General features: G+C 41.6%; 1 long non-coding RNA gene across 2 annotated transcripts; it reads right to left on the bottom strand.

Annotated features, from left to right (window-relative positions):
- Positions 1-22,516: 22,516 nt before the first annotated feature.
- Positions 22,517-472,463, bottom strand: LOC141129864 (uncharacterized). 2 transcript variants are annotated; one of them, XR_012241888.1, is made up of 3 exons: positions 472,079-472,463; positions 148,422-148,555; positions 22,517-22,695 (listed from the first exon to the last, which is right to left on the bottom strand). It is a non-coding gene; the product is annotated as an uncharacterized lncRNA (long non-coding RNA). The 2 variants fall into 2 exon arrangements; XR_012241887.1 differs by lacking the exon at positions 22,517-22,695 and adding an exon at positions 87,128-87,730 and having other exon boundaries at positions 472,079-472,462.
- Positions 472,464-489,474: the final 17,011 nt, after the last annotated feature.

The raw sequence follows: 489,474 nt of genomic DNA, 5'->3' as shown, positions 1-489,474 counted from the left end.
GACAATGATCACTATCCAGGGATATATTTCTTCTGGGGTGCACATCTCCATGGGTAACTAAACCATCACTGCGTGAATAACCCCTATGGATGTGAGCTTACCAGAGGTAAGATAAAGCCAAGCCTGTCATCCCCTTTCTCCTCCAGATCGGCTCCACCAACACCAGAATCCCTCAGTCCTCCTCAGTCAAGATCATGTAATATGTGGGTTTATTTAAAATAAACAATTTTACACTATGGAGAGCCTCCCCTTCTATTTTTCTACATGATATTACATGATCTTGACTGAGGAGGACTGAGGGATTCTGATGGTGGAGGAGCCGATCTGGAGGAGAAAGGAGATGACAGGCTTGGCTTTATATTACCTCTGGTAAGCTCACATCCATAGGGGTTATTCACGCGGTGATGTGGTGATGGTTTAGTTACCCATGGAGATGTGCACCCCAGAAGAAATATATCCCTGGATAGTGATCATTGTCCGCCTTATGCAATGAACTGTTCTCATGGAATTTTTGAGTTTATGCAGTTGATACAATCAGTGTCCATATACTTTTGCTGATATCTTATGAACTATTGATTTGGGACTATTGGTTCCTTTTTCACTGCATTGGCTTTTTTTGTTTTTCGATTAACAATTTTATGTCTACTCTCACCCACTTGGAAGTTTAGTGATATTACATTTATCAGCCTCGGATCACCTGAGAATTGAATTAGCGCTGTTAATGCTTTCTTCTTAGCAGAGAGTATATTTTGCTTTATTATTGTGTTGTGTTTTTATTTTATAACAGCAGCTTGTATTTTGTCTTTGTTTAAGTGGATTCATTTCCATTTAGTCTATAGCATTCCTTAAGCGCTTGGACCAGTGCTGCTTAGCAATTCTGGTATTTGCTTCTTCTATTGCTAACACATTCCCTGTGCATACCACTGCTATAGCTGAATATAGGATGGACTGGAGATTTGGCTTTGTATCAAACTCCTCAGTTCTACCGCTACTTTCTAATTTAAGCAGGAAATGTATAAATTCAAATTTTTTGCCTGATTTAAATATTGGCGAGTGTACAAGCAATATTCAGAATATGTAAAGGTTATTAGAAAAATTCAGACTGCATAAATGTTAGGGATGAGTGATCTTGGAAAAATACATTTTTCAGCAAAAATTTATTTTTCTGTGGGCGAAATGTTGGCAAAACAGAATGATCAAAAGAAATTTAATTTGGAAAAAATGATTTACTTTTTTTTATTTAAGGCTGTGTTTTCATGTATGTAGGGCAGGTTAATTTATTTAATTTAGTGTTCTTTGTGTTTTTTCTTTTTTATGTGTTTTTGATTTTTTGTGCACTGTTGCTAATTCTAATTTTACCTTTTCACTGTCTGTTTTTTCTTTCTGTAAAAAAGTAAAATGGTGAGGCTAAGGATAAGCTGTTTTTTAGTACAAGTACAGGTCCAGGTCAGTTAGCAGGACCTTCCAAAACTCTCTGGAGCCATTTAAAGCCCATTACATCCTTAAAAGCCAACAAAACCACCTTGATTTCACCTTCATAATTGACTACAATGCATTGCATCAAATGAAAAAGGTTTGTCAAAATCTTCTGATTTTTTCTGAGATTTTAGGGTCTGTAAAAACTCTTAATCCCTAATCAATATAAAAAATACTTGGAATATTGGAAAATATTCTGTAACAAATGAAATATATTTTGAGCCTTATTTCAAATTGATAATCCACTAAAGACACTGCAGCTATTGGTTTAAACAAATAAGACAATCTTTTTAGTGTTTTTATCTCTTCAAACCGTAGTCAAACATTGAAGACTTCTGCTAGCACTGGTGTAATTTTAAAATCGTATTTGTTAATTCACATTTGCTCATTATACAACAGTGCTGTTCAATATTAAACAGAGAAACAAACTTCAGATTTTAATATGCTCATAGCTGAGCCACTTATATAGAAAGCTATATTGCATTAATTATTCCTACAAACATGTCAAACTGTTGCTATATACTGTATACTTGTTTGTTTGCCACTTTCTACAGTGGACTGATAATAAAGATCATATATTAAAAAGTACACATGGGATCCAGATCTAGATCTCACGGTCATTTGATGACCTATGCATTACTGTATTAGCATCGGTGTATTTCATTTAGCAGGATGTATGCCGCAGACAGATCTACAGATGCTAAGCATTCCATCCTGAAGGCTCCACTTTATCATCAGGTAATTAGTATTTTCATTAACTTGCTTATTGTCAAAGAAAATGAGCCTTGATCATCTAATTTTTCCTCAATGAGTTGAATATTGTAATATATCTATAATTAATGTACTTTATGCCACAAATGTGTAATGGAGTAGAAATGGGAAGCTGCTCCCAGCAGTCACTGTCAGTAAATGTTTGATGAATAAACAGAGTCTTTCTAATGGGAATGGTGGCAACTTTTATAAGCAGACACAATAAAGACTTTATTAACATAGCTAAGAAGCATTCTGGGAAATGGAATGGAGCACAACATATTAACTGCTTGGAGTATGTGTGTGTGTGTGTATGAATGTGAAAGTGGTAAACTTTACTGTCCTTCTGACTATTTGATATTATTTGAATGCACATATTATTTCCATATACACATTTTAACTTCTAATTTTTGCCAATATTATTGTCTCTGGACCTTTCAGAAACTATTCGCATTTGCATGAATTCCTGACATGTCAAATGTACACTAACAATATAATAAAAAAAAGTCCTTGAGCATTTCCTCAATCTCATTTCTCTCATTCACCAGACTGCAACATTGCAACTTTGCAGTGAAAAACTAAGAACAAGATTGCCGAAGGCTGCTGACCTTTGCAAAACACATCCAAGAACTGCATGTCTCAGGATTTATATGACTGTATAGCATCTTTAAATCGACATCTTTTGTTTAGGAAGTAGTTACTGACCCTACATGATAACAATGTCTTTCTGGAATGCCAGGGAAAGTAATCTGAATCTCTGGAAAGCTGGCCATAGATGGATTGAAATTCAGCTGGTTCAGCAGGGACTGACTGAATTTTGATCCATGTGTGGATGTCCCCCTACAACAGAAATTGAATGTCGGACACAGTGGAAAACTGGCACAGTGGCTGCAGTCACTGATCAGTGCTTTCTAACAACAGACAGTCCTACTGTCAGAATACAGTGTCCCCACAGTGGGATTCCTCCATCCACTTAAAGTGGAGTTCCACCCCCTTTTACAACTTTGTCCTAAAGTATGACAACCCCTCCATCACTCTATTATCTTTAATTTTTTTCCCTTACCTTTTATGAAGTACCTTGTGTACTTCCATCCCAGCCTTGCTAAGGCCCAGTCCGTCATGTTCTTTTCTCCCCCACTGCCTTCTGGGACCCTTGTGTGTCCCAGAAGATGACGAGGCCATTCAGGAAGCACTGCGCGACTCGCACATTCGCAGTAGCAAACCGACAGTGCAGCCTGAAGGCTGCACTGCCGGTTTCCCTTAGTTGGAATGGCAGAGCCTGCACCCAATCCGATAGACGGATCGGCCTCATGGGGCCGACATCGTGGGCTCCATGGACAGGTAAGTGTCCTTGTTAAAGGTCAGCAGCTACAGTGCAAAAAATTTTGCAGCTGGAACTCCGCTTTAATTTGTATAGATGTAGTTTTTTTTTCATTCAGGCTTACTTAGCCTGCAAACATTAAATATGAAAAAAAAAATGTATCTGATGCTAAGTCCATTTTAAGTATGCATTCAAACCTGAGCAGAGTGTATTATAGGTGATTATAAACATTTTTTGGTGTGTTTTTACAGGCTTTTTACAAGCTTAGTAAAAGCATTTATGCAAATGTATAAAGATTCAGGTGTTTTTTTTTCCTGGGATGGGCAAGTGCAGAAGAGCAGTTTTAGAGAAAGAGAGACATTCTTCAGGTGCAAAATATGTATATTGTGCATTTACAGGCACTCCCATTGAAGTTTATGGGTCCAAAAGTGCCTAAATGTGCTCTAAAAAATCTCATGTACTTTTTTTTAGCGTAGAGTGTACAGCACAGGTGAAACTGTAAAAGGGGTAATTAGAAAGAATAGGATTCTGCATCTTGTGAAGTGTAAGGCAGGCCACACATGGGTCGAATTTTGAAAAGAGTTTTCTTTCGAAAATCTTATCTAAGAATTTTCGTTCGAATTTCGCACCATTAGTGGGCTGCAGCAAAGCCAATTTTCGTGCGGCCATTGAATTTGAGTAATCTGGCATTTTGGAAATTTTTTGAAAAACAAACGATTTCCTAATCAATTATGTTAGAATTGTGCGAGAAATATAATCGAAAAAGAGAAGCGCATGTGCAAGAAAAGAAAATTCCCGGAAAGAAAAGAAGATTCCCAGCCACGAAAATTCTTTTCTGTAGCAAATTGAAGGCTTGGTTGGTCGAAAACAATGGTGGCACTATCGGATCACAAAACGCACAAAATTTCTGATTTTCAAAAGGAAATTCTTTCGAAATTCGACCATTTATGGCCAGCCTAAGGAAACAAGCTGAAAAACATTCAAGTGTGAAAGGAAAATAAATAGAATGTCACCATGTTTTTTGAATAATCAGGAGTCATTTTTTTTTTAAACAAGAAGCTTTACCAAAAAAATAAATATTTTACTTATGAGCAGGTTAAAAAATAAATGTTAAACTTTAAAATAAAAAGTGCTGCGCAAATAAGAATCCATAAACAACTAATAAAAAATTGTAGTGTGGTAACAGTATGAAAGAGCAGGAACCACCGGTGACAATAAGTATCTGGATGGTGACTTTATCCCTCCACCACTCTTAGATGGCCCCTCACCTCAGATATTCGACCTGAAACAGGTCACACCGCTTTAAGGATTGAATGGATCAGTCTTTATAATACTCCTTCACTTCCTTCAGCTCACAATGCTCAGTAGGCAGATGATGAATATAGAATAAGATAAAAAGTAGCAGCCACTTCACCTTCCTCACCTTCCTGGAGGAAGGTGAAGTGGCTGCTACTTTTTATCTTATTCTATATTCATCATCTGCCTACTGAGCATTGTGAGCTGAAGGAAGTGAAGGAGTATTATAAAGACTGATCCATTCAATCCTTAAAGCGGTGTGACCTGTTTCAGGTCGAATATCTGAGGTGAGGGGCCATCTAAGAGTGGTGGAGGGATAAAGTCACCATCCAGATACTTATTGTCACCGGTGGTTCCTGCTCTTTCATACTGTTACCACACTACAATTTTTTATTAGTTGTTTATGGATTCTTATTTGCGCAGCACTTTTTATTTATATACATGTTTTTGAGGTATTTTTTGAGTTGACCTTAGTGCCTGCCTGCATTTATATTGTCATATCAGTCAGCGCTGAATTTATTACATTATTTCCAAACTTTAAAATAAGCAATACAGTAACAAACAGAGGAGAAATCCATTAAAAAAGACAGTGAATGTTACAATCTCACAGAAAGGGTCCTTAAGACATAACAAACCAGGGACTGTGTCAACCAGCTGGCATCTATACCAAATTTCAAAATTTGTTTTGAATAGGCTGATATTTAAACTTTACCCATTTTTTTATATACTATATGTTTTAGTCATTTTTTTTTATCTTATTAAAAAAAACATACTGATCAAAAATCCCCCCAATGTTCCCAAGCAGATTTCACAAGAAAACTCAAACTAAAAACACTAATGGTTGTTTTTGGTTTTGTTTGAATCTATAGTTGAAAACTGACATGGTATGACTCTTTTTTCTTTACTTGTATAAAATCTTCGTGTTAGAAATTAACATTTGGAACAGTCAAGCAGAAGCTGCTCTCTTGTGGATTTTCATGTTTTAAATGGTACTCCATTCTGTATTAACTCTAAATCTGAATGAACTAGGCCAGGGGTAATACTCTCATGGCTAGGCCCAGACTCTAAGGGTCCCTGGCTTGATACCCTATGGAAGCAGTAGTGAGATGGTGTGCAGACTGGTTCTTGGGTTAACTGACCTTAACAACTGATAGTGCCGCTTGGTATTGTGCCAATATCACTCAGAGTCAGATATACAGAACCACTAGCATGTGTGTTCTCCTCTGAATTATGCAAGCATTGACAGTGCATTTTTAGGGGGGCAGCTTTCTCCTTCTGACACCATTATAGGGGGAATCCTTCTTCCCACTGAAAACCAATGTACCCTCCCACTAACCACCAATGTAATCAAGACTTTTTCCTGCCCTTTTCCACCAATATAAGAGGGCACTTTTCTACTGACTACCGATGTAAATGAGGCATTTATTCTGGTCACAATTTAAATGAAGATTCTACGCTGATCATGCTCACTGGTCATCAGTGTAAAAATAGGAGAAAAAGGAGAGTGTTGGACACCAAAGAAATTAAAAGGTATAAATGGCAAAAAATATGGACCAATAACCATCAGCGGTATAAGGATTAATTATTTGTGGTGCAAAATTCTACTTGCTGCAAAGAGTTCACTGGAAAAGGAGGGAAGGTGTGCCAAGTGGTGGAGGTGTCCAATCGAAATTTTAACATGGGGATCTGTGATTTGTAGATATACCACTGCTGCTTCTCAGTCCACACTAAGCGCTGCTCTACTTGTAAACTGTGCTGCACTACTACTGCACTCTGTTAGCAGTGTTTTACATTACATGTGTCAGGTCACTGCAATCTGTTAGCTGTGCTTTACATTACATGCGTCTGGTCACTGCAATCTGTTAGCTGTGCTGCTCTGCTTGTAAACTGTGCTGTACAATACATACTCCTGACTACTGCACACAGTTAGCTGTGCTTTACATTACATATGTCATTACATACGTCTGGTCACTGCAATCTGTTAGCTGTGCTCGTCTGCATGTAAACTGTGCTGTACAATATATACTCCTGCACTCTTGTTAGCTGTGCTTTACATTACATACCTCTGATTACTGCACTGTGCTAGCTGTGCTGTATTATATACAGTCCAAACTGCTGCATTAGTAAGCTGTAATATTCATAACATACTAAAAGGAGCAAAAAGGGTGAATACAGACAAACTACCTGTTATCAAAATGTGGAAGAGTTCACGTAGATATGAAAGTTTTGCAACCCAACACACAGATTTGTATGACGTGTTATACTGTTATATGGATTGGCTTGATTTTCAGAAAGAACGCTTAATGAAAACACTTAAATGCATAGTTGCAGCCCCCATTTGCAGTTTTTCTTTAAATATACTGCAGATATGTTATATATGTAACATAAAGGAATGCATGTTAATATTCTGCATATAAACCTATAATGTGTCAAGCACCATGATTGTTCATTAAGGCAGTGTTTCTCAACTCCAGTCCTCAAGGCGCCCCAACAGGTCATGTTTTCACTGATCAAATCACCTGTGCAAAATAACGGAAAGCCTGAAAACATGACCTGTTGGGGCGCCTTGAGGACTGGAGTTGAGGAACACTGCCTTAATGTATGAAAAATGGTTGCGGTAAACAAAACAGCAGCTCTAAAGTAAAAACTGAAAAAAAGAACAAAAAGAAAAAAAAAAAAAAGAGCAGAAGGGCGAATACAGACAAGCTAACTGTGAATCAAAATGTGTAATTCGAGAGTTCATGTAGTTCTAATGGAAAGACAAACTGGAAAAATGTATATACTGCTCAAAAGTCATTAAAAGTTTGTTTATCTCTGTAGAAATATTTTTAACTGATTTGGCAGGTACGTGTGACTCATATTGGGCAGATTTAAGAACGTTTTATGTCTCGCAACTGTTTGCAGTTGTTCTCTACTGCAGATATGTAACATAAAGGAATGCATGCAAATATTCTGTACAGAAAAAAAAACTATAATGTGTCAAGCACCAAGACTAAAAAGGAGTAGTATAAGTACATGTATTACAACAAGCATTTGCAAGTTGCAGTTATGGAATTATGTATGCATGCCTGCTATATTCAAAGCTTTCATGTGTGTGTATGCTCTATATCTTCTTTACTTTTAATATTTATTACAGCCAGCCAGTCATTTCTATGCACAGGCCATTCTGTATTGTTCCTTTATGAAAAAACATATGAAAAGTGGCTAATTCATGTAAGTTATTTTAAAAAACATTTGAGAATATCAAATTTTGATGCAAACTATGCCACCACTTAGCTGGAGCACAATTCAGACACTTCAGCATGTGCTGATTATCAAAAACACATTTCTTAGTGAATTAACTATATGTATGCTGTAACTGTGTGAACATAATATATACTGTGAGGGTATGAATGGGTCCCCCCTATGTGGGCACATAGATGTAACAGCATACTGTATTGTTTAATATGTTAGGATCAGCGCACCTGGGCGGTCTCACAGGTTCATTTTTTTGAACCAACCCAATTACAATTACTGTACTATAAAAACACATAGGGTTTGATTTACTAAAAGTGGAGAGTGCAAAATTTATGCAACTGTGCACAGTAGCCAATTGGCTTCTAACTTGTGCTTGTTCAATTAGGCCTTGACAATAAAACATGGAAGCTGACTGGTTTCTATGCAGAGCTGCACCAGATTTTGCACTCTTGACCTTTAGTAAATCAACCCCATTTGCACTTTCAATAAATTAAGGGACAGCAAGCAAATTTGAAACTCTAATCTGTTACTTCTGCCTGTTTCTTCCTGTTCTGGAAAGCAGTTCTCTCTGATCCAGGGAGTGTACATTATTCTGTTTACACTTAGGTAGTCTGTGTCTGGACTGTTTCTTCAAAGCATGATGTCTGCTCTACATAGTGTTGGTGCATAACCATGAAAGCATGCATAATTATTAATATTATTAATATTAATATTATATAGGATCTATGTAGTGCAGTTGTAGTGCAGTTTCTCTAAAGAGAAAGGTTTTCAGGGATCGCCTAAAAGTGGACAGGGTAGAGATAGTTGGACAGATTGGGGTACAGAATTCCAGAGAATGGGAGAGACCTGGGAGAAGTCCTGGAGGCGAGCATAGGAGGCGGTGACAAGGGAGCTAGAGAGCAGGAAGTCTTGGAAGGAACGAAGAGAACAGTGGCGTCCGCTCATGCAGGGCGCACGGGCGCCACCCCCCCAATCCATGTGCCCTAATCTACATGGAAATTATTATTTTTTTTTAAGCACATGATTAGAGCCTGAGGCTCAAATTGGCTTCAAAATAGGGTGGGTTCGGGGGAACAGAGCTCTGCCCCCCCCCCCAAAAAATATAGAGCACCGGCCGCCACTGGAAGAGAATGATTTGGTTAGTATTTTGAGACTAGGTTAGTGATGTAACTGGGGGCAGAGTTGTTGATGGCTTTGTAAGTAGTTGTTAGTATTTTTCATTTTATTTGTTGGGTAAGTGGAAGCCAGTGGAGGGATTGGCAGAGAGGAGTAACAGAGACTGACTGGTTGGTAAGGTGGATGAGTCTGGCAGCACCATTCATGATAAGAATATATCTATATAAGAATAATAACATGAGGAAAGAGTTTCAGTAGTCAAGATAACCAGGGAGTGAATTAGAAGCTTTGTGGTGTCATTGGTTAGGAAGGGGCGTATTTTGGAGATGATATTATTTACAAATAGCCAAATATATGACAGTTAAATGAAGATGTACCTGTTCACGGAATTGTATTTTATCAAAAAAATTTTAGTACTACGTTAAATCAATTAGTTGCATTTTCTTTCCATGCAGAAATAATACATCATGAAGCGTGTGCCAATATCACTAAGGCCCCATTCACACTTGTGTGATTTGTTATGCGACTTTGGACCCCATAGTCAAATGACAAATTGTACCCCATGTTTCCCTATGATAATCGTGCATATCTATGTGACTTCAAGTCGCAGCGACTTCAAAGTAGTATGGTTCAGTAGTAGTTCCTGCACTACTTTGGTCTGACTTTCATGCGACTTATAATTTATTTATTTATTGAAATGCTTAACCTACGTAGTCTTGCCTGAAGACCTCGATGCACAAAAACAAAAAGGACATTGACATTAAAAAAACCTTAAGAGTACCAACAAACCAGCATAGCAAGATACAGAATAAAAGCCAGGGAGTCTGTATCACACCCCAATTAAAAATTAGGTGACTCCAAAAGCTTGTACATCAACAACTTATAGCAGGATTGTGATATTGCGGCAGACAACTGACACTTTTGACACTTTGTGGGAACCAGTGACACTAATATAGTAATCAAAAAACCCTAACTAGAGAAATAGAGGACTTTGAAGGTACCACGTTGTATATAAAAAAAAAAGTTCAATGTGTTATTGTACAAATATTAAAAGACTAAATATATGACATCAAAAAAAGACATCAATGGTGCATGTCCATACTAAAAATACATAGATTTATGTTACATTTCCTCATTCTGATAGATTGCTTGCTGTTACTTAGACATGTTTCACGAGTTTAAGCCTGCTTCATCAGGAAGCGAATTACAGTCAAGCTCTGTGTCATTCATGTACATCATTAATTACATTAGTAATAGCCACCACTATCAGCTGCATCCTCCTGGAAGGAACATATTATTTCCCCCAGAGCTTCTACACTAATAAAGAGGACCTGGCCTGTATAGCAGGTAAAGTTGTCTCCTATTGATGAGTACTTAAATGTCAACTAACTTCTGTCAGGCCCTTCAACATATCCACATTGCATCTCACAGGTGGAGAAAGTGAGGTGATGTCCTGAATGGTAGCAACTGCTCCCCACCTCACTTTCCCCACCTGTGAGATGCAATGTGGATATTTTGAAGGACCTGACAGAAGCTGAGGGTGATGGCTATTACTAATGTAATTAATGATGTACATGGATAACACAGAGCTTGACTGTAATTTTCTTTCTGATGAAGCGGGCTTAGATCCATGAAACGTGTCGAAGTAACAGCAAGCAGCTTATAAGAATGAGGACTTGTAACATAAATCTATGTATTTGCAGTGTGGACATGCACGATTGATGTCTTTTTTATGTCATATATGTCATATATTTAATCTTTAATATTTGTACAATAAAACTTGAACTTTTTTTATATACAGCGTGGTACCTTCAAAGTCCTCTACTTCTCTAGTTAGGGTTTTTTGTATACAATTTCTTAGGATGTGGTACCAGACACCATATATGTCTTAGAATTAGGAAGATCCTCAATAGGATTCCTTCCTCCCATTATTTATTTTTAATACAGTGATCAGTGGTAAAAATATGCACTGTCACTAATGACACTGGCTGGGAAGGCGTTAAACATCTATGGCGATCAAGGGGTTAAATTTGTGACTAGCCAGTGTTTATGTGTACAGTATTAGGTGCTTTCACTAGGGGAAGTAATGGATTTTGTTCCCGGCTTTGGGAAGGAAAAAGAAATCCACTACTCCCCCACTGACAGGACAGGGCTCTGTCTAGTTTACATAGGCAGGGCCCTGTCCTGTCTGGTTCCCAGACGATCAGTGGGTGCCGGTGGTGATCTATTCGCTGGCACCTGCTGATCGACATGCTGTATTTATTCACAGTACAGCTGGGTCGGTGGCGGTGCACGTGCACGCCCCCTACCCAGAAGTGCCAGATCACGTATTAGATACGTAATTTGGCACAGCAGGGCCACCTTGCCGTTGTATATCTAAGTTATACAGTCAGCAAGTGGTTAAAGATTTTATGGGATTTTAGCGACTGGGTTTACATTTTGTTTTTAAGGTATGATGTTTGTTGAGCTTTAGCTTGTCAGATCATTTTTTTAGAACTGTGAATAAATTCACTTATCTATACCAAGAAATCCTGTGCAGCAAAGCTGAGTACTAGCCACACTGCTGTTTGGCATATCATGGGTTTCAGTGTTGTTTACAATATATAATCCACAATTCTACAATATTGGCTGATTTACTAAAGGAGTTAAGAATCTTCCCTCAAAAAGATGCTGCCTGCTTGAATATTCGGCACCCTAAACTTTTCTCATCTTGGAAATTACAATATTTATCTTTTTTTTATAAAAATAAGACAGCATTTTAGTATTATTTAATAAATATAAAATTATCAAATAATATGTGATATTGAAAGGGAGGGGTTTAAGATCTTAAAGATCATCATGATAAATACATTAGAAAATGAATGCATAAATAGAAATGTTCCTGCTAATGCAGTTCCTTTTAGGAAATATTTACTTAAGATCATTTTTTTACCCAGTAAATGCATTTGGGACCGGTAAGATGTCAATAGTGGCACAAAAAAACTCTGAATTAGTCACGCTGGTGCACAAAGCTGTGCATCAATAAGCAGTGCTGTACAAGTCCATTGAATGGAAGCCCATTTGCCTCTTAATCCAAATGAATAATTAATGATAATTATCATGCTGCCGTTATTATATGTGATAACAATATATCCTTAAGGTGAATAAATTCAATCTGCTTTCATCCGGAAAGAGCAGTTCATAACACTGGCAAAAATATTGATATAATTATTTTCAATAATGGTCAGGAAAAGGTTTTATGGTGAAATGGAATTTCAGAAATGTGGGAGAATTAGGATACGGCTCTTTGTGTCTTATAGTAATTGCTTTGTCCTTGCTAAAGGACTCAATACAATTATAAATACATCTTAAACATTTATCTTGGCTTGTGAGGTATAATAACTGCATGCTAGCTCTATTCATTTACTAAGAAGCAAAAAAAAATGGGCAGACATTTTTTAAAGTTGTAAATTCATATAGTTAACAGACATATGGACACTAAAAAAAAAACTAATGAACAAATTACCCTGAAATTCTGAAATCATACTTTTTGTATATTCTCTTTTTATTGGTATAGGTTATTCAGGTTAAACAGCCTTGTTAATTATTACATTTTTACAAAAGTTGGTATCTCCGCCCTACATTTTCAATACATTAATCTATATTAGACAATGACATACCATCCCTCATCACATAACCTGAAAAGAAAATTTCAAAGTTTAGTAGATAATTAAATAAATCCCATAACCACCCCTCCCTCCCCCCTTCTCTCTCTCTCTCCCTCCCCCCCACCCCCCATGCATCCACCCTCATGACTCCTCTTAACACTCCACCATCATCATATATTCTGATGATTTTTTAAACTCTAGCCACCTCTCCCATACACTGTTATAGGTTTCCATGGAGTCTTCACTTCTATGTATTGTTTCTTCTATTGATCTCAACCAATCTATTTTTACTAGCCATTCTTTCATTGAGGGGGGATCAGGAGTTCTCCACACTCTTGGGATCAGGCTTTTGGCTGCATTCAGAAGGTGGGGTACCAAGGTATTCTTGTATTGAGCTACTGTTTTATTCGTATCATGGAACAGACATATCCACGGCTCTTTCCGAACATGCTCTCCTGTTATTTGGTAAATGTTACCTATGATCCTTTCCCAATAAGGCTGGATCTTCACACAGTCCCACCATAGGTGTGCAAAAGTCCCCAGGGCGCCACATCCCCTCCAGTATGTTGGTGAGGTCTCTACACTATACTTCTGTACTATTTGCGGGACAACATACCATCTCGCCATCAGTTTATAACATATTTCTATTGTCCTAATATCCCTAGAGGTAGAGCACACTACCCTAAGAATCTTACACCTATGTTCCTCATCCCGCAGGTCACCTATTTCCTCTTCCCATTTCCCCAAATAGGGTGGGTATTTAGGTTCTGTTTCTTCTACCAATATTTTATATATTTTAGATATACTCTGGCCCAAGCACCCCGGGGAAGAGAGTAGCCTCTCCATAGGCCTTATATTACCTCTTCCCCGTAGTGGCTGGGGGAGTGTTTGTGAAAAGTGCAGTATTTGAGCATATATCTCCATCTATCTAGTGGTCCGTTTCCCCATTTTTGTGTTAATTGAGAGAAAGTGCATAATCTATTTCCCGTCATTACATCTTGTAAAGTTATGTCATCCTTCTTTGCCCATCTAATAAAATACATGTGCTCATCTTTCCCAGGTTTAAAATAATTTGTGTCTAGTAAAGAAATTAAAGGGGAGTTATGTTGCCAGTGATATAATCTACTCAAACCATCCCATATCCTAAAAGTGTTTTTTGTTAGTGGATTTGTGCTATTTGATAATTCGCGATATTGATGTGGGATCCATACCCTTTTCCCTAAGTCTACTTTGCTTTGGGCTTTTTCAATACTCACCCACCTTTTCCCATCTTTATCATGTATCCAACCTGTTATCCATGAGATAATAATTGCCTGATAATATTTTTTAAAATCCGGTGCTGATAATCCCCCTAATTGTTTCCCCTTTACAAGTGTTGCATATGAGATTCTAGGGTGTTTGTGCCTCCATATATATTTTATTACTAGAGTTCTTAATTTTGTGAAGAAATCTTGTGGGACCTATTGGGATCATTTGGAATATGTATGTTAATTTTGGCAGGATGAACATTTTTAAAGCACTGATCCTCCCTAAGCACGAGAGGGGTTTGTGTCTCATAGTTTAGTTGGTCTTTGACCTTATTCAGTATAGGGATATAGTTAGCCGCATAGAGAGTTGACAATGATGCTGTAAATTTAGGTTGAATTGCCTGCTGTTCTTCTTTTGACGTAGTTATGTTTAGAATCTCTGACTTTGATGTATTTATTTTAAAATTTGTCATCTTCCCGTATCTACTCAGTTCCTTTATTACAATTGGTATTGTTGTCCTGGGGTTTGTGATATAAAATAGTATATCATCTGCGTATGCAGCTACCTTATATTTCTTATCACCTACTCTTACTCCTCATGTCTGTATTTTCCCGTATTGCGGCTAGCAGGGGTTCCAATTCCAGTACAAATAGCATTGGTGAAAGGGGGCAGCTCTGTCTTGTACCGTTAAACAGTTCCAGGGAGGGAGAGAGACTTCCATTTATTTTTATTTTAGCTGTTGGGTGACAGTAAAATGCGGATATCCATGGCATCATCCTTTCCTTTATTCACAAATGCCCCAGTGTTCCCATCATGAAGCCCAGTCGACTCTGTTGAAGGCCTTTTCGGCATCTATCGACAGTAGTACGACCGGGTCCCCACTCTCTCTAACCTCATGTATCAGGCACAGGGATTGAAGACTGTTGTCTTTCCCTTCCCTCCCTGTTACAAACCCCACCTGATCACTGTGAACCCATCGAGGCAGAAGTGGTTTTAATCTTCCCGCTATTATTTTTGTAAAGATCTTTATGTCGGTGTTTAGCAATGATATTGATCTATAGCTCTCCAATGCCATTGGGTCCTTGCCCTCTTTTAAAATCAGAGTAATATAGGCCATCAATGCCTCTTCCCGAAGATTTTCCCCTTCTGCTAGAGCATTCAAGTAATCACATAGTTTAGGGGCCAGTAGCTTTTGGAACCTCTTATAGTACCTAATAGAATACCCATAGGGGCCAGGACTCTTCCCCGTTGCCATATCCTTAATTGCTCTTAGGACTTCTTCCTGTGTTATTGGGGCATCTAGCAGCTCCAATTCCTCTTCAGGGACCGCTGGAAGGTCAAGCCCCTGCAGGTACTCTAGGATTCCTTCCTTACTCCCTCTGTTTTCTTCTGTCTGTCTCACGTTATACAGCTGCCTATAATAATAATAAAAAACCCCTGCTATTTCAGGAGATGAATGCACTTCTCCTTTCATATTTTGGATTTTAGCTATAAAAGATGCTTTTTTTCTCCTTTACTGCCCTCGTTAACCATTTCCCAGGTTTATTGCCCCACTGGTGTTTCTCTTTATCCACTATATGAAAGGCCCATTTCTTCTCCTGCTTTATTAGTACTACCAGTTCTTTTTTGTTCTTAAGTTCTACCCTCTCTGAGATGCCCCTGGGTCTCGTCTGTTGTTCTAATTCATGTATCTCTTTATGGAGATTATTGATCTTTTTTCCCCCCTTTTCCTTTTTTTTCCCCTGCCCCGATGCTTACTAGAATACCCCTTATATAGACTTTGTGGGTCTCCCACAGGGTGCCCTTAGAAATTTCTGATGTGTCGTTTATAAGAAAAAATTCCTCCAACTCCTGTTCTATTCGCCTATTCACCTCAGAGTCTTGGATCAAGGAATCATTCAGTTTCCACATCCTACCCATGGGAGGGCCTGATGTCACCTCCAGTCGTACTATTACTGGGGCATGGTCGGAAAGAGATGGTTTTTATTTCCGTTTCTTTAAGTGAGGGAAGCAGTTGATGCTCAGTACAGTACAGTACATAGTCTATTATAGAGAATGACCCATGTACTGATGAATAGAATGTGTAGTCACGGGCCTCTGGATGTCTAATACTCCAAACATCCACAAGCTGATACTCTAATAGTAGCTTCCTTATTCTATTCTGTCTCAGAGCTGACAATCGGGGAAGGCTTCCCGTGGTATCTACCCGTGGGTCTATGCACATATTGAGATCTCCTGCCACTATCAGTTTCCCCTCCTTAAATTCTGACAGTTTTCTCAAGGTTTTCCTCAAAAAAATCTGGGTCTCTATTTGGAGAATAGATATTTGCCAGAGTACACTCCATGTTAAACAGTTTCCCCTTTATGAAAAGAAATCTCCCGTCTGGGTCAGCCAACTGCTCCCTTATTAGAAACAGTGTATTCCTGTAGAAACCTATTGCCACCCCCCGTGAGTAGCTTTATGTTGAGTCCCCATAGAACCATGTTGGGAAGAGCCGTAAAGATAGCCTACTCCCCGAGGAATGTGAGATATGTATATACTGTAGTTCCTTATTTACTATAAACTTTTTCCTTGGGGTACTTAAGCCTCTCACATTACATGTTACTAAATTCAGTGTAGTCATAGTTCATATTGGAAATGGCTACCTCCCTTTCCCCAACAAAAAAACAAAACCACACCACACCCCCCCTGCCCCCCTCCCCCTTCCAGTACCCCTCTCTGTTAGGGGGTGAACAAATTCCATATTTGTTCCGTGTATGGGTCCAACGGCATCTATATTGATGTCGTTTGGTCGCCATACCTTCTAAGGGGAAACAGCTCTCCAGTTGCCGAACCCCCCCACCATCCCCCCACCCCCCTCCACCCAACCATCCATCCATTTTCTCTTCTATTCTTTCTCCCTTTTTTTTTTCCTTTTTTTCCCCCTTTTTCCCTCACTCCTTCCGGAGTGAGGACAATAATCACACTCTACCCCCTCCCCTCCGGCTGCGTATCCATTGCACATTACTAAAAGGTACCACTATTCCATTATTCTCCTCCCAGCCCAGCAAGGCCGGAGGAGGGAGGTCCAGTTTACTGCAAAAGTCTGGGAGATCTTCAGGAAATCTCAGAACTGCACTGTGACCATCCCTTTTCCCTTTGAGACAAGCTGGGAATCCCCATTGGTATGGTACATTTAATGCCCGCATTTGTTCTGTTAATGGTTTAAGGAGTCTTCTTGCCAACGTTTCTCCCGATAAATCTGAGAATACTTGCAGTTCAGTTCCTTCATATGAGATGCCGGCCATCTTCCAGATATTTTCCATAATTTTAGCTTTCTCTTCATAATAGTGGACCCTTACTATTACGTCTCTTGGATTGTTGTCCTCCTTGGGTTGGTATCTTGTGATCCTATGGACTCTGTCCAGCTTCAATGTTTCAACTTCTCTCCCTAGCAAGGGGTTAAACAAATCCTGCATCACTTTACTTAATTCATCATTTTTTTATTTCTCTGCTATTTCTCTTATCCTCAGGTTTTTTCTTCGGCTTCTATTTTCCTGGTCCTCAATTTTACATAGGAGCAACCTATTGGTTTTTTGGAGGGATTCCATTTGCATATTTATTTCCACCAGTTTTTGGTCATTTATCCATTCTCTCCTCTATTTCTTCTACTCGACCGAGAACCTGCCCAATATCTGCTCTCACTGCTGCTATATCCGCTTTCAATGATATTTCAACATTAGATAGTGTTTTGGTCAGCATCTCTTTAATTTGGCTTAGGTTTGCTTGGGCCACATCTGGCCCTAGGTCCTCTTCAATCCCAGGGGACGCCCCTCCTTTCCTCTTCTGGTTCCCATTAGGTGTCTTAGCGCCTCCTTGGGAGCTTTCCCCCGCATTTCTTGACCGTGTGACAGACGTGTCATTAGTTTTACCCACTTTAGTCTCTTCAGCTGTCACTTTGGGTTTACCATCCCCGGCCTGTGTTGCAGTTGTCTGCCTAGGGCTACTGTGCCCATTCTCCACCAGGCTCGTGTCTACAGTCATAAATGGCTGAATACCCCCTGGGCTAACAGCAGGTGGGCCTCCTTTTACTGTTTTGTTTGATTTCCCCGTCATTGTGATTAGCTCTACCTTGACAAAATTCCTGTTAAGATAGGGGTTAGGATTTCTCCGCCGAGGTCCCTTCACTGAATAATTACCGGTAGGTGGTGTTTATCCACATATATTATCCGTGGGCCATTATGCTTTTAAGATCCTTGGTAGAATTTGCAGAATATGTAGCAATAATTATTCATAGAGAATAGCAATACATATTGCCCCCACCAAACTTCGGACCCGGTAAAGAGTAGAAGAAGTAGGTAATCCTTCGGTTCTCAGCTCCAGTTATACGTAACATGTAGCCATATTTCTCGTCCACCTTCTAGTAATATTATCCCCCCCAGAAAAAAGGGAAAGAAGCTGTGTTTGTCATTAAATGATGGCACTCTTCAAAGAAAAAAAAAAAACAAAAAACCACCACATCCTTTTATAGCAGGTAGGTGTCCGCAATCCTCCACCCACACAAAGCTAAATTGAGTGACAAATTGATTAGCAAAAATAATGGTGGTTATTCGCAGCCAGCAATAGCTTTGCTAGGGAAAAAAAAAAGTCGCCAGAGAATCGCAGCACATATCAGTCAATGGTGTTCACAATAGAATGACTGCCGGAGGTACTCCTCAATCATTGCTGGTAATAGTTATTGATGAGAGTTTCCAGCGATTAGAAGCACTTTATCTGTAATAAGCAGAGACTGGAGCAGCAATTTAACAGGTAAGATCAGATCCCTCAGCACCTTTATAAACAGTCATTTAAGAAACCACAGGGATTTTCCAGAAATAGGGGCATTTAGTCTCTTGCTAAAGATTACAAAGCAGCAATTTGTGAAAAACAGGACCAGATAGCCCAGCAATAGTTAGCGATTAGCAAGCGGAGAAGCAGGTAGCAGCGATTTTTTGAAGTTCTAGGCACATAAATCTTTTACTATGTAAGCGAAAGTACTTATCTGCAGCAGGCAATAGTAGGAGCAGCAACTTGCAAAAGAAAATCAGGTCGCTCAGTAGCATTTAATCACAGGTATTTAAACAATCATTTAAGAATCCATGAAGATTTCCAATGGTTAAAGGCACTTAGGCATTTAGCCATAGCAGGTAATGTCAGAAGCAACAGATTTCAGATAGCTCAGCAGCATTTAGCAAGCAGACAATCAGATGTCAGGTGTCAGTTATTTTCCCATGCAGTTTTAAGCAGACAGACTCTCAGTATGTTATTTGTATTTCAGCTTTTACATTACCGCATCCTCTCATCAGCCGATGGGGAGGTGAAGGGGGGGGGCAGCCGCCCAGCATCCATGTCCTTTCTGGGTCTGTACCTGCGTCCCATGCCCTCGGTTTTCCTTCATACAATGAGAGGTATTGTGCTGCCAGTTCCTGCAATGGATTGTCCTCCACAGAGCTCCAGGTGTCCACAGCTCCTCCGTTCCTCTCAGTGCAGCGGGGCAGAAAGCAGGTGGGAAGCCATGGGGAGGGCAGGGGGGGCGCCGTGCCGACAGACAGATCAGGCAGCTATCCCCTGCAAAGAGCCATTCAGACTTCCCAGCGCCTTACTCCTTCATACCTCCGGCACTGCTGACACTTCAGCTGGATGGGTGGTCAGGTGGAGACAGGGCCCTGAAATCATACTTTAAAATAATACATAATTGTTAAAGGTAAACAAGATAAAAAACCTGAATCAATCTGATAACTCGAAATTAGACAAATATAGAATTGTATTCCAGCTAGTGGCCCTTTTAAGATAGGAGCTACACAGCTAGGGCATCTTCATGGCTGTGCACAGCTTTTCTCCCCTGTCCTTTTGATTGACAGGCCGAATGGATTGATTGGATGGCCAGAGTTAGCCCCACCCCCTGCCTGCAGTTCTGTAAGGAAGTTGAGCTGATGGAGAACCTGGAGGATTAAGCAGCCTGCATCTAGATAGGATTAAGAGCATAAAGCAGGCACCAGGAGAGAGGGGAGTGCTGAGCAGGGTAACCAGGAAGACCCTATGTTATACTCCCCATATCCTGCTATGCTCTCTGTAGATTGACATATAGAGGTGGGAGGTGTCGCCCCAGTATACGTTGTAGCACCCACATCCCTAACATGATACGAAAAAAGAAACACTCACCAGGAGTGTAGCTCCTCTAATGGGACTTTTGAAAAGGGTCACTCACAGTATAAGTACAAGAGTAGTGGAAGGTTTTTTTTTTAATTTATAATATTTATTAGAAAGAATATTTAAAAGAGGATCATCATGACCTAACAGTAATGCATAATTAAAAATGGATGCATACAAATGCTAGGAAATTGATAAACATAGGACAATGACCAATTGTAATGATAAAGTTGATTGAACAATAATAAACATATGACCCGATGTTTCGAGGTAAAAAGGGGGTTGACCTCTTCTTCAGGGGTAGCGACAATTGGTCATGATGAAGTTTTACAAAAAGTTACAGAACAAAACTGGAATGAACGGACAACAATGGAGCATCTTCATAAATATAAACAGTAGGTATAAAATTTATATCACATGAACCATCCACAGTAATACAAATACAACATTTGTTAGGTTGGCATATATGTGCAAATACTGACCACTTAAGTTCACCAAAAAATTTTCTTCAAGGCATTCTCAGCATCCAATGAGAAAAGTTCGACCCGTCACAGCTCCACAGGGGCCCAAGACCAGAGAGCAGGAAGAAATACGAAAGGAAGAGGAAGATACTAGCGTGGGGCGCAGAGGCTGAATCCCAGAATGGGCAGAAGACACCAGAGGCTGCAGTAGCTCCACAAAGGCCACCCCCGAAGAGGAACACAACCACCCCTCAAGGATGGGACATGCCAGAGCCCAATGAAGGGGGCTAACTGGTCAAAGGCCCAAGGTCACTGAAATATAAATAATATGACATTTAGTAATTGGTTTCAAAAATAGGAGTCTAATATCGTTTGATCACTTTAAAAGGCTCTATAACAAGTTTTAGCAAACATAGTTGAGTGTAAGCTCCAAAAAACATACCTAAAAGCTTAGCTTGTGGTATGTGGGATCACAGACTCCAGAACCTTAAAGCGAGGGAGGAGAGGACAAACCAATTATGTCAGTCCCAGAACTACTTGTAAAAAAACGTAATAATCCCACAAACTGTATCACCAGGGGGTCATCTGGAGGTATGGAGCACAAAAAGAAAAAGGCAAGCTGTGTAAATATGTGAGCAAAAAGTGCACCTTGTGACTCAAACAGTGTGGCATCCTATCATCCAAAGTAGAAAGATTTACCTTCCAGCCTGTCATTCCTCAGCATCAGTCTGTGGAGTGTCAAAGACAGCTGTAGGTATTAGAGCTCAGGTAGTTAAATACAGCTGGCTGTGGTAAAGGCGAATATATGATTGGTTCGCCTAGATAGTGGGCGGTCGTAGGAGGAGAGGACATGCAGCATCCGGATGGATGCCCCCCGAGTGCAGCGGCACGTGGCGCCACCTCCCAGGCACGCCCCTTGGTGGAAAGGTGTCCAATCGGGACATTCGTGGGCGTGTCTCAGTCACACCGCTCCGTACTAGACGGAGCCGTCGTGACGTAGGCGATGCCATCCCACGCCGGAGTCTCGCATGTCCGTCGGCATGACAACCATGCCAACAGACTGCCAGAGATTGACATAACCCATCAGAGGGAGAGAAGGATGTTATGTCGGGCAGCAGGTTAGAGGAGACCCAGGAATCCAAATTAACTAGTCACTAGGCTTCGGGGTGATGGACTAGATCACCTGAGAGACATACACCTATGTGAGAGTCGAATTTTTGCTAGTACAGGATGCACAGGTATTCAGGTGTATACTTGTGCAAGCAGTACCATTCATGTCAATTGGGATGCATCAGCTGCATGGTCACAGCCACTGCTCCTAATTTGACATCTGTGTGGGTGCAGGTGTGGGTCCCTGAAGGCAGATGGTGTGGGTTTGGGGACCTGCACCCACACCCACACGTATGTCAATGACATCACTCTATATATTGATTTTGGTTGTTGTCCCTAGGATTTTTCTGCCACAAGCAGAGCTCTGTTAAATTTTGGGAATTTTGGAGCATTGTAAGAAGTTCCCGCTATGCATGGATTACAATACCTATGCTTTAGAAGAAAGGCCCATTATAGGTGGCAAAAAGAATGAACCTTGTGTCTTGTGGCTATATTGTACTGCCAGAACTTTGTTGCTGCATTTATTATTTCCAGCATTATAATATTTACCTGTAGAGGTTTTTCTTGTGCTAATACATTTGAAATATCTGCTATAAATATAAGGCAAAATTATAGAAATCGGTAATAAAAGCACAGAGGTAAGATACAATCAATAAGAAAGAAGCAAGATGTCTAATACCTGATGCCCCAAGGATGCTGGTTATGTATCAGATACCAAAGGTCCATAAATGTAAGAGAAAACCTCCGGGTAGACCAATAATAGGTGGCACTGACTCTCTGTTCAGTAGATTGGGAGAATATTTGGATTGTTTTTTTCAACCTTTATCCCAGCAACATCCAAAAGACAGCAAAGAACTTATCAACCTGTTAAAAAAATGTAGAAGTAGGAGATGGTTGTATTTTGGCAAGTGTTGACGTTATCTCACTATATACAAACATCAAGCAATGCTATGCCCTAGAGGCAGTAACAGGGGCCTTACAAAGCACTAATTTAAAAAGAAAGCAAAACTTTTTTTGTTAAAGGCACTAGATCTAGCTATGAGTGACAATTTTTTCTGGCATAATAGAGACCACTATAGGCAAAAGAGATAGTAGTTGCCATAGGGGCCAAATATGCGCCCTCGGTGACTAATATTTTTATGAGCAAGTGGGAAGATGAGGCCATATATGGGAGACCCAGATCCGAATTAAAACTGTACAAGAGGCATATCGATGATATCCTTATTGCATGGAGGGGAACATAGAAAACCTTTTTAGAATTTTTGAAAGAACTGAATAATAATAATAAATATGGGATCTCATTTTCAGAAATGTTTGATAAAAGTGTTGTAAATTTTCTGGATCTAAGTATATATATATATATATATATATATATATATATATATATATATATATATAGGAAAAATGGTAAATTAAACACACAAACCTACTTTAAAGATATTGACAGGAATGGGTATATTTCTAAAGGAAGCTGTCATCATCCACGATGGCTAAGCAGGGTACCAAATAGCCAGATGAAGAGAATTAGGAGAAACTGTGATGATGAAGTGGATTATGACAGTCAGACGGCAATTATTATGAATAGATTTCAAGAAAAAAGGATATAGTCGTAAGGAATTAGATAAAACAAAAGAAACAGTCCTAAAACTGAATAGAGTTAAGATGCTTGAAAAGAAAGAAAAAAGAGTTAATGATTATGAACTAGCCTTTATGACTAGTTTTTCTAGACAATGTAAACAGGTTGAAAAAATAATACAGAGGCATTGGCCAATTCTCTTGAAAGATGAAACACTAAATCCGCGTACACACAAGCGGAATGTCCGACAGAAAAAGCCCGACAGAAGCTTTTCATCGTCTATTCCGATCGTGTGTATGCCTCATCTGACTTTTTTTTTCAAATATTCTGACGGACCTAGAAATGGAACATGTTCTAAATATTTCCGACGGAACCAATTCCTATCGGGAAACCCGCTCGTCTGTATGCTGTTCCGACAGCCTAAAAACAACTTTTCTAGTCCCGTCGTACATGTTGTACTTCACCACGTTCTGGTCGGACTTTGGTGTGACCGTGTGTAGGCAAGACCGCTTGAGCGGAATTCCATTGGAGTTCCGTCGCAGAAACCTTCTGAGTTTATTCCGACGGCAAAACCAGTCGTGTGTACAGGGCATAATCAAAATATTACCAACAAAACCTCAGTTTATATATACACGACCCCCCACTTTGAGAAATAAGCCAAAAATTTAGTCAACCTTCCCAAAAAAGCTTCTACATGTATGGGTCAGGTGGGTTTCTTCACCTGCTGGAGGAGTGTAGCATGTAAAACAGTAAATAATAGAAAAAAAGAAAACTACGCATTTTGAGTCCCAGGTGAAGGGGAAAACATTTGAGATAAACAAGTTTATTTCCTGTGAGTGTACCCATGTCACATACCTCCTGGAATGTCCATGCAAGCTTCAGTATGTGGGGAGGACAATTAGGAAGCTTGGAATAAGACTGCGTGATCATGTGAACAACATCAAAAAATAATATAAAAATCGCAGTCTAACCAGGCATTCTGTGGTCCTCTAGGGGACATATAGGCTTTTGGGCTATTTTCCTTTTCCATCTTACTCCTATTGTGTTTATATAAGATTGGTATTGCATTGACTGGGTATCTCACTTACCTTCACAGTGGATGTTTTTCAGCTGCTAGACATTAAGGCTCTGGCAAATTTAAGTCCTGGTGGAATAATTTCTGTATCATGGCCTACAGGATAGGGGATGACATACATCTGGAGATCCAGACTGCGTTTACCAGATATCAGGGCCCAGAGGGAACTGATAATGAACAGATTAAACAACTCTTTAAACAGCATAAAAAATAACTATTAGCTGTCTAAATTGCAAATGGGACATTTCTTCGCTGGAATCCCATATTAAATTTAGGGTTATCCCATGGGGTTTACGTGAAAAGGTGGAACCTGCAGAACATCTGCACACAACTAGATTCACGGAAAAGTGGAAGGCAATATGTCTGGCGCATGGGCTGTCGGTTATTCAACTGATAGTCGATGAAGAAAAAGCTCAGCTAGATGAGCTTAAAATAGAACAGGAACAGAGTAGCAAAGTACTGGAACCCCTTCAGGGAGAGTCTGATTTTGAGAAATACAATGATATACTCAAAAAGGAAATAGAGAAAACTCAGAAGCATCTATGACAATGAAACATAAATTTAGACAAAATTTGGATGATTTTGAAAAGCGTGAGGTCTTTGATCTCACAGTACCCAGGGAGCGGAGTCAGAGTGGCATAATAGACATAGATCTACCACCCGCTCCAGAAATAGACAGCATTCCTCAGATAGTGAAAACAGTGATAATATCAAAACTTTTAGTTTGTACATGTGGAGGAGGCTGAAGTCGTGGACCTGGGCCCTTTGGGGGATTTTCCCAAAGAGGAGGGAAGATTAGACATAAAAGGTAGAGGAAGAGGAAGGGAAGGCAACACCAGGGGGACATTTCCCAAAACTCAAAAGCAGATAAGAACATGCAGTACAAAGCACTAGAGGGGTGTGAAACCCTGGCTCCACCAGTGCCCCCTACAAAAGATATGAAGGTCAATAATCTATCAAACTTCCCACTTGAGGAAAGACACAAACCTTTTAAGCAAGGGGCTGTCCTTCTCTTCATCAGCGTTTATGGATGAGGTCACAGTATATTAAGGTATCAACCTATTTTTGCGTAAGGCGATTTTTTGCATCTGGCATACTGGCCACAAGGACAGTACTCAAATGGGTGATTTGTCACCTGTGACCCTTGAAGATAAGGAGAAAAGAGCTGCCTTGGAGAACTTGGTAGCTCTCTTGGATAAACAGATTGATTCTGAGGATGAATCTGATAAAATTAGGAGACCCAGTAGCCTTTATATTAAATCCACTAAAATGCCTCCTTTGTACAAGCATCACTGGATGAAGGTCTTTCTTGATCTCATTAAAGATGATCTTAATAAAATTGACCGGTCATGGCGTGGCCTCAATAATTTGTCTAGTGAAGAAAGGAAGGCAATGTATGAGCTAGAGCGGGCAAGGGATTTGATAGTCAAAAGTAGTGATAAGGGGGTAATGTGGTCTTGCTGTCTAGTGACCTATATGAAAGGAAAATTTTCAGGCATCTGAGCGATACCTCCACCTACTTGAAATTGACGTCCAAGCTCTTCCCCGATCTAGTTGAAGATCGTAATCGGCAACTACTTTTGGCCCATGAAGCTTATCTCTTGACCAACAAGGAGTGGGACTACCTGAGGGTGAGGGAATAGAATAACCCCACCTTCTATGTGATCCCAAAACTACACAAATAACGCACCAATTCACCTGGTAGGCCTATCTGCTCAGTGATATGGTGCCCTTTGGAGAGAGTAGGCAGATATGTAGATGGATTTATTAAAACCATAGTGACGTCACTGCCTTCCTATGTCCAGGACAGTCGTGATGTCCTGGCCAAGTTGTAGGATCTGGAGATTCCCCCTGAGGCCCTGCTGGTGGGGATCGATGTGGAGTTGCTTTACACGTCGATACCCCACGAGTGGGGCCTCAGGGCGGTCTCATTTTTCCTGGAGATGACCCATCCTGAGTTTGGTGCTCAAAACGAGTTTATTCTGGAGCTTCTAGAACTCGCTTTGACTAACAATTACTTCCAATTTCTAGATGGATACTATCAACAGACAAGGGGGACAGCTATGGGAGCACCTTGGCCTCCATCATATTGTGGCCTCTGGGAGCTGGAGACGGTCTGCCAGATGCCAATGTATCTCAGAGCAACTCCATTTTTTTCTATCGGCTCTTAACAATAATGAGAGAAACATTAGGTTAACCTACACAGTAGACCCCAGCACAATTTCCTTTCTTGACTTACAAATCTCCATAGCCAGCAATAGAATAACTATCTGTACTTTCAGAAAGCTGACCGCAGCAAACATGCTTCTGCAGGCTTCCAGCCATCATCCCTGTGGGTCAGTTCCTGCAGCTTCGCAGGAACTGCTCCAGGGATGTTGATTTTCAGAGGGAAGCAGGAGAGATGTTTGGTAGATTCAGAGACAGGGGTTACTCTCATAAAGTCCTCAAAAGGTCGTGGAAAAAGGCCTGGACAAAGACAGGAGGGACCTGCTTGTCAAAAAGCAGGAAACTCAAAAGACACCATGTAAAGAACCCCCTCTGAGGATAATTACTACCTATGGGGCACAATGGAAACAAGTGAGAAATGTACTCAAAACAAAAACATTGGGGAATTCTTAAGAAATCTCCTGTTTTAACTGACATTGCAGGTCCTCATCCCCAACTAGTCGCCAGAAGGGCCCATAACCTTAAGGATACATTAGTTCATTTCTGAATACACTAGGGGAAGGACCACAAACTGGCTGACTGATCTACCTCCTCTCAAAGGAATGTATGCATGCGGGCACTGTCAAATGTGTAGATTTGTTGAGAAAACTGCAAGTTTCACCGATGCGAATCGGAGTGTGGTTTTTCAGAATAAAAATTTCATCAACTGTGCAACCTCTAGAGTCATTTACATGCTGGAGTGTCCATGTAAAAAGTACTATATAGGAAAGACCAAGAGACAACTCCGAATTCACATTGGTGAACATCTAAGAAGAATAAAAAATTCAAACAAGGAGGAGAGCAAGAAGAAAAGAGAAGACATATCCCCACTAGCATTACATTTTGCAGATTTCCATGGAGGCAGCATGGATGGTATCAGTATTAAGGGGATTTATACCCTGAATTTTCCATCACGTAAAGGTGATTTTGATACCATCCTGTTGAAAAAAAAAAAATGTGGATATTTAGACTTAAAACACTTGCGCCACTGAGATTAAATACCAAATGCAGTTTTCAGCCCTTTTTTGAAAGCTATTTAGGGCCATAACTTACTATTTATGCAAGGGACATAAATTCCGGTTTGGTGGACAAATTTGTCCTCTCTGATCGTAGATAGGGAATACCTATAGAGCAGTCAGTCTTAGACTGGTATATTATGTCACCTTTTCGCCCCTACATTGTTTCCAACTGTTTCATTACCCTGGGAACCCTGGTACCCTTGCTCTGTTTTTTCCCTCTGTGCCCTGATTCCCTTAGCACTGAACAAAGCTATTTGCTTGCTATGATATGCCTTATGTGAGCCCTTATGTCTAGCAGCAGAATGAATATGTGGTGTGTAACAGGGAGGTTGACATGTAGTGGTCGTTTGTGGGAATTGCAGTCTTCAATTAACTTTTTGCTGTGTGAAAAGGTGTATAAATAGACAACTGCTTCTGATCCCTCCCATCCTTGAAAAAACCCATGTGATTGGGTGAAACATGTCGGCAAAGACACCACGGCAGTGACATGATATACGTCAAGGATGACTCACCACGTCACGTCAGTGCAAGTGCACCACACACTATGAGGATAGTGGGAGCTATCTCCAGCTAAGATATCAGGACGGCATGCATAGATGGCTTCACAATGCTACATCGCTACAGCGGTATCAGCAGAAGTATACTGTGGAACTCCCTGGACTTCTGTGTGGCAATCGAGCACACTGTATCACAGGATCTGTGCAGTGCGAAATCCCCTTATAGACGGCATCTTATGGATATGCCTGGGACACCTGCCAGCTATTAGAGACTCTTGTCCACAATGGTCGGGTGAGCGGACCATTGGTCCTGTGATTGTCTATAGCCTTATATCTATATCTGACCTACAGATGAGCTTTACCCACTGTCCTAGTTAAATAAACTTTACACTGGGTTACCCTTGCTTATACGGCTTGGCCTGAAGCTGAATACCTTAACAAATTACTGAATGCATGTGGTTATATGACACCATCTATAGAGTGCTTATCACAAGTGGAATAAGAGTCAACTAAGTTAACTCATTGGCATCGCTCTTTATAGGGTCTACTTTTCAACTGTTTGGATTCCCAGTATAATACCCCTTTAACCCCAGCTGGGGGCTTGATGGTTAATAGTGGCGGGATATGCAGGTTTAGTGATGGTGCTAGTCATCAGGACTTACATGCCTATCTAACTGCCTATTTACTTGGGTGTATATGGTGTGTGTGCTTGACGTATACTGTACGTGACCCAGCCGCTTTACTATAGACAACGTTGTCTTATTTTAATATTTGTCTAGGTGTTGGTGGTGGGTACCTAGTTTTTGTATTCCTCTTTTCATTAATTGTGCAATAAAAAACTTCCCTTGATAAGCAGCTTGGTACACCCGTGACTTCCTTTCTCAAGGGGGTCTTCTTCCCCATGTTCTATTTTTAACCAGGCATTATAGATTGGTCCACAGGGACCCCACATCACTGAAATTTTGTGGAATAGACAGAATGTTGCCTAATTGGAGAGGAAGCAACCTAAAAAAGGGTATCTCTCAAAAGGAAACTAATTGGATATATTTGTTAAATACTATGAGCCCCAAATGGTTAAATATAGAACTGGACCTCAATTGTTTTTTGTCCAACTGGTGATTGATATAGTTTTTAGCGTCAAATTTTAATTATTATTTTTTACATTTACATATCATTTTGGAAGTTATTATTATTTTTTATTATATTGATTTTTTCATTTTTTTCTTTTTTCATTTGTTTCTTTCTTCTATTTTGTCATCATATATTGGTTTCATTTTTTCTTTATTTTCATTTTCAATTTTTTTTCATTTTTACCCTCTATTTTAATTAAAATTTTATTTAGAATTCTATTATTTTTTTGTTTTCTCATGGGGCTTTTAACAGTAATATTGTATATAATAGGGGCTACAATATTAAAGAATAAAAGGTAGCTCAAATGTAAAACATATTGGGAAAAAATTGAGTATATAGGAAGGTGCATAGTCATACTATGGTAATGAAGCCCAGTACACCTAACAGGATATAACATGTATACCTCATGAGCGTAACAAGTCCGCACAAGACTATATAGTCAACTAAGAGACCAGGAAACTTTGTCTTTGTTAATGCCCTGTGGGAGGGGCAAACCACGTCAGCGTAGATTCCAGTTCCTTAGTGACGTCACGTCCAGCCAGCGGTGGAACGCACGCAAGCTTGCGTGGATCAAGCGAGTTTCGGGAGCGAGCCGACTGCCCAACAATTATATATACAAAGCGTGTATTCTCTAGAACATTGTTGTGTATTTTTAACCTTTTATACAAATAAACATGAATGTACTACACTATAAGGATTCTTTGCACATCAGCGCTTGGAAGAAACTTTTTTTAGGAACTTTCCCTTTTTTATGTTTGACTTCACAAACATTTGCTAGATATAATTTGCTTGAATATAACTCATTGTGTATGCACATTTGTGGCACTTTTGTTGTAAGCAATTTGGAATATTTGCAGTATATTGTTTGCGCTGTGGTTGACATTGGAAAGGATCCAAGGGACCCCCGGTCAAGCGATAAGTCTGTAGAGTCACAGGGACCGAGGTCATAAGAATTACTGCCATTGAACCCTCAAACTTTACTGCAATCTAACCCAACTGAAAGATGGAGGTCTGCCTACCCCTGGCAAGAAAGGCCTGAGTAGAGAATCAAGCAGAAAATCTCCTCTGTTAGCTGTGAACATGCTGGAAGGTTGCCGGCCAAAGTTTCTACTGACTGAACATCCAGAGGGAGCCAAATTGATTCATAAAAATGGAACTGGCTGCAATTTCATAATGGAATTATTTACAGAAGCCCCCCCCTTATGATCCCTAGAAAAGTGGCAGCTGGAATACAGTACTAGTGGACCTACACGAAGAACACAGTTCTCTAAGATCAGTGAGCACTTTTAGCCTAGTCAAAAGATTGCTTTTACTGGTCCTGTATGAAAGCAGTGGTGGATAGCTACTGTCACTCCTGTTTATGCTGTGTACAGTAGAAGACCTAAGCCAACAGAGCCTCCTGCAATGAACCATCTGCAAAGTCAAGGTCCCATAGAGTTTGTGTTCCTGGAGCATGGTAATAGTGGACAAGGCCATCTTGGTGGTTTACCAACTTCTTCACCTGATGTGCACAAGCTTTTCCGACAAAGAACAAAAAGATTCTACTGTAGCCATAGTCCTAGTAGAAAAGTTATTTGCTCACTATAGACTACTTCAGAAGATTCACTCAGTCCAAGGCAGTAGACATGTGCAATTTGTTTCATTCTGAATTAGTTTAACAAATTTGACAAATTTGTTAATTCGGAAATATCCGAATCAACGAAAACCCGCTTAATGAATTTTTCCTAATATTTGTCAAATTTGAATATTCTAAAATGCATAAATTCTTAAATTCTAAAATTAATACATTCACAAATTTGTAAATTCTAAAATTAGTAAACTTGAAAATTCGGAAATCTGAAAATTCAAAAATCTGAAATAATAACTAACTAATAATACCTTAACCATGACTAACTATTAAATTATAGGTATTGGAATTTCCTTTCAAATTTGGCTGTTAGTGAACATAACGATTGCACATTTATCCAAAGTTATGAATTATCCGAAATAACGAATGTTGTATCTAAACGAATGGAATGTAACAAATTAATAATAATAAATAACAATAATAATAACTTTTTATTATTATTATTTGTTATTAATCTGTTCCGTTCCATTTGTTTAGATGCGGCATTCGTTATTTCGAATTATTCGTAACTTCGTATAAATTCGTATTCGTCTCGTTCACTAACAGCCAAATTTAAAAGGAGATACCAATACCTATATTTTAATAGTTAGTTATTAATTAGTTAGTTCTTGCAAATTTTCAGATTTTATTTTTTATTTTCGGATTTTCAAATTGACGAATTTTCGAATTTACAAATTGCTATCATAACAAATGACCTGAAATACTAAAAAAAAAAAAAAAATACAAAAATGCACTAAACTAAAACAAAAACAAGCACATTTTGACAGTGCACATGTCTACAGAGACAGGCAGAGACTTTGAGAATAAACGCATCAAAGGCTTGTTGAAAATGCTGGGGATACAGAAGTAACATTCTACTCCTTACTACTCTCAGGGAGACTCAAAGTCTAAAAAAAATTAAATATACCCTTCTGTACATGCTGGGAAAACTTACACCTGAAAAGAAATTACTTTGCAGTAGACACATATCAACATTGTTCCATGCCCAGAACAGCATAAAGCATGATGTGACAGGGTAATCATCCCAACATGCTTATGTTCGTAACTAGTACTACTACTACCAATAGATCTCTTCAGTATCTCCACCAACCTGAAGACTGCAGTAAAGCATAACAAAGGAAAATAGGATCTAAGAGTTCAAGTTCATGACCTACAACCAGACAACAAAGTGCTGCTGAGAAACTTGGTCTTCTTGTGAAGCACAAATTAGCTGACTAATGAAGCTCTCAGTCATACATAATTTGTGCACAGTAGCATAGATCAGCCACCAAGATAGAGGAGAATGCTAAGCAGGGTTACCAGGAAGGCCATATATTGCACCCCCACTTCCCGCTTTGCCCTTTGTATATTGATAGAGCCCATCAGAGAGAAAGAGGGAGGCACAGTTTAGAAGCAGTGGAGAGGGGACTCAGAAAGTCACAAGGAAACCCACTAAGCCTAAGGGACTAAGCCTTGACTCCATGGAGAGGAGAACCTGAGAGAGAAAAGACAGAGTTGTCAAATCCCACTCGGCCCCAAACAACATAGCATAAGCCCAGTGGACCAACAGAGGAAAACTTTAATGGAGACAGTTACCCAAGACATTGCAGCCTACTTCTATCCACCTTCATCTAGCCAACAAAAGTGCCAATCGGGGAACAGACTGCTGACCAGAGGACACCTGATGGGCATCTTAGTGGGGAGAGGCCTTTTGGAATGTTTGAACATTGCAGGGAGTTCCCTATACTTGTGGGTTACAAATACAGTACCCTTCCTTGGGTGAGTGCTCCAACTTGGAGACCAATGGCCTCACTGCTGGCAGAGTTTGTACTCAATACACCACTGGGTTGTGGTTAGTTAGCACTAGTATACTGTTAATAGGTTATAGAAGTTAGAAGCACTCATCAGACCATGCATCTGGGCATACCTGTATATTGTATATAAAGTACTATTATATTACCAATATATGAAGTACTATTGTATTTATACTCTTTTAGTGCAGCTTACAGTGTTGCTTGAACCCACCTAATGCATTAGACCCAGGGCCCATTATATGTGGCAACCCTCATCAAATTCATTTTATTTTTTGGTTATACTGTACTGCCAGCATTGCGTCACTGCATTCCACTATTGCCTCACTAGTATTTACCTGTAGGGGTTGTTCCTGTGTTAATAAATCCCTGATATCTTCTATTAATGTGTAGGTGTGCTATTGGGTCTGGTTACAGGGTGGGTCCTCACTGGAAACTGCAGGAGCGCCCAATGTTTCCAGCAGTTTATGTGGGGGTAGTGCTACATAATGATTGAAAAGGTACACATCAAGGTATATGTAGTTTATCTCAGGAATAATATTTCATCTGTTGGAACCCAAAGCTTCAATATGCTAATAGATTCTCTGTTTCAAAGTGCAGTGGTAAGTTGTTCTTGGAGGTCGCATACAAATCAGCAACAGTGATGAATTGTGATGGGCTCCATTCCAAAACACATGCAGAGAGTTGTGCTTTCCTGAGTAGCATAATGGTCTGAACAAACTGAAAAAAATGAGTCCTGGCAAATTGACACAAGAAACTCACGTGTCTCTTAAAAGTACCGGTATCTTAGATATAGGCAAAGACATGGACAATATGTATACATAACAAAAAGGGAATTTAAAGGGTAACTCTTCTTTCATTAAAAAAAATATAATGTATAACTGCTACATAAGCTCAATATTTTTTTTTCTTTTCTTACAACAGTAGTGCTGATTATGTTCCTATAATAGGAAGATTACAATAATAATTGCAATTCAACAAGTTGGAAGTAAGTGTCACAAGTAGGAAGTGAAACAGCAGCAACTAGGACTTTACATGGATATAAGTGACCAGGAGAATATTTTTCTCAGCAAAAGGGGTGTTACACTTTAAAAACAATATAGAATAATACCCACATATATTCCGAGCAGCATCATTTTGTATATTAGCTATACATTTAACTCACTAATGCTCCACTAGGGGGATGTTTTTTTTTTTTTTTTTTTTTGTGGTCCTTGTGCCTTTTATGGCAATCTTAGAGAAACAAACCCTTTTTTCAGAGGTATCTATATATTTTCTCATTTCTTTCACCAGTTGTCCAAGTTATAAGAGAGTAACCATTTGAGACTGTAGACATACAGTAAATATTGCCACACTGTTTTCATGAACCTGTTCTTTACATAAATAGGGTTAATATCTTATAGTAACTACACTGGAGTAATAAATACAAGTAGAGATATTTCAGTCATTTCTTCCTAGGGAAATGTATGCTAATAGGCCACGGCAAAGGACTTATAGTGGGGATTAATGTCAATAATAGCACATTACTGGAAACAGTATTTCTTTATTAAGTGTTTAACAAGAAATATGACATTACAGAGGCAAAAAGCTCCAACAAGTTTTTAAAAGATTATAAAACATTTACCAGAGGATACAAATAAATGTCTTTTATCAACAGAATAACATGACATAAAATCCATCTGCAAACCTGAAAAGAAACATAGATTTACATAGGTGTATAAATTACTCTCTCTGTTTATAGAATATTAGAATGTAGGTATTAAAGAGGAGTTCCACCCAAAAGTGTAACTTCCGCTCATCTGTCTCCTCCCCCCCTCTGTTGCCACATTTGGCACCTTTCGGGGGGGGGTTATCTGTTTTTGACAGGTACTCTGTCCCCACTTCCGTGGACATCGTCGTACTCCCTCCTCCTCCCTTCTCCTTCCCCCGCCGCTGGGCCAGTAAGAGAGCGTAGCGCGCTTCGTGCATGCACAGTAGAGACCCGACCATGAAGCTGCAATGCTTACCCTTACCTGCAATGGTGGCAGCAGCACCCGACAGCTGATGGAAACATCAGCTATGGTGCCGACATCGCTGGACTCCAGGACAGGTAGGTGTCCTAATATTAAAAGTCAGCAGCTACAGTATGTGTAGCTGCTGGCTTTTAATTTTTGAAGGGGTGGGCGGAACTCCACTTTAAGCACTTTTGAATACAGAAAATAGGTAACTGTTAAAATCCCTAATTTATGTTTTGTTGCCTTTGTCCCACTGGAGATATTTTCCATCACTGTCTGTCCTGTAGGTACAGCAAGAGCTTTCTCCAAAGTAAACAGAATTTACTTTTTAGAGAGTTATCAAATAAACACATATCCCAGTTGGAGGATTTCCCTTCTCATTTTGCTCTGGTTAACAACTATAAAAGTTTAAGATGTCCTGTCATTTTCTGTCTCAATGGCAATGGTCACAAGGACAAATAAAGGCAAATCCACTCTAGAAGGGACAAAGGCAGCAATAAAAATCTGAAAGAGTCTAAACATTTATCACTGTATCGAAGACGAAAAAAAAGATTGTGTTACATAGAGTTTAACATTTACCCTATTCCACAAACAATTAACCCAACAAGCAACCTCCACACAACAAAAATGTTACTAAACCCACAACAATAAAATCAGTCTATATATGCAGTAAAGCATGCTTGTTATACCCACTATGGAACCTAAGGGGTTAATCCTCTGAATTGTGTAAAAAGGCTGTTTGATCCTGGCTTCTCATACACTGATAGAAATGACAAGACTGCTATATACTGCTTATTTGGAATAAGTAACGATAATTTCCATTTACTCTGATCAATTTCAAGTTATTTATCTATAATATAACCCTTTCATGCCTAAGCCTAATTCTGACATTTGTTGCTTACAAGTCCAAATCCATATTTTTAATATTATCTTAAATAACTTGAAATTAATCAGAGTAAATGGAAATTATCGTTACTTATTCCAAATATAATAAAATCAGACTTTTCCTACATTTTCACAAAAATGATGGGGCTCTTAACCTAATAATTTGTTGCAATCCTGCAAATAAACAAGTTCTGTAGCTTTTAATGAAACTTCTGAACCTGCCAACAGGTAGTTTGGCCCAATCTTTTTAAGCAAACTGCTCCAGTTGTCTCAGGTTTAAAGCTTTTTGGTTTCAGCTTTCAATAAATATTTGATATGATTCAGATCATAGAAAGCCACTTCAGTATTGTTCATAGTGATGGGCCGAACACCCCCCCCAGTTTGGTTCACACTAGAATTCCTGAACAGGGAAAAAGTTTAGACCCCAGCCACAAACCCTATTAAAGTCTATAGGACCCAAACATGAAAAATCAAAAGTCCCCATTTTGAAGGCTTATATGCAAGTTATTGGCCATAAAAAGGGTATGGAGGTCCGGGTACTGCCCTGGGGGACATGTATCAATGCAATAAGATTTTTTAATATTGTTTTTAAAGGAGCAGTGATTTTAATGATGCTTAAAGTGAAACTGCCTGCCTACTGCTGCCCTACCCCAAAGCACCTTGTCCCCATGTTGATGGTGACAAGGGCTTCTTCCCCACAACCCTGGCCAGTGGTTGTGGGGATCTAGGGACAGGGGGCTTATTGGAATCTGGAAGCCCCCTTTAACAAGGGGCCCCCAGATCCCGGCCATCTCTCAGTGTGAATGAGTATGGGGTATGTGGTACCCCTACCTACTCAATAAAAAAAGTGTCATAAAGAAATAAAAAAAAAAACCCCAAAGTTTTTGACAAGTCCGTTATTAAAAAATAAAAAAACAATATCACCCAATGTAGATCCATCGTCAATCACAACAGCCACCACACTGCTGGACCCGAAAAAAGAAAAAATCTCCGCCCGCCACAAAAGCTAACCACTGACTGCCTGCTTCGCAGTCTGACAGTTCCTAATAGGTAAGGGGTGGGGCCACCTAGCGATGTCCCCTGGTGGTACCGCCCCTTGTGACATCACTGACATGCATGCTGAGTCAGTGATGTCACATGGGGCAATGCCACCAGGTGATGACGCCAGGTGGCCTCCCCCTTATCTATTTAAGAACTGTCAGACAGTGGAGCAGGCAGACGGCGGTTAGCCTTTGTCGTGGGTGGAGCTTTTTTCTTCTAGTTTCAGGTCCCGCGGTGTGGCAGCCATTGCAATTGACAATGGATCTACATGAGGGGGCATTGTTTTATTATTTTTTTTAATAAAGGACTAGTCAAAAACTGTGTGTTTGTTTTTTTTTCTTTTTGACACTTTTTTTGGTGAATGAGTAGGAGTACAATGTACCCCATACTCATTCACATAGGAGGGTGCCAGGATCTGGGAGCCTCCATGGTAAAGAGGGCTTCCAGATTCTGATAAGCCCCCTGTCTGCAGACCCCTACCCAGGGTTATGGGGAGGAGGCCCTTGTCCCCATCAACATGAGGGCAAGGTGCTTTGGGGTGGGGCAGCAGATCCCCCCTGCCCCAAAGCACCCCCCATGTTGAGGGCATGTGGCCTGATATGGTTCAGAAGGGGGGCACTCGTTTGTCTCCCCCCTTTCCTGGTCTGCCAGACTGCATGCTCGGATAAGGGTCTGGTATGGATTTTGAGGGGACCCCACCCGTTTTGTTTTTTTTAAATTGCTGTGGGGCTCCCTTTAAAATCAATACCAGATCAAAAGAGCCTTTTCTTACATTTTTCTATTGCTGACTAATTCAACAATGTTTTTTTTCTCATTCAGCTATCAGCGGGAAAAGCCTGCTGACAGCTGTTGACTCCTTAATTGTCAAGGACGCGGTGTCCGGCTACCCAGCCCACTCCTTAACAACCTATTCACTGATAGGGATGGGCCGAACACCCCCCTGTTTGGTTCGCATCCAGAACATGCGAACAGGCAAAAAATTTGTCCGAACACGCGAACACCGTTAAAGTCTATGGGGCCCGATCATGAAAAATCAAAAGTGCTAATTTTAAAGGTTAATATGCTAGTTATTGTCATAAAAAATGTTTGGGGACCTGGGTCCTGCCCCAGGGGACATGTATTAATGCAAAAAAAGTTTTTAAAAAACTGTCGTTTTTTCGGGAGCCGTGATTTTAATAATGCTTGAAGTGAAACAATAAAAGTGAAATATTCTTTTAAATTTCATACCTGGGGGGTGTCTATAGTATGCTTGTAAAGTAGCGCATGTTTCCCATGTTTATAACAGTCCAAGAGCAAAATGACATTTCTAAAGGAAAAAAAACACATTTAAAAGTGCTAGTGCTAGTGCTGGCTATTAATGAATTGTCGGTCCTGACAATACACATAAAAGTCATTGAAAAGTAAAAAAAAAATGCGTGGGTATCCCCCAAAATTCCATTACCAGGCCCTTCAGGTCTGGTATGGATATTAAGGGGAACTCCGCGCCAAAAAAAAAAAAGGCGTGGGGTTCCCCCAAAAATCCACACCAGACCCTTATCCGAGCACGCAACCTGGCAGGCCGCAGGAAAAGAGGGGGGACGAGAGAGAGGCCCCCCTCCTGAAACATACCAGGCCACATGCCCTCAACATGCGGAGGATGTCCCCATGTTGATGGGACAAGGGTCTCATCCCCACAACCCTTGCCCAGTGGTTGTGGGGGTCTGCGGGTGGGGGGGTTTATGGGAATCTGGAAGCCCCCTTTAACAAAGGGGATACCCAGATCCCGACCCCCCATGTGAATTGGTAAGGGGCAGGATTCCCGTTGCATGAGAGGGGGGCGGGGTCACCCATACACATCACTGGGAAACCCGGAGTTTCCCCTTGTCAGAGGGGGACGGGTTCACGTGATGGGTGACCCCACCCTCAGCTACATAAGAGCTGTCAAGCTGGCGCTGAGTCATTGGCTGGGTGCCTCCGGTGGAGGCAGGATCCTGTGTGTGTTCCTCGCTGGAGTCGCTGGAGATCATCCATTGCTGGAGATCAAGAATCGCTGGAGTAGGAGCATGGATTTATTGGATTGCATCGCTGGAATCTCTTTTTTATTTTTTTATTTTTTTATTTTTAATAAAGGACTTGTCCCAAGCCATCTCCTGTGGTTTTTTAACATTTTGACACTTTCTTTTTGTGAAATGGTAGGGGTACGATGTACCCCTTACCAGTTCAGAAAGGGTGGGCCGGGATCTGGGTGCCCCCTTTGTTAACCGGGCAAAGGTTGTGGGGATGAGGCCCTTCTCCCCATGTTGAGGGCATGTGGCCTGGTACGGTTCAGGAGGGGGGGCGCTATCTCGTCCCTCCCTCTTTTCCTGCAGCCTGCCAGGTTGCATGCTCGGATAAGGGTCTTGGGTGAACCCCATGCCATTTTTAAAAAAATTTTGGCGCTGAGTTCCCCTTAAAATCCATTTTTGGGGGGAACCCCACGCCATTTTTTTTAACTTTGGCACAGAGTTCTCCTTAATATCCATATCAGACCTGAAGGCCCTGGTAATGGAAGTTTGAGGGACTACCACACCGCTTTTTTATTTTTTTATATTTTAATGACTTATGTGTATCGTCGGGACCGACAATTCATTAATAGCCGGCACTAGCGCTAGCACTTTTAAATGACTTTTTTTTGCCTTTAGAAATGTCATTTTGCTCTTGGACTGTTATAAACACGGGAAACATGCGCTACTTTACAGGCATACTATAGATACCCCCCAGGTACGAAATTTAAAGGAATATTTCACTTTTATTGTTTCACTTTGAGAATTATTAAAATCACTGCTCCCGAAAAAACGGCCATTTTTTAAACTTTTTTTGCATTGATACATGTCCCCTGGGGCAGGACCCGGGTCCCCAAACACTTTTTATGACAATAACTTGCATATTAACCTTTAAAATTAGCACTTTAGATTTCTCCCATAGACTTTTAAAGGGTGTTCTGCGGCTTTTCGAATTTGCCGCAAACACCCCAAATTGTTCGCTGTTCGGCAAACGGACGAACAGCCAATGTTCAAGTCGAACAGATAGCCCATCCCTATTCACTGATACTGTGTGCTCGGTGAACATGCGAACAGGCACTGTTCGGGGCCGAACTCATGCTTGCCCCGAACCACTCGCCCATCCCTAATTGTTTATAGAAAATACAGTAGGTATTATACCCTTTTCTAATATAGAAAATAGGATATTAGATAAAGCAGGGAAGGGTTAAAATCCCTCATTTATTTTTTTGTTGCCTGTGTCCCACTGGAGAGATATTCCTTCAATTCCTGTCCTAGAGATGCAACAAGAAATTAGAGGAATTTTCTCCAAAGTAAACAGAATTCCCATTCAAGAGAGTTGTAAAATAAACTGGTATCCCAGTTGAAGGATCAATGCAAATCAAGCAATCAACGCAAAAAAGCTATTTATGTAGCTCTCTGCACCTGTAAACTGCTCCAGCTGTCTCAGGTTTGAAGCTTTTCAGTTTCAGCTTTAAAAATATGTTTGATAGGATTCAGATCATAGAAGGCCACTTCAGTATTGTCTATAGAATAGTAGAAAGTAGGTAATAAGCAATTTCTGTAGCTGTCACTGAAATTTCTGCTCCTGCCAAGAGGTAGATTGGCCCACTCTTTTTGGGCAAACTGCTCCAGCTGTCTCAGCTTTTCAATTTCATAGATTTTTAATAGGATTTAGATCATAGAATCATAGAAGGCCACTTCAGCATTGTCCAATATTTTGTTCTTAGCCATTCTATAATGCTTTTAGCTGTGTGTTTTGGTCATTATACAGTTGGAGGACCCATGACCTGCAGCTAAGACAGAGCTTTCTAACACTGGGCAGTATACACCTATATGCCATAACTTATTGACTACCCACCTAATAATGAGTAGGTCCCCTTTTGCCAACAAAACAGCCCCGGTCCATCAAAATCTCTGAAGGCATGCTGTAGTATCTGGCACCAAGACTTCAGTAACAGAACCTTTAAGTCCTATAAGTTGAAAAGTGGGACCATGGATCTGATTTGTTTTTCCAGCAAATCCCACAGATGATTGATTGGATTGAGATCTAGAGAATTTGGAGGCCAAATCAATGCCTTGAATTCATTGTTGTGTTCCTCAAATCATTCTTGAACCATTTTTGCAGTGTGGCAGGGCACATTATCCTGCTGAAAAAGACCACTGCCATCAGGTATTACTGTTCCAATGAAGAGGAGGACTCGGTCTGCAACAATGCTTAGATAGGCAGTACATGTCAAAATAACATCCACACGAATGGCAGGACCCCAAATTACTCAGGGGAACATTGTCCAAAGCATCACAGGGTGTCGGCCGGCTTGCCTTTTTTCCATATTGCATCCTGGTGACATCTCTTCCCCAGGTAAGCAATGCACACACACCAGGCCTACCATGTGATGTAAAAAAAACCTGTGATTTATCAGATCAGGTCATCTTTCATTATTCGGTGGTGCTCATTGTAGGCACTTTTGGCTGTGGATATGGGTCAGCATATGCACCCTGACTGGTCTGTGGCTATATAGCCCCATACACAATAAACTGCGATGTACTGTTTTCTGACACCTATTCTGTTATAACCTGCATTACTTTTTTTTAGCAATGTGAGTGACAGTAGCTATTCTGCTGGATTTGACTACAAATGTGCCAGCCTTCACTCCCCATGTGCATCAATGAACCTTTGCCGCCCATGACCCTGGATGTTGATCTGATGGATGGTGTGATCAGACACTGATGTACCTTGACCTTGACGTTCAGCTTGTATCTCCATGAATGTTTTCCTTGGATCTTTGTCTGATATTCACACTATCCTTCTGATTAATCTAGGGAAACATGCAGAATCTCGTTTCACGCATTTTTTGCTTCACTCTATAACATACAAAAGGCACACAGGTGTACATGAGACATTTGCTTTTAATATCATAACTTTTCAGGAAGAATGAAGCATTTTTCAGTGAGCTGTAAGGGTACCAACAATTGTGTCTATGACTGGTATTTGCATTTGTTAATACAAATCTGAGCATGGAAAATAATCTGATCGCTGATCCATTCCATCCATACTTTCACTTTGATTATATTTCCATATGCAACTCCAAGCAAGGACTGGAGGAAAATGTGAGCATTGTATGTAAACTGAGTGTGTCCATGTGTTTAATTCTCCAGTTCACTGCTTGAAAGTCATTTGATGTCCGTGAGTGCAGATAATTTCACACTCATGGAGTTGATTTCTAGAGCAGAGAAGAAATTTAGAGCAAGCTAGTAGGATTTTACCATTATCCAAATCTATGATATTACCCTCTACTATTTCTAGTCAACATTACTCAGAATTTAATGAAAACTGGAGCAGAAGAAAAGTACAGTGGAACCTTGGTTAACGAGTAACGCGGTTAACAAGCGTTTTGAAAGACGAGCAAATTTTTTTGAAATAATTGACTCGGTTTTCGAGTGTTGTCTCACAAAACGAGCAGAATTCAAGCTAATGGGATGTGCAGTACCGCATTTGGCCAGAGGTGCGGGGGTGCCGGTGACACTCGGAACGGTTCGGAGCTGTTCGGAAATACTTGGAATCACTCGGAAATACTCGGAAACACTCCGAGCCTTTCCAAGTTCAGCCGAGCTGTCCCCGAGTATTTCTGAGGCCCCCACCTCTGGCCACATGCGGTATTGCATGCAATAGAAGTCAATGCGGAACACATTAACTTCGTTTCCATTGACTTCTATGGGGAGACTCGCTTTGATATGCGAGTGATTTGGATTATAAGCATTCTCCTGGAACAGATTAGGCTCGTAATCCAAGGTTCCACTGTAGTATCATGAGGAAGAAACATCTGTTTAAAGTGGTTCTAAAGTCTGAAGTTTTTTACCTTAATGCATTCTCTACATTAAGGTAAAAAACCTTCTGAGTGCAGCTACCCCCCCCCCCAGCCCTTTAGTCCGCTAGCCCCCTAGCCCCCTTTACACTTATATGAGCCAGCAATGTGCACAAGAGCAGTCGCTCTCTAGGCTCTCTGCCTCCTCATAGAGAAGATAAAGTAGAGACTCTTGCTGCTGTCAATCATAGTCATTGAGAAGGGAGCAGGGAGTGGGGGCGAGCCACTCTCTGGACACACAGAGTTAGCTCGGGAGTGAGCCTGCACAAGTGCCTCCATAGCCAGTAAAAATAAATTCAATCCAGATGGCTGCACTCCAACGATAATTTCTTTATTGGTTAAAAACCATACAGCAAGAGATAGAATCAACAGCTAACATGTTTAACACCGTAACTACTGGTGCTTACTCATAGCTGACTCTATAGGCAAAAGACAAAGATTTATATAAACATGCCAATACAAATTAACAGAGTAAACGAGGTGGGCTCAATTGATTAATTGAAAAATCAGTAAATTAATGGATACTCGTTACACAACGTTACGCAACTTGGCTCTGATTAAATCAACATCACATTTGCCGAGACCCATGTCTCACACAATGTTACCACTTTGATGCAATTTTAAACAATAGAGACCAAATCGCTACTAAAGTGTGTACATTTGATGTTTTTTTTTATAGTTGCTGATGACATATCTATAACAAAGAACAACAAAAAAAACGAACACTTGCATTAACATATGTATATATAACAAGCAAGTGGCTTGTTATGGTGTGCACTCAGTGAAGGGGGGAGGGGCCAGAAGTGCTGGAAGAGAACCCAAAAAGAGGAGGATCAGGGCTGCTCTGTGTAAAACCATTGCACAGAGCAGGTAAGTATAACATGTTTGTCATAAAGAAAAATAAAAATTTACAATAACTAAGTATAATATAAAAAAAAAACTTTTGCTCGCCTATATCAGCCCAAACGTATAAAAATACAGTAGTTTAATGTGATATCAGTCAATACCAATGCTGCCAATAATAGAGACACCAGAAAAGCATACCAGTAAACTGAAAATATTAGTTTGGAAAAAAAATTTACATAGATTTGAAAAGTTACTCTTAAAGTGGACTAATGCAAATATGAAGATTTGCTATCCTTTAGGCAACATCTAGAAATGTTAATTGTGGCTAAGCTTTACACTTAAAGATCTATCATTATAATATTTTGTTACAGTTCTGTCCTCCATGGGACAAACTATATGTGGTACTTTGCCCTATATTGCTAAGTGCTTTCTAACTATGGGTGTGAGGTCGCTCCTGCCATGTCTGACCCAACAACAGCTTTGAAGAAGACAGCTGATTCATAAGTGAAGCTTGTCTCAACTATGAAAACGTTCCACAGACAAGCAGCAGCAAGAGGAATGCAGAGCCTGCCCCCCACCTCCATTCTGTATACCTCTTGCTGCTCTTTGTTTGTGGTAGGAGCGTTTACATCCAAGACAAGCTTCACCTATGAATCTGCCATCTCCTTTAAAGCTGTGGTTGGTGCATGGCGCAGGATGGGGGGGCAGGTGGAATCTCCTTACTAGGGTTAGGAATAATTTAGCAACATGGGACAATGTGCAACACAACTGTAAAGAAGTAAAATTATAGATCTTTTTTAAAAACCTGCGGTTTGTATTGACTTCCTTACATGTGACTGTATGTCTGTAGTTTGAGACCTTCTAAGGCATGTCCCACTCCTGCCTTTGAGGAATGCTATTTTCTCAAGATTTTAAGTGAAATATGGTCAACATTATACTGCTCCTTGATCTTATGAGAGCCTGATGAACAGGAAGCTGTACCTATGGACCTGCATTGCAAGGATTAACAGTCTGAATTTAGGTCTCATGCAAAGACTAAAGAGCCACCATTCCTTATTAAAGAGGAGTTCCCATTTTAAAAACAAAATTAAAAGTCAGCAGCTACAAATACTGCAGCTGCTGACTTTTAATAATCGGACACTTACCTGTCCCACGGTCCAGCGATGTGGGGGATAGAAGGTCCGCTCATCTCCCCCTCCGTTCGGTGGCGCCGGCATTGCAAGTGTGGGCGCCGGCTGTGGCTTCAAAGCTGGGCACCCACTGCGCATGCGCGAGTAGTGCCGCACGCTGTGATTGGCCGCTCAGTCATCTGGGACCTGTAATGTGTCCCAGATGATTGACAAGAGGGAGGGGGCAGAGCTGAGCCCTTCCTGCGCCAAGGGGAAGCGATGTCACCAGCCCAGGCACTGAAGGAGGCAGACTACGAGGGACCCCTAGCAACAGCCATTTAGAGGTGAGTAAAAAAAAAAATAAAACATTTTTCAAAAATTTTTTTTAATTTTTTTTTTTTTTTTTTTTCGCTGAAACACCACTTTAAGCATAAAAAAACCAAACTAGGTGTCTTTGGGACTTTTTATAACTTTTGTAATGTAGACTGATGTTAGTGAATCAATTTTTGTGCAACAAAGGTTTTAACACTTCATGTGTGTGTACCAAACATGATTTTATGTGTGAATATTTAATTAAAAAAATATTTTTTATATTATACAGGTGCATCCCAAAAAATTTGAATATCATCAAAAAGTTAATTTCAGCAATTCAATTCAAAAAGTGAAACGTATATATTTTATATAGATGTGTTACACACAGAGTGATATATTTCAAGCATTTTTTTTCTTTTAATTCTGATGATTATGGCTTATGCCGTGTACACACGCCGGACTTTTCGACAGCAAAGGTCCAACGGAACGAATCCACCGGACAATTTGATCGTTTGTGGGCTTCATTGGACCTTTGCTGTCGAAAAATCAGATGGACTTTAGAAATAGAACATGTTTCAAATCTTTCCGACGGAGTCAAGTCCGGTCGAAAAATGTGTTCGTCTGTATGCTAGTTCGACGGATGAACAACGACGCAAGGGCAGCTATTGGCTACTGGCTAGGGATGAGCCGAACATGCCCTGGTTCGGTTCGCATCAGAACCTGCGAACGGACCGAACGTTTGCGCGAACTTTAGAACTCCATTAAAGTCTATGGGACTCGAACGTTCGAAATCAAAAGTGCTAATTTTAAAGGCTAATATGCAAGTTATTGTCCTAAAAAGGGTTTGGGGACCCGGGTCCTGTCCCAGGGGACATCTATCAATGCAAAAAAAGTTTTAAAAACTGACATTTTTTCGGGAGCAGTGATTTTAATGATGCTTAAAGTGAAAAAAAAAGTGAAATATTCCTTTAAATATCGTACTTGAGGGTGTCTATAGTATGCCTGTAAAGTGGTGTGTGTTTCCCGTGCTTAGAACAGTCCCTGCACAAAATGACATTTTTAAAGGAAAAAAAGTCATTTAAAACTGCTTGCAGCTTTAATGTAATGTTGGGTCCTGGCAAAATGGATGAAAATCAGTGAGACAAATGGCATGGGTACCCACCAGTCCATTACCAGGTTCTTTGGGTCTTGTATGGATATTAAGGGGAACCCCGCACCCAAATTAAAAAAAGGAAAGGAGTAGGTCCCCCAGGCCCTATATACTCTGAACAGCAGTATACAGGGCAAACAAGACAGGGACTGTAGGTTTGTTGTTAAGTAAAATCTGTTTGTAATTTTGAACTGGTACATTTTTAAAGTCGTAGTAAAAAACGCAATGGGCGGGGTCCTGATGACCAGTATCGTTGGTCAATTCAGGTAACAGGTTACCGGCTCACCTAATACGGTGGTGTTCCTTGTCAGAACAGGAGGAGAAGTAGTCAAACTAAAAGGGGAGTGGGAATAGGACCCAAGATGTCCTTAGCTTCAGTGAAGGAAAAGGAACAAACTGTGGTTTAACCTGATATAACTTTATTAGAACAATTAGTAGAAAAACATTTTAATCATGGAAAGGAAAGCATAAACAATAGGAGATTGCATAAGGTAAAAACTGACAACGTTGTCAGTTAAAAACGCATGCCCATGAGTTCAGCCATATCCCAGTCACCCACACGTGTCAATCATCTCAAGTCATTAAGTGTGACTTAATATAATGCTTACATGTGTTTAGGCGAGGTGAGTTCCGGGAAACCTTGGTAGCACAAGTCGGTACCTGTATTGTGCTTAACCATGGACCTCCAGACTCCCTATATGCCTATAAAGTTGCTGCATTAAGTCTTTACAATGTTGAAGAAAGCATTGATTATCTCAGACAAATAAATGCAATTCTGGCTAGAAAGTATTCCTGATAATTAGTGAACAGAACAGGTTTGATTTCTGGGTGTAGCACTGTCAATCAGAGATAATATATATAAAAAAAAAATGCAGCACGCTGTGATGCAAGCATGAGACTTGAGTCAAGGAGAAACAATAGATCCACAACAGATAACAACAAAACCTGGGGAATGCCCAGGAAAAAATTCCAAGCCTACTTACCACCAGCTTGCAGACAACCAACTGACCTATCAAACAGTACACTTTAAGAACAGGGGTTCAGTCCGCACGCATTTGCAAACGCATGCGTAAGCCACAGAGCCACGTCACGGCACCCTGTAATCTGTGGTCCTAACACTAAAATTTAGGTGTCCCCACAGTGGAGGCACATGCATTCTAATGGATAAGTAATGGCAGGTGGACTGAAGGGAGCCCATCCCTTCTTAAAGGTACAGGACACACCAAACGCCCAGCAGGTAGCACAATGGCTGCAAAGGTGCTGGTGCGTTGCTGGACCAATACACACACCCACGTGATTGCAAAAATCTTGCCACCACCCTCACTTATAGCTGGCTATCGCAGTAAGAGGCATTGGAAGGCCACAAACAGATAACAACAAAACCTGGGGAATGCCCAGGAAAAAATTCCAAGCCTACTTACCACCAGCTCGTTGTGCCTACACATGCCCTCTGCCGATAGCCAACTTGGGCTTTTCATCACTCTTTAGCCCTCATCCTATCTCCGCAAACTGGAAATCCACAAACAAGCGAAAGCTGGAAGTAAATGGCCAGGCGGCCCCATGCTGGTTTTGAGTGGATAACATCCGGTGCGTGTCACCAGGACTAGGAATACAGAGATTCGCATCCTGCACACCTGTGGACCCCTGCAAAGGACTCTGGATTCACCACCTTGTCGCTGCAATTGAGGACCAAGCTAATACCATCTAAACCAGGGGTCTCAAACTGGCGGCCCTCCAGCTGTTGCAAAACTACAAGTCCCATCATGCCTCTGCTTCTGGGTGTCATGCTTGTAGCTATCAGCCTTGCAATGCCTCATGGGACTTGTAGTTTTGCAACAGCTGGAGGGCCGCCAGTTTGAGACCCCTGATCTAAACAGTGAGTCTCTTTTCAACTGGTATATCCAGCAAGCAATCACAGCCTGAACATTTTTTTTTTTTTTTTTTGGAGGCTCTGTGTTTTGACTCAGCTGACTATATTTTCCTATCCAAACTATATGAGGTGCTATCTTTAATGTTTCATGGAAACATGGTGCTGAATGACTAACAGGCTTGTTGTGGATCTATTGTTTCTCCTTGACTCAAGCCGCATGCTTGCATCACAGCGTGCTGCATTTTTTTTTTTTTTTCATATTATCTCTATGATTGACAGTGCTACACCCAGAAATCAAACCTGTTCTGTTCACTAACTACCAGGAATACTTTCTAGCCAGAATTGCATTTATTTGTCTGAGATAACCAATGCTTTCTTCAACATTGTAAAGACTTAATGCAGCAGCTCTATAGGCATATGGGGAGTCTGGAGGTCCATGGTTAAGCACAATACGGGTACCGACTTGTGCTACCAAGGTTTCTCGGAACTCACCTCACCTAAACACATGTAAGCATTATATTAAGCCGCACTTAATGACTTGAGATGCTTGACACATGTGGATGACTGGGATATGACTGAGCTCATGGGCATGCGTTTTTAAGTGGCAACGTTGTCAGTTTTTACCTTATGCAATCTCCTATTGTTTATGCTTTCCTTTCAATGATTAAAATGTTTTTCTACTAATTGTTCTAATAAAGTTATATCAGGTTAAACCGCAGTTTGTTCCTTTTCCTTCACTGAAGCTAAGGACATCTTGGGTCCTATTCCCACTCCCCTTACATTTTTAAAGTGTAGCTCCAGCCAAAAAAATCAATTTTTAAGCTTTTTGGAAAACATAGGGAAGGGTTATCACCCCTGTAACATTTGTTTTGCTGTCTCTGCACCTCTTCAGAAGATTTCACCTCACTTTCTGTCCCAATGACAAATGTTTTTTGAAAATTTGGGTTTTTTAGTGAAACAAGGATTGGTGATAAAGCATCAGTGAAGAGGAGACATGTTTTTCCCATATTAACTCTTACAGGAGAGAATTTCCCTTCCTAGGGGTAGATTTCATCTCACTTCCTGTTGTCTCCTTCCGTTTTCAAGTAGGAGTCGTTTGTAAGTTGGATGTTTGAAAGTAGGCGCCTGCCTTATATACTCTGCAGAAATTAGGTGTTGGTGTTGCCACAACACTGTAAGCCCTCACAGTTACTCTTGGTGGGCACAGGAATGGGCCCCGCTATGAAATATTAGATCAAGAATTGTAATTACATGTCCCTATTGAACAGGGGCAGAAAATTTGGGCCTTAGGCACTGGTGCCACAACACTGCAACCCCTCACAGGTGCTATAGTTGGAGCTCAGGAATGAGCCCTGCTTCAAAGTATTGCATCAAAAATTGTAATTACACGCCCCTGTTAAACAGGGACTGAAAAATTGGGCCTTGGGCACTGGTGCTGGTGCCACAACACTGCAACCCCTCACAGATACTCTAGTTGGAGCGCAGGAATGAGCCCTGCTGCAAAGTATTGCGTCAAAAATTGTAATTACACGCCCCTGTTAAACAGGAGCAGAAAAATTGGGCCTTGGCCACTGGTTCCGGTGCCCAGAACCAAAAATGTTCTTACAAGCTATCAGCATGAAAATTGAGGAGGAAGAGGATTGTGACTCAGGATAACAGCATAGTCACTCAGCATCAGCATAGACAGTCTTGAAGGGATCTCATATTAAAAAAAAATCAATCGGTTACATCAGCATTAGATGCTTAGTAGCTGGTGATCCAAGACTGATTCATTTTTATGAAGGTCAGCCGATCGACTGATTAAGTGGACAGGCGCACCCTGTGATCGGTTACAAAGCCTCCAGCAGCACTGAATGTGCGTTCCAATAGAACGCTGGATGCAGGACAGGCCAGTAGCTCAATTGCATGCTGTGCAAGCTCTGGCCAGTGATCCATCCTCAAGACCCAGTAACCCAGGAGATTTTCGGTGGGAAAGGTGTCCAAGTCTGATCTTGCCCTAGGTAATCCTGCACCATGTGAATCAGAAGCTGGCGATGGTTGCTGGAACCGATTAGACCTTGGAGCTGCGGACTAAAAAATTGTCTGAACGCATCAGTCAGACGGCCACCTTCTCCACCGCTCCTTCTGTGACTGACCGAAGCCTCAGCAACATGTTGGCCAGGAGGACCAGCAAATTGTAACCTCCCAGGCTCTGGAAACGCGTTGCACAAACATTTCTGCAAGGCCTCCCGAAGATGTTTCATCCTCTGCTCCCTCTGCGACGGCAAGATAAGGTCCGCAACCTTACCCTTGTTATGTGGATCAAGGAGGGTTGCCAGCCAGTAATCATTCCTCCCCTTGATACCAGGAATATGAGGATCCTTCAGCAGGCTTTGCAGGATCAGGGAGGCCATGCAACTCATTGATGACCCTCTGCTGTGTGTGCAGCTGCTGCAGCATGGCCAACATTGAGTTCCACTTGGTGGGCATGTCACAGATTAGGCGGTTCTTGGGCAGGTTAAATTCCTTTTGGAGGTCAGCCAGCCGAGCACTGGCATTATTTGACCTGCGGAAATGCATACAGACTTTCCTGGCCTGCCTCAAGACATCCTGTACACCCGGGTACCTGCCCAAGAACCACTGCACCACCAAGTTAAGGATGTGTGCCAAACAGGGCACATGGGTCAGTTGTCCCTGTCGGAGGGCGGAGAGGAAGTTGGTGCCATTGTCGCAAACTACCATACCTGCCTTAAGCTGGCGTGGCATCAACCACCTCTGAACCTGCCCCTGCAGAGCTGACAGAACCTCTGCCCCAGTGTGGCTCATGTCCCCCAAGCACACCAGCTCAAGCACCGCATGGGTGCTTGCGTAGCCCCTTGAACGCCTACGGAGCACCGCTGGTTCAGAGGACAAATCAGCACAGGAAGAGGCCATGGAGGAAGAAGAAGAGGAGGGGCAGAGGAGAGAGGTGTGGCAGAATCACCACTAGTAGAATTTTGGAGGCGTGGTGGTGGAACAACCTCCAACATTACTGCACCCTGGCCTGCATCCTTCCCAGCTGCCAGAAGAGTCACCCAGTGCGCGGTGAAAGATAGGTAACAATCCTGACCATGCCTGCTGGACCATAAGTCAGCGGTAATATGCACCTTACCGCTGACCGCCCTGTCCAGCGAGACCAAGACATTGCCTTCCACATGCCAGTAGAGAGCCGGAATCGCCTTCCATGAGAAAAAGTGGCGTTTGGGATCCTGCCACTGAGGAACCGCACATTCCACAAACTCATGGAAGGGGGCAGAGTCTACCAACTGAAAAGGCAGCAGTTGAAGTGCTAGCAATTTAGCCAAGCTAGCATTCAACCGCTGGGCATGTGGATGGCTGGGAGTGAACTTCTTTCACTCCCAGCCTGGTACAATCTGAGGTCGGTGTAACGATAGCAGATTGCCCGCAAGTACTTGGCCGTGACACACCTAATTCTACACCTTCATTCCTCTCAGTGCAGGTTTCAGAGAGGACTGAAGGTATAGTGGGGTTGGAGATCCCAGCTAGGGATTGCAAGGAGAGGTGCAAGGAGAGGTCCACTTTGTTCTTTGGTGTGGGTCTTTTAGGTACGCTTGCCAATGAACTGCATGACAGGTCAACATATGTCTGGTCAAGCATGTGGTGCCCAAGTGGGTGATGTTTTGGCCACGTGAGATACGCTTGAGACATATGTTGCAAATAGCAGCGGTGGGATCTGATGCACTCGTCTCAAAGGCCCACACCAAAGAACTTTTGGAATAATGCGCAGAGACAGCAGCGCCCTGCACATGCAGAGCTCTGCGATGTGATGCAGTCGGTGTGCTGCCCTTAAGCTGGCCCCTGGAGGGCATCCTGCATGTTGGAGATGTGCCTCCTCATCCTCCTCTCTCCTATCAGGCACTGACGTGGAGTCAGTGACCTCATCATCCCCTCCCTCCTCATCACTGGAGCAAAGCTGGCAGTATGCTGCAGCTGGAGGAACATGACTGCCAGATTGCTGTTCTTTTTGGGCACCCCTCTCTCTCTTGGCTCACGTTACTGCCTTCCTCTAGCTGGGTACCATCATCGGAGCATTCAAAACGCTGGGCATCCTCCTGGAGCATGTACCCAACACTGTGGTCAAACAGTTTGGGGAACTCCTCAGGAGGACATGGTGGGGCTAGGGAAGGAGTGATTGATGCCATTGAGCCGAGGAAAGAGGCCGCGTTGGCAGCTGCTTTGCCAGACAAAGTACCCTGAGCCTGGGTGAGAGAGGATGAGGATGAGGATGGCTTGGTCATCCACTCTACCAAGTCTTCCGCATGTTGCGGCTCAACACAGCCAGCTGCCGAAAAAAGGACAAGCGTGTCCCACGGCCACGTGCTGATGTGGATGCACCGTCTCCACGGCCAGCACTGTTGCCTCTAGAAACAGAGCCTGCTTGCCCTCTTTTATTGGCTTGTGACTGTCTTCCTCTCCTTGTTGGCCTTCCAGACATACTAATGGCCTGCAGTGAGATGTAGCTGCACAAACCTGGGATGCATATATATATATATATATATATATATATATATATATATATATATATATACTGATACTGCAGCTAGCAGAATCAATTGCCTGCCTCCTGTGGTACTAATAGGATCAAAAGAACACCACCAATTTTCTTCAGGTAGCATTAGGTGCACACTGTGCAGAGGACGCAGTACACTAACTGTAAATACTGCAGCTGCCTGCCTGTGGTACTAATAGGATCAGAAGAACACCACCAATTTTCTTCAGGTAGCTTTAGGTGCTCACTGTGCAGAGGACACAGTACACTAACTGTAAATACTGTAGCTGCCTGCCTGTGGTATTAATAGGAGCAGAACAGCAATTGTCTTCAGGTAGATTTAGGTGCACACTGTGCAGAGGACGCACTACACTAACTTGTAAATACTACAGCTGCCTGCGGTACTAATAGGATCAGAAGAACACCACCAATTTTCTTCAGATAGCTTTAGGTGCACACTGTGCAGAGGACACAGTACACTAACTGTAAATACTGTAGCTGCCCGCCTGTGGTATTAATAGGAGCAGAACAGCAATTGTCTTCAGGTAGCTTTAGGTGCACACTGTGCAGAGGACTCACTACACTAACTTGTAAATACTGCAGCTGCCTGCAGTACTAATAGGATCAGAAGAATACCACCAATTTTCTTTAGGTAGCTTTAGGTGCACACTGTGCAGAGGACGCACTACACTAACTTTTAAATACTACAGCTGCCTGCGGTACTAATAGGATCAGAAGAACACCACCAATTTTCTTCAGGTAGCTTTAGGTGCACACTGTGCAGAGGACGCACTATACTAACTGTAAATACTGTAGCTAATAGGACTAATAGGATCAGAAGAACACAAGAACACCACCAATTTTCTTCAGGTAGCTGTAAATACTGTAAAAACGCCTGCCTGTCAGTAGGAAGAGAATAACAGGAACGGATCTAGCTAAACTGAATACAGTATATATATATATATATATATATATATATATATATATATATATAATACACTGTAAGTGCAGCTAACTGACTCGCCTGCCTACTCTAACTTAAATCAAATGACACTGTCTCTCTCTCTCTCTCTCTCTCTTTCTCTCTCAACGCCAGAACACACTACACAGGGCAGATGTGCAGGCGGCCTTATATAGTTTGGGGCGTGTACGAAACCCCCTGAGCCATAATTGGCCAAAGCCACCCTCTATACAGACGGCTCTGTGATTGGCCAAGCATTCGGGTCATAGTGCATGCTTGGCCAATCATCAGCCAGCAATGCATTGCGATACCGCAGTGAATTATGGGCTGTGATGCGCCACTTGAATTTGTCGTGAATGGCTCATATCATTCGCAATTCGACAAACGGTCGAACATGCGATATTCGAGTCGAACATGGGTTTGACTCGAACTCGAAGCTCATCCCTACTACTGGCTATGAACTTCCTTATTCTAGTCTGGTTGTACATCATCATGTCGAATCAGTGGACTTTGGTGTGATTGTGTGTAGGCAAGTCCGTCGGAACTTCGTCGAAAGTCTGTCAAAAAGTCCTTTGGAGTTCAGTCCGTCGAAAGTCCGCTCATGTGTACACGGCATTACAGCTAGTAAGAACCCAAAATTTAGTATCTCAGAAAATCTGAATATTACATAAGACCAATAAAAGATTTTCAAAAGAGCCAACTTCCCTAAACTATGAACCTTGCTAGAAGGCATAAATTGGGATACAATCTTAGGAACAAAGAACACAGAGGAGATATGGGTTTGCTTTAAGAGCATATTAAATAAGGGCATTAGCCAATGCATCCCATTGGGTAATACATTTAAAAGGGCGAACAAAAGTCCTGGATGGCTTAACTCTATTGTAAAAATGCATATAAAAGCAAAGGAGAAGGCCTTCAAAAAATACAGGGTTGAGGGATCATCATCAGCATTCAGACTTTAAAAAGAATGCAACAAGAAATGTAAGGGTGCAATAAGGACGGCTAAGATAGAATATGAAAGATGCATAGCAGAGGAGAGCAAAAAAAATCCCAAGAAATTCTTTAAGTATGTAAACCGTAAAAAAGGGGAAGACAGACCATATTGGCCCCATAAAGAATGTGGAAGGACATCTGGTTACAAACGATGGCGAAGGTATTGAATTTATTCTTCTCCTCAGTCTTCACGAGGGAATCAGAGGGGCTTCAGTAACCAAAACTGCAGAATTAAAATTAGACTTGGGAAACTTAACATTAATAAATCACCGGTACCAGATGGCTTGCACCCGAGGGTACTTAGGGAACTCAGTCAAGTAATTGCCAGACCATTGTTCCTAATTTTTACAGACTGTCTACTGACTGGAAAGGTACCAGCTGATTGGAGAAAAGCCAATGTAGCACCAATATTTAGAAAAGGCCCAAAATACATCCCTGGGAATTACAGACCAGTTAGCCTAATATCAATAGTATGGTAACTCTTTGAGGGGACAATAAGGGACTATATACAAGATTTTAGTAATGAGAATGGTATCATTAGCAGTAATCAGCATGGATTCATGACAAATCGTTCTTGCCAAACCAATCTATTAACCTTCTATGAGGAGGTGAGTTGCCATTTAGATAAAGGAAGGCCCGTAGATGTGGTGTATCTGGATTTTGCAAAAGCATTTGACACAGTTCCCCATAAATGTTTACTGTACAAAATAAGGTCCATTGGCATGGACTATAGGGTGAGTACATGGATTGAAAACTGGCTACAAGGGCGAGTTCAGAGGGTGGCGATAAATGGGGAGTATTCAAAATGGTCAGCGGTGGGTAGTGGGGTCCCACAGGGTTCTGTGCAATCCTGTTTAATTTGTTCATAAACGACCTGGAGGATGGGTTAAACAGTTCAATCTCTATATTTGTGCACAATACTAAGCTAAGCAGGGCAATAACTTCCCCGCAGGATGTGAAAACCTTGCAAAAAGGTCTGAACAAATTAATGGGGTGGCCAACTACATGTCAAATGAGGTTCAATGTAGAAAAATGTAAAATAATGCATTTGGGTGGCAAAAATATGAATGTACTCTATACACTGGGGGGAGAACCTCTGGGGGAATCTAGGATGGAAAAGGACCTGGGGGTCCTAGTAGATAGGCTCAGTAATGGCATGCAATTCCAGGCTGCTGCTAACAAAGCAAACAGAATATTGGCATGCATTAAAAAGGGGATTGATTCCAAAGATAAAAGGATAATTCTCCCGCTCTACAAGACTCTGGTCATGCCACACCTAGAGTATGCTGTTCAGTTCTGGGCACCAGTCCTCAGGAAGGATGTACTGGAAATGGAGCAAGTACAAAGAAGGGCAACAAAGCTAATAAAGGGTCTGGAGGATATTAATTATGAGGAAAGGTTGCGAGCACTGAACTTATTCTCTCTGGAGAAGAGACGCTTGAGAGGGAATATAATTTCAATTTACAAATACCGTACTGGTGACTAGACATGTGAGACTTGTTTTATACGAATCAAAAATTTGTATGAATTTCCATAAATTCGTACATTCGGGAGGATCTGAAATACGAATTGCTATGCTTCTGAATTTTGGACGAAATACGAAATTTCGTTTATGAATTTCGGATCCAAATTCCGACCGAACATTCGTAATTGTTATGAAAAGTTAACGAACCTAAAAGTTAAAAACCCAGGAAGTCAGCACAGCACAGGGATGGTGGGAGCCCCTCATAATGATAAATTCATCATAACGAACATTCGTAATTGTTACGAAAAGTTAACGAACCTAACGAAAATTTGTATTTCGTACAAAATTTCGGACATGAATTACGAAATATGAATTCATTCTAATACGGAACAGAGCAGAACGAAACAAAACAAATTTATTGACAGCGCACATGTCTACTGGTGACCCCACAGTGGGGATAAAACTTTTTTGTGGGAGTTTAACAAGACTCGTGGCCACTCATAAAAATTAGAAGAAAAGAGGTTTAACCTTAAACTATGTAGAGGGTTCTTTGCTGTAAGAGCAGCAAAGATGTGGAATTCCCTTCCACAGGCGGTGGTCTCAGAGGGGGGCATTGATAGTTTCAAGAAACTATTAGATAAGCACCTGAACGACCACAACATACAGGTATATGCAAGGTAATACTGACATATAATCACGCATTGGTTTGACTTGATGGACTTGTGTCTTTTTTCGACCTCATCTACTATGTAACTATGTAACTATCTTCTCTTGACAATAACTCACAGATTCTCTATGGGGTTTAGGTCAGGCGAGTTTGCTGGCCAAACAAAGTGATACCATGATCATTAAACCAGGCATTGGTACTTTTGTCAGTGTGGGTAGGTGCCAAATCCTGCTGGAAAATGAAATCAGAATCTCCATAGAGCTGGTCAGCAGAGGGATGCAAGAAGTGCTCTAGAATTTCCTGGTAGAGGGCCGTGCTGACTTTGGACTTGGATCAAACACAGTGGACCAACACCAGCAGATGGCATGGCTCCCCAAATCATCACTGACTGTGAAAACTTCACACTGGACCTCATGCAGCTTGGATTCTGTGCCTCTCCACTCTTCCTTCAGACTCTGGGACCTTGATTTACAAACGAAATGCAAAATTTTCTACAACGAGTGATGATTTATTTGACATTTTTTGAATTTGTGCTTTCTCCACCTCTCCTGCTGCTTCTTCATCACTACTTCATGGGTCATCTGATCATTAGTCAATAGGTGGGCAGGTTTGACAGGAAGTAAGTCCTTGCTCTTCTATCAATATTATTGCTTCCACACATAGACACAAGGGTTGACTGGCTAAATTGTCACAAGAGTATTTTCTCTTAGCTTAATACATGTGGTGAAAACTCACTTTGCAAAGAATACTCCATTGCATGCAAGCAAAATAAAGAAAACAGTATTTGCTTGTGCATAATTAGATGATGAAAGTCAGCAGAGTTTCATATTATTGACTAAGCTAAGAGAAATGTCCTAGAGAACAGCCTATTTGCCTTCAATAAATCAACTTCAGAAAATGGAACAAACAGGGACATTGAAAAAAGAGAGAAATGTGGGGTCCAAACCTTTCCCCAGGATGCCTGTCCACGCTAATAAGCCCCAACCCCTAACTAAATACTGGAAGTTCTCCCCCTTTGGTTAAGGAGAGCGGGTCACAGGCTGCCCAGATCTCTGTTCATTCATTCAGTGAGCTGCTGGCCAATAACAGAGGCTTCTTTTGACTCCCCTCTCAGCATTCCAAAGAGGTCTTCTCCTTGCTCTAAATAGGCGCTGAGTGAAGAAGTGTCATCACAAAGTGGGGTATACTTCTATATGTATGATTGCCATTCCTTTATAGAAATCACTTAAATGATTTCCATTCATACAGCCATATTTGAGGACACACAGAATAAGAGTGTGATATACAAAGTTCCTATTCGATGTGTATATATAGGAAGAGGACATTATACTGTGTGTTCATAAAGTGTATAGGAAGCATACTGATGGCCACAAATGAGGCTTAGCGCTTTGTGAGCAATGCTTACTTCAGCATATACAGTAGATGTGTCTGTTGTAAGATATAATTAAGTCTGTGAAATGACACAGTTTAGGGTCTGCAGCTAGGGTTTTTAGAATAGTCACTTTCTGAACAAATCTTCTTTTGCTTCTGACCCATGTATTCTGTACAATACCCACTCCTGATCCCAGTCTGTACGTAACACACTCCGGACCCCTGCACTCTGTACATAACATGCTCCTATTCCCTGCAATCTGTACATTACTTACACTTGACTCCTGCACTCTGCACATAACACATTGCTGACCCCTGCACTCTGCACATAACTAATTCCTGACCCCTATGTTCTGTACATTACCTACTCCTGGCTCCTGAGCTCTGTACATTACATACTTCTGACCCCTGCACTATATTTGTGGAAGACGACAAGGCCCTCTGTATAGTGTATTCCAAGAAACTGTCTATCCAATGAAAGCACTATTATCTTGGTTACTTTCATCCAAATGAGAGGTTCTCTTTAATTGTGTCCTAGAACAAACGATCACTGCCTGGGTAAGTTTTATCCACATAACAGTATCTCACAAAAACTCTGCAGTAATATTGATTTGATTGTGTTTTCTTTGGATGACAGAGCACATTTACAGTAATATGTTGCCAATAGCACTTTCCCTAGAAATTACAAGTTTAATATATAAAATGAAAAATGAAGCACACAATTCTTGTGGAAGAAGCTATGATAATGAAAATAAAACTACAGCTACAGAAAGAATGGTGAAAATATCTCTAAATGCTGGCAAAATATTTTTTAGCCAAAAGAGTAAAGAAAATGTTACCTTTGTTTTTATTGATGATGGCTAGGTAAATGTACGATCAGTTTGTTGTATACAGATTTAATAAACAAAATTGCACAAACATCCCATGTGTCCTTAATGGGCTTTCAAAGTTATACAGATTGTCTGCAAACCAAAATGTTTGTTATATACCAGCTATGATTCATACTGTATCTTTATACTGAAAATTTGGACATATGCATCTACGATCATTACGTTACTCAAATCATAGGTGAAAAGACTGGGACTTACAAATTCACCTGATGTATTAAACATATGTCACAGTATACAGTTTTGTTACATTTGGTGGAACTGGCAAAAAGATTGTTGCTATAATCTTGCATTTATTAGAAAAAAGACCAAGTGGTCCATCAAGTTTTTAAAATGTATATGCTTTTGTGTTATTTTGTTTTATGTTTGTCCCAAGCATATTTGAAGCTACTTACTGTTGACTGACTCGCTACCTCTGCTGGAAGTCAATTCCAAGCATCAACCACCCTTTCATGAAAGTAATACTTTCCATGATTAGTTTTGAACTTTCCTCCTGTTAACCTCCTTCCGAGCTTTACTAACCTGCTTCAACTTGCTTTTGTAAGTCCCATTGACTTGTATTTGGAGAGAAGCAGTTGATGATGTCACCAAAACCCAATAATACTTGGTCCTAATGCTAAATGAGACAGATATACTGAGCCTATTTTACCGCACCCAGGTATGATTTTAAAGAAAAGTCTGGTTATTGGTTTTCATGAGCAATACCTCCCTGATCATTCATTCCATCTTCTATATATGACAGGATGAACAATGCTTTAAGACAGACATGCTCAACCCGTGGCCCCTGGAGCCATCTGATGTGGCCCGCGACCTCAAACCTATGACAACCTGCACAGCCTCTATTAGACCCCTTTCACACGGGAGGCGTTTTTCAGGTGCTACAGCGCTAAAAATAGCGCCTGCATAGCGCCTCAGCTGCAAATGAGTGCTTTCACACTGGGGTACTGTGCTGGCAGGGCATCACAAAAAGTCCTGCCAGCAGCTTCTTCGAAGCGGTGGAGGAGCGGTGAATACACTGCTCCTCCACTGCTCCTGCCCATTGAAAACAATGGGGCAGTGCTGCAGCGGCATTTTGCTGGCGGATTTAACCCCTTTTTGGCCACTAGGGGGGCCAAAACTGCCCCGCTAGCTGCCAAATAGCGTGGCTAAAATGTCATTAAAGCAGCGATAAAAGTAGTGCCGCTTTACCGTTAATGCCCGGGGCGGCTCAGTGTGAAAGGGGCCTTAGGTGTACGCAGCTCTGTTAAATGGTTTCTCGCAGTTGTGTGATGAGCTTGGTGTCATTCTGGCACTTGGTGTCATTCAGAATTTGAGTGCATTATGGGTTTGTTTACTAAAGGCAAAAATACTGGGCACTTTGCAAAATGCAGTTGCACTCTGCAAGTGCAGTTGCTCCAGAGCCTAGTAAATGAGGTAAAGCATCACTTTGCAAATAGTACCCAATCAAGTGCAAGGAAAATAAAGAGACTGCATTTTTGCTTGCACATGATTGGATCATGGAAGTCAACAGAGCTTTTGCTCATTTACTGCAGAGTGCACAGTGTATTTGCTTTTAGTAAATCAACCCCATGTGTCATTTTAGCTTTGCTTAATAGAGAAGTTCATTGCGCTACTAGGGCGTGCGCTTCCCTGGACTGTTGTTGTTTTTTGTTTAGATTGTCCATGGTCCTTGTTTTGGCAATTCAAGGGATGGTTGCAAAGATACTGTATAGTGAAGGCTGAAGGCAACACTGGCTTGGAGCTTTTTTGGCTGGTCATCCCTGAACGCGAGAGTGGGATTAATGGTAATCTGGGTAATAAGTTGAGAGTATAGCCTCATATAGAAATTTTGTATTTAAAGGTTAACAGAGTACCATCATCCAAATTAATATATAGAAGAGAGGGGAAATGAGGGTGGGGGGATAGAACAGTTGCTGAAGCTGTCCAAAAATCTAAACCCAGACTCAATAAATTGTGATGGACTGTCTCGGTACTAATAACAAATAAGATGAATAATAAAAAAAAACTATTTATTACATAAAAATGACATACAGGGTACATTAAAACAACAATTAGGAAAAAACTGTATTTCAAAAAGAAAATACTCAGGGTACTCCCGACAAGTATCTGCTGTTGAAGCAATTCTCGAGATTGATTTGGTTCTCTACTAGTTTCATGGGTGACCGCTTCTTCAGGAGAACTAATCTACAAGATAAATAATGAAATAAGGCATAGATCGAATACAAAATATTCAAAACTGCAAACAATAGGGTTCAGCAGGTTATACAAGGTAACTGGAAAATAATCATCAAATTGCTCACCAGGCTGCAGAGATGGCCTACATGTGAAACCACTAGCCCGAACTAAAGGCTCCCCCCGCGGCGGACAAGGGGGATGTGTGCGGGTATGAGTCTAAATGAAAAAATTATAAATGATAAGACCACAGTAGCACGTATTCGAGTCTGTATATCGATTATTAGAGATGATATCCCTTTCCCACCCACCTAGGTAAAGATTTGCATAGGAGGGGGCGCATGAAGTCCCCATGGCAATGCCCTGGATTTGAAAGTACATTTGGTCATTGAACACAAAATAGTTCCTAGTCATAATAAAATGAAGTATTTGTAAAATGAAATGGTTAAGGGGCCAGGAAGTCCCTACAAATATCTACCTAGGTGGATGGGAAAGGGATATCATCTCTAATGATCGATATACAGACTTCCTTGAATACGTGCTACTGTGGTATAGGTATATTGATGACCTATTTATTGGCTGGACGGGTACTAGAGATAGACTCTAAAGCCGCGTACACACGAGCGGAACAAGCCTTTAATAAAGCACTTGGCCATTCCAGAAGCTGTTTATTATACAGTAGACCTAAACCCACACCCACAAATACAGTTCGATTTATTACCACATATTATGCTCACCACAATCAACTCCGAACAATTCTCTCAAAGCATTGGCACTTACTCGCGGAGCATCAAGTCCTGATCAGACATGTCATATCTGCTCCGGAACTGGTATTCCGCTGAGCACCATCACTAAGGGACTGCCTTACCAGTAGTCATTATTCTTCTACACCCAGACCCAGGCTGGGCCCTAATGGCCCCTTCAAATGTGGGGACTGCCCACATTGTCCCTGGATCTGTGAGGGTAAGAAATTTTTGTTACCCAATGGGGAGAATTTCTCCCTGTGAAGTTTTTCCAATTGTGGTACCAGAGGTGTAATATACCTTATGATATGCCAGGCATTCTACATGGGTAAAACCATCAGAGAACTGAGACAGCGCATTGGGGGATCACCTTTACCATTCTGGTAATGGCAAATTGACCACTGTGGGTAGACACATTGGCTTTTACCATCGTTATGATACCACAGTAATCTGTTTCTTTGTTCTCGAGGTGGTTCAACCTAACTCCAGGGGAGGCGATTGGGATAGGGTGATCCTCCAGAAGGAGACCTTCTGGATCGGGCGTCTGAACGCCACCGCCTTGCCTGGATTGAATGAGATGATATCTTATAAACCTTTTCTGTAATATAGTATTTTCTGTGGGTTATATGTCCCTCCTCCCCTTTTCCTTTCCTTCCTTCCCCTCCCCTCTTTTTCCCCCAGGCCTTCCCAATTCCACCAGTTGGTATTCACATCTAAATGGTTGGGTATCGAATGCAATTGATTATCGATCTAATTGGAATATTGTAAATTGCCTCATATGTCTGCTGTTCTTAGTCTGGTCCATTGGACATCCTAATAAAGATATCTGTATTGTTTATATATTTCATTTCAATTTCTATGATTATTTTTTATTCTGTCTAAATGTCCCGATTTTGTCATTAATATCTTGTTTTGTATAGAATTGCTCCCCTGGCTATAGGGCCTCTGTGTCCCCGCATGACCCGGATGTTGTCTTCCCCCACTGGCGGACATGTGACTTCCCTAGGCAAGGGTATACTTTTCCGAGTCTGCCCCTCCCCTGTTCCGTCCGAGCTCTGGGCTCCGCGCCTACTGGCTTGGACAGTACGCACTTGCGCAGTGGCGTCTATTGATGCACATACGCAGTGTGGGAAGTCTGACCCTGTGACGCCAGATGCCACCCCGTGCTGTGTGTCTCCGGGTCAGGGAGCTCATTTAATGGGCTTTGGCCCATGAATGAGCATGGCGGATCCCTCTCCAGGGGACACATGTTTTGAACCTCTCATTCAGGTAAGTTATTTGGCAACCTTGCATGCATAGTAATTTTTATCCCTTCCTGTTTATCGCTCCTATCCCTATAGCAGCAGCCTTTTGTCAGCGTTTTCTGGTCATCTATTTATCTTTACATTCTCCTTCACTTTTACAACAGGGATTGGTCCCATAGAAAATGATGATCCTGATTGTTGTTTAAAATCTTCAATATGCTATTCAAAATAAAAAATTCGACATTCTGAACTTTTTTATTTTATTGTGATCTGTGATCATTCAAGTTGCCCACGATCTTCAAAAGGTTAAGCACCCCCGCTTTACGAGATTATCCCACCACTAATTTAGAACTGTTCCCTTTCCAATGCTGATCTAAAATCTGGAGTAATGTCCAGGAGCACAGATACCAGGATTCCATTGAACATCAAGTTTCTATCCACAGCTCTCTAGCACTCTTTGAGCTTGTTTAGCTCTGAGCTAGCTTGCTCAACACTGCTATCTGCTTAACTAGCTGTGCCAATGCCTGAATGGTCTTCTTATGTCCCCTGGAGGTTTGATAGAAATCATTATATATGGCTATATTTACCCACAGGTGAGCTTTTTACCCATTGCTCCCTTGTTAATTTATGCTACATATCCATTCATTCTTTTTCCTCACCTCCCTATCCCTACTTTCATCTTCTCTTCCCTTTCCTTCCCCCCCCCCCTCCTCCCCTTCTGTCTTCCCTCCCCCCCTCACCTTCCCCACACCCCCCCTCCTCTTCTTCCCCTTCTTTCCTTTCCTCCCTTCCTCACCTCCGTCCCTCTCCTTTCCCCCTCTTCTCTCCCCCCTTCCCCTTTCTCCATCCCTTCTTAATCCCACCATTTCCAACTCCCCCCAACGCCGCCTCCCCCTTCCTTTCCCTACCCCTTTCACTCTCCTTTATTCATTCCCTTCTTCTACCCCCCTTTCCCCCCCTTTCCTCCCCCCCTCCTCTCACTTTCCCGTTCTTCTCTCTTCTTTGCACTGAGTGGATTGTGACCTTTTTTATAATTTTTGTGCATTACTATCATTTATAATTTTTTTTCGTTTAGACTCATACCTGCACACATCCCCCTTGTCCGTCGCGGGGAGAGCCTTTAGTTCCGGCTAGTGGTTTCACATGTAGGCCATCTCTGCAGCCTGGTGAGTGATTTGAAGATTATTTTCCAATTACGTTGTATAACCTGCTGAACCCTATTGTCTGCAATTTTGAATATTTTGTATTCGATCTATGCCTTATTTCATTATTTATCTTGTAGATTAGTTCTCCTGAAGAAGCGGTCACCAGCGAAACTAGTAGAGAACCAAATCAATCTAGAGAATTGCTTCAACAGCAGATACTTGTCGGGAGTACCCTGAGTAATTGCTTTTTGAAATACAATTTTTTCCTAATTGTTGTTTTAATGTACCCTGTATGTCATTTTATGTAATAAATAGTTTTTTTATATTATTCATCTTGTTTGTTATTAGTATCGAGACAGTCCATCACAATTTATTGAGTCTGGGTTTAGATTTTTGGACAGCTTCAGCAACTGTTCTATCTCCCCACCCTCATTTCCCCTCTCTTCGATCTGGGAAATAAAAAATTAGATTTTAGTGATTGTGATTAATACATTGGGTAAACATCCAACAGGGATTGGTCCCATAGAAAATGATGATCCTGATTGTTGTTTAAAATCTTCAATATGCTATTCAAAATAAAAAATTCGACATTCTGAACTTTTTTATTTTATTGTGATCTGTGATCATTCAAGTTGCCCACGATCTTCAAAAGGTTAAGCACCCCCGCTTTACGAGATTATCCCACCACTAATTTAGAACTAACAAATTAGAATGTTATACCATTAAGTAACAGAGATGTTTTGTTGTTCTATTATCTCTGTATGCCATGGAAAAACTGCTACAGGGTTTAAAAGGCAGTGTCTACAGGTACAACAGAAATCATAGTAAAATATTCATAGATAATACAGTCTGACTGTGCCATGGCCTGCCAATAGCATGCCTACTGTGCTCTTCATAAATATATTGTGACATCATCAAACTGCTCCTTTTAAGCTCACTGATGGCGAAGGATTAAGAGATTTGAAAATATAAAAGGCTTATTAAAATCACATTTACATCATTTATTACACATAGCAGGAAAGTTATGAAATATCCATGACAAGTATATTGGTTTAAAATTAGCAAACTGAATGTAAATTCATTCATCCATCCCTCCATCTATTTATATTTCTCTTCCTCCCACTGCTCCTTAGTTTATCTGCATAAAATCAAGAATGATGCAATCTAATGTATCCTACTGTGTATGCTATACATTACTTTAATGCCAATTAGTTTCTAGATTTGTAAAATGATAGTGTAATCAGGCTTTATTCGATTTTTGTGTGTTAAGTAGAAGCTATGAGAATACTTAAATCAGTTACAGGTTTACTATTAAAGTATACAGGCTGCTAGAGTAGAGTAGTATTGGTGTATTTTAAAAGACTGAAAATCAATTGCTTTCAGAGGGATTTTTTATGCTTTAATAAATGTGGTTTCTTTCATGTTCCAGTTTGGCCCAGATTTACAGCCAGGAGATTCTGATGAATGGACCCCTAATGACTTTTTTTCTTTCCTGATGCTCTATAGGGAAATTGTCCAACATGCAGATATTGTAGTGCAAACGAACTCTGCAGACTGACACAGATTGGATAAGATTTCTGTGCGTGCCTCCAATTCTTCAGTGGTATCATTTAACTGTGCACTACATACAATGTATACACATTCATTTTCAAATCTATTTGAAATGCCTTGTATTGATCCTAATGGTAAAACAAAAAATGGAAATGAAATTATGCACTAGCTACAGCATATACTTACACTTCACCATAATCACACAGGGGAACTCAAACTGCAGAAGCAGAAGCAGTTTTTATTCACATATGGGAATACTATATATTCTTATCTAAAATGAATAAATTAGGCAATATAATACATTTAATAATGCAATATTGATACTCAAGGTAAAGAAGCCATAGCAAATCAAACTTCAAGTTATGTTTCTGGCCTCATGCACACTTTTTCTGCACAGATGTCAATGTAAATCGTAGCCTGAAAGCGCATAAAAAGTAGTACAGAAACTACTTTCTGAAATCGCTGCAGCACCACAGATTGATTGCACCACAGATTAATTGCCGCCAAGTTGACTTGTGATTTGACTTGTCAAATCGCATGTCAAAATGCTCCAGTGTGAACCAGGGCTTTCACTCATCAAGCTTTTTTTCTGCCAAAACACTGCTGCTCCTGGACATGCTGGCAGTGTTTTTTTTTTTTTTTTTTTTTCTTTTTCTGCCTCTAAATGCCTATAAACGCCTATGTGTGCAATGGGCACACGAGCTAACATGCAGGAGCATTTAGAAGCAGAAATGAAAAAAAAAACACCAGATGCCCCTAAGAGCAATGTCAATAATGTCCAGTGGGCATGAGGCCTAAATATTGAAGTCAGAAAAGTGAAAGAATTGAGTGGTTGCTATTGGTTATGACTCTTTGATGAGGCCACACTTTGATGAAGGAGTATTAATATTAGAATGATATTTCAAGGGACTTGACATTTTGCAGAATTTCGTACGATTTTCTACAAATCTCTACTATTATTATTAAAGAAAACCTGTGATTTGAGAAGAATGTAGGCTGCCATTGTTGATTCTCAGTCAGACTGTTGCCAGGCCGTCACTGGCTTCAGCACTAGGGATGAGCCGAACACCCCCCTGTTCGGTTCGCACCAGAACATGCGAACAGGAAAAAAGTTCGTTCGAACATGCGAACACCGTTAAAGTCTATGGGACACGAACATGAATAATCAAAAGTGCTAATTTTAAAGGCTTATATGAAAGTTATTGTCATAAAAAGTGTTTGGGGACCTGGGTCCTGCCCCAGGGGACATGGATCAATGCAAAAAAAAGTTTTAAAAACGGCCGTTTTTTCAGGAGCAGTGATTTTAATAATGCTTAAAGTCAAACAATAAAAGTGTAATATCCCTTTAAATTTCGTACCTGGGGGGTGTCTATAGTATGCCTGTAAAGGGGCGCATGTTTCCTGTGTTTAGAACAGTCTGACAGCAAAATGACATTTTGAAGGAAAAAACTCATTTAAAACTACCCGCGGCTATTGCATTGCCGACAATACACATAGAAGTTCATTGATAAAAACGGCATGGGAATTCCCCAAAGGGGAACCCCGAACCAAAATTAAAAAAAAAAAATGACGTGGGAGTCCTCCTAAATTCCATACCAGGCCCTTCAGGTCTGGTATGGATATTAAGGGGAACCCCGGCCAAAATTAAAAAAAAAAAATGACGTGGGGTTCCCCCTAAATTCCATACCAGACCCTTCAGGTCTGGTATGGATTTTAAGGGGAACCCCGCGCCAAAAAAAAAAAAAAACGGCGTGGGGTCCCCCCAAAAATCCATACCAGACCCTTATCCGAGCACACAACCTGGCAGGCCGCAGGAAAAGAGGGGGGGACGAGAGTGCGGCCCCCCCTCCCTCCTGAACCGTACCAGGCCACATGCCCTCAACATTGGGAGGGTGCTTTGGGGTAGCCCCCCAAAACACCTTGTCCCCATGTTGATGAGGACAAGGGCCTCATCCCCACAACCCTGGCCAGTGGTTGTGGGGGTCTGCGGGCGGGGGGCTTATCGGAATCTGGAAGCCCCCTTTAACAAGGTGACCCCCAGATCCCGGCCCCCCCTGTGAAATGGTAAGGGGGTACATAAGTACCCCTACCATTTCACGAAGAAAGTGTCAAAAATGTTAAAAATGACAAGAGACAGTTTTTGACAATTCCTTTATTTAAATGCTTCTTCTTTCTTCTATCTTCCTTCATCTTCTGGTTCTTCTGGTTCTTCTGGCTCTTCTGGTTCTTCCTCCGGCGTTCTCGTCCAGCATCTCCTCCGCGGCGTCTTCTGTCTTCTTCTCCTCGGGCTGCTCCGCACCCATGGCATGGTGGGGAGGCTCCCGCTCTTCTTTTCTTCTCTTCTTCTCTTCTTCATTTTCTTCTCCGGGCCGCTCCGCAATCCATGCTGGCATGGAGGGAGGCTCCCGCTGTGTGACGGCGCTCCTCGTCTGACAGTTCTTAAATAACGGGGGGGGCGGGGCCACCCGGTGACTCCGCCCCCCTCTGACGCACGGTGACTTGACGGGACTTCCCTGTGGCATTCCCCGTGACGTCACAGGTCACAGGACACCCCCCAGGTACGAAATTTAAAGGGATATTACACTTTTATTGATTGACTTTAAGCATTATTAAAATCACTGCTCCTGAAAAAACGGCCGTTTTTAAAACTTTTTTTTGCATTGATCCATGTCCCCTGGGGCAGGACCCAGGTCCCCAAACACTTTTTATGACAATAACTTGCATATTAGCCTTTAAAATTAGCACTTTTGATTTCTCCCATAGACTTTTAAAGGGTGTTCCGCGAACACCCCAAATTGTTCGCTGTTCGGTGAACTTGCGAACAGCCAATGTTCGAGTCGAACATGAGTTCGACTCGAACTCGAAGCTCATCCCTATTCAGTACCTAACATGCAAGACTTTGAATCAATATGGCAGCCATGGCAAGGTCAGAAACAGCAGTTCAGACTAAAGCAGAAAAGAATAATAATCCACTCACACAGCATACTACCTTGTATGCAAGAACAGGGAACCTCCTGACATGCACTGAATAGTGACTGGGCACAGTGGGTGATTGTGAAATCAATCTAGAGTCTGGTTTTGTGGTTCAAAATGATTAGGTATTCTTTGCAAAGTGTATTTTTTTTTACCACACTTACTATGGTCTTGAAGTTTTCCTTTCCAAGTGAAAATTCACTTTGCAAGGTGCTGCTTGTAAATCAGCCCCTATTCTTTTATATAGTGCTGAGCATATGCAACCCTCTAACAGTATTACTGCTTTCTTCAGATGACTATTGAACTGTATTGTAATTCCATATTGGATCAATAACATAAGTACCTCAGCAGCATTGTTTGTTCAGTGGCCATAATTAGATGCTAATGGAAACATAATTTCAACAAAGGAATAGATTGCAACTTTGACTTGAACTGATATCATTGCTGCTAAACAGGTCCATCATTTTCTGTCAAATAAAGATGCATGTTTCTTTATCAAATGAGCAGCATGGCTTGCTTGTAATTCTGTGCTATCCTATCCAAGGATTTATTCGTCTGGTAATAGTCAACATCAGCAGCTTCAACTGTTACAGTGAGCAAATAACACTTATGTTCATTTTTCTGCGCTAGGTTTATTGAAGCCTTTTCATACCACAACTGTCTGGAATGTTCACCACAAAAAAAAAATTGCTATAGATGCAAAACATTAACAAATATGTATTCAATAAAACTGCAATGGTGACAAATAATAGGCTTATGGATGTACAATCACAATAGGATGGGTTCTGTCTTTAAAGCGGAGTTCCACCCAAATATGGAACTTCCGCTTTAAGTGTTGGTGACACCCTGACATGCCACATTTGGCATGTTATTTTTTTTTGGGGGGGGAGCGGGTAACCTGTTTTTACAAGCACCCAGCTCCCACTTCCTCCCCCGGCACTGCGGAGCCAGAAGGAAGATCACCTCTCCCCCTCCCTCCCTGCAATCTTCTGGGACACGTCACAGGTCCCAGAAGAAGGCCTGGCCATTCACAGCATGCAGCGCGGCTCGCACAGGTGCAGTGTGCCCTGCTGTGAAGTAAGAATGCTGGCGCCGTGGAGAGGAGGGGGAGAGGAGCAGGGCTTTCTGCACCCGCATTGTTGGACAGATGAGTGTCTGATTAAAAAAAGTTAGCAGCTACAATTTTTGTAGCTGCTGACTTTTAAATGGGTGGAACTCCACTTTAATGGCATCCCAGTCTTAGTCCGTAGGGTTCAATATTGAGTTGGCCCACCCTTTGCAGTTATAACAGCTTCAACTCTTCTGGGAAGGCTGCCCACAAGGTTTAGGAGTGTGTCTACTGGAATGTTTGACCATTTTTCCAGAAGCTCATTTGTGAGGTCAGGCACTGATGTTGGACGAGAAGGTCTGGCTCACAGCCTCTGCTCTAATTCATCCCAAAGGTGTTCTATCGGGCTCAGGACTCCAGGTTCCTCCACCCCAAACTCACTCGTCTGTGTCATTATGGACCTTGCTTTTTGCACTGGTCCATATCATTTGGTGGAGGGGGGATTATGGTGTGGGGTTGTTTTTCAGGGGTTGGGCCTCTTAAGGCATCAGCATGTCACCAAGACATGTTGGACAATTTCATGCTCCCAACTTTGTGGGAACAGTTTGGGGATGGCCCCTTCTTGTTTCAACATGACTGTGCGCCAGTCCATAAAGACATGGATGAGCGAGTTTATTGACTAGCCTGCACAGAGTCCTGACCTCAACCCGATAGAACACCTTTGGGATGAATTAGAGTGGAGACTGCGAGCCAGGCCTTCTAATCCACATCAATGCCTGACCTCACAAATGCGCTTCTGGAAGAATGGTCAAACATTCCCATAGACACACTTCTAAACCTTGTGAACAGCCAGAAGTGTTGAAGCTGTTATAGCTGCAAAGGGTGGGCCAACTCAATATTGAACACTACGGAGTAAGTTCATGTATGTGTAAAGGCAGGCGTGCCAATACTTTTGACTATATATATATATATATATATATATATATATATATATATATATCTTTTTGTTCTTTTTTAAGAATTAAAATTGCAGCAGTAAGGCCCTGTCACTGCTTTAAGGCTCGTTCACACAAGCGGCTAGTGTGCGGTGCAATCCGGTTGAGATCAGCACAGTGATGATGCACTGAGCTCAGCAGATAGCACAATTTCCTTTTTTTTAAATTAACTTTATTGAGGTGTCACACAGACATCTCATAAAATGAATTTACTGCTTTATTGCTTCCCACTGCCCCCTCCTTTCCCTGGAGATAGTTGTATGAAAGGAGGAGGGTGCAGGAGGGGTTTTTTCTGGTGTATGAGTATAAATGTTATCGGTTGAGGTGTGTTTGGTTGGGTAGTTGTGTATGTAGGGACTGTTTGGATGCAGTGCTGATTCTAAGTATGTTTCGTTAGGTGTGTTATGTGGTGGCCGTACGGTTATCTTAGATGAGGTGGTCCATTGCACAGTGGTCCATTATTGTTTTGTGTGTGTCTGTGGTCAGCCTTGGTACAGGTCAGAGGCTGAAATGATTGTTTAGATGTGTTGTGCAAGTTGCCCATGGGTACAGATATAAATGGCTATGTAAATAATTTTTTATTTACAGTTTTACTACTGGTTGATATTTGACCTGTTGTGGTCTCTGCTCCTCCCCTTGTGTGGTCCAGTGCCTTGATACCATCCCCTGGTGCCTTTTGGCTGGGGAAAGATGGGATTTTTTGCTTGTTAATTGTTCTTAGGATATTAATGATGCTTGCTTGCTGTTAAGAGTTGTAAGTGGTAAGATATTTCATAGATAAACATTTGAAAGAAATTGATTTTTGTTTTTATATGTGATATATGAATATGTATGATCACTTACTCATTAATCATTATTCTATAGATTTTCACATTCGGTCCCTGAAGAAGCAGCAGTTTAGCTGCGAAACACGTAGGACTTGGAATTTGTAGAATGCACAGTAACATCATTGTGGACTATGTTTAAGGCCTTTTTAACACTGATTATGCATTATTTCATGATGTCTTGTGAAATCGTGGAAGTGTAATAATCCAATTGATTTTTATCATATATTGTGATTTAATAAAAAATGTTGCATTTTTATACTTCTTAATTGTGCTATTCCTGCCTCTGGTACTGAGCCTTTTAACGTCCCTTCATTTTGGAACCTATTTTTTCTTCAATGTGTTTTGAATGATTGGGCTTTCATAACCCAAAGACTATTTTATGTACTTGTGGTATTTAGTGGTATTTATCACACTTTCTTGTTGTATTTTTTTTTTTACTATCAATATCTACATAATAGGGAAATTGTGAAGTGAAGCAGTGTCTTTCATTTAATATGGATTTATTTTCCCATAGGGATTGACTGTATGTATATACCGTATTTGTTGTATTTTCAGAATTTTTAAATTCATATTAAAAAATCAATAAAACTATATTATAAAAAAAACAAAAACAATACTGAATTATTAAAATGTATGGGACACTCTCTGCAGTATTGAAAAGTAGACCACTCAACACTGGTCAAGAGGAAGAGGATCCTTTGGGAAGAGTGACTAGACAAAATGTCCCTCTCGCAGAGCTGACATAGCCATTACATTTATATATCACTCTTTACTGGAGATAGCAAAATCCTGGCACTAGCTGTACATCACTTCCTATTTCTTTCTATTTAAACCCCACTGCTCAGCAGCACAATGTTCCTGTCACAGCTATCTCAGATCACTTCCAATACATATGTACCATTTACTGCTCAACAGAACCACACTGCTTAGTAAAAATGATAATATAAAACCTCTCTGGGCCAAAGATTGATATAATAAACTATAGAATATGGAACACTATATACAGTACATATATAATAATATCCAAATTATAATTGCAAACAGTTGTTGAATATTTCAAAAGCTTTGCAGATGTTAAAAAAATTGAGTGTCTACTGAAAGCCAAGAGCTCAGTCCTGTGGGCACTTGTGCATTTTCTGGTTGTCAAACCTTACAAAGTAGAGGGGGCATAAGTAATGAAAATCCATCCTTTCTACATTTCTACTGTGCAACAAATTGGCATTTTTAGCTGTTTCCACACACTGTAAATATAGAACATGATTTAAAAACACATACAGTACCTCTGTAGGGTTTACCCATTAAAGTCTTGGGGATATGTATCTGCACTCTGTCTGAGGTTGCTAAGTCAAGATTTTACTCTCTACAGCGAACTGTTTGCTACATGCAAGCCAGAAAATCTTTTCTGCATCTATTCACTTTTTTCTAGGTTGAAAGTGGACATACAAGTAATCCCAAAGGATGTGTCAATGTGGAGCACTGGCTGTAGAATGAAGTGTGCACACGTATCATATGGTGAATATTAGGTACTGAATAGAGTTTCCTACAAGCACATGAAGTAGATATCTAATATTTGTCAGTAGGTTAATAACATCACTGAACAACTAATGAGGCTGAACTCCAGTTTTGCACAATTGTAGAGGCTTCTATCCTGTAGTGAAATTACTTACTCTGATTTCACTGCACACTAAGCTTCTCATAGTGTGAATTTGAAACTGCAGAAAGTCAAATGGAGAGGCAGTTTCAAATTCACCCTGTCTCAATTTCTGGCTTGAGGACATTTAGTATCACCTAGTCCTATCCTCCACAACCTTATTGTCCCTGGCCCACCCCTTTCTTTATTGGATTTTAGTTCTTTCAGTTGTGGAGGCTTAGCAACATATGGACATTATCTAACCTAGGGCAGTCTTCAAGCAAATGCGGTCTGCCTAGGAATGCACATGCTTCCATACTGACATCCATTAGGCATTTTGATATTTGCATAACTCCTCCTAAAAGCCAGCCAATTACTTACATCACACCTGAGGGCCCTTGAGAGTAATACTGAGGTGAGTTGCTGTGATGTTTTTAGGAAGCTACAGTATGTACATCACCTTGCTTGCTCCTCCCACCAGCTATCTTCTGCCTTGCACAGAAATGGTGATGCACAGAGACAGAGTTGTTCTAAAATAACGTATGTAATGAAATGACTTAATTTAAAAAAAAAATCTGATAAATATTTATCTTTATCCCACATTACAGGACACAGAACTTGTATTCAAAGGCTGTGGGTTATATGGAGGTAGCTATCTTAAGGTGATTGAACACTGGCAAAAAACTTTGGGTCACCCCTATAGTGTATCAGGATAGCCCTGCCCACTACACGAGACTCCAGCTTTTTGCTAGCATCCTTAGGTGATGCACCTAGTTTCATTTGGAGAAGTATTTTTTTTTAAATCATTCAGTTTTTTTCTCTGACACTATCAAGATCTGACTGATTACTGCCCTGAACTGTCTAGCAGTTTTCAATTTTCTACCCTCAGTATGTACCTTGGGGGCTGTACTCAGGCTGTACCCACTGTGTGGGGCCAGCCTGTGATGTTTGCTTCAGGCACTGGATCCTGCATTAGGCACCATTGTCAGTTTTTCTCCCTAGTCTCAAGTTGATGAATAACTGCCTTACACCTCCTGGATGTCACATTTCTGCCTGTTTATTTTTCTGATGAAAATGCACTCAGCATGTTACCACACTCCTGCTGCCATCTTCTACAGAGACAAAGCCACAGGAACATGGTCAGCAGCTGGTTTATAGCAGCTCCTGTATCCAGATACCAAAATTCTCATCTATTCTGCACTCAATACCATGGGTAGCGCCTGTCACTTAGCAATAGCAGGTTACAGGCACAAGGATGCTCTGTAGACTGTCTACATGAAATTTAGGACACTGCTCAAGGTGATAGCTGCTTGACTTGTTAAGACACCACTTTACTCATCTGACTCTAGCATCCTCTCAGGCATGCACAAAGTAGCTTGTCTCACAAAACCAGATTTCTCTGACACTATGGCCGAATTCTTTGGAAAACTTTCTGCACTTCCAGAACCTTCAGTTTCCAGATGCCAGAAAGGCTACATGTCCTCTATTTCCCCTAACCCTGTTCAGGAATCAAAGGCAGAACCGCCTTTACTTGAACATAAAATGGAAGCCATGTACGAAGTGTGAGGAAGGGCTCAACTGTAGTGAATACTCTTTCACTCAAGGGACACGTTTCTGCTTTATCCATTCTCTTCCAGAAACCTCTTGCCGAACATTCCCTAATTAAGTCTTTTCTTCAGGTAGTTGCTCACATACATCCTTCAATTTGACTTCCTATGTTACCTTGGGATCTCCTCTGTTCCTTCTGAGACCCCCCTTAGAACTGATCAGGGACACTCCCTTGGAAGAACCCATCATGTCTGGTCACCATTATGTCTTTTAGAAGTGTATCTGAATTGGCAGCTTTTTCTTGTAAAAAGTATTTTTTCCTTTTGAACAGGGACAAAGTGGATTGAAGGGAAAACATTTTTTGTACCTAAAGTGATCTCTTCTTTCCACCTCAGTATTAACATTGTCCTTTCTTCCCTCTGTCCTGGTCCAAAATATGACATTGAATTAGCCTTACAATGCCTGGATGTAGTCAGGGCTGTTGGGGTGTAGCAGCCACAGCCTCTATTCACAAGATTGAATTTCACTTCATTAAAGCTGGAGGTTCTCATTGAGGTCATCCTTCTTTCCATTCTACTCTTCAATAATGTTCTTCAGCATTGAACATATTTGGTCAATGATGTCAGCCAGAATCCTCAGCTGGATTGTTGATGTAGGAAATAGGTAATTGAGGATAATACTAAGCAAAAAACACCTTTATTAAAAGCAGCACACTTACACGTCGAAAATCACCAATTCACCAGTGGATAGTAACACAGCAGGTTGGGACATCAGAGTTGATCAGCTGAAGGTACACAGAGGCAATGGATGGCTGCCGGGCATGCAGCAGTAGGGGCTCCTAAGCTCCAGTAGGTATTGTGGAGAGAAAGAACTGGTGGCGTCTCCAGCTGCACTGTGAATATGACAGCTGTCAGAATCCTATGGTGATGTCAGGAGGGTATAAGCATAACGTGTTTCAAGGGACACGGCCCCCTTTCTCAAAAGCATTGCTCACAGAATGCTGAGAATTGAGCAATCAGAGGTCTTTGATTGTTTCGTTTTCAGTGACAGCAGGGGATGGATGCATTGGATCAATGCTGCATCTACCTACTTCGAATTGATGCTGCATCTACCTAGGTGAGTATAAATGTTTTTATTTTTGAAAGCCCATACTTCACATTTAAACATAAAGAAACAGTAACCAAAATCAAAAAAGTTTAAATTGTATACACATTTCAATATACTAGGACTATTTTATATAATATAGTTCACTTGGCAATCATACAAGATAGAAGGCCTGGATCATGTCTCTGTTGAAAGAGAGCAATTCACAGTGATGTGAACATACTGCGGGATGATAGGATAAGAGAACTAGAAAAAAGGATGACTCCTTAGATTTTAAGGTAAGTTGACATGGCTGAGACTTACTTGTGACTTTTCATGCAGCTAGCTCCTTTGATGTCATGCAAGCTTTCTTATTGCAATATTCAAATGTCCAGATAAGCACTGCTGACTTTACGCTGACTTTATAAGCATCTGTACTACTTCTGGACCATTGACTTAAAGTACTATAGCCGGAAGGTAAGTATAACAGTCAGGCAACTATCATTTTCAGTAGGTGGCCAGAAATAGTAGCCCCCATAGGTCTCTTAGTAAAGGTTTATTTTAAAGAGACTTTAAAGAGATAATAGTGACAGAGAATATCACCTAACCCACTTATGCTCAATTTGCCATGCTTTCCCGCTGCTATTTTTCAAGCCAGGAGCCAAACTCTTTATAAACTCTGTGTAAAATGGTGTTGGAGCTTACATAATGTAGATGATGTCACCTCCTCTCTTATGTGACAGTGAATGGGCCTGGAAATGAGATGCTCAGGCTTGAGCACTGTATCATGGGCAAAGGTCACACTTTTCTCCATACTTGAAGAACCAAATTTTTTTGAGTTCTCCATTGGAGCAACAGAATGGTAGGGGAGCATAGTGAAGGCAAGTATAAGTGAGTCAGGGGGTGGACTAGTAAGAGAACCTGTATCTCTACCCTGTTGCTATAAGACTAAACACTTAGAATTATCACTCATTACTCAATACTACCTACTGTGTTGTAATGATACACTTTAAGCTGTGATGCTCTGCTCATAACTGCTGACAGACATGTCGATAGAAAATATAGATATTGAAGTCATACATACATGAGATAAATCAAAATGTAAGACAGGCTAGAAGCTAGAGATGAGAGTGGGAAGAAAGTCAAGGCCAGGAAAACATGAGTTGGTAATACGGAAATTCTACCAAAGCTAACTAGCTTCCTCTTAAGGCTAAGCCTAAACTGTGGGGTTGATTTACTAAAGGCAAACAGACTGTGGGGGTGGATTTACTAAAACTGGAGCACTCAGAATCTGGTGCAGCTGAGCATTCTAGCCAATCAGCTTTTAACTTCAGCTTCAATTAAGCTTTGATAATAAAACCTGGAAGCTGATTGGGTTCTATGCAGAGTTGCACCATAATTTGTATGCTCCTGTGTTAGTAATTCCCCCCCTGTTTGTTTTGCAAGTGCAGTTGCTCCACAGCTTAGTAAATGAGGGCAAGCTCTGCTCAGTTCCTATGTCCAATCATGTGCAAGCAAAAAATGCTGTCATTTTTATTTTCCTTGCATGTGATCGGGTATTCGTTGGAAAGAGAAGCTTCACCTTATTGACTAAGCTCTGAAGCAACTGCAGTTGCAAAGTGCACAGTCTATTTGCTTTTAGTAAATCAACCCGCAAGACTTACAGCTATAAAAAAACTACTCTATAGCCAGGCAAGGAACAATAATAATAATGATAATAATATTATTATTAAAAATAATAACAATAATATGCCATTGCTACTGTGTACACATGTATGCAGTGGTAACTGAAAATTATATGCTTATAAGTCAATATAATACAAAATAAATAGATGATCATCGTATATATATATATATATATATATATATATATATATATATATATATATATACTGTATATACTGTTTATTGCACACCCTTACAGGCCAAGGTAACCACATAGGCAACATTTTTTTTTATAGTGTATAGTTATACACCCTATAGTTTTTGCCACAAATAAAAATAAAATAACATGTAACCATTTAAAATGAGTGTTTTCCGTTACTTTTAGCTTTCATTGTTCCTTTTAGATTTGTGGCAAACTACTTTCAACAGAACAAAAATCACTTTCATTTTTCCATTAAACAACAGCTTTGAATAATTTTTAGGAGACAACAAAATGTGAGCATATTTAATATTTTGTACTGTGCTGCCCTCCCTATTCCACAATCACTCTCATTATTTTCAGACATATCATTGACAAGCATGGGATTCTGATTATGCAAATGATCAATTATTGCTGAGGGTGGGAATGATGAAGAATGACATAATTAAATAATGCAACACAAAGCAGAAAAAAAGAGCGACTTACAATTGCAAAACAAATGCAGCTTCCTTCCTTTTTTACTTTATTCAGCATTAACTATTCTAAGTGGTCATAAAAATGCTTACTAGGGTGTAAACTCACAACAATTACAGAGCTAGAGAATATTGCCCAAACTGAACAATAAATGATGTTACTCAACCTTAATATAAAAGTGCTTATTTTAGGAAAGACAGAGTGAAGAGTTTAAAATGACTGTACATGCAAAAAAATACATCTGAGTTCCGCTGTAAATCCTTTAATCATAAGCATTAAAGGAGATCACATCAGAGAATCACAGGCTACATACTAAAGTATACATTTTTCTAGTCGCTTTATACGCTGCTAGCTATTTTTCTCGGCGAGCTGATGCTGATGTGAGATGACAATTGCACCTGTTGTCACCATCTTATGGTAATTAGCATAGTGCCCTAAGTAGAAGCAAGGCCATCACATCCAAACATAAGCCATTAACATATTGCATCTGTCATCATGAGGCGAAGCTAATGGAGATGCTGGATTTTCAGTGCACAACTGCATACCTTGGCTTCTCTAGCACAACTCTCCATATTGGGGTCATTGGGGATAGCAAAAAAAAAAAAAGAGAGAGAAATGCAAGCTGTAGTCAGTGAGGAGTGAAAAAATACATTTTACTAGAGGTTTACTTTCATGTATTATGCATGCCTTTCAAGGTCACCGCTTGATCACTTACATAAGATTTTAATGAGATATCAAAGTTGGAAGAGTACAATTTAATTAATGTAAAAACAACTATTTGTGTATGGTCAAACATGTAAATAAATCACAGGCAAAAATAAAAACAGATTTTGGAAAGTTATTCTGTATGTTAGTCTTTTCTTTTAAAACTTTGGTGTGGACTTCCATGCTGGTATTTAGTCAGCTGGGCTGATTCACTAATGGAGTCGAAAGAAAAGAAAAAAAAAATGTGAATTTCACTCTATCCATCAAATCATGTGAAAACATGCATTCCTAATCACTTTGAACACCCAACGATGTGCAGATGAAATAAACAAATCGGATTTTTTTTTTTTTCACATGATTGGACAATTAAAGTAAATATTCACACAATTTAGAGAATTAAGTGAAGATCCATTTTAAACACATTGTGCTGCATTGAATAAAGACTTGTACTGACTTGTATGGCAAAATCCAGGTCAATGCATCCAAAATTTAGGATGCAAAATTGTTTCCTAATGAATTGCAAGGCAAGTCCTATTGAAACCAATGGATTTCTTTATTAGAAAAATGAACGACAACACATAGGGCTTGATTTACTAAAACCGGAGAGTGCAAAGTCTGGTGCAGCTGTGCATTGTAGACAAATTCTAACTTCAGATTGTTCAATATACCACATGACCTCTGGACGGTTTTACCGTGACCAGGCCATCTTTTGCTATTCAGCATTGTGCTATTTTCACTGGCAATCGTGTGGCCATGCAACACTGTACAGAAATAACATTTATATTTTTTTTTTCATACAAATAGCACTTTCTTTTGGTTGTATTTGATCACAACTTTATATATATATATATATATATATATATATATATATATATATATATATATATATATATATATATATATATATATGAAAAAAGACTTTCTGCTTTCTGTTATAAAAGATATCCAATAAAATCAAATGTCTTCATAAATTTAGGCCAAATTGTACTCTGCTCTCTGGTAAAAGAAAATCCAAATAAGTGTATATTACTTGATTTGTGTTAAATCTATAGCGTCTACAACAGGGGTCTCAAACTGGCAGCCCTCCAGCTGTTGCGAAACTACAAGTCCCATCATGCTTCTGCCTGTGGAAGTCATGCTTGTAACTGTCAGCCTTGCAATGCCTCATGGGACTTGATGTTTTGCAGCAGCTGGAGGGCCACCCGTTTAGGACCCCTGATCTATAAGCTATGGTATATATATATTTGAAAATTGATCAATCCTGACGTACTGACACCCTATGTTATTTCTTGAGGCCCTTAACCTCCTTAGCATTATTCTGGAGTGTGGCTGGGGGTTAATTTTCATTACCAAAAGCGGTAACCCTGAGCCACACTCGGGATTGCATCACAGTATCCTGGTACAGGTTACCTACCTTGTCCCCAGGATCCTGCGATGAACCCCTGCTGTGTCCTTCGCCAGATCCTCTGCCGAATGTATTACTGTTCTGGGCTCCATTCCCTGCGAGTATCGCGACGCATGGAGGTGGAGACCGGCAGCAAATTAAAAAAAGTACAAAACACATAACACACATAGTACACTGTAATCTGTAGATTACATCACTGTATCAAATCATTTCACATCAGTTTTGTTCCTAGTGCTTTGTCCAGTGCCATGTCTGCACTATTATATTATATATACTGTTCTTTCTGCCTGAAAACTTGAGTAGGTCCATGGCATCCAAGAAGCCTCCCTTTACCTCAGAAAAACGGTTTTAGACCAGCTAGAAAACAGCGATAGTGAATTAGAATCAGTTGAAAAATTGAGAACAGCGAAGATTCTGCGACTGAGCAAATTTCTGTGTCTTTGATTTGATTACGTTATTGAATAAAATGTATTATTATTATAGTATTATTTTTTATAATTATTTATAGTTATTTATTATATTATAATTTATGATTTCATGTTTCAAACTTTATCATACCCGGGATGTCGACTAGACTTTTGTTTGGACAGATTTAAGTGAGTTATTCTTAAGAATTACAGGCCTACAATGTAAAACACCAAATTTCTATGCAAAACAATGTACCGCTTTGACATTCAATAATCAGACATAATCATACCGCCAGGGAGGTTAAAATGCCAGAACAGTACAAATACCCCCCAAATGACCCTTTTTGGAAAGTAGACAGTCGGATGTATTTAGTAAGAGGCATTGCAAGTTTTTTGAAGTTGTCATTTTTTTTTTCCATTTTTTTTTCTGTCTATAAACTTTAAATTATTTAGATAGATAATACAAAGGAACAAATAACAATGTAAGTAATATTGAACAAAATAATACAATAAGGTTGTGAAAAAAATAAATATCTACATGAAGATATAATATAATAATCAGGTAATGTTAAAAGCAAAAGGAAGATTTTTTTTTGTTTTATAAAAATAAAGGAAAGTTAATAAAGTGGGGGATGGAAAAGATATTATTTTTGATGTTTATAAAGAAACCAAGATGTCCATTTAGCATCAAAAGAGTGTCTAGAGTCATGTAAAGTGTGAAAAATGCTTTCCATCTGCATAATTTGGTCATTACTAGTGGAAATGGTACCATATCATATTTCCAATTTAGAGCTATAGCCCAGTGCATGGCTACACATATAGTATGTATCAGGTTTGAGATGTGTTTAGGAACCTCTGAGATATTATCGAAAAGAAGACAGTGTTCATATGTTAAAGCAAGTTTTGTCAGTTTGTCAAAAATAGAAAATAGGTTTTTCCAGGTAGGCAGTTTTTTTTTTTCAATAGCCAGGTGTCGGCAATTGCAACCTGCTAGTCATTTTAAATACGATTTGACTTTTCTTCTTTAGAAATGTCATTTTTTGCTGCAGAATGTTCTATGCATGCTACAATTGCGCCACTTTACAGGCAGACTAAGGGGACCCCCCAGGCACAACATTTTAAGGAATTTTGTGTTTTTTATTATATAAGCATCATTAAAATCACTGCTCCTGAAAAAACTATTTAAAGAAAAAATGTTTTAGCATTGATACATGTCCTCCAGGGAAGTACCCGGACCCCCTTACCCCTTTTATGGCCAATTACTTGCATATAAGCCTTCAAAATGGGCACTTTTCTCCTGCAAATCGAACAGGGGGTGTTCAAGGTATCTCTAGTGATTACTATTGTGTGCTTCGATTGTCCCAGGTACCATGTGATAGCCAAATGCAGCATCACAGTAGTAAGCACAGCTGTTACAATATGATTGGAACCCATTCATAACAGTTGCATTTACACCAATGTAAGCACAACTGGGAGTCACAATCTGCCATGTCCGGTGGATACTCCTCAACTGGTGATGTACATGTACATGATCCAACCTGCCTGTGCTGTCCTGCCACAGTAAATATACTGTGGCCGGGTGGCAAACGGTTAAAGTATAAGTTCACCTTTGTTCACCTATTTTTCGCTCTAAATTTCAGCTCCCTTATTTACCAATATAGCATTAATGTACTTTTTTGCAAAAATATCAAAGCTTTCCATTAAATCTACAGAAATTTACTTCACTTGTCCTCATCCATGTTTACAAATGTATCCATTCAATTTGCCTTACTTCCTGGTCAGACTTTAGTTCATGACACAGGAAGGAGTTGACCAGCTGAACTCATTAGCACACACCCTGCATCATCCACCTTCCTACCTACAAACCCATTCCCAGCTGCACATTTTTTTAAATGAAATGCACTCAATCAGTGACCACCCTTCTCATTAAATACACAATAAACAATCAGATCGCATAGTGTATGGCCATCTTTATACAAGTACATAGGAGGGAGTGGACTGAAACACTAAGCTGTCAAACCCTGTTCACATCTCTACATAGTGGGAAATTGCAGGGGGGGGAGGTGTTTTTTGGAGCATTTTCACTCATCACACATAGGGCAGCCCATTCACCTGAATGGGCTGCCCTACATGCAATAATTGCTCCAAAGAAGCTTCAGGACTTTTTTTAGAGCTGAGCTTGTTTTTTTTTTTAAATGTGATTATTGGTGCAGCACATTTCTGAAATGCAAGGAAACGCACAGATGTGAATGGAGCCTCCTTGTTCTTGTGTTAACACACCAATTTCACTTTCAAGCCCCACTCACATCTAGCATAGTGGGAACGCACATTTTGTGGCTCGTTTTTCCTTTGACACACATAGGGCAGCCCATTGATTTTAATTGGCTGCACTACATGTGGCTTATGGAACATTTTGGCCTTTTGTGGGCTGCGTGATTTTACTATGTGTTTTGCAGCATTTGCCCCTCATTTTTTCACATGGCAAAATGTGTGTTTGCTTCTGTGTTTGGTGTGCTGTTAACAATTAATGGCACTGAAAGCGCAACTAGTAATTTTAGGTGTATAATCCCCTTCCCGCTGAGTGTACGTAGATATGCGGCCTCGGCTTTAGGGGGTTATACCGGGATGATGCCCGCAGCTGCAGGCATCATCCCAGTACTGTTTTTTAGAGCGGGCAGTGAGCTTTCCAGGGATAACAACCGATGCGGCTAAAAGCCGCTCAGTTGTTATCCCGGAGGAGCGGGAGGGGACATCCCCCCTCCCGCCGCCTCCCGCCACTCTTACTGGGCCACCGGTCCCACTGGGACACCCGATCCTCGATCCACCACTTCCGGCGTAACATCATCTTTCACATTATACAAAAAAATTGGGCTAACTTTACTGTTTCGTTTTTTTTAAATTCATGAAAGTGTCTTTTTCTCCAAAAAGTTGCGTTTAAAAGACCGCTGCACAAATGCCGTGTGACATAAAATATTGCAACAATCGCCATTTTATTCTCTAGATTCTCTGCTAAAAAAATATATATAATGTTTGGGGGTCCTAAGTAATTTTCTAGCAAAAAATACAGATTTTAACTTGTAAACGCCAAATGTCAGAAATAGGCTTAGTCATGAAAGGGTTAAAGATGGCAATACACTACACAATCTGATTGTACAAGCATCCATGAGGAGAGTGAAGTAATTACAATCAATGATTGACTGCATTTCATTTAAAAAATGTGTAGCTGGGAATGGGTGGGTAGGTAGGAGGGTGGATGATGCAGGGTGTGTGCTAATGAGGTCAGTTGGTCAACACCTTCCTATGTCATGACCTACAGTCTGTCAATGAAGTAAGGCAAAACCAATAGATATGTTTGGAAACATTGATGAGGACAGTGAAGTATGTGTCTGTACATATAATGTAAAGCTTTGATATTTTTGCAAAAAAAGTATATTAATGCTATATTGGTACATAGGGGAGCTTTTTTTTTTAGAAAAAAAATGGTGAACAAAAGTGAACTTATCCTTGAAGCTGATTGGTTTCTATGCAGAGCTGCCCCAGATTTTGCACGCTCCAGTTTTAGTAAATCAAGTCCATATTGTCAATTTGAATGGGTCCCGGAGAAGATTTCCTTGCAAAAAGTAGAAAATAGGTTGAGAAATGTAAATTTGCAAAAATGTCATTAAAAATCAAGAGGTTTAAATTTAATTAGCCATTTTTGGTGAAATGCATTGGAGTCAATAGGGAATGTGGGATCGAGGTGTTTTTTTTATCTGTTTGAACGTGTGCAATTGGCTTTAAATAGCTAATGAGGGTTTGAAGTAAAAATTTCGACACATCCTAAAAAAACATCAGCAAAGTTTTTAGGATGCATATCTTATGTCCAGCTCCTATTTCTCTGCAGCTGATCCCTGTGCAATGATTGCCAGAAATTACTGGCTGTAGAACTGGCTGTAAAAATGACAGCTGGAAATTGCTTTGTATGACACAGCAGGAGCAACTGTCAAAATGCAGTGCTCTTGTGTAAAATGACACTGTTTTTCTAAACTGTAGTTAGTCTTTATGCATAGGTAGAACAAAGGTATAACCTTTGATCTGTATAAGATACCAGTTAAAACGGCAAAACAAGATTTTTTTTCTTAAATAAAATCTATACTCATTATTAACTCTTAGTTAAACCTAATCAACCCTAATTAACATCTCCCTCCTTCTCCCTGTAGCTGTTATTTTTCTGCTTTTTATTTATTTATATTTTTATCAATAATATTACTTATTTCTTTCAGTCATTTTATTTGATTTTTTTTTGTGTTGCATAGCTAGAAAAGGTGCAAGATTGAAGTTAAAGAATATGTAAACCAAACATTTCATATTCTGTTCTCTTGTATTGCTTCCTTCTGTTAAATCTGTGGTGTTCCTGCCAGACCCTCTGCTTTCCTATCATAAACTGACCACCTTAGGGATGAGTAAGCTGTGTGGTCAGTTCTCTAGCCATGTTGGGAGCTCAGCCTGCTCTCCTTCAATGCTCAGACTTGTCCTGACCCCCCCTCTCCCATACAGAAATTCACTGGGTAGATTAGTGTGCTGCTGTTTCTCCTCCTTCAGCCCTCTGAGCACCTTATGCAGCTGAGAACACAGATTATTCAATCACTTAATAAAAAAAGTGAAAAAAATGTAAAATGGTTTTTAAATCCATACACAATTGTTTTGTCTTTAATTTATATTTTAAACTGGATGTGTTGTTTTACAAGGTGAGGGTTTAAATATACTTTGACATGTTTTTATTTTTTATTTGCCAGAACATCACTTTATTGTTGCTTTAAATTAGACAAATTATATATTCAAAAGGTATACATTTTATTTACAGTAAAAGCAGTTTTACTAACAATGGTGAAAATAGAATTCGTCATTTGTACATTTTTCAGAAAGCCTTGCTTGTCCCCCCAAAAAACAATATGCAGATTACTTTGTTATCTTATCTATGATAAAGATTTTACTAAATAAACAGGACCACTGTGGAAATATAAAAAGTGCTCTAACCCATAAGGGGTACACAGTTAGGAGAGCTTAAGTGCTATTATTATTGGTATTGCAACAACAGGTGGCATTATCCTCTGCATGTCATCTCTACTGGGTTGGAAAAAATTCTGCCACTGGATCATATTCAGCTCCTTCCAGCCCATGTCATCTTTTCTACAAGCTAGATGTATTTTTTATTGCAAGGATCTCAGTGATTTTTACTTTATCAGTAAACTTAATGCATTGGTCATGGCTGACATTTTTCCAAATGAAAACACAAAAATGATTAGCTTGCTTAGGAACACCTAGGAGTTGATTTACTAAAACTGGAGAGTGCAGCTGTGCATGGTTGCCAATCAACTTCTAACTTCAGCCTGTTCAGTTAAGCTTTGACAAAAAAAATGGAAGCTGATTTGTTTCTATGCAAAACTGCACCTGATTTGCACTCTCTAGTTTTAGTAAATCACTTTAGGAAATGCATACTAGCACATTATGATATCACATACTAGCACATTACGTTACACTTACCTTAAAAAAAAAGCCCTCCTGCGCCGAGATCTCAGAGCTGCAGTGGGCTCCGATCTTCACCTGTCTTGCTTCTGGGTTCGCTGGCTCTGTGACTGGCCAGAGCTGCAATGATGTCACTCTGGTGCATGCACACAGGGGCTGCTGATTATGGCACAGGGCTTGATATGGCTGGCCACACCTTCAGAGCACATGCACTAGTGACGTCACTGGCTGCATGTAATGTAAATATATTGTAAAATGTAAATGTTTAAACTACCTATAGGTAAGTCATATTATAGCCTTACCCATAGGTAAAAGAAATGTGTGGAACTTTACTTCCACTTTAACCTGGCATTAATCTTTGGGCCTATTTTTCAACCAAAGCAACCGTTTTAGCTTTTCGTGAACTTCAAAGTGCTAAGGTGCATTTTTTTAAATACATGTACATACTTTTTTCACAGCAAATATTGTAATACACAAAAAGAGTACAGATATAAATACCCACTGTGTGTCAAAAACACCTTTTTGCTAACCGAAACCATTTATAGTTGTAAAATGTCACATGACTTGCTGATTATTATTATTGCATTATTATAAACTATTATTATTATTTTTTTTTTCTTTAGAACTTTATATTAATGAGATGTTACAGTGGCAAAATAATAAATAAAAAATATAAATAAATAAAAAAATAATACAGTGAACAATTTTAGTTATTGAAAACAGACTTATAGTATTGTGGAAATGTATATCATTAATTGGCTAGTAGAGTGAAGCACTACAGCGAGCTACAATTAAAGCTGTACAGTATCACCACTCTTTGCATTATGTTATTGAATAATATTGAATAAGTCTATAAAAGAATAATTTTAAACTTCTGCAAAGAGTTAATTGCACTCCATATTGAGACAAATAAATAAGGAATGGTGCAAATATATACTTATTTGTTTATTGATTGCAGTATTTCACCACATTTGACAGGATACAGATTGTGGTGTTATGAGATAAAATACTTTAAAATGCATGGAAACATCAGCATTCCATTTACAAAAGGTTAACTTCCCCTAAGCTATAAAAGAGAAGCACCATCTGAACACCCGGAAAAGCAGTAAACATTGGTGGCAAGTGACAGAAATTGATCTTTCTTTTTTTGCCTGTCATGTCTCCAAATTTTATTTCTACCATGGCTGGAATAGCAAGAAAGATAAAGTCTACTTGCAGGACTTTGGCCTGAGGGCTCTGGTAGCTGAATCACTGGCTTTTCTTCAATTAGTGGTCCTCTTTCCTGATTGTGGGAGACATGTATATAACAAGGGACTTGGAGGCCTGCAAGATATTGATTAGCCATATTGTGAAGTCAAATCTTAATAAAAGAGCATTGTGATCACACAGACATCATTGGAGACAGCTTGTGCTCCAAGTCATGGGGCATGTAATCCTGAAAAGTTGCAGGAAGATTGCTTGAAATTCCTGGCCTTTGCTGATAAAGATTCTCTTGATAGAAACGGGTACTGGACTTTCTGGACAAAACTGATGCTTCATAATTGACAGGTACATAGTGTCTTTTTCCGCAGCAGATGATGGCATACAGTTATCATCACTTCTGTGCTTGTGTTCTGCAGTCATTTAAACACATATCTCTGTTTCCATTTCTGATATTATGGTTTCTGCAGTCTCTCAAATTGATCAAACTGGGCAAACTGGTGGTTAAGAGAAAATGTTGTTTTAGTACACCTTTAAAGTCCTGTAATCTCAAACTTTTTAACCTTTCTAATAGAACAAGTGTTATTTAATAACATTGCAAAACTGTATTATATAACTGTGCATATAAAATAGTGCTTGCATATCAAATATTCTTAAACTATGGACATATAGATACACACAGTATGTAATTGTTTTAATGCATTCTCAAACACATTTTAGTGTGTTTTTATGATTGTACACCCTACCAGACAAATGTTTCAAAAAAGTAAAATAAATGTTAGATTACCAAAAACATAAAAATAATGTAAACTGCATGTCCATATAAGGAGGCTTTTAAAGCAGCACAAGGGGAACAAATGCACATAAACGTAAATAGACAGAGCATTCTAACCCTTAAAAGTGTAAATATTTTCTTGAGAGAAACTGAACTAGTTGGTCAAGGGCAAATTCTAAAGCAAGATAATGACCCCAAACAAATGTCCAGGCTACAATGCATCTTCCTTAAAGTGTATTTAAACCCAAAAGCAAACATGTAATTTACTGCAGCTTACAAATCCTTAATGGTGGTGGCTGCATTAAGTTTCTTTCTTTAAGCTTTTTTATCTGTAATTTAATCTAATGATCTGGCCAGTAGGTCTGTTATCTTTGAACTTTGTCCTGAAAGATCTTGCCAGCAATAGGGGGCAGTTAGAGCATTGAGACAAACCATTTAACACAAACAGGTGTCCTTACAATGATTAGCTTCTATTCCTTTAATAAAACATTCATTCCAAAAGGAAAAGAAAATATTTCTGTAACTGCTTAAAAAGTGTGAGCTGGAATTTGACTAACCTATCCACAGGTTGACAATGCCAAGGGTGGCTTCATTGTTTCTCCTTGTTCCTGGAAAATTCAAAAAGAAAATGAAAATAATTTTTTTTACACAAAGTTGTCATCTAATAAGATATTTCCCATACACAGCATAGGCGTACCTGAAGTTACACCTATTCTGCTACCCCTCCTGAGTGTGGCAATACCACATGTGCGAGACTTTTTCACAGCCTAGCCACATAGAAAGACCCAAAATCCAAGGAGCACCATAAGGCTTTCTAGGGGTATCAAATTACACATCTAATTTCCTGACTCCCTATCACATTTTGGAGGTCCTGGAGCACCAGGACTGTAGAGACACTCATAAAATTATCACATTTTGGAAAGAAAACACTCAAATGTATTTTCTAAGAGGTATAGTCAGTCTTTTGCCAAAGTCATTTTTTAGCTACAAGTTTTTTCGAAATGTGGAAAGAAAAAGAAAATGTAAGTTGTCAATTAATACACTATACAATATCTAACACACAGCATAGGCATACTTAGAACTACACCCCAAACCACATTCTGCTACTCCTCCCAAGTATGGCATTACCACATGTTCAAGACTTTTTTATAACCTAGCCACATAGAGAGATCCAAGTGCACCTTAAGGCTTTTAAAGGCATACATTATGCATCTAATTTCTTGACAACCTAACACATTTTTGGGGACCCTGGAGCACCAGAACAGTGGAAACCTCCACAAAGTGGCCACATTTAAGAAAGGAAACATCCAAACATATTTCCTAAAAGGCCTAGTGGGTCCCAGAGTATGGGGATACCACATGTTTAAGACCTTTTAAATGCGTGGACTGATTATGCACCCAACATTACATCTTGTGCTTCAGAAAAATCAACCAACACTATATAGAAAAACACTACTATAATGGTCATCTCTCTACCAGTGGTCAGAGAATATAGCTTAGTGTATGTTCACCTACAGCAGTCCTTGTTCCAACAAGCCAATCAGGCTTTACCTACTGGACAGTAGTTCAGTTGTTGCATAGGATGGGTGGGACTGGTGTCTTGCAAGAACGTAGTCAGTGGGACCTGCAGATTGGTCAGTACTGGTGGCAGGCAGAGACATGGTCAGCAAACAAGCAAAGGATTGGCCCAGGCAGCAGGCAGACACATGGTTAATAAACAGGCTAGGTTTGGTTCAGCTGGAAGGCAGAGATGTGATTGGTATGCAGGTAAAGCATCAGTCCAGGCAGCAGGCCAAAACATGTTCGATTAGCAGGCCGGGGTCAGTTCAGGCAGCAGGCAGAGACATGATCAACATACGGTACAGGCAAAAAATCAGTCCAGCCAGCAGACATAAATGTTGTCAATAAACAGGCCAGGGTCAGTTCTGGAGGCAGGCAGAGCCATGGTCAGAATGCAGGCAAATGGTCGGTGCAGACAGAAATGTGGTCAAGAAAACAGGAGGATGGTCGGAACACAGGACATAAGATACAGGCAAAATGCAGGTAGGCAGATATAAGAGAAACACCTTCAGCATACCTTCACTAATATCACAGTGAGGCATAGTAGCGATATAAACAGTCCTTTATACAGAGGCCAGGCTGTGAGGGATAGTAGGAGTGACAATAGTAACATATGTCATGCCTTCTTCCATCTTTGGAGCATAAATGGCATTTTTGTTTTTTTTTGGCGTCTTTCACTAGGAAGGAGAATTTTAGTACAGTGTCTCACATGCAGCCTGTAGACTGCATCAGAATGAAGGTTTTCAGGTGCAGGGCCTTGCTGGCAAATAAATGCTGTTACAACCTCTTCTTGGTAGTTTAGGAAGGAGCCATGTGTTCATGTGGACTTACAGATGACAAAAGAGTAGTAAATGACCAATTGAAATAGGTAGATGGACTTTTTTTTATACCAGTGAATGAATCTTATGGCTGACAGGTAGGGTTTCCTCATTTGTCTGTTGAAATCTATACCTGCCATATTTAGATCATATTCATGTATGCAATGAGCATTTTAGGCCAGACCGCTCCTTACCTGGATTTCCACTGAGGAGTTTTTGTGAATAAAAAAGAAAGAACATAGACTTCACACTTATACTTCCAATCAAGGGCCAAAAGTTCCTCAACTTGTAAACTGGCTGATTCCCCCCTTTTGTGGTGACCAGTCTATGTGGAAAGTCCTAGCTATTTAGTCGCAAGTTACAGTTTGCTGCAGAAAATGATGTTGAAAAAGTATGGTATAGAAATTGTCCACATAAAGGTGGTATCCCTGATGTAATAGGGGTGATATAAGGTCAAACACTATATTTCTGCTGCCACTGACATAAGTTGGACATCCAGGGTGGTCTTTTCCTTCAAAAACATGGAAATCATAGGTGTATCCTGTGGACCTTTCACAAAGTTTATCCTGTTTTGGACAAGTTTGACAGTGGTTGCCATTCAGGGCACTGTCTTTGGTAATATCCTACTGGTGTGGCAATCACCAGAACACTGTTGCTGGCTTGACTGGCTCTGCTGAGACTGATGTGACTAGCAACCTGTCAGATTTCTATGGTATTGAGCCCTTGTAGAAGGCCAACTCAGGGTTCCCCGGGGTACAGAGTGTAAGCCCCAACCTGCATCTTCATCATGGCCCCCCCCAAAGGAGGGGATAGTACACCTAGGTGACAATTTGGAGTCTACCTGTATATGCAGAGTACAGATTGCAGGAGAATAAAGATAACCTGGGAAATGAGCTGAAATCAGGGCAGATGGCAGGCAAGTGAAAATGTTAAACAAAAGTACAAGCACAGAAAATAGCAATACAATGCAAACCAGGAGCACCGAGAAACTATGACATTGCTCAGGCAACCTCGCCTGTACTGAGCATGTAAATATGTAGGGAAGCAGACTGGGAGGTGGACCAGGAAGTGCTAGAAGGGGAAGGTATATTAATCCACAGTAGAGCAGGTGACCACAGAAGCCAGCAGCACACGTGAATGGAACCACAGATCTAGCAGACCCACTGCAGCAAGGAGGTAAAAATTTCACAAACAGAAAATTGCAGGCTAGACCGTAACACAATCAGAGCAGCATCTCTGGCTTCACTGTCTCTGCTGACACTGAAACTGATGTGGCTGTGATCAGGAACACTGTTGCTGATATACACTGTTCTGGCTTTACTAACATTAAATTAAAGAATGTTATTGCTGACATTCACTGGTCTGGCATCACTAGCATTGTGATCAGGATCGCTGGTTCTGGGCCGATGACACCTACACTGATGTAAGGGTCATCAGGAATACTGTTGCTGGCATACACTGTTGTGGCATTACGGACACGGGTATGACACCAACCAGGGACACTGGCTGGCTGCACTGGTCTAGTGACAGTGTGACTACTGTCACTAGCGATCAGGTACACTGTTGCTGGCTACTCTGATGACACTGGGAGAGGTGTAGCTAGTAATCAAGACATTGTGGATGGTTGCACTGATGTTTTGATATTTTACACTGGTGTGACATAAACCAGGGACACTGTAGCTGGCTGCACTGTTTTTTTGTGTGTGTAAAGACTGTAGAAGAACACTGTACACTCACAGATTGCAGACAATTTGCTCTATGTCCTCTCACAGGTGATAGCCAAGGGACGATTGTTTACATCTGTGACCGTTGTGATTGGACGCAGTGATCACATAGTACGGGACCAATTTCATTGGCTCTGTACCCTGATCTGTGATCCACTGTGTCAAAAGGACACCGAGATCATAAAGTGTGCCAAGGAATAGTGGAGCAGCAGCGTACCCGAGCAAACAGAGCAGACTGGTCATTCTGGATGCACGATAGATACTGCATTATTATCTTGGAATTTGAACTATATTTTAATAAAGTGGTAAACAATGAAGTATTTCCTCAAGTCTGTATTTCCCTACTGAGCAATATTTGAGAGTTGTTAAAATCAGTTATGGTCATCCCTGGAAAGCTGTGGCAACCGAATGGAGGAGTCAAATTGGTGGAGTGTGCATTATAACCAAAAGTGCATCTAGACCTTATTTTTTTATTTGTTTATTTTTTTTAAATATATTCTTATTGAGAGATAAAATCATACAGATTATAACATCAACAGTATTTGTGTTTTTGTACAAAGCGATAGTTGTAGTAAAAGTGTCAAGATACAGAGCAATAACAATGTGTCATGTAACCTAGGGGTTGCGTAGGTTGGCCCCTGATGTGTGATGGCAACATGTATGAGATAACAGCGCAAAAGCAGTAGCATTCGGATAAAAAGTTAAGAAGCAAATGGAGGATCCCAGAAAGGGGGTAGGGGTAAGGGGCAGGGAAGAAAGAAAAGGGGAGGGGGGGTGAGCACCAAAGTTCTTGCTATGAAGGCAGACTGGGGGTAGACATCGGAGTTGTGACAGTGGTGCCAAGGGTCGCGTTCTTTTATTTGTAGGAGAAAACAGGGTCGATGGGTGAGAGGTGTTCTTGCTGGATGCTTTGTGTCCTGTTGAAAGTTGGGTTCCATTGGTTGTGAGTCTTTCAGTAGGAGAGAACGGCTTTGCTGGGGGTGTTGGGTAAGGCCCATAGTATGAGAATGAAAGTTGTCCGAATTTCACCAGATCCAACGGAGTAAGTGTTGAGACCATAAAAGCTTGCCATCTGTAGTAGAAGCGTGTTTTGGCCTTCTCGTGTGAGAAGTCTGTATTGGGTCTGTCCTTAAATAGTAGATGCAAGAGGTCTCTTTTGACTTTTGAAATTTTTGGGCGGATTTCTGAAAGAAGGACGTCCGTGATAGATGGTTTGAACCTTTTGTTGTCGTCTCTGCATGCATTTTTCAGAAAACTGACGCATTGCCCATACTGGAAGGTATGTTATTGAGGAAGTGAGAACGTGTCGGCTATAATTTGGAAATTAATAGGGCGACCAGTCTCCAAGTCACATAGTGATAAAAATTTTGTGAGGCCTTTCCGCTGCCAGGTGATTGTAGAGTTGATGTTCCAGACCTGGAGAGAAGCTCGGGTTTCCTTGTATTGGAAGGTTGCTGGATATGAAGGGTGAGAGTTTGAGGCTTTATCTGATTTCTCTCCAAGCAATGGCTGTGTCCTGTAATAGGAGATTATGTTGAGGTAGCGGTGGGACAGATTTCCACTTGCAGTGGAAGAGGGCCACCAAGAAGTATGGGTGTGCCATTGCGGTTTCCATGGGATAATTGGAGTAACAGGATGCTTGGGCTATCCAGTCCAGACCTGTCCTCAATAAACAAGCTAAATTATAGGTTCTAACATTTGGGAGACTGATACCCCCTTTGCGTCTGGGAAGATATAGCTTCGTGAAAGCTATGCGTGGTGGTTTGTTTTGCCAAAGGAATTTGGAGATGGCTTTGTTGAGAAATTTTGTGTCTTTATGGTGTAGAAGCAACAGGATGGTTTGAAGTAGGTAGACTGATATGGAGCGGTCTACGTTATGTGCGAGCAGTGACTTAGTGTCTGTTGCTGCAAGTGTGTCATGGGATGTGCGTGTATGAGGGAGGGAGGCAAAATGTAAGAACAGTAAAACATATCTGATAAACTTCATTTTTTTCCACATGGAGTCACTGTGTAGGCCAGCTCCCATTACAAGACCCAATTACTGCAGCATTAAAAACCCACAGATCGAGAGGCGGTGGATGCTGCCAGCTTGGGTTGTGTATGGGGAGAAAGATCGGTTCTACGCAGGGAGGCCAGGGAAGGAACTTTGGTTCAAGAAATGAAAAACAAGTAATAACACCATAACAGCATGAAAAACAGTAAAAGGCTTGGCCTACCATAAAGTAGAGGACAAGGTAATAAAACGGAGAAAGACTTTTGTGAGATGCATCTTAGCTTGGGTGGCTCTGCAGAGCTGGTTGAGGGGCGATGGTAGCAGAGGCAATATTGGCGTTGTATGAGCCGGCTCAGCGAGGTGTGGAGCGGCGAGGTTGTAGGCTCTATGTTTCAGTTTTGTTAGACTGCAATAGTCACATTGTTTTTAATTATATGCATATATAGTCACCATAGATATATGATTTGTCGTACATATGTATATTAGACAGATAACTACAGGGTGCCACAGATGTGGAGAATCCATCTCCTAAGCCGGTTCATACTTAATATTGCTTTATAGATAAGCTTATTGGGCTAATGTATACGGAGATTACAATTGAAATAATACATTTCCGTTTATGGTAATCCCATTGCGATTTAGAACTTCATTCACTGCTTACAATCTTTTGACATTTCCGGTTTACAGGATGTCAGTATTTGATCCACCCCCTTTTTTGATTACTGGGTTTTGTTGCCATCACGTGACCTAGAAGCTGCCATGTGACGGCGCGCGATTGATGCTGTGATGTGCGCAGGTGCGGGGGCGCGGTGACGACATCGCGCCGCGCACATGCGCACTGCATGTCAATGGAGGATGGCGATATCGTGGTAGCGTGGTGTCGTCATCACCGCGCGCATGCGCACAATGGATGGAACGCTTGGAGACACTAATTCTGCACCGCACTCCGTTCGCTGAGGGCTTCAGCTACAGCGAGTGAGAGGCGGTGATGCTTTTGAACTTAAACATATACACATCTCAGTATTGGGAAGCTTCACCTATGCTCATTAATGAAGGTGGAACGCACGGGAATGAGGCTTGGAACGCACGCGGGTCTGCCATTTTGGCCCGAACCCGGAAGTGCAGATGACGTGATTGTAGGAGCTGGATTCTCATTATAGGGGTCTTGGTGCCTATATAAAGGAGTATGGCTGCAGTGGGCAAGTACCCCAGACGAAGTCCTATGAGACGAAACGCGTCGGGAGGACTCCACTGCCGCCTTTTTATTGTATACAAGCGCTTTAGTACTTCTTAAATGTAAGTGTCTTTCTTTTAATAAAAATCCTTAATTTTACGGTATTACACTATATGGCCCCTTTTTTATTCTATGTGGGGCATGTTCGAGGATATCCTTAATTTTCACGTGGAGGAAGTACCCCGGTGAGGCACCCCCAGGACTTCTTCTCTAGTGTATCCTTGAGATCTCCTCTCCATTGCCAGTGGGCAATCCCCAGCCTGTTTGACTCATCCAGCATATGCTGTTTCGGGTCCCAACCTTTTGGTAAGCCTCCATTCATATGGGTGGTGGTATCTGCACAAGTGTGGTCTTTGCACATAATCCCTGAGCAAGTTTCCAGGACCGTTGACTTTCCCTTGGCACGGATTCTGTGTACCATTGCCATTGGGCAATAAATGCCTATGTTGACCTATGTAGCATATGCTATTTTTAGGTCCAATATCTACGGTACGCCTCCACTACCTTGGGGATTGCTTAATTATTATTTCAGTCATACATTCACGTGGTGATTTCCAGGTTTTCACAAACAAATGGACTTTGATTTATAGAAAATGGACTTTCACTATTTTAGGATTTCTCTATGTTGATATGCACAATTGTCAATTCATGTTATAAAAGTATAGCGTGCACTTACTTATACAATCCCTGCACTCACTGCCTTCTCCACAGAGGCAGCTATCATGGATGAGAGGAGAGCTGCTACAGCCTGGACAATACGCTCAGTGCTGTGGTCCCCATTGTAATGTGGAGAGGTGACATGCTGTGAGGAGGAGGAGGCCAAGCCACTGCTTACTTCCATGTCAGGTGTCGTTTCTGTGGAGGGGTCCGTGTAGGCCAAAGATGGGGCCTCAATTTGCCGCCGTGCCGTTAGTGCAGTTGTGGCTGCGTATGAGCAGGTCCCGTTTTTTTCTACAAATCGGTCCATGGGGTGGCCGGGTACGTTCTGGGGAGGCTGCCAGTGTGTGGAGTGTGTGGAGTGAGTTTTGCCAGTTTTATATGCCATTTTGGAGTCGAACTGCGGGAGCTGCTATGAGGGGCAGCTACTCCATGCGATGCCGGAACCAGGAGCTAGACCTTATTTTGATAAGAAGTCAATATATTGGGTGATATTGTACTGTCCTGCCATTTTTGGGCCTCAAGAAATTAGATCAATACATCAGGATTGATTGATTTTCAGATATATACCATTGTTTTTGGACTCTATAACTTTCCTACAGACTAAATAATTTACACTGATTTGGATCATTTTCACCAAAGAGTGTAGCAGAACACATTTTGGTCTAAATTTATGAAGAAAGATTATTTATTTGCAAAATTTTATAACAGAAACAAAGAAAATGCTTTTTTTCCTACATTTACGTTACATACATTTATCTTTTTTGTTTATTTAGCAAAAATAAACCCTCTGTGGTGATTAAATGCCACCAAAAGAAAGCCCCATTTGTGTGAAAAAAAATGATAAAAATTTCATATGGGTACAGTGTTGCACCACCACGCAATTGTCATTTAAAGTGTGACAGCGCTGAAAGTTGAAAATTGGTCTGGGCAGGAAATGGGTTAAGTGCCCAGTATTGAAATGGTTAAGGAGCACTCCAGACACACAGATACAACTTTTGGAGAATTTATTGGACTTTGTTGGGCACAATAGCATATATATATATAGTTTGTTCATTTATTCTGATTTATTACCAGGCACAGAGTGGCACGATTTTACTTTCTTTATTACATTTTATATATACACTTACCAGCCACTTTATTAGGTATACCTGTTCAATTGCTCGGTAACACAAATGCTAATCAGCCAATCAGCAACTCAATGCATTTAGGCATCTAGATGTGGTGCAAACGAATTGAAGTTCAAACCAAGCATCAGAATGGGGAAGAAAGGGGATTTAAGTGATTTTGAACATGGTATGGTTGTTGGTGCCAGACAGGCTGGTCTGAGTATTTCAAAAAGTACTGATCTACTGGGATTTTATTGTACAACCATCTCTAAGGTTTATAGAGAATGATCTGAAAAAGAGAAAATATCCAGTGAGCGGAAGATGTGTGGACAGAAATGCCTTGTTGTTGTCAGAAGTCAGAGGAGAATGGGCAGGCTGGATTGAGATGATAGAATGGCAACAGTAACTCAAATAACCACTCATTACAACCAAGGTATGCAGAACACCATTTCTGAATGCACAACACATCAAACCTTGAAGTAGATGGGCTACAGCAGCAGAAGACCACACCAGGTGGCACTCCTGTCGGCTAAGAACAGGAAACTGAGGCTACAATTCGCACAGGCTCAACAAAATTGGACAATAGAAGATTGGAAAAACTTTGATGGTCTGATAAGTCTCGATTTCAGCTGCGACATTCAGATGGTAGGGTCAGAATTTGGCGTAAACAACATGAAAGCATGGATCTATCCTGCCTTGGTGGTGTAATGGTGTGGGGAATATTTTCATGGCACACTTTAGGCCCCTTAGTACCAATTGAGCATTGTTTAAATGCCACAACCTACCTGAGTATTGTTGCTGACCATGTCCATCCCTTTATGACTACAGCATACCCATCTTCTCATGCTACTTCAGGCAGGATAATGGACCATGTCGCAAAGCTCAAATCATCTCAAACTGGTTTCTTGACCATGACAATGAGATGACTGTACTTTAATGACCTCCATAGTCACCAGATCTCAATCCAATAGAGAACCTTTGGGATGTGGTGGAATGGGAGATTCACATCATGGATGTGCAGCCGACAAATCTGAAGCAACTGCATGATGCTATCATGTCAATATTGATCATAATCTCTGAGGAATGTTTCCAACACCTTGTTGAATCTATGCCAGGAAGAATTAAGGCAGTTCTGAAGGCAAAAGTGGGTTCAACCCGGTACTAGCAAGCTTTACCTAAAAAAGTGGCTGGCAAGTGTGTGTGTGTATATATATATATATATATATATATATATATATATATATATATATATATATATATATTTCTTTGAGATGAAAGTGTAACTGTGTCCAGACTACGGACATTTAAATATTCTTATTAAACAGTGAATCAGCTTTTAAACAAGCCTTCACTGACCCCCGTAGCTGCAGGCACTGTGAAATGAATCTTCAAGTTTACAGCAGAAGCACTGAACTCCTCATCTTCTCCCTCTAATAACCTCTAATATAATCACAGACCAGGGGCGGATCCAGAGCCTAGTCTCGGGAGGGGCACTGCCATAAAATTTTGCGGGAAATTTGTTGGGGCAATGGCTGGTGTTGGCGCTTCAATCATCACAGCACCATGGTTGATGTGGTGTCAGGATGATTGAAGTGCATTATTTTTTATATTATTACATTGTAATGTAAAATGAAATCGTTCAACTCACCATAATGCAGAATCATTGGGAGCCCTGAGCGTGTCACTTGCTACTGTCGCCTGCCACCAGATGCAGCGTGTCACTTGCCAATGTCGCCTGCCACAAGATGCGGATTGTCACTTGCCAATATCGCCTGCCACAAGATGCGGATTGTCACTTGCCAATGTCGCCTGCCACAACATGCGGATTGTCACTTGCCAGTGGATGTGTCCCAGAGTGAGGGCGGGCAGTGAGAGATAATGTAACTCATTACTTCATGTAACTCATCAGAATATGCATGCAAAAGCATGTTGCATTGCGGCCATCTTGGTACACCCTCACTTGTCAGCAGTAAGACTAGAGTTAGAAGTCGGCAAGCAGACATCTTTATACACCCACCAGAGTCTTGCTTTTCACAGTTTCAGCAGCAATCTCCCCTCACTGGGACATTGTATTCTGACAGTAGGGACTGTCCCCTGTCAGAATACACTGGTGCTGTTTGGCTGCAAGCAGCTAATTGAGCAATGATTTCCAGCAGAAGATGATATAACAATGGGTTCCTGTCTAACAGAGAGGGCTACACACAGATCAAAATTCAGCCCCTGCTGAAACCAATAAATTCTGATCTGTGTTTACCCAACTTTACCTTATCCCTTGCAGTCTCTGCAGTTCTGTCCCCTGCAGCTCCTGTGTATGTTGGGAATGACATTGGTCACACTCCAACCTCCACTTCATACCATACGGGGTTAATCTTCCTTTATATGTGATGATGTCTAGGGAGGAGAACACTGGAGCTGGCTGGAGCATAGAATCAGGTAAGAAAAAAAAGACTATACCCCTTCTCCCCCTCCCCCACACTGCAAGAGTGGACTTCTGTACTTTTTTGGAGTTGAGCTGGGATATCATCACATCCTTTGCTGTGTATTCTTATATTCTTGAATAGGTTAGGAATTAGTGTGACACTTCAGGTGCTACATAGATGTAATCCACATACACATTATATCTTATTAAAAATCATTATTTTTAGAAGATATAATGTGTATGTGGATTACATCTATGTAGCACCTCAAGTGTCACACTAATTCCTAACCTATTCAAGAATTTTATTTTCACTTTCAATAAACCTGCACTGAAAAGTACAGAGCAGGCTCACATTACAGTATGCAGGGCAGTGAAGACTTACAGTAGCAGAGGATCCAGCCTCCCATCCATGCTGTACACATCTTCACTCTGCCCTGGAGGAGGTCTCTGCTGTGTGCTGCTGGGCGGGACCCAATAATCGATGCTGAAGTGTGAGGTTCTTACTGCCCCGCCCACATGATGTACTGCCGCTGGGACTGTACCAGCTCCGATCTGGGAGGGGGGAACTCAAGAAGGGAGCCTGGAAAGGGGTGTATCTGCTGCCAAAGAGCAATGAGCAGGGGTACATCATCTTTGTTTTTGGCAGGAAACCGGGGTATACAAGCGTTACAATTAGATTTTGTTGACAGAATTTCCTGCTCACAACCTGGCGCTCCTCCCATTCCTTGTACCGACCCTGCTTGCAGCCATCCAGTGCCCTGCCCAGCCCGAGCCAGTGACTCACGCCCCGCCTCTGCCTGCCTCTGAAGACTCCGTCTCCGGGAGTTGTAGTTTCCGGGTGCTGCGCACCACTGCTTAGTTCTCTTCACCCATCGCCACCTGGAACTTGAGCGCGGTCCGGACTACAACTCCCGGAATGCAGCGCGGGAGGTACACAGCCAATCGGCGGCTGCCGTGGTCGACCTCCTGCATTAAAAAAAAAAAAAATTGTCAGCAGCCATGAAAGCGGCCGTTTTTAAATATAAGTTAGGCGGCCTGGGGGGAAATTTCCACCCTGCCCCCCGGCCCAGCCCGCCGGCTCACCTGCTCGTATGTTCTCGGGGGGGTGCAATTGCCCCGTTGCCCCCCCCTGGATCCGCCCCTGTCACAGACCAGTATACCTGGGAGGGGAAGCAGAATGCTGTGAGCTTTTAAAAGAAGGACCTGGAGGACTTAAATGCTTCTGCTGGGCACTGCCCCACAGTGTCTTCAGCTATCGAGGTCAATTTTTGAAAACACATTCATGAATATATAATTACTGGAATATCCATTTAAAGTTGAACTTTAGTCAGAAAATTAAGTCCTGTTAAATCACTTCAGGCTGGCCCCTTTTGCAGATTTACAGTAACTATGTAAAAATAAGTGTATATGCTGTTTAAAATCCAATAATACACTGTCTCACCCTGCTCTTCACATGCTCAGTTGCTCTCTATTTTTTGGCATTGTGCTGAATCTGTAGAGGCCAATCTGCTAAACATTTAATGCTGTTCAGGGGCTCTGGGCTTCATCAAAATGGCAGCCTCCAGCAATGAGAAAAATGAGCAATGCTGGAGGCATTTCACAGCACACACTAATTTTGGTAGCATAATTAATAATGTGGAAGGTATGTTTCTTGCTAAAGAACATTATTTTTTATCAAGTTGTTATAGGTAAAGTTCCACTTCAAGCATGGATGTTGAGATAAGGAGATGCCATCCATGCTGTAAGTTGGGGTGCAGATGAACTGTCTAGTTTTTCATAACAACATTCCTATTAATAGTATTATGGACAGAGATGACTGCTGCATAGCCATATTTTTAGACTCTCACAGACTTCTCACAAATTGAGCAAAGTTTTGAACTTTTTGCAATCCTGTATGGTAAGGACTCAAGAAGCAGCATTTAGGATGCCATATATGTATATGAAAGGACAAACAATTTAGAGATTAGTATAGGTGAACACTGGTGTTGTAATAAATACCGTAAGTACATTGTGAACAAAAGACTAAGTTCTTGTTCACATTGGTGCATACACCTGTACCTCCATGCAGAGGTTATATTTATGCACCCAGGGAATAAAAGGTGTTTGGTGCAGCCACGTGCAGTGAGCCTGCCATAATCAATTACAATCTGAGAGCAGTGGCTTTATGGATCTTCTTACAAAGGCCAGTGTTTACATCCATACAGGGACAGAGAAACACCCGTAAACAGCTTATGGTGGATCTGTGTGAGCGCTTCTGCAAGTTCAATGCGGCTACTAACAGATATTGATGATGGTGATGCTGTTTGCCAGTAGCATGGGTAGATGGGGCACAGTAGGTGTTGAGCATATGACACAAGAAACACCAGAAAGTTACTTCTACTATGTACTGCACCCAGATACACTAGTTGTCACTTTTATTCCCATAGCTGAAAATTATTCCTACAAGTATCAACCTAATGAAGCAGAGTTGCAAACCTATCAACTATCAGTACCAATGCCCTTTACAGTGGTCCCTGGCTACCAAAATGGAAGTAGACTTTTCAGCACTAACGAAATGCTGTCTGACATTTCATTAAAGTGCAGCAGATTTGTTTCCACCAAGATGCACCTCCAGTAAAAACATCAACAGAAAATGAATAAACAAAAGAACATTAAAGCTGATCTCTGAACTTTTCCTACCCTCTGTCTAGCCGCTATTTAACTAATCACTAGCATGAAACTTTTTTTCCTAAATACTTCTTTTACTAACCCAAATATGAGCTCAAGTGACATCTTGGGCTGAAGTCTTCTCTCAATTTGTATGGGGGGGACAAGGTCCTTCTTTAGTTGTGCATGACACTGCCTGCATTATGTAGACACTTCCTATAGGCTGTCCATGATGGTCCCCAGACATAGGAGTCTGTGAAGTGATATCAGCAAAAAGGGACTATCGGGGACTGGACATTGCGAGCATATCTGTGTAAACGGTGCTAGCGAAGGAACCAGACAGCGAACTTAAGCAAGTATAATTTGCTTTACATTGCAAAGAAACAACACAGCTGAATGGGTTGGATGGAGGGAGGGTTAAATTTTTCCAAGAGATCTGAAGTCCTTATCTGCATACTTGTTTCTGACCATGACTTTGAGAACTGAAGCAAGAGGGCCAGCCTGCCATTTTTAGAAGGGCAGGTAAGCCATGGCAACCATGCCAGCATGCCATATTGACTTTCTCTCTTCAGTGCCATGAGTCCCCAATCAAATATTCAGAAAAAGACTTTTCCCTAGTTTTTACAATCTAGATGTTTGTTTCAGATTATGTGATTCAGGGAGTGTTTAATCCAGTAGATTAACCACTTGCCGACCACTGCACGCCTATATACGTCGGCACAATGACAGCGGTGGGCAAATGAGCATACCTGTACATCCCCTTTAAGAGGTGGGATAGCAGGCACACGAGCACCGCGTGCAGCATGACCATGCCTGCGGGACCGGTGGACTCGATGTCCGCTGGTCTCCCGGCGATTGTGTCACGGAGCCTCAGAACGGGGAAGTGTAAGTGTAAACAAGGCATTTCCCTGTTCTGGCTTGTGTCATGACAGAGATCACTGCTCCCTGTCATCGGGAGCAGTGATCGTTGTCATGTGACTAGTAGCCCACCCCCCCCACAGTTAGAATCACTCCCTAGGACACACTTAACCCCTTCATCGCCCCCTAGTGGTTAACCCCTTCCCTGCCTGTGTCATGTACACAGTAATCAGTGCATTTTTATAGCACTGAGCGCTGTATAAATGACAATGGTTCCAAAATAGTGTCAAAAGTGTCCGATGTGTCTGCCATAATGTCGCAGTCCCGATAAAAATCGCAGATCACTGCCTTTACTAATAATAAAAAAATTTAAATTAAAAATGCCATAAAACTATCCCCTATTTTGTAGATGCGATAACTTTTGTGCAAACCAATCAATATACGCTCATTGCAATTTTTTTTTGCCAAAAAATATGTAGAATACATATCGGCCTAAACTGAGGAAAAAAAATGTTTTTTTTTAAATATTTTTGGTGGATATTTATTATAGCAAAAAGTAAAAAAAATGCGTTGTCGCTCTTTTTTTGTTTATAGCGCAAAAAATAAAAACCGCAGAGGTGATCAAATACCACCAAAAGGCAGCAAGACTGGTAACAGGAAAAAAAACCCCGGGAATCCATCTCCCCATCCCTGAGGAGCCTACATTGGCTAACCGTAAAGCATCGGATCACATTCAAGACCCTCTGCCTCTCTACTATACATTTTAAATAAAAATAAATATTTTTGAAGGTTCAGTATGCACTTTTAATCACACAAAGTATTCTTTGCCTGGCTTGTGGTGTTCTTAAAAGGTTAGTTCAACTTTACAAAAAAAAAAACTGCCAATGCAGGTAAGGCGTGCCTGTTAATAAAAACAAACTGTGCAGCTCTGGCTTAAGTTGAATAATGCCCTTGCTATGGGTGTAGGCCATTTGCATACCTCCTGAAGCCTGACTGGAATACTCCCAGGATGTTGCTAGGACATTGCTAAGTGAGGCAGAGACGTTACTGCTCACCTTCACAGTGAGCTCTCAAATTCTGAGCTCAGAGCTGCTGCATCAGGGGAGAAAAAGGGCATGTATGAGGGTTTGAAACCTGGGAGCATTCAAGTCAGGCTTCGGGAGGTATATACAGTAAATGGCTTACACCTATAGCAAGGGCATTCTTCAATTTTATCCAGGGCTGCACAGTTTGTTTTTTATCTATAGATGCCCCTTACCAGCATAAGCAGTATTTTGATAAAGGTGAACTAACTCTTTGATTAAAACTATAGTCCTTTGGGAACCCTTTGTCATGTATTAAATGCTTATTCATAAAACAAATGTTACATACAGAAAAAGTCAAATAAAAACAACATTTTAAAAAGGTATAGTCTTGACAAAAAAATTGTTAAAATGAAATTTATCTAAACCCATAGTCACTTTAAAATTTAAAACATTGGCTTTTCAAGCAAATGCCCCGGGTTTGCCCTTCCTCTTAAAAACTTATTATATAACTTCAGTATTTATTTTTTCAGTTTTCACGGAATAGGCCTGTCTCTATACCATCTCTATACCATTTTATATCTTTATTCTTGTTTTCTCCTATTAAAAAATCTAGACAGCTGGAGCAATCCATAATCATATGGCGTATTGCAGTATACTGTATAAACTGACCTCTCTTCAATGTCCTCAGTTAACCTTGTCTGTGAAACTTCAAGACTAACACACAAAGTCACCTTTCTAATCAATTGTTTAGGTGCTAGTGTTTGATATTCAAGCATGAAATTGCTTTTTACACCCATAGCCACTCTAATTTTTACTATCCCCATTAATTTCCTCATCTGTGGATTAGATTGTTAGCATTCCAGTACAAGGATGCCTCTCTCCCAATGTTGTGTTTATGTCTTGTAGCACTTATCCCACATGAATTATTCATTCTTTTCTATTGTATATGTGTCAACACTTTACAAAAAAAAAAAATACTCAAGTATTCTGCATTTGCTCAAGCTATAAAATAAAAAAAAATACATAAATATATCTTTTCAATCATTTGATATGATATGATCACACATATTGAAATGTTTGAGTAAGCAGGTATACAAACTGTGATACTCGAAATAATGAGATCAAAATTATGAATGCTAGAAGGCAGAACATAAGGTACGTTTAATGGCGTGATCTTTGAGAAAGGCCACTTTGCATCAATGTATGGGGAACAATTCATCCTCTTTGCTCTACTGTTAAATATAAGTGTAGTACAAAGGAACTTTGTTGCCATATAAAACATGATGCTACAGACAAAACACTGTTATATATGTCAAGAAAAGCAGAGGTCACCTCTTCCCTTTGCAATTTAGAGTAGAAGTTTTTTTGTTTTTTTTAATGCAAACATTTTAGGTTAAAACAACTCTTTATTTGTAGTGATTAGAAATAGTTTACTTTCTGTAACAGCTAAAGGGAAGCTATAATGGTTTTGGTCATTTTTTTTATTTGTTTATAAGTATTTTAAAGACAAGTATGACCAAAAAAGCTTTTTTTTTTTGGCCATATTTCTCTTCTGGGTCAAAGGAGTGCTGATGCCGCAGTAGAGAGGTGAGTGTTCTTTTTTTTTTTTTTAAGCCCACACTTCTCCTTTAAGCAATTGTTTTATATCTGTTTTTCACTCAGTACAATCATTGCTTTACCGATGAATACATCACATAGGATTCTCAGAGCACTACGTGCTATCTAAAGAGACAACACAACAGTTGCTGATTGCTTTGCATCTCTAACTATACGATAGAAAACTTACTCGCAGCTGTCTGATAAGGGGGAATCACCACTCTTTTAAATCATTAAAGGACAATTACTAAGCAAATTTGTGGCACAATTATATACAAAATTATATAGTCTATGTAAAAAAATTTCTGACCCCTGCATCTGTAAACCTAAGTAGTCAACTGAAACAGATTTGCACAAGTCTGTAACATATTTACCATTGGAGATAAAGCAGATTTTCACTGCGAACAGACACAAAATAAAAAGTGGTCAAGGGCAGTTTTTACCATGTCTTAGTGCTATTATAGAGCAGCAGAGGGAGGAATTTATGAATTAGGCTATTCCTGAGTATTATTGCCTTGCTGTATGACAGAATTGATAAATGTCACTATTTTGTTTTTATTGAGTTTAGCAATGTTCTGGACTGAGCAAATCATCTTTCATAAGTACTTTTTTACCACTATAAACTCAGCAATAGATACATCACTATGATAATAACACATCTTGTGTATCAATTATAGTTTTCTGCTTTATTAAAGAAAAAAAGCAGACTGATAAAATCCTTACTCCTGCCAAAACTTGTTTTCTTCTTTTTGACAGTGTAGGGAAAGGCTAGAGACACTGTAAAGTTTTTTTATTATGGTCTGTGTCAATATTAGGTAAATTTACCTTACTTTTTTCTTGGGACAGACATAATAAGCTTTTTTTCCATTGGCTATTATTACTGTCTGTATTTTCGGTGACATATTTATTTGATTGCTGTCTTAAGTTGCCACAGGTGAGGTGAAATCTCCCAGCAGTGTACAGACAGCAATTAAAAAGTACATACTAATCATAGAGCTTTGCAAAAAGAGAGTTTGAGATGAAGTTAGACTTTAACCCGTTTGCCACCAGGCCCTGCTCTCCACTTTTAACCTTAGGTGGCCAGACCATTTTTTTTCACATGTTTGCTATTTTTTACTTACAGCTTTGAAAGTTTGTAAAATACCTCCCAAGCCATACATTCAGTGGTGTAGTGTGGATTGTCAGTGCCCGGGGCAAGGCAAGTCATTTGTGCCCCCCTAACTCATGCACTCCTTGAGTCCCTTCCACTAGTACAGTAATACCACTAATATAGTAATAGTACATTTTAGGATTATTCATACATATATATGTGGTCTTTGTAGTTTATTTAATAAATATATTTTATGTTTATTATTATTTATTGAATAAGGGAAGAATATATATTATACTGATGGTCCTTACTTAAAAATGGAGGCCCAGGGACTGATATCCCTGCTTTGCTGCTGCATACATGCTATGGCCATAGAATTGCAAAGGGTTCCTCCACTCACAGCCTGAGTCTCTGATTGGCTGCTTGCAGCCTTTTATTATTGGTTGAATCTAAGATATTTCTTTGACTACAGTAGTCAAAGAGATGTAATTTTAGATTCAACCAATAATAAAAGGCTATAGGCTGTGGGCATCAAATCAGAGGCTCTGGCTATAAATGATGAAAATATTTATATACAGAAGAGCAGGCATCCAATAATAACCCTGATGTAAGGTAGGAGGAGGTAAAGAAGAGACATCTGGGGATGAGAGTAGGGGAAGGCTGTTCATACTTTGCACATATTTATTTACCCCCTCACCTGGAGCCAATGGGGGGTTCGGGGGCTCAGGCTGAGGATGGAGAGGACTGGAGCCCTTAATAATCTGTCACAGCAGAGCAGCTAGCCATTAACCCCTATGTAATTTATGTAAGCGTTATTGGCTGGCTGCTCTGCTGTGATGGATTATTGCGGGATCCTCGCTATTCACAGCCTTAGTCTTAGGCCCTTAGCCCCGAAAGCCTTTTAATATTGGTTAAGTCTGAGATAGCTCTTTGACTACGGTTGTCAAAGAGCTATCTCAGATTCAACCAATAATAAAAGGCTGAAGGCTGTAGGCGGCCAATCAGAGACTAAAAGAAAAACAATAATTGTTGTGCTAGGTACTCCAAAGGCAGAAGCAAAACACCTCTGTTGGAGAGTTTAGCGTGTATATAACCATACACAATAGCAAAAAATATATTCAAAAGTTTTATATATATATATATATATATATATATATATATATATATATATATATATATAAGTGGAAAAGGGCAATGAATGGTGAACTCTGAAGGAGAATAAGGAACACTATTAGTCCAGGTTCCAGGTAAGGAGGCAGAGGAAAAATAACAATGATTTGAAATAAAATTGAGGAAGAAATTGTCCAAGCAAAGTCCATGTGTCCTGGGTGGACAGGAAATGGGATGAGGGTCTTTGGGTTTACACTGGAGAGGCAGCATGCTGAAGAGCAGAAGAGACTCCAGGATGAAAACATGAGAGAACAGAAAAGCAGCACCAATCTGAGTGTAGCAATGTAGGAAACAAATGTATTCTTTTTTTTTTGTTTGTTTCACAATCAAATTTATTCTAAAAGTAATGCACTCACTGAGAGGTGGTTAAAAAACAGGCACATCTTATAGAGAACAACAGATGAGTTTCAGGGGTCCAGGGCGGCATCCATGAAGTGCAGTGTCATCTTACCCAGCAGCGCCAGGGTGGTTTCAGGTGTCCCGGGCTGGATGGAGAGGGCGCAGGAGGAAGCCATCATACAGAAAGTCCCTGGTCTCTAGGGGAAGGAGGCTGATACGGGCACGCGTTCGGAGAATGTGTGCTCCTTCGTCAGCCAATCAGAGACTCCAGCTGTAAATAATGAGGGACCTTACTAATCCGTACTAATGGCGTTACTTTGTGGTTATTGGCTGGCTGCTCTGCTGTAAGTGAGGAGACCCCCACACCACCACCAAGGGGACAGGAGGGGTAAATATGGGAGGCAAAAGGATCATCACCCCATTCGCCACACAAGGTGTCCCCCCAGCCCCCTTCCTGTGTCCTCCCAGCCAGGCAGGAAATATGGTGACCAAAGTGAGAAGACAAGATGGTGAGAGTTTAGCGGGGTGTGGAGGACACCGAGGGGGAACTTTGCAGCCGTTTTTTGGCACTTCCCCTACTCTGGGGTCCCCAAAGCCACTCTTACCTGTTAGCCGGGGGTGTGAGCGACAGTCTGGTGAGGATGAGGGGGGGCATCGGGTGGGAAGACCAGGAGATTTAATCGAAAGAAAGCGGCGTGAGCAGAGGAAGAGCTGGGAGAGGAAGGGGTTGCTCATCCCTGGTGATCGGGAACAGGCTAGCCGGGAGAGGGGGACTTCCTGGGACCTAGGCTGCAGGTTTACCTGTGGCTCAGGGGTCCCAAAGGAAAGGGGGACAGAAAAACCTACTGTCCCGGGGAATGCTTCCCTGCTACTGGAGAGAGAGCACAGGTGGCTGTTGCTGGCTGCAACACACAACTGAAAAATCGAGAACAATGTATGCATTTGGCTGGGACATTGGACCCAGCACACTCGGGATGGCGTGGAACTAATTTCTGCACCCCTCTAAATGTTGTTCCCAGGGTGACTGCCCCAATGCTATGCCACTAAATACATTTACTGAAAGCCCAAACCTGTAAAATAAAAAAAGGTGCAGTTTATTTTGTACATGCCACAATAGTTGCAAAAGTTTTCAAACAATATTTTTTATAAAAATACACTAAAACCATTATTAGTGCACACTAGCACAACATAACTTACAAAACTCTTACTAAATCTACAAGATAAAATTGTACTGAGTTAATAACAAATATACTGAATGTCAAATGTTTAAAATGTGTTATTTTGCAAAATGGTGAAAATCAAAGGTATGAAAAACTATAAATAAGCAACTTACTCCATAGTCCAAATTTGGAGGTTGGCTTCACACCTATGCACTGTGGTAATGCCTAACAGTGCCATGTGTATGATGTGTGTTGTGATAAAACGATCGAGACATACATTTTATTCCATTGCAGCATGTTACAATACCCAGAAACTCGTTCCAAATACTCCTGTGCATAGAGTTGAATACTTGAATTCAGGGTACTTAGGGAACTCAGTCAAGTGATTGCCAAACCATTGTTCCTAATTTTTACAGACAGTCTACTGACTGGAATGGTACCAGCTGATTGGAGAAAAACCAATATAGCACCAATATTTAAAAACGGCCCAAAATACATCCCTGGGAATTACAGACCAGTTAGCATAACATCAATAGTATGTAAACTCTTGGAGGGGATTATAAGGGACTATATACAAGATTTTAGTATTGAGAACATTATTCATGGATTCATGAAGAATCGTTTTTGCCAAACCAATCTACTAACCTTCTATGAGGAGGTGAGTTGCCATCTAGATAAAGGAAGGCCTGTAGACGTGGTGTATCTGGATTTTGCAAAAGCATTTGACACAGTTCCCCATAAACGTTTACTGTACAAAATAAGGTCCATTGGCATGGACCATAGGGTGAGTACATGGATTGAAAACTGGCTACAAGGGCGAGTTCAGAGGGTGGTGATAAATGGGGAGTACTCGGAATGGTCAGGGGTGGGTAGTGGGGTTCCCCAGGGTTCTGTGCTGGGGCCAATCCTATTTAATTTGTTCATAAACGACCTGGAGGATGGGATAAACAGTTCAATCTCTGTATTTGCAGACGATACTAAGCTAAGCAGGGCAATAACTTCTCCGCAGGATGTGGAAACCTTGCAAAAAGATCTGAACAAATTAATGGGGTGGGCAACTACATGGCAAATGAGGTTCAAAGTAGAAAAATGTAAAATAATGCATTTGGGTGTCAAAAATATGAATGCAATCTATACACTGGGGGGAGAACCTCTGGGGGAATCTAGGATGGAAAAGGACCTGGGGGTCCTAGTAGATGATAGGCTCAGCAATGGCATGCAATGCCAAGCTGCTGTTAACAAAGCAAAGAGAATATTGTCATGCATTATAAAGGGGATCAACTCCAGAGATAAAATGATAATTCCCCCACTCTACAAGACTCTGGTCCGGCCGCACCTAGAGTATGCTGTTCAGTTCTGGGCACCAGTCCTCAGGAAGGATGTACTGGAGATGGAGCGAGTACAAAGAAGGTCAACAAAGCTAATAAAGGGTCTGTAGGATCTTAGTTATGAGGAAAGGTTGCGAGCACTGAACTTATTCTCTCTGGAGAAGAGACGCTTGAGAGGGGATATGATTTCAATATACAAATACCGTACTGGTGACCCTAACAATAGAAATAAAACTTTTTTGCAGAAGAGGGTTTAACAAGAGTCGTGGCCACTCATTAAAATTAGAAGAAAAGAGGTTTAACCTTAAACTACGTAGAGGGTTCTTTACTGTAAGAGCGGCAAGGATGTGGAATTCCCTTCCACAGGCTGTGGTCTCAGCGGGGAGCGTTGATAGCTTCAAGAAACTATTAGATAAGCACCTGAATGACTGCAACGTACAGGGATATACAATATAATACTGACACATAATCACACATAGGTTGGACTTGATGGACTTGTGTCTTTTTTCAACCTCACCTACTATGTAACTATGTATGTAACTACATGTGATTTACAAAAAAAATCAAGCACTGGAATGCCTTGTAACAATTCATTGCAGTGCATATGCACAGCTCACACCAGTTCTTGCATGTTATGCACACCAATATGTACACCTGCTGGTGTGCATGAGCCCTTGTGTTGGTGCACTGCATTACCACAATGTGTGTAGTGCACATGTATATGTTATGTGTGCGATGTGTATTATTTCTGGACATTCATTTACAATTTTATTTATGTATCTATTTTTGCTTTACTAGTGGAGGCTTTGGGGAAATATCAGGGTTCTGAGCAGACTCCATATTTTTCCCCTTAATCCAGATACACACTACAGGTTTTTTTTTGTGTGCAATCCAGCGGGTTGAACAAAAAAAAACTGACAGCTACAGTCAGAGACACTGTACTAACCGTGTGAGGCTAGTTCAGCGATCTTCCCTTCCGAGCTGTTGTGTTCTGGTGAGGGCACTGTCCCCCTGTCAGAACACTTCGACCAGCGCTCTCTGCCATTGACTGAGAGTGCTGATTGGGAGTCAGCCAGCTGCTGGTTTTCCAGCATGCACATCCGACAGACCGACATCACATGCCTGACGAAGGGGTCCTGCGCGGCCCCGAAACGTTTCACCTTTCTTTGTGATGTAACTTCCTTTCATTAAAACCTTCCTGGACAACTTTTTGCTGATCCATGGTGTGCTGGCGAATATGTACGTTTATTTGATGCTTCCAGGACCCGACTGGTAATCGCTGCAGCACCCACCATTTTATGTGCCATTTTACCAGGAACGTGTGTGATAGGAATATCGAATAGACCAACATACACATGGGATGAATAGCGGCCGTTTTTTTTTTTTTTAACCCGTCATTGTCTCCCGACATTTGGCCTGTGTATATGGGGGTTTAGCAGTGGAGTAAGAGATCGAGGACACAGAATTCTCCCCTGCTGCCCTGAGCTTACTACTGAACATGGAAGAGCTTGGTATGAAGTAATCATATGTCCATTCAAAATTAAAGTAAATAGCAAACATGTAGATCATGTTTACGATCCCTTCAGTTATGATTGAGCACCCAAATACTCAGTACTGACCACTCCTGTTTTCATCAGGAAGGTAAGGGGATCATAAACATGATTGGGGGCACAGACGGGGGGGGGGGGGATCAGTGACAGGCAATGCATACTATGAGGTGGCGGTGGCAGTGGAGAGGGGGGTCACATTTTTAATGAATGGCTGGTTTATCAGCATATAATTACACCTATTCATTAAGCTGAATCTAGAAGATCCTTCTGCTATAGGTCACTGAACAGAAAGGGACCTATATAAGGGTTACTGAGCTGGCCAGCTGCATGCAGTTCTGTTTCGCCTTAATCGTTATGTCGTTGGTAGCGAAAGGGCTAATCTGAGCCTATATCAGCACCAAGTATACTTTTAAACTCATCTTCTATTCCAGAATTTCCAGATTACCAGTCCAGGCCTGTGTTTTCCCCTGAGCCTCTGCTGTGCATCCTCCAGACTTTTAGTACCGCCTCTGGTAGGAACTATTGATTTCTACTTTTTTACAGCAAAGAACTATTATATAAATAGCCACCATCCCAACATATCTTGACATTTACAAATAATTTGTCTCAGATATATTTCTAGGCATGTGCAAAATCATACATATCTAATACAATCTAATAGAGATAACTCTCATTTCTTTTTTTTTTTTTTTTTTTTTTTTATGGATACTTTATACACTTGCAAAATTATGTTTTTGTTATTATTTATTTCTGTTTGACACATTAACTGGCCTAATTCTGCTGCAGAGCTACAGAACAGTATTTGGTACATTGGATTGTCATTCTTCCATCCTTAACAGGAACAAAAGACTTCCCTCCTAAGGCAATCGCGCATTGACTGGAGAATTATCTAGGGCCTGTCATGTGGCTTCGTCAATCCTAATAAATGCTTTCCATGTTATGCCCTCCACTGGGTATTGTCAAGACTTTTCCATTTATTTGATAAGGAAAAGCCTGTGAGCTGTGGGACTTACATACACTCTCCCTTTGGGAATTAAATGCAAAGATAAGAAGTCTAGAATGGGTGACAGTGCTCATGGGCAATACAAAAAGAAAGAATATGTTTGTCTTTGAGAAGAATAAAAATACACAATAAGCTATATTTCTTGTATGTGTGAAGAAGAGTACCCCAATATAGATTTTTCTTGATTAAGACACGTTTTGCTGATTAAGAGAATAAAAAACGAAAAAAAGTAACCAACATCACAACCTGCAAATGACTGTTTTACTATTTTTTTATATTTCGTGTTGAAAAATGAAACATGTTTAAAAGTTATTTTAAGTAACATTAGCTGCTGCTGTATTGGATATTTCAGCTGACATCTGTCACGTTAGTATGAAAAGCTTTTAGTCTCTTCGTTTATAATCCCCTCTCCTTCGCTGACTGCAATGAAATTTGGCTGATAGTTGCCACTAAACTTGGCCAGAGTTGGGCTAGGTCTATAAAGGAGCTCCAACAAACTATTCCTGTCACTCACATTTGTATATTTCATCAAAATTCTTTCTGTAGCATATATGTAATGTAACTCTATATTTAAAATGAATTGTAAGATTGATAGATGGATGTAGTTAAGTAACCCATGGAGGTTCAGCAGCCTACAAACACACCAGCCATTCTGGCAAATGTCAGAATTGCCAGTACAAGTCTGAACTTATATGACAGCTGCTTCTACAGCTTGCTGGTCAATTTGCTGAACTATGGGCTTATTTAATAAGGCAAAATGCATTAATGGCTTGTGTAGAATCCGAATATCTGTGCTCAGCAAAACAGCCAACTGCACACTGAGGCATCACTACTTGTAGGGTTTAATGGACTGTAAGCAGAAGATGGGGGCCCATTCGAATTTGTTGTGCAGCCTGAAGCAGACAGTGCTAGGACATTAGCCCTAACACAGAATAACTAAAATTCATCCATTGAAAATTAAAATATAATTGGTTGCTGGACTTTATTCTGCACTATGTTAAAGTGTTACTAAACCTACTACAGTAAAATTTGTATATGCAGTAAAGCACGCTTGTTATACTCATTGTGAAACCAAAGGGGTTAATCCTCCGCATTGTGTAAAAAGGCTGTTTGATTCTGGCTTCTCGGATCCTCCCCTCCTTCCACTGTCCCCTAATAATTTCTATGGAGTCAGGCTTCACATGCTCAGTTTATTGTGTATTACTAGAGAGTTTTTTTTCTTGAGAGAATGCATGTGATCAGCACAGGGCAAATCAGCACTGTCTTGACAGAGGGTCAGGGGTCTTGCAGTCTCATAGGACAGTCAAAAAACGCCTCCCACAAGCTTTGACCAGTGTTTGGCTAGACACTTATAGAAGTCACAAGACTGCTATATACTGCTGATGAGAAAAGGTATTTAGCAGTTTATATTTACTAAAATTATTGCATTTCCTTGTTCTGCGTACTGTGGGAGACCAGCTATAGTGAATGCAGGGTCTTGGGTTTAGTAACACTTTAACTCTTTGCATTGCTTCATTAAACAAAAATAAAAGAAAGGAGAGCACACAACCACCCTAATGTACTAACGTTTATTGGAAAACATGTAAAAAACAATAAGGTTGCACTCACAGTGACTTGGTGTTCACATTTATGTATACAGATATGCCTCCTCTCATGGCCTGTCCCTTGAAGAAAAGCCCAATGGCATGGGGAACAAGTGAGGATGTAGGATCAGAACGTTTCATTAAACAAATACAATCTCCAAGACAAAGTTACTAAGACACTGGGGGTTATTTACGAAAGGCAAATCCACTTTGTACTACACTACACTTGGAAGTTCAGTCGCTGTATATCTGAAGGGTAGATCTGAAATGAAGGGAAGCTCTGCTGATTTTATCATCTAATCATGTACAAGCAAAAATGCTGTTTTTTAATTTTTTCTTGCATGTCTCCCTCATATCTACAGCGACTGCACTTTCAGTGCACTTGTAATGCAAAGTGGATTTGCCTTTAGTAAATGACCCCCTCTGTCTCTATATGTTGTGGAAAATAATTTGAGGCTCATTGCACTTTCAGCTTTGCTGAACTCCCATTTTACTTTTTTTGTGATTTTTTTTACGGGTTTGCATGAAGATGTGCATAAAACAGGGGTTATAAAGGATCGCCTAAACACTTTTAGTTACAATGGATTTAACCCTTTCACTGCCTGAGCCATTTTTGCATTTTTTTTTTGCACACATGTTAAAATGGAATGAAATGAAAGAATAAGTAAAACCCCATAACAATTTATATTTTCTGAAAGCAGAGACCCTGGAGACAAAAATGTTGACAGTTTGTCAAGCACAAATTTTAAGTATAAAATACAACAAAATACATTTTCAGTGCACACAAGCACAACATATAATCCATTTTTTGGTAGCATATAGCATATAAAAAAAGAGGTTGTGCCAGGTAAATAGATGCTCAACATTTCAGTCCCTAAAATTGAGCATGCCTATCAAGAAGCAAAACTTCAGTACCCCAAACTTTCCGTAAGCAACAATTTATAATCTTTTATAGACATGTGCATGATGAAAAAATTTGTTTAATTTCGTTTCGTTTTGGTTCGTTAATCTAGTTATTTTGTTTAGTTAAATTCGGTTTACTCGTTCAATTCGTTTTCGAAATTCGTTTTCGGAATCCGTATTCAGAATTTGTAATCGGAATTCATATTCACAATTTTAGAATTTTCTTCAAATTTACCGATTTTTTAGTTTCGAAACGATCAAATCGATAAGTTTTCGAATCGGTCCAAACTAAAATGTTGTATTGTTTTAGATTCAAATGCAGAAAAGTGAACAAACAAAAGAAAAATCTTCATCAAATGATTACAATGACTCTTTAAATTACCTTTGGCGTTTATATTGTAATTCGGGTATTCTGATATATCCGAATCTCCAAATAACGAAAAATGTGTCCGAATATTAATTCGGGACGGAACGAATCGCACATGTCTAATCTTTTATGGGTCATTGGTTTAGATGAATAATGCAACTAGAACTATTGCTCTCACTACAGGTTGTACAGCGATATGTAATGTGTGAAGCAATCAACATTTTCATATGTATGCATTCCTGGTTTGTGCATTTATGTAAGTATGTGTGTACGTGGGGGCAGGGGTGCTCAGTAAATGTTTTGGGGGAGGTTTATTTGTAGCATGGAGGTTAAACGTTTTTCACCTAACACATTGCTATCAAATAGGGTGCCCATTCAGGGTGTCTGTGGAAGTGATTTAGCAACTATACAGCCACCAGACGGCTTCCAATGAAAGCTGAAAGTTAGCTTGTTAGATATACAGCACATGTGTATGGGCCCTACTCTTGCCAACATATGATATATAACTGTGGGAGCAAAAGAGTTAAACCCTAGCTAAATTGAACCTAGTTTGCTTTATGTAGAAAAAATGACTGCTATTTTGTAAATATAAAATACTTATTTTTCATAATTTATTGCATCTCTGTGCTGCTACTCTCATGCAGTCTCTTTACAACCATTTCTGATTTGTATGCATGCACTTAACAAAGGTTGCATGCCATTTCTCAGGAAATGTTTCTTGATAGTAACAACAGTGGATGATTCCTGCCTAATGTGTACCATACCTTCCTATTGCATATGGAATAAGCCACTTGAAGCCTCCAATGTGACAAGGTAACAAACACGTTTTTGCAGCTACTTCTTGTCTGCATGCATGCACTCCAACATGGCATTTCTCAAGATAAATTTTTTGATAAGAACAACAGTTTACTGGGCTTGCATAATGTATGTTTAAATGGTCTTGCTATTGGAAGCCCATGTGACAGGGGAACAATGTTGGATCACAAGTGTGAGCCATAGAAACAGTGCTGTTACCCTATAGCAGAGAGTTCTTAAACAACAACTTTCATGGCAAAATCACCAAGTATTATAGCTGCAGATTAAAAAATATTGAGCATGTCTTTTGAAACTACAAAGTAGATTATAATGTCTATGTTTACATCAAATATTTTAAAGTACAGTTTCAAATAAGGTTTTTTTTTATTTTAAACTGGGAGAAATGTCCCGTAACATTAGTCCAAACAACCTTTTTCCCATTTGTTCTATATATCAATGAAAATCTGCACTGGCTTCTCTTACAAATAATTCCGTTAAATAATAAATTTCTCTCAGCAATATTCCACTGCGCAGCATGTAAAACTCACGGCTATCCGAACAGCGCTTTCTCATCTCAAACAACACCTCACAACAGACTCTTCTTTCCTCCAGTGATCACAGTGTGATTTTTACAAGGCCTGAATCACCAGCAGGTATTTAGTGACAAAAAAAGCCATATCACGTGAGTTACATTCTGTATTTCTAGGCAACAGCATAATGGCAATTCTACTGTAACAACTCTAAAATCTCAGCTGCACTCACAAAAGTATTGTGGAACCAATAGCAAATCAGTATAATAGATAACATGAACAAACAATAGATAACTTCTGGTTGTGAAGTGCTGGCAGAATTCTCAGGCTGCAGCCTTGGTAATCAGGAAAATTCATATACCTCTCAACAACTTTAAGCCCCCACAGAGTCCGTGACTAAAGCCTCGTACTCACGGCAGAATGTCGGGAGACATTTGCCAGTTTAAAAAAAAAACGCTTGACATTCTGCCCGTGTGTATGTCGACCTGTCCTCTGTCAAACGTGCATGCTGGAAAACCAGCGGCCGACCGACTCCCAATCAGCGCTCTCAGCCAATGACAGAGAGTGCTGATCGGAGTGTTGTGGTGGTGGGGGGGATCCCCCTGTCAGAACACAACAGCTCAGGGGGGCAGATCACTGAACTCAACTCGCATGGTTAGTACAGCGGCTCCGACCGGAGCTGATGTTTATTTTTCGCTCAATCCACGGGGTTGAACGAAAAAAAACAAATAGTGTGTACCCTGGGTACACACTATTTGTTTTTTTTCGTTCAACCCCGTGGGGGAAAAATGTCTTTGTTTAATAGAAACTGGCCGACATTAGGCCCATGTGTATGGCAGCCGGTCCAACAGACACTGTTCTGCCTGCTTCTGTCGAAGTGGCATGACCAAAAAGGTCTGCCGACCGGCATCTGGTCAGTGCTCTCAGCCAATGGCTGAGAGCGCCAACCGGTGTGTTCTGGCGGAGGGGCAGCAGGGGAAATAGCTGTACTAACATGGGACCGTTAGTACAGCTGCTCCTCCTAAGCTCCTCAGTTTTTTTTCATTCAGCCCGCTGGGTTGAACGGAAAAAAAAAAAAACACAGTGTGTACCAGGCTTTAGGGATGAACCTTTCTGTTCCTAAAGCAGATGTTGCTAACATTGGCTACCTCTATATGAATGAATTATCTCTAATCAGCGCCATAGCTGTACAATGTCACCAGACCAGTGCTGTCAGGCAATAACCCTAATCACCGCTGCACCAGTGTCCCTAATCCCCAGCACCCACTCACAGTGTCCCTAATTAACAGTACCCACTCACAGTGTCCCTAATCCCCAGCACCCACTCACAGTGTACCTAATTAACTGCACCCACTCACAGTGTCCCTAATTAACTGCACCCACTCACAGTGTCCCTAATTACCAACACCTACTCACAGTGTCCCCAACCATTGGCACCCACTACCAGTGTTGCTAATCACTATCACACAAGTTATAGCATCCCTGATCATCACCCCACCAGTTACAGTGTCCCTAATCACAGCAGTACAATGTCACCAGACCAGTGCTGTCAGCCAGTCTCCCTAATCACCGCTGCACCAGTCAGTGTCCCTAATCACCAGCACCCATTCACAGTGTCACTAATCACCGGCACCCACTCACAGTGTCACTAATCACCGGCACCCACTCACAGTGTCACTAATCACACAAGTTACAACATCAATGATCCCCCCGCAATGGTTACAGTGTCCCTGATCACCACCACACCAGTTACAGTGTACCTAATTACCGTCACAGCAGTGCAATGTCAACAAACCAGTGCTGCCAGTAAGTATCCCTAATCACCGCTGCACCGGTCAGTGTCCCTAATCACCAGCACCCACTCACAGTGTCCCTAATCACCGGCACCCACTCACTGTGTCACTAATCACCATCACACAAGTTACAGCGTCATTGATCACCGCCGCAACAGTTACAGTATCCCCGATCACCACCACACCAGTGCAGTGTTGTCTCTGCCTGCTGCCTGTACTAACCCTAACCTGTTTATTGACCATGTTCTTCCTGCTGTCCGCACTAGTCCTTTGCCTGTTTGCTGACCATGTCTCTGTCTGTGGCCTGAACTGACCCAAATGAACATCCCGCTGACTACATTCCTGCAGGAGACCAGGCCAGTGGACATGGCGTTCCTGGGGACAACCATGTACCAGTAGGCTAGGCTTACTTGGATTATAGGAACTGGAACTGTTAAGGGTGATGCTACACTAAGCTATATTCCCTGATCATTCATATAGAGGTGACCATTATATTACATTTTTGACACAATTGGTTGATTTGTGTGATACACAAGATACAATGTCCGATGTATAATCAGCCCAGACAGGGAAAAAGTCTCATCCATGTGGTATCCCCAAACTTGGGAGGTATAGTAGAATGTGTTTTGAGGTGTAATTCTAAGTATGCCCATGTTAGAAATATCTTATAAAATTGACAATAAACATTTTTTTCCTTTTTTTCCTGCATTTTTAAAAAACTTGTGGCAATAAAAAAAAGTCTTCAAAAGACTCACCATGCCTCTTAAAAATACATAGGGTGTTCATGTTGGTCTTTTTGTGGGTGCCCTGCTGCTCCAGGGCCTCCAAAAATGTGATAGGTAGTCAGGAAATTAGATAATTATTAGATAATTTATGTTCATAGAACACCTGAATGTGTTTCCTTGGATTTTAGGCCCCTCTACAAGGCTAGGCTGTAAAAAAAGTCTCACAGGCCCGTGATATGTGTTAGAAATGTCTTTTTAATCGACAAAAATTGTGTAAAAAAGTATTTTTAAAAGATTCACTATGCATTAAATACCTTGGAGTGTTTGCTTTCCAAAATGAGGTCATTTTGTGGGTGTTTGTACTGTCCTGGTGTTTCAGGGCCTCCAAAAATGAAATGGGTAGTAAAGAATTTAGATGCATAATTTATGCGTTATTTATGCTCCTTGGATTTTTGGCCCCTCTATGCATCTAGGTTGTGAAAAAAGACCTACAGTATCCCCATATGCACGATGCATAGAATAATGTGTTTTGGAGTTTAATTCTAAGTATGCCTAAGCTATGTATTAGAAATAACTTAAAATGGCAATATTTTGAAAAAAAAAATTATTTATTTAATTTATTTAAATTTATTAATTTCTTTTGGTATTATCCAACACATTTTAAGATAATATCTGTTCTAGACCTATTTTGTATTCTATTTTTGTAATGCCTTATTTATTTTTGTTTTTTGTTTCTACTATTATATGCAAAAAATACATACTGTATCTCTGTATACTGTTATTTTGGTATGCTAAAGGCAGTCATAGTTTTAATGCTGATTACTAAAATGTTTATATATTAGAATGTTACAATATCTCTAAATAACCTGTTTGTAAAAAAAAAAATATATATATTTTATTCATTTCTTTCCAAAAAATCATGATAAAAAATTACAATTTAAAAAACTCACAATGCCTCTTAGTAGATACCTGTCTACCTGTGTACTGTAACTGTCAGTACATCAGGACCAATTTTCAAAAATATAAGACCATAGTTCGTAGATTCTACAACTTTCACACGGACTAAATAATATACACAGATTTGGGTGAAATATAGCATAATACATTTTGGTCTAAAGTTATGAAGAAAGATTTTTTATTTGCAAAATTTTATTATAGAAACTATGAAAAAGGTGTTTGTTTTTTCAAAATGTTCGGTATTTTTTCATTTATATAAAAAAAGAAAAAAAGAAAAAAGTAGTGATTAAATACTACCAAAAAAAACCTCTATCTGATTCAAAAAGATATAAATTTCATTTGTTATGGTGTTGCATGACTAAGTAATTGTCATTCAAAGTAAGACAGTGTTGAAATCTGAAAATTGACCTAGGCAGGAAAGGGGTAAGAGTATCTGGTATTGGGGTGATTAAATAAAAAATATAATTTGCAGCATCACCTAAAAAAAAAAAAAAAAAAGCTGAATTAGTGGTTTACAGTTCCTCATTCATATAACCAAGTATAAAAAAAAATATTTAGCACATCTCTGGTCTACATGCACCTGTTCATCTCTTTAACCAGTTCCCATCTGGTCTATAGCAAAATGACGTCCTCCCAGATCACACCTCACTCATGGCCGCAGAGTCATGCTGCGAACCAATCTGTCATGGGCTGTGTCTATCGCACACACCTGATGACTGACCAGTGTACCGGCCCACTGCTGGTACTATGTGATCACTGTGACCAATCACAGCAGATTACATGCCATCTGTTTAACCAGTTCCCACCTGGTCTATAACAAAATGACGTCCTCCCAGATCACACCTCACTCTCGGCCGCAGAGCCATGTTGCGAACCAATCTGTCATGGGCTGTGTCCATCGCACACACCTGATGATTGACCAGTGTACCGGCCTACTGCTGGTACTATGTGATCGCTGTGACCAATCACAGCAGATTACATGCCAATTGTAAACAATGAATGGCTTCCTTTCATGACAATTATTGTGTACAATTGTGTTGCTAACTGGGATTGGTCACAGTGATCACATGGTACAGACAGGGCCAATCACAGCCCACATGTACCATGTGATTAGATGTGACCAATCACAGGTAATCACAACAAAATACACTAAATTAATCTGTTTTATTCAGTAAAAATGGTTGTTTATACCCGTGAAATTCATGGGTATAAACAATTTATAATGTGTAGAAAAAAAAACTATTATAGTAACACTGTATTGCTCTTGTCACAGTGTGTATAAAAAAAAAAAATCGGAAAAAAAAGGAAAAAAATGTAAGAAAAAGAAAAATTATTATTATTATTATAGACATTAAGGTATATTTAGCAGACCAAAAGGAAGCAAATGAGAGAAGTTTATTGTTAGAGATTTACCTACACTTTAATTTAAAGACTTGTCAATACACCCCTATTGTTGGTTTTATGTGAATTTTAAAGGATAAGTTCATCCTTAAAAAAAATAATTAATGCACTTCTTTTTGCAGTTAAAAGAAAAGTGTATTTATTATTTTTTTTACTTGGAGCCTGGGAAATATTGCACCCATGATCAGCAGATTGTGGGTGTCATGCAGGACTCCTACAGACTTCTCTGTCTGGTTGTACCTCATATGGGCAGGCAGATATACACTGACAGGCAAAGACAATGAACTACCAGAGCACTCAACAGCGCCATGTTAGTTCATTGCAACTACAAACCTTTGCGGCTGTAAGGACTTGCAGTTTCCCTTTCACAGTGACAGTGGACACCCAGAGAAGATGCCTGCCCACTGTCACTGGGGAGTGGGGGGGGGGAGGCTGCATCTGCTGGAACATGTTACATATTCCACCCTAAATATTTTGCAACATGTTCCAAAAGGTGAACTTATCCTTTAACCTCCCTGGCGGTATTCCCGAGTCTGGCTCGGGGTGGGATTTCAGAACCAAAAGCAGTAACCCCGAGCCAGACTCGGGATTGCAGCGCAGGATCCAGGAAGAGCTTACTTACCTTGTCCCCTGGATCCTGTGATGTCTCCCCGCAGTGTGAGCGGCTCGTCCTCTGCTCGATTCATTATGGAGCCGAGCTCCGTCCCCTGTGAGCGTTGCGATGCACGGGGACGGAGAACGACGCCAAATTCAAAAAGTGAAACACACACAATACATACTGTATACTGTAATCTTACAGATTACATTATTGTATGAAATTGTTTCACCTCCCTTTTGTCCCTAGTGGTTTCTCCAGTGCTCTGCATGCAGTTTTATATTATAAAAAATGTTCTTTCTGCCTGGAAACTGAGATTGTCCATAGCAACCAAAACCGTCCCTTTACATCAAAAGTGGTTTTAGACCAGCTAGAGAACAGCGATAATAAATTAGAATCACTCTCAGAATTGAGCGATAGTGATTTGTGGGGAAATCCGTCATCAAACACTGAAAAGTAATGTGACAATTCTGCAACTGAGCAAATTTTAGTGTTTTTGATTTGATTACATTATTGAATAATTTTTATTGTTATTATATTATTATTTGGTATAATTATTTATAGTTATTTATTATATTATAATTTATGATTTCGTGTTTCAAACTTTATCATACTCGAGATGTCTACTAGACTCTTGTTTGGACAGATTTAAGTGAGTTATTCCTAAGAATTGCAGGCCTGTAGGCCTGCAATATAGAACGCCAAATTTCTATCCAAAATAATGGTACCGCTTTCAGCATCAAAAACATGAAATAATCATACTGCCAGGGAGGTTAAGTAGGTGCAGATGATAATGTTATAATAATTACATTTGAGATAAAATATAATTATTTTCTGTGTTGGTAGCATGCATATAGGAGCTTAGATAAGAGTTGGTCATTCTACCTGATAGTATTCATTCAAAAGAAAATATCAGTTTTTTTTTTTTTTTTTTGTCTGTAGTAACATGCTAAGGACATTGTATTTTTATAGATCAATGTAAATAGATAATGCATTTAACTTGTTTTCCTCTATTAAATATTATATGACTATAAAACACTAAGAAAAACCAACAAACGTTAAAGAAAATTAACCTAATTTAACAATATTGATAGAATTTCCATTTCATAATAATGGTCATAATGCATTTAGGATATAAGATATTCATGAAATATGTATACCCATATCGAAGTAGCCTGACATAGATTAATAGAAAATGACTTGTCACTTTTCCAGTGACCTTTCACCTGAATGCATTCAGTTGAAAGTACTCATTGTATCTCAATTTGTTGACTGTTCCATCGGTGAAATTATTGTGTAGAGTACAATTTACACAGTAAAGATCAGAATAATAGAGTGGCTGGCTTTCAAGGATAAAATAAAACATTGGTTTACTTAATGTATATGTCGAGTAGAGCAAACTTAAAGTGAACTTATCATTACAAAACAGTTATCAGTTTGAGATAGCCCAGCAAGCACCATAGTTTCATGTCTTTTGAAAGCAGCTTCTACACATCTCAGAGAGCCAGAGAATAATTTTGAAGTCCATGTCAACGTTCCTGTAGCAGGTATCCCTTAATTTGCTGATGATACCAAATTCTGCAGGAAAATAAATTCAGGATGTAGCATTATTACAGGAAGACCTTAATAAAAAAAGGGGGCTGGGAAGCTACATGGCAGATGAAATTCAACATTGAGAGATGAAATTCATTCACTTGGGTGCTAAACACGCACATGCAAATTACACATTAGGAGGGACTCCCTTGGGAGAAACATAGATGGAAAAGGATCTAGAGGTGCTTATAGATCACAGACTTAGTAATAACATGCAATGCCAAGCCGCAGCTAACAAAGCTAGTAAATTACTGTCATGAATTACAAAGGTCATACTGTATATTCAAGAGATAAATCAATAATTGTACCCCTTTACAAAACACTGGCTTGGCCTCATCTTGAATATGCATTTCAATTTTAAGCACCAATCTTAATGAAAGATGTTGTTGAATTAGAAAGAGTTCAGTAAAGGGCAACATAAAAGGGGGAAGGAGGACCTTAACCATGAGGATCAATTACGTAGATTACAGTTATTCACTGTGGAGAAGAGGTGCTTAAGAAGGGATATGCTTACAATGTACAACTATGTACAAATATTATTACAATTGCAGTGGGTGACTCCAGTAACTGTAATAAACTGTTTACTCTAAGGTCCCTGAAGAGGACAAGCAGACACAATTTTAGGTTATAAGAAAAGTTTGACCTTGTAAAAAGTGGTACTAGCTGAGAGTTTTGATCAGTTTAAAAAACTTTTAGATATCATCTCCAGGAAGTAGATTATACAGTATTGTAGCACTGTACTTCTGCAATGTTAATAGCAGGCATGTTAGTATTAGACATGTGCGATTTGGTTCGTAACTAAGAGATTTTCATACAAATTTGTTAGTAGTCGTACATTCGGATCAATTCGAACATCCGAATAGCTGAAAGAACCGAAATATGAAAATTACAAAATTACGAATAAGCAAAATAACGAACATGCGAAAATACGAACTTACAAACGAAAAACTTACGAAAATACCAAACTCCGAAACAGTAAAGGAAAGAAAATGACATCTATAACGAATGATTTGCATTTTGTATTTTCAATCCTTTGTCTGTTCGTAATTTCGTATTTTCATTTGTGTGTTCGTAATTTCGTATTTTCATTCGTGTGTTCGTAATTTCGTTTCTTTGTCTGTTTGTAATTTTGTTTGTTCGCGTTCTCGAATCATTCTTTTGAATGGACAGTGTAAGTGAATCTTAATATATATGTTTGTAGTTTCATATGTTTGTATTTTCATTCGTATGTTGGTAATTTCGTGTTCTTGAATCATTCTTTCAAATGGGCAGTGTATTAGTGAGTGATGTATCTTACTTAATATTTTTAGCCAATCAGCTTATCCCTTTTGTGTCTGAGTCACACTGCATTCCTGAATCTTTTTAGATTCAGTTGAGGAGGAGACTGAGTCATGTCTTGTGACTGAGGGAGTGGACTGGAGTAAAAGCAAGCATAGGATTATTATCCTTTATTTTCTACGAAAGTATGAATCAATGAAAAAGGCAATCTCACAAAAGTAATAATTACTAAATTACGAGTAGTGTACCGAATAAACGAAAAATCATTATCTAACAAAATTAAGAATTATGAATCATTTAATATCAACAAAAATATAACTGTTATGAAAATACGAACGAATCAGAATCATGTCTTACGAAATCACAAATCACTAGACTAATGGAATTACGAATTATTTCGTATCAAAGAAAATAAAACTGTTACGAAAATAAGAACGAGTCCGAATATGAAAACTTGCGTCTTACGAAATTACGAATTGTTACGAATCAACGGAAACTTAAAGAAACTAAATGAAATGAAACAAATTGTTTTGTTGTGCACATGTCTAGTTACTATGAACCCTTTAGCACTGGACATGTGATTTAAGAAGGCTTTCTTAGTCCACAGATGTCTCTGTCTTGCAAGACCCATCGGTAGTTACTGAGATAAATCATACACTTCATATTACATAATCAGCACAAAAGAATGGTTCTAATGTTCCAATTTTTTTGTGTTGTAGGTCAGTTTTAATGATTCTGTGGAGGCATGCAAACTAGTAGGTATTTTCAGGGGTTATTCTTTGTTTACAAACTTATGAAATATCAGAAAATCTAATTACAAGCATACACAGGATATTAAACATATTCAGAAAGGCAATCTCTGCAGAAGTGACATTAAAGAATATGCAACAATATGTAAAAAAAATCCAGAAACATAGCAAATGTCAAGTATTTTCTTTAAAAAAAATTCTCACTCTTGTTCAGTAACTTTAACTGTCAAAACATGTTTCTGTACCAAACAAGACTTGTGCAGAATCAAAAGGTTTGTTCCTTAGCAACTCTGTCAGCGACTTTAAATTGCTGCATTTCACAGAAACACCACAATTATTTACATTGCGAATTTGTAAACATCACTATCATTTTCATCTGTTTTCTATTGCAATGGCACATAATTAAAAAGAGGGCATAAAATGCCTTTCGGCATATATTTATCGTTTAAAAGTCACATGTAGTACATACTGCACATTATGGAGAAATTAAAGTTACATTTCAAAGGGATTATTGTTTCCTAAACAAAAAGAAATATCAAAATCAATTTTTAAAAAGAAAAAAATACAGCACTTTGTGTCAAACAATGCCTTATTCTTCAGTGCAGAACCAATTTTTAAGGGTGTGATACAAAATTTTTAACATACTGTAGTGCACTGATGAGTTGGCACTGATAAGGTGGCACTGATGGGCACTGATGAGGAGGCACTGATATGTACAATTGATGGGCACTGATAGGCGGCACTGATGGGCACCAATAGGCGGCACTGATATGCAGCATTGATGGGCACTGATAGGCGGCACTGATAGGCACTTATAAATGGCACTGATGGGCACTGATAGGTGGCACTGATGGGCACTGACAGACGGCTGTGTTGGGCACTGACAGGCAGCTGTGATGGGCACTGGCAGGCGGCACTGATTGGCACTGACAGGTGGCACTGATGGGCAGCACTGATAATGAGTTACTGATCAGGTACTGAGAGGTGTTACTGCTGGGCATTGATTGGCACTCTAATGGGCACTGATTGGCACTGTGGTGGGCATTGGCAGACTTTATTATTGAGGCACTGCTGGGCACTGATTGGCAGCTGATTGGCACATCTGAGGGGGCTGTGCTGATAATCAATGTGCTGATTATCAGCACAGACTCCCCTGACAAGGAGAGCCGCCGATCAGCTCTCCCTGTCAGCACGAAACGAGGAATGCCGTTTACCGCCACTTCCTGGTTCACGCGATGATCAGCTGTGATTGGTCACAGCTGATCATGTGGCAAGAAGCCACTGACAGAGGCTCCGTATCATGATCGGAGATGCAGCATGGGCGCGTGGCGGCATGTTATCCTGCTGGACGTCATACGATGCCCAGTCAAGATAACAGAACCATTTCCCGGCCGTCAATCTGCTATAGGCCGGGTGGGAATTAGTTTAAAGATATATGTAGATGAATCAACAAATGCTTAAAACAAAAGAAAATCACTTCCAATATCAGTATAGCAATATACCAATAAAATTTTTACAACAATAACAGTAGTGACTAGCAAAAATCTTACACGTTAACAGAAAGGAATATATATTTTATGTATGTAACTTGGCTATGCAACTAATTGTTCTATATTAGTTTTCTCAGAGAATAGGTGCAGGAACTCCTCCTTTCTAAGTCACCCCTTGTCTCTGTCTCCTACCAAACTACGAGCACCATTCCTTGGTTCCACCCACTACCCACCTCCCGGTACTGCTCCTTTTAGAAAATACATAAACTAACATTTGTGCTGCTAAGTAATTTGCATGGAATTTCTTAATGATGACAAGAGAAGCAGTAAAATAGATCCCCTCAACCAGCAACAATAGACCCCTCCCTTAACAGTAATTCTGCCCAGTAACAATATATCCCTCATCAGCAACAATAGACCTTCCCAGCAACAATAGACCCCACCACAAAAATATTCCCCCTTCCATCTACAATAGATCCCCCAGCAGCCAGCGCCAATAGACCCTGCAGCACACCTCATCTTTGAGGAGATAGACAATGTAGAATAATTGTATAAATGATTCATCAGAACATTCACAGTGCATGGACCCAACATTCCCCAGGCAATATTCATCCTTTTTACAATGCGCATTTCCATGAGCATTCTTCCAACATTTTCCCCCAAACAAAACTAAATTCCTGATATTTAGCAACATCTGTTTTTGAATTGGAAAAGGTGATCGCTATATCAATATTGATGTTATCTTCCCTACACATTAACAGTATGAACATATTTGAACATAAAGTTTGCTAGTTTGAGATTGTATAATGAAAATGAAATGATTGCCTTTAGAGAGTGATGAACCTCTGTTAAAAGAATGGACTGAGAGGGCTTAAGTATTTGAGCTCGAACAGCACAGGCATGTTGCCGCCCCCCTTCTAACTTGTTTGTTTAAAAAAAAAAAAAAAAAAAAAAACTTTAATAAAAATTGATTTGATTCTTAGGCAGGAAAAAAGGGGTCATGTAACACTGGGGAATTTCTTAGAATGTCACATGACCGCCAGGGAAATAAAGTGGCCCCCCACAGGAATATTCCACTGTTGGCAAAAGTGGCGGTATTGCTCGAGCCCTGAAGACTGAGCTGTTTTGTACTTGAAATTTATGTATTAATAAAAATGATTAATTTAATTTTATGTAAATATTACACCAATAAACGTGCCGCAGCCAATAATATACCAAGCTTCGGCATTGGGTGTCTTTATTTATTAAAAATTAATATTGTTGGTATTCGGGGAGGGAGAGGTGCAGCCTTCATTCCCATGATGTTATGATGTAATTTCCCATATTGGACTAATACCAAATATAGACTTCCAGATACCATAAGGAGCTCTGTGGAGAAACCTCCCCAGATTTCCTTGCTCACACAAAAACCTTTCCGGTGATAGGACCTCCCCCATTTTTCAACTAGAGGTTGGGTGGAAGCTGTGTTCTCTTTCAGGGGACCTGTTATGCCCTGTACACATGGTCGGACTTTGTTCGGACATCCCGACAACAAAATCCTAGGATTTTTTCCGACGGATGTTGGCTCAAACTTGTCTTGCATACACACGGTCACACAAAGTTGTCGGAAAATCTGATCATTCTAAACGTGGTGACGTAAAACACGTACGTCGGGACTATAAACGGGGCAGTGGCCAATAGCTTTCATCCCTTTATTTATTCTGAGCATGCGTGGCACTTTGTCCGTCGGATTTGTGTACACACGATCGGAATTTCCGACAATGGATTTTGTTGTCGGAAAATTTTATATCCTGCTCTCAAACTTTGTGGGTCGGAAAATCCGATGGAAAATGTGTGATGGAGCCTACACACGGTCGGAATTTCCGACAACAAGGTCCTATCACACATTTTGCGTCGGAAAATCCGACCGTGTGTACGGGGCATAAGAAGATGCCAAAGCAATCTGGAAGGTACACATTAGTAAAATTACCAACATTAAAATATTTTACGTGTCTGTGTATATACTGTGAACTGCTTAGGGGTGTAAACTATCTTCTACCTCAGGGATATGCAATTAGCGAACCTCCAGCTGTTGCAGAACTACAAGTTCCATGAGGCATAGCAAGACTCTGACAGCCACAGGCATGACACCCAGAGGCAGAGGCATGATGGGACTTGTAGTTTTGCAACAGCTGGAGGTTCGCTAATTGCATATCCCTGTTCTACCTCCTGACCCTGAATTAGGAATCAAAAAATAAACAGTACATAAAGAAGAAAACAAACAACTGTAACCTTGATAGTGTCAAAATGGTGTAAAAAACAAATTTCAGCAAAGTTGCTCCGCTTGGTCGAAACCTTTTTTACAGCTTAGTATAAATGTAACTTTTAACAGCTGGCCACACTGTTAAATAGGGTTTCATGTGGGAAAAAAAATTACAAGCATACACCCCTGTATTTGCTTGGTTCTTCCATTGACAAAGATTTCAAAGTACAGTATTTGTTAGTTTATATATGAGGTGTATTGATTAGCAGCTACTGAAAAAAACACAACATATGTACACAATTGGCAACTTAAAAGAGTCCAATACTTCATATGACTTCAAACCATCATAGCAGTGCTCATATCAAACTTTAAATTTATGACAAGAAAATCTGAACTATTCACCCGGTACCACTTCATGGGACTCTTTCTTTTGCGTATATGAAGAGTTTTTATACAAGCATGTCATAAAAATAAAGTTTGATATGAGCACTGCTATGGTGGTTTGAAGTCGTATGAAGTACTGGACTCTTTTAAATTGTCAATTGTGCCGTCAACAATCCTTTTTTGACCACCCCACAGATTCAGATATCAGGGACGATACAGCTGTGTTCAAAATAATAGCAGTCCAACATCACTAACCAGATCAATGCCTGTTTTTGGTATAAATTATATTTCTACATAGCAAATAATTTACTAGTAGGTGTAGTAGAGTAATAGAAAACCAACAGACCCAACAGTCATGACATGCATGCTGCTTATTCTCTGTAATAGAGTTATTAATTGGGGCGTTTGCAAAATATTAGGAGTGTGGAGTTCAATCGGTGAGGTCATTCAGTCTGTAAAAAAACAGGTGTCACACAGGTGTCCCTTTTTAAGATTGTAAAGAAAAAGAAAAATTAAGACATTGCTATTTTTTGGGGAAAAACCAAATATTTATTTTTCTTCACTTTCTGTAAAGTAATAACGAATATGAAACATGTTTTGATTTGGTATAGACTGTGCAGTGTTCCCAATGAATTTGTATGTATGGAAATAAAAGCTATTATAAGGATTTTGAGTTTTACTCACCTCCTTTAAACACACTGCTATTATTTTGAACACAACTGTAAGTCTTGTTGGTATTTCTGGTAGGACTTCATATATATGGAAGCTGGCCTTTATCTCAAACTTGCATAAGATTTATAAGCCCCAAAAACAAGATGACAGTTGCCTTCTTCACAGCATACTTTGATCTCTACTCAAAATCTCTATATAGTTTTCAATAGAACAAGATATTTTAGTAGACACAAAGTTATGGGACATTTCTCCAATGGGGACACAGCCAAAAATACATTTTTTGTAAGGCAAGGAAGAGTCAAAACTTCTGACAATGTTTTTATTGATATCTTTGCCTTTCTATGCCAGTGATCACAGTACCCTCCATTTCTTGTACGGCATCGTACGGGCATCATACAAAATTAGTAAGTATTTTCTGAAAGGGATCACTGACAGAAAATAGAACCTAAAAAAAGGTAATTTTTCCTCAATCTGTCCAAAATTAAAAAAGAAAAAAACATGTGTTGGAATCAGACTTTAAATAAGGCTGAAAGTATTGATGTTATGTTTTTTGGTTGCCATTGCTTCTGCCATTACAAAAAGAGTAGGTCAGATAATTACCTATTTCCTTTATCAAGATCTTCAAGGGTCTGATAGAGCATACCCCTCTTTCCCCTTGCCTCTCAGCTATGGCTAAGGACAGACTGTATGAGGAAGAATCACTATTTGTTTATATCTGCCTGATGTTTAAACTACTTTATTGGCAGCAGCAAGGGAGTATCGGCAGATCTAAAGACAAATTTTGATTTTGGATCTGATTTAAAACTGACATTTACTCTTTGATGAGATTATTGGGTGGGAAATCAGTAGTGCTTTCAAAAATATCACTTTCTGCCTCTTCATCTTAATTTTCAGACTGCTATAAGTCAATACTGCCACACTAGTTCATAAATGGAGAAATCTGGCATTTAAGTAACTTTGACGCATAACAATTGGGCACTGATTGGCAGCTGATTGGCACATCTGAGGGGGCTGTGCTGATAATCAATGTGCTGATTATCAGCACAGACTCCCCTGACAGGGAGAGCCGCCGATCAGCTCTCCCTGTCAGCACGAAACGAGGAACGCCGTTTACCGGCACTTCCTGGTTCATGCGATGATCAGCTGTGATTGGTCACAGCTGATCACGTGGCAAGAAGCCGCTGACAGAGGCTCCGTATCATGATCGGAGATGCGGTGTGGGCGTGTGGCGGCATGTTATCCTGCTGGACGTCATATGATGCCCAGTCAGGATAACAGAACCATTTCTCGGCCGTCAATCTGCTATAGGCCGGGTGGGAATTGGTTTAAAGATATATGTAGATGAATCAACAAATGCTTAAAACAAAAGAAAATCACTTCCAATATCATTATAGCAATATACCAAAAACATTTTTACAACAATAACAGTAGTGACTAGCAAAAATCTTACACGTTAACAGAAAGGAATATATATTTTATGTATGTAACTTGGCTATGCAACTAATTGCCTAAGGCCTGTGTTAATGGCATATGTTTGTTAAAAATGGCCACTAATACTGAGCATATAAACGTCTAATTTTGAATCTAATAAATAAAAGAAAATATGGTGCAAACCGATTGACAAAGTATTTTTTGGTGATTCATTTTAACTGTTTGGCTCATGATTACAGCAGAGTTGTTGATTTACTAAAGGCAAATAGACGGTGCACTTTTGCAAGTGCAGTTGCTCTAGGGCTTAGTAAATGAGGTACCTCTTCACATTACTATGAATACCCAACTACATGCTAGGAAAAAAAAATAGCACTTTTGCTTGCGCATGATTGGATGATGAAAGTCAGCAGGAGTAAGCACTGGAGCAACTGCATGTGCAGAGTGCAATTGCACTTGCAAAAGTGCACAGTCTATTTGCCTTTAGTAAATCAACCCAATAATGTTACCAAGTGAAGATATGATAAGTCTTTTTTAACTGCTGCTGTGCTTATTTTTACTTGAACAGTTCCAAGAGTATCCGCTGTTAGCAATGTAATAAAAGTGGGGAGTTGTAACACTGTAAATGTAAAATAACCAAAGTAACATTTTAGTTTCATTGTATTTGTTTTACCCTTTTGATGGCAATCAACTATCTGATTACAATGGCTTATTAATTATATGCTGTGGGTAATTGTACTTCGAGTACTTTATATGTATGCACCTTTTTAGAATATTATATTTTTAAATATTAACCAACTTTAGATAAATGTAGTCAGTAATAATTAAAATAAACCAACAATATATACAAAACTATTCTTCATTAAATTAAACCTATAATGAGGAAATGTGGGAACTACTATTTATGACCTCCTTCCAAAAATGCTAGGTGCCTGGCATTTGGTGACAATAATATTTTCTGAGTCACCAACCAGATGCAAGCATGCAAAAAGCAAAATCGATGTAAAGGCAGAACTCCTCATTTACACACATTTGGTTAACTGACACAGAATATGGAAGCATTTGGATCAATATTATTATTATACATGGCAGCCAGAAAACTAGAATTTTAAAAGAAGAATAGGGATTGGCAGACTACATAATTTTTTTTAGTACATCTTTCTTTTTAATGACAAAACTGCAACAATCAGCATTGTAAATTAACTATGTAATTAAAGGAATCAGTCAGTTAAGATTTTCAGAAGTCAGCAATGGTAGTCTACATTATTTGCCCTGCACAGGTTTCCTTTATTTACTCTATTCCAAAATCAAGAAACTCATTAGATCTTTTCTACAGCTGGAGGAAATGCTTAAGCTCTTTCTGTTGGTTCCTTTAAGACGATCTTCAGGACAGAGGAGTTTTCTGGGCTTCACGATTATGAGATCACTGTGATTGGCTCTCACAGTGATCACATGAAAGGAAGCCTGTCCGATCAGCTCCCGATTGTAAACACTGACCAGGACCTGGGAATGACAACACGGGTAGAGTGCTAGGGGTGTGCAACTAACCATGCTCCCAGCACATAACAGCAATGCCAGTTGAACGTATATATGAGGTGGTATGGCATAAAGCCTAATTCCATGCCACCACACTTCAAAAAGCTTTATGGTTTTTTTTTTTAAGTGATTGAGTCACTTTATTGCTGTTTAATGCTGTTTCAAATCATTTTCCATTGCCAAAGCCCTTTTGTACAGTGAAAGGTTTACATGTTTACAAAGTTTGGTGACTATTTCGCATTTTTATTACCTTGTACATTATATTTCTTATGTTATCCAAGTGGGATATTGAAGATAAAGCTGAATATGCTGTTTTCTTTTCTAATAAAAGTATACCATTTATTTTAATGTATAAAATGTAAAGTCATTGTCATCATCAACTGGCTTTTTAGCCAAGTATAATGCATTCATTATCTAAAACAATAGACAATAGAGCTGTGCTATGGATTTCATTTTATTGTTGGGAGAGTTACAGTAAGTAATTTTAGAAAAGAAAAAAAAAGAACTGGTAATTACCCAAGCAGTCAATTTACTGCACTGTGACCATTATTATGATTATGCTGAGGATTATTTTTCCTTCATATTTTCAATTAGCATTTACTGGAAAGCATGTCTGTACAGATGTATGCCAATGGAATAAAATTAAGACAGCAGTATATCAACTTAAAACAATAACAAAGAATATTTACTGTTCTTTTCAGATTACTATAGGTCTCTTTAATATAAAAGAAGCAAGCAATGTAGCCATGGTATGGTACTGTTAGGACCTGGTTAGAATTATTATTTTTATTAGAATAATAATACTGTCTGAGGCCTCAATTAGGAGATTTTCTATTACTTCCTTTAGGTGACAGTGGATTCACCCAGAGCAGATGTGATGAAAATTATGTAATGGGAAACACAGAAAGTAATAAAAAGCCTCTGTGTTCTACTGTATTTATAAACAAAGCAGGCAGGTATTCCCTTTATTTATACCAGGGACTTATAATAGAGAGAGTCTAGTAAAAATGTTACAACGGAGTTCCACCCAAAAGTGGAACTTCTGCTTTAAGCACTCCTTGCCCCCTTACATGCCACATTTGGCAAGTAATTATTTTTTGTAAGGGGGAGTGTGTAACTTGTTTTGTTGGGTTTTGTCGGGAAGATTGCCTGGCCACTAAGAGAGCGCAGCATGACTTGCGCATGCACAGTGCGCACCCGGTTGTGAAGCCACAAGCTGTCACAGCCAGGTGCCCACACTTGCAATGGCAGCACCACATAGAGGAGGCGGAGAGGAGCGAGTGGAACTCTGCTTTAATGTGGAACACCCCAACAAAAACACATACCAGACCCTTATCCTTAATGGGGGTCTGGTATGAATGCCATGAAAGGCATGGAGACCCCCCAAATTCCAAATTTGGTTACTGTTGTTAACCAGGATACCCCTGGGACCCTTTTGCTGGGACAAGAAGCTGTCATTCATGGTAAGCAACCCTCTAGCAAAGCAACTTGTCCACATGTCTCCTCTGGCAATATACCCCATTATAAGGGCTGGAGGTCTGGCATGGTTAAGGAGAGAGAAAGCTTCATGCTCTTACCCCAGTTCCTGGCCTGGTGGGCCCCGTGCTCAGATAAGAGTCTGTTATAGATTTTGGGGGTCCCCACACATTTTTTCTTGTTTTTTTTTGCATCAGGTTTCCCTCCTAATATCCATTCCAGACCTGAAGGCCCTGGTAAGATTTTTGAGGCGAGGCCCACACATTTATTTACACTAACAACCAGGCTCCCTAACAACCAGGAACTCTAAGCAAGAAACTGTCACATTTAGCAGTGTTAGTTATAGTGCTCCTAAAAGGGTCATTCCCCACTGCAGCCAGAGGTTCAACGTGGTCAAACACCCATTCATGGTTCAGCTCATCCCCACTGGCTGCAAAGTTATCTAGTAAGCTATAAATGAGCATGAGCCTTAAGCTGGGCATAGATGAGTCTGTTTTTTTTGTTCAACCAGTGGGATGACCCAATTCCCCCATCCACACATTTGAGGTGAATGGGGGAATCCTCTTGCTGTGTCTTTGTATTCTGACAGTGGGCAGACTTCCCTGCCATCAGAATACATGGATCAGTGCTGCAGTCTATAGCCTGCAGTGTTGATTGACAGTTTTTTTCCAGCAGGGCTGTTAAATAAAAGTTGATTGTTAGATCAACTTCTGTTCTACAACAGTGCCAATACATGGACCGAAAATTGGCTGATCCCTAGTGAACCTGCTGAATTTCAATCCATGTATAGCCAGCTTTATTCACCATTTGATATAGCTACTTAACACACAGCCAATAGTGTAGTGTTCAGGCAAATGTAATGTACAGCCCTGCTTTCTTAATGCAGTGTTCAAGAGTACTCCAACTGTACATACAATTCCCCACTCCCCATAACCTAAACCAAATATTTAACCCCCAGAGCACCATTAACCCCCAACAAACATCTCCCTCCCATCTTCCCCCACCCAAAGAAAAACTCTTCCCCTGCATTCCAAGTAATAATCATCCCTCAGAAAATATACCCCCTACCTTGCCTCCTTTTCCTGGCAAAAAACAAAACAACAAACACCTCATACAAAACTCCCACCCCCAGCAAAATTCTTCTCTCTTATTTAACCCAAACTAAAGTTACACCCTGTACAAATCTCCTTGCTCGCGCCCCCCCCATTAACCTCCCTGGCGGTATGATTATTTCGGATTTTAGGTGCTGAAAGCGGTACCATTATTTTGCATGGAAATTTGGCGTTTTATATTGTAGGTCTGTAAATCTTAACAATAACAAACTTAAATCTGTCCAAACCAGAGTCTAGTAGATATCCCGGGTATGATAAAGTTTGAAACACAAAAACATAAATTATAATATAATAAATAAAAATAAATAATTAAAAAAAAAAAAAAAAAATAGTAATAAAATAAATTTCCCCACAATTCACTATCGCTCAATTCTGCAAGTGTTCTAATTTACTATCGCTGTTTTCTATCTGGTCTAAAGCCACTTTTGACGTAAAGGGACACTTTTTGGTTGCTATGGACAATCTCCAGTTTCCAGGCAGAAAGAACAGTGTATATCATGTAAAATTGCATGCAGGGTATGGGACAAAGCACTGGGGACAAAAGGGATGTGAAATCATTTCATACAGTACTGTAATCTGTAAGATTACAGTACTGTATGTGTTATGCTTTTGACATTTTTTTGAATTTGCCGCCAGGCTCCGCCCCCGTGCGTCGCGCCGCTCGCAGGGAACGGAGCCTGGCACGGAGAGGCTTCGGAGGAGGACGGAGCCCTCGGACACTGCGGGTGACATCGCAGGATCCCGGGGACAAGGTAAGTAAGGAGGCACCAGGATCCTGCAATGCGATCCCGAGTGTGGCTCGGGGTTACCGCTAATGGTACTGAATTTTAACCCCGAGCCACACTCGGGAAAACCGCCAGGGAGGCTACAAGTCCCACCCCTGAAAAAAAAATCCTTCCAAAACAAATCTTGCTACTCAACAATTGACTCTAAGGTCAAATATGGGAGCATCTCTTGCAACCTTTAGCCACTCTAACTCATCATTATAGCAACTATGGTTAAAGTAAAAAATTATTGATTTATTAAAAATAACACACTTTACAATGGGTGAGCTTCTGGTGACCCACTGGGGCCAATGGGAATCTTTGTCAATGAGGTTTGAAGGTGAGAAACATAAAGGCTAAGTTCATCTTTTTTTTTCTAAACTCCAGCTCCCCTATGTACCAATATAGCATTAACGTACTTCTTTTGCAGAAAAAAAAACGTTCTATTTATCTTACACAGCACTTACCTCTGTGTCAGTGTATAAAAAAACTTCCCCATTACTTTCTGGACAGACCTTAGGATGTGACACAGGACGTAGTTCACTAGCTGACCTCATTAGCACACACCCTGCATCATCTATCCTTCTACTCCAGTATACACATGCATCATTTTTTTTCTATCTTAAAGTGGTTGTAAACCCTCACATATACCCAGTGAAGTGAATAGCCTCAGATGATACACATAGATGAAACAAATCCTCCTACATATGTTTTACATGCATATTATTATTATTATTATACAGGATTTATATAGCGCCAACAGTTTGCGCAGCGCTTTACAACATGGGGCAGACAGTACACTTACAATACAAATCAATACAGGAGGGATCAGAGGGCCCGTTAGAGCTTACAATCTAGAAGGGAGGGTCAAGTGGAAACAAAAAGGTAATAACTGTGGGGATGAGCTGATGGAAAAAATGAAAATACAGTTGTTAGGTGTGGGTAGGATAGGCTTCTCTGAAGAGAAGGGTTTTCAGGGATCTTCTGAAAGCTGATAAAGTAGGAGATAAGCGGACAGATTGGGGTAGGGCATTCCATAGGATTGGAGAGGCTTTGAAAAAGGCCTGGAGGTGAGCATGGAAGGAGGTGACAAGGGAGCTAGAGAGCAGGAGGTCTTGAGAGGAACGAAGAGAGCGAGTAGGTTGGTATTTAGAGACTAAGCTAGTGATGTAGCTGGGGGCGAAATTGTGGATGGCTTTGTACGTAGTTGTTAGAATTTTGAATTTAATTCTTTGGCCGAGCGGAAGCCAGTGGAGGGATTGACAGAGAGGAGTGGCAGACACTGAGCGATTGGTAAGGTGGATGAGTCTGGCAGCAGCATTCATAATGGATTGAAGGGGTGATAGACTATGTAGAGGTAAGCCAATGAGAAGGGAGTTGCAGTAGTCGAGGTGAGAGATGACAGGGAGTGAATTAAGAGCTTTGTTGTGTCATTGGTTAGAAAGGGGCGTATTTTGGAGATGTTGCGGAGGTTGAGGCGGCAGGATTTGGACAATGATTGGATGTGTTGCTTGAAGGAGAGTTCAGAGTCCAGGACTACACCTAGAACCTTGGCATGTGGGGATGGGCTTATAGTTGTGCCATCGATTTTGACAGAGAGATCAGGGGAAGAGGCATATGGGGGAGGAAAAATTATAAGTTTGGTTTTGACTAGATTGCGTTTAAGGAAGTGGTGTGACATCCAGACTGATATATCTGAGAGTAAATTACTGATACGTGAGGAGACAGAGGGCTGAGGAGTAGAGAAATAGATTTGGGTGTCATCAGCGTAGAGGTGGTATTGGAAGCCATGGGAGGCTATCAGTTGACCCAGGGAGGCGGTGTAGATTGAAAATAGTAGAGGTCCAAGAACAGAACCCTAAGGGACCCCAACAGAGAAAGGAAGAGGAGAGGAGGAAGTAGAGTTATAAGAAACGCTAAAGGTGCGGTTGGATAAGTAGGAAGAGAACCAGCGAAGTGTACAGTCACGGAGACCAAAGGCGTGTAGTTTTTTGAGGAGGAGGGGGTGGTCAACCGTATCAAAGGCAGCAGAGAGGTCCAGGAGTAGGAATACAGAATAGTGTCGATTGGTTTTGGCTGTTAGTAGATCGTTTGTTAGTTTTAGGAGAGCAGTTTCTGTGGAGTGTTGAGGACGAAATCCAGACTGAAGGGGATCAAGAAGGCCATTATCAGTGAGGTGGATGCTCAGTCGGTTGTAGACCAGACGTTCGAGGAGTTTGGATAAGAAGGGGAGCAAGTAGATGGGGCGTAGGTTGTCAAGATTGGATGGGTCCAGTGAGGGCTTTTTAAGTATGGGTCTGACAAGTGCATGTTTTAGAGAGTTAGGGAAGATGCCAGAAGAGAGGGAGAGATTTAGGTTAGAGAGTGTAGTATAGGGCCAGAGGGTGAACATAGCATTTGTGAGGGAACAGGATCCAGAGGGCAGGTGGTAAGGTGGACATTAGCAAGTAGTTTAGCAACTTCGTCTGTAGTGGTGGGGTTGAAAGAGGGAAATAATGATTGTGGGCATGAAGTGTAAAGCGTGGAGGGTGTCGGCACAGTAGAGATCTCAGCATGAATAGTATCAATCTTCTGTTTGAAGTGATTGGCGATCTCCTGTGCAGTGAGTGAGTTTGCGGGTGGAGGCGATGGAGGATGAAGTAGAGAGTTGAAGGTGGAGAAGAGTTGATGGGGACAGGATGATAAGTTGCTAATGAGAGTGGTAAAATAGGTCTGCTTGGCAGAGAGGAGGCTGGAATTGTATTTTTGGAGGGCATATTTATATTGGTTGAAATCTCTCTGGGACTTAGTCTTATGCCACAGGCGCTCAAGAGCGCGACTACGTTTTTTCAGACTTCTAGTATCATCTGTTTGCCAAGGTTGAAGGGGTCTGGGCTTGATTCTGTGTGTAGTGAGGGGGGCAAGTGAGTTCAGTGAGGCTAGAAGTGAAGCGTTGTACACAGAAGTGGCTAGGTTGGTGCAGGATAGGGGTGAGATTTTGTCGTATCTGCTGTCTTCCCCTTCCTACATGCATATCTGCTGTCTTCCCTGCAAAAGTGCAGATGATGTTAAAGATCTTTCTTCATCTTTCAGCAGTACATAGGGGTGGGTGGGGAGACTGCACTTACACTGTGTGAGAGCTGATTGGATGAAAGGGACACACTCCCCCTCCACATAGGCAGAGGAACACAGCAACATGCAGAGCTGTATCCTGAATAGACAAGGTCCCTGCCTATCTCCCTCTAAACACCCTCCCTGACACAACTATTTAGCTCATGTTATCTCATGTGTCAGAAGTGACTTATGCTGATAACAGAGGAACAAAGCACCAGAGAGAAACAACACTTAGAGCTTTGGAGAGAAACAAGTAAACACTACAGATATATGTGCTTAGTTCAAATTTCATGAATGGGGTTTACAATCACTTTAATTTCATCTTACATAGATTATTAATTTAGAAGAGTGTTTAGGAGCTGAGCAATCAGATAACAGACCATAACTATAAAAGAAGCTGGGCGCTGCACCCCAACACAAGCATATGGATTCATAACTGCAGCCAGGTGCAAAGCCAGGTGCGTGGGTAGATTCAGGCAGCCTTGGAAGTAGCCACCATGGTAGTGGGACAAATAAATTGCAAGAAAGTACACCAAACAGTGTAAAATCCCAGGAAACTGTTGTATATATGGGGAATATGATTGCTAGACTTAGAACATATGCACACAATCTTGAGGCAAAAAAGTTCCAAATAAACAACAATATCCAAGAAAGATGCCAAGTTTATTGACATTGCCAAACTAAAATTTTACAATGTGCCGAACAAGTGATTGCAGGCAACGATAGAAGGTTAACTGACTGAAAGCAGGTGTAGTGTGCCAATCTCTGGTCAGACAAACAGCAAGGACACAGAGATGGATCCTTCTCCTTTATGTATGTACATGTATAAAGCTATCCATAGACTATGCATGATTGTAAATCTTTGTATGATCTCCTTTAGATTTACCAAAACTATATAATAGGAGGACACACCATCTATACAATCGCTCTGTATCCAATAAGGCAGATCCTTGCACTACATAGTTGATGGTAGAGCTAAAGGAGATTGTATAATCAGATTGTATAGTGTATTATGAGCTTTACAGAACCCAGGACACACCTCTCATGTTTCCAATGCTACAGCTCTATCCACATATCTGATCGCTCATCTCCTGCACACCCTGCCAAATGAACGCTTTATGCAAGATGAAATTAAAGTAGAAAAAAAAATCATGCCTATGTATTTAGTGAGAACAGTGATCACTAATTGCATTTAAAAAATGTGCACCTGCAAGGGTGGGTGGTAGTGATCTTCTGGAGTAGGAGGGTAAATGGCGCAAGGTGTGTGTGCTAATGAGTTCAGCTGATGAACTCCTTTCTGTATCATGTTCTAAGGCAGTGATGGTGAACCTTGGCACCCTGTAGTGTAGTTGAGCATCATGGGAAATATAATTCAAAAACATCTGGGGTGCCAAGGTTTGCCATCACTGTTCTATAGTATGTCCAGGAAGTAATGGACAGAAGTACTGACACTGAGGTAAGGGCTGTGTAGAATAAATAGAAATCCTTTTTATTCTGCAGAAGAAGTATGTTAATGCTATATTGGTACATAGGGGAGCTGGAATTTAGAATTAAAAGGTGAACTTAGCTTTTAATCAGTCAAATACTGAAATAGTATACTCTTTTATCAGGTGCTAATGATAAGAATACATTCTCTTATTAGGGCAGTGAAGTTACACAAGGTTCAGGCCCTTGTGCTTAAAGTGGACCATTGTTCCCAGCTCAGAGAGTGAATCTGGTAAACTGACAAAGCAAGATGCTGCTTACCAGTGAACTCTAATTCAGAGAAAACTGCCCATATTCAACTGAGTGAATTAATTCACAAATCTCTAGTTAGAATTGCTCCCTTCTGCAGTGTGCATGTGCAAGGATCTAATATACATACAGACTAGTAAAGATGTGGGGAGAAGGTTAGCTTGCAGCAGGAAATTATATATATATATATATATATATATATATATATATATATATATCTATAAAGAATACAGAACATGTAGGGGGAAGGGGGCTACTGCTTGTGCAACCATTATATTCTTCATAAAATGTAACTTTATCAGTAATTTTCATTCATTCTGATTTTGACAAGTATTTAAAAGAAAAAAGTGTAGTGTTATCACAATGAATCAGGAGACAGTGTGTAATGTATGTTAGTTCATATTCTCAATAGTTTACCTTTAAAATAAATAAAAAGCCACATCTAAACCATACTGGTGTAGCAATATGCCAAGTTACATGAAATAAAATGAGAGATCTTCTTGCTCAGTTCATCCTTTCAGCATCCTTAAAAGGTTGTAATAGCTTTTATCCAGCCTCATAGAGCATGCCGCCATTTGTTACTCTTATGCATTCTATAGCTCGTTGACAGAAGACGGCCATTTTATTCGAAATGTGCTCAAATAAATAAAAGGAAAAGCATACAAGCAACCAGAATATAAAACCCTTTCTGACACAGTCCAAGCAGCCTTGCATTTTACATTTCTTACTCCTAAGTTAATTTGCCAGCTCTGGCATAAAAGCACTTTAGTAGCATAAAAAAAACTCTAGCAATCTCAATGCATCAAAGTTAGGCAGAGGCGAGATTATCTCCCCGTGAAATTCACATAAGCATTCCACATATGAAATATTATTTATAACAGCTAAGCCTCTCGAGGTTTCAGGAATGACAATGGTGTCAGGATGGCTTCTTTTTAAAATAGCACAAACATATTCTAGAGTTAAGATTGATTCTGTACAGACATAGCAACCAGACCAATAAGATAAGGACTGAACATAATTGAGAAGAGAAATATCTTAGCTTAAATACCTGGTAATCCAATGTCATTACCCATAAACTTGGCCTTTTTCCACCTCTTTTTTTCCCCAAAGACCAGCCAGGCAGACCCGTTAAGAGGCTCACTGGTTGCTGCTGGACAGCTAAATCATCGTCGTTTCACATGAGCAATGTTAAATGGTTTGCTTGACTGATTCCATGAAAATCTAATCAAGTATTCATCAGTGAGATCAAACACTTCTCAAATAATAATTATCCAAACCAATCTGATAAACCTGAACAAGTGTCATTTCTGACACAATTTGTAGCACTTTAAAAATCAGCTTATTCTTTTTGTTGGTCAGCAATGCTGCAGTAAGAATTACATTTGTATTTTAAGTATATCAAGAAAATTCATAATCTTGCAATCATTCCAGACAATCAATCCCAACAGTTTCTGTGTTCTATATACGTTTGATCTAAACTTTAATCAAGAACAACATTTTATATACCAGTAAAAGTTTAAGATTGTTTACTGTTATTTACATTGTTGCCAATTGGTTTTGAAAATTTTTATGTGAAGACTGGATAAATAATATAAAGGAAGTGCAATTTAAAGAATGAATTTTCATCTGAAATGCCAGTAGGGGTATTCCAGTTTCAAATTTCAGTTTTTAAAGTATGCGTACTGCTGTATGGCACACATTTATAGGTTAATTTGCTCTCCTCCAAGGGTCATGCTAAGAAAACAAAGACCAAGAAATTCAAGATTGCTTTGTGGTCTCAGTAAAGGGGGTTTTGTTTTCAATAAGTATTTTCTAATCTGCTATCTCTTTTTAGGGAACACTGAATGTTATGTAATACACACTGTCAAAATGTTGAATTCCAGATAATTGGTACAATGTAAAAATATTTAACTATGGATAATTAATTTCAGTATTATTGTGTTTTTGCTTTAAAATCTGGGCTCCAGGTAGCTATAAAATAATTCCAATGAATGAAGTTAGATTAACCCCTTCCTTCCCCCTCCTGGTGGCCCTTTAACTAGGTTTTATTACCCAGAAGTGGGACTGACCTCCAAATTGTGTGATAAATGTGATTTCTTGTTTCAGTGGTGACATCATCGTGAGTCCATCCCACCGGCTGCTGATCATAAACAAAGACTGAGAGCTGTCTGGGAGGACACAGTCGCTGCGCTGGGAGCATGGCCCAAGCTGGACTGCTATAAATATGCAAAAATATCTATACCTTAACTTAATCTGGTAGATAACTGAGATGTGTATGGTTACCATAAAGTCTGTCTAAAAAAATGAACAAAAATCTAATATATAAGAAAACAAAAGTTCCCCTGTGGTGGGATTTTTCAGGCACTACCATGCAAGTCAATACCGTATAGATAAAATGTACATACTTTATTACATACTCAAAAGACAACACATATACAAGGACAAAAAATTGTTACAAAATTTAAAATATGTACAAAATACATTACAGGCAAGATATATGTATACATATGGATACAAATGGAGGTAGTGGAAAGAAGACCATATATAGAGGTTAATGAGTCTCACTGAACCGAACCAACATGTTTCAGAAAATCCTTCATCAGGGTTCATAGAGTGAGAGTTGACATTTCCAATATATAAATGCAACATATGTATCCATGGCATAAAAACAGTTTCACGAAAGTCTCAACGGCAATGTACACCTGAAAATTAGCTGGAAAGTATTCATTCCTGAGTGGTGTCGCAGACTGGCAAATGTACCAAAGAGGTACTAAGTACCCCTACTGGCGCTGAGGATCGCCGAACCCAAAAGACGGGTGCAGCGTCTGTGTGCAGGCTGGGGTCCAAGCGGCTAGGGACCTGTAAGCAAAAATCAAGGATGTGACCTTCAGTTGATGGGATTGGGGAGAGGGCTGGGAATCTGGACTTGTAACCAACCAACAAGTTTCCACCGCCAGAACTGCAAGCACAGACTCAGCGTCCCAACTCCGAGCTGGAGTGGGACGCTGGGTCTGTGCTGGCAGTTCTGGCGGTGGAAACCTGTTGGTTACAAGTCCAGATTCCCAGCCCTCTCCCCTATCCCATCAACTGAAGGTTGCCATTTGCCAGTCTGCGACACCACTCAGGAATAAATACTTTCCAGCTAATTTTCAGGTGTACATTGCCGTTGAGACTTTCGTGAAACTGTTTTTATGCCATGGATACATATGTTGCATTTATATATTGGAAATGTCAACTCTCACTCTACGAACCCTGATGAAGGATTTTCTGAAACGCATTGGTTCGGTTCGGTGAGACTCATTAACCTCTATATATGGTCTTCTTTCCACTACCTCCATTTGTATCCATATGTATACATATATCTTGCCTCTAATGTATTTTGTACATATTTTTCCTTTTGTAACAATTTTTTGTCCTTGTATATGTGTTGTCTTTTGAGTATGTAATAAAGTATATACAAAGTAATAAAGTAATAAAGTATATACATTTTATCTATACGGTATTGACTTGCATGGTAGTGCCTGAAAACACACAGGGGAACTTTTGTTTTCTTATTGCTTTATGGGATGTGGCACACCTCTTTATATCTACTTTCTGTCAGATTCTCTTTTTTTTTTAAAATCTAATATATTCACGTCACCAGTCCTTAGATGTCATGGCTGCATTCATTTTCGTTTTCTGGCTAAGAACATTTTCAGCAAGTAAAGAAAAACCTGTTTATCTTGCTAGAAATGCAAGATGAACCAAAAGTAGAAAACATTATCTTTCTTCTAGAACCTGCTAATCCCACCATCTCTGATGTAATAGGGATGAACAAAGACATGTTTGAAGTCCAGAAAAAGTCATCATTGCAGTCACTTTAATCTGTTTAAAGTGGTTCTGAAGGTACACGTTTTTTTACCTTCATGCATTCTATGCATGAAGATAAAAAAAATCTGCATGCAGCTTTCCCTCTGCCCCCATCCCACACACCTAAATACTTACCCAAGCCTAATTTCTAACTAGCAATGTGTATGAGAGCAGAGGCTCTCTCAGCTCTCTCTCTCCTCATTGGACAGAAAGGCAGCAGCGGAAGCCATTGTCACCTGCTGCTGTCAATCACAGGCAGTGAGGAGGGAGCGGTGGGTAGGGCTGAGCCACGCTCTGTGTTAATGGACAAGCAGATTGCTATGGGGGAACTTGGCAGGGGGGAGGAGCCAGGAGCACTAGGCAGGGGACACCAGAAGAGGAGGATTGGGGTTGTTCTGTGCAAACCATTACACAGAACAGGTGAGCATGACGTGTGTTATTTAAAAAAAGTTTGCCTTTAGAATCACTTTAAGGCCCCTTTCACGGGGCGTGGACTCTGTCAAGAGGATCTGCCTGCTCAGTGGGGGATCTATCACCACTGAGCAGGCGGATGACAGGCCCGTGCACACTCTGCTGATGCAGAGTGGACACAGACACAGCATGCTATTCTCTATGTGGTGGTCGAATGGAAACTAACTGCCTGTCCGTTTCCATCCGAGTGTCATCTGATCCAATCTGTTAGATGGAAAGGGAATGGATCTGTTTTTGGCAGACCAGATTGGATCGGATGTAGGCGGGTTTAACCCGTCTTATGTCCATTTACATCCCATAGAGAACAATGGATGGTCCAAACGGGTCCGCCTGAAAAAAGATGTTTTTTTCAGGTGGTACCGATTGGTTCACTCCTGTGAAAGGGGCCTTAAATTTAACACTTTAGAAAACCTGATTGCATGCGCCTTTTCTCTTTTTGCAAGTTTTAAACATATCAGAAAGGCCATGATGGCTTTTTCTGGATTTTGCGCAGACACACTAGAATTATTTTTTCTTTATACTGGGTAGCTTGAAAGTGTTCAGTGGATTTCTTTTGTAATGTTTGAGGTCCAGCCTGGATGACAATCATGGCTCCTTCCATAGACATTTTAGAGATAGAAACGTAACCACCCAGGGATAGAAAGTGTGTAATTTGCAGGATTTTGCATTAAATTTGCAATAACATTTTTATTTTTGGGTTTAGATATACTTTAACAGAAACCTGTTCTTTCGCACACAGGAAAACAGGTAAAAAAAAACAATAGGATTTCCTTTAGTGCCAACCCCACCACTGCACAAATTCACCATTCCTTTGCCCCCTTGCCACTAATTTCAGTTTCTGGGAGCTAAAAACAAAAAAAATAGTACTTCTGGGGATGGAGAAGTGTGTGACTCACTCCCTTTGCTCTCATGTGACAGCACTGGTGCTTGGACAGTCATCAATTAATTGTGTAAGTTCCAACTATAATGACTAGGTAAAGGTGACTATCTGATCTGAAGACAAAGCATTAATGAAAACATGTTGTTTTGACCTGCATGGGCAAAGCACACTTCCCTTAAGTTCTATGCATTTTTGTGGTTGATTATTTTCTAATAAATTGTAGCAGGTCTACTAGACAGTACACATTTAATAGCAATATGTATTTTTAAAGATGTTCCTATAGCTGTTTGACTAGTGGGTTAAGGATTTCAATAGCACAGAAACAGTTGGGACCTTGAATACACCCTTACTTAACAGAAAATCATCAGTATGACTGAACAAGAGTATATAATGCAATTTTAGCCCATAAGCACCCTTTTTAAATGGGATCCCTCTACATCAGGGGTCTCAAACTGGTGGCCCTCCAGCTGTTGCAAAACTACAAGTCCCATGAGGCATTGCAAGGCTGACAGCCCAGGAGACATTACAAGCATGACTCCCACAGGCAGGGGAATGATGGGACTTGTAGTTTCCCAACAGCTGGAGGGCCGCTGGTTTGAGACCCTTGCTCTACATCATTATTATTAATAAAACCATAATAATTAAAGAACAGCAGCACCATACAAAAACATTATCATTGAATGGTCAAATCTACTTGATTAATATAAGTCTTGAATCATGCGAAAAGTACATACCTACAGCTTTAATGTTGTTATGGTCAATTTTTATGTTTTGGAAACCACAGTAGTCAAGGGATTAACATAAGAAGAAAATAACCTATTCATATCCTTTCTTTTTTCTTCAGCTTTGAGCATAAATGCCCTTTTTTCTGGAAAAAAACAGACATTAAATATGGTTATCTCAGTTTATTAAATCTGGTAAGCATGTAGCAGTGAAGAGAACACTGATGTTGAATTAAAATTTCTGTTTTATTGATATGTCTTAGCACCTTAATGAGCAAATCCAGGCAATAACTGAAATCAATCAGTTAACAGATAATATAAGAAAACTGCAGTGTTGCCAGAGTCACAAAGTTCATTCAGTCTATTTTAATCTGAGTTCTTAGTGATTCACTCCAGGCAGAACCCAGAGAGCTTCTCCAATGTGGAGCAAGTATGTCTCTTCCCTATAGTCTGTGTTGTGAAATCTCTTTTTTCTCTACTCAATATATGTCCAATAAGATCTTCAATGGTCTGAATGTTATTGGTGGTTGTAATGAAGTAACACAATTGAATTAGCACTGAAGCTGGCCATACATGTATCATAATTTGTCCGGTTCAGCAGGAAATGGCTGAATTTCGATCTGTGTAGCTATCACTGTTTAACAGAATCCATCTTTTGTTAAATGGTCCTGCTGGAAAACCATCATTTGATCAGCACATGCAACCAATCAGCTGCAGTGCTAATCTGTGTATTCTGACAGTAGGGGAGTCGTGCTGTCATAAGACAATGAAACAGGGGGAATGATTTCCCCATCCACCTTGAATGTGTGGATGGGGGAATTGGTTACATTTTTTTCATTCAGCCAGTAGACTGAACAAAAGAAACTGAGCCATGTATGGCCAAAAAACACTTTACTACACCACTTTTATGTGCATAAGAGACAACAAACAACATTACAAATGAGTAAAAAAAAAGAGCTCCCAGATCGAGAGATTTCAAAGAAAATCTGAATAGTCTGTACAGCAAGGCCTAATTTTGCACAGCAACCCAATTCATTTGAATGGGTTGCTGTGCCCTGCGAAATGCAGGAAAGATGTCCCTGCACTACTTTGGAAATCAAAGCCCATATGAGAACCACAAGTACAGCGCGGTTCCCGGCGTGGGTGCAATTTCCAGTGTGGGAGGCGTGCCATTAGGATTATGGCACCCGCTTGCATGCCCCGCAATTTTACTGTGTGGGTGGTTGCAGCTGAGGGAATTTGTGCAGGTTCCGCAGTGGCACCGACTGCACAGGTGTGAATCTAGCCTATAATAAGATTTGACTGTGGAAAAATGAGTGAGCCTTATAACACAAAGCCATGGGCATCTATAAACAAATAAAAATGTGGGTCTTGATTGATGTACAAATGTTTTTATAGTCTTCTTTTCACAATAGCGCCTTCATGTTATTTCCTTTATTTACCATGGTTTAACCACTTCTCGCCCGCCAAATATAGCAATATGACAAAGTGGTTTCATTATCCTGACTGGACATCATATGACATCCAGCAGGATAAGCTGTGGGGCGCGCAGCAATCGGTGGTGTGGTGTGGTGTGTCAGTCTGAAACACAGCATCTTTGATCTTGGTAAAGAGCCTATGACATAAGCTCTTTACTAGGGATGAGCCGAACACCCCCCTGTTCGGTTCGCACCAGAACATGCGAACAGGAAAAAAGTTTGTTCGAACACGCGAACACCGTCAAAGTCTATGGGACACGAACATGAATAATCAAAAGTGCTAATTGGGGCCCCAGACCCTTCAGGTCTGGTATGGATATTAAGGGGAACCCCGGCCAAAAGCGCCCCCCCTCCTGAACCCTACCAGGCCACATGCCTTCAACATTGGGAGGGTGCTTTGCGGTAGCCCCCCAAAACACATTGTCCCCATGTTGATGAGGACATCCCCGCAACCCTTGGCCGGTGGTTGTGGGGGTCTGCGGGTGGGGGGCTTATTGGAATCTGGAAGCCCCCTTTAACAAGGGGACCCCCCGTGTGAAATGGTAAGGGGGTACAAAAGTACCCCTACCATTTCACTAAAAAACTGTCAAAAATGTTAAAAATGACAAGAGACAGTTTTTGACAATTCTTTTATTTAAATGCTTCTTCTTTCTTCTTTCTTCTATCTTCCTTCATCTTCTTCTTCTTCTGGTTCTTCTGGTTCTTCCTCCGGTGTTCTTCTCCAGCATCTCTTCTCCTTGGGCCGCTCCGCATCCATGATGGCATGGAGGGAGGCTCCCGCTCTTCTCTTCATCTTCTTCATCTTCTTCTCTTCTTCATCTTCTTCTCTTCATCTTCTTCTCTTCTTCAACTTCTTCTCTGGGCTGCTCCGCATCCATGCTGGCATGGTGGGAGGCTCCCGCTGTGTGACGCGTCTCCTCTTCTGACGGTTCTTAAATAACGGGGGGTGGGGCCACCCGGTGACCCCGCCCCCCTCTGACGCACGGTGACTTGACGGGACTTCCCTGTGACGTCACGGGGAATGCCACAGGGAAGTTCCGTCATGTCCCGTGCGTCAGAGGGGGCGGGGTCACAGGGTGGCCCCACCCCCTGTTTGCATTATTAAAATCACTGCTCCTGAAAAAACGTCCGTTTTTAAAACTTTTTTTTGCATTGATCCATGTCCCCTGGGGCAGGACCCAGGTCCCCAAACACTTTTTATGACAATAACTTGCATATAAGCCTTTAAAATTAGCACTTTTGATTTCTCCCATAGACTTTTAAAGGGTGTTCCGCGGATTTGCCACGAACACCCCAAATTGTTCGCTGTTCGGCGAACTTGCGAACAGCCGATGTTCGAGTCGAACATGAGTTCAACTCGAACTCGAAGCTCATCCCTACTCTTTACCATGTGATCAGCTGTGTCCAATCACAACTGGTCACATCGTAAACAGGAAGTGCCGTTTATCGGCTTTTCCCCTATTCGTGCTGATAAGGTGTGGGTAGAGGAGAGCCGTTCGGCTACTCTTCTGACAAGGGGGATCTGTGCTGATAGTCAGCACATTGATTATCAGTGCAGACCCACTAAGAATGCCTACTTGAGTCCACCAGGGATGCCCACACGTGCCCACCAGAGATGTCCATCCATGACCACCAGGGATGCCCACCCATGACCTCCAGGGATGCCCACCCATGACCTCCAGGGATGCAAATCAGTGCCCATTAGAGGTGCCAATCAGTGCCCATTGCAGATGCCAATCAGTGCCCATCAGTAATGCCTGCCAGTGCCTCCTCATCAGTGCTGCCTATTAGTGCCCATCAGTGCCACCTATCTGTGCCCATCAGTGCTGCCTTTCGGTGCCCATCAGTCCTGCCTATAAGTGCCCATCAGTGCCACCTATAAGTGCCCTTAGAAGAGGAGGTGTAAATTGCACTGGACTGACTCAATCAGTCACTGTTGTAGGTTATGTATGGTATGGTCAGATGGAAAGAATTGGTTTTCAGAGGTTCAGACCCAGTTGGAGGAAAAGGTGGTGGTGAGCGCTGTTCAGGCCTGGGATGCTTCCTCAGGGTACAGCCTTATGGTCGACGCCATGTGTGTTTAGAAAGAAGTGAAAGTAAAGTTGCAGCATGTATCCAGTAAAGGTAGGTATAAAGGTATTTTATTGAAATTTCAACAATAGAAAGAGGTCAACGCATTTTGGGGGACTAGGCACTCCCCTTTCATCAGGGCTGTTTGGAAAAGTAGGATAAAAAACAAGAATAAAAACAGATATATACTTAAAAATGGAAGGTCACAATCAGAGAAAAGCACTTTCTTAATGCTATACACAGGTAAAGTATAAGGATGATATATTTTTTTTAATTTTAAACAGCTTTTAGCAATTGTATATGTATATATATATATATATATATATATATATATGTTTTTATGTGGTATTTTTCCATATACAATTTTAACAGTACAATTGATAAATACCTTTATAATGTACATGTAAGCATATATCCTCCTTATACATTACTCGTGTATAGCATTAAGAAAGTGCTTCTCTCTGATTGTGACCTTCCATTTTCAAATATATATCTGTTTTTATTCTTGTTTTTTATCCTACTTTTTCAAACAGCCCTGATGAAGGGGGAGTCCCTAGTCCCCCAAAATGCGTTGGCCTCTTTCTATTGCTGAAATTTCAATAAAAAAACCTTTATACCTACCTTTACTGGATACTGGCCGCTCCTTTACTTTCACTTCTTTCTAAACCTATAAGTGCCCATCAGTGCGGCCTTTCAGTGCCCATCAGTGCCGCCTATCAGTGCCCATTAATGCCACCTATGAGTGCCCATCAGTGCCACCTATCAGTGCCCATCAATGCCACCTATGAGTGCCCATCAGTGCCGCCTATCAAGGCCCATCAGTGCTGCATATCCGTGCTGCTTATCAGTGCCCATCAGTGCCGCCTATCAGTGCCCATCAGTGCCTCATCATCAGTGCCCATCAGTGCCACCTCATCAGTGCCCATCAGCGCTGCCTTGTCAGTGCCCGTCAGTGCAGCCTCATCAGTGGACATCAGTGAAGGAGAAAACTTACTTATTTACAAATTGTATAACAGAAAGAAAGAAAAACTTTTTTTTTTTTTAATTTTCGATCTTTTTTTTATTTGTTTAGCAAAAGATAAAAAAAAAACCCAGTGGTGATTAAATACCACCAAAACAAAGCTCTATTTGTGGGAACAAAATGATAAAAAAATGTGTTTGGGCACAGTGTTGCATGACTGTGCAATTAGGAATATGTAAGGTGAGTCCGCGCAATGGATAAGGGTACTATTAAAATATAGAAAGCTGCTGCCTCTACAGATACAATTCCACCTGAGTGGGATGTACTAGAATGTGAATAGAAAACAGGTGTAGATATGGCGCTGCTTTAATGGAGTCAATTTTAATGGTAGGCCACCTTGTTGTGGCTTATGTGATATCCTGGGTTGGATCTGGAGGCTAAATGATTTAAATTATATGTGAACATAAGCCACAGTGTAGAGCTAAAGGTGGTTTGTGGTATCTTATTAGCAATTAGGCTAGTTCAAAACATGATATGTGAATGAATAAACTTAAATTTGATGAAAAATACAAAGTAAGATATATAAGACCCAGTATGTGTTATAGCCTTTAAAGCCCAGTTTGCGTTTAACTTACATTGTGCTACAGCCTCTGATGAATGTTTACCAATATAGTTTTATTAATCCTAAAAAATGTTCCTATGTATAGTTTTAGCCAAAGGTGGTGTGGATTACACGTCTTAGATGATAATCCTAGGTGTAAAATGTTAATTACGCAAATGGAAGGCCGCAATCCTGTATCACATACCTTTGTGTCAATAACTGACAAAGGGCAAAAAGTGATTACTAGTCACAAATATATATATGCTAGTTTGGCATCTATTAATTAACAAAGTGACTTGTGCTTAAATATTAATCATAAGTGAAATTTTTTTTACAAATGGAAAGGAGCAATCCTATGTCTCATACTATTACATTTATAAATAACCAAGTGCAAAAAGTGCTTAATGTTCAAAAATATATGTGCTAGCTTAACATCTATTAGTTAATAAAGTTACTTGTGCTTAGAAAATTGATTAATAAAGTGACTTGTGCTTCAAAAACCCAGTACTTGCTGGAAAAGATCATTTCATTTTATTAAAAGTCTTTTTATATATGGCTCAAAAGGGTTAAGTCCTCATTGGAAGACAATGCTGTTTGAAACAACTTCTTATCCAGGTGCTGGCTTTGTGATGGTGCTTCTTAACCATGCTCTTATTATGCCTGCACTCACCGGATAACCTCACCCCTACAGGGGTATATGCAGTCACAGTATCTGCCACTGTGTAGCAGCCCTGGATGTCCCCGGTCCGTGCTTTAAATGTTGCTTACCGACTTTAAATGTGTTCACCATAAAAAAGAGGGAATGCCCATAGTGTGAAATTATTTAAAAAGTTTTATTATGACTTAAGTAAAGATCGTACTCACATTTTGAAAGATAAATATAAGCATGAAAGGATAAGATCCGTCACAAACGGCTTGTGTTTGTCTGACTGGAGGTGACGCAAGACGTTCATAAGTCCCGCATCCAGGGCTGCTACACAGTGGCAGATACTGTGACTGCATATACCCCTGTAGGGGTGAGGTTATCTGGTGAGTGCAAGCATAATAAGAGCATGGTTAAGAAGCACCATTACAAAGCCAGCACCTGGATAAGAAGTTGTTTAAAACAGCATTGTCTTTTTGCCCTTTGTTATTTACGCAAAGGTATGTGATATAAGATTGTGGCCTTCCATTTGCGTAATTAACATTTTACACCTAGGATTATCATCTAAGAAGTGTAATCCACACCACCTTTGGCTAAAACTATACATAGGAACATTTTTTAGGATTAATAAAACTATATTGGTAAACAGTCATCAGAGGTTGTAGCACACACATACTGGGTTATATACAGTGGGGACGGAAAGTATTCAGACCCCCTTAAATTTTTCACTCTTTGTTATATTGCAGCCATTTGCTAAAATCATTTAAGTTCATTTTTTTCCTCATTAATGTACACACAGCACCCCATATTGACTGAAAAACACAGAATTGTTGACATTTTTGCAGATTAATTAAAAAAGAAAAACTGAAATATCACATGGTCCCAAGTATTCAGACCCTTTGCTGTGACACTCAGGTGCTGTCCATTTCTTCTGATCATCCTTGAGATGGTTCTACAGGTTCTACACCTTCATTTGAGTCGAGCTGTGTTTTATTATACTGATTGGATTGATTAGGAAAGCCACACACCTGTTTATATAAGACCTTACAGCTCACAGTGCATGTCAGAGCAAATGAGAATCATGAGGTCAAAGGAACTGCCTGAAGAGCTCAGAGACAGAATTGTGGCAAGGCACAGATCTGGCCAAGGTTACAAAAAAATGTCTGCTGCACTTAAGATTCCTAAAAGCAGAGTGGCCTCCATAATCCTTAAATGGAAGGCATTTGGGATGACGAAAACCCTTCCTAGAGCTGGTTGTCAGGCCAAACTGAGCTGTCGGGGCAGAAGACCCTTGATGAGAGAGGTAAAGAAGAACCCAAAGATCACTGTGACTGAGGTCCAGAGATGCGGTCGGGAGATGGAAGAAAGTTGTAGAAAGTCAACCATCACTGCAGACCTCCACCAGTCGGGGCCTTATGGCAGAGTGGTCCAACGGAAGCCTCTCCTCAGTGCAAGACACATGAAAGCCCGCATGGAATTTGCTAAAAAACACCTGAAGGACTCCAAGATGGTGAGAAATAAGAATCTCTGGTCTGATGAGACCAAGATAGAACTTTTTGGCCTTAATTCTAAGCGGTATGTGTGGAGAAAACCAGGCACTGCTCATCACCTGTCCAATACAGTCCCAACAGTGAAGCATGGTGGTGGCAGCATCATGCTGTGGGGTGTTTTTCAGCTTCAGGGACAGGACGACTGGTTGCAATCGAGGGAAAGATAAATGCGGCCAAGTACAGGGATATCCTGGATGAAAACCTTCTCCAGAGTGCTCAGGACCTCAGACTGGGCCGAAGGTTTACCTTCCAACAAGACAATGACCCTAAGCACACAGCTAAAATAAAGAAGGAGTGGCTTCACAACCACGCCGTGACTGTTCTTGAATGGCCCAGCCAGAGCCCTGACTTAAACCCAATTGAACATCTCTGGAGGGACCTAAAAACCGCTGTCCACCAATGTTTACCATCCAACCTGACAGAACTGGAGAGGATCTGTAAGGAGGAATGGCAGAGGATCCCCAAATCCAGGTGTGAAAAACTGGTTGCATCTTTCCCAAAAAGACTCATGGCTGTATTAGATCAAAAGGGTGCTTCTACTAAATACTGAGCAAAGGGTCTAAATACTTAGGACCATGGGATATTTCAGTTTTTCTTTTTTAATAAATCTGCAAAAATGTCAACAATTCTGTGTTTTTCTGTCAATATGGGGTGCTGTGTGTACATTAATGAGGAAAAAAATGAACTTAAATGATTTTATCAAATGGCTGCAATATAACAAAGAGTAAAAAATGTAAGGGGGTCTGAATACTTTATGTCCCCACTGTATCTTACTTTGTATTTTTCATTAAATTTAAGTTTATTTATTCACATATCATGTTTTGAACTAGCCTAATTGCTAATAAGACACCACAAACCACCTTTAGCACTACACTGTGACTTATGTTTACATATAATTTAAATCATTTAGCCTCCAGATCCAACCCAGGATATCACATAAGGCACAACAAGGTGGCCTACCATTAAAATTGACTCCATTAGAGCAGCGCCATTCTACACCTTTTTTCTTTTCACATGGCTGCGCAATTGTCATTTAAAATGTGACAGCACTGGAAGCTGAAAATTGGCCTGGGCAGGAAGGGGAGAAAGTCCCCTGTATTGAATTGGTTAAATATTTTGCAACACACACAAGAAAACAGAAGACAGCACAAGCAATGTCTCTGTGTGAACGCATGGAATGCTTGCTCTCTCATGTGCCTGAGATTGAGCACAAAACATTGGTAGGGATGAGCTTCGTATTTGAGTCGAACCCATGTTCGACTCGAACACCGTCTGTCCGGTCGTTCGCCGAATTGCGAACGATATGGGCCGTTCGCGCCAAATTCAAGTGGCGCGTCACGGCACATAATTCACTGCAGTGCATTGTTGGCTGATGATTGGCCAAGCATGCACTATGACCCGCATGCTTGGCCAATCACAGCGCCGTCTGTACAGAGAGCTGTAATTGGCCAAAGCCAGGGTGGCTTTGGCCAATTATGGCTCAGGGGGTTTAGTACACGCCCCACACTATATAAGGCCGCCTGCACGTCGGCCCTGTGTAGTGTGTTCCGGTGTTGAGAGACAGAGACAGAGAGATGGTGTCATTTGATTTAAGTTAGATAGATTAGGCAGGAAAGTCAGTCAGTTAGCTGCACAGTGTATTGTGTATATATATATGCATCCCAGGTGTTGTGTATATATATATATATCTATATATAGATATATATATACATATATATCTATATATAGATATATAGATATATCTATATATCTATATATATATACACTGTATACAGTTTAGCTAGATCCGTTCCTGTTATTATCTTCCTACTGACAGGCAGGCAGATGTTGTTACAGTATTTGAAGAAAATTGCTGGTGTTCTTCTGATCCTATTAGTCCTATTAGCTACAGTATTTACAATCAGTGTAGTGCGTCCTCTGTAGAAGATCGGTGGTGTTTTTCTGATCCTATCACTACCGCAGGCAGCTACATTATTTTTTAGTGTAGTGCGACCTCTGCACAGTGTTCAGCTAAAGCTACAAGTTAGTGTAGTGCGACCTCTGCACAGTGTTCCGCTAAAGCTATAAGTTACTGTAGTGCGACCTCTGCACAGTATTCAGCTAAAGCTACACGTTAGTGTAGTGCTACCTCTGCACAGTGTTCAGCTAAAGATACCTGTAAAAGTTTGGTGTTGTTTTCCTGATCCTATCACTACCGCAGGCAGCTACATTATTTACAGTAGGGATGAGCTTCGTGTTTGAGTCGAACCCATGTTCGACTCGAACATCGTCTGTTCGACCGTTCGTCGAATTGCGAACGATATGGGCCGTTCGCGCCAAATTCGTGTGGCGCGTCACGGCTCATAATTAACTGCGGCATCGCAGTGCATTGCTGGCTGATGATTGTGTAGTGTAGTGCTAGTGTAGTGTAGATTAGTGTAGTGCATGCTCCTCACAGTGTTCAGCTAAAGCTACAGGTTAGTTTAGAGTGACCTCTGCACAGTGTTCAGCTAAAGCTACAAGTTAGTGTAGTGCGTCCTCCTCACAGTGTTCAGCTAAAGCTACAAGTTATTTTAGTGCAACCTCTGCACAGTGTTCAGCTAAAGCTACAAGTTAGTGTTGTGCGTCCTCCTCACAGTGTTCAGCTAAAGCTACAAGTTAGTGTAGTGCGACCTCTGCACAGTGTTCAGCTAAAGCTACAAGTTATTGTAGTACGTCCTCTGAACAGTGTTCAGCTAAAGCTACAAGTTAGTGTAGAGCGACCTCTGCACAGTGTTCAGCTAAAGCTACAAGTTAGTGTAGTGCATGCTCTGAACAGTGTTCAGCTAAAGCTACAAGTTAGTGTAGTGCTTCCTCCTCACAGTGTTCAGCTAAAGCTACAAGTTAGTGTAGTGCGCCCTCCTCACAGTGTTCAGCTAAAGCTACAGGTTAGTTTAGTGTGACCTCTGCACAATGTTCAGCTAAAGCTACAAGTTAGTGTAGTGTGTCCTCCTCACAGTGTTCAGCTAAAACTACAAGTTAGTGTAGTGCGACCTCTGCACAGTGTTCAGCTAAAGCTACAAGTTAGTGTAGTGCGTCCTCTGAACAGTGTTCAGCTAAAGCTACAAGTTAGTGTAGTGCGACCTCTGCACAGTGTTCAGCTAAAGCTACAAGTTAGTGTAGTGCGTGCTCTGAACAGTGTTCAGCTAAAGCTACAAGTTAGTGTAGTGCGACCTTTGCACGGTGTTCAGCTAAAGCTACCTGTAGAAGGTTGGTGGTGTTTTCCTGATCCTATCACTACCGCAGGCAGCTAAAGTATTTACACGTTAGTGTAGTGCGACCTTTGCACAGTGTTCAGCTAAAGCTACCTGTAGAAGGTTGGTGGTGTTTTCCTGATCCTATCACTATCGCAGGCAGCTAAAGTATTTACACGTTAGTGTAGTGCGACCTCTGCACAGTGTTCAGCTAAAGCTACCTGTAGAAGGTTGGTGGTGTTTTCCTGATCCTATCACTACCGCAGGCAGCTAAAGTATTTACACGTTAGTGTAGTGCGACCTCTGCACTGTTCAGCTAAAGCTACCTGTAGAAGGTTGGTGGTGTTTTCCTGATCCTATCACTACCGCAGGCAGCTAAAATATTTACACGTTAGTGTAGTGCGACCTCTGCACTGTTCAGCTAAAGCTACCTGTAGAAGGTTGGTGGTGTTTTCCTGATCCTATCACTACCGCAGGAAGCTAAATTATTTACACGTTAGTGTAGTGCGACCTCCTTACAGTGTTCAGCTAAAGCTATCTGTAGAAGGTTTGTGGTGTTTTCCTGATCCTATCACTATCGCAGGCAGCTAAATTATTTACAGGTTAGTGTAGTGCAACCTCTGCACAGTGTTCAGCTAAAGCTACCTGTAGAAGGTTGGTGGTGTTCTCATACTGTAGGCAGGCAGTTGATTTTCCTAGCTGCAGTATCAGTATATATATATATATATATATATATATATCCCAGCTTAGTGCAGCTACAGGCCATTAGTATGTCTGGAAGGCTAACAAGGAGAGGCAGACTGTCACAAGCCAATAAAAGAGGGCAAGCAGGCTCTGTGTCTAGAGGCAACGGTGCTGGTCGTGGAGACGGTGCATCCTTATCAGCACGTGGCCGTTGGACATGCTTGGCCTTTTTTTCGGCAGATGGCCGCGTTGAGCCGCAATATGCGGAAGACTTGATCGAGTGGATGACCAAGCCGTCCTCATTCTCCTCATCCTCCCTTACCCATGCTCAGGGTAATTTGTCTGGCAAAGCAGCTGCCAACGCAGCCTCTTCCCTCGGCTCAATGGCATCAGTGACTCCTTCCCTAACCCCACCATGTCCTCCTGAGGAGTCCCTCGAACTGTTTGACCACAGTGTTGGGTACATGCTCCAGGAGGATGCCCAGCGTTTAGAAGGCTCTGATGATGATACTGAGCTAGATGAAGGCAGTAAAGTGAGCACGGACAGAGGGGGTGCCCAAGAAGGACAGCAATCTGGCAGTCATGCTCCCCCTGCTGCAGCATACTGCCAGGTTTGCTCCAGTGATGAGGAGGGAGGGGATGATGAGGTCACTGACTCAACGTGGGTGCCTGATAGGAGAGAGGAGGAGGAGGCACATCACCGACAAGGCAGGATGTCCTCCAGGGGCCAAAACAAAGGGGACCTCTCCTTACTCCTCATCAGCTGGGATCTCCAACCCCACTATACCTTCAGTCCTCTCTGAAACCTGCACTGAGAGGAATGAAGGTGTAGAATTAGGTGTGTCACAGCCAAGTACTTGCGGGCAATCTGCTATCGGTACACCAACGTCAGATTGTACCAGGCAAATTTCCCTGCCCCAGCTGCTGCACCGCAAAAAGAAGTTCACTCCCAGCCATCCACATGCCCAGCGGTTGAATGCTAGCTTGGCAAAATTGCGAGCACTTCAACTGCTACCTTTTCAGTTGGTAGACTCTGCCCCCTTCCGTGAGTTTGTGGAATGTGCGGTTCCTCAGTGGCAGGTTCCCAAACGCCACTTTTTCTCACGGAAGGCGATTCCGGCTCTCTACTGGCATGTGGAAGGCAATGTCTTGGCCTCGCTGGACAGGGCGGTCAGCGGTAAGGTGCATATTACCACTGACTCATGGTCCAGCAGGCATGGACAAGGACGTTACCTAAGTTTCATGGCGAATTGGGTGACTCTTTTGGCAGCTGGGAAGGATGCAGGACAAGGGGCAGTAGTGTTGAAGGTTGTTCCGCCACCACGCCTTCAAAATGTCACTACTAGTGATTCTGACACACCTCTCTCCTCCACCTCCTCTTCTTCTTCTTCCTCCATGGTCTCGGAACCAGCGTTGCTCCGTAGGCGTTCAAGGGGCTACGCAAGTATGCAGGCCAAAAGATGCCATGTGGTGCTTGAGCTGGTGTGCTTGGGGGACAGGAGCCACACTGGGGCAGAGGTTCTGTCAGCTCTGCAGGGGCAGGTTCAGAGGTGGTTGACACCACACCAACTTAAGGCAGGAATGGTGGTTTGCGACAATGGCACCAACCTCCTCTCCGCCCTCCAACAGGGACAAATGACCCATGTGCCTTGTTTGGCTCACGTCCTTAACTTGGTGGTGCAGCGGTTCTTGGGCAGGTACCCGGGCTTACAGGATGTCCTGAGGCAGGCCAGGAAAGTCTGTGTGCATTTCCGCCGGTCATATAATGCCAATGCTCAGGTGGCAGACCTCCAAAAGGAATTTAACCTGCCCAAGAACCGCCTAATCTGTGACATGCCCACCAGGTGGAACTCAACGTTGGCCATGCTGCAGCGGCTGCACACGCAGCAGAGGGCCATCAATGAGTACCTGTGTGACTATGGCACCAAGACAGGGTCAGGGGAGCTTGTTTTTTTTCCCCACGCCAGTGGGCCATGATCAGGGATGCATGCATTGTCCTGTCACCATTTGAGGAGGCCACGAGGATGGTGAGCAGTGACAGTGCATGCATCAGTGACACTGTCCCCCTTGTCCACCTGTTCGAGCACACGCTGCATGGAATAATGGATAGGGCACTTGAGGCAGAACAGAGGCAGGAAGAGGAGGACTTCCTTAGCTCTCAAGGCCCCCTTTATCCAGACAGTGTTCCTGCGTGCCCGCCGATCACACAGGAAGAGGAGGAGGAGGATTGTGTCAGTATGGAGGTGGAGCCTGGCACTCAGCATTAGCAGCAGTCTTTAAGGGATCATTTACAGTCCCAAGAAACACATGGACTTGTACGTGCCTGGGAGGAGGTGGCTGTGGATCATGTCGTCCTTAGTGACCCAGAGGACTCCGGACCGAATGCCTCAGCAAACCTACACTGCATGGCCTTCCTGATCCTGCAAAGCCTGCAGAAGGATCCTCGTATTCGTGGTATCAAGGAGAAGGAACAATACTGGCTGGCAACCCTCCTTGATCCACATTACAAGGGTAAGGTTGCAGACCTTATCTTGCCATTGCAGAGGGAGCAGAGGATGAAACATCTTCGGGAGGCCTTGCAGAAAGGTCTGTGCAACGCGTTCCCAGTGACTGGGAGGTTACAAACTCCTGTTTCTGGACAACGTGTTGCTGAGGCTTCGGTCAGTCAAAGAAGGAGCGGTGGAGAAGGTGGCCGTCTGACCCATGTGTTCGGACAATATTTTAGTCCGCAGCCCAAAGGTATGATCAGTTCCAGCAACCATCGCCAGCGTCTGTTTTACAAGGTGCAGGAATACCTAGGGGCAAGATCTGACTTGGACACCTTTCCCACCGAAAATCCTCTGGGTTACTGGGTCTTGAGGATGGATCACTGGCCAGAGCTTGCACAGTATGCAATTGAGCTACTGGCCTGTCCTGCATCCAGCGTTCTTTCGGAACGCACATTTAGTGCTGCTGGAGGCTTTGTAACCGATCACAGGCAGGTGCGTCTGTCCACCGACTCGGTCGATCAACTGACCTTCATAAAAATGAATCAGTCTTGGATCACCACCAGCTACCAAGCACCTGATGCTGATGTAACCGAATAATTTTTTTTGAAATGTCAGATCCCTTCAAAGACTGCCTATGCTGATGCTGAGTGACTATCCTGTTATGCTGAGTAGGGATGAGCCGAACACCCCCCTGTTCGGTTCGCACCAGAACATGCGAACAGGAAAAAAGTTTGTTTGAACACGCGAACACCGTTAAAGTCTATGGGACACGAACATGAATAAACAAAAGTGCTAATTTTAAAGGCTAATATGCAAGTTATTGTCATAAAAAGTGTTTGGGGACCTGGGTCCTGCCCCAGGGGACATGGATCAATGCAAAAAAAAGTTTTAAAAACGGCCGTTTTTTCAGGAGCAGTGATTTTAATAATGCTTAAAGTCAAACAATAAAAGTGTAATATCCCTTTAAATTTCGTACCTGGGGGGTGTCTATAGTATGCCTGTAAAGGGGCGCATGTTTCTTGTGTTTAGAACAGTCTGACAGCAAAATGACATTTTGAAGGAAAAAACTCATTTAAAACTACCCGCGGCTATTGCATTGCCGACAATACACATAGAAGTTCATTGATAAAAACGGCATGGGAATTCCCCAAAGGGGAACCCCGAACCAAAATTAAAAAAAAAAAAATGACGTGGGAGTCCTCCTAAATTCCATACCAGGCCCTTCAGGTCTGGTATGGATATTAAGGGGAACCCCGGCCAAAATTAAAAAAAAAAAATGACGTGGGGTTCCCCCTAAATTCCATACCAGACCCTTCAGGTCTGGTATGGATTTTAAGGGGAACCCCGCGCCAAAAAAAAAAAAAAAAAACGGCGTGGGGTCCCCCCAAAAATCCATGCCAGACCCTTATCCGAGCACGCAACCTGGCAGGCTGCAGGAAAAGAGGGGGGGACGAGAGTGCGGCCCCCCCCTCCCTCCTGAACCGTACCAGGCCACATGCCCTCAACATTGGGAGGGTGCTTTGGGGTAGCCCCCCAAAACACCTTGTCCCCATGTTGATGGGGACAAGGGCCTCATCCCCACAACCCTGGCCGGTGGTTGTGGGGGTCTGCGGGTGGGGGGCTTATCGGAATCTGGAAGCCCCCTTTAACAAGGTGACCCCCAGATCCCCCCCCCCCTGTGTGAAATGGTAAGGGGGTACATAAGTACCCCTACCATTTCACGAAAAAAGTGTCAAAAATGTTAAAAATGACAAGAGACAGTTTTTGACAATTCCTTTATTTAAATGCTTCTGCTTTCTTCTATCTTCCTTCATCTTCTGGTTCTTCTGGTTCTTCTGGTTCTTCCTCCGGCGTTCTCGTCCAGCATCTCCTCCGCGGCGTCTTCTATCTTCTTCTCCTCGGGCCGCTCCGCACCCATGGCATGGGGGGGAGGCTCCCGCTCTTCTCTTCTTCTTTTCTTCTCTTCTTCTCTTCTTCATTTTCTTCTCCGGGCCGCTCCGCAATCCATGCTGGCATGGAGGGAGGCTCCCGCTGTGTGACGGTGCTCCTCGTCTGACAGTTCTTAAATAACGGGGGGCGGGGTCACCGGGTCACTCTGACGCACGGTGACTTGACGGGACTTCCCTGTGACGTCACGGGGAATGCCACAGGGAAGTCCCGTCATGTCCCGTGCGTCAGAGGGGGGCGGGGTCACCGGGTGGCCCCACCCCCCGTTATTTAAGAACTGTCAGACGAGGAGCGCCGTCACACAGCGGGAGCCTCCCTCCATGCCAGCATGGATTGCGGAGCGGCCCGGAGAAGAAAATGAAGAAGAGAAGAAGAGAAGAAAAGAAGAAGAGAAGAGCGGGAGCCTCCCCCCATGCCATGGGTGCGGAGCGGCCCGAGGAGAAGAAGATAGAAGACGCCACGGAGGAGATGCTGGACGAGAACGCCGGAGGAAGAACCAGAAGAGCCAGAAGAACCAGAAGATGAAGGAAGATAGAAGAAAGAAGAAGCATTTAAATAAAGGAATTGTCAAAAACTGTCTCTTGTCATTTTTAACATTTTTGACACTTTTTTCGTGAAATGGTAGGGGTATAAGTACCCCCTTACCATTTCACACAGGGGGGGGCCGGGATCTGGGGGTCACCTTGTTAAAGGGGGCTTCCAGATTCCGATAAGCCCCCCGCCCGCAGACCCCCACAACCACCGGCCAGGGTTGTGGGTATGAGGCCCTTGTCCTCATCAACATGGGGACAAGGTGTTTTGGGGGGCTACCCCAAAGCACCCTCCCAATGTTGAGGGCATGTGGCCTGGTACGGTTCAGGAGGGAGGGGGGGGGCCGCACTCTCGTCTCCCCCTCTTTTCCTGCGGCCTGCCAGGTTGCGTGCTCGGATAAGGGTCTGGTATGGATTTTTGGGGGGACCCCACGCCTTTTTTTTTTTTTTTTTGGCGCGGGGTTCCCCTTAAAATCCATACCAGACCTGAAGGGTCTGGTATGGAATTTAGGGGGAACCCCACGTCATTTTTTTTTAAATTTTGGTCGGGGTTCCCCTTAATATCCATATCAGACCTGAAGGGTCTGGTATGGAATTTAGGGGGAACCCCACGTCATTTTTTTTTAAATTTTGGTCGGGGTTCCCCTTAATATCCATATCAGACCTGAAGGGCCTGGTATGGAATTTAGGGGGACTCCCACGTCATTTTTTTTTTTAATTTTGGTTCGGGGTTCCCCTTTGGGGAATTCCCATGCCGTTTTTATCAATGAACTTCTATGTGTATTGTCGGCAATGCAATAGCCGCGGGTAGTTTTAAATGAGTTTTTTCCTTCAAAATGTCATTTTGCTGTCAGACTGTTCTAAACACAGGAAACATGCGCCCCTTTACAGGCATACTATAGACACCCCCCAGGTACGAAATTTAAAGGGATATTACACTTTTATTGATTGACTTTAAGCATTATTAAAATCACTGTTCCTGAAAAAACGGCCGTTTTTAAAACTTTTTTTTGCATTGATCCATGTCCCCTGGGGCAGGACCCAGGTCCCCAAACACTTTTTATGACAATAACTTGCATATTAGCCTTTAAAATTAGCACTTTTGATTTCTCCCATAGACTTTTAAAGGGTGTTCCGCGGCATTCGAATTTGCCGCGAACACCCCAAATTGTTCGCTGTTCGGCGAACTTGCGAACAGCCAATGTTCGAGTCGAACATGAGTTCGACTCGAACTCGAAGCTCATCCCTAATGCTGAGTAATTATCCTCTTCCTCCTCAATGATCATGCTGATAGCTTGTAAGAACATTTTTGGTTCTGGGCGCCGCCACCAGTGCCTAAGGCCCAATTTTTCAGCCCCTGTTTAACAGGGGCGTGTAATTACAATTTTTGATGCAATTCTTTGCAGCAGGGCTAGTTCCTGCGCTCCATCTAGAGTATCTGTGAGGGGTTGCAGTGTTGTGGCACCAGCACCAGTGACTAAGGCCCAATTTTTCAGCCCCTGTTTAACAGGGGCTTGTAATTACAATTTTTGATGCAATTCTTTGCAGCAGGGCTAGTTCCTGCGCTCCAACTAGAGTATCTGTGAAGGGTTGCAGTGTTGTGCCACCAGCACCAGTGCCTAAGGACCAATTTTTCTGCCCCTGTTTTACAGGGGCGTGTAATTACAATTTTTGATGCAATTCTTTGCAGCAGGGCTAGTTCCTGCGCTCCAACTAGAGTATCTGTGAGGGGTTGCAGTGTTGTGGCACCAGCACCAGTGCCTAAGGCCCAATTTTTCAGCCCCCGTTTAACAGGGACGTGTAATTAAAAATTTTGATGCAATTCTTTGCAGCAGGGCTAGTTCCTGCGCTCCAACTAGAGTATCTGTGAGGGGGTGCAGTGTTGTGGCACCAGCACCAGTGCCTGAGGCCCAATTTTTCTGCTCCTGTTCAACAGGGACATGTAATTAGAATTCTTGATGTAATATTTCACAGCAGGGCCTGTTTCTGCGCCCACCAAGAGTAACTGTGAGGACTTACAGTGTTGTTACAGTGTTGTTGCACCAGCACCACCACCACCACCAAAGGCCCAATTTTTCTGCCCCTGTTCAACAGGGGCATGTAATTACAATTCTTGATCTAATATTTCACAGCAGGGCCCTGTGAGGGCTTACAGTGTTGTGGCCACAACAACACCTAAGGCCCAAATTTCTGCTGAGTATATAGGGCAGGCCCCTACTTTCAAACATCCAACTTACAAACGACTCCTACTTGCAAACGGAAGGAGACAACAGGAAGTGAGATGAAATCTACCCCTAGGAAGGTAAATTCTCTCCTGTAATGCCGCATACACACGGTCGGACTTTTCGTCTACAAAAGTCCGACGGACGCGACGGACTAAAGCTGGCTGACAATCCGATCGTGTGTGGGCTTCCCCGGACTTTCAGCGGACTTTCAGCTGACTTTTCCAGCCGCAAATCTGACGGACTTTAGATTTGAAACATGCTTCAAATCTTTACATCGTAACTACACTGGACCCAGAAATCCACTCGTCTGTGTGCTAGTCCGACGGACAAAAACCCATGCTAGGGCAGCTATTGGCTACTGGCTATCAACTTCCTTATTTTAGTCCGGTGTACGTCATCACGTACGAATCCGTCGGACTTTTGTGTGATCGTATGTAGGCAAGTCCGTTCGTAAGAAAGTCTGCTGCAAGTCTGCCAAAAGTCCGCCAAAAGTCTGACAAAAGTCCGTTGAAAGTTTGTCGGACAGGCTGTCGGATTTTGTAGCCGAAAAGTCCGACCGTGTGTACGCGGCATAAGAGTTAATATGGGAAAAACTTTTCTCCTTTACACTGATGCTTTATCACCAATCCTTGTTTCACTAAAAACCCAAAATTTTCAAAAAACATTTGTCATTGGGACAAAAAGTGAGGTGAAATCTTCTGAAGAGGAGCACAGACAGCAAAACAAATGTCACAGGGGTGATAACCCTTCCCTATGTTTTCCAAAACAGCTAAACACGTTGAAAATGTACCAGTTCAAAATTACAAACAGATTCTACTTAACAACAAACCTACAGTCCCTGTCTTGTTTGCACCGCCTGTATACTGCTGTTTAGAGTATATAGGGCCTGGGGGGCCCACACCTTTCTTTTTTTAATTTGTGTGCGGGGTTCCCCTTAATATCCATACAAGACCCAAAGGGCCTGGTAATGGACTGGGGGGTACCCATGCCGTTTGTCTCACTGATTTTCATCCATATTGCCAGGACTCGACATTACATTAAAGCCGCAAGCAGTTTTAAATGACTTTTATTCCTTTAAAAATGTCATTTTGTGCAGGGACTGTTCTAAGCACCCCCCAGGTACGATACACCCCCCAGGTACGATATTTAAAGGAATATTTCACTTTTTTTTTTTTTTACTTTAAGCATCATTAAAATCACTGCTCCCGAAAAAACGGACGTTTTTAAAACTTTTTTTTTCATTGATACATGTCCCCTTTAGCCTTTAAAATGAGCACTTTTGATTTCGAACGTTTGAGTCCCATAGACGTCAATGGGGTTCTAACGTACATGCAAATTTTTGGTCCGTTCGCAGGTTCTGGTGCGAACCGAACCGGGGGGTGTTCGGCTCATCCCTACACACTGGTGGTCACCAGGTACTGCCCAGTTGTGTTAGGCCAAAGGTCTACAGTCGCATCTATCGCAACTCAATCCATGAACAGTTCTGACAACAGTGTTGAATGCCTTTCCCTCTCTCTTCCTCATCCCAGCACAGAATTGAAACAATTTCCATTTGATTCAGATAAATGTCATCCAAAGATGCTAAATGAACACATGGATAGTTAAAGCTGAAGAAAGGCCTAAGTTTACTGTTCCTAAAATGCTACCTCCCCCCTCCTTCTACCTATTCTACACAACCTGTATTAAAAGATATATATATATACTTACCTATTTTTTATCTGCTCCAGTCTGGTCACATGATTTTGCATCCCCAGCTCAGGGAGTGCTTGATACTGGTTGGGAATTCCAAGAGCAATGACCCATCATCCATAGGCTCCCATTGCCTAGCTGTTTTAGACCCTCCCTCCCCTTCTCTATAACAAACATTCACTGACAGCTGCAGTTGTGGGATCAAATGACAGGACTGGAATAAAAAATTGGTCAGTACACACATTTTCTAAATACAGGTTAGGCAAAGGAGGTAGGAGGAGAGAAGAGGGAACATTTTTAAGAAAAGTTAGACTAATGCCGCAGTCGGATTTTCCAATGGGAAATGTAGGATTTGAGCTTGTTGGCTGAAAGTCCAACCGTGTGTATGTTCCATCGAACATTTGTTGTCGGACTTTCCGCCAACAAATGTTGGCTAGCAGGTTCTCAAATTTTTCGCCAACAAAACTTTTGTTGGACTTTCCAATCCTGTGTACACAAGTCCGTCGCACAAACGTTCATGCATGCTCAGAATCAAGTACGAGCCGGAAGCGATCGGTCTTGTAAAACTAGCGTTTGCAATGGCGATTTCACGTACGTCTTGTACGTCACTACGTTTGTAATTGTTGGCCAACATTTGTGTGACCATGTGTATGCAAGACAAGTTGGAGCCAACAACCTTTGAACAAAATTTCAGGGCTTTGTTGACGGAAAGTCAGATCGTGTGTACGGGGCATTAGACTTTTCTTACGCTTTAAGTGAACATATTTTTACTCTCCTCTCTTTTAATGGCAAAACATTACCTTACACATCATAAGTTTTGTGTACAGTAGATCTTGCTCATTTTGATAACCCCTTCTAGTGGCAAACAGTGGAGAAGGCATATTGACTTATGTCTTTGATTCAGTGGGTTTCAATATTAATTTTGATCAAAGCAATTCCTACTGGAAATCAATTCTTCTGGAGGATGAAGTGTTGCCTCTTTTGGACTGGGAATGGAAGGCACACATGGCACGAAAATTGGAGGCTGGATGAGTGCAATGACAGTTAGTACAATTCTGTTAATTCTGAGGCCGTGTAGGTAGTACTACATGTGGTATTCACATACAGAGCACTGCTATAGTAGTTCACAACTAAAAAAAAATAGGGTAACATTGTCAGCATACAGGGATATTAGAAATGTTGTGATGCTTGAAGATGAAGACAATGAAAATGACACTGTAAACTTTTCAGCAATGAATGAACATCTGAAACGGCAATACACACACACCCTCCACCCTTTTATCCCTCTTCATGTTGTATCTATCAGCTGTGCAGGTGCAGTGAATGAGAACAGATTGGTACGATTTGTTTAGCTGCCCTGGGGAGACTGGTAAACAAAAAAAGGACATGTACTGAAAAAAAAAGATTTTTAGATGGAAGTCACATCACTCAACTGATTTCGGTGGTCAAAGAAAATATCAGAGCTTTGAAGAAATTTCTGAATATTTGATCTACTTCTTAGGAAATAAAATGAGTAGTATGGTATATGTTCATTAGTTAACTACATGTACTATTTTTAATGTGCATCAGTATGACACTTAACAAACAGTCTTGAACTGAGCTCCATTTGCATATGATTTCTGTCACAGCACGAAAAAAGCCCTTTCCTCTTTCATCTGCCTTCTTTCTTTATGCATTTATAAGCAAGCGCTCATCTGTATAGACACTGTAAAAGATTCCTTTAGGAGGCCGTCTTATGACATTTGGAAATCCCTCTTTGACAGAGATCCATGTTTATGCTTGCACAACCAGCTCATATGCATATTTTCCTTGGCATAAAATATTTGCATTCATTATTTTTAAGTCTAATCTGTCATCACAATAAAACGGGACTACATGCCCTTTAAATAGAATATGCTGTGCTGCTACATAAATAATGCTGGCTGAAAATGAGTGGACCTTAGATGTTCCATGTTTTGCTGATATTTTAGCAATGCTACTTAGCCAGATCAAGCAAGTAAAACTACAGGCTTACTTCTGCTGAGATGAAAGGAGCAATAGAATAGGAATTCTGCTTTGAGAAGTCCATGTACCTATCCAGGAGCCTTATTTAAAGTAGAATTCCATGTTTAGCCTGGATTGTAGTGGATAACTGCTGTTGATCTTCTTGCTTCATTGCTGCTGTGTTATCCTTCTGTACTGTGGACAGGGTTAAACTGAATATTCATTAAGACATCTTTAGGACAATCATTTTGCAATGCTCATCTATGAAGTGTCTCCAGTGTAAGAGACAGCCATCTTGGCTGGGTCTGGATTGAGTGATTGGCTGATGCAACCGAGCAAGGAGAAGTGGCCTGCAAACTGCTGGAGAATGTAGTCCCCAGAGCAGCACAGCCCTGGCATTGCGAGGAAGAGGGTCTACATCTCCCAGAGGTCTGAGGGAACTGTTGCACCCAATTGGAAAAACATGTGGAGACATCATGGAGAAAGGACAGAGAAGGTTAAGGGGTTCTGCTACTCTGTGGGGATCATGTGCTGCTGCAACCATTTTCCTGAGCTGAACAGCTGAGAAAAAACACCACAAGGTTTCAGTGAAGGGGGAACAGTGATGTTTTGCCAGAGTTTGCTGGAACTATCTGATGCTGTGCTGCCCAGGAGAAGAGTGATCAGAGACTGCTGCTGCCATCATACTCTGTGTAATTCTACATGTGAGGGGACCTGGATCCTGAGAGTCCGCACTGGGGATCGGTGTTTCACTTGCTGAATGTGGTGAGTGACTGTGTCCATCAGCAGTCCCCATCTACAACTGCTGGGTGCTAACTTGCGCAGGAGAACCTCTTCCCAAACCTACATAGAAATGCCTGAAGTTTGGAAAGTACCTACTGTGGTGAGAGGCCACTGACTTTTCTTGTTTCCTGGTTCTGTAAAATAAATCTGCCCTGATGGGGTTGCCTTAACTTCTCTTTATTTTGATAGAATTCAGTGCCCCTTTGGATTACAAAGACTATACTAGAGAACACTTGTAAGGAAGGAAATGAGGGACTGTCTCAGCAAAATTCAAACCATCCTGACTTAAAGCGGAGGTCCGGCCATATTAAAAAAAAGTCAGCAAGTACAAACACTGTAGCTGCTGACTTTTAATAAGGGCACTTACCTGTCCAGTAAGCCCGAGATGTCGCCCCCCCGAGGCCGATCCGTCCATCGGATCGGGTGCTGGCGCCACCATCCTAACTAAGGGAAACAGGCAGTGGAGCCTTGCGGCTTCACTGCCCGTTTCCTCCTGCTCATGCGTGAGTCCTGCGGTGCTTTGTGAATGACCCTGTGGTTTTCTGGGACATGCATGTCCCAGAAGACAATGGGGCAGCTCACTGAAGAGGAGGAAGTGAAGGAGCCGTGCCGCGGAATAGGAAGAGGCAGATTAGGAAGACTGCCTAGCAACAATTTTTTAAAAATGTTTTAAATATTTTTTTTGTAGAATGTTAATGTAATTTTTAATTCTAGGGTAGACCTCCGCTTTAAACTTGACTTTTACTTAATCAGAGCATGTATCCAGAGACCCAGAAGGGGGTACCCTGGATCTGGTAAAAGACTAACATCATTCAAGTTAATTTGTTGTCTGATTGGAACTGTAGGGCTTTCTTCAAGGGCCTCAATGTAACCAGCCAACGTTTTCTTTTTACCATCCACTGGTCAAAAACAGGGACTGTTTTGTTTTGTTAGGACTATCTTTATATACAGTTGCTAGGTAAATGCAGTTCAGTTTTGTTAATTACTGGTATTCAGAATACTGCAGGTGTTTAACCATATCTCTCAGCATCTCTACGCCACCCACTGTCATAAAGCAGGGAGTGCTGGAGGAGGAAGTGGGTCACTAAGAGCATGTTACATGTTACACCCCAAATATGGGTATAACATGTAACATGCTCCTAAAGGTAAACTTATTGTCAGGGCTGGCTCAGCCCTTCCTTCTCTGAGCTGGCCCCTCAGCTGTCGGCTAATTGCCAGCTGTCATCTATCTCCACAGTTAACCAGCTGTTGTGGATCTGCTCGTCAGTCCTGCCTACATAAAGATCTCCCGCTCACTTCATTCCTGCCTTTGCCTTGGTCACATCACAAGAAATCATATCCTGCATTCCTGTTTAAAGACTGGCTTTGCTGACATCCCTTCTGGCTCCTTATCCTGCTTGCTGTTCCTCTACTTGGATCCCTGACTTCTGACCTGGCTGATTACCCGATTTGGTTACTGAACTCTGGCTTGGCTGACTACCCGATCCGGTTACTGGACTCTGGCTATACTTTGACTACGCTTACTCTATTTACCTTTTTATTTTTATTAATAAACAAGTGTGATTTTACTGTACTTCTGTCTCAGTCTGGGTCATGGTTTCTGACACTTATCCTTACTCCTGCATGTGTGAAGTGTGTCATCTTCAGGTTTGAGAAATCACAAAACAATTAAAAGGTTCCTAAGGGGGTAGCACTACACATGTTTAATGTCACTTTTAATAGTTTGTATGGATCAAGCTGGCCCAAGCTAACTATTTCTATTACAGAATGATGTAAATGTATGGCATAATAAGATATGCTGCCAATTGGGGGTTGGTAATATTTAGATTTGTAACTGCAAAAGTTTTCAACTCTTTGAATATCACCTCAGGGGGCGTGGCTGAGCAGTGGAAGTAGCGGGATGCTTGGCCTCTCCACTGAGAATCCACACACTTATCCCACCAGCGCTTCTCCTACTTGCCCAAGCAGCTCACAAATTGCACTAGGAGCTTCCTGCACAGTGGGGCCAACATTCCAGTACTTCTGTTCCACTCCCCGACATGTCTAAGAGGCACCCACATCTCTGCTGACTCCGCAGGCCAAGATGTCACCCTTCCACAGAATCCAGCAAAATAAAAGTACAAGGAGGCTGCACAGAAATTCTTCTCCTAGGCTTTGGCCAAAGAGTCGCCTACTCCTCTTTTTGCACCAGAAGATTCATCTGGCAGGCAATCTGAAACAGATGACAAAGTTCCCCAGGACGATGCCACTGGATCCTTGAGCGAATGGGACACAGTGAATACCCCAGCAGACAACTTTGCCATGCCTTCACCTCCCTCCACAGGGCTGGAGGACCAGGAGCCTACCCTCTGAGATATCGTCTCGGCATTCAACTCCTGCAATTCCTCTATCACTGCTCTTACTATTGAGATTAAGGATGTGAAAGCTGAAATTACCTTTATCTGACAAGACATGCAGAAGTTGAGGGTGAGAACATCAGCCCTGGAAGGATGTATCAGCACTATGGAGGATGATAAAGTGCCATTATATGCAGCTCACTGCCCAACATGCTGCCCGTCAAGATGACCTGGAAAATAGGCTGCGGCGCAACAATGTGCAAGCCATAGCGATACTGGAACATGCTGAAGGCAAGAATCCAGTGGCCTTTATTGAAAATGGTCTAATCTCTGTTTTTGGAAAGGACACATTTTCTCCCATGTTTTCTGTGGAAAAGGCGCACAGGGTGCCAGCGTGCCCCCTGCCTCCAGGTATCCAACCCCATCCCTTCCTATTCAAACTCCTGAACTGTAAAGAATGAGATGCCATTCTAAGGCCAGAACCATGGTGGGGGCGTGGGCATTCTGGTCATTGATAACTCCAAGATTTCACATTTTCTGGACTTTTTGGCCAAATTACAGAAACAGCGTGGAAAATTCACAAACATTAAAAACACCTTTGGGCACTGGATCTGCAATATGCCATGCTCTATTTGGCTCGTCTACATGTAGTAGCCAAAGGCGAGGTTACTTTTTTGACAGGCCTTCTTTTGCGATGCAGTGGCTGGATAGGGAGGAGCGGTCCCTCTGTGCCGCCTCCTCTCAACTACCACTGGATACCTGATCTACTCCCTGCATACCCTGCATTTGTCTGCATATCCATCACTGCCCTATATCTCCTGGGCTTAGGTGGAATGCCTATGAAGACGTTGTTCTGCTCACCACACTAATGCTGCAAGACAAATCACTGCTGAGAGCTTCCACTGTTTCCCCCATGTTGGTTATTTGTTCTACAGCTTCTATGTTTTGGGCCCTGTTGGTGCTGGTTATGTTCTACATTCTTCCCCTGTAACTGTACAGCCGTGGCTAAACATTTTGACAATGACACAAATATTAATTTTCACTAAGTCTGCTGCTTCAGTGTTTTTAGATCTTTTTTTCAGATGTTACTATGATATATTGAAGTATAATTACAAGCATTTCATAAGTGTCAAAGACTTTTATTGACAATTACATTAAGTTTATGCAAACAGCAAATATTTGCAGTGTTGACCCTTCTAATTTAAGATATAATCAATGCTTGGAGTTTGTCCGAATTTGTGCGTTTTTTTTGTTCACCCGCCTCTTGGGCACTGACCGCAAGTTGTTAATTTGATTAAGGTCTGGGGAGTTTCCTGGCCATGAACCCAAAATGTCGATGTTTTATTCCCCAAGCCACTTAGTTATCATTTTTGCCTTATGGCAAGGTGCTCCATCTTGCTGGAAAAGGCATTGTTCATCATCCAATTTTTCTTGGATGGTTGGGAGAAGTTGCTCTCGAAGGAGGTTTTTGTACCATTTTTTATTCATGGCTGTGTTCTTAGGTAAAATAAAATGCGAGTGAGCTAACTCCCTTGGCTGAGAAGCAACCCCACACGTGAATGGTCTCAGGATACTTTACTGTTGGCATGACACAGGACTGATGGTAGAGCTCACCTTTTCTTCTCCGGACAAGGAGAGAAGTGGTTTCTTTGCTGCCCTTCTTGACACCAGGCCATCCTCCAAAAGTCATTGCCTCACTGTGTGTGCAGATGCACTCACACCTGCCTGATGCCATCCATTCCTGAGCAAACTCTGCACTGGTGGTGCCTGATGCCGCAGCTGAATCAACTGTAGGAGACAGTTCTGGCACTTGCTGGACTTTCTAGGGAGCCCTGAAGTCTTCTTCATAAATGCACTGGAGATGTTTTTATGGGATTAAGTTAATTTTCATGGCAAAGAGGGACTTTGCAATTAATTGCAATTCATCTGATCGCTCTTCATAACATTCTGGAGTATATGCAAATTGCCATTATAAAAACTGAGGCAGCAGACTTTGTGAAAATTATTATTTGTGTCATTCTCAAAACATTTGGCCATGGCTGTACAAGCCTGAATCCATTGCATATTCTGATCGCTATCCAATGAATCACCTGGATCCATCTTCCATTAACTTCTTTATGGACTTGGCCTTTCTCACATATGAGACCTTCTGGAGAGCTTTTTATCCTTTGCTAGCCCATGCCTCTCAGTGGGTGTCGGCTGGGCTTGGTAATATTTGTTTAATTGCGTCTTATTGGATAAACCATGGCTAACTTGCTTTGAGTACTATCTCGGAATATTATGGGCCTTAATAGCAGATTTTAGAACTGCTAAGACCTTGGACTCCGCTATTGTGGGTCTCCAAGAGACTCATCTGACACCTTCTCCACAGCCCTGTTTTTCCTTAAAAAAAATTAATGGAAGTATTTATCACTATTCTCATATTGCGTACATTGCCAACCCCACGGATGATACTAGGGGGGTGGCTAGAGGCACAATCCATGTCTCGCCTTCTGGAACTGCATTTAGCTGAGAATAAGCATTTTTTTCCTGCAACAGAAAAGTTTTGAGAAAGGGGAAACTACAGAGCATACACTGGCAAAGACCCAACAGACTTTCAGCTACATCACATCCATAAAGGATACTCAGAGCTCTATTCAGTATTCTACCTCTGCTATCACCCAGGTGTTTTGTGATTTTTATGTTGATCTATACTTTTATAAAGTACAATCGACTAGGTCAGAAATGAATAGTTTTCTTGATGTTTGTATATTGCCTCAGTTGTCAGCTTCGGATGTTCGAACACTTAACGTCCCTTTGACCGTGGACGAGCTTCTTCTGGCTCTAGCGCAGTCTTCCAGGGAGAAATCAACTGGGGTGGATGGCCTTCCTTCTGAGGTTTACAAGCATTATGCTGAACATTTAATGCCCATTTTACTGGATGTTTATAATGATGCCTTTCAATCCAAGACTACTTAGATCTATGAATGAGGTGGTAGTCATTGTTTTTTTTAAAACCTGGAAAGGATGCTCTATTGCCAGATTCATATAGACCTATTTCACTCCTTATATCTGTTGTCAAACTGCTTGCTAGGATACTGGTGACCAGACTGGGTAACAGAGCTATATTCTCCTTAGATGCAGCCAAGGCCTTCAACAGTGTCGAATGGCCTTATCTTTGGGCAGTTTTAGAATGCTTTGGCTTGGGCAACAATTTTATCGAGTGGGTTTGAATAGTCTATGCAGCACCCTCTGCCAGACTCTGGATCAATGGAGAACTATCTGACCCCTTTGTACTGTACTTGGCAGGGGTGCCCTCTGGCCCTCTATCACCCCTGCTGTTTGCCCTTGCTTTAGAGCCCTTGGCTACCTACATAACTGCATCTTCCAATATTACTGAGTTCCCGAGAGGCCCACAGGTAGATGTAGTATCATTATATGCAGATGACACCTTACTGTATTTGGAAGATACTTAGGGGCCCTTGCAAAATGTTATGTTCCTTATTGATAGTTTTGGTGCCCTGTCTGGCTTCTCCATTATTTGGAAAAAGTCAGTTCTTATGCCATTAGATCCATTACCTGCCCCTTTACCGGATTGTGCACAATCCGTACACATAGTCTCCACTTTTACATACCTGGGCATTGTAGTTTCTCCTGATTCTACTCATTATGTAGCCCTTAATCTGATTGTTTTATTTGGTAAATTTTGCCCTAAATGTTTGGCCTGGTGTAAACTTCTATTGTCGGTGGTCGGGAGATTCAACCTTCTAAAAATGGAGTTGACACAACAGCTGTTGTATACATTTCATAACTCCCCTGTCTAGATTCCTCACAAATGGTTTGTTTGTAAACATTCTTAGTTTCGAGGTTTGATATGGCACAGGAAAGGTGCCAGAATTAGCTTATCTATGCTACAATTTGGCCTGGCTCTCCCTCAGTCTATATCATGCTACATTGCTTCCCAACTGCAGCAGATGGGGCGTTAGTGTTTGGTAGATCCCTCTGATCCCATACGCAATCTTGGGGCTCTGAGTATTCTGCCCTTACTTACCTGGAGGCGGGGTTGTCCCATTTGGCGCCTCATGCTCTGACAATTGTCCTGCTGAAGACCATTTGGACATATGCTAAAACTGCTTTAGGATTTTGAAATTGCAGCCCGATTTGGCGTAATCCCTAAGAAACTATATAAATTGGAGGTATAAATAAAAATAATAATTGTGCCCGCGCTAAAAAAAATATATGAACCGAAAAAAATGTATATAAATATATATAAACTGAGTAAAAAATATATGTGCTGAAATATTAAAATATAATTAGTGCGCTAAAAAAATATACATATATAAATATATAATGTGCAATCCTTATATATAAAGTTCACAAAGTGCATCCACATAAAAGTGCAATCCTATAAAATGCTAAAAGTGCATCATGCATGAATATAAATCAAATTGATAAGTGCAAAGTCCTGTGACAATCAAGTGTCCAAACAAAATCCGATCAGCAGCTCTAAACTTGAGCAAAGAAGTGTTAGAAAACAGTGTCCATTAACAAAGTGTTCATCATGCTTCTCCTGATAAGTGTTCAAAACACAACAAGCTGAATGTGCTCTCCCATGGTCCCCCACTTGTGCTTGCGCTCACCTCTATTCGTGTGACACGGTAATTTAACAGTGTCAAACACGCATTGGGGCCACTCCTGGGCTCACACAGGATGCAATGATGTATATCCAATCCTCACAGGTAAAGCCAAAGTATCATTCATAAAAGAAAAAATGAAACCTCCATAGTGTAATATAGTAAGGGATTTATTTAAAGTAAGAGAAATTCCTCCAGGAGGGTACTCACAGTGTGCGGGTGCTACAGTGCACCAAACTATACAGGTGTATTTCGTATAGCAGCGGCTCGTATGGCGTGCGATGTGGTGTATATTAACCTCCTTCTTTGCTGACAGCTCCGTCCTACCCCTCCCCGATGCGTATTCGGCACAGGGATCACGTGCCTTCCTCTGGGGGATATCTAAATTGGAGGGCTTTCAAGATTGGGAAAGGGCTAGAGTTTGGTATATGGCTCAAGTTTACACTGGTCCAGTATTCAATTCCTTCTTAGACTTGCAGGCGGAGTTTGCCCTTTCTAGAGACCAGTTTTACAGATGTCTACAATTGAGACATGCCCTACACTCACAGTCCTGGTTCTCTAGACATGCACTGACTAATCATACACTGGTACAAGAAGAGTAGGATAAGAGGGGTATGATTTTACAGATCTATTATATTCTCTTTTCTTCCTTCCGTGATGCTTCAGTACTACCATGTAGAAAATGTTGGGAGAGGGATTTGGGATCCATTGATGGAGATACTTGGGAGCTCTGTTCGTTCTCCACCCCCTTAATCTCAGTCTCAGATTCCCAAAAACTTTCTCAATTACATCTCTTGCACAGGGCATATAGAACCCTGGTTCATTTGTATTGATGGGGAGGGGAGGGCCTCCCCTTTGTGTCCTAAATGTGCACAGGATAATGGGGATTTCCTTCATATGATTTGGCTATGCCCCAAGTAGTTCTGTTTTTGGACAGACATTCTTGACACAATATTCAACGTATTTATGTTCCAGATACCAAGAGATCCTATTGTTTATTTGCTGGGTGTATTAGAGGAGGAATACCTTACTCCTCATGCACATACTGCGGTCTTAGGACTGTTGTATATAGCACATAAATGAATTGCCCATTATTGGATTTACCCACGGGTTCCAACCAGAAAACTATGGGTGGAGCAGGTGAATAGTACACTTATATTGGAAAAATTAACATACATATGTTACAGCATACAAATGTCCCCAAAAAATGTTATTATATGTGGCAGCAGCCTTCGTTGAACATGTCGTGCCTTGCACCGCATCAGTTGGTGATGGACAGAATTCTCCAGGATTAGCCCTCCTATACGAGCTATAAGGAATTTGTATAGTAGCTGACTCCATGGGTTGGCAGCACCCTATCCCGTAGTATGTAGACCAGTTCAGGTCTTTTTTTTTATTATTAACGTTATATGGTCACTATATCGTCTCTACGTTATCGTCAGGAATGTTTGCTTTCTACAATTCATCTATTGGGACACTGTTTATTATCTCTTGTATTGTTTATGTCTCCATTTTTATTTTGTATTGATGGTACATGTCTCACTCTGTGTCTGTGTGATTATATCATTGCTTACTTTTTATTCTTTAAACCTGTTGATTTATTATTATAAATAATATATAATAATAAATGATTTTCTTGACAAAACAAAATCACCTCATATATTTTACATGTGATAACCTGATATCTGATTATAGACATATAAGAAGCCAGGGGATGACCAGAGGGTCAGCCAGGCAGTGTTTATATTATGGAGAGCTAAATCTTTCGTTTGCACATTGTACAGCAGTGATTTTAATAATGCTTAAAGTCAAACAATAAAAGTGTAATATCCCTTTAAATTTCGTAGCTGGGGGGTGTCTATAGTATGCCTGTAAAGGGGTGCATGTTTCCTGTGTTTAGAACAGTCTGACAGCAAAATGACATTTTGAAGGAAAAAACCCATTTAAAACTACTCGCGGTTATTGCATTGCCGACAATACACATAGAAGTTCATTGATAAAAATGGCATGGGAATTCCCCACAGGGGAATTTAAAAAAAAATGACGTGGGAGTCCCCCTAAATTCCATACCAGGCCCTTCAGGTCTGGTATGGATATTAAGGGGAACCCCGGCCAAAATTTAAAAAAAAAATGACGTGGGGGTTTCCCCTAAAAAAGTATGGATTTTAAGGGGAACCCCACGCAAAAAAAAAAAAAACGGCGTGAGGTCCCCCCAAAAATCCATACCAGTCCCTTATCTGAGCACGCAACCTGGCAGGCCGCAGGAAAAGAGGGGGGGAGAGTGCGGCCCCCCCCTCCTGAACCGTACCAGGCCACATGCCCTCAACATTGGGAGGGTGCTTTGGGGTAGCCCCCCAAAACACCTTGTCCCCATGTTGATGAGGACAAGGGCCTCATCCCCACAACCCTGGCCGGTGGTTGTGGGGGTCTGCGGGTGGGGGGCTTATCGGAATCTGGAAGCCCCCCTTAACAAGGGGACCCCAGATCCCAGCCCCCCGTGTGAAATGGTAAGGGGGTACTTACCCCTACCATTTCACTAAAAAACTGTCAAAAATGTTAAAAAATGACAAGAGACAGTTTTTGACAATTCCTTTATTTAAATGCTTCTTCTTTCTTCTATCTTCCTTCATCCTTCTTCTGGTTCTTCTGGCTCTTCTGGTTCTTCCTCCGGCGTTCTCGTCCAGCATCTCCTCCGCGGCGTCTTCTATCTTCTTCTCCTCGGGCCACTCCGCACCCATGGCATGGGGGGAGGCTCCCGCTCTTCTCTTCTCTTCTTCTTTTCTTCTCTTCTTCTCTTCTTCATTTTCTTCTCCGGGCCGCTCCGCATCCATGCTGGCATGGAGGGAGGCTCCCGCTGTGTGACGGTGTCTCCTCGTCTGACGGTTCTTAAATAATGGGGGCGGGGCCACCCGGTGACCCCGCCCCCCTCTGACGCACGGTGACTTGACGGGACTTCCCTGTGACGTCACGGGGAATGCCACAGGGAAGTCCCGTCATGTCCCGTGCGCCCCCCATTATTTAAGAACCGTCAGACGAGGAGACGCCGTCACACAGCGGGAGCCTCCCTCCATGCCAGCATGGATGCGGAGCGGCCCGGAGAAGAAAATGAAGAAGAGAAGAAGAGAAGAAGAGAAGAAGGAAGAAGAGAAGAAGATGAAGAAGAAGATGAAGAGAAGAGCGGGAGCCTCCCCCCATGCCATGGGTGCGGAACGGCCCAAAGAGAAGAAGATAGAAGACGCCGCGGAGGAGATGCTGGACGAGAACGCCGGAGGAAGAACCAGAAGAAGATGAAAGAAAATAGAAGAAAGAAGAAGCATTTAAATAAAGGAATTGTCAAAAACTGTCTCTTGTCATTTTTAACATTTTTGACAGTTTTTTAGTGAAATGGTAGCGGTAAGTACCCCCTTACCATTTCACACGGAGGGCCGGGATCTGGGGGTCCCCTTGTTAAAGGGGGCTTCCAGATACCGATAACCCCCCCGCCCGCCGACCCCCACAACCACCAGCCAGGGTTGTGGGGATGAGGCCCTTGTCCTCATCAACATGGGGACAAGGTGTTTTGGGGGGCTACCCCAAAGCACCCTCCCAATGTTGAGGGCATGTGGCCTGGTACGGTTCAGGAGGGGGGCCGCACTCTCGTCCCTCCTCTTTTCCTGCGGCCTGCCAGGTTGCGTGCTCGGATAAGGGTCTGGTATGGATTTTTGGGGATACCCCACGCCGTTTTTTTTTTTTTTTTGGCGCGGGGTTTCCCTTAAAATCCATACCAGACCTGAAGGGTCTGGTATCGAATTTAGGGGGAACCCCATGTCATTTTTTTTTTACATTTTGGCCGGGGTTCCCCTTAATATCCATACCAGACCTGAAGGGCCTGGTATGGAATTTAGGGGGACTCCCACATCATTTTTTTTTTTTTAATTTTGGTTCGGGGTTTCCCTGTGGGGAATTCCCATGCCGTTTTTATCAATTAACTTCTATGTGTATTGTCGGCAATGAAATAGCCGCGAGTAGGTTTAAATGGGTTTTTTCCTTTGAAATGTCATTTTGCTGTCAGACTGTACTAAACACGGGAAACATGCGCCCCTTTACAGGCATACTATAGACACCCCCCAGCTACGAAATGTAAAGGGATATTACACTTTTATTGTTTGACTTTAAGCATTATTAAAATCACTGCTCCTGAAAAAACGGCCGTTTTTAAAACTTTTTTTTGCATTGATCCATGTCCCCTGGGGCAGGACCCAGGTCCCCAAACACTTTTTATGACAATAACTTGCATATAAGCCTTTAAAATTAGCACTTTTGATTTCTCCCATAGACTTTTAAAGGGTGTTCCGCGGCATTCGAATTTGCTGCGAACACCCCAAATTGTTCGCTGTTCGGCGAACTTGCGAACAGCCAATGTTCAAGTCGAACATGAGTTCGACTCGAACTCGAAGCTCATCCCTAATGACCAGTAGGGATGGGTGAACGGTTCAGCCCGAGCATAAGTTCAGGCCAAACTTTAGCTGTTCGAACGTTCAACGAACAGCCGAACAAATGGGTAATTCAACCGTTTGTTTGACCCCCAAACCGACCACAATGCATTGCGGCACTGAACAGTGCAATGCAAGCCCTGATTGGCTGAAGCAGTGAAAGCTTCAGCCAATCAGGGCACAGAGCACTGTCAGAGTCATGACTGGATGCTTCAATCATGGCTCATTCCCGCCCCACAGTATAAAAGTATTCTTTCAATGGTAGCCATTTTCAGTGTGATTTCGTCGTGGAGAGAGATAGAACAGGGCTCTGTTCAGTGCTATCAGTTAGTTAGTGTGCTATACTGAGCTCTTTTGCTTCAATTGTTAGTGTAGAATATTAGTTTAGTGTCAGTCTAGGGATAGTGTGAGTGTAGTGAGGAGGACCATCATTCAGCTTTGCTAAGTGTGCAGTTAGAGTAGGGACAGCTCAAAAAGGTTCACTGTAGTGTAGTGAGACCATGTCATTCATACATACATAGTGTGGAGTAGGGACAGCTCATATAGTTTCAGTGTAGTGTAGTGAGACAGTGTCAGTAACCTTGACATTAGTGTATATCTAGAGTAGGGACAGTTCAGATAGCAGTTCAGTTCAGATAGCGTCATTGTAGTGATGGTTGAACACCGTCTATTTGATTGTGTCACTGCCAGTTTAACGCCATTTACTTCTGCGTGCGTTACTGCCAGTTTAACGCCATTTACTTCTGTGTGTGTTACTGCCAGTTTAATGTCATTTACTTATGTGTGCATTACTGCCAGTTTAACACCATATCGTTTTGTGTGTGTTACTGCCAGTTTGATGCCATATAGTTTTGTGTGTGTTATTGCCAGTTTAACGCCATATAGTTCTGTGTGCATTACTGCCAGTTTAACGCCATTTACTTCTGTATGTGTTCCTGCCAGTTTAATGCCATTTACTTCTGTGTGCGTTACTGCCAGTTTAACGCCATATAGTTTTGTGTGCATTACTGCAAGTTTAATGCCATATAGTTCTGTGTGCGTTACTGCAAGTTTAATACCATATAGTTCTGTGTGCATTACTGCCAGTTTAACGCCATATAGTTCTGTGTGCGTTACTGCCAGTTTAACGCCATATAGTTCTGTGCATCACTGTATGTTTAGCGTATTCTATTGCAGTATAATATAGTGTTTCCATGGAGTGTGTCTATGTAGTGTGAGTACTCAAATTAAAGTGCACCAAACACCTCTTTACATTGATTAAAGTGGATCTACGTACAGATTTCCACTTCTTCTTTACATTTGCTTAAAAGCACCGTCCCCTCCCTCCCAATAATGTCTGGGAGGACAACAAGGAGAGATAGATGTTCCCTTGGCACTGTAAGGGGGTCAGTAACAAATGTGCCCACGGACAAAGGTGGATGTGGTGGTCAGTCCTCAAGCAGGGTATCATTTCCTCTGTTTAGTGAGTTAGCCTGTGCTATCCAGCCACAGCATGCAGAGGAGGTGGTGGTCTGGCTTACTAAACCTTCCTCATCCTCCTCATCCTCTGTCATGCAAGCAGAGACAAGTGCAGTTGCCAGAGTGGATAAACCTGCCTCCTTGTCCACACGTATTCCTGCCATAGCCCCAACATCAGCCATTGAGGAGTCAGCTGAGTTATTTGACCACAGCATCAGCCACTTGCCCCTTGATGATGCCCAGCCATTACTGGATTCAGATGTTGGTTCTGAGGTTGAGGATGACAGGAATATGAGCCTAGAGAGAGGAAAGAACACTGGTAGACAAATTGGCATTCATGTTCCCCAAGCCGCAGTGTATTGCCAAGTTGTCTCCAGTGGTAATGATGAAGATGGAGGAGATGGAAATTATGATGATGATGATGAGGTCACTGATGCGACTTGGGTGCCAGATAGAGCAGAGGAGGAAACTCAAGGTGAGGCAGCACAACCCCAAGGAGACCGACATCAAGAAAGAATAGAGAGCAGCCACCCTATTCCATCATATTCTGCAGCCCCACCCACCTGAAAGAGCACCTGGTGTGAGCTGTTCTGTGGAGTGTGTGCAGGGAGAGATGTCGGTGTGATGTCGGTGTGAGGACTACAAACTCTTGTCAGCCTAATCCAGTTGGAGGATACCTGCCAGCAGTTCTCCCCAGGGTGAGGTATCCATTATCCATCCTGTTTGATGTGGACGCAGGTACACACCATTGTACCACAAAGGTCCCGGTTGGAGAGTCAGTTGGAAGCGACTGTTTGATGCCTGTTTGACCCACCGCCGTACGGCATGTGTGTCCACACTTTAGGGCTATCGTGCTCTCCCCATACACGAGCAGTTCAAACTCTGTTAGCAGTGGGAAGCCCATCAACAGTCCATCCTTCCAATTAGGTCAGTATAATGTGGACTGTGCATGTGCAGGAGATCGGGAAACATTGAAGAGAGACTGTGCAATGGTGGGTACAGCTTGCACTAAGGGGATTCCCTGGAGTATAACGTTACATGGCTAGCAGCTGATCCAGAGCACAGGATCAGACCAAAGGAGACTGCAGGCTCTATTAAATCCAGTTTTCTGGTAAGCCTTTACACTAAAGGGATTGATCACGAGGTGATACGGTGGAGGTTTATCGGTTTAAAGGATCTTACATTGGATATAATATAGAAGCCTGTCACCTGCTATCAACATCTTATCAATGCATGGGACTTGTCATTGCTTCACGTGCATTTCTGATACTGAACATTAATGGGGCACTGCGGATTTTTAGTCATTTACCTTATCCCACCTGAACTTTTTAATTGCCACTCATTCACAGTGTCATCAATTTATTTCATTGCCTTTGTATTTTAATTGTTGTTTTTTATTTGCTCTTATATTCAGGATTTCCCACTGTTGTAAACTGCAGTCCCCAGGAGGACAGGTGGTCTGCAACAGTTTAAACACAAGGGAAAACTATAGCACTTAATGATTAACCATCAGCAAGAACAAATATTCATAGCAAGCGCTGTTAATACTATTCTAATATTAGTTAGTATACATCTAATGATTTTGTGTTTTAGGTTTCACCGCATAACGGCAGCTAAAAGTGCGTTAAATTTCACTTTATACGTTTGAGCGCTAGGATCATAGTGTTTTTTATGTTTTTTCACGTTATTTACATTGTGATATCCCCTTCATATTCTGCAGCTGTTATCTCCCGGCCCACTCCTCAAAACTCAGCTGTCTGGGCCTTTTTCAGCACATCTGCAGCAGATCGCACTGTTGCTATCTGCAAACTGTGTCTCAGGCACATCAAAAGTGGCAAAAACACCAACCATATGCATATCATTGCAATTTTTTTTTTGCCTTCATCAAGAGCACTTCTATAGGGTAACGGTGGGAAGGCGCCCCCGACACCCAAAGAGTAATCTTTCTGCACCTGTTTAACAGGTGCATATCATTGCAATTTTTTACAGCAAGGCCAATTCTTGCTTTCATCAAGATTACCTCTATAAAGTTACGGTGGGAAGGCGCCACCGACACCCAAAGACCAATTTTTACACACTTGTTACGTCTATCAAGAATTAAAGTGACACCAGAATGTATCCAAAAAATCTCAAATCTTGTTCTCAGTGTACTTCATTGTGGCCTCATCATACACACTGGCTCCCCAGCTGTTGCTGAGCAAAAAAAAGGCTTTGACTTTATAAATGCAATTATTGCTGCAGCAGATTCTAGACATGGTACAGATCTGTCACTTTACAGGTAGACTAAGGGGACCCCCCAGGTACTATATTGGAAGGAATTTTTCATTTTTATGCTTTCACTTTAAAAATAAAAAAATCACTGCTCATTTAAAAATGACGTTTTTCACAAACTTTTTTTTTTATTGATACATGTCCCCCAGGGCTGGACCCGGACCCCTATAACCATTGTATGCCCAATTACTTGCATATAAGCCTTCAAAATGGACACTTTTGACGTTCGGGTCCCATTGACTTTAATGAGGTTCGTTATTCGGGTCCAAAATTTCACGGTGTTCAAAAGTTCTAGTGCGAACCGAACAGGGATCCGTTCGGCCCATCCCTAATAACCAGCTGAAATACACTCTTGATTAATAGAAACAATGTCTCATTACTATCATAAAATGTATTTCTTTAGTAATTAATTCTTAGGCCTCATGTATGCAACTGTATAGGGGCTGTACAGTGTGCAGGGCCTGCCTAATGGCATTCCCAGTACCCACTGCTGCTGTATAGAGCCACCCATTGAGATGCATTAGAAGAGGCAGTTATAGGCAGTTGTTCGGGGGTATGTAAAGCATCCGCATGCACAGTGAAGTATGCCCCGAGCCAAGATATTCTGCATTTGGAGCATAAGTCAATGCACATGCGGGTGCTTTACACAACCCCAGGTGCACCATGGCATACAACCATCTTTGCTAATGCATTTCAATGGGTGGTGCTAGCAAGACCCGGGAATGTCATTACAAAGAATCTGCACGCTGGATGACCACTGTAAGACAATAGGGTTTATTTACTAAAATCAAATCCACTGTGCACTAGAAGTGCACTGCAAGTGCACTTGGAAGTGCAGTCATTGTAGATCTGAGGGGGACATGCAAGGAAAATAAAAAAATGCATTTTTGTTTGTACATGATTGGATGATAGAAATCAGCAGAGCTTCCCCTCATTTCAGATCTTCTCCTCTGGTCTACAGTGACTGCACTTCCAAGTGCACTTGTAGTACATAGTGGATTTGCCTTTAGTAAATCAACCCCTTTGTGTATTTAGGCCTTACAATTGCAATGCTTCTGTTGAACCTATGACATAATAATATTAGTAAAGTAAAATATTTTAATGCCATCAACAGCTGCTAAAATTCTGAGGCCCTTTTTGAAGTTAAAATTATTTATCAAATTTCTACTGGAAAAAAGCTGTACATTTACCATGTCAGTTATTGCTGAGGAAAAGAAACTCAGATTATAAAATACAGTTGAAAACTGCCATAGTAACCCTCTTGAATACTACATTTACCTCTACTAGAACTCCTATACATTTGTCCTTATGACCATACTAATCAAGCTGTTGGGACATTTCTGAGAGCTCATATTGCTTTTTAAGTGCAGGTTATAGTCTTATTATTCACACATTGCAGTCCAAAGAAAAGACAACTTCCAAAGCACTGACTGCAGGTAAGTTGATATTTTTAATTGCTACCATTTAAAACGTTGCTTTATGCAACCTTTTTTTTAGCCTTGGATAGAGTGGGGAAGGATTAGATTCTCTGTAAATTTTTAATTGCTATGCTTATTGAGCACCCTTGTTGGGGAGATTCACCCTTCTATTTATACTGGTAGCCATTGTCACTGGGAAAGAAAGTGAATGGAAGTAAAAAATTATGGAGTTGTCCCCAAAACAAGTGGAAAGGGGGAGTCTTTGAATGGTGGCACTTGTGCACCATCACTTTGGAAGATTAGCTCAACTTACCTCCTATTGTGTCTCTGTGAAAGGTAGTGATTGGAATTTCCCCCAGTGGTACACACACCAATAAAACTCCAGAGAAGAAAAAAAGCATCCAAGAGGTGCTGGGGCTTTGATGTTAGTTCATAAAAAGTAGTGAGAGGACAAAAAAATGTTGAAGAGTTCACTGGCTCAGGTTAGGCTGCTCATAAGAGACACAACCACCCTCCAGCGGGAACCCCAGCAGGTTACAAGAAAAAAAAAAAACATTCACAAATGGAAAAAGCACCAGACCAAAGAATAGTAGAGTCCAAATTGAGTTATTAGTTCTTACTAAAAAACAACAAAAATCATATATATATATATATATATATATATATATATATATATATATACACATATACATACACATACACACAAACTGTATGTGTATGTGCACATGTATAGAAATGAAGATAAAGAAATATCAGATGGTAACTGATAATGTGTAATAGGTTTGTTTTTTAAAGTAATCTTGTACTCGGAGTCAACCTGTGATAGTGAAGGGACAAACAAAGACAACAAAGAACATTGACCTGAGGTGTGCCGGGGTCACATGGTCAGTATGCCTAAAAGGGGGCATACCCAAGTATGAGAAGAAAATGAAATGAAATAAAGAAATGAATGGAAAAATAAAGAAAAAAGGGAATGGGTGGGTGGGGTACGAGAGCCTACGACCACAAGGGACGGAGGCAGAGGCGGGCTGGCTTTATGCAGCCTGACTCCGCCTACAAAAACAGGCTGACCTGCGGTCAACCTTATACTTGTACTTGGAGTCAACCTGTGATAGTGAAGGGACAAACAAAGACAACAAAGAACATTGACCTGAGGTGTGCCGGGGTCACGTGGTCAGTATGCCTAAAAGGGGGCAAAAATAATACAGTAGGATGAAAGCTTAACAAAAAGTTTATTATACACTGAATCACATTCAATCAGCCAAATTGACAGAAGCCTGCGACATCTCCAAAACAGGATCTGGAATATACCTAGAAAAACAAGCTGACCTCCACCTGCCTAATTTCTTAATGATATGAGCAGGGACCCCTTGGCGTGAAGCTGCAGAAGCCGCTGGTATCCTAAATGAATGACCAGAGTATGCCTTCGGGTCCAGACCCAGATTAGCCAAAAGGATGCGACAATGTAGAGTGAATTGAGCTACAGAGAGGGGAGCACAAGGAAAGGGCAACAGAGGCCCATCCCTAGGTTTATCAGCTGTAGCCCTGACTAGCTGATCTAACACTGATACCGGGCACCATGCCTTCCCGGTCTCAAAGAACCTAATGTCCGTACCGCCTCCTGTCTGCTGTGTCTTGCACGCATGTAAATGTAAACAAAAATAGCCTGGGTGCCTGACCAACTGATTGGCCAGAAGTATGCGAGACCCTGTACCAGAATGCGCAAGTTCCCCTGGCCTCAGAAAACCGAAAAAGGCCAGATAAATCGTTGCCTTAAGCACCAAGCTCGGTAACCACCCAAAAGGAGATCTAGAGAGAATATCGGACATGTCCCGGAAAATGTGACCAGTTATGGGAAGTCTGCTGAGCCTGACAGGAGGGCTACACTTCTGAATTCCTTTGAGGATGGCCCTGATAGGGTGAGCGGAGAAAATAGAGGTCTTCTAAAAACATGAATTGTTGAATGCCAGCCAGATACGTCCTAATAGAACTATGGGCCAGTTTGAGTTGAGAGTGGCAAAAAGCGGTAAAAGCAAGTAGGTACTGGATATTATAACTGTCAAAGCTAGGAAATCTTGCCTGGAAGGCCTGGAAGACCCTCCAAGCTGTGGCATAGGCCTTCCTGGTATTCAGTGATAAAGAACTGTTGATTAAATTAGCCACTTCAACCCAATGAGAGTCTAATCCATCACCAATTGTTGGAATTGCGGAGAAGGCGTGGCGCAAGTGTCTGCGTCCGGGACCTGCTGAAAAAATAACGGGAAATTAAACCGGGACAAAGCATCGGCAGCTATATTGTCTATACCATTGATGAATCTACAATGGATGTGAAAGTTTAAATGAAGGGATAACCAAATGAGCCTACGCACAAATCTCATGATCAACAAGGATCTGGATCTGCCACTATTGATAATCTCAGAGATTGCTTGATTATCAGTAGAAAAAAACACTGTCTGTCCTGCCCATAAATGCCCCCACACCTGAGCAGCTGCCACTATGGGATACACTTCGAACAAAGCCGAAGTCTCAGTGAACCGAGGAATTGCCAAAACCTCGTCCAACCAAGATCCTGCCATCCAATGTGAACCGAAAATGGCTGCATAGCCCTTGGTGGCTGCTGAGTCTGTGAAAATTTGGGGAGAGGAATTAGACTCAGCCGTGATAAACATAGCGACCCCATTCCAATGCTGCAGGAACTCATCCCACATCAGAAGGTCAGAAAGCGCGGAAGGATCCAGGAAAACCTGAGCATCAGAGTTGGGGGCCGAAGGCAATAATGATGACAATCTAGAAATGAAAGCTCTCCCCTGGGGAATGATCCTCATAGCAAAATTTAACATACCAAGAAGCGACTGTAATTCCACCCTGGTACAGACTCGGGAGACTGTAAACGCATGAATGCAATCTCTGATTCTCACGAGCTTGTCTGTGGTAAGACTGGCCTGCATGGATTGCGTATCAAGCGTGATACCCAGGAACGTAAGTCTGGTAACTGGACCCTCCATCTTATTGACAGCAAGCGGGATGTTAAGTGCAGAGAAAAGTGAAGTAAGTTTCTGAAGGTCGGAAGGGACCTGATCACCACCTTCAATGAGGAGAAAATCGTCTAAATAATGGATCACCTTGTGACAATTCTCCATGTACGTGAGGATCCAGCTAAGAGCCTGAGCAAAAGAGTTGAACAACCAAGGGCTACTTTTAGACCCAAATGTAAGCTTGGTGGCGAAATAGTAAACACCTTTCCATTTGATACCATGCCACTGCCAAAGAGACGGTAGAATAGGCAGAAGCTTAAAAGCATCCGCAACATCCGCTTTGGACAATCAAGCGCCTGAGCCCACCTCAATGATAGACTGAATCGCTTGATCCACTGAAGCATATTTGAGAGAAAGTTCTTCTGAAGGGATCAAAGAGTTGAGGCTAGCAACATGTGAACAATGAGGGGCAGACAAGTCATAGATTAAACGTGGTTTATTAGAAAATTTCCCTCTAATAAGCCCCAGTGGGTTGACCCTCCATACCCGGAAGGGTGGCGAAGTAAATGGCCCGATGACAAACCCCTTTTCAAGTTCTGACTGTAGTAACAAATCTACCACTTCAGTATCTATAGAAGATGACCTAAGGTTCTCACACTCAAAACTATCAGATGGTAGGGAGACAAACCCTGTGTGGAAACCCTCAGTGAAACCCCTAGCCAAAAAAACGCTCCAAGAAGGTGACTGGTGGGCAGCTAAACACTCCTGCAAAAAAGGTACGTTGATACGGCTTAGTCATGATGTTTTATTCTGCTTAAGTGAACAGGCTGACTTAGGGTGAGCCCTGAAACACCCGGTACAGATATGCAGCAGCCGGCATTGACTGTAATTGCATACGCCAAGTTTGTAGTTATTGCAAATCTGGGATTTCCCCAGAAATTGAATAGGACGGCCTAACTTATCCAATGGAGCCAGATGGCCTGAGGAAGGGAGCATCATGCCTGTCCCCCTGGACATACTAGGTAGTGCAGGAACCTCTGAATTGGGGCACCAGTATGCCGTGTGCGTCGATGACTGACAAGTCGCACATACCGGAGACCTGAGCCCGGCGAAATGCCGGCAAAATAACTCGGTATCTATGTTGCTCCAAGCCGTCACCACCTGAAATTGAGCAAAACGGGCCGCAGCTTTAGCGGCAAAAGACCGATGATAATCATAAAAGTTGGACCCCCCATACTTGTGGCCTAACTCGACCACTGTATATAGGTACAGGTCCAACTCCTCCCTCCTAAGTGGAGTGACAGAGCAGATTATATCTCTGTAGAGACTAAAGGCCAAGACAAACTCAGGGATGGACAACTTGCAATTAAGTCTGTGATCCCTGGTCTTCACTACCACCGAAACATCCCCACAAGCGTAGGACCTGAGCAACGTCATGGGCAGCGATTAATAGGGATGCCAGGTTGACATCCTTCCTCTCTAGAATGTCCTTCTTAATATTACCCGGAATAAAATGTGCTGGGGTGACAGGGGGAGCACACAAAAAATTACCTGGACCTACCGGTACCGGCCCGGGTACCGAGGGGGTCCCAGAATCTGCAAAAGCCACCGGGCAGGCAGCTGCTGCAGTAGCTGAATTCGGCTGACTCTCCAAAACCTCCACCCTATTGCGCAACTCTTGGCAGGATGTGGCCAGGGAACTAAGGGTATTGTGAATCTCAGCCAAGGAAGCAGCCACAGTCCATAGGGTAACTTGCTCCGCACTTGTATCTGCTGTATGAGGGAACAGCAACCTAAAAAGCTGGGCTTTCCGGGCCGATGCCGGGTATGAAATCCCCCTGCGCTGGAGTTCTGCTATCAGTCTAGGAACAGTCCAGGTTCTGAGGGAGTGTACGCTGCCGTGCTCTGACCCCCTTGCTGAAGAAGGCGAGATGGAAGCGAAATCCCCAATATCCGCTGCTTGCGACATGATCTGCAAACAACAAATAAAACTTGAGAAAACAAAGAACTAAAACAAGTGACCCCATGACTTACCTGTGAAATAATGGCCGGCGCCGCCCCCCCCCACCCCCAACAACCTAAGACCAGACAGAGCATGCCGGTCATGGCAAATTAAAAGCGTAAACTCAGGCCTGAAAAACGTGTCAGGCTAGTGATGAAGATAGTAGCATGTAACAAGCAAGATGAAAATTGAGGTGTACGTATATGATACGGACGAGGAGACTTGCCACTGAACAAGCCAATTAGAAACGATCAACTCAATCCGCATGAACCTGAACACGTGACAAGTGACTGCAGTGGAGATGCCGAACTAACCATGAAGATGTAACAGAAAAGCCCGTGGGACCATAAACAGAGAAGACTGGAAGCAGCACGTGACTTGTGCAAGCAACTTAAGTTGTCAGAGAAACGCAAGCTGCGTGAAGAATGAAATCAAACATGAGAGAGCGAATTAAAAGGAGAGTATGAGAGAAAGTGAGCATGAGAAACGTGAAAACCCACGCGATTACACCCGTCACGAGAATATGTGAATCGCATGATAATATAACACATAATAGGAAAACATGAGTAGCACAAAGCAGGAATGACCCGAAAACGTCAAAAGCATGATTGTCCGTGAAACATAAGTTGCACGAGAAATGTACCCTGTGTGAAAAACGTACCTTGCATGAGACAAACGTAAATTACATGAATGAAACGTAAATTACATGACTGAAATGTAAATTACATGAATGAAATGTAAATTACATGAATGAAATGTAAATTGCATGAATGAACGCAAATTGCTTAAATGAAACGTAAATTGCTTAAATGAAACGTAAATTGCTTAAATGAAACGTAAATTGCATGAATGAAACGTAAATTGCATAAATGAACGTAAATTGCATGAATGAAACGTAAATTGCATGAAACGTAAATTGCATGAATATAAAGTAATTGCATGAACGAAACGTAAATTGCATGAACGAAACGTAAATTGCATGAATGAAACGTAAAATTGCATGAACGAAATGTAAACTGCTTGAATGAAACGTACATGCATGATAAATGTAACATGAATAAGAAAAAACGTGACCTGCCTAATGGGGCGTACACACGGTCGGACTTTTCGTCTACAAAAGTCCGACAGCCTGTCCGACAGACTTTCGACGGACTTTTGGCGGACTTTTGGCGGACTTGCGGCAGACTTTCTTACAAACGGACTTGCCTACATACGATCACACAAAAGTCCGATGGATTCGTACATGATGACGTACACCGGACTAAAATAAGGAAGTTGATAGCCAGTAGCCAATAGCTGCCCTAGCGTGGGTTTTTGTCCGTCGGACTAGCACACAGACGAGCGGATTTCTGGGTCCGGCGTAGTTACGACGTAAAGATTTGAAGCATGTTTCAAATCTAAAGTCCGTCAGATTTGAGGCTGGAAAAGTCCGCTGAAAGTCTGCTGAAAGTCCGGGGAAGCCCACACACGATCGGATTGTCAGCCAGCTTTAGTCCGTCGGCGTCCGTCGGACTTTTGTAGACAAAAAGTCCGACCGTGTGTACGCGGCATAAAGGAAAGATATGCTGCGTGAGCACCGAAAAAGGAGACTTGTAACAGAACCAGCCAATAAAACAAACCTCAATCTATAGAAACCCATAGACGTGATGAGTAACCAGCAGAAGTGTGAAAAACTAACTAAAACCTACAATACATACCTGAACAGCCTGGGAAACACCAAACAGAATCCTGAGCACCTTGCTGCAATGTGGAAAACCACTATAGAAGGAGAAACAGGAACGTGAGGGTTTTTTTTTTTTTTCTTCTCTAAAAAGTAATTCCTTCTTTTAACCAGAAAAAATAGACCCAACATGCCCAGAATACCAGAAAATAGCAGCTGGCAACAAACATTGTGAAGCCATGGAGCTGAGCCGAGTGTTCCTGTAGAACTATCCCTCAATCCTCCATTGCCCCCCCTCCAGCCTGCTCCTGAGCCCTCAGTACGGCATGCTGACATGGAAATATGGAATGCAGACTGATAACCCCTCACAGAAGCACCTAATACTCCACAACACCCGCTACCCTCCCCACGCATCCTCCACCAGTGACACTAACCCCGAACAGCCTAACTCCGCCTACAAAAACAGGCTGACCAGCGGTCAGCCTTATACTTGTCAGAAGCAACATGGTCATGGCAATTTTACTGATAATAAAACAATGCTGTAGGAAATAATACAATCACATTCTTTTTTGCCTGCCTGGATGTTCAATTGAGCCACTTATTCCAAACATTTTATAAGCGTCTTATTTATCAATGTGAATTCTCTGGCATGAGGTACCTTAGCTTAGTGCCTATACATGTGGTCTCATGGATACATTTTTTGCAGAAATAAGGGTGTAATATGGGTCATTCAGTATCCCTTGTCTGTATATATGACTCACCTAAAACCATTAGGTCATATAAGTGTAGAGCTATATCTGCAATGAAGCAGCTTGACACCTTGAACATTCTTATATTCATAGAATGCACAGACCATAGATAAAGCCTAGTACAAATTATTATAAATTAGATGAACAAGCGTCTAACTTTGGCCTAATGTTTGTACCATGCTGAAAAGGAGAATGCCACTAATGATATAAAAACTCTTGAACGACAAAGAAAAACTTCTCACGCAAGTAGCTATGTTCCAGGGTAGTTCATTGTTTCCCATCATGTATAGTCTAGCTTATTTGATTTTTTAAGGATAAATGCTGTACTAATTAAACAAAAGTCATTTGCTCTGCTAAATAAAGAGAAACATTTTACATGTCCGTTCTGCAATTTTCATCTGAACAGTCGACATCAACATTGGCTCTCGAAAGCAGTATACTAAGAAAAAAGAAAATCGAACAATCGTTTTGAATATGGATATTTTTATTTGATTTTCTAAAGATGTGTACTAGGCTTAAGACTGTTTCATTCTTCTTGGAGACTCATTTATATAAATTAAATCAGCGATGAAATGCATTTGCAGGCACAAACTGCAGAAAGGTGCTTCCTTATCTCCACTGGTGAGTCAATACTGACCTGTGCTGCATGTGTGGTTGTCTTTGCTCATCAGAGTTGAATGGGGGCCATTAAAAGTAACAGAAAAAAAGCATGAGAATTACTGACTACAGGGTAGTCAATTCACAAATGTTTGATTCACTTGATAGAAAAATCATCACTGTACTGTATATATTCAAGAGAATAAAAATATTTTCATATCCGATTTGCTCATCATCACCAAGAGCAAAGCCATAGCTAAGCAAAAACAATGCATTTATACAAGTCACACAATTTGCAGATAATCTGTGGTACAATGGAGATTTCAGTTTCATACAAACATACTTAAAAAAGAGGTGATCTCATTGTACTGAATATATCTTAGTTACAATTGCACATTACAAGTCAGGGAATAAATACAATGCAGGAGTTTTTTAATAAACAATTGTAAACATCATAACGACAGGAAAATAAGTTTTATTTTATCAGTATTAGCCTCCATCAAAATATACACACACATGCACATAGAAATCATAAAATATTGGAATAATATACAGATACATTCCCTGCAGTTCAAATATTGTTTTCTGACCAAGCTTTAGCAGCAGGGGTGGATGAGAAGATTGTGAAAAGATGCAGTTGTACAAGCAATTTTAATGTTTCCAAAGGCTTTGTAGGAGTTATTGAAGTCACTGAGGCTCCTGTAAAGTCAGGTTTGCTGGGCATTAGTAAGTAAATCATTTTGAAGAAGTTTGGCTTTGGAAGCTTACTTTCTTTGCATTAGCCTGTAATGCTTGCAGTACAAAGGGATTCAACAATGCACAGACTGCTAAAATAGATTGGGAAGCTGGTACCCAAAAATAATAGAACAGAAATAGCTCAAGGAAAAGCCTAACGCATAATCACCTAACAAAACCAGTCTATCTAGTTCTTCCATTCTTAGTGCATTTTTGTAAGCCATGCCAGTTCTAACTATGTACCTAGCTTACTGTATTTTTAGCCAAAATAACTCCAGCTGATCACATACAGTACATGCAATACTGGCTATGCCCTAGCATGGATCTCCAAACTATGGCCCTCCAGCTGTTGTGGAACTACATGTTCCATGAGGCTTTGTAAAACTCTGACATTCACAGACATGACTAGGCATGATGGGAATTGTAGTTCCTGAACAACTGGAGGACCATAGTTTGGAGACTCCTGCTCTAAAAGAATTGGTCATTCAAAGGTGATGCAAAATCACACATTATGATAAGCCCCATTACATTTAACATGCACAGTCACTATTCAATGTATTTTGTGGGAGCTTCCCTTTAGGCTATGTTTCCACTAGTGCGTCCCCAAAGTCGCGCGATTTTGCCGCAATTTTTTACAGCGATTTTACCGCGACTTTTTACCGCGATTTGAAGCAATGCCTGTATCTATGGACCTCAAGTCGCATCAAAGTGGGACCAAAGTAGTGCAGGGACTACTTTGAAGTCGCTGCGACTTGAAGTCGCACAGATATGAACGGTACTCATTGGAAATCATGGGAAACAATTTGTCATGCGACTTTTCAGTCCCAAGTCGCATGAAAAGTCGCACTAGTGGAAACAGAGCCTTAATGATGGTAAGGAGAGCTGGGCTACATCTAATAACATCTACTTCATAAAAGGAGCTGAATAGAATGTACAATGAGAATTTTGTGATCGCTATGAAGCTTTATGTCCTCTGACCATCAGAGAACATTCTGTTTACAGATACAGATCTTTACAGCAATCCAGTGAGGGACATGCATGATTCTATTTTCTTCAGTTGAATGAATGACAATTAGCCAACACAAGGCGGGACATTTATCAAGCAAATTAGGGACAGAATATACACAAATTAGGTTGCCAGTAATCCTGCACACCTAACTGGATCAGGTTTGTAAAGGTCTGAGAGAGATTTATCACTGTACATTTTTACTATAAACAAAAGCACAATTAAAGAAGAAGAAGTTTAAAAAAAAAAAGATCGATAATAACCTCCACGTCTGTGGTAAGGCTGAGAAATAAGTGATCACATGACCGCTGATCAATCAGTTCTCAGTGCTTTCAGCTGGTTTGTATCTGGCTTTTGAACTAGTTTTTTTAAGAATCAAAGATTAGCATAGGCATGCACACAGAGAGTGCCAGATGTGTCATGCTATGTGGCGCAAAATCCCCCTGCTGCCCAGCCTTCCTCCCCTCTCACAGCATTGCCAGCTTCCCCTCTCTCCTCTACTGTCGGCTACTGCGGGCACATAGGGGGATGTTTCAGAATAGAGAGCAGGGGAAGGGGCCAGTAAATATGTCATTTACCAGTCTCCTCCTTTTCTGAATGAACACAGTGAGGGATCTGTACCGTCCACAGCCCTACTGACACCATCCACTGCCGTACTGACACCCTCTGCCATACTGACACCAAGAATGTTTTCATAAATAATTTGAAAATGTTTGTTTATATTTATAAGAGTGTGTGTGCCTGTATATGTATATATATATATATATATATATATATATATATATATATATATATATATATATATATATATATATATATGCACAAATGCATGTTTGTTTGAGCTTTGGGGTACACAACCTAAAGCAATAAGCTGTGCACACCTATGAAGATTAGTGATACGTAAGTTGACACTCATGGTCAAATTATAATTAAAAAGTCAGCTCTAACTTAAAATAAAAAATATATTACTAGGAGCTGCTAGCAAATGAGGGAAATATACAATCCTCTTCAGAAATCAAATACCAAAAATTGTAGCTCTAAAAAAAAAAAGACCCAATGTTAAACAATAGTCCATTAATTTCCTGAAGAGTCATAGGAGTGTCATCATGTGCAGAATAGAGAGAATGGCCTCTCACCAGAAATACATGCGGTCTCAGTCAAGAGAACAGCACAAAGCGCTCAAAATGAATCCCTCAGTAATTAGATTCATCCGCAATCCAGTGAGAAAAATCCAAAACTTCGCCAAATGTTGCAAGATCACAGTGATGACATAACCACAAAATAAGGATCATATTGTGTAGTAATTATCAAACCAATTTCTTATGTGTGAGTATTTAGTATAAAAGTGTGAACTAGAAATCCCCCACCTGGTGAAATATACACTCACCAGACTGAGTAAATAATAAAGCACATTACAGCCCACAAGTTCTTGTGCAGTGAATGAAAGGGTGCATAAATCAACACACTTCAGCAGTGAACACAGGAAAACTTCCCCACATGCAATGCACACTCACCAGACAAATATGTGCAGCTGAAAACGCAGCTATCACACTTGCTCAGACAGATGGATGTAATGGATGGACACTAGATCAACATCATTCCAATAGAATGTCTCCCACACACTTCGGGGATAGATGCAGCTCACGCAGCCAAAAAATGTCACCAAAACAACAGATAGTGGTGAACCATAGTGTAGTATGTGTGTTTTTCCAAACGAAGCAGCAAAAAATGAACTATTAAAAAGTACATTAAAAGCCGCTCATAGACTTACAGTCAAACATCGCTACCTTGGACATCAGAGTGGCAGCATGAAGTCACACAAAAAATCTCTGCCCTACGCGTTTCCCAACCAATGTGGATCATCAGGGACCTCTGTGATGTACTTTATTATTTACTCTGTCTGGTGAGCGTGTATTTCACCAAGTGGTGGATTTCTAATTCCCATTTTTATACTAAATACTCACATGGGTGTTTACATAAGAAATTGGTTTGAAAATGACTATACTATATGATATTATTTTTGTAGTTATGTCTTCACCGTGACTCTGTTGTCACAGCCATCACTTTATGCACTATATATGCACTATTCCTTTATTGGATGTATTCACAACAAAGATTGGACTTTGGTTCACTTAGTCATTAATGTATGTAGTTTATATGTAATTTTTATTATTTATTAATGTAATAATTAATTTATTGATTTCATTGACTTATCCAGAACCAGGTGGTATATGATACTGATTTATTTAAGCACTGATATTTAGTACCACACCAGGTGGAGTAAGTGTTGTCCATTATTATTCACTCCATCACCATTTATAGATTCAATTTATCTATTTATCCAGCACAATTTGGTATATGATATAGATCTGATTAAATTACTGGCATTTAGCACTATAATAGGTGAAGCAAGTGCTGTCCATTATTAATTTACTTATGATGGGACTTGAAGTTTCACAACAGCTGGAGGGCCGCCAAGTTGAAACCCCTGGGTTAGATGGTCATTACCTCATCCACAGATCACATATCTTTTTATGATACTGGCATTCAATAAGGGGGGCAGGCGCCAAAACAGAGTAGATGTGTGACAGTCAGGAAGGGTAGAGGGGAAAGTGCCAGGGAGGCCTGTCCTGTGCTGAAACATCCCAATAAGTACACCCTGTTGTGTAACATTGGTGAAACCAGTCAGGGGCCAGAATTGCTGGAGCTGAGTGACTCACCTAGCTGCCAGGGGAATAACTCCTCCAGTGAGGTCAGGAGTAAAGCCAAGGGAAAGGAAGGAAAGATTCTGGTGGTAGGGGACTCAATTCTTAGAAGGACAGAGAGGGCAATCTGTCAAAAAGACCTGAAGCACTGAACTGTATGTTGTCTACTGGGTGCTCAGGTTTGGCACATGACAGATCTGGTGGACAGATTACTGGGAGGGGCTGGGGAAGACCCAGCTGTCATGGTGCACATTGGCACCAATGACAAAGTCAGAGCAAGATGGAGTGTCCGAAAAACAATTTTAGGGACTTAGGAGCTAGGTAGTATTCTCAGAAATACTACCGGTACCTCGAGCCACACCAGATAGGCAGAGGGAGAATACAGTGCACTGGGTAGACTGTGTTGACAGCCATGCAAGGTTGTACCACAGGTATAGAACAGCAGCGTGAACCAGGAACAAGTCAGTAGCCAGGCCAGGGGTTATACACAATAGAATCAGTCCGAGATAGGTACAGGAGCAAGCCAGGTCATACACTGAGGGCGGGATATAACAGAGTAGTCAGCCAGTCTGGGATCAATCACAATGGAGCAGAGGTCAAGATGTGAGCCAGGGGTCAAGCCGGTTCAGGATAAATGGGTACAGCAAGCCGGGTCGGTAGCAGGAAGTCCAAAGGATCAGGATACACAAGGCACAGGAGACACAGGGAGCTGAAGACAAACCAGCAATCTGTATATGTGTCAGTGGCAGGTTTAAATAGGCCAGGGGGTGCCAACATCTGTTACGTTGCGCACACGCGTCTGCGTGCACACGCCGTCACGCATCTGCATGCAGGGATTCGTCTAGCGCATCCATGATGAGTACTGGCAGGATTGCCCATTCTTCAGCCATTTCCCTGACAGTGCCCCCCCAAGGTGCAGCCTTCGGATGCCTAATCGAGCCCATCTTTCGGGGTATCGGGCCCAAAATTTTTGTAACAGTCTAAGAACATGTATATTAGGTTCCTAAGAATTCTCTTCTGCTGTGTACCCTTTCCATTTAATGAGAAACTGAATTGTCCTACCTCTCTGATAGTCCAGGGTGGGTTCTACTTTGAACTCTGTTTCATCTCTCACTGAGACTGGAGGCGGTGGAACTTCTTCTCTCCCTGGAAATGGCAGAAACATGGAACACAGGGTGAATTCTATAAGATTTTGGTAGTACTAGTTCAAATGCCACTGGGTTAACTTCTCTTTTTAATCTCGAATGGGCTGATAAATTTTGGTCCCAACTTCCTGGAGGGGCAAGGATGTCTGAGATTTGTTGAAGAGAGCCATACTTTGTCTTCAACTTTAAAGACAGGGTTTCCTCTCTTCTTTTTATCGTATTGTTTCTTATAGCTCTCTTGGGCCTTTTGCATGGTTACCTGGAGGGTTTGGTAGTTAGCCTGGATATAATTTATCCTGTCTTGAACCACTGGAACTGAGGCTTCCGGAATGACATTAGGCAGAAATGAAGGATGGAACCCATAATTAGCCCAGAAAGGTGACTGGTTAGTGGTTGTATGTACTGAATTGTTGTGTGAAAACCCCACACACGGGAGCAGAGAGCTCCAATCGTCCTGGGAAAAAGAGCAGAAACAACGCAAGTATTGTTCTAGGGTTTGATTAGTTCTTTTGGTTTGACCGTTGCTTTGGGGGTGATAAGCCAAAGATGGGCATACTTCAATTGTGTCAGAAACCATGAAATCGGGCCGAGAAAGAAGTACAGTTAAATCACACTTGTTTAATAATAAAAGTATAAAGAACAAACCTAGTCAAAACATAGCCAAAGTTCAGTAACCGGAATGGATAGTCAGCCAAGCCAGAAGTCAGGGATCAATGTAGTGGAACAGCGAGCAGGATCTGGAGCCAGAAGGGATGTCAGCAAAGCAAGTCTTGAACAGGATCGCAGGAGTTTCTGTGATGTTGACCAAGGTGAAGGCAGAGATCCTCTGCACTGGACGGCTTAAGTAGGCAGGACTGACGAGCAGGAAATCATGAACAGCTGCGTAACTGTGGAGAGATAGGAGCTGGCAATTAGCCGACAGCTGAGCGGCCAGCTCTGAGAAGGAAGGGCTGAGCTCAGCCCTGACAGTACCCCCTCATGAATGACCCCTCCTCTTCAGAGGACCACCAGGCTTGAGGGGAAAATGTCTATGGAAATCACAGAGGAGGACAGGGGCATGTACGTCCAAGGATGAGACCCAAGAGCGTTCCTCCGGACCGTACCCCTTCCAATGCACCCGGCACTGTATGCGCCCACAGAACCTATGGGAGTCAACAATGGACTGTACTTCATATTCCTCATGGTTCTCAACCTGTACAGGGTGAGGACGTGGCACAGAGGTGGTAAAGTGGTTGCAGACCAAAGGTTTTAAGAAGGAGACATAAAATAAATTCGAAATACGCATATTAGAAGGAAGGTCTAATGCGTAAGCCACTGGGTTAATCCTGTGCACAATACGGAAAGTAAACCAAGGTGCAAACTTCAGTGAGGGAACACGAAGTCAGAGGTTGCGAGATGACAGCCAGACCCTGTCCCCAACCTGGTAGGAAGGCGCAGGCATTCATTCATTAGCATGTTGCAAAGCCTCCTGGATTTGTGCCCAAGTGGAACGAAGACCACGGAGATGCTCCTCTAATGCAGGAATAATCTGTGGAACAAATGAGTCAGGCAACAGTTCTCGTACTCTGTTCGATGGACACGAGGCACTTGGAAGCAGAAGCGGAGCATGCGGGGATGTCAAATACCCTTTTAACCAAAGCCGCAAACTCAGGGTAGCTCAAGACAACAGGTTTTTCGTCTCCCATAGAGGGTTTGCCCAGGCCAAGGCTCTCTCAGAAAGCAAAGATATCACAAAACCTACTTTGCTTCTGTCCGTGGGAAATGCCTGGGGTAGCATCTCAAAGTATATCTCAACTTGGTTGAGAAACCCTCTGCATTGGACTGGATCACCCCCAAATCACTGGGGAAGTGGAGCAGAACCAGACATACCTCTTATAGAGGTAATACTCGAGGCGGGTTCCTGCACAGAGACTGGAGTAGCAGCAGGGTCGGTCTGCAACATAGGTTGTACCGGAGCGGCCACAGTGGGAGATTCCAGGTGAGCCGTGTGACTCAAGTGACAGAAGCATTTGTAACGCCATGGCAAACTGATCCATGCGGTGATCCAGTTCATGCAATCTGGAAAAAATATTACAAACAAGTGGATTGACTGCATCTTCTGAATTCATGGCCTTCACCTACTGTGAGAAACCATGAAATCGGGCCAAGACAGAAGTACAGTTAAATCACACTTGTTTAATAATAAAAGTAAAAAGAACAAACATAGTCAAAACATAGCCAAAGATCAGTAACCGGAAAAGATAATCAGCCAAGCCAGAAGTCAGGGATCAATGTAGTGGAACAGCAAGCAGGATCTGGAGCCAGAAGGGATGTCAGCAAAGCAAGTCTTGAACAGGATCGTAGGAGTTTCTGTGATGTTGACTAAGGCGAAGGTAGAGATCCTCTGGGCTGGATGGCTTAAGTAGGCAGAACTGACGAGCAGGAAATCATGAACAGCTGAGTAACTGTGGAGAGATAGGAGCTGGCAATTAGCCGACAGCTGAGCAGCCAGCTCTGAGAAGGAAGGACTGAGCCCAGCCCTGACAAATTGTAAGAATTTTGCAGAGCTCTCTCCAGAATCTGGAGGTAAATTGTAAGTAGGCAGAACTGACAAGCAGGAAATCATGAACAGCTGAGTAACTGTGGAGAGATAGGAGCTGGCAATTAGCCGACAGCTGAGCGGCCAGCCCTGAGAAGGAAGGGCTGAGCCCAGCCATGACAAATTGACAGCATTTTGCAGAGCTATCTCCAGAATCTGGAGGTAAATTGTACTCCTCTATCGGTCACAATGCTGTCAGGTAGGCCATGTAGTCTGACTATCTCCTTTATAAAAAAAATAGCAGAATCCTCGGCAGATGGTGTACCTATCATGGGCAGAAAGTGTGCCATTTTGGACAGACGGTCCACCACTACCAGGATAGTTGTGAATTTTCCTGAGGGAGGTAACTCCACTATGAAGTCCAAAGATATTTTTCTCCATGGTTGTTTCGGAACTGGCAGTGGTTGTAGCAAGCCCCAAGATATAACGTTGGATCCCTTATTTTGCTGGCAGGGAGTGCAGGAGTTAACATACTCCCTACAGTCAGGTTTCAAAGTAGGCCACCAGAAAGACTGTTGGATACGTTCCATTGTTTTTTGCACCCCTATGTGGCCGGCAAGTTGGTGATCATGGAATGTCTTTAAGACCTGGATTCTGACTTGCTGCGGAATAAAGATTTTTATCTTGGTGCCAAAGGAACCCTCCCTGGTTTCTTAAGGAGGATGCCTCTGGTTCCGTGCACTGGAAGGAAGCCTGTTCGAGTGAAGTCTTCAGATCAGGTTGGATTAATGGAAAGTTTTGTGGGGACAAGATTGTGCTGGGAGCTGTCTCTTCAGGAGTATCGGAAAACATCCAGGAAAGAGCGTTAGCTTTCCCATTCTTGGACCCAGGGCAGTAGGTGATGTGGAAGTTGAATCTAGAAAAGAACAGAGCCCATCGAGCTTGTCGGGGTCTTAGGCATTTAGCACTGCGAAGGTATTCTAGGTTCCTGTGATCTGTAAAAATCATAACAGGGTGAGTAGCACCTTCAAGAAGGTATCTCCAATCTTCCAAGGCTGTTTTAATGGTTAATAGTTCTCGATCACCCACATCGTAATTCCTCTCTGGCTTGCTCATTTTCCGTGAGGAGAAGGCCACGAGGTGAAGTAAGGACTTAGGTCCCTGGTGCTGTGATACTACTGCCCCTGTGGCTACTTCTGAGGCATCAACATCAAAGATGTAGGGCAGAGCAGGATCAGGGTGTTGTAAAATTGGTGCAGAGATGAATAAAATTTTTAGTTTGTCAAAAGTGGATTGTGCTTCTGGAGACCACTGGAAATGTGCATGCAGGCGGGTTACTTGGGTTATAGGTGAGATGATGGCCGAAAAGTTCTTTATAAATCTCCTATAAAAAAGCCCACAAATCTTTGCACACTCTTCTTGTCCAACGAGTTGGCCAGTCCAGAATTGCTTGCACCTTTTGTGGGTCCAAAGCTACCCCCAGCAGTGTAGATGATTAGCCCTAGAAACTGTATTGATTTTTTCTCAAAATCACACTTTTTCCCTTTTACGTAAAGTCCATGCTTCCTTAAAATGTGCAATACTGTCTTCACATGTGTTCGATGAAGCTTCAAGGTAGCCAAGAATATGAGGATGTTATCCAGGTAGATGATAACAAAGTAGTCTAGATATTCCCAGAAAATACCATTCACAAAATGTTGGAACGTGGCTGGGGCATTACAGAGTCCGAATGCTATCACTAAATACTCAAAATGTCCGAACCATGTTCTGAACGCTGTTTTTCATTTGTCACCCTCTCGGATGCGGACAAGATTATAGGTCCCTTGTAGGTTGAGTTTGGTAAACATCTGGGCAGTACAGAACCTCTGAAAGAGTTCAGAGACTAAAGGAAATGGGTAGCGATTTTTGATAGTGATTTTATTGAGTTCCCTGTAGTCCACACATGGTCTCATAGTCTTGTCTTTCTTTTCGACAAAGAAAATACCGGCTCTGGCAGGAGAGGAAGAAGGACAGATGAAGCCTTTTTCTAGATTGTCATTTATGTATTGCCGTAAGGTTCCTAGCTCCGTCACGGAAAGGGAAATATGCGTCCAAAGGGGATTTCGGCCCCTGGAAGCAACTCAATTGGACAGTCATATGTCCGATGGGGTGGTAGAACATAGGCTTTTCTTTTATCAAAGACATCCAGGAACTCCTGGTAATCTGGTGGTACACTCTGACTGTTGGTGGATGCAGGTTGAACTGTCAGGCAACTGATGGCCCCTTTTGGTTTGGGAACAAGGCAGTGCTGATGACAATAGGGAAAGGTGAATAGAGCTTCCTTTTTGATCCAATTGATCTGAGGGTTATGCACCTGTAGCCAAGGACTTCCCAAGATGACTGGAAACATAGGTGAACACAGCACATCAAAGCGTATGAATTCCTGATGCCTATCATGAGTGGAAACAAGGAGGGGAGCAGTCTCTTGTGTGACAGGACCAGAACTAGGCATTGAACCATCTGCCAGATGAACTTTCAGTCTTTGTCTTTTGTGGAGAAGGGGTAAACCAAGTTTCTTTGCCAGGGTCAAATCCAGAAAGCAGCTACATGCCCCAGAATCAATTATGGCAAGAAGCCGGACCTCTTCTTCTGCTACCTTCAGTGAGATGGGAAGAGTAAGATGAAATGGAGAAGCTCCGGAGACCTGGAAGTATACTGGAGTGTATGAAGGTGGCTTACTGGGCCTTAGGGGACAGTCATGTAAGAAGTGTCCATTTCCTCCACAATAGAGGCAGAGGTTAGCTTGTCAACGACGATGTCTCTCATCAGGGGTCAGTGCAGATCACACCAGATCAATTTGCATGGGTTTGATCTCAGGTGTAGATGTACTACAGGACACAGGCACTGATGGAGTGGAAACTTTAGGCAAAATCCATGTGGGCCTGAAGGTTTGTGATCATTCGGACTGTCGTTCCCGTAGTTGCCTATCTAGCTGTATGGCTAATTAAATAAGATCCTCGAGTGTAGTAGGGGTCCCAACCCTGGCCAATTCATCTTTGAAGGATTTGGAAAGTCCCAGGCAGAATTGGTACTTCGGAGAAGCCTCATTCCAGCCTGTGTCTGCAGACCATCGACGGAATTCCACGGTATAGTCCTCCACTGGCCGCCGTCCTTGCTGTAGTGAATGCAGAGCAGTTTTGGCTGTGGCCGCACGCTGGGGATCTGTGCAAAGCTGTGCCATAGCCTCAAAGAATGTGTCTACAATGTTAATAGCTGGATTTTTCTGCTCCAATAAACTGTCTGGGGTTCATCGGATAACAGGGCAATGATGAATCCAACTTTAACAGTCTCAATGGAAAAAGTCCGGGGTTGCAGGGCATGGTAAAGTAAGCAGGCATTTTTTAAGGATATGAACCTTTTCCGATCTCCAGAGAACCATTCAGGGGTTGGTACTTGTGCTTCTAGAGGTGGAACTACCACAGTAGGAGCGACAGTGGATCATTCTTGGACAGATGCTTTGGGACTGGTAGGAGATGGACTTGGGTCCACAGAAGCAGGTGCCGCTGTCAAGTGTTGCAGCTGATCCTCCAACTGGGAATATCCTTCCTGTAGTCCTTGGACTGCTTGGGTAAGAGCAGTGACCTGTTGACACAGAGCCTCTATCGGGGACACACCTCCATTGGCTTTAGACATGGCTGGTTTGTACTGTCATATTTTAGGTGTGAGGCTGGATTGCTGAGAGGGCGCCCCTTGCTGCTAAGTGTAACACACCCCTGAGAGTGATACAGGGAGTGCAGTGCTCTAAGAAGCACAGTTTTCCAATACTGCTGTTGGATGAGCTGGTTAACAGGGAGCAGCTGAGGTGCACTGGGTAGACTGTGTTGACAGCCGTGCAAGGTGGTACCACAGGTATAGAACAGCAGCAAGAACCAGGAACAAGTCAGTAGCCAGGCCAGGGTTCTTACACGGTAGAATCATAATAAAAATGGGGAGTTGGGACTTTAAATGAGGCACATGGGTGCCTCCATCCCGGTTTGGACAAAAAAGAAAAAGGGAGGACTTGGGACTTTGAATGAAATGGTTGACTCATGTGGATACATGAAATATAATTTATTAGAATAGGAGGTAAAAATTGCATGAGAATAGTATAATTCATATAAAATAAATCAATGGATAAATTCCATATTCTATGTAATTCATATAAAAAAAGATCAATGGATACACGGTAAAATCAGTCCGAGATAGGTACAGGAGCAAGCCAGGTCATACACTGAGGGCAGGAGATAACAGAGTAGTCAGCCAGTCCTAGATCAATCACAATGGAGCAGACAGGAGCAGAGGTCAAGACGTGAGCCAGGGATCAAGCCAGAGGTTCAGGATAAATGAGTACAGCAAGCCGGGTCGGTAGCAGGAAGTCCAAAGGATCAGGATACACAAGGCACAGGAGACACAGGGAGCTGATGACAAACCAGCAATCTGTATGTGTAAGTGGCAGGTTTAAATAGGCCAGGGGATGCCAACATCTGTAACGTCGTGCTCGTGCGTCCGTCTGCTCCCGCCATTGCACATCTGCATGCGCACACGTGAGCGGGGATTCGTCTAGCACATCCATGATGAGTACTGGCAGGATTGCCCATTGTTCGCCCATTTCCCTGATACATTCACTTGCGGTTGGTAGACATTGCTACAGCATACGAGACCCTCTAGCCTTAGCATAGGCCGTGAAAATACAAAACAGATTCCCTAGAAAGAAATAAAATAAGCATTACCATCTGTCAGCCAAGGTCAACTGTCTTGAGTTAAAACATACAGTATGTCTAGACTTTTTTTTTTCTACTTTTGGATAGAATATGGAAGGCTAGATCCCCTGTCAGATGTGTTTTCTGTCTATTTTCCTGTTGCAGATTTTCTCTCACTTCCTGCTTGGTGAAGCCCTTGTTAGTAGGGAAGGAAGTAAATCAAAATCTCTCTGATGGAGCACCAGATAACAGTGAAAAACAAAACTGGGCTCTAACCCTTACCCTTGCTATGCAAAACTAGAACAAAAGGTTTTGGCTAGACAAACACTTTAAACTGAACATAGGTCATTATGGAGGGAAGTGCTACAAAATGGTACAGTATGAAGGGAATTTCTCCTCTTAGACAGTTGTCATCAGAACAGGTATCCCTGTTGCAAGATTTCCCCTCAACATTTGTTCAGGTCACAACTGCATTTCCTCATACTTTCTTACAACCCCCAACAGGAACACACATATCTATGAAAACATGACCCATCTATCCCTTCCTGTAGCTTCGGCTTTTTTATTTCCAATATCTGATGAGTGAAATATGGGAGTTATTACTGCCAGTACTTGTATGGTAAACCTGTTTGGAAAGAATATGGAGGTTGCCGTTACAGCCAATCAGCCCAATTCACTAAAGGGAGAAATGTGTTTGAAAATCTTATTTTGCACTTCTTTTGCATGCCAACTTTTTTCTTTTCAAATATTTTAACTAAACTTTTAAAGTCCAATTATGTCAAAAGTTAAAAAGTTGTGGAAAACTTGCGCATGTATGTCATACACATTTTGTAGTTGGCTCATCAGTTAGTTTTTGTTATAGTGGAAATTTGTGAAACTGAGACAGCTCAGTTTCTCCTGATGAAAGGAGGTGATATTTAGCTGCTGACAAGTTAGACAAAACTTTTTCTGGAAATTTATGAAGCATTTGCCCTGGGTTGTTGACATGTTTTGTCTATTTTTAATTCATGTAGAATATTTAAATAATTTGGCATTAAAAAACTGTTTAGTATAGCCCAAAATGAACAAGATGGTGTATGCATCACAGGCATACTGTATGTCATCTCTTTTTGGCTAACAAAATTTAAAGATTTAAAATTTTAAAATGATAAAAGATTGGTAAAGTGTTTTTAGTCATCAATTTTACATTTGATATCACTTTGCATAATTCAGTAGGTAATGCAGTACACCTTTGTTTATCTTGAGAACAAGTATAGCTGCATTAAGGATTGGAATATACATTTTATGTTTACTTGATTTTGCATGCTCTTTGACATTGCATAAAAAAAACTGTGCACACAGTATTGGCAGAGGAAAATACAGGACTGCCTATCATATTGATGCAAGGAGAAGCTTCATTGAATCAGGAGGCCATGCATGTGCAAAGTTCAACAACTTTTGGTCTTTTCAGTTTAGTGAATGAGGATCAAAATGTTGCTAGCTCTACAGCATTTCTTCTTCTAAGATACAAAAACCTTTGCAGGATGATGTCAGCACTTAGAAGAATGAAGATAAAGTGTATGAAATCCTCAACAATGAACTTGATTTATTTTCTGTAAAATATACCACTGATAGGAATGTGTTATATTTGTTTGATAAGTGCAAGAAATATCTGTTCATCTTGCAAAAATCCAGAGCTGTCCTGTTTTAAACTGTACATTTAAACAAGCATTTTTTGTTTTAGCCATTAAAAAGCTAGTTACTAGGAGAAGGAGAGGCAAGGAATTGCAAAAAATGTACTTTATGTACCAGGCATTGTGGCATTCCAGGCATTTTTCTGATGCTCCCATTAAAGTATGTAGGGACCAATAACACGTGACTCTACCTTAAAGAAGCTCCTGTACTTTTTCAAGCAACAAACTTCATGCAACATGATGCCCAGGTATGAATGGACATCATAAGGTAAAATGGGAATCCTCATGTTAGGTGTTGAAGCACTGCTAAAAAATAGTTTGAAATAGCTCAAAGCTAATGCAACCTCCAGATCCAAGGACTAGAAAGCTACAGTAAATGATTTATTCTTGAGTTTACATATACTTTAAGTGATTAATTTTATGATACTGTCCTGGTATTTTAACCACTTCAATACCAGGCACTTTTACCCCCTCTCCCCGCCCAGGCCAATTTTCATCTTTCAGCGATGTCATGAATGCGATGAATGACAATTGCGCAGTTATGCAACACTGTACCTGAACAACATTTTTATCATTTTGTTCACATAAATCTAGCTTAATTTTGAAGGTATTTAATCATTACTGGGTTATTTATTTTTTGCTAAATAAATGAAAAAAGATCAAAAATATTGAAAAAAAAAAAGTTTTTCTCTGTTCCTGGTATAAAATTTGGCAAATAAATAATCTTTCTTCATGAATTTAGGCCGAAATGTATTCTGCTATATTTCTTTGGTGAAAATAACACAGATCAGGGTATACTATTTAGCCTGTAGGAAAGTTATAGAGTCCACAAACTATGGCATATATCTGAAATTGATCAGTCCTAATGTACTGATGGCATATCTCATTTCTTGAGGCCCAAAAATGTTAGGACAGTACAGACATCCCCCAAATGACCCCTTTTTGGAATATAGACAGTCCAAGGTAAGTCCAAGTAAGTGGCATGGAAAGTTTTTTGAAGATGTTATTTTTTTGTCATAATTTTTTGTAAAAGGAAGAAATATATATATATATATATATATATATATATATATATATATTACATTTTTTTTCACTTTTTTTTATTTATTATGATATATTTTTCCCTTTTTTAAAGATTTTTTTAACACACTTTGACCAAAGGAATATAATGTTCCCATAGTAACATTGTACTACTCGGGAGAAGTGATCAGTATTTATTTTTTTTTTTTTAGACAATGGGGGTCATTTACCATATATAATTACTGCTAATTAGCGCTCTAATTACTGCAAGCACTGTAATTAGCGCAAAAACAAAATTCACTATAGCGCTGGTGAAAAAATACTCCCAAAATCAAATTTATTATAGCTCCCAGAAAACAGATAGCACCCAAACTCTTACTCTTGTTAAGACCTGGAGAATTGCACATGGAAATAATGTTTAGAGCATGATATGATCACCTAAATGGTACTGAAATATGTGATATATTGTTTAAAGATCATCTGCTTTTAACCATTTAAGGACCGAGCCTATTTTTCAGACTCTTTTTTTTTTTTGCTATAAAATTACTTAGAACCCCCAAACATTATATATATATATATATATATATATATATATATATATATATATATATATATATATATATATATATATGTATTTTTTTTTAACACCCTAGAGAATAAAATGGCGGTCATTGCAATACTTTCTGCCACACCGTATTTGCACAGCGGTCTTACAAGCGCACTTTTTGGAAAAAATACACCTTTTTGAATTAAAAAATAAGACAACAGTAAAGTTAGCCCAATTTTATTTTATATTGTGAAAGATAATGTTACGCCGAGTAAATTGATACCCACCATGTTACGCTTCAAAATTGCACCCGCTACTGGAATGGCGACAAACATTTTACCCTTCAAAATCTCCATATGCGACGTTTAAAAATTTCTACAGGTTACCAGTTTTGAGTTACAGAGGAGGTCTAGGGCTAGAATTATTGCTCTCACTCTAATGATCACGATAATATCTCACATGTGTAGTTCGAGCACTGTTTTTATATGCGGCGCAACTCGCGTATGCGTTCGCTTCTGCACACAAGCAGGATGAGGCGCTTTAAATTATTTAATACTTTTCTTATTTATTTTACGTTTTGTTTATTTTGACACTGTCTTTTTAAAAAAAAAAATTGGGTCACTTGTATTACGATTACAAGGAATGTAAACATCCATTGTAATAGAAAAAAAGTATGACAGGACATCTTAAATATGAGATCTGGGGTCAAAAAGACCTCAGATCTAATATTTACACTAAAATACAATAAAAATTAAATGTAATTTGAAAAAAAAAATCTTCTTTAAGAACATTGGGCGGAAGTGACGTTTGATGTCGCTTCCGCCAGTCAATGCCATGGGGCTGAGCGGGGGCCATCTTCCCCTCACTCAGCAGCCAGGCATCCATTGGAAAGGATGCAATTATCTTCAGCGGGCTGTCCACTTTCAGAAAGTGGTCTCTGTGGCGGATTCCCGGCAAGATCACTTTTATCGGCAGCGGGAGAGGTGCCCCCTCCCGCCGTGCTCCGGGAGTCTCCGGCGCTTACCAGACCCACCGGTAGGGGCGGAGACCCCCGGAGCACGGCGGAAGGGGGGCACCTCTCCCACCGCCGATAAAAGTGATCTTGCCGGGAATTCGCCACAGAGACCACTTTTATCTGAAAGCGGACAGCCCGCTGAAGAAGAGAATAGGGGTTATGGCAGCTATCTGCTGCCATAACAATGATATCCATCTTCAAAGAGCCGCCGTATAATGACGGGTGGTCTGTAAGTGGTTAAACTGTGTGAAAAAAAGTATTTCTACACTGAAATATCTTTAAAAGTCTAATGACGTGTACACACGGGCGGACTTTTCGACCGGACTGGTCCGACGGGACGAATCATGTGTGGGCTTCATCGGACCTGCAGCGGACTTTTTTGTGTGGAATGTGGAACATGTTTCAAATCTTTCCGACGGACTCGAGTCCGGTCGAAAAATTCACTCGTCTGTATGCTAGTCCGACAGACGAAAACCGATGCTAGGGCAGCTATTGGCTACTGGCTACCAACTTCCTTATTTTAGTCCGGTCGTACGTCATCATGTATGAATCCATCGGACTTTGGTGTGATCGTGTGTAGGCAAGTCCGTTCGTTCGAAAGTCCGTTGGAAGTCTGTCAAAAGTCAGTCAAAAGTCCGTTGAAAGTCTGTCGGAAAGACCGTCGGACCTTTGATGCTGAAAAGTCCGCCCATGTGTACACGATGTTAGAGATAAATTCCCCGTATATTTACAACTAGGTGCCAGCACAACCGAGCATGCTCAGACATGCAAACTACTTTCATTTTAACTCCTATGGATTTTTTACAGGGAGTCATAGTAATTATCATAATGAGCGTTGGGTTAAAAAGCGTTTTTTGAGAGTGAAAATGAGAGTTATGTAGCCCAATGCAAGTTTCAGCCATTGATTCTAATGGTACAATTGTAACTTCCCAAATAAATACTTTTCATGTTGAGATGAAATGTATCTTACTCTTAAATAAATTGTCCTTGCAACAATGTTGCTTCTTCATCATCTCTTTTGTTTTTAAGAATGCTAGAATGTGGAATGTTTTTTTTTTTCAAATATACATTTTTATTAAGAAAACACATATGGAGGAATTCCACCATCACAACATAGATGTACATGTCATCGAGAAATAAGTACAGAAAGTTTGGAGACATTGCAACTGTCGTTACGATATACATCTGTACAAAATCATACATGGGAGAGAAAGTCAGCAAGTGATGTACTGTACATTCTTATCAGGTAGTTTGTATAAAATTTTAAAAAGTAGCAAAATCCTCTCCGTGTTCATTTTTGTTTTTCAAAAGCATAATGCCCTGTACTCACGATCGGACATTCCGACAACAAAATCCATCGGATTTTTTCCGACGGATGTTGGCTCAAACTTGTCTTACATACACACGGTCACACAAAGTTGGTCGGAAATTCCAAACGTCAAGAACGCGGTGTTGTACAAAATGTATGATGAGCCGAGAAAAATGAAGTTCAATAGCCAGTGCGGCTCTTCTGCTTGATTCTGAGAATGCGTGGCACTTTGTGGGTCGGAATTGTCTACGCACGATAGGAGTTTACGCGAATGGATTTTGTTGTCGGAAAATTTTAGATCCAGCTCTCAAACTTTGTGTGTCGGTCTTTGTGTATTTCTCTTGCTTGTGCGGTAAGGATCAGGTCTTCCATTTTGTTTGTTTCTTCTACTTTTCTCAGCCAGCACCCAACAGATGGTGGGCGCCGCTGCTTCCAGTAAAGGGGTATACATGCCTTGGCTGCATTTAATAAGTGACGTAACAATGATTTTTTTAGGATTTGATTGGGATCTTTGATAGGTGTAGTAGGAAGAAAGACGCATCCTCCGGTTTTTCGTATTCTATGAATGTTTGTGTAATACGACGAACTTCTGTCCAGAGATTCGTCAATCTTGGGCAGGACCAGAAAACATGTAACAATGAACCTTCGTCTTCTCCGCACCGCCGACAGCGGTCCGAGGAAGTGGGGAAGCATTTGTGTAGCCTGGTGGGTGTGAGGTACCATCTGGAGAAGATTTTAACATTTGTTTCCTGCATTTTGGTGCATAAGGAGGATTTGATGGCAAAGGTAATGATACATTGTTTCTGTGTTTCTGAGAATTTCCAGTTGAGGTCAGTCTCCCATCTTTCCAAGCACCATAGGCTTGGTTGCTTAGGGAGCGAACTTAAGAGAGAGTACATTTGTGAGAGAGTCTGTGATATCAGCCTGGTCCCCGAGCAGTATTCCTCAAAAGTCATTAGTGGGCGGGAGAAGGCTTGTGGATCAGGAATGGAGTGTAGGAAGTGGTGTAATTGTGCCGCCTTCCAAAAGAGAAGGTGATAGTTACCCGACGCGTCAGTCAGTTCCACGAGGGACGTCCAGCAACCCGACGTCACAAACTTGGAGGCCTGTTCCCATCCCAGGTCCCTCAAACTTGAGTATTCCACCTGGTGCAGGCCTGGTGTGAAGTTTGGATGTCTGAGAATCGTAAACAGTGGTGAAGTCTCTGACATCAACAGTATTTGTGTGGCTACATAAGAGCTGTACATGAAAGAGTGCTGCGCAATTAAAAGTTCATGACACTAAAGACAAAGCAATCCCAGTTGGTAAACATATAAATGACACACAGAAAATGTCCATAAAATGTAACAATCCCAACTGGTGAGTGGAGAGAAACTGCAGTAAACTAAAGTGCAAGTGACACACAAGGCAAAACTTCAATCCAGTGTCTGTGATCCCTCCACCACATAGAATGGCCTCTCACCTCCAAGATTTGACCTGAAACAGGTAACAAAACAGTAATAGAACACCAGGCAAGGAATCCTAAGGTGGAAATCCATGACTCGTCCGCAGTCAGTGAGATGACAAAGCATGTATGAGGAAAAAGACACAGCGATCTAATGCTCTCTGTATGCCGATTTATTAAAACATAACACAATGAATTGCACTTACATGTGACTGCACTCAGTGCCGAGTGCAGGCAAATGAGCGTGTGGTGATAGCAACGAGACGACCGTGGGTGACGTCATGCGTAACCCCCTGATATGAGAGCTGTGTCTTACCGTAGTCCCGATCAATGGGTGGGATTTCAATCTCGGGGGCAAAGAGTTGTAACACCAGAGTGCACTTTTTAGAGGGATAGTGGTTTGAGATTGTTCTATTTGTGTCCAAAGCTTATGTGTTTCATATCGTCTCCAGTCTAAGACTCTGCCTAAGTGAGTGGCCTGGTAGTATCATCGGATGTCTGGTACCACTAGGCCTCCATTCTGTTTGGGTAGTGACATTTGGACTCTGTTCAATCTAGTTTTTTTTTTAGCCCAGATGAAGTGGGTGAAGAGGGCTTGTACTTGTTTGAGGAAAGGTGTAGGAATCTGAATGGGGAGGGCTTGGAACAGGTAGAGGAATTTGAGAAGGATACACATTTTTATCAGGTTACATCTGCCGAACCAAGAGTGTAATCTTTTGTGCCATGTGTCTAGCAGGGATCGGGTCTTTTTCAGTAGTGGTGGAAAGTTAAGAGCAAATGTGCGTGATATGTCCGATGGGATAAGTGTCCCTAAGTATTTGAGGGCCAAATTCATCCACTTAAAGTGGAAGCTCGACTGGATGGTTGAGATGGAGTGGGGAGGGACAGCTACACCCATAGGCTCTAATTTAGTGAAGTTTTATTTTTAGATTTGAGATGGCTCCATATATGTCGAATTCCACTATTAGGTTCGGTAGGGAGGTCGTTGGATTTGTCAGGGAAAAAAGTAGATCATCTGCATATGCAGAGACTTTACACTGGGAGTCTCCAACTTGGAGTTCTTGTACAATTCGTGGGCCTATAATCGGGAGGAGAGTTTTGTAATATTGGACGATATAACTGTCTGGGCACGGGGCCTTGCCTGGTTTCATGTTCCCAATAGCGAGCTGAAGTTCCTCTAAAGTGATCGGGGAGTCCAGGTCCTCTAGAGCTTCCAAGGGTAGGGAGGGCATTTGTGAGGTTGTTATGTAGTCGTCAATATCCGTTTGTGGGGGGTCCCTGTTCGGTAGGTTGTATAGTGAATGGTAGAAGTCTCTGAACTTGCGTGATATGTGCTTCGGTAGTGTGACCTTTCTCCCGTCTGGGCACTTAATTTGGTGGATGTAAGCTGCTGATTTTTGATCCTTAACCAATCTGGCAAATACCCTACCACATTTGTTTCCTGATTCATAACTTATTTTTCGACATATTTGTAGTGCTGTTTTTGCCCCGTAATAAAGTAGGTCAGTGATTTGTTTACGTAGAGTTCTTAATTCATTCTCTAATTTTGGTGTGGGGTTATGTTTATTTCGGGATTCCGCTAAGGCAAGTGTGGATAGTAGTTTGGAGATTTGTGCATTGCGTTCCCTTTTGATGCGCACCCTGTGTTTAATGAGTATTCCTCTACGCACAGTTTTGTGAGCTTCCCAAAGGGATCCAGGGTCACAGTCTTGGGTGTCATTTTCCTGAAACAAGGTTAACTCTTTCAGAAATCTGTTAGGACTTCTGGAGTCTGAAGAAGACTCTCATTGAGTCGCCAGAATCTGGGTCTGGTTGAGTTTCCCCCATCCAGGGTGTATGTAAGGGAGATGGGGGCGTGGTCTGACCAGTTAATATGGCTGATCGAGGAGTCAGATACAGCGTGTAATTGGTTATGGGGAATCAAAAAGAAGTCTATCCTGGTGTATAGTTTGTGCGGCATGGAATAGAATGTGTAGCCTCACTCCCCTGAGTGTTGCAGATGCCATATATCTATCAGTTGGGCCTTGTGTAGGGAGTTAGCTATCCTTTTCCTCTGAGATGGAGGTATCACAGAGTACCCAGACGAGGTATCCGATGATGGAAGTAAAGGGACGTTAAAGTCTCCTCCAAGAATTAACCCCCCCTTACAGATTACAGTACTGTATGAAATTATTTCACATCCCTTTTGTCCCCAGTGCTTTGGCCCATGCCCTGCATGCAGTTTTATGTTATATATACTGTTCTTTCTGCCTGGAAACTTGAGATTGTCTATAGCAACCAAAAAGTGTCCCATTACGGCTTTAGACCAGCTAGAAAACAGCGATAGTAAATTAGAACATTTGCAGAATTGAGCGATAGTGAATCGTTCATTATTTATATTTATTTATTATATTATAATTTATGTTTTTGTGTTGCGAACTTCATCATACCCGGGATATCTACTAGACTCTTGTTTGGACAGATTTAAGTGTGTTATTGTTAAGGATTAGGCCTACAATATAAAACGCCAAATTTCCATGCAAAATAATTGTACCGCTTTCAGTACCTAAAATCCGAAATAACCATACAGCCAGGGAGGTTAATTGACCCTCCGTGAATCCTGTCAATTTGTCTAAGGTTTGTGAGATGAATTTGGATTGTTGTTCGTTCAAGTGATATAGCGTCACTAGAGTAAGTTGTGTTTTACCCACAAGACCTTTCAGAAATGCAAAACGTCCCCCTGGGTCTATCATTTCCAAAAGAAAAGAGAAACAGGGGCGCACCAGCCTTGTGCATTATCTTCTAAAACATTTATTGAATACAAATAGTAAAAGGAAACAACTCACAAGCAATAGGTAGAGGAGGCACAACATGAAAGTGCACCGACAAACAGCATGTGACTTAGGATGAGTGAAACCTTCCAGGGATCGTGGAGGAACGCAGAGGCATCACAATTAGTTAACGCGTTTTGAAGGGAACGTCCCCTCTTCATCAGAGCTATGCTGTGAACCCTCCTTCAGCAGTCCCCATTTATAAGTGCCTGGGTGTCAGTAAAACAAGGATGGGATATGGGGCTCCTCCCCCTCAAATGATCCCTCCCTCCTGTGTCCTCCCAATCATACGGGCAACACTCCAATTAGCATACAAAGAGTTGGATCGTGGCGTGCAGTGCACACAGAATGCAGAGACGACAAATAGCATAAAATGTATCAAACTTGCAAGATATAGACCATACTGAACAGTACTAGCCCTGGCAAGTGGAAACCTCACTTAGAAATCACTTAAAAGTCACCAATCACATCAAAAGATTACAAGAGTGTGAGGCTATGAAAAATGTATATATATAAATATATAAAAATATATAAATGAATGGACAAGTGTATGAAAGTGTACCTACAGTTACTCTGGGGGGTCAATGTGGAGCACCTCTGCAAGACGTACACAGCGGGCCGGTGGCTGCAGTCTCCAGCTGGGGAGTCTATCATTTCCGCCTGACATTTCCATGGTATTTTGCTGGACAGCAATATAGTGACACCTTTGAATTTAGCTGTAGGGTTAGTGGAGTAGTATGTCATGGGGAAGAATCTGCTTTTAAGAATAGGTAGTTTGTCATGTTTAAAGTGGGTCTCCTGAATAAAGGCGACATCTGCGTGAGCCTTCTTTAAGTCGTTCAAGAACATGCGTCTCTTTTCAGGGATGTTCAGGCCTCTAGTGTTTAGAGACACTATTTTTATGGATTCCATTGCCCTGTCTGTAGAGGGGAATTAAAGATAGGGGTTTGGGGAGATTAAAGTGGTGGAGCAAAGAAGGGGGTGGGGGGGGGTAGATGGGGATTAGACTAAGAGTAGAAGAGAAGGTGACACTAAACTGAGGTACACTACACAGGGGTAGAAAAAAACCTACTAAAGTGGGAAGGTTTAGTTAACTAATGAAATAGGCATTAAAGTGCTGGGATTCTCACAAGAACAAAAGCTGGTATTCGAGCATCGGCCTATGTGGGGGAATGGAAAGGAACAGCCAGCGAGAGTCTCACTGGCCACTCCCGGCCACCCCGGCTCTGGGGTAAAATACAATAACATATATTAATGACTTTTAACATTAACATGCATGCATATTCTAAATTTGAAATCAGACAAGAACTACTGTAAACAGTTAAACAAGTGCATTACACAGTGTGTGCTGGGGTAGACAGATATCAAACCTCTTAATTTGGCTGACCCCTCATCCCAGCTCCTGGCCCCATGTGGGACCATGTGTTGGTTTTGCCTCACACATGGGGCCTGGGCATGTGATATCTTCTCCCCCCTAGATAGAGGTTGATACTGAGGACAACGGAGGTCCCCTTAAAAAAGGGGGGGTCCGATTGTCCCCCTAGGTTCTCCCCTGACTTGTAACCTTAGTGATTGGTAAGTTATCTCCCTTTCTTCCCCTAAGTAGCAGCTCTAGTCTATCACCTGCGATCCGTAAGCTGGGGAAAGGTGATCTCTAGCAACAGTGCCCACATCTTGGGGACAGCTTAACCATAACCCACTGAGGGTACCACTATGTAACATCCCCTGACTCTCAAGGGGTGGTGGGTTTCCCTATTCTGTCCTGTACGCATTGTATGTGACCCCCAGAGTAACCTGCATAAACATTGTGAGCAAAGAAGAATGAGCACTGCTTATTTCACCCTCTCTCCCACCCATCTGGGCCAATGGTGACCTTTGATACAACAGTAAGAGGAGGGGTAGCATCCCCTGTATAGGGTGAGTGGCTGGGGGATATCAATCTTTAAGCTGATCTCCGGTCCGTGGTGAGGGGGGAGGAGGACTGCACAAAGTCTTCACTCTTAAGTCTCAATGTTATCTGGACGTGTTGAGTCTGAGGACCACTCTACCCCAAAAGTAAGGGTTCAGGTGCCTTTCTGATGACTGTGGCGGTAGTGGTTTAGCTCACTGGGCACTGCAGATATCAGGAAATGCTCCAGATGCATTTCATGTGAGCATGGGGAGGCAGGGATAAATGATGTGACAAGGGGTGATGAGGCTTATGCAGGGGGGGTTGCCGCTAATGTCAGTAGCATGGCAAGGGGCAGCACCTTCAATGAACAACAATTCTCGGAGTGGGGAAGGGACCCCAACAATCTGTGCAATGCGGTATGGTGGGGTAGGGTTGTATCTGATTAATTAAAACTCATGTGACCCTTCCACTGAAGATGGCACCCGTGATCTCCTGCTGGGCCTCTGCTGGTGGGGAAATTGGCCGCTCCGGTGGATTGCGGTGCTTGGGCGGGGGAGAATGGCCAGCCAGTCCGGAACTCTCACCGGCTCTGTTTCCAGGAAGGCGAAGAGTGCTAGTAGGTCTGTCGGAGCACGCAGAGTGAAGGAGGATGATGTCTTGCGGAATGTGACCACCAGGGGGTATCCCCAGCGGTAGGTGCAGCCTTTCCTCCTGGCTAGATCAAGTACTGGCCTCTGCAGGGCTCTCCGTTGCAGTGTAGCTCTGGATAAGTCTGGCAATATCTTTATTGTAGCTCCATCAAAACTGACATCTCCATGTTCCCATGCCTTATTAACTCTTTATGAGTGTACCGGTGTAGCCACCACAATACATCCCGGGGGTGATCTGGGTCTGAGGGCTTGGGGCCAAGAGTCCTGTGAACTCGATCCAGCTCTAGGGAGCGGGGTGGTTCCCCTAGTATTTCCCGGAAGATGGCCACCACTATCACCGCCAGGTCCACCGTGCCCGTAGCCTCCGGGAGGCCCCGCAGCCTCAGATTATTGCGGTGGCTGCGGTCCTCCATGTCCTCTAAATGGAGATGTAGGTCTATGGCTGTGGCTGCCTGTGTTGCTTGGGCACCCTCTAGGGCCATCACCCGGAGCTCCAGAGAGGAGACTGAGGCTTTCCCGTTCTCCACCTGCTTGGTAATTGTATGCATTACCGCTCTTACCTCCTGCATGTCAGGTCCATGGGCTTCCTCTATGTGGTAAGCGAGAGCCTCAATGTCCGCCTTTGTAGGTAGGGCCTGCAGGATGGAACGGAGGTCTTCGGGCAGACCGCCCGTTTGTTAGGAAGAGCTGTGCATGGCTGAGTGGAAGGCTGCCAGAGTCCCCTGGGATAGGTCTGGATCCGTAGTTGGTGCGGGAGGGGAGAGAAGAGTGGAAGCGGTGTACACTTCCAGCAGAGGTCCACGTGGAGTCTCAGAAATGGCACCTTGTGGTGTGCGCTGTGTGTCCCGGAGGAATCTCTGAATGCCACTACTCAGGGTGAGTGATCAGTTTCTGCAGAACGGTGTTCTGGTTCTGGGTCTTTTGCTGGATGGCATGCCTCTGTTTTTCAGAAGTATAGTCGGCTGGATGCCAGGGTAAGCCAGGGGAAGACAGGAGCTCACCGAAAAGATGTCTTCACCCGGCCATTGCTAAGCCACGCCCCCAGAATGTGGAATGTTTTGATGTTTTAGTAAAATATATTTTTCTCTGTCACTTTTTGTTGCTGTCCATCTCACAAAAATCTTTACCAAAGCTCACACAGGTGTCTTTACAAACTTACAAACAATACCATTGCTGATTTTAAATGAGTCACAATTTTGTGTGTTTTTTATTATTTCCAAATGATCCTAATTTGAGCCCAAAAAATGTGATATGTGTAACAACATCAGAACTAAAATGTAATTCCCAAAAATCAGAGGGTAACATCCCTATTCTATACTCACACACCAAGAACCACCAAATATCACTGAATAAATCAAGAAGAATAACTCCTGACTAATGTAATTCCACCACCTATATGTCCAAAGAAATGCTGTATTTATGTGTAAGAAGGCTCCACATATAGCAGCACAGTGGCTCACAGGTTAGCACTTCTGCTTGGCAGTGCTGGGGTTCTGGATTTGAATCCTGAAACAAACATGCCACTTCTTTGCCTTGCAACATCGGTCAGACTTTAATTAACAGGATCTGACTTGAGATGAGTGCAACTTGGGTCTTGTATGGATTTGGATTTTTTTAAAAATACATTTTACAGTGCTAACATTGCCTCTGAGCACAAGTTGCATGTCACAAGTCGGATCAGTTAAGATGCTGATCTGACTTAGATACGACTTCAATGATATTCAATGGGCTGAAATCAGATCAAAGTCGGACCAAAGTATTGCAGGAAACTTTTCCTAAGTTGAACCAACACAAGTCAGACCAGTTAGGATGGCTTTCATTGATTTAAACTCTAAAAATCAGAGCGTATGTCGCACCAGTGTGAACCGGGCCTTATAGTAAAGGTACACATCACAGTTGCATCATGTATAAAGAAATCAAAAATCATAAACAAAAAACACATCCACACATACAAATGTTTTTTTAGGGAGAAAAAAGGAACCTGCTTATGCCTTAGGTTTTGATTTTGGAATTTACGTTAAAATAAAATTATTCTCCTCCATTGCAATACAATATTTTTTAGGATTTCCCCATTTATACTACATAGTTGCATTACCAACATGAATGTTAAATTGTAACACCAGTGACAATATCAGTTTCAGTCTGTGAAATTCTTGTCTCACAACACAGCATCCCCCAACCTTTTGTGCTGTATGCAGGAAGCCTAATTAGTGAAGTGAAAGAGTTGAGAAAAAAACAGAATGCCAAGAACTAATGGTATGCAAGGTGTAGGTCACTCTCTTTAAGAACATATATTTCATACTTCTAGTTTGAGTGACTTAAGTTCCTCTCATTGTTTTCACAACATTAACTTTTTTATAGCATTATTGTCAGCCAGATGTATTTAAGGATGAAACTATTAGGAACACAATTGGTGAATTAATGTCATGAAGACTGCTGCTGAAAGCTCATCAATTTTTGATATGCCACTCAGACAAATGAAACATAAGCCACCCTGAACAAGGGGACCTTTTGACACTTCAAAGAAAACCCCTATGGGTGGTTTCCTCTTGAAGCCTCACTAAACTGGCTCGATCTCCCCAGCTGGAAACTGCCAATGTCTCATTAACCCCTAAACAGGCTCGGCATGAGATGTTCGTCTCAGCTATAATTATGCCATGCGCCCCTGTTATGCTGATCTGAATTGCAACACTGTCGCTGGCATATAATAAACATCTATCCTAATTGAAAAGCAGATTAGACTCTTGTGTTAATTAGCCAAAAAGCCCGCCTACTTGCATGCATTATGATTGCCTCTTAAATACTGAGGATGTTGAAATCCCTCAGAAAGACAAGACAGACTTAATTGCAATAACCTGCAAATTAAGTTTAATTTACTTTAAATTTACCGGTTTAGCTGGCTCATTTGATGGTGTTAATGTTCTTGCAAATTAATTATCTGAATTAGTCGTGCTGGATGGAGTTTTTCAGCCGAGCACATTGCACGTAACCTATTAATAACATGCAACAAGAGAGTATTTATAAACAGATTGCCATCAAAATACAAGTTCTGAAATACTTAAATGAATCCTTGGAAACTAAGCAAGGAAAAATATTTCTCAAAAAATAAAAATGCATAAATCACAATTAAGATTAAGGGAATCTGATAATTAGGCAAATACTTTCAAACAGAATCACAAATCATTTGGAAATTGAATCTCTTTTGTCTTTGCAGCAGTCTGTTTTGTGGTTTTGAGCCAGACAGAAAGGCTGGTTCCGTTAATAGTTTTTTAAACCACCGTCTATGCCCTGATCTTGAAAATTGTCACAGTAAATGTTCATCTGACTATCAAACCATGTTAAGTTTTTCAATTGTGCAGTGGTTAGGTGGTGGTGGGGGGATTATGGTAAAATAAAATGAATATATTTAAAATAATAATGATTAATTAAACTTAAATAAAGGTAAAGGTCATTGATGCCTAGCTGCCCAGTCCAATTTAGCAGTTTCAATTTGTATTGGTTAACTTAGTTATAACTCTGTGACTAATTTGCCTAAATATTTTTTACACAGAGCAATTTGATCGCTATAATTCACTATCAGAATGATCACATGATAGGGAGCCTTAATACTTGGTTCTTGAACCCTGTATATGGCATGGCAGATCTAAAATAATGCCCAGCTGTTAGCTCTACCATATGACCTTTATTACTATACCCACTGCATGAAACATCATGAGGAGAAAAAAAAAATACAGATTGGAGATCTGTACAGTCTTTTTTTCCAATCTATGCTCCATTGGGGAGATTTTCTCCTAATTGACTAATTGCTTGTGAAAGTTATAGTATTATTATTAGTAGTAGAGTTGGAAAGGTCAAAAATGGCAGCTTACATACAGTATTTCCTCAGTACAGTCCAGCAGGTCTCTAATTATTTTATTCCAGCAAGTCCCTGCAATAGAAGACAACATACAGTACTGTATCTCACAAAAGTGAGTACACCCCTCACATTTTTGTAAATCTTTTATTTTATCTTTCCATGTGACAACACTGAAGAAATTACACTTTGCTACAATGTAAAGTAGTGAGTGTACAGCTTGTATAACAGTGTAAATTTGCTGCCCTCTCAAAATAACTCAACACACAGCCATTAATGTCTAAACCGCTGGCAACTAAAGAGAGTACACCCCTAAGTGAATATGTCCAACTTGGGCCCAAAGTGTCAATATTTTGTATGACCACCATTATTATAGGTCTGGAGACATGCTTGGCCAGTTCATCACCTTTACCCTCAGCTTCTTTAGCACGGCAGTGGTCATCTTGGAGGTGTGTTTGGGGTTGTTTTTATGTTGGAATACTGCCCTGTGGCCCAGTCTCCGAAGGGAGGGGATCATGCTCTGCTTAACTATGTCACAGTACATTCATGACTTCCTCAATAAACTGTAGCTTTCCAGTGCCGACAGTACTCATCCAGCCCCAGACCATGACACTCCCACCACCATGCTTGATTGTAGGCAAGAAACACTTGTCTTTGTACTTCTCACCTGGTTACCGCCACACACGATTGACACCATCTGAACCAAATAAGTTTATCTTGGTCTGAGACCAACTCAGTTTCAGGGTCTTGGCAATCTTCTTATAGCCTAGGGCACCTTTATGTAGAGCGACCATTCTTTTTTTCAGATCCTCAGAGAGTTCTTTGCCGTGAGGTGCCATGTTGAACTTCCAGTGACCAGTATGAGAGAGTGAGAGCGATAATACCAAATTTAACACACCTGCTCCCCATTCACACCTGAGACTTTGTAATACTAACAAGTCACGTGACACTGGGGAGGGAAAATGGCTAATTGGGCTAAATTTGGACATTTTCACTTATGCCCCATATACACGATAGGATTTTCTGATGGAAAATGTTCTATGGGAGCTTGTTGTCGGAAATTCTGACCGTGTGTAGTCTGCATCGAACATTTTCCATTGGAATTTCCGACACACAAAATTTGAGATCTGGATCTCAAATTTTCCGATAACAAAATCCCTTGTCGTAAATTTCGATTGTGTGTACACAATTCTGGCATACAAAGTTCCACGCATGCTCGGAATCAAGCAGAAGAGCCGTACTGGCTATTGAACTTCATTTTTCTCGGCTCGTCGTATGTGTTGTATGTCACCGCGTTCTTGATGTTCGGAAATTCCGACAAGATTTGTGTGACCGTGTGTATGCAAGACAAGTTTGAGTCAACATCCGTCGGAAAAAAAAACATGGATTTTGTTGTTGGAAAATCCTATCGTGTGTACAGGGCACTAGGGGTGTACTTAGTTTTGTTGCCAGTGGTTTAGACATTAATGGCTGTGTGTTGAGTTATTTTGAGGGGACAGAAAATTTACACTGTTATACAAGCTGTACACTCACTACTTTACATTGTAGCAAAGTCATAAATATAATAAAATATTTACAAAAATGTGAGGGATGTATTCACTTTCATGAGATACTGTATACAGTAATCATCTCTTCAGTGGTGCATTTCTCTAACCTCTTTTCTGTTCCACCATTGAAACCTCAGAAGACCACTTTGGTATTCAACACTTCTGAGAGTGTTGGGTCAGAGGAAAGACCCAGGCACAGCGAGGGTCAAAGGCTTCAAACTCCCCCAGAAAGAGCACCAGAAAGGTAAGTATATGCCATTTTCTATTGCAGGTGCATAATTGATTTAAGATTTTGGGGACCTGATGGGGTCTCTTTAAAGCAGGGGCCGTCAACTTCCGGGCCGCGGCCCACTACCGGGCCGTGGCCTTTCTGCAGCCCGGCTGCGGGTGTGGGCAGCCGGCATGAAAGAGCCGGGCGGCCGGCATGAGAGAGCTAAGTGGATGTAAGAAGCAAGCGGGCGGGTAAGCAGAGATGACATCATCTCTCTCCGCCCCCGCATGACCGCTCTTCTGCTCTCAAATCCGGTGTTCTGTCAGCCTCAGTGTCGGAAGTGCAGTGGAGGGCAAAGAGATGACATAATCTCTCACTGCCCGCCCCACATCACCACTCTCCTATGGCTTCTCGCTGTGAGAAAACTGAGCATAGAGCTCTCCTTGTTCAGTGGTGCAGATTCCCCTCACCCCCCAGACAGCTAATCATGAATGGCCGAGGGCAGAGCCAGAGAGTGACAGCTGAAGGTGTTCCGGATCCTCCTTCTGCCAGGTGAAACCGGCTGCAGCATAAGGAGGGAGACACCTTGCTACATCCAGAGGGGCAATTCCACAGAGATGTAACGTCATCATTATGGTGAGTTGAATTATTTCATTTATTACTACAATGTAATAATAGAAATAATGTGCCTCAATCACCCTGACACCATATCAAGCATGGTGTCATGATGATTGAAGCGCTAACACCAGCCATTGCCCACTAAAAATTGTTTACCCCCACGTGACCCCCCCGATCCTTGCCACAATTTTCTTCCATGCAGCCAGTCCCCAGTGCCAAAAAGGTTGGGGACCGCTACTTTAAAGGATATGCAATCTGACAAAATAGCTTGGCTGCCATTGTTGACCTCCTTCCAAGATGATCCATGTATTATGCTTCAATATATTCTCAGCCACTGACATGTAGTAAATAAAGACAGTGGAGTCTCAACTTTTGATTTTCAGTGACTTAAAAATCAACATGATAGCCAAGGAAACAGCACTTCATAAAAGGAAGACAGCAATTGCAGCCTATGTCTTTGTCTCACCACAAGGTTCCTAAAATGTGTCATTAGGCTTATGAAATTTCAGCATTCTAGCAGTAGTAAGTTTCTGTGCATTTATTAGGGGACGATAGTTCAGACTTATAGTAAAACGTGTTTTTGTGATTGGTGCCAATGGACATAAAACCAGACCTAGCTACAAATTAGGTATTCTAGTATCAGAAAGAAGAAATATGATTTAAAACTACAAATGTGAATCCAAAATCTAAACAAAAACTGTCTGACTTTCCTTGGGCTGAGTGAATAAAAATCAATCACAAAATCTCTTTGTCATTGACATGGCTGTAGTTCCCTTTACCGAATGTTAATCAAGAAAAACAGTCTTAAATCTGGCCTAAGAAGTAAATATTAAGGATGCTTTTAAACAATAAAATGCATTTTCCTGCTAAGCTCAGAACTGTCAGACTTAATTCAAAATAATGGCATCTGACATCCCACATAAGCTCTTAAAAACCAGGGGAAGCTTTTGTGGTTGCAAGTGTATGTGTTAAAGCATGAAAGTGTTGTATTTTAGTCTAGCAAAGTGAAAAATGCTGTTTTGCACTGTCATGTAGTCTGTAATATTGAGTCACCTGCCCCAGAAACAACCTTAGTATATGAATCTACGGCCCTGCAATCACATAGTTTCTGGTAACAGTCTGTCTGCAGAAAGGCCCATATTAAGTCAGTTCTGACAAAATACTCAGTTCAAAATATAATTTAATGTTTTGCAAATTTTCACTTTGCATCATTTTATCTTTATATACAATTGTGATTATGCACTATATGCAATTTTAAGCACAATACATTAGGTAGTGTTTACTTCTATTAGTACAGTATAATCTATAAAGGGTCAATTACTGTTTAAAAACGTAACTCTGCTCTAATGGTTGAGGGTCCATTCGCAGATAAGCATTGTGGCATTGCATGCTTAAAAACGTGTTACTGCACATTGTCACAACTCATGGCAACGTGCCTGCTTTATGAGCAGTGTGCTGCTACACCATTCAATGTGACAGTACCCCAATGCATTGTACATTAGAGTACAATGCACAACACACTGCAGTGCGCCACATTTGCATAGACTGTGAATTGTGGTGTGCTGCATTTTGAAAAGAGGTTCATATGGGTTTTTTCATGTGATGTACTGCACTGGCAGCCCACTCATAATGAATAAACTGCTTTAACACAATGCATGGTAATACATAACGTAATGCATATTAATGCACCACAATGGACTGTGGAGGAGGAAAGGAAAAGTTTGCAGCATGATGAATACATTCCCTTCTCTGCAACTTAGCAACACACATATATAAAAAATAAGACCATTTCTTAATTTTACATGTAAAATTTTTTTATTTTAAATTCAGGAGTTAAAGGATTGCCAGGAAACTTTACAATTATTCCTTGCAGTGGGGCTTTGCCCACATTGCAAAGGTTACTTGCTTGCTCAGGTCTAGGAGACACAAAAAATAATATTTAGTTACCCAATCATTTGCTCCTCCACACTGCTATACTGTTCCCCACACCATCTCATCCTCCCCACCATGATCCAGCGGTCTTGGTCCCTGATGTCATCAAGACTATGCAAGATCCATAGTACTGTGTTGAATGTGATGACACCAAGGCACAGTCCACCACCGGAGCATGGGGTATCATGATCTGCCAGGGGAGGATCAGGTAAGTAAAAGTGCTTCATCTTTTCCTCTAGACCAAATGAGCAGCCCGCACTGCGTGGGAAAATGTTAAAGTTTTCCTGGGTTGTGCATTAAGTCAAACACTTCAAGTGGAAATACGTTCTTAAACAAACTGGTAGGAGATATAGCTCTTCCTTTCTCATAGCATTTTCTTTTGTGCGTACATGTAGTGTAGTGTACACAGTGGGGTTGATTTACTAAAACTGAAGAGTGCAAAATATGGTGTGGCTGTGCATCATTTTCCAGTTTTGTTTTTTTTTTGTCAAAGATTAATTGAACAAACTGAAGTTAGAAGTTGATTAACTTCCATGCACAGCTGCGCCAGATTTCAGTAAACCAACCCCAGTGTGTCCATGAATGGAGTTGGGTATTGGAATAAAGCAGTGATGGCGAACCTTGGCACCCCAGATGTTTTGGAACTACATTTCCCCTGATGCTCAACTACAATGCAGAGTGCATGAGCATCATGGGAAATGTAGTTCCAAAACATCTGGGGTGCCAGGGTTCGCCATCACTGGAATATAGTAACTCTAGTGTGCATGCACAAGTGTAAAGAGAGTAGACACAGATCCTGAAGAAGCAACAGAGAAGTTGGTAGCAGTGTACAGACTGTGAAGCTGTCAGTGCTGGAGGAAGGCAAAGCTATGCTTGTGTACACATTATGACAAATGCTGCTGACTCTAATGCAGCGTACATACGGCCAGACTTTTGGACCGGACTGGTCCGACGGACGCCAACGGACCAAATCCGGCCGACAATCCGATCGTGTGTGGGCTTCAGCGGACTTTTCCAGTCGCAAATCTGACGGACTTTAGATTTGGAACATGCTTCAAATCTTTACGTCGTAACTCCACCGGACCCAGAAATCCGTTCGTCTGTATGCTAGTCCGACGGACAAAAACCGACGCTAGGGCAGCTATTGACTACTGGCTATCAACTTCCTTATTTTAGTCCGGTGTACGTCATCACATACGAATCTGTCGGACTTTTGTGTGATAGTTTGTAGGCAAGTTCGTTCATTAGAAAGTCCGTCGGAAGTCCGCCAAAAGTCCGCCGAAAGTCTGTCGGACAGGCCGGCGGACTTTTGTTGCTGAAAAGTCCGACCGTGTGTACACGGCATTAGCCTGCTTTCATTTATGTTTCTAAAAAGGAAACTTTTACTGAGGAAGTAAAGAGGCTACCATTGTTGAATTTTCCTTCTAAGACCCCTTTCACACCGAAGCGCTGCTAAAACAGCCGTTAAAGCGGCAGTCGTTTTTGCAGTGCTTCAGCTGCGTTTTAACGGCGCTTTTGCGGCAGTTTTTGGGTGCTAGCGGGTCGCTTCTTTTAAGGTCACATGACAATGGGACCTTAAAAAAAAACAAAAAAGACCCGTTTTGTGGCGCTCTTGAAGGGCAGGGGTGTTTTTGGAGCACTATTTATAGCGCTCAAAACACGAACTAAAGATGCTGCTTTCAGGACTTTTTCTACCATCCTGCAAGCGCACCGCCCCAGTGTGAAACCACACATTGAAATTAATGGGAGGCAGTTTTCAGGTGCTTTTCCAGCGATATTTTTAGCGCTAAAATGCCTGAAAACTGCCTCAGTGTGAAAGAGATCTAAAAACAGTCCATGACTGTCATACTGATCAAATGGTTTCAATATTACCTAGTATAAGCATGCAGAATAGAAGCTGTGACTTTACTCATGAATTGCACAAATGGTGTCCAGAATGAGACCTCAGCACTGCATGGCAAAAGTCTGAAAACCATGTTGCCCTATGTTATAACAGTAAAATGACATCCCATATTGTGCCCTGAAATTATGAAATTTCCCAGGAAAGTGGAACTGATCAAACTCCTAATACAGGTAAAATTTAGACTACCCGTTTCATATTTTTTATTTCCCAAAAGAATAAAAAATCACTGTCTTTTAAAGGTCATCATTTTCTGCATGTGCTCAAAAAGCTAAGCACACACTAGCTGCTGAGTTATCTGTCAAGTGGAGGAAAAGTGGGGGAATCCAAATCTGTTGTGCCACAGTTTGGATGTTTTCTTTACAAGACCTAATATAACACAGAAAAGACACAACTAATAGCTTTAGGCCACAGTCTTTTCATAGAACAGAACAAAATCAATAAGGCCTTCATTCACATCATGTGAAATTTACCCTTTTGTTTGAAAGCTTGTTTGATTAGATCTATACATGAGTGTGATATGTATTGATTTTGCACAACTCTATTAAATGGCACCTCTTCATTTGTATTAAGCCCATTTCCACAGGGAAGTGTAGATGTCTGCAAAAGGCTTAACCTGTTTGCTGAGCTCCTTAAAAAGAATCTGCCTACTAACCAAGTTGTCATAAGACTCAAAGGTAACAGAAACTCTGTTATAATAATTAATTATTTTATCAACTATTTATTAAGTTGGAAAATGTATATATATTTGTACAATACCAGCTCTAAGTACTTTAAAGATGTATTTCAGTCAGATAATTACACATTTAATTTGACGCTGAACACCAGGCACATATAAAAAGACACAAATAATGCAGTTCTGTATTCATTGATAGAAGATTAAAAGTATTTTTCTAATGCAAGCTATGTAAGTATCCAAATTCAACCTAGTATCAACCTCTTGCATTTTCTATGTACATTAAGGGGGTCATTTACTATAGCGCAAATTGCCGCGAATTAGCGCTAATTCGCGGCAATTTAGCGCGAATTAGCGCTAATAGCGCTAATTCGCGCTAAAACGGTATTCACTATAGCGCTGGTGAGAAAATTCTCCCAAAATCGAATTTACTATAGCTCCCTGAAACTAAATAGAGCCCAAACCCTTACTCTGCTAAAACCTAGAGAATTGCACATGGAAATAATGTTTAGAGCATGATATAATTGCCTAAATAGTACTGAAATATGTGGTATATTATTTAAAGATAATCTGCTTTTAAACTGTGTGAAAAAGTGATTTCTACACTGAAATATCTTTAAAAGTCTGAAAAGTGAAAAATTCCCCGTTTTGGACAACTAGGTGCCAACACAACTGAGCATGCTCAGACCTGAATATAACTCTCATTTTAACTCAAGTGTCTTTTTTACCTGGAGCTATAGTAAATACCAAAATGAGAGCTAATTAGAGAACATTTTTTGGGAGTTAAAATCTGCTCTAATTTAGTCCAAATGAAGTTTCAGTCATTGATTCTAATGGAACAATTCTAACTTTCACAAAAAACCTTTTAATGTTGAGATGAAATGTATCTTTCTGTGAAATAAATTTTCCTTTGCAACATTGTTGCTTCTACTTAAAATATTTTGATTTTAAGAACGCTACAATGTGGAATGTTTTGATGTTTTGGTAAAATATATTTTTCTCTGTCACTTTCACTTGTTACTCTTCATCTCACAACAATCTTTACCCCAAACTCACACAGGAGTCTTTATAATCCACAAACAATACCATTGCTGATGAAAATTTAAAATGAATCACAATTTTTTGTGCTTTGTATTATTTCCAAATATTCATAATTTGAGCCCCAAAAATGTGATATGTGTACCAACATCAGAAATTAAAATGTAATTCCCAAAAATTTGAGGGTAATATTCTACTCTAACCCACAAAAAAACACCAAATATCACAGAATAAATCAAGAAGAATAACTCTTGAGTAATGTAATTCCATCACCTGTATGTCCATATAAATGCAGTATTTATGTGTTTTTATGTGTTTTTATGTGTAGGAGGCTCTCACATGTGGCAGCTCTGTGGCTTAGAGGTTAGAACTTCTGCTTAGTATCTCTGAGGGTCTGGTTTCAAATCCCAACCATGTTACTTCATGTAGAGAAGTTGTCTCATCTCCCAGGTCCTATAACTATGTCTAATTGTAGTAGTTATGTGTAGGAGGGTTCCACCACCATTGTAAGTCTTTTCCAGATACACTATATAACCAAAAGTATTGGGACGCCTGCCTTTACACACACACATGAACTTTAATGGCAGCCCAGTCTTAGTCCGTAGGGTTAAAATTTGATTTGGCCCACCCTTTGCAGCTAGAACAGCTTCTGGGAAGGCTGTCCACAAGGTTTAGTCTGCCTATGGGAATGTTTGATCATTCTTCCAGAAGTGCATTTGTGAGGCCAGGCAATGATGTTGGATGAGAAGGCCTGGCTTGCAGTCTCTACTCTAATTCAGCCAAAGGATGTTCTATCGGGTTGAGGCCAGGACTCTGTGAAGGCCAGTCAAGTTTCTCTACCCCAAACTTGCTCATCCATGTCTTTATGGACCTTGCTTTGTGTACTGGTGTGCAGTCATGTTGGAACAGGAAGGGGCTTTCCGCAAACTGTCCCCACAAAGTTGGGAGCATGAAATTGTCCAAAATGTCTTGGTATGCTGACGCCTTAAGAGTTCCCTTATCTGAAACTAAGAGGCCAAGCCCAACCCCTGAAAAACAACCCCGCACCATAATCCCCCTCCACCAAATCATTTGGACCAGTGCACAAAGCAAGGTCCATAAAGACATGGATGAGTGATTTTGGGTTGGAGGAACTTGACTGGCCTGCACAGAGTCCTGACCTCAACACAACAGAACACCTTGGGGATAAATTAGAGAGGAGACTGTAGGTCAGGCCTTCTTGTCCATCAGTGCCTGACCTCACAAATGCACTTGGAAGAATGGTCAAACATTCCCATAGACACACTCCTAAACCTTGTGGACAAGAAGAGTTGAAGCTGTTATAGCTGCAAAGGGTGGGCCAAATGAGTTTTGAACCCAATACTAATACTGGGATGCCATTACAGTTCATGTGTGTTTAAAGGCAGGCATCCCAATACTTACGCCAATATACTGTATATTGCTTGTGACACTGAGCATGGCTATGGACTTAGGGCTGGTTCACACCACAGAGATGCAGAGAACATGTGTGGGGCTGCCTGGTGGCTTAGTGGGTAGCAGTTCTGTCTAGCAGCACTGGGATGTTGGTTCAATTCCCCAACATGCTAATGCTTGTATTGAAGTTTTTATGTTCTCCCTGTGTGGGTTTCTCGCCACAATCCAAAGACATGCTGGCATTTTATTTGTCTCCTGTCGAAATAGGTTCTAATGTAAGAAAGTTAATTTTGGACTTTATATTGGAAGCTCATTGCAGCCAGGGACTGATGTTAATGTTTATTAGCACTAATCATGCCCAGGGACTTGGACATTTCAAATTTTAGGGTTTACACTGCACAGGTACATATGATTAGAAAACTGTTGCTTTGTTTATGTGGATGCAAATGGACTTTGATCTTTGGCCTGTAGTTGGAGATTTGATGCACATAGCCAAGGCTAACACAGTTGCAAATACTATTATGTGTTCCTGCTCATCAGGTGCAATCACTTTAGACATACATGAAGAGACAGATTGAAAGATACTGGTGGATGTGTACTTCTATTGGGTGTGTCAGTGTTCTAACAATAAAACCTCTCTTATATAAAGGCCTGCAGTAGGGGGGTTTGTTTGGCCTGAGAAGGTCAGGTTTTTTGTTGTGATGGAGTAGGAATGATATTGGGAGATTTGATGAAATTCTTGTGCATTTTTTCAATCAAAAGTGGGTTTATGTGGCCATGCTGTCAATGCTGTGTGTGTATTGTTCCTGTCTGATCATGCAAACATCGTTTGGAAGCATCTGCTGACCTACTCTTTTTGATCTCGTTTAATAGTGTACACCGAAATGCAGCTTCCAGCAGAACATGGTCACCAATGTATGTATGTGTGGATTGTGGGCTGGTGGTGGGTGTTTTGAATAAGTCTTTTGCAATATTATGTTGGAATGCTTTGTAAGAATGACTGTTAAGTATGTTTCTATAATCTTTCAGATAATAATGTGATGTGTTGCCCGTTATACACTGAAATTAAAGCTGTATCCACTCTAAGGTTTTGTCTAATTTTAGATTAAAAGCTCCTATGAGTAGGGCCCTTAAAATTCCGTTGCTAAATGTAGTACAATATATCGTGTCCAAATTTTTTTGAAGCTAGTAAATGTAAATTTATTTTTTTTCTGCTGGTAAAATAAAAGTACATTAAGCTTTTGTTGTGGTGTGTGTGGGTTTTTTTTTTTTTTTTTTTTTCTACTTTTCTTTCTTTTTAGTTTTTGTGGGTGGTGGTTTTGGGAAAGTGCAATATCTTTTTTATATTTTATTTCAATATGTATTTGTGCACCAAAAAACTAATCTCTTTGCCCTGGTTCACATGCTACTTTGAAATTGCGCTACTTCACTTGAAGTAGCACGATTTCAAAGTAGCAAGGTCAGCGTGATTTCAGGTGGCTTCATACACCAATGTCTATTGAAGTCGCACCTGAAATCGGCAAAAGTAGTGCAGGAACTAATTTAGCAAATTGATGCGGTGCCACAAAAAAAATGTTGCATCGATTGGAACAGTGCCATTGCCAATAGTCATGTGATTTGATCTCTCAAATCGCATGACCAATCGCTCCAATGTAAACCTAGGCTTCTGCACAACTGCAAGTTATATATAAAGATTCCACCTTTATCATTAACAGCTGTGGAGAATTGCAGGTAATGAATTCAGCTGGTGGATAGGCAGTGTTTGAATGTAACAGCTCTGGTTCACATTGGTGTGATTTGACATGTCAAATCTGTGGCAATTGCACTGTTCTAATTGGTGCGATTTGTATTGATATTGGTGCAGAAACCTGCACCGATGTCTCTGATGTTGCCCCCCACAGTCGGGACTGACATGCAGGAATGAAATTGTGGGAGTTCAGCTGAACGCTTTCCTCCCGCTGTCAGTGTGAACCAGGGCTCAAACTGGGCCTTTTGCCTTTGTAATTCACCTGCTGCTAACCCAGGGACACCATTTCTTAGCAAACTCCCTTAAGTTTACCTTCAAATATATGTAGAAATACAGATTTGCATATCTGAAAATAAAAAATACTAATCATGGTTGAGATCAAATATTCGCAGCTGCAATCAAAAGCGTGGTTTCACCTTCTGACCCGGAAATTAGTCATTGTATGCACCCGGCAGTTCCTGTGCTGGTCAGGATCTCCATCTAGGTGGACATGGCAAGGTCTCTTTAGCAGAGAGGAGGTGCTGCTCATTGGCCGGGTAAGTGTAGGATATGTACTTGTACTTAATCAATGTGGGGGTGGATGTTGTAGTTAGATTTGGTGTGGGTGGGGTTCATTGATTTGTTTGGCATCACCACACATTTGCTTCCGTCCCATGTGCACACATCACTTCCTGCATTTGTTCTGCTGATGTAAATCAGTAAGGACTATGCAAGTATAAATGAGAGCTTCTTTTATTAAAATATATATGACTTGTTTCACAGTTGGGTGAATTTTCCAGCAAATTTGGACCTCTGAGTTGCATGACAAGTTGTACCCCATGATTCTCAATGATAACCATTCATATCTGTGCTACTTTAAGTCGCACCAACTTCAAAGTAGTCCCTGTACTACTTTGGTGTGACTTGAGGTATATCGGGCCCAATATTACACAGGCATTCCCAGAAGTTGGGGCCAAGTTGCAGCGGCAAAGTGGCAGCAAAATAGTGTGACTTTCAGGTTGCAGCAGTGTGAATGAGATTCAAGGATAACACCTTTGAATTTGGCCCTATTGTCACTTGTGCATCCTGAAGGTGTAGCAAATTCGTCCCTGCACTACCTTGGTTTGACATTGATGCAATTTGAGGTCCATACACCACAAGATTACACAGACATTACTTCAAGTCATGACAAAGCTGTGCAATTTTAAGGTCGCACAAGTGCAAATGGGGCCTTATTCAAAGGTGTTATCAATTAATCGCATTAGGTTACTTTCACACTTGGGTGACTTTTCATGGAGCTTTGGACCTCAGAGTCACATGAAAAGTTGTCCCCCTTGATTTCCATGCATATTTATTAGAGCTGCACGATTAATCGTCATTGTGATTTTTTTTTCCCCTTTACGATCTTGAAAAAAGAGTTTCACAATTCTTGCTATGTAAAGAACTCTCTCTGCTCTTCTGAAGCCACAGCCCAAAAACCAGGAAGTCTGCCAAGAATTAGAACATTCTTTATCAGTGAACTTAACTAGAAACCTTGTAACAATTTGTCAATGAAATAGAATTCTGTGTAAGTGAGGAAAGTTTAACCACTTACTGTAAACACTAAACATTTTTCTGACATTTGTTGGTTTCAGGTTAAAATCATTTTTTTTTTTTGCTAGAAAATTACTTAAAACCTCCCAACATTATATATATATTTTTAATAGAGACCCTAGAGAATAAAATGGTGGTTGTTACAATATTTTATGTCACACTGTATTTGCGCCTTTCAAATGCATTTTTTTTGGAAAAAAGTACTTTAATGAATTAAAAAAAAAAAAAAAAAAGAAAAGTTAGCCCAATTTTTTGTGGGATAATGTGAAAGTTTTTACAGCGCGAGAATCGTGATCTTTTTAGTCTAAGCAAAAAAACTGTGATTCTCATTTTGGCCAGAACCGTGCAGCTCTAATATCTATGCAACTTCACCCATGTTCACATAGGTCTGAATTGACATGTCAAATTGTAGGCCAAATCGGCGCCTATTGATAGCCATTTGAACTGTCCGAATTGGTGCGACGCCACAACGATTCCCAAAAGTAGTTCCTGCACTACTTTGGGCGACTTCAGGGGGCGATTTCTTACCTCCCAACTTTTTGAGATGGGTATAAGGGACACCTATTAGCAAAAGTAGGTAGGCATAGGACACCTTCTTAAAGGAGAACAGTTGGGACCTATGTGATTTCACTAGACATCTGTGCAGGAAAGTGCACTGATGTCTCTGAAATCGCTGACAAAGTCGGGCTGAGTCACACTTGTGCGACTTTGGACATCAGAGTCGTATGACAAGTCATACCTCATGATTTTTAATGTGTACCATTCATATCTGTGCAACTTCAAGTAACACTGACTTCAACGTAGTCCCTGTACTACTTTGGTCTGACTTTGATGCGAGTTGAGGTCCATAGACCTCAAGTTTACATAGGCATTCCCTGGAATTGTGGCAAAATTGCTGATGCAAAATCATGGGAAAGTTGCGTGTCTTTCCCTGCGACAAGTGTGAAAGGTGCCTAAGTCACTGTGCTGAGTACTATTTTATACCTAGAATATAAAGTAGTCCCACCATCAAACACTAGTAAACATATGTTCTCAATATAATTGTGCTCAAATGGCTGAAAATCACACAGATGGTATCACCTACTGAAAACTTGCATTGTACTCAGCAGCATATGCTGAAAAGAGGCAAATGCCTATTAGCCAATGCCACATCGGCACGAGCATGGTTGTTACTATAATATTAATGCCTGAAATGCAAAACATTATTGTATTGAATCAAACATTAGTAAATGTATTTTCTCTGTAGGTAAGTGCTCAGCTCTGTAGCATAGCGGTATACCCTGCTGCCCCCAAAAGTTCAAGCCATGAATTCAAATCCCACTGACAGCATCACCTCCTGGAAGTGTGCATTGTACTCAGAAACATATTTAGCCAAAGCACATCAGCTTGCTTTATTCCATATTTTAACTCTTCAAATGCATGCAATGGTATGCACTTATTCAATAATATGGTATGGAATTCCAAAATTCAAGGAAAAAAATGTTGTAGGGTCCCCCCAGTACATACCAGGCCCTTCGGTATGGACTTTAAGGGGAACCCCACACCAAAATGTAAAATAAATTTGATGTGGGGCCCCCAAAATCCATACCAGACCCTTATCCAAGCATGCAGCCTGGAGGTCAGGATAGGGGGGGACGAGTGAGCACCCTCCCCTTCTGAACCTTACCAGGCCACATGCCCCAAAGCACCTTTTCCCCATGTTGATGGGGACAAGGGCCTCTTCCCGACAACACTGGTCGGTGGTTGTCGGTCTGCAGGCAGGGGGTTTATCAGAATCTGGAAGCCCCCTTTAACAAGGGGGCTCCCAGATCCTGCCCCCTATGTGAATAGGTATGGGGTACATTTTACCCCTACCCATTCACCAAAAAAAGCAGTGAAATGTAAAAAAATTAATAGCCGGTTTTTGACAAGTCCTTTATTGTAGAATAGCTCCGAGCTGTCTTCTTCCCTGAGCCATCTTCTCCAGACGCTGTCTCTCCCTCCTCCATCTTCTCCCCGAGCTGTATTCTCCCAGAGCCGTCTCTCCTGCCGCCGCCATCTGCTGTGTTCTTCCGCACCGCTGGTTACCCGTTAATAAAAAAAAGCTGCTCTTCTTCCATGGTGGTCTTCCTCCGCTGTGTTGTCACCCGCTGTGTGGCATCTCTTACATAGCCATGGAGCGGACTCTCCGGGTGACATTATCGGTTGGCCACAGAAGACCGCCACAAGAAGAGCGGCTTTTTTTTTATTAGTGGGTAACCGGCTGCGCTGAAGAACACATCAGCGGGAGAAGATGGTGGCAGCAGGAGAGACAGCTCGGGGAGAAGAAACATCAAACACTAGTGAATGTATTTTCTATGTATGACTGTGCTACACCCAATAGGCTAGCGGTCAGCACTTCTACCTTGAAGAACTCATGGGTTCAAATCCCACAGAGAAATACTAAAAGATTGAATTTGTGAAAAAAAAGCAAATGACTATTAGCCAATTAGCCAAAGCAGCATATGCTGAAAATAGGTGAATGCCAATTAGCCAATGCACTTTAAATTTGGCTGATTCTATTATATTAACTCTTCAAATGCATGCAATGATATGTAAGTATTCAATACTATTATGGTGTGAAATTCCAAACACTGTACACTAACTAATGGGCAGATTACATTTTTTTGTTTGTTCATTTTAATTCTCTTGTGCACTGAAAAAATAAACACAGCTGGGGGATGGTAGGTTGGCTGGTATTTGAACTTGTACCATGAGTGCTGTGGAGACATCTGAGCAGACTACTAAGCCATTGTGCTAAGTATGAGACCTGCATAATAGTGTAGTATGATTAAAGAATGAATATAAATAATTACCGCTTTATAGTCACCTAGATTAAAAAATAAAAAACAACATACAACAAATAAGTAACCTAAATGTTTAATACATGTAACTTTACAGAATAGCAGACATTACTATGTAATAATCATTCATAACTGCATTAGTTAGCAAAAGAAGGAAAAAACTAGGAATACTTATTGCAACATACATCAATAGATGCACACGAGGTAGAGCACATCTCACATAAAATGTTTCTTTCACATACATGGATCATGATTACAGTGCAGTACTATATAACAACTTGGTAGGAATTGGCATTTGCATATACGCGGAAGCGCTAATTAGCGCCAGCTTAGAATTTACTAACATGTGTTTCTCACTAATAGCGCTAGTTTTTCATTCGCACATTCGCCTGTTGAAATTTTATTTGGCTAAAATGGGAGCTATTATTTGCCATAGTGCCCAGTACTTCCTGGCACTATAGTAAATGACCCCCATAGACTTTAATGGTGTTCGCGTACTCGAACAAACTTTTTTCCTGTTCACATGTTCTGGTGCGAACCGAACGGGGGGGGGTCTGCTCATCCCTACCTAGCAGTAAAAAGGGTCGCTGGTTCGTATTCCCAACCACACCACAAGACTACCTGCCTGGAGTTTGCATGTTTTCCCTGTGCCTGCGTGGGTTTCCTCCGGGTACTCCGGTTTCCTCCCACACTCCAAAGACATGCTGGCAGGTTAATTGGCTTCTGTCTAAATTGGCCCTAGTATATGAATGTGAGTTAGGGACCTTAGATTGTAAGCTCCTTGAGGGTAGGGGCCTATATTAGTGTATAATGTATATGTAAAGCACTGCGTAAATTGACGGCACTATAGAAGTACCTTAAATAAAATAAATAAGTCTTCACTAATATTATGGTGTGAATCTCCAAAACACCATACACTAGCTAACAAGTAGTTTACATTTGATAAACTTTATTGTATGGTATATAAACCATCAAACACTAGTAAAAGTATTTTGCATATATAATTGTGCTCAGCCCAATAGGCTAGCAGTTAGCACCTCTACCTTCAAATATTCAGGTATTGAAAGACTCATGGGTTCAAATCCCACAGAAGAGTCCTAAAAGATTACTATTGGTGGAGTAAAGGAGAATTACTGTTAGCCAATTAGCCAAAGCAGCATACAGTGAATGCCAAGTAGCCAATACACTTTAATGTGGTTGATATTATTGTATTAAATCTTCAAATGCATGCAATGGTATGTAAGTATTCACTAATATTATGGTGTGAATCTCCAAACACCACACACTAGCTAACAAGCAGTTTACATTTGATAAACGTTATTGTATAGTATATGACACATCAAAGACTAGTAAAAGTATTTTGTATGTATAATTGAGCTCAGCCCAATAGGCTAGCGGTTAGCACCTCTACCTTCAAACATTCAGGTATTGAAAGACTCATGGGTTCAAATCCCACAGAAAAATCCTAAAAGATTGCATTGGTGGGAAAAGGAGAATGCCAGTTAGCCAATTAGCCGAAGCAACACAAATATACGTGTATATATATATTTACTGAAAATAGGTGATTGCCAAGTAGCCAATGCAGTTTAATGTGAAAGTTTTTATTGTATTAACTCTTTAAATGCATGCAATGGTATGTAAGTATTCAATTATATTATGATGTGACATTCCAAACACCACACACTAGCTAAAGGGCAGTTTACATTTCTTTGTTTGTTTATTTTAATTCACTTGTGCACTGAAAAAATAAACACAGCTGGTGGATGGTAGGTTGGCTGTTGTTTGAACTCATACCATGAGTGGTGTGGAGATATCCAAGCAGACCACTAAGCCATTGTGCTAAGTACAAGACCTGCATAATAGTGTAGTATTATTGAAGAATGAACATAAGTAATTACTGCTTTATAGTCAACTAAATTAATAAATAATAAATCAAAAACATGAAAAAAACAACATACAACAAATAGGTAACCTAAATGATTAATACATGTAACTTTACAGAATAGCAGACATTACTATGTAATAATCATTCAGAACTGCATTTCTTAGCAAAAGAAGGAAAAAAAACTAGGAATAATAATTGCAATATAAATCAATAGATGCACGGGAACTAGAGCACATCTCTGATAAAAAATGTTTCTTTCACATACATGGATCATGGCTACAGTACAGTGCTATATAACAACTTGATAAGAATTGGCATTTGTATATACGCGGAAGCGCTAATTAGCGGCAATTTAGAATTTACAAACGTATGTTCTCTGCTTATATCGCTGATTTTCATGAGCAAATTCGCCGTTTTGTTTCCATTTGGCTAAAATGGGCTCTATTATTTGCCATAGTGCCCAGTACTTCCTGGAGTTATAGTAAATGACCCCCAATGTCACTCTATTTTTTTAGTCACTTCATTAACCCAACTAAGTCTTAATGTTATTCTAACAATTTAATGAACCATTTTTTCCTGCTGCATGTAACACAATGTAGCATTGAAAGTGGAATAATCTCCTAAAGTAAATATGTTCACTTTGAGCTTTTCTTTTTCACTATATTACATAAAATTTCATTTAACGTGATATAAATCAACAAACTTTCAATTATATTTTGCGATAAAAAAATATTTTTTTTACTACTTATTCCCCATAAAAAAACAAGGAAACCAAGGTATATGTATCCAAATTGGCTTCCAAAGCTTTATTCCCCCCCCCCCCCCCCCAAAAAAAAAAAAAATTATAATATACTAGTGTATATTACAAGTGCTAATATTGTGAGAAAATGAGACATCACCAAAATGAAAAAAACACTGTGACTCAAGGCAATTTTGGGAATAAATGGACAAGGAACTGAATTAGTTAACTGCAGCAGAGTTAAATAAAGTCTCCTCCCATACAGGAAAGGATTGTATTAGGTGGAAAGGTAGTTTAAATCTTACAACTGGAGGAACAGAAATATAAATGCTTTGGCAGATAAGACAGATTTATTATTTGTACTTGACCTATATTATATATATAGGTTTAAAGACTTGTGGGAGAAAACGTAACCGATTAATAAATAGGGATGAGTTAAACTGCCTTGGGTTCAGTTCGAGTGAGGTTCAGAGACTTCAATGAAGTTAAGGTGGAACTTTGTCAGAAAATGAAGTCCTACTAGATCACTTCAGGCTCGCCCATTTTGCAGGTATAGCTATGTAAAACATTAAAAATAAGTGCCTATACTGTTTAAGATCCAGTAATACGCTGTTTCCCCCTGCTCTGCACATGCTCAGTTGCTCTCCCATTTTAGGCATTTTTAGGCACTGCTGAGTTTGCTGACAGCCTTAAAGCAGAATGAAGCCCTGGTTTACACTGGAGCGTTTTGACATGCGATTTGACATGTCAAATCGTATGTCAAATCGGCGGCAATTGCCATCAATGGCACCGTCCCAATTGATGCGACGCCGCATCTGCGGCACTGCACCGATTTAAAAAAAGTAGTTTCTGTACTACTGTTCGAGCTGCAATTTACATTGACCTCTGTGCAGAAACCTGCACAGATGTCTCTGAAACCATGGCCAAAATTCGGGACTGACATGCGGGAGTGAAATTGTGCGAGTTCAGCTGAATTTGCACGGCTTCATTCCCGCAGCTCAGTGTGAACCTGGGCTAAACCCTTCTATCCTTTACAGCCAAGAAAGCTGCTTCTGTTTAAACTGCAACTGCCACTGTGATGCACATGTGATCAGTTATGACATCAGCCATTTGATTGTTTGACAGTTTGGTTGAGGACACTAGCAAATGTTTGTTTCAGTTAGCAATCCCTGCATTACAGGAATGTAACCGTTTTTTTAAACCATTAAATCAATGGTTTAGTTATGATTTACTGCTGTTTGGGGGCTCTGGGCTCCAGTAAAAATGACAGCCTCCAGCAAGAAGCACGTTTTTATGGGTAAAGTTCCACTTTAGGATGCCAAACCCTATTGAAATCAATGGGTACCAAATCTTTCAAATCAAAAATGTCATTTTTTTGTGCTAATAGGCAAAAATCCCTTTGGCAAGGAGCAGTGATTGTGATTAAATGCTTAAAAATAAACATTAATGTCCAATAAGAACATGCCTGGGGATGCTCTATTCCTGCCTGTGACAATAGAAATGTAGTTTGCCAGTAATTTAAACTGTGAAATTGTATCAAACTATAAGTTTTGCAAGAATAACAAAAAAAATCCCCCCCCCAATGCATACCAGATCCTTTGAGTCTGGTATGGGTTTTAAGGGGGTACCCCATGCAAAATACCAAAAGGCAATTGTGTGAGGTTCCCCATGAAATCCATAGCACACTCCTCAGGTATGGTATATATTTTAAGGGGGATCATCACACAAGAAAAGTCCCTTATGAAAAAAATAAAAATCCTAAAAAAAGTCCCTCATTGTGAATCTATTGTCAGTCATGCATGTTGCTTGTTGATTTGCTGAAAAAAAAAAAACCTAATGGAACTTGAGCACCTGAATGATCCTGATTCTATTCCCCAAGCTGTCACCAGCTATCTAAGGTAAGGGGAGGGGATAGTGGTGACATAATTGACCAAAAATGGCCATTCGAATACCACTTCTATAAATGATGTTCAGCTCAGGCCAAACATGGGGCAGAACGGGCAAAGGTTTGATTCGAACCAAGCCATGGGCTCATTCCTATTAGGAAATAGCATTTATTATCTGCACTGACTACTTGGTACATATCATATGGAAACACAGAGGCAACAACCAGAGTGGTTGTTGAGCAGAGGCGCAACAGAATAAGGAAATAAAAGGAGTTCCAAATTTGGGCCTAAGTTACACATGCAACAAATTTTAGATGTGGATAAAATATCAAGATATGGTTAATTTGTAATAGACCTTTTAGCTTCCCAAAACAGCATAACACCCAATGCAAAAAGCAAGCCAAAAAATCCACAATCACCCCTAACAACAAGATATATCAGTCTTGGGGAGCAGGATGATAAAGAGTACTTTGTGTAACTGGGCACAGCTTAACAGACAAGGCGGGTAATAGTAATAATAGTCATGGTAAAATAAGAAAACATAGACAAAGACAAAAATTGTTAGACTACTACTAAAGGTCACAACATGCTACATAGAAACTCTATGTTAATATATACTGTATAATAGACCCAAATACTGCATTTAGGTGAGTTCTAACATAGCTTTCGAGGAAGCAGTAACCTTAATCTTACTCCTCCCAGAGGCAGAAGCATCTTTATTTATTTCTCTTAATTGATGAGTACCGTATGTTTTCATGGCTTTAGGAACCCTGCTTAATGTTCACATTTGGGACCATAAAACAATATATTTATTCTTTGTGCCTTTATGGCAAAATCACCAGGTATTATTTTAATAAAAGCAAAAGATTTAAAAAAAAATAATAATGTGTTTTAAAATTACATTATTATGATCAACCTCATATGAGATTTTAGTAAAAGAGTTTACTCTACTTTAACAATTAACAACCTCCAATACTACCTACTTATCTTATAACCTGCTGACCCTAATCCCAACACTTAACCTAATCTAGCCCTAAACAGAGCCTTTAATATCTAATTTCCTCCTATCACTTCATCTCTAACCCTAACATAATTTAGCATCTCACCAGCCCTAACACTCATTTGTTCCACTGTTTATTGTTACCCAATGCTATATTGTATTTTTCAGCAATATTACCATAAATTGGAAGTTCATATAATTTTTGAGTTAGTATAATGGTTCTCTACTTTACATATTTACATAAAATCTGTATCAACCAAACTTCCATATAAACTCGTATTAAACACATTGATCAGTAAACATGTGCCAATTAATCAAATAAGTGATTATGTACAAAAACAAATGTGTAGTCCCACAGTGCAATACATGACCGAAACCACAGTCCACTAAGTGATCGTCTTTAAACAACTTGTTCAGTGCCATCAACAAGTGACCCCTTTTCCACCTCATGCTATAGGAGGTCTAACAGTGCTTGATATGAGAAAGGGTTAACTTCTTCCACATCCACAATCAGAAGCAACGGCCTGTAATTTCCACAATGGGTTAAAAATATATCACTCCCTGGAACAAGCCAGACATGTAAGAAAAAACATAATGTAAAATAGTGCTCACTGTTGTAACTTAATCGATTGATACAATGCTATGTAACACGCTTACAAGATAATAAACCAGCAAACAGCATATACAAGGTGTCTGCATCCATTCATACATAGAACTGGTATAATGCTCAGCCAGCTGATGTTAGCAAATGAGCTGTTGCTCTCTGCAGAGATTGCCAGTAAAAGGTTCTAGTTAGTGTGATGATGTCAGCAAGCTCCGTCCCTTTACATGTTGTGCCCATCTGATCTTCCTCCAAAAGTAAGGGATAGGCAAGGGATTGTCAAACAAATAGCACTGGGGGGCTAAGCACTGCCCTGGGAGACATATACAGTACCAAAGCATTTAAAAAAAAAAAAATTCAGTTTGGCAGGGAGCAGCAAATTTTAAAGCATAATGTGAAACATTACAAAAGCTAAATTCCTATATTTTTCTTCTGCAATAAAACAAAACCTATCTGTCTGTTTGCAATCTTTTATAGAAATGTACGTTGAGCTGTGCATGTGCAAATCAGTGTTATTCTTGGTACACATTGGTATTGGAATGAAAAAACTCCAGTGCACATGTGAGGGGGATACATTATTTCCTGACCTGCAATCAAGATGGCTGAAGACCCCACACCTGAAGGAAGCTAAGGAGAAGATGTTGCCATCGGCAAGGGAGACATTGCATTGTTGGAATAGAGAAAAGTATTTGTAAGTTTAATTCTGCTTTAATTTCAATATCAATATAATTACTAATTAAGTTAAACAGAATTGGCCCCAAGACAGAGCATTGAGACACGCCACTCACAACCTTAGATAATTTAGAGAGTGCGTAATTTAGCATTAGTCTCTGGGTTCATTCATGTAACCCATTTCATATTCATGTACTGTGCATACAATTTCTTTAAAGTCAAGTAAACACTGTCTCTTTTTTGTTTTGTTTTTGGTGACCTGCAAAGTAAAGGCAATAATGTGCTAGTATGCATTGCATACTAGCACATTATGTGAAACTTACCAGTAAATAAAGGCTTGGTTGTCCTCGCTGGAGGCTGCATCCATCTTCGCTCGTCTTTCTTCCAAGTCTGCAGATTCCGGCTGTGTGACTGGCCGGAGCCACGTGACCTCACTTCCACGCATGCATGTGGGAGCCGCCAGTCATGGCACAGGGCTCTGAAGAAACGGCACGCGCGGCCGTTCCTTCAGAGCACATGCGCTGAGGATGTCATTGGCGGTGTATACAATAAATATCTCCTAAATGGAGCAAGTTTAGGAAATATTTACAGTATCCTTTAAGTCTTTTTATAGGCTTATCTATAGGTACATACAATTAAGGGAAGTTTACTTCCTATTTAACACCAATAGATCTTACTTTGTAAACTAAGCATTTAGGAAGTACAGTATTGAATTAGTTAGCCAAATCCAAATATACTATGTCCACTGATCTTCCACTATATAAATATCTATTCACTTTATCATAAAATGTTAACAGGTTGGTCTGACGAGAATGATCTTTCATAAAGCTATGCTGGTTACAACTTATGATACCTTTATTGCAGAAAAAAATCTTGAATATAATCTCTTAACCTTTCCTCAATTACTTACATATTATTGAAGTTAGTCTGCCTGGTCTGTAGTTTCCTGGTATACATCTTGACCCTTCTTTGAATATTGGTACCATATTTGTTCTACACCAATCAGTGTGTACCATACCAGTCAGTAAGGTGCCTTTAAAAATGAGAAATAGAAGCTTGGCTATAACAGAGCCAAGCTCCCTGAGGACTCATGGGTGATTGCCATCTGGTTTTGGGGATAAGTGACTTTATAAGTCAGTGTTTATCATTTATCTATATACCCTGTGTATCTGCACTTGGACTGCCACAGAGTATGGTGGATCTCCTGTGTCACTGGAGAGTAATAGCCAACTTGCTGGCAGAAACAAAGCAAATTACAGAATCACAACACAGTGGGTTGATTAATTAAAACCAAAGAGAGTAAAACCTGGTGCACCTCTGCATAGAAACCAGCTTTTTTTTGTCAATGCGTAACTGAACAAGCTGAAGTTAGAAGCTAATTGGGTTCTATCCACAGCTGCATAAGATTTTGCACTCTCCAGTTTTAGTAAATCAACCCCAGTATGTGTTGTGAATGTACAGAATGTACTTCTCAGAATGTAGTCATACAGGCTGGAAGTCAGGCGGGGGGTGGGCAATTGTAATCAGGGAACAAGATGACGTCAGGGCAGGGAAAAGGCAACAACAGTACTAGTTTGGGATCTGGGTCAATAGCAGTCTACAAGCATGAAATAGGCTTTGATAAGGAAGTAACAATGTTTTAAAGTCCCTTTAAGAACTCCTGATTGAGGCAAGGTGTGTAACTGTGCAGTTAGCACATTGCAGTGCTGAGCTTCAACCAGCAGAGTCTACAAGCAGATCCTTGCAGGGTCCATTCATTTAGAATGACCTCAGAGATACATTTTCACCTCTTTCACCTTTTTATAAGAGTCATGATTACAAATAAAATAAACATAGCTCTAGACCAGTGTTTCTCAACCTTTTTTTCAGTCAAGGTTCCCTTTAAAAATTATGGACAATCTTGAGACACCCATTAAAAATTATGGACTCGAGGCACATCATTCTAAAATGTAAAAGCTATTCTAATAGTTTTACATAATGCAGCAACACCCAATGTTAGAGGTGATTTATTCTTCCAAAGCAAATATACTTTTGCAAACTGGGACTGACTAGTATTCCAATGTTTCTCTTCTCCCTTAGTTTTTCTCCAACACTCAGCTTATGTGACCCCCACCACTGATGGAGAGGGGCAGGGGAGGGTTAAACAAGGATGATATGCAGGCGACTGACATCCTCCTTATCAACTGATGATGCCATTGGTCGTTAGGATAGCGGCAGCTAGAAGGTTGTAATGGTGCACATTGAAAACCTGTGACTTAGTATAACTAAAAAGGCAGCCTTCATCCACACGCCAACTTGTATAAAATTTTTGGGCAATTTTTTGGCATTTTGCCAAGGCACCACTGAGGAAACCTCAAGGCAACCCAGGGTGTCTGGACACCTTGGTTGAAAAAGGCTGTTCTAGACAGACTTTCCACTTTTCAAATGGGAGTCCTGTTTTTTAAAGTAGGCAGAATGATGAAGAGTTAAGAAGGGGAATAGGGAACAGATGCCCCTCAGTCACTGACATCCTGGTTGTTGCCTTCTGGCAACATACATTTATTGAACTTGGTGGTCAGGGGTAGGGATGAGCTTCGAGTTCGAGTCGAACTCATGTTCGACTCGAACATCGGCTGTTCACCAGTTCGCCGAACAGCGCCGAACAGCGACGTAACGGGTGACCCCTCCCCCCTCTGACGTCATGGGGAAACCCATAGAGAAGTCCCCGTCAAATCCCTGTGCATCAGAGGGGGGCGGGGTCACCGGTTGGCCCCGCCCTCCATTATTTAAGAAATGTCAGAAGAAGAGAAGCATCACACAGTGGGAGCCTCCCATGGATGCGGAGCGGCCCAAGAACGAAGCGGGGAAGAAGACGCCATGGAGGAAGTTTCCAGACGAGGATTGGAGGAAGAACCAGAGGAAGAAGAAGATGGAGGAAGAAACTGAAGGAAGATAGAAGGAAGAAGACCCGAAGAAGATGGAAAGAAGACTTTAAATAAAGGAATTGTCAAAAACTGTCTCTTGTCATTTTTAACATTTTTGACATTTTTTTTGTGAAATGGTAGGGGTACTTTTGTACCCCATTACCATTTCACCCAGGGAGGGGCAGGATCTGGGGGTCCCCTTGTTAAAGGGGGCTTCCAGATTCCAATAAGCCGCCCCTCCCGCAGACCCCCACAACCACCGGCCAAGGGTTGTGGGGATGAGGCCCTTGTCCTCATCAACATGGGGACAAGGTGCTTTGGGGGGCCGCTACCCCAAAGCACCCTCCCAATGTTGAGGGCATGTGACCTGGTACAGTTCAGGAGGGAGGGGTGGTCTCTCGTCCCCCCCTCTTTTTCTGCAGCCTGCCAGGTTGCGTGCTCGGATAAGGGTCTGGTATAGATTTTTGGGGGGACCCCACGCCATTTTTTTTATTTTGGCGCAGGGTTCCCCTTAAAATCCATACCAGACCTGAAGGGCATTTAGAGCACTGCACTATATACCCTGCACTGTATTTTATATACTACACTGACTGCATTATATATTCTCCACTGTATTATATATACTACACTGACTGCACTATATACTCTGAACTGTATTATACATACTACATGTAGTCCACTATATACTCTGAACTGTATTATATATACTACACGAACTGCACTATATACTCTGAACTGTATTATATATACTAAAAGGACTGCACTATATACTCTGAACTGTATTATATATACTACACTAACTGCACTATATACTCTGAACTAGGTTCGGATGGTTCGGCCTGAGCATAAGTTCGGGCCGAACTTTGGTTGTTCGGATGTTCTGTGAACACCAAACAATATGCGGTGTTCGGGGCAAATTCGAAAGCCGCCGGAACACTATTAAAATCTATGGGACACTAAAAATCCATACCAGACCCTTATCTGAGCATGCAACCTGGCAGGCCACAGGAAAAGAGGGGGTGAGAGAGCACCCCCCCTGAACCGTACCAGGCCACATGCCCTCAACATGGGGAGGGTGCTTTGGGGTAGCCCCCAAATCACCATGTCCCCATGTTGATGGGGACAAGGGCCTCATCCCCACAACCCTTGCCAGGTGGTTGTGGGGGTCTGCAGGTGGGGGCTTATCGGAATCTGGAAGCCCCCTTTAACAAGGGGACCCCCAGATCCCAGCCTCCCTCCCTGTGTGAAATAGTAACAGGGTACAAATGTACCCATACCATTTCACAAAAAAAGTGTCAAAATGTTAAAAAAGACAAAACACAGCTTGGTACAAGTCCTTTATTAAAAAATTAAAAAATAAAATGTCCCACAATGTCCATTCATCTTCTTCTATCACACCGCCCAGACCGAAAAAGAAAAAAAAAATCCGCAACTGACCCGCCTTCATGGCAGGCTCCCGCCGTCTGATGCGTCTTGGCTTGTGACAGCTCTTATATAACTAAGGGTGGGGCCACCCAGTGACATAACCGGGTGACTTCCCCATGGCTTCCCGTGGTGTCAGAGGGGATGGGGCAACCTGATTACATAAATGGGTGACCTCGCCCCCTCTGACGCCACAGAGAAGCCATGGGGAAATCCTGTGGCGTAAGGGGGGCGGGGTCACATGGTTACATAACCGGGTGGCCTCGCCCTCAGTTATATAAGAGCTGTCACAAACCAAGACGCGTCAGATGGCCGGAGCCTCCCATGGAGGCAGATGGGTTGCGGATTTTTTTTCTTTTTTGGTCCGGGCGGGGTGATAGAAGAAGAGGAATGGACATCATGGGACATTTTTATTTTTTGTATTTTTTAATAAAGGAATTGTCCCAAGCTGTGTTTTGTCGTTTTTAACATTTTGACACTTTTTTATGAAATGGTAGTGGTACCCATTACCATTTCACATAGGGGAAAGGCCGGGATCTGGGAGTCCCCATGTTAAAGGCAGCTTCCAGATTCTGATAAGCCCCCAACCCGCAGACCCCCACAACCACCGGCAAGGGTTGTGGCGAAGAGGCCCTTGTCACCATCAACATTGGGACAAGGTGCTTTGGGGGGCTACCCCAAAGCACCCTTCCCATGTTGAGGGCATGTGGCCTGGTATGGTTCAGGAGGGGGGGCGTTCTCTTGTTCCCCCTCTTTTCCTGTGGCCTGCCAGGTTGCGTGCTCAGATAAGGTTCTGGTGTGGATTTTGGGGGGACCCGTACGCCATTTTTTTAGCCAAAAATTTGGCACAGGGTTCCCCTGAAAATCCATGTCTGGTATGGATTTTGGGGGGACCCCTACGCCATTTTTAAAAAAAAATTGGAGCCATATCAGACCCGAAGGGCCTGGTAAGGATTTTAGGGGGACCCCCACGTAATTTTTTCTTTTAATTTTGGTTCAGGGTTCCCCTTAATATTCATACCAGACCCAAAGGGCCTGGTAATGGACTGGGGGGGGATCCCATGCTCTTTTTTTCAATGAGTTTTATCTATATTGCCGAGACCCAACAATTCATTACAGCTGCGATCAGTTTTAAATGACAATTTTTCCTTTAGAAATGTCATTTTGCTGTGGTACTGTTCTAAACACGGGAAAAATGTGCCACTTTACAGGCATACTATAGACACCCCCCAGGCACGATATTTAAAGGAAGATTTCATTTTATTGTTTCATTTTAAGTATTAAAAAAATAACTGCTCCCGAAAAAAATGTCAGTTTTAAAAAAAAAAAATAGCGTTGATACTAAATCCCCAGGGCAGGACCCAGGTACCCAAACACGTTTTATGACAATAACTTGCATATAAGCCTTTAAAATTAGCATTTTTGATTATTCATGTTCATGTCCCATTGACTTTAACGGTGTTTGTGTGTTCTGCCGAATTTTTTGCCTGTTCGCATGTTCTGCTGCGAACTGAACAGGAGTGTGTTCGACTCATCCCTACTCTGAACTGTATTATATATACTACACTAACTGACTGCACATTACACTACCTGCCTAATCTTCATTCATTCACTATATATGACCGCTGTGTAAGCAGCAGCCTTATATAGTGTGGGGTGTGGACTTAGCCCCAGAGCCATGATTGGCCAAAGACACCCTGCCTTTGGTCAATCATGGCTCTCACAGTACATCGTGCTGTCATTGACCAAAGCATGCAGGTCAAGTGCATGTTTTGGCCAATCACCAGCCATCAATGCACTGCGATCTTGCAGTGCATTATGGGGCGCTCTGCAGCGGGTGAATTTACCGAAGGCGCCCCATATGTCCGTTTGTTCTACGAACAAACAGCTGGTTTTCGAGTCAAACTTATGTTCAACTTCAACTCAACATTTCTAAGTGAAACAAATCCAGCCCAACCAATATTAGAGATCATTGTTGTGTTGCACCATAAAGTTAAATTAATAGAAGTCAAATATTAAATTATTTACTGTAATATTTCCACTTCTTGCAGCAATAAATAAAACAGTACAGATAGGCATAGTACCTTAGGAACCTTAAAGCAATTGGGCTAACACAAAAGTGATTCTTTGGTTCAATACAATTAGAACTACAACCGTCTGTTGACAAAAACATGCTTTGTAGGGACACAAATGTTCTGTGATGGCATTCAGTACTAAGAGGCTAACTTACTGATCATCCTTACCCCCGTTTGCATTAACCTTAAATATTGACTCAGGTGCAGGGGAATTATCTTTTTATTTTTATTTTTTTAATTCACCTGAAACTGGGCTTTTTAATTACACTTTCAAAATAGTACAAAGCATTGTTCTTCCAGCTTCTAGTATTTAAATGGAAATCTGTGGGATAAGTAAGGTTAACATGAAAATATATATTTTTCATTTCTTTGTTCCTGTAGGCATATAATGAAACGTAACATATACATTGTCTTATCTGTCATAGGTATCTGTTTCAGTATAGTTTTTAACTTAATATTTAATATGTTGGGTATATTGCATTGGTGTTGCCTAAGAAAATAAATATCAGATGCAGTTGACCTGCTGTTTCATAGGTCTTCAAAAATCAGAGACAAAATGACATAAGCACCTTATGGAGAGATAAATGGCAAAAAAGACCACAGACTAAAATAACAAACACTCCACTGTTGACACAAAGAACAGTATTTAAAACCTACTGGTCACAGAGGCTGTAATCACATTACTAAGGGCTATATTATGCATGCAGTGCAGCTTGTGCTCATTATAAATGAACAAGTATATTGCTAATTGAATATTCATACATATGATATCACAAGGAAACCCTGTCCAGGCAGCCAGTACCTAGTTCTAAAGCAAGTTTCTTTAATATTCTGTATAACTCTCTGATATCCAAGACTACAGCGGACTAATAGACAAATGATTGTCAATGAACAGCAATAGCGTAAAACTTTTGTTAAAAGGCACATTGGGTATTTAGAAAAGACACATCTTTATGATGTTTTCCTAGAAAAAAGTTAAGCTAAAAAACATATTGTTTAATATTTCTTAAACAGCTGTCACAATAGCCCAGTTAAAGCCTTTATGTGGTTTATTTAATGCTTGCTATACAATGCTTAATCATTGTTTTTATTCCATGCAGCAAAAAAACGTTCACAATCCTTTTGGGTCAGATACAAAAGCTTCTCCTACCAAGAAATGGGTTTTGTACACTGCAACAGTGAATGCAATTTTTCTTGTAAAGAATCCGTAACAACACTATTACCCTCTGGTAAAATAAAAACTGCAAAGTGACAAAGTGTTCTGTGCGACATTTTGTTGTAATGCAATAACCGGTGAAATAATTGATTTTGTAAATTAATCAAGCATACTGAGCTGAGGTAGGAGATGTCTGTTAACCTGATATAACTGCTACCATGCTGGTTCTGAGTTTATTTCTTTAACCAATATATTTCATTCAGCTAGTCTGTGCATTATTGTAATTTGGTTCACACATATTAAATCTTAAAAGCGTTTTCATGGCTCAGTTTTATGGGTCACCTGGGAAATTCAGTTACGTTTCCCCCCAAAACAGACATGTCTGTATTACACGAATAAAAGCTATGCTGAGGTGCTTTCCAATTGGCAGGGTAGTGTGTTTTACTGGTTTGATATGGATACTAAAGAGTTTATGATGTGACAGATGTTACACTACACTATTGTGAAATGAATAGATTATGAGAAGTAATTAGATGTACATTGGAATCAATGCTGTTATCATCGAGGCCTTCGGGCTATGCAATAGATGAGAGTCATGGCAGCAGGTGGTCCAATGGCTCAGAGACAGGAAGACACACCGCAGGAGACTGAGTGACAGGTTTCACAGATCCAGGGGGTGAGAGATCTGAGCTAGCGCCTGCATTTGTAATCTTTGCTCATGTATAAATAATAACAACTATACTATGACTTAGTATGCAATGTCATAGCCCTTGCAAGCCCTTCCTATCAAATTTAGAACATGCATTGTGTCTTCTTCCTGAGAAACAAGTGGGTATTGGCACACAGACATATGTATATGAGTATACAAATGCTTGTTCACAGTGTTAACTTTCAATGTCAAGAATATTATGTGGGAGTTAGAGATGCAAGTAGCAAAACTTAAAAGATGTGTTTTTATGCAGAATAAAACTTTATATTTATGCAGAATGAAACTATTAAAAGTGGTTCTAAAGCCTTAATTTTTTTTTACTTGAATGCATTAAGGTAAAAAACACTCCATTACAAGTATGGCCCGTTTCACCTTTCTTTTATTTACTTGATCCGGCACTGTGCCCATCAGTAGTGGCTCTTCCCGTTCCCCTCTACTGGCTCCCGCTGCAGGGTCAAGCAGCACTGTCTGTGTCTATGGATGCAGGCAGTGTGGCTCACTGTTAAGTGGCTTCCAATTGGGGCCCACAGAGAAGAGGAGGAGCCAATTGTGCCAGCTGGGATGACCCCAGAAGAGGATGTTTGCAGCAGCTCTGTGCAATTCCATTGCACATAGCGGGTAGGTATAAACCAGTTTGTTATTTAAAAAAAATAAGACTTTTCAACCACTTTAATATTTTAACTGAAAATATTAATTCTGGAACATGCTTAACTCCTTCCCGCCTGTGTCCCTTTAATAGGGTCTGTACACCTGGGGGGGTATGAAGGATGAACTGATCATGTGACCACTGTGATTGGCTGTCACTGTGGTCACATGGTCAGGAGCTGGTCTTGCTGATTCCCAATCACTAGTATGGAATAAAAACTGACTTTGACAGCTCAGTCACTAGGCTAAGAGTGTGCAGTGAGTGCACTCTCAGTACAGAAAGCTCTGCCGCCCATGAATGCATATGTATGGCATGTGTACTTTTAAGTCCCCTCATTTGATGACGCACATATGTGTTATGTGGGAGGCAAAAGGTTTAACAGGGAAGGATTTATACTTTCTGCTTCTAGGCCACCTGTGCATTGTGTCCAATCTTTCTCCTGTCTGCTGTTTTTTGTACCGTATACTGAAGCGATCAATTTAACTGTATTTATAGTCACACCTCTTGGAGCTCTTTAACTACCTTTAATTTCTTGATATTGCCACCAAATATAACACTGTGGTTCTCAGTAGCTACCTAATCAGCAAATGTTATGAGTCTTCCCCATTGGATACTTGTATCACCACCCAAGTCTTTCTTCAGTGCCTCAGAGCCCATACAACTCATTCAGTTGGAGAGAGCGTCTAGTCCATTTTCTACAGATTTTAGTAGCTAAAAATTATACAGAAATGTAGAAAAAAAATCCACGCTCAGTCATAGATTACAAAGAAGAGAGGTAGCAGCCACTCGATTAACTGTAATACCAGCTAATACACAATATAAAAATATATAAGCAGCGCTCTAGGTAAATGTGATCATGTAGAAGTGCAAAAGAAAACCTTTTACAGAATATAATATATTCTGTTAAAAAACTAATAACATCAAAATAAGTAATAATGTGCAAATGTGTAAATGTGAATATATTTTATATATATATATATATATATATATATATATATATATATATATATATATATATATATATAGCTGATAACCTGCATACATCAGCAAGACAAAATCAAAAGTCCATAAATGGTGAATAGCTCATAAAGTGAAATAAATCAATCCATCCAGAAAGTGCACTGTGCAATGTAAACAGATAAAGGGATCTGTCACCAGCAACACCCTTCTAAATTCACCTCTTCCCAGATATGCAGGACCATAAGTTATAATGGTCAAACACGCTCAGAAATTTAGCATGAACAGCCGATCATCCAGGGAAGAGAACGGCCGTCAATGGACACTTATCCCAATAAGTGACTCGAAAATATTAAAGAAAAAATACTACTATAGTTACAAAATATAGCTGACAGTATTTCTCATATTTATTGCATGGTAATGAACCCCTAGACTATTTTACTCAACCAACAGTTTTAGGAGGCAGTGACATTGTTGAGGGAGGGATGCGGTCTGGATGTTCAACAAACCCAGCTGGAAATCTGCAAACCCTTAACACAGTGGCAAATTCCACTGAAGTCTTTGGGATCGGGGTCATTTTTGTTTTTTGTTTTTTTTTTAAGGATGATTTGCGAGCTTTTGATAAAAAAAAGTGCATGGGTAGGCATGTACCCATTAAAAAAAAAAAAAAACACTTTTCAGTGAGAACGCATCATTTTATGTGGTCTAAAGGACAATAATAAGAAATGCACACATATTCTTGATAACATGTTTGAGTTATGCCTTTAACCTTCATGTGAAGCTGTGCGCCAGTACAATGTATTCCTGCAAAAGTGCCATTTAAAATAACTACTGTTGTTAATCGACAGCTCCGTGTCAGATTCTATCTGTTTGTTAAAATGGCATATGGCTCCCCTCATGATCCAAATAGATAAGGGTTTGGTATGGATTTTGAGAGGGGGGCTCTGCAGATTTTTTTTTTAAAGAAGCAATAGATATTGTTCTCTTATCAAAATCTGAAAGCCCCCTTTGGAATATCGAACCCCCTAGATATCCACCCCCCACCCCCCCCAACCTGAATAAACAAGGGGTACTCCTATTAACTAATTTGCAATATAAAATGAAATACTAAATAAGACACAGACACCATAAGAAAAATTCCTTTTTTAAATAAATAAAAACATTGTCCCCTTAAGTAAATGCAACATTAATCATGTTGTCCAGTGCCCATAGACAACAATTGCTGTCACTGACCAGATGCAGTCATGACTATATTTGGTCAATGACATTCATAGGGATTCCCCACCTGTCATTTAGAATTGGCTTATTTATAAATTGAAACAAGTTGGAGGAATGCTGTTATTTAGTGGCTTGAGTGATACCACTGCTGGCCATTTTGTTTGCCCATTCACTAAACAGAGAACAGCATAGATTTGGATTGAACTCTTGATTGACCCAAACCTGAAACTTGCCTCTGATTACTGATACTGAGAATGGCACCAATGATAGAACTTTTTTTACTCCCACACTACAAGCTATACACTGTAAATTGACATCCACTTTATTGGCTACCCCTCAAGGTGCTAATTTTTCCTCTTGGTTTATCCAAGGTGCACCTCCTAACTATTTCTACATGTTGAAAGAGCATCTCTGAGCTTATGCACATGGAACAAATTATTGTGCTAAGTTCAGTGTTTTTGCATAAAGTTACACTGCCAGTAAGCATAATGTTAGATTTCATGATTACTACTGAAAATAATTTTGATGTATGGGGGTTGAGTGTTAGAAAAATAATCTACCCCAGGTGACAGGTTTAATGCACCTATATAATTTTAATACTAATAATACTGTTTTCTGGAAGCTCAAAAGGAATCGTTAATGATTTAATTAGGATATGCTAGTCAAAATTCCCTTATAAGAAAACCATAAAAGTATGCATGTCAAAAATATAGTGTTTTGTTTATTATTCTGAAATAAACTCAAAATATTTGCTGGAATGACCTAGCATTAATATACCAAAAATGATTCATAATTACTGCATGAATACATGATTGACGATTGATGTGCACTCATCAAAAACTGTGTATTGCACTTGGGAAATCACTATCCACCATCAAGAATAATGTATAAAAATAATTCCAATATGTATATACACATGGAATCTCCAGTACAGTATGTTAATCATCCTAGCAGAGGCACAAGTCCCAATAGATGCATATTCCAGTGGAACTACTGTATATTTTTCAGTCGCTGACAGCAGCAAATAAATTCAACAATATTTAAGCCCCTTTAAGTGAATAACACTCCCACTTTCTCTCCATACTATCAGTATCTGTTTGTCATTGGCTGCACAACCTATAGACCTTAGCCCTTTGAAACCACTTAAGTGTGCTGCCAGCCTGTTATACCCCTCTCCAGCTTTCCATACTTCCCTGGTAGCACTGAGGGTGGAAGTTGATGTGAAGCACCTAAACATAGGATTCACAGTAGCCTGCATTCTAGTGCCTGCATGCACAGATATAATGTATGCTGGTTCTAGATGGACCATATATGGTAGTGTAACAAGTAGCATCATGAGAGATTAGGCAAAAATGGTAGATGGCAACACGACCATATTTAGATTGCCCTAGGCGCACCTGAATGAAGACACTCCTTAGTGGAAGCTCTACCCTTTGTGTCATATTATTTCCAATTAGACAAGCAGAGTAATTCAATTTGAAAAATGCTTTACCTTATTAAAGAGGTCTATACATGTAAAACAGAAAACCATTAGCATTAGACCTCTTCCCCAGTATTGGGCTATCCTTAGCATTGTACCCCATCCCCAGCATTGGATCTAACCATTATCATTTGATCCCCTTCCCAGCATTATACAATCCCAAATATTAGACTCCCTTCCTCAGCTTTGTAATTCTTCCCCAGTACTGGGCTCCTCCTAGCAATGTAAATCTAATGCCCTGTACACACGGTCGGATTTTCAGACGAAAAATGTGCGATCGGAGCGTCTTGTCTGAAATTCCGACCGTGTGTGGGCTCCATCAGACAATTTCCATCGGATTTTCCGACACACAAAGTTTGAGAGCAGGCTATAAAATTTTCCGACAACAAAAACCGATTGCGTCAATTCCGACCGTGTGTGGACAAATCCGACGCACAAAGTGCCACGCATGCTCAGAAGAAGTTCCAAGACGGAACAGCTCGGTCTGGTAAAATTAGCGTTCGTAATGGATACAGCACTTTCGTCACGCTGCAATGTAAAAAATGGTTTAATACAGCGCACTCTCTTCTTCTTTATAATGTGAGAAGAATGAAGAAGTTTTGCTCCTCATATTCACACAGACTTCTCACAAACTTCTTTCTTTATTATTTATCATGATTCCCGCAATATATTTTGATTTGTCACATCTGACCAAATTTTTTTTGTTGTTTTATTTATTTTTTTTTTTTCAAGGCTGTTTTTTTTTTGAGGGGGGGGGGGGGTTGTATTTTTTTCAAGGCTGATCTTTGTTTTATTTTATTTTTAGTTTTACTCCATAATATTTTTGTGTGTGTTTTGTGTGTCAAGTTACCACAACACCATTATTATCTTGTAGTATTTAATCTCAAGGAGATTGCTTGGTTTTGGTGTCCCTTGTTAAATTCACATTGTATTTTTCAAATGTACCTGAATCCTCACAGACAAACTGTCCTTTTTTAAGGAAAACACACATAGGCGAGTATAATTGAAACAAAAAATCCTTTATTAAGGGCTCAGAACCAAACAAAGAGGGAGGCAATGCTGGGGAAACATCATAAATTGGCGAAGCCTTGGACCCCCAGGGCACACATCAATTCTTTTACTGCAAAATTGGTGGCCTGAGGATTCCATATCTAAGGGACTGCAGTCTGGTCCAGAAGTCCCAGAGATCCGGAAAGCAGCAGATGACATCTGTGTCCCCAGGCTGTGGTACTACATAAGGCTGCATCTTTTGCCAGACCAGACTGGACCCAGGGTCATCACTCTCTGGTCTTCTTTCCAATCTTCCTTCCCGGCTGTGGCTCTGGTGTTGGAGATGTGGCAGGAGGAGGAGTAGGACCTGGAGGAGGAGGAGGAGTAGTAGGACCTGGAAGAGGAGGAGGAGTAGGACTATGTGTGAGGTTACAAATGTGGGTAGCACATGTTATTTGGCCCCTCAACCCCTTATTGAGAGCTTCCAAAATTAAGGACTCACACAGGAGTCATTGGCCCTCCTCCATCTGCAGCATTTTGCAGGCAGTTATGCCAGCAAAGTCCTCCTGCACACTGTGGGGGCTTCTCAGGGCCTCTGTAGCCTTCCAAAATAGGCCTATGGCAGCCTCCTCCAGGTTACTCCTCTTACTTTGTCTTTGAAGGTGTAGGGGAGGGACCTGGATATCAGGCAGCCTGCTTGGCTTCCCTGTGTATGAAAAAGGGACATGGTTTTAGTTTTTGCATCATCAATCACAATCATAAATTAGTACTCCAAACTAACATCTAGTTAGCATCATTGATTGGAAAACCATGAAGATTTAGAGGAATGCTATACCTGGCTCAAGCTGGGCTCCTCCACATGTTGCTGCCTGGAAGGCCCAGGTTGGGCTTCAGAAGCCTCAGCTGGGGGGGAAGGAAGCCTGGAAGGAAGATTGGAGAGTGCTGGCCTGGGTTCAGTCTGACCTGCCAGAAAATGCAGCCTGTCATAGTACCACACCCTGGGGACATAAATGTCATCTGTAGCTCCTGATCTCTGGGAATCCTGGACCTTCTTGTGCTCCCTTAGATATGTACTCCTCAGGCCACCAATTAGGATCTTCAAATAGGTGATGTCTGCCGTGGGGATCACCGTCTTCACAAATTCCAGCAATTGATCCAGTGCTGCCTTCCTGTTTGTTTGGTTCTTATATTCAGGGTGGTTTATCTCCCATAGACAGAGCAGCTCCCTGAACATATCAATGAAGATTGGCATAAAGTCCTTATCTTTCAAGATATCCATTTTCACTGCAAGACACAGCACAAGACAAACCCTAATGTCAGCCTAAAGTCTTCTAAACTTGTGCAAATACAGTCCTCAATCTAGAAGCAGTATAGGCCCAATGTTAAATCTTACCTTCGCAATCACGATCGGCGCCTCCGTTACTCCTTCCTCTGCTCACAGATCGTACGTACTACGCACGCGTGTTACGCTTTATAGACACTGCGCATGCGTGAAACTCCGCCCGCCCCTGACGTTCTTTATAGTCTATTCCCTGCCCCTTCTCGTTCGTCACAGTAGGGAAGAGCACATGGCGGAGTCAGATCAGGTGTCTGATAATTACACCAACGAGGAGGAGGAAAGCCCGGAGGCAGAAACGTCCCGATCCAGAAGGAGACGATTTAAGGCCTTAAATATGTCCTTTGGGGACTTGTTGGAGATGGTGGACATCCTGAAGAGGGCCGACTATGACGGGAAGTATGGACCTTACCCCAACCCCAATGTCAGAAAGGCCAAGATCATGGCGAAAGTGGTCAAAAGTCTGCACCGGAATTTCGGGGTACGTCGATCGAAAGATCAGCTCAGCAAGCGGTGGTCGGACCTAAAATTAAGAGAGCATGAGCAGTACAGAAAGATCCAGAGAGTGCTGCAAAAAAGTAAATAGTTGTGCTGTGTTCCTATTCTTTTTGTGTTTATTACGTTCGTGCTGCTCCATGTGCTTTTCTTAACTGTTATCCAGTTTAAAATGTCAACTTTCATGTTCATGGGCACATTATTCGTTCATATCAAACATTTTTCTTTCGGCCTATAAAACACCATTGTTTTGACCATATGCATTTGCCCACATTTTTTAGGGCCTGTAGATGGGTTTGTTACTAGAATGAGATGCAAACTAGATTCTGTGTAAGGAGAGGACACTCAGCAGCTGTTTACACATCTGGACACTGGAGCACTAGTGTGGGACACAAGAACACCTTTTTTATTAGGGGGCCCACACAGGTACTCCAGTGTATACTAGGGATGAGCTGAAGACCCCCCTGTTCGGTTCGCACCAGAACATGTGAACAGGAAAAAAGTTTGTTTGAACACGCGAACACCGTTAAAGTCTATGGGACACGAACATGAATAATCAAAAGTGCTAATTTTAAAGGCTTATATGCAAGTTATTGTCATAAAAAGTGTTTGGGGACCTGGGTCCTGCCCCAGGGGACATGAATCAATGCAAAAAAAAGTTTTAAAAACGGACGCTTTTTCAGGAGCAGTGATTTTATTAATGCTTAAAGTCAAACAATAAAAGTGTAATATTCCTTTAAATTTCGTAGCTGGGGGGTGTCTATAGTATGCCTGTAAAGGGGCGCATGTTTCCCATGTTTAGAACAGTCTGACAGCAAAATGACATTTCGAAGGAAAAAACCCATTTAAAACTACTCGCGGCTATTGCATTGCCGACAATACACATAGAAGTTCATTGATAAAACGGCATGGGAATTCCCCACAGGGGAACTCCGAACCAAAATTTAAAAAAAAAATGATGTGGGGGTCCCCCTAAATTCCATACCAGGCCCTTCAGGTCTGGTATGGATATTAAGGGGAACCCCGGCCAAAATTTAAAAAAAAAATGACGTGGGGTTCCCCCTAAATTCCATACCAGACCCTTCAGGTCTGGTATGGATTTTAAGGGGAACCCCGCGCCAAAAAAAAAAAAAAAACAGCGTGGGGTCCCCCCAAAAATCCATACCAGACCCTTATCCGAGCACGCAACCTGGCAGGCCACAGGAAAAGAGGAGGGGACGAGAGTGTGGCCCCCCTCCTGAACCGTACCAGGCCACATGCCCTCAACATTGGGAGGGTGCTTTGGGGTAGCCCCCCAAAACACCTTGTCCCCATGTTGATGAGGACAAGGGCCTCATCCCCACAACCCTGGCCGGTGGTTGTGGGGGTATGCGGGCGGGGGGCTTATCGGAATCTGGAAGCCCCCTTTAATGAGGGGATCCCCAGATCCCGGCCCCCCCGTGTGAAATGCTAAGGGGGTACTTACCCCTACCATTTCACTAAAAAACTGTCAAAAATGTTAAAAATGACAAGAGACAGTTTTTGACAATTCCTTTATTTAAATGCTTCTTCTTTCTTCTATCTTCCTTCATCTTTTTCTTCTGGTTCTTCTGGCTCCTCTGGTTCTTCCTCCAGCGTTCTTGTCCAGCATCTCCTCCGCGGCGTCTTCTATCTTCTTCTCCTCGGGCCGCTCCGCACCCATGGCATGGGGGGAGGCTCCCACTCTTCTCTTCATCTTCTTCATCTTCTTCTTCTCTTCTTCTTTTCTTCTCTTCTTCTCTTCTTCTCTTCTTCATTTTCTTCTCCGGGCCCTCCGCACCCATGCTGGCATGGAGGGAGGCTCCCGCTGTGTGACAGCGTCTCCTCGTCTGACGGCTCTTAAATAACGGGGGGCGGGGCCACCCGGTGACCCCGCCCCCCTCTGACGCACGGTGACTTGACGGGACTTCCCTGTGACGTCACGGGGAATGCCACAGGGAAGTCCCGTCATGGCCCCGCCCCCCGTTATTTAAGAACCGTCAGACGAGGAGATGCCGTAACACAGCGGGAGCCTGCCTCCATGCCAGCATGGATGCGGAGCGGGCCGGAGAAGAAAATGAAGAAGAAAAGAAGAGAAGAAGAGAAGAAGGAAGAAGAGAGGAAGATGAAGAAGAAGGTGAAGAGAAGAGCGGGAGCCTCCCCCCATGCCATGGGTGCGGAGCGGCCCGAGGAGAAGAAGATAGAAGATGCCATGGAGGAGATGCTGGACGAGAACACTTTTTATGACAATAACTTGCATGTAAGCCTTTAAAATTAGCACTTTTGATTTCTCCCATAGACTTTTAAAGGGTGTTCCGCGGCATTCGAATTTGCCGCGAACACCCCAAATTGTTCGCTGTTCGGCGAACTTGCGAACAGCCAATGTTCGAGTCGAACATGAGTTCGACTCGAACTCGAAGCTCATCCCTAGTGTATACTATAGGGGTGTCTCCATCTGTGAAGCTTGTACAAAACAGGTAAAGTATTGAAGCTTGACAAAGGACAAGAAAAATGCAACATCTTGGAACTCTATCAAAACAGACAATTGTACCCCACTTCCAAGCAATGTTTCATATTTATAGTTCTGCCATCAAATATCTGTGTGCTAAGTAGACCTATTTTTTTTACATAGGGGAGAAAAGACTCGGAGGACACCCCTCATCCGAGGAGACCAGAGACCCCCCCACCTCTGGAAGAAGGGGAAATCCACCCAGAACAAGCACAGCAGGAGGAGGAAGACGTGGTGGAAATTGGCACCACAACAGATGAGTGTCTGCGACCACAGGCTCAGGTAAGAGATGGATGCCAGCATATTTATAATACATGGTGTTTTTTTTTGGTTTCTATCTTTTTAGGTGATCGTGATGTTGTGGATCCAGATCCATTCACCTCGGAAAGTGCACAGATCCTGATCGGGGAGATCATGGGGTGTAATAGGGACTTGGAAAACATCAAGAAAAACATCAATGATGTTATTCAAAAAATGAAGAACATCATTGATGTTTTGGGAGAGTTTAAAACCCCTCAAAATCCCTTTGTTTTTTGTGTGCTAAAAATTTTTGACATTTTTTGACAAATTTGAGAAAAGCCAAATTTTGAAGGTGCACACAGTGTGTCAACATGTGCTATCTGCCATCACGGTAGATCAATGGACGCATTTTGGGGGTGCAACCCCTTCCTTAATAATCAAGTAGCTGTCAGGAAGGGGTTGCACCCCCAAAACACGTCCCTTGATCCCCCGTGATGGCAGGTAGCACATGTTGACATTCGTAAATTTGTGTGCATCTTCAAAATTTGGCTTTTCCTGGGGTGACTTCACCCCATCTGAACGCAATATCAAACACAGTTTGTAAATACTCATGTCTGATATTGCCTTCAAGTTCTACCAAATGTGAACTTTGTAAGTTCAAGATTTGTATCTTTCTTGTTGGTTTTAAACATGCCTGTTTTATCTTAATTGGACATTTCTACTTTTTTTAATGTGACCCCAAAAATTGTTATACAACAAACATGTTGGTTTGTTTTAAAAACCTTTTCTAAATGCACATGTGATTATGCTGGTATTAAAAAGATTGTTAATCAAGAATGTGTGGATTATTGTTTCAACGCTCCAACACTTTTTTGGTGCTCTAATTGGTGTTTTCTGTGACAATGGGTTGTATTTCCTAAGGTAAAATCCGCTTTGCACTACAAGTGCAGTTTCAACTGCACTTATAGTGCAAAGTGTCTTTGCCTTTAGTAAATAACACCCAACAGTGCTTTGTAAGGTTACACAATCATGCCATTTTCAGGACTCACCACATTTCTGTTAGGGTCAGCTAAAACAAACACAAGCAGTAAATGTCACCAAAGATTTGAGTAGTTTTTTTTATTTGAAAAAGGTTTTAGACATTGTCTGGCATATTGATAGCCCCCCTACCCACAAAGAATTCAAGGTATCTTAGCCGGACATCACGGGCAGTCAGGGGGGGGCAAGCCAGGACGGCCACTTTCAAGCGCCATCAGGGTTGGTTCATTTGGAATTCCAGCCTCAGTCCCAACTGAGCCAGCATAGTTGGCAGAATGTTGCCGTAAAAAGTTGTGTAGAACACAGCACACCAGGATAATATGATTCAGTTTGTACTCCGCCATGTGTATGGGTGTAAGAAATAGGTGGAACCGGCTGGCCATGATTCCAAACGTGTTCTCCACCACTCTTCTGGCTCTGGCCAGCCGGTAATTAAAAACCCTCTGGACCGGGGTGAGGGTCCTCATCGAGAATGGCCGCATAAGATGGTCCCCCAGCACAAATGCTTCATCCGCAACGAAGACGAATGGGAGTCCTTCCACATTGTTTTCTGGAGGTGGCAAGTCCAAGCTGCCATTCTGGAGATGCCTGTAGAACTCCATCTGGGCAATGACTCCACCATGGGACATCCGGCCATTCTTCCCCACGTCCACATACAGGAACTCATAAGTAGCCCACACCACCGCCAACATCACATTGGTTCGGGGTTCCCCTGTGGGGAATTCCCATGCCATTTTTATCAATGAACTTTTATGTGTATTGCCGGACCGGCAATTCATTAATAGCCGCGAGTTGTTTTAAATGACTTTTTTCCTTCGAAATGTCATTTTGCTGTCAGACTGTTCTAAAAATGGGAAACATGCGCCCCTTTACAGGCATACTATAGACACCCCCCCGGTATGAAATTTAAAGGGATATTATACTTTTATTGTTTCACTTTAAGCATTATTAAAATCACTGCTCCCGAAAAAGCGTCCGTTTTTAAAACTTTTTTTTGCATCGATCCATGTCCCCTGGGGCAGGACCCAGGTCTCCAAACACTTTATATAACAATAACTTGCATATAAGCCTTTAAAATTAGCACTTTTGATATCTCCCATAGACGTTTAAAGGGTGTTCTGCGGCATTCAAATTTGCCTCAAACACCCCAAATTGTCCACTGTTCGGCGAACTGGCGAACAGTCAATGTTCGAGTCGAACATGAGTTTGACTCGAACTCGAAGCTCATCCCTAATGCAGAACTGTACAATTCAACAAGCAACAGCGGAAACTGTTTTTAAAGTGTATGTTCTACCAATTTATTTCTAGCTTTCAATTAAAGAAAGGTTAAAACCCCTGTACATTTATTTTTTTCTGTCTGTGTTGGGAAAATTTCCCCTCACTCTCTGTAACACAGATGCAACAGAAAGAAAAAAGGAAATCTCCACAATGTGACAGAAATCTTCTCTTAGACAGGTGCCCCTTTTGTCCCCTCACCTAGTGTTCTACTGACAACTCTACATGCTTAGATTAGCCATTACTTTCTGTTTCAGGGGCGTGAGCGCCTCTGGCAGCGCATGCCCCTAGTGGCCAAAAGGCGAAGCGTCGCAAGGTAACATTGTTTCGCCCAGCCGCGCCATTCTGCTGCAGTAAAACTGCGGCAGCTTGTTGGCAAGCAGTTAAGCATCATTAAAATCACTGCTCCTTTAAAAACGATCGTTTTTAAAAACAAAATTGCATTGATTCATGTCCCCGAGGGCAGTAACCGGGTCCCCATAAATTTTTACGGCCAATAACTTGCATATACACCTTCAGAATGGGTCTTTTGATCTTTCATGTTCAGGTCCTATAGACTTTAATAGAGTTTGTGGCTCGGGGGCCAAACCTTTTTCTTGTTCGAGAGTTCTAGTGCAAACCGAACAGGTGGGTGTGTGGCCCATCTCTAATTTTAAATTCTCCCATGGATTTCAATGGGGTCTGGAATAACATTCAGAATTTCAGTGCAGTTCAGGTAACCTCCCATGAACTGAACCCCCCCTAGTGCCCACTCTGCATTCATGAACTTGAGCGATGCTGTCTATACATGTTACCCATCAGTAGGCATAGGCCGAACCCCCCCCCGTTTGGTTCGCAGCAAAACTCCCAAACAGGGGGAAAGTTCTAGCCTGAACGGTGAACCCCATTGAAGTCTATGGAAGCTGAACAGGAGAAATCAAAAGTGCCCATTTTGAAGGCTTATATGCAAGTAATTGGCAATAAAATGGGTATGGGGGTCTGCCCTGGGGGACATGAATCAATGCAAAAAAAATGTAAAAAACGATCAGATTGTCAGGAGCAGTGATTTTAAATATACTTAAGCTGCAACAATAAAAATAGAAAATTCTTTTAAATATAGTTTCTGGGAGGTCCCTTAGTCTGCCTGTGAAGTAGTGCATCTGTAGCATATATAAAACATGCTGCAATAAAAAAATGACTTTATTAAAAAATTTTCTAAAGAAAATTTTTTTAGTCAAATCACATTTAAATGGACTCACAGTTACAATTGCCGGATATTGAAAAAATAAAGAAATATAATGGCGTGGGGTCCCCCCCCAGTCTATACAAGGCCCCTTGGGTCTGGTATGGATTTGGAGGGGAACCACACACCAAAATTGAAAAAAAAATGGTGTGGGGTCCCCCCCAAAATCCATACCAGACTCTTATCTGGACATGCAGCCTGTTAGGTCAGGAAACAAAGCACCTTATCTACATGTTGATGGGGACAAGGGCCTTATCCCCACAACCATGTCTGGTGGTTGTGGGGGTCTGCGGGTGGGTGGCTTATCGAAATCTGGAACCTCTTTAACAAGGGGGCCCCCAGATCCCTGCCCCTCCCCCGTGAAATGAGTGCCCCTTCCCATTCACCAAAAAAGTGTCAAAAAGTAATAAAAACTAGAGACAAGTTTTTGAAAAATCCTTTATTAAATAATATAGTGCCCCTCGATGTTAACCCATCGTGAATCATGCCGCCCACCGACCCAGAAAAAAAATGTAAAAAAATGCTCCGCCTTCTGGGCTGACCACCTGCAGAATGCGTCCTCTGCTCTTTGACAGTTCTTATATAGGTAAGATGTCATGGACTGGTGCATGCTGGACCTGTGATATCACAAGGGGGTGGAGCCACCAGATGACATTGCCAGGTGGCCCTGCCTCTTACCTATATAAGAACTGTCAAAGCGCAGAGGAGGCATTCGGTGAGCGGGCGGCCGCCCCAAAAGGCAGAGCGTTTCTTTTTTTCTGGGTTAATGATATAGCGGGCGGCGTGATTGATGATGGATTTACATCGAGGGACACTATGTTTTTAATTTTTAATAAAGGATTTGTCAAAAACTTGTCTCTTATTTTTATTGAATAGGTAGGGGTACTATGTACCTGATACTAATTCACATGGGGGGGGGATCTGGGGGCTTGTTAAAGGGGACTTCCAGATTCTGATAAGCCCCCGCCCGCAGACCCCCACAACCACCAGCCACAGTTGTGGTGATGAGGCCCTTGTCCCCATCAACATGGGGACAAGGTGCTTTGGGGTGGGGGGGCAGCTAGGTATAAGGCTAGGTGTAAGATGGGTACCTAAATACTTTAAAGTGTCTGATTGCCAGCTTTGCGCGTAGGTATTGATATATTTAGTATTTCAGATTTAGTCATATTAATTTTTAAAATTGGATATATTTTGAAATTCTCTCATTAACCCTAATAAATCTGGCAATGTAATCTTTGGTTGCTGAACATAAAATAAAACATCATCTGTATATACAGATAACTTATGCTCCTTTCCCTTCACTTTTACACCATGTACTGTATATTAGGATTCATTCTCACAACTGATAGGAAGAGTTCTAAATAAATGAAAATAGAATGGGTGATAATGGACAGCCCTGACGTGTACCATTTTTAAGAGTAAATGCATCACTTAGTATTCCATTAACCCTTATTTCGTGCAGTTGGTTGTACATATAAAGATGCAATGCAATGAAACATTCTTGGGCCTATTCCCAAAGATTTCAATTTCAGGATCAAATATTCCCAGTCCCCCTGTCAAACGCCTTTTCGGCATCAGTTGAAAGTTACAGGGTGGGAACTATTCGCGACCTGGTACAAAACCTATCTGGTCTAACCCTATCCACTGTGGGATCAGAGGGAGTAATCTAGTAGCCAACACCTTTGCATATAATTTTGTGTCTACCTTGAGTAATGATATTAGACAATAGTTTTAGTCTTGATGAATCTTTATTGGGTTTGGGGATTACAGTTATATATGCAGAAAGTTACTCTGGTCGAAAGCCCTCCGATCCCATTATGGAATTATCTAGGGATGAGCCGAACACCCTCCTGTTTGGTTCGCAGCAGAACATGCAAACAAGCAAAAAATTCAGCAGAACACACGAACACCGTTAAAGTCTATGGGACACGAACATGAATAATCAAGAGTGCTAATTTTAAAGGCTTATATGCAAGTTATTGCCATAAAAAGTGTTTGGGGACCTGGGTCCTGCCCCAGGGGACATTTATCAATGCAATGTTTTTTGGGGAGCAGTGATTTTTTTTAATGCTTAACCAGTTGCCGACTGCCACACGCCGATGTACGTCAGCACAATGACACGGGCAGGCATAAGGGCTTACCTGTACATCCCTGCCTGCTTGCGGGCGGAGGGTCCGATCGGACCCCCCCGGTGCCTGCGGTGGTCGTATTAGCTCCAGGAGTGATCCGTGCTGAGGGGGAGGCCATTGATTCAGATCTATAAACAAAAGCAGAGGAAGTGATGTCATCGCTCCTCGTGAAGCCTTTTCGTTCCGGCTTCCGAGGAGAGAAGACATCCAAGTAAGTGCACCAACACTACACTTACAGTAGAACATGCAGGCACACTAATCACCCCCCAATCACCCCTCGATCACCCCCCTGCACCCACCTGTCACAGTGACACCAATAGCAGTTTTTTTTTTCCTTGTCAAAAGAAGTTTATTGAGTATACAATGTTATAAAGATACATAAAGTAAGTTTACAAGGATCTATAAAGTAAGCTCATTGTTTTACAGTAGGGTTTATATAGGTAAATATCATGAAATTTCAAATATTAAACATTGGGTTCACGTAAACCTAAATTAAAGATATATATATATATATATATATATATATATATATATATATATATATATATATATATATATAATTTCCTTAGTTACTTTTGTAGGTATTTAAATGATTTATACCTACTATACATATTGTTTACAAGTAGAGTGTATATAGGTCAAATAAATTCTGATAATGAGCTTTAATCGTAAGGTGGAGAAAAGGAAAGAGAAAGAAGAAAAAGGGTTGAAAGGTAGAGGTATGGTCCACAAGGTTGTCCCACTCGTCAGTTTATTATTCTTTTTAGTTCTCTTTGAAGCCTTAGAATGGGTGTCTCTGTAAGTCATTTAATCTGTTACCATGGCAACAGGACAGAGTCATTGAAGTTTGACAGGAACTGTTGTTTTATCCAAGGATGCCAAAGTTTTTCAAATTTTGGAATTTGATTTTGATCGATGGCTACCATCTTAGCATGGGACATTGTATTATTCATTCTGTGAATTGTTTCTGCTAGTACCAATGTAAGAGATTTCCATGCCTTGGCCACTGTTTGTTTTGCAGCCATTATTAGTTGGATCATAAGTTTGAATTGAGAGAGTGTTAACCATTCCGGTTTTAGATTAAGTAAAGTTAAATATGGATCTGGTTGTATTATTTTTTAAAAATATTTTAGATGCAATCACAAAGACTTCCTTCCAGAAGGTTTGGATTACTGGGCACGTCCACCATATGTGTAAATATGTGCCTATTTCTGGGCATCCTCGAAAACAAAGAGCTGAGGTATTAGGTGAATATTTTGCCACTCTAGCGGGTACAAGGTACCAGCGAGTTAGGACTTTATAATTTGTCTCCAGTGCTAAGATGTTGGGTGAAGATGACTTAGATGTGAGCCATATGTTAGACCAGTCCGTGTCTTCTAAAGTTCGTCCCAGGTCCTCCTCCCACCTCTGAACGTAAGAGGGTCTATTAAGATTTGCTACTCCATATAATTGATTATAAAGTGATGAAATTGTACCTTTAGCAAATGGATCTTTTGTACAGATTGATTCAAAAATGGATAATTGGGATAATGGTGTATCCCCCTTTAGGAATGGTGTATAGAAATTTTTGATTTGGAGATATCTAAATATCTCAGAGTTTGGTAGATCATACTTTTCTCTAAGCGATGGGAATGAAAGGAATGATTTAGATGCTATGAAGTCATTTAGTGTCTGAATGCCTGATGTTGTCCAAGCTTTAAAAGAGTTTGGGTAGATCCATGCCGGATAAAAGGCCGGATTTCTGATAAAAGAGAGGAGAGGATTGTGTGGAGATTGTAACTGATATTTGGTTTTTAGTTTATCCCAGAGAGATAAGAAGTGTTTAGTTATGGGATTATGAATTTTAAAGCAGTCTTTAGGATCAAGCCATAATAAATTTGATATTAATAGAGGGTCATTTTCTGAAGCCTCTATAAATACCCATAATGGGATTTCCTGTTTTGCATGGTATTTGGACAGACTGGCCAAATGTGCTGCTCTGTAGTAGTTAGTAAAATTAGGGTATCCCAGGCCTCCTTTATTTTTGGGAAGATGTAGTGTGTGTATAGGTATACGTGGTTTAGAAGAGCCCCATATAAACAAAGTTGCTCTTTTTTGTACTATTCTCAAAAAATAGGAAGGAATTGGAATAGGGAGGACTCTGAATAGATAAAGCAATTTGGGTAGAATAGTCATTTTGATTGCATTAATCTTCCCTATCCAGGATAAAAGAAGTTGCGACCATTGTTTTATTAGATTTGTGATCTGTCTTAATACAGGAGGATAATTGGTTGAGAATAAGTCAGAATGAGATGCTGTTAAATGAATTCCAAGATATGGGATTGATTTTTCTGCCCATGTGAATGGGAGTGCAGCCCTAGCCGGGATCAATTCCATGTTTGTGAGTGAAATATTAAGCACTAGGCATTTCTTAGGATTAATCATAAGGCCGGATAGGGCTGCAAATCCATCAAGAGCTGGTATTAAGTTAGGACCAGAGACCTGTGGTGATGATAGAAAAAGTAATATATCGTCTGCAAATATACATAATTTGTGTGTAATACTTCCTACTTCAATGCCAGTTATAGTTTGGTTTGTTCTGATGTATTGGGCCATGGGTTCGAGTATAAGGGCAAATAATAAGGGAGATAATGGGCAACCCTGTTGGGTACCTCTTTCGATATTAAAGGCTTCAGATTTGTATCCAGCATATTTTATATAGGCTTTGGGTTTATTATATAATGCTTTGATCCATGTTAAAAAGTGGGGTCCAAAACCCCATTTTTGTAATGAATATTGCATATATTGCCAGGATACTGTGTCAAATGCCCTCTTAATATCGAGAGATAGAAAACATAAAGGGATTTTCCGTTTTTTAGCAATATGTGCCAATAACACTGCCCTGCGTATATTATCGCCTGCCTGTCTATTTGGCATGAAGCCTACTTGATCTCTATGTATTAATTTTCCTATAATGCTATTGAGGCGTTTTGCTATTATTTTTGCTAATAATTTAATATCAAGGTTTAACAGAGAGATAGGCCGATAATTCACACAGGAAGTATCATCAGAAAGGGGTTTTGGGATCATACAAACAATTGCCATTAGTGTTTCTTGCCGAAAAGAATGTCCATCTAGAAGTTTGTTAAAAGTTTCAGTGAGAATGGGAGAGAGTATTTCTGAGAATGTTTTATAGTATAAAGCCGAGTAGCCGTCTGGGCCTGGTCTTTTGTTAAGTTTTAGGTCTTTTATGGCGTTAGCAACTTCATCTCTAGTTATAGGCTCATCCAAACTGCTTTTTTGATTCTGAGATAACTCAGGTAAGGTTATTTTTGAGAAGAAGGATTCAGCCTCTGTAGGATTAAATTCATTGTTTGTCTTGTATAAAGTTGCGAGATGTGAGTGAAATGTATGGACTATTTTAACTGGATTACAAGTGTAAACATTTTTTGATAATTTCAAACGTATTGGTTTGAAAGATTTGTTAGTTGAATTTAATGCCCGAGCCAAATATGTACCTGGTTTGTTTGTATTCATGTAGAAATTGTGTTTGGAGCGTTTGAGGGATTTATCAACTGACTCAGTGAGAAATAGATCGTATTCCAATCTAGATTTTTCCAGATGAGATTTTGTACTCTGGGATGGATTATCTTGAAATGATATGTAGGCTGCATTAAAATTGAGTTCTAGTTTTTTTGCTAGATTTTTGCGTTCCCGTTTAAATGTGCCATTTGTCTTTGTATTGTACCACGCAAGACAGGCTTATGAGCTTCCCACAGTGTTATTGGGGAGATGTCTGTTGTATTATTAATTGATATGTATTCCTTTAAAGCTTGTTCAATGGCCATCTGATGTAGTGGGTGTTTGAGCATTATGTCCGGTAAGTACCACGTTGGGTCATGCGCTTTTGGTATGGCTGAGGCTATAGTAGTGTATACTGCATTATGGTCAGACCACGGAATCGGAATTATATCTGATGCAATAATTTCTGGTATCATTCCTATTGTTAGAAAAATATGATCTATTCTGGTGAAGGTTTGATGAGGGTGCGAGAAATAAGTGAATTTCTTTTTCATTGGGTTACTTTCTCTCCACGAATCTACCAGATTGTATTTGGAAAGAAGTTGAGAAAAAGGTAATCTAGAGGTTATTTTGGATGGTGTAAAAGGTGATTTATCTAGAAATGGGAGGAGGACCTGGTTCGAATCCCCACACATTATCACTGTTCCTATTTTGTGTGTATTAATCACTTGTAATATATGTGAGAGGAATGGTGTAGGTTGTTTGTTAGGAGCGTAGTAGGAAATCACCGTGATTGCTGTATCCATTATATAACCCATGAGTATCAGGTATCTACCTTCTGGGTCTTTAATTTCTGATGATAAGGTGAATGGTGTGGATCGGTGAAATGCAATTAGAGTTCCCCTTTGCTTGGTACAGGCAGAAGCCGTGTAAATTTGTTGATAAAAAGGAGAAATATATTTTGGAGTAGAATCTTTGGTGAAGTGTGTTTCTTGGAGGCATACTATGTGAGCCTTCTTGTTATGGAAAGTACGGAAGGCTTTGGTCCTTTTTTGAGGGACATTTATTCCCTGAACATTCAGGGAAAGTATATTCAGTGGTGCCATGGCAATAGATCAAATAGTTTTGACTTACTTTTTGTTATGCAGAGCTGACTGCGCAGATCAACCTGTGTGGACTGAAGAGATGAATAGATAGAAAAGAAACCAGTGAATTCTGGAGTAAAGAGTAAACAAAAAACATATGAGATTAGATGATACATTGTATAAATTATTTTTTGCAAGTAATCACAATTTACCCGTGAAAGAGAATAAATATCTCTCTCAGGGGAATAAGTGCCTTCGTCACACTCCCACATAATATGGTTGGGAGAATGAGGAGGGCTAATGGGGGTACACGGATCTTCCGCTTACAGGAGAGAAGTGCTATGTCAAAAGACATCAAAATGATGTTTCATTAATTGGAGTGCAGAATATAGTTTTTGTTGAAATTATTTATTCCAGGGTGGTTGTATATGGTTAGTCTTGCCCTAGGCTAAATAATTCAGTTAGAAAGGTACTGTTAATAACTTTGGTATTGATGAAGATAGTTTGAATTATTTTGGGATTTTAACCCTTTTAGAGTAAACAATTACATATTTTATTCATATGTAACTGTTTAGATATGTTAACTCATAAAATTGAGGTTGTATTGCTTCAGATTAGAATAAACAAAAACATAATTCTAGGAACTAGTTAGGTAATAATATATTTGTTTTAAGAAAAGAAAGAAAAAGCTTCCATTACTTCTGGATTATTGAACATATTTGTCCTAAAAAGTAATAAATCTATTGTTATTACCTGATAATATATAACTGAACAAGAATTTCCTTATTTCACTTATATATTCTAAGGCTATATGAATCAGAAGTAATAAGAAATATAACTGGAATGTAACATGATCCCACACAGTGTGTGACTATCAGAATGCAGTTACATTCAGTTATAAATATAGGTTTTTTATAGAGAACCATCTCTTAGTATAATAAATGAAGAGATATCAGGAATTAGGATGTCAGTCCATTGAATCTTCTTGGTCCATGGATGATGTGGCATAACGGCCTCTTTTGTGAGAATGATGATTCCCATTTTGTTCTGAAATTTTCTGAGTGCTGCCTGAAGGTGAAGATGATGCCATTCTTCTGCGTGTGGGAGAGTTGCTGCTTGTGGGTTCTGTCAGATTTAATTTTAAAAGGGTTTGTTGTAGTTCATCTGCTGATCTGCTTCTGTAAATTGTACCTTGGTAGTTAAATCTGACTGAAAAGGGGAAGCCCCATTGATACATAATGTTGTGGCGTTGCAGTTCCATTAGTTGGGGTTTCATGGATCGTCTTTTAGTAATAGTAAGTTGGGATAGGTCAGCAAAAATTTGATAATTGTGTCATGGAAAATTAAGTTCCTTTTTTTCTCTTGCAGCAATTAGTATTTGTTCTTTCGTTCTGTAATAATGAAATTTTGTGATTATATTACGTGGGGGTCCATCTTTCTTTTTGGCTGTGAGGGCTCTGTGTACTCTGTCCAGTTCTAAACGTTCAATAGGGATATCTGGCTTTAGTTCTTGTAATAGAGCAGTAATAGTAAATTGCAGGTCTGTCACAGTTTCAGGTATTCCCCTTATGCGCAAGTTTGAACGTCTGGCTCTATTTTCGTAATCTTCTAGCTTAGTTTGAAGTATTAAATTCTCTTTTTTTAATTGTTCCAATTCTGTTATATTTTCTTGGGTTGTAATTTCAATTTCATCCATTTTTATTTCTAAGGCTGCGGTGCGGTTTCCCAGCTCTCTTATTTCTTTGGTTAGGCTTTTTGTTATTTGGTCTGAGGTTTGTTTTAAAGCCTTATGAAGCATCTTTTCAAATTGTAATAATATTACTGGGGATTCTGAGGAGGCTTGTGGAGAAGTTTGTGAGAGGATTTGTTCTGTATCTGACTCAAATGGAGAGTCTTGCTGTGACATTTTCTGTCTGTGAGAGCGCCCTGGTGCTGTATATTGTGAGGTGACTGGAGCTGCTTCAGCTGCAGTGAGTGCCTGTGAGCTCTTTGTGAGGTGATTTTTATTTCTGCCACGGTTTCCTCCCAGTACCATATTTCCTGCCCAAACTTTCACAGTTTGTTCCCTGGGGCAAAAAGGTTCAAATGGATACCTTTTGAGCCTGCAGGCTCCGCTTTGTCCTTCTCTTCTCTCCTCAGCGGTGTGGAGCTCTAACAATGCATGTCTGCTCCGCTAGGCTCCGCCTCCTGCCCCTAGCAGTTTTTTTTTTTACTGATTACTGCATTGGTGTCATTTGTGACTGTTATAAGTGATAGGGCAGTTAGTGGTAGGCGCCTTTAGGTCTAGGATACCTCCCAACCCCCCCTAATAAAGGTTTAACCCCTTGATCACCCCCCAGTTAACCCCCATCGCCAGTGTCAAATAAGCTATCTTTTTTCTGATCGCCGTGTTAGTGTCACAGGTGACACTAGTTAGCCAGGTAAATATTTAGGTTCAGCGTCAGGTTTTTATAGTGTCAGGTACCCCCATATACTACCTAGTAAAGGTTTTAACCTCCTGATTGCCCCCTAGTTAACCCTTTCACCAGTGATCACCGTAAAACTGTAACAGGTGACGCTGGTTAGTTAGTTTGTTTTTTAAAGTGTCAGGGCACCCGCCGTTTATTACCTAATAAGGGTTTAACCCCCTGATCGCTCCGGCGGGTGATAGGTTTTAGGGTCAGTTAGGGTCTGCGTCGCCCCAGGCAGCGTCAGGTTAGTGCCAGTACCACTAACAACCACGCACGCATACACCTCCCTTAGTGGTATAGTATCTGAACGGATCGATATCTGATCTGATCAGATCTATAGTTCTGCTCTTTTTTACTGTATTCTATTCTGCAATGTTTTATTGTTATTATGTTTTATCATGTTTGCTTTTCAGGTATGTAATTTTTTTATACTTTACTGTTTACTGTGTTTTATTGTTAACCATTCTTTTGGTTTCAGGTACGCCATTCAGCTGCAGCGCAGATTTATCTATCTTGACAGCAACAGCGTTTGCTCCCACGATACATAAAGCCGTGACTCCAGTGCTGTCGGAGGTGATTTCACCACCACAGTTAAAAAAAAGAGCATATATGCCGAAGCGTGGGGGCAGCAGGGGTGGAGGAGCGATTTGCTCCTAACTTTTGGGGCGGATGCCCCCATGCTTCGGCATATATATATTTTAGGCACAGGTTGCATTAAAAAATGTTTTATTTTTTACTTTTTTTTTGTATTTGCTTTGCAGGTATGGTATGTCTTACTGTTATACTGTAATGTTACTTTGTTTTATTGTTAACCATCATTTGCTTAGCAGGTATGCCATTCGGCTGCAGCGTGGATTTATTTATCTTGACAGCAACAGCGTTTGCTCCCATGATACATAAAGCCATGACTCTATCGCTGTTGGAGGTGATTTCACCACCACAGTTAAAAAAAGAGCATATATGCTGAAGCAAGGGGGCAGCAGGGGTGGATGAGCGATTTGCTCCTAACTTTTGGGGCGGATGCCCCCATGCTTCGGCATATATAATGGTGCATGTATGCCCATCATTAGAAGTGGGTGGATGAAGGGAGGTATTCTAATGGTGGGCATACCCACCGATCAATCTCTTTTTTTTCGTTCAGCCCACAGGCTGCATGAAAAAAAAGATTACAATATATGCCCAACAAGGACCAGCAACGTACTGGTATGTTGCTGGGACTTTGAGTGGTTATACCAGAATGATGCCTGCAGGTTTAGGTATCATCTTGGTATCATTCTTTTCAGGTATCACCGTGAAGGTCAGATTGAGGGCAGTAATTTTAGCAGTAGACCTCCTCCGTAAATCTAAAGTGGTAACCTGTAAAGGCATTTAAAGACTTTTGAAAATGTATGTAGTTTGTTGCCGCTGCACATTTGTGCGCAATTTTAAAGCATGTCATGTTTGGTATCCATGTACTCGGCCTAAGATTATCTTTTTTATATCATCAAACATTTGGGCAATATAGTGTGTTTTAGTGCATTAAAATTAAAAAAAGTTTTTTCCCCCCAAAATGCGTTTGAAAAATCGCTGCGCGAATACTGTGTTAAAAGAAAAGATGAAACACCCACCATTTTACTCTGTAGGGCCTTTGCTTTAAAAAAATATATAATGTTTTGGGGGTTCAAAGTAATTTTCTTGCAAAAAAATATTTTTTCATGTAAACAAAAAGTGTCAGAAAGGGCTTTGTCTTCAAGTGGTTAGAAGAGTGGGTGATGTGTGACATAAGCTTCTAAATGTTGTGTATAAAATGCCAGGACAGTTCAAAACCCCCTCAAATGACCCCATTTTGGAAAGTAGACACCCCAAGCTATTTGCTGAGAGGCATGTTGAGTCGATGGAATATTTTATATTTTGCCACAAGTTGCAGGAAAAAGACATTTTTTTTTTGCACAAAGTTGTCACTAAATGATATATTGCTCACACATGCCATGGGCATATGTGAAATTACACCCCAAAATACATTCTGTTGCTTCTCCTGAGTACGGGGATACCATATGTGTGAGACTTTTTGGGAGCCTAGCCGCGCACGGGACCCCGAAAACCAAGCACCGCCTTCAGGCTTTCTAAGGGTGTACATTTTTTATTTCACTCCTCACTACCTATCACAGTTTCGGAGGCCATGGACTGCCCAGATGGCATAACCCCCCCCCCCCAATGACCCCATTTTGGAAAGTAGACACCCCAAGCTATTTGCTGATAGGTATGGTGAGTATTTTGCGGATCTCGCTTTTTGTCACAAAGTGGTGCTTGGTTTTCGAGGCCCCGTACGCAGTAGGCTCCCAAAAAGTCCCACACATGTGGTATCCCCATACTCAGGAGAAGCAGCAAAATGTATTTTGGGGTGTAATTTCACATATGCCCATGGCATGTGTGTGCAATATATCATTTAGTGACAAATTTGTGCAAAAAAAAAGGTTATCTTTTTCCCGCAACTTGTGGCAAAATATAAAATATTCCATGGACTCAACATGCCTCTATGCAAATAGCTTGGGGTGTCTACTTTCCAAAATGGGGTAATTTGGTGTGGTTTGTGCCATCTTGGCATTTTATGACATTCAAAACTGTGATAGGTAGTGAGGAGTGAAATCAAAAATTTACACCCTTATGGAGTGTTCTTCTTATCGCCCTATTGCATTACTTAATATGGATCTGAAGATCCTTACTAAGGTGCTGGCATCGAGAGTGGCTAAGGTTCTTCCAATGGTGGTAGACATTGACCAGACGGGATTCATGCCTGGAATGTCAACAGACACAAATCTGAGGAGATTATTTACACATCTCCAACTAGACACCTCAGGATCTCCAGCTAAGGTCGTTGTCTCCATTGACACCGAAAAAGCCTTTGACTCTGTGGATTGGCTGTTCATGCATAAGGTCCTGGAGGCGATGGGTTTCGGTCCTGGGTTCCGTCATTGGATCATGATGCTGTACAGTGATCCCCGGATGGCAATCCGGCTAGGCTTAGCGATCTCTGATTTTTTTACAATTGGTAGGGGTACCAGACAGGGATGTCCACTTTCCCCTTTTATCTTCACCCTAATGATGGAACCCATGGCTAGGGCACTGAGACAGTCCGGGGAGGTGGGAGGGATACAAGAATGTGTAGCACTTTATGCAAACAACCTGCTCTTGTTCCTCAGGGATACGGGGCTATCTGTTAGAGCTGCCCTTGCGATTCTAAACAAGTTTGCCTCCTTTTCGGGCCTACGTGTGAACTGGAGCAAGTTGTCCATTCTACCATTGGGTCCCAAGGCACAGGCACAGAGAGATGATGCTCTACCCCTGCAATGGGTCTCCTCTTTCACCTACCTAGGTGTCAAAATAACTGCTAATATTCATGACTATATGACACTAAACCTTCTCCCACTGGTGACTAGACTGAAACAAAAAACTCAGGTCTGGAAGAAACTGCCTCTTTCACTATTGGGTAGGGTTAGCCTGATTGAAATGAAATTTTTACCTGTAATACTGTATTTTCTGCGTAACTCTCCCACATAGATCCCTAAAACTTTCTATGACACACTTAATGGAATAATAGGATCATTTATTTGGTCTCCGCAATCACCTCGTATAAGTATTACAATCCTGCAAGAGCCATGGGGACAGGGGGGTTAGCACTTCCAGACTGGCAAAAGTATTATCTGGCTGGACAGATGGTGTTTGCTAGGAGGTGGCTGATGTAGGATAATGGGGACTCTGCTACAGTTCTGGAGGTGGCACTTTTGGGGTCTTATGAGAGCCTGAGACTGGCCCTCCACAGGGGACTGAGATCAAGCCTACCCATAACTGTTTCAATGAAAGCTACCAATCTGCTTTCAATACCTGCAGCTGCGTCATGCTTTTCGAATGCAGTTCAGTGACCTAAGAGTGGAATTTCTTCCCTTAATACTTGAGACGATTTTGAAGGAGGACGATCTGGCAAAACCATTATAAACAGTATACAAATCCCTATTTAAAAAAACTTTGCAGGGAATATCTAGATGTAAAGAACGGTGGGTGAGGGAAATTCCAGACATTCAAGGGGGGGATTGTGGGATCACCCATTTAAACACTTGGTCTCAGCCAGGGACCGTTTAATTCAGTTCAAATTTTTCACTGCATTTATCTCACCCCAGCTAGGCTATCCCATATATATCCATCCACCAGCAGTCAATGCTGGAGATGCATCCATTCCCCAGCTGATGCGGAACACATTTTCTGGAAATGCCCACAAATACAAATCTTTTGGACAGAGGTAACAGGTTGTTTGACAGAAGTGTTGGGCATTCCGGTTCCCATGACTCCTAGGATCTGCCTCATAGGACTGGTAGAAGAAGTGGTACCTTCTCTGTCGCACCGCACATTATTAAATATAGGGTTATTTTATGGCAGGAAAGCTATCCTACTGAAGTGGAAAAAATCCATTGCACCCACACTGTCATTTTGGAAGGGATTGATTAACTCTGTGATACCTCTTTACAAAGCTACATATAGAGCCAGAGGTTGTCAAAAAAGTTTAATATGGTCTGGCAGGCATGGCTTGACTCATCAGCAACAGTGGGTTAATTAAAAAAAAAAAAGTACAGGAGTCCGGACAGGTCTTAAATGAATGAGAATCAAATGATTTAGAGATCAATTGTGTTCCCCCCTGAGGTATATTGAATAATTTGAGTACTGAGGAATGAACATAATGGTCTACGAAGGACATGTCAAAATCATATAAGGTTACATGGTGCACGTTGCGGAGAATCCGAGTTGTGGCAATTGGTTGGGTTAGAGGGGGGGAGGGGGTAAGTTGAACTGTGTTGGTTCTTATTGGTTGGACCCTGCGTGGCCAGTCTCGGGGCGGGTATGTTGCCCACCGGGGAAGTGTTTACATATTGTTGTGTTTGTGTATGTCTTGTGAAAAAACTCAATAAAAAGATTGTTTAAAAAAAAAAATTGATGCCCTTAGAAACCCTGAAGGCAGTGATTGGTTTTCGGGGCCCCATACGCGGTTAGGCTCCCAAAAAGTCCCACACAAGTGGTATGTCCGTACTCGGGAGAAGCAGCAGAATTTATTTTGGTGTGTAATTCCACATATGCCCATGGCATGTGTGAGCAATATGTCATTTAGTGACAACTTTGTGCAAAAAAAAAAAAGTTTGTAATTTTCCCGCAACTTGTGGCAAAATATAAATTATGCCATGGACTCAACATGCCTCTCAGCAAATAGCTTGGGGTGTCTACTTTCCAAAATGGAGAAATTTGTTGGGGGGTTTGTGCCATCTTATAGATAAAACTTATTGAAAAAAAGTGCATGGGATCCCCCCAGTCCATTACCAGGCCCTTTGGGTCTGGTATAAATATTAGGGGAACCCTGAACTGTATGCATATTAAGGGGAACCCCGAACAAAAATTAAAAAAAAAAAAATTCAGTGGGGGTCCCCCTAAAATCCATACCCCGCCCCCTCTGATGCCATGGGGAAGCCATGGTGAAGCCCCCGTGGCATCAGAGGGGTCGGGGTCACCCAGTTACATCACCGATTGGCCCAACCCTCAGTTATATAAGAGCTGTCACAGCGAAGACGTGTCACTCGGCGGAAGCCTCCCATGATGGCGGATCGGTTGTGCTTTTTTTTTCTATTTCAGTCTGTCAGTCGGCGTGATAGAAGAAGATGAATGGACATCATAGGACATTTTTATTTTTTATTTTTTAATAAAGGACTTGTCCCAAGCTGTCTCTTGTCTTTTTTACCATTTTGACACTTTTTTTGTGGAATGGTAGGGGTACTTGTACCCCGTTACCAATTCACACAGGGGGGAGGCTGGGATCTGGGGGTCCCTATGTTAAAGGGGGCTTCCATATTATGATAAGCCCCTCGCCCACAGACCCCCACAACCACCAGGCAAGGGTTGTGGGGATGAGACCCTTGTGTCCATCAGCATGGGGACAAGATGCTTTGGGGCCACCCCAAAGCACCCTCCCCATGTTGAGGGAATGTGGTCTGGTATGGTTCGGGGGGGGGCGCTCTCTCATCCCCCCTCTTTTCCTGTGGCCTGCCAGGTTGCGTGCTCGGATAAGGGTCTGGTATGGATTTTGAGGTGGACCCCTATGCCATTTTTTAAAAATTTTGGCACAGGGTTCCCCTTAAAATGTATACCAGACCTGAAGGGTCTGGTATGGATTTTGGGGGGACCCCTACGCCATTTTTTTTACATTTGGCGCAGGGTTTCCCTTAATTTCCATATCAGACCCAAAGGGCCTAGTAATGGACTGGGGAGGATCCCATGCTCTTTTTTTCAATGAGTTTTATCCATATTGCCGAGACCCGACAATTCATTACAGCCGCAATCAGTTTTAAATGACAGTTTTTCCTTTTGAAATATCATTTTGCTGTGGTACTGTTCTAAACACGGAAAAATGCGCCACTTTACAGGCATACTATAGATACCCCCCCAGGCACGATATTTAAAGGAATATTTCATTTTTATTGTTTCACTTTCATTAAAAAAATCACTGCTCCCGAAAAAAGTCTGTTTTTTTAAAAAAATGTTTGCACTGATACATGTCCCCTGGGGCAGGATCCCAAACACTTTTTATGACAATAACTTGCATATAAGCCTTTAAAAATAGCACTTTTGATTTTTCATGTTAGTGTCCCATAGATTTTAACGGTGTTCTGGCAGCTTTCAAATTTGCCGCGAAGACCACATATTATTCGCTGTTCGCCGAACACCCGATGTTCGAGTCAAACTTATGTTCAACTCCAACATTGAGCTCATTCCTAGAATTAGCATAAGAAGTCAAGTGTAGAACAAGAATCTCCTTAAATTTTTATAATAAGAAATTGTGTACCCATCTGGGCCTTATGCTTTACCTGTGGATGTTGACTTAAGCTGCATAGAACTCCTCAACCATAAATTCAGATTCTAACTCTGTAAGGCGTTCTTTAGAGAGTTTAGGTAACTTTGCTTGTTGAAAGTAGTTTAACATTTTTCTGTCTTTCCTCTGTTAATTTTTGATTTAATTTACCTCTCACATTATACAAGTATGCGTAAAAATCACAAAAGGTCTGTGCAATGTCGATAGCGGTGTGAGCAATTTTCCCGTGGGGAGATTTAATTTTAGAAATAAAAGCGGCGTCTTTTTTTCCTGCAGTGATTGTGCCAGCATTTTACTTGGTTTTGTATCCCTATTCATACCCTCTCTGTGAAACGAATGCCGCGTACACACGAGCAGACTTTTCGACTGGACTGGTCCGATGGACCGAGTCTGGCGGACAATTTGACCGTGTGTGGGCTTCATCGGACCTGCTGCAGACTTTTTCGGTCGAAAATCTGACGGACTTTAGATTTGGAACATGCTTCAAATCTTTCCGACGGACTCGAGCCCGATCGAAGAATCCGCTCGTCTATATGCTAGTCCGACGGACAAAAAACGACACTAGGGCAGCTATTGGCTACTGGCTATCAACTTCCTTATTTTAGTCTGGTCGTACGTCATCACATACGAATCTGTCGGACTTTGGTGTGATCGTGTGTAGGCAAGTCCGGTCGTTAGAAAGTCCGTTGAAAGTCAGTCGTAACTCCGTCGAAAGTCCATCGGAAAGACTGTCGGACCTTTGTTGTCGAAAAGTCCGACCTTGTGTATGCAGCATAAATGAGATCGCCTTTTAAAATGTTTCGATTAATAATTTTAACTCTTCATGTTTTCATGTAAGATCTACCAGGGCAGCCCGCTGAAGTGAGAGCTTATGTTTCCACTCTAAATCGGCAACCTGTAATTTTTTTATGTTGTTTTTTTTCTTCCATGTACCTAATTCTATCAACTTCCTCCTCATATATGCCTTATGGGCCTCCCACAACCAAGACTCAGGCATTTCTGGTGGCTTGTTTTCTGAAGAATAGCAGATGAAAGCATTTTAGAGGTTCGTATAATCCATAGTTTCAGAGAAAAGAAAATCATTCAATTTCCAGCTAGATTTTTGTTTGGGCTGACCAGGAAATTTCAAACTCATCGGTTGTTAAGGATGCTGCGGCCAGCTTCCCAGCCCCGCTCCTTAACAACCAGTTTACACTGTGCACTGATTGGGAAAAGCTTTGCCCAATCAGGGTGCAGAATGCACTGTGCAGCGCTCAGTGCATTGCAGGGTGTTTGGCGGGGCGAACACACTGCAGATTCAAGTGTTTGGTGGGTGGCTGAACAGGCAAATGTTTGACCTGAACTCATGTTCGAGCCAAACGGTTCGCCCAGCACTACCCACCAGTTATGATATTCTGTAATGGAAGAGTTACCAGATATAATATAATAATATTTATTTTGCTAATAATATATGAATTACTATAGGGGCCTGTCTCAAATGCTTCCAGAGTACTGCAGTTCTAGTGGGGGCGCCCCTTTGTCCCTGGATCCCTCCAGCTATTTGCTTGTATTTCCAGAGCTACTCTGAACTTCACTGTGAGGGTTTCGGATTATGAGGATAATCACAAGTAACTGTTTGTGTTCTGAACTTTTTATTGAAGTAGTGATTGTCAGCTAGATTATGTTATCATATATTTTATAGAGACTGTGGTTCCCAGACCTGAAGATTGTAGTTCTGATGTCTACCTGCAGATGTCTCCCAGCAAACAGCAGTTCCTAGCAATTAGTCTTCATTTGCTGGCTGCTGGGAGGGTAATTAGTCCCTCCTCTGCTATTCTAGGATTCATCAGTGTTCTGTCTGTGTGCCCCATGTACTTTGCTTCCTATGACCTGCTATTCTGTTTCTGTTCCTTCTCCTCCCCCTTTGTAACTTCTTCCACCTGGCTTATTAATTGATCCTCTGCCTGATCCTGCTCTGCCATTTGTACATAGTTTAGTTTTGTTTAGGTTAGTTACCATGTAGTTAGTTTGGGTAGTTTTTTCTTATTATTCATATTTTCAGCAAGATTCTAGAACTTTATATCTTGACACTATGCTATGCAGCCACATATTGCTCTGATTGAACCAAAGATACATTGCTGTGAAGAGCTCATGTTTTTGCAGCTGGCATGATCTGTTTTGGATTATTTCATAGTGTGTCTCTTTGCCATTCTGTGCTTCCTTTGCATTATTGCTTCCAACTTTGCACCTGTTTAAAGAATAGGTTCACCTTTTTGGCACATGTTAAACATTACCCCCATTTTTAGGGTGTAATGTGTAACATGCTCCAGATCTGCCCTTTAGTTCTCAATGAATTGCAGGGGCACTGATGAGCGCTCTTATAGTTCATTGACTTATCTCCCAGCTTTGAAACTGTCTGCCCATATGGAGGTATGAAGGCAGTAATGTCTGCAGGAGCCTGACATTACACCCACCTTCCACTGATCACAGGTGAAATGCTCTGCGGGGTCATCAGAAAAAAAAATGCATAATTTTTTCCCTTCAAAAAGTATTATTTTTTTTTTCTTAAAGGTAAACTTATCCTTTACCTGCAAGTTAGTTACTCCCTGTCTGATCATTCGGCTCTTTACCTATTCTATTAAAGTACTGTGCCTCTCAATAACCCTAATTGGGTGAAATGTGCAGCGCTTATGTGTTCATATAAACCATAACAAATAATATGAGTACAAAAAACGTGAATAATAAATGATGTGCTCAAAAATACTCCAAGCAGTCCTCTATTATGACATGTAATGTCTATAAACAGAGGAACTTGGACGTGTGATGTCCAAAAAAGAAAAAAGTCAGTGACAAGCTTCAATCATGTGTGATTATAATCCTCAACCACATGTGGATATAATATAGTGACAGTCTTTAACTTCAAATATATATGATGTAATAACAGTTAATAGTAGGTCTACCACCAAAGACACCAGAAGCTACTTACCAGAGGGATTGAACTCAAATAGGTGTACACCTAGTGAGTCAATCAAGCTTTGTGGTATAATATACCAAGGGGATCAGATGCTCTATCCAGATATGACCTCCAGATGGACCTCTGAACAAGTGTGAGGTATGGATGGACTCAGTAGATATAGGCAGTCAGCCCCATCATTAAAAGAAAGAGGAAGGTATATAGTGTAACTCCGTATGGAAATTTTAATACATAAAAAGCAAAGGAAATACACTCACGTGTTTAGCAGTAAAATCAAGCGCTTGTATAAAAGAAGACAGTCGTCTCAGCATATCATTCTGACGCGTTTCAACTTAGAAGCCATCATCTGGGGTGCTGGACCACTGTACTTGCTGAGTATTTATAGATACTGGTTAGCCCCATAACAAGTGGCAGCTCCATCTGATTGAAAGTGCAAATTATGGAGATTACTTCCTGGTTCCACCAAAATGGCGCCCGGGCTTGCATTCCAAGCCTCATTTTCATATGTAGAGGAGGATTACTTCCTGGTTCTGCCAAAATGGTGCCCGGACAAGAGTTCCAAGCCTCATTTTAACATGTGAAAGAGGATTTGACATCATGTGGAACAGTGACTGGTTTAAACAGCCAAAAACATGGCACTGCTATTCTCGGGGACATATAGGGGCAGATGTGGCTTAAAACGGCACAATGTCCAGTGTATATAACCTACAACATGGAGCTGTTTGTCATAAATGAATGGCACGTTCTCTATTGTCTTCATTATTAACCCCTACTTAGCAACTAAACAAATATCATTCCCCCAATTTCCAGTGGCATAGATATTTTTTCCTGGGGAGGTTTGGTTCTTTCAATTTAGTAAGCCAGGGGTGTTACTAGGAAAATACTTGGGGCACCCCTTGGAAGCCAGAGGAGAAAAGTTGTGGGTGTGGCAAAATGTAACCAATAGTGGGAGCCCAGCTGACACAACATTACCTTGGTTTATACACCTCTCCTGCATGCAAGTGAGAAAGGCTTGCACTTTGCACTTATATCTGCCCCTTCCTTTATGTTCACTGCTGAGAGCAACCAGTCCTGTTCATCTACAGAAACTCACTAACGGAGACTGAGAGATAATGACAGCCCTATGGCCAGCTTTATGCTTAGCCCCATGCCCAGCCTTATGCTGAGCCCTATGCACAGCGCTATCTACAACCTTATGCACAGGCCTTTGCTCAGCCCTATGTACAACCCTCCACACAGCTTTATGCTGAGCCCTCCAACCCCCAGCCTACCATCCTGCTGCTGCTCATAATTCACTTTTCACTTCAAAACTCAACCCAGCGACTCCCATCTAACTTTATCCTGATGTATTATGTCACAATCAAGAGCCAGAAATATTTAAACAACATGCTGGCCACCATGTAAGTGTTTTTACTAAGGGACAATGGAAGATGGAGAGACTTGGCAGGTGTTATATGTTATATAACTAAATGAAAGTAGAATTTTCCCAAGCTACAAGCAAGAAAAACATAACTGATTGGTTGGCCAGTAAGTACTCCTTATTAGCTAAGATACTATATTAGAAGGAGTGATCACACACATTTTATAGTGAATAAACAAATAATAGTGTTTTTTTTTTTTTTTTTTATTGTAGACTGAGAAATAGTGCATATTTACAGTAGATTTTTCTTAAAACCTATTTGATAGTCTGCTATTTCAGAGGGTGAAACAGACAGATTCCATGTAAAAAAACAAAAAAAAAAGATTGTCTATTTCCTGGAATTGATTAGGCCACCATTTCTGAGGGACAGAGCAAGTATGTATATTAAAAACATTACATCATTACAGTACAAAATTACATCTGGAAAAAAAAAATTTGTCTTGATTCAGAGATTAATGAGGTCAAAATGTTTACAGTTTAGTACCACAGATATTTAATCTGTTGTCCGTACAGATTTAATATCTGTGGTGCTAAACTGTAAAATATGCAATTTCTGAGTGACTGAGTGGGCATATTGCATGTGGAAATAAAAAATTACTGTCTTTAGTCAGAGATTGAGGAGGGTAATATTTTACAGTTTAGCACTACAGCTATTAAAAGAGAAGTATGGGTTTCTTTTTTTTGCTTACATCAATTCTATGTGAGCTGCTCATATCTATAAATCCTTCCAGCCCTCTCAGAAGTGCCCCCGTTCTGTTAAAATAGAGCTAAATACCCGTGGCAGGGGCTACAGACTTTCATACAGTGTAATACCGACAATGGACTGGCTCTGGAGTCACTGACTTATGGTCATCTTGCTTGATTGATGTCCTCTCTCTGCTCGCTCCCAAGACTTCACAGAGCGTAGCGGCTCCCCCTCCCCCTCCCCCTTCCTTCTCTCTCCTCCCTCCCCACTCCCTTCTCTCTCCTTCCCCCTCCCTTCTCCCCCGCAGCATGTTTCAATGACCAGAAGAGTTGGCAGAGATAAGAGCACTTCATTCAGTGACTAAGGTAGGAGAAGTCACTGATAGTGCTGTGTATGTAAATCTCCTCTACATATTTCTATCTACCAGAGTGAAAACAATATGGTGTCCATTTATGATCCCAAGGATCACCGCTGATCACAGTCCATAAACAGTTTATGAAACAGAGATAATGGGGGGGGAGTGTTTGAACATGTTCTCCCACCGATGATCTCCACACATGGAGAATCCTCATTAAATGACACAGTAACGGCCAGTTTATGAAGCTGCGATCTCAGCACTTCACTGGTGATCTGTGTCAGAATTCACACTCCCCGATTCACCAGCTCAGAGGTGGAGAATCAGGGAGTGAAAAGGAAATCTCGGGGGATCTGAGGGGGATGGAGGAAGATTTTTAACTTCCTTCTGCCTCGTTCAGACTCCCCAACACTGTAACCATGTCCCTCTGTCATATTTTTGTATATATATATATATATATATATATATATATATATATCATGTGTATAGGTATATATATAATGTGTGTATATATGCATTTATATATAATGTGTGTGTGTATACACATATATATAATGTAGGGGGACTCATTATTTTATTACCATTAACCATGCCCTCTGTCAGTGTATTGATAAGTGATTGATAATTTATCACTGCTTAATAAACTGACATCTCAGTGTTTCAGTGAATTTCTGGTACTGTAATCTAATAAAGTCTCACGAGATTCCAGTATCAGGGGGCGTTAGAAGCATGTTTGAATCATTTGTAGATCGCTTCACTCCTCCAAATGTGAAGCGATCTACTCTGCTTCATATACTGGCACACAAAGGAGAACGATCTCCACTATGAATGCCGGAGAATGAAGCAGTGAATAGATTTCACTGCTTCATAAAAGGACACCTATATTTGTAAAGCAGAATACACATATGGATGTGACAGCACACAGACATTCCATGCATTACTGGTATAGTAAAATTAAATAAAATCAGAGCTAACATTGTGAATGAATCCTTTTATTGACTATCTGGATTTTTATATGAGACAATGAAACCTTCTATTCATATCTACTTGTATTTTCATACTAAAGCCCAGAGCTCCTCAGACATGGACAGAGCTTTGCTTCCCCATATTTGGTGTATTACCTAGTACCCTTATAGTAATAATGTTCCCTTCATTGTAAATAGAGTATTGCAGGATCACATGCTATACAGAGCCATCACATGTCGTACAGAGCCATCACATGCCGTACAGAGTCATCAAATGCCGTACAGTGTCATTACAAGTTGTACAGTGCCATCACATGCCATGCAGAATCATCATATGCTGTACAGAGCCATCACATGCTGTACAGTGTCATTACATGCTGTACAGTGTCATCACATGCCGTACAGTGTCATTACATGTTGTACAGAGCCATCAAATGCCATGCAGAGTCATCACATGCCGTACAGAGCCATCACATGCCGCACAGTGTCATTACACGTTGTACAATGCCATCACATACCATGCAGAGTCATCACATGCCGTACAGAGTCATTACATGTTGTATAGTGCCATCACATGCCGTACATTGTCATTACATTTTGTACAGTGCCATCACATGCCGTGCAGAGTCATCACATGCCGTACAGAGTCATTACATGTTGTACAGTGCCATCACATGCCATACATTGTCATTACATTTTGTACAGTGCCATCACATCCCGTGCAGAGTCATCACATGCCATACAGAGCCATCACATGCCGTGCAGAGCCATCACATGCCGTACAGTCTCATTACATGTTGTACAGTGCCATCAAATGCCATGCAGAGTCAGCACATGCTGTACAGTGCCATCACATGCCATAAAGTGCCATCGCATGCTGTACAGTGCCATCACATGTCATACAGAATCATCACATGTTGTACAGTGTCATCACATGCCGCACAGAGTCATCACATGCCGTACAGTTTCATTACATGTTGTACAGTGCCATCACATGCCATACAGTGCCATCACATGCCGTACAGTGTCATTACATGTTGTACAGTGTGATGATTTGTATGTATAATAAAGGAGACTCTGGGGACATATCAGGGGTCACTTTAGATGTGGGAGAGTTGTCAGTCTCCTATGTACTGTACACAGGTATGCTCTCTACACATAGCACTGTGTAAATTTCAGAGAACAGACACAGGGCACAGGTCACTATGCTCCTCACCATGTCTCCTCATCTGATATAACACAGTGCTGTTCGTGGAGAGATAACCTGTGTTCATTGCTGAACATGAGAAGTGACTCTCCTCCTTCCCCCCATTGGCTGGTGGAGACGCTGATACAGACTTTGAATGAGTGAGGGGAGAGGGGAGGAATTCAGAGGACATGGGGACATCAGAGCCCAGGGGAGAGGTGTTGGCAGTAGCGGAATTATAGGGGTCGCTGAGATCGCCATGGTGACCGGGCCCCTTGCTGCAGGGGGCCCTTGAGGGCCCCCTGTACTCTTCGATAGGAGGAACGGCAGGGGCGGCTGAGACGAGCTCGTCAGCCGAACTGTAATCGGCACTGACTGTGCAGGGAGCCCATCAAAGTGAAAGTACAGTGCTGTGCTCTTTGTCTCCCCCTATAGTGCAGTACCCGGCAGGAAGAGCTAAGGTAAAAGTCTGACTTTTTTATAAGACTATCTATATACTGTATGTCTGTTTATATGTGTGTGTGTGTGTGTGCATGTATGTATGCATATGTATGTGAGTGTGCATGTATGTATGTGAGTGTGTATGTATGTATATGAGTGTGCATGTATGTATGTATGTATATGAGTGTGCATGTATGTATGTATGTGAGTGTGCATGTATGTATGTGAGTGTGCATGTATGTATGTATGTGAGTGTGCATGTATGTATGTATGTATATGAGTGTGCATGTATGTATGTATGTGAGTGTGCATGTATGTATGTATGTGAGTGTGCATGTATGTATGTATGTGAGTGTGCATGTATGTATGTGAGTGTGCATGTATGTATGTATGTATGTGAGTGTGCATGTGTTTATCAGTGGCGGTGCGTCCATAAGGGCACACAGGCGCCGTCCCCTCTCTTCAGCCACCCCCTCCCTCTATGACCAATGGATAGATTCATGTATAGCATGAATCTATCCATTGCCACCTCTGCCACCCCCATATTTAAGTGTCCGGCCCCTTTTCGGGCACCAGGTGCCTGAATTACAGCAGTGGGGGATGTTTTTGAAGCACCTGATTAGAGCCATAGGCTCTAATAGGCTTCAAAATAGGTGAACTGCGAGTGCCATGCTTGGCGCTCACAGTCCACCCAAGTGTGTTAGAAAAACAAATTAATATTCACTTTCCTAACATTGAACCCCCTCTCCACCAATCAGGTGTGTGGGTCTGTTACCCATCACCTGATTGGCTTAAACAATAGGCGCGGCTATTGGACGCCTATCAGGAGGAGAGGACGAGAGGTGAGGACGGCATGAGACGCTTGGAGGACCCTGCTCGTGGCCGTCACCTGCTGCCCCACCGAGACAGGGTAAGTGCCGGGCGGGGGGGGGGGGGATTCATAGTGGCAGCAATCAATGGCACAGTTGCAGGATTTGATGGCACACTGGCAGCATTTAATGGGCACACTGGCATTTAATGGGCACAGTGGCAGCATTCAATGGCACAGTTGCAGCATTCGATGGCACACTGGCAGCATTTGATAGGCACACTGGCAGCATTTGATGGGCACACTGGCAGCATTTAATAGGCACAGTGGCGTCATTTGATGGGCACAGTGGCAGCATTTGATGGCACAGTGGCAGAGCTTGATAGGCACAGTGGCGGCGTTAGATGGGCACAGTGGCTGCAATTGATGGGTTTTTTTTTCTGAATTTTTCAGTTTGCTTGCGCCCCCCTAAAAATTTTGAGCACCAGCCGCCACTGTTTTATATGTGCATGCATATGTGCATTTATATATATATATATATATATATATATATGTGTGTGTGTGTGTGTGTGTGTTTTTATATATGTGTGTGTGTGTGTGTGTGTGTTTACATGTATGTATACACATTTTAGATATACGCCTTTAATCCTTACCCCCTATATGTGTACAATCAGAACCGATTTTTTTTTTCTCTTTGCTTGTTCATAGTACCAGCAAAAAAATGCTGTTCCTCCGAAAAGCAATCCATGCTAAGATCGCTTCTCAGAGGCATTTGACAGTCAGTAAAGAGGCAATATGTTGCCTACTGACCGCCTGTTTTAACCCCTTAAATGCATCATCACTATTCTGCAACTGCATGCAATACAAACATGTGGCAGGGTGGTTGCAGTGCAGCCCCATTCACCTAGGGGTATACTTCAAGGGTGGCCTGACTGGAAAAAGATTGAGAAACACCGACATAGAGGAACCCATCTCTCCATTTTCCTCCTGCAGCCGCTGAATGCCTGTGGGAGGGACAGGAGGAGAAGCAGGGGGAAATGGAGAAATCAGTTCCTTTATATGCAGCCACACACTTGTGACCGGGCCTTGGTGTTCCGACATCGGGCTTGGAGGAAAGGGCCTGTCCGGGGGTCAAGGGGGCCCTCCATGGTTTCTTGCATTGGGGCCCTGAAGGTTCTAGTTACGCCACTGGGTGTTGGAGTCTTGCAGAGGAGAGCTTGCAGAAAACAGCCAGAGAAAGGTGAGGAGACTTCACTTGTATCACACTGTCTCTGCTTCCAGGTTTTAGCTGGGGACATGCTGCCATGGAAACAGAGGCACGTGAAGAACGTGCTCATTCTAGATAGCAGCCTGGGTGTGCACCTCTTCACCATACACACTCAAATGTCCTCCAGAGGGAGGGAGTGAAGGAGGGGCTGGATTGTGGAGATGTTTCCGCCCCCTGGAAACTTTTGAACAGAGAAAGAACCGTTAGAGGCTCTCCTTTAACCACTTACCGACCGTCGCACGACGATGTACGTCCAAACTTTGAACGGGGATATCGTTGTTATGGCAGCAGCTAGCTGCCATAACCCCGGTATCCCCATTTTCGTGCAGCGGCTGGCTTTCAGATAAAAGTGGTCCCTGCAGTGGATTCACCGCAGGATCACTTTTATCGGTGGCGGGAGAGAGGCCCCCCTCCTGCCGTGATCCGGTACCCTCTGCCGCTTACTGGAGCTGTCTGTAGCGGTAGCGATCGCATCCTTCCCTGTGGTGTGCCTGGAGACGAGTGAGGCTAAGATGGTGCCCACTCATCTCCATGACACTGCTGGGCGGAAGCAACGTCAAAACGTCACTTCCGTCCACGCCTCTTAAAGGCATATTTTTTCAATGTCATTTTTTTAAATGACATTTTTTTTTTTAAAGCATTTTAGTGTAAATATGAGATCTGAGGTCTTTTTGACCCCAGATCTCATATTTAAGAGGTCCTGTCATGCTTTTTTCTATTACAAGGGATGTTTACATTCCTTGTAATAGGAATAAAAGTGACACAATTTTTTTTTTTTTAAAAACAGTGTAAAAATAAATAAAATAATGTAAAATAAATAATAAAAATAAAAAAAAAAAAATTTTAAAAACTCCCCATCCCGACGAGCTTGCATGCAGAAGCGAACGAATACGCGCGTAGCGCCTGCATATGAAAACGGTGGTCAAACCACACATGTGAGGTATCGCCGCGACCGGTAGAGCAATAATTCTAGCCCTAGACCTCCTCTGTACCGCAAAATATGCAACCTGTAGAATTTTTTAAACATCGCCTATGGAGATTTTTGAGGGTAAAGTTTGACGCCACTCAACAAGCGGGCGCAATTTTGAAGCGTGACATGTTGGGTATCAATTTACTTGGCGTAACATTATATTTCACAATATAAAAAAAAATTGGGCTAACTTTACTGTTGTCTTATTTTTTTATTCAAAAAAGTGATTTTTTTCCAAAAAAAGTGCGCTTTTAAGACCGCTGCTCAAATACGGTGCAAAAAAAAGTATTGCAACAACTGCCATTTTATTCTCTAGGGTGTTAGAAGAAAAAACATATATAATGTTTGGGGGTTCTAAGTAATTTTCTAGCAGAAAAACCTGTTTTAAATATGTAAACACCGAAAATCCAAAATGAGGCTGGTCCTTAAGTGGTTAAGCTTTTTTGGACATGCTGCAATTTCTTAGGAATTGAATCATGTTGTATTTGAAAAGAATAATCTAGTCTCTATTATTTTCAAATTTAAAAGAAAAAAATGTACAGATTTGCATGTATATCTTTTAAAGCCTTTATTGGATACACAACAATTTTAGGCCACCATTTCTGAAGAAGAAGCAAATTTCAGAAATAAATAAAATACTGGATGGCATTTTTTGCTTAGACATAATATAAATATTGTACAGATTTGCTGATCAGAATCTATAATAAAAACAATAATTCTAGAAAGACATGAAAATTGTATGGATTAGCTAAAAATAATCTCCATTTAAATTTGAGCTGATCTTTGAGACAGGGATTAGTCCTATTTCAACATGACCTCTTGGCGCAGACAGCACGCAAATATGCGGACTCTCGGCGGGTGTACCTAGGCACAGAGTGGCCGCATATTTGCATGTAATGTTGCAAAACAAGCTGTGCTGAGAGCGCATGCCCTGCGTGCACCTGGCACAGTTACTGGTGACAAACCAGGAGTTTTCTAATCATGTGGCCACCGTGACAGCCAATCACAGTGGTCACATGATCATAAACCCCGCCCCATTATCTACCATCTGAAACCCCTAAGTGGAAACCCTTACACACCACTTTTCCCAACAGGTAAGCCTATAATAAGGCTTACCTGTAGGTACTGGAAATATCTCCTAATCCTGCACGGTTTAGGAGAAATCTACCATATACGCTTGTGCAAACGTCATCCGTGCATGCACAATGAAGAAAGGGCATGATCGTGCTGTTTCTAAAGGGCTCGTGCCGTGCCCGTTGATTCCCACGCGCATGGCGTGGGAATGACGTCATGTGACTCCAGCCAGTCACAGAGCCGGAGTCCATGGCCCCAGAAGGAAGAAGGGTGAAGATGGACGCGGCCACCAGCAGTTTGCAGGTAAGTTGCAGGTAAGTGCAACATAACGGGCTAGTATGCGATGCACACAAGCCCATTATGCTTTTACTTTGCAGGGGAAAAAGAGGAAGTAAGCATCAGGGTTTACTTCCTCTCTTCCTCTTTAAAGGCCTGGGAGGTGCCGGTGACAAGGGGTCAAAGATACCACATGTAATTTGTATGGATTTGCTTAAAATCCTTATTCTTACCTGGTAGACAGTTTTAGAGGTAGAGAGTTGGCATATTTCAGTCATAAACACTACATGATATTGTATTGTTTCCAAAAACATTTTTTGAAACAATTTACATTTTTTGCAGGACATAATCACATTCTTCCTGTTTTAAAGGCAGAAAGTAGACATACAGTGGGGACGGAAAGTATTCAGACCCTGTTAAATTTTTCACTTTTTATTATATTGCAGTTATTTGCTAAAATCATTTAAGTTCATTTTTTTCCTCATTAATGTACACACAGCACCACATATTGACAGAAAAACACAGAAATGTTGACATTTTTGCAGATTTATTAAAAAAGAAAAACTGAAATATCACATGGTCCTAAGTATTCAGACCCTTTGCTCAGTATTTAGTAGAAGCACCCTTTTGATCTAATACAGCCATGAGTCTTTTTCGGAAAGATGTAACAAGTTTTTCACACCTGGATTTGGGGATCCTCTGCCATTCCTCCTTGCAGATCCTCTCCAGTTCTGTCTGGTTGGATGGTAATCGTTGGTGGACAGTCATTTTTAGGTCTCTCCAGAGATGCTCAATTGGGTTTAAGTCAGGGCTCTGGCTGGGCCATTCAAGAACAGTCACTGAGTTGTTGTGAAGCCACTCCTTCATTATTTTAGCTGTGTGCTTAGGGTCATTGTCTTGTTGGAAGGTAAACCTTTGACCCAGTCGGAGGTCCTGAGCACTCTGGAGAAGGTTTTCGTCCAGGATATCCCTGTACTTGGCCGCATTCATCATTTCCTCACTTGCAACCAGTTGTCCTGTCCCTGCAGCTGAAAAACACCCCCACAGCATGATGCTGCCAGCACCATGCTTCACTGTTGGGACTGTATTGGACAGGTGATGAGCAGTGCCTGGTTTTCTCCACACATACCGCTTAGAATTAAGGCCAAAAAGTTCTATCTTGGTCTCATCAGACCATCTTTGAGTCCTTCATTTGTTCCGACTGGTCCCGACTGGTGGAGGGCTGCAGCGATGGTTGACTTTCTACAATGTTCTCCAATCTCCCGACTGCATCTCTGGAGCTCAGCCACAGTGATCTTTTGGTTCTTCTTTACCTCTCTCACCAAGGCTCTTCTCCCCCTATAGCTCAGTTTGGCCGGACAGCCAGCTCTAGGAAGGGTTCTGGTTGTCCCAAACATCTTCCATTTAAGGATTATGGAGGCCACTTTGCTCTTAGGAACCTTAAGTTAGGCAGAATTTTTTTTTTACCTTGGCCAGATCTGTGCCTTGCCACAATTCTTTCTCTGAGCTCTTCAGGCAGTTCCTTTGACCTCATGATTCTCATTTGCTCTGACATGCACTGTGAGCTGTAAGGTCTTATATAGACAGGTGGGTGGCTTTCCTAATCAAGTCCAATCAGTATAATCAAACACAGCTGGACTCAAATGAAGGTGTAGAACCATCTCGAGGATGATCAGAAGAAATGGACAGCACCTGAGTTAAATAAATGAGTGTCACAGGAAAGGGTCTGAATACTTAGGACCATGTGATTTTTCAGTTTTTCTTTTTTTAATAAATCTGCAAAAATATCAACAATTTTGTGTTTTTCTGTCAATATGGGGTGCTGTGTGTACATTAATGAGGAAGAAATGAATTAAATGATTTTAGCAAATGGCTGAAATATAACAAAGAGTGAAAAGTTTAAGAGGGTCTGAATACTTTCCGTCCGCACTCTATTTCAGGCAGAAATCTTAGGGTAAACTTTTTTTCCCCAGAAACACTGTATAAACATTGTGCAATTTTGAAGTACAAAAAATAATCTTTTTTAATAGGGTGCAATTTGGTGGGCAGAGCTTAGGCAATTATCAAGCAGAAAAGTAAATGAGAATTTTGTTCCTCAGATGTTACATAAAAGTGATGTCACTGATATCTCTGCCTCTTTGCTTACGCGGTGGGAATTCTCAGTGATGTGATTGATTTCTAGCCACTTCAGCCCTGGAAGAATTGGCTGCTCAATGACCAGGCCATTTTTTGCGATACGGCACTGGGTAGCTTTAACTGACAATTGCGCGGTCATGCAACGCTGTACCCAAACAAAATTGACGTCCTTTTTTTCCCACAAATAGAGTCTTCTTTTGGTGGTATTTGATCATCTCTGCAGTTTTTATTTTTTGCGCTATAAATAAAAAAAGAGCGACAATTTTGAAAAAAACACAATATTTTGTACTTTTTTGCTCTAATAAATAGCCCCATTTTTTTTTAAAGCACATTTTTTTCCTCGGTTTAGGCCGACATGTTTTCTTCTACAAATTTATGGTAATAAAAATCGCAAAAAGCGTATATGGATTGGTTTACGCAAAAGTTATAGCATCTACAAAATAGGGCATTTTTATTATTATTCTTTTTTTTTTACAGCGGCGATCTGTGATTTTTATTGGGACTGCAACATTATTGTGGACATATCGGACACTTCTGACACATTTTTTGGACCATTGGCATTTATACAGTGATCAGTGCTATAAAAATGCACTGATTACTGTGTAAATGTCACTGGCAGTGAAGGGGTTAACACTAGGGGGCGATCAAGGGGTTAACTGTGTTACCTATGTGTGTGTTCTAACTGTGGGGGATGGGACTGAGTATAGGAGATGAGAGATGGTGGTTCCCAGCTCGTGGGAACTCATGATCTCTCTCCTCTCCTTACAGAATTGGGATGTGTGTGTTTACACAGACATGTCCCTGTTCTGACTCTCGTGCCTGCGATCACTCGTGTCCGGCAGTCGTCGCGACCGCCAGTCATGAGCATCGGCACCCCCACTGTGCAGCGGGGGCACCTGCTATCCCTCTTAAAGGAATCGGCTTACATCTACGATGGTTTGCGTGGTCGTGCCGACCTGCCACAGTGTAATGACGGCGGATGGTCGGCAAGTGGCTAGGGACATGGCGGGTGCAAGCACCTGTAAATTCATTAGGAACCAGTGTCAGTGGGAAGCTGTTATATATAGAAGCAGCAGAATTTCCTCTTCTATACACACAGTATATGATGTTTGGCTCATGCAGTGCTGGGGGATGAGGGGGCAAAAGTTTGCTCTGAACAGCCAAAGTTCCATCCTAACCTAGGTACAGAAAGAACAATTCGCTCATACCTACTGCCAATAGCTGCAGGCAGTATATAGCCTTGGGCGTGGGGAAGAGAAAACATTTTTGAACACCACACTAGGTAGACAAAGATCCTCCTTCTTTAAATGACAGCAGGCTCCAAGCAAGTTCTCTATCAGCCAGTATGCTGCCAACTTCTGGAAAGAAGGTGAATAGGTTCCTCTACAGCACATCCTCTAGGTGTTTCATCTTATGCAGGATGAATGCTGTGATTTTACCTTATAACATGGATCCAGAAGGACTATATTATTTTTTCCCTCTCTTTGCTGCCATTAATCCTAAAGTCCTTTCAGGGGCTCTGGAGAATAAACAAGCTCATCTACCACAAGATACCAGAGGCAGAGGAACTCAAGTCCCAAGGGACACTGAGAACAACTTCTGGGGTTTAAGAGGTATAAAACCCATCTATGAAAACCTGCTCCATGTCCTCTTCCTCTTAAATGCTGCCTCGGTAACCATCCTTCTTCTTCTACTCATTCTGCTCCTGTACCTGCTGAAGTTCACTTCTTCCTCCAGCCTCTATCCTTAATGCCATGCAGTGTCTGCTACAAAAGGAAGATCACAAGAATTGTGGTGCTGATGCCTGAATTGTCACGCTCACCATTCTTTTTGCCTCCTCAAACTGTGACAATATGGTGCATGAATCCTGCATGAAGTGTCACTGACATGGGGAGAAGAACCCTAGCTCCCCCAAGCCTGTCCTTATGCAATAATTACACCTGTACTCTACTACGACTTCCTGATGCATGCATGGTAGAGTTGCATGGGTGGACATGACACATTTTAGATGTGTGTGCAGCAGTGGCGTTGTGCGTAAGGGCACATGGGCTCCACCCCCCTCTCCTGCCACCCCCTCTATTACCAATAGATAGATTTATGCATTGCATGAATCTATCTATGGCCGCCGCTGCCACCCCCTATTCAAGCGCCCAGCCCCTTTTCGGGCACCAGGCGCCTGAATTACAGCGGTGGGGGGTGTTTTTGAAGCACCTGTAGAGCCATATGCTCTAATAGGCGTCAAAAAAGGTGACCTGCGAGCGCCATGCTGGGCACTCGCAGGTCACTCAGCTGTGTTAGGGAAGCAAATGAATATTCACTTTCCTAACACTAAACTGCCTCTCCGCCAATCAGGTGCTCGGGTCTGTTACCTGTCACCTGATTGGCTGAAACGACAGATGTCGCTATTGGATGCCTATCAGGAGGAGAGGATGTGAAATGAGGTTGGCAGGAGACGCACAAAGGACCCTGCTCGTCGCCGTCACCCGCTGCCCAACCGAGACAGGGTAAATGCTGGGCAGATGGCGAGCGGGTGGGGGTCACACTGGGGGCATTCAAGGGCTCACTGGCAGCATTTAATGGGCACACTGGCAGCATTTGATGGGCACACTGGCAGCACATGATGGGCACACTGGCAGCATTTTATAAGCACACTGGCAGCATATGATGGGCACACTGGCAGCATTTGATGGGCACAGTGGCAGCATTTGATGGCACAGTGGCAGCGTTTAATGGGCACAGTGGCAGCATTTATTGGGCACAGTGGCAGCATTTGATGGCACAGTGGCAGCGTTTGATGGCACAGTGGCTGCAATTGATGGCACAGTGGCAGCATTTCAGGGCACAGTGGCAGCATTTGATGGCACAGTGTCAGCTTTTGATAGCACAGTGGCAGTGTTTGATGGGCACAGTGGCAGCGTTTGGGCACAGTGGCTGCAATTGATGGCACAGTGGCAGCATTTGAGGGCACAGTGGCAGAGTTTGATGGCACAGTGGTAGCATTTGAAGGCACAGTGGCAGCATTTGAGGGCACAGTGGCAGTGTTTGATGGCACAGTGGCAGTGTTTAATGACACAGTGGCAGCGTTTGATTGGCACAGTGGCAGCATTTGATTGGCACAGTGGCAGAGTTTGATTAGTACAGTGGCTGCAATTGATGATTTTTTTTCAACATTTTTTGCGCCCCCCCCAAAAATTTTGAGCACCAGCCACCACTGGTGTACAGACAGACTTCATGCTGGATTTCACCAAACTGCACACTGACTGTGTATGACCACCTAAAATGTCTACAAAGTCTTCTGGACTACCTCAGAAAATCCTGTAAGTCAGGGTACCTATGGAGGAAGCAAAGCACCACCAGGTTCAGAACACATGCCAAGCAAGGCACACGTGTAAACTTTTTTTGCTAGAGGGCAGAGAGCAGGTTACTGCTATTGTCACACATAGAAATACATAGTTAATCAGGTTAAAAATGGAAAACTGCCATATATATAATCCCACAGTTGATCCAGAGGAAGGCAAAACATTTTTATAAAGTATGGTCCAATTTGCTCCAGTGGGGATAAAATAAATTCCTTCCTGATCCTCTGTAACGCAATTGGATAATCCCTTTTCCTGGCACAAGATGACATAGGGTTATCTCTGGGCCTCTCCCTGCAGAGCTGACTAAATTTATGCCCAATGTGGTTCCTGTCCCCCAGGCATACCAGCTGCAACACTGCATGGCATCATTTTAACAGAGCTATTGCATTCATAGCCTTTTGACCACTTGTGGGAGACTGGTGGTTCAGAGGATGACTCAGCCAAATATTTTGACATTAGGGAGGAGGAGATGGAAGTGACTGTGCTACCAGCTGTAGGGATTCAGGCAGCTCAACTAGTTCCAATGATGTGCTCCAGCCTACATCTTTTAGCAGAGTTACCCGTTGGGGCATGAACAATATATATGCCCAAACATTCTGGACCACATGTCTGTGCACACTTCCATTCCTTCTGCATGTAACGCCCACATAACTGCACAAGTAAGTCTGTCGATCATACAAGATGGAGTCAGGAGATTAGGGGGAACAGCGGGACCATTGGAATGAAGAGCAAATGAGAGAGATCTTTTGAAATAGTGCATGATACAGTGTCAGAGGGACCAGGTCATGGATGGGAGGGAGGAAATAGAAGCACATTGTGGATATGAGGGGAAGAAAGGAGTAAGTGGGGCTGGACTGGGCTATGCATGAGAAGAGAGGAAATAGATTTGCAGTGAGAGAAATGCTACACATTAAGTCACAAAAAGTGGAGGGGAAGTGAAACCTGTGAGTTTAGATTGTGGTTTAGAAGGAGAAAAGAGGCAAGAGGAGCAAAGCTGACCACAGAGATATATAAGCTGTTGTTCTCCCTCCTGTGTACAAGAATGATGGTTTATATGTGTCAGATTAAGGAGGAGTTGGGGCACTTTTCCTCAAACTTACCACTGACGCCAAGGCATTTTTTACAAATATTGGCAATGAGACATGTTTTTTCCTTCTGATGACCTCTCATACTGGGACACCTTTTCCTTCCACTGGCACCAAGACATTTTTACCTTCCATTGACCTGGATATTTTTTTTTTCTTCTAGGGACACTTGGTCATTTTTTTCTCCTACTAACAATGAGTCACTTTTACCTTCCACTGAACATCGATACAGGTGATTTTTTTTGCTTACACTGACCACCCACACCAGGGCATTTGTTTCCTCCCTCTGATAGCAGACATCAGGGTATTTTTTTTATCCCACTTACCACTGATACTACAGCATTTTTTCACATGGGGCATGAAGGCCCCATGTGCTTACAGAATCTTGCACCTTACCAATTGTTCAGTGTCCGCCACTCCTCTCTGCCAATCCATCCACTGGCTTCTCATTGCCCAACTAATACAATTCACAACAATAACACACAAAGCCATTTACAATTGTGCCTTCAGCTACATCACCAATCTTATCTCCAAATATCACCCAGACCATCCTTTCAACTCCTCCCAAGACCTTCTGCTCTCTAGCTCCCTTGTCTCCTCCTTCCATGCTTGTCTCCAGGACTTCTCCAGAGCCTCTCCCTTCCTCTGGAACCCACTACCCCAATCTGTCCAGTTATCTCCTACTCTGTCCACTTTTAGGCGATCCCTGAAAACTAATTTCTTCAGGGAGGCCTATTCTGCTTTCAGCTAACAACCAAATCTTCTACTTCCCTCATCAGTTCATCCCTCACAGTCACTACCTTTTGTTTCACCAGCCCTTCCCTCCTAGATTGTAAACTCACAGGAGCAGGACCCTTCTAATGCCGCGTACACATGGTCAGATTTTCCGACGGGAAATGTTGGATGTGAGCTTGTTGTCGGAAAGTCCGACCGTGTGTATGCTCCTGTCGGACTTTCCGCCAACAAATGTTGGCTAGCAGGTTCTCAAATTTTCTGCCTTTGTTGTCGGAAAGTCTGATCGTATGTGTAAAAGTCTGCGCCCAAAAATCCATGCATGCTCAGAAGCAGAAGCGGCCGGTCTTGTAAACTAGTGTTCGTAATGGTAGAAAAGGAGTCTAATGTGAATGGGACTTTAAAGGTACTACAAGAATAATCAAAAAAGTGGTAATAAAAATGTAAATCGTTTATTTAAATACAAACAAGTACATTAAATAGCATAAAAAATGCAGCTACAGTTACAATCCTGGTCCTGGGAGTGCACACCTGACTAAACACTGACCAAATGATAGGAACTGGAGCTACATGTACAAAAGGTTCTACGTCCTACAATATCAACATGTTTCGCCAAATTGGCTTCATCAGGAATAGGGCGAAGATATTCAAACACAGTGTGTTAAAACCAATAATTTTGTATGGAGCCTTAGGTGTAAGAAAAACAGAAGATATTCAAACACAGCGTGTTAAAACCAATAATTTTGTATGGAGCCTTAGGTGTAAGAAAAACAGAATTATGATCAAAAAACAGCAAAATAAACACAAAACATCATAATGATGAATACAATATTGGTGTTATAAATGCATGGTTTGATAAACATACACAACCACCCAAGAATCCCCCTCCGTACCTTGATGGATCCCATGGATGCGCACTCAGGGGAGGAGGGAGGGAGAAAAGGGAAAGGAACAAATGCATGCCCCAAGCGCCCAGACCCCAAGCCAGCTTCTATAGTATCAGACTTCCCGTAGAGGGGGATGTAGTTTCCAAACATATCAAGCAAGAAAAGCAAAGTTGCAGTATCTGCAATGTATAATGAATCCAGATTAGAATGAGAGAAAGAGATGTTTATACAAAAAGTGACTTGAGGGTAGGGAGATACCAGTCCAACACTGACTGTAAATGAACCGTACTCACCACACTCACAATCCTATGACCAGATAAGTTAGTATACATGCCCAAGAGCAATGTCGGTAAGACAGTCATAAGCAATGTCTGTGAATTCACTCCATATGGTAAGCTTCATATGATCTACACAGCCAGTAAAACATACAAGCAACCATCAGGTAATGTCCTAAATAAAGGATGTCCAGCCCCCATATCTCATTGTTTTAGAATCCACAAAGAAAAGAATTACCTCACCTTGAAGTAAATAATGCCTTGATCAGTCCCTTCTCTGGTAAACACATAGGATGATAAATTGCATGGGGAATGGCAAAGAAGCGTCCAACCCCATTATCACCAACACAGAGGAGGTTACAGGCAAACTCTGCAACATAACAGGTATATCTAAATCAGTATCTAGTCTCACGGACCACCAATTGAGCCAGTCAAGGGTTCTAACCCTAAGTTGAGATAATTACCTTATAAAGTCCCCGCCGTACCACATCATAAGCTCTCGAGCTGTAGCCAAATTCATCTTTGCAATGTCAAGTTTAAATATCCCCCCGTGGCGCCAAAACCGGCATGTGACGTCACGCCGCATGGATGCCCCATGGACGCAAATGCGAGGGGCGGGCACTGCGGACTGACATCCGGATTCCGGAATTGGTGTCATTTCCAGTGCCTGTCAGAGCAGGGACAAAGTACAGACCCTGTATACAGTGTGGTACAGCGAGAGCTGACACGCAGATGTAACTGGGATGCCGCAGAAAACAATGCCCCTCAAGGGCATGGCTCAGGGCTGCAGCACACCAGAAGGCGTGCCGCTAGACCCAAGGCACACCCTTGGGCGTCTGTACGGGAGTAAATTGACAGAAGCAGGACAGGCCCGGATGGGGCATGCAATGTACCCAGAGGAGAGAAAAAAAAAACAAAAAAACAACCACACACACCTACCATGCATGTTTTCAATCACTCACTCATGACATTGACCACACCTCCAGCGCACATCAGTACCACTTCAACGCTTGCAGGACCTTTGTCCCAACAGATGTTGGAACAACGGTCGTTCACTTCGGGCTCTTCAGCTGATTCACGGATAACACCGATATTTAACACTAATACCGGAGATTCAAGACGCCCCTCACTTGCTGCACCTACTCTCGTGAAATCTCTGTGTGAGAACCGGGAGAAATTTGATATTATAATTTGTCATCTTATTCCTTATCAAAGGAGGAAGTTGATTTGTTACAACTTGGTCTGACATTTTGCCCTGATGAGGAGGTGGACAAATTCGAGCTGATTAAGGATCTGCATCTCTTTGCCAGACGCCTCATGCTTAAAGTTTTATATGACAAAGAACCAAACAGAATCCAGGATTTGGGCCCCAACAACCCAAATATGGATGGTGTAACCTTTGAAGATCTTAGGGCCCTGCAGGATCTAATGGATCTGTGGGACGAGAGTAATCTGGAAGATGATCATGGGATGTTGAATACTTTATCCGCCAACACTACTCAATCAAAAGACCGACAGTTGACCCCTCCTTCTCTCTTACTCAGTCTCCCCTCTGATGTCATCATGGGTGCACCTAGGGTATATAAATTGAAGTCAAGATCTTTCCCTGTACTGCAGGGTAACTCAAACATTTGGGCCTTTGTGATCCAGGTCACCAAAGCAATTGGTACGGACGCCCAAGGGTGTGCCTTGGGTCTAGCGGCATGCCTCCCGGTGTGCTGCAGCCCTGAGCCATGCCTGCCTTGAGGGGTGTTGTTTTCTGCGGCATCCTGTTACATCTGCGTGTCAGCTCTCACTGTACTGCACTGTCTGCAGGGTCTGTACTTTGTCCCTGCTCTGACAGGCACAGGAAATGACACCAATTGCGGAATCCGGATGTCAGTCCGCAGTGCCCGCCCCTCGCATTTGCGTCCGCGGGGCGTCCATGCGGCGTGATGTCACACGCAGGTTTTGGCGCCACGGGGGGATATTTAAACTTGAAATTGCAAAGATGAATTTGGCTACAGCTCGAGAGCTTACGATGTGGTACGGCAGGGACTTTATAAGGTAATTATCTCAACTTAGGGTTAGAACCCTTGACTGGCTCAATTGGTGGTCCATGACACTAGATACTGATTTAGATATACCTGTTATGTTGCAGAGTTTGCCTGTAACCTCCTCTGTGTTGGTGATAATGGGGTTGGACGCTTCTTTGCCATTCCCCATGCAATTTATCATCCTATGTGCTTACCAGAGAAGGGACTGATCAAGGCATTATTTACTTCAAGGTGAGATAATTCTTTTCTTTGTGGATTCTGAAACAAGATATGGGGGCTGGACACTCTTTATTTAGGACATTACCTGATGGTTGCTTGTATGTTTTACTGGCTGTGTAGATCATATGAAGCTTACCATATGGAGTGAATTCACAGACATTGCTTATGTCCTACCGGCATTGCTCTTGGGCATGTATACTAACTTATGTGCTCATAGAATTGTGAGTGTGGTGAGTATGGTTCATTTACAGTCAGTGTTGGACTGGTATCTCCCTACCCTCAAGTCACTTTTTGTATATACATTTCTTTCTCTCATTCTAATCTGGATTCATTATCCATTGCAGATACTGCAACTTTGCTTTTCTTGCTTGATGTGTTTGGAAACTACATCCCCCTCTACGGGAAGTATGACACTATAGGAGCTGGCTTGGGGTCCGAATGCTTGGGGCATGCATTAGTTCCTTTCCCTTTTCTCCCTCCCTCCTCCCCCGAGTGCGTATCCATGGGATCCATCAAGGTACGGAGGGGGGATTCTTGGGTGGTTGTGTATGTTTATCAAACCATGCATTTATAACACCAATATTGTAATCATCATTACGAAGTTTTGTGTTTATTTTGCTGTTTTTTGATCATAATTCTGTTTTTCTTACACCTAAGGCTCCATACAAAATTATTGGTTTTAACACGCTGTGTTTGAATATCTTAGTCCTATTCCTGATTAAGCCAATTTGGCGAAACATGTCGATATTGTAGGACGTAGAACCTTTTGTACATGTAGCTCCAGTTCCTATCATTTGGTCAGTGTTTAGTCAGGTGTGCACTCCCAGGACCAGGACTGTAACTGTAGGTGCATTTTTTATGCTATTTAATGTGCTTGTTTGTATTTAAAAAAATGATTTACATTTTTATTACCACTTTTTTGATTATTCTTGTAGTACCTTTAAAGTCCCATTCACATTAGACTCCTTTTCTACCATTTTTGAGGGATGTTGGTACATTTTTTATTGTGTATCTTTTGCTTGCTGCCGTTCTCTTCCCATACATACCTAGTGTTCGTAATGGAGAATTAACATTCATGACGTGGCAGATTATGAAATCTCCAAATGCAATGCACAATTCTCTTATTCTTTAATGGGATGATAATGAAGCTGTTTTGCTGGTGATACTGATGGAGTTATAGCAAACGAACTTTCAAAAGCTTTTTTTTTTCAAGTGATATCAAGAATAATAATAATAATAGCGCAAAATAAAAAACGCAAAAAGAAAAGCGTGAATCAACACTCACCAAACTTCTACTAACACGAAATTAGCAGAAGGAGCCCAAAGGGTGGCGCTAAAGAGCTGAAAAACCAAGTAGTACGTCTAGTACGTCACTACGTTCGTAATTGTTGGTCAACAACATTTGTGTAACTGTGTGTATGCAAGACAAGTTGGAGCCAACAACCTTACAACAAAAATCCACGGTTTTGTTGTCGGAAAGTCCGATTGTGTGTACGTGGCATTACCCTCTTGTTTTGAATTGTACTATTGGTGTATTGTCTCTCTTTATATTGCAAAGTGCTGCGCAAACTATTGGCGCTATATAAAACCTGTATAATAATAATAATAATAAAAAAAGTGGTAAAAATGAATTGATTAAACTGGTGCATACTAAAAAAAAAAAAAAAAATCCCAGAGCATTATAAAGGTTAAAGGAGATCCTCTTTAACCTTAAATATATAATTAAAAAAAAAACACACACACACACATTTTAAAACCCTGGGAAAAATGTTCAAACTTGATTAACCATAAAACATGGATAAAAAAGACCGGATGTGCTTAGATTCACTCAATTAAGCACCTTGATTTGTGTCCTGTTAATCATAACAATCAGTATTTTAAATGGATAACAATAACACACTCCACAAAACATGCAGACATAGATAAAGATAATCCACCGACTAAAGAGTAGAGACTGTGGCGGGACATTACATGAAAGATAAAATTTTATGTCTAAAAGCATTACCACTGGCCTTAAAATGAGGATGGCCTTCTAATTACCAATTACTTTGTTTCACGTAATCAGAATCCTCATTAACAAAAACTCTCTATATTGTCTATTAGGAATGAATTTGAAATGCTAATTTAGTGATGAAACATTAAATGAGCTCTACCCTGGATGCTCAGAGTGCCTGCCAGGGCAGTATTGCGTGCTGGCCAACACCTGCCTTCAATTTCCCCTCCAGCTGAATGTTCCAGTCTGTTTCAGGCTTAGCATTCTAATTGACCCACTCATGATCTCTGCCACAATTAACATATGCTTTTCAGTAATGGTTGGTTAAAGATCTCAAACTGACACAGTTGACAAAATCTAATAGAGAGGGCACGCCATGGGAAAACAAGGGATAATATTTCCCTGGTTGTGACATTTCTTGTAATGTAATGATATGAACATTGCAATGAGAACTCCCTGACTTGCTAAATTAGTAGGAATAATGAAGCAAGCAGACCAGCTCATGCAGTTCTTTTGTATATAAATAAGAAAAAAGATATTTCATAATTTAATGCACTGAAAGTAGAACAGAATTTTCATTTTAAACTTATTTAGGCTACTGTTTAAAAGAATTTATTTTATAACTGAAGGCAAAACTTAAAAAAAAATTGAATAGAGTGGAGAATGAGTAACACCTATCAGATTTTTATTGCTGTCTGCACCCCTATTAGGGAGATACACCCACTTTTATTAGTCCTGTTTACCATTATAACCGAAAATGAAAGTCCCAAATTTTGGGTTGTCCTCAGAACCGTAATATAAGGGAAATCTTACAGTGTTTACACTAGTTCTGGTAACCCTGGTGACTACTAGGAATTCAGTAATTTAGAGGGCTTTACTCTCCCTTTCTCTTTTGACTATAGGGATAGGCCGAATGACCCCCTGTTTGGTTCACACCAGAACTTTCGAACATCTGGAAAGTTTGTAACTGAATAACGAACCCTATTGAAGTCTATGGGTCCCGAACGTGTAAAATCAAAAGTGCCCATTTTGAAGGCTTAAATGCAAGTAATTGGGCATACAATGGTTATGGGAGTCCGAGTACTGCCCTGGGGGGACATGTATCAATGAAAAAAAAAGTTTGCAAAAAACATAATTTTTAAATGAGCAGTGATTTATTGATGCTTAAAGTGAAAGGATAAAAATGAAAAATTCATTTCAATATAGTGCCTGGGGGGTCCCCTTAGTCCACCTGTAAAGTGTCACATCTGTACTGTGTATAGAAGCTGCTGCATTTATAAAGCCCCAAAAAAATGACATTTTCCCTGCAAGCTTTCTTTATTTTGTAAGCAACGGCTTGGGGAGCCAGTCTGTATTATTAGGCCACAATGTAGTGCATGGAGAACAAGATTAGACATTTTTTGGTAACATTTTGGTGTCTCTACCACAGACTTTGGATTTCTACTTCTGTAACGGTGCCGGAAAAAATTGTTATTTGGGTGTCGGTGGCACCTTCACACCACAACCCTATAGAGGTACTCTTGATTAAAGAAAGAAATGACCTTGCTGTAAAAATTGTAATGATATGCACCTGCAAAACAGGTGCGGAAAAATTATTCTTTGGATGTTGGTGGCTCCTTCACACCATAACCCTTTAGAGGTACTCTTGATGAAAGCAAGAATTGGCCTTGCTGTCAAAAATTGCAATGATATACACCCATCAAACAGGTGCAGAAAGATTGTTCTTTGGATGTCGGTGGCGCCTTCACACTGTAAACCCTATAGAGGTACTCTTGATGAAAGCAAGAATTGGACTTGCTGTCAAAAATTGTAATGATATGCACCTGTCAAACAGGTGTGGAAAAATTGGTCTTTGGGTGTTAATTGTGCCCATGAAACCTACACCAAAAATATTTTTCCAGATGAAATCAACACCCACAACCCTAGCCTAGAAGTCCTGTAGAGATTCCACATCCCAAAAACACTTAATCGGCGACATCGGCATCAGGGGCTTCATAGCTGCTGGTAATTCAGGACTGATTCATTTTGATAAAAGTCAGACGGTCCACAGTCTGTGGACAGACACGTTCTATGATCAATAACAAAACCTCCAGTAGCACTGAATGCCCATTCAGAAAGCATGCTGGATGCAGGGGAGCCAAGCAGCTCAATAGCATACTTGCCAAGTTCTGGCCAATGGTCTATTCTCATGACCCAATAAGCCAATGGATCATCGACTGGAAAGCTCTTAATTTCTATTTTTGCCCCTAGATAATCATCCACCATGTGATGCAGACACTGCCGATGGGATGTGGAAGGGATGTGGAAGCTGACAGCCCTGGGTGGCAAGGACTAAAAAAATTCAGAAATGCATCACTTTACGTCTATAGTGAATGCCCTCTCTAGGGAACTGCATGACCTGCGCCAACAAGTGAATACAGTGAAGGAGAGGGTTACTGTTCTGGAATCCTCTACCTCCACCACTGGTGCCCGTATCACCTCCCTTGAAATGGAGCAGTGTGTCTTCCACCGCCATCTTGTGGAGGTGCAATTTAAGCTAGATGACGGAGAGAACAGGAGCAGACAAAACAATCTGCGCCTTCGTGACATCCCTGAAGCTACCATGGGTCCAGATCTGCGCGCCACTGTAGTGGCCATCTTGAACCAGATTCTCGGAGCTGGACAGGGTCCACCGTATACCGGGGCCCAGAGCACCCTCCACAGTGTCACAGGACCCTACTGCTGTGGACCCTCCATGAGACATCCTGTGCAGGGTGCATTTCTTCACCATAAAGGAGGAGATCCTGCGCCTGGCCTGGGAAAGAGGCCCAATTGACTTTAATGGCGCACTGATCCGGATCTACCCTGACATTCCCAGGCAAACAAGAGCCAAACGAGAGCCATGTGTGGGCTCCTGAGACCCCTCCTTGAAGTGATCCATGAAGCTGAAGTCACCCTTTTCATCTAATTTTGCAAAGGCGGGGTGCCGAGTTTTACCTCTGCTCACCAGACCAACTCCTGGACCTGTTCAGTTTCATCGACAAGCCTGCTGTAAGTGTCCCCAATTGGTTTGACTACCTCTTATCTCAAGAGGCTCTCGGCCCACCCTTGCCCAGGCCGCAACGAGTCCACCGACCCCGTTCACGCGCTACTAGCCGGAAGACTGTCAGACCACATCTACTTTGGTTTATTGGAACTGTCTCAATGGGTGCCCCTATTTGCCCCTGCTGCTCATAAAACGCAGTATACCCCACATGGGGGGGTCCTCTCAACCATATCTGGGGGAACGTATATTGTACATTATATGTATGTAAACCTCATGTGTTAGATGTTGGGCCTTAACTGATACTGGGCTGCCCTGCCTTGTGCGCCACTCACCCCCTGCAGGTTTGCTTCTGGGTGACCGGTGGGGGCGATGGGTGCACAGGATGGGGGCCTGCAGACAGGCAGCAAGCTCCTACACTCTCAGCCTCTCTCACCCAATCAATAACGTCCCCCGTTCATGTTGAATCTCCCACTCCAGATGGGCATCCTGGGGGCCCTGTTCTCTGTTCAATGTTTATGTTATATGTTTTACGAGCCAACTCTAGGACCGCTGATTCCTTCCCAATCTTCCCCAACATGCCGAAGCAGCTGTTTTTGGAGGGGGGGACCGTGGCCTGTCTGTCGGCTCTCACTGGTTTACAGAAGTTGTGGGTGGTATTTTATTTAATTTGCATACATTGCTTCTGCCCCTCCCACCATGTTCAGTTACCCTCCATTTCAAATATAACTTCCCCACAGGTCTACGTATGGACCCTCGGTCCTGGTGCTCTGGGTCATGCTGCGGGGTGTCTGGGTGGGTCCTGACTCCTAATGTTTGCCGTGGGTCTGGGGCCTCCCCTGATTTACCTGCGCCTCCCCTGCGCCACTGCTGTATGGTCGCGGCGGACAGTGTTCTGCTGTATAGCTCCAGTTACTGATTACTGATAGTTAAGTTGATGTTATGTTATGTTGGCTCATACTCTACATGCATTGTGGTTCTCTGTGGTCTCACCTCATGCATCTCCATTCGTATTGTCTATTCTATCTACTGACTTATTCCTGCTTGACTTTGAGCAGACCTTAACGCTCCTTCCACCCCTCATTAGGGCGGACCCCTGCGTGGACATTCCGAGTGTTCAACAGGGGTCCGCAGTAAGTCTCCCCTTCTTCCCCTCCCACCCTTTCCTCTCTCTCCCCCCTTCCCTCTCCCTCCCCCCTTCCCTCTTCCTCCCCCTCCCCCCTTCCCTCTTCCTCCCCCCTTCCCTCTTCCTCCCCCCTTCCCTCTTCCTCCCCCTCCCTCCTCCTCCCTCTCCTCCCACCCCTCCCTCCCCCTTCTTCTCCTCTCTTTCTTTTCCTCCCTCCCCCCTCTAACTCCCTGCTTTTGCTTGTTCTTCCTCCTTCTGCTGCTGTCCCCCTTTCTCTCTTTCTCATTCTTATTTCCCTTTGCTGCTGACCTCTGCCTGGGGGGAATCCCTTGGTTGGGACCCTCCCGCGAATCCATTGGCAATCATCTCCATGCCAGACGACATAATGGGTCTTCTCAAGTTCACCTCCCTCAATGTGCACGGCCTCAATACACCGGAAAAGCGCTCGCAGCTATTAGCTGACCAGCGCAGGGGAAAAACTCAAGTAGCATTCCTACAGGAAACGCACTTTCGTGCTGACAACATTCCTAAATTGACCAACGGGACTTTTCCACTGGCATACCATAGCGTCTCTCCGATCTCTGAATCGAAGGGGGTTAGCATCCTACTAGCCAGATTGATACCATGGGTGTTTGAGGCGCAGTGAGCAGACGCACAGGGCTGTTTCCTCCTCTTAAAGGGGAAGGTGTCTGATGTGAGGGTCACTTTCGCTAATGTTTACTTCCCCAACGTAGACCATTCCCAGTTCCTGCGGAAACTCCTTCCTGAGCTCCTGGCGTTCTCAGAGGGGATGCTTATTTTCGGCGGGGATCTTAATTTTGCCATGGACCCGACCCTTGATGTCTCATGCGGTGCTTCCCATCTGTCCTTTCACGTTTAAAACGCCTGAAGGCGGATCTCCATACCCTACACTTAGTGGACCCCTGGCGGCTGCTCCATATGCAGGACCAGGACTATACTTTTTTTTCCCAGGTACACCACACTTATTCATGGTTAGACTATCTGCTGTTGTCGCATAAAGACCTAACCAGAGTGGTATCTTTATCCATCGATGTTGTATCTTTCTCGGACCATGCAAATGCGCCAGTCCACTTGACACTTCAGCTGGGACCTGTGACTCGGTCCCCCCATCCTGGAGACTGAATGAAGCCCTGCTCCAGTCGGAGGAAATCCGCTCCGAGATATTAAACACACTACGGGAGTATTTTTCCACCTCTAGTGGTTTGGAAGGCTCACAAGACGGTCGTCAGGAGCACACTAATTAAAATAGGAGCCCGCCTTAAACGAGATAGAACCCGATGCACGGATCGGCTTGATCCATAACCTGGAGTGCTCCCACAAGGCAAGTCTTGCACGTGCAACCTTTCAGGACCTCCTCAAGGCCCTGAGGAACTTAGTATGCTTTTGTTTCACAAATGAAGAAGAAATTGGCTTGTGGGCACCGTACTATGTACGAATTCTCGAATAAACTCGGGTCCCTGCTGGCTAGGGCTCTGCAAGGCCCACGTGCGAAAACTTATATCCCCCACATCCTGACTTCTACTGGACAAAAGCTGAATACCTCATCAGATATAGCGAAAGAGTTACGTTCTCTTTATGAAGGTCTCTACAATCTAGGCAGACCCCCATCTGCTGGTCCCCTGGCAGAAGGTAGACATACCCCTCAGTCGTACGTAGCTGCTTCGGACATGCCATCGCTCCCCAGTACTGTGGAGGAGCTGGAGGAGCCCATCACAGTAACAGAGCTGGGAGCGGCTCTAGCCACCTCGAAACCAAAAAAGGCCCCTGGCCCTGACCAGCAGACTACTCCCTCATATACCAAGTCTTATCCATAGAGATCAGGCGGGTTTTGTACTGCTACGGGAGCCACAGGATAATACCATTCGAGTGGTGAATCTGATCCACGCGTCCAGGACTTCTAAACGGGCTCTTCTCCTGCTGTCTACCGACGCGGAGAAAGCCTTCGACCATGTGGATTGGTCCTTTATACGGGCTACTCTAGAACACATAAGCCTTCGATCGTCCTTGTTAAAGTGGATACTGTCCCTCTATACACACCCCACTGCAGCGTTAAAGTCAATGAGACGACGTCAGACTTTTTTAACATCCGTAATGGCATGCGGCAGGGCTGCCCCTGTCCCCTCTGATCTTTATTTTATCATTAGAGCCCCTCCTGTGTAGAATAAGGGTGAATGCGGGCATCATAAGCTACCCTAAACCCTCAGGGTCCCACAAGGTGGCCGCATTTGTGGACGACCTTATCTTTTTTCTAGCAGAACCACTTACCTCCCTCCCTACCTGCTCCAATCCCTCCAAGAATATGGTACTCTTTCTCTTTTTCAAATTAATCTAACCAAATCCTCCATCCTTAATATAACAGTAGACGGAAACATTGTCCGTCTACCGTTTGTGATCGGCCTTTCCGCTGAGATGGGCGACCAACCTCATCCGATACCTGGGAGTTGACATTATCCCGGATCCTGCCGATTTATACTGGGCAAACTTTGCCCCGCTACTCCTTCACTTCAAGACGGACCTCCTACACTGGCATTCTCTCACGCTGACGTGGTTCAGTAGATGCAATGCCCTCAAGATGACCCTGTTGCAGAGGGTTCTGTACTTGATGCAGGCACTTCCCATCCGTCTACCCTTAGCTTTTTTCAAACAAATTTACTCTATGTTTCGTGCATTCGTCTGGTCCCATCGCAAACCACGTATTAGACTTCAACTCCTTTACCCAGCGAAAAGTAGAGGCGAGGTTGGCCTTCCAGACATGAAAGCCTATTACTGGGCGGTTCACCTCACCAGGTTGGTGGACTGGCACTGCCATGCAGAGGCAAAGCACTGGGTAGCCATGGAAGTGAAGGACTCCAGAGATACGATCAAGATCTGGCCCTGGATCACCACACCCCTGCCAAGGGATCTCGTGGAGCACCCTACACTAGGCAGCACTTTATCAGTGGCCAGAGATGCCTTTCAGCACTCCTCGGTGTCCCCACTGCCCTCCCCCATGGTGCCAGTTCTGGGCAATACGGAATTTGCACCTGGCTTGCAGAACCCCCATCTTAAACGACTGGCATTGGGCACTTGACTCCGCCTTCTATGTGACTTCTTGGGGCCTAATTGCCAGCTTTCCTCAGAAGCTGGGGCATCAGCGATGGACCCTCCCCTGGATTTCTGGAGCGGCTTACAGCTGCGCAATTATTTGCACATCTGCTTGCGGAAACCGGGCATCTTCCGTCAACTCACTGAACTAGAGCTCATCTGTCATCAAGGGAAACCAGTGCGGCACTGTCTCTCACTTATCTACTCCTCCTCCTCCTTGACGCAACCAACGGAAAGGTATATCCCCCTGTTTCTCAATAAGTGGGAGACGGAACTCGGAACCCAATTCACTGACACAGAGAGGAAGAAGATTCTCCACTTTGCCCAGAAATTCTCTATAGCCAACAGAGTCCAAGAAACCTGCAATAAAATAATGACTCGCTGGTATAGAGTACCCACCATTCTACATCACTTCTTTCCTCAGGTGACTAGCCTTTGCTGGCGCCCCCATTCTGGCTTGAGGTGGCTCGCACAATCAGACACTTAACTGGTGTCTCACTAGAAGGGAACCCTGCGGCCTGTCTGCTTCACTTATCGGAATGACCCATTAAGAAATACAAGACCTCCTCACCATTCAGTTACTGAATGCTGCCAAGGCCTGTATTCCCCTCTGTTGGAGATCGGAGAAGCCGCCAGCAAAGTCCCTATGGTTTGCTAAAGTGAATGAACTGAGAGATATGGAGGATCTCACCGCTACCCTGCACAATAGAGAGGAGACCTTCCGAGAGACCTGGAGACCCTGGCAACATTTTATATACACAGACGCCTATCTCCAAGAAATGGCACAAACTAACTGACCCAATGGGCCAGTCCTGCCCCCTAGGCGGAGAGCATCGAATTACATTACATTACTTTATCTCACCTTACTTTACCTTACTCTGCTCCCTCTCCATCTCCTGTTTCTAGATTTCACTGCTCACCTTCCTCCCCTCCCCTTGCCTTTCCCCCCTCCTTTCCCAGCCCCTATCCCTTTCTTACTTTTGGGGATACCAGTTTTCTTATAACTCTTTCCCACTCATGGGTTATCTGAACAGATACAGTGAAGATCCTAAAATTCATTACATTTCACATGTCTCATGTTTGGGCTCACCAGTTCTTCAGATCCCCTAGCTCCCCAATTAAATATAAAAATGTATACTATATTACTGTGTGGCATGATTTGATATGTTCTAATGCCAGCTCCAGGTCAAACAACTAACTCTCAGAGCACCCCCAGGAACCCATGTATTGTCAGTATTGCTATACCGGGGTCTTTCCCCCTTGTGCCTTGAGTACGGTGCTAAGTCAGAAAACTTGATTTGTTGACCTTGCTTTTGTAATCTTGTCTGAATTTTCTGCCTGACTTTTGTTTTGTACCTATGCTGGATATGTTATTTGTTGTACACACTTTCTTTGAAAAAATAAAGAATTAAAAAAAAAAATAAATGCATCACTTAGGTGGCTACCTTCTCCACCGCTCCTCTTTTGACCAACAGAAGCCTCAAAACTAAGTTTTCCACGACACTGTAACCTACCAGAGTTGTGAAAAGTGTCCCATAAACTTCTCATTAACCGGTTCCTGACCGGACGCTGCAGTTGCACTGCGGCAGGTTGGCTCCTGTGGGTGAGCCGCCGTAACTATACGTCGGCCCTTTAAGACGCTGTAGGAGGCGTGTGCTCACGCCGGAGCCGATGCAAGTGCCCGGCGGGCGCGATGACCACCGAGCACCCTCGATCGCTCATGACAAAGAGAGAACCAGGATGTGTGTGTCTAAACACACAAATCCCGGTTCTCTCAGGGGAGAGGAGAGAGATCGTGAGTTCATAGCAAGTAAGAACACCAATCTCTCTCCTCCCCTAGTTAGTCCCATCCCCCTACAGTTAGAACACACCTAGAGAACACAGTTAACCCCTTGATCGCCCCCTAGTGTTAACCACTTTCCTGCCAGTGACATATATACAGTAATCAGTGCATTTTTATAGCACCGATCGCTGTATAATTGTCAACGGTCTAAAAAAATGTGTCAAAAGTGTCCAGTTTGTCTGCCGTAATATCACAGTCCCAATAAAAATCACAGATCACCGCTATTACTAGTAAAAAAATAAAAAAAAATAAAATGCTATGAATCTATCCCCTATTTTGTAAACGCTATAACTTTTGTGCAAACCAATCCATATACGCTTATTGCATTTTTTTTTACCAAAAATATGAAAAAGAATACATATCGGCCTAAACTGAGGAAAAAATTTGTTTTTGTTTTTTTTAATTTGGGATATTTATTATAGCAAAAAGTAAAATATATTGTGTTTTTTTCAAAATTGTTGCTTTTCTTTTGTTTGTAGCCCAAAAAATACAAACTGCAGAGGCGTTCAAATACCACCAAAATAAGACTTTGTGGAAAAAAAAGGATGTCAATTTTGTTTGGGTCGTATGACCGCGCAATTGTCAGTTAAAGCGATGCAGTGCCGTATTGCAAAAATTGGCCTGGTCATTGAGCAGCCAAATCTTCCAGGGCTGAAGTGGTTAAGGTGCCCTCAAGAGATTTCATCTACTGCACTCTGTGGGGACGGGATGAGTTCTGAGACTTTCCCCTTATAACGATAGTCAAGGCGGATTGCCAACAAATAGTGATCCTTTCCCTCTATGCCATGAGGGAGCCCATGCACCGCAAATTTGCGGAGGCATTAGAAGCAGACTCCTCTGGGTCACTGAGGATTATGGTATCTGGAACGGCCTCCTCCCAGCCACGCACTGCTCCCAAGGGTTCTGCGGATGGAAAACCATCTCTTACGGTTTGACGTATGTCTTCCTCTGCTTCAAAGCCTCCAAAACTGCCAGAATCTTCCTCCTCCTCTCTCTTCTTGTGTTCTGTGACATAGGAACAATGGTGTCTGCATAAAGTGGACCTTGAGAGGAAAAGAAGTCCTTCTTTTCGTCCCGCTGCTCTGCCTTGAGTGCCCTATCCATAATGCCACGCAGAGTCTGCTCCAGCAGGAACACAACAGGGATTGTGTCACTGATGCATGCATTGTTGCCGCTCACTATCCTTGTGGCCTCCTCAAATGGTGACAGTACAGTGCATGCATACTTTATGAGCAGCCATTGGCGGGGGAAAAAAGCAGAGCCAGCCTGAGCCGGTCGTTGTGCCATACTCACACAGGTACTCATTGATGGCCCTCTGCTGCAGCCGCTGCAGCATTTCCAAAGTCGAGTTCCACCTGGTGGGCATGTCACAAATCAGGCGGTTTACGGGCAAGTGGAATTCCCGCTGAATTTCAGCCAACCGAGCACTGGCTGTGTGTGACCACCTAAAATGGCTACACACTCTTCTGGCCTGCTTTAGTAGATATTCCAACCCTGGGTACCTATTTAGGAAATGCTGCTCCACCAAATTGAGGACATGTGCCAGGCATGGCACATGTGTCAACTTTCCCTGTCTAAGCGTGGACAGGAGGTTTGTATTTTTATTTAATGTCCTGGTAGTGTCATCTTTATGAACCATCCACTGACATAATGATGTTCTGTTTTGAGATAATAATAATGTATGTTATTGTGAAAACAAAAATCAATCCATAAGTGAAAAAATTAAAATCTATATTTAAAAATGAAAACATCAGAAAATCCAATAGTGAAGTTAAGTCCACAGTGACATATAGTGAGGGTCCACACTGGAGTGATAGGTGCAATATATGAATCTCCTTCACCACTGAAAAATACTGCCGCTTACCAGAAAACGATGGTCCCTTATTATAGGGGCCCACACTGGGCAGATGGCTGTAACCCCAGCCCGGGATCTCCCTGGCAAGCACTGGACTCCAAAGCGTCAGCGGAAGTAGTCAGCAGAAAGGATCGATATTGTGGCAGTATTATAGCAAAAAAACAAAAAAACTCCACATAGTGTAAATCCTTATACATTTATTCAGGTAGAAAGACAAGTGGTAACTTACAGAAGGAAGGATAAAATGCACATAAGTAAAATATAACGAGCTGGCCGGCTTCCACAAAGCCCGTATACTTCCGGGACTACAGCGGTGACATCAGAACGTAGCTCCTCCTCCCTACGTCGTTTCGTCACTAGCGGACGTGGTCACTATGTGGAGTTTTTTTGTTTTTTGGTATAATACTGCCACAATATCGTTCCTTTCTGCTGACTACTTCCGATGAAGCTTTGGAGTCCAGTGCTTGCCAGGGAGATCCCGGGCTGGGGTTACAGCCATCTGCCCAGTGTGGTCCCCTATAATAAGGGACCATCGTTTTCTGGTAAGCGGCAGTATTTTTCAGTGGTGGAGGAGATTCATATATTGCACCTATCACTCCAGTGCGGACCCTCACTATATATCACTGTGGACTTACCTTCACTATTGGATTTTCTGATGTTTTTATTTTTCAATATAGATTTTATTTTTTCACTTATGGATTGATTTTTGTTTTCATAATTCATTTATGGACTTTTGTTATCTTTTTTTGTCATGTCACAGCTTTATTCAAAATTTATTTAGTATCTGCACCCACACATCTGGTGCACAATTTTGATATGTGCCATTAGATGCACCTTAATTTCATTTTTGGATGTTTATTTGTATTATCAATTTATGTTATGGGTTGTTTGTCACTTACATCCTGAATTTTTGCCCATCATTTTGCACCATTCATTGATCAGCGCGACTTTTTGCTCTTTTTATACTTGTTTGGTGTAGTATAACACTTTTTAGTCGCAGCTCCTTTTTGTTTTTATTTATAGCGCAGTATCTTTACATTTATGTATGTTATTGTGGATTGCTTTTTATATGCCAGGCTTTTCATATGCTTACAAAATAACATTTTTTAAAATTAAAAAAATATATATTATTATTATTATTATTAGTAGTATCTAGGCAATATCCTCTTCATATAGCACCCACTATCTTTATGATGTTTTTGAAAACATTTTGGAAAAAATACAAACTACGCATGCTATTGTGGGTCACTTTTTATATTATTACTATACAGGTTTCATATAGCACCAACACTTTGCGCAGAGCTTAACAAAATGAAGGCAGACATTACAGTTACATTACAATTTGGTACAAGAGGAATCAGAGGGCCCTGCTCACTAGAGCTTACAGTCTAGGAGGGAGGGTCAATTGATACAAAAGGTAATAGCTGTGGGGGATGAGCTGATGGAAAAAGTAAAACAGTGTATTAGTTAGAAGCAGAATAAGCTTCTTTAAAGAGAAGGGTTTTCAGGGATCGTCTAAAGATGGATAGATTAGGGGACAGTCGGACAGATTGGGGTAGGTAGTTCAAAAGGATGGGAGAAGCTCTGGAGAAATCCTGTAGCATGGCATGGGAGGAGGTGACAAGGGAGCTATTTGTTATATGCCTGGTTTTTCATATGTCTACTTTTTGTGATGTGTTTCATTGCACAGAGTCATGCTGGGTTTTCCCTTTTGCAGTTTTAATCCACCTGTGTTGGTTAATCACGTGACTTTTGTGTATATTATTTAATTGTTACTTATTTTGTTTTTTAGCAGCCATGACTAAGGACTAATGTTCGAAAAGTGCAGGCTGTTTTACAGCTCTGTACATGTATTTAATAAAGGAATACTATTTTGGATGTCATCCTGAGTGCTGACCATCCCTTTCCTTATTCTGGTACGTTGGAGGTGTCAGCAGCCTCAAGTTCTGAGCACAACGCAGAGCTTTTATGTGGGAGGGTTGCAGCACCTATACACTTGTTTTCCTTGGACAGGAGGTTTGTGCCATTATCACACACCACCATTCCTGGCTTCAGCTGGCATGGCGTGAACCACCTCTGGGTCTGTTCATGCAGAGCTGCAAGAATCTCTGCTCCGGTGTGGTTCCTGTCCCATAGACACACCAGCTGAAGCACTGCATGGCACCTTTTAGCCTGACTCATTGAATAGCCCTTTGAACGCTTAGGAGGTACTTGAGGTTCATAGGACAGATCAGCAGAGGAGGGCATGGAGGAGGAGGAGGAGGGGTAGAGCTGACGAATCTGGCATCATCACCAGCCGTTTGGAGACATGGGAGCACAACAAGCTGCAGCACTGAGCCCTGTCCTGCATTCTTCCGAGTTGCAAGCAGAGTTGCCCAGTGTGCTGTGAACACAATATATTGTCCCAGCCCATGCTTGCTGGACTACATGTCAGCAGTAACGTGGACTTTACGGCTGACTGCCTTGCCCAACAATGCCACAGCATTGCCTTCCACATGATGGTAGAGAGTTGGAATGGCCTTACGTAAAAAGAAATAGTGACTGGGAACCTGCCATTGTGGTACAGCACATTCTGCAAATTCACGGAAAGGGGCAGAATCAACCAGGTGGAAAGTCAGAAGTTGTAGAGCTAGCATCTTTGACAAGCTTGCATTTAGACGCTGGGCATGTGGGTGGCAGGGACTGTATTTTTTCCGCTGCAGTAGATGGGGCAGAGAAATTTTCCGAATATAGTCTTACGGCTGGTGGTGTGCTGCTTGCTGATGTGCTGCAAGGACATGGGACACCCTGCGCTATACCATAATCCCTGTCTGTGGAGGCTGCTGAAAGGTCATGAGGTATAGCAGGGACAGATTAAAGCCCCATACACACGATAGGACTTTGAACAAACTTTCCTGTGGATTTTTGTGCAAAGGGCATTGGCCATAAGTTTGTATTGCATACAGATGGCAGGACTTTTCCAGCCAACTTTCACCAAATCACGTGGTGTTTCAGCTCTTTACCACCACCCTTTGGTCAACATCTGTATTGTTGTCTGAAATTGTGTCAATCTTGCCGCTTTTATCTGAGATATTGACACCTTGCGAGCTGGGTTCACACTGGTGCGGGATCCTACTTGGATCCCCGCCAATGCCAGGCACTGTGTTTGGTTTGAATCATGAGGGGGAACTCCACGGCAAATTTTAAATAAAAAACGGCGTGGGTTCCCATATCAGGGCATTCCAGGCCCTTAGGTCTGGTATGGATCTTAAGGGGAACCCCTACGCCGAAAAAACAGCGTGGGGGTCCCCCCAAAATCCATACCATACCCTTATCCGAGCACGCAGCCCGGCCAGTCAGGAAAGGGGGTGGGGATGAGTGAGCGCCCCCCTCCTGAGCCATACCAGGCCGCATGCCCTCAAAGTGGGGGGTGGGTGCTTTGGGGGGGCCCTGTGGCCCATGTTGATGAGGACAAGGGCCTCTTCCCAACAACCCTGGCTGTTGGTTGTCAGGGTCTGCGGGAGGGGGCTTATCAAAATTCGGGAGCCCCCTTTAATAAGGGGGCCCCCAGATCCCGGCCCCCCACCCTATGTGAATGAGTATGGGGTACATCGTACCTCTACCCATTCACCTAGGGAAAAAAGTGTCAATAAAAAAACACACTACACAGGTTTTTAAAGTAATTTATTAGGCAGCTCTGGGGGTCTTCTTCCGACTCTGGGGGTCTTCTTCCAACTTTGGGGGTCTTCTTCTGACTTCGGGGGTCTTCTTCTGACTTTGGGGGTCTTCTTCTGACTTCGGGGGTCTCTCTGGCGTTTTCTCCCGGCATCCGGTTCTTCTCCGCTCTCTCTGGCCTCTTCTCCCGGTGTCTGGTTCTTCTGCCGGGCTCCTCCGCTATCTTCTGCCGCTCTTTTGCTAGCGGTGGCCCAGACTTCTGCGTCATCTTCTTCCCTCTTCTTTTCTTCCGATGTTGACAGGACACTCTCTCTTGAAGTAATGCTGTGTAAGCGCTCCGTAATGACTTATATAGGCATAGGGCGGGGTCACCGGGTGATGTCATCCGATGACCACGTCCCCTTATGATGTCACAGTCCCAGCATGCCCCGGGACTGTGACGTCACAAGGGGGCGGGGTCACCACCTATATAAGTCATTGCGGAGCGATCACACACCAATACAGCGGAGCTGCCTAATTAATTACTTTAAAAACCTGTGTAGCGTGTTTCTTTATTGACACTTTTTTCCCTAGGTGAATGGGTAGGGGTACGATGTACCCCATACTCATTCACATAGGGTGGGGGGCCAGGATCTGGGGGCCCCCTTATTAAAGGGGGTTCCTGGATTCCGATAAGCCCCCACCCGCAGACCCCGACAACCAATGGCCAGGGTTGTCGGGAAGAGGCCCTTGTCCTCATCAACATGGGGACAAGGTGCTCTGGGGGAGGGGGGCCACAGGGCACCCCCCCTCCCCCAAAGCACCCACCCCCATGTTGAGGGCATGCGGCCTGGTACAGCTCAGGAGGGGGGCGCTCGCTCGTCCCCACCCCCTTTCCTGACCGGCCAGGCTGCGTGCTCGCATAAGGGTCTGGTATGGATTTTTGGGGGGACCCCCACTCTGTTTCTTTGGCGTAGGGGTTTCCCCTTAATACCCATACCAGACCTAAGGGCCTGGTATACCAGACCTAAGGGTATGCTCCAAGAGGGGAATTCCCTCTCGCGCTCGCCTCAGAAGGAAAATGTGTTTTTCCTATTGCAGCCAGTGCAAGATGTACAGTACCCTGTCGCCGAGAACCAGCGCGATTGGATCGCACTGGAAACATTCTCGCGGGCAGGTACTGTAGTTTGTACAAAAGTCCGATGGCTTTGTGTACACACGATCGGACTTTGCTCCATCGGACTTTTGTTGCCGGAAAGTTTGTCCGTTCTCACAGCCAACAAAAGACCGATGAAAACAGAAAAAGTTTGTCCGATGGAGCGTACACACAGTCGGATGTTGCTCCAAAACAGCTAATTTGCATGTTTGTTGTCAAAAAGTCCAATCGTGTGTACGGGCCCTAAGTTGAGTAAGGAGGGACAGATTTGTGCCCCTTTTGTGTGGCTTTTAGGTGCTCTTGCCAACAGGCTGAGTGGTGGGAAGTTAAATGCCTTGTCAAGCATGTGGTACCCAAATGGTTGGTGTTTTTCCCACGCTTGATGCGCTTGAGACAAAGTTTGCAAATAGCAACAGTGTGATTGGCTGCACATGTACTAAAAGAGGCTCAGACAGCTGAGCTGTGGGAAGTGGACCGAGAAATAACAACTTCACATTGTGATGGAATAGGGTGGCTGCTCTCTAGTCTTCTATGATGGCTGCCCCATTGGGGTTGTGCCTCACCTTTACTTTCCTCCTCAGCTCTATCCAGCACCCAAGTCAGTGACATCATCATCTTCATCTCCTCCGTCCTCATTTCCACCGGAGACAACAAATTATGCTGCGGCTGGGGAAACATGACTGCCAATTTGTTTACCAGTGTTCTCCCCTCTCTGTAGGCTCATGTTCCTGCCTTCCTCAACCTCAGAGCAAGAACCAACATCTGAATCAAGTAATGGCTGTGCATCGTTAAGGAGCAAGTGGCTGGCGCTGTGTTCAAATAACTCCGTTGACTCCTCCATGCCTGATGCTGGGGCTATGGCAGGAATAGCTGTGGACAAGGAGGCAAGTTCTGAAAACTCAAAAATAGGGGAATTGGCGCTGTTCACTAATCAGATAATGATAACATATCTCACCATAAGGAAATGTATGTTCATCAAAGTGTATTATCAAACTTAGTGAAAAATCAGTGAAAAAATACTGAAAAACTATTTGAAATGTGTATTATCACATAAATATTAAATGTGCAAATCACCCCAAAAAATATAAAGAACAATGAAAGTTACTATAGGTGTGGCTAAAACAACAATAATCTTAAAAACTGCTCATAATAAAAAAAAATTTGACACCTGAAAACAATATAAAAGAAACCATTTAGATGTAGATTGAAACAGTCCAAAAAGTGATATAGAAATAGATAAAAACATCTTTTAAAATTATATATATATATATATATATATATATATATTTGTACCAAAAAATGAAAGAAATGGTGAAAAAATTATTAAGTGATGTTAATCCGTGTAAACAAATACTCCAAAAGTGTATTATATATATCCAAAGATTGTCCTATGTGTGAAAAAAATCCTTGTAAACAAATGTTGTGTGCATCCAAAATGATCCCAGACAGTTCTGCTGTAGCTGGTATAAACCATCTTAGGTGGAACCCCCACTTGTGCCCTCACTCACCGGAGCGCCCAACCCCTGCAGGGGTAGTGGGCATGTGAATGTAGATCCAGTGGCCGGATTTCCAAATGATCGATGTCCCCCTCACCGACTCCGTGGTCTCCTTCCCACCTGTGTCACCGCTGTGTTGTTAATAATATCCATCGGGAAGTTTCCATATGTATGGAGAAGAGAGGAGCCTCATAGCGTAAATCCAAAAATTAAAAAAATTATTGAACCAATACAGCTTACAATTAAAATGTAAAATTAGGAGCTGAAAATATTCTGCCAGCTGGCTTCAAGCCAATGGCCGCAACAGTAACGTGGTAGCGGCATGCGTTTTTGGTAGACAGGCCGTGGAACGCACGCCACTACCACATTACTGTTGCCGCCATTGGCTTGAAGCCAGCCGGCAGAATATTGTCAGCTCTTAATTTTACATTTTAATTGTAAGCTGTATTGGTTCAATAAATTTTTTAATTTTTGGATTTACGCTGTGAGGCTCCTCTCTTCTCCATACATATGGAAACTTCCCGGTGGATATTATTAACAACACAGCGTGACACAGGTGGGAAGGAGACCACAGAGTCGGTGAGGGGGACATCGATCATTTGGAAATCCAGCCACTGGATCTACATTCTCATGCCCACTACCCCTGCAGGGGTTGGGCGCTCCGGTGAGTGAGGGCACAAGTGGGGGTTCCACCTAAGACGGTTTATACCAGCTACAGCAGACCTGTCTGGGATCATTTTGGATGCACACAACATTTGTTTGCAAGGATTTTTTTCACACATAGGACAATCTTTGGATATATATAATACACTTTTGGAGTATTTGTTTACACGGATTAACATCACTTAATAATTTTTTCACCATTTCTTTCATTTTTTGGTACAAATATATATATATATATATAATTTTTAAAACATTTTTTATCTATTTCTATATCACTTGTTGGACTGTTTCAATCTACATCTAAATGGTTTCTTTTATGTTGTTTTCAGGTGTCAAAAATTTTTTTACTATGAGCAGTTTTTAAGATTATTGTTGTTTTAGCCACACCTATAGTAACTTTCATTGTTCTTTATATTTTTTGGGGTGATTTGCACATTTAATATTTATGTGATAATACACATTTCAAATAGTTTTTCAGTATTTTTTCACTGATTTTTCACTAAGTTTGATGATACACTTTGATGAACATACGTTTTCTTATGGTGAGATATGTTATCATTATCTGATTAGTGAACAGCGCCAATTCCCCTATTTTTGAGTTTTCAGTACTTGGACTTCACCTAGGTGTTTTCCTTTTTTTGGGGGGCTGCAGTTCGTATTGGTATCTGTCCCAAGCGCTGAATATTCGTATACAAGGAGGCAAGTTTTGCCTCTCTGGCAGCTGCAGGGGAATGCACACTAGTCTCTGCTTGGGTGACGGAGGATGAGGAGGATGAGGAAAGTTTAGATAGCCAGTCCACCTCCTCTGCATGCTGTGGCTGGATAGCATGGCAACATCACTAAACAGAGGAAATGATGGCCCGCCTGATGAATGACCACATCCACCTTTGCCTGAGGACACATACGCTGCTGTCCCCCTTACAGTACCAAGGGAACATCTGCCTCTCCTTGCTGTCCTCCCAGACATGATGGGGGGAGTGGGGGGTGCTTATTAACAAAATGTAATAAAGATGTGTAAATGTGAACATGGATGCGCTTTAATCAACGGAAAGTGGTGTTTGGTGCACTTTAACCACTTACAGACCAGAAGATTTTCCCCCTTAATGACCAGGCCATTTTTTGTGATACGGCACTGCGTCGCTTTAATTGACAATTGCGCAGTCCTGCGGCGCTGTACCCAAAAAAAAATTGACGTACTTTTTTCCCCACAAATAGAGCTTTCTCTTAGTGGTATTTGATCACCTCTGCGTTTTTTATTTTTTGCGCTATAAACAAAAAAAAGTGCCAATTTTGAAAAAAAAAACCAATGTCTTTTACTTTTTGCTATAATAAATATCCCCCCCAAAAAAGTAAAAAAACAAATTTCTTCATCAGTTTAGGCCAATACGTTATGTATTCTACATATTTTTGTAAAAAAAATTGCGATTTTTAGTGGGACTGCAACATTGTGGCACGTCCACGCCAATTGGGTCCCCTGCTAAAGGAGCCGATAACACATACAGTGATTTGCAGGAACGTGCCGACCTGCCGCCATATAACGACGGCGGCTGGTCGGCAAGTGGTTAATTTGAGTATTTACGACACAGATACACTCCACAGATACACTATAATTTACTGCAATATACTGCGTCAAACGTGCAGTAACCAGTGCTGTGTTTTGGCCTAGGCCAACAAGGCCCAGGCCTAGGGCGGCACTTTGCGGGGGGGGCGGCAAAAGGCCGCCCCCCCCGAGAACGGCACCTGCGCCCTCTTCCCACACAACAGGGCCACCATCAGGGGAGTACAGCTTAGGAGTGGCGTCGCGTGTGCGGAGGGAGCCAGAAAGCCGTCAAGCCGCCCCTGTGAAGCTTTGATTCTCTCTCTGAATGGCCCTCTGCTGTGGCCAATTATGGGGAGGGAAACAGCGGTCAGGAAGCTGGGCGGCAGTGCAGGGAAACCAATTAGAGCCGCTCTCTCTCTCTCTCTCTTCTCTCTTCGGCTGACAGAAAGGGGAGGGGGGCGAGCGGGGGAGTTCTCTGGTAAATTGAGCAGCAGCGCTGTGACAGTGAGAGGAGAGATGCAGGCTGTCTGTGTATCTCCCCCGCTCGCCCCCCTCCCCTTTCTGTCAGCTGAACAGAGAAGAGAGAGAGAGAGCGGCTCTAATTGGTTTCCCTGCGCCGCCGCCCAGCTTCCTGACCGCTGTTTCCCTCCCCATATTTGGCCACAGCAGAGGGCCAATCAGAAGACTCTGGGGGCATCATAGGAAAAGTAATCCCTAAAGAATGGCGGCCCCTGTGTGTGTCCACAGACATCATGCTACAGCCCCCAGCATGCATGCACTCTGCTGGGGGGGTTACAGGAGGAGAAAAAGAGTACTGTGCTGGGGGAAGCCAGAGAGGGAGCCACGCTGTACCCGCACCACCAGAGCCATGCTGTACCCTCACCACCAGAGCCATGCTGTACCCGCACTACCAGAGAGCCACGCTGTACCCGCACCACCAGAGAGCCATGCTGTACCCGCACCACCAGAGCCACGCTGTACCCGCACCACCAGAGCCACGCTGTACCCACACCACCAGAAAGCCACGCTGTACCCACACCACCAGAGAGCCACGCTGTACCCGCACCACCAGAGCCACACTGTACCTGCACCACCAGAGAGCCACGCTGTACCCGCACCACCGGAGAGCCACACTGTACCCGCACCACCAGAGAGCCACGCTGTACCCGCACCACCAGAGAGCCACGCTGTACCCGCACCACCAGAGAGCCAAGCTGTACCCGCACCACCAGAGAGCCACGCTGTACGCACACCACCAGAGAGCCACGCTGTACCCGCACCACCAGAGAGCCACGCTGTACGCACACCACCAGAGAGCCACGCTGTACCCGCACCACCAGAGAGCCATGCTGTACCCGCACCACCAGAGAGCCACGCTGTACCCGCACCACCAGAGAGCCACGCTGTACCCACACCAACAGAGAGCCACACTGTACCCGCACCACCAGAGAGCCACGCTGTACCCGCACCACCAGAGCCACGCTGCACCCGCACCACCAGAGCCACACTGTACCCGCACCACCAGAGAGCCACCCTTTACCCGCACCACCAGAGAGCCACGCTGTACCCACACCACCAGAAAGAAAGCCACATTGTTCCCGCACCACCAGAGAGGGAGCCACACTGTACCTGCACCACAAGAGAGAGCCACGCTGTACTCACACCACCAGAGAGAGAGCCACGCTGTACCCGCACCACCATAGAGAGAGCCACGCTGTTCCTGCACCAACAGAGAGCCACGCTGTACCTGCACCACCAGACAGGGAGCCACGCCACCAGAGAGAGCCACGCTTTTCCCGCACCACCAAAGAGAGAGCCACGCTGTATCTGCACCACCAGAGGGGGAGAAAGATGAAGCCACTGCTGGGGTACAGACATGCTACACTACTGACTACAGTCAGCCTGGGTAACCCAGAGTGAGCGAACGTCCAGCCGGAGGGATCACTGTTGCAGTTTCACCGGGTCTGGTAAGAGAGCCTGTTGGCCATTATCCATTACTGTTCCCAGGGACTGAGCCATTAGGAAGTGCCTAACCTGATATCCTCCAGGCCTTATTGACCGCCAAAATGAGCTCCAACGCTGGGCCTCCAGTCCAAAAATTAGGGGGGGACACAATTTTTACCGCACCAGGTGACACCAAACCTAGTGACGCCACTGTCCCGGAGCCCACAACAAGTTCCGGCACTGAGCTTCGGTAACTGGCCATACAGGGTGCGCTAGCGTGGGCACCCAGGACATCTGCCACCCGGGATCCCACAAGCGCCGATCAGCTTTTCGTAGCAGCCACCACCTCTCTCCCCACTGTCAGCCACACACACTCCTCGGCTCCTCCTCCTTCTCAGCTCTAATGTTCTAGTGTACACAGTCAGGAGGAGGAGAAGCCACAGAGGAGGCACACGACTTCAGTGCAAAAGCCACGCTGCTGGTCTGAGGTCTGTGTATAGTTTACAGTGGAGGGGGACACAGTAACCGGGAAGGGGGGCAGATAACAGATGCACACATGGATGAGGGGAGGGGGGTAATGGGATATGTGCTGGGTGCTTTGAGAGGGGAGAGGATATGTGCTAGTGGGGGGGGGGTCTGATCCTCCCCTCCCAAAGCATCCAGCACATATCCCCTTACCCCCAAATGAAAAAATGCGGCATCCCTCTCTGTCCTCCTCCTGTGGTGTCCCTCTGTCCTCTTCCCATGAAGATGACAGGGCGGATCTTAAAAAGGAAGAGGTGTGGCCTTGACAGGAAGGGGTGGGTCATATTTAAATTAGGGGGTGCGCGAGCTTAGTCGGGCCTAGGGCAGCACAAAACCTAAATACACCACTGGCAGTAACGCAATGAAATATACGGCGTTAAACTTTCAGTAACGCACAGAACTGTATGGCGTTAAACTTACAGTAACACAATGAAATATACGGCGTTAAACTTGCAGTAATGCACAGAACTATATGGTGTTAAACTTGCAGTAACGCAGTGAAATATACGGCGTTAAACTTGCAGTAATGCACAGAACTATATGACGTTAATCTTTCAGTAACGCAATGAAATATTCACCGTTAAATTTGCAGCAACCCACAGAACTATACAGCATTAAACTTGTAGTAAAGTACAGAACTATATGCTGTTAAATTTGAAGTAATGCACAGAACTATATGGCGTTAAACTTGCAGTAACGCACAGAACTATATGGCGTTAAACTTGCAGTAACGCAATTAAATATATGGCGTTAAACTTGCAGTAATGCAATGAAATATACGGCGTTAAACTTACAGTAATGCAATAAAATATACAGCGTTAAACTTCCAGTAATGAAATGAAATATATGGCATTAAACTTCCAGTAACGCAAAGAAATATACAGTGTTAAGCTTGCAGTAATGCACAGAACTATATGGCGTTAAACTTGCAGTAACGCAATGAAATATATGGCGCTAAACTTTCAGTAATGCACAGAACTATATGGCATCAAACTTGCAGTAACGCAATAAAATATACTGTGTTAAACGGTCACTACACTTACACTGGCTGAACTATCCCTACATTGACACTAATGTAAAGATGAATGGTCGCAGTACACTCACAAGGACTGAACTATCTCTACATTCACACTAATGTAAAGATGAATGGTCGCACTACACTCACACTGAACTATCCCTAGATGCACACTAAACTGATATTCTACACTGACAATAGAATCAGATATAATATAATATATTATAGCACTGAACAGAGCCCTATTTTATCTCTCTCCACGCTGCTATCACACTACAAATGGGCGCTATGAAAAGAATACTTTTACAGTGTGGGGTGGGATTAAGAGCAATGAGCCATGATTGGATACAGTCATCATGGCAGCGTCCAATCATGGCTCTGACAGTGCTCTATCCCTTGATTGGGTGAAGCTTTCATTGCTTCAGCCAATCAGGACTTTGAATGCAATGTACAGCGACTCAGTGCATTGTGGTTGTTTGGCGGGCTGAACAAACGGTCAATGACCCTATAATTCGGTTGTTCGGAAAACTTCCAAACAGCGAACTCATGCTCGGGCCAAACCGTTTGCCCATCCTTATAGGACAGGAAGTCTATAGGAAGCTCCCCCAATGGGAAATGGATGGCAAAAATAAAACTTACAGAGGTTATACCCATCCCTTACTCTATCCAAAGTGAAAAAAATATTTTGCCTTGAGTTCCACTTTAAGTTTAGCTATTGCATCTGCAAAGAACTAGGTCGCATTCACAGTGGCACTGTCAAATCTGCATTTACCTGTGTTTAGGTGCAATTAATTTAGCTAATAGAGAAATAGAATTCTGTGCATCCAGGATCGGATTACAAACTGTAAACACTGCCGAATGGGTATAAACCTGCGGCTAAACCCATTTTAGGGCTGGTTAACACCACTTGTAGTGCATGGATGTGCGAGACAGTGTGCATTTTCCTGCACCTCACAGAAATGTGCTGCCCTCTGCGTATGCACATGGGTGATTTTTAATGGGACCTCCACACACACCAAAATGATTAGTACCACAGTACAATGAGAATTGGTGTGGCACAGTACTTTTTGTGTGTTTCCACGCATTTGGCAACCAATAGTAATGAATGGGCTGTCCTAAACGTGCCTCGTGGAAATGTGCAAAAATACATGCACCCAGACACACCTTTTCCTAAAGCAGGAACATCTAAATGCAGGAAAAAAATGATCTAGGGATAAAAAAAAAAAGTTGCATATACAGTATCTCAAAAAAGTGAGTACACCCCTCAATTTTTTGTAAATATTTTATTATATCTTTTCATGTGACAACACTGAAGAAATGACACTTTGCTACAATGTAAAGTATTGAGTGTATAACAGTGTAAATTTGCTGTCCCCTCAAAATAACTCAACACACAGCCATTGATGTCTAAACCGCTGGCAACAAAAGTGAGTACACCCCTAAGTGAAATGTCCAAATTGGGCCCAAAGTGTCAAAATGTTGTGTGGCCATCATTATTTTTCAGCACTGCCTTAACTCTCTTGGGCATTGAGGTCACCAGAGCTTCACAGGTTGCCACTGGAGTTCTCCTTCACTCCTCCATGCCGACATCACGGAGCTGGTGGATGTTAGAGAACTTGCGCTCCTCCACCTTCCAGCAAATTTATACTGTTATACAAGCTGTACACTCACTACTTTACATTGTAGCAAAGTGTAATTTCTTCAGTTTTGTCACATTATAAGATATAATACATTTTTTACAAAAATGTTAGGGGTGTACTCACTTTTGTGAGATACTGTACTTCCCACATACCTCTCCTGCATTTAGGAAAGCTAAATGCAGTAGTGCAGGTGTGAATGAGATTACATTTTTCCTCCCCGATAGTGTCATGGATGAAAGATTTGCCCCATCTTGTGGCAGCACTTTATTCAATAAAATTAAAATCTGCTCTGTAATTTAGCTATAAGCTTTAAGTAATGGTTCTCCTATAACTAACATTTCAGATTTTGGTAGCAGCTAGGGAGTAAAACCACCTGGTCATTTCTTTTTTTGTCTTGCAATTCTTTTAATGAGATAAGAAAATAAATCTGCATTTGTGTTCCTGTATATACCTACCTGCTGTTGCCATTAGGAAGGGTTCATACTCTACTTGTTGGAGTTTATATTTATTTAACACCATAGAGAATTAAATAAAAGGTGGATGGCAGCAGGTACCGAGCGCCCTGAGGGCGTTCAGTTACCCGGTTAGAGAACTGCGGAGAGACAAAGAGAGCGGAGAGGACAGGCACAGTGTGATCCGGGGAGGAGGGATCGGTGATCGGACAATGAGAGGATGCAGTGCCGGTGTCCCCGAGATGTGACATTCTCCTCTGCTGCATCATCCGACCCCACTGACGTCACACCGTGTGAAGCATTGGTGATAGTTTTGGAACAGGGACCAACTGCATCCTTTTGGATACCAATTACAAGATAATCACGACTTGACAGTAGGGATGAGCCGAACACCCCCCCTGTTCGGTTCGCACCAGAACATGCAAACAGGCAAAAAATTTGTTCGAACACGCGAACACCATTAAAGTCTAAGAGTCACGAACATGAATAATCATTAGTGCTAATTTTAAAGGCTTATATGCAAGTTATTGTCATAGTATTTATAGTTATTGTCATAGTATAGTTATTGTCAAAGTGTTTGGGGACCTGGATCCTGCCCCAGGGGACATGGATCAATGCAAAAAAAAGTTTTAAAAACGGCCTTTTTTTGGAAGCAGTGATTTTAATAATGCTTAAAGTGAAACAATAAAAGTGTAATATTCCTTTAAATTTCAAACCTGGGGGGTGTCTATAGTATGCCTGTAAAGGGGCGCACGTTTCCCGTGTTTAGAACAGTCTGACAGCAAAATGACATTTCAAAGGAAAAAAAGTCATGTAAAACTACTCGCGGCTATTAATGAATTGCCAGTCCAACAATACACATAAAAGTTCATTGATAAAAACGGCATGGGAATTCCCCACAGGAGAACCCTGAACCAAAATTTAAAAATTAAAAAAAAAAATGACGTGGGAGTCCCCCTAAATTCCATACCAGGCCCTTCAGGTCTGGTATGGATATTAAGGGGAACTCCGTCCAAACATTTTTTTAAAAATGGCGTGGGGTCCCCCTTTTAAAATCTATATCAGACCCCTCAGGTTTGGTATGGATTTTAAGGGGAACCCTGCGCCAATATTTTTTAAAAAATGGCGTGGGGTCCCCCTAAAATTCCATACCAGACCCTTATCCAAGCACACAACCTGGCAGGCTGCAGGAAAAGAGGGGGGGACAAGAGAGCGCCCCCCTCCTGAACCGTACCAGGCCACGTGCCCTCAACATTGGGAGGGTGCTTTTGGGTAGCCCCCCAAAACACCTTGTCCCCATGTTTATGGGGACAAGGGCCTCATCCCCACAACCCTTGCCTGGTGGTTGTGGGGGTCTGCGGGTGGGGGGCTTATCAGAATCTGGAAGCCCCCTTTAACAAGGGGACCCCCAGATCCCGGCCCTCCCCGCTGTGTGAAATGGTAAGGGGGGTACAAAAGTACCCCTACCATTTCACAAAAAAAGTGTCAAAAATGTTAAAAATGACAAGAGACAGTTTTTGACAATTCCTTTATTTAAATGCTTCTTTCTTCTATCCTGTGTGACACTTCTCCTCTTCTGACGGTTCTTAACCACTTACCGACCAGCCACTGTATATATACGTCATTACTTTAAAGATGGATATCTCGGTAACGGCAGCAGCTGCTGCCACAACCGAGATATCCATCTTTAGGGCTGGCGGTTCTGTACATGATAACGGTGGTCTCTGCGGTGGGTGCGCCGCAAGATCACCGTTATCGGCAGCGGTAGAGGTGCCACCCCCCCTCCCGCCGCTCTCCTGCGCCCTCCGCCGCTTACCGGAGCTGTCGGTAGCAGCGGAGGCGATCGGGTCCTTTCCCTTCCTCAGTATGGAGACGAGTGAGGCTAAGATGGCTCCCACTCGTCTCCATACCATAGGACGGCCGGAGCGACGTCATGATGTCAGCTCGCCCACTTCTCTTAAAGGCACATTTTTTTGTGTCATTTTTTTAAACAACTTTTTTTTTTGCATTAAAGTCTAAATATGAGATCTGAGGTCTTTTTGACTCCAGATCTCATATTTAAGAGGACCTGTCATGCTTTTTTCTATTACAAGGGATGTTTACATTCCTTGTAATAGGAATAAAAGTGATCCAATTTTTTTTTAAAACAGTGAAAAAATAAATAAAATAAAGTAAAATAAATAATAAAAATTTTTTTTTAAAGCGCCCTGTCCCGACGAGCTCGCACGCAGAAGCGAACGCATACGTTAGTAGCGCCCGCATATGAAAACAGTGGTCAAACCACACATGTGAGGTGTTGCCGCGACCGGTAGAGCGAGAGCAATAATTCTAGCCCTAGACCTCCTCTGTAACGCAAAACATGCAAACTGTAGAATTTTTTTAAACGTCACCTATGGAGATTTTTAAGGGTAAAAGTTTGACACCATTCCACGAGAGGGCGCAATTTTGAAGGGTGACATGTTGGGTATCAATTTATTTGGTGTAACATTATATTTCACAATATAAAAAAAATTGGGCTAACTTTACTGTTGTCATATTTTTTTATTCAAAAAAAGTGAATTTTTTCCAAAAAAAGTGCGCTTATAAGACCGCTGCGCAAATACGGTGCAAAAAAAGTATTGCAATGACCACCATTTTATTCTCTAGGGTGTTAGAAAAAAAAACAATATATAATGTTTGGGGGTTCTAAGTAATTTTCTAGCAAAAAAAACTGTTTTAAACATGTAATCCAAAACAAAGCTGGTCTTTAAGTGGTTAAATAATGGAGGGCGGGGCCACCCGGTGACCCCGCCCCCCTCTGATGTACGGGGACTTGATGGGGACTTCCCTGTGGCATTCCCCGTGATGTCAGAGGGGGGTGGACAGGGAAGTCACCGTGCGTCAGAAGGAGGCGGGGTCACTGGGTGGCCCCGCCCTCCATTATTTAAGAACCGTCAGAAGAGGAGAAGCATCACACAGCGGGAGCCTCCCATCATGGTGGATGCGGAGAGGCCCGAGAAGACGAAGGGAAGAAGATGCCGGCGCCGCAGAGGAAGATGCACCGGAGGAAGAACCAGAAACCTCTGCCCGAATGTTATCAATTGAAACCAGATGACATCAAGCAGAATTTTGCCATCTGTATGGACTGTCTCTTTTTGGATTTTTCAATGTCCTAAATTGATATTGCCCATGCAAGATTCACATTATCACTGGTTAAAAGACTTCTCTTGTTACATATTTATTTATGTTTTTAATTAACATTTTGTTGTTTACTTTATGTGAGTTCTTGATATAGTCCTCACTCGCATATATATAAATTTAGTGCAGCATCTTTTACATTTATCTTTTTGGTGTTTGTCTCTTGGCGATGTTTTCTGCTCCATTTATATGTTTTTAGTCACAGCACAGTATATACCCACATTTTTATCACCCGGTATAACCCTTCAAAGCCGAGGCAGCATATGTGCATATGGTCGGCGCTAAGGGGTTAAGACATTTAGTTTTACATAGTTACAGTCTGGTTCAACCAATGAAATCATACAATCCCATATACACAATCCTATACTCACAGTTGATCTAGAAGAAGTCAAAAAACCCCAGCAAAGCATTATCCAATTTGCTATAGCAGAGGAAAAATTTCCTTCCTGACCCCCTGAGAGGCAATCAGATTTTTTCTGGATCAACTTTACCTATAAATGTTAGTACCCAGTTATATTATGTACATTCAGGAAAGAATCCAAGCCTTTTTTAAAGCAATCTACTGAGCTGGCCAGAAGCAACTCTGGGAGGAGATATTCCATATTTTCATGGCTCTTACTGTGAAGAAAACTTATCATATTTGGAGATGAAATCTCTTTTCTACACGTAAAGAGTGCCCCCCTTGTCCTCTGTGGTAACCTTAAAGTGAATAACTCAACAACAAGTTCACTATATGGACCCCTTATGTAGTTGATACATGTTGATCATATCCCCCTTAATCTCCTCTTCTCAAGAGAGAATACATTCAGGTCCTCTAATCTTTCCTCATAGCTGAGCTCCTCCATGCCTCTTATCATTTTGGTTGCCCTTCTCTGCACTTTCTCCAGTTCCCTTATCCTTTTTGAGAACTGGTGCCAAAAACTGAACTGCGGATTCCAGATAAGGTCTTACTAATGATTTGTACAGGGGCAAAATTATATATCTCTCTCTCTCTCTGGAGTCCATACCTCTCTTAATACAAGAAAGGACTTTGCTCACTTTGGAAACCGCAGCTTGGCATTGCATGCTATTATTAAGCTTATGATCTACCAAAACCCCCAGATCCTTCTCCACTATAAATTCCCCCAGTTGTACTCCCCCTGGTATGTATGATGCATGCATATTTTTAGCCCCCAAGCGCATAACTTTACGTTTATCAACATTAAACCTCATTTGCCACATAGTTGCTCAATTAAACAGTGCATTGAGGTTGGCTTATACTTGGAGACATCCTGTAAGGATGTTATTCCACTGCAAAGCTTGGTGTCATCTCCAAAGACTGAAATGTTACTTTTAATCCCAGACCTTATATTATTTATAAAGATATTAAAAAGTAAGGGTCCCAACATTGAACCTTGGGGTACACCCCTAATAACCTTAGACCATTCAGAGTAAAAATTATTAACCACTACTCTCTGAATTCTATCTGTTAGCCAGTTTTGTATCCATTTACAAACTGATCTTTCCAAGCCTGTAGACTTTACCTTAGACATTAGTCATGTAAGGGTAATTGTGTCAAACACTTTTGCAAAATTCACGCCCACAGCCACTCCTCTGTCCAAGGTTTTACTTACCTTCTCATAAAAAGAAATCAGGTTTGTTTGACAACTTCTGTCTTTCATGAATCCATGCTGGCTGTTGCTTAAAAATATTTTTTCCAGCAAGAACTCATCTATGTGGTGTTTTATTAAACTCTCCAGTATCTTCCCGACTATAGAAGTTAAATTAAAAGGTCTATAGTTACTTAGCAAAGACTTTGATTCCTTTTTAAATATAGGCACCACATTGGTCCTATGCCAATCCAGTGGTACCATTCCAATCATTAACGAGTCCCTAAATCTCTTGGCTATCTTTTAGCCAGTTTTGTATCCATTTACAAACTGATCTTTCCAAGCCTGTAGACTTTACCTTACACATTAGTCATGTGAGGGTAATTGTGTCAAACGCTTTTGCAAAATCCAAGTATACCACGCCGACAGCCACTCCTCTGTCCAAGGTTTTACTTACCTTCTCATAAAAAGAAATCAGGTTTGTTTGACAACTTCTGTCTTTCATGAATCCATGCTGGCTGTTGCTTAAATAATTTTTTTCCAGCAAGAACTCATCTATGTGGTCTTTTAATAAACTCTCCAGTATCTTCCTGACTATAGAAGTTAAATTAAAAGGTCTATAGTTACTTAGCAAAGACTTTGATGCCTTTTTAAATATAGGCACCAAATTGGTCCTGTGCCAATCCAGTGGTACCATTCCAATCATTAACGAGTCCCTAAAACGTAGAAACAATGGCTTTGAAATGACAGAGCTTCTTTCAGGATTTTAATGGAAATAAAATGTACAGATTTTATTTGATAATTTGTCTCATTTCAATTTGCGTTAAAATTATATTTCTGGAACAAAGCATGGCAAAGTTATTTGCAAATTAAAAATTTTGACAGTCAATTGCGATGAGGTAGAAAAGCAGGACAGATACATCTTAGCAATTTTACTGAAGTTTTTTTTAAGACGCATCTCCTATGTTTAAAATCCTTTTTAAATCCTTTTTTGGGATTAATATTTAATAATAATTAATAATAAACAATTACTGGTTTCCTAGTCTGTTGCACAACATCCCCTCTCTCAGTATATAGATGAAAAAACTTTGGTTATTGGAATTTTTAAGCTGCTAATTCAAATGCATACTACAAACTCTAAAACGTAAGTTTGTTCACTTTTTAGAACAGCATTAAATGGATATACATGCCTCAATGCTCTTTTGGTGCTTCAAATAACTACACAGCCACTGGCATCATCATTAAATACATATTTCCCTACACAGAGCCCAGGTTAACCACACCCATAAACCATAATTCCTTGTCAATACAGATCTTATTTTATTTTCCACTGGTGTCCTTCATATTCTATATGCTGATTATGTGGTGTTTCCCCAGTGGCTTTATAAAACGTAAATGTAAATTATAAGACCTACTTCATCAAGTATCTGTGAAGACTCAATTGCATAAAAGATAACAAACATAATCATCATTACATAGTACCAAAACTCACACAGATTCATAAAAAAATTTGTAATAGATTCATGGGTATTGATAGTATTGACTGCTTTTAAGTTTAATTAAAAATTATTATTAAAGTTGCATTTTTTTACTCTACTATTAGGTGGAGAAGTACTATAATCTTTTTCTGGAATTAGTGAAGCCCAGTACGCACTGCCCGAATGTTATCAATTGAAACCAGATGACATTTGGCCCGTGTGTATGGCAGTCTGTCTAACAGAAGCCGGCTTCTGTCAAAGGGTAATGACCGAAAAAAGTCTGCCACTGGCTGGGAGCGCTGACTGGAGTGTTCTGGCAGGGGCGTCCCCGTGTCACAACACAATAGCACAGCAGGGGAGAACGCTGTACTAACATTGGATTGTAAGTACAGGGGCTCTGATTTAAGCTGTCCATAAAAAAAAACACCAAAAAAAATAGTGGTGTATACGAGGCTTTAGGTGTGGCCCTCAGTAGACATAATTCAGCCTACAGTAGACACAATCTGAGAGATTTACCAAAACTGGTACCACAGAATCTGGTGCAGCTGTGAATAGTAACCAATCAGCTTCTATGTTTTATTGTCAAAGCCTAATTGAACAAGCTGAAAGTAGAGCTAATTAGTTACTATGCACATCTGCACCAGATTCTGTGTGCACCAATTTTAGGGATATGACTCCCTTGAAAATGTAGCCCTCTCAGTTTGACCCACTGTTCCATGTGAGTTTGGCATGCCCGATTTAGCTAATTAATGAATTAATATAAACTAGAGAACAACATTTTTATTCACACCAAGAAAGGGTTAATGCAAACAAATACTTCTACTAAGTATAGCTTTTTTCATTCAAGGGTGAACTGTTTGATTAATTCAACATGAAGAAAATGTTGCACTTTTTTCCCTTTAAAAGAATACATTTAAGATCACAGGAAAACTTTCATAGGAACAGATTGTGGACAAAGTTCTACAGATCAAAGTTGAGCCAAAGGCAAAAGGCATTTCAGAAGATTAGACAATTCATGCAGCCCTAAAGCAACTTAACTAGTGTAGTAAATATGAATGAATGCCAAAGCCATCAGCGTGCCCGTGAAGACAACCAGCTAAGCATCAAGATGCTATTATTTCAGAAATGTTTTCCATGCCATCTGGGCCCTCTGATGCCCAGACTTGCCCACCACAGACATGTTTATCATGCCATCTGGGTACTATAATCAACAGGTATACCTAGCATATATCCCTAGCACTGGAAAATAGTGATTTTAATTTTCAGCTTCTCTTCAGGTTTTTGTGCTGCTGGCGAAAATTAATTAACAAACGTTGTAATTAGTATCAGACTGAGCAGATTGAAATAGCTTGTATTTCTCACAGAGCCAGAATCCTATAAAATTGAAACTGTGTTAAAAATGGGCATATTTCAGAGTTGAAATGCATAATTTTTCTTATGCTTGACCTACATTTAAAACAGCTGTGTTAAGGGTTGTTGCCAATAAAGGAGTGCAAAGCAGCTCTCCCAAACTCCAATTTCCTGCCACTGTAGTATGCACCCAAGGCAAGAAACTGAAAAAACTTTAGCCATTCCTTGGCTGTCTTTCATCAACAGCACATAGCCATGCCGGTGAAATCAAACTGATAAAGACTTTTGTCTAAAGCTTGTTGGTGGCACCTCCAGTATTTACAATGGATGAATGAAACACAAGAAATACATGGTATCCAATCAATTGAACTCGATGGTAGATCACCTAGGGACAGCTTAACATAATGTTCAAGAGTCATTGGAAACTCACCAAATTGCTCTTAATGATGATACATCTTAGTTTTACGAATTTAGTACCATTTAGATTATGTAAAATGAACATGTCCTTAACCATGTAATATTTGGGGGCATTCATGAAACATAGGGGGCACAGTAAATCAAATAAACTATTTCCCAGTAATTTGTTCCAAAAAAATAGCATGCAGAGGACAAGTGTTCCTCTTCTTGGGAAGCAAAAATTCTAATTTGCACACAAAGCCACAGCTACATGAAAAAGGTTCTGTGGAATATTTTAGGGTAAAGTTAAGTATAATTCAGAGCCCTTTTCAGAAGACAGGTGTGTGTTCCCATCAAGAGAGGTGCTCCACTCCAGAGATGGAGATAAATGTCTCAGAGGGTGTCAGAAGATCCTCTATTGAGAGGCCAGAGAGTGGGCCCATGCAGGAGGGTGCTGTAACTACAGGCTGAAAAAAAAGAACTCAGATAGTCAGGAGAGCCTGGTGAGACGGTCTGAGGGACCACTGAAAAGTAAAGTGGTGCTACTGAAGAGAAAGCCAGGTTTTGGCATTATTTTTTGTGTTACTTCTGATGGTGGAAAAAACTCCTGCTTGGGCAAGTTTTATGTTAAATTTTTACCTTTGTGTTTAATAAAAGTTGGCAGACATGCCTTAAAATTAAGTTTGGACTGCGAAATCTCACTAAAATTTCTACTACTACTTAGCTAGACAACCCCCAAAATCACAACCTATATCATACCAAAGCTCATTTGATCTAAATGAAAAAGCAGCACAGCTAATTAAATCAGTGAAGAACTGCAGTTGCTGTAGAGACAATAACAAAAGCAAATTACATTGCTAGGGGCACTGTAAAGTAAAGTGGAACCTTAATTATTACAGTGCCCCCTTTACAGTGCAGTCACCTTTACATCACAGCCTCCCTTTAAAACAGTCCCACCGTGTCCTCAGTTCGCCTTCACATCACAGCCCCCCTTAACAGTACAGTTCCCCCTTTACAGAGCAGTCCTCTTTACATTACAGTGCCCCCTTTAAAGAGAAGGTCTCATTACATTAATGTAGAGAGACGCCATGATGTAAAGGGGACTGCAATGTAAAGGGGCAATGTAATGTAAAGGGGGTTTGTGATGTGAAGGGGAACTGAGGACACTGGGACTGCTTTAAAGTGGGAATTGTGATGTAAAGGTGGACTGTGGACACTGAAATAAAGGGGGGACTTGCAGTAAAGGGGGCTTGTGTTCTTGTGTTGTGAAGGGGGGCTGAGGACAGACTCCTTCAATATCTCATCCTCTGACCCGTGCATCAACAACTCCCCCCCCCCAGACCCTGGGAAAATTGGCTGCCATTAAATCGGTCCCTGGTCCAAGAAGGTTGGGCACTGTTGCTCTAATGCTCTTCTCTTATCACAATAGCTTGGCTCCATTTCCTCTTAGGCTAAAATGGACTAAGGGTAGCAGAACTCTGAATAAAAAAAATATAATAGTTTGAAGCTCTTTATTTAGAGTAATTCAGTGTAGGTAGGCTGCTCCCAAGAAACTCTGCAAAACAATCTAATGAAAGTTAACTGCTTCCGTAGAGAGAAAATCCAAAGAGATTCCATCCCTGCTAGGAAAGGAGGGGATTTAAGTCATTCACTGACTCAATTTCTGAGCCATTCACTAAGTGCACATAATCTGATCACCTATTCAAGTTTATTTACAAAATAGGCTGCCAAAGATATATACAGCATAGCAATAAAACTAACTAGTAAAAATGTTTAATGAACTCAGATTTGCCACCCCATGTTTGCAAGTTGCAGTTGAGCATATATTTTAATCTCAGTGTCCAAAATTAATTAATGTCATGGCCAACAAAATTAATAAACATCCAAGCACTTGATGCATCTAAACACGGCTAAGGTGCATTTTTCAGATATTACAGAGCCCCCCAACAATCTCTTCCTCTCCTTATTGCACTGGGGACAAAAGGGATGCAAAATAATTTCATACAGTAATATAATCTGTAAGATTACAGTGTACTGTATGTATTATGATTTTTCACTTTTTTGAATTTGCCGCCGGTGCTCCGCCCCGTGTGTTGCGATGCTCGCAGGGAACGGAGCCCAGCACAGAGAGGCTTTGGGCGGAGGACAGAGCCCACGGACACAGCGGAGGACATTACAGGATCCTGGGGACAAGGTAAGTACACTGCACCAGGATCCTGCAATGCAATCCCGAGTGTGGCTCGGGGTTACCGCTAATGGTGCTGAAATTTAACCCTGAGACACACTCGGGAAAACCACCAGGGTGGTTAAGATGCTGGTTCAGAGCTGACACAATCATGTAAATTCTAGTGTCTGTGCAGTACTTGGCTGTGTTCACAAATGTCTAACACAGATCAGTTCCCTGTTGTAGCCTCTCGCCTTGTGGCTTAAATTGTTGCAGTCTGATCGCAAGGGAAGGGAAATTGAGGAAATGCTTCCTTCTGCCTGCAGAAAATTGATGACCTAATTAGGCCTATGCAAAGTCATTTGATTAATGCCCAAGGACTGTTTTTTAATGAAAAATTTGTAGCTTTTAAACGTGTCAGCAATTTGTTCATGTAAACTGGTACAGTTACTGGAAGGTCCTCTTTAACATTCTAAACAATACATTATATATAAAAACACAACCTTTCTTTAATATTTGGCACCTTGCATTGTTTATGCCTGCCTCATTCAACAAGCTCACTATTTTTTAGTTAATATCTTTTGTTCAGATTGAGTAATCTGACCCCTTATAATTCTTTTTATTATTATAAGTTATAATTTATGCTAATGTTCAGGTACTTTAATTCAGCAGCACAGAAAATGTAATTATGCAATGTTTGCTTAATGCTGTGATGACTAATCCAACTATAGAACTTGAGCAATGTTATGTTCTGATCATTCAAATCTATGGCATACTTGGTAATATAATATAGAGCCACTCTCTTTATAAGCAGCATGTTTCCATTACAGGTGCTGGTGATGGATAGTGGAAACACTGCCCTTCGGTGGACTAAATGTGAATCTACATAAACCTGACTACTCTATGTAACTGACAGCTGTTGAAACTAGTTGCATGGTAATCAAAAAGAGTGATTACTACCTAAATTGTATCTGGCTTCATTAAAGATTTCTCAATGGACCAAGTTTAATGCATAAATTGCTGTCTTTAATACTAGCGTGCAAAATGTTCTTCAGATCTTTCTTGATAAAAGCTATCCACTGTAAATTTTGCTATCCTTACTGATCTGGTAATAGAAAACTGCATAATTTTAGCTATTGATAATTAATGTCAGCTTAGCAAAGAAAGGAAACAGTAAGTTTTAAATGGCTGTTTTAGTGACTATCAAAAAACAAATTAGCAGCTATTCTTAAAAGGGAACCTGTGAGGATAGAAATATGGAGGCTGACATGTTTAAAAGGTGCAACCACCACAGCTGTAATCTTGGCCATATCTTCATTAAATAGTAAGTCACTGGTCTGAAACAAGGAAGGAGAGTTGAGCAAATGAGGAAGAGGACCCGGAAGAGGGGAAGAAGAGGATAGGAGAAGAAATGAGAAGAAATGATAAGAGCAAAGAGAGAGGAGAAGAGAAGTGGAGAGGAGAGAAGAAGGGAAGTGGAGAGGAAAAAAGGTGAACAGGAGAGTGGAAAAATTGGAGAGGAGTGGACGAAAGAAAAGAAGTTGAGAGGAAGGGGAGAAGAGGGGAGGGGTAAGAGGGGAGAGATGTGAGGAAAGAAGAAGAGAAGGGTTGAAGAGGATAGATGTGGAAAGGTTAGGAGAGTGGTAGAATAGGCAGGGCACAGATGAGGAGAGGAGGCAAGAGAGGAAAAGGGGAGAAAAAAAGTACAGGTGAGAGGAAGAGGTGAAGAGAGGAGATGTTTTAAATAGGTTTGTGTTCTGTATGGCCTAAACATTTTGCAGGAAGTAAACTAGCTTGCATGCATGCCTCCATGTTATAAAAAAGAAAAACAATGTTCCCAACATATGTAGAGACTTAAATTACTGCCTATGTTAAATCTAAATAATGAAGTTTACATACCCTGGTGATGGGCAGCTTTACCATCTGAGAAGATAAAGAGCCTCATCCACAAATACCACAAAAGATTTCAAGCTGTCATTGATGTTAAAGGGGGCAATACACGGTATTAAGAACTGGGGTATGTAAACTTTTGATCAGGGTTATTTGGGTAGTTTCTGTTGCCATTATGATTTAAAAAGAGTAAACACAGTTGATTGATAACAAATTGCTTCAGCCAAACACTAACCATGAGTGAAAGAAAAGTTTTTGTGTTATCATTCATATTCTCTGAAAATGGCCAAGAAATCATAAATTCTGCCAGGGTATATAAACTTATGAGCACAATTGTATTTCTTCATCAAAATATTTTCATAATAACCATAAGGACAATAATTTGTTAAACGCTGGGTGCAAGGGTTATAATGATTTCAGTACATGGAAGTTAGAAGAAATATATCAGGTGTCAAGATGGCTAGAGAAATACAATGCACACACATAATATTATATACAAAATATATGTAGATTTATATTAAATATCAAGAATACCAATTTTAGGCAGCAATTTACTTCACACACAGCTTCTTTTAAAGTTGTGAAATACCTTGGGAAATTTGGGTTTGAAATTTAAACGAGTCTCATGTGTCACAGAAGGCAAAGATCCATTGAATGTACTATGAAAATCTTGTCATGCATATAATAAGTGATTGTTTGCTGTAGGTCACCAGTAATCCTGCATCAGTTATTGGAGGGTCATTTCTCTGGCACTGTCAACAGTGCAGAATGATCAGAAAAGATGAGCTAAAATGGTTAAGGATTATTGGAGTGCTCACTTTCCACAATTTTATGTATATAAGCAATGGAAATGACTACTATATAAATAGTCATTAGTATGTGACTTGCATACATACATACATGCATATATACAGGTGCATTTGGTGAATATGGATAGCTGTTACTAAAATTAAAATATCTACCATTTAATCCAAGTTTTAAAAAAATAGTCATACATTTTATACGTATACACCTATAATAAAAACATTTTTAGTTTAAGATAAAAATTTGATAATATGTATTTGTCTATAGTTGTGTCTATTGGTCCATCTGTCTGTCTGTCTGTCTGTCTGTCTGTCTACCCATTTGATGGCTCCCAGCGTGTATGTCTATTTTATCCTCTAGCCATCTGCCCATTCTAATACATTTCCTAGAAAACTTATGATGTAGATTCTATGTAGGAATGAGCGAACTAAAGTTCACTGGAAGTTTGTCAAAACCAGTGGGAATTCAATTAACCCAAAACCAAAAATGTAATATATTGCAGCTTACCAATCCTTAGATGTGGTGACTACATTTGTTTTCTTTGTTTATATTTTTTTCCCTCTGTTTTCACCTAGTGATCTGTAAAAGAGTGCCCCCACTGTGGATGAAGTAGCACAGGGGACACAGCAGGAAGCAGCAATGTTAGTCTAGGGAGAAGGGAGTGTTATGCCATGTACACACAAGCGGACTTTCCGGCGGACTAGGTCCAACGGGATTAGTTCGGCGGACAATCCGATAGTGTGTGGGCTAGTCCGATAGCTTTTCAGGATAAAAATCCGACGGAACTAGAAATAGAACATGTTTCAAATCTGTCCGTCGGACTCAGAGTCCGACGGACTAAAATTGGGAAAACTGTCCGTCTGTGTGCTGGTCTGACGGACCAAATACGACGCAAGGGAAGCTATTGGCTACTGGCTATTGAACTTCCTTTTTTAGTCCCGTTTACGTCATCATGTTCAAACCGAACGGACTTATGAATGGACTTAGTCCTATCGTGTGTAACCAAGTCCGTTGGTTCGGAAAGTCTGTCGGACCTAGTCAGAAAGTCAGTCGGAAAGACCGTCAGACCTAGTCTGCCGGAAAGTCCACTCCTGTGTACGCAGCATAAGACGTAATGGTAGACTTAGATACACTAACAATCTAAAGCCAAAGTTGCCCCCATGCTGCAATTGCACAAACAGTTACAGCAACAGTCTTTTTTTTCTTTTGGGATAAAGGTTTTACATGAATAAATAAAAGCTGACCTTGGTAAGCACTCCTGTCGGTGGTAAATTGTTTGTCTCATCACTTTAACTGCTACATTTGCAGGAGAGCTTACTACTTACTAGACTTACTAGCAGGATCACAAGGTGCAAATAAAGGAAAGAAAGCCTAAAAAAATAAAACAAATGCAGCCATCACATCTAAGGATTGGTAAGCTGCTATATACTATGTTAAGAGTTTACTTTTGGGTTTAATACCGCTTTAAAAATACCATTTAGCATTGAACAATGCAGCCTAAATGGCAACTAAATGGCAACCTTTAAATAACATGCTTGAACCATACCTTGAACCTGCATGTGAAATTGCACATTTGTATGATGCACTTTTGCAAAAGTTAAATAAAAAAAAAAAAAAAAAGGAAAACACTGTCCTTAAACGTAAATCCAATGTCAATCACATCATCCAGAAATGTAAATTCAACATCAATCACAATGAACAACACACTGATGACCTGCTAACATGATGACCCACACAACAACACTCTTCTCCAGGGTACTGTCAATTTCAACAGGAGTAGCGACATGAGAAGCAGCTGGAGTAGAGTTTGGAGAAGATTGTCGTGGTATGGGCTGTCATGTTGGTAGGTTGTCAGGGCATCATTAATCGTGATTAAAGTATGATGTACATTGCTGGACAATGTGATTGATCTTGGTTTTCATATTAGGGGAATTTATTTAAAGTGTAACCGTAGACAAAACATTTTATCCTTGGATTGAGTAGGGAAGGGCTACAACCTCCTTCACATTTTTGTCGCTTTCAAGGTTTTTACTGTAAAGATTTCACTTCTATTCTAAACACCTCTCTTTGACAGAAGCAGAGTTTCAACAACAGAGATGTAAAAAACAATAAACATCCAATGGGGGAGATTTACTAAATCTGGTGCACACAGACTCTAGTGTAGCTGTGCATAATAACCAATCAGCAGCTAGGTTTTAATGTCAACTTAATTGAACAAGCTGATGTTGGAAGCTGCACAGCACTAAAGGAATGTTCTGTCTCAGTGACCACCATTATTTGGGAATGAAGCAGGGCATATGGAGGGGACATAGCAATAAAAAATAAGTAGTACCAACCCTCCTTTACTCTATCCAGAAAAAAAGAAATGTTTTGGAATTCCATATTTACAGTAAATCAATTGATTACTACATCTGTCTAAACCAGTGGTTCTTAACCTGTTAGTGCCATGACCCCTTGATAAAATTTCCCAAGTTGTGGGGACCCCTAACAGTAAAATTATTTTCGTAGCATGGATTGTCAGCACCCAAGGCAAGACAAGTAATTTGTGCCCCTAACCCGCAAACATTTAGCACTCCCTGAGGCCTTTTAATGGCAACTATAATCACAGGTAGTGTTACTCACTGTGTCTCCGGCTTCACTGTGTCTCTGACTTTGTGGTGTCTCGTAGCAGTGACACCTATGCTGAAATCAGGAGATAGGATCTCCTCCAGTCCCTCTCACTTCACATTCCTCACCAGTCAGCTGACCTCTAGTCTCTGTCCCCCAGGCATGCCGTGAACTGAATGAGCGCCTGCGAAGAGGCTGAGTGGGAAGCCACGGGCTCCAGGAACAGCCAAGCTGGGTGGCCACAGGCTCCAGGGATAGCCTTGCTGGGCGGCCACAAAAAGGCGGTGCGGTCTTCAGAAACAGCCCAGGATTCGGTGACCCCTGGCAAATCATCATTCGACACCCCCGAGGGGATCCCGACCCCCAGGTTAAGAACCACTCATCTAAACGCACTGTTTGCCTTTTGGGAACTTTGACATAATCCAACAAGTAAAGCCCTTCCATGTTATAAACTATCACATGAATTTAAAGTAATTGTAAAGGTTGTAATTTTTTCAAAATAACAAACATGTTATACTTACCTGTTCTGTGTAATTGTTTTGCACAGAACAGCCCTGATCCTCCATCGCCTCGTCCCCTGCTCTCACCTCATTGGCTCACTAGCTTTGATTGACAGCAGCAGGAGCTAATGGCTCCCACTGCTGTGTGAGCCAATGAGGAGAGTTAGACCCGGAAGAGCCTCTGCTCTCATGCACATTGCTGGATCAGGCTCAGGTAAGTATAAGTGGGGCTGGCAGGGGTGCTGCACCCAGAAAGTTTTTTTTTACCTAAAATATGTAGAAACTTCTGCCTTTAGAACCACTTTCATGGATGCATACACACACATTTAAAGTATCCAATCACTAACATTTATTGTAAGCTTGGTAATGTGATTTCAAAGATTTTTTTTAGGTATTTAATCTGTAGCTATTGTTCCAACACTTCCTATTATAGAATGACAACTCTCAGTCCCTGTCTAGCTATTGTGCTACAGCATTATCATCCTGTCAAAGCAACTTCCAAATTAAGTGGTCATTTATAAGAATGTTAGGCAGGCATGTTCCATTGTTTTCACCATCAGACAACACTGAGAAAAGCCATGCAGCCATTGCTGATGTGCATATTAGCAAAAACGGCTGCAAAATGCTCCAAAAAATTCATTAACAGTGAGATGCAAAAAATTCATGAAAAAGGGTAAAAACAACTATTTTTTTTCATGGCAGTTGATTATGATACAAACTAAATGTCAATCAATTAGTATTTACATCTACTTTTATAACATTTGGGGACACTGAATAGGCAACAACTATGTCATCTCCTGATCATGCACCTATGTCATTTGAAAACAATTGAGACCAAAAAAAAGGGAAAAGTTGGGTAAATGTAAACCCTTTAACTTGTACTTATGCATACCTCCCAATTTTGGAACATGTGAAAGAGAGACACTTTGGGGCAAGTAAGAGATGTATAGAGTGCAGAGCACCATAATAAAAATGACCATGGCTATATTGCATTGAAAATTGGGCATGGCTTATAATGACATAGTTAAATAAAATCTATAGATTCCTTTAGTTTATACTCTACAGGGTCCAGAGTACCCAGGAAACATCCTTTAAATATTGTGCTGTTAGTAAAAAAGTAACTAAGCAGTGTGGGGTGCACTGTTGTGGTTAGTATGAGCTGTAGGTATCTAATGGAGGTCAGTGGGGTTGGATGGGTTTAGTGATAGTGATTGAGGGGCTTAAACAGGAGTACATTGGAGGTTAATGGGGGCTTGAGGGGTATTTTTATGGTCAGTGGGGGCTGACTGGGTGTTTGATGGTGGCTTGAGAGGAGAGGAACAGCAGGGGCCAGAGGGGATCATTGATGGTGAGTAGAAGCTAGAAGGGATACAATGGTAGTTAGTGGAGGCTGATGGGAAACATTGGTGGTCAGTGGGGGTTTATGGGGTACATTAGTATTAGTGGAGGCTTGAGGGGTACATTGGCATTCAGTGGGGACTCACTTGCATGGAGTGCCCACTGCTGCTCTGCCTTTCTCTATGCTTCCTACTTTCAGCCAGGGCTATGTAGAGTCTGCCAGCAGGAGATCACTCTACCCACAGATTCTGCAAAGAGGAGGAGCTGAGCACTGGAACAAGTGTTCATGTGCTTGGCTCTAGGACACAGCCTGGATGAGCAAGGTGCAGGGTTTGTGTTTTTTATATCCAGGACAGTTTTTAAATCTGGGACATGTAAAGATTTTACTTTAATAAATAAAACCTGACCTTTGTAAGCACCTCTGCCAGTGGTAAATGTTTTTTCCTGGTGCATCTTCATGGCAGCATACATATGGGTTGTGACTCCGCCCCCACAACCTGATAGGACTGGTTAACTATAAATCAAAGACAGACCCAGCTCACAGCATTCTCCTTTTTTTCCTCACCTGATCAAGACTGGTTGTGAGGTATCCCTTACCGCTTGTCGCCCTAGCAAGGTTCAGCCTCTCCTGGGTGTAAGTCCTTTCTGTACAGCCTCTAAACTAAGCTATATGGTTGGAGCCCCTTTCTGGTGGTCTGGGGGGCATATTTCAGCTTCTCCTGGGTGGAAGTCCTTCCTGTACATCCTCTAAATGATCTAGATGGTTGGAGCCCCATTCTGGTGGTGCAGGCTTCTCAAAGAAAGCTTTAAACAAGCTTTGATGTAAGTGACAGCATTTCCTTTTGCTTTGCATATGCTTTTTACTTCTTTTCTCTGTGTTATGGGCATTTGCCATTTCCAAGATGGTTGCAGCAGTGCAAGTACACTCTGAGCATGAGAGGCAGGAATTGATGCGGCCTCTGTGTTAGAGCTTTTCCAGGATGGTGATCTAAACATGCTCAGGCACTGATATCATCATGAATGGCAAATGTGAGTTCTAAATGGTCTTATGGCATTTTTGGGCATCAAATGGTGGAGATCTCTACTCATGCATGCTGGATGCTTATGTGGTCATTGTTTGCAGGTATGTTTTCCCTTTTTATGGCATTCACCTGTGTTTTTCCTATCTCCTTCTCAGTGTTGCTCTAGGATCATTGTGCTCTTTATGGCCTTCACCTGGGCTCTTCTTATCTCCTTTTCTATGCTTGCTCTGGGAGCACTGTGTTGGGCTCAGTTTCCACTAGTGCGACTTGTCACTGCAAAGTTAAATGGCAGGGTCTGCATCCCTTTAGACGTGATTCCCTTTTGGGAGTATCTTATCAAAAATGAAATTTTTATTGTGGTGGATGCCAAAGAATCTGACTTTTATCTTGGTGCAGACTTCTGGGAAATTATGTTTAGGGGGGTGTTCTGTACACATTCTGTGTGCAGAGCACCTCCAGATGGTTATGTTTAATTGCATTTTACAGAAAACTGCAGCCCTGAAAAACAAAAAAAAAGTGGTGTAACACTTTAAATAAGCCCGTCTGGAAGGAGTGAAGAGACAAGGTGGTAGCAGCTTTGTAAGAGCAGAAATTGGTGGCATACTCTGTGGTGGATGTGTCAGACATTAATTGATGTTTTTCAAGAGTGGTGTTCCCCGCTCAAGGCAAGGAGTGCATTATGGCTGAATGGTTGGTGGATCCCGCCAAAAAAAAAAAAAAGGTGCAAGACACCAGAACACAGATCCAATCTATTTGGGAGTAGACAGGATACAGCCATCTCAAAGGTGACCATTAGCAGGTCAGGGTGAATATCATCTGACAAAAAACAGAAAATTCAAAGGTCCAGCATACAGGTGGCCACTCCCAAGTAGACACTAGGAGGCAAAATCCTACGGACCAGGTAAAAGATTAGTAAACGAACTGGAGAAGTACCCAGTCTTCATTATTGAAGCCTTAAAGCTCTAAGGCTCCTGTCTTAACAGAACAGCGGAAGTCCCTTTTAAGGGTGTACTAATCCAGGGGGTGCCTGTGCAAAGCTTTACACACACACCTGGAGGGAAAACCTTCAGGATCAGTGGGCCATATCAGCTATATTGGGGTGACATTGGCAGAAGTTTAAGGGAGGTCCGCCTTTCTGGTACAATAATTTTTATTGAAAAAGTATAAAATGACAAACTCACCCATGCAGGGGCATAATTCAATGAGCATACCGATCATATAAAAAAAAAAAACGAGCAATCATGAAGGTTCCAGTTACCCATGGGAGATGAGGATTTGGTTCACCTCTGTTCCTAGCAAAAATAAAAAACGAAAACCAGGTAATCTGTGCCCAGTGCTAAAGTTTAAAAAAAAAAAATTGACAAGCAGCACAGGAAGTTAGAGTCGTGCAAGATGCAAATCCTCCAATCAATGATATTTAAATCTGGGGGACTGGATTCTCCTGTAGGTTTATCAGACACCTACTTGTCCTAATTAATCCTCAATTTCTCTACCAGTTGAGTTCCTCCCCTTTGGTCTGTAAATCTCTTCCAGGGCATTCACAAAGGTCTTACTGTCTGCAATAGCGACGGGAAAAAATACAGTAGAACTTACACAAGGGAATTTCCATCCTCTGATAGAGAAAGCCAAAGGTGCTTTGGGAATGAAGTCTCTTCCAGCTTAAAAGTGCCGGAGTATCCTTGGCTCTTCGTAACTGACCAATTATTCTCAGATGGAACATTATCACATCAGAACCCAGCTAGAAAGGTTGGGGGACTCATTTCAAAGACCAGGCTGCTTAAGGTCATGGAATGTTAAGCCTATGAGGAATAGTATTGAATTTCTTGAACCGAGTAGTGTTCAAAGCACTTCTGTCATTCACTCCTTTTAGCAAGAGGAGCAAGATTTGTACTGTGCCTCGGCAGCAGTGGAAGGGTAGAATTCTTAGGCTGTCAGTGGAGCTTCCTGTATCAATAATTGCAAATGTACCATTTTGGCTTAGGAGGCTCTAGTGCATCGGTTCTCAACCTGGGGGTCGCGACCCCCTGGGGGGTCGATTGCCGATTCTCCAGGGGGTCGTGGATGCTGGCCGAGATGCTGCCTGAGATGCTGGCCGAGACGGACCCGAAGTTACTGCCGGAGTCCGTCCGTCTCGGCCAGCGAGATGTCACTTCCTGCACAGGAGAGACTGCACGGAAGTGACGTTCCATCGCCGCCATCTTGGTACTCTCGTCCACAGTAATGCTTAGACTTAGAAGTCGGCAAGCGGACATCTTGTTACACCCACCGAAGTCCGCTTGCTGTGGATGAGTGTACCAAGAGGGAGGCAACGACACACCTGAAGAAGAACACCTGTGTCACTGTGACATCTGGTAAGTCAGACACACAGGAGAAGCTGACAAGATAACATTTTTTCATTATGTTACTTAACATTTATATATATATAAACGTATATATATATATATATATATATATATATATATATATATATATATATATATATATATATATATATAAATGTCCCAGTTGGTTCCTCAAAAGTGTTTATTCCGTGCCAGTGCTAGATACATGTTTGGGTGCTATACACTTTGTGTATCTAGCACTGGCACGGAATTACCACTTTTGAGGAACCAACCGGGACGTTTATATATAAATAAGTGGTGGGGGCGCAAACAAACTGAAAAAATCTGAAAATAAAAACCCCCATTAAAACGCTGCAACTGTGCCTTTAAATGCAGCCACTGTGCCCATCAATTGTCGCCACTGTGCCATCAAACGCAGCCACTGTGCCCTTTAATTGTTGCCACTGTGCCAAACACAGCCACTGTGCAGCCACTGTGCCCATTGTCGCCACTGTGCCATCAATTGTCGCCACTGTGCCAGCAAACATCGCCACTGTGCAGCCACTGTGCCCATCAATTGTCGCCACTGTGCCCATCAATTGTCGCCACTGTGCCAGCAAACGCCGCCACTGTGCCATCAAATGCAGCCACTGTACTCATCAATTGTCGCCACTGTGCCAGCAAACGCAGCCACTGTGCCCATCAATTGTCGCCACTGTGCCCATCAATTGTCGCCACTGTGCCAGCAAACGCCGCCACTGTGCCATCAAATGCAGCCACTGTGCCCATCAATTGTCGCTACTGTGCCAGCAAACGTCGCCACTGTGCAGCCACTGTGCCCATCAATTGTCGCCACTGGGCCCATCAATTGTCGCCACTCTGCCAGCAAACGCCGCCACTGTGCCATCAAATGCAGCCACTGTGCTCATCAATTGTCGCCACTGTGCCATTAAACGCAGGAACTGTGCCCTTTAATTGTTGCCACTGTGCCAAACGCAGCCACTGTGCCCATCAATTGTCGCCACTGTGCCAGCAAACGTTGCCGCTGTGCAGCCACTGTGCCCATCAATTGTCGCCACTGTGCCATCAAACACAGCCACTGTGCCCATCAATTGTCACCACTGCCAGCAACACCGCCACTGTGCCATCAAATGCAGCCATTGTGCCCATCAATTGTCACCACTGCCAGCAACACCGCCACTGTGCCATCAAATGCAGCCATTGTGCCCATCAATTGTCACCACTGTGCCAGCAAACGCCGCCACTGTGCCATCAAATGCAGCCACTGTGCTCGTCAATTGTCACCACTGTGCCATCAAACGCAGCCACTGTGCCATCAAACGCAGCCACTGTGCCATCAAATGCAGCCACTGTGCCCTTTAATTGTTGCCACTGTGCCAAACGCAACCACTGTGCCCATAAATTGTCGCCACTGTGCCAGCAAACGTCGCCACCTGTGCCAGCAAACGCAGCCACTGTGCCCTTTAATTGTTGCCACTGTGCCAAACGCAGCCACTGTGCCCATCAATTGTCGCCACTGTGCCAGCAAACGTCCCACTGTGCAGCCACTGTGCCCATCAATTGTCAGCACTGTGCCAGCAAACGCCGCCACTGTGCCAGCAAACGCGACCAACGAAAATAATTTTACTGTTAGGGGTCCCCACAACTTGGGAAATTTTATCAAGGGGTCACGGCACTAGAAAGGTTGAGAACCACTGCTCTAGTGTCTCTCTCTCTCCTACTCTTAAGCATTGAATCACCACTGCCCCTTCCAGTGATGATGGATTCGCTCTCTCATGGACAGTTTTGCCATCCAGCTCCAAGAGACTACTTTTGATGGCATGAAAGCTGAGAGGCAGTGGCTACCAAGTCAAGTATGCTCAGTGCAGGTAGTGCCTGCCTTGTGTCAAACCAGAGAGGTCTTCGTGAATAAGATTTACCTAAGAACATGGGAAAATGATAGAGATCTCACACAGCAAAAGCCTGGAGTCCTTTATCACCTAAACCAGCCAAGGTTCCACAGTTCTTACTGGGGCTGAACAGGGGCCTAGGTTCAAATAGGTTTAAAGCTCAAAGTTCAGCCTTGTCTGCACTTGCAGGAATTTAAGGAGTCCTTAACCCTTAGTGATGCAATTCTTAAAAGGCTTGCATGAAGTTATAGGCATCCCAGGAAACCATTGTTCCCTATGTGGAACTTGCTTATGGTCCCCATTTCTATCAAAGACTCATTTCTATCCTACAGAATTGACTACACTCTGCAAACCCTAAAGACCGTATTTCTGGTTGCTACAACCTCTGTGAAGAAGGATGTCAGAACTGCAGGCTTTGCACTAAAGGAACCTCACTTAACATTATAACCAGACAGAACAGAATAGTCCTAAAACTCCAGACTGCTTTTATCCATGGGGTGTCTTTCTCCTTCCAATTCAACCAGGAAGTCAATTTCCCGTCTTCTTGGTTGAGTGGGGGAACCACATCTCCTGTAGGTTGGGCTAACGCTGGTGACCTGCTTGGCAGCTACCCTTTCATTCAGGAAAGCTGAAATATGTACTTGGTTCCAGCATGGCTTAAGGCAGGGTCAGTCAGCATCAACATGTTCAGTCACCTCCAAGATTAAGACAATTAAAAGAGCCTACTCTTCAAGGCCTTCCTGTTTTGGAGGTCTTAAGAGCACATGTAACTAGGGCAGTGCCAGCTCTGTGGACAGCTCAGCACTGAGTGTCTCCTGAGGTTATTTGCAAGTCAGCAAATAACCTCAGGACGCCTTCATTACACTTTTATAGATGAACCCGGCTCGCAACAGTAAAATTTGGAAAAATTCATGGTGCATACTTGCGCTACTGATGATTACAAAATTTTTCTTGCGCCCTCCCATGTGGCGAGTTAGTCCCCATATGTATGCTGCCATGATGCACCAGGAAAACGGAAAATTGTATACTCACCTTTCCGTAATTTTCCTTTCCTGGTGCATATTCATGGCAGCATACAGATACCCACACAAATGGTGAGAGTTACAGAGAATGCTGTGAGCCGGGTCTGTCTTTGATTTATAGTGAACCAGTCCTATCAGGTTATGGGGGCAGAGTCACAACACATATGCATGCTGCCTTGAAGATGCACCAGGAAAGGAAAATTACGGAAAGGTGAGTATACAATTTTCCATTTTCTGGACACTCTGATACTTTTGCAGGAGAGCTTATTCTGTTGAAAAACAACAGACTAGCAGGACCACAAGTTGCAAATAAAGGAAAGAAAACCTAAAAAGAAAACTAGTGCAACCATCACATCTTTTAATAAAACTGTTAATACAAATTTAGTATATCTGCCTTTACTAAGATGTATTCTTCTATACAATGCTGTTAAACTCACAACTTTGGATGTGCTTCTTTTTAATATTTTGTTCATTTGTTTTCTTAAAAAGACAAAAAAAAAAATACTAAAAAAACTAAAAACAAATACATCCCAAGGCTTATTCCATATGAAATACTAGAAATGCATTGTTTCTTACTTACCAATGAAGCATTAATTAGTGTAATTTTACTACTATAGGAGCCATGAAATATGCATTGTGGTGAAAGGCTAATAAATGTTATTAAATGTTATGTGCTTGCATACATGTATGCACATAAATATGGTCCTCATATTCGAAGCAACAGTCATGGCTGCAAATGTAGTTTGTAGAAATTTCTGCAGAACATGTACCTTTTTCTGTATCTGTACGTACATAGACCTCAGATATTGGTGGGATGTGTAGAAATCCTCTGAATACCTTGAGGCTGAAGTGTCTTCAAGAAGCTCATAATCCTGCATAAACTTGTACACTTGACTCTAGCTTATGGCATTGAAGAGTGTGAGGGGAAAGAGGGTGGAGGCTTTTGGAATGCTTGCAAAGGGACCAATAGATAGATACAGTGGATGGACTACTTTACTAACCTCTTTGATTGCTTCTTCCTGTTCTGTCTTTGGGTACCTTAAGAAATATTGTCAAATTATTCATCAAAATAAAACAAGGCAATCTAGAAAAGAAGAGGAAAATAAACCATTGCTAAACAAATTATCTCCTGTCACCTTCTCAATATCTCAGTAGTTTACTCTCTTAATCCTTCCAACAATCTAACTTCCTTTTTTGAAATGAGGAGGCTGAATTATTATTATTTAATCATTTAAACAAACATTTATTTTTAAAAGCTACAACAAGGAAATGTATAAATATTTACTTGGTGTTTGCTTTGTGATTTACACCAAGTTACAAAAGTACATACGACAAATGCAAAACAAACGGTAGTAATCTACTTCCAGTAGTTAGCAGTGTTGTAAGAACGTGGAGTAATTAATTTTCATCCCTTTTAGCTAATTTAAACATATTGATAATTACTTTAAAATATTGCTATGTGTTAAAGTTTTTTGGGGACTATAAATGCAATCAAGCTATAAATGCAATGTTGTAAAAGTGTATCTGCTTAGCTTTAAATCAGCCTAATATATGAAATTTGTGACTTTGGGGAAGTTCTGCTTTAATTTTATACACCTACATATGTTTCAGGTACTAATTCATGGATTAAAGTATTTGTTGTGATCCGGTGTTGAGAGTCTAAAAGGTAAGTAGTAGGTGAAGACTATAATATGCATCAACACGAGTCATATACACCAAAACAAACCTTCAACATGCTTTGTATAACACAAAGTTAAGCAACAATGGCAGCTGCTGAGATCAGTTAAAAGCTAGCTAAAAGGGGAAAAGTGTATATGGGCAGGGCAATATGTAATATTGGTAATACACAGAGCAATACAAAATTCAGTGACACACTTTCCAGCTAGTCACCCCAAAAATCTAATAAAATTGTTTAAACATCTCAGTTTAAAAACTCATTTTTGGACATTTACAACTACATTTACACTGCCACTTCAAGGCAACCCTGCAAAGTATGGTCTCTACCCAAACTATCTGATATATCTCCTTACATTTTCACTCCTTCACCCATCTTCTCCACCCCACAGCTTATATATATCACCCTCACTCCTGTCTTCACCTTACTACTGCACATATCAGCTCCTGCTAATTCTGAACCCATATACTAGCAAAACCTGCAGGACACTGGGACGTGTCCCCCCACATAAGTCACACTCCCATATCACCTCTCTCACCCTTCTACTTCTCCTAACTTCTGGAAATATTTCCCCAAATCCTGGACCACCATCATTTACCTTCGGTCAACATACCCAGCACCCCCCCATCCTCTGATAGCAGCCGCAATCCACACAATCTTATTTCTATTCCTCTTCACATGCCCCCTCCCCTGACTTCTCTGTCAAGATCAATGGCACATCTATCAGTCCGTCCCCACATGCCAGGGTGCTAGGGGTAACCTTAGACTCTGAACTGTTCTTTCAGGCCCACATACAATCCCTGTCCAAATCATGTCGCCTTAGCCTCCGTAACGTTTCCTGAATACGCCCCTTTTTAACTAATGACACCACCAAGCTTCTAATTCACTCCCTGGTTATCTCTCACCTAGATTACTGCAACTCCCTCCTCATTGGATTACCTTTACATAGACTATCCCCCCTTCAGTCCATAATGAATGCTGCTGCAAGACTCAGCCACCTTACCAACCATTCAGTGTCCTCCACCCCTCTCTGCCAATCCCTCCACTGGCTTCCACTCACCCAATGAATAAAATTCAAAGTACTAACAATAATTTACAAAGCCATCCATAGCTCTGCCTCCAGCTACATCACTAACCTAGTCCCAAAATACCAACCAAGCCACTCTCTTCGGTCATCCCAAGACCTCCTGCTCTCTAGCTCCCTTGTCACCTCCGCCCATGCTCGCCTCCAGGACTACTCCAGAGCTTCTCCCATCCTTTGGAACTCCCTACCCCAATCTGTCTGACTGTCCCCTAATCTATCCATCTTTAGGCGATCCCTGAAAACCCTTCTCTTCAAAGAAGCTTATCCTGCTTCTAACTAACACTGTTTTACTTCCTCCATCAGCTCATCCCCCACAGCTATTACCTTTTGTTTCAATTGACCCTTCCTTTTTAGATTGTAAGCTCTAACAAGCAGGACCCTCTGATTCCTCTTGTACCAAATTGTAATGTAACTGTAATGTCTGCCCTCATGTTGTAAAGCGCTGTGCAAACTGTTGGCGCTATATAATATATAAAACCTGAATAATAATAATAATAATAATAATATATATATATATATATATATATATATATATATATATATATATATATACACACACACACACACACACACACAGTATATATATCTGTATCTATATCTATAAATCAGATAGTTTGCACCATACTATATATACACATGGCGGCAGTGGGAGGCCCTGCCAGTGTTTAGAAAAAAGGGACACAGGATTCGCACTTCATGCAAAGGGCGGGACTTTGATGTGTTTATTGTGAGTAGGGAAAACTGTGTTTACAGCTAATCCAGGGGAATACAGAGATTCTGTAAGTCTCTGAAGAGTGAGAGAGCCCAGTGTGCTAGGAGAGCCCTATCTAGAGGCCAAGAGTGGGACCTTCAATGAAGTGCTGAAACTAAGGCTGAATAAGCCAGAAAAGCCAGAGCTGGGTCTAAGGGACCAGTATCAACAGCGGCAGAGCTGCTCACAAGAGAGACAGGTGGCATGGCATATTTCTGTTCACTATTTTGTCGTAGAAAATCTCCTGTGTGAGCAACTGCTGTGCTAGATTTTCTTTTGTTTTTCAATAAAAGTGGGCCAGAAAGCCTTTAACCACAGTTCGGACTGACATGACCAACCATCACTCAGTTTATTCACCCGATATCACAGTATAGAGTGTTCGAAACCTTTTCTCTTTTGGGGAACCAACTATGCTAAACAAAGGGCAATTATAATTCCCCAAATACTACTACTACTCTAAACTTCAAAACAAAGGATGTGTAAGATTATTACACAATTAATACAGCAAAACAATTAATGCTTATTGAGTTACACACACCACAACAACATATTTAACACTCCATGTATAGCACAAAACTTAAAGCTGAACATCAGGCAAACAACTAGGTACACAGCTGAAATACATATATGGGTTCTGCCAAAGGATCTGTGTTTCTGTCCATCCAGTTGTGATATATTTTATATATATATATATATATATACATACAGTGGGGACGGAAAGTATTCAGACCCCCTTAAATTTTTCACTCTTTGTTATATTGCAGTATTGCAGCCATTTGCTAAAATCATTTAAGTTCATTTTTTTCCTCATAAATGTACACACAGCACCCCATATTGACAGAAAAACACAGAATTGTTGACATTTTTGCAAATTTATTAAAAAAGAAAAACTGAAATATCACATGGTCCCCTTGCTCAGTATTTAGTAGAAGCACCCTTCTGATCTAATACAGCCATGAGTCTTTTTGGGAAAGATGCAACAAGTTTTTCACACCTGGATTTGGGGATCCTCAGCCATTCCTCCTTGCAGATCCGCTCCAGTTCTGTCAGGCTGGATGGTAAACGTTGGTGGACAGCCATTTTTAGGTCTCTCCAGAGATGCTCAATTGGGTTTAAGTCAGGGCTCTGGCTGGGCCATTCAAGAACAGTCACAGAGTTGTTGTGAAGCCACTCCTTCGTTATTTTAGCTGTGTGCTTAGGGTCATTGTCTTGATAGAAGGTAAATCTTCAGCCCAGTCTGAGGTCCTGAGAACTCTGGAGAAGGTTTTCATCCAGGATATCCCTGTACTTGGCCGCATTCATCTTTCCCTTGATTGCAACCAGTAGTCCTGTCCCTGCAGCTGAAAAACACCCCCACAGCATGATGCTGCCACCACCATGCTTCCCTGTTGGGACTGTATTGGACAGGTGATAAGCAGTGCCTGTTTTTCTCCACACATACCACTTAGAATTAAGGCCAAAAAGTTCTATCTTGGTCTCATCAGACCAGAGAATCTTATTTCTCACCATCTTGGAGTCCTTCAGGTGTTTTTTAGCAAACTCCATGCAGGCTTTCATGTGTCTTGCACTGAGGAGAGGCTTCCGTCCGGCCACTATGCCATAAAGCCCCGACTGGATATCTGGAGCTCAGCCACAGTGATCTTTGGGTTCTTCTTTACCTCTCTCACCAAGGCTCTTCTCCCTTGATATCTCAGTTTGGCCGGATGGTCAGCTCAAGGAAGGGTTCTGGTCATCCCAAACTTCTTCAATTTAAGGATTATGGAGGCCACTGTGCTCTTAGGAACCTTAAGTGCAGCAGAAATTTTATTTGTAACCTTGGCCAGATCTGTGCCTTGCCACAATTCTGTCTCTGAGCTCTTCAGGCAGTTCCTTTGACCTCATGATTCTCATTTGCTCTGACATGCACTGTGAGCTGTAAGGTCTTATATAGACAGGTATGTGGCTTTCCTAATCAAGTCCAATCAGTATAATCAAACACAGCTGGACTCAAATGAAGGTGTAGAACCATCTCAAGGATGATCAGAAGAAATGGACAGCACCAGAGTTAAATATATGAGTGTCACAGCAAAGGGTCTGAATACTTAGGACCATGTGATATTTCAGTTTTTCTTTTTTAATAAATCTGCAAAAATGTCAACAATTCTGTGTTTTTCTGTCAATATGGGGTGCTGTGTATACATTGATGAGGAAAAAAAATTAACTTAAATGATTTTAGCAAATGGCTGCAATATAAGAAAGAGTGAAAAATGTAAGGGGGTCTGAATACTTTCTGTCCCCACTGTATATATATAGAGAGAGAGAGAGAGAAAGAGAGAGAGAGAGAGAGAGAGAGAGCTAGACCAAAGGATAAAAGAGTCCAAATTAATTTATTGCAGCTCAAAAGGGGTGGTCTATTTATTGCAATGCCCATGTGGACTGCAATATATAGGCAGGACTAAACGCCCCATGCAAGTCCGCCCAGGGGAACACATTACAAATATCAAAAATGGTTTCCAATTCCACTCGGTGTCTAAACACTATGCGTTACATCACAACCGAAACCCGGCTAATACCCTATTTTTAGGGATAGACAGATACAGTGCCCACTGGAGGGGTGGATCTCTAGTCAGGGAACTGTCTAGATTAGAAATGGCTTGGATCCATCGTGTCCGATGTTATACCCCTCATGGCCTGAGCATTGATACCGATGTAAACGCATTTATCGATAATAGTTAACATTTGGGATATTGGCCTTACTCGGAGATCAAGGTGTCCGGTTTGGGGGAATACGATACACAGGGCACTCCTCTGTCTAGCCTCAATCGGAGGATTGGGCAGTTTAGTTCAGCAAGGGTTTATTATATTGGGTGAACCCTTTCTTCCACAAACTATAATGTTTTGTACACTATTAACTTTTATGAAGCTCCTATTAGAATAGGAGAGCAATGTTTACATACAACACGTAGGTCTAATTTAGATGCCACTGTGCCCTTCTTTTAAGAGACATATTGCTTTATAGTCAGTATTGACGGTTTTATATGTTTTTTCTCTCTGCATGCAAGACTGCCAACTTTTTGCCAATTTTTGACAGTTGCGCGTCCAAAAAGCTATTGTGCCTTTTTTTTTTTTTTTTTTTAGATATACAATAAGTCATAGTTAATATTCACATATATGTGCCTTCTTTTTTTTGGACGTTTGACTGTCCATTTTTGGTCTCAATAATACTAGTATGGTTGGAATGTGGGGGGTTGGTGTCCCCCTTTTTTCCCCGACCTGGGGGAATAGTCATTGTTATTCTTTTTAATGATTTTTTAATTTAATTAATTTTTTATATATTTGCTTTTATACTAGTTTAATCATTAGAGTATAATCCGTGCATCAATCGGTGTGGAGATAATTATCGATCCATTATGCTCAGCGAACAGGCGTGGTGGGATCCCCACGCTTACAGGGTCCTCTCTCCTTTTTTTCTTTCAGCCAAGTCCGGTGCCTCTACGGGGCTAACAGGCTTGAGGGCTCTGGATATATTTTGATTACTGTTAGTAAACTTTTGCCATTAGGATATCTATATGAAAGTCTCTTTCAAAGAAAATGAAGAAAGGAAAAAGTCTTTATTCTTCATTTTTTATTCATTTTAAATAGAGGATGTTTATATCTAGAAATAAAGGAATTTTTTATAACTTCTCTCATTCACTTTTTTTTTTTTTTTTCTCCCAGTGTAGTGACTTTCGGTTCCTGGGCGGAAGTTTAGGCATGGGGCATTATATGTGAACAAATATTATAGTGGACTATTCCGGCAGGGAAATGGTTTACTGGAAGGGAATAGGAGTTTCTCAGCCCATTTTAAAGATGGCGAATTCAGCTTCAGATGCCTTGATCTCAGAAGAAGGCGTTCCTGTACAATTGATTGGATGTATATAGGTGGTGTGTCAGCACGCCGCCCGTACCCCAGGAAGACGACAGATTTTTCGAAACGGCGTAGGGAGGAGCGACGTGCTGACGTCACCACCATCCATCGCTGATCCCGGAAGCTACGGGCAGCAGCTGTGAGCCGGCCGACATAAGTTTGTGTACACACGCGATTTGAAAGCTACAACACTGTAAGTGTATTTCTTGCAATTTTTTAAAATAAATATTATCAGTATTACGCTATGGAGCTTTTTTCTTTTATATCTACCCTTGGGATCTGAGTGCCAGTATAACATCTAGCGGACCTCTTGAGAGGTGACCCTTGGAGCCATATTTCTAGCAGAGACCCAGTGGCTGGGGGACACAGCCACCTGCACATACGATCTCCTTAACAAGAGATCAAATGATCTGGTAAGGGGCAGATCGTTTTTAGGTGGAGGAATTTTCCTATCATCACACTCTTCAGGGTGACAACATTGCATGCTTCACATCATCAGAAGAGTGGTGTTTTCTCTTTTTACTGGTGAAAGACATTTTCAGCAAGGAACGTTTGTGTATGGACTTTGCATATTATGCTGGATGTCTGATTGTTCATATTTATAGAGTAATCACATATGTTTTAATTTGTGGAAATCAAGTTTAATATTTGTTCCAGTAATTTATATTCTTTCTTTAATTATCATTTATTATTTTTCATCACATATGGGTACACAAGTTGTAGTCATATAAATGGTTCATGATCACACTCACCTAATTAACAGCAGCGCAGCCTTTCTTTGTACAAAATTAATTTTATAGTTTGTACTAAATAAGCATCCGTCGTGTTTCAGGGCTCACAAAAAATCTCCTCTCATCAGGGGTTCAGTTAAAATAAGCACCTTGAATGGACCCAAAATAGAGCCTCCCTGTGTAAATATGTGCAGGGAAGCTAACTGCTAGATCAGGAGAGTTATGCCTAGTACATGTCAGCCGGCATCAGCCGGTTCAATAAAAACCATCCGACATTCAGTCCGCCTGTATGGCAGACGGTTCGACAGAAGCCGGCTGTTCGTCCAGCTTCTGTCGTAGGCTCATGACTGAAAAAGGTCTGCCGATTAGTGGTCTCAGCCAATGGCTGACCAGAGTGTTCTGGCATGTCAGAACACAATAGCTCAGCAGCGGAGATTGTTATACTAACATCAGATTGTTAGTACAGAGGCTCCGAACTGAGATGTCAGTTTTTTTTAACACAAAGCTGCATTAAGTTGTGTCTTTTATATCATTCTAGAGTTCAGATTTAACGCATGTTTTTTGGCAAAAAATACAATGTTGCACTTACATTTCAACAACAAGCACTACATGCACTCTGTATCCATATTAACAGCTTGACACCCATAATAAAGACAATGTAATGTTACCAAGAAAAAAATATATACCACCGCATAAGGTATGAAAATAGGCCAAATAATATATGGCATAGTGTTTCGCTTTAGCAAACTTTCCAAATTTCTGAGATGAGAAATAGGGACAAAGCATGTAGGCAAAGAACAAAGTACTTAGGCAAAAGACACAACCCTGTCATGCGCCCCTACCACAATTAGGAGGGCCATGAAGAGTAAGTAACAATGCAAAAAAATGAATCGTTAAATACACAAGTACTTTATTCACTATTTCTGTTCTTAAGGCCGGGTTCACATATGTACGAATTGGATGCCGCTTTCCCCACAACCAATTCGCATGACATGGGAGTGTGACCAGCTTTTAATGGAGCCAGTTCACACAGGTGCGGGGTGGCCATGGTCCACATTCCAAAAGGGTCCAGTGCGTGTTTGGGTCCGGTTCAGGTGTGAATTCAGGCAAAAATTAGGACCTGATTCGCACCTGAACCGGTGAACAGGAACACACTGGACCCCATGCTGGGAACAGCAGCCGCACATATGATACATGCCTCCAGAAAATCACAGATTTGGCTTAGAAAATCTACAGTGCCTTGAAAAAGTATTTATACCCCTCGAAATGTTCCACAATTTGTCAAAAACTTAAATGTATTTTTGGGGGATTTTATGTGATAGACCAGCACAAAGTGGCGCATAATTGTGAAGTGGAAGGAAAATGATAAATGGTTTCAAAATATGTGAAAAGTGTGGCGTGCATTTGTATTCGGCCCCCCTTTGTAGAACCACCTTTTGCTGCAATTACAGCTGCAAGTCTTTTTTGGGTATGTCTCTACCAACTTTGCACATCTAGAGAGTGACATTTTTGCCCATTCTTCTTTGCAAAATAGCTGAAACTCTGTCAGATTGGACGGAGAGCGTCTGTTAACAGCAATTTTCAAGGCTTGCCATAGATTCTCAATTGAATTTAGGTCTGGACTTTGACTGGGCCAGTCTAACACATGAAAATGCTTTGATCTAAACCATTCCATTGTGGCTCTGGCTGTATGTTAGGGGTCGTTGTCCTGGTGGAAGGTGAATCTCTGCTCCAGTCTCAAGTCTTTTGCAGACTTCTAAGGTTGCCCTGTATTTGGCTCCATACATCTACCCATCAACTCTGACCAGCTTCCCTGTCCCCGCTGAAGAAAATCATACTCACAACATGATGCTGCCACCACCATGTTTCACGGTGGGGATGGGGTGTTCAGGGTGATATGCATTGTTAGTTTTCTGCTACACATAGCGATTTGCTTTTAGGCCAAAAAGTTAAATTTTGGTCTCATCTGACCAGAGCACCTTCTTCCACGTGTTTGCTGTGTCTCCCACATGGCTTCTCACAAACTGCAAATGGGACTTCTTATGGTTTTCTTTCAATGATGGCTTTATTTTTGCCACTGAGCTGTGGATCTCTGCAGCTCCTCCAGAGTTACCATGGGCCTCATGCCATGCCTGTCAGCTTAGGTGGACGGTCATGTCTTGGTAGGTTTGCAGTTGTGCCATACTCTTTCATTTTTCAGATGATGGATTGAACAGTGCTCCGTGAGATGTTCAAAGCTTGTGATATTTTTTTTATAACCTAACACTGCTTTAAACTTCTCCACAACTTTATCCCTGACCTGTCTGGTGGGTTCCTTGGCCTTCACTAAGGTTCTCTAACAAACCTCTGAGGACTTCACAGAACAGTTGTTTCTATACTGAGAATAATTTACACACAGGTGGACTCTATTTACTAATTAGGTCACTTCTGAAGGCAATTTGTTCCGCTAGATTTTAGTTAGGAGTATCAGAGTAAAGGGGGCTGAATACATATGGACACCACACTTTTCATATATTAATTTGAAAAAAACATTTGAAAAACATTTATAAATTTCCTTCCACTATGTGCCACTTTGTGTTGGTCTATCAACAAATTGGAGTGTCACGTTAGCAGGCTGACAATGCAGGTCCTAAATGTGATGAAGTGGTTTAATGCCAAAATGCAAAGCATGCTAAAGAACAGATTTAGGGATGGGCATCACAGTGGCTAAGTGGTTAGCACTTCCACCTAGCACCAGGGACGTTGGTTGGAATCCCAACCATGACACTACCTGCCTGGAGTTTTTATGTTCTCCCTGTGTCTTTGTGGGTACTCTGGTCTCATCCAACAATCCAAAGACATGCTGGTAAGTTAATTGGATCCTGTCTAAATTGCCCCTAGTATGTGTCTGGATGAATGTGAGTTAGGGACCTTAGATTGTAAGATCCTTGAGAACAGCGACTGGTGTGAATGTACAATATATATGTAAAGTGCTGCATAAATTGACAGCGCTATATAAGCACTTGAAATAATTAAAAATACATACACTTCAGAAATTCTGTTAAAGACAATACTGTTATGCTATAAGTAATGCATACTGCACATTGGTTTTGTGAATACAGCACAAGGAAGAAAGGACTATGAACATTACAGTCAACCTTAGCTTCAATCTCTCATATCATTTACATTAAAAAGCTGACACTTCTTCTTATGCAACATTTCTAAATTTGAATCCTTTTTGACACAAAAAGCCAACACCAGGAAAGTTGATTAACTGATAATAGTTTGATTAAATTACCATTACCTTCTCAAAAAAAAAAATACTAATGGAAAGATGTCCTTATGGAGTTCTAAATATGTTTACTGGGGTGTAAGTGTTAGCTTGCATTAAAAAAAACAGAAATCTCTGTTCCAAATGGCTAATGTGGTCTCTTAGTACTATCCATTCTGACCATGATTACCACCATAGACTGACATCAGGGCATGAGCTTAAAGTCAGCCTGTGCCCAGACTATGAACATTAAAGTACCGGTATTTACCTTTTCTAAATAAGCAATAAAAGCACTCTAAAACAAGCTTGAACCTCTGTAGCTGTACACACTGCAAAAACATGCATTTTCAATTACTTAACAGGACTCTGAAATCTCAGCAACCCTCCCCTTAATTTTCCTTACAGCAGAAACATGGCAGTTTACCAGGTGCTGTTTGCTGTCAGAAACTGACCTAACCCCAATTTCAGATGTTCTGTTGTAAACTTTGAGAATTAGGAGTACTTTGGAGCTAGAGAGGTCAGGTACGTAAACTATTGTACTGCTATTAAAAATATATTTTTATGTAAAAACTTGAATGCCCACAGTCTGAGAACAGATGCACTTCAAAGTATGTAAGGAAGTATAATCATGCCACTTTATAAAACTTTGGTTAGGCCTCATGTGGAGTTTTCTATCCAGTTCTGGTCACCAATCCTCAGAAAAGATGTGCTAAGGCTGGAGAGAGTCCAGAGAAGGGCAACAAAATGAGTACGGTGACTGGAGAACTTCAATTATGAGGAACATCTACAAGCACTAAATGTATTCTCCCTGGAGAAGAGATGCTTGAGAAGAGATATGATAGCAATATACAAATACCCCAATGGTGATCCCAGCGCTGGAAAAAAAATATTCAGTCTCAGGGAGTGTAAGAGGACAAGGGTCCACACAATGAAATTGGAGGAAAAGCAGTTTAACCTTAAGCTGCGTTGGGGGTTTTTTTACTGCCAGGGCAAAAAGGATGTGGAACTCTCTTCCACAATTGGTGGTGTCAGCAGGGAGTATTAATATTAGTAAAAGACTCTTGGACATACATCTTAGTGAAAACAACATACAGGGATATGGGAAATGATTACACTGGATGTACTATTTTCTTTATTCATTCTTTGGGAAAGAAGCTCTAGTGGGTGTGACGCTGCTCTGTATAAAGTGTATTCTTATATACAATCCTCACACTATGTGCTGTTTGAAAACTATGTGACCTCTAAAGGTGTATCTAAAACAATTCCTTACAATAAAGTGACAAGTGCTATTGGTAGTGCTAGTGGTAGGTGTCACAGTGGAGGCGCGTCTCTCATCATAGCACATATTTAACCATTTGCGCGGAACATTTTCTAATTATTTCATATTTTTATTCATTCTTACCTACTTTGTAACTTAGTAAGTGTGTAAAGTAGTAATTTGGCCAGGCTATGGACATTCAAATATTATTATTACCTAACAGTAAATAACCTTTAACCCTTTTACTGCCAAAGACATTTTTTTTCATTTTGCACACACATGCTTATTGCTTAAATGCTCATTTTGTACTTGAAATGCACGTAAAACCGCAGATCATATATTTTCTAAAAGCAGAGGACCTATAGCATTAAATGATGGTAGGTGCATTTTTATATCACACAATCTTAGCAAAACTGTTTATCAAACAAAAACTTTCAGTAAAAAATAACTTAGTTTACCTTTAAGGAAAAAATATTAACTGCACATATTTTTTGAAGGAAAAAAAATGTGCATATATTATTTGTTCCTACAGGAGCCTGTGAAGCATTGCACCCACCATCAGTGGATGGTGGGTGCAATGTCAGTCTCCTGCACTCTCTTCCTCCATCTTTCTGTTCATACCATCATATGGGCTTTCAGTTAGAAAGCTGGAAGAAGAGTGAATGGATTTTAAGCATGATGATCAGTGCACTCATAGGGAGACCCTTATAGAGAGTCCAGAGAGACTCTCCAGGGGAGAGCTTGTGGCCAGGGACCCCCTGAGCTGTAGGGGCAACTATGTGTGTGTCCTTTGGAGTGTGGCTAGAGATTGGGGCACATTACTGGGAGCTGCTGCTGCTGCTATGCTGTAAAATGTGTCCTGTGTAGTGTAGTTACAAGAGCCCTCGAGGAATGGAGAGCTGCTGTGATAGAAGAAGCTGCAGGGATTAGGTTTGCTAGGTATGCTTTGCTAGGACCACATGGCGCCTGAGTAGGCTTGCTAGGAGCCCTAAACTGCAAGACTGTTTTCTAGGAGTGCTGTTGCTGCAGGCTGCCCTGCCAAAGACTGTCTGCTTGTCTGGAGAAAGCTAAAAGGAATTCTGCTGCTGAGAGCCATGTGGTTGTTATACTGTTGCTGTAGGTTTTAGTAGTACTACCCAGGTCTGATCCTAGGGTCACAGACGCCTGGGTGCAGAAATATTTCTAGTGCCCCCGCATGGGCGTGGTCATCTTACTAACTCCTCCCCTTTAACAGGTTTCTATGGCAATGACTCAAACACAGAGAGGCTCCCCTGAGGAGTCTTCATTACCCTGGAATCCTCCCATGATCTCTTAACAATAAACAAAATATAGGAAGAGAGTACACTAATGAGACCTGGAGGGGGATCTTGCTAATGAACACAGAGAGGGCTTCTGTTAGAAAGATCCCCCAGACATACTGCATAGATAGTACAGGAGATGATCAGAGACTGCAGACATGCTACAATATATTAGGGATGAGCCGAACACCCCCCTGTTCGGTTCGCACCAGAACATGCGAACAGGAAAAAAGTTCGTTCGAACACGCGAACACCGTTAAAGTCTAGAACATGAATAATCAAAAGTGCTAATTTTAAAGGCTAATATGCAAGTTATTGTCATAAAAAGTGTTTGGGGACCTGGGTCCTGCCCCAGGGGACATGGATCAATGCAAAAAAAAGTTTTAAAAACTGCCGTTTTTTCAGGAGCAGTGATTTTAATAATGCTTAAAGTCAAACAATAAAAGTGTAATATCCTTTTAAATTTCATACCTGGGGGGTGTCTATAGTATGCCTGTAAAGGGGCGCATGTTTCCTGTGTTTAGAACAGTCTGACAGCAAAATGACATTTTGAAGGAAAAAACTCATTTAAAACTAACCGCGGCTATTGCATTGCCGACAATACACATAGAAGTTCATTGATAAAAACGGCATGGGAATTCCCCAAAGGGGAACCCCGAACCAAAATTAAAAAAAAAAAAATGACGTGGGAGTCCCCCTAAATTCCATACCAGGCCCTTCAGGTCTGGTATGGATATTAAGGGGAACCCCGGCCAAAATTAAAAAAAAAAAATGACGTGGGGTTCCCCCTAAATTCCATACCAGACCCTTCAGGTCTGGTATGGATTTTAAGGGGAACCCCGCGCCAAAAAAAAAAAAACGGCGTGGGGTCCCCCCAAAAATCCATACCAGACCCTTATCCGAGCACGCAACCTGGCAGGCCGCAGGAAAAGAGGGGGGGACGAGAGTGCAGCCCCCCCCTCCTGAACCGTACCAGGCCACATGCCCTCAACATTGGGAGGGTGCTTTGGGGTAGCCCCCCAAAACACCTTGTCCCCATGTTGATGAGGACAAGGGCCTCATCCCCACAACCCTGGCTGGTGGTTGTGGGGGTCTGCGGGCGGGGGGCTTATTGGAATCTGGAAGCCCCCTTTAACAAGGGGACCCCCAGATCCCGGCCCCCCCCTGTGTGAAATGGTAAGGGGGTACAAAAGTACCCCTACCATTTCACTAAAAAACTGTCAAAAATGTTAAAAATTACAAGAGACAGTTTTTGACAATTCCTTTATTTAAATACTTCTTCTTTCTTCTATCTTCCTTCATCTTCTGGTTCTTCTGGTTCTTCTGGCTCTTCTGGTTCTTCCTCCGGCGTTCTCGTCCACCATCTCCTCCGCGGCGTCTTCTATCTTCTTCTCCTCGGGCCGCTCCGCACCCATGGCATGGGGGGAGGCTCCCGCTCTTCTCTTCATCTTCTTAATCTTCTTCTCTTCTTCTTTTCTTCTCTTCTTCTCTTCTTCTCTTCTTCATTTTCTTCTGCTGGCATGGAGGGAGGCTACCGCTGTGTGACGGCGCTCCTCATCTGACAGTTCTTAAATAACGGGGGCGGGGCCACCCGGTGACCCCGCCCCCTCTGACGCACGGGACATGACGGGACTTCCCTGTGGCATTCCCCGTGAAGTCCCGTCAGGTCACCGTGCGTCAGAGGGGGGCGGGGTCACCGGGTGGCCCCGCCCCCCCGTTATTTAAGAACTGTCAGACGAGGAGTGCCGTCACACAGCGGGAGCCTCCCTCCATGCCAGCATGGGTGCGGAGTGGCCCGGAGAAGAAAATGAAGAAGAGAAGAAAAGAAGAAGAGAAGAAGAGAAGAAGATGAAGAAGAAGAGAAGAGCGGGAGCCTCCCCCCATGCCATGGGTGCGGAGCGGCCCGAGGAGAAGAAGATAGAAGACGCCGTGGAGGAGATGCTGGACGAGAACGACAGAGGAAGAACCAGAAGAGCCAGAAGAACCAGAAGAACCAGAAGATGAAGGAAGATAGAAGAAAGAAGAAGTATTTAAATAAAGGAATTGTCAAAAACTGTCTCTTGTCATTTTTAACATTTTTGACAGTTTTTTAGTGAAATGGTAGGGGTAAGTACCCCCTTACCATTTCACACAGGGGGGGGGCGGGATCTGGGGGTCCCCTTGTTAAAGGGGGCTTCCAGATTCCGATAAGCCCCCCGCCCGCAGACCCCCACAACCACCGGCCAGGGTTGTGGGGATGAGGCCCTTGTCCTCATCAACATAGGGACAAGGTGTTTTGGGGGGCTACCCCAAAGCACCCTCCCAATGTTGAGGGCATGTGGCCTGGTACGGTTCAGGAGGGGGGGCCGCACTCTCGTCCCCCCCTCTTTTCCTGCGGCCTGCCAGGTTGCGTGCTCGGATAAGGGTCTGGTATGGATTTTTGGGGGGACCCCACGCCGTTTTTTTTTTTTTTTTTTGGCGCGGGGTTCCCCTTAAAATCCATACCAGACCTGAAGGGTCTGGTATGGAATTTAGGGGGAACCCCACGTCATTTTTTTTTTTTAATTTTGGCCGCGGTTCCCCTTAATATCCATATCAGACCTGAAGGGCCTGGTATGGAATTTTTTATTTTTTTTAATTTTGGTTCGGGGTTCCCCTTTGGTGAATTCCCATGCCGTTTTTATCAATGAACTTCTATGTGTATTGTCGGCAATGCAATAGCCGCGGGTAGTTTTAAATGAGTTTTTTCCTTCAAAATGTCATTTTGCTGTCAGACTTTTCTAAACACAGGAAACATGCGCCCCTTTACAGGCATACTATAGACACCCCCAGGTATGAAATTTAAAGGGATATTACACTTTTATTGTTTGACTTTAAGCATTATTAAAATCACTGCTCCTGAAAAAACGGCCGTTTTTAAAACTTTTTTTTGCATTGATCCATGTCCCCTGGGGCAGGACCTGGGTCCCCAAACACTTTTTATGACAATAACTTGCATATTAGCCTTTAAAATTAGCACTTTTGATTTCTCCCATAGACTTTTAAAGGGTGTTCCGCGGCATTCGAATTTGCCGCGAACACCCCAAATTGTTCGCTGTTCGGCGAACTTGCGAACAGCCAATGTTCGAGTCGAACATGAGTTCGACTCGAACTCGAAGCTCATCCCTACAATATATGGTCAGAGACTGCAGACATGATACAAGAGATGGCCAGAGACTACAGACATGATACAAGAGATGGTTAGACTGCAGACATACTACAAGAGATGGTCAGAGACTGCAGACATACTACAAGAGATGGTCAGAGACTGCAGACATACTACAGCATATGGTGAAATGATACAAGAGATCAATGCATCAAATGCAGCCTACCAGTGCTCACCAAATGCAGCCCTACCAGTGTCCACCAAATGCAGCCCTACCAGTGCCCACCAAATGCAGCCCTACCAGTGCCCACCAAATGCAGCCTACCAGTGCCCACCAAATACAACCTACCAGTGCCCATCAAATGCAGCTTACCAGTGCCCATCAAATGCAGTTTATCAGTGCCCACCAAATGCAGCCTACCAGTGCAGTGTCCATCAAATGTAGCCTACCAGTGCCAACCATTTGCAGCCTACCAGTGCCCACCATTTGCAGCCTACCAGTGCCCACCAAATGCAGCCTACCAGTGCCCACCAAATGCAGCCTACCTGTGCCCACCAGATGCAGCTTATCAGTGCCCACTAAATGCAGCCTACCACTGCAGTGTCCATCAAATGTAGCCTACCAGTGCCAACCAATTGCAACCTACCAGTGCCCACCAAATGCAGCCTGATCAGTGCCCACCAAATGCAGCTTGATCAGTGCCCATCAAATGCAGCTTGATCAGTGCCCACCAAATGCAGCCTTCTCAGTGCCCATTAAATGCAGCCTGATCAGTGTCCACCAAATGCAGCCTGACCAGTGCCCACCAAATGCAGCTTGATCAGTGCCCACCAAATGCAGCCTTCTCAGTGCCCATCAAATGCAGCCTGATCAGTGTCATTCGCTTGCAGCCTTATCAGTGCCCGTCAAATGCAGCCTGATCAGTACCCACCAAATGCAGCCTGATCAGTGCCCATCAAATGCAGCTTATAAGTGCCCATCAAATGCAGCTGATCAGTGCCCATCAAATGCAGCCTGCTAGTGCCCACCAAATGCAGCCTGCCAGTGCCCACCAAATGCAGCATGCCAGAGCCCACCAAATGCAGAATGCCAGTGCTCACCAAATGCAGCCTACCAGTGCCCACCAAATGCAGCCTCATCAGTGCCCACCATATGCAGCCTCATCAGTGTCCACTAAATGCAGCCTCATCAGTGCCCACCAATTGCAGCCTGCCAGTTCCCACCAAATGCAGCCTGCCAGTGCCCACCAAATGCAGCCTGCCAGTGCCCCTGGATCACACAGAGCAGCAACGATCTCCTACTGTCGTGGAACTTGGATTTGAATCTCCTGGGCGGCCACTGCAACAAAGTCCTGCCTCCTAGACCAACTCACAGCTTCTATAATACACATTACACTGATTCCATTTCACTGCATTGGATCAGTGCTCCGTCCATCTTACAGGAGCTGGTCTAGGAGGCAGGACTTTGTTACAGCGCCGCCGGGCATTTCAGACCAAAGCTTGTGTGGTGTGTGTGACCAGGACCGTCTTTAATATTGATTGGACCCTGGGCAAACATATTCTTGGGCCCCCTACCCCCATGCAATTTCACCCTCCACCCAAACATCCCTGTCTCAAAAAACATTAATAATGTAAACATAAAGAACTGGTCCACACTCACTGATTGGTCCAGGCTCACTGGCTGGTTTCCTGAGGTTACTGCACATCATTACCCATTACTGACTGGAGCGAGAGAATAAGATGAATGGACTTTGTGGGCCATTTTTATTTTTTTATTTTTTAATAAAGGACTTGTCCCAAGAACGGTCTTGTGTTTTTTTTAACATTTTGACACTTTTTTTGTGAAATGATAGGGGTACAATGTACCCATTACCATTTCAAACAGGGGAGGGTGGGATCTGGGGGTCCCCTTGTTAAACGGGGCTTTCAGATTCCGATAAGCCCCCCGCCCGCAGACCCCCACAACCACTGGGCAAGGGTTGCGGGGATGAGGTCCTGGTCCCCATCAACATGAGGACAAGGTGCTTTGGGGGGCTACCCCAAAGCACCCTCCCCATGTTGAGGGCATGTGGCCTGGTATGGTTCAGGAGGGTTGGCCGCTCTCTCATCCCTCCTCTTTTCCTGCATTCTGCCAGTTTGCGTGCTCAGATAAGGGTCTGGTATGGATTCTTGGGGGGGACACCATGCCATTTTTTTTTTAATTTTGGCGCGGGGTTGCCCTTAAAATCCATACCAAACCTGAAGGGTTTGGTATGGATTTTGAGGGGGACCCCTATGCCATTTTTTTTTTTTAAATTGGCGCAGGGTTCCTCTTAATATCCATACCAGACCTGAAGGGCCTGGTATGGAATTTGGGGGGACCGCCACGCAATTTAAAAAAAAAAATTTGGTTCGGGGTTCCCCTTAATATTTATATCAGACCCAAAGGGCTTGGTTTGGATTTTTGGGGGGACCCCCATGCAGTTTTTTGCAATGACTTTTATCTGTATTGCTGAGACCCGACAATTCATTATAGCCGCGAGTAGTTTTAAATGTTGGGACTATTCTAAACACGGGAAAAATGTGCGACTTTACAGGCATACTATAGACAACCCCCAGGTACGAAATTTAAGAGAAAATTTCACTTTTATTGTTTCACTTTAGGCATTATTAAAATCACTGCTCCCAAAAAAAGGACATTTTTAAAACTTTTTTTTGCATTGAGACATGTCCCCTGGGGCAGGACCCAGGTCCCCAAGCACTTTTTATGACAATACCAAGGATATAAGCCTTTCAAACTAGCACTTTTGATTTCTCCCATAGACTTTTAAAGGGTCTTCCGCGGCCTTCAAATTTGCTGTGAACACCTCAAATTGTTCGTTATTCGGAGAACAGTCGAACACCCGATGTTCGAGTCGAACTTACGTTCGACTCAAACATCGGGCTCATCCCTACTGCACATCATTATTGCTCACTGATTGGTTGCTAGAGATTACATGAGATCACTACTGTTCACTGATTGGTTGCTAGAGGTTACTGTGCATCATTGCCACTTACTTATTGGATAAGTAATAGAGGATACAGCACATCATTACCGCTCACTGACTTGTTGCTGAAGGTTACAGCACATCATATCCTCCCTGCATGCATGCACACCATGGACTGGGTAGGTATGGAGACTGAATAGACAGAAAGCTCCCATAACTTGTTATTAACAATAAGCAGAGCACACCTCTGCAGCCACCCCCCATCCACGCTCACCTCTGCTGTCTGTGTCCATGGCTCACCCCTGTATCCTGCGTCCACGACTCACCACTGTACCCTGCATCCATGACCCACCCTTGTAACCTGCATCCACGGCTCACCCTTGTACCCTGCGGCCACGGCTCACCCTTGTACCCTGTGTCCATGGCTCACCCCTGTACCCTGCATCCACGGCTCGCCCCAGTACCATGCATGCACGGATCACCCATGTACCCGTGTGAATGCCACAACTCTTCCCCCCACAGTTTACACAACCTGCCCCCTCCCTACACAACTGTCACCTTATTTCACAAATTCACCCCCCCCCACACACTTTAGAGGTCTCACCTCTTCACAAATTCACCCCTATTCACCCCAAATCCAGCAATCTTCACAAATTTTCCCCTATTGCTCACTGTTCTCATCTCTTCACATATCGTCACACTGCCCAGCTAGCATTTCTGCTCTGCAGTACACCTCCAGTGATTGTCTGCAAAAGCGCCCCTCCCTCCCACACACACACTCCGTGCGGTGCTGCTGACCAGAAAAGGAGGGAGGAGGGGGCAAGTGGGGGGAACACAGAGAGACGCTCTGCTGCCCACACTTCCCGTCACAGCTGTTCTGACAGAGAAGGAAGCATGGTGTTCAACAGCAGCAAGCAGGCTCCAACACATGTAGCCAACAGCTCTCCCTTGTCACAGTGAGTTTGGCCGCTTGTAATAACCAGAGAGCAAGAAGGGGGCGGGGGATCGGCTGCACTCGTTCTGCCCCACACTAAATATGGCCATGGAGAGGAGGAGGGAGGAGAACACTCTGGCACATCAGAGCCCCCTCCTCTGTGGCACCGGGGTGCACTGCACCCCGCACACCCACCCAGGATCGGCCCTGGTACTACCATTCTAGAGACTGTGTTAGTGTTCCAGAGACTGTACTACGGTCCCAGTATTCCTTCTGTTCCAATACTTTTGCTACTAGAAATGTCCTGCTGTCCAGAATATCCTATTGTTCTTGTCTTCTACTTTCTAGTGATGATTTGCTACTTCCTAGTGCTTTAGAATCTGCACAGATTGGAGGTAGGCCCAGGGCTGCAGACCTGACTTCACCACTCAGGGGCTGCAATCCTGTTCTATTCCATGACTACCCTGAGTGGAAGAGTGATCCCAGACTGGACAGTTTTTGTTTTGCTTAGGTGTCTAGTAAGGTCACGTTGTAATAAAGCAAGGAAGCTTAAACCTCTGCAGTGTATTAATGTGCTTTTACTACACAAAAATGCTGTACATACAAAACTTAAAATTTTTACACCTCAGATCACTGTCCACCCTGCAAATCTGTTTCACCACTGTACCCCCCTGCTCATCTGCCCCACCACTGTAGCCCCCTGCACATCTGTCCCACCACTGTAACCCCCTGATCATCTGCCCCACCAATGTACCCCCTTTCTCATCTGCCCCACCAATGTACCCCCTTTATCATCTGCCCCACTACTGTAACCCCTGCACATCTGCCCCACCACTGTAACCCCCTGCACATCTGCCCCACCACTGTAACCCCCTGCTCATCTGTCCCACCTCTGTACCACCCTGCTCTTCTGTCCCACCACTGTAACCCCCTGCTCATCTGCCCCACCAATGTTCCCTCTTTCTCATCTGCCCCACCACTGTACCTCCCTGCACATCTGCTCCACCGCCATATCCCCATGCTCTTCTGTCTCACCGCTGAACCATATTCTCATCTGTCCTAACACTGAACTTATCTGCTCATCTGCCCCACCACTGTAACCCCCTTTCTCATCTGCCCCACCACTGTACCTCCTGCACATCTGTCCCACCACCATACCCCCTGCTCTTCTGCCCCACCACTGTAACTCCCTGCTCATGTATTCCACCGATGTCCCTTTTTTCTCCTCTGCACATCTGCCCCACCTTTGTACCCCCCTGCAACTCTGCCCCACCGCAGTAACCTCCTTGCTCCTCTGTCCAAACAATGTACCTCCTTTCTCCTCTGCCCTAACACTGAACCCCCTGCTCATCTTCTCATCTTTTTCACCGCTGAACCCCTTCTCATCCTTTCCACCACTGTACCTCCTGCACATCTGCCCCATCACTGTACCCCCTGCTCCTCTGTCCCACCACTGTAACCCCCTGCTCCTCTGTCCCACCATTGTAACCCCCTGCTCATCTGCCCCATCAATGTACCCCCTTTTCTCATCTGCCCTACAAATGTACCTCCTGCACATCTGTCTCACCTCTGTACCCCCCTGCTCTTCTGCCCCACCTCTGTTCCCCCTGCTCTCCCGCCCCACCACTGTAACCCCCTGCTCATCTGTCCCACCAATATACCTCCATTCACATCTGCCCCACTGTTGTACCACCCTGATTTTCTGTCCCACCACTGAACCCCCTTCTCATCTTCCCCAACACTAAACACCCCTGCTCATCTGGCCCAACACTGTACTCCCCTGCTCATCTGGCCCACTGCTGAACCCCCTTCTCATCTCTTCCACCACTGTACCTCCTGCACATCTGCCCCACCACTGTACCCCCCTGCTCATTTTCCCCACTGCTGTACCCTCCTTCTCATATGCTCCACCACTGTACCCTCTTCTCATCTATGATATGCTCGCTATGCAGAGTGGTGAAAGGAAGCAGAGATGAGACACATCTCCTTGTCCTGGCACACTCATCCTGCTGATGCAACTCTCACATCCAGCCCACGTGCTTGTATGTGATGTATGTGATGTCACATACAAGCATCTGGAATGGATGTGCAATGATGAGCTCAGGTCAGCAGCATTTTCTGAAGGTATTGGGCCAGTGTGCAGGATCATAGGTTGGGCCCCCTCAGCTGAGAAAAAGTGCGGCACTCTGCGCCACAGAAAAAGTTGGGTGTGATTTTCATTGCGCTGAATACTGGCTGTGGCTTAAAAGGGACACAGAGTGAAGGGGGGTTCAGTAGTAAGTGACGCAAAGGTTCAGGAATAATTTCAACAAAGTTCCCAGAAGCTCAACAGCAATTCCACAAACTGTCACCTTATTGTGGTTTTCTCAATCACAGTGAAATCCCTTCTTTCTGAGATTGGTAGTGGCAACCAAGGGAGTCATCTTGCTTGAGATGGTGGACGGGGCTAGCAGGACTGTGATTGGCTTTAGCAGTAGCCAATGACAGTCCTCCTCCTCCTCCTGGAAACAGGGACCGCTCCCCCCTCAGCAAAACTGCGCCCAATCTCGTCCCCATCTCAAAAGCTGACAATCACAGCTACAGCAAAGTTAGAGAACCAAAAAATGTGCTCTGCTGATGGGGAGGGAGTCGAGTGCTGGCAAAAGAGGCTTTGTGTGCCGCTTGGCCTACCACTGCTATAGGGCATATACAGTATGTCAGAAAGTCAAGCTATTGTTATCCATTGATTAACTTGACTTGTTAAATTCAGTTACATAGCCCAACCTACAACAATGGGAACTAAGTTCCCATTGTTTGAGGACAGCTTGTGTAATTGTTACCAAAGTATTTGTTTGAGAAGTCCACACAAACATTCAAAAGTAACCTGGTTTCTGTTTCTAAGACAAACTACTAACAGATTCTTCCATGTACAGTAAAGTTTAAGAATAAAAAAAATCATAAAGCAGACAAATATTTTTATCAAATGCAACACAACAGTTACCAGAAGAACCCAAATATAAACCCATATTGGTGAAAGGTCGCTTGGCCACCTTGTTTGTAATACAGCTGTAGTTGTTAAACATTGCTGCCAGAGGCGACTGGAACTCTTAGCTACCCTGGGATTACAAACACTGGTCAGTAAGCTCACCATTCTAAAGGCTCCAACATCAGCAGAACTGTATTTTGTATTCCACTGGCCAGTGGTAGACAGATACTGTTACTTAGTAGTTAGAATACACTGCTGTTGGTACTGTCATTATTTCTGTTGTTACCGCTGAACTAGCCTTGTTCCTTTTCTTCAACCTGGTGTTCTCTGGCTGGAGGGGAATGATGGGCCAGAGACTACTCAGATTGGGTCACATGTAAATCTGTATTAAACAGCTGTATCCATGTTCTCAAGTCCAGGTAAGGATGGGTCATCATTGGTGCAGGGCAGAGGGGTTTAGACAGATTCAGTTGCGCCCATTCGAGAACAGGACAGACTTCTTGCATCATGGAGCGACTTCTGGTGCCTCCTTGTCTGTTGATGTAGGTGACAGCCACTCTGTTGTCCATCCTCAACAAGACCTGTTTTCCCCTTAGAAAGGAGCTGAAGGTTAACAGGGCTTGGAATGCTGCCTTCATCTCTAGAACATTTGAAACAATATCCTGCATCTTGAATGGCCAATGGCCCTGAACTGCGTGACCTTGGTAGTGTGCCCCCCACCTCTCCATACTGAAATCCGAGGTAACCAGTTCTTGTAGAGGGGTGACGATATGTTTGCATCTCTTCAGATTGTGTAATCCTGTCCACCACCATGCTGACTGCTTGACCTCCTTTGAGATAGCAATTGGCTGATTCATCGAAATGCCATCCCACAGGCGCAGGAATGAGATTTGAAAAGTTCTTATGTTCCACTGTGCCCATTGGACCATCAGAATGGTAGCCAACATTGAGCCCAAGATACTGAGGCAAGCTCTGGCTGGTAATGTTGTGGCTGGGAGTAGTTTCTTTATCTTCTGGACCGGGGGGGGGGGATTTTCTCTTGAGGAAACTCTACTGTGTTTACCCGGGTATCTAGCACCCAGGAAGACCATTCTCTGAGTGGGCTGAAGATTGCCGGGGTGCTAGACACCCCGGCAATCTTCAGCCCACTTCAGTTTATTCAATCTTCAACCCCCCAGTTTATCAGCCAACCTAAATTCTGCAGAGTGGAAATCAGAATCTTCCGATGGCAAATGAGAGATTCCTGACTGTCCGAAAGGAGGAGGATGTCATCCAGATAGTGATGGACTCTTAGCCCTTTCTCCCATGGAAGCTATTACAGGTAATAGGACTTTTGTGAATGTCTTGGGGGCAGTAGAAATCCCGAACAGGAGACTTTGAATTGGGAAGTGCTGATGGTTTAACTCAAAGCGAAGGAACTTCTGAAATGCGGCGTGAACAGGGATATGAAAATACGCATCTTGTAAATCAACTGAAAGCATCCAGTCTCCCAACTTTATGACCTGAAGAATTGACTGTAAACTTTCCATTTTGAACGTTTCCACTCAAATTCCCCGGTTGAGGTTTTTTAGGTCCAGGACAGGACGCAGATCCCCTGACTTCTTCTTGATCAGAAATAGTGGGGAGTAAAAGCCTTTCCCTCTCTGGAGCAATGATACCTCCACTATTGCACGCTTCTGGAGAAGATCCTGAATGTACTTTACTAGTAAAAGTCTCTTTTCTCGTGATGCTGGAAAACTGGTTGAACAGAAATGGTCCCTCGGGGCCCGTCTCTTGAAGCCCCATCTGTGCCTGAATTGGATGGTGGCTACTGTCCATGGATCCTTTATTGTTTCCGCCCGGGCCAGCTTGAACTCTTTGAGCCTGGCTCCTACCACAGCTGGCTGGGCGGACGCACCTTCAAAAGCACATCTGGTCTCCAGAGGCAGGGGGTTTTGGTTTCTGGAACTTCAGGAAGGATGTCTGAGGGTTCTTCCAGCTCCTCCTGTATTCTTTCCTGGGTCTGTAGGATTTCGCATCCCTGTATCTTTCCGGGAGAGTACGCCTGAAGGGTGGTGGCCTCTGCTGTTTCGGCCTTTTATCCAAAGGAATAAACCCAGGCTTTCCGCCAGTAACAGTTTCTCCCAGAAGAGGTTTGCTCCATCATATGGAATCCTACACCAGTTGGATTTTGAGGCAGGATCCGCTGTCTATGGTTTCATCCATAGTGCCCTCCTGGCCATTACCGAAGCCAGCATAGCTCTTGCCGCAGACTTGATCGTATCTACTGATGCTTCCGCAACAAAATCTCCTGCAAGACTAAGTTCTTGCAGGGCTTTGATTACTGTTTCTTGATCTGCCCCTTCAGTAATCAATTTTTCAATGTTATAAGACCAGCTGGAAATGGCTCTTCCCACTGCTGCTAAGGCCACAGCTGGTCTACAAGCCCCTCCTGCAGACAGGTAGGCTCTTTTGAGGTCGGTGTCGATCTTCCTGTCTAACATGTCCCTGAACGTTACCGCGTCCTCAATAGGAAGTGTTACGTGCCTAGCCAGGCGCATCAGGGAAGCTGGAGGAGAGACTAGCGGGTTGACTTTAGGCTCCTTGATCGGGTATAGCTTAGCTAGTCTGTTACTAAGACTGGTCTTCTTTTCGGGCTTTTGCCACTCCTCTTTAATCAGCTCGTCTAATTCGTCGATAAACAGGAAAGTTTCTGGGTCTTTCTTGAGGTTTGGAAAATACCTTTTCCGTTTCTGCTGAGTTTCTTTTGGTTTCTCCCAACTTATTGCCTCTTTAACTGATTTCACGAATGGCTCTATCAATAAGAAATCGAAACCAGCTGAGACTTCCAAGTCTTCGCTGTCAGACGGGGATTCCAGTTCCCTTAATGAGATGGGAGGAACAGACGAAGTACTCTGAGCCGGAATGTCTGGTTCAGGAGCTGAGACTTGCGGGGTCAAGACTCTAATAGATTCCCTGACGTCTGCCTCTTTTTCCCTAGTGGCTTAGTCGAAGCACAAATGTCAGGCTAGCTTATCCGGAAGTGCAATAGCCCCACATACCCAGCAGGAGTTCCTGGCTGGACAGGAATGATTCATAGGTGACGAATGCCTGGTGAAGGGGATCTCCTATGATAGGAGTGACTATGCTTTGAGTAAGACTTTGAGCGGCTTCTTCTGCGACTTCCTCTGTGACCTGAGCGGCTTCTTCCACGATCTGAGTGATTCGCCTGTGACCAGAGTGGCTTCTCCTGTGTGAGGCCTCTCTGCATCTTGAATTTGACGATCTTGAGGACTTAATAGGGCTGACCAATTTAGGCAGCATTAGAGGCTGGCTCTCTTTTTCGATCTTCACTACTTACCAGAACACCCCCCCTTACCTATTAGGCTGGCGGTAGTCTGCTGGGGCAGAGGCCTTCATGAATGATGACACTGATCCCACCTAAAAAGGGCACAGGAGAGTGAGAGCATGCAGAAGAAGGCAGGAGAGAGCAAAAACAAACTAAATGCTGCTTACCCAGGAGAGGGAAGACACAGAGGGTGGTGATAGTGCAGAGAAGCAGGAAAAGCTAGAGGGTGACTGTAGAACCAGGCAGAAGAAGTGAGGAGAGAAAGCTCAGATTTAAATCTGCCACCATCGCGGCTGTGATAACGTCATGCTCGCGCATGCACCCTAGCATGGCGCGGAGCCCGGCGCCATTTTGGAAGCTGGCAAAACGCACACAGGGGGGCAGCAGTGGGACTAGAGAGCTCAGGGGAACCACAGTGCAGAAATGAAAAAAAAAAACTGGAGGGCCGCTGCAAAACGATTTAGCCTGTTTACAACTCATAATACAACTGACGGCATACACCTGAGACCACCAGAGTGGGGTTCCTTCCATCTAGCTCATTTAGAGGCTGTACAGGTAAGGACTTCCACCTAGGAGAGGCTTGAACCTGGCTGGGGAGAAGCGGTAAGGGGGTGCTGATCCATTCGGTCCTGACAGGTAAGGAGAAAAAAAGAGAATACTGAGGCCTTCTCTGGAATTTATAGCTATGTGGTCCTATCAGGTTGTGGGGGCGGAGTCACAACCCAAAGTGTATGCAGCCATGATGTGACAGAAAATCACTTTGAAATCATGATTGTGGTTTTGTTTAGCGTGCTTTTAGTGTATGTTTTTGTGTATATGTGGGTGCTGCCATGGCTATATAACGCTCATTTGTCAGATTCTTTGGACTGGCATGTGTGGACCCTCTAGACTTTTTATTGAAAATCTGGTAACTTCATCCATTTCATATTCTCCCACAGTACATTAGGATCAAATCTGTGGTGGTTTCAATCTACAACAGTATTTCTCAACCAAGGTCTTGTGAAACCTTAGGATGTCAACAGAGGTTGCTAGGGGTTTCTGGACCAATAAGCAACTTCTGCCTCTCAGATGAGAAACTTCTGACACCAATGATATTTTTTATCTATCTGTAAGAATGAATTCTTCTAAATGACTACAAATGACATTAGCATTTTTACCAGTGACCATCACCCTAAGGTACCTTGAGCTGTAGATAAAGTAATTACTAATTCAAGGGTTCCATCATGTTGAAAAAGTTGAGAAAGGCTGATCTACAATTTTTCATCAGCTTGTGAGTCACATTCATGTAGAGTAATAAACTAATTATGAAAAATTACTCTAAATAATTCTCTAAAGCCTTCAGAAATAATAGTATTAAATATGTTAATTAAATAATTAGTTACTAGGCTTAGCTTTAGGATAAAGTATACAACACAGTGAAAATAACTGTTCCAGAGAGCCACAACGTTTGACAATACTATCAATTCAGTAGCAAAAGCAATATACTGTATCTGCAGCAGGCAAACAGGATTGAAATGTTATACAGAAAATATCTTTATTGTGTGAGACATTCATCTAAAAATTAAATTAACAAAGTTATCTGTTGGTACTGTCCAGTGGTTCTGAAAGTATCTCATTTTGGTTTCCTTAATGGAGGTGATTTGGCACATGCTTCTTTTATATGCAAGTGTGTGCCAGCAACATGAGTCATTTATGGGTCCTCCAGCAATTTTAAAGTGGCTGAGGAGACTGTTGGTTACAAATTAGTTCACTGGACATTGTGGGAAAATAGCTCCTTGTTAGCTGCAGGGGAGTGTTAGAAAAGAAGCTCCATATGCTATAAAAGGAAGTGTAGTTATCCTATTACGAGCATACAAGACTTGAAACACCTGCTACAAAGATGCTGTCAAAGAAAACCAGGGACCTTGCAGTCAGTTTTGGTGTGGCCTGTGTCTCACTGGACACTAAATTAAGCAAACATTGAAAACTGTTGGAAATGTCAAGGACAAGAAGCTAAATAGTTGCTCATGAATGGTAATGGGTTTGTTGTGGATACACAAGAGTGGGGAATCCCGATTGATGTCATTGATCAAATTTGGTCAACATTACCTGGGATTCCTGGCTTTCAATCTGCCTTATTAAAGCCAGGAAGCTGGTCAAGAATTGATGGGAGAGCATTGTATATCATCACAGGGTGACAGGTCATTAGGATTTCTGAGGATAAAAAAGCTTAAAACAGTGTTTGATATAGATGACATCATTAGACATCATGAATGTGGATTTACATTGTGGGGTATTGTTAAAATGTATTTCTTTTTTAATAAATTATTTATTTATACAGAAGAGCAAAGTGAAACAGCAACCTATCCTATCTAAATTCATGTATGAAAAACTCACACTTCCCATAAATGGTAAATATCATATAAAAACGCAAACATCAAGTCAATATTAATGTGAACCTAGTGTTGATCAGTGCAAGCCTAGAAGGTGTGAGCTCTGTTGTACTACACACATGGAAGCTCAGTGTAGGGTCTGTACTGTTCCCAAAGTCATTTGCTTTTGTTGTGGGGGAAGGATGTTGAAGGCTGGACCAGGGAGGGGGTAGGTGGTTGTAGGTAATTAAATGGTGTAAGATAGGGAAAAAGAGGGAAAACTTAGTGGATAGGGAGGGAAGGAAGAGCCAAGATGGATTTAGAGAAGGGTTAAGTGGTGTTGAGGGGGGATGTTGCTTTCATTTTCTTTGGTGGGGGGGGGGGGGCAACTCCACATTTATCAAAGCCCAAAACCATTTTCAGTGTGAAGTATTATTATCCATTATTATTATTATTTCTGTAGCAATGGGAGATATCTTATGAAGCAGAAAGAAGGAATTTTTACTCATGGGAGAAAATTAAGTCTATCCAATAAAACCATGTTGTTTTCTTAAACTTTTCCCTTGATGTATGAGTGGTCCTCCGTGTTGCATAGTTCCTGGACTTTTGAAAGCCACAGGACTAGGGTAAGGGCTAGGGGCTGAAGTTTGCTTCCACCGCAATGAAATTTACAGTGCTTGCTCTGTTTGCAGCTGCATAAATCAAGTAAATTAATTAGAGGTGTCTTTATAGAAGGGGTCTGTTCTAAGGGGTGTCTGTGCTGAGGGGAGTCTGTACTGTACTAGAGGCCTAGGAAGGGGTGGGGAGTCTGTACTGAGGGGTTGGGCTGCGAGGGAGGACTGTACTTGGGGGAGGGGGGTCTGTACTGAGGTTTAATAATGGGAAGGGGATCTGTACTTGGGAGACTGGACTGAGGGCTTAGACTGTAAGGGGTGGATCTTTACAAAGGGGTTAGGCTGAGGGGAATGTACTGGGGTTCTGTTCTTTGGGGGATGTGTATTGAAGGCTTAGGATGGGGGATCTGTACTAGGGGAGTCTGTACTGATGGGTTAGGCTGGGAGGAAGCATCTGTACATGGAGGTTTGCACTGAAGGAGCTGTCTTGGGAGGGTCTTTTCTGGTGATGTTGTTTTGAAAGATTGGGCTGGGAGGGATATCTGTACTTGGGGGTCCGGGTGGGGGGAAGGTCAGTATCAAAGGGTGATGCTGGAATGAGATGTCTGTATTAGTGAAGGTATGTACTGAGGGTGTCTGTACTGGGGGGGGGTCTGTTCTGAGGAATTAAACTGGAAAAGGGGTCTGTACTGAGGAGGTGGTATAAGAGGGAGCGGGGATTTAGGGCTGTGGGGTAAAATCTGTACTGGAGAAATTGCCACTGTTTGGCAATTTAGCCACAACCATCATTGGTGCATTCCTTTATTTATTTATTTATTTACTTATTTTAAGTGTGGGGCTGTTGAAAAATTGTCTGCCCCAAGTATGCTAGCAGATAGGGATAAGCTCGATGTTCGGGTCGAACATAAGTTCGACCCAAACATCGGGTGTTTGCCCCTTCGCAGAACAGCAAACATTATGCATATATATGTATATATATGTATATATATATATATATATATGTATATATATATATATATATATATATATATATATATGTATATATATATATATATATATATATATGTATATATATGTATATATATGTATATGTATATATATATGTATATATATGTATATGTATATATATATATATATATATATGTATATGTATATATATATATATATATATATATATATATATATATATATATATATATATATATGTATATATATATATATATATATATATATATATATATATATATATATGTATATATACAGTCAGTCTATACATTTTTGTAATCCTTTTTTTATTATATCTTTTCATGTGACAACACTGAAGAAATGACACTTTGCTACAATGTAAAGTAGTGAGGGTACAGCTTGTATAACAGTGTAAATTTGCTGCAACCCTCAAAATAACTCAACAGACAGCCATTAATGTATAAACCGCTGGCAACAAAAGTGAGTACACCCCTGTACAAATGTCCAAATCGGGCCCAAAGTGTCAATATTTTGTGTGGCCACCATTGTTTTCCAGCACTGCCTTAACCCTCTTGGGCACCAGAGCTTAACAGGTTGCCACTGGAGTCCTCTTCCACTCCTCCATGATGACATCACAGGGCTGGTGGATGTTAGAGACCTTGCGCTTCTCCATCTTCCATTTGAGGATGCCCCACAGATGCTCTATAGGGTTACATAATAGGTGAGGTTGAAAAAAGTCCATCAAGTCCAACCTATATGTGTGATTATATGTCAGTATAACATTGTATATCCCTGTATGTTGTGGTCATTCAGGTGCTTATCTAATAGTTTTTTTAAACTATCGATTCACCCCGTTGAGCCCACCGCCCGTGGAAGGGAATAAATTATGGTGGTGTACACAGTATATAATACAGTGTAGTGTGGTGTTGCAAAACAAAAAATACATCATGTCTGGAAGGCCACCAAGGAGAGGCAGATGCTCAGAGGCCACTAAAAGAGGGCAAGCAGTGGTCAACAGTGGTGGTCGTGGACATGGTGCATCCTCTGCAGGTGATGTGGGGCACGTGTGTCCTTTTTTTCTGCTGCTGGCCGTGTTATTGAGCCACAACATGCAGAAGAGTTGTTGTAGTGGATAACAAAGCCATCTTCATCCTCCTCATCCTCTGTCACCCAGGCTCAGAGAAGTTTGCCTTGCAATGCAGCTGCCAAAGCAGCCTATTCCACTGGCTCCTTGTCCACAGTCACTCCTTCCGTAGCCCCAGCATCATGCACGAAGGAGCCCCCAGAATTATTCAACCACAGTGTCGGTTATATGCTGCTGGATGTGCAGAGATTTGAAGGCTCCGATGTTGGTTCACAAGTTGAGGAAGGGAATAACGTGAGCCTAGAGAGAGGGGGTGCCACAGAAGGACAAGAAACTGGCAATCATGTTCCCCGAGCTGCAGCATACTGCCAAGTGTGCTCCAGTGATCAGGAAGGAGGGCATGATGAGGTCACTGAATGCACTTGGGTGCCTCAGAGAAGAGAGGAGGAGGAGGAGACACAAATCCAATGAGGCAGGATGTCCTCTAGGGGGCAGCTTAAGGGCAGCCACCCTATTGCATCACACTGCAGAGCTCAGTGCAGGGCACTGCTGACTCCCCGCTGACTTTTAAATGTTCCTTGGCGTGGGCCTTTTTCAGCACACGTGCAGCAGATCACACCATTGCTGTTTGCAACCTATGTCTGAAGCGGAGCGATGTGGCCAGAACAGCAGCCGCTTGGGCACCGCATGCTTGACTAGACATCTGATGACCTGCCATGCAGTCCGTTGGCAACAGCACTTCCTATGACAACGTCCATTAGGACGAAACGTACGTCGGAAGGCAGACGCGCTGACGTCATCGTTTCCATTCCACTGTGAATGGGTGCATGCAGGCCGGCCGGCTGTTTTGTATACATGTTTTTAATCCTACTTTCTATGTAAGTGCAATCTTTCTTATTTTAATAAATTGAACATACGGATTTACACTATGGAGAATGTATTTTTCATTTTCTTGGGCTCCCCTTGCTGACCATTCGCTTTCCCTGGACGGAGAGTTCCTGTCATCCGTGTGCCTAGATGATACAGATGTTGGTGTCCCCGCTCAGTGGATTTGCAATATAAGCTGTCTAAAAAGCTTACTTCTGGTAAGCGTACATCTGTATAGGTGGTGGATCTCACTGGGTGTTTATTGATGAATTTTAATCACCTTCTGCGGATTTCACTGTTCTCAGAGACTGTCATTTAAGACACTATTCTAGTTATTTTTACCACCATTCACTTTTTAAAATTTTTTTTTTTTTTTTTTTCATGTCACATATGGTATCCTGGTATTCTTATCTGGGTCGGATACACACTGCGTTTTTGTTATTTTTTATACTTTATTTATGGATGTAATTTTTCATATTGTTTAGATCACCGTTTGTATTCACATTTAATTATCTGCTAGCGCGGTTCTGTTGATTATCTTACAAATCCAACGAGGCAGGATGTCCTCTAGGGGGCAGCTTAAGGGCAGCCACCCTATTGCATCACACTGCAGAGCTCAGTGCAGGGCACTGCTGACTCCCCGCTGACTTTTAAATGTTCCTTGGCGTGGGCCTTTTTCAGCACACGTGCAGCAGATCACACCATTGCTGTTTGCAACCTATGTCCGAAGCGGAGCGATGTGGCCAGAACAGCAGCCGGTTGGGCACCGCATGCTTGACTAGACATCTGATGACCTGCCATGCAGTCCATTGGCAACAGCACTTGAAAGATCCACATCATAGAAAAAGATGGACTTCTCCTTGCTCCTCATCTGGGATCTCCAACCCTACTATACCTCCAGTTCTCTTAAAAACCTGCACTGTGAGGAATGAAGGTATAGCAATAGGTGTCCCAAGTACTTGCATCTAATCTTCTAGCAGTACACCACCAATTAATTTTAGCAGGAAAATATACCTACCCCAGTTGCTGAACCGTAAAAAGAAATTCGGTCCCAGCCATTCACATGCTCAGCGTCTAAATGCTAGCTTGGCCAAATTGCTGGCACTGAAACTGCTGCCTTTTCAGATGGTAGACTCTGCCCCCTTTCATGTATTTGTTGAAAGTGCTGTTCCTCAGTGTTCCTCATTGGCAGGTTCCAAAACACCATTTCTATTAACGGAAGGCCATTCCTGCTCTCTACCGGCATGTGGGAGGCAATGTTTTGGCCTTGTTGGACAGGGTGATCAGCAGAGGGTTTATTAAAGCCTGTATCTCTGGGTTTGTCCTGCAGTATCCAGAGTCTACAAAGTGTTTTACCCAAAACCGGTTTAAGTACTGCATCTGAACTATTAGGTAGAAAGGAGGGGTGCCCTATTATAGTGGAATATATGAAGATCTGTGTGGCTTTCACCAACAATCTCCCATCCTGTGATATCACTTGGAGGGTTACTATTTTGCCTCACCATATGTTCAATCAGGCTTAGGAGCAAGGAGAGTCCCCATAACGGTGGGTCTACTGGTCCTTGTTCCAGTTGAGCTCGGAGTTTTATGAAGAAATGTTTACACTAGTATAGGGCCTGGTCATGTAAGCTGTTCCATGGTAGAGTATGGGGAGCATACGGATCTTTCCCATATTGTCCCATGCCAATGGCGATAAGCTGAAATGACATGCTGAGGGATTTATGGCCTTATCTTTTGGGGTGAACAATTTGAAAGCATTCAGCACCTGGAACCCTAGGGTTGTCTTGTTGGACATGGCACAAGGGGAAGAAGAAAGGAAGATCTCTTACTCTATTTTAACTTGTACAATTTGTGAAGGGATGTTGGTGAATGGTCATACCATAGAATTATGTGCCTTTAGATCACAGTGTTTGGCCAGGGGAGAGTCAGGAAAGGCAGGTGCATCCTGAAAGAGTGACAAGGAGCATTGTTTAGTATGAACCACTCAGGAGGGCATCACTGGCACTGGACAAGTCACAGTTGTTGTTCAGGGATCTTAACCAATGCCTTATATGTGTCATTTGAGACAAGGGTCAGCTCAATCCATGAGATCTTGGTCAACATAGTGGATCCATGTGGTCCGGTATTTAATGTGGTAGCTGAACTTGTGGGGCACTTAAAAAGCTGCAAAGGTCCACCAGCTAGCAGTGGTTTTGTTGAAGAAGAGGCATTCACTTTTCAGGACTTGCAGGTGGAAGGGGTAACCCCAATAGTACACAGCCTCTGCAGTCCATGTACATTTTAATAGTGGTTTGAATGTCACTCTCATCTGTAGAGTCTGGCTGGAAAGGTGGGGGGATGCTGATCTCAGCATTATGTTATTTGCTTTTTTCCTGGCTTGTCTCATGATCTCCTCTTTAACATGATAAAAGTTCACATTGATTCCCCCAGTTGTACTCCCCCTAGTATGTATGATGCATGCAAATTGTTAGCCCCCAAGTGCATAACTTTACATTTATCAACATTAAACCTCATTTGCCACTTAATTGCCCAATTAGACAGTGCAATGAGGTCGGCATCCTGTAAGGACGTTATTCCACTGTATAGCTTAGTGTCATCTGCAAAGGCAGAACTTTACTTTTAATCCCAGGCCCTATAGTGGATCCATGTGGTCCGGTATTTAATGTGGTAGCTGAACTTGTGGGGCACTTAAAAAGCTGCAAAGGTCCACCAGCTAGCAGTGGTTTTGTTGAAGAAGAGGCATTCACTTTTCAGGACTTGCAGGTGGAAGGGGTAACCCCAATAGTACACAGCCTCTGCAGTCCATGTACATTTTAATAGTGGTTTGAATGTCACTCTCATCTGTAGAGTCTGGCTGGAAAGGTGGGGGATGCTGATCTCAGCATTATGTTATTTGCTTTTTTCCTGGCTTGTCTCATGATCTCCTCTTTAACATGATAAAAGTTCACATTGATTCCCCCAGTTGTACTCCCCCTAGTATGTATGATGCATGCAAATTGTTAGCCCCCAAGTGCATAACTTTACATTTATCAACATTAAACCTCATTTGCCACTTAATTGCCCAATTAGACAGTGCAATGAGGTCGGCATCCTGTAAGGACGTTATTCCACTGTATAGCTTAGTGTCATCTGCAAAGGCAGAACTTTACTTTTAATCCCAGGCCCTATATAATTTATAAAGTTATTAAAAAGTAAGGGACCCAGCACTGAACCTTGGGGTACACCACTGATAACCTTAGACCATTCCAAGTACGAGTCATTAACCACGACTCTCTGAATTCTGTCTTTATCAATGATTGTAAATTGCTCCTCTACTGTTGTTTGTCATATGCATTCAAAGAGGCATATTCTACTTATGTAAACCCACATTTTCACTCATCCATTGTGAGGATGAGATTGTTTATACGTTTGTTACCATATGTAAATGATTAATTATGGTTCTCATATGTTCATGTATCTACTCGACTTTCTTATCTCAATAACATTCTTTGACCAGGAAAAATTACCATCACTGAGGCCTTCAGATCAATGTTGACCATTACTCAAGATTATGGAGCTTTATATTATTCCTATAAAATGTATTTTTATTGTTTTTGTGCTTTGTGTTTTTTCAAGGTTTATTATTTAATATAAAATCTTCATGGGAATTGGTAAGGGGTACTATTATGAAGGGGGTGGGTAACTGGACACCCCATATTATAAAGTGGGCTTTAAGATTCCACTATAGGTTCCCCCTGCATTACTTCCACCTCTTCTAATGGCAAAGGAGGTGGAGACATTGGGGAAAGTGTTCTTTGCAAGGAGGGGGTGCTTTCCCATTCCCCTTGTAAGGTACCCCCACCAATGCTGAAAGTATGTGGCTTGATCTGATACAGGAAGGGATGGCCACACATTGCTGCACTCCTTTTCCATAGTCACCTGGGCTGCATGTCTGATATAGGTTTGGGTGGAATTTTAAGGTTAACCTCATATTGTCTCTTTAGTTTTAAACATGATCTGACTCTGGAATTCAACTTTGTTTATTTTAAACTATTAATTTACACCAGTAGAGAGGTCCAGGGAGTTTCTATTAAACTCTCATTAAGAATTAAGTCACAGCAGGTGATACAGCGGTATAAAATTGGCCAACAGTTTTTTTTTCCTGATTCCTCCATGGCAGCATACCTGTGATAAGCTCCGCCCCGGAGTCCTCCCCTCAGGATAATTAATACATTATAAAAGTGACAATCATACCCCCCAATAGCATTCTCCTTTTTTCCTCATACCTAATGGATAGTGTCAGTACATGCCTTGCCTCTGCCTTGTGCAGATTCCGTCTGGGTTCAGGCCTCTCCCAGATGCAGTCCCCTGTCTTGGGTTGCTAACAGCACTGATAAGAGGGGAGCCCCTTCTGAGAGTCTTTTGTGGCAGCAGCAGCTTCCTAACCAGGAGCAACAGTTCTGCTTGTAGGCTTAGCTGGTTTTCTGCAGGTGGCAGGTAGGGGCTCTCCTTCTGAGCCTTTTTTTCTTTATGTTTCTCATTTACTGTTTTTTCTATTATCCAGCGTTGTTTTCTCCTCTGTCCACGTTTCCCCTAAGGCGGCGAGCACCGGAGCGAGAAAGCGCCGAGAGGGGGGCGGTGTTCTGACCTCGGTCAGCGCCTGATTGGCCGAGCGGGTTACGTGACCGCTCGGCTCAGGCGTTGATGGATGAAGCCATTGGCACCATCTTATATAGAGAAAAAATGGGGATATGGCGCTACCCTATGATGACACAATATATATGGCATAAATAATCAATGTATAACCCAGTGCATCTAAACACAATCTAATGTGCAGTCTATATAGGAATATCCAAATTTCTATATAGAAAATATAAATATGTGCGTAAAAATATTCTAAAGGTGAAGTATTGTACCAAATATGTAAAAATTATAACAGTGCATACACCCTATTTAAAGAACCACATATGTGTAAGGCATAAATAATCAATGTATAACCCAATACATCTAGACATAATCTTGTGTGAAAATCTATATACCGATATCCAGATTTCTATGTAGGGGATATGAATGAGTGCGAAAAAATAATCTAAACGTAAATGCTATACCAACTAAGTAAACAGTTTTAAACAGTGCATGCACCTTAATTAGAGAACCACAATGAAAGTAAGTGCATAAGTGTCCAAGAAGTATATTTGGACCGTCTTTGAAAACGTCCTATGATGAAACGCGTAAGGCGGAGTCACACTCACACGTCACACCCGGAAGGCTTGGCCTGGAACGCAATTTGGGATGCACGCTGAAGGATTGGCTTCCTGGTCCTAATCTTGTATATCGCCATGCTGTACCGGGCTCGTTGGTGTTTTTATGGATTTATTTTTTAAATAAACTGAGCTTACTACACTACAGGAGTCCCCTGTTTCTTTTTACCGAGAGGAGAGCAGTGACTGGTGCGGTTAAGGACACGGAGGTGCCCAAATCTGGAACGCATGCTGGGAGCCCTGAACTGAAGTGGTGGAGCGGGTCCACGGAGGTGCGGAGCATGAGCCGGGACATCTAAGGAGATCATCCATCCACAGCCACCCACTCTGTGCTTATTATCCCTGTAGGGGTGACTACATCTGGTGAGTGGGGATATACGGGGGGAGCACCTGAAGTCACCAGTATCCATGAGCACAGAAGTCACTGATTTATCCCATAATCTCTCTCTCTGGACCATACACGCTGGATAAAGACACCCTTCAAATCCCGATCTGGATTATGAACATACAATTTATATGATTGATATGGGTTTTTGCACATAATCTCACATAGCCACAAGGACTTTTTGATCTAAGATATATTGTGTGTCCACCACTAACCTCACCAGGCTAAGAGGGGATTGGACATCATATATATACTTCTTGGACACTTATGCACTTACTTTCATTGTGGTTCTCTAATTAAGGTGCATGCACTGTTTAAAACTGTTTACTTAGTTGGTATAGCATTTTCGTTTAGATTATTTTTTCACACTCATTCATATCCCCTACATAGAAATCTGGATATCCGTATATAGATTTGCACATAAAATTATGTCTAGATGTATTGGGTTATACATTGATTATTTATGCCTTACACATATGTGGTTCTTTAAATAGGGTGTATGCACTGTTATCATTTTTACATATTTGGTACAATACTTCACGTTTAGAATATTTTTACACACATATTTATATTTTCTATATAGAAATTTGGATATTCCTATATAGACTGCACATTAGATTGTGTCTAGATGCACTGGGTTATACATTGATTATTTATGCCATATATATTGTGTCATCATAGGGTAGCGCCATATCCCCATTTTTTCTCTATATACTCCATTAGGTCCCAGTGGGAACTAATTAGGGAGAGGCTGCAACCTTTTATCTCCTAAGCGCGGACTTCTAATATACTATATATTGGCGCCATCTTGTTTATGGGTAAAATCCCTTGGGCTCCCTCTCTCTTGTTAGGGGGCGGAGTCAGGGAGCGGGAATAAGCGAATTCGCCTCCCCCTTCCCTATTTCAGCATTCAGGGTGTAGTTAGCAGCAGAATATTCTAAATTGTAAGTAGTTTCTGGTGTGGCTTAAAAGAAGTGTCTTTCTATTGCTAATTATTGAACTTTTTGCTGGTTTTAAAGTATGTATATGGCTTGGCCTGCTGGGGTCCATATATATATATATATATATATATACAGTCAGGTCCATAAATATTGGGACATGGACACAATTCTAATCTTTTGCAGACTTTCAGCTTCAATTTGAGGGTATTTACATCCAAATCAGGTGAACGCTGTAGGAATTACAACAGTTTGTATATGTGCCTCCCACTTTTTAAGGGACCAAAAGTAATGGAACAATTGACTGCTCAGCTGTTCGATGGCCAGGTGTGTGTTATTCCCTCATTATCCCATTTACAAGGAGCAGATAAAAGGTCCAGAGTTCATTTCAAGTGTGCTATTTGCATTTGGAATCTGTTGCTGTCAACTGTCAATATGAGATCCAAAGAGCTGTCACTATCAGTGAAGCAAGCCATCATTAGGCTGAAAAAACAAAATAAACCCATCAGAGAGATAGCAAAAACATTAGGTGTGGCCAAACCAACTGTTTGGAACATCCTTAAAAAGAAAGAACGCACCGGTGAGCTCAGCAACACCAAAAGACCCGGAAGACCACGGAAAACAACTGTGGTGGATAACCGAAGAATTCTTTCCCTGGTGAAGAAAACACCCTTCACAACAGTTGGCCAGATCAAGAACACTCTACAGGAGATAGGTGTATGTGTGTCAAAGTTAACCATCAAGAGAAGACTTCACCAGAGTCAATACAGAGGGTTCACCACAAGATGTAAACCATTGGTGAGCCTCAAAAACAGGAAGGCCAGATTAGAGTTTGCCAAACAACATCTAAAAAAGCCTTCACAGTTCTGGAACAACATGCTATGGACAGATGAGACCAAGATCAACTTGTACCAGAGTGATGGGAAGAGAAGAGTATGGAGAAGGAAAGGAACTGCTCATGATCCAAAGCATACCACCTCAACAGTGAAGCATGGTGGTGGTAGTGTCATGGTGTGGGCATGTATGGCTGCCAATGGAACTGGTTCTCTTGTATTTATTGATGATGTGACTGCTGACAAAAGCAGCATAATGAATTCTGTAGTTTTTTTGGGCAATATTATCTGCTCATATTCAGCAAAATGCTTCAGAACTCATTGGATGGTGCTTCACAGTGCAGATGGACAATGACACGAAGCATACTGCGAAAGCAACCAAAGAGTTTAAGGGAAAGAAGTGGAATGTTATGCAATGGTCAAGTCAATCACCTGACCTGAATCCGATTGAGCATGCATTTCAATTCCTGAAGACAAAACTGAAGGGAAAATGCCCCAAGAACAAGCAGGAGCTGAAGACAGTTGCAGTAGAGGCCTGGCAGAGCATCACCAAGGATGAAACCCAGCGTCTGGTGATGTCTATGCATTCCAGACTTCAGGCTGTAATTGACTGCAAAAGATTTGCAACCAAGTATTAAAAAGTGAAAGTTTGATGGATGATTGTTAATCAGTCCCATTACTTTTGATCCCTTAAAAAGTGGGAGGCACATATACAAACTGTTGTAATTCCTACACCGTTCACCTGATTTGGATGTAAATACCCTCAAATTAAAGCTGAAAGTCTGCAGTTAAAGCACATCTTGTTTGTTTCATTTCAAATCCATTGTGGTGGTGTATAGAGCCAAAAATATTAGAATTGTGTCGATGTCCCAATATTTATGGACCTGACGGTATATATAAATATATATATATATATATATATAAAAATAAAAAAGCAGGGAAATAATAAATATATTAATGAGTAATATATGTATAAATTATACCGCAGGTGGGCAGACGGGAGGGGGTAAGACTTTAATTTCCCCTTTTATGTATTTTATCTGGTTGCTTTCTTTAACTCTAGTATCCTATCCTGCTGAGTTTTCTGCCCTTGCCTGCCCCCTGCAGTTATGAGTCAGCCGCTGTCAGACCAAGACCCTCGCTTTCTTAGGTAAGGGCACGTACCTAAATAATAAAAAAAAAAAAAACTTCTTATTTTTTGAACAAAAGAGTGCCTTTACGCTGTTACTCTCGTTTCAGCCCTATACGCCAAAGCATGTCTAATCAGACTTCTGGCCATCACGTTGGACACTCCCACACAGGTTCTGGGCACAGCCGACCAACTAGTTTCCGCCACCATTCCGATGGAAGGTCAGCCTCTAAAAGACATCGGTCATCCAGCCCTCCTAGGCGGGAAAGTACCAAAAAATGATGGGCATGTGGAGCAATCCCGATGGCAGATAAATTGATCTGCAAGGACTGTTTGCAGGGTTATGTTGATCAAGAAAAAGCAGAGGAGCAAGTGACAAATTTGATAAGAAGAGTAGTTAAAGACTCTTTAGCCGAGTTAATACACTCGTCTCCCTCACAACAGGGCACACCTAGTGTCCAAGACCAGCCTTTAGAAACAACTCCTCCTGGCACATCAACCGCTGACCCTGCAGGGGCCACCGCAGGGCCACTTCTCCCGGCAACAGGGGATAGAGGTGATTCAGAGGATTCTACAGATGATTCGGAACCCTCAGGCTTTAATTTCTCTTTAGTGCAACCGTTTGTCTCTGCAGTTAAGCAGGCTATCGGCTGGGAAGAGATGGAGGAACCACCATAAAAAGGCTAAAGGCTAATGTGTGATAGGACCTTGTTGTCGGAAATTCCGACCGTGTGTAGGCTCCATCACACATTTTCCATCGGAATTTCCCACACACAAAGTTTGAGAGCTTGCTATAAAATTTTCCGACAACAAAATCCGTTGACGGAAATTCCGATCGTGTGTACACAAATCCGACGCACAAAATGCCAAGCATGCTCAGAATAAATTAAGAGATGAAAGCTATTGGCTATTGCCCGTTTATAGTCCTGACGTACGTGTTTTACATCACCACGTTCAGAACGATCGGATTTTCTGACAACTTTGAGAGACCGTGTGTATGCAAGACAAGTTTGAGCCAACATCCGTCTGAAAAAATCCATGGATTTTGTTGTCGGAATGTCCGATCAATGTCCGACTGTGTGTACAGGGCATCAGTCGTTTTTCCCATTTTTAAAGAAAAAGCTTACCTTTTTTCCCTTTATGGAGGAGTTAAAAGATCTGATAGAGGGGGAATGGAAGAAGACGGACAAACGCTTCTCCTTAAACTGGCTTCAAAAGTTATACCCTTTGACATAGTGGATGTTGAAAGGGAGAAATTCCAGTCTTTAGGGTGTTCCGCAAATGTGATGTTGACACTTTTAAAAACCAGGAAACCCTCCACAAATTATGTGTATTCAAAAATATGGAATAAGTTCAAGTTGTTTGTAACACACAAATGTACGGATCCTACAGTACCTTCCACCACACTACTCTTGGAATTTTTACAAGCTGGCTTGGACCTTGGTCTCAGTCAAAGTCCAGGTGGCAGCGATTTCGGCAGCTACCCAGAAAAGATGAGCAGAAGATGCACTCATCATTCAGTTTTTCAATGCAGTCAAGAAAATTTGATCTCCAGTTCCTTTCCTGCTTGGGATCTGCCCTTTGTACTGGACTGTCTGATGGCTCAGCCTTTCGTTTCAATAGAATCCGCGTCCTTATTGAACCTGACGTTCAAAACAGTCTTTCTAATTGCAGTGACATCAGGGAAAAGAGCCTCGGAATTACAAGCTTTGGGGGCAGAAGAGGAGCACATAGCCTTCTTTCCAGATAGGGTGGAACTGCGGACAGTTCAGGGATTTGTCCCAATAGTCTCTTGTCGGGCCACTCTCTCAGAAGTTTGGGCACTGCCTACCTTTATGGATCCACTATCGGGTTCGCCGCAAAAATTGGATATTTCCAAGGTGTTAAGAGGCTACCTGCAAGCCACAAGTCCCTTTAGAGCATCAAACAAACTATTCATACTTCCTTGTGGCAGAAATAGAGGGAAAGAAGCCACATCAAGAACTATCGCTTCCTGGATTTGCAAGCTGATCCAAAAAGTGTATAGGGCTAGAGGGATGGATCCTCCGGCGGTAAAAGCCCACTCAACAAGAGCAGTCTCTTCATCAAGGGCAGCAAGGGCTAATGTCTCTCTGGAAACCATTTGTAAGGTGGCCACATGGGCATCCCCAAACACGTTCATGCGATATTACAGAATTGATCCAGGAGCACTCACTTCAGTGGAGTTTGGGAGAAGGGCAATTGAGTCTCGCATTACCTTAATAAAATTTTCTTTATGAGCATTACCCACCCTGTTGTTAGTTATTTATTATATCACAGGTATGCTGCCATGGAGGCACCAGGAAAACGGAAAATTGTTTCATACTTACCGAAATTTTCCTTTCCTGGTGCCTATCCATGGCAGCATACATGCCCTCCCTTGGTATTCGATATAATAGGAGAATGCTATTGGGGTTATGATTGTCACTTTTATAATGTATTAACTATCCTGAGGGGAGGACTCCGGGACAGAGCTTATCACAGGTATGCTGCCATGGATAGGCACCAGGAAAGAAAAATTACGGTAAGTATGAAACAATTTTCCGTTTTTTTTTACTACAAATCAAAGAGAGGCAGATTAGGCATCAGTGTAAAAATGTCCAATTTTAAATAGAAATTAGAGCTCATATTTACTAGCGAAGAGCACAGGTAGGGGATTTATTACAAGAATTATTATACTAAAGAGGCTTCAGTAACGTAAAACTAGTCAGCAGGAGGACAATTTCAGTATCAATTTTAGTCACAAATTTGCTGGAGATAAAGAGCAAGGGTAGGAGTTTTACTACAAGAATTAGGATACTGCAAAAAATACAAGCGTGCAAAATTGGCCAGCAGCAGGACAATTTTAAATTGCATTTTTTGGCCCAAATTTGCTATAGACAAAGAGCACAGGTTTTACTACTAAAATTATTATACTGCAAATAATACAACTGTACAAATTAAAAAGTGGCCAGCAGCAGGACAGTTTTAATGAGCTATAATAAGCCTAGCTGGTATATGGGGATGGGGGGACTTTAATTGTATGTGATATCATATGAGATTGTGTAGGTGCACACGTTCATTGCATCTAGTCTTATTTTTCTTTCAAACAAACACTAAAGACATCTCCAAGAAGAGATGAGGAACAAGTGAATGTCGTGCTTTGAATAGCTTTAACATCATAAAATAAAAATTAAGAAGTCTATCCTTTTCACTTTGTTTTTATTTGTACAGGTTGTTTACCCTCAAAAAAGGCCTTATCAGCATACAATAAAATACATTATATTCTTATACCCCCCCCGAAACAAAAGCCCATTTTGTTAGGGAAGCTTTGTTGCAAACAAAAGCAGTTCAACCTAAAATAAGAAATAAGAAATAAAGGTTCTAAACCAGAGCTCATGTTTTAACTTTTGTATAGTATTGTCCATTTGTCCTTTGTCAAATTCAAAATAAAAATATTTTATTTCTTACAATATACTTTTTGTGACTCTCAAATTGCTGCTTTAAAACCCCACGGGGAACTTCCTGTTTTGTTTTTTTTTTTAAATCACAGTTTCTTAACTAACCTTAATCTTTCTTTATGCAGTTTGTCATATTTTCCTATCTTTTCCCTACAGAAGCTTCCAATATATTTAAACTATGACTGTTCTCCCCCACTCACTCTTTTATAATCAGGGGCTGGAACATAGCAAAACCCTCCATTATTGGTCCCTCAAAGCCAGCTGACCAAAATTCAAATTACCACATTCGTTTTCCAGGACTGCAAACCTTGAACAGGCTGGGCTAACCCTGAACTAATGGTATACTTGAACCCAAACCTCTCCTTTTTTCATCTTTTATAATTTTCCTTAGTGTTGTGATTTACATATTATTGAAAATCTGCATAACTAAGAAGAGCACACCCATATTATCTGAATTAAAGCGTTTGTTAAACCAAAAAAAAGTATCCTGCTCTTTTAACTACGGTACTTCAGCCCCAGAAGGATTTACCTCCTTAATGATCAGGCCATTTATTGCGATATGGCACAGCGTCGATTTAACTGAAAATTGTGCGGTCGTGCGACTTTGTACCCAAACAAAATTGATGTCCCTTTTTCCCACAAATAGAGCTTTCTTTTGGTGGTATTTGATCACCCCTGCAGTTTTTATTTTTTGCGCTTTAAACAAAAAAAAATGACAATTTGGAAAAAAAAAATATTTTTTTACTTTCTGCTATAATACATATCCAAAAATATATATTAAAAAACAAATTTATTCATCAGTTTTGGTCAATATGTATACTGCTAAATATTTTTGGTAATAAAATTGCAATAAGCGTATATTTATTGGTTTGCGCAAAAGTTATAGCGTCTACACAATAGGGGAAAGATTTAAGGACTTTTTAAAATTGGTTTTACTGGTAATGGTGGGGTTCAGTGATTTTTAGCGGGACTGCGACATTGCGACAGACACATCTGACCCTAAGTGACACTTTTTGGTGACCAGTGACACCAATACAGTGATCAGTGCTATAAAAAAGGAACTGATCACTGTATAAATGCCACTGTCAGGGAAGGGGTTAACACTAGGGGGCGATCAAGGGGTGAAGTGTTTCCTAGGGAGGTGTTTCTAACTGTCAGGGGGACAGACTGATGGGGAGTAGAGAGAGATTGCTGTTCCTGATCACTAGGAACAGCTGATCTCTCTTTCCTCCTCTGTCATATTGGGGATCCACCTTGTTTTCATAGGTAGATCCCCATTCTTCCTCTCTTCACCGTGATCACGGGTGGCTGGCGGGCGAGCTCCCACAGCGTGCCAAAGTACCTAATGCACAGACCGACATACAGGTATGTCGCTTTGCGCAAGCCGAGACGCCTTGCCGCAGTATATAAGTGGAAGGAGATCGGGAAGTGGTTAAAGCATGTTATACAGCACAGTGCTGTGTAATTTGGCCCCCTGTAACACATGAAATACCTGGCTGATCCTGCCAGTTTCTACCCTCCCCCTTTGTACACTGACCACGATATATCAGGGCTGCTGAGCCCTGATGCCGTGGTCAGAGTATGTGCCTCCATAATACGCTGCTATCTGCAGCTCTCTTCTGTGTCTCTCTGTCCTCTTCCCCCCTCCCCTCCCTGCCTGTCAGCTCTCACTACCGCTGCTCTGCACCTCTCCCTGCTGCTTCAAAATGATTTCATCTTTATACCATCCCCTCTGTCAGATAAAAAGCTGTATCCTAGTGCCTGGGTTTTATTAAAAAAAAGCTGATTTCTACCTGTTTTAACGGCGTCTCCCAGCTACTCCAGGCTCTCTCCTCTCCGTCTCCCTGGCTGATGTCAGCAGGGGAATCTTGGCCCAGCCCAGTAGACCTATCAGACGGTGAGAGCTGAGAGTCTGGAGTCACCTGATCACTGGGAGATGCTGTGAAAACAGGTAGAAATTGCCTTTTTTTTTTATAAAGCACAGGCGATAGGATACAGCTTTTTATCTGACAGAGAGGATGATATAAAGATGAGATAGTGGCTTAACATTCTATAACATGGAAATGCAGGCCGCACTTACCCTCCCTGAATACTACAAAGTCAAAAACCTATTTAAATAATGACACAGAACAACTTGTTGGCAAAAAAATGTCCATGGCACGTTTATTGGTGTATTCAAATCAATAAATAATAACAACATCTTGATAGTTTTATTAATTCATAAAATTCTTAAATTTCAAACAAAAAACTTAAAACAGTTCAGTCTTAAAGAACTCTAGCATACAGAATATTTATAACCAAAGCCCCCCTACAAATATAAAGGGTGACAGACCACATAACGTTCTTAGCAACTAGGGAGGGAGGGGAGCTTGTTGCACCAACGCTGACTAGCTGAACACTGGCGGGAATACTCCTGTGAGAGGGTCCTATATATAATAAGCCCCCTTTCCAGAAAATTCCCAGGGGTCACATGACATTCTGTGAAATTCCCAAATGTCATGTGACCATGTTTTCCCGCCCCAATCCCATTTAAAATTTTCTTAATGGGACCTTATCCCTAATACAGTAAAATGTAAACTTCCCTATTTTTTTTTTAAAAAGGGGAGGGGCGACTGCATGCCCATGCTGTCAGGCTTAAAGCCTTAAGCCTTCTTAGTCTATGGAAATGCAGGCCACACCTACCCTCCCCAAATACCACAAAGTCAAATACCTATTTAAATAATGACACAAAACTACTTGTTGGCAAAAAATTGGCAGCAGCATGTTTATTAATGTATTCAAATCAGTAAATAATAATAACATCTTGATTATTGTATTAATTCATAAAATTCTTAAATTCCAAACAATAAACTTAAAACAGCTCAGTCTTAAAAGACTCGAGCATACAGAAAATTTCTAACCAAAGTCCCCACTCGCCAGATTTGAAATCTCAAGCCTGGCCTACCCCACAACCATGGCCAATTCAATGCAGTTTTGTAACCCTACATTAAAAATGTCTACTCCTATTTCTGACAGATGAACGCCATCTGATCTATATAATCCAGCAAAACCACCCTTTAAATCACTATGCTTATAGGAAAAACTTCCAATGTGTAGCATGAATTTTCCCATAGACTTGTTTAGACATTTCCTAGTTTTCTCAAAATTTTTCAAATGGGCATCCTGCAGCCATATGAGCCGAGGAATTATCTCTGGAAAGATTATTATGCTAATTGGGGATGCTAACTTGAATCTATGAAGGTCACATTTCATCATAAACATAAGATCCAGTGTTCTTATTTTCCCAACATCATTTCCCCCTAGGTGAACAATTAATACATCAGGGGCCGGCCATAACTCAAGCAACCCGGAGAGATAGAAACACAAATTAGACCATTGAAGACCTCTAATTCCTTTCCAGTATATCTGAAATTTTCCAGGATCCAGAGACAAATTGGACGTATAGCAGCGCTTCATGGCTCTTTTATTAGCCCAGTATACAAAAGAGTGGCCCAGGATCCAAACACATCTTCTAGTGCCTAGAATTAAAGAGAGAGGTCAGGTCTGACATAAATTTGAAAATGTTGCGATTCCCATCTACCCAACCTTTTGATTATTGCATCATCCAATTCCATGTTAGCGGCCTCCATAGCCGCACCGATTCTGAAAGAGTGAGAGGTAAACTTAAATTGTTGTAAATCTTATATCCAGTATATCTGAAATTTTCCAGGATACAGAGACAAATTGGATGTTTAGCAGTGCTTCATGGCTCTTTTATTAGTCCAGTATACAAAAGAGTGGCCCAGGATCCAAACACATCTTCTAGTGCCTAGAATTAAAGAGAGAGATCAGGTCTGACATAAATTTGAAAACGTTGCGATTCCCATCTACCCAACCTTTTGATTTTTGCATCATCCAATCCCATCTTAGTGGCCTCCGTAGCCGCACCGATCCTGAAAGAGTGAGAGGTAAACTTAAATTGTTGTAAATCCAGCTTCTTCATGCATGCTTTTAAAATGAAATTGAACTTATTGTCAGAAACCATGAACCAGTTTTTTTTTTTTTTTTTTTTTAGAAGAAGAAGAAAATTTGAAGAAGGGGAAGGGGCTGGAATATGTGATTTGGGACTATGGGGACAGACATATTATATAGATGGTTGAGACAGTGAAAGTAAGTTTGTTAATATAAAATTATCAAAAAATAGACATAGCCAGACATTTACTTACATTTTCCACAAAGGGAAAAACAAAAAGGGAAGTAGTAAAATAAAGTGAATGGGCTGTGCTGTCCTCAACCTCAATGGACGTCCACAAAAGAGGGTCCCCAAATTGAATAACACAATCTATATATATACATATATAAATAATGTAAATTCAGTGCCATGTAGTTAATTAGGTTTAATGGCAAGTGGAGTGTCACGCAGCTGCAGTGGAATCGAGTGCTTTGATACAAAGGCAGCATCAATGAACAGGCCTGCAGCCCCAGAGTCGATTAGAGCCTGTATCTCGATAGACGACTTAGCCCAAGAAAAGGGCTTATCCTTCTGGATAACTGGGGACGACACAACACTACCTAACCTCTGTCCATGACAGGACCTCAAGGTTCGGGTGTTCGCAGGATAGGTAGAACAAAACTTTAAAAAGTGACCTGCCTGGCCACAATAAAGGCACAATCTCTCCCTCCTCCTAAAGGCTCTCTCATCTGCAGAGAGACGCGTGCATGTCCAAGTGCATGGGTTCATCTTCACTGGCCGACTCGGTATCAAGAGGCATTGGAGGTGAGGGAGGCATGGGTGGGACTGCAAAGCTCAGAGGCAAACGTACACTAGGCTTCCGCAAGCGCTCCTTAAAAGAAAGTCTTTCTCTGAGTCTGGAGTCAATGAGGATGGCAAACAAAATCAAGCTCTCCAGCTCAGTGGGTATATCTCAGGCTGCTATTTCATCCTTGATGGAATCCAAGAGACCATGAGAAAAAGCAGCCATGAGGGCCTCATTGTTCCAAGCAACCTCTGCTGCCAGAGTACGGAACTCAATGGCATAGCCAGCAACAGTTCTCGTACTCCATTTGATGGACATGAGGCACTTAGCAGCAGAAAGGGAACGTGCAGGAACATCAAATACCCTTTTAAAGGAGGCCACAAACTCAGGGTAACTCAAGACAACAGGTTTTTGCATCTCCCATAGAGGGTTAGCCCAGGCCAAGGCTCTCTCAGAAAGCAAAGATATCACAAACCCTACTTTGCTTCTGTCTGTAGGAAACGCCTGGGGCAGCATCTCAAAGCATGTCTCAACTTAGTTAAGAAACTTTCTGCACTGAACTGGATCACCCCCAAATCGCTGGGGAAGTGGGGCGGAACCAGACATACCTCTTATAGAGGTAATACTCGAGGCGGATGATGCACAGAGACTGGAGCAGAAGAAGGGATGGCCTGCAACTTAGGTTGTACTGGAGCAGCCACAGTGGGGCATGAGAAAGACACCACTGATTGGTCTAAATATACCATGAAAGAATTTAAGGCATTACGCAATCTAACTTTGTTATTTCAAGAGAGCAATTCAGATGATCTAATAGATCAACTCGATCTGGATAAATTATTTGAGGAAGTGAATAAGTCCACCTTAAATCCAGTGACCCTTTTCAAAAAGCTTTCAACTAAATTTCCTCCACTGCATACGAACCCAAGTGTAGCCACATTCGTGCGACAAACATTGAAGGATATTGCTAAAATATCTTGTGGTAAGAACATCCCACAAAATCTATCAGTAGAAGAGAATAAGGCATTAGAATCCCTTTGCATGAATAATTCAATCGCGATAAAGCCATCGCATAAAGGAGGCAATGTTGTCCTAATGGACAACAAAATGTATAAAACAATGTGTCGTAACATACTTGACAATAGGGAATGGTATAAAACCATTCATATCAGACATCTGGAAAAGTCTAATCAGGCCTTCTACAAGCTAATTGATAACGCATACAAAGATAGGATTATCAATAAAAATCTTTATGTTTTTATTAGGATTAAATATCCAAAAACACCCATGTTTTACAGTATTCCAAAAATTCATAAAAGCCCTTCTCAACCCCCAGGTCGACCAATTGTGTCGGGCAATGGAGGGATTTAGGAGAATCTGAGTAGGGCGATTGATGCATATCTCCAACCATTTGTAGTAGCACTACCTTCTTTCATTAAGGACACAATTCACTTCCTACCGATGATAAATGAATTAAAACTGTCAGGGAATTCAATCCTAACTACAATAGACGTGGAAGCATTATATTGTTCGATCCCTCATGGGAAAGGACTTTTAGCTATCCAGAAGGTATTGCACCAGGGATTACGTTATGATAATGCTCTCAATAATTTTATTGTGAGCGGACTTGACTACATTCTCAAAAAAAATTACTTTTGTTTTGACGGCTCCCACTACCTCCAGGTGCAGGGCATAGCAATTGGGATATGTTGTACCCCATCCTACGCCAATCTGTACCTGGGGGAGTGGGAGCGGTCACTTTTCGGTGATGAGGATCTCACAATGTACCTGGGCCATTTAATTACGTGGCTCAGGTACATTGATGACATCTTCGTCATCTGGGAAGGTCCTGAGGACATTTTCATTGAGTTTTTTGATCGTATCAATAAAAATAATTTTAATCTAAAATTTACTATGAGCCATGATGTCAAATCGGTGACTTTTCTGGATGTTAAAATTGAATGTGACACAAATAAATTTAACCAGCACACTCTATAGGAAAAGTACAGCAGGTAATACCATATTGCATGCGGAAAGCTTCCATCCAAGCCCCCTCAAAAATTCCATTCCATACGGACAGTAACTCCGTTTACAGAGAAATCGTTCAGATGAAACATTTTTCAAAATGGAAGCAGACAAGCTTCAGAATCGCCTACTAGAGAGAGGATATAGATGGTCCTGCCTATGCAAAGCCTACAATCGAACCATCGTACAAACATGTGAAACTTTGCTGTTTAAAACTCAGACAAGAAAAAAGAAAAAAACGGACCCTATGCACATCATTATGCGCTTTTCACGACAACGTCAACAAATTCGCAACATAATTGAGAAACACTAGTCCATCCTAACGGATGATGAGACAGTAAAACACTTTGTTTCTCCAGTTTCTTCTATCACCTTTAAAAAAGTTGCATCTTTAAAAGACAAATTGGTGAAAAGTGATTCCCGGAAGACCAATAAGAAACACTGTTCAACATATGGAACATTTCCATGTGGACACTGTGCCCACTGCCCATGGATCCGAGAAGAGAAAGTTTTTACTCTTCCTAAGGGTTAGGTTTTTAAACTGAAGCATTTCATAAATTGCCAAACTCCAGGACTTGTTTATTTAATGACCTGTGAGCGCAGCGCATTTTATGTGGGCAAAACGGGCAAAGATTCTGGTGCAGAACATCTAAGCACATCTACAGCATGGAGATAGGTAACATTTATCTCCCCCTTGGAAGACACGTGGTGACCCAGCACCACTACAAAATGCAGAAGGTTGCCTTCGCCGCCCTGGACGGGATACATATCCCAGTAAGGGGCGGCGATTGGAACAAAAGGCTGTTACAAATTGAACAAAAGTGGATATATAGACTCGGGGCCACTATATATCCAGGCCTTAATGAATCAATCTCATATGTTCCCTTTCTTAAAGGCTATAGTTTGGGAAAAACCAGCTAGAACTGCATGACCATACCAACATGGACGCGGATGGACAGAGTGCGGAGATGCCTCCCTTAGAAAGATTTTTTTCCGCTATTGTAATTTTAATGGATGGAGCTTATGTTTGTTTACACATACGCTCTAATAAGATACTATCTATAAGCGGAATATGAGACTGTGTTTCTCCCGACTTTGTAAAATATATATTGACATAGATTGATTAAACTATGTGTATACAGACATAATAATATTACAGGATGAGGTTTCTTTGTGCTCTGGACCTTTGCGCTCATGCCATGCATTATCAGATACAACTATCTGATGCTGGGAAGTAACTCCCAAAACACTAGACCCTGGGGAGGATTACATAGCCATTTATTGACGTTTACTTATATTGGGATTGCCAATTGTAATGTATATAAATGCACCTTAATTTATTTATTTATTTATGGTCTTAGTTCATTTGCGAAATAATCTTTTGTAATGAATTGGGAGCAAAAAAAGAGTAGCAAATATACAGATATAATTATAACACATATGAAAAAATTTTTCCATTCGCACGCGCGACCTGGTCCCCTGCGCCTAGCGGGGGTGTCCCAACTGCGCATGCTCGCGGCTCGTCTCCCGTCACGCTGTTTGCGTCGGAGGCGATGGAGGATCCGAGGTGATCACGGAGGGGCTGCTATCAGTGGCCTGGTGGTGCCTGCTTCTCCCAGTGGGGGGTGTTAGTTGGGGGGGATATCTAAGAGGACTGAATCACCTGCTTCTCATTTCAGTTGAGAATGGAGATATAACAAGGGGTGCCCACACTAGAGGTCCCATCAGTTGTTTTTGGATCAACTGAGCATCCACACCTACTGACCATCGGGTACGAAGGAGACAGTGAATGGTGCAAGCAGCACCCTTTCTGCCACATATAATAATTCTTTCATTATTTTTAATATCTTTTGCGTCCCTTTTTCCCTTTTAGAGCCTTTAGTTATTTGTAGTGACTTACACTGATCCACATTTTGGACCTGATGTTTCCTATCACAGGGACTAAAGTCCTAACAATTTAAACATGCAATCAGGTATTTAGTAATGTTGTTACTCACTTTAGCACTATATAGCATGGTTTATATTTTTGAGCACCTTTCACTTTTTTTTCATGCACTTCAGTTCTCACCTTTCACATTCACATATTTTTTCCCTTCCTTATAACTTGGTCTGCAGGTAATTATATTCCCAGTACTACTGGGATTATCACCATTGTTTTTACTGTTCCACGTATTAATCATTACATCACACTTTTTTTCCATTTTTAAATTTACACCACATTATTACTGCATTATTTATTTTTATTATTCACTTTTAATACATCACTAATGGATTCCTTTTTGAACAACTAAAATTTGACCACACATGAAAATTGATATAATTTTTTTTTTTTGGAACAAATTTGAATATTCACATAAATTGATTATTTTCACTCTTATACACTTAATTTATTGGAACATTTATAAATATTTACAGCAACAAATATTTAAATTAAAATGTTTATAACATTGAGAACATACTGGGAATTGAGCCCCGCACTTTTTCTCTTTTTTCTTTTCACAAGGAGGCCTGCTCAGCGTCATCTCTATATAAAATAAAAAGATTTCAATTTCTCCCCAAAAATTCCAATTTCTCCATTAGCTTAATTACCCTAAAAATCAATATGTATACAAAATATTAACTACCTCAATTGTGATGACTTCTAGGTGCCTATGGCCCACACTCTCCCCCCCCTCCTTTTGGAGTGCCTAATAATTCGTGACCACTTGTAAGTCCCGCAGCCATGGGCGTCCCCTTACGGCGTCGAGGTGGGGACGGCTCCCCAGCAACCTTCAAGACCACCAGTGGGAATATCAACTGTCTAATTCGTGTGAGATTTGTTTTAATAATAAGTCTCTGGATAAGTGAGCTTATTTGATGAAGAGGGTAAATATGATGTAATTATTGTTTTGCTTTTTGATTTTTATACATGATATATGCATAAATGATTATGAATGGATATCATATTTCATACTATTGAAAACTGTCTTTTAATGTAATTATAGAAACATAAGAACTCCCTGAGGAAGACCATAAATATATAGGTCGAAATGCATAGGGGCTTTTGTTCCAAACATCGGACAGCACAACCACAATTCAATTATTGTAGGTTGCAAAATTAGATAATTTCATTCTTTTTCCAACCTTTATGGTATTGTCAATATTGTGATTTTTCCCTTTTTCTAATGTATTAGTCTCACATTGCATATCCCCAGAGCTCATGTTTTAACTTATGTGTTTATATTGTCTATTTGCTTTTTTGATAATAAAATCATTTATATATTTATATACATTCGTTGACTCACTATTGCTGCTAAAAAAACCCTCGGGGAAATCTTCCTTTTTTACAACATTTGTTATTCAGGGGTGTGCAGTCTGAAACTCCTTATATGTGCCATATCATGTTACAGTGGGGGATTCCAGGTGAGCCGTGGGACTCAGGAACATTTGTAACGCAATGGCAAACTGATCCATGCGGTGATCTTGCTCATCCAATCTGGAAAAAAATATTACCAACAAGTGGATTGACTGTATCTTCTGAATTCATGGCCTTCGCCTACTGTCAGAAACCATGAACCAGACCGAGACAGAAGTACAGTTAAATCACACTTGTTTATTAATAAAAATAAAAAGGTAAATAGAGTAAGCGTAGTCAAAGCATAGCCAGAGTCCAGTAACCGGATTGGGTAGTCAGCCAAGCCAGAGTTCAGTAAACATATCGGATAATCAGCCAGGCCAGTGGAGGAACAGCAAGCAGGATAAGGACCCAGAAGGGATGTCAGCAAGCCAGTCTTTAAACAGGAATGCAGGAGATGGTTTCTTGTGATGTGACCAAGGTGAAGGCAGGAAAGAAGTGAGCTGGACGTCTTTAAGTAGGCGGGACTGACGAGCAGATCCACAACATCTGGATAACTCTGGAGAGAGAAGAGAGCTGGCAATTAGCCAACAGCTGAGCGGCCAGCTCAGAGAAGGAAGGGCTGAGCCAGCCCTGACACTTATACCTGGTGAGAGGGGACCCATCTGAGTGAATCAGAAAGACTCCTTCGCCAAATGGCCTAATTGCTAGATATCTGTTCACCGATCTGACTGGACAGATATCCACATCTCCACAGTGGCATAGAGAGATCCAAATACCCTTACCTATCCTATCTGTTTTTGAAACAGGGATGAACAATCGTATCCCTGTCCCAGAGACGATCACATGATGTTTCAGTAAACCCGAAACTACCTTCTTGTTTTTTGGTAATAGCTTGGATATTCGGAGGGCGCCAAAAAAGGCTAGAACAAAAGCAGCATTAAATAGCACTAATAGCAATAGAGTAGTTGCATACAGCTTTTTAGTAACTGAATTGAAATAGGTCTCCAATAGATCTCTGGAAAAGAATAACTATTCTTATATCCTTTAAGAGCCTGCTGGATGGAAAGAATGCTGTACATGGAGGTACGTTTCTTAACTTAAAGAAAAATGATACACCTGCCAGGATTTTGGCAATGTGACTATGAGATCATTCTGACTGCATTAAACTACATAGAAACATTTGAATATCTGTTTCATAAGGAGAATCAAATTGTATGTCAAGTTCCCTAGCAAAGTTGGTCTGCCTGTGCCATGCGGCTGAATATTCAGCCCATGTACTGTCCCCAACAGAATGGCTTATTGAATTTGCAAGAACTTCTAAATTAGGCTCCATAGATGTTCTGGACACGCGTGACCTTCCTTGTCCGCATTGAGCAGAAGCTGACAGAATCTGCATACCTGAAATCGAGACAAGGCATCCGCAATTTGATGCTCCTTCCCTGGAACATGCCTGGCTTATAGCCAAATATTAAATTTAAGGCAAAGAAACACCAAGTATCTAAGCAATTTGACCACCTGTATTGATTTAGCTGACAAGCAATTCACGGCATATATAACTCCTTTATTATCTGAATTAATCAAGATTCTTTTATTGAAAAATTGTTCACCCCATATTTCTAGAGCTACTACTAAAGGGAATAGTTTCAATATTACTATACTTTTAGTGGCTTTAATTTTTTCCCACCTATCTGGCCACTTACCACAGCACCAGTGAGTCTTCCAAAGAGCCAAGAATCCACATAAACCTGCAGCATCTGTCTATAATTCAAGGTCAAATGAAAACACAAATTGCTCCTGAAAAAATGATCAACCAATAAACAGTATCTCACAAAAGTGAGTACACCCCTCACATTTTTGTAGATTTTTTTTATATCTTTTTATGTGACAACACTGAAGAAATGACACTTTGCTACAACATAAAGTAGTGAGTGTACAGCTTGTATAACAGTGTAAATTTGCTGTCCCCTCAAAATAACTCAACACACAGCCATTAATGTCTATAATGCTAGCAACAAAAGTGAGTACACCCCTAAGTGAAAATGTCCAAATTGGACCCAAAGTGTCAATATTTTGTGAGGCCACCATTATTTTCCAGCATATGCCTCTTGGGCATGGAGTTCACCAAAGCTTCACAGGTTGCCACTGGAGTCCTCTTCCACTCCTACATGACAACATTACGGAGCTGGTGGAAGTTAGAGACCTTGCGCCCCTCCACCTTCCATTTGAGGATGCCCCACAGATGCTCAATAGGGTTTAGGTCTGGGGACATGCTTTGCCAGTCCTTCACCTTTACCCTCAGCTTCTTTAGCAAGGCAGTGGTCGTCTTGGAGGTGTGTGTTGGGGTCATTATCATGTTGGAATACTCCCCTGCGGCCCAGTCTCTGAAGGGAGGGGATCATGCTCTGCTTCAATATGTCACAGTACATGTTGGCATTTATGGTTCCCTCAATGAACTGTAGCTCCCCAGTGCTGGCAGCACTCATGCAGCCCTAGACCATGACACTCCCACCACCATGCTTGACTGTAGGCAAGACACACTTGTCTTTGTACTCCTCACCTGGTTGCTGCCACACATGCTTGACACCATCTGAATCAAATAAGTGTATCTTGGTCTCATCAGACCACAGGGCATGGTTCCAGTAATCCTTGTCCTTAGTCTGCTTGTCTTCAGCAAACTGTTTGCTGGCTTTCTTGTGCATCATCTTTAGAATAGGCTTCCTTCTGGGACGACAGCCATGCAGACCAATTTGATGCAGTGTGCACCGTATGGTCTGAGCACTGACAGGCTGACCCCCCACCCCTTCAAACTCTGCAGCAATGCTGGCAGCACTCTTACGTCTATTTCCCAAAGACAACCTCTGGATATGACGCTGAGCATGTGCACTCAACTTCTTTAGTCGACCATGGCGATGCCTGTTCTGAGTGGAATCTGTCCTGTTAAACCACGGTATGATCTTGGCCACCGTGCTGCAGCTCAGTTTCAGGGTCTTGGCAATCTTCTTATAGCCTAGGCCATCTCTATGGAGCAAAAATTCCTTTTTTCTGATCCTCAGAGAATTCTTTGCAATGAGCTGGCATGTTGAACTTCCAGTGACCAGTATAAGAGAGTGAGAGCGATAACACCAAATTTAACACACCTGCTCCCCTTTCACACCTGAGACCTTGTAACACTAATGAGTCACGTGACACTGGGGAGGGAAAATGGCTAATTGGGCCCAATTTGGACATTTTCACTTAGGGGTATACTCACTTTTGTTGCCAGTGGTTTAGACATTAATGGCTGTGTGTTGAGTTATTTTGAGGGGACATCAAATATACACTGTTATACAAGCTGTAAACTCATGACTTTACATTGTAGCAAAGTGTAATTTCTTCAGTGTTATCACATGAAAAGATAGAATAAAATATTTACAAAAATGTGAGGGGTGTACTCACTTTTGTGAGATACTGTATATATATATATATATATATATATCAAAGAATTTAAACCAAATTAACAGGTTCTCTTTAAGGTCGGCTGTCAATCTGATGTGTGAAAACAGAGATTTCATGCCTGACATAGCTAAATACAAGCGACGCGAGAATATCCTGCCAACAGGCATGATTCTTGTCGCAAAGGCCAATAGTCCTAATAGTGATTGTAGTTCTTTTAATGAAACCTTTTTACGCCTAACAAACAAATCAAGGCTTTAATTTTGTTAAATTTTGACTCAGGTAACTGAAATTCAAGTGTCTTGGTGTCTATCTTGATACCTAAGAATTCTATGGATGAGGATGGAAAAACATTTTTTTTGGTAGCTAATGGAATACCAAAGTGCTGAGCGACTACACTAAACAGCTGTAGCATAAATTAACAAATAGGGGACTGCGCCGGGCCAGTGAATAAGGAGTTATCAAGGTAGTGTTATATACCTTGATAACCAGCTTCGAAAGCAACTACCCATTAGAGAAAGGATGCAAATTTTTCAAAATAGGACCAGGATATGGAACATCCCATAGGGAGGCACGTATCAAAATACCGTATTTATCGGTGTATAACACGCACTTTTTTCCCCTTAAAATCAGGGGAAAGTCGCAGGTGCGTGTTATACGCCGATCCCCGCTGATCCCAAGCTGTCCAAATTTCAAAATCGCAGACCGCAATTTGAAAATGGCGTCGCCGGAGCCGAAGTACACAGAGCCGGTCCTCGGCTCTTTCCGGCGGCTCTCGTTTACTTTCGGCTCCACTCGTAGTCCCGAGCGGAGCTATCCGAACCTACTCGGATAGCTCCGCTCGGGACTACGAGTGGAGCCGAAAGTAAACGAGAGCCGCCGGAAAGAGCCAAGGACCGGCTCTGTGTACTTCGGCGCCGGCGGCGCCATTTTCAAATCGCGGACCGCGATTTTGAAGCCCTGGAAGCAGGGACAGGGGATCCCAGGCTGCACTGGGGCAAGGCTGCACTGGGGCAAGGCTGCACTGGGGAAGGCTGCACTGACAAGGCTGCACTGGGGAAGGCTGCAGTGACAAGGCTGCACTGGGGAAGGCTGCACTGACAAGGCTGCACTGGGGAAGGCTGCACTGACAAGGCTGCACTGACAAGGCTGCACTGACATGGCTGCACTGACAAGGCTGCAATGAAGGGCATTTAAATGTAAGTTTTTTTCCCTTCAACTTCCCTCCTAAAAGTTTTTTTTCCTTAAAATTCCCTCCTAAATTGGGGTGCGTGTTATACGCCGGTGCGTGTTATACGCCGATAAATACGGTAATAGTTGCCTTCAAAATACATACCTAAGGAATTGAATGCCAATGGGTAGTAGCCTAAAAGCAGCCTTCATGTCCACTTTTGCAAGCAGCGCACCTTTACCAAATCTCCTGGTCTGCTGAATAGCATCCTCAAACGTGCAATAAGATACGGATGACATGCTTGCATCCATTTCATCATTTAAGGGGGTACCCTTAGGGAATAATAGGTGGTGTAATAGGAGAAAGGAATTTGGCTCCTTCTTGGGCACGATGCCTAACGGAGATAGTCTAAAATGTGAAAAAGGGGGGAAGCTAAATGGACCTTCTATTCTCTTTGATTTCTTTAAAAAACCTTCTCTTTAACTATATGTGCATAAGTAGCCACCGACTTTAAATTTTTAAGCAGTTCGCACCCTTCACCCTGAAATACTGGCAAAGGGAAACCTTCAATTAAAAACTTGGCCGCCTCCTGGTCTGGATATATTTCCATCCATTGCTGCATGCTTATTAGTTTCACTGATGGGTATGCTTTTTGTATAATTATCTCTCTGGGAGCCTTGAAAATTGGTATTCCTTTTGAAACAGTAAAGGGTGGGGTCCTGAACAGTGTGAGCATTTGTGCTTGTATTTCCAAGAACCCCCCCATTTACACTGGTTCTCATTGTATGCGAAACAATATCCTCTTTTATAAGGGGACACTATAGATTTTGGCTGCTGCCTGGTGTAGCCTGTTTTCTGTGGCACTATCAGGTTAAGCCACAACCCAAAGTCTTTATTCACCCACTTTAATGATGGATATATTGATAGCTGTTGTCTAAAAGTTTCATCATATTGGTATAATCCTAGTCCTCCAAAACTCTTATAGGTCTCTAGTATATGTTCCATATGTTGAAAAAGCCCACTGCAATATTCGGGGTGTTTTTAACCTAACACACTAGCCCATATGGCAAATGACTGAAGCCAATTATTAAAAGACCTCGCCACTGGCCTTCTCCTATCATCCTCAGATTTTTCATTTGATTTTTTGTCAGCTCTGTTGATATATTCCTCTACAGATGGAAGTAAGGACAATCCACAAATTGACCCTTACAAATCTTATCTTTCATCTGAGGAGATAGGTGATATCCTAATGGCGAGATCTCACATGGCAACATTTCTTTAAAACATGCCTCAGGGACAGATGAGCTAGACATATTAATCTCAGCCGGTAACGAAATTTGAGGATTAACATTAGCTGTTGCTGAAGGAAAAATATTACTATTGCCTATACTGACAGTATTTCTTCCTTCATTAGACCAGACACTTCCATAATTACTGCTGTCATTTACTGGTGTATTAATACTGTCAGCCAATCTATTAATAGATTCCATAATGTTGTTAAGTGAATTTTCGAACTCACCTATACCACCAGGTGGCACTGGAGCATTGGATAGAGCTGAAGCAGCATTATGCTGCTCTCTGTTGCCTCCAGTGGACAGCAGCAGGATGTCTGTAACACTTGCACAGCCTGGATGCTGTGTTAGTGAAGCGCTGTGTAAGGCTTGCCGCTCCGAACCTCCTACCTCTGACACCGACTCTGTCCTTCTCCTTGATGCCGCTCCACCTGCCCGCCCTCCACTGCCTCTGGGCGGCATTGGGGATTGAAACTCCTCTTCTTCTTTTCCCTGACTCTCCGCCCCATGTTAGTAGCTGTCTCCTCCTGCCACACCATGTTACCTTCTTCTCTCTCTGGGGTAACAGGCAGCCGCGTTGTGGGGCCATGCTGGCGTGTCTGGCGCTGCTGCAGGCTTCTTGCTGCTGGTCAGCCTCCCTGAGAATTACTGGGCACATCCATAGCTCTCTGCTCCTGCTGCTCCCTTTATTCTCCCCTCTGCTCATTATCCTTTTCAGCCAAGGAGAGGCACCTCCTGAGCCAGTCTTCCCCGCTGCTGTTCCCTGCTCGCTACAGCACTTACCTCATTAGAGATTTCATAGTCAGGTCGGCTTAAAAGTATTATAGCCCTTCTGAGGAGCTTGTTGCACCGACCCTGACTAGCTGAAAACTGGCAGGAATACTCCTGTGAGAGGGCCCTATATATAATAAGCCCCCTTTCCAGAACATTCCCAGGGGTCACATGACATTCTGGGAAATTCCCAAATGTCATGTTTTCCCGCCCCCAATCCCATTAAAAATTTTCTTAAAGGGACCTTATCCCTAATACAGTAAAATGTACATATCCCTATTATTTATTTATTTTTTTAAAGAGGAAGGGCGACCGCGTGCCCATGCTGTCTGGCTTAAAGCCTTAAGCCTTCTTAGTACATTCTTCATGAACTGCCTTCTCATTAGACAGAGCAGATGATGCTGGTTCATTGCCAGGTAGTAGGCTGGAGGTGTAGAGGGGAAACTGGAATGTGATAAGCTAAACCAGGTAATAGGTAGGCAGCTCCCCAGTTTGACAGTTCTGGACCACTCCCACACAGAGACACGCAGCCAGCATCTCTCCGAGGCTCATCGAGGCTTTAGCTGCTGTTGAAACACGGCGCTCATGGACTCCTTCATAGAGACTTCTCGGCGGTTCTCCTGTTATCCAGTGATACTGCATGTGGAAGCTCCTAGTCGCTCTAGCACCCTGCAAGTGCACCCCATGTTGTTCACGCAAGTTTGAGTGTTTTTTACTACCTATTGTAGTGATCTAATATATTAATATTATATTGGGTGTATAGATAATTAATAAGTAAGTATTATTATAATGATGATGATGTAAGTACTCTTCCGCAGCAACCCAATTCTTCCAGAGAGATGCACTTTATTGACTTCCAACACAGAACAAAGTCCAAAGTCCACAGATGACAAAGAAATCCGACAGAGGAAATATAATTCAGAGACCCATGTTCTTAGGTCTGAGTGTGCATACACAGACAAGCCTCTCCCCCATACAGACAAGCCTAACTTCCACACACAAGCCTCACTTACTAAACCTATAGACTGAATGCCGTGTTATATTCACCAGGCATTGAATGGCTGAGCAATTTGATTGGCCTTTGATTAGCTTTAGTCTTTCAAACAGACAACAACCCCCAGCCGTGAACAGCTGTAGTCATAAACCACCCCAATTTGCACTCCCGCATATCAACATCAACAAGTCCCCTTTAGATATATTAATTAGATAAACAGAACACCCTTTTGAGCCCTTGGAATACCTACATTCCTGCATATCAACAAGCCCCCCTGATATATTAGCCCCACAGGAGGGAGCCTCCGCTAGGCCAACCCAAAACACTCCCTGATCCCATTGTTACCCCCTCAGGTCTAATTACCATCAATAAATATTTCTTCTATGGTCCTTTAAACAATGTACCCTTTGAAATGTTCAATTAGGTTAACAGCCCATACCTCACACCCCTGGGTAGACTTGCATGAGACTTGCACATCAAAGGATCTTCAACTGTTATTTTAAAATTGAGTTGGCTTGGGCAATTTCTGCTCAACCCATACTCCAATACAATATTATACATTGGCCAATATTATACATTATAAATTGGCCAACATATTACAACACCTATATTGAATAAATATTATGCTGCTTAAGGATTGGCTTGGTGCGTCTCCTCTCTTTGCCTTTATTTTTTTAAACCAGGTAATAGGGATGTTACTTGCCTGACCACGCAGTAAAAAATCCTGGCAGGTAAAATTGTTAACATATATGAACTGGAACAGTGTATTTAGCTGTTTGCCTGGAAAACGACTTTATATGTACATTTTATGACTTGCATCAGATACAGCAAAGATTGGCCAAGCTACTGACCAGCAAGTTAAGGAATTTTGCTAAAAAGGTATACATTTTATTATATTTTTATGTTAACCTATTTTGTGTAAACTTTTTAAAACTGACCACATAGTAAAAACATGGAGTAACATAGCTTACCCTCAGTTCAAACAATTAGGTTTGCTGCCTTCCTCAAATCTGGAAAAAAAGGCCCTAATAGCTTTTTATTATGATGGTCTACCTCCATTACCAATAGAAGGGTTCTGTAAACAGGAGGAGGTGTGGCCTAGCACATTTTTAAGAAAAATAGAGATTTGCATGCAGTTTCAGCTGCCTCCGTATATTTCTGTCTATGGATTGCTGATTGTTCTGAACATGAGGGTTTTTTGAAGCATAATGTCTGCCTATGCATTTTGCACTATTTGAACTGACCAGGTTTATTTTAAAAACGATTACATATTAATGTTATTTTTAATTTATTATTGATTTGTTTATAGTAGTGGTCTATTCTTGTACGCAATATGGCTGCTGTTGTAATATATTCCCTTATGTCAGTCACTGTTTTTAAAGCCCCACATGGCTGAACTCATTATAAAAAGCATCCCGACTAATGGATACTCATGAGTAAAATGTTCCATATTGGCTACTGCAGCGGCGATTTATGTAGAAGAAGAAAACTGGGACATGTTTTGATAGTTTGGAGGCCATTTAATACAAGTCATTTTTCATGAATTATTGAAGACAAGCACAACATAGTGTCTACAACAGGGGCTGAGAAAAGCAGTATCCATGAAGTTGTCGGAATACATGGTGGATGACACAGAATTAATGGCTTATCCAGAGCATATACATGTTTTTAGAGATGTTTTATGACTTCAGAAGGGAAGTAGTCTGAAGAGGCTGGATGCGTAATCTAGCTCCAGCCATCTGTGGCTGTCAAGACAGGAAGGATCCTGTTCAATTAGTGTTGTAAAATAAAATACTTTTTAAAGGAAATAAACACTTCAAGAGCTAAGATTCATGCTTTCAAATATATACAAGGTTTGAATTTTTAATTAGGACTGCTAATTACAGTCATCAGAAAGCAGAATAGATTTTTACCTTGCATTTAGCAGACAAGCCTTCAACCCCAGTGTATTTTTCAATTTCATTAATATTTGATGAAAATGGCCCTTGCAGCTTCAGCCTATTCTTTGCCTCCCAGAAAACTGCCCTGCATTATAGATTCCAATGCCTTTAAGCCATGTACATTAGAAAGATGACAAAATGCAAAACAGCGCCCTGTCAACCACTGCATCAATTGATTCTATTACATAGTGTAAAAACAGTTGGGTGTGAGTTATAATCTTACTGACACTAATGATGAAACAAGACACTGGCTCAGAGCAGTCATTAGCTGTGTGCCAGAAATTAATGATTCTAATATTTTTGGACAAATTAACCTTAATGAACTGACCTAGTGTATATTGCTGATCTAACACACTAAAGAATAGTACATTATTAACTTACTACATGACCCATACTGAGAACACCATCATCAAATGACTAGACAGAAATGTAAACTAGGAAGTAATAATAAACTTGGTTTACATCTTTTAGAAATTGTGTTTTAGAGAACTATTTGGCCCCCGGTTCACACTGTCACATTGCATGCGATTCGCACAGGAATCGCACTGCATTCCTGTGCAAATCACCTGCGATTCTGTGTGGTGCAATTTGAGTCAATTCATTTTGAATGGCTCAAATCACACCATATCTATATGAAAAGGGTTCAGGCTGCTTTTTTTGGTTGGAACTGCATCACATGGATGTTTATCCTTCTCCGGCAAACAAATTGTATTTTGTGAGCTGCTTTTGGGGTGTCGTTAGCATTAATTGACACCTTAAGCAGATTGCATGAACACAGTGCGATTGCTATGCGGTGAGATGTGATGCGGGAAATGCACAGATTGCTATTTACTTATCCCATGCCTGGGACCTAACAGTTCAGACTGCCCAATAGCCATCTGGTAGAATATACTGTACATTTAAGTGACAAATACAAATACAAATACAAAAAAGCAAACTTTTCGGTGTACATACAAATACACTCAGTGGCCACTTTATTAGGCATACCAGCTTGTTAACACAAGTAACCAACAATATACTGTATCTCCTACAACCATGTTATCTAAAAAATCTTTTTATAAAGCCTTGTAATGTTAAAAACAGCTGTGATTATATAAATGTAATTTTATGTGCGAAATGTTCGGGCCGAGCATTGGTTCGGCCAAAACAGCGGGCATTTGGGTCTTTGCCAAACACCTGAACTTGCAGTGCGATTGGTGGGATGTTCACCCACTGAGCACACAGTGAATAGGTTGTTAAGGAGCTGGTAACAGCAAAATGTTAAAAAAAACAGCGTGGGGGTCCCCCCCAATCAATACCAGGCCCTTTGGGTCAGGTACTAATTTTAAGGAAAACTCCACACCAAAATTAAAAAAAGAAATGGCATGGGGTCCCCACCCCAAAGCACCTTATCCCCACGTTGTTGTGTTGATGGGGACAAGGGCCTCTTCACACCTGGGTGGTGGTTGTGGGTGTCTGCTCCCCCCATAGGAATGAGTATGGGGAATATTGTATACGGTTTATGCTGGATCTGTGATGTCACATGGGGGCAGTGCCACCCTTACCTATTTAAGAACTGTCAGACGGCAGAGCAGGTAGTTGTCGGTTAGCCTTCGTCACAGGAAGAGCTTTTTTTTTTAGGTCTGGCGGTGTGGCGGATGGATGTACATCAGGGGACATTGTATTTTTATTTTTAATAAAGGAATTGTCAAAAACTGTGTGAGTGTTTTTATTTCTTTTTGACACTTTTTTGGTAAATGTGTAGGGGTACAATGTACCCCATACTCATTCACAAAGGGGGCTTCCAGATTATGATAACCCCACTGCTCGCAGGCCCCCACAACCACCGCCCAAGGTTGTGGGGAAGAGGCCCTTGTCCCCCCATGTTGAGGGCATATGGCCTGGTATTATTCAGGAGGGGGGGTACTCGCTCATCCACCGCCCCCTGTTTCCTGACCTGCTAGGCTGCATGCTCAGGATAAGGGTCTGGTATGGATTTTGGGGGGAGACCCCACGCTATTTTTTTTTATTTTGGTGTGGGGTTTTCTCTTAAAATCCATACCATACATAAAGGGCCTGTTATTGTTTAGGGGGACCCCCTTGCTGTTATTTTTAACATTTTTGTATTGCTGGTAATGGCTTGCAGCTGGTAAAATCAATTTAATTGTCATGTTTTTTTTTTTTATATATGTCCGTTTTGCTGCAGCAGGTTCTATATATGGTACAGATGCACCAATTTACAGACAGACTAAGGGGACCCCCCCCCAGGCACTATAGTTAACCACTTCCCTACCCAGCCATAGTAATATGACGTCCACAGATGGGATCTCCCATCTGTGGCCTCGGGTTCCCGGCCGCCTAGGGGGCGCGCGCGTGCGCCGCATTGCTCGGGACCCGGTGCGTGTGCCCAGCGGCCGCGATGTCCGCCGGGCACCCGCGATTGCCTGTTAACCGGGCCGGACCGTGGATCTCTGTGTGTAAACACAGAGATCAACGTCCTGTCAGCTCAGAGGAGAGCGATCTGTGTTCCCAGAACGGAGGAACACAGATCGGTCTCCTCCCCTTGTGCGTCCCCGCCCCCTACAGTTAGAAGCATTCCCTAGGAAACACATTTAACCCCTCCCCGCCCCCTAGTGGTTAACCCCTTCACTGCCTGTCACATTTACACAGTAATCAATGCAATTTTATAGCATTGATCGCTGTATAATCGTGAATGGTCCCAAAAATGTGTCAAAAGTGTCCGATGTGTCCGCCATAATGTCGCAGTCACGAAAAAAAATTGCGATCGCTGCTATTACTAGTAAAAAAAAATAAATAAATATATATTTTTTTAAAAAATGCCATAAATCTATCCCGTATTTTATAGACGCTATAACTTTTGCGCAAACCAATCAATATAAGCTTATTGCGATTTTTTTTACCAAAAATATGTAGAAGAATACGTATCGGCCGAAACTGAGGAAAAAATTTGTTTTTTAAAAAAAAAATTGGGATATTTATTATAACAAAAAGTAAAAAATATTGTGTTCTTTTCAAAATTGTCGCTCTTCTTTTGTTTATAGCGCAAAAAATAAAAACCGCAGAGGTGATCAAATACCACCAAAAGAAAGCTCTATTTGTGGGGGGAAAAAGAACGTCAATTTTGTTTGGGTACAATGTCGCACGACCGCTTAATTGTCGTTTAAAGTGCGACAGCGCTGAAAACTAAAAATTGGTCTGGGAAGGAAGGGGGTGAAAATGCCCTGTATTGAACGCGTTAAAGGAATTTTTCATTTTTAATGTTTCACTTTAAGCATCATTAAAATCACTACTCCTTTAAAAGTTATAATTTAAAAAAACATTTTTTGCATTGATACATGTCCCCCAGGGCAGTACCCAGCCCACCATACATTTTTTATGGCCAATAACTTACATATAAGCCTTCAAAGGAACTTTTGATTTCTCAAGTTCGGGTCCCATAGACTTTAATTGGGTTTGTGGTTCGGGTCCGAACTTTTTCCATGTTCGGGAGTTCTCGTGCGAACTGAACCGGGGGAGGGGGGTGTTCGGCCCATCACTAGGGCACATGCACAACCAGCGATAAAGTTCACATATGTGCCACAAATAATAGATACAATCTTTATGGGTAACTGTGTTTCATTCATCACACAAAGAACGTCTTTTGAAAATGGATACACAACCATTATCCGGGGATATTGTCCATAGAACTACACATATTCTGAATGCCACAACGCTCCAGCTGTATTATCCACCACCACCTTCAGAAAAGCTCATTCAGGGCCTCCGAAGGGGGGGCCAGTGGTCCTCCTGTAAATTGCCCAGACACACAGGGGAGCCTGAACAGCAGGGGTATCAGTGTGGCAGGGTAGAGGGACTGCAGCAGCTGGAAGCTGATTTCTCTTTCTCCCGCCGGCTTTCAGCTGCTGCAGGGAGAGATGCGGACACAGGTCTTCGTTGCTGTAATTGATTCCCCCGTTCCAATCCCCCTCCTGGTTTTGTCTGCTTCTGGTTCCCCCCATGGGCCCCTTGTCACTGTGCTGGCCCTCCATCGACCCTTTCAAGATTCATTGCTGGCTTCCCTGTCCCGCTGGCTGTCGTGGCTACAGGGCATGTCAGGATGGAGAGCAAAGGAAGGGGCTGATAAATATGTGCAGTTTATCAATGCTGTCTCCTGTTCATTCATCTTCTGTAGCTGATGCAACAGAAAAGCTAATTGAAGAATGTGTGTCCTCAATTCCTTTCTCTGTCTCAAAAGTGAAATGTCAGGGGTCTGTTTAGACCCCTAATATCTCACCAAAGCTCCCACCCTCCCACAACATCAAAAAAAAGAGATGTTTGTGCCGTGGGAACTGTGTGTTACTCTATGAGGATGCAGTGGCTATATGAGCACAGCCACAGGTCCGAATTTGATAGGTGTGCAGGTGTTGGATGGGGTGCCCCGAATGCACACTGTCAATGTTCGGGGGGGGGGGGTCATACACCTCCATCCCTACGCCTGTCAAATGAGGACCTGAAGCTGTGTTCATAGTGCTGCTGCATCCCCATAGCATAACATAGGCTGCTTGCACACAGCAATAGCTAAATTTAAATAAAAAAAAAAAAAACACTGATTCACACTGTACAGGCCACAGCATCTATGTGATTAAACCCCAAGATCTCATGTACACACATAACTTTTTATTAACTCAATAGCATTTTATCTTTTACATTTAGCAGGAATTTTGTAAGTTATGTTATGTTTGTGTTAGCTAATAATGATTTCAGTGTATTTTTAGTGAAAATATTGTTTTGAAATGTTTTGGGGTAAGGGGCCCTATCAGGAAGCCTGTATGGGGCCCTGTGATTTCTAATAGCAGCCCTGGGCTCACTCACTAGATGGGCTGGATCTGAAACTATAAAGGTCAGGTGAGCATATTTATCTTTAGTTCTCTGATAGGAAACACAATTAGGAATTCTCAATTATTTTATAAACAATCTATTTTCCATCCTTCCAACAACATCTACATAAATGCTTTCAATGTGGAAAGGACATAAACATAAAGTACAATCCAAAAGTGTAATACTGCTTTATATTACATAAGGGCACTGAGCACTATAAAAACAGTATACAAGTATAGAAAGACTGTCATTCACATATGGTCCCACCAGAAGATGAAAGTTCCAGCTACCTTAAGCTTTATTAGTGGTAAATCCCAGGCTCATTCTTGCCTCACCTGCTCTACCTCGCTCTAAGCATTTCATCAAATGAGTTTATCAGGAGAGAGGTTAAGCAGATTACATCATCACATTGTCTCACAGTCTTTTCAGGATGTGGCTAGTAAACATACAACACAGACTATAAAAGCAAGTATAAAGGGAATTCTGTATGAAGAATAGCTGGTTGTTAACCACTTGACCACTGGGCACTTAAACTCCCTTAATAACCAGACCAATTTTCAGCTTTCGGTGCTCTCACATTTTGAATGACAATTACTCAGTCATGCAACACTGTACCTATATGAAATTTTTGTCCTTTTTTTCAAACAAATAGAGCTTTATTTTGGTGGTATTTAATCACCACTGGGTTTTTTATTTTTTGCGCTATAAAAAAGAGCTTGAAAATTCTGTAAAAAAAATTAATTTTTCTTTGTTTCGGTTATAAAATTTAGCAAATTAGTAATTTTTCTTCATAAATTTTGGACAAAATTTATACTACTACATATCTTTGGTAAAAATAAGTACAAATTGGTGTATATTATTTGGTCTTTGTGAAAGTTATAGAGTCCAAAAGCTATGGTGCCAATATCTGAAAATTGATCACACTTGAATTACTGACGGCCTATCTAATTTCTTGAGACCCTAACATTCCAAAAAAGTACAAATACCCCCCAAATGACCCTTTTTTGGAAATAAGATATTCCAAGGTATTTAGAAAGATGCAGGGTGAGTTTTTTGAAGTTGTCATTTTTTCCCACAATTCTTTGCAAAATAAAGATTTTTTTTTCTTTTCTTTTTTTCACAAAATTGTCATATTAGCAGGTTATTTCTCACACACCGCATATGCATACCACAAATTACACCCCAAAACACATTCTGCTATTAATCCCGAGTATGGCGATACCACATGTGTGAGACTTTTACAAGGTGTGGCCACATACAGAGGCCCAACATGCAGGGAGCACCTTCAGGCGTTCTGGAGCACTCAGGCCAATTCTAACATTTCTCTCCTACATGTAAATATCATCATTTATTTGCGAGAAAATTACATAGAACCCCAAAACATTATATTTTTTTTTTTTTTAGCAAAGACCCTAGAGAATACAATGGTGGTCATTACAACTTTTTATCTCGCACGGTATTTGCACAGCAATTTTTTCTAACGCTTTAAAAAAAACAAAATAGTAAACTTAGCTCAATATTTTTGCATAATGTGAAAGAAGAAGTTATGCTGAGTAAATATATACCTAACATGTCACCATTCACAATTGCACATGCTTGTGGAATGGCACCAAACTTTGCTACTTAAAAATCCCCATAGGGGACGCTTTAAAATTTTTTACTGGTTACATGTTTTGAGTTACAGAGGAGGTCCTGGGCAAAAATTATTGCTCTCGCTCTACCGCAACGATACCTCACATGTGTAGTTTGAACACCGTTTTCATATCTGGGTGGGACTTACGTATGCGTTCGCTTCTGCATGCGAGCACACGGGGACACTTTAAATTTTTTTTTTTTTTTTATTGTTCATTTTAATATATTTATTTTAGTTTGACACTTTTTTCCAAAAAAATTATTTTTTGATCACTTTTACTCCTATTACAAGGGATGTAAACATCCCTTGTAATAGGAATATGGCATGACAGGTCCTCTTTACAGTGAGATATGGGGTCAATAAGTCCCCACATCTCACCTCTAGGTTGGGAAGCCTGAAATAATAAAAAAAAATCCTGGCTTCGATCGTAGCGGTGAGTCGGTAGAAGCACCGGAGGGTGGCGAGAGGGGGGGACGTCCCCTCTCGCCTCCCGTAAGAATGATCAAGCATCATTCTTATGGTGTAGGTAATCGCCGGATGAAAAAGCTGATATTGAGGGCAGGAGGCGGAGCCTAGCAGAGCAGACATGCATTGTTAGAGCTCCACACCGCTGAGGAGAGAAGAGAAGGACAAAGCGGAGCCTGCAGGCTCAAAAGGTATCCATTTGAACCTTTTTGCCCCAGGGAACAAACTGTGAAAGTTTGGGCAGGAAATATGGTACTGGGAGGAAACCGTGGCAGAAATAAAAATCACCTCACAAAGAGATCACAGGCACTCACTGCAGCTGAAGCAGCTCCAGTCACCTCACAAGATACAGCATCAGGGCGCTCTCACAGACAGAAAATGTCACAGCAAGACTCTCCATTTGAGTCAGATACAGAACAAATCCTCTCACAAACTTCTCCACAAGCCTCCTCAGTATCCCCAGTAATATTATTACAATTTGAAAAGATGCTTCATAAGGCTTTAAAACAAACCTCAGACCAAATAACAAAAAGCCTAACCAAAGAAATAAGAGAGCTGGGAAACCGCACCGCAGCCTTAGAAATAATAATGGATGAAATTGAAATTACAACCCAAGAAAATATAACAGAATTGGAACAATTAAAAAAAGAGAATTTAATACTTCAAACTAAGCTCGAAGATTACGAAAATAGAGCCAGACGTTCAAACTTGCGCATAAGGGGAATACCTGAAACTGTGACAGACCTGCAATCTACTATTACTGCTCTATTACAAGAACTAAATCCAGATATCCCTATTGAACGTTTAGAACTGGACAGAGTACACAGAGCCCTCACAGCCAAAAAGAAAGATGGACCCCCACGTGATATAATCACAAAATTTCATTATTACAGAACGAAAGAACAAATACTAATTGCTGCAAGAGAAAAAAAGGAACTTCATTTTCAAGGACACAATTATCAAATTTTTGCTGACCTATCCCAACTTACTATTACTAAAAGACGATCCATGAAACCCCAACTAATGGAACTGCAACGCCACAACATTATGTATCAATGGGGCTTCCCCTTTTCAGTCAGATTTAACTACCAAGGTACAATTTACAGAAGCAGATCAGCAGATGAACTACAACAAACCCTTTTAAAATTAAATCTGACAGAACCCACAAGCAGCAACACTCCCACACGCAGAAGAATAGCGTCATCTTCACCTTCAGGCAGCACCCAGAAAATTTCAGAACAAAATGGGAATCATCATTCTCACAAAAGAGGCCGTTATGCCACATCATCCATGGACCAAGAAGATTCAATGGACTGACATCCTAATTCCTGATATCTCTTCATATATTATACTAAGAGATGGTTCTCTATAAAAAACCTATATTTATAACTGAATGTAACTGCAATCTGATAGTCACACACTGTGTGGGATCATGTTACATTCCAGTTATATTTCTTATTACTTCTGATTCATATAGCCTTAGAATATATAAGTGAAATAAGGAAATTCTTGTTCAGTTATATATTATCAGGTAATAACAATAGATTTATTACTTTTTAGGACAAATATGTTCAATAATCCAGAAGTAATGGAAGCTTTTTCTTTCTTTTCTTAAAACAAATATATTATTACCTAACTAGTTCCTAGAATTATGTTTTTGTTTATTCTAATCTGAAGCAATACAACCTCAATTTTATGAATTAACATATCTAAACAGTTACATATGAATAAAATATGTAATTGTTTACTCTAAAAGGGTTAAAATCCCAAAATAATTCAAACTATCTTCATCAATACCAAAGTTATTAACAGTACCTTTCTAACTGAATTATTTAGCCTAGGGTAAGACTAACCATATACAACCACCCTGGAATAAATAATTTCAACAAAAACTATATTCTGCACTCCAATTAATGAAACATCATTTTGATGTCTTTTGACATAGCACTTCTCTCCTGTAAGCGGAAGATCCGTGTACCCCCATTAGCCCTCCTCATTCTCCCAACCATATTATGTGGGAGTGTGACGAAGGCACTTATTCCCCTGAGAGAGATATTTATTCTCTTTCACGGGTAAATTGTGATTACTTGCAAAAAATAATTTATACAATGTATCATCTAATCTCATATGTTTTTTGTTTACTCTTTACTCCAGAATTCACTGGTTTCTTTTCTATCTATTCATCGCTTCAGTCCACACAGGTTGATCTGCGCAGTCAGCTCTGCATAACAAAAAGTAAGTCAAAACTATTTGATCTATTGCCATGAATGTTCAGGGAATAAATGTCCCTCAAAAAAGGACCAAAGCCTTCCGTACTTTCCATAACAAGAAGGCTCACATAGTATGCCTCCAAGAAACACACTTCACCAAAGATTCTACTCCAAAATATATTTCTCCTTTTTATCAACAAATTTACACGGCTTCTGCCTGTACCAAGCAAAGGGGAACTCTAATTGCATTTCACCGATCCACACCATTCACCTTATCATCAGAAATTAAAGACCCAGAAGGTAGATACCTGATACTCATGGGTTATATAATGGATACAGCAATCACGGTGATTTCCTACTATGCTCCTAACAAACAACCTACACCATTCCTCTCACATATATTACAAGTGATTAATACACACAAAATAGGAACAGTGATAATGTGTGGGGATTCGAACCAGGTCCTCCTCCCATTTCTAGATAAATCACCTTTTACACCATCCAAAATAACCTCTAGATTACCTTTTTCTCAACTTCTTTCCAAATACAATCTGGTAGATTCATGGAGAGAAAGTAACCCAATGAAAAAGAAATTCACTTATTTCTCGCACCCTCATCAAACCTTCACCAGAATAGATCATATTTTTCTAACAATAGGAATGATACCAGAAATTATTGCATCAGATATAATTCCGATTCCGTGGTCTGACCATAATGCAGTATACACTACTATAGCCTCAGCCATACCAAAAGCGCATGACCCAACGTGGTACTTACCGGACATAATGCTCAAACACCCACTACATCAGATGGCCATTGAACAAGCTTTAAAGGAATACATATCAATTAATAATACAACAGACATCTCCCCAATAACACTGTGGGAAGCTCATAAGCCTGTCTTGCATGGTACAATGCAAAGACAAATGGCACTATTTAAACGGGAACGCAAAAATCTAGCAAAAAAACTAGAGCTCAATTTTAATGCAGCCTACATATCATTTCAAGATAATCCATCTCAAAGTACAAAATCTCATCTGGAAAAATCTAGATTGGAATACGATCTATTTCTCACTGAGTCAGTTGATAAATCCCTCAAACGCTCCAAACACAATTTTTACATGAATACAAACAAACCAGGTACATATTTGGCTCGGACATTAAATTCAACTAACAAATCTTTCAAACCAATACGTTTGAAATTATCAAAAAATGTTTACACTTGTAATCCAGTTAAAATAGTCCATAAATTTCACTCACATCTCGCAACTTTATACAAGACAAACAATGAATTTAATCCTACAGAAGCTGAATCCTTCTTCTCAAAAATAACCTTACCTGAGTTATCTCAGAATCAAAAAAGCAGTTTGGATGAGCCTATAACTATAGATGAAGTTGCTAATGCCATAAAAGACCTAAAACTTAACAAAAGACCAGGCCCAGACGGCTACTCGGCTTTGTACTATAAAACATTCTCAGAAATACTCTCTCCCATTCTCACTGAAACTTTTAACAAACTTCTAGATGGACATTCTTTTCGGCAAGAAACACTAATGGCAATTGTTTGTATGATCCCAAAACCCCTTTCTGATGATACTTCCTGTGTGAATTATCGGCCTATCTCTCTGTTAAACCTCGATATTAAATTATTAGCAAAAATAATAGCAAAACGCCTCAATAGCATTATAGGAAAATTAATACATAGAGATCAAGTAGGCTTCATGCCAAATAGACAGGCAGGCGATAATATACGCAGGGCAGTGTTATTGGCACATATTGCTAAAAAACGGAAAATCCCTTTATGTTTTCTATCTGTCGATATTAAGAGGGCATTTGACACAGTATCCTGGCAATATATGCAATATTCATTACAAAAATTGGGTTTTGGACCCCACTTTTTAACATGGATCAAAGCATTATATAATAAACCCAAAGCCTATATAAAATATGCTGGATACAAATCTGAAGCCTTTAATATCGAAAGAGGTACCCGACAGGGTTGCCCATTATCTCCCTTATTATTTGCCCTTATACTCGAACCCATGGCCCAATACATCAGAACAAACCAAACTATAACTGGCATTGAAGTAGGAGGTATTACACACAAATTATGTATATTTGCAGACGATATATTACTTTTTCTATCATCACCACAGGTCTCTGGTCCTAACTTAATACCAGCTCTTGATGGATTTGCAGCCCTGTCCGGCCTTATGATTAATCCTAAGAAATGCCTGGTGCTTAATATTTCACTCACAAACATGGAATTGATCCCGGCTAGGGCTGCACTCCCATTCACATGGGCAGAAAAATCAATCCCATATCTTGGAATTCATTTAACAGCATCTCATTCTGACTTATTCTCAACCAATTATCCTCCTGTATTAAGACAGATCACAAATCTAATAAAACAATGGTCGCAACTTCCTTTATCCTGGATAGGGAAGATTAATGCAATCAAAATGACTATTCTACCCAAATTGCTTTATCTATTCAGAGTCCTCCCTATTCCAATTCCTTCCTATTTTTTGAGAATAGTACAAAAAAGAGCAACTTCGTTTATATGGGGATCTTCTAAACCACGTATACCTATACACACACTACATCTTCCCAAAAATAAAGGAGGCCTGGGATACCCTAATTTTACTAACTACTACAGAGCAGCACATTTGGCCAGTCTGTCCAAATACCATGCAAAACAGGAAATCCCATTATGGGTATTTATAGAGGCTTCAGAAAATGACCCTCTATTAATATCAAATTTATTATGGCTTGATCCTAAAGACCGCTTTAAAATTCATAATCCCATAACTAAACACTTCTTATCTCTCTGGGATAAACTAAAAACCAAATATCAGTTACAATCTCCACACAATCCTCTCCTTTCTTTTATCAGAAATCCGGCCTTTTATCCGGCATGGATCTACCCAAATTCTTTTAAAGCTTGGACAACATCAGGCATTCAGACACTAAATGACTTCATAGCATCTAAATCATTCCTTTCATTCCCATCGCTTAGAGAAAAATATGATCTACCAAACTCTGAGATATTTAGATATCTCCAAATCAAAAATTTCTATACACCATTCCTAAAGGGGGATACACCATTATCCCAATTATCCATTTTTGAATCAATCTGTACAAAAGATCCATTTGCTAAAGGTACAATTTCATCACTTTATAATCAATTATATGGAGTAGCAAATCTTAATAGACCCTCTTACGTTCAGAGGTGGGAGGAGGACCTGGGACGAACTTTAGAAGACACGGACTGGTCTAATATATGGCTCACATCTAAGTCATCTTCACCCAACATCTTGGCACTGGAGACAAATTATAAAGTCCTAACTCGCTGGTACCTTGTACCCGCTAGAGTGGCAAAATATTCACCTAATACCTCAGCTCTTTGTTTTCGAGGATGCCCAGAAATAGGCACATATTTACACATATGGTGGACGTGCCCAGTAATCCAAACCTTCTGGAAGGAAGTCTTCGTGATTGCATCTAAAATATTTAAAAAAATAATACAACCAGATCCATATTTAACTTTACTTAATCTAAAACCGGAATGGTTAACACTCTCTCAATTCAAACTTATGATCCAACTAATAACGGCTGCAAAACAAACAGTGGCCAAGGCATGGAAATCTCCTACATTGGTACTAGCAGAAACAATTCACAGAATGAATAATACAATGTCCCATGCTAAGATGGTAGCCATCGATCAAAATCAAATTCCAAAATTTGAAAAACTTTGGCATCCTTGGATAAAACAACAGTTCCAGTCAAATTTCAATGACTCTGTCCTGTTGCCATGGTAACAGATTAAATGACTTACAGAGACACCCATTCCAAGGCTTCAAAGAGAACTAAAAAGAATAATAAACTGACGAGCGGGACAACCTTGTGGACCATACCTCTACCTTTCAACCCTTTTTCTTCTTTCTCTTTCCTTTTCTCCACCTTACGATTAAAGCTCATTATCAGAATTTATTTGACCTATATACACTCTACTTGTAAACAATATGTATAGTAGGTATAAATCATTTAAATACCTACAAAAGTAACTAAGGAAATGATATATATCTTTAATTTAGGTTTACGTGAACCCAATGTTTAATATTTGAAATTTCATGATATTTACCTATATAAACCCTACTGTAAAACAATGAGCTTACTTTATAGATCCTTGTAAACTTACTTTATGTATCTTTATAACATTGTATACTCAATAAACTTCTTTTGACAAGAAAAAAGCTGATATCTGAATGATGCCTGTAGCTGCAAGCATCATTCAGATATCCCCGCACAAAGTCAAGGACGTCATATGACGGCGGGCGGGAAGTGGTTAAAACGCTTTTTTTTTTTAACACAAAGTTGTCCATTTATACAATATTTCTAACACATAGCATGCACATACCAAAAATGACACCCCAAAATAGATTCTCCTACTCCTCCTGAGTACGGCAATATCACATGTACGCCCTCCCAGAGTTAAGCAACCGCCCTGGAGCCGTCATTCAGCTATGGGCTAGTTGTTAAGTGGTTAAGGAACAGGCTGGTAAGCCAGCCGCCACGTCCTTAACAACTAATGACTCATCAGCTGTCAGCAGGCTGCCCCACTGACAGCTGAAATGTAAGCAAAAGAATTCCGACAATGAAAAAGTCAGAAAAATACAACATGGGGTCCCCCAATCCATACCAGGTCCTTCGCCCCCCGCCCCAAAATAGCCCCCCATGTTGATGGCACGTGGCCTGGTATGGTTCAGGAGGGGGGGCGCTCACTCGTCCCCTACCCTTTCCTGGCCTGCCAGGCTGCATGCTTGGATAAGGGTCTGGAATGGATCCATGGGGGGGGACCCCACGTGTGTTTTTTTTTCTGTGGGGCTCCCCCATGGCAAATATCAGGCCTGAAGGGCAGTTTTTTTCTGAATTTCTAATTGCCAGCATTCTTTTGTTTACATTTCAGCTGTCAGTGGGGAAGCCCACTGACAGCTGATGAATCATCGGTTATTAAAGACACAGCGGCCAGCTTCCTGGCCCACTCCCAACAGCTATTCTTCACACATAATTTGAATCTGTCAAAACAAATCTATCCGAAACGAAACACATTTTTCTGTCCTGTCTATTCTTCATTGTCTACATGTTCTCCCTGAGTGTGGGTTTCCTCCAACACTCCAGAAACATGCTGGTAGGTTAATTGACTCCAATATAAATTGGCCCGGAGTGGGTATGTATGTAAAGTGCTGTGTAAATGGTCTGGTGCCATATAAATACCTGCAGGGCTGGGTTGTGGCTTTGCTTCACAGCCACAACACAAATTAAATGGAACAGGGCCACGCTGCAACTGGCGTCACTACCGACACAGGGACAATTTTCTCTTTACCACGGTTAGCCCCTTATTTGTGCAATGATTTTAAACTTTTCAGTTTGCTGCAGTGTACATCATTAATTTTGCTCCATGTGCAGCTATTAGCCCCAAGGGGGAGGGGGGATTTAGCACAATTTTCCATCCTTGCCCTGGGCGGTGTATGGTCCGGTCCTGGCACTGAATACTTGCAAAAAAAAATAATGAAAACCTGACTGTGGTTCTAAACATTCCAATCCCTAATGAAAAGAATGTGGCTAAAAAAACACTTCAAACCATTTGAAAATGTCATATATATCTCTCAGGAACTGTGTTGGTGACATTTCGGCATTTAAGTTCTTAAATCTGCTCTGCTGTTGTAGGGTTCCCACACTCTGTTTTATTTTTTATTAATTTTATACAATGGAGAATTTTGTAGAAGGTTTACACCATCAACTCCCAGATGGACAGGAAATCAGTCGAGTATTATAGCACTGGTTATCTCACTGTTAGGGTGTCAGAGAAATGTAAGACATTAAGGGCTGATGCTACCTATTAAATTCCACCTATAATAATACTTTATTGGCCCTTTACAGTTTCCCTTTTCAAGTGGTTTCTTGGTGTACAGTGTCTGTTGCCATAGATAAGATGTAATGACAAAGCCTATGGTGCCTGTGTACAGAACAAATTGATCACTAGAATCAGCATAACCTCATATTTGTAAGACCCTTTTTAGAGTCTTGCTTGCAGTATCACAGGATAAAGCTGCAAATTTTACTGTAAAACACAAACAGAAGGCACTTTTAAGTTCATCTCTCCCCTCTTGATGCGTATAGTGTGAGTGGAGAGGGGACGGATCAGATGCAGCAGCTCTGTGGGCTGGATGTGTAGTGCACACAGCACTGATCTGTGACAATTTCTGCCTCATCCATCCATCTATGCTCAGCCATCCATCCTCATCAATACTCAGCCATCCGTGCTCAGCCATCCATCCTCATCAATACTCAGCCATCCATGTTCAGCCATCCATCCTCATCAATACTCAGTCATCCATGCTCAGCCACCCATCCAATCTCATCAATACTCAGCCATCCATGTTCAGCCATCCATCCTCATCAATACTTAGCCATCCATGCTCAGCCACCTATCCATCCTCAGCAATACTCATCTGTCCATCCATCCTTACTCAGTAATACTCAGCCATCCATCCATACTCAGCAATACTCATCCATGCTCAGCCATCCATCCATACTCAACAATACTCATCCATCCATCCATGCTCAGCCATCCCATCCACCCCCAGCCATACCCAGCCATACTCAGCCATACTCAGCCATACCCAGCCGTACTCAGCAGTACTCAGCCAAACCCAGCCAAACCCAGCCATACTCAGCCGTACCCAGCCGTACTCAGCCGTACCCAGCCATACTCAGCCGTACCCAGCCGTACCCAGCTGTACCCAGCTGCACCCAGCCTTACTCAGCCATACTCAGCCGTACTCCGCCGTACCCAGCCATATCCAGCCGTACTCAGCCGTACCCAGCCGTACCCAACCGTACCCAGCCGTACTCAGCCATACCCAGCCGTACCCAGCCGTACCCAGCCGTACCCAGCCATACTCAGCCGTACCCAGCATACCCAGCCGTACACAGCCGTACTCACCCATACTCATTCATGCTCAGCCATCCCCATCCATGGCTCATCCATCCCCATTCATGCTCATCCATGCCACATCAGTTCTCATCCATGCCACATCCATGCCACTACAGTGCCTCACAAAAGTGTTATAGGTAGTCAAATTAGATTTGACATTTATGCCCTTAGAACACCTGACGGTTCTCCCTGCATGTTGGGCCTCTCTATGTGGCCAGGCTGTGTAAAAGTCTCCCACATGTGGTATCACCGTATTCAGGAGGAGTAGGAGAATCTATTTTGGGGTGTAATTTTTGGTATGTACATGCTATGTGTTAGAAATATTGTATAAAAGGACAACTTTGTGTAAAAAAAATGCGTTTTCATTTGTTTTGCACATTTTCCAAAAACTTGTAGAAAAAAATGACATGTTCAAAAGACTCATTATGCATCATAAATTATACATTGGGTTGTTTTCCTTCCAAAATGGAGTCATTTTTGGGGCATTTCCATTGTCCTGGTGCTCCAGGGCCTTCAAAAGTGTAATGCCGCGTACACACGGTCGGACTTTTCGTCTACAAAAGTCCAACGGACGCTGACGGACTAAAGCTGGCTGGTAATCCGATCGTGTGTGGGCTTCTCCGGACTTTCAACGGACTTTTTTAGCCTCAAATCCGACGGACTTTAGATTTGAAACATGCTTCAAATCTTTACGTCGTAAGTACGACGGACCCCGAAATCCGCTCGTCTGTGTGCTAGTCCGACGGACAAAAACCCATGCTAGGGCAGCTATTGGCTACTGGCTATGAACTTCCTTATTTTAGTCCGGTGTACGTCATCACGTACGAATCCGTCGGACTTTTGTGTGGTCGTGTGTAGGCAAGTCCGTTCGTAAGAAAGTCTGCCGCAAGTCCGCCGAAGGTACGTCGGAAGTCTGTCGGACAGGCTGTCGGACTTTTGTAGACGAAAAGTCCGACCGTGTGTACGCGGCATAAGAGGTAGTCAAGAAATTATATGTGTAATTTATGCTTCAAGAACGCCTGATGGCGCTCCCTGCATCTTGCGCCTCTGTATGTGGCCACACTGTGTAAAAGTCTCACACATGTGGTATTGTGGTACTCAGGAGGAGTAGCAGAATGTGTTTTGGGTTGTAATTTGTGCTATGCATAAGCTGTGTGTGAGAAATAACCTGCTAATATAACAATTTTGTGAAAAAAAAAAAGAAAACAAATCTTGCTTTTGCAAAGAATTGTGGGAAAAAAATTACAACTTGTATTTGTATTTGTACTTTCCTGGCCTGTAGGCCCCATTCACACTAGCGCGTTTTTTGATGCATTTTGCATTTTGCAGAAATGCACGGGAATTTTTTAACATGGGTTCCTATGGAACATGTTCACATCAATGCTTTTTTGTATCTCCGCGTTTTTGGAAAGGGTCGGGGACTTTTTCTCATGCAAAATGCAGCGTTTTGCATGTAATGGTTTTCAATGGACAAGCATCAAAAACGCAAGTGCACCTTTTTTGCAGCGTTTTTGATGCGTTTTTGGTGCGTTTTTGCCGTTTTTTTTTTTTTTTTTTTTTTTGTAATTTTTTTGTAAGACTGTAAAAAAAAATGAAAAAAAAAAAAAAAAAACGCAAAACGCAAATCGCGGCAAAAACGCCGCTAAAACGCGGCAAAAACGCGGCTCAAAAACGCGGCAAGCATGAAAAAAAAACCTCCAAAAACGCTCAAAAGCAACATGCATAGGTGTGAATCGAGCCTTAGGGTCTCAAGAAATGAGATGGCCCTCAGTACATCAGGTGTGATCAATTTTCAGAGATTGACACCATAGCTTGTGGACTCTATAACTTTCACAAAGGCCAAATAATATACACCAATTTGGGTTATTTTTACCAAAGATATGTAGCAGTATAAATTTTGGCCAAAATGCATGAAGGAAAATTACTAATTTGCAAAATTTTATAACAGAAACAAAGAAAAATTCATTTTTTTTACAGAATTTTTGGTCTTTTTTCTTTCATAATGCAAAAAAAAAAAAAAAACAATAGGTGATTAAATACCATAAAAAGAAAGCTCTATTTGTGTGAAAAAAGGACAAAAAATTCATATAGGTACAGTGTTACATGACTGAGTAATTGCCATTCAAAATGTGAGAGCACAGAAAACTGAAAATTGGTCTGGTTAGGAAGGGGGTTTAAGTGCCCAGTGGGTAAGTGGTTAACCTGGTCTAAGTTGGTTTTATCCTCTCTTATACAATATATGACACAATCTTTTGAGTAGTTAGAGTAGTTAGATCCATGCTAAAATTGTTTTAGTTAACCACTTCCATACAGGGCATTTTCACCCCCTTCCTGCCCAAGCCAATTTTCAGCTTTCAGCACTGTTGCACTTTGAATAACAATTGCGCAGTCAAACAACACTGTACCCAAATGAAATTTTTATCATTTTTTCCCCACTAATAGAGCTTTCTTTTGTTTGTATTTGATCATCCCTGCGGTTTTTATTTCTTGTGCTATAAACAAAACAAGAGTGACAAGTTTGAAAAAAACACAGTATTTTTTACTTTTTGCTATAATAAATATCCATTTTTTTTTTTTTTTCCTCAGTTTAGGCCAATACGTATTCTTCTACATATTTTTGGTAAAAAATATCGCAATAAGCATATATTTATTGGTTTGCGCAAAAGTTATAGCATCTATAAAATAAGGGGATAGATTTATAACATTTTTATTATTATTTTTTTTTTACTAGTAATGGCGGCGATCTGTGATTTTTATCATGACTGCGACATTGCGGCGGACATATCGGACAACTTTGACACATTTTTGGGACCATTCACATTTATACAGCGATCCTTGCTATTAAATTGCATTGATTACTGTATAAATGTGACTGACAATGAAGGGGTTAATCAGGAGGGGGCGCTGTAGGGTTAAATATGTTGCTAGGGAGTGATTCTAACTGTGGGGGGAGGGGACTCACAAGGGGAGGAGACCGATCGGTGTTCCTCTGTACAAGGAACACACCATCGGTCTCCTCCCATCTGACAGGACGTGGATCTGTGTGTTTACACACACAGATCCATGGCCCTGCTTGGTCACCGGGCAATCGCGGGTGCCCGGCGGACATCGCGGCCACCGGACACGTGCACCGGGACCTGATCGATGCGGCGGGGCTCGCGCGCGCCCCCTGGGCTGCCTGGAAGGCTGCGCCGTCATATGACGGCGGTCCAGAACAACAGCTGCACCATCCCGTCGTCATATGACGGCGGGCGGGCAGCAAGTGGTTAAACTACTTTTAGTTTATATTGGAACTACAACTCAATATTATTACCATATATGTGATCTTTTCTTTTGCTGCCACCATATGTACTTATGTATACTAATTGTTAAAATTCAATAAACAAATTTAACAAGAAAAGAGACACAAGTCCACCAAGTCCAACCTATGTGTGTAATTATGTCAGTATTACATTGTATATCCCTGTATGTTGCGGTCGTTAATGTCCCTTTTACACGGTCGGACCGTTCAGGTCCGCCTGTCAGTTTTGACGGCAGACCTGAATGGGCGCTCCGTGCTAGCCTATGGAGCAGAGACATGTCCGCTGACATCTGACCCGGTTCGATCCGCTAAAAGCAGACGGATGCCTCTACATTCGGATCCGTCGCTGGCGGATCGGATCGGGTGAGATCTGATGAAAACGGACATGCTGCCCATTTTCGTCCGATCTCTCCATAGGCAGCAGCGGCGCTTGACAAGCCCCTTCCCGCTCAGTGAGCAGAGAGGAACCTGTCATCCGCCGGCTCAGCGGAGATCAACGGAGAGATCTCCCGCTGAGCCGGCGGATCGAGGTGGACTCCGTGGAAGCGGATCCGCCTTGTGTGAAAGGGGCCTTAGGTGCTTATCTAATAGTGGTCAATGTAAATCTTTTCATTACATTGGGGCTTAGTGTACAATCTTTCAATGCTCCCCGCTGAGACCACTGCCTGTGGAAGGGAATTCCACATCCTTGCTGCACTTACAGTGAAGAACCCTCTACGCAGTTTAAGATAAAACCTCTTTTCTTCTAATTTTAGTGAGTGGCCACGTGTCTTATTAAACTCCCTTCCGCAAAAAAGTTTTACCCCTATTGTGGGGTCACCAGTATGGTATTTGTAAATTGAAATCATCTTCCCTCTCAAGCGTCTCTTCTCCAGAGAGAATAAGTTCAGTGCTCGCAACCTTTTTTAATAACTAATATCCTCCAGACACTTTATTAGCTTTGTTGCCCTTCTTTGTACTCGCTCCATTTCTAGTACATCCTTCCTGAGGACTGGTGCCCAGAACTGGACAGCATACTCCAGGTGCGGCCTGACCAAGGTCTTGTAAAGTGGGAGAATTATCACTTTATCTCTTGAGTTAATCCCCTTTTTAATGCATGCCAATATTCTGTTTGCTTTGTTAGCAGCAGCTTGGCATTGCATGCCATTGCTGAGCCTATCATCTACTAGGTCCCTTCAGGTCCTTTTCCATCCTAGATTCCCCCAGGGGCTCACCCCCAGTGAGTAGATTGCATTCATCTTTTTGCCACCCAAATGCATTATTTTACATTTTTCTACATTAAATTTAATTTGCCGTGTAATTGCCCACCCCATTAATTTGTTCCAATCTTCTTGCAAGGTTTCCACATCCTACAGAGAAGTTATTGCCCTGCTTAGCCTAATGTCATCCCCAAATACAGAGATCGAACTGTTTACCCCATCATCCAGGTCGTTTATGAATAAATTAAACAGGATTGGTCCCAGCACAGAACCCTGGGGGACCCCACTTCCCACCCCTTACCAGTCCGAGTACTCCCCATTTATCACCACCCTCTGAACTTGCCCTTGTAGCCAGTTTTCAATCCATGTACTCACCCTATGGTCCATGCCAATGGACCTTACTTTGTGCAGTAAACGTTTATGGGGAACTGTGTCAAATGATTTTGCAAAATCCAGATACACCACGTCTACGGGCCTTCCTTTATCTAGATGGCAGTTCACCTCCTCATGAAAGGTTATAGATTGCGTCAGGAAAGGTTCCATCCTCTTGTAATATCTGTCATTTGGCGTGCAGTACTGAGGTCCACCAGCAGGTGTCTCCTGGCAGTTTGGAACTGTCAAGAGAACTTTCCCTTGCTGGTGTTATGTCATCTTTGGGCCGCAGTACTGGCGTCCACCAGCGGATGGATCCTGGCAGTGTGGAGCAGGCAGCACCTCCTGCAATCAGGTGTCACTTGAGGCCAATTACAGGCATATAAATACCCAGCAAACACTCACATGTTTGCCTTGGTATTGTCCTTGTGCCCTGACCTGCTAGCCTGTTATCTGATCCTGAGCCTGTTCCTGTACCCTGAACCTGTTACCGGTGTACCTGATCCTGTCTCCCTGCCCTGATTCCCATCCGGTCCTACCTGTTACCTTGCATCCCTGCCCTGCAGTCTGATCCATCCTCTCCCTGTCTTGTTCCCTGTCCTCATCTGCTGACTCCCTGTGCATGCCCTTGGCCTGGCATACGTTTATGTTTCTGGAACATCCCTTTGTCCATCTGCTGATCTGCTGTGTATGACCCTGGCCTGGCTAACATGTTTAACTTTGGTACCTCACTTGGCTGTATATAATTATCTGTTGTCTGTGGGTTTCTGTTGGTTTGTTGAGTACTATTTGTATTTGGGGTATTACTTATTTACCGCTTATCTTTAATAAACTTATATTACTCACTTATATACGTTTTGGTGTCCTCTGTCGCAGATCACATGGTTCTGGTCACACCCGTTCATGACAGATTTGTTTGGCAAGAACGATTCTTCATGAATCTATGCTGATTACTGCTAATGATAACATTTCCATTACTAAAATCTTGTATATAGTACCTTATCATCCCATCCAGGAGCTTGCGTACTATTGATGTTAGGCTAACTGGTCTGTAATTCCCAGGGATGTATTTGGCCCTTTTATAAATATTGCTTTTTGCTTTTACCAGAGAATTGCTTCCCTCTTGGAGTGCTGCTGAAGTGCTTTCCCAGGATATCTGCTTGCCTACTCTAGTCCCCATATACACTGTGGATTGCTATTTCTGGTTAGTCCAATTTACACAGAGGGCTTACATGATACTTGTCTTGAAAATGCACCATGTTTTATGGTAATGAACCATCCACAGTGTGGTGTCATTAAAGTACACTAAATATGAACCCTTACCTCATAAAACAACCTCATGCACAATGGATGTTTTTACAGCTGCTGTTTTTGGCTTCAGGTATTTTTTTCTGTCGCCAGTAAACTCCGCAGCATGTTATCCTACATGCCCATGCACACATAGGCTTTTATCAGCATTTTTGGCAGGGGTGTTTTCTGGCTGGAAAAAAACCCCAGAACTAGTGGGTTTGAAGAGTTTTTCAGCTGTAAAAATGCTCTAACTCAGAAAAACTTGACAATTCAGCATTTATGAGCATTTTTGAGCTATGAGCTTTTGTGGGAGTATAGTTTTGCAAAAAAAAAAAAAAAAACACTAGAAAATGCTAATGCAAAAACGCTGCACAAAGCGGCAAAACTCTCAGCTGCGTAAGGGGCTTGGAGAGATGGGGTTGGAGTACACTGATCTTCCCAGTGAATAACTGTGCAGAGGGCATGTCAGCACAAATCTTGGCTATTGGTGGATAGGCAGACTGTTCTCACCAGAAAACTGACCATACTGGGAAGGATGTGCTTCTATGCCTAGCATGGCCAGTTTGAAATAAGGAAGTAAGGGGACTGGAAGGAACACAATGTATGTCATATAAAGGAAGCAATGCAAAAAGAACAGAATCTTTTTTAACACAAGTACCTGGTACAAAAGACACATATTACGAATATGAAATGTTGGAGTAACATATTCTTTAATTGTGAATACACCTTGAAAGTGCATTTTAGTGCATGTGTGTTCCAGTGCAAGGCAACACACAGTTGTGAACAATCTGTGCATTACATGTAAAAAAATGGTGTGGGTCCATATTTTCATGTGTTAAGGTACACTGCCAGGCTATTAAAACGAATGTGCTACCTGCAGCACACATGAACACATGAAAGGCATTGCATTAATGTGAATGCTTTAATACAACACACAGTGAGAATCTGGTTTAGATGCCTGGCATGTACAGTTAAGCTCACAGTAGCCTCATGAGAGAAGCAGTGCATGCAAGGTAATAAAAAGCTTTTGTTATCTTAAGCAACATTAACCCTTTCACTGCCAGAGACGTTTTTGCATTTAATGCACACGTTTAAAAAATCATTTTAGGACTGAAGATTACATAAACCCCCCAAAACATTGTATATTTTCTGAAAGCAGACACCCTAGAGAATAAAAAAGTGGTAGTCCAATTTTTTTATTTCACATGATATTACCACAAAGGTTAATTTTAGGGCATACAAATGCCATAAATTATATAAATTTTTATTTTGTAAAAAATGAAGACGAGGTTGCGCCAAGTAAATAGATACCCAACACGTCAAACCTTTAATTTGTGCGCGCCTGTAAAAGGGGGACAAACTTCAGTGTCCTACATTTCCAATAGGCAATGCTTTACAAGCCCCCTATAGGTCATAAATGTAGCGTTACAGAGGTATGTACCATGTATCGCAATCAACATTTTCATGCATGGGGAGATTTTATGTGCTTGGGTGTAACTTTTTTTTTTACTTAAAGGGTAACTCCACTTTCGTGGGGAAAACAAAAAAGCAAATAACAATAAAAAAAAATATAGCGTGTACAATTGTGATAGAAGTCATAATGTAATTGAATGTTATTAAAAATTACCTTTCCTTTTCAATCTGCAACCACTGTAATTTTCTATAAATGCAATGCAATATGGCTAAATTGAGTTGTTCTTTTCACAGAATGTGTACTGACCACTCCCCAGAAACATAATTTTCAGCTTGTGTGATTGGCTCACCAATTTTCCAAGAAGTCTGCCTAAGATACAAGTCAGATTTCAGGCATCACCTGCCACAAAAATGTCATTTTTGGTGAGCTACTTCCAATAGAAACACATCTAAAGAGATGCAGGCCCAGCAGCTTTCCTCATTAGTGCCCTGCAGCTGCAACAGCTTATTGATAATTATGAAACCACTCACATTAGACCCAGAGGCACAGACAAACACACAGGGATTTCTTCAGAATAACAAAAGGTAGGAATCTGCAACAAAGGTTGTTATAATCCTTGCAATGTGCATAGATCACCGGGGGGGGGGGGGGGTTTCTCAACAAAAATGGAGTTACGCTTTAACTGTTTTTTTATCCTAGAGGGATGATTTTTTGGTGACAGGTTCTCTTTAACCACTTGAGGTCCGGGCCATAGCCGAATGACGGCTACAGCGCGGACCTCAATCTCCGGGAGGACGTCAAATGACGTCCTCCCCTATGCACGCGCACCGCACGCACCCTGCAGGGCGCGCGGTGTGCGCGCTGTGATCACCGAGTCACGGAGACTCGGATGATCACAGATCCGAGTAAGGGGCCAGTCCCGACCCCTTACCATGTGATCAGCTGTCAGCCAATGACAGCTGGTCACATGATGTAAACAAAAGCTCGGTGATCGGTTTTGTTTTCTCTTCACGCTGACAGCGTGAGGAGGAAAAAAAAGCCGATCACCGGCTTATGTCAAAGGGACATCGGTCCCGAAGAGGAAGGAGGCACAGATGCCTCATCTGTGCCTCCAAGTGCCATCTGCCAGTGCCCACAGTGCCCACAAGTGCCACCTATTAAAGCCCACAAGTGCCACCTATCAATGCCCACAAGTGCCACCTATCAATGTCCACAAGTGCCACCTATCAATGCCCACAAGTGCCACCTATTAGTGCCACCTAGCAGTGCTGCCATCAATCAGTGCCCAACACTGCCACCCATCAGTGCCCATAACCGCCACCCATCAGTGCCCATCACTGCCACCTATCGGTGCCCATCAGTGCCGCCTCATCAGCGTACATCAACGAAGGAGAAAAATTAACTGTTTGCAAAAATTGATAACAAAATATAAAAAAAATATAATTTTTTTTTTTAAATTCTGTCTTTTTCAATTTTTTTAACAAAAAATAAAAACCGTAGAGGTGATCAAATACCATCAAAAGAAAGCTCTATTTGTGAGAAAAAAATTATAAAAATTTCATTTGTATGACCGCGCAATCGTCATTCAAAGTGCGACAGCGCTGAAAGCTGAAAATTGGTCTGGACAGGAGAGGGGTTTAAGTGCCCAGTAAGCAAGTGGTTAAGGAGACATCCGGGGTCTAAAAGGCCATGGATGTCTCCCCTGTGCTCCACTGAATGCAATACAATGCAGATCGCATTGCATTACATTCTTTCCCGCCCATGCTGTTCAGGGACATTGATGGGCGGACCCAGAAATTTCGTCAAACATGTCAGTTTCTGGGTCAGCAACAGCAAACATGTCGGGTTCTGGGTAGCAGTTGCCGCCTACTTGGCAGTACTTGCTATGCCGGTCCCGGGCCGATGGGCAAGCGGAGCCCAGGCTTCATGGTGGGGGGCATCACATTACTGGGTGTCCATGGAAGAAATCAGGCGTCAGTGCAGCCACTGAAATGCTTCCACCTGACAGGACACTGCTTGTCAGATTTACACACAATCACACTGCAGCCACCGGTAATGTGTGTAAAACCCCCCCTGCTGTCAAGTCCATACAACATAAAGGCCTGGCAGTGAAAGGGTTAAACCAGAAGCTATGGAAACACAGTCATAGTAAGGTAAAAATAAAAGTCACATTTACCACTTCAAGCTCGGACATTTTCACCCCCATCCTGCCCAGGCCATTTTTCCATTTTCAGCCCTGTCACACTTTGAATGATAACTACTTAGTCATGCAACACTGTACCCAAAGGAAATTTTGTGTAATTTCTTTGAGACAAATAGAACTTTCTTTCGGTGGTATTAATCACCACATTTTTTTTTAAAAAAACATTTTGAAAAAAAAAAGAACTTTTTTTTAGTTTCTGTTATAAGTTTTGCAAATAAATAATCCTATTTCACAAATTTAGACCAAAATGTATTTGGTAAAAATAACCCAAATCAGTGTATATTATTTAGTTTGTGTAAAAGTTATAGAGTCTACAAACTATGGAATATACAGTGTATTTGAAAATTGATCCATTCTGATGTTCTGACTGACCTAAAATGTCCAGGACAATACAAATACCCCCAAAACGGCCCCTTGTTGGAATTTAGACAGTCCAACAGTGGCGGCTAGTGCTCAAACTTTTTTTTTTGGGGGGGGGGGGAAACAAACTGAAAAATTCTGAAAAATACTGAAAAAGAAACATCAATTGCAGCCTCACTGTGCCCATCAAATGCAGCCTCACTGTGCCCATCATATGCAGCCACTGTGCCCATCATTCGCAGCCACTGTCCCCCATCAAATGCAGCCACTGTGCCCCATCAAATGCAGCCACTGTGCCCATCAAATGCAGCCTCACTGTGCCCATCATATGCAGCCACTGTGCCCATCATTCGCAGCCACTGTCCCCCATCAAATGCAGCCACTGTGCCCCATCATATTCAGCCACTGTGCAACATCAAATGCAGCCACTCTGCCCCATCAAATGCAGCCTCACTGTGACCCCACTGCCCGCTCGCCGTCTGACCGGCACTTATCCCATCTTGGTGGCGGGTCAGACAGCATGGTAACAGCGGCAAGCTATGGGACGGGGTCGGGTCAGGCGACTGCTCCTGTGTCCTCCATGTTTCTCGTGTTTCTCTTCTTCCCTTCTGCTAAGTGTCCAATAGGATCACCTGTGCCTTCAGCCAATCAGGTGATGGGTATTAGACCTGCGCTTCCTGATTGGCAGAGAGGCGGTTCAGTGTTAGAAAAGCAAATATTTATTTGCTTTTCTAACACACCTGGGTGGGCTCCGAGCGCAATGCTTTGCTCTCCGAGTCCACCTTTTTTGAAGCCTATTAGAGCCTATGGCTCTAATCAGGTGCCTAAAAAAACACCCCCCACTGTAATTCAGGCGCCTGGCATCTGAAAAGGGGCTCGACGACTTAATAGACGGGCAGCCCCTGCAGTCCAAGGTATTTTTGGAACATGAAGAAAGTTAATGAAAATTTTTTCCACAAAGTTGTAATTTTAACAAGTTATTTCTTACACACAACATGTTTACAATTAGGCGATCCCCATAAAACATTCTGCTACCCCCCCTCCTGAGTATGAAGATACCACATGTGTGAAACTTTTTCACAGCCTAACTGCATAGAGAGGCCCAAAGTCCAAGGAGCACCTTCAGGGTTTCTGGGGGCGTAAACTAGGCATTTAATTTCTTGACTGCCTTTCACTTTTTTAGAGGCCCAGTAGCACCAGGACAGTAGAAACACCTACACAATTACCACATTTTGAAAGAAAAGAAAGGCATAATGAGTCCTTAGAAGATTACATTTTTTTGCCACACGTCTTGGAAAATGTGGATAGAGAAGGAAAATTTATTTTTTTACTCAAAGTTGTCGATTAATACACCCCAAAACACATTATACTACTCCTCACGAGTATGATGATACCACATATGTGAGCCTTTTTTAATGTTTGGACTGATTATGTAGCAGACATTGTATCTTGTATATCTCAAAAATCAACCAACACTGCATAGAAAACAATGTACTGTAATGGCCACCTCTAGATGAGTGGTTAGTGTTTAATTGAGTATCACCCATACACCCAATAGAGTCTCTATTACAATTAGCCAAACAAACTTAGCCTACTGGTACCTTGCACCCACACGGAGCAGTGGCTGTGTCTGCACAGCCACTGTATCCCAAAAGACACTGCATGCATGGAGATGCACGGAACACCTGTACATCTGTACATGGGTAAACATAGCCCTCGTATGAGGCACTCATTGATACACCATGTGTGAGGGAGGCTTTATGGTGACACTGGGACTGGTGTGGTGGTGTTGAGGGGCACTGTCACTGGCTGCACACAACTCCTCAACTCCCCCTTTAGCTGGGAAGGTAGTGGCTGGAGATGTACACATGCCACATGATGAATTATTGCACACAATGACCATTACCAGCATTCAAGTGAATGAGGCCTCGCTGTAACTGCATCACAACCAAACACAACACTCTCAATCAAAGTGCGAGTCCAGCGTTTATCAGGATTAAACTGTTTAATGTTCTCTGAAGAATGATCTTAAAATGGATCACTTTTCATCAATGAGCCCTTAATTGTTTTTTTTTTTTTTATTATTTTTATTTATTTATTTTTTGTTAGATATTTTTACATTAAAAAGAAAAACAGAGCAGTGCAATGTCACTATGGGGATTATATACTATTTTGATCAATGATCGGAGACACTTTAGGCTGCAATGGCATCCAGTGTCACTAATTACTAACCAGAGCAGTACAATGTCCCCATAGTGATACTGCACTGCTCTAATTACTGTGATCAGTTTCAGATCGCTGTTTTTTTTTCTTCTTCTTTCACATTTTCAGTGTGTAGTAATACAGTGCCAAGAACTGTATTCCACACTCTCTCACTGCGGATTGCAGCTGGTAGCCTGTGTTGACAAGTGTGATTGCTGTGATTAGTCACAGCGATTACATGATACAGAGCCAGTCACAGAAGCCCTGTACCCCGATCTGTGATCCACTGTGTCCGGTGGACACAGCAATCACAGACTACACTGGTGAGTGGCCTGGGGGCCACACACGAGTGCCCACAGTGGGAGGCTCCTGCCCAGCTGTATATGTATTGTGGCCAGGCGGGAGACGGTTAGGGTAACCATAAATCAATGAAGGAGTGTGGAAAACCCATACATCAAAAAGTACCTCAAAAGGTGGTCATGCAAAACATATGAAATAAACTAATAAATTGAGAAAAACTGAACTTTACATGCAGTCTTTTGAGGGAAAAACATACATTTTTAAATTTGAAATTATATAGTTTAGTTATATACTGTATGTCATCCTAGAGCTGTAAAGGGATTTGTAATATGAGGCAAGACACTCATTGATCAATACAGGGTAAATAAGGAGTTTCCCTAATGGAAACCTTATCCTAGAAATAGTAACAGGGTTGGATTGCTCCCTAGCCAGCCACGCCAATACAGTGCCTTGAAAATGTATTCATACCGCTTGAAATTTTCCACATTTTGTCATGTTACAACCAAAAACGTAAATGTATTTTATTTGGATTTTATATGATAGACCAGCACAAAGTAGCACTTGATTGTGAAGTAGAAGGAAAATGATAAATGGTTTTCAACCTTTTTTACAAATAAATATCTTTAAAGTTTGGCGTGCATTTGTATTCAGCCCCTCTGAGTCAATATTTTGTAGAACCACCTTTTACTGCAATTACAGCTGCAAGTCTTTTTAGATCTCTACCAGCTTTGCACATCTAGAGAGTGAAATGTTGGTAATTCTTCTTTGCAAAATAGCTCAAGCTCTGTCAGATTGGGTGGAGAGTGCCAGTGAACAGCAATTTTCCAGTCTTGCTACAGATTCTCAATTGGATTTAGGTCTCAACTTTGACTGGGCCATTCTAACACATGAATATTCTTTAATCTAAACCATTCCATTGTAGCTCTGGCTGTATGTTTGGGGCCGTTGTCCTGCTGGAAGATGAACCTCCACCCCAGTCTCAAGTCTTTTGCAGACTCTAACATGTTTTCTTCTAAGATTACCCTGTATTTGTCTCCATCCATCTTCCCATCAACTCTGAAGAGCTTCCCTGTCCCTGATGACCAGCTTCCCCGTCCCTGCTGAAGGCAAGCATCCCCACAACATGATGCTGTCACCACAATGTTTCATGGTGGGGATGGTGTGTTCAGGGTGATGTGCAGTGTTAGTTTTGCGCCAAACATAGCATTTTACTTTTAGGCCAAAAAGTTCAATTTTGGTCTCATCTTACCAGAGCACCTTCTTCCACATGTTTGCCATGTCCCCCACATGACTTCTCACAAACTGCAAATGGGGATTCCTATGGCTTTCTTTCAACAATGGCTTTCTTCTTGCCACTCTGTCATAAAGGCCAGATTTGTGGAGTGCACGACTAATAGTTGTCCTGTGGACAGATTCTCCCACCTGAGCTGTGGATCTCTGCAGCTCCTCCTGAGTTACCATGGGCCTCTTGGCTGCTTCTCTAATTAATGCTCTCCTTGCCCGGCCTGTCAGTTTAGCTGGATGCCCATATCTTGGTAGGTTTTCAGTTGTGCCATACTACTTCCATTTTCTGATGATGGATTGAACAGTGCTCCTTAAGATGTTCAAAGCTTGGGATATTTTTTATAAACTAACCCTGCTTTAAACTTCTCCACAACTTTATCTCTGACTGGTCTGGTGTGCTCCTTGGCCATTGTGATGCTGTTTATTCACTAAGGTTCTCTAAAAAAACTCTAATGCCCCATACACATTGTCGGATTGTTTGATGGGAGCTTGTTGTTGGAAATTCCGACTGTGTGTAGCCTCCATCGGACATTTTCCATCAGAATTTCCGTCACACAAAATTTGAGACCTGGATCTCAAATTTTCCGACAACAAAATCAGTTGTCATAAATTCCGATCATGTGTACACAATTCCGACGGACAAAATTCCAGGCAGGCTCAGAATCAAGCAGAAGAGTCACACTGGCTATTTAACTTCCTTTTTCTTGGCTTGTCATATGAGTTGTACATCACCGCATTCTTGACATTCGGAATTTCCAACAAGATTTGGGTGACCGTGTGTATGCAAGACAAGTTTGAGCCAACATCCGTCGGAAAAAATCCATGGATTTTGTTGTCGGAATGTCCGATCGTGTGTACGGGGCATTAGCGCTTTACAGAACAGCTGTATTTATACTGAGATTAAATTTACTAATTAGGTGACTTCTGAAGGCAATTGGTTCCACTCGATTTTAGTTAGGGGTATCAGAAAAAAAGGGGGCTGAAAACAAATGAACACCACACTTTTCAGATATTTATTTGTAAAAAAATTTGAAAACCATTTATCATTTTCCTTCCACTTCACAATAATGTGCCACTTTGTGTTGGTCCATCGCATAAAATCCCAATAAAATAGATTTACATTTTTGGTTGTAACATGACAAAATGTGGAAAATTTCAAGGGGTATGAATACTTTTCAAGGCACTGTAGCTTTCCATTTTTTCCCACTGCTCAAAGATCCTCTTGGTGTAGGATAGCTTTTTTCATAGTAGAGATGCAGAGAAAGAATACCTCACTCAGCTCCTCTTGCCAGAAATGATAGACCAACAAGTCCTGGGATTGGGTATACGTCCACTACTAAATTGCTGCCTTAGACTCAGCCTTTTCTAGATCAGCCATCAAAGCCATTTGAACTTTATGATGCTTTGATAACTGCCCCTAGTAAAGGCCTTAAAGACATCCAAGGTAACAACAGGAGGCGTAGAACCAGCATTATGAGTCCAGTATGCATATCATTTAAGATAGTAATATTCATCTTCTTTGGGGTCAGAAACACAGAATCTGGAGAGTCGACACGAACTATCAGAGGGGATTGAGGACATAGTAAGTTGCAATAAAAGTGGGGCATTATCTGAGATGTCTCACAGGAGGATAGAGACATCCCAAACCAGGTCTAATAGGTGGAAAAGAAGAAATTTATTTATCGGTATACTGACTCCTCTAGAGTAATTTCTGTAGGTAGATTGGTAGTGGTGGCCAACCCAAGGTTTTTTCAGGCTAAGTACTTTATTAACCACCAAAAGTTCCTCCTGAAATATGCAGATATGATCATTCTTAAAAAATGTAAAACCCACAGAATGCGTAATCGAGTTTTTAAACCTCTTGTATTCCACAGAACTATATTATACAACTGAAATCTGGTGGGTAAGGCAATAATTGTTTTGGAATTGACCTGGGAGCTGACCAGGATGGTGATCTTTTTTACTTTAGTTGGCCCTATACACATCATAGTTTGCATTGTGATTGGCCATAAATAAACTTAAAAAATTACCCTATTTAATGTACTGAAATTAACAACTTACATGTACTTAAAACCAAAAAAGAATATAGAATTTCCCTAAAAGCTGTAAAGAAAATTACTATATAACCCCCCCTTCCCTACAAGTGAGGTGGATGGAGGAATTCCCCCATCAGGATATTGTATTCTGACACGGGGACCTGGTGCTGTCAGAATCCACTGATCATCCACTGCTAATTGGTTGCAGCCACTAATAAACAAAAGTTTTCTATCTTGTTTGTTCGACAAAACTCAATCAAATGATTGAGTTCTTTTGAACAGGGAGGGCGAAACACTGTTCAAAATTTGGCTGGCCTGTGCTAAACCAGATGAATTTTGATCTGTCTATGGACAGCTTAAGTTGTTGCTTTGTTGCGATCTGCATTGGGTGTTAATGTTAACTCATTACACCCCAAACGCAAGTTGCTAACTCAGTGCGTGTGCCTGCACTAGATTGCAAGATACAGCAGTACTATGAGGTCTGGTTCCTGTGGTTTTTATAAAGTAGTGCAAGCACTACTTTTGGTGCAGTCCGTGCAATTTCAGCCCAATCAAATGAATAGGTTAAAATCGCACTGCACCCCACATATGGAGGGTGTGAACCGGTCCTTAAAGTAAATTAAAGATAAGGCATTCATTAAACACAATTGAACTTAAATTGCCTTTGATACATACACACACAAAGTGCATTAATTAGTCTTCTCTATTCTACTGGACTTCTGTATAGTCAGTCACCACCTCTGACTTAGGCAGTACTAAAGTTTTTTTTTTTTAATGCAAACACTCACACTTTATTGCAAGTTGATAGTCATTCATGCACACTTGCCAAGCTGAGGGGTTGATTTACTAAAGACAAATAGACTGTAAACCCTACAAGAAAAGTTGCACTTTGCAAGGGAAGTCTCCTCAGAGGTGAAGTTCTGCTGACTATCATAATTTAATCACTTGCAGGCAAAAATTATTATTATTTTTTTCTTTTTATGCAAGGAAGCACGTAATTGGTTAGTTTTTATAAAGTAAATTTGCACTATATTGATTACGCTATAGTAAAAATTCCCTTGCACATATTACAACGTTTCCTGAAAAATGAACAACTTACTTGCCTTTAGTAAATGAACCCCTATGTGTCTTTTGTTTTTTCCAGAAGATCTCTCAGCTGTTGTGCAGGCATACTACCAGGACTTGGGGTTCTCTATGATCTCTTTAACTATGTGAATACAGTATGTGCCTAAGTACCAAGACCATCATTGTACAGTATGGTATGACCCCTCACAGTACTGTCCTGCGTTATCTTTTCTCCTTTGTTAACAGCCATATATCTTAAAACAAATACCTAGCTATGAGTAAACTGGGCAAAGTTTGCTTTGCATGAGATTCAACAAAAAGTCTTCTAAATCCGAACATAACAGAACCTCATTCAAGTCCCTGGGAGTCAAACCTTGTTAATATATTCAAGAAAATTTTGCAAGTTTTTGCTAAAAAGGGGGCATGGGTAGTCAGGCACTGCTATGGAGGCATGTACTTCTGTAATAAAAACAAAAGCACATTTCAGCAAAGAGAGGGTCTTAATTTGGTTTAAATGTCAGCACAACAAATACACAAAGACTTTAAATAGTATGCTTTAGGAATGCCTTGAACCTGTATGTGAATTTAGACTACCAAAAAGTAGTAGATCACACTATTGACCAATTTTCTTTTACAGGGAACACCATCCATGCAAGGAAAACAACCACATCTGTGTAAAAATAAGGGACTTTAAATGTGCTGCCAGGAAAATATAAAAGGCACCATCTGGATTCAAACATTTTAATAAAACATTGTTTTTATCATACATATTGTGATTTGGGGGGTTGGTTAGCTCAGTGGTAGATACGTTTTATTGAAGTCTATGCCAGTCCAAACTGTGTTTTAAAAGCTTGACAGCCCCCTTTTTTTTTTAAACAATTGAAAAGAAAAGTTTAGCTTCACAAGGCAAACAGTCAACTGAAAAATACTGACCTAACTCACTCTCCTGTCAGCCACACTGCTGCTCTTGTCTCTGGTTTCCCAGACCATGGGATCTTTAGGTTCACTCAGCCTTAGATACAGCACTTTGTTGCACAGGCCCCTCTCTTGGCCTTAATATAGATAATGTTCTCCTAGCACCCTTGGCTCTTTTACTCTTCCAGAACATACAGATTAGCTCTAGTCCCCTGGACTCACTAGTTGCCTCAGTCCTGCTGACACCTATCTCCACACAAAGACTCTGTATTCAGACAGGAGCCTTGAAGTAAAATCAACTGGCTTATAACTAATCTGCACATCTGTGCAATCGGATAGCTTTCAGGTCTCCAGCAAGACCTTTGCACAAGGTCACAACACCAGGAGAATACTCACAAGTCAGTCTCCTCCATTCAAAACAATGCTCTGGAGCATCACATTCTACCTTAATTTGAATACTGTGTGTCTTCTTCCTATAATCACACCATGGCAGAGCCTAGCACTGTCACAAAATACAGTTAAAAATCTTATAAAAAGAGAGTACAAAACCATAAAATACAGGTAAAAAGATTCAAAGATTTTATATAGTAACAGAAATACATTTGATTCCAATGGAGTTGATTCGTTCGGGATACACCACTTCTTTAGGACTCAAACAAATAGAAGGTCTATTCAATCCATAAAGTTTTTGTTCTTTCTTTAAAAGAAGCAACATTTAATAATGCATAAAAATGAGCTAGGCTTACTGTATATCTCAATCTTATAGTCAAAAAAAGTTATAGATATTGCTTAGAAAATATGTGTTCAAGGCTGAATATGTGGGGGCCCCCCTTATTCTATAGGGGGCTTCTAGATTCCGATAAGTGTCCCCTGTAGGCCCCAACATTTCTTTTAGAATTCCCATCCCATTGAGTTCCCATCAAAATAGGGACAATTTGCTTTGTATGGCACGGAGGCTTTGCTGCCACGCCAATTTTGAGGGCATGTGGCCTGTTATGGGTAAAGAAGGGGGAGTCACATGCTGGTCATATTCGGTGAGTGATGTCACCCAGGTTTTCCAGACTGTTTACATTCAGCAGCTGTCTGAAAATCTGTTTTTCAAGAGCATTGAAAGCTGAAAATTGGCCTGGGAAGAAAGGGGGTGAAAGTGCCCAGTATTGTAGTGGTTAAAGGGATATTTTATGAATTTTAGGAAGGACCTCGCATTGTGTTGGTGTATGTTTTTTTAAGGGATGGTACACATTGTTTTTAAAAAAAGGCATTCTTTTAAAATTCAGACTTTGTTGGGGATGAAATTATGAACTTCAGCACTACAAGTAACAAGTGGCATATAAAAATGCAGAAGACACCTTATAAGAAGAAAGTTCCTTTCAAAGAGTAAAATTAGAAGAAAGTTCCTGGCAAAGAGTAAAATTAGAAGAAAGTTCCTGGCAAAGGGTAAAAGTACCCATTCTTACTGTAAAGAATGCATTTTCATGTTTTAATGTTATTTAATTTTAAGTCCTCTTATCTTTTTAGTACTCCTTGAGTCTTTTGCAGTGACCTTTAAGTGAACAATTATACAAGGAGATACAATCCCCCTGAAATAACCTATTATCAAAGATGAATTTAGTTCAGTTTCTAGAAAACATCCTACTTTTATTAGGTCCTTCTTCATCAGACTCATCCAGTTTTACTCCCCCTAGATTGTCTTATTCATGCATGTTTTTATCCTCAAATACATTAATTGACATTTATGTATGTTAAAGCTCTGTTGCCAAAAGAGGCAAAATTGGAGAGGGATATCAAGGTTAGCTTTTAAAGTAAAGATATCTTGCAAGGGTTGCATTCCACTTAATTAATTTCTGTCATCTGTACAGGAAAAAAGCACCTGTCAGCACTCAGGTTCAGCAGACTGTAAAGCTAAGATAATAAAATATGATGATTATTGGCTTCAGCCCAGTCCTCCACCCATAGAAGAACCGCTCCTAATGCATTTTACTCATATGGAGCTTAATCATATAGGTCTCTATGATTAAGCCCCTAATGGGCAACTTGCATTAGGGGGGATTCTTCTTTGGTTGGATAATTGAGCCGAAGCCTTTTCTTATCATCTTTTATTATCTTATCTTTACAGTCTGCTGATCATGTATGCAGCCAGGTGCCATTTTCCTGCAGCCTAAGCTGAGCCTAAAGAGCTTTACATCCCGACCAGCACCAGTATATAGTGTCATCAGCCACAAGACTCACAGGTTCAAACGTAATGGTCCCATAATGGAACCTTGATATACAGCACTGACATCGAGATGTTCCATGTTTAACCAGATAATTGGAACCTGTACATGAGCTGATTATAGAGAAAATCTTCTCTGTGGATAATTTTTTAGGTGTGCATGTGTTTGTGTGGAAGGTTTAAACCCTTTGCCTGGTTTTTAATACTTTCTTTGTCCCCACTGGGACCTTCACACTGTGGGGTTGATTTACTAAGACCGGAAAGTGCAAAATCTGGTGCAGTTCTGCATAGAAACCAACCAGCTTCCAAGTTTTTTGTCAATGCTTAATTGAACAATTGAACAAAAAAACAAACAACCTGACAGAGGTTTTAAATGTTGAGAAAATAAAAAAAAATAGAAATATTTTAATGCATATACTCTTTTAAGCATAATAAGAATATGTATTTTTGTTTAATATTTGTGCAAAAATGTTTTGCAAAAAAAACGTTTTGCAGTCATTGGAATAAGACCTTCATTTCTAAATTCTGAATGCATGTGTATTATATGAACTAAAGTCTATACTGGCTACACTAGATGTATACTAATATCACCAAACTCCATCAGTAAACAAATAAGTACCCTAAAGCTAAATAACTCTCTCAATTAGAAGAAAGTAAACAGAAAAACATAAGAATTTTCAATGATTTCCAGTAATGGTTTGTTAGTTCAACTTTGACTTGCTTTTATGCCATTGCAATAAAACTGAATTTTCAATAGGATCTGTCAAGTTTAGTTATGACAGAGACATACTAGTTAGAAATTCAGAGTGACTTCTACATTGGCAGTATGATATATCGAATATAGACAAAATTCTTTCAAGTTTCAGCTACAACTCTGCTTAAATAATTTAGATTTTTTTCTTATCAAACTTGCTTGACAGATTTGTTGATAAGCACACTTTTCTTCTAGTGATCAACTTTGTATTTAGTAGTTATAAAAACTATACTTCTTTTTAGTATTAATAGATACAGTTTACTCTGTTGTATGTACTACATTAATCCTTTTCTGTAAATGACTTTAGCTTTACCAAAGTCTCAAATGGATCTTTAATATTGGATATTTCTAGCTGAAATGCAAACTATTCTAATTTTTACAAAGTATAATACTCCACCACTTGTGATCAGTGAAATGGTTTAAAAATCAGGTGATTTGGCAAACAGCAAATTTCCTTTAACTGAATGTAAACATACAGTATTTGATTTGACAGCAGAGAATTATAGAATTCATGAATCACAATTGTGTAGACTGCCAGCTGGTGTAATGTCTGCAGATCAGACAGTTTTACGTGCAAATATTGTGGCAAATCAAGCATTTTCAAATTGCTGCTCTACTAGATTCATCCATAAGCCACCACTAACACCACACTAACATATAGAACTTCTATCATTTACATATTTTCAATAGTTAAAGACTTAAACAAAACGTTCAGGTTAGAAGATTTTTTTATTGTTTTATAGTCTGTTTACCCTCTCAACAAATACTATAATAAGGGTAATCTAAACATCTTATACTATTTTTTCAAAATGTGCCATTCTGACAGGATGAGATGGTGCTCAGATGTCCATGGGATATATTTGACTCCAACAGGCACCATTTGTGCAGCTCAGTCAAAGAACAATGCCTAACTGGTTGGAATTTATTTGCTAAAGATGATTTTTTTTCTTTATAATAATACACAAATAGATACACTGAGTACTGGATACAAGGATCTATGCCTATAAGATATAGGAAAGAAGTAATCACCAGGAAATTGTGTGACTACGTTGAGAAAGCAAAGCTATATGCGCATATTGATGACAGCAACTTTGGTTTGAATTATGCTTGTTTCATGGGTGTGTTGTGTGAAAATGTCCTTATGTACAAATTATTCTCAAGATAACATCAAATTCAGAGATTAAATTAAATGCAAAATCTAACCACAATTAAAAACAGATTTTTTACGTATCAGTAAATACACAAAGTATATCATTTTGACTCTTGTTTATTCAGGTACTGTGCTTTATGAGAACAGCCTGGGATGAGGGGATTGCTGTTTTAAAATGTTCTGGATCTGGAGGCATGCTCTAGTAATGCAACTACTCTGTTACTAGTGCTTCTCTGTTACTGGAGGGCTAGCAAATAGGCGGCAATGAGAAAGGAAATATAATAGGCAATAACTCTACCATACATTTCTCTTACAAGTGTTTCCAGGTTACTGGATGACAAAGCTATGTGATTATATTAACGGTGTTATATTGGAAATATGGCATAAATATATCAGAAATACACAATATAGAGGATTTTATTTCTTTTAATAAAGGATACCCGCTATGTATTCAAATACTGATAGATACTGACTGCTTATTTTCTTGCTGTCCTACATACTATGATGGTGGATGTTTTTTGAAATAGATCCCCAATTTGGTGGACAGTCCACAGAAACCCTGGATCAGAGTGGTAAAACCATTAGACACATTGTGAATTAGTCTGATAAGAAATTTAGTGTGTGGTTCTGTAGGGGAGCGTTCTGCAGTATGCCACTAGTCCATAAATAATTGTCAGCTTATCAATTGCAGTCTCTTTGAGAGAGACAGTAGAGAAGCCCCAGTGTGGTCATGTGAAGCAGAAACATACAACACAATCCCAACGTCTTGGACAGCCAACTGAGGTTGTCACAAGTACGTGATAATGGTGTCATGATGTCTAATCATGCTTCTGATCTAACTGGCCTAGCCACTCAGAAATATCTTTGCAGTTTTGGAAAGAGCATTTGCTCAGATTTATATATGTGAAAATATATTTTTTAAATTACCTATACTAGAGACTGTTACACTGTGCATTTAATACTGACCTAGACTCAATATTAGAAAGGAAGGTAATGTTGATAGATAGTTTAGGTGGAAAACAGTGGTAGACAATATGGCATCCATTTTGATCTTTGCTGAGACCCTCAGTTTTCCCTGAAATAGTCACTATAATGAAAAAACAGTTACTGCAGAAGAGGAGGTTAGGTGACACAACAAATTGCAGAGGTTGGTGAATAGTGTTGTTACCTTCTTGTGATGTGTGCCAACAGAATGAAAACCCCAAAAGTTGACTTAACATAGTTACACACATATTGGCAGATTCATGTGTACCATACAGTGGTGTATTTAGGTTTTGTGCTGCCCTAGGCCTGACTAAACTCATGCACCCCATAATTTAAATATGACCCACCCCTTCCTGTCAAGACCACATCCCTTTCTGTTGAAGACCTGTCCTAAAATTTTCCAGTGGGGACACCAATTCTGAAGGGGGGGGCAATGGATTCCCTTAATTTGCTGAGATTTTCGCTCATTTCCCATTTGGCTATGAGGCAGGAAATAAAGGGAAATCTCTGCAATGGGACAGGGATGGCAAAAAATAAACCGACAGGGGCTATAACCCTCCCTTACTCTTATGAAAAAAATAAGTGTTGCCTATAGTTCTAATTTAGGCACAGATTTCTGCTAAATTTATGGAGAGGACTAAGAGGATATACCATGCCAACGGTGCAGCAGAAAACATTTAGTGCAGTGATGAAGGTATGTAGTCCAGGCATTGAGCAAAGGAAGGATTGGGGGCAGGAACAAATAAATCCATCTGTTAATTTTTCTCATCAGCAATCAACAGAAATATAATTAACATTCCTTAATATGTACAATTGACACAAGCAAAGGATTGCAGGAGATTCCTACTACCTACCTGCCAGGTATGGGTGACCATGTCAGTGTCCCTTGTGTCTGCACCATCCCTAGATAAAAAACCCATTTGGCAGTTAGGTACAGTGGGGCAAAAAAGTATTTAGTCAGCCACCAATTGTGCAAGTTCTCCCACTTATAAAGATGAGAGAGACCTGTAATTGCCATCATAGGCATACCTCAACTATGAGAGACAAAATGTGGAAACAAATCCAGACAATCACATTGTCTGATTTTTGAAAGAATTTATTTGCAAATTATGGTGGAAAATAAGTATTTGGTCACCTACAAACAAGCAAGATTTCTGACTCTCACAGACCTGTATCTTCTTCTTTAAGAGGCTCTTCTGTCCTCCACTCATTACCTGTATTGATGGCACCTGTTTGAACTTGTTATCAGTATAAAAGACACCTGTCCACAACCTCAAACAGTCACAATCCAAACTCCACTATGGTGAAGACCAAAGAGCTGTCGAAGAACACCAGAAACAAAATTGTGGACCTGCACCAGGCTGGGAAGACTGAATCTACAATAGGAAAGCAGCTTGGTATGAAGAAATCAACTGTGGGAGCAATAATTAGAAAATTGAAGACATACAAGACCACTGATAATCTCCCTCAATCTGTGGCTCCATGCAAGATCTCACCCCGTGGGGTCAAAATGATCACAAGAACGGTGAGCAAAAATCCCAGAACCACACGGGGGGGGATCTAGTGAATGACCTGCAGAGAGCTGGGACCAAAGTAACAAAGGCTACCATCAGTAACACACTACGCCGCCAGGGACTCAGATCCTGCAGTGCCAGACGTGTCCCCCAGCTTAAGCCAGTACATGTCTGGGCCCATCTGAGGTTTGCTAGAGAGCATTTGGATGATCCAGAAGAGGATTGGGAGAATGTCATATGGTCAGATGAAACCAAAGTAGAACTGTTTGGTAGAAACACAACTTGTGTTTGGAGGAGAGAGAATGCTGTGTTGCAACCAAAGAACACCATACCAACTGTGAAGCATGGGGGTGGCAACATCATGCTTTCGGGCTGTTTCTCTGCAAAGGGAACAGGACGACTGATCTGTGTACATGAAAGAATGAATGGGGCCATGTATCGTGAGATTTTGAGTGCAAACCTCCTACCATCAGCAAGGGCATTGAAGATGAAACGTGGCTGGGTCTTTTAGCATGACAATGATCCCAAGCACACTGCCTGGGCAACGAAGGAGTGGCTTCGTAAGAAGCATTTCAAGGTCCTGGAGGGAGTTGAAAGTTCGTGTTGCCCAGCGACAGCCCCAAAACATCACTGCTCTAGAGGAGATCTGCATGGAGGAATGGGCCAACATACCAGCAACAGTGTGTGACAACCTTGTGAAGACTTACAGAAAACGTTTGACCTCTGTCATTGCCAACAAAGGATATATAGCAAAGTATTGAGATGAACTTTTGATATTGACCAAATACTTATTTTCCACCATAATTTGCAAATAAATTCTTTCAAAAATCAGACAATGTGATTGTCTGGATTTGTTTCCATATTTTGTCTCTCATAGTTGAGGTATACCTATGATGACAATTACAGGCCTCTCTCATCTTTTTAAGTGGGAGAACTTGCACAATTGGTGGCTGACTAGATACTTTTTTGCCCCACTGTAAGTGCCATGCAAGTTTCACCCAAATAATGTAGCTTTCCTTCTACTCTGGGTACCCCATGCTATATAATCTAATCAGCTACTGTACAAACATTAACACCTACCTCCTATATAGATTACCAGTAGCTGCTATCTATGGTAAGGCACTGTAATATATAGCAACTCCTCTGCCAAAGGCAAATAAATAAGAAGATGCCCTAATATTTAACTTCCATATGCTTCATTGCAAGCTTGAAAGCCCTCAGGAGTTTCTAGTATATACAGTAGAGCTGCACAATTAATCGTTAAAAAAAATCATGATCTCGATTCAACCCCCTCACAAGCTTAATCCAGCATTTCCAGGATTTAGTGCAGAGCCGTTTTCTGCTCATGGCTGACAGCTTAAAAAAAAAAGGCAGCCTGTCACGTTTATCACAACATTGCTCAGCACTGAGATAAAAAGAAACATTGTATTATTTGGTTCTTTTAGATCAATGGGATGAACTTCAGTCTGGAAATGAGGGCATTTTAACCACTTAAAGACTAAACCTTTTTCTGACACTTGTTGATTACAAGTTAAAATCTGTATTTTTTGCTAGAAAATTACCTAGAACCCCCAAACATTATATATATATATAAAATGGCGGTCGTTGCAATATTTTATGTCACACTGTATTTGCACAGCCATCTTTCAAAAGCATTTTTTGGGGAAAAAAATACACTTCAATGAATTAAAAAAAAAACTAAACAGCAAAGTTAGGCCAATTTTTGTATAATGTGAAAGACGATGTTACGTCAAGAATCATAATCTTTATTTTGAACACAAAAATTGTTCATCTCATTTTATCCAGAATCATGCAGCGCTAACATACAGCATATATATATATATATATCTATATATATATATATATATATATATATATATATATATAGATATATATATTAGATTGTGATCAACCAAAGGTTTGCAGGAAAGTCTTACTACCTGCCTCCTAAGTGTAGCTGACCATCTCAGTCTTCTTTGCATCTGCACCATCTCTACTACCCAGATTAGATGCCCCATGACAGCTCGGTAGTCGTCCTGCAAATTCCACTTAACTGGTGTGGTTTTCCTTTCAGTCTGAGTACTTACAGCCTGCTTGGCTCCCTTCATGTGTCTCCACTGCACCTCTCCTGACATGGGGTCTCCTCACACAGTGGAGAGCTCCTCCCCCTTCATTCTACTGGCCCAGTCTGTCAGCTGACTTTCTCCTCCAGACAGTTTCAGCCTCCCGACATGGCATCTGTTTCTCTGTAGCTCCTCAGCTACAGTCAAAACTACCCTCAACAGTTGTGGAATGGTGGCCGTACTATATTTATTTAGCAGATAGCTGTGCATTGAGCTTGTGGGTTGGAGTTGCAGTTTAAATCTTTAATAACAAGTTTTAGTTTTGAGATTACATTTTGTTTTTTAAACAAAATAAATGTTCCTGAACTGAAATTGTGCAGTTTTGGACAGCCTTTTAACCAACAGATGCATGAAAGCCCCCGTGTTACCCAAGCATGACTTACAGTGCTATGAGAAGGATACTTTGAGTGCTGTACTTTTTTTTTTAAATCAACACTTTTTTAATCTATGTACTATGTGTTAATAATAATGAAAGTGATCCGCACAGATATCTAACACATTAATATTATGGAAAAATTATCCCAAATAGTGTGAAAAAGTAAATACAATAGCTGAAATCCAAAATAAAATGTGTATACATTCAAAAAAGTCCATCAAAGTGATAGATTAGTGAGAATAATCATGAGTGTCCATAATTTTGGTGAAACTTCTAAATAAACAATTGTGTTGTGAAATTGATGTTAATCTTCGTGACTAAATAGTCACGTAATGCTCCCAGAGCCCTTACCTCCAAATGGAGAAAAATAAGCCTTGGATCGATATCCTGGGATGGGATCGCCTATGTGTCGTCCGTACTCCCAATTGATGTCCATGTAGATGATTATGGCTGTGGTTCATGATTCGCTGAGCAAGCCCTCTCTCTTCTGACAGCTTGAATGGCCTTAAAATCTCATTATGAATGTTCAGTGTTCGCCATTAAAGAAAATAGAAGAAAACAGGCCTCCCATAGTGTAATATGTAAAGATAATACAATTTATTGAAAATGCCAAGTTGCCTCTTACACCAAAAAAGTTAAAAACAAGCTTATCTGTATGTAGCCTTGTGTCAAACACACTCCTTGCATCACTTCCAGTCTCTCACACTTCCGGACAATCCCCATGCACGTTATGTCACAACACGTGACTTCATCAGGGGAACTGGATTGGTTGTTGAGCCATCCTATTTATGTGTAGGAACAGGAAATGAATTAATGGCCACTTCCTGTTCCTGCACATAAATAGAATGGCTCAACAACAATCCGGTTCCCCTGATGAAGTCACGTGTTGTGACGTAACGTGCGTAGGGATTGGCCAGAAGTGTGAGAGAGCAGAAGTGATGCAAGGAGTGTGTTTGACACATGGCTACATACAGATAAGCTTCTTTTTAACTTTTTTGATGTAAGAGGAAACTTGGCATTTTCAATAAATTGTATTATCTTTACATATTACACTATGGGAGGCCTGTTTTCTTTTATTTCCTTTAATGGCGAACACTGAACGTCCATAACGTAACCAAGAGATTTTGAGGCCATTCAAGCTGTCAGAAGAGAGAGGGCTTGCTCAGCGGATCGTGAACCATATCCATAATCATCTACACGGACATCAATTGGGAGTACGGACGACACATAGGCGATCCTATCCCAGGATATCGATCCAAGGCTTATTTTTCTCCATTTGGAGGTAAGGGCTCTGGGAGCATTACGTTACTATTTAGTCATGAAGATTAACATCAATGTCCAACACAACTGTTTATTTAGAAGATTCACCAGGATTATGGACACTCATGATTTCTGTCACTAATCTATCACTTTGATGGACTTTTTTGATGAATACACATTTTATTTTGGATTTCAGCTATTGTGTTTACTTTTTCACACTATTTGGGATTATTTTTCTATAATATTAATGTGTTAGAAGTCTGCGCGGATCACTTTCATTATTATTTACTGTTTTTTGTGTTTAGTGTACACTTCAGATCTTGCAGCGATTTCACATACTTCACATTATTAGTTTTCATTGTTTATTCACTTAATCAGTAGCACGAAGGACCTCACTTTAAATTATATAACTATGTTTAACACAAAATCTGCCCGCATTTTTATCTGTTTCTTAAGGCAGTGTCTTCTAAAATCATTGTGCATGTTGGTAACATTATGGTAGGGCCTTGGAACTACAAGCTAAATCTGTTTGAAAGTTTTAAACACAGTTTAAATTGTCAGACTCATAGCTAAAATGTCTTGCATTTGATTGTTCTACTAAAGGATTGTCAATCACGTTTTTCTAAAAATTACATTATCTGTAGACAGTAGGCCCAAATCACAAAAATAAAATGGAAGAATGATAATCTGTAAGTTAAACCATGTGTCTGTATTTTTCAACTCTCATTGAATTCTCATTGACTGAAAATAACAGTACATTTTTGAAAGTAATGATTGCTTTCCTGGTATGTTAGCTTTGTTTATTGAGTCTATTATCTTTATCTTTAAATTAGCTCAATTTTGGTAAATGAAGAGAACTTTGGCTAGGTAAAAATGATTCATTTATAAAATCAATCTGTTAATGAATAATAATATGTGTACATAGTGTATGGTTTTCTGACACAGAGTGTTTCTGTAAATATAAAAATGCTGTGTATCTCCCTCTTCCTGAGCTTTATCAATTCAGCATAAAGGGCAAAGAAGGTAATATACCAATGTGACATGTGCATGGCAAAGGGCAATCACTTTCCTAAAAGCAATATTAAAAGCTCTGCTACCTGCAATGTTCTCATGTATAGCCATTATTGGTAAATTGTTTGCATATTCATCACTCTTAAAAGAGAGTGATAATGTTTTTGTTTTTTTATACATGCTGAAATGTGGTTTTATAGCTAAATATTACTATATCAAAATTGGTGTTTAAACACTAATTTGTGCACCTGGACTTTTTTAAAAGAACCATTTTAAGATGTATGCTTCTCATCATAAACTCCAAATGTTGAGCATTACTGAAATCATTTATTAAATGACTTATTGAATCATAATGTATAGCTACCATTCAACTTTTTGTCTCATTGGAAGCCAAGTATTTATTTTTTTCCTGCAAGACAATGGACAAATCCATTCAGGATGCTGTATTATTTTTATTTTTTTTTACTAGTTATGTCTAATGCAGAAAGACAGGAATAAGCAGAGTAGAAAGCACCTGTCAGCTCTATTTCCCAGGATTCTTGATTAGTATGAAACTTTAATAGGCTTCTCACTAACCTGGACTGAAACATGCTTATGTCTGGATGTGTGTCTGTCTTTGTATGGAGCAGAGTGGAATAGAGAAAGATAGTTACATAGTAGGTGAGGTTGATAAAAGACAGAAGTCCATCAAGTCCAACCTATGTGTGTGATTATATTAGTCAGTAGTCAGTATTACATTGTATATCCCTGTATGTTCCAGTCGTTCATAGTGTTAATGGATATACATTATTTCATGCAAAGACAAATGATTTTAATAAGCCAGTAGCATTATGGAATGCTCATAGTGCCTGTATTGTAGAGTTATATTACCATTGTCCCCTAGCTGGACTCCTTGTAAAATAAACTATCAATCAGGTGATGCATTTTGTTTATATTCAAAGACCTAAAAATTAACTAGGTTACTAGAAGAGCACTAGCTCTTACATCAAACTACCACATTAATTTCATGAGTTTTTACTTATTAGACAGCGATTCCTTTGGCTATGCCTGAGGACTCAACCGAATCATTATTTAGCCAATATGATTTTATCTTGAGCAATTTTTTTATTCCTATTTTACTTTTTTTGTTTTAAGACTATTTTAAGTACATTGGCAGTTTTGGTAGTTAACTAGAATAAGTACATGAATTATGGTATTATATAATTTACGGAAATTAAACATATTTTGTTTATTTGCTAGATGATTGCTGAATTTAAAAAAGTTTATAAAAAATGTTAAATACAAGTTTTCTTTTTTGTTGTGTCTGGCTATTAACACTATCCTTTGAATATTGAATAAATACTTTTATACTGAAAACATGTGTTCCCTACAGTCAAAGGGCTTTTTCACAAATCCATGCATTCTACTACCATGGTATTATATTTAGGACTACAAAGTATTTTTTTTTATCATGGAGAGATCATGGTAAAATAATTTCACCTTCCAAAATGGTTTTTAACAGAATAATATATACAAACATACACAGTATATATTCATTATATATTCACACACACGAGCACACACACAAATGTGTGTTTGTTTGCTGGGAATTAGCATTACCTTTCTAGAAGATACACATACGTATATAGCAAATTTCGATAAAATTTTCAGTAGTTACAAATGAAAATAAATCTCACGACACCTATTAGAAGAGAGAATCATACAAGGCCTACCATATGATTACAGTAGACATTTATTCCCTTATGTGATCTGCTATAGCCAAGTACTACAGATGTAGAGGAGGCAGTTGTCAATCATATGCAAAGCAGTACTTGAGAAGAATTGTAATTATGCAGGTATGTAAGCAGGTATCTCTATGAGAGTGGACACAGTGTTTTTTTTTTTTTTTAAACGTATGCACATTTTTTACAACAGTATGCAGTTTGACACTTTTCAGACTCTAAAATGAACATGCTAATCTAATGGGTTTTCAAAAACAGCAAAAGTAATATTTTAACAAGACTCCTCAAATTATATTTTATTGTTTAACTTTTTATCTCTATATTTACCGGTAGTTTACATAATATAATGCAAAAGATGAAATGGTCCAATTTCTTGTCATTGACTATATCTACAGCAGTTTGTAGATGGAGATATATACATTATATTCAGGCCTAGAATATTATTATTGTGTACCACTCAGGGCAAGAAAAAAAACATTTGTATTGTTATTTTAATATTATTACCTTACTGACACCAACCACATAAATAAGTGCTTAAGCATATTACGTTAATCTGCTGCCAGACTAGATTGTAAACCGTTTTGCATTCGATTCTCAGTCTTTATTCATTTTTGACACTTTTACATGCGTAAAGTTTGGTAGATAACTTAGGTGAAAGTTGGGTGATAGTTGCTATCCCATAGTTTTAAACATTGAGCATATTTGCCAGTCTAATTAGTATAATTCGTACTCAAATAGTATTAATGCCAGTCCAGTTAGTTAGGAAATCAATAAATCAATGAGTCAACTAAACAATTTAAATATTTACATAGAAGCTATCTATACACATAATACTTTCATATGTGTGTTCTTAAATTAGCAAAATGCTGCAACACACTGCAACAGACATAATGTTGACCTTTCAACAACATGTGTGTAGTAGCCATTTTAAGAAACATATTTTAAAGCACTATGCTATAAATATTTAAGAAACATGCTTTCCCCTAATGACACATAATACACATCTCATTGGGGTAAAGATAACATGAAACCTTGAAGTCTATAGAAAAAAAAAATCCCTATCAAGACTAAGCCAGCCTTGCCCTACCTAATTAAATATGAAACTTCAGTGACACTAATAAGGATTAAAGCAAATTTCAAGGCAGATTCTGAGTATTTCAGTCAAAACCATGAGCCTCAAAGTTGATGGCAGACAGACTATTCCCATACAGTTGCCAGAATTCTACACCCTGACCTCCAGCATGTTAGAACTGAGGCACTGGCACTCGTCACACATCACAAATGCATCAGCAGAGACCGATTACGAGGGAAACAGAAAAGCAACTCACAATTCTTGTACATTAAATGCTACAAATCCACAACCTTCCGCAAGCTGCAAGTGCAACTGTACAAACAACACTGAGAAACACAGCAAGGACGAGTTACATTATCACCTACCCTACAAAACAGCTACGGAGAAATAAAATCTAATTTGTTGCATACCATTTATAGCAGATTTCAGCTAGTACAGCACAGCAGAGATGACACACTTACTGTAATGTCCCATAGAGAAGAGTTCCCATCGAGACAGTGGCACTCTTTGCATTCCACTCACTGACAAGGGTTAACCATCAAGAAGAAATAGAATACCATCTATTAGCAGCCAGCCTGCTTAGATAATACATATTTCCACATATGATAAATCCCGGGTAAACCTGTATTTCTATTTAAACACCTTGCGGAGTAAAGCCTAGCACTGCATCTGGTTGCCAAAGCACAATCAATATAGAAGGAGCAGTATTTTATGATTGGAGAAGTTGTTGTGTTTTTGGTGGTGAAATTCATTATTTAGTATCTGAACCCTCAGCATTTCAGTATCATTTATTCATAAAGTCCCTTTTTGCCAGGAGGAAATGGATACAGCTATAGAGAGGGAGAGAGAGTGTGTAAGAGGGAGAGAGAGAGAGAGGGAGAGAAAGAGAGAAGGAATGGGAGCAAAGCGGATTGATGATATTGATCAGGTACCATCTTGAAACAAAAGCTAGGTGCTCTATTTTAGTTGACAACTGTGACAGATAAAAAACAAGCAAGTGAGGGGGAAGGCTAAGGCCTTGAACATCACAAGCTTTAAAGAACGTTTGAAGAAACCATTATGACAAGCAGGTCTAGGCAAGCTGCTGCAAACGATGTATTCAGAAGATTCATTAAAAAATGATGCTTTGTTTGCCTTCTGAATATGAGGGTTCTAGTTTGCGTGCTATACTATCCTGTCAATGAAATTAGATTTTTAGATTGAACAATGTAAAGAAGTTTCAGAAAAAAATATTAGAAACAAATAAGCACTTCAATTTGTTAGGTCATTTTTTTCTTAAAAGAAATGTCTGTCACAGCTTGAGATATACACAACACTTGGGCACATATGTGGATGAAAAATAAAGTAGTTTTTCTATATTCAAGCAAGTGACATTACTGTGATATTTTAATCCTGGTGTCTTTTCACAGCAGGAAACATTCCTTATTTAATTCTATTATTTTTATTTATGAATTATTAATTACCAGCAGTCAAAATGGTGTTAACCAAAGCAGACAGGTATTTCTAACTGGTATAACATAATAAAACATAATATAATAATAATCATAATACCAACAACAACAATAATATCTTTAGAATTGAGATTTATTTAACTGGTATAGAGCATACAGAAATCAAACATTTGAAAAGTTTTATTAATTTAACTAATTAAAATGGATTACTTAAAATGGAAATAAATAAATGTTTTATATTTCATTATTTTATGTTTTACAGTAGTATGACTTTATCATTTTAATTATTTCATGTTGTAGTGTGATTTCATAAATAGACAAAATATAAATTACATTACTGAAACTTTGGAAATTGCCACGACAAAGCTGATGAGGCTAATTGCTTCCAACAATCAAATAATATGTAGCACATAGGGCAGCTGATCCTGAAATTATCCTAAATGTATGCCCGATGTTGAAACACTGATTTTTTTAGAAGGAAAACTTTTCAGTGTTCACTTTAAAGCAGAGTTCCAGCCTCTAAAAAATAAATAAAATAAAAATTAGCAGCTACAAATAATGTAGCTGCTGACTTTTAATAAGGACACTTACCTGTTCTGGGATCTCTTGACGTCAGCCCCCTGAAGCGGATTCGTCCATTGGCTCAGGATCAGGCGCCGGCATTGCAACTAAGGGAGACCTGCAGTGAAGCCTTCAGGCTTCACAGCTGGTTTCCTACTGGGCATGTGCAAGTTGTGCTGTGCTTTCTGAATGGTCCCGTCGTCTTCTGGGACACACACAGGTCCCATAAAGAAGCGGGGGTGGCTGATGTGAACGTGGAGATTACATACCTCGCCGCGAGGTAGGAGGGAAATTAAGCAGGAAAACATCATAATAGGCACAAAGCAACTAAAAAAAAAAAAAGCAATATCCAAAAAGGAGTGGGAGTGGGGGGAGGTGGGGTGGTCTATTCTTTAAGACATAGTTGCACTTTAGCCTGGAACTCCATTTTAAGCAGTAGAAAATAAATGTAGTCGATAGCGCAAAGTGAAAACCTCCTGACAGCAACAAATACATGGGCCCAGATTTTGAACCTCAAGCCCTTCTTTCTTTAATGGTCTTCTCAATTTTACTAAGCACTCTAACCCTCATTACTGAGGAGCCCCACCTTCCTTATTATGCACTCCAATTCTCCTTACTGGCACCCACCACCCTCTGTGCCAGGCCCTGTAAAAGCAAACTCTTAGTGCAAACTGTATTGAACAGAGTAGTACTGGTCATTTCCTTTACTACAGAGCTGTGAAGCTATTATGAGCTGACACAATTTACAGTGTTGCCTCCACATGAATCATTTGAATAATGGCCCGTACACACAATCCGAATATCGTACGAAAACAGTCATCTGAGGAAGGATCGTACGATATTTGGATCGTGTATACACTACTTTCGACAGCCAATCATGACCGTTCATCCGATATTATTCGATCGGACATACACGAAAATTTTCCTCGTACGATTCCAGATCGTACGATTTTCGTTTAGTCAGTATAGTTATCGTCCGAAAATACAATACAAAGACATTACAACACATGACATCACTTCTGATTTTTTTGTCTGTCGTATTTTTGTGACTTTATTTAGCTATTCAATTTCTACTTGTAACTATTAAGCGAGAAAGGTCGTACGATCGGTCGTCATGTGATATGACTGACAACATCACCAAGCATAGGGATAATTGAAAAAGCATACATGCACTCTGTATTGACCCTAAACAAATTGAAAGTTCAACTTTGGATGATGGATATGATCAAAGTCCCTCTACCCAGGGTGCACTGTGGGTAATGTATTATTGCATAGGTTGGGGAAAGTGATAGATAGGGGCAAGGTACATTCTCTGTTTCTGCACCACTTACTTACAGAAGAGGTATATCAGTAGAGTTGCTTTCAAAGATAACCTGTATTTAAGCAGCCTAATCTTTCTTGCCCCAATAACTACATGTTCCACATCAAACTGGAACATTCTTCTCTTGACTGCATATGTCTTGTCACCAATAATTCAAACATAACCTATCTCTAACAAATAACATTTTTAAAATCTTAAATTTAAAGTTGTTATAAATCTTCATTTTTTTAATTAAAATAATAAACACGTTATACTTACCTGCTCTGTGCAGCGGTTATGCACAGAGAGGCTCAGGTACCTCCTCGTATGGGCTTCCCTGCTAGCACTCCTGGTTCTCCCTCTTCATTGCTGCTATGAAGGCAAATGTGCAGGCTCTATCCTAAGCTGGGCTGTGTGCATCTACAGACAGACAAAGCACGGCTCGACCCACCCCCTCATCCTACTCACAGGTTTTTATTGACAGCAGCAAGAGCCAATGGCTCCTGTTGCTGCCAAGTTTCCTGTGAGGAGAGAAAGGGGGGAAGAGCTGCTGCAAACTGGCACAGTACTCAATTGTGATCAGAATATGGTATGGGTTTAAGGAGGGGACTGGGGGAGAGCAGCTATCAAAAGTTTTTTACCTTAATGCAATAAGGTAAAAAAAGCTAAAAAAAAAGCTTTATTTTTAAACGACTTTAACCACTTGCCGAATTTTACTGCTACAGTTTGGGGGCCAGCTGAGCAGTACCACATATATATGCGTGATTCTGCATTTGCAGGTAGGGGGTGCGTACACAAGGAAGGCATGAAAATCGGCACATTGCTATGTAAAATCATCACACATTACACATTGTTAGACACACATTTAACCCTTTGATTGCCCTATTTACCCCTTCCCAGCCAGTGTCATTAGTACAGTGTAAATGTATATTATTAGCACTGATCACTAGTGTCACTGGAGATGTCAGTGGCAGTTAGCCAGTTCCCACAAAAAGTCAGTGTCAGATTGCCCGCTCTCCCTGAGAGGGCTGATTGCCGCCATTACTAGTATAAAAAAATTAAATAAATAAAAATGCCAAGATATATATCTCATAGTTTGTAGACGCTATAACTTTCACGCAAATCAATCAATATACACTTTTTGGGGGAGTTTTCTTACCAAAGACATGTAGCAGAATACATTTTGACCTAAATGTATGAAGAAATTAGATTTTTACAATTTTTTTTTATTGGATATGTTTTATAACAGAAAGTAGAATTTTTTTTTTTAATGCATGCTTTTCTTTTTTGCTTATAGCACAAACAAAAAAAAAACCCAGTGGTGATCAAATACCACCAAAGTCCCAAAGCTCTATTTGTGGAGGAAATAATTATATAAATTGTGTTTGCTTACAGCATTGCATGACCCCGCAATGCCCAGTTAAATTAGCGCAATGCTGAAGAGTAAAAAATGGCCTGGTCATAAAGGGGGTAAAATCATCTGGAGCTAAAGTGGTTAAATACATGGACAATACTTGTATTTATTTATTTTTATTATTTATTTATTTCATATAATACATGTACTGAAACAAAATACAAAACAAACAATCTCTATATCAAAAAGTATATAAAATCAGTACATAGTGGTTAAAAAGTCCAAAATTTGCCTTCGTACAGACCTTCAATCCTCACTTGTGCAGCCTTAGACCACCACCTGATAAAAACTAAAATTCACCAGAGCTGAACCTTTAATACAAAAGGTCAAAAATACATTCAGGGTTTCATCATTTCAGGATTTTGTCCTCCCAACATCAGGGTTTCCATTGTCTATAGATCACAAACAAGAAGAGACAATTTCATAGCGTACTAACATTTATAAAACCAAAGAAAAAGAATACCAAACTCACATTTAGAATATGTACAACATTTGTATTGCATGAAGTATGAAGACCTGCTGCTATGGTTTGAAAAACAATTTCACTTCCACGATACAATCACCTAACCAGCTTGATATTTCCACCAAACAGAACCGAACGTAATGCCATATTCTTTGTGACCATACCCAAATGAGTGTTTCTCAACCTTTTTTCAGTCAAGGCACCCTTTAAAATTATGGACAGTCTCGAGGCAGCCCGTTCTTATGCTCCGTACACACGGTCGGACTCTCCGACGTAAAATGTGCGATCAGAGCTTGTTGTCGGAAATTGCGACCGTATGTAGGCTCCATCGGACAGTTTCCATCGGATTTTCCGTTGCACAAAATTTGAGATCTGCTTCTCAAATTTTCCGACAACAAAATCCGTTTGCGCAAATACCCATCGTGTGTACACAATTCCGACATACAAAGTGCCACACATGCTCAGAATAAATTAAAAAGACGGAAGCACTCGGTCTGGTAAAGCTACCATTCGTAATGGAGGTAGCACATTTGTCACGCTGCAAATTTTAAAATCTTTTAATGCAGCGCATTCTCTTCTCCTTTATAATGCTAGAATAATGAAGTTGTTTTGCTGTTCATATTCACACAGAGTTCTCACAAACTGATTTCTTTATTATTTCTCGTGATTTCATGAATATAATTTTTTTTTTATTTTCATCAGATCTCCAGATAAATTTTTTTTTCTTTTTATAGTGAATATTTTTTTTTGGTTGTTTTTTTTAATCAGGATATCCTGTTTTATTTATTTATTTTTTTTTTTGGTGATCTCCCTATTTTTTTTGGTGGGTTTTGTGTGTCAAGTTACCACAACACCATTATTATCTTGTATTTTTTAACCTCAAGGAGGTTGTATGGTGTTGGTGTCCCTTGTTAATTTGACTTTGTATTTTTGAAATGTACCTGCCTACTGTCCTTTTTGAAGGAAAACACATAGGCAAGTATTTGTGAAAAATAAATATCCCTTTATTAGGGGTCATAACAAAATAAAGAGGAAGGCAACGCTGGAGAAACTGCTGACATTGGCAAAGCCTTTGTACCCCAGGGCACACATCAATTATTTGCCAGCCAAAATTGGTGGCCTGAGGAGTTCTTATAATAGTGAGCACAATCCGGTCCCAGACTACAAGAGACCAGGAACAGCAGCAGATGACATATATGTCCCCAGGCTGTGGTCATACAACAGCCTGCGTCTTTTGTCAGATCAGACTCAACCCAGGCCATGACTTTCTTGTCTTCCTTCCACTCTTCCTTCCAGGCTTACATCCAGGCTGAGGTGTGGGAAGTGTGGCAGGAGGAGGAGGAGGATGGTCCAACTCACACAGGTGGGTTTTGTTGGTGATTTCGCCCCTCAAACCCTAATTTAGTGTGAGGCACATGATTTCCTCACACAAGAGGCATTGGCCCTCCTCCATTTCCTGCAGTTTGCATTCAGCCATGGAGGCAAAGGCCCTCTTGAAGAGTGGGGGTGGTTCTGAGGGCCGCATAAGCCTCCCCAATCAGCCTGAGCACTGACTCCTCCACGTTGCTCCCCTTCCTGGGCCTTTTTGGTGGAAGGCGGATGGGAGGGACCTGCGATTCTGTCAGGCTACTGGGCCTGGCCACCTCCTGATTGCCACTAACCCATGCCACCTCCTGACTGCCACATTCCACAGCCTCTTCCTGGCTGCCACATTTCACAGCCTCCTTCTGGCTGCCACATTCCACGCCCTCGTCCTGGCTGAGGCTTTCCTGTGTATGAAAAAGGGACATAGTTTTAGTTTTTTGGTCATCAATCACACACAATTTTCAGTTAATGACTGTTGCAAATTGAATGTTAACAACTAGAAAAGACTGTCATTCTGACCCCAGCATTTTTCATTCTTGTCACAATCATTTTTGGCCACTACTGTCTATTGATATGTAAAACACTTTATTAAATCAGCAATTAGTGATCAATAATAACATCTAGTTAACATCATTAATTTTTTGACAAGAAATATGTTGAACAATGCTATACCTGGCTCAAGCTGGGCTCCTCCACTTCTTCCTGGCTGGAAGGCCCAGGTTGGACGTCGGAAGCCTCAGCTGAGGTGGAAGGAAGTGTGGAAGGAAGGGTGGAAGGAAGAGTGGAGAGTGATGGCCTGACTTCAGTCTGGTCTGACAGTATCTCATAGTACCACAGCCTGGGTACATAAATGTCATCTGCTGCTGCTCCTGATCTCTGGGAATCCTGGACCTTCTTGCGCTCCATAAGATATGTGCTCCTCAGGCCACCAGTTTTTGTTTTTAAATAGGGGATGTTTGCCGTGGGGACGTGCGGCTTCACCAACTCCAGCAGTTTCTCCATCGCTGCCTGCCTCTTTATTTTGTTATTATATGGTGGATGTTTCACCTGCCACGGACAGGGCAGCTCCCTGTACTTGTCTATAAAGATTGGGAGAAAGCTGTGGTCTTTGAACCTATCCATTTTCTCTGCAAGACACAACACAAGGCAAACCCTAATGTCAGGCTAAACTCTCTTAATCTTGACCCAATATAGGCCTCAATCTATAAGTAGTATAGGGCCAGTGATGCACCAAGTTAAAATTGTACCTTCGTTAGAACGATCGTCGATTCCGTTACTTCGTCCTCCGCTCAAAGAACGTACATACGATGCACGCGTGTTATGCTTTATATACACTGCGCATGCTTGAAACTTCGCCCACCCCTGACGTTCTTTCTAGTCTATTCCCCGCCCCTTGTCTTTCGGCGCAGTGGGGAGAGAAAACACATGGCGGAGACACAGCAGGTGCATGATAATCTCAGCAACGAGGACGACGAAAGCCCGGAGCCACAAACCTCCCAATCCCTGAGGAGATTGAAGGCCTCAAATATGTCCTTTGTAGAGATGGAGGAGATGGTGGACATCTTGAAGAGGGCCGACTATGACAGGAAGTATGGACTGTACCTAAACCCAAATGTGAGAAAGGCCAAGATCATAACTAAGGTTGTGAAGAGTCTGCAGAAGAATTTTGGGGTACGGCGATCCAAGGATCGACTGAGATTACGATGGTCAGACCACAAAATGAGGGAGCATGATCAGTACAGAAGAATCAAGAGTGTGCTTCTAAAAAGTAAATAGTTGTCCTGTGTTCCTATTATTATAATTACTTGCATGCTGCTCCATGTGCTTTTCTTTACTGATGTACAGTTTAAAATGGAAACTTTTATGGTCATGGGCACATTAAGCAGGCATAGGAAACATTGTTCATTCGGCCACTAAAATACAATGTTTTGGGCACATGCAGGTTAACTACATTTGTTCAGGCCTATTTGTATTAAAAGAACTTTGTTGTCTAGATGGGTTTGTAACTAGAATGAAATGCAAACTTGATTCAGTGTAAAGGAGAGGTCATTCAGCAGCTGTTTACACATCTGGACACAGGAGCACTAGTGTGGGACACCAGAGCAAACTTTTTAGGGTTTCCCTAACAAGTGCTCCAGTGGATACTTGCGGTGTCTCCATGTGTGAAACTTGTCCAAAAAAGGGGAGTATTCCAGCATTGGAAAGGAAATAAAAATGTCTTCAGCTTGGAACTGTCCCAAAACAGACAATTGTACGTCACTTCCAAGTATTGTTTCATATTACTATTTCTGCCCTCCAATATCTGTGTGCTAAGTATACCTGTTTTTTATTCACATAGGAGAGAAAAGACTCAGGACACCAGGGACCCCCCACCTCCGAAAGAAGGGGAAGTCACAAAAACCCAAGCAGAGGAGGAGGAGGGAGACGTTTTGGATGTGGGCGAAATTGTCACCACAACAGGTGAGTGTCTGAGACCACAGCTTCAGGTAATAGATGAATGCCTGCATATTTATAATACATGGTGTGTTTTTTTTTTTTTAGATGATGTGGATGTTGTGGAAGAAGAATGTCATTTCACAAGTGAAAGTGCCCAGATTCTCATTGGGGAGATAATGGGGTGCAATCGCGATTTAGAAAATCTTAAGCAAAACATCAATGATGTTCAACAAAAAATGAAGAACATCATTGATGTTTTAGGGAGAATCTAAATAACACAAAATTTTACACTTTTTTATTGTGTATTTTTGCTTTAAAAAAAGTTTTAAAGTATTTTAAAAGCCAAATTTTGAAGATGCACACACTGTGTCAACATGTGCAATCTGCCATCACAGGAGATCAATGTACGCGTTTTGTGGGTGCAACCCTTTCCTCCCAACTAAAGGAGCTGAGAGGAGGGGGTTGAACCCCCAAAACACGTTCATTGATCCCCCATGATGGGAGCTAGCACATGTTGACATTAGGTCATGAGATCAGAAGGGAAATCCCCATTTTGACTCTCAATTTGTGTGCATCTTCAGAATTTGGCTTTTATAGGGGTGACATCACCCCATCTGATGAAGGCAAGATCAACACAATTTTGACATACTAATTTCTGATATTGCCTTCACTTTATCAAAGTTGAACTTTGTAAGTTCCTGAGTTATGTATGTTATGATTTGAAACATGCCTGTTTAACCAAAAAAGACTATTTCTAATTAATGTGACAAAAAATAATGTTATACAACAAAGATGTTGGTTTGTTCAAAAACCCTTTTATAAACACACATGTGATTGTGCTTAAAAAAAAAATTTAGACTCAACAATGTGTGGCTTCTTATTTCAATGCTCAAAAGCATTTTTTGGAGTAAGTTGGTGTTTACAGTGACAATTCGGGTTATTTACTAAAGGCAAATCCACTTTGCACTACAAGTGCACTTTCAGTGCACTTTCAAGTGCACTTGTAGTGCAAAGTGGATTTTCCTTTAGTAACTAGCACCCACAGTGCTTTATAATTTCCAACAATCACACCATTTTCGTGACTCCCAAAAATTACTTCATGGTACTTACAATTATGAATATTTGCAGCATTAATGCATTGCATACATTAACAACAAAAACAAGGTGTGTGTGTAGCAGACCCACAACATAATAGTTAGCTGAAGAAGAGATTGTCACCTCATGTATAAAACAAATTACGTTTGCACTATTAAAGAAAATGGCCAAAAAAAAGCCCATTGGAGAACCTAGGAGACAGCTAAAAGAAACACAAGCAGTAAATCAAATAAAATATTATTTCAGATTCTAAAAAATATTTATTGAAAAAATGTCTCAGACATTTGCTGGCATATCAATGGCCCCCCTACCCGAAAAGTATTCCAGATATTTTTGTCTCACTTTGCGGGTGCTTTAGGGGGGGCAAGCCAGGACGGCCAGCTTCAAGTGCCGTCAGTTTTGAAGTATCAGGAAAGCCGGCCTCAGTCCCAACTGAGGCCACATAGTTCATTGCATTTTTTCGAAGAAAATTGTGCAGAATGCAGCAGGCAAGCACAATATGGTTCAGTTTATATTCCGCCATGTGGATTGGTGTCAGAAATAGGCGGAACCGGCTGGCCATTATCCCGATAGCACTCTCCACCACTCTTCTGGCTCTGGCCAGTTGGTATTTAAAAACCCTTTGATCTGGGGTGAGGGTCCTCATGGGAAATGGCCTCATCAGATGTTCACCCAGCCCAAATGCTTCATCGGCAACAAAGACAAATGGGAGTCCTTCCATGTTCTCTTCCGGAGGTGGCAATCCCAAGCCACCACTCTGTAGATGCTTGTACAAAACATAACAATGAAAATACACATTGTACAAATGGAAACACATTTTTACATTCTGCAATTACCTATCAAGATAATAGGAGAACAAAACTTTAAACAGTACCATTTGAAAGTATTCAGGCAGGCCCTTTCACTACATGCTTTGGTGAATTCATCTATAAATATGAACAAAAAAGTGGTAGGTATAGTGTGTATGGTTTGGCAAAGTCAGCAGATAGAGGATTGGTATCGGTTGACTTAGCGGTTGGGGGGCCGGAAGGGTTACAAATTATTTTGGGACCCCAAAAAAAAGCCTCTGGCACTCTGCATGAATTTAAGCACACAAATAACATTTGGACACATTTTAGGGGGTGTTTAGGGTAAAGCACTACCATGTTGCTGCCAAAATACATTGTTAACTGACTAGACTAGGTGTGTATGGGCCCAGGATAGCATGCTGGGGAGGTTAGTGAAGGCAAATATGCATGAAGGACAAAAAGGAAGTTTAAGAAATTCAAGAATGCATGAGGACAAAGGGGACATTCACAGCATATTACAATCATGGTAATTAGGGAATCATGAAAGAAATACAATACATTAGCAAACATTAAATACATAGAATGTGATGTTAAAGGAAAAAACATACCCTAATATAGTCCTTCTGCAGGACCTGAATGATGGCAGAACAGGTCTCTGGAATAATGATCCCCAGAGCCTGGGGGGAGATGCCTGTCGAGAACTTGATGTCCTGCAGACTTCTCCCCATCACCAAGTACCGCAACGTGGCAACTAGCCTCTGCTCGGGAGTGATGGCTTGCTGCATGCAGGTGTCCTGTTTCTTAATATAAGGGGACAGCAAAGCCAACAAACGGTGAAAAACGGGGTCCGTCATCCGGAGATAATTCCTGAAATCATCAGGATTATTCTAACGGATCTCCCGCAACAAGGGCATATGAGAGAATTGGTCAAGCTGGAGTAACCAATTCTTGGTCCATGAACTCCTCCTCCTCGCCCTGTTCATGGACTGGGCTTGGGTCAAAGTAAGAACCCCGACACCAAGCCCCTGCATAGCACGAACTCTACGACAAGTACCTAACCGCAACATGGCTTCAAAACGGTCGGCTGGTCAGAACCAATGAACAGAACGTACTGAAAAATAGCAAGGCCTGAGAAGAGCGAGCTGAAAATCAGATACAAGTGGACAAGAACACACTGAAAAAACAGATACGAACTGACTACACGCACTGAAAACCAGATACAAACCCACAAGCACAAACTGAAGAGCAGTAACGAACTGAAAAGCATGTGTCTGAAAAGCGCAAATCGTCTCTCACCAAACTTCTACTAACACGAAATTAGCATAAGGAGCCCAAAGGGTGGTGCACTTGGTATTGAACTTCCCTTTTCTAGTCCCGTTGTACATGTTGTACGTCACCGTGTTCTTGACGTTCGGAATTTCCGCCAACATCTGTCAGAAAAAATCAAATGGCCATTTATGAGCTTCAGTGTGCATGGAGCCTTCTAATAGCTTTACATAATGCAGCAACATCCACACGCAGGAGACCCAACGTTGGAGGTGATTTATTCTTCTAAATCAAATACACTTTTGCACACTGGTACTGACTAGTATTCCAATGTTTCTCTTCTCTGTCAATTTCTCTCCATCAGTCAGCTAATGTCACCCCAGTGCTGTGGGAGAGGAGCACAGGAGGGTCAAACAAGGATGCTATGGAGGTAACAGACATCCTCCTTTTTTTCCCACAAGTAGAGCTTTATTTTGATGGTATTGATTGCCTCTGCAATTTTTATTTTCTTGCGATATAAATGAAAAAAGACCAAAAATTTAGAAAAAAATGATATTTTCTACTTTTTGTTATAGAAAAATCCAATAAACTCAATTTTAGTCATACATTTAGGCCAAAATGTATTCAGCCACATGTCTTTGGTAAAAAAAATGTCAATAAGCCTATATTTATTGGTTTGGGCAAAAGTTATAACGTCTACAAACTAGGGTACATTTTCTGGAATTTATACAGCTTTTAGTTTATGACTACCTCTCTCATTTCTTGAGGTGCTAAAATGGCAGGGCAGTACAACCCTCCCCCCCCAAATGACCCCATTTTGGAAAGTAGACACCCCAAGCTATTTGCTGAGAGGCATGTTGAGTCCATGAAATATTTTATATTTTGCCACAAGTTGCGGGAAAATGACAAACTTTTTTTTTTTGCGCAAAGTTGTCACTAAATGATATATTGCTCAAACATGCCATTGTCATATGTGGATTTATACCCCAAAATACATTATGCTGCTTTTCCTGAGAACGGGGATACCACATGTGTGATACTTTTTGGGAGCCTAGTCACGTACAGGATTCCGAAAACCAAGAACCGCCTTCAGGATTTCTAAGGGCGTACATTTTTGATTTCACTCCTCACTACATATTACAGTTTTGAAGGCCATAAAATGCCAAGATAGCACAAAACCCCCCAAATGACCCCATTTTGGAAAGTAGACACCCAAAGCTATTTGCTAAGTGGCATGTTGAGTCCATGGAATATTTTAGATTTCGCCACAAAGTTGTCACTAAATAATATATTGCTCCCCAAAAAACACTTTATTGCTTCTTCTGAGTATGGGGATACCACATGTGTAAGACTTTTTAGGAGCCTAGCCATGTATTTTGGGGCGTAATTTCACATATGCCCATGGCATGTTTGAGCAATATATCATTTAGTGATGACTTTGTGCACAAAAAAAAAAAAACTTGTGGAAAAATATAAAATATTTCATGGACTCAACATGCCTATCAGCAAATAGCTTGGGGTGTCTATTTTCCAAAAAGGGGTCATTTGGGGGGGAGGGGTTTGAACTGTCCTGGCATTTTATGCACAACATTTAGAAGATCATGTCACACATCACCCACTCTTCTAACCACTTGAAGACAAAGCCCTTTCTGACACTTTTTGATTACATGAAAAAATATTTTTTTTGCAAGAAAATTACTTTGAACCCCCAAACATTATATATATATATATTTTTTAAAGCAAAGGCCCTACAGATTAAAATGGTGGGTTGGGTATTGCATTTTTTTTTTCACACAGTATTTGCACAGCGGTTTTTCAAACACAATTTTTTGGGAAAAAACATAAATTTTAATACACAAAAATACACTATATTACCCAAATGTTTGATAAAATAAAAAAGAGGATCTTATGCCAGGTACATGGATACCAAAGATGACATGCTTTAAAATTGCACACAAATATGCAGCGGCATCAAACTACATACATTTTTAAAAGCCTTTACAGGTACCACTTTAGATTTACAGAGGAGGTCTACTGCTAAAATGACTGCCCTCGATCTGACCTTTGCGGTGATACCTCACATGCATGGTGCATTTGTTGTTTACATATGACACCAGACCGACGCTTGCGTTTGCCTTTGTGCAGAAGCACAGGGGGGACAGGGGTGCTTTTTTTTAGTTATTTATTTTGCTTTTTTATTTTATTTTTAAACTGTTCCTTTCATTTTTTTTTAAAATCATTTTTATTGTTATCTCAGGGAATGTAAATATCCCATATGATAGCAATACTAAGTGACAGGTATTCTTTTTTTGAAAAAAATTGGGGTCTATTAGACCCTAGATCTCTCCTCTGCCCTCAAAGCATCTGACCACACCAAGATTGGTGTGATAAAATGCTTTCCCAATTTCCTAATGGCGCTGTTTATATCAGTCATGAAATGCTCGTAGCTTCTGGTTTCTTAGGCCATAGAGATGATTGGAGCCATTCTGGTCTCTGATCAGCTCTATGGTCAGCTGGTGGAACCACCGGCTGCAGTCTCGGGTTCCCTGTTGGGACAGGAGGGCCCGAGAAAACCATGGAAGACGGTGGGGGAACGTTCCCTCCCACTGCTTGTAAAAGCAGTCTAGAGGTTAATTAACCACTAGGATTGCTTTCAGATGAAAGCCGACCGCTGGCTGAAAAGAATGATACTAAGATGATACCTAAACCTTCAGGCATCATTCTGGTATAACCACTCAAAATCCAGCAACATACGAGTACGTCGCTGGTCCTTGTTGGATATACATTGTAATGTTCTTTTTTTCATGCAGGCTGTGGGCTAAATTAAAAAAAAGAGATTGATCAGTGGGTATGCCCACCATTAGAATACCACCCTTCATCCACTCACTTCAAATGATGAGCATACATGCACCATTTTTTTTTAACTGTGGTGGTGAAATCACCTCCTACAGCGCTGGAGTCACTGATTTACATATCTTGGGAGCAAATGCTGTTGTTGTCAAGATAAATAAATCAGTGCTGCAGCTGAATGGCGTACCTGCTAAGCAAATGATGGTTAACAATAAAACAAAGTAACATTACAGTATAACAGTAATGCCCCGTACACACAATTGGAAATTCCGCCAGCAAAAGTCCAATGTGAGCTTTTGGTCGGAAGTTTCTATCGGACATCCGCTCATCTGTATGCAATTCCGATGCACAAAAAACCATGCAGGCTCAGAATCAAGTGTGAGACGGAAGCGCTCGGTCTGGTAAAACTAACGTTTGTAATAGAGATAGCACATTCGTCACGCTGCAAATTATTGGATCTTTTAATGCAGCGCATTTTTTTGTTCTTTATAATGCTAGAATAATGAATTTGTTTTGCTGCTGATATTCACACAGAGTTCTGACAAACTGATTTCTTTATTATTTCTCATGATCTCCTGAATAATCTTTTTTGTTTTTAAAGCCAGATCTCCATAATAATGTTTAGAATTATTTTTTATAGTCATCTTTTTTTTTTTTTTTTTTTAATCAAGATCTCCTGTTTTTTTGATTATTTTTAAATTATTTTCTAGTGATCTCCATATTTTTTGTGTGTGTGTCAAGTTTCCACAACAACATTATTATCTTGTATTTTTAAAGCTCGAGGAGGTTGGTTGGTGTCCCTTGTTAATTTGACATTGTATTTTTGAAATGTACCCGCCTACTCACAAACAAACTGTCCTATTTGAAGAAAAACACATAGGCAAGTATTTTCATATAAAAAAACTCCATTTATTCTGGCTCATGACAAAATAAAGAGGAAAGCAACACTGGAGAAACTGCTTGAATTTGCAAAGCCTTTTTACCCCAGAGCACACATCAACTCTTTGTAAATAAAAAATGGTAGCCTGAGAAGTCCATATAATAGGGAGCACAATCTGGTCCAGGACTCCCAGAGATCAGGAACAGCAGCAGATGACATATGTCCCCAGGCTGTGGTACTACCACAGCCTGTGTCTTCTGTCAGACCAGACTGAACCCAGGCCATCACTTTCATGTCTTCCTTGCAACCTTCCCTCCACGCTTCCCTGCAGCCTTCTTTGCTTCTTTGGAGGCTGTGGCTCTAGAGGTGGACTTATGGCAGGAGGAGGAGGACGGGCGAGCGCACATAAGTGCATGTTATCAGTCATTTGGCCCTCAGGGCCTGAAAAATAATCTTCTCACAGATGAGGCCTTGGCCCTCCTCCATTTGCTGCAATTTTGCAGCTACATAGCAGCCATAGGCCTCTTCAGCATCGGGGGTGTTTTCAGGGCCTCATTAGCCTCCTTGATGAGGCCCAATGCTGCCTCCTCCATGTTACTCCCCTTCCTGGTACTTTTTGTTGAAAGGCGGAGGGGAGGCACCTGGGATTGGGTGTGCATGTTATCAGTCATTTGGCCCTCAACCCCTTATGAAGGGCCTGAAAAATAATCTTCTCACAGATGAGGCCTTGGCCCTCCTCCATTTGCTGCAATTTTGCAGCTACATAGCAGCCATAGGCCTCTTCAGCGTCAGGGCTGTTTTCAGGGCCGCATTAGCCTCCTTAATGAGGCCCAGTGCTGCCTCCTCCATGTTACTCCCCTTCCTGGTACTTTTTGTTGAAAGGCAGAGGGGAAGCACCTGGGATTGGGTGAGGCTACTGGGCCTGGCCACCTGTGAGCTGACACTTACCCCCACCTCCTGGCTGACACTTACCCCCACCTCCTGGCTGACACTTACCCCCGCCTCCTGGCTGACACTTACCCCCGCCTCCTCCTGTCTGCCACATTCCAGAGCCTCATCCTGGCTGAGGTCTTCCTGTGTATGAATTTTTGGTTAATCAATCACACACAATTTTCAGCTCATGACTATTGCAAATTGAATGTTAATAAATATAAAAGATTATCATTCTGAGCCCAGCATTTTTCATTCTTGTCACAATCATTTTTGGCCCCTACTGTCTATTGATATGTAAAACACTTTTTGTTAAATCATTCATTTGTTATCAATAATAACATCTAGTTAACAATAATAATTTTCGGACAATAAATATGTTAAATATGAGGAGCTGGGCTCCTCAACTTCTTCCAGGATGGAAGGCCCAGGTCGGTCCTCGGAAGCCTCAGCTGAGGTTGAGGGAAGGGTGGATGGTGGATGGAAGTGTAGAAAGTGATTCCCTGGCTTCAATCTTCAAACCGCATCCTGTTGTAGTACCACAGACTGGGTACATACACATCCTTTGCTGCTGCTCTGGATTTCATTGAAGCCTGGACCCTATTAGGCTCCTTCCTATATGTGCTTCTTATCCACAAACTCAATGTCTACGTCGGGGACCTGCGTCTTCACAAATTGCAGCAGTTTCTCCAGTGATTCCTTCCTATCTGGTTTATTTCGATATAAGGGGTTTTTAACCTCCCACAAATTTCTCATATCCCTGTATCTGTCTATGAACTGGCCCATGAATTCAGGGTCTTTGAATTGTTTCATATTTGCTGCAAGACAAAACACAAGATAAAAACACAAATATCAGGCTAAACTCTCCTAATCTTATCCCAATATAGGCCTCAATCTCGAATCAGGATAGGCCACTGATGTCCCAAGTTAAAATGTTACCTTCGTTAGAATGTTCAGAGCTTCCGGTCCTCCTTCCTCCGCACACAGAACGTAGGTACAACACACGCATGTTAGCTTTATATACACTGCACATGCGTGAAACTCCGCCCGCGTCGCCT

This window comes from Aquarana catesbeiana, linkage group LG02 (genome assembly GCF_042186555.1).
Source record: "Aquarana catesbeiana isolate 2022-GZ linkage group LG02, ASM4218655v1, whole genome shotgun sequence".
Classification (NCBI taxonomy): domain Eukaryota; kingdom Metazoa; phylum Chordata; class Amphibia; order Anura; family Ranidae; genus Aquarana; species Aquarana catesbeiana.
Note: the sequence above shows the minus strand (reverse complement) of the source record. Positions and strands in the feature narration are given on the sequence as shown.